Here is a 576,716-nt window from a genome sequence, read left to right as displayed (position 1 = left end):
CCGCGCGCGTGCGTGTTTATAGTGCGCGTGTGCGCGTGCGTGTTTATGCCGCGCATGTGCAGGTGAGTGTTTATAGAGAAAAGAGTGTGCCTGTTATTTTCATTGTACAAATGAAAAGAGACATTAAGTTGAGTGTAATAACTTATGAAATTTCTAAACTGTTTTATGTAGTGCAGTGTTGTTGCACTCAGGCACAGAATATTACAAGACTACATTATTTTACTTTCTTAATCCGATGTGGATATTTACTGTTTAACTGTAAGTGGTTTTATAATTATTTACATGTGGATTTTTTGCTTTCATGATTTTATTTGCTTTAAAAGAAAAACAGTGACATTAACATTTTATATGTTAACCCTGTAATGCAGCAGTTAATTCGTAATGAGTTAGAAAAGTTACATTACACACTGAAATTATCATACTTGGAGAGATATAAACTGTACAGTTAAGAACAAGAAGTGAATGGATTTAACTAAGCCCTGTTGTGCTATGCAGGCAGGGTTTTTGGATACCCTGGATTCTGGATTCTCTCCTTAAATGGAGATGGCGAGCCAACCGTGTGAACATCTGGATTTGGACTGAAGAAGAGGATTTGGACTGAAGAGGACTTTCTTTTCTTGCATTCATCGTCCTGTCGGAGTGGTAGGACTAAAAAGAAAAACTCAGAGATAAAAAGGGGAAACCTTTTTCTTTTTCCGTTGGGAAACAAGACATTTTATTTCATTTAATTTTTTTTAAAGGGTGCACCCAATTTAAAGAGACTACAATTGAAAAAATCAAACTGAAGTCCGTCCAAATATGTAAAACTGTTATTTTTTCATATATGTTAATACACTTACTTCACAAAAAATTACCTGTGTGTTTTCCTCTTACTAAATCGGTGTCTTACTGTTTTTTCCCTCATCATCACTCCCTCTTACGAATCTAGAACATTCTGGTCCAGTGTCAGGTTACTTTGATCTGTGCAGTTAAGATTATGTTCTTGAACATGGTTTTATACTGTATCTATTGATACAATGTTTGACTTCAAGCAATAAAAATGTTGTATTAACATAATTTTTTGTGTGTTGAATGATTGGTAGAGAAGACGATTGGTAGGACTAAAAAAACTGAGTTGATAGAACTCAACTTGCAGATAACACTACAAAATCTGAGTTTGTAGAACTCAAAATCTATATGTCAAACTCATAAAACAAAGTTGATAGAACTCAGAACTTAAAGGTGAAACTCAAAAACCTAAGTTGGTAGAACTCAAAATTTCTATGTAACACTCCAAAAACCTAAGTTGGTAGAACTCAAAATTTCTATGTAACACTCCAAAAACCTAAGTTGGTAGAACTCAAAATTTCTATGTAACACTCCAAAAACCTAAGTTGGCAGAACTCAAAAATCTTTGTAAACTCAACCACAGTGAATTTAAGTAAGGAAAACTCAAAAAACCAAATGCATCACGTTGCCTAGAAAATTTAAGTTCTGTCAACCTCTATTTTTTTTTCAGTGTAGGTGTTAACCTGTGATGATTAGGTTTAAGGTCTGGTCACGGTTAGGCTGTTGAAATGGGTTAGAGACGAGTAGAAGCCAATTGAGGGTCCCTACAAGGATAGAAAAGCGTGATAGTGTATGTGTTGCTATCTAGCTGAGATCCACACACACCTTTTTTTTTTTATTATTGGCAGTATGAATAACTTAACTTAATGTGCCAGTTGCCACTCCTGGCAGATCTCCACCCGACAGCCTCAACACCTGACTCTTTCCACTCCCAAGCCCTCCACCCCACGATCAGCCCTGTCCCCCCCAAGAGCAACCCGCCTTTTGCTCTATCTGTCGCCAAATAATATGCTGTAGCTTGCCATGCCTTTAGAGCACTTTTGCCTGCCACCTGAAATAGAGCAGTTTTAAGCATTCAAGCAGCATCAAACCAAACATGAAAATAACTGCAGAGTTTGTTAGTATAGCAACTATGTGAGCAAAAACTTTTTCTATTGTGATCTTTCTTTTTCATAACTGAGTGTTTGATTTTATATATCATTCAAACCACTGGGGAGTTGTACTAGACTTTTTCCAGCAATAGCCCAGCAATAATTTTACAAGGACAGAGCTTCCATGTATTGGGAGTTGACCATTCTTTTTCTCAGAAGTCAAAGCATAATGGGTGCTGTCTACAGAGAATTGCCATTTATCAACCACTACCTCAACCAACACTGTCTGATAGCCTGCCTCGCATTGCTGCCAGTACATACATTTTTGAATCTCCAGACCTATTTTTATGACAGCATATAGTGTCCTTTTCAACAGTTAACAAAAACAGTAACAAGTTCTAAAAATTGAAACTTGAAAATATACTTTCCAAAAGGAATAGGTAAAATCAAAAGCATGGAAGCTTATACAACTTGGATAAAAGTAGGTTGTAAGAAGAAAGGCTTTTACGAGAACTATAAAAACTGTTCAATATGAGGAATATGTGGGAGGAAGGTGGTCATAAAAACAGGTTGGGTAGGATTGAGTGGAGGTCAAATAAATCTAGAAGGCTGAATTATGTGATACATGTATATCAGTCGAGTTGGCTGAAAATGATCATTCAGAGAAATCAGTAGGATTAAAGAGAGCAAAAAGGCATATGACAAAAATAGAAAGGGTTACAAAGAGGAACATTTGGGATTGAAGAAACAATTGAAGACAATTAGTAAGTTAAATCTTATAAAAAAGTAAAACTTTACAAATAGCAGCATAAGATTGATAAATGGGATGATAGTACAAAAACTAGACAGCTGTGCTGAAAGTGGCTATAGCAAGGGATTACTGAAATTACAGGATTCACGAGGACAGGATAAATGGGAGGAAAGAGGTTCTAAAACTGAATGACTTAAATGGAAAAGCAATGTTGTTACATAATTGCGGTTTTATGTTACAAGACTCAAAACAAGGGGTTTTAAAGAGGAATAAGAAAGATGAATGGGGTGAAAACGGCTCACAATATTTAAAGAGGAATTAAATACTTAAAAGAGTAAAGAGTGGACTGATTCCTCACAAGACACTACTTATCAGCTCCGCCCTGTTCTTGTTACCACTCATCTGATCCACCTGCACCTATCAGTCTATAACCAGCCTTCAGACCAGATATCAGTGCCAGATTATTTCGAGCTGTTGAGATTTATTCCAGCATTCTGTTCCTGACTTTCAGCCTTCCTGTTTGCCTGACCTTTACTGACCTATGAATATTTGAACTAGCCTGACCCCTGTCTGATATGTAAGCCTGCCTGTTACCAAACTTGGATCTGTGCACTGACTGTGTGGATTTCATTCTGGACCTTGGATCCCCCGGATCTTACCCTGGACCTCATCTCTGACTACTCTGGAAATTCCTCCTGTACCTCTTGCCAATCATCTTCGTAGAGCCCATCTTCGGTTTCCCTTATCCGAATGGGGATCTTTAGCATGCGCTCACTTGTTTACACAAGCTGAGTACCTTTTGAATGTAACAGAAAAATCTGGCCCAATAAAAAGGACCCATTGTCAGACCAACAGTTGCGAACAGAGGTGGAAGAATGAATTTCAGAATTAATTTCACATTTGTCAGTCCCCTTCACCATTCCAAGTACGCCAGCTACCCGACTTCTCTGGGCGAACTATTCATGGGCGATCCAGATCAGTGTAGAGCGTTTCTCAGTCAGTTAGAAATTAATTTAGATTTGGAACCATTGGCCTATCCCGCTAATTGCGTTAACATTCCTTATGTTATCTCTCTGTTAGTGGACAAGGCTAAGTTATTGGGCACACCGAGCAGAGGTGTCAAGTAACGAAGTACAAATACTTTGTTACTGTACTTAAGTACACATTTTAGGTATCTGTACTTTACTCCATTAATTATTTCTAAAACATACGTTAGTCGTTACTCTTGGCTTCGGTTTTATGCAGGGGTCAGGGATTAGCGGACCATGGTCCGGTGTTATGCCGAAAAGTGCATGCCTGCCGAGATAAGCATCCCCAGTTGCAGGAGGGCGCCTTGCACTGTAAAACTGCTACCATTGATGAGGAAAACGGATTAAAATATGACCAATGGAGCTACTTGTTGTTGTTAATGATATAAAAACGTTTAAATATACCTCTCATTGGAAAAAATGTTTGGTTATTTGGCAGACTCATTTACAAAAGTAGGGTGTTATGAACAACATAAAAATCCAAAGATTTTGTCCGAGGTACGGCTGTTTTTTTGTTGTAGTCTCTTGGTATTCACACACAACAATAAACAGTGATAGCCGATGTGAGTTTTGAAACTGCAAAGCTTTGTCTTAAGAGGAAAATCAAACGCGCATCTACAAAGCACAGCGTTCACAGACCAGTGTGATGCATTGGCGAGCGTCAGATATCTATGGTGTATTCAGGAGCATGGGACATTTCATACTTACAAGGAAAGAGACATAAACAGAACAGAACTTAACTCAAACCATAATGTATTTATTCAGAAAATGTGTGGGCTTTCTTACAATACTGAATGCTCTATAATTGTAATTCTGTAATTTTTTGATTATGCACATCTGCTAGCTTTTATTTTTCTAAAAAATCTATATTACAGCAGCAAATTATCAAAGTTTTTCAAAAGCCTGTTTAAAAGCACCAAGTGAGGCTTCAGATCACACAGCAACAACTGCGCTGTCATTGTTTTACAGGCAGAATTTGAATTTGCTGACCCTTGTCCTTTAACTACTGATGGATATACAGTCATACAAGTGTCAACTCCTCTTAGATAGCACGGCATACAATTTTTGGCAATTTCTATTTTTTTATTTATTTAATGTATAACATGAATGTATAAATACCTCATTTTATTTCAGTGTTAAATTCTGTTTAAAGTAACAGATCATTAAAAATCTCTTTGGACCTTTACTGGTTGATGATTTTCTTTATTTGGACCCAACTGATTTTTAATTGGTTAACCCAGGTGTAATGTTTATAAATATTTATTTCACGTCATGTGCGCCATCCAATGCAGATCATTGGTGCCATTCACATCTAATGAAAACTATTGTAATTGGATGAGTCGTATAATGCAAACACTCATTGGTTAGCTAAAGGAAATCATCAGAAGCAAGCAGGTGTTCTTCAAACTGCAAGAATGAATTGTTTATGCCATGCTACAATGTCGGATTCAGAATTTTTTTTTAGAAATTTCTGAACGGTCGGACACAGGTGAGAGCGTATCGGGAGATGGAGACGAAGACCAACAAGACCTCCCTCATCCTTGGCCCTATATCAAAGAATTTTTCGAAACAGTCAAAAACTTTAGCTTTCAATTCATATAGTGGCATCTGGGGGTTTTTAATAGGTTATTTTATACTTTTTTTAATTTAAAGCTACAGTGTGTAATAATTACAGGGAGATACAGTCAGAAATGTAATATATTATACATAACTATGTTATTTATCATCATCTACGAGCTCAGCCTCTTAACCTTAATATTTGCGTTGCCTTTGAATTTGTTATTTATAATTACATAGGAGCGGGTCTCGCAGCCATGGAGGCAGACATCTTTGCGCTACGGCAGCGCAGAGCCAACAAACTAGCGATGGCGAGATCGCCCATTACTGGACGAACTGATTAATCCAGGTGTGTCTGGCCAGTTACTTAGGTCATACACACCTGGATTAATCAGTGCATCCAATCATGAAAGACAGGAAACAAAGGAGCTGCTTTAAATTCAGGAAGTAGTGGAGTTGTGCATAGAGCCTATTGGCAGAAGGTTGAGGTATTAGAGTGGGTCTATGTACAACCTCTCCAGATCCAATGACGTTGAGGAATTTTACCCTGATTTATCTTCAGTACCGTCATACTATCATGACCTTAACAAGGTATTTAACAAATCTAAGGCCACAGCTCTGTCCCCTCATCGTCCATTTGATCACAGCATAAAATTATTACCTGAGACCACTCCCCCTAGGGGTTGTCTTTATTCGCTGTCATTACCAGAATCACAGGCTATACAAAACTATATTGCCAAGTAACTTAAGGCAGGATTAATTCATCCTTCCTCATCTCCCCCAGGTGCAGGGTTTTTCTTTGTGATGAAGAAGGACTGCTCCCCCAGGCCCTGTATTGATTATAGGGGACTTAATGATATTTCTATAAAGAACCGTTACCCTATTCCCCTCATCAATACAACCTTTGACCAAATTAAGGGGCTATGGTGTTTACCAAGTTGGAACTCTACAGAACGTTTACCAAATGGTCTATCTTAAATAAAGGAATGAATGGAAGACGCTTTTTAATACTCCTACCAGCCAATACGAGTACCTGGTTATGCCGTTTGGGTTAACTAATATCCCGGCTGTCTTCCAGAACCTAGTAAATGAGGTTCTCAAGGATGTGTTTTTTTTCAGTTTGTTTTTGGGTATCTGGATGACATAACTATTTATGAAATACCTTTAAAACCCACAAACAACATTTCCACTAAGTTCTCCTCCGGTATTTTGAGAACGAGTTGTTTACTGAGTGGTCAAGCAGTTACTGAGTGGTCAACACCTACCGATAAAAGCACCTCCAGAGGTTCCTGGGATTTGCCAATTTCTACAGGAGGTTCATCAGGAACTACAGTCAGGTTGCTTCTCCCCTTCACACTCTCCCCTCGTCTAAGGTAAAGTACGTATGGAATGACCAAGCAGATAAGGCTTTCAAAAGAAAACTTCTTTACGCACCTGTAGTACCGGAGTTAGAGCCGTCCTTAGACAGGAAGCTATGATGGTCGCATTCACCCTTTTGCCTTCTATTCCAGGAAGCTTTCCAGTGCCAAACAAAATTACTAAGGCCAGGCCATTTCCCATTTCTAAACTGTTGAAAGCAGTGGCTGTCCGCTTGCAAATACTTCACACCATGAAGATTTACCACAATTTTCACCTGTCTCGGGTTAAACCTGTAAGGACGTCAACATTTTTGCCCTCCTCCAGACCCCTCTACCCACCACCAACTTATTGACAGTGATCCCGTCAATGATCAGAGTGGGGATTTTAAGTGTGCCTATCAACCAGCTGCAGCCAGTGCTAACTGTTCCTACCCAGACTGTGAGAAGGTTAGTGACCGTTACTACTACTTTATCTATCCGCCCCATACAGTTGAATTGGTCACTCAACTGCTGTCTCTGTTTCCAGAGGTTCCTGCCAGGGATGCGGACAATAACCCCCCCATCCTACTGATTTGAATTTACCTTTTTAATAATTTTTCTTTAAAGACTAGTTGTTTGCTCTTGCTGAATTCAGGGTCATTTTTCTGTGAGCATAACAAAAACGGTTCAGTGTTCTTCTAATTTAAATATGTTACAAAAAGGACAATCAAAACAGTAACTGAAAGAAGACATTAATTATCTGTCATAATCATGCTTACAGGCATGATTTCACTATTACCATCCTGCCACATTTTCTTAGTAGCCTATAAAACGGAAAATAAGAGGGCCAAATTTAGTCAGCATTAGCCATTAATTAATGACTTATTGATTTTGATTTGAAATTCAGATTAGTTACCAGAATCGTATATGTTTTCCTTGACTTAACAAAAAGCTTGTCAAAGCTTGTCAATATATATGTCTAAAAAATACTACAAAAACGCCTTAAGCAACCCCTGAGGAGACTGATGGTACCACTCCATATCAACAAAACAGCTAAATCCCCTCTGCCCACCTCTTGGCAGGCTGAATTATTGTCTTATCATCAAAGAGGAGTGGTTTTTAAAGGACTCATATGTTGTTTTTGCCCAAGAGTCTTTCAAAAATCTGTAGAATGGACATTTATCTTAAATAGTGCGCAGTTCAAGAAGAATTCCTCTTAAAATGATTAAAGGAGTTACTGCTGTGAAAGTTTTCAAATTTATCACTTAATTTCCTTCTTTATAAACCGTAAAACAACATTCAGATTGCAGAAGTTTCATCTAACAGCGCACTCAAAACATTCATGTATTTGTTGTGTAACCCACATAATTACCAGGCCCATGTATATAATAAACCCCCCTGCCCCCCCCAAAAAACTGCGAAAAAAACAAAAATGTAGTTATACCTCCCAACACATGATGGCGCTTTGTATTGAGTTTACGCCGGTGAGCTTTTACACTCATACAGATAGACTAAGCCACACTCACTGCTGACACATCGAGCCAAGAGCAACCCACCTGTTGAGCTAATAAACCTGAGAGAGAATCTTATGAGCCTTGAGAGGAAGAGAAAGGAGCTGCTTCAACCACATATAAGCCCTCCAGAACTCCAGTAAGAGTAGGGCTACATGATAAGATGTTAAGATACTAGGCTTCGGTTATTAGCTTGTTGTAGTTGGCTCATGTGAAGATGTTATTTGCTGAGACAGTTTCATAAAACCAGTTGGAGTTATTATGCAATGTTTTGACTCAATGATTGATTGTGCTATATGAAAGAATAACTGAAAAGATAGCTAATTACCATGGTAATGCTAATAGCGGGTAGCTTGCTGTGCTAGTACAAACATCTAAGATACTAAGCTACTGTGTCACACAAAACACATTAGCTTAGATGCACAGTGCCATTCTGGATGCTTCGAGGAGAGAAGTCGTGCAAAAGTTGCGTTTTTGTTGTTTGTTTTTTTGAGGCTCAAAGAGGATCAATAATGTATTAATTTTCAGTCCTCCTGAACTATATCATGGGTTTTCTATTTTTTTGTCTGATTGATTGCTTTTGCATGACTCTGTTCTGCCTGCTATATACATGATGTGCGACTCCAAAACTGACTGCTTCCCCATGTGATTATTAGATTTTATTTTGTATTTTCCCCCAAGGCGTTAAACACAACCTCATCTAGAAAATTTCCAGCTGTCTCACTGTGTGGTGTGGGGGCTGCAGCACCTCAGACTGTAGTGAGAAGGTGAGAGGAGTGGTAAGAACAGCAGAGATGATCATCGGGGCTCCTCTTTTCTCCATTAAAGACATTTCATCCCAGTGCTGCGTGTTCCGAGCCTGTAACATCATAAATGACCCCTCTCACCCCCACCATGGACTGTTTTTCCTGCTGCCCTCTGGGAAGAGGCTTCGAAGCATCCGATGCCGGTCCAGCAGATTCCATAACAGTTTCTTCTCCGCTGCCATTAGACTGCTGAATGTTGTGTAAAATGGGTTATTTTACCAATAAAAAAAATTAATTAATTAATGTTAGAACTGTTAATATACAGTCATATGCTTATATTGCTTTTAATGTATTTATTACTGTTTTCAAGGCTGCACCTTAAAAAATGAAATTGTCTAGAGATGTTTTAAACGAAATTTCCTTTTGTTTACACTCATGTATACAAAATGACAAAATAAATCTTTCATGTCATCTAACATGATTTTCTATTGGATGCAAAATTGGATTTGGTGTGTTCGGGGCTTTACAGTAAGCCTGGTTGTGATCAAGGTTTCGCTGCATGCATTCTAGAAGAGAGGGATTGCTGTAGAGTCAACGGAACAATGCAAGCGAATATCTACTGTCGCCACATGCTCGTCCGGAGAGTCTCATAATGAAAAGTGAAATCATAAATCTGGTGGTTTCTTTAGAGAATGTTCTACTCCTTTAGGTCCGAGGTGCCGTGTTTTCCATCTGCTTTCTCTTTTTATGTCTACATAACCTCTTGTCCTTTGAGATTATTACCTTTTTCTAAAAGGAGCTTCTTGACTGACAAGGGCCAGGATTGTCACTAAACTTATCTCACGCCTGTGAAACAAGTTCTTACTTTTTTTTGCACATGCAAACACTCCATAGAAAACATGTGGGTATTTTTCTTTGCTCATATCTGTTCTCCATCTCCACTCTTTTTCTTTTCATTCACTTATGGTAGTTAAGTGCTCATTGATATTCAGACGGTCACATGAACATGAAGACCAACAGACCTTTTTTTTCCCCTCTGTCCCAATTGGGATTGGTAAGTGGCCACTTGCAGATTGCTTCTGACACTGGCTGATGATTATTTAACAAAGCTTGGCAGTGATGAAAAGGACTATGAGCTGGGTTGAGTTTGTCCCTCTCTTTTCTCATCATACCCAATACTGATTGCTTTTGACATCTTGGTTGTTTGTTGTAACACAGCAGCTTGATGTCATTTCAAACCTTGCTCTAATTCTGTATTATTACAGAGATGTGTTATTAGAAGGATGCACAAATCAAGCAGTGAAAGAAAAATTATGATTTACAAAAGTTACAAGATTGATCAGTTTCACCAAGATTTGAATGTTTCATGAGTTTTTCAATGGTGCCCGCATCAAATAATAAAAATAATGTGTTTTATTTTTACAAGCAATATAATAAATGTATGTTATTTAGATCAAAACAGTTACTGTATTATAATTCGGGACAGGGTTAGAGTAGAGCAGCTTCTCGAGTCAGCTGAGCTGGCTCGGACATCTTTATCAGATGGCCCCTCGATGCCTCCCTCGAGGGTCCTAGGCACTTCTCACTGGGAGGAGGCCCAGGGGATGACCCAGGACACGCTGGAGGGACTATCTCTCTCGGTTGGTGTGAGAGCACCTTTGGCTTCCCCCAGCAGAGCTGCAGGAGGGGTCTGCAGAGAGAGAAGTCTGGGAGTCTTTGCTGAGGCCACTGCACCCACAATCCGGTGCGGATGAAGCAGAAGATGACAAATAAAACATGTTTTATTTCAATATCTTTCAATATTTTTTATTTATTTATGACTTGACACTGACTTATTAGGTTGACCCACCAATCAGATTTAGTAGGCAAGTCTACAAATCCATAAGAAAACACAACAGCTCTTAAGTACACTTGCTAGGAAGGTTCACCAGTGAGGTTGGTGATAAGTTAGTCACAGTTGAAATCAGTGGTTCTTAGTCTTGGTCCTTAGGGCCTAGTCTCCTGTATTATCCATGTTTTGGGATAAGCACCAGTTGCTTGTTAAGAAGAGTAAATGCTATACTTCCTTTCATGTCAGATCTCCAAAAGTCTCTGGTAACATCAGAATTACAAAAAGAGATAAAGTTCTTATCTTGGATAAACATACCAGCTAATAATTCAGAATATCTACTCCGGTAGTCAGTATGCAGTCTATTATTAAATACTTTTAACCTAAAATCAGTGAAAAAAGATGAGCAACATCTACTATAGTGAATTCAATCTGTAAACTGAATATGTTAATGTTTTTAGCTTATCAAGATGCTTCTTAGTAATTAAGCCTACAATCACAAATAAAAACAAAATCACTCACTATCTGCTGTACCATATATTCTTCCACAGTAAGGTTCCCACTAAACTTTTTTAATCTAAGCTTACACTGTTTGGAACAGGTAAGGATCATTACACTGAGTGTGTCTGACCTGAATGTAAGCAACAAATGTTATTTTAAAATAGCAAATGCTGTGCAAATTTCAGAGAACATTTTGTCCCAATTTCCAGAGTATTCCTAAGGAGCTGCAGGATTTCAAGCAAAGAAGTAAAAAAATACTGGCAACGTATGGGTGATCCCAAAACACCTCAACCTCCTCTGTCAATCAATACTTTCTTTCATCGGCAGAGGCTCAGTAGCTATCATTAATAATAACTGACACGCTTCAATAGTGGTAATAAACTGGGGGAATCTAGTATGTAATGGTACAGTAATGACACCTGGGAGGGCTGTTACACACTCGACAGCTGCTGATGGATAAACCCAAGGTAAATGGATTTGGGCTCATCCAGTAAAAAGGAGTTGGCGCTTTTGATCAGACTTTGTTTTTAGTGAGCCACCGTGCTGGCTTAAGGACCAACAAAATGGCAGGGGAATAGTTGCAAGGGTGAGATTGCAAGCTTTTCAGATTACATTTTGGGGTGTAGAGGGCAGCAGTGGATGGATGTACAGTTTTAACTCAGAGCAGACCTGATTTAGTATATGTGGGGAGGTGAATGAGAGGGTTTGTGCAAACTGGGGCATGTTAAAGCAGTTGTCAATCTCCCATCTGCGTTGTCACCACTAACATTGATCTGCTTGTTGCCTCGCTATTTTGTCCTCCCAAAGCGCAGACAATTGTGGACCTAAGGAGTTTAGGAAGTAAAGTTTCAAATGGAGCCAAACTTCTGTCATCACTTTGAAACTAGAGGAACACAGAATTATGTGATTGATTTTCTGAGATGATGAGTTGACACTTTAGACACTGGGAAAAGGGGATTGGGTTGGTGAAGAAAAACATCAAAAGTTATTTTCCTCGTCTAACTGACAAGCTTGAAATATGGTCTATTCTGGTTAACCATACAAAGCACATACATTTCTATATTAGAAATAATTCCTATTATATTTCTATAGGGTTGGGTAGTTAGTTAGCTAGTTAGTTAGCTAGTTAGTTAGTTTGTTTGTTTGTTTAGGGCTGATTGCTTTTAGTGTTTTCCCCAAGGGGATTGCTGGAACCGGCAATGTCTAACTAGTTCAGTTTTCTTTTGTATTTCAACTGAACTCTTTCCTGCGACGTCCTAATGTCTGAGTATTACATTATTGTGATGGTTTGTGCATTTCACTTAAAACATTTTCTTGCAATGCTTGAATTTTGCTACTTCCATTCTACAGCCTACTAATATTGATTGTGTTCTAATTAAATAGAAATAACTCAGAGAAGATGTGTTGTATTTACATGTTTGCATTTCTTTTTACCAGACTGGCTGATAGGTGTTCTTTCAATTCAGTTCAATCAAATTTATTTCATGTATGTAAGGCAAGGCAGGTTTATCTACAGTTCAGTAGTAAGACAATTCAAAGTGCTTTACATGAATTACGCAGTATAATAGAAGAGGAATGAGAGCAGAGTAAAAACAAGTAAAGATATGTAGCCCCAAATCATAAGACATTTCATCTCTCTCACTTACAGAGACAATTCAATTAAGTCTACAGAGGGAGGAATTCAAAGATTTCTATCTAAGTAAACCTAGTTGATTACACAGGTAGGAATGATTTCCTGTGGCGCTCTGTGGTGCATCTGGGTAGGAGGAGTCTTCTGCTGAAGGAGCTCGTCTGCTGGACCAGTGTGTCATGGAGAGGATGTGAGTCATTGTCTAAGATGGACTGAAACCTGGACAGCATCCTCCTCTCTGCCACGGTGGTCAGGGTGTCCAGCTGCTCCCCCACAACATCACTGGCCCTCCTGATCAGTTTGTTCAGTCTGTTGTTTTCAGCGACCCTCAGCCCACTGCCCCAGCATGTGACAGCAAAGAAGAGCGTGCTAGCAACAACAGACTCATAAAACATCCTCAGCATGGTCCTACAGATGTTAAAGGACTTCAGCCTCCTCAGGAAGAATAGTCGGCTTTGGCCCTTTTTGTAGACCGCCTCGGTGTTTCTAGTCCAGTCCAACTTATTGTTAAAGTACACTCCCAGGTACTTATACTCCTCCACAGTGTCAACAGGAACCCCCTGGATAGAAACAGGGATCACAGGTGTTTTTGTCCTCCTCAGATCCACTATGAGCTCCTTAGTCTTTGTCACATTGAGCTGCAGGTGGTTCAGCTCACTCCAAGTGACAAAGTTGCCCACCACAGTCCTGTATTCACTCTCCTCACCCTTTTCAATGCAGCCAACAATTGCTGAGTCATCAGAGAACTTCTGAAGGTGGCAGGACTCAGAGCAATAGCTGAAGTCAGAGGTGAAAAGGGTGAAGAGGAAGGGGGAGAGGACAGTCCCCTGAGGCGCCCCAGTGTTGCTGACCACCCTGTCAGACACACAGTTCTGTAGGCGTACATACTGTGGTCTGCCCGTCAGGTAATCAACAATCCAGGACACGATGGGGGCCTCCACCTGCATCGCATCTTCTCACCTAGTAGAGCCGGGCGGATGGTGTTGAAGGCGCTGGAGAAGTCAAAGAACATGATTCTCACTGTGCTCGCCGGCTTGTCCAGGTGATTGTAGACTGTTCAGCAGGAAGATGATGCTGTCCTCAACTCCCAGGCGGGGCTGGTAGCTTTGCCAGAGTGGAGTCTGGTTAGCTGTCTTCTCACTAGGTCAGGAGTGAAGGACACTGTAGAGGTAACTGTAGGGGGAGGGGTGAGGTCCTCATGTTCTGTAGGACAGGATGTGAAGCAGGGGGGAGGGGTGGAGACAGTGGATGTGTATTGCGGTGGTGAAGAGCAGACAGGGGGTCTGTATGGAGGAGGAGTGGAAGAAGGTGGAGTGGTCGTTGGAGGGAAGCCAGCAGTGGAGGGTTGTGGGGGATGGGCCGCAGTATCAAACCTATTGAAAAATAAGTTCAGTTCATTGGCCCGGTCCACACACCCTTCCAACCCCACAACAGTGGACTTCTGGAACCCTGTGATGGTTTTCATCCCACTCCACACATCCCTCATGTTGTTGGTCTTGAGTTTATTCTCCAGCTTTCTCCTGTATTTGTCCTTAGCCTCCTTTAAATAAGGAGGCTAATTTAAATAAGTATGACCTACTCTTAATCTGATCATTATTATTTCTTATTTTTTTTAAGAGGAAAGAAATTGAAAAATGGCAAAAAAAAAAGGTGGAATGAAGATAAAAAGGAAGACGGTTATATAAAGTACAAAAGTCAGTATTAAATAGAAATATTAATGAGAGAAACAGAAGGGAAGAAATAATAATGATCAGATTAAGAGTAGGTCATACTTATTTAAATGACAATTTATACTTAATAGGGAGGAAAAATAATGATAAATGTGAAGGATGTGGAGAGATAGAAAATGCAGATGTATTGATGAACGGTAAAACATATGAACCTGAAAGGAAGAAATTGAAAAGAGGACAGGCCAAGAATGGAGTCTTAAAGGATTATTGGGAAATAAAGGAAATATAAAAGATATTTATAGATTAAGGAAAGCATTATTTATTTATCTTCAGAATACAAAATTAAAAAATAGAATTTAATAGATGTAAAACAATGTTGCTACACACTCATGAACAGTAGGTGGCGGTATGCCCGCCCCTTCCCTAGAGCCCGGTGGGATCGAAAACATTTTGAATGGAAATCAGTGGGGAGAAATTAATAAACTTCTGGTCCCAGTCGCTCTCTGTCACTGATTCCAGATATGCTGGTTGTGTATTCAAATTGTTTTGTTTTTTTTTAGTTCCTCTTTGGTCAAAATCTGGTCAAAACCCATCAATGAGATCGCACCAAACAGGAAGTTAATTGCACAAAGGATCCGGTAGATTTCCAAATAAAACACATCCGATCTTAACCCATGATCCTTTTTTTAACTAGTTTAATTAGTTTCTCCCGTATGCCACGACGTAATGCATTGATCTGAAAATCCACCTCAGACGCAACGCACGCAGTGGCGAGGGTTTGATCCGTCAGATGGAGTTAAATCACAAAGAATTCAATGTTGAATCGGGGCGGCAGCTAAATGCTAGGCGATGGGTAGCAGCCAAAACGTTGCATTTTCACATAATCCTGACGAGATCCGAAAAACTTAGCAAAAACTAGCAAGCGGGTGATTATGTATGCTCTCTGTCATTGATTCCAGATATGCTGGTTGTGTATTTAAATTGTTTTTTATTTTTTTTTAGTTCCTCTTTGGTCAAAATCTGGTCAAAACCCATCAATGAGATCGCACCAAACAGGAAGTGAAATGCACAAAGGATCCGGTAGATTTCCAAATAAAACACATCCGATTTTAACCCATGATCCTTTTTTTAAACTAGTTTAATTAGTTTCTCCCGTATGCCACGACGTAATGCATTGATCTGAAAATCAACCTCAGACGCAACGCACGCAGTGGCGAGGGTTTGATCCGTCAGATGGAGTTAAATCACAAAGAATTCAATGTTGAATCGGGGCGGCAGCTAAATGCTAGGCAATGGGTAGCAGCCTAAACGTTGCAATTTCACATAATCCTGACGAGATCCGAAAAACCGTAGCAAAAACTAGCAAGCGGGTGATTATGTATGTTCACTAAGTAAATATTATGTAAATAAACCCTACACTTCTCGCTATAAATGTGATCAAAACCCATTTAAATGCAGAAACTGATTGAAATTATTGATTTTCCCACTAAAAGTTAGAGAAATCTCAGCCATGTTTATACCAAAATGTTACAGTTTCACATTATCTTGAAAAATCTTTGCAAGAAACAAACAAGCAAGTGAATATGTACATTCCCTGAGTAAATATTCTGGCAACAAACTATACATTTCTCACTAGAAATGTAATCAAAACTCATTTTAATGCAAAAACAAACTCAAGTTATTAATCTTTCCACAAAAAATGAGCGAATGTCGGCCATCTATATATATTTTTTTCTTCTCCCAGCTGGAATCTTGAAAGTCACGTGACTAGGATGTAAAACAATAGAAAGCGTATAGGTAGAAGAAACGTAACAGTACCACAAAAAAATGGCCATTAATGTACCTCCACTACGTTTTGCAGTGTGGACCAACGTAGTGGGGGTACATTTTCCCATGAGACTGGGTTGCACAGAGTGCAGGCCAGTCAGTCACCTCAAAGCAGGCCTGCAGTGCCTCACAAGCCTTTGCGGATTTCCAACAAAGCCCACATCCTTTTCAGTACACCACCTAGACAACCAGTGGTTGAATGTCAACATGAGGCTTAAAGTTAGCATTGGTCAGATCAGTTGTGGGCACAGAGAAAATATGGCGTCCAATATTATCCGATCAGCTTAATAAACATTATAATTACTGCAAGCGTGGATAATAATCATACCTCATTCTTAGCCAGCATTTCAGGTAATGAGATATGTCCGCTATTCTGAGCCTTTGAAATAATTGACAATTGTCCACAGTCATAAAAGCCACATCTCTGATTGACAAGCTTTCAGAGCTCTGACAATTAGCTCTTTCACCATCTGTAATGGCTATTAACAGTGGCAAAAAACGAATGAACTCTGAAATGGTTTTGAAAAAGTATAACAAACACTTTGGCCAAATACATCAAAAAATATTTTAATTAAGTCTAAGAACTTTCAGGTTTTTAAATAATTATTTAACTGAAACAGAACGAAATTAAAAGAATCGATGACATTTTTTCTATTTTTCTTATAATTTCTTGTCATAAAAATGTTGAAGTTGAAAATGAAGTATCTGCCTTTCCCAAAACATTGTATTTTCACTTATTATTACTTTGTAACCAATTTACACTAAATTTCCATTCCAATAAAACCACACAAACAATATTTTTATTTACTTTTATTAGAAACGTAGATTCGATTTTTAATTCTTGAATTTTTCAACTACTATAGTGCATAATTTCAAATACAGTAATTTCTAACCCTTCATAAGGCAACACTAAATCAAAATAGGCAAGAGAGCATCAATTTACCTAACTTTATTCTTATTTCAGTGCAGGATAGTGTTTCGTGGTTTCGTCCTGTATGTAAGTGACCCCTGTCTTTGTCCTGTGGAGGCAAGCTGTGTCTAAAATAAGCAATGGCAGAATTGTCTTCAGAAAGCCACAGGAGATGCGACTCCCCTCTGATATCTTCATATTGATACTATGCCACAAGAGACAACAGCACTGCTTTACTGAGAGGAAATATGCTGAGGGTAATAATGGAGGATTGGTGAGAGTAAATGGGGGCGTATTTATGGTTATGTATGCTTAGGACAAAAGAAATAATGTCCACATGGGTGATTCTATCTTTCGCAATACAATTTAACTAATTATGGTTCATGCCAAAATTAGGTCTGTTGTTCGGAAGAAAATGAACTAGACTTAGACAACTTTTATCATCACGTAATTATCTGATTATTTAGTGATCATAATACTTATGTTTTTCCTTTTTTAGTGATAATATTTCATTGTTATTATGCACCAACGATAGGAGTGCATTTAATTTGTGTTTAATGAATAAATAATTTAATTGTTCTACACAAAAATACTCTGTGCTTTTCTGTGTTCCTGAGGAGGGGGAAGTGCTTCAGGCTGGAAGGATAAATATTTTCATTAAAGCACCTAAGCTCCAACGCGTGCCACTGAACTTAAGGCCATCTTCCTAGATAAATAAGTGCACTCTAAAAGTTTTAGGAAAAAAAGAAAATTTATAATTATTAGGCCTTACATTACATTATTTTTGACTGGATATTTCCTTTTATAATGTTTAAAAAATGTTTTCAATACAAAGTTTGAAATTTATTTTCTTGTCAGTGTCATGATGGGTTCACTAAAAGCGACCCAAGAATGCAGAACACCACTGACGGACACAGGGATGACAGTTTAACAGTTTATTTATGCACAAGCACACTGAATATACTGGTTCAGGTTAGGGGCCTGGATTCTGGTTCACCGGAGTCTGCGTGGGAGACAGTTCAGTTAGCGTTGCCAACAGAGGTTTGATTTCCTGAAGTTCACTGATTGTACCTTGAGGGTTCTTGAGGTTAGCTTTGGGAGAGTCTCTGTTGGTTCTGGAGAAGAGTTCATCAGCAGAGTCCGTTTGCTGCTTCAGCGTCTCACGTCTTTTATGAACAGACCTTGGCTTTGGGTTTCCCAGCTCTAGTCCAGAGCTGCTTGGAGGTTCTCTGTGATTCTTCAGGTTTGGCTCAGAGGGTCGGCTCGGCAGGTTAGCTCTTCCTGAGCTTTCACAGAGGAGGCACAGGTTTCCTGGAAAACAGATACAAGGGTTAGAATCCAAGCTGGATTCAAGAGTCATAGAATTACTCTGAGGATCTAGGCTTAAGCGCTGACCAACTGGAACAACACTGCGGCGTTGAGGCAAGGTCTGAAGACAGCTTAAGTAGTGGATCCTCTGATGATCTTGACGAGCTGCAGCTGTGCTGGAGGCTCCCTCAGAGGATCCACGGCGGACTCTGCTGGAGAAAGGTGGAATTTCTCCAGCTCCCAACAGTACCCCCCCCTCAACGACCGCCCCTTGGCGGTCCGGAAGAGGTTGATGGGCAGGAACGATCGTACTCCTCGATAAGGGCAGGATCGAGGATGTACGAGCCTGGAACCCACTGGCGATCCTCCGGTCCGTAGCCCTCCCAGTCGACGAGGTACTGCCATCCGCGACCTCGTCGACGGGAGTTCACAATTCGACGGACAGTGAAGGCCGGATGACCATCGACCTCCAGGGTGGGTGGTGGGGAGTCGGACGGTGGGCACAGAGGGTTCGAGGAGACAGGCTTTATTTGAGACACGTGGAAGGTAGGGTGGATTCGGAGGGACTGAGGTAGCTGGAGACGGACGGCTGAGGGGTTGATGACTCGAGTGATTTTGTAGGGTCCGATGAATCTAGGAGAGAGTTGAGGGGGATGTCTCGAGTGGACAGCCATATCTCCTGGCCTTCGGTGTACTCGGGGGCGGGACGTCTCCTGGCGTCGGCGAAGCGTTTTATTGACTCTGATGACTGGTTGAGGGTGGCGATGGTCTCTCTCCAGATTCTCTGACAACGGCGGATGTGTTGGTTGACGGACTGAACCGAAATCTCTCTCTCGTCTGCGGGAAAAAGAGGTGGTTGATAGCCGAGACTGACCTGAAATGGGCATTGTCCAGTGGATGCCGATCTGAGGGAGTTATGAGCATATTCTATCCATGGGAGAAATTGGCTCCAGTCCACGGGGTTGTTTGAGGTGAGGCAGCAAAGGGTGGATTCCAACTGCTGATTCATACGCTCAGTCTGACCATTCGATTGGGGGTGGTAACCAGAGGTGAGAGAGGGTTTGCAGCCGAGAGCAGAACAGAAAGCCTTCCAGACCTGGGAGATGAACTGAGGACCTCTGTCCGAGAGGATTTCTTGGGGAATGCCGTGTAACCGGAAAACATGCTTAATGAGAAGCTGGGCTGTCTGGAAGGCCGTGGGAAGTTTTCTGAGGGGAATAAGATGGCAGGACTTCGAGAAACGGTCAACAATGGTGAATATGGTGGACATACCTCGAGAGACAGGGAGACCGGTGATGAAATCTATGGCGATATGGGACCAAGGACGCGAGGGAACAGGAAGCGGTTGAAGCAGGCCAGAAGGAGGTTGGTGTGAGGCTTTGTTACGGGCACATGTGGGGCAAGCCAACACATACTCCTTAACGTCCCTGTGAAGAGTGGGCCACCAGAAGCGTCTAGAGATGAGTGCTACAGTTCTACTGACTCCTGGATGAGCAGAGGATTTGCCGGCATGCATCCACTGGATGAGACGGGACCTGACGGAAGATGGAACATAGGTTCGGTTAGTGGGACCGTTACCTGGATCGGGTTCAGTGGCCAGGGCTGAGTTGATGAGGTCAGTTATTTCCCAGTTGACCACTCCCACTGTGCAGGAAGCCGGAAGAACAGGTTCAGGTGTCTCGGGATGATCGACGGAGTAGAGACGAGAGAGAGAATCGGGCTTCACGTTCTTGGATCCGGGTCTGTAGGAGATGATGAGATTGAACCGAGAAAAGAAAATTGACCACCTGGATTGGCGGGGATTAGCTTGCTTAGTTGACTGGATGTAAGCCAGGTTCTTGTGGTCTGTCCATACAAGAACCGGGTGCTCAGCTCCCTCCAGCCAATGACTCCATTCCTCCAACGCCAGTTTTATGGCCAGAAGTTCTCGGTCACCCACATCATAATTTTGCTCAGCAGAAGAAAGTCTACGGGAGAAGAAAGCACAAGGGTGTATCTTTTGATCTGAGTCGAGTCTCTGGGATAGAACTGCACCAACACCAGAAACTGAAGCATGTACCTCAAGGATTAACTGCTTAGCTGGGTCAGGTTGCATAAGGACAGGTGCTCTGGAAAACAAGGACTTAAGTTTTTCAAATGCTGCTTGAGCCTCGGGGGTCCACTGAAAAATGCGTTTGACAGAGGTCAGAGAAGTTAAAGGAAGGGCGGTCTGGCTGTAGTTTCTGATAAACCGACGATAGAAGTTAGCAAAACCTAAAAATCTTTGTAGCTGTTTGCAGTTCTCTGGAACTGGCAAGTCTAAAACTGCCTTAACTTTGTCCTCAGAAGGTTTTACCTGGCCGCCCTCGAGCACAAACCCCAAAAAGGTGACTGAAGGTTGATGAAATTTGCAGTTCTCGGCTTTCACGAACAGCTTGTTTTCTAGCAGTCTCTGTAAGACAAGGCAAACATGTTTCTTGTGTTCATCGAGGTTCTTGGAGTAAATGAGTATGTCGTCACTGTACACGAAAACAAATACATTGAGAAAGTCTCTGAGAACATCATTTACGAGGGCCTGGAAGCAGGCTGGAGCGTTAGTTAGCCCAAAGGGCATGACTAGATATTCGAATTGGCCCAAGGGTGTTTTGAAGGCAGTTTTCCATTCGTCGCCTTCACGGATCCTAAGGAGATGATAAGGGTTTCTTAAATTCAGTTTAGAAAACACAGTAGCTCCCTGTACGGGTTCAAAAGCAGAGGCAAGGAGAGGCAGTGGGTATTTGTTTTTAATAGTTATCTGGTTCAAACCTCGATAGTCTATACATGGTCTCAGGGAACCATCCTTCTTCCCTACGAAGAAGAACCCGGCACCCAATGGAGAGGATGATGGGCGAATTATTCCAGCAGCTAATGATTCGTTGATGTATTTTTCCATTGTTTCTCTCTCGGGCTTGGACATATTATACAATCTGCTGCTAGGTAGAGGAGCACCAGGTAAAAGTTCAATGGCGCAATCGTATGGTCTGTGTGGAGGTAGGGACGTCGCACTGACCTTACTGAAGACAGGGGCTAGGTCATGGTACTCAGAAGGAACTGAAGAAAGGTCAGGAGAGTCCATCTCCCCCCCACCTCTAGGAGACCCCACCAGGGGGGCAGCAGAACGAAGGCATGTCTCGTGGCATGAGATGGACCATGATTCCAGGTGACGTTCAGTCCAGTTAATGTGAGGATTATGCTTCTCCAACCATTCGAAACCGAGCACCAGCGGGGAACATGCAGAGGGAAAAACAAAAAATGTTATAGTCTCTCGGTGGTTACCTGACAGAAGTAGCTCGAGGGGCTGAGTTTGGTGTGTAACTTGATGGAGCCTTTTTCCGTCAATAGCGGATACACTGAGAGGCTGAGTCAGAGGAATGGTTTCAATTTGGAGTTGCTGGACGAGGTTGGAATTGATTAGGTTACGTTCACAGCCTGAGTCGATGAATGCAGAAAAAGAGAGGCTTTGGTTAGAACAGAACAGCGTGGCAGGAAGTAACAGTCGAGGAGATTTCTTAGTGTTTATTTGGCCCGCCAGACTCCTCAGATCCTCTGGCGGGCCCTGGCTTTTGATTTAGCCGGACAAGAAGCGATGAAATGTCCACTCTCACCACAGTAAATACATAGTTTGCTTAGAAAACGCCTTTGTCTCTCCTCTGGAGTGAGCCTGGTGTGTCCCACCTGCATGGGTTCGACATCCCTTTCGCCCGAATGGGAGGCCTGAATAGGCAACGGTAGAGAGTGGGACTTAGGCCTCTGAATGGGCAGCTGCTCTGTAGAGGAAGAACAAACAGTCACGTTATGTGAGGCAGAAGAAAGTGTACCCTGCTTCTTTGAACTGTTTCTGGCACGAATTCTATTATCCAATCTAATGGAGAGGCGAATAAGATCTTCGAGGGTAGCTGGTTCGTCGAGGGTTGCGAGCTCATCCTTAATATGCTCATTTAATGCCATGAAAAAGGTTCCCTTTAAAGCGCTTTGGTTCCATCCGGAAGCTGCCGCTTTAACCCGGAAGTTAATGGAAAATTCAGCCACCGAAGAGTTTCCCTGTTTTAGATTGAAAAGAGCTCTAGAATCAATAGTTTGGTCAGTTTCTTGGTTGAATACCTGGGTAAATTCAGAGATGAAATCTGAGTAATTGCAGTTTAAGCTATCTTCCGCGGCAAATCTTGCCTGGGCCCATTCCAAGGCTCTTCCTGTTAACTGCGAGAGAATGAAAGTTATCTTCTTGTGGTCCGTGGAAAAACAGCCAGGGGAGTTCTGAAAAATCAACCGACACTGAAATAAAAATCCTTTACAATCTTTCATATTACCAGAAAATCTTTCTGGAAGACTAGGACGGAACTCAGATGACGTCACTGCTGGTGACCTCGGAGGGGAACTGGACCCGGAAATGGTTGTGGTACAGCATTAGCGCTGTTCAGATAATTAGCACAGCTCTGTAGCATGTGGTTGTGAGTGTCAATTAGACGGTATAACTCACGGAGCGTTTGGGTTTGTCCCTGAATTTGGGCATCCTGCTCCTCCAGTCGACGGGTGAGGTGATCTGCTGGGCCTTGAGTTTGGCCGCAGTGTTCTGTCATGATGGGTTCACTAAAAGCGACCCAAGAATGCAGAACACCACTGACGGACACAGGGATGAAAGTTTAACAGTTTATTTATGCACAAGCACACTGAATATACTGGTTCAGGTTCGGGGCCTGGATTCTGGTTCACCGGAGTCTGCGTGGGAGACAGTTCAGTTAGCGTTGCCAACAGAGGTTTGATTTCCTGAAGTTCACTGATTATACCTTGAGGGTTCTTGAGGTTAGCTTTGGGAGAGTCTCTGTTGGTTCTGGAGAAGAGTTCATCAGCAGAGTCCGTTTGATGCTTCAGCGTCTCACGTCTAGAATGAACAGACCTTGGCTTTGGGTTTCCCAGCTCTAGTCCAGAGCTGCTTGGAGGTTCTCTGTGATTCTTCAGGTTTGGCTCAGAGGGTCGGCTCGGCAGGTTAGCTCTTCCTGAGCTTTCACAGAGGAGGCACGGGTTTCCTGGAAAACAGATACAAGGGTTAGAATCCAAGCTGGATTCAAGAGTCATAGAATTACTCTGAGGATCTAGGCTTAAGCGCTGACCAACTGGAACAACACTGCGGCGTCGAGGCAAGGTCTGAAGACAGCTTAAGTAGTGGATCCTCTGATGATCTTGACGAGCTGCAGCTGTGCACTTTTCATGGCACTTTACAGTTCAACCAGATCATACAGTCAAATTGATACAAAGTTTTCTATCTAAGGAAAACCAGTTGATTGCATCGACTCATTGACTCAAATACAATCCCTCACACTAAGCATGCTTGTAGCGACAGTGGAGAGGAAAAACTCCCTTTTAACAGGAAGAAACCTCCAGCAGAACCAGGCTCAGTGTGAGCGGCCATCTGCCGAGGCCGACTGGGGTTCAAGGAGACGGAAGCAGAGACACAAAAAGCAGCTGTAAAAGGCGGCCCTGTCCAGGAAACACACAGCCAAGCAGACGAGCTCCGAGCCAGCTCCCATGCCAGAGGACGAAGAGAGCACATCCACCCAGTCACAGGACCACACTGGAAAACAGGCCGATCTGCAACATCTACTGTATAAACAAGGGTGTTGATGGAAGCAGCACAGCTGATGTTTCTTTCCAGGATGACGTCACAGCCAAACAGGAACAGACGAGGCAAAGCTACTCTGAGGAAAAGCAGATAGAGCAGAACGTTAGAGATTGAACTAACAGATTCTGCAGAATAGGAGATAGAGAGAGAATGAAGCAGAATGATAAAATGGGGGTCCCTATGTCATCCAGAAGTCTAAGCCTATAGCAGCATAACTATAGAGATAGCTCAGGATAACCTGAGCCACCCTAACTATAAGCTTTATCAAAAAGGAAAGTTTTTAGCCTAGTCTTAAAAGAAGACAGGGTGTCTGCCTCACGGACTAAAATTGGTATTTGGTTCCACAGGAGAGGAGCCTGATAACTAAAAGATCTGCCTCCCATTCTATTTTTAGAAATTCTAGGAACCACTAGTAAACCTGCAGATTGAGAGCGAAGTGCTCGGTTAGGAACATAAGGAACAATCCGATCTCTGATATAAGATGGAGCTTGGCCATTTAAGGCTTTATATGTGAGAAGGATGATTTTAAATTCAATTCTTGATTTAACAGGAAGCCAATGAAGAGAAGCCAGGATAGGAGAGATGTGATCTCTCTTTTTAATTTTCATCAGAACTCTGGCTGCAGCATTTTGGATCAGCTGAAGGATTTTAACTACAGTTTGTGGACTTCCTGATAGTAAAGAATTACAATAGTCCAGCCTTGAAGTAACAAATGCATGGACTAGTTTCTCAGCATCACCCCTGGACAGGAGATTTCTAATTTTTGCAATGTTCCTCAGATGAAAGAAGGAAATTCTAGAAACCTCTTTGATATGGGATTTAAATGACAGGTCCTGATCAAAAATAACACCAAGATTTTTTACTTTATTATCTGAAATCAGTTTAATCCCATCCAAATGAAGTGACTGGCTAATCAGTTTCTTTTTCAGAGACTCTGGTCCAAAGACTATAACTTCTGTTTTGTCTGCATTCAGACGCAGAAAGTTAAGAGTCATCCAGGTTTTTATGTCTTCAAGAAATGCCTGTAATTTATGTAATGGGTAAGCTTCATCTGGATTTATAGACAGATATAGCTGGGTATCATCAGCATAACAGTGAAAATTAATCCCATGCTGTCTAATAATTCTACCAATTGGGAGCATGTATAAAGTAAAGAGAATTGGTCCTAGCACTGATCCCCGTGGTACTCCACAGGTAACCTTTGAGCATGTTGAAGATCTATCATTAACATGAACAAACTGAATTCGATCAGATAGATAAGATTTTAACCAGTCTAGTGCTGTTCCTTTAATTCCAACAAAATATTCAAGTCTTTCTAAAAGAATATTATGGTCAACTGTATCAAATGCAGCACTAAGATCCAACAGGACGAGCACAGATACAAGTCCATTATCTGAGGCCATGAGAATATCATTAGTGACTTTCACCAGAGCTGTCTCAGTACTATGATGAGCTCTAAAGCCAGACTGAAACTCTTCAAAAAGTTCATTATGGTGTAAGTGATCGCAAACTTGTTTGGCAACTACTTTCTCAAGAATTTTGGATAAGAAAGGAAGATTGGATATAGGTCTATAATTAACCAAGTCATCTGGGTGAAGAGACGGTTTCTTAAGCAGAGGTTTAATTACAGCAACCTTAAAAGCTTTAGGTACATATCCCTGTAACAGAGATAGATTAATCACATCTAAAATGGAGAAGGAGATCAAAGGGAATACCTCCTTAAATAACCAGGTAGGAACTGGATCTAACATACAAGTTGAAGGCTTAGCTGAAGACAATAATTTTGCTAATTCAGAAAGTTCAACTGGATCAAAGCAGTCTAAACCCGGTTCAGATTCCATGACTACCTCAGGTACAATCGCGGATAGAGGAGTGCTTATGATCTTATTTTTAATAAGATCAATCTTATTTATAAAGAATCCCATAAAATCATTGCTGCTAAGAGCAGGTGGGATGGACGGTTCAACAGAGCTATGGCTCTGGGTGAGTTTGGCAACTGTATTAAAAAGAAATCTATGATTATTCTTATTCTCCTCTATTAATGAGGAGAAGTATGCTGCTCTTGCTTTACAAAGGGTCCTCTTATACAGCAGTAAACCATTTTTCCAGAGTAGGAAGGACTCCCGCAGGCCTGTGGACCGATATTTTCTCTCCAGTTTCCGAGCATTTTGCTTTAAAGTACGCAGCTCTGCATTAAACCAAGGAGCAAGCTTTCTATTTTTAACGGTTTTCATTTTTAAAGGAGCTGCGTTGTCTAAGGCAGTACGCAGAGAACTAGCAACCCTATCAACAAAATCATCAACCTGTGAAGGGGAATAAGGAATGCTTTTGCACTCTGCAGCACTGCTCAGCGACACAGAGGAGAGAGAAAGTGAAGCAGATTCTTTAAGATTTATAACTGCACTATCTGATAAAGATCTACTAAAATGTAACCTTCTTTTGGGGGAGGAGAACTCTGTTAACGTAATCCTGAAGGTTATTAGAAAGTGGTCAGAGAGGACAGGGTTGTGAGGAAATACTGTTATTTCTTCACATTCTATGCCGTATGTCAGCACAAGATCCAAAGTATGAAGATGAGAATGTGTGGGACTATTCACATTTTGAACAAAGCCAATAGTGTCTAAGATAGCATTAAAGGCTGCTCTTAAGCTATCGCCTTCAATGTCAGCATGGATGTTTAAATCTCCCACTATGATGACCCTGTCAGTATTTAATACCAAATCAGAAAGGAACTCTGAAAACTCATCTAAAAATTCAGAGTAAGGACCTGGTGGACGATACAAAGTTACAAAAAGAAGAGGTTTTCTTGCCTTGAAATTTGGATCAGGGAAATTAAGGGTTAAATGTTCAAAAGAGTTGTAGGTATTAACTGTTTTGGGAGTAATCAGTAAGTCAGACTGGAAGATTGTTGCTACTCCTCCTCCTCGCCCAGAACTTCTGGGTATGTGAAAATTTAAATAGCTTGAAGGAGTTGCCTCATTTATGCTCACATAATCCTCTTCCTGCAGCCAGGTTTCTGTAAGGCAACACAAGTCAATGTGATTATCACAAATCAAGTCATTAACTAGCAGACTTTTAGAGGAAAGAGATCTTATGTTAAACAGACTGCATTTAATTGTTTTAACTTTTTCCCCAATTGGAGTTATTTTGATTTTAATTAGATTATCATGATTTACTTCTTTGGGAATATTTGCTAATTTATTAGATTTTGGTCGTGGGCAAGACACTGTCTGGATGGAGTAAAGAGTGGGTAACAGTAGGGAAGCTGCAGAGATGTGTGTTAAACTACAACTCTGCTTCCTGGTCTGCACCCTGGGTGGTCAGGGTTTTGGAGGACTAATAAATGTGGCCAGATTCCTAGAAAGAAGAGCTGCACCATCCAAAGTGGGATGGATCCGTCTCTCCGAATCAGACCAGGCTTTCCCCAAAAGGATTGCCAATTATTAATGTAGCCCACGTTGTTTTCAGGACACCACCTAGACAACCAGCGGTTGAATGACGACATGCGGCTAAACATGTCATCACTGGTCAGATCAGGGAGGGGACCAGAGAAAATTACGGAGTCCGACATTTTTTTGGCAAACTTACACACCGAAGCAACACTAATTTTAGTGACCTCCGATCGGCGTAACCGGGTGTCATTACCACCAGCGTGAATAACAACTTAACCTTAAAATAACCTTATCCTTAGCCAGTAGTTTCAGGTAGGATTTGATGTCGCCCGTTCTGGCCCCCGGCAAACATTTGACTATGGTCCCTGGTGTCTCTAATGCCATGTTTCTGACTATGGAGCTGCCAATCACCAGAGTGGGCTTCTCAGTGGGTGTGTCACTGAGTGGGGAAAACCGGTTAGAAACGTGAACGGGTTGGTGGTGACCAGTGGGCAGAGATCCACGACTACGCTTTCTGCGTACAGTTACCCAATCGCCTGGCTGCTCAGGCACTTTTGGAGGACAGCTACGTGGGGGGCCTACTTTAACTCCTGGATGTTCAACAGCCTGAAGCCTGGATTCTAACTCTGACACCGCGCCTCCAAAGCTACAAAAATACTACACTTAGTACACATCCCATTATCACTAAAGGAGGCAGAGGAATAACTGAACATCTGACACAGAGAGCAGGAGAGAGGAGAGGAAGAAGGAAGAGTTGGAAAAGAGTCAAGGGAGGGAGAGAGAGAAGCCATAGCAATGCCAAGCTAGCGCTAGCCTAGGCTAGCTACTCCTTGCTATTAGAAATAAAACCGTGTGAAACTGACAAGTGCTCAGTAGAAAAGTGCAGCAAAAGGTGCTATGTTTTAAAGTAGTCAGTTAGAGTTACTTAGATACAGAGATATCACAGAGAAAATAACTTAACTTCAGATGGAGTTACTCTGGACAGCTGCAACAGCTGCACACTCTGTTAATCCAAACAGGAAGTGAACAGGTCCAAACAGGAAGGTTTAGTTTTAAACTAAAATCCATCCATTTACTAGATGTTATTGTTTTCCTTGGTGACCGTCTTGGGAATCAAAGTAGGCCTCTAGATACAATTTTAATGCATTGGAAAGCCTCTTTAACCATAGTGTAAGATTAAAGGGCATCTATAACCAATAGCTGGTCATCGATTATATCGAGCCGGGTGGTGAAAAGGTTACATTTGTGGTGGCTCATCCGGGATTCTTGTTTTGCATGAACTGTGTGCAGTGTTTGGCCACAAAGCTTCTACAATATATTTGCAGTTTTATTTTTGTATCTTTCCAACAAAATGGATTCAGTAGAGATTGTGATGGGGTGAAAAACCTCCTGAGAGTCAACAAAGGTCTTATCAAGCTGACTGTCATGATTTTTATCTAAGATCTGACCCCAAGATGCAGAAAGCCAAACAGAGAGACACAGAGTAAAGTTTAACAGGTTTATTAAGAGTAAAGGTTATGCATCCAGTGGTGCTCTGAGCACTAGGGAGTGAGTCCAGTGTTGCTCTGAACACTGCTCAACAGGGATTCTCCAGTGATAGGTGTCCTTTATGGAATCCAGACTGAGAGGATTGTACCAGAGAGTGTCTAGCTTGGAGATGGGTGGGCTGGGTTACTCAGACTGCGGTTGTTCCTTGGTGAATGGAGAAGCTAACTGCCACTCAGATTTCCTGCAGTACTTGAACGGGCTGTAGTGCTGAAGAAACCTTTGCTTGGTGTGAAGCTCAAATGACCTCTTGGGGAAAGTGGATCCAAACCTCCTGTTTGGACCCCCAGCTCAGTTAGAAGCTCAGTACTTCTTGGGGAAAGTGGATCCAAACTTCCTGTTTGGAACCCCAGCTCAGTTAGAAGCTCAGTACCTCTTGGGGAAAGTTGGTCCAAACTTCCTGTTTGGAACCCCAGCTCAGTTAGAAGCTCAGTTGAACCTTCCAGAGAGAGAAGGACCAAACAAATCCAGTTTGCTGCACGACTTCCTGCCGAGAGGCAAAGACAAAAACAAAGTTAAGACTCAGGTTGACAAAAACTCAGTTTGACTCAGAAAAACTCAGCTTGACTAGAGAATCCAAACTGGCAAACCAAAACTCAGGTTAGACTCTGCTAAACTAAGCATGGCTAGAGTGCCTAGTATTGGCAAAACAAAGACTTAGGTTAGACTCTGCTAAACTAAGCAGGGCTAGAGTACCCTGTATTGGCAAACAAAGAATCAGGTTAGACTCTGCTAAACTGAGCATGGCTAGAGTACCCTGAATTGGCAAACACTCTGGCGTCGAGGTAGTGGCAGTCAGCAGCTTAAGAACACTCCACAGGTAATCCGGCAATGAGCTGCAGGTGTGCAGGGAGACCCAATGAGGACGGGGCACGACCTGGTGGAGGAGGAAAGGAAACACAAAAACAGACCACACAAACTGGATTCCTGACACTGACGAAGAAATTAGGAAACTATCACAGCGCCCGTTAGTGGAATGGCCTGGGGTCCCACTGGTAAAGATAAAGTTCAAGAGCATCAAAACTGGGATGGAAGTGCAAGACACTATTCCTCAAGGCTTAGTTGGGCCAAGTTCTGCTGTGCCTGTACATATTGAAGGCATTCACTTCTAAAGTGATTCTAGACACTGGCTCTCAAGTCACTCTACTATACAGATATTTCTACGATAGATACCTGACTCACCTGCCATTGACACCTATAAGTGCTTTGCAGATATGGGGTTTCAGTCCTGCAGATTACCCATATGAAGGCTTCCTGTTACTCAAGTTAGAATTCAGGGAAAGAGACATAGGCATGACAGAGGCAATTGATGCACTTGTGTTGGTATTTTCCGATCCAGTTGTAAAAGACAATGCATCTATATGGGTTGGTTCAAACAAACCCAATGTGAGAAGACTTTTTAGATGTTATAAACCACCGTGCTTTTAAAAAGACTTCTGAGGAAATTTCAAAATCTTCACTCAACACTGACACTTGCAGCAGAGTTTCCATATGGTTTGCTCAATCAAAACCAATAACATTGCACTAAGGTGGTGTAGCGAGGGTGAAAGGGATACCAAAGTTTAGAGGAATTCTGGTGGACTTCTGGTGGCATTTTGGTGGACTCACCTGATGAACTCATAGAGGATTCGAGATTTCCAGACCTACTTACAATTAGACCGGAATTGCAGTCACCCACTGTAGTAAGAAAATCACTGCCCTGGTTAGAAACAAATTGACCAAAGACATCTCAATTACTAGAGGTATGACAATTGCTGATCTCTTCCCAGTTGATGTTCTATCAACACCTGCTACCAGTAAAGAGATTGATCTCAAGTCTTCAAAGAGAATAACCCCAACATCTTGTGACTTCGGAACTTCACCTGTTCCCGAAGAATGTAAAGAGAGGTTAGTGACCAAAATGATTAAACAAAGCAAAGTGTGCTCTACACACAAATTAGATGTAGGCTGCAGTAAAAGCACAAAGCATACGATCAAAACTACAGATGACAAGCCTTTTAGAGAAAGATTTAGACGTTTACCACCTTCTGATCTATAAGCTCTCAGGGAGCATCTATTGGATTTGAAAGGTGCTGGCATCATAACTGAGTCATGCAGTCTTTATGCCTCACCTATCGTGGTGGTGAAAAAGAAAATGGGAAAATTAGGATGTGTGGGGACTACAGAACACTAAATAGATCATTTATCCCCAATCAGTACAGCGTGCTCAAAATTGAAGATGCACTTACTTGTCTCAATGGAAGCAAATGGTTCAGTGTCCTAGATCTACAAAATAGATAATATCAAGTGCCCATGAATGAAGTAGACAAAGAAAAGACAGCTTTCATCTGTCCACTTGGTTTCTACCAGTTTGAAAGGATCCCTCAAGGAGTGTCTGGCTCCCCTCAAACATTTCAGCGGATCATGGATAAAACTATTGGAGACATGAACTTGTTATAAATGATGGTCTATTGAGATGACATAATAGTGTTTAGTGCTACACTTGAAGAGCATAAACAAAGACTATCAAAGGTGCTCAACCATCTAAAAGAGGAGGGCCTTAAGCTGTCATTAGACAAATGCCAGTTTTGCCAACCATCAGTGTCCTATGTCAGACACATTGTTTCTCAAGATGGAGTGTCAACCAATCCACAGAAAACTGAAGCCGTCACCTCCTGGCTGCGACCAACCATTGTGACCACCCTATGTTCATTTCTTGGATTCTGCGGGTATTACAGATATTTCGTCAAAGACTACTCCAGAGTCGCTTTCCCACTAAACAAACCTTTGTCTGGCTACCCACCTCCCAGGAAAAGGTTCAACAAAAACCAAGAACAACCTTATTTAAATTCATCTGAGCCATTTGGCTTAAGGTGGGATGGCAAATGTGAGGCTGCTTTTGAGGAGTTGAAACACAGACTTACAAATGCTTCAGTGTTAGCCTTTGCCAATCCACAGTTACCCTATTTGCTACATGTTGATGCTAGCAGAGAAGGACTAAGAGGTGTGTTGTATCAGGAAAAAGGTCTAAGACCATTGCATTGCATTGCATTGCATTCATTAGTTGCAGCCTGACCCCATCAAAACGTCACTACCCTACTCATAAGTTGGAATATCTTGCCTTGAAGTGGGCTGCAGTTGACAGACTGCATGACTGTACGGTTCAAAGTTTGAAGTCAGGACAGACAACCTTTTGGCCTATGTCTTGATGTCGACCAAATTTGATGCAACTGGTCACCACTGGCTTACAGATTTATCAACATATGACTTCAGCCTGAAGTACAGAGCGGTTTCCAAAATATTGATGCTGATGCTTTGTCAAGACGACCACATCTAGATCACACTCCTAAAGGACAGTGAACAGACATCTCCTCAGATGGAGTGAGAGCTATATGTCAGATGTCCACCATGGTCAAGATGGATACTTGTGCTAACAAATAAGTTGATAATTTAGGGTTCTCCATGAAGGCCTACTGCAACCTGGCTACACTTAATGTCAATGGAATGCCTGTCTTGAGTCCCACATAGATCTCAGCAGCTCAAGAACAGGATCCCACCATAAATGAAATATGGGAAGCTCTCAAACAAGGAGATAAATCCAGAGACAAATCAAATAATCCTGATAGATCATTACTCTGAAGAGTGAGAATGGCTAAAGTTACAAGAAATCATGTCTGATTTTGATTGCTAGTAAAACAGCATGAAATGCTGGATTTTGACCACCTAAACTGTCATATTCTTGGCCCTGATCATTAGCGGTTTTATATGTTCCTGCTAACCTGTCTATTGGCCCAGTGGCTGTTTAATGCCTATCTTTTACAGTACACCTGCTTCCCTCAGCTATTTATGCTGTTTGCCTGCCTAACATCAGCGCCAGGTTATGTAAGAAGGTTGTGACAGTAACTTTAGCATTCAAGTGAGTTTTTCTGAGATTCTGATTCTAGATATTCAAGTATTTGCCGTTGTCTGCTCTGTCAGTTTTTGTTTTTGGACTGATTTCCTGGATTCTGCTGGTTTTCCCGAACTTTGACTGTGTTACTGACCTTGGCTTAGATTCTCCTTTGGTACCCCTTCGGCTCTCTGATCTTCTGGTCGGTCAGCCTGTTTTGGATTTAAGCTCGGCTCTGGATATCCCCTCATGAACACTGTTGTCTCCCCCGCGTTCGGCTGGTGTTAGCTCATCATCAGCCTGAGCTAAACGGCTACGGCTTCAAGCGGCAGACAATCTCCCCCCCGGATTCCTCCCCTTCATGTGGGATTGGACTGGACTTTGAACCAGGTCAGTGACTTTTTGATCCTAGTCCGGATCAGCCCGACAATTCATTCACTGAAATGTGTTTCCTATCCGGTTATCCTCTCCGTTGATGACCAGCTCCTCGCTGTATTTGTTCAAATAAGGCCTGTTGAAAAATCATCCTGAACTTTCTGTCTGAATATTGGGTCCAAAGCTCTGAGGTAATTACATAAACTAGCATAAATTGTGCTACCTCACGGGAATTTTCTACTATTTAAATTTGGAGCTCAAATTCTCTGAGCCAGACTGGGGGAATTATGGTGTTTACAGCACTAAAAACATTATAGAAAAATATTTAAAATATATTCAATATAAATAGATAAAATATAAAAACTGTGCACCTAGAAAATAAATAACAAATATACAGTGCTGGACATTTTTTAAAGAAATAGATATTTAAAAATAGCAGCAACATCAGAGATGTGCAAAATAACCGGAGCATGTTATTTAACTGACTAAGGTAGAAACTGTGCATAATAAGCATGAATTTAACAACTTATTGAGGTTGTTGGGAACAGTAGTTGTTATAGAGTTGGGAGGTAGGATCTGTGAAAACGCTCCCTGGTGCGTTTAGGTTGAAGTAGTCCATCACTGAAGGAGCTCTCCAGTTCTGTAACAGCTTCCTTTACTTAGGATCCCTTTTTTCCCTACCTCCGCACTGAGTCCAGAGGTTATCCAATCACAGCTGAAGTCTTTTTTTTATTTTCTTTTTTTTACAGGCACTGCTATTACACATGGTTATTGCACAAGGTATATATAGATGGGTATTTATCTATATAACTACTTCCCCTGAAGTCGATCACCATCTCCTTGGTCTTTCTGGTGTTACATGGTTGAGTGAATGCACCGATCTAGCGGTTGGAGAATTCAGTCCCGACAGACAATTCTCCTTGGCTCTACCTTTCTCATACCTCATTCAAAAATATTTAAGTTATCCTGAGCTATTTTTCTACATTTTAGTTGCTGAGTGTTTGCTGGAGGACATCGGAATCACTTTTACTCATTCTGCTTTATTATATCTCTGCTCTCATATTCTGCAGTATTTGTTAAGTTCCCCCATTACTTTGTCATAACAGTTTCATCTGGTCTGTTCCTGTTCAAGTTTGAATCCATTCTGGATTGAAATATCAGCTGTGCTGCTGCCATCAACATCTCTGTTTACAGATGTTGAAGCTTGGTCTGTTTTTCACAAAGTCCTGTTCCATTTACTGTGACTAATTGTATGTGCTCCTTTCATCCTCTTTTGGCTCAGAGCTCATCTGCCTTGCTGAGTCTTTCCTGGATGGGGCATCCAGTGGAACTGTTTAACAGTTGCATGCTCAGTGTGAGGAATTGCTGAAGATTCAATGACAAAATGCAAGTGAAATTTGTAACCACAAGCATCCTAGAAGATAGAAACCTGCAAGTCAATGACTCGATGCAATTTGCATGTTTTACTTGATATAAACTTTTAACTGACTTTTGTGTCTCTTTATAGTTGTTTGAGATGACATGTGTTGTAAATTGTTGTTATATAAATTAACTGAATGTATTGAACCGAACAACATTTAAATCCCTCTCTCCATTCATGTTGTTCATGTTCAGTGTGAACAAATCCTCAAAGGTTTAACTGATTAAGTCTAAAACCATGTAAATATTTTTAAACACGAAAACAGGTAAATGTATAAAATATTATATCTAATTTTTTTATGTCTAGAAACTGATTGCAATGATTCTCATATTTACATACTTTATATTTGTGGTCTATTCTTTGTTTTGAAAGTGACTTTGAAACATCTGTCTAGGGACCACACATAAAAAAAATAAATAAAGCATTTGGACCCATTTCACTGCTTCTTGCTGTGCATTGCCCAGACAGAAAAAAAGGACAAATATAAAACAACAACAAAGAAAGCTAAATTTAAAACTATTTTATTGGTTTGAAGAAAAGATCTTTATGGAATATATGTGCATCAGCTTGCATCTGCCTGCATGTCTGTGAGGAAGTGTAGGCTAATTACTCAGGTACTCGAACCACATCTGTCTGAGTGTCCCTGGCCCCTCAGCTCATTCCAGAGATGCTCATCTGTTAAAGCAGTGGCCACTGATACCCTCAAGGAGCAATTTCTGTTTTACCAAGGGGGGCATGAAAATAAAAGAGCCACCAGTGGAGGTTTGTTGAGGAGAATAAAAGACATTTTAGACCTCTTGTGAAAGTATTTCTAAAAATACACTCAATATACTCACAGAAGAAGTGTTTTAATGTGTGTGGCATAGAATGGTGAAATGTAAAGGGACAACTACTTAAGAAGGATGCATACGTGCAAGCAAGCCATTCGTTTCACATATGTGGACTCACTCCTTTTAAAGGTTTTATTTTTAGTTTCTCTCTCCAATGCTTGGCGACCCCTTGTATCTCCAATTGACTTATCATCCATGTGAGTATTAAACATATATGAGATGGGCTTAATATCCCACACATGGCCTCTAGTCCATTCACCAGCACAGCAGCACTATTTCAATTTCATTCAAATTTTATTATTTTCAAAGAATATTGAAGATATTACTGTAAAAGGCTACAAAGAATGTATTGCACGGTGCTTATATGTTCACTCTCTGCAGTTTTCGACTGGTTGCAGGGTTCATGTTATCTAAAGTGGAGAGGTGACTTTCAATAGAGCTTAAGGCTACACATTAATAAACTGGTTAATGAAACAAAGGGATTGGTTCAGATCTACTCTCCCTCAAAACCATCACAGGGGAGGAAACACCATTTCCCTCCATATTATACATTAAAAATTGAGACAGGGTGACTTTGCTCTGTAACTGACCCCCATCAATATTTGAAAGCAGTAAACATAAACTAGAAAAGGATGGAGATAGAAAGTGAGAAATGGCATAGGTGAAGTTCTGAAAAAGTGAGGTCTAAATAACCGCATGCAATGAAAAAAATTATCTGGGCTATAGTAACTGTAATAAACTAACTAATAATGATTTCACAGCAGTGGTTGGGAGCTCAAAAAGTTATAAAAATAAGGAATAATCTGTTCCCTAGCTAGCATTTCTAGTAGATTCCTATTCATAACAGCCTACTTCACGACTAAGAGCATTATCAAATCCCACAAAAAAGAGAGAAAATTAGTACACTAAACAAAAGTTCTTCGTTATACACTAGCTTCGTGTTCATTGGGCCTTAGTTAACAACTTCAAGATCTGGGTATTCGCTTGATAGGCAAGTATCACAAGCTTTGACTGTCCAGTCACAGAGAGTGAGACTGGACTCTCATCTATCTTCCCTTTTACCTCTCAGAATGGTGTTCATCAAAGTTAATGCACAGGTACACAGAAAAAGAACCTGCATGACCTGTCATAATTGCAGCCCCGGTAGCTTCTCTGATTACTCACTTTATTCACCTGCCGCTCCCTCCCTGTTCTCTAATTATAATTTACCTTATTCACCTGCTTCCTCTGCTATATATACGGTTCAGCCCAGCTATCGGGGCTAGATCATTACTAATTTATATTTTGTTTCTTTGTGTTATGTTTTTTTGTCAGTTATTTATGTTCATTTCATCAGAGTTAAGTTCCTTGTTCATGTCCTGATTCTTGGAGGCCAGTGGATTGAGAGGGTTTGGTGTAACCCTAACCTGGATGGGTCTCCTGCCTGCTCACATGGGATTTCTGCATAGATACTTGGACAGCTCTGAGACTGGATCCCGCCTTCCTCAGAGAAGATAGACTGAACTGTAAACCAGGTAAGTAACATACTCTGATAATCATCTGCTGTCAGATGATTATGGTCACTTACCTGTGTTTCCCCCACTTTCGGAGTGCCAGTGATAGATTACGTCCTGCCCCGCTGCAGCTACTGTGGGCCGCTTATCCTCAGCAGACAGCATTTCTGTTCTCTTTTGTTTCATAATTTCTGTCATTAAACATTTTAAAACTTCCTATTGTCTGACTCACCTTAAACACTGGGCCCACTGTCCCATTTTATGACATGATGAACCTGTCCTACTCTTGTTCCCCTTCCAAAGCCAAGCAATTGTGTGTGAACAGGGATTTGTATTTGTGTTTATTATGGGATAAACAGGATGTGCCCATGTATAACATGCAATGCAAATAAATATAAATCATAGTCCTGATCATTTTATTCTATTTTGATCAGGAAAGAAAATATTTCTTAAAACCCTTTAAAGTAGACTCCAGCAGCAGGGGTTTTAAGATAACTTTTTTCCTTTTTTACAGACATTTTGGATCTTTTCCATACATTTCAATTTACTTTAGCTTGAACTATCTAAAATACCAAAGATAAACCTGATGAACAAAAATAATGTATTAGAGAAAAATATAGCATAGTTTGGTTCTTACACTGGCCAAAAAGCAACTGCAGACACAGCAAATATCCAATGAAAGAAAGAAAGAAAGAAAGAAAGAAAGAAAGAAAGAAAGAAAGAAAGAAAGAAAGAAAGAAAGAAAGAAAGAAAGAAAGAAAGAAAGAAAGAAAGAAAGAAAGAAAGAAAGAAAGAAAGAAAGAAAGAAAGAAAGAAAGAAAGAAAGAAAGAAAGAAAGAAAGAAAGAAAGAAAGAAAGAAAGAAAATCACAGAATAAAAAGAGCACCATCATAAAAGCCCACCCAGACAAATGTAAGAGTATGGCTTTTTTGGAAAATATTTAGTTTAAATACAGATGTTGTTTTTAAACTTTTCGCACAATACTTTACATTTTAACTCCCTGTTATTCCCACAATCTTTTCAGCAATCTTTTTAATGTAACTGATCCAACAGTTTGCCACACATTATGTGAAGTACAGTTACAACTGTAGATCAGCTGTTCAGTACTTATCTCTTTTCTATTAAATATAAAAACAGTATAGCATCTTTATAAAACCACCACTATTATTTTTCTTACCATTAAGTGAAATTTTCTTTTTAAAAAGGAACACCGTTTTTTACATTGGCCCCTTGATTTTATGTTATTACATTATGTTCTACTCACCAATATTAGTTTTATGTCATTTATAAGATATTCGGTTTTGTTATATCCAAGTAACATCTTCCTATGGGCAACGAGTTCAAGGCACAAACTAAACTGTTCATAATGTATTCTTTATGGTACGCCAGCATTCATGACATGTAGGCAAATCACTGTCCCCCAGACATCCGCGGTTATATTTTTTATATTAATATTTTTTTAAAACAAAGCGGCATGTGTATGACGTTATCTGTGCGCACCGGCTGCCATTCATTTATCCTGTCCGCTGAACTGCTGCTAGTTTTACTCACATGCCTGGAAGATGTCTGGTGCAGATGATCTCGCTCGTTAAATGGAATTGAACGATTCAGATTAGCTAGCAGAATGAATAGAAGGGGTAGAGCGTAGCCACCTGTGGCCCGGGCTGCCTGTCACAACTCCAGTCCGGTGCGCGGATGAGAAGGGAGAAAAAGGCAGAGTCAGCAGAGCCAGCCAGAGTCCTGACAACATGTTTGTTATAAATGTTAAAAGGTTGTCTGGGGGCAATGTTCTGGGGTAATCACTCAATTTCTGTAAATAAAATGGTAATTTGTTGTAAAACAGTCTTATTTATTTTACTGATTTATTTTTAATACTAATTTAGACCATTAATAATAATAGCATACAATACAGCCTTTTAAATAAGACCTGTTTTAAGGTCTACATATCTACAATTGGTTTATATGGCACACTAGAAGCATTGCAGTTGATGACAGGGAGTATCCCCTTGGTATCTCTGCGTCTCTCTGACCTTCTGGTCTGGACGGCGGCTTCATTACCTGCTCTGGATTCTGCCTCTAGACCCTCCTGATCTTCAGCTTCTGTTGGCTGCTTTGCTCCGCTGCTCATCTGCTTGTGAAGGTGTGAAAAACTCTTGCAAGGGCCTAAATGTGAGCAAATCATCAGTTCATATATAATGAAAAATATCTGAATAGCTACATCTATTCCATCAGTCCATTCGCTTTTTACATGAACAAAAACATATCCTTGTTTGGACATCTATGATTTAATAAGACATCATAATGTAGATGTGGGGTAAAAGTGACAAGACAAGTTAATCAGCTCAGAGAAGCTTCTCTCATCAACCCACAGTGACTTTAATCAAATTATGACCTTGAAAAACATGCTCTTGTCATTTGGGAGCCATATCTCCTCACTAATGACTAATTAGCCCTATCACCTGTCCTCCTTCATTTTCATGAAACCCAGAACAGAATGTTACTTTGACAAAATAAACAAAATAATGAAAATTTCTACTTTTCCATACAATATTAAGAGTTAACATAATCAGATAATAAAATCAGAATGTACGTAATAACAAGAGACAAGGCATCAGGACTCAAGAGGACAATAAGAGTAATTCATTGAAAACCAGCTACCCCCATGTAAGTGCATCAAATTTATGCCTAGAGAATTAATTTTCTGAGTTCAGGGTTGAGGAAATGATTACTAATCCACTTTAGAGACAGAAGCCTTACTTTGAATATTAAATGATTCAACACCCCCTCAGTTAAAACATGGATGTAAAATGTGGAATGTAAAATGTGGAATTAATAAACTTTAGTTTCTCTCCTGGTTATCAGGTAACTTAATTTGTGATGTGTAGAAGTGGATCATCTTTGTTAGCAAACAGTTGCTCTAGAACTTCAATCCACACGATGCGGAAGAATGAATTCAGATTTTCTTCTTATGTGAACAGTAGCTCATTTGTAAAGCGAAAAAAAAATTTTTTTTTAAAAAAGTACATCCAACAGATTTTCTGATCTGAAAAACTCTGACTGTAGATAAAATTTCACTCTCGGATCTACATGGTTAAATCCCCACAGTCTGCACTCTGGGTCCCTGTGCAAGACCCTTAAACCCCAATTGTTCCCCAGGCGCCACACTGTTCTGTTCTGATTCTTGAAGGAGGCGGTCGCATTTTCCTGCTGCACTGCAACTCCCTGATCTGTCTCTGCTTTGCTGTGTCTTGTCTTTTCTTAGACTTCTCTTCATATCACCCAAATTCAAACAATGGATCTGGTCAGCTGGTCTCTCAATACAATCGATCAAATTTCTCAACTGGAAGACAGGGAAAAGGGGACCTGCCCTTTCCTGCCGGTACATACTGTACTTCATGGGATACACCATGGACTAATGGAAGGCTTGGAGGATGTTGTGTTTTACAATTTTGTCAGTGGAGGATATTGAAGGGTGGATTTTCGGATTTATGATACTCAGATTTTGTCTGTTTTGATTTGAGGGTACCTGATGTATCTACAATTACAGAGGATGTAATTGTAGATACATCCACTGCTTTGAATAAGCAGGACAGAGAGATTAGCCATATGCTTGGTGCAATTGAACGCAGGCTAACTGCGGTGGTTGAACTCAAATGTAAGATTGGATAATATCCTAGAAGTGCACGTTTGCTTCAATATGGAAAAGCCCAACAAATATGGAATATTGGATTCGCCATATAGAGCCAGTAAGATAAGACTCAAGGCTGATGGAAAATTCCTGTGCAGCCTGTTCTCAAAGTGTCAAACTCTCAAAAGTGTTATTTTGGATACGGCCTCCCCCCTTATCAAAATCTTCCCTGGATGTTATGGTGGAAGGGCACAGAAGAACGTGTTCCCCCTCCCCTGCCTGCAAATACCTGTGGATGCTACCAGAACTGTAGTGGGGATTGATAAACTTACATCTTATCAAGGACAATGGCCTTTGGACAGTGTTCATGGACAATTTGAACACACAGCACACACAACTAATGTCTCAAATGATTGACTTTCATGTGGCTCCAGCCTCCAATGTTTTCCTTCTACTGAAATGTTTGTTATGTGTTACTTGTGCTTTTCTTGTGCTGAATTATTATTATTTTTTTTTTTGATATCTCAAACTGTATCTTGTCAGGTGGGGCCCTTGGCAGAACATGCCAAAGGCAGTGTTCTAGGGCAAGTATGGCCTCAGTAAATCGTTGTCCCTGTCAACCCCCCCACCCCAATGTATGTCATGTATGTAATAAACGGTTCGTACTGACACTAAAATCTTGATTACAATGTAAGTTGTAGTTAACAATAAAAAAATGGTTGATTGATTGATTGATTGATTAATATGTTGACACAATGGCAGCCCACTGCCCCCCAAAGGGATGGGTTAAGATGTAGAAGTGAATTTCTCCATTGTGAGATCAATGATGTTCAATTATTATCATTATTAACAGAGAAAAAGTTCTTTAAAACTGAATATAAATGTCCAGAGGACAATCTTTTATTTCGGGGTGGATCATCTAAATAAGTAGTCCTCCTATTTGTCAATCATTCTGGTCATATGCTTACGTAAGGCCGTTCTATGTGCTCGCATCGTTACCTATCTTTGTCTGAGCATGCATACCTACAGCCGCATATGTGTGGTGAGCTACAGTTTCAGTCATTGAAGCTCACCTTTCTCACCGCAGTTCTTAGGAAATGGCAGAGGGTCGTAAGAGAAAAAGTGTCTACAAATTATATGAGAAGAAAAGAAAGGCATCAGAAGAGGCAGATATATCTCAGAAAACTTTGCGTGGAGAGCTCTCCTTGCAAAGGATTATGGGATTTGCTGTCACAGCGGCCCTCTGTTGCCATAGGCTGTCTCTAACTGACAGCAGTGACTAATAACACAGATCATGCAGGCACCACTCAGTGGAGGAGCAGTAACATGACCAACAGAGCAAAAAGCAGTGATCATCTGTCCAAACGGTCACTTAACTGAGTTTGCTATAAAGTCCCATATACAGTCCCCGCTGTATGTGGACACAGTAAGCTTCTATGAGCTATGAGAACAGCAAATTTTAAACAGGGCATGCATGAGGAGAAATGGGCTCATGCATGCTCTTGCATGCGCATTTTTATTTTAAAGTGGAGTGCAGGTGTTTTAAAAAATCCTCAACAATACCTTTAATATAAAAAACTACCATTTGATATTTCTGTTTAATAGATTACAGTGCTTGGCTCTATCTAAGGTTGAATATATAAACATTCTGACATTCCAAGAGATGGTGAGGAGGTTTTGTTTGAGGCATCCAGCGCCAATGCAGCTGCGCTACTCTGGGGCACGCAAAGGAGCGGCTCCTATTCATTAGGCCTTTTTTCAGGGATATACCCTTCTTCTGGAGGATATAAGCATATGCCTTACAACAGTAGGAAGGAAGGTTAGGGGTGGACACAAGTATGCAGGGAAACAGAAAAACGAATAAATCTGGGAGGAAGATAACAGACAGTTGAGTTACAGGCAGAACAAACTTACAACAGAGCTGCAAGCTGTACTGAGGAGGCTCTGTATGCAGAAACAGTAAAAGTGGCTGCTGTGATGAAGCAAACCTCAGCATTTCATCATGCATTCTATTTTTGAATCCTCCAATCCTCTAATGAAAAAAAACAGACAATTAAAGGATCTCTGTAATGACAAAAATCTCAATGAGTGTTATTCAAAGGAACTCATAGAAGTGAATTTGCACATTGCTCTGCAGCCGTGCTGCAACAATACAGTCATTACCACAGAGCCGATTTCTAATGTAACGATCTACAGATGAACGGATTGTTGAAAGGTTCTCACAACCTAGATGTCAATGTTCAGTATTTAAATGGACCTCAATGTCCCATTGATCGTTAGATTTAAAGGGCAGAGAGAATAAGCACCACATTCAGCGCTGATGTTCCCAATTGGAAAAAGTTTCCAATCAGATAAAGAAACATAAATCTCATAACAGCAAATCATTTCCTTGACTATTTATTTAAACAGCATAGTATTCAGATGAGATGTCTGATGTTGTTGGGTGTGTGCAGCCTTGCACTCCTGACATTTCCTTAGTATTTTGACTTTGGCATTGGAAATTATTGAACAGATATTGTACTGCATGGTTACTATGTTTGAAAAGATTGAGATTAGAGTGCTAACCTAATGTACGGTTGGTAGAAGTCATATGATTTTATATTATCTTTCCCACGAATAGAAAAATCTTAAAATTATTTCTATTTAAAACATGCATGAGAAATTTATAAATAATAAAATACTAGTGAGAGGTATTGGTAATAAGCAACGATTTCTTACCAAATATGATGACCATGAAAGTGTGTAAAAAAATACATACCGGGTATATATATTTTTATACAAATAACTTAAACTTTATATAGCTAAAACACATGTCCCAATAACCTAGCACTGCATGACATTGGGACTCCAGCCACTAAATCTCTGTTTGTCCAAAGTGAGGTCACTCAACCAGTAATATGTTTTAAGCAGCAACTCAATAAATTCCAATAATTTAACCCTAAGAGAAATTGTATGCAAACTTTTTCTTTAAAATTTTTTCGCAAACCAACCTTCAGATATAGCTGTTTTTTCTTAAATACAAAAAAGTTGTAGGGAATGTAAACTCATTGCTCCTTTCATCTTTTCTTTTTACCCATACAAGCTTTGGGACACGCAAAATTGATTTGATCTTTCAAACAACTTAATCCAAATTTAATAAAAATAGACTTACTCAGACCATTGTCCAAGCAAAGATTTTTGATTATTAGGTTCTACAGAAAATCAGTGGATAATTCTTTAAAATAATTCCTAAATCACTTTGGTCTTTTGTTTTATAAGATGCACAACAAGAAAAAAGGGATGTCTAGGAATACTCCATGCCTCCGCTTATTAATGGTATAGTGATGAACACAGCACAATACTGGTTCAGGAGCCAGCACGTCCCACGAGACACTAATGTTGATGTAATAAAGCACTTTACAACGATACAGCCTTTATCGATAACAATGTTTCTAAAATGCATATTACTGGTTTTCATTATAGCATTTTCCAGCAGGTGCAGGGACAGTGACTTCCATGTTCATGTTTCCATTTTTTTCTCCTTTTTTTAATATATGTAAATCTTGACACTTTGGAAGCCGTCTCAGAGGAAAAAAATAAATAAAACATCAGCTTTATCTTTATACAGATCAAATTTGATGAGAAATAACAGGGGAATGTGTGGCAGAAACAGCTGAACTTGTCAAACAGGATTGTTTGAGTTCCCTCAGTGGCAGACTTGTTTAATGATTCAGGTAGTACATGAAAGGAAATAAAGCATATTTTAAAGAGCTGGGTTGGATATTTTGAAGCGAGTTTTTCGGAAGTTAAGGCTAATAGTTCCCTCACCCATACTAGACAGGTGTCATGTCGTCCTGAGTTACATTAAACAGATGTCATACCAATATGCACCTGTTTTCCATATTTTGTTGATTTTTGAGCAAAGAAATATAAATTAAACCATACAAATAAAGGCTTAATTTTGCCTTTAAAGTGTCAGCACAGTAGGAAGAAAAAAGACAAGTTGTAAAAGAAAGGGACCCATGAACGGGCACAGGGTTATATTTAAAAATCACAATTGAAAAAACTAAGCTGACTGAACTGTCCACATGTGGGCTAACCAGAATTATTATTATTTTTTTTTTTTTTTGCAGTGATCTTGGTCTATGTGAGATGAGTTTTTTTTTGTGTGTGTGTTTGAGAGAGAATGTTATTTTCTGTGGTGGCATTATTTTTCATGATTTGAATGTGACAGGCATTTTTTACAGACACATTATGATGTAAATAAACATTGTGGGGTTTCCTAGAGCAGCTGAAGTATTCGCAGCGTGCAAAGACAAAAATATTTTATAATGAAAAATCTAACATGGATGGGATAAGATTATTTATCTTTGTAATCATTTAATATAAAACAATGAATAAAGTGATTCTGGTTGAGCAATATCCTTGAATACCATAAAATTGTTTAGCCTATGTTGTTTTCAATTTTAAAAACAAATAAAATGGTACTTCCCTCTGACCAGCTTACAACTTTCAGATTCTCTGTTTTTGTAAGAGGACTATTACTGAATACTTAACACCACCTCTTGTGGTTAGTATAGTATAGTTGTATGAGGTTAAGCCTTTAAACTTTGTATTTGAATCTGGATTCTGATAAAAGGATATTTGACTAATGCTGGGTTCACACCGGGGGCAGCAAAAGCAGCAAAATCGCATCTGCTGCTTCATTTTTGCTGCTTGTACCAGTGAATTCTGACGCGCGTCTGAAGCAGCTTTGCTGCTCTCGCTGCGCGGTCCAAAAGTGTGTCTGACGCACGTTGGGCGGAGCTTCACTATCCTTTCTCTGCCTTGCAGCTATATTTGCTGTGATCAGTGGGAATAAAGTAGTTTTAATATGTTTTTAAGTGAGAAAATACACCTGAAAACTTCATCAGTGGAGTCAGTTCATCCAGATTACAATCCTGCCTCCCAATATTATTTCTGTCGGAGCCGCTCAGACCCCCACATACTGGCGGTGCGCCGACAGAAGGAATCCATTCATCAGCAGCCTCTGGCCGGGTTGCCTCCTCGCGGTTTACCGCGGTGGCTGGTAGGTGTTTTTCATCTAAATAATCCGATCTGCAGGCATCAGGATAATAAAAGCGAACATATTCTGCCGGCAGATGTATATATTTTAAGTTAATTATGCTTTAATAAACTGTTTAAGAGAAGTGATCAGAGCAGTCTGTATCATCAGCGCTGTGTCTCTCTCACCAACCAGCTCCCAGATCAGCTTCTCTGATTGGTTGACGCGGCGCGTCGAGCAGCAAAAATTAAATTTTTCCATCTCGAGCAGCAACGCGTTTGCGGCGCGTCACGCGCGTCAGATGCCAAAACGCGCCCGACGCGCTGCTTCGGCTGCTCAGACGCGCTGCGCTTGCTGCTCGAAACGCGCCGCGGGACCTTTTGCTGCGCCTTGACGCGCGTCAACCATTGACTTTGCATGTAAACTCGCTGCTTCTGTCGCGCCAGCTGCCCCCGGTGTGAACGCAGCATAACAGTGTTTGAGAATCTAACATTTCTTAGAAAACTAGTTTGAAGGAAGCCAACTAATGGAATTTATTTTTTAACTGTTGGTCACAGCTTCCGTTTACCAACCAGTCTCCTAATTTTTGAAAGCAAGGGGGACTTACCTTTATTATATCTACAATCTGTGGAAATTATCACCCAAAATTAATGTTTCTCTGCTGCAGACAACACATCTTTGCCCAGATCAGAGACCAATTTGAATTACATTTATCATAAAGCATCCTTGAACACATCGTGGTGATATGTTAGAAACACCATCTCAAATCTAAATGGAAATGATGCCAACCAAGAAGAAGGAAAATAACCTTGCTTTGTTGAACTGGGCCTAAAGAATACCGATATATGAAAGAAAGGAAGCAGAGGATACAATAAACAAAATGATTACACATTTTAGAGCAATTTCTGGGTCTTGTGATCATAATCATTTTGTCGATAGCCTTGCAGTGTGCAGGTGCACTGATACAGATGGTTTTATGAAGATCCATTAAAAATAATTTCTCTCATCACCAAGCCCAGGAGGGGCCCTGAGCTAGAAACTGGAAGACAAGCCATGATGCCTGCTTAGACTGAAGCTTTAAAATAACCCAAAAACCAGGCCTGACATTTATAATGTGAAACACACTGCCACCATGGGAACATAGTAAAATAATGCAACCTGTCACAGTGGGAAGCAAAAGTGCTGGAGTATACAAGTAGACATTTGCAAAGGGCTCATAAACAAAAGTACAACATGAGTTAAAAAAAGAAAAGAAAACACCTCTTTAGCCACGGAGCTTTACTTGATGAACTATCAAAATGTTTTAACTTGTGCAAGAATGATGGTAGCAGTTGAATTTTCCTTGTGGAGAAATGCAAACAGTTGAGAAAAAAAAAGGCAGACAAGGCCAAGATTGCTGATTTGACTGTCATTTAAGGCTATTATAATAACAAAAATGCTTTTTCAGAAGCACGGCTGCAAACAAGGCAGCCGGAGGGGTTAGGGATTCTTTCGATGTGGTTGTCCTTGATAACAAACATTTGATGTGTTTTGATTAGACTCTGGTGGTGGGGGGGGATTATCAAAGGCGAAGAAAAATCAATGTTCGCTTAATAAAGAAGACTTTGGTGGGAGGAAGATGGTTCTGTATGTGACAGGGCCTGTCGTTTGCCTTATCTACTACTTCTCAGATCCCAGAGACAGGCAAATATTTTAACTGTAAACAACCGTTGCTCGACAGGCTGTGTGGGCTTCCTGTCAGGTTTTCCACTTGATGCTCCCTCACCTAGTCCAACAGGAGAAACATGTGCTTCCAGTAAGGCAAATTACATATATGCAATGCCTCACTACAGTATTCTTAATCTTACATATTATTACATTATGTTTGTTTTTTGTTTGTTTTTTTACTGGCAGAACTTTGCTTTTTGTTGGCAATTTCTATAATAAAAGAGCAAAATAATTTGATGGTCCCTTGATTATGTGAAACCAACCTCTGAAAAAGGTCATATAATTTGTAAATAGTCTGAGTTTAATTTATCTATAAGTTCAGGTTTTCTTTGAAGGCTGTAGGGTTTTTTTGTGGAAAACATAACTGAAGTATAAGTATCATGGGGACACAGAAGGACAGCACAAAGGTCCGGGATGTTTTGGAGAAGGTAAAGGTTGTCTATCTAAACTCTCACTTGGTAACTCCAAAAACAACATGGCCGCGGTGGAAGAAAACATGAAATCATCCACATTTCAGCCATAGCTCTAGTCCACAGCATCATCCTCCAACTACTTCTATTCTTTTTCTTCTTATTTTTACTAGGCAGCAAAGTCCAGTTGCAGACCTTGTGTGATAAAAAAAAAAAGTGTTTCCACGGCAGTTCTGCGAAATACAAGTATTTTTAAAAGACCAAAAAAGCCACCTCATCTAAGTGCAATAATTTTTTTGTCATAAAAATTTTTCAAAATTGTAGTGTTTCCATTAAGCAAATTTATTTTCGAAATCACAATTTGCGCAATTTAATGTTTAATGTAAACACAGCCACTGCTATATTGAATTAACTTACCTGTCTAACAGAAAGCTTAAAAGTTCTGCTTCCGTTTCAAAGCAAAGCTCCCTGATAAATTATCGCCCCCAAGTAAAAGCTACAGTGATATAGACTCTCGTTTTTTCCTGGTTTGTGACATACATGGCAGATGTGTTGGCTGACATATTTATCCCATTTTGGCAACTGTAATCACATAGACACTGCATCGGTTTACAACCTCAGCACTCTTAGACGAAAAAAAAAATCCTTAGTTTTAAAAACCATGACTTTTCACATTGGGGTAGTTACCTTTATGGAAGAGTGGGAAAATAAATGTTCTGGTTTAAGAGACAAATATAGAATGTCCTGGGCGTAAAAAACTTCTGTTGTCTGGCGGGAAAAAAATAAATCTTATCCATGTGTTTGACCCAGGCAAAATCCAGGCCTTCATATAACCAATAATACTGAAAATGAAATCTCGATTACAATGCAAATTGTAAATATCAATCAATAAAGAAATTCAGTGAGTAATATGGAGGATACTTGAAATACTATTGGTACAACTGCTCTAAATTCTGTATATACTTGAGTCTTTTTTCAAAGAAAAGGGGCAAAATATGGGTTAGTCTCTTGTTACGGCCCAAGGCCTTTCCTGAGTACTTAAACGTACACTATGCAACCGGTGTTGATTTTCCAGCGAGGCTCCCCCCAGAGGGCGAAAGTAAAAGTGCACTGTCGTAAATATGCACAGCTGTTCTCCTGGTTTCTCCGTCAAGCCAGGCGCGGTTGTTTTGAGCTTAGCAGACAGGCGAACGCAACGAATGACTAATGCTGCGTTCACACTGGACGCAGCTGGTGCGACAGAAGCAGCGAGTTTACATGCAAAGTCAATGGCTGACGCGCGTCAAGGCGCAGCAAAAGGTTCCGCGGCGCGTTTTGAGCAGCAGGCGCACCGCATCTGAGCAGCTGAAGCAGCTCGTCTGGCGCGTTTAAGCATCTGACGCGCGTCACGCGCCGCAAACGCACTGCTGCTCGAGATGGAAAACTTGAATTTTTGCTGCTCGACGCGCCGCGTCAACCAATCAGAGAAGCTGATCTGGGAGCTGGCAGGGAGAGAGAAACAGCGCTGATGATCAGAGTGCTATGATCACTCCTCTTAAACAGTTTATTGACGCCTAAATTAACTTAAAATGCAGAAATCTGCCGGCAGAATATGTTGGCTTTTATTATCCTGCTGCCTGCAGTTTGGATTATTTAGATGAAAAACACCTACCAGCTGCCGCGGTGAACCGCGAGGAGGCGATCCGGCCAGAAGCTGCTGATGAAGGGATTCTTACTGTCGGCGCACCGCTGGTATGTGGGGGTCTGAGCGGCTCCGACAGAAAACATATTGGAAGGCAGGATGATATTCTGAATGAACTGACTGCACTGATTACGTTTTCAGGTATATTTTCTCACTTAAAAACATATTAAAACTACTTTATTCCCACTGATCACAGCAAATATAGCTGCAAGGCAGAGAAAGGATAGTGAAGCTCCGCCCAACGCGCGTCAGACACACTTTTGCACCGCGCAGCCAGAGCAGCAAAGCTACTTCAGCCGCGCGTCAGAACTAACTGGTACAAGCAGCAAAAATGAAGCAGCAGACACGATTTTGCTGCTTTTGCTGCGTCCGGTGTGAACGTAGCATAACTGCACAAAGATCGCCACTGTGCTAGCAACGAGCATGCTTTTAACTGGGGGCGTGTAGCAGTTTTCGCCGTAAAGCAAGACCGACTCTCGCGAGACTTCTGAGCCTGTGGGTGCGGGCCGAGGGCTCCTGCAATTGCAAGTGCGGTATTTCCCCCACAGACCACCAGGGCGGCCGAGAATACCTTTGTTCAACCTGAAATGATTCATTTAATCATCCAAAACGTTATGGAACACATTAATTAACTGAAAAATGTTGCATAGTGTGCCTTTAACTGATTGGTGCTGATTGGAAGTGGAGGCAGCTGGCCAGACTGACGTCAGATCCATCTTAAGGAGCACCAATCTTCCTCACCTGGAGGCCCAAGCCAAGCTCCACAGCCCAAGCTCCGCTCAAGCCAAATTCAGATGATCAACCCCAGCTCAGCTCAGATCGGACCAGCTCGGAAGACCTCAGCTCGTTCTTTCTCCCTGTCTCCCAATTTAATAATTTAGACTATGTCATTCAGCAGATGTATTAATCACTGACCAAAAAAATATGTCTTTGCTCATCCATGTGTTACTGAAAGAAAAGTGAATCTGGCCTAAGTGATTTTATACCATACACTGTATAAAATAATAACAAAACACCAAGGGTTAAAATACAAAGGTACCTTTATTAGCTTATAATCCCTATCACAGTATTATTATCAGTGGTGTCCAAAATATTGTACACTGGTAAAAGTTGAAGTATCAACTTGACCTCTTTACTCAAGTAAAAAAGAAAAAAGTATGTGCTCCATAAACTACTTAAAGTATAAAAAAATGATAATAAACTTTTCAACTATTCCGAAAATTCTTTGAGATAGGGCAGAGGATGAGGGAGGTCTTGTTGGTCTCCGTCACCATCTCCCGATACGCTCCTGCCTGTGTACGACCTTTCAGACCTTTCAACATAGTTTTCTGAATCTGACATTGTAGCATGGCATAGACCATTAGCGTTTGCAGTTTGACGAATACCTGCTTGCTTTCGTTGATTTCCTTTGGCATCAGCACAACTTTGACGAATAGCTAACCAATGAGTGTTTGCGTTATATGACTCATCCAATAACACTAGTTTTCACTAGATGTGGATGGTGCCAATGATCTGCATTGTATGGCACATATGATGTGAAATAAATATTTATAAACATAAAACCATAGCCAAGAATAACGAGTAAGGTTTGTTTTAAAAATGTAAGTAATAGAAAGTACAGATACTTGTGGGGAAATGTAATGGGTAGAAGTCAGAAGTAGGAAGAAAAATAAGTAATGGAGTAAAGTATAGATACCTAAAAAGTGTACTTAAGTACAGTAATGAAATATTTGTACTTCGTTACAACATGGCAGGACACGAGGTAGCTGGGAGTTAACAATACAAGGTAGTCCACTGTAGCAGTCTCTCCAGATACAAATGTTACCATGTCATTGTTCAGTTGGCTCTGTAAGCATTAGCATTCAGTTCAAACTCTTAAAACCATCAGCAGTTGAATCATAAATTTTTTTCAAATAAAACACAGGCACAACTATATATTCTACCAAATTCACCCAAACAGAGCACTTATTAGGCATCAAATGGAAAGAGGGAAGGATAGACATTATTGTTTTGGCTCAGGAATTTTTGGATTGTTTCGGCACTCCCCTCTTCAGTCTAGTTCATCAAACAGGCAGCTAATAGCCTTAAATCGGAAACCCCCTTTAGCAGTTAGCATTTAGCAGTTAGCCTTAAGTAGTAAGCTGGTGGCCTTGGCTCAGGTAGCGGTGGCTGGTTCAGTCAGTGGCAGGACAAGTATGGCACGGGTCAGAGACTTCTAACAGCTTCTCAGTGCAATTGGGCCCAGCTGTTGAACCGGCAGTTACTGTAGGTATAGGTTGACCAACACTGAATACCTCTTTCACATGTGCTTCAGCAAGCAGATTCTCAAAACACTGCGTTCAACTCAGTTTGAATCGCAGAAAAAGATTGTCATTATGACCAGCTCCTTCTGAATTGTAGGAAAGGTAGTCTGACTCGGTGCAGCAAGCACAGACCTCTTCAGAGGGATTATGTGCTACTTAGCGTAGCTTTAAGCTGAGAATGAGCATTGCAAGCATTAAACGGCAATAGGCCACTGGCAACAGGGAAGTTGAACTGGCGCCAGGCTCTTAAATAAACTCAGTTGCAGAGGGTTGACATCAGAGGGGAGTCGCTCCTGTTACATAACGGAAAATTTATCTCAACAGCGGTACAATTAAATTAGTTCATTGTATCACTTTCATGATTATCTAAATCATACCACTGTTGGGACAATCAAGTTTTTTAATGTCAGCTACTTGATCGTAGCACAATTTTGCCCAGAGTTAGTTATGTAACTTTGAGATTGGCCTGTTTTTCAGTGTAGCCCTGTTTCTCTGACTGTGACTGGCTGGATGTATTCTCGTCATCCTCTGACACGGGAGCTGGCTCGGATCTCGTCTGCCTGGCTGTGTGTTTCCAGGACGGCGCTACCTGTGGAGCTGGTTGACGTTGCCTTTTGTATCTCTGCTTCTTTCTGTAACTCTGCTTCTGTCTCTTGAACTCCAGTCGACCTCGGCAGATGGCTGCTCACACTGAGCCTGGTTCTGCTGAAGATTTTTTCGTGTTAAAAGTGAGTTTTTCCTCTCCACTGTCGCTACAAGCATGCTTTGTGGGAGGGGTTGCCTTTGAGTGAATGAGTTGAGGCAATCAACTGGTTTTCCTTAGATAGAAAACTTGGAATCAATTTGACTGTATGATCTGTTGAATTGTAAAGTATCTTGAGAAGATGTGAGATTAGTGGCACTATATACATAAACTGAATTGATTTGTACTTAAAATGTCAAAGTAGGAAGCTGTTTCCATCTGTTGATATGATTCTCTTCTCCCATGTTTTACATAATGTATTTAGCTATTTGTGAGTAATTTCAAGTTATGTGCCCAAACTAAATTACTCTTGACAGTACTGAGTGTTTTCTTAACTGGTTAAATTGTTTGGCTGTGGTCCAACTAAAACAAATATGTTTCAGTGTAGAAATACAGAGAGATGATCTGAGTATATGTCATGGTTGGGTTTAGGTTTTGAGAACCCAAATGCAGAGTTGAGGGGCAGAGGTGAGTCTTTGTAGATTTGATGAATTAACTGAGGCAAAAATCCAAAACCCAAAGTAAAAAATACAAGGAACCAAAAACCATACAACTTCAAGGGAAAACTCACTTGGGGAGCCAAGAAAAGACATAGAACCAGCACTGGAGAACTGCACAGGGAGAGTATATATATAGGAAACAGAATAAAGACAGGACTAATGAGCTGATTGGGAGCAGGTGTAAACAGAGGAGTCTATAACGGAGATAGGGAAAAGGAGACCAACACAAGAGGGCAACAGAGGGTGATCAAGAAATACCTAAGAACTCAAATATATCCAGAAAATAGGAAAATATGGCTTAAACCCATAAAACTAGAAAACAAAGAAAAACATGGATCAAAGGGAAACTGACAACTCAAAAGAGAACTTAAACAAAACCAAAGCCATGACAGCATGAAAATATAGGATGAGTAAAACTATTTAAGGGTGCCTACTTTTTTTAAAACAAGTGTTTTAAACTAAAGATTTTTGGGTAAAATTTGTTTTTTCAATTAAACAGTTAATCGTCCAATTCAAGTTTGAACCAGTGATGTAAAAGTCAAGACACAAGTCTTTGATCATTTCTTCAAGTCAAGTTGATGGCTATAAAATGAATGCTTGGAATCAGACTTGAGTCCAAATCATCTGACTCAAGTCACCACCTCTGCTATGTGAATGTTGACTAGGTGGGGCTGACATGTTTGTCGCACTTTCTTTTATTTTTATGTCGTTTTTTTTGTTTCTTTTATAAAACCAATTTTGAAAACTAAGTCTGATTTTCCTTCACCTTCCAAAACCAAATAAAATGTACTGAAGTCTGTTGTTGCAACATTGAACATAAGGAAAATATAGGGAATACTTAACAAGGTTATACATAAAGCTTATAGACTTAAATTCTTTTAAAAATTGCCGTTTTGTTCGCCAATGGGAGAAAAGTAATACACATTTTTCAGACGGGTACTGCTTGGTTGGTAAAATCTAGTCCGTCAAATAAAACCAGCACGCTGAATCTTCTGGAGTTACAATTATACATTTGTAGAGGTTCTCCAGTTCTCCTGCCATTTAAATGGAGAAAGCTTCCTGAAGGGGAAGCGAAACGTCTTCAAAACTTGGAAACCAAGTCCAGTGGATTGTTTTTCTCTTAAACTTTTACAGAATTTGTAGAGAATGTATCTAATCAATCTCATATTACACCTGAATTCAAATAAGGTCACTTAAAATTTTCAGAATGCTTGAATAGATTTAGAGAAATAAAGTGAATCAGGGACATAATGTTTGCCCTCTACTTTTCTCAGGTCAAATGATTTCTGAATTGCGAGCAATGACCTGTTACAGACTCTGGTTTCCAAAAAAACAGATTTTTTTTCTACCAACTGCATAAGGAATAAAAAACAACTGCCAAAATGCAAGGTAAAAGAAAGCGAGGGAGAGACAGTCAGAGTGACAGAGATAAACACTTTGTTGCTTAGATGCCATCTGTTTGAGAAGCTATATCTACATATTGACAGCATTACAACTGACACATTTTACCTTATGAATGCATTTAAGAACTTTCTGCTTACACAATTTCAATAGTTGCAAAGAAGAAAAGGCTTTGAAGATGAAGAATTGCTTTTGCCTTCAGTTAATCTTGGTATGTTTCCAACTTTAATTCAGATTCCCTTCAATCTGGTGCAAAAAGACATAATGTCACAGTTTGATCTGTTATTGTTTTTTTCCCTGCCTACCTTGAATGCATCATCTACCTTGTGTCTGATTGTCTTAAGAGTTTGCACCTGTTTTGCTGCCTATTTAACTCTCTGGTTCTCCAGTTATCCTGCCAGAACGTCTGCAGCCTGGAGTTTGCATTTAAGCCACCTGTTTACCCAGCCATTCTCATGCCTTTTGTGATGAAACCTGGACTGTCCCTGATCCTGCCCTTTGGCCTTCGAAAGGTGCCATAGCTTTGTGTTGTATGACCTCTGCTCTCTCTCTTGGCAAGTCAACTGGATTCTGGATTTGGTTTCTGAATGCAGTACTAGGATTAGATTCTGATTTGTTTTTACCAATTGATTCTTCCTTTCCCTAAGAGGAACTTAGAGTTTGTTTCCCTGATTCTTCTGTGCTTCCTCACTGACTGTTGACTCCAAGGCCATCTGGAGAAGTTCCCCCTTGAGTTCTTCTTATTTTCTTTCTTTTTAAAAAAAAGAAAAATTAACTAGTAAACTGCTTCCTTTGGTTCTGTCTCCTTGGATTGATCCTGTTGCGGCACTAGACATTACACATAAATGTGATTTGCACACAATGAGTGACTTGTAAAAAATACACTATATTGCCAAAAGTATTTGCTCACCCATCCAAATTATTGGAATCAGGTGTTCCAATCACTTCCATGGCCACAGGTGTATAAATTCAAGCACCTAGGCATGCAGACTGTTTTTACAAACATTTGTGAAAGAATGGGTCGCTCTCAGGAGCTCAGTGAATTCCAGCGTGGAACTGTGATAGGATGCCACCTGTGCAACAAATCCAGTCGTGAAATTTCCTCGCTCCTAAATATTCCACAGTCAACTGTCAGCTGTATTATAAGAAAATGGAAGTGTTTGGGAACGACAGCAACTCAGCCACGAAGAGGTAGGCCACGTAAACTGACGGAGCGGGGTCAGCGGATGCTGACGCGCATAGTGCGAAGAGGTCGCCAACTTTCTGCAGAGTCAATCACTACAGACCTCCAAACTTCATGTGGCCTTCAGATTAGCTCAAGAACAGTGCGCAGAGAGCTTCATGGAATGGGTTTCCATGGTCGAGCAGCTGCATCCAAGCCATACATCACCAAGTGCAATGCAAAGCGTCGGATGCGGTGGTGTAAAGCACGCCGCCACTGGACTCTAGAGCAGTGGAGACGCGTTCTCTGGAGTGACGAATCGCGCTTCTCCATCTGGCAATCTGATGGACGGGTCTGGGTTTGGCGGTTGCCAGGAGAACGGTACTTGTCTGACTGCATTGTGCCAAGTGTAAAGTTTGGTGGAGGGGGGATTATGGTGTGGGGTTGTTTTTCAGGAGCTGGGCTTGGCCCCTTAGTTCCAGTGAAAGGAACTCTGAATGCTTCAGCATACCAAGACATTTTGGACAATTCCATGCTCCCAACTTTGTGGGAACAGTTTGGAGCTGGCCCCTTCCTCTTCCAACATGACTGTGCACCAGTGCACAAAGCAAGGTCCATAAAGACATGGATGACAGAGTCTGGTGTGGATGAACTTGACTGGCCTGCACAGAGTCCTGACCTCAACCCGATAGAACACCTTTGGGATGAATTAGAGCGGAGACTGAGAGCCAGGCCTTCTCGTCCAACATCAGTGTGCGACCTCACAAATGCGCTTCTGGAAGAATGGTCAAAAATTCCCATAAACACACTCCTAAACCTTGTGGACAGCCTTCCCAGAAGAGTTGAAGCTGTTCTAGCTGCAAAGGGTGGACCGACGTCATATTGAACCCTATGGATTAGGAACGGGATGTCACTTAAGCTCATATGTGAGTCAAGGCAGGTGAGCAAATACTTTTGGCAATATAGTGTATATAGTTTTCTTTGTATGTTGACTTAAAAAAGGCAACATACATAGAAAAAACGAAACGGAAACCATTCTGGTAAACATTATTGGTCCAACTCTGCTGTTATATGGAGCTAAAGACTTTGGATTGGCAGGGCAACAAAGGGTGGAATCTACTGATAGCCTGCACCCAGCAGCTATGAAAAAACTGTAGGATGTATGGAGATAAAAGAATCCGTTTAAACTTTAGCTTTCTGCACATCATAAATAGCTGCTCCTTTATCTGTCAACTGATATTTTATTCTGTTATCTGTAAATGTCTAGAAGAATTTAAAGTGAATGTAATAACTTTTAAAGGCACATTTTTTTTATTTAAAGAAACACCTGTACTATATAATCTAAAACATTTAAATTTTAGAATGTCCCACATATTCTTTAGGTGGATTGTGAGAGTATTACGCAGATTATGCATGTGTTTTCCTACAGTATGTTTGTGGAAATATTATTTTTTGTAGTTTTATATACAAACTCCAGCAGGCTATGGCCCCCACCACCACCCTTCAAAGGGAAGCCAAGAGTCCTTGAATTTAGTCAATTATTTTGTCATAGAAATTTAATTAAAAGAATAATTAAATCATTAACACATTAAATACTGCAATTAGGGATCTTGTCCTACATGAGTGAATTTAAGGGAAACTAATGGGTGAAGTAAATGAAGCAATGGGGTGTCCCCAAATATAATCTTTATTTCATGGTTTATTCACCACGACACACACTTTGGGATAACTACCTGTAAAAATAATGCTTGAAAAATTTTGTTTTGTCAATATGATAGAAAAATATGAAAAAGTACTTAGAATAAGTGGAAAGAAATGCATGTATACAGTCAAACTTTAATGAATAATTAGATCACATAGCACATGCAGAGGCAATATATGCCTTCTGTCTATTCCCTTTAGCAACAAAACCTTTAGGTGGAAAAAAGAAGAGAAATAGGGGGTCAGGAGGCTATTAAGGAAAAAAAGAGATTTGCCTCCAAATGTTTTATCCTTTTGGTTAGTTTCAAGATACATGAATCAGAAGCTTCTGGGTCACTTTCCCCTTGAGGTTTACTGGGCACATCCATCTAGTTTTAGATTCCTTGGGGTGTGTGTTGGGGGGGAATATGGCAGAAAGACTTTACATTTCACAGGCTCTGGAAAAGCCTCAGGATCACCCAGCAGCTGAAAAATGCCTGTGTGGAGAGGGGACATATGAACCTCCAGATAATAAGCCTTGAATTGAAGGGGATTGCAAAACATAAAATAAAAACATAGTAGCAATTATTTTATTTTTTTCTCCCTTAGATATGATTTTTTTTCCCATCAACATTGTTAGTAAATAGTGCAAAAAAACAAACCAATGTCCTCAAATTTTTTTATGGTTTTTTTTTTTTTTTTTTTTTTTTTTTTGCTCCAACTATTTGCTTTGTTTCTACACCGGTTTAACAAAGCAGTCAGCACTAAAAACTCCAACACGTCAGATCACGCATATAGGTGTTATATTATTGGTCTCATTTCCCTTCAGGTTGAATCAACAATTGCAGAGGCTATAAAAAAAAACTCATACTTTTTTTTTTCAGATGCTCTATGCATTTTATTTTCAAGAGAGGATTCTAGGTTGCGACCTAACTTGGCTTTTTAAAAATGTCAGAAACATTGGGCAAGAGGACTCACTTCAGAGATTAATTTCTAAATCAACAAATTAGCATGGGGAGTGCTTTGTGCTACACAACGATGCCAATAGTGAAAGAAAAAAAGCCTGGTTTTCCATCAACTCTACCATTATGTTGTTCCTACACATTCACACTTAAGATTTAAATATTTGTTTAATTCTAAATACCAGTACATGCAGTGGCAATCATTTTATTACTGAGAACAAAACCTAAAGAAATTCTATGAAAACAGATCATTGAAATTTTCGGCATTAAAGAGCACTTAAAAAAAATATGCATCAATCTGCCTAAACTTTCAGTAGAGAAGAGCATCCTGACAGTAGAATTCAGTGGTAGCACTTTTAAGCCGGAGGTTTTATATGCTCGAAGACAAGCTCAACCTTGTACTGTAAGATGTAAAGCAAAAAAAAGGCTGTGCTTATGGGAAGAAGAGCAAGATTAATTAATGTTGCTTGGATGCATGGTTTCCGATAGTAGCTGCACCAGTACAATAATGGAACATAACAGTGCCTTGTGGGTGCTCTCTGTCGTCATTGGTCTGTTTGTGCAAACATCAGAGTCAAACGGGAATGATCTGCCATATTGATCCCCCTCCAGCCTAAATATTTTTAGAAAGCCATTGATTATATTGGCTGGCATGTTCTGGGAAGCAGTAATTGAAAAATGTCACATTGAGACTTTGTGCATTAGAGAAAATTTAAAAAGAAAAATACCTGGGCATCAGGCATATGGATGGTTTTCAGTTTCCTACACAAATAGCCTATCCCCTTGAGAAAGTATCCACACCCCTTGAAAATGTTTTTATATTCCATTATGTAATAGCCACAAACTTCAGTGTGTTTTATCCACATTTTATTAGAGAACCACCAAGTGGAAAATAATTGTAAAGTGCAAGGACATTGATGAACTGAAGAATGCATTATATGAAAATAAAAGACAGACAAGAGCAGGAAAACTAGAGCTTTAATCAGAGAAAGCTAAAAAGGCCCATATTAATTATAGAGGGCTTGCAGATATAAACACCTCAGGTCATAGTGTTTATTGGCATGACAATTCTTATTTGTGCTTCCACAATCTGGCTTTGGAAGGGTGGAAAGGAGAGCATTATTGTAGAACGAGGTGCCATATGACATTCAGTAAACAATTTTATAACAAGCCATACAGGGGACACATTAAATGTAGAAAAATGTAGCCTGGTCAAATGGGCTCACTCTTCGCCTTAAATGTTAGAGATACTGTAGGTGGTGCTCATAAGCATTGGCTCCGAGAGACGATATTTTGCAGTGAACCAGAAGAGCTGGGACCCAACTTTTTTTCCTTTCACTGCTTAAACCTAACTTAGTGTGTTTTGACTGACAGCATGGCTGCCTTGTGGCCAAATACATGTCAGGATATGGGATCATATCATTTCATGAAAACAGAGGGGGACTGATGTGACAGTCAGGGAAGAGTTTACTTCTGTTTCTGTTACGGTTCTGTTCAGGGAATTTAGTTTGCAGTAGTTTGTTCATTTGTTTTCATCTTTAATATGATATCATAAAACAAGTTAGAATGCCTCTTTTATAACAAAACCAATATATACAATGGAAATCGTTACAATTGAATCGTGAAAACAGAAAATGCATGATTTATTAAAATACAAAACATTCATATTTTCCAACTTAAGCTAAAATAAGAGGTGACAGATAATAATGAATAGAGAGCCATTTGGGGGCCAAAAGAGCTGGCTCTTCTTTGAGAGCCAAGCTTATTCCATTCATTCAATTTGGTTTATTTCTATAGAGCCATTTCAAAACACATGTCATCCCAAGGCACATTACAGAGGCAATACTGTTAGATTGGTCAGGAAAACCAGTTGATTGCATCCAACCATTGACTTGCAAGACCTGCTCCTCCTGGATGAGCTTGTGATGCTGATTTTAGCTTGGAGTTTGATGTTGACAAAAGAACTGGCTCCCTAAAAAGAGTAGAACTTCTCATTACTATTAAAGACCAAAGGGCTAGGTGTTGGAATACATAATCCACATATATAAAGATATTGGTGGCAGCACTGTTAGGGAGAATGAACACTAATGAGCTGCCAGAGCTGCCATGGTATTGGTTGAAACTAAAATATACTCCTGTAGTTTAATTTGCCATCCAAAGGCCAGGCTAAATTCAACTAAAAGTCTATGGCAGTACATATTCAGGTTCCTGTTACAAATATGTAAATCAGCTTTACTACATCCATAAAAATAATGATAATGGATTTAAACTCCATTATACAAGAGAGACTTTGTAGGGTCTAATGCACAAATTCAACTAGTAGCATATATAGTTTGAAAAAAAATGGTGGTAGACTGCTGGGTGCCGATAAAGCACATATTCAGGGATATGCAGCGCCAAGCCTAATCGTAGCACTGGCGATTTCTGAATTTCAAATCAAAGTGACTCACATTCAGCAGATTTAAAACATCAAAATGCACAGTTGACAGAAAACACAGCTTTGAGCTACCTTTGTTTTATATCAAAGTGAGAATTAATAAAGCTCCTAGGCTGGATGTTGAAACCAAAGAGAAAAAAAAAAAAACATTTAACCTACAAATGTTGAAAGGCTAACAGAATGATTTAAGCATTTTTAAGTCACCCAGCAAAAAGTCAAGCAACTAAATGAATAATTAGAGAACAATGGTTTCGACCCATCAATAGTGCAATGTTTTGGTAGTGGCTTTAAAGTTTTTATGATAGCTTAGAGCAATTTAATACAAATTTACTTTGAGCATTCCTCCTCGACCTGAAGCTGATGGTATTATAATACGGTACTTATAATTTACTTATGAAGGGCTAAAAGAGTCAAACTTAAAAAGTAACAATCCAGAAAACAAACAGACTTTGCATCTCCAAAGTGTCTTCTTGCCTAGAGACAATGATATAGTAAAGAGGGTAACAGCTGCTTTCCTTACAGCTCGATAAGAATTAGGCTTCTATATATTCATTCATTTTTTTCACATTCCCCCCACCCCCCCACCCAAAAAAAATAAATATTTTATTTTTTTTGGGTTATGGCAATTGTAACAAACAATCATCAAATTGTCATACATCAGTGTTATGCATTGGGATATTATGCATGAATTAAAAGTTAAGTCTTACAAGGGTTTTAATAATATATGAACAGCTATAAAGTGTTGTGTTTCATTCAAATGTTCCATGATGTTCCATCCATGAGGCTTTCGTTGTGTTTAAAATGGTTGGGTTTTAGTCAACAGACTTATACTTAGTCATTTTGTACATAAAGAATGTATACAAAAAAAGTATTTTGTTCATTGCAGCTCTCAAGATTCTTTTCATTTTTAAAGTGCAACAGTGATAACAGTAAGTAGCATTGATAAAATGTGAACATAAGACTGGTATATGATTTGCAGTTTCCAACATTCAGAGCTTTTTTTTATTTATTTAAAATCCCATTTTATACAACATTCAGTAGTCTAATTGCACTGGGGAAGAAACTGTTATGGAATTTGCTGGACCTGCATCCGATGCTTTTCGGAGATTCTTCCCAGAGGGCAGCAGGGAGAACAGTCCATGGTGGGGGTGTGAGGGGTCATTTATAATGTTACGGGCTCGGGACACGCAGCGCTGGGATGAAATGTCTTTAATGCAGGGAAGAGTAGCCCCAATGATCCTCTCTACAGTTCTCACCACTTTCCACACCTTTTTCCAGTCTGAGGTGCTGCAGCCTCCACACCACACAGTGAGACAGCTGGTCAGAACACTCTCTATGGTGCTTATGTAGAAGGTGGTGAGGATGGGTGGGGGAAGGTGGGCTTTCCTCATCCTCCTTAGGAGGTACATGCGCTTCTGTGCCCTTTTGACCAGCGAGGTGTTGTTTACAGTCCAGGCGAGGTTGTTGTGATGTGCACCACCAGGACTGAGCACCTCTACAGCTGAGCTGTTGATGAGCAGTGGAGCGTGGTTAGAACGGTTCTTCCTGAAGTCAACAATGATCTCCTTCCTTTTCTCCACATTCAGGATCAGGTTGTGTTCTCTGGACCAGTCCACCAGCTGCTCCACCTCCTCTCTGTAGTCCCAGTCATTGTCATCTCTGATGAGGCCCACCAACGTGGTGTCGTCTGCAAACCTCACAATGTGTTTGGTGGTGAACCTGGGGATGCAATCGTGTTTCATCAGGTTTAACAACAGAGGGCTCGGGCTTGAGGTTAGGGTGATGACATCAGAGGTGTTCTGTCCAACCCGGACTGACTGAGGTCTGTCTGTGAGAAAGTCTAGCAGCCATTTGCAAAGGGGTGTAAAGAAGCCCAGCTGTTCTAGTTTTCCTATCAGATAATGTGGGATGATGGTGTTGAAAGCTAACCTGAAGTCCATGAACACTGAATTTGGCATTTAATTTGAAGCTTCCATTTCATTTTGGTTTTGATATTATTTATCTTTTATGTAAAGATTTTATCTATTTTTTCCCCCACATTTCCAAGGTCATTTCAAAGATAGATGTGGCTTTAGCAACTTTGCTGCCCGGGCCTAGATCACAGTTGGTGCAGTATAGAGAAGAATTATATTAATTTTATTCAAACCTCATAATTACTCTCCTTGGTGTAACAATTCTTAGATTTATCTCATTACTTTAGCTAACTACAGTGCATCATGTGACATATTCAGTTTCCCTTTTGGGAAGATTTGTGTCAGTGACAGGAAACCTTTTAGAATAAAGTAAAACAAGGAACAGAAGGTAAGAAAATCTAGATTTTAAGTTTTAGATTTTAAGTTTTCTCCTGATTCAAAACAAAGCTTTGGCTTTCAGAGCTACAGCTTTGGTGACGCATCACAAATAAATAGACAAGTTAAATATAGGCTGAAGTGTTGTGCACATGTTACATTGTAGAGCAAGAACCACTACTCCATTGCAAGATATCATCTAAACTTGTATCTATCATGCGATCTGAGCTGTTCATTGCTCAGTCCCTGATGAACCCACAAAAGTATGCAACCATGCTCATATACAGTGGTGCCGCTCACGCATTTACACACAGTTTTTGCATTTATTAAGCATGTCAGTCGTGAGGGGCGTCAGGGGAGAGAAAACGTCAGGCGACTGATTCATGGCCAGATACATTTACGAGGATCGTATTAGCCGACAGCCAGGGTTTGTTTTGCCAAAACCCTCGCATGCATACATACCCAGGAGATGCACAGTGCACGTCGCTGAGAGGACCATCAGTGGCTGTAAAACAGTAGAGTCGTAATGTTCCCCAGCCTTGGGGGCTTATTAGAAGGCATAAAAACTGCATGCTACCTTCATTCATATTCTCCATAAACACCAGCATTTTTTCTTTTACTGTTTTCCAACTTTGGGCAGTTAGAAAATATGAGCCTTTGTACCACTATTTTGTGCTGCATGATTGATTTTCAAAAATAGGTCTGTACTTGAAATCTATCTTGAATAAGGCGAGGATTTGCCTATGTGTGTAAGTGCAAATTGCAGTGTCAGATCTCCGCATGGATGTTGTTTGTCAGACGTAAATCAGCACGCCAGCATTTTTTATTCCCCCTCTTTACAGCAATGTCTGTATAATCTGCAAAAATAGGAGCTGTCGTTGATTATAGTCAAGGGAAGCAAGACGAAAGGAAAACCGACATTTTCAACTTAGAAATTTCAGTGAATTAAATTTTTTTTATGTGCAGTCTGACACATCCATTGTTTATGAAAAAAATAAATACATGAATAATATATATATATATTTCCTTACAATGTACTTAGGTTAAGAATAGAAATGACTCTTTGCTGCCCAAATGTAGACAATTATGGTGGTGAGAGGTTTTTTTTTTTTCATAACATGGGTAAAATGTTATACTCAGACCACTGAGATCTCTACGTATGTTACTCATTGGCACCTGCACACATTGCAATGGCCAAAATCTTTGGGTAGATTTTTTTTCTGCATATTTCTATATTGCATTTGTTACAGCTAAGATAAAGGTATGATTTACCCATTTTAATCTACTTAATTTGCTATCTGATGTATAAAGGTAATTATAAAAGTTGCCTGGATAATATTTACCGCTCATAAAAATAATTTCTTAAAGTGTAGAACCCCTTTGACGCACAGCATAGGTCATTGCGCTAATCCCCCTGGCGGAGAGCAAGACTGTCATCAGGCAGTGGAGAACCCCTAGAGCCCTGAAATATAGAGGCCTCTGGATGGGTTCTCTGCTGCGTGATAACTGTCCAGGCATAAACCACAAGGCAAACAACAAAACACCAAGAGTGGCAGCCCCCCCGAGCCTCAAGCCTATCAACCAGGCTAAGGAAACCGAGGAATTAAACTTAAAACAAAATACTCTTAAGCCCTATGAGATAAAACTGTTGTGTTCTATTTTTTGATGGCTACCCATTAATTCACTCAGCATCTTAAAGGAATAGTACACCCAAAACATGATTAGCCTTCATTTTCTACTCACCTCCATGCTGAACAACACTCTGGAGTACTTTTTTGATATCTCAAATGCATCTGGAGATCTGGGAGGCTTCTTGCTGTCTGCTGACATTCAAATAATGGAGGTCCATGGCGCCCGAGACAGAAAGGTCCATAAAAGTCCACAAAAACGTGTCAATATTCCTCCATACTGCTCGTCCAATGTAATCCAAGTGTCCTGAGTGGGTAGCATCCAGAATTTACTCGAAACGAAGTCATTTAGAATGTTTTTAGAGCATAAACAGTAGTGTATAGGATTTCCTAATAGCGCCCCCATGCGCGCTCACGATTCTACGGAAGCCGGCAGACCAAACCGGAAGAAAGTGCGCATTCAGCGTCTGGTCTGCCGATAATGCAAGCGTAGAAGAAGAAATGTGCTGTTTACCTGTGCAAAGAAAGAAACAACGAAAGAAAAATGTCTGAGGACTTCAGTGTTGAGGAAGAGCATGAGTTCTTTGCCGAGCTGAATGCGCTGGTTTGGTCTGCCGGCTTCCGTAGAATCGTGAGCGCGCATGGGGGCGCTATTAGGAAATCCTATACACTACTGTTTATGCTCTAAAAACATTCTAAATGACTTCGTTTCGAGTAAATTCTGGATGCTACCCACTCAGGACACTTGGATTACATTGGACGAGCAGTATGGAGGAATATTGACACGTTTTTGTGGACTTTTATGGACCTTTCTGTCTCGGGCGCCATGGACCTCCATTATTTGAATGTCAGCAGACAGCAAGAAGCCTCCCAGATCTCCAGATGCATTTGAGATATCAAAAAAGTACTCCAGAGTGTTGTTCAGCATGGAGGTGAGTAGAAAATGAAGGCTAATCATGTTTTGGGTGTACTATTCCTTTAAGATGTGGGCTTAAATCAAATTAATAGAAGATGAACATTGAGGAGTGAGCATAAGAAAATGTGCAAAAAGATGTGTGGGGGATGCATAGAAAGATGTTTGGATACAGAATCAGTACAAAAAGTGTGAGGCATCTCTAGAGGGCTGTCATACCTGCAGGACATTGCCTCTTCAGTTGACAACCCTCAACAAGTCATATCTCATATCTGGCTATGAATTAAAACCAAGCATTTAGAGCCTCACCATTCCTGGCAGCAGCGACAGCTGCACTCCCAGCTAAGATTCTCCTTCTAACCAAAGACAAGACTGTTTTCTAACTGTGTTGTCATGTCTGCAATGTGTGATGATATAATGGAAGCATACACATGCAAAAACACTTGAAATTTAACTATATTTCGAACTGATCTCTTCTTAACAACAAACAAAGCCATTCTTAAATAATATGAAAATTAAGCCTTAACTCTGCTGTACATAACTATATGATATTCAGTATTGATCAGAGTGAGAATATAAATGTATTCCAAGAAAGCCTCATGCTTACCCCTGCCTAACCTTCCATCTTCTGTTAGCTTGCTGTAAACCCATATCTTCACCCAACTATCTACCAATAATCTGTCTCTGGATAACCTGGAGCCAAACATCAACTACAGGTTAACATAACACTCTCCCAAGACTGCAAACCCAAAAACACAAACGTGCACTTCATGGATTGATACAAGAAAGCCTATTATTGAACTCCACACATGGATCCTGGAATGCCTGAAGCTGAACTAGGTCAACGGCACTTTAAAGCCTCTTTCCCACTGGAAATAACGTGTTAAACCTGGTTTTTCATGAAATGAAATTTCATTTTGCACAGCTCTCATGAAATTTCAATTTCTTAAAGATGAGCAGTGATCAAATGTAAACATTTTGGGAAAAAGAACATGGTACAAAAAAAATGCATTGATATGTTCAGTTTGATGCAGAATCTGTGACATGACTTTGAGTTTTTTTTCAATATTCAGCTGTCTGATGGCAGTGGGGAAGAAGCTGTTTCGGAATCTGCTGGACCTGCATTGAATGCTACAAAGCCTCTTCCCAGAGGGCAGCAGGGAGAAGAGTCCATGGTGGGGGTGTGAGGGGTCATTGATAATGTTATGGGCTCAGAACTCGCGGTGCTCGGATGCAGTGTCTTTTATGGAAGGAGGAGAAGCCCCAATGATCTTCTCTGCAGTTCTCAGTATTCTCCTCCACTTCCTCCACACCACACAGTGAGACAGCCAGTCAGAGCGCTCTCTATGTTGCTTCTGTAGAAGGTCGTGAGGATGGGTTGGAGCAAGTGGGTTCTCCTCATCCTCCACAGGAAATAAATACACTTTTGTGCACTTTTTACCAGGGAGGTGGTACTTACAGTCTAGGTGAGGTTGTCTGTAATGTGCACCTCCAGTAATTTGGTACTGCTGACCAACTCTACAGCTGAGCTGTTGATGAGCAGTGGAGCATGGTTAGGCCGATTGTTCTTGAAGTAAATGCTCCACATTCAGGATCATGTTGTTGTCTCTGCACCCCTCCACCAGCTGCAATTACTATTTAATACCCTGTGCAATAACCCATTTTTCATATTTGATACCCAGTGCAATAACTACATATATAAATACCCATCTATATAAATGTTAATACCCTGTGCAATAACCCAATATAATAATACTGCTAAATAAAATACTTAAGCTGTCATATATATATATATATATATATATATATATATATATATATATAGGATCTGTGGTGGATCCACAGGAGCAGCAATACGTCCCGCAGCGAGTTTTGAGCAGCAGGAGCAGCGCGTCGGAGCAGCTGAAGGGGCCGCAAACGCAGCTGCTGCTCGAGTAGGAAAATTTTACTTTTTGAAGGCAGGATGATGCTCTGGATGATCTGACTGCACAGATTACGTTTTCAGGTTAACTATGTCACTTAAAAACATATTAAAACTAGTTTATTCCCACTGACCAGAGCATATAAAGCTGCCAGGCAAAGAAAGGATAGGTTAGCTCCACCCAGCGTGCATCAGACCAACTTTTTGACCGCGCAGCTACAGCAGCTTTGCTGCTCCAGCTGCTAGCTCCAGAATTAAACTTGTTCAAGCAAAAAAAAAAATGAAGCAGCACATGCGTTTTTGCTGCTCTTGTTGCTTTTGGTGTGAACGTAGCATCAGAGCCACCACTGAAGACGAAACATCTAAGCTCTAAGAATGTGGTCCCAATAGATAAAGCCTAAATAAATGTCTAAAACAAAAGAAGATGGAACAAAAGGAACTGGAGGCAACATCATGGGAGGAAAAGCCCCTGCATCGGATGTACCACCAACAGACAACTGAAGTAGCTTAAATGACCAAACCCTGCCAATGTCAAGAAAGGGCTGGACAGAAGGACAGCGCAGAAGTACTGATCAAGAGAGCACAGGAGCAGGTCTTGAGCACAAGAGCAATAGAGTTGTACAGTAGATACACCTGACCAGGCAGGATTCCAGGTGCATGCAAAGCAAAGAGGCTGTAGAAACACACTATCATCTCAATCCAGGGTGCAAGATGCTAGCAGAAAAGAAATGCCTGGAACATTATAACCAAGTGGCTTGCATAGGTTACGGAAACATCCCTACAAATAAAAACTGGAGAATCCCAAGTCAAAATGGGAGCCAGCTTGCAAGGTAGTGGAGAGTGACAGAGCTAAGATCCAGTGGGACTTCTAGATAAAAACAGACAAAATGGTAATGGTCAACCAACCAGATATTGTTAGCATCGATAAGCAGCAGAGGACAGCCATAATTGCCGTGGCTACCTTAAATCATGTGGAGATCAGAAGGAAAGAACATGAGAAGGGCTAGAAAGAGCCTGGAAGGTCAGCACAACTGTAGCGTCCGCTGTCATCAGAGCACTCAGGAATGTAACTCACACAACCAGAACTAAGACGGGTGGGGGGTTGATGAGAGTGTGATAGATAGATAGATAGATAGATAGATAGATAGATAGATAGATAGATAGATAGATAGATAGATAGATAGATAGATAGATAGATAGATAGATAGATAGATAGATAGATAGATAGATAGATAGATAGATAGATAGATAGATAGATAGATAGATAGATAGACAATATTTTGGAACGTATTTAGTGCATGTTCTGCACTTTTTCAACATTTTTGGTAATGGAAATTCTCAAACCGCCTGGCCGGTAGGAAACAGATCTTTGCATTGTTATACCTTTTAAAAACACAACTACTAAACTAGGTTAACAAGAGGCAGTTTCTCTGTAAATAATAACAAAAAGTAATCCCTCTTCCTCTAACAGGAATTGATGCTAGGTTTTTGTGCGCCTCTCTGCTTCCACTGAAAAATCTGCAAACCCAGAACTCTTTATTTGGGGAGTGGTGGCCTAGTGGTTAGGACATAGGGCTTTGAATCCTGAGGTTGTGAGTTTGATCCCAGACTGCCACTCTGGCTTCCTGAGCGAGACCCTTAACCCCACACTGCTCCCCGGGCGCCGCACAATGGTAGCCCACTGCTCCCAAAGGGGATGGGTTAAATGTGGTGAATTCATTTCGTTGCTCTGTACTTGTGACAGTGGAATGACAATAAAAGTTGAATTCTAATGTTACCACTGTAGTATCAATGTTTTCAATTACTGTTCTTTACTATCAAAATCATGAGCTGAAGAAGCTTAACCTTTTCTTCAGGGTTAAAAAATGTAAGTATGACATAACATCTATCGCAATACCACAGCTTTTCTGTGACTGTCACTGTTCATGTAACATGTAGAAATCCAGGCTTCATACACAGTTAATGTCTCAGCTGTCCAGATGATTAACGTTACCCAATTCACATTCTAAAGCACTGTCTAAATTTCCACTCTTTCTCCCGTTTCACCTTCCTCCTTCTGCTCACTCCTGGGCTTCAGGTAAAAATAGCTGCTACACCATATCCCATTCTGCTCTCAGACAATGTATATTTCCTCCGCTGGGATGTAAGACCTCAGAAAAAAAAAAAAAAAAAAAAGTTATTATTGAGAAAAAGGCTTCTATGTGTCATAAAATGGATTTCATTGAATGTAATAGGGCCTGGGTGAGCCTTAAAACACTAGTGGACTGTGTTGTTTGAAGCCAAAGCATTTAAGAAGGAATATCACTTTTGTAAAGCATACCAAAAAGGCAAAGATAACCTTTCACAAAAAAAAGGACAGAAAATGTAGGAATAAATGGCCACTTTAAAATATTTGATTTCAAAATCTTTTCCTTTTCATGTATTTTTCATGGTTAAAAAAAAAAAAAAAAAAAAAAAAATATATATATATATATATATATATATATATATATATATATATATATATATATATATATATATATATATATATATATATATTGCAGTTGTAACGTTGTAACACCACACTGAGGACTGAGGCACATATCACAAAATGTAAAGTGAGCATTTGAGCCATGTATGCATTTTTGTAGCCCCGCACAAAGGAAAAGTTGACTGGTTTGAGTACACATCCTTGTGGTACACCTGCGCTAAAGGGACAGGGAACATTATGGGAATAAATCCATGCTAAGGTAGCTTTGTCAAAAAGATCAGGTTCCAGACACATTGAGAGGTCTAGAGTCCCATTTCTTTCAAATGAACAATTTAAAATGAGAAAAAAAAATACATTATACCCCCCAAATCAATTATTAATGGTTTAGTTGCCCAAATGTTACTTCCATTCTGTCTGACAAATGAGAATTAATTTTACAGTAAATTTCTTACTATTTGCTCCCTTAAAACTGATATATAGAAAGCAAAACCTCCCACACTGATACATAAAATAAAGCAAAAACATTCCCCCTGGTCATGTTATCCAGAAAAAAATAACAGATTTGGAAAACAGTGTGACATCTGACAATGGGACTTAGCTCAGAGAATAAAAATAAAGTTGTCTGTGTCATTTGCAGTGGTAACAAATCGTTATAAATCTCAGGTTTGACTTTGAACGGCTACTTCAACTATTTCAAATCTAAGACAAACATTCAGAACATTCATCTATCAAATGTTTTGCCTATGGCACAAGATAATGTGATGCATATTAAGTTTTTTCTTTAAAGTTTGCTTTGGCATATTTCTGCTCTGGCTGTCACAGATTTCCTATTATAGCTTTAATTAAAGCCATTGAAAATTTACCTTTTATCAAGTGGTGCTAAGCAGCTTTGGGAAGGGTCCCAGAAATTTCTGTTAACCTGTCAGTGATAAGACTGGATGTGAAGTTGTAGCCTGTGGTCACACTGCTCTGATTGGAAGTGAACTGAAGTTCATGTAAAGGCATTTTTCATTAGGAAATGTTTTCTTGTATGCATTGAAATAATTCCTGATTTAAATTGCCCAGTTGACATGCCAACAAGTTTGCAAATCATATTTTCAAGAAACCTTTATCGAAGCATCGCTTTGGTCTATATGCACTCAAAAATTCATAGTGCATACAGAGCTCTTCCTCGATTCTATCTTCATGTCTCTGACCACATCTCCATTCTGCTAATGCCAGCGTATCAACCCCCAATGAGTTGGATAGGCCAACTAAGAAAACACTCACTGTATGGCCAAGGGATATAGCAGCTGTGTTGCAGGTTTTCTGTCCACTGATTTTCAGGTCTTCAGTGAGGTGGGTACATATGAGGGAGAGGTGGTTCTGGAGGAATACCCCACCTCTGTTTTTTAGAGTGCCACCACAGTAACCTTTAATCCAAAATATAAACTCTGGTGGAATGCTAAGGTGAGACCTCTAATAAAAGTTAGAGAGACTGTGTTCAGGAAGGGTGAACACAGTATTCAGATGGTCGAGGAACAGAGCCAATAAACTAAATACATTCTTCAACAGATTCAGTTTAGGATCAGAATCGGCATCTTTCTCTCCTGCCCACGGTCAATGGACCTCCTGCCCTCCTCTGCCATTGACTCTCTCTTTCTATTTGCTTGTTATCAGCCAAATCAGAAGACAATGCCACTCCCTCCACCTTTCACCTGTCTTTCAAGTAAAAGGCAACTGGAGAGACTGAAGCATAGTAAGTCAACAGGTCCTGATGGTGTCAGCCCCAGTATCCTAAAGGCCTGTGCAGAGCAGCACTGTCTGATTCTACAGCACCTCTTCACCCTGGAGACAGTTCCAGTGATGTGGAAGACCTGCAGCCTTGTTCCAGTGCCAAAGAAGACTCAGCCAACAGTCCTCAGTGACTATAGGCCTGTAGCCCTGACATCTCACATCATGAAAGTCCTAGAGAGACTCATGTTTGCTCTGCTGACATATGACTGCAAAGGAAGACATCCCTGCACCAGCACACTCCAAGGTGTCTTCTTTAAGGTTGAACCATTACTGCGGTGATCCAGAGACAATAACATCTGTATCAATCAGTGTGTTCACCAGCACACCTCAAGTTTTCATTCTTGTGGTGGATGATCCTCCCACCACCACATCGCGTTAGTATTTTCTTTTCTTGCTTTATATTATATTACAATTTATGTTTAAGTTGGTTATTTTAGACAGGTATTTTCTAATGGGTGCACACTTTAGCTAATGTCTGTCTGAATGGTTTATTTACACTTGTTCTTTTGTTTGAGGTGCTGCTGATACAAACCAGCAGGAGAAGGAAATTTGGAGCGTACCATCTTTGAAAGACTGACGGGGGACACTTGTTTCAAGAAGTTTTCAATTAGTTTGTCACTTAAATACTGATTTATTGTTTCTGTTAAGTAAGTTAGTTTTGCTTTATTTGTTTCATAGAATGGTTAATTTTGTATTTATTGGTTCTTTTGTTATGTTGTGCCTCCCTCATTTTGTCGACTTGGGTTACTCCATCCCTTTTTAAGCAGCCTTTAGTTCTTTGTTTGCAGGTCAGTTTTTTGTTTGAGTTGGATCCTCAGTTGACCTCAATTAAGTTGGGCCCAGATTTTGTATTTAAGTTATTTTGTATTGCTTTTGAGCCTTTGTTAACCCTTTTTACACAATTAAATGAAAGTACTTTTTCAAATTTTGAACACCTTTTGTCCTTATTTAAGTTTGGTCCCTCACAATTCTTAAGGATGAATCGTTACTGCAGTGATGCAGAGACAGTAACATCTGTATCTATCAGTGTTGTTTTTGACAGCCTTAAGACCAATTTATGCTTCTGACGCATAGCCTCTGCAACCATCTAATCTGTCTCTGTGTGTGACCACGCCCCCCGCGCAGAAGGTCTGCATAGGTCATTGCACACCTCAAAAAAACGGACGGTCACAAACCCGCACATCCCTCAAGCGGAAGTGCGCAGACAAAAAGCAGCTGTGATTGGTTCTTGGTATGCCTTTCCGGCTGTCTGTGTGGTCATCCTTATGGATTCGGTGCCACGGCACGCCAAAACTTTGGAAAAACTACAATGGAAAACTACAAAAAGTTAATCTGTCTTTTTGCCAACTCCATTAACAGAACCTGTTCCTCTTCAATGTCTAGCAACTTTAGATCCATCTCCATGATTGTGATATCTTGCAGAGCATTGGTGTTTTGGAAGATAAACACTCCTGCCGGCATCGCCAAAGTTCTCGTGACCATCCGCCGAAGTTCTCACGAGTTCTCAAATAGGCTCCCCCTTGCGCTTTGGCGGGAAACTGCTGTGCGTCCCTAGAAATTTCAGACCGATGGGGCAGAAGCATACCAGCAAAACTGGTTTGAGACCAGACCCAAGCAACATTTGATGTGTATGGTTGCAGAAGTCTAATCTGCTTTTTAGTCTTCGTCTTCAGGACGAAAAGTGTTATTTGTTTTCATAATACTTCATTCATTCAGTCTTGCTTGCATTTCATTTGGTGTCCCACAGTTTCATTCGATAATACTATTTCATTTGGTCTCACTTGCATTTTATTCAATCTTATGTGCCAATCATTCGGTCTTGGTTATATTTTATTCTGATGTTCACACACTTTCATTCAGTGATGTGTACGCTTTAAGTTAGTAGAGCCAACTCTCATTTGGTAGCACGCATTGTTTCCATTGATCAGTCACTCACAGTAAGACCAGCTTTTCGCAGCTGGACTTAATATGACCACCAGGCTTACAAGCAGTTTCTATCCTGCAGTTGTTATGTTGCATTCACACCTAATGTGGCATCTGCTGCAAGAGCAGATGTGGGCAAACTGTGCGAGCAACAAAAGTGAAGCAGTCACTTTTACGCAGTCATGACGTCGCTTCGCAATCGAGCAATCGATCAGGGACTGGTTGTGTTCTCAGCTATTTAAACTGTGCTATCCAAAGTGCCATTATTATTTCATTTCCCATTCTTTGTCAAAAGCAGCCAGCATCATGATTCGGTCACATGAAAAGTCAAATTTTTGACCACTTATGCTGCCATGAATTCTGTGGCACTGTGGAAATATGCTGATGTTTAAGGCTGGAGGAATTAAAATTACTTAAGCCAAAAACGCCCGATTGGATAACTTTTGGGAGAGATGGAGAGGTGAGGGAACAGAGCTGCTGGCAACGGATGTTAATGATTCTAATTAACATATAAATAGCTACTCCATATAGCTATTCCAGTGGCCACATTCTACATCCTCTGTAACTGCTCCGCCACGCTAACATACATCCTGCAGAGCACTTGCGCAGTCATGTTAATCAATGAGAACTGTTTCACATCCACTGCTACTCCTCCAAACGTCACCGTCCTCTCTGCCCTTCGCCATCAATATACGGAGCCAAACTATTTTCTTCTCCACTACAGTTGGTTGGAAGCTGCTATGACAAGATCCGTAATTGCAATAGCACTAAACAGGAAAAAGAATATCAAGAACGAGTTTTTCAAAATAAAATAGGGTAACGACAGATCACGAACTACTAATTACAGCATACTCCCCAAAAAGTAGACAGTTTTATTGGATGAAACTATGGTATTTCAACATATAAAGAAGCAGATTTTTCACCTTGATCAAAATATTTATTTTATGCTGAAAGGCTTATTCGCCACACACATGCATTGAAGGTGGTTATTTCTGTGAGCCCCTGTAGCTCACGGGAAATAACCACTAACTACCACTGTGAAGGTAGTTTACCCCTCTGCATTTCAGATGCATTTTGTTTACACCTGGAGCGCATCATCAAATAGCAGGAGCTTCAGCTGCGTGAAGCTGAAACCCCACCAATGTGTAATGAACTCAGCAAATAGACTGAATAGTTATTGCTTCTTTAGTACAGGTTTGTTCATTTAAAATGGTCATTTGGAAAAATAATTATACATAAATAAAAAAGATTATGTGTGCTGTTGTTGTTTCTGAGCCATTAAAGATTATTTTTTAGGTTATCCAGAGGTAAACTATCCCCCCATAAGCTCTGAATTGATTCAATAAAGCTAGCAGGAACCTAGTGTTCATACAGTATTTTTATCTTATTTAAAAAAAATAGATTATAAGTCTAGTGGTGAAAGCTTTGCAAAAGTCAGTAACAAGAAATCAACAACAAAATTGTGATTGCTGTGCAAGGGCAGTGGAATAAAGTGACCTGGTGCTGATCTGCCATATCTTCATTAATAATTACAACTGCTGTAGGCTGATTTTTTACAGAAGAGGAAACAGCCACTGGGTCACTAAATTCCACACCAAATAGTCCCTGCTATCCCAGCCAGGAGTAGAAGCCCTACTGTCAAGGGGCCATCACTGTGCCTGTACTGCCAACTCTACAGTCCGTTTGATCTGATACTGTAATCATTATAATATAGTCAAAGGACCATTCACCACAAGTTGTTCCAATGCTTTCCAACTACACCATCAACATATTTACCAATTCTTGGAAATTAGTTTGCTTAGGGTTTGAAAACTACTTCTTAGAAGGAATATATACGCAGTTTTAGAAAAAGTCATTAGAAGCATTCCTTTAACATTCGCAGAAGCTTTTCTGATGTTATATGGCCTGCTCAGAGCAATAAATTCACCTCATGTCAAACATGATGAAACATCTTTTCTCTTTAAAAAGTAATCAAGAACAAGAAGGACTTACCACAAACTTCCCTTTGTCCTACAACTCATTGCCATGCCTCTATTTAACAAGAAACGGGCGTGCTTGAATAGAAGAGTGGTCGTGTCCTTCACACTGTCTGATTTGCTTAGGAAAGGCGCTCACATCTAATACTAATCTGAATGACAGCAGTGAAAATCTTGGCTCAGTTTCACAGGCAAGATTGGGGCTGGCCCAATGACCTTCTCTGGGAGAACATGTAAAGTTTGCCGGCTCAATATGTCTGGCAGTATAAGCTAAGAAGAGAACAAGAAAGCAGTGATTAAATGGGTTTGATCCATGGCTTGCGTTCATATGTACATGGAGAGGTAGTGTGTTTGTTGTGCCTTGAGATTAATAAAAAGATTGTATTAAGTTGTAACCTCATGGATCAATTCTAGAATTTAAAACAGGATAATAAAATAATAAACAATAGAAGGTAACATTTTAAAGGTGCCAACACTGTTTTCAGGCTTCAACAACTCACTCTGACATTTGAGGCATCAATAAAGTCACTCTAACTGAATGATAGAATATAATTTTATTTAAGTCCAGATAGTAGAATTTCCCTTAAGGAATCCTCCAGTAAAAAAGAATATCCTATTCACTAAATAAATAAATGTATGCATCACTGACATAAACAACTGATAATTTGGGAACTGGACATTTCCTAAGGCATAATTATAGCAAGCAATGTAAGTTTAAAGCAAATTAGCTTCACAGGAAGTTGAAACAAAGTGTTAAATGGGGTTAATTGAATTGTAAGCCTTGTCAAAGAAGATTACCAAGCCTGAAAAAGACCACTTTAATTGAGTTATTACTATGTGGATTTAGGCACAGGATATTTTTGTCCAATAATTATGGCTTGAAAGTCTGTGCATTTTAAAGCCCTTTAAGTGACATCATTTGGGTGGCATGTAAAAAAAAAAAAAAAAAAAAAAAAAAAAAAAAAGACAAAGTCCAAAAAGAGAGAAGTTGCATTACAATTATTTTTTTTAGTTCTTTGAGAAAAAAAACCCCCAAAACAACTGCTCAGTAGTGATGTAGCAGAAGTAAAGACTGATAGGATGTGCTAATATTATGAGCATTTTTTTAGAGGACAAGACTATTTACTTCAAATCATGCACTAAAAATGTTATATTTTTTTATTTTTTGCAGTTGTGAATCATATGTTAAAACATTCTCTCCATGTTTTGGTTCTTTTTAATAATCAATGGATATCTAATTGAAGACTATATCATTATCGTTTTCAGGTAAACTTATTTCCATGATCCATTGAAAAATATGGTTAACCCATGGTGAATAATAAGATTGTCACAGCTGAGTATGCAGCTACAAATTGCAGCAATGTAATGAGTGGGAAGGTATACCCAGAACATTCACCCCTCACCTGACTAACACTACACCTACAGTAAAGTTGAGAACCCAGACAGATTAGTGTGATTCAAAAGAATGTTTATTGACATGTTTGGTGAGCAACAAAGGTGTCAAAGGCCAAAATCTCAGTAGAGAGAGAAAACTCAGGTTATTGACCTCAAAAATCTGACTGAGGGCTATTACGAGTATGTGAGTCACTAACCTGGTCTTAGAGTTCAGTCTGTGCACAGAAGAAGGAGTAGACAGCGCGTAGTGAACACCGCCCAGAGAGTTGCAGGAGCCAGAGCCTGAAGACTGCCTAACTGGCTGACAAGCAGACCCACACAGGCAGGAGAATCCAGAAGACGATGCCCAACCCAGTGTCGAAGAGGTTAGGAGGAGCCCAGACCAGTAGATCAGAGATCCGAAGAGGTGCCGAGGGGAAATCCAAGTCGAAGTCAGGAAACAGATCCAGGTTCAGTCCACAGGCAGAAACCAGCCGGAGTCCAAAGACAGATCAGGCAAACAAATCCAAAACTGTAACAGACAGGCTCAAAGGGCAAAACTGGTCAGGATCAGGTAATTAGACCAAAAACAGGCACACTAGAGAACTTGCATTTAAGGCTCGACTAATCTTGAACTGACTGGGAGCAAGCAGCATAAATAGAGGCAGGAGCAGGTGGCTAAGATGAACAGTGATTAGAAACTGGGTGGCTGGTAAATGGAATAAACCATTAAACCATCATCAGTGCCAAGATCATGACAGTATATTATTCTCAGTGCTCCCCACCACCAGTTAGAACTGAAGAAGCCTCTTAGATCAAAGGCCAAACCTCCTCTAGTAAAACTTCACGTTCTGTTACTTGAACTGAACTTTTCAAGCAAGTTCAAGAGAAGATTTACTTGACAACAGCAGAGGCACACACAGTGAATGAGGCTATGTATGAAAAAAGGCAACAATGGATCTCTTTTAGTACAACTGTTTAAAAAAAGAAAAAGAAATTGCAATTGCTTTAAATGTTATTATGTTTGCATGCCCCTTTAGAGGGATCAGTTGTGCATGTCTGACTCATTTGCAATGGGAAACAGAAGGGAGCCACTCTTGTTTCTGTGACTGAAGGCACAGCTTGCTGCTGAGTTTGACTGTCTGTTGGTGCTTTGGGTGAGGGAGGGGCTCGCAACAGCCCAAATTGCTGTCACCACTCTATTCAAGATAAAAATAGGCTATTCTAGACTAATAGGCAATAAATAATAGTGCATTCTAACCACAAGCGTTTTGGGAATCAGAGGATCTGATTAACATTGAAAGTCTACGGTGCACAGTATCAGGCAGTGTCAAGAGATTCTGCATCGGATCCAAGTGTCCAACATTGTAGTTCAGCACTTTGAACTTCTGAAGCTTGATACGGACCGTTAATGAATGAGTTAAACCTGATCCAGAAGGTTTTTAGGGAGACAGACTATACATTCAAGTCGTGATCTCTTCTGCAGAGCTATCAACATATGATAAAATAATACACGAAGTGGTAACTGTATGTGCTCTCTTTCATTCTCTGACATGAAATCTTGGTCGGAGATCATCTGCCTGACTGTGTCTTTCCTGGATGGGGCTGCCTGTGGAGCTTATTAACAGTTAACTTTTGTACATTTGGTTCTTTCTGTATGCCTGAGATTGTCTCCTTGAACCCCAGTCAGACTTGGCAGATGGCCACCCACACTGAGCCTGGTTCTGTTGAAGGTTTTCTCTTGTTCAAAAGGAGTTTATCCTCTTCACTGTCGCTACATGCATGCTTCTTGTGAGGGACTGCTGTCAAGTCGATAAGTCGATGCAATCAACAGGCTTCCCTTAGATAGAAAACCTTAAAAACCCAATCAGACTGTATGATTTAGTTGAATTGTTTCTGTAGAGAAGACACCAGTGTTTTGCACACATGCTGGAGAAAAAGAAAAGCCTTGCAGTTTGCTGCTGCAACTGTACAGGTCTTTTGCTTAGAGGCAAAATGTCTAAGAGAAGAACGCTCTAAATATTGAAGGGATTTAGAATGATGCATCTTACCTTCGTAGCAAAAATAGGCTCAATTGTGGGTCCCTTTTTGTTTCTAGATCTGAGCTCCTATCATTTGATGATAAGCTTGTATCATATATTTTTGATAGACACTAACTATGAATTTGTGCTAAATGAAGCCTCATATGTATATCAAACTCCTAAACATATAGCATAGTTGTACAGAAAGAAAATAAGAAAAACCTTGTAGCATAAATCTGTCTTTTTGATCGATAAAGTTAAATGCAAATAACAAGGTAAATTTAATGATGATTTTGAGGACAGAAAATTACTGTGCATAGACTTTGCTGCATCCCTCCCACACTTAACCGGGGGGGGGGGGGCGATAAATGCAAGCCTACTGTGATTTTATGGAATTTTTAAAGTGTTAGCACCCCTTGACCATGGAGCCTTTTGCCTACCTTAAATCAGGTTTTTTGATTTGGGTTTTTAATTAAAACCCAAACAGGTAAGTTGTTGCGTTTTTAGATAACAACGAAAATAAGAATATGCATCTGGAGTTATTATCAGTCTAAGTTTACTTGACGCATTTAAACATGACACACATGATGGCTCGATTCTAAGGAGTATAAGAGCTTACAGTGTAAAAAGTTTATAATTTTAACAAAGCTGTATTTCATATGCTGTATTTCACTGCTTACAAATCCAAACTTTAGAAGAGCATATATGACTTATCTACTGGAAGGAAGAAAGCATATTTGATTTTTTTATTATTTTCAAAGGAGTCATTTTGGTTTCAAGTCATGAAAATTATGATAATTGTTATTGATGCTACCCTGTGATTGCTAAATAATCTCTTATGATATGCTCCGTTCTGCATCAGCTCGTTAGCAGTGGCACTGCCAGGCCAGGCCTATCAGCATCCTCTTTCACACCACCTGCATATTTACAGTTTCTGCATGATGCCATCATAGCTTTGCGCAACAGTACACCACTGTTGCCTTGTCACGTCCAGTAAGTCCTGATTTTTCATCTTTCTCTGTCTCTCTGTCTTGTTGTCTATCTATTTTCTCCTTTTTTCTGGTCAGGTGAAGAAGCTCTACAGTCTGCATCTGGTGTCAGCTGACTGTTCCCTCAGTGACAGTGGAGATATCGTTCTGCTGATGCCCAGTCTGGTAGCAGAGAGTTGTGGAGTCAAGCATTCTTAAAGGCCTACCATGGCCTGGAGGCACAGGAGGTGGGTAAACGTTAAGGGTAAACTGGATCTGAACCCTGTGCCAATTCATCAACAATATTTATGAATATCCACACTGCATTACACGCACACAAAAAAAGCCACAAAATCTTTTCACTCTCCTTTTAGTTTTTCTAATTAATACGCCACGTCTTGGGCACACTCAAGGTAATTAACATTGTTTTTTTGCAAGCAACACACAACAGATGGTGATTGAAAATAGAGGGATGAGTCGCTCAATCAACCACCATTTGTCTGTAGCCATTAATTATCTTGCAAAGAATACATTCAGTCCCCAAAGTTGATAGTTTGGAAGGGAGGGGAAGAAGAATACTGTCCTTCTGTTCCTCATTACTCTTTAACAGCAAAAACTGCTGAAACTAGAATGCTGGATGGGGAGATTGTGATTTTAATAGCACTGTCATTATCTCTCCCATAAGGTGGCATACGATAGAAGGCCGGTTGAAGAGAAAAAAGAAAGCTGCTTACAAAGAATGCAGATTCAGTCATTCAGAGCCAAGAAAACATCATATGGTCAGATCCATCAAAGACCAGTTTTAGGAACAATAAGGATGGAAATGTGCAGCATTGTTCACAAAGCCTGGCCTGGAAAATACTGCAGGAAATATTTATTTTCTCTGATGATCAAAATGAAACGGGCATTTCACAAGACTGCAAGGGAGTACCACAGGCCATGCAACATAACCAGTCATCCTTAACACGTTCATGCAGTGTGCCTGTAGCTATTGCCATAGCATATTCCTCTGATTCTCTAAAAATCCCCCCCACGCTGCTCTCTTAGCATTTTCTTAACCTTGCGACAAATGCATTTTACATAGCACATATTCATAGAACAACAATATGTTTGTTTTATTGTCTTAACCACACATTAATATTTCGATTACTCTCTTGTAGTCAGACATTTAGCAGAGTACGCTAGCTTTGAATATACTTTTGAGATTAATTAAAGGCTATGGAAGGTATACTGCTGAATCAATCTACTGAGATATAACAAACTACCTGAGCTGTTTTTAATGTTTCATCTCCATTGCTTTTACATCGGTGACCGCATGAGCCCCACACGGTCATATTCCATTCTTCCTCTGCTAAAATAAATTAAATTATGTGAAAGTTTAAGTCATGTTTTATAGTTGCTTATAGTAAGAAGCAGTTTTATTTAAAGAGTGATTGCTCCATGGTAAGAGAACTGAGATTAAGCCACGACTAGAGGAGCCTTCAGGGGGCAATAGCCTACATTTCAATGGTAGACAAATTCAATGGTACAACCCCCAATTTATAAAAAGTTCCTTACCTAAGGCCAAAATGCACCTCATTCGATTTTGCTTCCGATCTGACAGAAAATCATGTCTGACGAGGTTGTGACGTTTAGCGCTCACTGACAGTCAGTGGGTATGATCACACCTGGCACCATTTTATGCAAGGGGGCTTGCAAAGCTCCGACAGATTGAGACCCCAGGTCTATTTTAGTCAGACTACTTAGCAGTTCAGCAGCAATTTCATGAGTGTGACAGGAAGAAAGACACGGTTATAAAGTACAACACATCCACTTTCAAAGTAAAATTTGTCAATTGCACTGGAAACAGTAAGTTTTGTAGTCGCACAAATTGTAAGCAAGACAGACTTGTGGGGAAAAAAATGAAACATTAAACTTAAACGTCGACTAAGACAACTTTTATTATAATTTTGTATACAAAATGAAATTTCGTTTTGAACAGTTCTCATGACATTTCCATTTTTTAAAGTGCAGCAGTGATTAAATGTAAACAATGTGGGGGAAAAAAACGCATTGATAAGGTCAGTTCAATGCAGAGTCTTTGACATATTTAAGAGTTTTTTCAACATTGTGCAGTCTGATGGCAGTGGGGAAGAAGCTGTTTCGGAATCTGTGGGACTTGCATTGAATGCTGTGAAGTCTCTTCCCAGAGGGCAGCAGGGAAGACAGTCCATGGTGGGGGTGTGAGGGGTCACTGATATTGTTACGGGCTCGGGACGCGCAGCGCTGAGATTAAATGTCTTTTATGGAGGGAAGAGGAGCCCGATCTTCTTTGCTGTTCTCACCTCTCTTCTCACCTTCTTGCAATCAGCAGCGCAGCAGCCTCCACACCACACAGTGAGACAGCTGGTCCGAACGCTCTCTATGGTGCTCCTGTAGAAGGTGAGGATGGGCGGGGGAGGGTGGGCTCTCCTCATCCTCTGCAGGAAATACATACACTTTTGTGCCCTTTTGACCAGTGAGGTGGTGTTTCCACCTTCACAATGTGATTGTATATTGACATATATTAACATGATATTTGACTTATGTTTTCAACAATATATAGGAAATAGAATCATTATCTTCATTTTGCTTTATGATCTCCATTAAACGTCCCCTTTTTCAGCCCAAAACAAATAAAAATGTACCAAAGCCACACAACTACTTTGAGGCCCAAATGGTTCTGTGCATTGTATTTATGTACCCTGGCTTTTGTCTGGTGACTTTTTTTCTTCTGTGAAAGAGGGTTTTTAGTTTAGCAGACACTAAATAGATCTGTTTACGTGCCAACATTTTCTTGATTGTATTTATATGTGTTTAGATAAAAGTGTGTTTAGAATGAAAGTACATTGACATTCACAGAGTTTTAATATCACCGTAAAACAACTGCAAAAGAAGTGCAGTACTTCTGCTTCTACTTGTAAAAAAATCTACAAAATGTGTTGGCTCTGCTCTGAGCAGTCAAAGTTGACCCATGCAAGGTTCTATGAGGAAATTAGTTATTATATAGTTCTATAATACTGCTACACACTAAGCAACTCGAGCCGTTCCTCCATTACAGAGAGAGCGAGAGGAAATTAAGTTTTCCACTGGCCAGCGATCCTGCCACACAATCAGATCAGGTTGCCCCAATTTGAATAAAAGAATCGAATTGATTGTTTAGATGAAAACTGCAGATTGGAATTAAACCACTCCTTTCTTTAGAAAACTATTTAAAACCCCTTAAAATGAAATCAAAATTAAATGTGATGTTTACAAAATGCATTTTTTATATGCTGACCAGAGCTTTATTATGTATCCATATGTCCATATCAACATTCCTAATAAGCGGTAAATCATCCATCTGTAGTTCTGTCAACAAAGTTGTCATTTTTTTGCAAGGAGTCAAAAGCCAAGTTTCTCACCTTTTTTTTCAGTGACATTTTATGGAAAGTAACTGCAAACTCCAGGGGAAAGTACAATTGCAATAATTTCTTAGGGATTTAGAATATCTGTCAGGGCTCAAAACGGAGGACCTGTCATTGTCAATGACTGTGAGGTATCAGTGGCTAGGGCGTCTTTAACAGGATCCAGTATGTAGATCCAGTATTGAAATCTGCTGTTTTAACCATAAATATGACAGTTTTTTTTTTATCCAGAGGCATACACATGCTAAGACAATTCGAATTAACACAGACATAATACAGAGCAGCGCTGAACGTGAGCATTAGAATGTTTATCAAACCAGCAGCAAGAAGCAAAAATGTTTGCACAGCTTTTTTTTTTGCAAACAAACTATATACATTTTTAAACTTTGTTTGCTATTTAGAGTTGTTTGCTACCTCTGTGATGTTACTCGCTAGTTAATTCATCCTTGTACTAAATTCAACCCTCTGTCATTTCCAAGCAGGCTTTATACTCACAATTACTCTCCACATACAGTATTTAAAATAAGTCTTTTGGTAAAATAAGTTAGGGATGAGTTTAAAAAATATCTATGCAATAAAAGTTGCTGTTTTTCTTCCTAATTATTTTATGTATGTTGCTTTGTAACATTTTCATTGTTTATTGCCATTATAGAAAGAGCAAAGTCAGGGAGGAGATGGGCCAGAGGTCCGTAGCAGAGTCTTGCATGCAGGGTCTGCACACGTAAATAAAGAATAAAATTAGCTTAAGAAAAAAAAAAAAAACTAAAAAAAAAAAGAAAAAAACATACCCATTGTTTGCTGTGTAATTAGTGTCTGATTTAATTTCATTGCATTTTTTTACTCTTTCCAATTTCATTTAAAAATGTTGCTTTCCACATTTTTTTCATATCTATTTGCATGGACCAGAGACCAGCTGCAGGGAGAATGATGTAGGGTCTTTACAGGTAAGGAGAGATTATTATTTCCTTAGAATATCTATTGCCGTGAGAATCCAGGCAACCAGGCAGGAAAAAGTTGAACAGATATTTCACAGGAAACGTGAAATTGAATGCGAGAGAGATGAATCATTCAAAAATGTGTCCCCCTCACTTTTAAGATGATGGTTACTCAACTGGAAATTTTGTTTGCGTTCTGTCAATTAGGTTATTGCTGTTATGGTTGTTATTGTTGTTTTTTATGTAAAAGCCATTCAATCAAAACATTAGACTTGTCTTGAAAATGAAAATACATAAAAAAAATACAAAAAAGAGGTGAACCTGGATGCAAACAGTAATAAAGTCTTACAGTTAATTATATTTGGAGCTAGGTATTAACTAAAGAAACAAGACCATCAGTGAGATGAAATGGCTGTTTATATTTCTGCCGTTCTCTATTTTAGATGTTTGTCATACCAGGTTAAATATAATGGTTACACTGTAGGTCTGGTCGTAAACAAGATTAAGTTGGTCAATAATTCAAAATCACATTTATGTGTGTTCTGTGCACATACAAGGACCACCTTAAAGCATAATCTGAGTCACTCACCTTTATTTTAGAAACAAAAATTTGGGTGGTAAAAAAACTCTGTGACAGGTGGATTTTGATATTCACATGCCACATAGGCTGGTGACCAAAAATGTTCAAATTCAGGCCCAGGTTAAGTGGCTTGTATGCTTGCAAAACAATCAAAAATAGGAAGATTAAAATGACAACAGTATATAAACAAAGGATATGCAAATGAAAACAGACACAACTTTGTCAGCAGTTGCTTTAAAGTAACTCTAGACTGCTTAGCCACCAAAGCCCAGGCTATTTAAAGACAGCATTAGTGATTCCAATTTCTGGTTTTCAACATAGACCACTGGGGCTACTGTGGCTATGTAACAAATAAAATAGAGATGCATACTCAATAGTAACATCTCACAGTCTTTCCCACAGAGAGCCCAGCCCCATCAACCCTTATCATCTCCAAAACTACTGTTCACTTCCAACTGGAGAAGGGATAGCTGCTTATCTACTGGTTAATAACAACAAAGACACACAACAGATAAAGGGAGCTTCCCTATCATGATGGAAGGAGAGGGGAAAAAAAGGCCGACTGGGAGCACAGAGATAGTTTTATTTTGTGGAAAGGGCAAGCAGAGTGAGACCTCCCGCTGTAATGTGGCAGCTGAGCCGAAATGAAAGCCAGCCACTCTCTTCTCTGGGGCTAAACAGTCACCTTAATAAAAAACACAATCAGACCCCCAACCTTAAAGTTTAATGCTTGCTCTTCCCATATTTTGCTTTGCACCTGTAGAAAAAGGACACAGTGAAAGCTCCACATGCGATCCAAGCTTCCAGTCTGAAATGTCTGTGTATGGTAAGAGCTGTTATGGTCATAATGCGGCTAAGCAAATCACAAAGTTTCAAAAGCTCTATTCACCGTGGTAATGAATATATTTCTCCCTAGTATTTTTAATTAACTTGCATAGTCATGATATGGAGACCAGTCAAAAAGACCTAACTGCAGGTTTATTACTTGAAGAGATGAGTGTATCTTTGGTTAATTTCAAAACAGAAATTTATTTTTAAGAAAAGATATTTAGCGTTTGTTGAAATTGCTATTGATTGATTATTCCTTGTTTTCAAAGCTTCATTTTTTAAGTCACAAGGACCCCAGGGTAAAAGGCCCATACATTTATTATAAATTCACATTTGCAGAAAATAATCTCAGCTTCTGAAATTTGCATTCAATAAAATAATCTGCAGGTCCTTCTCAAAATATTAGCATATTGTGATAAAGTTCATTATTTTCCATGATGTAATGATAAGAGTTGAACATTCGTATATTTTAGATTCGTTGCACACTAACAGAAATATTTCAGGTCTTTTATTGTCTTAATAGGCTACAGATGATTTTGGCATACAGCTCAAGAAAACCCAAAATTCCTATCTCACAAAATTAGCATATTTCATCCGGCCAATAAAAGAAAAGTGTTCTTAATAACAAAAAAAGTCAACCTTCAAATAATTATGTACAGTTATGCACTCAATACTTGGTTGGGAATCCCTTTGCAGAAATGACTGCTTCAATGCGGGGGTGGCGTGGAAGCAATCAGCCTGTGGCTCTGCTGAGGTGTTATGGAGGCTTCGATAGCGGCCTTTAGCTCATCCAGAGTTTTGGTTCTTGCGTTTCTCAACTTTCTCTTCAGAATATCTCACAGATTCTCTATGGGGTTCAGGTCAGGAGAGTTGGCAGGCCAATTGAGCACAGTAATACATGGTCAGTAAACCATTTACCAGTGGTTTTGGCACTGTGAGCTGGTGCCAGGTTGTGCTGAAAAATCTTCATAAAGCTTTTCAGCAGATGGAAACATAAAGTGCTCCAAAATCTCCTGATAGCTAGCTGCATTGACCCCACCCTTAATAACACAGTGGACCAACCCCAGCAGCTGACATGGCACCCCAGACCATAACTAACTGTGGGTATTTGACACTGGACTTCTGGCATTTTGGCATTTCCTTCTTCCCAGTCTTCCTTCAGACCCTGGGACCTTGATTTCCAAATGACATGAAAAATTTGCTCTCATCCAAAAAAGTACTTTGGACCACTGAGTACCAGTCCTGTGCTGCTTCTCTGTAGCCCAGGTCAGGCTCCTCTGCAGCTGTTTCTGGTTCAAAAATGGCTTGACCTGGGGAAAATCGGCACCTGTAGCCCATTTCCTGCATATGCCTGTATACAGTGGCTCTGGATGTTTCTACTCCAGAATCAGTCCACTGCTTCTGCAGGTCCCTCAAGGTCTGGAATCGACCCTTCTCCACAATCTTCCCCAGGGTCTGGTCACCTCTTCTCCTTGTGCAGCGTTTTCTGCCACACTTTTTCCTTCCCACAGACTTCCCACTGAGGTGCCTTGATACAGCACTCTGGGAATAGCCTATTCATTCAGAAATATCTTTCTGTGTCATACCCTCTTGCTTGAGGGTGTCAATGATGGCCTTCTGGCAGGCTTACCTATGATTGGGGTGATGAACCAGGCTGGGAGTTTTAAAGGCCTCAGGAATCTTTTGCAGATGTTTAGAGTTAATTTGTTAACTGTTTGTTAATTTGTCAGAGTGTCTCTAAGGGAGAGCCCCGACACTCTACGGAGAAAAATCATTTCGGCGCATGTATCGAGATCTCGTTCTTTTGGTCATGACTCAAAACTCATGAGCACAGATGAGAGTAGGGATGTAGATGACCATTTTTTTGTTAAAAAAATGGATTTTAAAATCTGTGAGGAAGTATTTGCCAAACTAGTTAAACTATGAATTCAACTTTAATTCCTTAGATGGGGAGAGGAGGACGTTCAGTAGGGGTGGGGTGTGGGGGGCAGTTTTTGTGGATTAATTATTTAACTAGCCGAACAGGCTGGATAACTCATGTACTTACATGTTGAATCAAGAAGTCATTTAACAAAAGCCCACCTAATGAAATTGGAAATAAGATCTTGAAAAGCAACAAAACATTCCTAATCTCATGTCATTTCAGAACAGACTCTCAAGCATTGGGGTTTCAAGGATCTTTCAACAAGAGCCGTTATTTGCAAAAGATTGCAGAATAGTCATCATTTCCAGGTGTGGGAAATTAGCCAAAAAGACCACTGAAACTCATTTAGGGAGTCTCTTATCAAGAAAATCACCCTTTTTTTTGTTATTTTATGGAAGTATTCTAGTCTGAAAATTACATGGTAAAGATCAATCACATAATAGTAAAGGGCAGCCTTATGTTTATAAAAAAAAAAAAAAAAAACATCCTTATGATCTTAAATCGCTTTAGGGTGTATATATATATATATACATATATTATAATATTCTATTATTATATAAGGTATTTCTCCAGTAACATCCAGAGTGAGTTTGAATTTCATTGACAATGCAGTAGAAGCAAAATACAGGCAGTTACAGGTCTAGCACCCCTAATGGCCAAAAATTAAACGTTGTGCCTTTAAATGAATGATTTTAGAAAAATAATAATGTTATGGAAAGAATTGTACACCGTCTCAAAACAATCTTGTGTTATTATTATGAATTTGTGGTATTTTTGGAATTTTACAACTACCAAGATAATATTGCTGTATTCTCTTACATGTTATGTGTGGCTTGGTTGACTTTTTTTTGTTACGGTTTTGAAATCAGTCTCTAGTTTTGTGATAAAATGTATATAAAACAATGTGTCGCGTTTTAGAATTGGACCTCAGGAAGACTACCGGTAGCTGATTGCGAGAGATTTCAGCTACTGTAATGGGAATCCACACAGTCTAGATCCAACTGAAAAGCTGAGCCTTGATTTTAAGCAGGCTATTTATAGCTAAGATTCCTACATCATGCTGCAAATAAAAAGGTAATGCAAGGAAAAGATGGCTAAAATTCCTTCTTAGTCTTCTAGAACATTTGTCTAAAACAAACTAAAAAACTCAAAAGGATCAGGCACAGGGAAGGATGGCACAGAAAGAGTTTCCAAGCAAGTTTCGCTTGGATTGATTTTTAACCTTAATAAATAATAATAACTGAACTTTATTGTTCTCACATTGGATACATTTACCTCTGCATTTAACCCATCCCCTTGGGGAGCAGTGGGCTGCCATCATTGGGCGCCCGGGGAGCAGTGTGTGGTTAATGGTCTTTCTCAGAGACCTAGAGTGGCAGTTTGTGGGAGTGGGGCTCGAACCCAGAACCTCCGAATTCCAAGCTCTTGGCACCAAACACTAGGCATCACTCTCCAACGCATCAACTCATCTGATTTTTTGGCTTTTTGGCTTCTTAAAGTTATTTAGGCACACATTACAATAACATCAATTATATTGCCTGTTTTGTGTGTGTGTTTTTTTCCATATTATTTCAACACAACATCCAAAAGTGAGTTAAAAAAATATATTATCTGGAAATGTTTAAATTTAGTTAATGTCATAGGCTTCAATGTACCCATCCCCCTCAAGAAGAAAACAAACAAGACTGAATCAAAATGGTTCTTAAAATCAAAAGAACAAGGACAATAAGACATGCACAGAATAAATGACAGCCAACACGCTCATGGATAGACAGTTTTTCAAACACATTTTCCCTTTATTGGCATGGTGAGGCTGATGAGAATTGCACATATAAAATAAAAGTCACAAGAAAGTCGTACAGTAGGTAGAACCACAAAGGCATTGGTAAGGACTTGGCAGAAGGCAACGTGAATAGGACACAAACAGGTAGCGACAACCCCTAACCCCTTTTCAGAAAACACACACAAAAAAACACACATACATCCCTCCAATCACACTTTTAGACACTTACACACTTACCAATGAACATTATCGTCCTTCCAAAAGAAACATGATTACAAAACAAATGTTTAAGCAGTGGCAAGAAACTCAACGGCTCCTTTCATTAAAAAAAAAAGCCCACCAAAGTTGTAATTTGAACTTGGAGGTGTTGTAATATATTGCTACTCTAAGCAATTTACAAAGCATTTTTACTTTTTTATTACAATGATTAAAGCCACATCTATGAAGTGGGACACGACACCATTACCCAAACGCTATACATACAGCAAAAAGAAAAAAGCTAAGCATTATCATAAAAAAGGTAAAGGGATTTTTTTTTTACATCCTTCAACCAATTTTTGCCTTTTTGCATCATTAAAATTAACTGTTTCTTGTCTCAGAGTCAAACTCCATGAAAGGGAGCCTGTGATCAGCTAAGCTTTTATAGTTGGTTTTCTCATTACTTGGCTCTTGCTAAAAACAGGATATTAATTGAACCAGAAACCGCAAGGTTACCTTTCATGTCACGTTGACGGCGCTGTGATTTCTGGACTTGGACAAGGGAGGGGAGGGGAGGGTTGAGTTGGTGCGGTAGCAGCATGTTAAAGAGAGTTTCTTTTGGCTTTTGGAACGACAAATTTAAAAACTGTGCCAGTTCAGACAGCTGAAAAGAATGTATTTAAATACATTTTAGGCTTTAAACCAGCCGCTGTCCTCAAATAGCCATGCAACATACAACAATCAGCTTTGACTGGGCATGTTTTTACACACACGGGGTGGAGTTAAAGAGTCAGTCACGTTTGCACAGATGTCACAAGGAAATGTGTATGTCACAATCACAGAGACTCAGCTACATCTTGAAGAGGAGGGGTAGTGGATGAGTATTAACTACTCCAGCGACTGGGTAATGGGTCAAAGTCCTAAAAATCGCACGACATTAGGAGCTAAAATACAACTCTGAAAAATAATTTATTGCTTTTTTTTTTACAGATTTTTTTCTTTAATTTTGATCATAATCGCCACTATTGTCATTTTTTATTAGTGTGAATAATATCAGTGATATACATGTTTTACATCAAATACAAGATCTTTATAAAATTCAGGAAAAGGAAAATTGTAAACTTTAGTTTGGCATTCACATAATCAAGCATGAGCGGAGTGATGATGGCAATATTTAAGTTTTCGCAACAAAATTTCTATAAAATCATTTTATTGCTTCATGTCATCTGTAACTTATTAAAAACAAGTGAACCAAACAAAGTCAATCCTGAAAAAAGAATGAGGGGCTGGACTGATGAGCTTGATTGTTTCGGAAGGCATAGAAGGTAATAACATCCCCACCAAAGCGTTATTTACTGTACACCCTGTCTAGTGATTGCAAGTTAAATAACAAAAATCAGTTAACATGAGACATAAATAGGAAAAAAAAAAATAAGGTACACCATTTTAAAATGGAGTCCATAAATATACTTTGATTCAAATATTAAAATAAATACATAAATATATCTGTGCTGATTGGCTGTTTACTCTATCAAGGGTAATCACCTTTTAAACCCCAGAAAAAGAACAAATATATTATGTAATGATGGGTGATGGTTAAAAATGTGGAACAATCATGAAAAACACCTTAAAAATGTATTTTAGACTGGTTGCTTAGGCAAAAACACTGATTGACAAACTTTATAAACACAAAAAACTATACATGGTTTCGCAGTTTTTCCCCCACCAAAACAAAATAACTAAAAAAAGGAACATTTGTTCACATGCTCTCACAAAATGAGCAATTGGACATGTCTTTTTTTACTTTTTTCTTTTTTTTTTTTTTTTTTACAATCATATCATGTCTTCTAAACATCATGTAGGTGTACAATATGTTTAACAGTATTGTAATTACTACAGATCAACATTCTGAATTAAGAAATTTTCTCTTTTAAAAAAAAAAAAGGCTGCGTTTTACAGTGCATAGCTGTAACAAATAAAGAACTCTGATATGTACATAAAATAAAAATAGTCCTTTTTTAATAGCATTTGTAAATACACAGCTACATTACTCCTTTAAAATGTAGACCACAATGTTACTTTTTGAATTTTACCTTCAAAACTCACTTGTCTCACTTTCCTGTTTGTAATGTAACACCAGATACAAAATACCAGACTTAAAAGAGTCAAAAGAAAATCAGGAGCAAAGGAAACAGATCTGACTGAAAGAACTGCTTGTTTTTCACTTTAAAAAAAATGTAGGTATTTTAGTGCTTGGAAAAAAGGAAATCAAAAAGTCTTTCCTTCTTCTTTTAACTGGTTTTACAGCAGTAGAGTGCATCCAAGTTTGAGAGTTGACTGGCATTCCCAGGATGAAATGTTTCTTCCCAGCTCTTGAGCAGCTATGTTCATGTAAACTTTTATTCTTAATATATTCATTTTTTTTTCATATAGGTCTATAGAATTCTTCTCAGGAGCTCTTTGACAGAGCATAAAACTTCTGGTGGTCTCATCGCTGATGAGGCGAGAAACGACGTTGAGGTATAAGAAGTTCCTCTTTGTGACACAGACATCGGGCGCCCCGGAGCTGGTTACCTTCTCAGGCTGCGCTGGGCCTCTCTTAGCAGGCTGTCAAAATCCATGGAGTCATATTTGCTCTTCGTGGAAGTTGGATCAAAGTCATCCGAATGGGAGTCTGGAAAGGAGGAGGGAGAGTACAAAGGTTGAGGTTAATGTCAGGCAGGACACTGAAACTAACAACTGACCTCCAGAGTCTTTGTCTAAAAAAGGTCTTGCAATGTTAAACTACAATCTTATTTGTCCATTGCAGTGAGGCTTAACTTCCACAAAATCATAAAGAGTTAAAAGAAAACTTTATTAAATTGCGGGTTAATCATCAACATACTATATACTCTGTCTGGCCGCAGATCAGCTGCAGTAAAAAAGTAAAACGGATGTCAATGAGTAACACATAGTTATAGTTTCAAACACTAAAATGTGTTTCCAACATGCTATAAAGTTTACTAAATTAGCATGTGTGCTCTTAAGTGTGGATTTTTACTATTTTCAACATAAATGCTAGACATCAAGGGCTTATCTGGGGTTAAATTGTCATTTTTTTAGGGTGGGTTTAGGCTGGATTAGGTTTAATTGTAGAAGTCCCAACAAGGTGATTCTAAAATATTTCTTACATAAAAACCTGTCCTACCATCTATTATAAAGGAAATGAAGAGAGATCTCTCTGGTCTGTCTAGTCTTTGATGGATTTTTTTTTTACCCTTTTTCCGAAAAACCTAAGTCAAAAGTAAAATTGGATTAAGGAATGTAAAATATTTCTTAAAAGCAATCAAAAAGACCAATGGACAAAAAAAATTAAAGAAGCTAGGAAAAGTGAGATAACAAAGCCTCAGGTAGCAAATACATTGTTTTTGTTTTACGTTCAGTTTTTTGTTACAGCTGGCTCATTTATAAGTACATGCAATGATGGTACACATTTTGAATATCTAGAGCAAAGCCTGAAACTTGGACAGAGGAACAGTATCAAAATAGTCTCCTGTATGTACTGTTTTTCTTGATCGACCTGATAATATATAAAGGGTATCTTATCTGACCCAACAGACAGCTTCACAAATGGGGCCCCTACAGGGCCCAGCAGCACACTCCACGAGCTTTGAGAAATGGGAACGACCGTGGCAGCTACGAGACGCCAGACTTGATCTAATGCATTGGCCGAGGGCTGAATTGTGTCTCGCCGCACACCTTGAGGGGTGAAAAATATCCTAGCGTGCTCCTCAAAACTAATGGACACTGTCACAAAGACAAAAAAAAAAAAAAGAATTAATGGGGAGAAGCTTTGGTACCCCAGTAATATAAAATGCCGCTCAATCTTTTTAACATGTGCTATGTAAAACAGTCTACTCTTGACACCGAGGTAGTTGAATGGAGACCATTCTATTTCAACAGATTGAAATTTTGACACAATATCTGTCCTCAAGGCTTTGGGATAAACAGCTGTTTATTTTTGTCAGATTCTCTTTACAAAAAAAGCCTAATGGCTGGAAAAGCTTTGGAATTGCAGCATTCATTTAGGAAAATGCCCTGTTTCTGTCTTTTGACCCATGGACTTATATTGTGGTGATTGAGATTTCTGAGAGTTACTGTCATCCGAAAATGTCGATCCTTATCTTAGATTTCATCGTCAAATGGAAGGATGGCCTTTTGCTACAGTGTGAAAACGTAAAATAGTAATGTTTCACATAAGGTTTAAAGAAACATTTTCTTCACTGTGTAGAGAGAAAGAAAATTGTATTATTGTCTCACATTAAAAAAGGACTAAACCTTTCTTGTGTTAGATAGGTAACAATCAGTACTCAAAGTAAACTTAAATGGTCCAGTACTGTGTACCAGTAAAAGATTAAGGGACGATATGCAGTTATGGGAAGACATGCTGTTTGCTATAATAAGCCATGCTGTTTGCACCACCAACTTCAGAGCACAGTTACCAATCTGAGAACGCAGTCAGACTGGTCTGAAGCGTTTAAATCTCACATATGGTCATTTAATATCTTTCTGGTGCACATTTAACTCTGCCAAACTGCTCAGCCAGCTGAGCTCTTGCACAGCTCTGTGATTACATTTAGCTCCTTTTCTGCGCTTGCTCCGGGCCAATGAAAATTTTTAATCTTTGCACTTTCACCAATGCCAGGAATGATCTTAAAACCAAACAGTAGTGACAATGCACCCTAAGGAAACAATTGAATAGTACTTCTTCTTTGAGTGACATTGTGGGTAAATTTCTAAAGAAATAAACTGAAATATCTGAGAGAAGACTGTGGACCTCGATATATTTTCCTTATTCTTTGTTGCAATGCCAGAAGTTCTAAAGTCATCCAATTTCTCTCTTTGCTTAATTCAAACAAAGTATAAACAGCAAGGCAATGTTTCACATCCAATAGGGGAAACCTTTTATGTCCCAGAGAACTAATGTTATCTTGTTTTAAGTGTGAAAGTGTGTACCAACATCTGAACTAAAGCAGAAAAGCTCAAGATCCTGTCTGAAGTCATTATCCACAGTCAAATAAATCCTTTGCCCGCATGGTCTGAAAGGCTACTTGGAGTGGAAGAAGCCATCAGTTTGAATACAACATAAAAACTCATATTACATTTAGCCGATAACCTGTTCAAACAACTGTAATCTTTATAGATATGTCTCGTGGTCTAATAAAACTAAAATAGAAGTGTTTTGCTGCACTGACAATCATTACATAAAAAAAAAACAGTAGGAGGCTTGCAAGCCCGATATCATCAGAAGGCGAAATATTGGATGTTGCATTTTAATATGTGTTTGGTGCAAGAAGGACAGGTAAACGTTGCAAAATACTGAGACAGAGGCCGTTCCTCAATTCACAAGAACACAAGCATGGACTCGTGTCCTCGCCAAGTATGTTCTTGAGAAGAACACAGGAAAGTGTGGACTCTGGGAGAACGGGAGCATGCAGTATAAATATGGGTCAATTGGAACAGAAGTGTACTGGTGACCTCACCACACGCTCGGCTCCTCTGGAGCTGCATTTTACCTCCTGTTATTAATAGTCTCTAGATAATCATAAATTCTTCCTTTTTTCACTTAGTGGGGGAATAATAATGAACACAGTCAGATAAACACAAAACAAAAAATCGACATTAGAGCCAGTGGTACTTCACAGACGGCTATGCCGAGAGAGGGACGCTGCAGACGGACTAAAATTAGCCCTGGCTGCTGTTAGCCTCGGAGGTCCAGTGGTTGCTGCGGTACTCTCAACATTGGAACTTTTTTTTTTATTACCACTAAATCAGTAAATGGACCATATAGTGGCGCTTAAAGTATAATGTTCTCGCCTTAAATGTCTTAAAACGTACTTTTAAAATTTTTTTCTTTTAATAAAAGAAAAGAGAACTTTTCAATTAATACTCTATGCTCTGTGAGCATGCCACTGGAAGCTGTTGCTGCTGGTGCATTATGGGACAGCTGTCAATCAAGAACAGACATGTCTGCTCTGATGCATACTTGGTAAAGAGGGAGGGGCAAGAACAACATCCGGTGTTTTTTTTCTGTTCTCAGTCTTGTGTTCTTGTGAATTGGAACACAAGCACATGAGATCCACAAGTACACATATTGAGAAACGGCCAGAATCTCAAGACATTAGCCAAATAGTTAAGGTGGGGGTGTAGGAAATACAGGTGCTGGTCATAAAATTAGAATATCATGAAAAAGTAGATTGATTTCAGTAATTCCATTTAAAAAGTGAAACTTGTATATTATATTCATACATTACATACAAACTCATATATTTCAGATGTTTATTTTGTTTAATTTTGATGATTACAAATGACAACAAATGAAAATCTCAAATTCATCATATCAGAAAATTAGAATATTGTGAAAAGGTTCAAAATTGATGGCCCCTGGTGCCACACTCTAATCAGCTAATTAACTCAAACCACCTGCAAAAGCCTTTAAATGGTCTTTCAGTCTAGTTCTATAGGCTACACAATCATGGGGAAGACTGCTGACTTGACAGTTGTCCAAAAGACGACCATCGACACCTTGCACAAGGAGGGCAAGACACAAAAGGTCATCGCTAAAGAGGCTGGCTGTTCACAGAGCTCAGTGTCCAAGCACATTAATAGAGAGGCGAAGGGAAGGAAAAGATGTGGTCGAAAAAAGTGTACAAGCAAGAGAGATAACCGCACCCTGGAGAGGATTGTGAAACAAAACCCATTCAAAAATGTGGGGGAGATTCACAAAGAGTGGACTGCAGCTGGAGTGAGTGCTTCAAGAACCACAACACACAGACGTATGAAAGACATGGGTTTCTGCTGTCGCATTCCTTGTGTCAAGCCACTCTTGAACCACAGACAGCGTCAGAAGCGTCTTGCCTGGGCTAAAGAGAAACAGGACTGGACTGCTGGTGAGTGGTCCAAAGTCATGTTCTCTGATGAAAGTAAATTTTGCATTTCCTTTGGAAATCAAGGTCCCAGAGTCTGGAGGAAAAGAAGAGAGGCACTTCATCCATGTTGCTTGAAGTCCAGTGTAAAGTTTCCACAGTCAGTGATGGTTTGGGGTGCCATGTCATCTGCTGGTGTTGGTCCATTGTGTTTTCTGAGGTCCAGGGTCAACGCAGCCACATACCAGGAAGTTTTAGAGCACTTCATGCTTCCTGCAGCTGACCAACTTTTTGGAGATGCAGATTTCATTTTCCAACAGGACTTGGCACCTGCACACAGTGCCAAAGCTACCAGTACCTGGTTGAAGGACCATGGTATCCCTGTTCTTAATTGGCCAGCAAACTCTCCTGACCTTAACCCCATAGAAAATCTATGGGGTATTGTGAAGAAGAAGATGCAATACACCAGACCCAACAATTCAGAAGAGCTAAAAGCCACTATTAGAGCAACCTGGGCTATCATAACACCTGAGCAGTGCCACAGACTGATCGACTCCATGCCACGCCGCATTGCTGCAGTAATACAGGCCAAAGGAGGCCCAACTAAATACTGAGTGCTGTACATGCTCATACTTTTCATGTTCATACTTTTCAGTTGGCCAACATTTCTATAAATCCTTTGTTTTTATTGGTCTTCAGTAATATTCTAATTTTCTGATATGATGAATTTGAGATTTTCATTTGTTGTCATTTGTAATCATCAAAATTAAACAAAATAAACATCTGAAATATATGAGTTTGTATGTAATGTATGAATATAATATACAAGTTTCACTTTTTAAATGGAATTACTGAAATCAATCAACTTTTTCATGATATTCTAATTTTATGACCAGCACCTGTAGTGTTCTAATTAGACAAAGACTTATTCATATCACCAAATCAGGTCTTTAAATATCAGAAAGACATAAACTGAGTCTCAGAAAGTTTGTGGGCCTATAAAGATATGCAAGAGCTGGGAATCCCCCAAATCCTCACACAGTTATTCCATTTCTGGAGAAACTGGAAAAGCATTTAGCTAACTAGAAGCTTGGTCGCAGACCAGGTTAAAAGACAGCTCTAAAACTTCTGAATAAAAAAAAAAGTTATCTCGCTCGTTTTTTGACATTTAGAAAAACAATGTATATTGCCAGTCATCCAAATGATGCTAAAACATGGCACATTTCCTTTGATTTAACCTGAAACCAAAGGAATCTTTTATACAACTCCTAAAAACATTTCTGGTTTCAACAGAAGCAGGCCCATCTTTAGCCACTGGAGAACCATCAGAGGAGAAAGAGGTACATGACTTTTTGCATGTGTCAAAAGTAGGACACGTAAATGGGGAAAAAAATCAAATGTTATCAAATGCATGAGTCAACTGTATGCTATATTCCTTCTAGTTACACCTGTGTATGAGTGTTTGTGTATGTTTACCTGAAGGAATTACATGAATATTGATATCCGGCAATATGCCATGAGACCCACACAGCCTGTAAAGGTGGTAGGGTATATGTAGGCATAAGTATCTTGCTGCTAGGGCGACTGGGTAAATGAACATCGTCCGTGCTGTATTGACAGCAGATGGACTTAAAAACTGCTGATACCTTCCTCACATCCATCCATCTTACCTCAGCTCTTTGCTAGTCTTTCTTTTTCTTTAATATTTTCCACTTAATTTTCCTCCTCAAAACTCCTAAAGGGATTCCTACGTTTGTGCATCTATCAGTGCATTAAGCTGCCAATGCTTTTAGGTGCTGTGTTTGCTCTCTAACTTTGAAAAAAGCAAAAGCATCTCTCCTATGTCCGAGTGAGTGATGAGATATCGTTCCTTTTGCTAAAAATACCACAGATACGAGGGGGGGGGGACTGAGCTTCATTCTCTGCATTTTCCCAGGCTGATTTGGCCTTGAGGCCTTGTGGGACGTACTAAACTGAATGAAAAGGGCTATGGATGGAAATGGAAGCATCACTTAATTCTACTTTACCACTTCCCCCCATTATTTATGTGTTATCTTAATGACAGCCTTCTAGACAAACATGTTGCATAGCTGGTTGTGGAAAACCTTTAAAAAGAGGAACTCACCCAAGTCTGTGTATTGTGATTTACTGAGCTGCCTTTGTCCATCGAAACACAACTCAAACTGAGGCTCATTTGATCTACGGAGGGTGTGTCCATTCTCAAGGGCGGCAAAGGCGTCACAGGTGTAACGGTACATGATGAAGCCAAAATTGTCCCTGATCAAAAAATAGAAAAAGGGGTCAGATGTTCCCATAGGATAGCAGTGATTCGACAGAGGGTTATGTTTTAGATAAAAATCATGCTATTTATATGCAAAAGCGAATCAATACAGGTGTTTCTTCAGTACAAAGATGAGTCAGGAGAAACCATGTATTGCAAAGCTTTGTCATTGTCCGTTGCAATTAAGTTTGGCAATGCCACTGAGCAATTAATTTAGTTAGGAACTCTTAAATAAATGTCACCAAATTAGCCGAAACCAATGCCAGACTACAGTTAAAATGCACTGTAATGCTGTAAAAATCCTAGAGCCTTACCCATCGTCCCTTAGGTTCACTGCACATTCTTCAATTTCCCCAAAGACTTCAAAGCGGCGCTTCAGCTCTGAGCGGCTGCAGTCGGACCTCAGTCGCCCCACATACACCACCCGTCTTTCCTCCTGCTCGTTAAAACAGCAAGACAGAGACGGCGCAAAGAGATTAAAAGATGGTGGTGGTGCTGGGGGAGGGGAACTGTTTTTTTCATTTCCCCTTCTCTTTCTTCACCGGACTTAAATGAATTGGTCTTGATCACTCCTGTGGATACTGCTGCTGACTCTGGGCCCCTGTTTTCATTCCCCCTCTCCATCTGTCTGTTTGCTTCCTTATCTGATGGGAGTAGCAGTTCGGAAGCGCCTTCAATCTACCTTGACACCACAATTCCTCTTTTCTCTCTGCAACTCATCAACCCGAGGCAGAATGATTTTTATCAAATGATGCCGCGTCTTAAGTTTTTTGGCTTGGTTCCTCTTTTTGTAAGTCTAAAAATAAAGCCACAGGGTGACTGAATCATAAATCAGAAAAGCCAGCGTTAGTTGCAAGATACAGAAATTCTATTTTTCACACTAAAAGGCTTTGATCCTTTTGAAAACATTTTATACACAAGTGAAATGCAGCAATAGATTGATGCAAAGGATATCCCTTAATTTCAGAGCTTACATAGAGGTCAAGCTGAAGTAATTTGGAAAAACCTGCAACAGGCAGCAGTTATCGCCATTGATTAGTTTTAATTTCATGTTCAAATAAAATAATTTCTAAACCTAAAGCATCTCAGTATTATCGTTTATTGCAATTACTTAGGACATTCTTAAGCCTCTTGCAGTTTAAAACACTGTGAGCGAATTTTAACATCAAACGCATGTCAAGAAAAGCAGCAAATCATACAAATCGGATGACCAACTCCAGAATTAGATTTAAAAGAAAAAAATTTAACAAGTGGAGAGGCCTTTTAAGGTGCCCAGAAGCACATAAAGACTCACGTCAGGTACATTACTGGCACTGATGTCCATAGAGAAAGGGCTTCTTATGGAATTCTAGTCAAAGGACAAACTATATGATGCTACCATTACTCACTTTACAAAGACAGACCAGCAGATGGATTTTGTTTCATCTAATGAGATAGGCCTGTGTTATTGTCAACTTACTATTCACACTGGATTGATATTATGGCCCAGGGAACGTTTACGTTATTTGTCTTTGTTGTAAAGGTTGCTTGTAGAAAGTCCAACGCAAACTGCCTGTTGTTAAATTTGCGAGGCAATCCCTTCAAAGTTTGGATTTTGCCCAAACGTTTGTATTTTCTCTAGTACTGTTTAAATAATTTAGGTTTTGTGAAAGCTTATAAATGTAAACTGCCATTTCAAATTGTTTTTGTATGTGTTTTGCGCCATGGTTTCATAGTGCTGTCCATGGCAATTGCTGCAGATGTCCTTGTCAACAGCATCTCCTTCAAACCCCTTTGATGACAGTAATCTCTGATGTCTTTCTGGTCTGCCTCAGTATAGTGCAGATTTCGTCCTTGGAGAGTATATATATTTAACCAACCATGTAACCTAAATCCTATTCAGTGTTTTGGAGCTAATTTTGAGAAAGTGTCTTGTTTCTTGGGGTTTTACAATGTTTTTCTTTTTTTTCTGCTCTGGTTAGGGCCCATTCTTTGGGAACACAATTCCAAACTAAGTCTATATCATATATATATATATAATATATTTCATATATAAATATACATACATATATTTATATGGCTATTTGACCAAGAAGGAAAGTGATAGGGTGCTGCGCCAGATGACCTGGCCTCCACAATCACCATCACCGGACCTGGGTTCAGGTCTGGAATATAAGCTATATTTTCAGTTCTTCCACACTATTTAGTTAAGTACATAATTCCACGTGTTAATTCATAGTTTTGATGCCTTCAGTGTGAATCTACAATTTTCATAGTCATGAAAATAAAGAAAACTCTTTGAATGAGAAGGTGTGTCCAAACGTCTACTCTGTACTGTGTGTGTGTGTGTGTATATATATATATATATATATATATATATATGTGTATGTAGAGGGTAAAGTAGACTGAACATGACAGAGACTCGATAGGGTGCTTTTTTATCTACTTTTGTACAAACTGTCTTTGACAGTTGGAGCTGGACTGTTCATTACTATTTGTCTCTCCATCTCTAAAAAAGACTCCAAGCATGCTGAGCCTGAGCTCGCATTACTGTATCATTTTAATGTGTGTTTTATCAATGGGTGGTAGCTTTGTCAGCCTTCCTGAAAGCTGAATAATTCCCCCTGAGACAAGGAGAGGGGGTTAGATGAGGGGGAAATGCAATGTTTAGTGAAATGTGATGAATTGTGTAATAGATACAAAAAGAGAAAAAAATCCCCCCCAAAAAACCTATGAACATTTTGCTTCCTTCCTGTTCTTGGTGCTATTTCCACATTGTACCCCGTGGTGTGATTAATAGGAGTGGACAGTGTTTCCAGACAACAGAACTGTTAAAAACATGCAATCCAGAGATAAAGAGGAAGGGCCTGTCGCCTGAATCATTCAGAAATTTAGTTTGTATGTATTCTCTTCAGTAGTAAGATGCTCTGGCACGTAGCAGAGGGCTGGAGGGTGTCTCATCTCAGTAATGTGTGTCTGTGGGAGGTTTCTGTGGGCTGTGCCACTGTACTGATTATGTGCTCTTTTATCAGTGTTGTTCCAGGAAGATGAAGTCGAATAAAGCTTAAAAAAAACAGGGAATGTAACTTGATATGTGTATATTTACTCACCACTGCTTTTTGCTTTTGTTTCTCCCTCTGCTCGGCCCTTTCAAACTCCCGCTTCTCGTAATCCAGGCGGTATTCCTCCCTCTTAAGTCTCTCATGCTGGTATTCTTCATAACTGTCATATCTGTACAGGAGAGAGAAGATGTGTCTGACTTATATAACTCCTCCCCCTTATTCCCCACCACATAAACAACAGCGTGTCTGCCGTACTCATGAGGTACAATCGCCAGTATCTGCCAAGGACACATCTGGCATTTCCAGAGAAGTTTGTTGCAAGGTGAAGGAGATGGACAATCATTAAGATGTCTTTTTACTGCCACAGAGAAGCCGAAGCCTCCACAGGATGGGCCCGCGGGAACGCCGGGCGAGCAGCACAGTTGGGGACGCAAGCATCTGCCGCTGTCAGCACATCTTCACATGTCATTACTTTCTGCTTAGTTAGGGCTTCATCATAAGGGAAAGCGCTACTGTCATCCAAACAACCTAGGCTTCTACAAGACATGTTTGCTAAGTTTTCCACTGATAACTATTATACTTGTCAAGTGTTATTGGGATCTCATTGCCAAATCAGTTCAGATTGGGTTCTGAGATTGGGTCAGTTTATGCCAGTACTTCTCAGCATATGAAATCCTACCCTTCTGCTGTGATTCTTAGAAAACTACAAATGCATTTATTAGGAGACATATCAGCAAAGAGCTGGGAGGATGAATGTTCATTAGCTGATTTTTAAGTCCTATCATAAATTTCTAATTAGATATAGATCTGGACTTTGACTGGATCGTTATATATCCCTTTAAAACTCTAATAATCTTTAATCTGAACAATTTTACTGTACCTCTGGTTGTATATTTAAGGTCATTGTCCTCCAGGAAAGTGATCCTCCCTGGGCTGTCTCTAACGACTTCTGTCTCTAACAACTTTTCTGCCAGGATTGCTGTACATTTAACTCTAAGAATTATCCCATCAGCTTTGATCATCTTCTTTGTCCTGCTAAATTAGGCACCTCAATGTTTTGATGCTGTCATTACACTTTTTTGATTATTCTAGTTGTGTTTGTAAAGTATGTGCACACTAAATGCAAATAACAAAATAATTATTAAACTCTCCTGTTGAATTTTTTCTCATACCATCATAAATCCCAGCAATTTTCCTGCACACATTAAACATTTTCCCTTACCCGAGGCATACAACTGAGCTAAGGTTAAAAATGTATATTAAACAAGAGGGCTAAATAATTCACATAAAATAATTACCTTGGCCTGCGGCTGAGCAGAGATCGAGACTGAGGGTTGGGGCTCTTATGGATTCTGGAGCGGAAAGCATTGAGATCGGAGGTATGATGAGACCTGAAGGGAAAGCAAAGTGTTAAGACATTACTCTCTATCCAAATACATTACTTTCGATTAAAATAAAATCTGCTGTCTTCATTGGCACCTGGTTTGATTTAATATGCCATCTTCAGAATATTACATTTTCTTTCAACTCTATTTTTATACCACCTAGCTTTCATGTAAGTCATAACAACAGTAAATGTTCATCATTTATTGCTGATTTCTTTTTTTTTTAACACACCTGATCTGGCAAAGACATGGGCCTGCTATCTATGTTGTATGAAGATGTGGTCAATAGTTTAGACCATTGTAGCCTGACTGTGGAGTTTTTTCCACCTTCTCTCCTTGAGCTTCTGGTGCTCAATTATTGAAATGTTCCTGAAGGAGGAACAACTAAATAATAGAAAAGGAGAAGTTTAGGAAGCAAAGGTATGCTTCTTTAGAGAGCAGGTTAGTTAAAACAAGCTACAGCACCCTCTACTTTTTCCCCCTCCCAGTGTTAGTGCTAAAAATGGTATAAAATAAAAACACAGTAATCTTTTATGGTAGTATTCCTGAAGCCAGTAGTGGCACATGAAATTCATCTTATTCTCTTTTCTTTTCACCTCAAATTCTGTTCTATGGTTTTTTTTTTAACTATCCTTAATCAAAGAAGTTATTATTATGTGATCGATAAATACAGCTTCAATAATGTAGTAGAAAAATAACCCAAAGTTATTAAAATTAATTTTAAAAATGGGTTTTTAAAGAGCAAGCTTAAAATAAATAGCACTTGCTAATTAAAACATTTCAGAACTAAAAACAACATTTTTTTTTCTATCAGAATTAAAAATATAGTCTTACAAACCTTTTTATGAAGGAGTTTTTTATTTATAGTCAACACTATTTGTTCTTCATAGTGTTTCAGGACAGTTTTCTCTGCTTTTGATGGGTTTTAGAAAGCTGCTATGTTTTAATGCAATGGTTTAACTAGAATCCAGCTAAGACTTTCACAACGTTCATTTACATTCTGAACTACTGTCTGAACAAAACAAAAAACAAGGTAATTTTCATGGGTACGGGTCTTTTTTTTAGGGATTGCTTTGCAAAAATGTCAGCTGCCTCCCTCTAGATTTGATAAGCTTTGTCGATAATTCAGCCAATGACATATTGTCTGTGGTTTCAGAACTTACAGTAAAAGTTGTTACCCTGCTTTAAAAACTTCTTTGAATGTCAAGGCATAAACTACAGTTTTCAGTTTGATATATATCTAAACGGTTAAAATTAACTACCGTTTAGAAAAATGAGACAAAGCGATAACTAGATAATATTCTTTGGGGAACTGCAGTTATTTGCTACAGCAAAAAAAAAAGAAACAAAGATTATCATGAGCCTTTAACTAGGGCTCTCAATAAATCATCAGGACACACTAAAGCGAATAAACATTAATGCAAGAGCAACAGTTTCCCTCTGTTACCTTACTTTTTTTTCATATACTCCAACTCTTTTTGTGCCAGATTTTGATCAAATGCCTTGAGGCTATTACAGTATAATTTACAAGCAAGTTGATGTAGTATGAAAAGCAAAGGCCTTAAAAAGATAAAGTGAATCTAGTGGCTCAGTGGAGTAAGCTGACCTTTTAGTAATCATGCAAACAAAGTGAGTCACTGCAGTAGAGTTCGACACTAGGAGCTACTCAATGAAGCGCCACTGACAAACTCAATTTATTCATAACATTCTCTGTCACAACTTTCTGCCTCTGTTTTGTTAACCAAGAAGAGAAAAAAAAAAGAAAAACTCCCTTGGCATGGATGAAAGAGAGACATGGGTAATGTAGTTTTTAAAGCGGGTTATGATGATAGGGCTCTCTTCTGAGAGAGGGTTTTGAGACTTTATTCCCCCAGACTGGATTTGGCTTTTATCTCCAGAGATGCAAAAGAGGGAAGGTTTCTGATCCTCAGTAAAAACAACAGCTGCCTCTTAAGACAATAGACCTGGCATCAGACAGTAAAGAGAAAAATATATAAATAAATTCATGAAAAATGGGAGCAGGGGAGTCAGTGGTAAGAAGGGAGTGTAGGAGAGAGACAATCAAATAAAACTCCCTGCCTAGAGATGAAAAATCAAGTCCAGAGCACCTTTCATGTTATTCTATTTCATTCATCTTTGTTCATCCTGCATTAGTGACTGTACCTTTGAGAGGGTTCTTTTTTACCCACATTGTCAGATTCGATCTAAGAGAAGCCTGCTATAAGGGGTTACTTTGGTTAGTGTGACACAAGTAGACAAGATGGTTAGGATCAGTTTAAGGATAAACACAGGAGGGGGCAACAATTGACACATTAGGAGAGGCTAAGGGAATAAAAGCAAGTTTTATTTTTCTAAGAAGGAGCAAAGTTTCAAAAAAGGTCTAAGACTAATGTTTTCCTAATGCCATACATATTCATAGAAACAAGTAACCTTAAAAAATCCCATTAAAGAGACTTTAAGGTCTATCTGGCCTTACAGTACTCTGGATTGCTGACTGTTAAGCTGCTAAACTGGATCCCTGCCATCACAAACCCCCAAACAGGAAATCTGAGGAGCGAGTATAATAAATGTGTTAGTGTGTATGGACTTATTTTCTTTTTTTTACCATTAAAGGACATCTGAATATCAGAGACCTCTTGGACCATCTATAGCTTTCTTGACTCCAGATTTCTTTATCTCATGAAATCAAATAACAAACTGCCGGTACAAACTTTGTTCCATAGCAAAGCTGAGGAGCTGTAGAATTTATTCAATACTAAGCCACCACAAAACTTCCATCACTGGTTGCTAAAACCCTAAGATATTAATAAGAAAATAGTGGAGATACTAATCCAAAATCAATATCTGTATTGAATGCTTAATAGATTTTAATAAGTCCACAATCCAACCACAGCATCAGACTCTGTTGGTGCAAATACTATTTTGGCTTTATGTACTCATTAATATGAACCATTATTGTGTTCTCTAAAACCTTTAAATAAAATACAATGCACAACAATATTATGTAAACATTAAAAACAGAAGCCATAATCGACATGACTTACAATTTGGTCAAGAGACATCAATAAGCCAGAGTTACAAAAATAATCAACCAGTACAGCTTTCAATTTCTTTGCACAAAATCTGGCACTGCACTGTCACAATTGTGGATGCAGTCTATCATTTATAAATCTGTGTACTTCCTTCCACGAGTTATTGTCACAATATTCCTAAGTATGATTTTTCCTTTTAAAAACTATACCAACATAAACTAAAAGACAACATACCAAGAGGAGGGGTGCCTGTCTGGTGAGCTGGACAGAGAGCGCCTGCGATATCGTGATGAGGAACTGCGGGAGCCAGAGTGGGACCGAGAGCGGGAACGGGACCCACTGCCATTCCAGCAGAACGATCGGCCAGGTGACAGGAGAAGGGAAGATGTTGGGGAGATTGAACCTCGTGAAGGGGAGCATGTGGATGGTGGAGAACAAGAGGGAGAACGGGGAGGGCAGTCAAATAGAAAGTCCAGATGGGTACCCTCCCATGGAAAGACAAAGCGATTATCACGATCCTCGTCCAGCTCGAGCTCATCATGAAAGGACAGTGACCCTGGGTGCAGGTAGCTGGATCCTGACAGCCTCTGGGAGTAAAAGTCAATTTCACCCCCCTCAGGGGATTGGGGGGTTGTAGGCTTGTTTGGTTTACTGCTTTCAATTCTCTCCTGCTCACCCTGAGTAAAGAGAGCTTGTAGGGGAGGGCCAAAGTGCTTGTTGAGTTCTGCTCTGATTTCCTGGTCACACAGGGGCTTCCGGCTGGTGGCAGAAGGTGGCAATTGGTCCCTAACAACAGTGGCCCCCTGTGTGAGCATCTGAGTGATTTGAGGATGGGTATGCTCCCCTATGTCCCTTACAGAGCAAGTGTTTCCATCCAGTTGGACAAAATTCTGCTCTTTAGTCAAATCACAAATTGAGATTGATGGTGTAGAACCTGAAGATGGTAGAAAAGATGTTGACATGGCTAAGTCCATACATTCTGTGTGCCTGTTCCCCTCCTTGCCAGTGGAGATGGCACCTGGGGTGAATGTCATTTCCATAGATGTAGCCATGGAAACAGTTGCTGTGCCCCCATCCTTCTTACTGGCTGCCAGTACATGGCAATAGTCATGGTCACTGTGGCCATCTTGCCCAGCGGCCTTCTTATTGTTCCCAGTGCTGAAGTGTCCCTCAACTTCGCCCCCCACTGCACATTGAGCAATGGTGTAAGGAAGGGCGGTGGATGCTTTGCTCAGCTGCGCATAGAGCTCAGTCTGTTCAGGACCCTTCTTGGCGGGGCCCCCGGCTGAGGCACCTGGGGCCAGGGCCGAAGCTCCGGCACCCAACTCACTCAGCCTGGCTCTTTTGCACGTCAAGGCCGAGGAGCAACATGAGGACAACTTGGTTTTCAGTGATGCTTTGAAAGGATTCTCTTGACTGGCTTTGTGTGGAGGCGTGGTAGGTGGTGTCAAACCTGAAGGGGTACGAAAGAAAGACAGAGTGGTTGGGTGGGCATAATGACATGCAAATCATATTATAATCCTCCCCAGTTACCAAGAATGCCCCCCCATGTCTTTTCCTCTATCACTCATCTATAAACTCACAGGTCAATTTATGGACAGTGGGCACAGATACAAGTCTGATTAAAATATTCACTTTCACTTGGTCTAATCCTATTTTATTGCAGTCTTGACAGATTAATGTAATGCTCGGTGTAACTTAATAAGGATGTCTTGCCCTTCTTTTTGTCTCCAACCTTGAACTAAGATTTTCATAAAAAAAAACACAAAAACACAAAACATTCTTGCCCCAGATAAATGTCATGCATCTAATGGAAAATGAATATAAGTATAACATACAATACGTCCTATAAGCTTAGTTGAATTACGTTATATGTTTTAAGATTATCCTCCTTCAACACAGTTCGGAGGACACTGAATGTCTCATTCTTTAATGCACATTTTGGCATTTTTTGAGATCTACAAATGGCAAGATACTATGCCGCCACGGCAATAGAAGAAATGATGGTTGGGTTGACATTCTTTTCTAGTGCTCATAACCAACATTCCCCCATCACTCCCCTTTTCCTCCTACAGATTTACAACCAAACAGATGGCAGCTATATGAGAAGTCCTGAGATGAGCCCACTTTATAGCTTTGTTACTGCGTTCGCACAAACAGACACTGCCATTACTTTCATTCCACTCATTCCCACCTCCTTTTTCAGTCCCCCTCACTCCCTAGTTCAGTCTTTTTCGTCTTCCCTGTGTCTGCCATCTTCCGCTAGATCAATCTCCATTTCCCACCCTTCTCTGTCATTCTTCATCTTCCCCTGTTTCTGGCTCACGGAGAACAAATGTGCCCACACACACTGGCGCACTTGTCACTAACAGTCTCTCACTGGAGTCAAACTCAGACACTTTGAAACACCTACACTCTCTCTACCTCTCCTTGTTTGTTATTCCTATTTTACACATCATTCCTACCCTGCTAGTGAATTTCTATCGAATGACAGCTATTAGTATCAAATCCAGTGTTAGAATATGCACCAGTCATACTGTATGTCTTGGTGAAGAGAAGGTAAGAGCTACAGAAAAAACTGAGTGTTTCTAAAGTAACAGAGCGTGTTTGGGATTTATGAGCCAAGGAGCTATCAACACCCTCAATGTCTATGTCATGATTGAAGACTGCAAGCACCCATGTCCTCCAATGCCCCCCTTGTAAATGTATTTCTTAGAGAGACTGCATTATACATGTATACAATATCTACTAATCTTGCCCATTCTTTCTTGCAAAAATAGCTCAGACCAGTATGAAACAACAGTATACACGAACAACTTCTCCAAAGCTGTATTCATTACCTGTCTGTCTTGCTCCTTGGCTTATGATGGTGTTTATTCACTACCAAAACTGAGGTCTTATAGAGCAGCTCAATTTATATTGGAAATAATCTACACAGGTTGATAGTTTGAATTATCTGGGCAACTTCTAAAACAGTTGCCCGCTCAAATTTTTTTTTTAGTGTATAAGTGTAACAGGGGTGCAATATACAATACGTATTTTAAAAACCTTGCATTTGTTTTATCCTCCTTTCCATAAGTATGTGTCTCTCATCTTGTAAAATTCATTTCTTTTTCAGCGAATATAAAAAATTGTTTAATTATGCCAAATACTTTTGCAGAGCATTATAGGAGAAACAAGGGAGTGGGTCTCAGAGAATGCCTGAAAAACTTCTGGTTTATCAATGACGCTCCATCTGTCCACACCAATTTCTGCATGGGATCATAAACTAGGTGCCATTAGCAATAAGATGTCAGAAATAAATCAGAGTTAGACAAATATGTGCCTCTCAGTCAAACCTGCTATTGATGGATGATCTGTGGGACACAAACACCAATTATGCAGGGAGTGGCAAGAACATTACGGAATGAGTGAGCCAAAAAAAAAGTAAAAATCAAAGATAAAGAGCCTATACAAACTTTGCAAAAACCAAAAATAATTAATATGTGATGTCACACAGTAATTAAACACAACACAGCATTACAGTGTAAAAGTATTATACTGATTGAGGGTAGAACTGAAAACTAAGGTTAAGGGGCCCCTTACTTTCTGTACAGGAATACGTGCTGAAGACAAATGTTTTTATTTCACTTGATATTTAAAGATAACTACTCTATTATTTGAAGAAACTACACTAACTTTATAGTAGTTCTCTGAATTCTTCCTCAATGCATGGTCATCCTGCTGTAAAAATGGAAGCACGCACTTCTCTAACCATCTGATTATCTATAACACCACCATTATCTCTATTGTGGTGGAATGCCACTCTAAATCTGAGCAGCACATGTAAGAGCTTACACTTGTGCTTCACTGGGATCTACATCCATCTGTCCCATGCACCAACTAATCTCTATGAAATGGGTCTCGGTAACCCTGAGGTTTCCAGACGAATCAACTTCTTTGCTAATATTCAATCAAAAATTATCCTAAAACTTGAAAATTCAGGTGAAGGGACTTATTTCTTATGCGGCTTTGAAACATCGATGTGTGGAATGCAAGGCCATGCAAGGAATTTGGCTGCACTTTAAAAGATTTGCCCACATGCAATAAAACAAAAGGAAATATTAACTAAGCCTGATTGCTGCCAGAGCTTAAGGAATGCTGCTCTTTTTCTTCCTTTAGGTCTCACTGGGTATCACATTTGACCCTGAGAGCTTATCTGCACAAAAGGGTTAAACAACACTTAAAGCCAAGCCAGAAACATAGACCTCTGGGGAGGGTTAAATTACTGTCCCCTCCAAGTAGAAGGTCTGGACTCACATGAGGTAAATACAAGGATCACTTCCCCTGCTGGTAAATGAATACTCAAGAGGGCCAGTATTAGAGGCTATAGGGCAATCCTTTTTATTTTTACTGACCCTGGATAATTAATTTCAAATAACTGAAAGGCTGTTACTGAAATAGTTTTAATAACCAGATAAAGAAATGAATGACTCCCATTTTGGCAGCATTACTCCGTTTTTATCACACTGAATGATGCCAAACAATGGTGCCAGCAATGAAACATAAACGCCCTCTAAAAGTATAAAAGAACCCAAGTCAAAGGAAATGACTCCCTAATCATCCTTTTTAACAGTCTGCTTCATATATTCTATACCCATTTCAGTTGTCATCCTGGTGCTGTGCATTACAAAAGTATTTATAACCCTTGAAATTTTTCAGAGTTTTTTTAAACAAACTTATCTAGTTTTACTACCACACTCTTAAAAGCATTTATTAGCATTATACTTACACAGAAGCTGACTTAACACATGGCTGTAAAAATAAAGGGGTAGAAGTTTCAAACTTGCATGGTCCTCACATCTAAGATACATTTTCGGAAATCTGTTGCTTTTCTGCAGGGTGTAATTGCAATTGTAATTGTAATTGTCTAGTATTGGTGTGTTACATGCTGTCCGAAGTGATTGAAAATGGTGTAATTATACTGGGGAGATGGCAACAACAAAACCAACTAATCAGTCATGTGAGGATGATGTGAGGCACTTGCTACATAAATCAGTACTTATGTAGCAAGTGTGTTTTCAGTTTTGCAAATAACTGGAAAGTTTATGATATTTTTTTTGTTCCCATCAATATTTTCTGATATGCTACTTGAAAAAAACAAACAAAAAAACATTAAAGGTAACACAGTAAAAGTCCCTGTTAAAACTCCATTTGTTTACTTACATCTGCAAGGCTTTTGAGGCATGTCTTTAACAGTTTTGTAAAACTAGAGTTTAAATATTTAGCTTTTTATCCTTCTTGAAAAAATACATAGCTCAAGTTCAGTCAGATTGGATGCAGAGCATCTGTGAGCATCTATATGCAAGCCATGCTATGTGTATTTAATTTTATTTAGATCTGGACTTTCATTAGACCATTTATGACCAGATTCTTTTTCCACATATTTGTTGTATCCTCCACATCGTTTGTCTGGCAAATTTCAAACAGGACTTCTTTTGACTGTATTTCAGCAACGACTTTAAACTTTCCAACCTTGTACAGCTAACAGCTGTCCCACCCGTACTGTTGATCTCTTCAGCTTATCCAAAGTTACCACTGGCCTCTTTGCATCTTCAGAGATTAAAGCTTTTCATGCTTGGGCCGTTATCACATCTTGGTGAGTTTGCAGCTGTGCCATACCTTTTTTTTTTTTTTGAAGAGAAAGAATAAGAATGTTCTCATACCTTGATTTAAAAATTTGAAGACTTTCTATCTGACTTTCTGCTTGTCCTTGATTTTTTTTTTTTTTTTTTTTTTTATTATACTATGTGTTCGTTAATGTTCTCTAACAATAAGCTACTAAGGTTGAATTCCAGATCAGATTAAATTGCCCTGGATATTACTTTAAGGTGTCAGTGTAAAGGTGACCAAATATTGCTTGCCAAAGCATCCATATTTCCTATAAAAAATAGTTCAAAACTAAGTTTCATTTTCTTTCCAACCAATCCTAATTAAATAGGTGTTCATTAATTATATTTATGGCTATCATTTGATAATGTTTAAAATTGCTATAGGGGGATCGTTCTGCAGTTCACTCTAGGAGAGGACTGCTGTGTTTGAGCTAATGTTCAGATCTGATTGTGAGACCTTATCAACACTTGAGATAAAAATAAAAAAAGCAAGAGATATTTTTAGTAATAAATCAAGCAAATATTTGAAAGGCAATCAATACTTGTAACTATAAAAAGACCTCCTTTGGTTTTCACCTGGAACTTTAAACTGTGTCGGGACTATCAAAGGGCCAGAAAAAGAGCCATGAACCCTTACCTATCTATAAGACTGATTGCAATAATTAGTGCTATTCTTGGCTTATTCCAAAGCCAAATTTAGTTTCAGTAAACAGAAAGGGGTGCTCACCTGGGGTTCCGGCAATCTCCACGCTTAATGTGCGTTCAATGGTTTTGTTCTCAAAGGGTGATCCTTTGTGGTCACTGGAAGACAAAACAAATAAAAAAATTTAGCACCAAAAAGGAAAGACTTTACAGCCTTTTGTGATCTAAGAAATGGAAATGAGTCACAAAAATGCCTCAGCTTGAATTCTAATTTATATAACTTCTTTTGGCTTTGTCTTTGTGCTCTAGTTTGTTTCTGCTTTTTAGCCTAGAATAATGTGGAAAAATTTCACAGACTTACTTTGGAGACTCTGGGGTCAAAGGAAGTGGCAAGGTGGTTGGTTTGGCTGCAGAACACAAAGGAGCATGGGTAATTATTGATCTAGGTATGACAATCATGGCAGAAGAGACAAGGTCCATATTCTGCAACAATTAATCTCAAATTGGTGAAACAAATGCAATTATTACTCCAAAGAAAACCCATCTCTGTTTCTACTTACATTATACTTTTTAAATTGACCCCGTTTTAACAATTAACTCTGTGAATGTACTATATATCTATATATATGTATATATGTATTTATATACTATTTATTCTGTGAGGCAGGATGGAGTGATGGCATTTATACATAAACAGACCAGGTTCGACACAAACATATCATAATGGAATAAAAATTACAAAAAAGAAAAACATACAAAGACAATGCTATAAACAAAACATATGACATTGGGTGAGCCCATCCCTGGACAAGAAAAATAAAAGACATGATTGCATGCACCAACAGCAGAGGACAGGGGAAAATAGAAGACAGAAAGGAGAGTCAAGGAAGCTTGTGCAGTTGCCCGAGGCTTTGGCCGACTTTTGTTCCCGCTAAGAGAATGTAGCTTTAGAGGCAGGATGCAAAACAGGAGCGCCCAGGTATTTGAGTTCAAAAGTATATATTCTGCACCAATTTTACAAAAAATAGAATGTACAGCAGCATGACAAGGCTCACCCCTTCTCCCATTTTTTTTCTCTCTTAAAAATGCCTTGGGGACTAGCAAAAGCGAGCAAGCTGTTTTTTGGTCATTGGTGTGTATGTCTTCTGTTAGACTCAAATTAGAAAACAGGTTAGTTGTGAATTCAAACTTGGAAGTGGTTAAAGCAGCAGAAGGAGTAGAAAGCAAGCGACCGTAAGGCCAGAGGTAGGGGAAGGAGGGGGGGATGCAGTCATGATTACCTAACAACAGGTTTCCCTGGTCATCGGGGTGCTCGCTGAGTGCCTGCCTGTGTGGGGGGCCTTGCCCTTGTATGATGCAGGGAGGGGAGGGCTCTGCAATGCTAGTATCTGGGAGGAGAGGGCTGAGGGGTGGGCCCTGAGAGAGCACTGCAGCAGGGCTGCCTATGACATGGTTATCATCATCATCATCAACAACAACACCATCACCATCATTATCATGGTCCACATCCTCCCCAAAGCCTCCCTGCTTTGGCCACCCAGGCTCTCGTCCAAAGCTCCAATCTAGCCCTGGTTCCGGCTGACTGATCCAGCTGTGTATGTCTAATGTAATAGGTGACAATGGAGGTCCTGGATCTGATTCCTGAGTCTGGTTTATAAAAGCAGAGACATCTTTGACTTCCCTCTCTTGTCCCTTGAACAAAATCTTGGATGGGCTCCTAGATCTCTTACCTGCCGTTTTGCTTCTAACACTACTTGCAGAGGATACTGAGAGTTGGTGGAGTTGAGCCAGAAATTGAGTCGGCCTCTGTTTGGAGGTAAGCAGCTGGCTAAGTAAAGGGTGTCCTGGCTTCACATCTCTTTTCTTAATCGTCACTGTGATCCTATGAGGCGCACTGCTGGCAACGTCATTGCTACTACGGCCTTGTCTGCCAAACCCTTGCCTAGCCTGAGTGGCGCCTGCAGCCTCTCGGCAATGCTCACAGCTGTGACTCACCTCTCGGGGAGGGAGGGAATAAGAATGCATATACCTAATGAACCTAGCGGCAGCCAGACGGCCAACATTGCCTGGCGGCCTTCCTTCTTCACTGGGCGGCCCGTGCTCCTGTTTTGGGCAGGCATGGCCGCAGGTGTAGGTTCTGCGACCAATGGGGACAGAGGCACCTTCCGAATCCTTAACCCCGTCATCCTGAGAGCAACGCTTCCACTTCCCAGACCCATGACCAGCCACAATACACTGGCCTGCAGCCCGGCTCTCACCTCGCTGGTGATGCTGCTGCAGTAACTGCTGCTGTTGTAGCTGCTGTTGAGATGACACAGCTGACTTCTTCTTGGAGGTGGTGGACGAAGTGGACGAAGATGTGGAAGACAGGGAGGAGAACGAGGAGGTGGATGACGAGGATGGCGATGAGGACGAGGATGAGGCACCAAGACCCGGGCTACTCTTGTCCCTGCTACTGGGACCCCCCCAGGTGCTCTTGGCATCACTGGCTTTGGTGTTGAGCAGGATGTCATCAGTGGCGGTTAAATATTTAAGTAGCTCAGTGCAAGGTCGCCTCACCGGGCGATTCTGTTGGCCAGAGCCCCCTCTTGCTTTGCCATTCCAGGTGCTCTCCGTCTGAGCAAAATAGAAAGACAGAAAAACAGTTGCCAAGTTTGTCCATGGTTATTGTTATAGACTGTTGACCCACATTTTTCAGTGCCTTGTAAACAAGTGTTAACATCCTTTGAACTTTCTCCATAAGAATAAAAATCACATTTGTTTTTATTGCAATTTAAACATGTTCATTCTGCTTTTTTTACCTACTGAAGGCACAGTGAGGAGCTAGAATGCCCAGCTAGAATTGTGTGGTTAAGGGTCCTGCTAAAGGAACCAGAGTTACATCAGAGTTTTGAACCAGCAATCTTGTAGCCTCTCCCTGACATAAGCACTCTGCTATCTAACCACTATGCCATTACTTCTCTGCCAGTTAAAAAATAATAATAATAATTGTCAACAACAGTAAAACTTCATATTTGCCTGGGACGGCATTTACAAGCAAGCATTTATGTTTTTTTTCAGGTCAAATTTGACAGGTCAGCACGAGCAGGCTAATAATTGCATAATGGAAGACACATTCCGTGTATTTGTGTTCACATCCCTCAGTCAATGATTACTACAATCAACTTATGTCGCAATACTGGTCTTGTCAGACTTGGGCCCATTTTTATAACAAAATAGTACAGTCTAATAGTACAGTCAGTACAGTCTAATTGGATGGAGTGCATTTGTAGGCATGTCTTTCCCAGTCTTACCACAGATTCTAAATTAAAGTTTGTTAGTTTTTTCTATTACCAGGCACATAATTTGTAACTGATAAATATTTAAAAAATACTAATCATACCTGGCTTTTTCTACTATTGAAACATGTCACGTACGTTTTAAAAAAATGTGAATCTGATAATAAAACCCAAAAAGACTATTATAAACCATAGCCAATGGGACAAGAAAATTGACATTTAAAATAAGAAAAAAAAATGGCATTGTCATATTTAAAGTGCATAATGTCTAATTATCTCACTTTAAAGCTGAAGTCTGTAAGTTTTAAAAAATCACTTTTTTGTCATATTGGCTAAAACTGTCCCTATGCCCAGACAGCAGTACATGTGATATGTAACCTGTGAAAAAAACTGCTTCAATTGGTCCCGCCTACTGCCTGTATTGCAACCTGGAAAGAATATTTCAGGACGAGACAAAACAACCAATCACGGCCAGAGGAGCGTCTGATGGAGTGTCAATCACAGCTCACACACGCTGAATCCCGCCCCCTCCCTCTCACCGCTGAACCTGCCGCTGCCGCCCGGCTGCTGCAGTCAGGAGGACGCGCGTGGAAGTCATGGCGGAGCGACAGCCACCAGCGAAAGAGAAACTGCCCTTACTGCCCCTGCCGACAACTGCTTACACGGCAAAGACTTCAAAAAAGAAGATGTCAATGGAAGAGCTGCCGCGTACGCTGCTTGGACGCTTCTGGTCGCATGCGGTAGCCGCGCAGATGCTGTGAGAGGGGTGAGGCGTGAGTGAAGCAGAGAGGGTGGGGCAGTGGCGTGAAACCTGTTTTTCTTCAAATTTTCAGTCGAAGTCTGTTCTCTTCTCAATGTAACAGACTGCAGCTTTAAGAGTAAAAATGCACACTCTATTGGCTAATCGTCTTATTAACCAACTCAAATTAAGGGTAAATACACTTAATTTAAGGATTTTTAACTTATTTCTAGATAGTTTTTTGCAGTGTGTCATTGAGGAAAAACTATTGACATTATGGTGATTTGATCTGAGGGAGTCTAATAATATAGAGAGCTTTTGCGGGACTTATAGGTACATACCTTCACCAGCACACCTAAATCAAATTAATGACTTGTTACCAGTCATCTGCAGAGCTGATTGACATTCATATGTGGTAAGTCAGCCATTTTATTTCGGTGTTTAAAAGAAGGGACAGAATTTTCCCCTCAGTGGTGAAATTCCCATCATATAAAAGTTTCAGTGCAATAACTCGAAGACTGGACTTTGGTATCGAATTCTAAATGAATGTGTTGTAGTTGGGGCTTTGGTCCTAGCCTCTAAATGGTAGCTAGAATAAATCAAGGTTTATCAATAATTATAAGTTGTACTATATTGTTAGTGCTCAATTGGGCAAAAATATAAAAGCAGAAAAGAGAATGGACACAAGTGACAAGTGAATCAAACAAATAGCAGGCAGCAGTGGCCAAGAAGTCTCTAAGGTGATGATTGTAAGGTTCTCTGCCAATCATTCTAATTAGTGCCCCCCCCCCCCCAATGGAAAATAACACCACTGTGCACTTACACCACGTCCCTCAGGTGTTCTCATCCTCTCTCCTCCAGAAAATCAAGGTATGAGAATAAGACTAAAAACAACAGGGGTACCTTCTTAACAGGCAAAAATCAGTTTATAATTTGTTTACCTAACAGTATAAACTAATGCAGGATTTTCTTCAGGCTTTACAGATTAGAACTAAAATTTGAGATTTCTAACTGCCATGTGTTTAAATTGTTGGACACTGACGTGAAAATTAAAACTTTAAATACTTGGTTCATCTTTTTCACAATTCTCAACAACGCTCTAATAATTTAAAAATAATATAAACATTTCCCCCAACTTTATAGAAAAATTTTTGTTCTCAATACATCAGTCTTACAGGAGTGCCTGTAGTTTTATTTTTTTCATCTATTTTTTTTACAGCTACTATACTACGGCATAAAAGTGTTGAAGCTAATGAGTCAACAGCGCGGATGCCTCGTCTGGAAAGCCCAACAGCAATCAGCCTGTTTTCATTACAACCCGTTCTCCTGGGATAGCAGGCTGCTAAACCAGCAGCCTAACATCTTTTAAGGCGGCCACCGAAACAGAAAATACATTATGTGAAAAAAGACATAGAGAGCAGGATTGGAGACAGAAACAAATATGCTGTGTACAAGTCTAAAAGAGAAAAGCTGCAGCAAGCCAAAACTTGCATTTCATGTGTGAGTGTGTTCGTAAATATTTCTTTGTGTGTCCCTACCTTGACGACAGCAGGTGTTGGTCTGATCCGGTGGTTGCTGCTGGCTGCATGGTTCTTTGCCTTGCCACCTGTGTATTGATTATAGCTGAGCTGGGAGTTTGCAGGTGCCAGAAGGAGCTTCTTCAGCTGCAAATGGACCCAAACGGAACCAGAAAGGAGGGAAAAGAAGTAGAAAGAGAGAGACACAGGTAGACAGAGCGGGTTATGCAAAAGACCATTTTCCTTTCAATTACACAGCATGGGTCCAATAAATGTGCAATCAGTAGATTGATGTTATACTGAAGAAATAAAAAAGATAATGTTTATTGCATATTTAAAGCCCAGATACTTGTAAGTAGTTTATAGTATGTGACATAACAATTGCAGAGTACTTTTCCCTTCTCATGCAGGTGTTTTGGTGTCCACATAACCAGGGTACTCTAATGTGATTGAATAAACACACCCAAGCATTTAGATAAAGGCCATCTGGAAGAGGACCAGCATGGAATAAATTGAACTATAACAGTCAAGATAAAATGACATTGTTTGGTTGAAACCCATTAAAAACAGGAAAGAAAACAGGACATGTATTCTGTCGTCATATTAAAGAAGTGTAGATAAGTGTTTTGCTGAACAGATGGCTATGACAATATGGGACTGATTACTGCTTTACTTATTTTCATCATCTACCTGCTTGACTCCTGGGCTGTAGTAAGGCAGCCACTGTTGGCCCAAGCCATAGAGCTCATACATGGAATTAAAATCACAATAGCATCATTATATAATAAGTACCTAGCAGCAACCTATTTTTTTTTCCTTCTCTTTCTCTTCACTTATCACATGAACAGTGAGCACACTACCTACAATTTTAGCAAGTACTTTAACAGACAAACTACCACTTCTAGTGTCCAGACTTGTGAAAAGATCCTGAAATACTAATATTTCAACCCCTGAGTCATTTTTCACTGGAAAAATCATAGGTTCACTGGGTTTTTTTGTGTTGTTTTTTTTCAAAGAGAAACCAGCAGACTTTGAGGATGGATGGATGGATGGATGGATGGATGGATGGATGGATGGATGGATGGATGGATGGATGGATGGATGGATGGATGGATGGATGGATGGATGGATGGGTGATTGGTTGGTGGGATGGATGGATGGTTGGTTGGTTGGATGGTTGGATGGATGGATGGATGGATGGATGGGTGATTGGTTGGTAGGTTGGATGGATGGGATGGATGGATGGATGGATGGATGGATGGAAAGTTATAAAGAAATTTATAAAGCTGTCTGAAAATTTTTTTTCCTTACTATGTTTTCAACTCTTTTCCCTACCTAGAGATGAATTTAATAAAATTCAAAACCAGACAATTTCAAAGCTGTGTAGGAACCCTGGTATTCCAAATAAATATAATGAAAAAAATCACATCCCAGGTTGCAAACAATCTGAAGGTTGCATTACCAAAGAAGGCTCCTCAGGCTCTGGGGTGTGAGGTGAGGCATCTGGGGAGGAGGCACAGCTCCGGTCACTTGCATTGGTCACGTCCCCATCTGCCAGGGCCTCAAATGAAGGGAGCCCGTCCTCGTCCACCGGGATGCTGTCCAGGGTCTCTGTAAGCACTGCCAGTAAGTTGGCCTCATTTTCTTCATCTATCTTCTTAGAAAGGGGGGAAATGAAGAAGGCAGGGAAAAAACACAGAAAGACAAGAAATATAGGCCATATTAGACAAGAGGAGCTGAATTTATATTTTTTAGAGTGGGGTAATGGCAGTGTTTGCATGCACTTAAGCTTTCACTGTTAATATCTTTTGCAACAGCTGCTTCATTCTGGCAGGATTCAGAGCAACAAAATCTCCCTGTGCACATGTGATTCAAGTGTGTCCTCATATTTTAAGCATACGGCTTACTGGACCAAAATAATATGTCCAAGAGGAAAACCTTTAGTGAGACTGACAGAAAGAAGACAGGGGGTCCATTCTGGTATAGAGAGTTTTAATGCAGCAAGAAAAAAATAAGCAAAGGTTGTCTCTACTATTTAGAACTAAAAAGGTTGGATCCCCTATAAAATGTAGGCAAGCATTAGTCTAATGCTAAACAAACTGGGTATGTTTAAAATGCTTTGACAGATTATATGTATTTTAAGGAAAAACATGAGTGTTTACTGAAAAAGTAAAGCATTCTGATCTGGTTTCAGAACTTTTTTTAAATGTCAGATTAGAAAAACTGATAAAATGCCTTTTTTAATAATTATATCATTATAAATGGGAATCTAGGGAACAATCATGGATAGGTGTTGGACTATGGATAACTAAACAAATTATAAAAACATAATTTGGTAATTAAGGACAGAAGTAATTAAGTACATAACGTGTTGCCAATACAGTTGCACAGAAAAGTAAGCTGCTAACAGTTTTTACAGTCAGAAATCCATTTTATTTTTGAACAGTGAATTTACCACCAAACTAGGTTAAAACAGTGTGACTTTAATCTGGTTCTAATAGAAACTTTTTAATTTTCACATATAATTTGTCAGTTGTACATGGACTACTAAAAAAATGCTCCAACTACAAATATTAATTGAAATGATTAGAAAAAAAATCCATAAAAATCACTAACAAATGTTGTTAATCAGTTAATCTGCTTTCTTGAAGAGAAATTAGAATAATCTAAAAATGGTACTCATAGATCCTAATGATGTCTGGCCTGTAATGGATCAACACGGTGGGCTGGAGTGGGATGGTATTGGCTAAGCAATTCTTAGGAATGGCAAATGAATCCTGCAACTGATTTAAATATGTAGTTTAACATCAATTTCAGCCTTATAGTATGATGATTAATTCACAGATTAGATTATGATGAATCTGATACCGATTCTCATCCAAGTGGAAGGAGGGAATAGCAGAAATAACAGAAAATGTCCAAATGCAGTTTACTATTAAGACTGACAGGGCAGCTTGTTTGAAAGTAGGGTGGATGTTTTCTAGTGCATGCATTGCCCTGTCCTGTTTACAGGCAATGCAAGTGTAAGAAGTGTTCTTGGGCCCCAAAAGCCCAGAAGGGCAACTTTAAGAGAGTGGAAAGATAAACAGTATTTTGCCCTGGGACATTCTGTTGTCAGCCGTAGAGGAACAAATCCCTTTATGCAGGATTATCGTCACTTGTGACGACGTGGCCATCATTATGCCATAGGGAAAAGTCAGGCAGCTTCTTGGACCCAAAATTCGAGTCCAGCAAAGCTGCACTGAAACAAAGTTAGGTTAACAAATAAGAAGGAACGCTAAATTAGAAACACATCTTTACTTTTCTCTGAACTAGTTAAGGTTGTTATTCATGAAATCATTGAGCAATTTTTCCCTATCAATATAAATAGTCAGTTATTATAAAAAAAATGATAGAGAGGACATATTTCACAGAGATAACACGGTGTACTGAAGCCATGCTGCATTGGCAGCTAATGCCTTGCAGGAAATTGCTCTGTATGAGTTGGCATGCTGCTTAATTACTTGCAAGAAGCTTTAAAATCCAGTGTGCTGGAACATAGTGCTACTGAAGCCCTCACCGTTTCTCCTGCTTCCCAAATCATTACCTGAGCACTAAGCAAATTGCTACTACCTGCTGATAAAGCTCAGGCCTCAGCTTAGTCCAAAAAGACATCTTGCGCAAGAAATTAAAATTTAGTATAATTTTAGGTGATCACAAATGGGTCTTTGATGTGCCAGCCATCTGTTTAGCCGTTACTCATCAACCACCCAATCAACTGCATACTTGGGTGCAGTTTTATCCATCTCTTTCATCCCACTTAAACCTATAAATCTGCATGCTAAGAAAAATAAAGCAATAAATTGCCCCATTAAAAGCTAGACTCTGTATGTATGTCACACTTCAGAAAGGAGCTGGGTGATTTTATTGGGTGAGGTTTGCTCAAATGTTGCTTTTTAGCTCAATCCTGTTTGAAAAACATCCACCAAATTTGCAGTCTCCCACAGGTGCTATGTATCCCCGAAAGATAACTCAGAAGCAACTTCCATATTCTGAGAGACACACTTGTAAAAAGCCTGAGTCGTGATGATCAGGAGGCAGCCTGCTTGCTTTTCCTCTCGCAGAGGCACTTGCAGGGCCAAGTGGGGATTTGAGAAACTGGGGTAAGGAGCAAACCACAGTGATAGTTTCTACCCAAGAGAGAAAATGATCTAATACCTATGGCCAGGAGGACAAGCTTTTCCAAACCAGCTAAGGTATCATCATCAACGCTTTAAACTAACATGAGTCTGCTACCAATAACTAATCTCTTTCTTTTGCATCAGTAAAAAAAAGAAAAAAAAAAAGAGCTGTAACCGTGTGACCCTTTGTAAAATGACAGAATAACCTGCCAACAAGCTGACATTGTTTATATTGATCACCACAGCAGCAGCTACTAAGAGGAAGAGAGGAAAGGACAAACAAAGAGCGGAGAGAGAAAAATTGTCTCTGTGGAACCTCTTTCTCGGCCATCTCGGCTTAATGGACCTCACAGATTTAAAGAGATCTTAACAATCCCGGGCTAATTGTGGGATCACTATATATTAACCCTGCTCCAATTCTAAAGGGTGCAATTTTGAGGTAGTTTTACTCCAAATGCCTCAATTAGCCATAAAAGACACTGGCACAAGCTGGCAAAAAATCTCAGTTCCCTCCACCAACACCACCCAATCTTCCCCCACATCACAGAGAAAAGAAAGCCAACCCAAAGTTGCTCATTATTGGGAGAGGCCAGTTTGTTATCTAGAGTGCCGTCTTTGAGATTGTCCTTTTACTCTTTCATTGGGTCCTACAACGTAAGCATTGTGCTCTAGGATATACCATTCACAGTGCTGATAACAGAAGTTTCCAAGAATTCCAAATTCCCAAGCAAATTCAATGTTTTCTGTCCATCTAGTATTCTTGCATTAAAATTGTACAAGGTGATACTACAGTATATTCTGTTAAATACAGATACCCTTTTATTCTGTAGTTTTTTTTTTTTTCTTTTTGTTTATTAGTTTTTTGTGAAACACAGAACATGTGAACATATATGCTTTATGGGGACAGGAAATAATTTCCATGATGTTTTTTTTTTTGTTTTGTTTTTATCACCAGTCATCGATGCATCGACTTTTCCATATTTTGATACCAAGCCACAAATGTCTTTCTATTCTACTGAGAAATGTGTGTAATAGATTAAAACAAAGTAACCATATAGTAACATTGGAGGAGACGTAAAGCTCTGCAGCTCAGGTGGGAAAATCTCTTCTAAAGACAACTATTGGCCATGCCCTTCAAAAACCTTATGGAATAGTGGAAAGAGGGAAGCTGTTAAATAACCCACGAGTAATCCAATTTACAGTTTACTGTACCTTAAGCCTCAAAAAACTGACACTGCACATTACCTTTATCAAATTAGCACAACCATGAACTATGGTGGTGGCAGGCTCAAACTAACAACGGAAAAACAAAAAAAATAAAAAGATAATTAAAGGTGTCAAAATTTGAGTTCAGGATGATATCAATCTTCCAACACAACAAAAACCCTAAACATACAACTAGAACAACAGTCTCATAAAACAGTCAAGATTCTTTGAAAAAAAATTGAAAATGCCTGCTGGCATGCCCTCCATCCAATTTCACTCAATTTAAGTATTCTTACAAAATTGGGGGGGACTGCTCTACTTTACAAAACTGCTTAAAGTGTTCCCTTTAAATATAATTAAAGATGTTTAAGTCTGTGGCTTTAAATTGACATTTTCTGAAATTGACTGTTTTTCTTACCAACACGAATGCTTTTGCAATTCACTCTACATTTGCTTACCTGGCCACAAATACTCGTAGTCCAGTCATCAATTCCTGCCTTTCATTGCATACTATCACTCGCTATTTCCTTTGCTCCTTTTCACTTCAAACTTTCCAAGATCAAAAGGTTAAACAACAGACAAAGCCTTCTAATAAGGGCACAATTAAAAAGTTTGCAGGGAGAGTTGAGGGATTCATATGTATGTATAGCAAGGGGGACACAAGTATCAAGTCATCACATCTTTACTCTGCCAAGAAATACAGCCATGGATTTGATAAACAAATAATGTCATTCTGTGTTATTACCCTCAGCCCCCTGATTTCAGAGGAAATAAATCAACGTCAACCGTGCTGTTAAGGCGTTAGTCAGGCCCGACACGTTGGCCGGTCACGCGGGCACAACATATGGTTGAAAGGATGGAGAGAGGGAGGGAGTGAGGTATGGCACAATGCGTAACGGAGAGAAAAATCATGGCAGCCACCAGAGACGTCTGGTCATTTAGTATGAGCTTACTGAGATGGAGAGAGGGTGATTATGGCCTATACGAAGCGATGAAACCATACATAACACTGTTACGTTTTACTCTGAGTGTGTGTGTGGGACAGTCAGCGGCAGGCAGCAGTGTCTAGGTCTGATGGTGTTCCAAATCATGAAACTAAATGTTAAACCTTCATCATGATGAGAATTGGGAATGGCTCACAAGATGTACCCACGAACTGAATGCCTTTTGCCGTTTCGTCGCGACTCTAAAGCCAACAGGGCATCTCACTTTTTAAAATTATTTCCTAAGTAAATGATCCAGTAGACAGGTTTCACATGTTCTGGACATACCAGTCACAGCAATGGTAGGAAAACTGTACCAAATGCAGCAACATAATTGGCCTTCAAGTGACTGGGTTAAGTGGTATATCTTTCCAAGATGGAGCTCTTGAGTTGTATTTTTTTTTTACATAAAAAGTACTCCTAGCTCAGTGATTCTCAGTTTAACTGTGTCACATTTTTAGACATTTGACTCATTTTAACATTAAACTGTATTTTCTCTTGATTCCAGCATGCTCTATTTGTTCCCAAGAGAGTACATGTGCCTCAGTGCTTCTCGTTTTAGAATAGTTTCTCTTCAAAGATATGGAGCTATTAGTACTCCTTTTGGTTTTCTTCTGAATAGAAAGTAATCTTTGATAAGGTTATATATGTTTCGTTGGTTGTTTTTTTTCTCCAGTCCTAAGCTGGTTAAGGTTTATAGAAATTCAAGCTGTGCCTAATTCTGCAGTTTGCTTTCCAGTTAAGAGATAAGTTTGTCACCACGGATAACCTTGGTCTGAATTAAGGATCTCTGCAAAGCCTGGGTGCAGCGATGCCGCAAAGGTGAAGTATTCGGCCCATGTATGAAGGTGTTATTTATCAACGATCATGGGTTCGAGTCCTGGCCCGTTGGCCATTGCCACATGCAATCCCCCTCTCTTTAAAGCCTATGTCCTGTCAACTGACTCTAAAATATAAGCCATTAGGCTAAACAAATCAAAAAAAAAAAAAGATTGCTTTGAAATAAACTTAGTAATGAACCAGGCTAATTTATAAAAATACCTCTGGATTTTATTTTGTTAATATCATTGGATTCAATTTAAATACACTTTTATTGACTTTCACTTATTTGAATACTAAAAATCTGAGTATAAATGTTGCATTTTGATATGTGGACCTACCGTATATAGTGTATATATCCCATTACCTCTTTCTTCCTTTGATACCTTCTTCTTCTCTTTTGACTATTTGAGCTGATGTAACCAGTAAATTTCTTCACTGTGAGATCAATAAAATCAATCAATCAATTAAAGCAAGCGGCATATCTCTGTTTAAAAGTTGATGCAGGTGATATATCAATGGAGCAATGACAATATTGTTAATGAGGAAGAAAAATAATGCAAAAGTGAGTTAAGGGAGAAGGAGAACTGCTGTTGCACTAGCTGACACAGGCCAATTCCAATTGAGACACCTACTCAGAGGAGTTTGGCAATACTGCTCTCTCTAGTTTTCATTTAACCAGTGACAAACCACCAGAACTCCGCCACCAATCTGTTGAGATCTAAAGATATCACATTAAACTTTTCCAACTGAATAAACAAAAACAAACAAATAAAAAAATTTGCTGGTTTTCATGGTTAGAATTCAAAAGATCAAATTTCATGGATGTAGATTGAAGGGGAATGTATGGATCTATACAAAATAATCTAACATCTACCGGAACACAGAACAAAAGGCCTGCGGTTGTCTGTGTATGAACATATGTTATCAGACAGCTTATCCAAATACCTGATAAGCCCACAGGTTGTTGTGAATCCTGGTAAAACCTCCCTATCTAGTCTCCTCCTAACCCAAGATGCTGTTGTTTTCCTATACCAGCCGTTTAACAGATGGTCCAAGCAACTATTTGCTATCACCAACCAAATCACACGGCATCATAATGACTGGACACGTTCTTCTTTGTTTTGGCAGCCACTTCCCAAACGGCTTGGCATGAGGAAACCCTGATTGCTGTGATTGCTCCAACTGTGCCTTGCTATGATGGCCACAGCAGGAGGAGGGAGAGAAAACAGAGATTTGGAGACTCAAATAAAGAATATTCAGCTAGATACTGAGTAGGGATGAAGAATGGTGCTACTCTGCACCTCCACCCCTCCTCTTTGCTAATGGCATGCAAATAGCTATTTGCTTAAGTCGGCAGCTCTGAATGTGCATTTCTAAGCAAGGGGCCTTTGAACTGACTGTTACACTGCTGATAATGTGTTGGAAGAACACAGGGAGGGGAACAGATTAAGCTCAGAGAGGAAAAAAAAAGACAGAGCACAGAGACTGTTTCGGCTGTCCATCTTTTTGCCACATTTTCTGGCTGGAATGCCAGCCTGTCATTAGAAGCCAAGTGTAGCTATCCATAAAACAATTACATGAGGACACACAGAAAAAGGCTGGTCATTTTGATTTTGACATTTACATAGATCTCCTACAGGAGTAAAATGGACCAGAATTTCTCGCTATTATCTGCTTTTGACACCACTTTCACACACACACACATACGTGCAGGTAACTGCACAATGCGGCTCCTGACCTTTCAGGCCCTGCCAAGCTCATCGAGGGTTTGTGGTGTTCCATTTGTCAAAGTAATGTCTTTCTCTGAGAATTTCCAAAGTGAGGAGAACCCGGATGAACAGGACAATTTAAAGTAGTTGATGGTCCTTCAGACAATAGACACATGACGGGCTCTTTCTGCAACACCATTTCAATAAACCATTTTGGCAGCTTTTCCATTCGACTCTGGAATTAATTAAACAAATTCAAGTCAGTTTCTTTCCTTTATATTCAACATGTTCCCATTAAACATGTTCCTTGTGTGAACTTTGTGCGAAAGGGATGCACATATAGTAAAACTGAGGAATAAAAACAGACATTACACATAAATCAGTCTAATCCCTGCTCAAAACACGAGGCAGGTACTTTGAGAATAGATGGAGTCTTTTACTGTTATACGGTAGAAATACTGGAAGTTAAGATTAGAATTATATCAAAAACTAGAATTTTTGGGGGGTATTTGGCCTTCAGGAGGAAAAAGTTTGCCGTTTAAAGCTTCTATCTTGTATCATATACACACCGTACCCAAACACCTCACTATCTTATGTCTTATGTCTAAAAACGTGAAGTCATTAATGTTGGTCAAACTTTTTGGTGACAATTTTAAACATTCAATAATCCTTCAATTTTAAACATTGTTGACATTGCTGAAATTGGTCTTATGGTCTTATGGAAGGAGCTACAAGTATTTTTTATTTTATTTTTTTAGAAATGTCATAAATCAAACAGAGCTAATGGAATTTTAAGGTCAAAGATTTTTTAGAAAAGGTCCAGCTGATTCCAAAACAGTTTTTTCCTCACTGCCATTAGACTGCGGAATGTTAAATAAAAGGGAAATGAATGTTGGAAAAACTGTAAATCATATGTCTATCTCGTATCTAGTCGTATATTTACGTTTGATCATCATGTTTACATTTTATCACTGCTGCACTTAAAGAAATGGAAATGTCTTGAGAGCTGTACAGAACAAAATTTTGTTTTGTATACACTCTATATACTAATCGCTCCATATCGCTGAAGAGAAACTATTCTAAAAATGTGTCTAGGTAACAAAGATATAAAAAGCCCTGCTTTCACAATAAACATTAAATAAAGACTAAGAGCAAAGGGATGCATTGTTAAAAGACATTACAGTTTTATAAGTTCAAATTAGGGATGCACGATATAATCGGCCCCCTATCGGTATCGGCCTGTATCAGCCTTAAAACTGAATATCGGACATCGGCCACCCCACCGATATTTAACCCGATATTTGATCAGCTTCTGAGTTTCTAAAGTCTAAAAAAAAATAAAAAATACTACTTCTTCTTCTTCCTCAAAAACTTCTTTTTCACAGACTTAAAAACTTCTAAAGATGAGGGAAAAAATATTGATACATTAAAATATCACAATATCTTCATATACTGATATATTGCCATTTAAAATCTCTTGTACTAATGTTATGCTACGAAATCCTCAAAAAATTCACAAAATGTTGCCATATTTTTATATTTTGATATATTGACGCGGTATCAATTTGATATCAGCATATGAAAATATATTTGAGTATATTATTTTTCAAAGTGTCAGAAATGGATAACAAAACTGCTATTTTCAATGACTACTTATTTTTGCAGCTTTAACATCGGTATCGATATTGGTTATCGGCTACATGAGTTTAAAAATATCGGCATATTGGCCAAAATCCCAATATCGTGTATCCCTAGTTAAAATGTTTGTCATGCTCTTTCTGCAGTTTTCAGCCCTATACTATCATCTCTTAATAAGATGCTGAGGGAGCTAAGATTAATACCACACTGTCCCTCCACCTCCTATTAGTGCTTATCAGCCAACCAAAAAGAGCTGTTCGATATTTCCTACTAAAAAGAAAAGAACATTTGTTAAAAGTGTACAACCTAAATATGTGCCATTCGTTACTCTTTCTAAGGTAACGCTGTTTAGAAAAGAAGAGTTTAGAATATTCTACAATATTCAGAGAACTTTTTACCTTCACTTAGGTGCTTCTAAACCATAGTCCCTCTCTCTGCTTAAATAGTTTGGAAATTTGTTTCCTTTAATAATTTGATTTTTTTGGAGCACAGTCCACAGTTGAAAATCAGTCCACTTTAAAATGTAAGTCTTGATTAACTGGCTAATAAACTCTGACATAATTTGCTTACAGTGGAGAACACAAGCAGCATATGCTGTGAACCTAAGAGACAAAGTGAGCCCCTTGCATTTCTCCCATGGACAAAGAAACATTAAGGTTCATATGAAATTGAGGTTAAAACATCACAAACTAGAAACCACAAGTCAACATCATTTTTGTTGTTGGTTTATTTATTTATTTTTTTAACAAGCTGGCTTAAGGTAGTGGAGCCTTATTCAGTATTATTATTTTCTTTTTTATTCTGGTTTGTCCTCAATTTTGGCAACACACTCCCAAAGAAGCAGCTGTTGCAATTCTGTGATAATGTCCAGGCAGATTGGTCAGTTCTAACAAGTGTAATGTGATAGTGAATAAAACCAAATTATGGTAGATAAGATAAGAGTGTAACGAGACATGTATTTATCACTGGATATTTCGTTACAGAATATTCAGTATGAAACAGAGTTTCCACACAGTACTACAACGGCTTACAGGCAAACAACTACAGAACCAGAAAAGAGAGCAGACAGGCTATGGCTGCAGGACATCATGGCTAGCTGCAGTTTTAGAGAGAAGCCAGATCTTAAATACCTCCTTCTGTCTTTGAAATCTCTTGTTTGGGAGCACTGCGCCCTATGATCTAGTCTGTGAAACAAACGTGGAAATGGAAAAAAGACGAGTAGACAAGAAAAAAAGCAGTATGCCATAATTCTTCAGTGAAGATCAGTTTTACATCTGGCTATTTGTCAAACTTCAATTCAATTCAGTTTATTTTTATAGCGCCAACTCACAACATGTCATCTCAAGGCATTTTACAGAAACAGTTCAACTGGATCTACAGTCAGACTGGTTCAAATTCAAAAGGAAAACCCGCTGATTTGCACCGACTTATTTATTCTTCAGCCATCCCTCACACCAAACATCATGTAACGACAGAGGAGAGGAAAATTCAATTTTAACAGGAAGAAACCTCCGGCAGAACCAGGCTAAATGTGAGCTGCCATCTGCCAAAGCCAACTGGGGTTCAATAAGACAGAAGCAGACATACATAAAGAAGCAGAGAAACAAAAGGCAACTTTTAACTAGCTCCACAGACGGGCCTGTCCAGGAAAGACAGTTAGGCAGATGGGATCTGATCCAGCTCCAAAGTCAAAGGACAAATGAGAGCACATACAGTTAGAGTTAGTCATAGTAAGAGAAACAGGGCTACACTAAAAAAACTGACCACGCTCCAACATCTATAAACAAAGGTGTTGATGGCAGCAGCACAGCTAATATTTCTCTCCATGTCATAGCCAAACAGGAACAGACCAGAAGAAGCTACTATGATGAGAAAAAAACAGAAAGAGCATGAGGTTTAACTAAAAAAATATTCAGAAAATGGAGATAAAGATAGAATAATGAAAAGTGGTATCTATGTCCTCCGGCATTCTAAGCCTATAGCAGCATTCCTATAGAGATAGCTCTGGATAGCTCTAGAAATTCCAGAAACCACTAGTAAACCTCCAGATTAAGAGGGATGTGCTCTGTTAGGAACAAAAGGAACAATCATGTCTCTAATGTAAGAGTAAACTTTGTCATTTAAGGCTTTATAGTCTATGTGAGGAGTTTTAAATTCTATTCTGGATTTTAGAGGAAGCCAATGAAGAGAAGCTAGGATAGTAGAGATACGATCTCTCTTTTTAATTTTAATCAGAACTCTGGCTGAAGCATTTTGGATCAGCTGAAGACTTTTAACTAAATTTTGTGGACTTCCTGAAAATAAAGAATTACAATAGCCCAGCCTTGAAGTGTCAAATGCATGGACTACTTTCTCAGCATCACCCCTGGAAAAGATATTCCTATTTTTTTAAATATTCAGAAGATGAAAAAAGGGCATTCTATAAACCTCTTTGCTATTGGATTTAAATGACAAGCCCTGATCAAAAATAACCTTTTTTTTTTTTACTCTATTATCTGAGATCAATTTAATCCCATGCAATTGAATTGACTGACTAATCAGCTTCTTTGACAAAGAATCTGGTACAAAGACTATAACTTCTGTCAGGAGCAGAAAGTTGAGTCATCCAGGTTTTTATGTCTTCAAGACTGTAGTCTATGCAATGGGTTAGCTTCGCTTGGATTTATAAACAGATATAGTTTAGTATCATCAGCATAACAGTGGAAACTAATCCAAGGTTTTCTAATGATTCTACCTATTGGAAGCACTGACCTTTGTGGTTCTTTACAGGTAACCCTGGATTATGAGGAAGATTTATCAATAACATGAATAAACTGAAATCTGTCAAATAAATAAGATTTAAACCAACCTAGCACTGTACCCTTAATTTCTACAAAATTCTCAATCTTTTCTATATCAAAGTTATGATTGGCTGTATTATATGACTTGTCCATAGTAGCTGCTGTGGCACTTAAAATTGATGGCTGGACATTCAGAGCTAATAAGACTAACAGTTACTGTACATCACATAACTTCAGGGTGAAACATAGAAAGCAGAGTTCTGCAAACTCAGGCCACAAATGAACAACACAGCAGCTTGAATGTAGCAGTTATACTAAAGGTGGTTGTGGTAGTGTGGAACCTGGAGAGGACTGGAACCATAATTCCAATATGGTTAATATAATGAAAGAAGCAGGACCGGAACCCCAAAGTGGGTGTTTTGTACACTCATTAAATCGAGCTTTACGAAAAGTAACATCATTCCAACATGTCTCCAGAGTAAAATTTGGTAAAATCAGCAGGAATCTTCTTTCACTGTATCGCACGAGTGTGCACATACTTAAAGGAAAATGCTTCATGTACTAAACATGTCCTTCATTCAGGGTTTCACTACTTGTTGGAACTCCATTTACAAGATGTATCTTCGACAGCAGTGTACACAACACGGATCGACAAATAACTAAACAATAAAGCTGTAACTGCCTTGACTGACCAAGATGTGAGAATTGCATTGGAGATAACTCAAGTCAAGGCAGCCAGCAGAGAGAACCTGGGTGATAGATACACTGTGTGTAAAGAATTTCTCCCCAAATGCACAGCCCTTGACCCCAGGCTTTAAGGCCCTTCCTCATGTGGCTGATAACTGTTGGGACAAGATCTTCATCAGCCTTATGACAGAGATTGTGAAGATGGAAGAAAAGGTAAAATATTCATCTCTTCCAGTCCAAAAGCAAGCAATTAATTAACTCTATGGTGAGCTCTACAAGGCTCTGGGGAGAAGCAAGCCAACATTGGAGCTTGCAGTGAAGGCAATAAACTCCAATTCATTTGACTCTGACCCACATCTGAGGTGGAAAACAATAAGCTCACATATACTCATACTGCCAAGTTACCTAAACACTGCCTTGCCATGCAAACTACCTCTGTCCCCAGTCAGAGGGTATTCTCTAGAAGACATTGTATGTAACTACCAATAGGTCTGCACCTTTTGCAACCAATGTAGTAGAAAAAATGTTATAGTATTGTATTTATATGCAACAAATTTAAGAAACTTTAAACTGTAAATTGAAAGCAATTTTCTATTTTTCTACTTTGATTTTAATTGTGCTTGAAGCAGTTCATGTTTACACCAATGATATGCAATTTTATAATTTGCGTTTTTGCCTTTTTTGTATAATGGTATGTTTGGAATTGTGGTTTTGGCATACCTAGTAAAACATTTTTAAGTATTCCCTGGCCAGTTCTAAGGAGCTTTACATCTGCAGGATCATAGGGGGCTGTTGTCTATCTTCAGGTGTCAAGGGGTAAGAGGTGAGGTACAGTGGCGGAGCAAGAGGGATATTTGGGCAATTTCCACCCCAGAAGAAATCCTTGCTACCCCTGCTGGTGACAATTGGAAAAGCATTGTGTTGGACAGAATATACTTCAACAAATAAACATAGAAGGGCAAATATCCTCTGATCCAAAAATTACTGAAAATGATGTCTGCTCTTTTTACAATAAACGTTATGCTCTGGATCACCCAGATTTAAACCCTGAATTCTTCTTGAATTCTATTAATATGAAACATACATTAGATTCTGAATGTGAAACATGTGATTCTACTCTAACAATTAATATTTTTTTCAATAATTCATTAATAAACAAAAACAGCAAATAGCCTGGGTTAGATCTACTAAATACAAGCTAACACATTTCCTGTGGAATATATAGCAAATAACAGGAATAAATTATTCTAAACTACTTGTAGAATAATTAAAACCAGGTCTGGGATTTGTGTCCATGTCAGAGCTAGACCACTTGTAGTGTGACATGGAGACAAAACAGTTAAAATTGGTCTAGTAAAAATACTAGTAAAAAATTATATTGATACTGATTATTTTTACTTCGTTTTCATCAAGACACCTGAGCTGCTTTGATGAGCTCCGATAGATCAGTGTGAAAAACAGCTGATCCCAGACTGTTCTCTACATCCAGTCTGTTCCTCTGCTCAGATTGGATGTGTGTCACGGCTGAAGGTGAACTCAAAGAAAATTTTCCTTTTTGGTTGAAGCTTGTTTTATTTTTTTAAAAGGGTCCTCAAAAAGCAGAACAGATCTAAGCCCTATTTTATATTACTACCTAAGAAATAAAAAATGTTCATGTACCCCTTGCAATGCACTCGCAGGCCACTGAGGGTACGAGTACCCCCGGTTGGTAAACACTGCTCTAATTAAACCCTAAAAATATTGAACTCCCCAACTAATACCTTGCCACCCCTATTTTAAAAGTCTAGCTCCGCCAGTGGTGAGGTACAACCTATATAAGTCACAGTGAAGGACCAAATAGAGGCTATTTACCTTACCTATTATTTACCTACTTTACAACAATTATTATACAATTTCATGTTTTCTGTTTGAAAATACCAGGAATTTTTTTCCCTTTTTGGTTTGAAGAAATGTCCATGAAAGCTTTCACTTTAGACTTTGACAGCAACTGATTAGGGGCAAGTGATTCATTCAAGCATCAACTAACTCATGCGGCAGCAGAGGCTAAGAGAGCCTCTTGAACTGTTTGAGGCCTGTGCAGACTGAAATGCTTCAGGAGAGGTGGGGTGAGGGGATAAACCGGAGAACGAAGCATACTGGGGACATGGTGTGACTTAGCTTGATTACTGTTTTGTCTGTTTTGATTTTTCAAACAAACTCTCAACAGAGAAAATTAGTCCTAGGTGTGCACAATCCTGTCCTGTACTAAGGATAGACCCAGCAGGTTCGCCCTAAATAGTACAAGTTGATAACAAACATGCATTCCACTGATTGTCTCCAATTGCACCCACCAGTGACTGTCTAAGACTTTAATGGGTGTATGATTTTTTTCCTTTCCACTTTTTTGTTCTTTAAAGGCATTTCATATTTTCTTTAAAAAATAAATAAATGGGGATTCTTTTCCCCCTAAAGACATGTTATATTTATATGATTGGCATATCATGTATCATATAGCTCAAATTAACCATCTTCTTACCTCACAAGACAATTTACCTTGTCTTTGATTGTTTTTAACTGTGCATTTAAAACTGAGAACACAAATCTTTCCATTGCATTGCAAGGACACTGTGACGCGACTCTAGGAATTGTGGTTTTACCATTCCCAAACTTTGGAATATTAAATGATTCAAGGGAGGTTTCCCTGTAAGTAATCATTGCACCATGTGTGTGCTAAGAATTAGTAGTGCTACTGGTAGTGGTTGTGAGGAAGGCGGGATTATTGGCTTAGTGTTTTGGCCAGGTTAAATTGAAACAGGCCTGAAAGGCTCTTAGTGGAGATTACCCTAGGTACTAAAAATAATAATTTTGGCCTAACACCCACCCACTCACCCAGCCACCCACACAAGCAAATGTGTCTTGCCAGAGAAACATCTAATCTTTGTATCAGTTACGTAAAGACACACACGATAACGCAGAAGTTGGCGGCTCTGGTGTGATGAAAGGGAATGGTATTCACAGAGGGGGGCATGGGATCAGCTGGGGCAGCAACACCAAACATGCATCTATCAGCAGCAGAGGCCTGTTGGGATCAAGTGTGCGAGGGAACAGGAAAAGCAGCCAAACAGAAACCGTCAGACCCAGAGATGTTTCCTTGCTCTTTTTCCAAACATTCCCCAGAGGGGATTTTTTTTTTTTTTTTGGCCACAGCCAACTCTCTGTTTACTATCTTTTTATTTTTTTCTTTCCTCCAATGCTCCCTTCTTCCTTCCAGTCCTCCTTTCCAGAAGCGACATTTGTGGGCCAGAATATATTTGTTTAGCCACTGCTGCTCCAAACTTCCCATCAGCCAAGAACAAATGCTTTGCCTCGGGAGTGGGAAGACAGAGAGAATGGGGGGAGTAGGGAGCCCACAGCGGGTTGGGAGCTCTTGTTGTGGAGTGGATCTGACAGACGCTCCGAGATGACACTGGCTTGGACAGCCCACGTCTTGCATCCCTCGCTACTATACATCTGCGCCCATTTGTCTACACTTCTCTCTCATTTGTGCATCCCAAAACAGTATGGCTGCTCGTCTGAACGCCGGGTCTGACAGTGATGGAAGATTTCTTCCATCAGACAGTGCAAACAATGCATCAGTGCAGTAAAAAACTGCAGGGAACCTGAGATAAGGAAAGCTTGGTGTATTCTAATAAGACTCACTTGAGAAAATCATATTATACAGTAGAATATGATAATTCATACACCCTTTTGCTGGAGCGGTGAACTGGTGCGGGTGGCGCACTCTCAAATGTCAGCATAAATTTGCAAAATGAACGCGAGCAGCGTGCAGCAGGGGAGAAGCAGGGACAGAAAGGGGTTTCTGCCGCTTGCGTGTGTGTATTTAGGAGTGTGCGTGTCTTTCAGCTCACAGGAGTACAGGTGCTGGTCATAAAATTAGAATATCATGAAAAAGTAGATTGATTTCAGTAATTCCATTTAAAAAGTGAAACTTGTATATTATATTCATACATTACATACAAACTCATATATTTCAGATGTTTATTTTGTTTAATTTTGATGATTATAAATGACAACAAATGAAAATCTCAAATTCATCATATCAGAAAATTAGAATATTGTGAAAAGGTTCAAAATTGATGGCCCCTGGTGCCACACTCTAATCAGCTAATTAACTCAAACCACCTGCAAAAGCCTTTAAATGGTCTTTCAGTCTAGTTCTATAGGCTACACAATCATGGGGAAGACTGCTGACTTGACAGTTGTCCAAAAGACGACCATCGACACCTTGCACAAGGAGGGCAAGACACAAAAGGTCATCGCTAAAGAGGCTGGCTGTTCACAGAGCTCAGTGTCCAAGCACATTAATAGAGAGGCGAAGGGAAGGAAAAGATGTGGTCGAAAAAAGTGTACAAGCAAGAGAGATAACCGCACCCTGGAGAGGATTGTGAAACAAAACCCATTCAAAAATGTGGGGGAGATTCACAAAGAGTGGACTGCAGCTGGAGTGAGTGCTTCAAGAACCACAACACACAGACGTATGAAAGACATGGGTTTCTGCTGTCGCATTCCTTGTGTCAAGCCACTCTTGAACCACAGACAGCGTCAGAAGCGTCTTGCCTGGGCTAAAGAGAAACAGGACTGGACTGCTGGTGAGTGGTCCAAAGTCATGTTCTCTGATGAAAGTAAATTTTGCATTTCCTTTGGAAATCAAGGTCCCAGAGTCTGGAGGAAAAGAAGAGAGGCACTTCATCCACGTTGCTTGAAGTCCAGTGTAAAGTTTCCACAGTCAGTGATGGTTTGGGGTGCCATGTCATCTGCTGGTGTTGGTCCATTGTGTTTTCTGAGGTCCAGGGTCAACGCAGCCACATACCAGGAAGTTTTAGAGCACTTCATGCTTCCTGCAGCTGACCAACTTTTTGGAGATGCAGATTTCATTTTCCAACAGGACTTGGCACCTGCACACAGTGCCAAAGCTACCAGTACCTGGTTGAAGGACCATGGTATCCCTGTTCTTAATTGGCCAGCAAACTCTCCTGACCTTAACCCCATAGAAAATCTATGGGGTATTGTGAAGAAGAAGATGCAATACACCAGACCCAACAATTCAGAAGAGCTAAAAGCCACTATTAGAGCAACCTGGGCTATCATAACACCTGAGCAGTGCCACAGACTGATCGACTCCATGCCACGCCGCATTGCTGCAGTAATACAGGCCAAAGGAGGCCCAACTAAATACTGAGTGCTGTACATGCTCATACTTTTCATGTTCATACTTTTCAGTTGGCCAACATTTCTATAAATCCTTTGTTTTTATTGGTCTTCAGTAATATTCTAATTTTCTGATATGATGAATTTGAGATTTTCATTTGTTGTCATTTGTAATCATCAAAATTAAACAAAATAAACATCTGAAATATATGAGTTTGTATGTAATGTATGAATATAATATACAAGTTTCACTTTTTAAATGGAATTACTGAAATCAATCTACTTTTTCATGATATTCTAATTTTATGACCATCACCTGTATATCTCCAAAAAATGTTTTAGCTGATCTACACTTGCATGTCTCTGCGCGAAAGGCTGGGATGCCTGAGAGAAAACGTTAATCCCAACACGTTCTACCAAACTCAACTAATCAATCTATCCTGTTCTTATTTACTGTTAGTTCCATTACCGTTTCTACAGGGAAAAAAACCCTATCTATCTTCATTTTCTATAAATCCAGATTAGTTAGACCCAGAAACTTTAGCCTAATTCTATGTACCTCTGAGTTATAGTCATTTCTGCATGAGCAGTTATCTAAACATGCTTGATAAATATCGACCTGAGAATTGCAGGTAGGAGACAGTGAAGCACCTATGATCTTTTTGTGTCAAACAAGCGTGGAAGAAACAATATGTCAAGGATTTCAACTCAGGGTAACTGTATTGCCCAATATTTTCAGCACACCCACAGCATGATGCTACCACCACCATGTTTCTAGGTAGGGTTGGTGTGTTCAGATGTGGTTCAGCTATGCAGTGCTGGATTTTTACAACACAGCACTTTGAATGTTTGGCCAGACTAGAGGAGTTTTTCTAGCCTGGGTGGCATTCCGAACTTAGTCCCACCCACAAGGTTTGAGGTAGTTCGGTCTGGCTCTGCTCCATAGTAGCGCGAGTATGATCGCCCACTCTCTGGCGATCCAATCAAATTGTCAGGGCGGGCTTTATACGATGATGGACAGATGATCAACAGTAACGTAATCAACCATGTGACCAAAGCGTGCTTGGGTGACAACAACAATGGCTGCCGCTGGAGAGTTTGGGTGAGTAGATTCTGCTATTAGGTCTGTTCTAGAAGATATCGACAGCAAATTAATTTTAAAAGAGGAACAGAGAAACGCGATCAAGGCTCATCTTCTTATTCTAGGCGTGCAACTGCACGCTTTGATTTTTGTTGACAACAACTATGCGTCGCTTAACATACGTCACGCACTCCGTTGCTCTTATTGGTTGTAGGTCTATCCAATTGAGTGCAGAGGCATTTTTTTTCCTGGTTCGTTCAAAACACGCCCCATAATCACAGCTCTATGGAGCAGTATCAGACTCATATTCTGACTAGAATTGAGTAGGACTACGTCAGGCTAGAGTTTTTCCACATGCTGCCTTTTTCCTATACAAGTCTTATGGGAAACCAAAAACTCCTTATTGCTTTTGTTTTAGTACTCCCTTATACACAGCTTGAATTCTTGAAAGCCTTATAGGTTTCCAGTAAACAGATTCTGCCGACGAAGCTATGGATTTCTGCAGCTCCTGAAGAGTTACCATTCGACCTTTGGCTGCCTTTCCAAATAAATTCTCCTTCTCCTGTCTTTGTATGTTTTTTAGTCTTGATAGTTCTGCAGGTTTGTAACACTTAAGAGATTGTTAAATAAACACAATTTCCCTTACACCTATCCATTAGATTTTGGTCTGGACTTTGACTGATCCATTCTATGACATGAATACAGATTGATGCAAACCATTACATTGCAGCTTTGGTTATGGGCAGTGTTCTGCTGAAAAGTAAACCTCTGCCTGCATCTCCAGCTGTTTGAAGTTCCTTACATAATTTCCTTTTATTTTTCAATATAGGTAAACTTTTTGGTGCTGCCGACTCAAAGAGGTCCTGTCAACCGATTTGTCTATCTCATTAGCTCTTCTAGAGTTAGCATGGGCCTCCAGGCTGCTTCTCTATAATGATCTTCTCACTTCCAATTGCAGTTTATACAAAAACTATTTTAGAACCCTTAAGCCACCTCATTGGCTATGTGTTAGCTTTAGTATTTACAATATGGATCCAACTAAAACAAAAAGAAGACATCCAGAGTAATACTGACTGCAGTTAAAATTTTGAACTATAGTGAACATAAGGCACAACAAAAAGGAGACAAAGCTTTCTAATGCTGTTTGAAGACTGATTCTATCCTACCACATCCTCACAATTACATAAAACACAAAGACTTAAACACAGACATATGTGGGCCCACATGTTTATAATCACAGCATGTCTAATATCAGAGTAATGCTTTAAGCTTTGCTATCTTATTTTACTACTTCCTAAGCCGTCAACATTTTACTTCCAATCCAGAGGCTTTGGGTTTGGTTGGCTATCATCCAAGCTTCTCCTTCTCCATGTGACTACTTCTCTACCCATCTGTCCCTCTGCCTCATTGTGTTTCCCCCGTTTTCACCTCGTCTCTTTCTGCTCTCTTCCCTGTGCTCCACCTGTCCATCTATCATCGAAACACCTCACAAAAGGAACACATGCAGAAGCAGAAAGCATGTCAAACGATAAGCCTAGAGCCAATTTTCCTTCCAAATCACACATGCCGACTCGGAGCCAACAACAGCTGTAAATGCCGTCATCTGCATATGCGTGATGCGGTCGCCGCCGGGAGGCGCCCGTCTCCAGAATCCATGAATGCCCAAATCACTGTGGAAGCAAATTTCCATCAATCAAACAGCTGAAGGTGGAAAAGAAACCCAAGTGCCGACCCTGCGGTTCAAAAAGACGTTGGGTCACACTTCTGGTGCTGTTATGTTTGGCAGATCACGGGGAACTTTTTGGACCGGCTAGCCCCTTAACAACTGCAGTCAGAAATAGACCGTGGACTTTCGCGGTCGGCTCATTTTGAAGAGGTGTCAAATACGCTGAGGCCATGAGCGATAGCCGCTGTGTGTGTGTGTTTGTGTGTTAAAAGGCAAGGGGTGTTGTGTATCGTTCCCCACATTTTGTGTCAGGGACAGTTGGGATGAAGGCAGGGAATGAAGCAAAAGGCCAGCCAGAGGACAGCTTGTGATCTGAGGACACACGCTGCTCACAGTACACCACCACATATGTACCCAGACAGAAACACAGACGAAGAGACGCATTTCAGCTCCTTAAAAAAAAAAAAAGGATGCAGTAAATTTCCATTACGCCATTAACAAAGTTTTTTTTTTTCTTCCCAGGTCTAACTTTTCAAGCCTTTATTCATTCACTACAATGCAACATACAACCGTGAGCTGAATAGAATAACCAAGTGCAATAGAAAACAGCAGGTGTTTGTCTTTCCCTCAAAGCTGCAAATCATTTCAACAGCTGACTGACTGAACCGGTGAACACAGGTTCACACAGGTTCACACATCCAAGAAGCAGATTGTTTTGATGGTGATATTTAAAAGAGGGGGCCTCAGTGTGACAACTGCACCCAGCTGTTACACATGTAGCTTCAAAACAGCTCTGATAATCTGCTACCGGTTGGAGCACTACAGTGCATTATTATTAATGTAATGGAAGGAGAGGCAAGCAATGTAAAGAACCCTGTTTGGGTCCTTTTCCTAATCTGGACATTTATTAACACTTTCGCTAAATCTTCAACTTCTCAATGGATGTTTCTCTCCTCCGTGCAGAGGCCAGTGTGGAGGAGGTGCCTGAATGCAGCTGCTGCCCCAGCCTTCTGATTCCTGCCAAGCAGCAAACTTTCCTCTGTCAGATTAAATAGGATTAGTCGGCCCTGCTGTATGATGAACTCAAAGCTTCACATGGTGACTGGTAACTTTCCAAATATGTGAGGCAAAAAAAAATCAGGGTATTAGTTGGTTTGACAATTCAAATTACACAGCTCAATTACAGTGCCATGTAAAAGTGTCCAGTGAACTTTTCACATTTAGTCATCTAAAAATCACTAACTATCAATGATTTTCCAATATTTATATCAATATTCAATTGGAATATTAGGTATAAAACCAAAAACACCTCCCTGAATAAATACTTTGTTGAATCACTTTTGCAATATTTACTGTTTTGCACATCTTCAGACCAAATGTTTGGGTCTTCTTAGTGAAAATACAGAACAGTTCGGACAAATGGAACATGGCTGTCAAAATGATTTGTGCAAATATTGCATTAAATTCTCAGTTTAAGTTTGCTTGGTTTGTTATATTTTACAGATAGATTTGCTCTTATCTTGATAGTTTGACTTATGGCTGGATCCTCTGTCCTTTTTAGCCTCTGGCATGTTTTCTTGCAGGATCACCCTTCATTTACTGTACATCCAACCATCTTAACAAAGATGAAGAAGTTCTTCACTGAAGAAAATCATTCTCACTGTATAATGCTGGCAAAACTCTGTTAAACTGAGGGGATGCTCTTAGGATGATTAACAGTTTTAAATTCCAGCCACTTATTTAAGCTAACAAGCTCAGTTTTTCTTTCTCAAATAACCAGTGCATGTCCAACACATATGCGGTGTCCCTAAGCTTGTTGAAAACTACCAAAAAGACCTTGTTTGGCCTACTTTCAAGAATCGTTTTCTACTCAAAAGCCATATATCTTTTGAGGGAACAACTTATAGAAATCACGATCAAAGCTTCTCCTACCTAAGCTGTGAATCTCTGCAGCTTCTCTAGTATTTCCATGCATCGTCTGGCTTCTTCTAATAATAACAATCTAAATAAGGAGCCTGTATATTTGCAGTTGCAGATGTGGCCCAGCTTTAAGAAACGTATCTCTATTGCACCCCATTGAGATGGAAGGAAATTAAAAGCACTCACTTTGAATTTAGGGAATAGAAATGTGAATAAAAAGAGATATTCCCTTTAACTTCACAGTTTTATAAAATTTTCTGATAATATATATCCTAAAACTCTACAAGAACAAATATAATTTTCTGTTTCTGGCAAAAGTTGATTAATATCCATGGTCTCTGACTTTTAAAATCATTTTTGGACTGCTGAGGGTATGAAAAATCCCACCTGTTTATTGCAATTTGCCTTTTTATTTCCTTTGATTCAGAAACACACGTGCTTAGTTGCGGGAGCTCGTGCACACACAGATGCATGGAGACACGCTCTCATCCTGACTTCATGCTCAGAGCAAGTTGCTCTCATCAGGGGATGCAAAGTTCTTTTGTGTGCTAAAATGACACACATACTCGCACGAGCACATGCATACTCTCTCATTGGTATTTTTATCTATCCCCAGAGTCACTTGGTGGCTGCTAGCCATATTACTCTACAAACTACAGAGAAGCCATGGTCACACCAGCTAGTACTTAAGATCCCCCACCCTTCATGTCAGCAGTAGTATGTCTGGGGTAGTCTACAGCAGGGAGAATGCAAGGTGATACATAGAGCCAAACACGGAAAGAATTCAGTCTGTTATCATCTGCTGCCTGCAAGACCTCCGAGGATACTTGCACACATTTGCACAGAGACAACACACAACAGAGGCCCTGAAAACGTGACCACATGACAGGGCCAGAGGCGTGCACATGCACTGGCTCCTCACACAGGTTTTTTTCCTCCTGAGGCGAGGCTAAAGCATCCAATCTCAGTCTTTCTTGTCTATCTCTGGCACTGATAAAGGTTTATAATGAACTGGGGACTAGAACTCAGTCCCCAAGACTGATGGCTTTATGGCCTCAGCCAGATCATCACCCTCTGTGGACTTTTGTTTGCCACCGGGTAAGAACAGCAAGAGAGCCAGGAGAGAAAGGGGGGGGGCAAAGATTAAAGTTTTACACTTCAACCTTTGAGAAGTATTTTGCAATATCCTCTGTTCCCATGTCTACAGTTTACTATGGACACGTTCCCTCAGATCTGCACCGCAAAACTGAGTTCAAGCTGAAATAAATTCAAAAAGTTATGATAAGGCAGCCTACCGTCACAGGTAGGAGCCAAACTAAGGGACAAAGGTCCTCTTGTGCCTTATCGACTTTTCCCTTATCTTTTGTACTCAAATCTAAAATTGTGTTTGTAAACTGGTAACAGTTGAACAATTTGTTTGGGTTGCATTCAAGAATGTGGCTAACTGCTGTGTTCAGAGTGTCTGTGTTCTCTTGTCTTGGCATCAAAGTGAGGACCATTTTCCGAATTCCATCATCAAATAGAGTACTGTTTGTCTAAATTACTGCAGTGCAAATATGCATTGTATAATGCACAATGAAGCTGCAGGAAACTCTTATGAATGAAATAATGCTTTAAGAGCTACACTATCATGCCCCAATATATCTAATTAAAGTGACATTTATGTGCCTCAAATTGTTATCTAGTTGCTTTCAGATTATGACTTTGACTGGAGAGGTGAGTAAAGCTTTTATTTTGAGCCTAGCATATGAAGGTTAGAATTATAGGCTTGGTATCATATTGCATCCATGTCTGACACTCTAAGTTAGAAAGGAAGTGGTAGTTTAGTTCAAATTGTTGTGCTAATGGAGTTTGCTAAAACACTTCTTGTCAGATTGTCTGGCAGCACTTAAGTTTCAAAAGCATCTAATAAGCTTTGACTATTTTAAAATCATTTCTCTAGTCAAACTGTTAGATTTCTGAGGCTATAACAACTTAGTTACCATTAGCAGCTAATGAAGCCAAAGTTATAATTTCTTTCAAAAGTAGTAGTTGCTGGATTTCCCTATTGTACTAACAGAATCAACTTTTGAAAACTTTTTATGGGGTTATCAGACAAAACCGGCAAAAAAAAAAAAGCACAGAAAAGCCTCCAACACTGGAAAAATAAAAGATAGATATGATATTGAAAGTATGTAAGCATTGTGAGGATAGGACAGCTACAGTTACTGATTGGGATGTAAGAACCTTTGAATTTATTCAACTTTGAGTTGCACTGTTTTTTGACAGAGTGCAGAAACAGACTTCTGATCAACTTACCTCCAAAAAATTAGATGCTTCATTCCCATACTGAGAAGAAATGATCTCTGATTGGTCGCTGTACCATTTAAGGCCTCCCAGAAAGCTGTCGGCATCCAAGTCACTGACATCCAGCTCTGAGAGGTCAAGTTCAGGAAGGTCTGGGCAGAGGGGCTGGTCTTCACCAACCAAGGCAGCACACTACAGAAGAAAAAAATACAAAGATAATTAGACATGAGGTAAACACACAATTTATCACCTAACTTGGCAAATAAACACAAAAAACATCTTCTAAATCTTAGAAAGTGTCTAAGATTAGAAATTTTTGTATTCATTATGTCTCTTTCATTTGACTCCCAAAGTGCACTTAACAACTACAATTAATATATAACTTCTTTACCATCACCTCCATTTGTCATTAACAGGCCTGCTATGAGGGCGCTGTAGTTTTTTCTTTTTTTTTCTTTTTTTTTTTTTTGTTGTCAAGAACTTGCAACCTGTTTCCATTTAGCTTCTGTCAACCTCCAGTACACTGTGTACACTGTTATTGGAGGGGCCATGGCCTCCCGGCTACTAAACGCTGCCTGTTGACATTTTGTTATTCACCAGCCTCTTTTATGTAATCTAGTCAATGTGTATACTGTTTGTAGCAGCTGCTCCTGCTTTTTGGGTGATCAAATCATCAAGTCTGGCCCTGGCTGCAGACTGAAGAAGGGCAGGTGCCTCAGAGAGTGGGGAGAACGGGAAGGTTGACTCTCTTTTGCAGAAAAAGAAACAAATCTTTGGCTTCAAACCCAAGTAATTATAAGGACCATTCTCAGGTATTTATATTTTGGTCCCATCAAATGTAAAACAAAAGTGTACTCTATCTATTTTGAATGCAAACCTATTTATTATTCTTCTAAATACACATTACGTGCGTTTATTTAGGCAACAAGAGAGACATCATGAGTCACAGCAACGAGCCTTTGCTCCTTCCAGAGAGGGAGTCGGGTTCGGATCGGAGGCAAAAGCTGGGGCAAGGTGATGCTGTGCCAAGTTGTAAAACCCGTCCAGATCTTGATGTCACAGTTCGTGTTTCCAAAGGAATTTGCCAACACATTCGGGACCGCGATCAGACCGCTGTGGTGATGCAAATTGCAAAAGAGAGGTGCGACAGATTCACATCGCCACGACAGGTTGACATGATACATTTAGGAAAAACAGAATAAAATGCAACAGAACTGTTCAGATATTCAGAGAGTGGACGTCCTGTACTCGAATTATGGCACGGACGTCTTGTACACTAATGAAATAGCGCCGCCAGCCAGGAGATCAGGGTGCACCACTGCGCTCCAGCGATTTTTACGCACGCACCGCGCATTAAAACACCTGCACAAATAATAAGTGGAAGTAGGTATCCTATTTGTTTGAAAAGCAAGCTTTTAACATGGAACCCTTCTACATGATAAAAAGAAGTTTTTAAAGGTGTCTGTCTCCTGTCGCAGTCCAAAACAGAACCTCACCGAAAGCATACCTGAATCAGAGTGCAGTCACGCAGTTCATGCTTATATTTGTTCTTACAGCGCATAATAACACACAAAAAATAAGATGCCAGGCTGCAGTTATGCTAGAAGAATAAAGAATAACAAAGCAGGCAGGGAAGAAAAGGAAAAATAAAAAAAAGAATCGGAGAATTAGGGGGGATTTGTTGAATACGCATCCTTTGGTCATTCGCCTTTACTAATGTCCGTTGAGGAATGGGGAAAAAAAGGAGCTGAAATCGACAGAAGAAAGATTAAATATCATCGACTCTGGATCTGGATGTTGACTGTAAAGCAATGATGCTCCTGCCAGATAGCGTTGCTTCTCTGGTTTGGGAGAAACCTTTAAAAAGCTATCCCAAAAGCAAGGAATATCAGAGATTACCACCCGCCAGTGGATTTCATCTGTCAAACGAGAAATACCTGACTCTGAGACATTTCAGTCATTTCAGCAGGAACAAGCCCCCCCCTCAACCCCTTGCACTAGGAGCGCGTTCCGTCCGCGGCTGGAAAGAAATTCTCCGTCAGCCTTGCAAGCGCAGATCCTGCAAGAGGGTAAAAGCAGGTATTCTTAAAAAGAAGAAAAAAAGGGATCCTTGACGCGCGCCTGACAGCCACTACATGTTTAACTGAGATGGAAAACAGGACTCCGCATGTCAAATATCCACTTGCAGTAAATCCCTCGCATCCTTAACCGCCGCGTCCAGACGCGCGCTACACCGGTGCCACTAGAAGCGGAGGAGCAGGAGGAGAGACTTATCCATCGTTCCAGGTAAAAGCAAAAGGGGGAAAACTCCAGAGGACTAAAAATACAAAAAATTATTTTCTTTTTTGTTTGTTTTGGGTTTTTTGCTTTTAATGCGCTCACCTCTAATTCTGTCCACACCGAGTCCTGGTTACACCTGTCCCACGCCATCCAGAAACACTGAATGACGCTCCGAGAAATAAAAAAAAAAAAAAAAAACGAAAAAAAAAAAAGGGGGAAAATAAAATCAAGTAAAAAAGAAATCCACGCACGCTTCCCACTCGCTCTCACACAGGCAACTGCTGCCCCTCGCCGAGAATGAACCGAGGGCACCTGTCTTACTACTGCTTTCCATCACATGACAAAGCTATTAAAAGTAGGCAGGGGAGTGACTCCGCGTCCACTCCACTCGCCGGTGACGCGCGGCGAGCGGGCGGAGTCTGGCAGCGCAACATAGTAAAATCCCGCTGGGGCACTGCAAAAAAATCATCTCATGAAAGCCAGTTTATTATCGTTTATTATAGGGACAAAATCTGATATCAGTAAAAAAAAAAACCATCATATATGACCAGCATAAGACCAATTTATAATATAAAAGTTAGAAAAGCTCAGGTGCTTTGAGCCATCATTTTTTAATGTCTTACTTTAGTAGCTGCATTTACTGCTATTTTCAGAGATTTTAGAATTAGCTGCGCTCCCGTAATTTGGGGAGCAAGAGATATGGCCATACACTACGGAAGAGGATTAGGGCCACTGAAAAAAAAGTTAACTGATTTTTAAATTTTATTTCAGTTTAACATGAGAAGTCAGAATTCTGAGATTAAAGTCAGAATTCTGACTTTTTTCCCATACTATACTGAAATAAAATTTAAAAAATCAGTTACCTTTTTTTTTTCAGTGGCCCTAATAAAGTCAATGCTTATGTCATGCTGCAGTTGAAGATATTTTGGCTTCTATGTTTTTCTACATACAGGTGCATATTTCTTGAAAGATCTAATGCTTTGATAATGAAATTTAACACTATAAAAACACTTAAAATGTAAAATCTGCAACTTCAACTTTATAACAACCTCTTTTGTCTAATATATGTGCATTAAATTGATCTAAAATCAGAGTTTTTTTCAATAGTAAGGCTAAGATTTTGATTTTGGCAGTCAGATTATTTATATAAAAGCAAACTGCACCACATTTAGGACTTAAAAAATTAAAATCAAAACGATCTATTTGACCATTTATGACTTAATACTTCATACATTTCTTTAAAATACCGAATCTCTGAAACAGTCTCTAACAAATGTATCCAGATCTAGAAACTGAACTTAAAGTTAAGGGAGTTTATTTTCATATATCTGTGTGTGAATTTGAATTAAAAATTAAATCAAAAGCAAATTCAAAAGTATTTCAAAATTTCAGATGCTGGGTTAGATACCCTTTGTTTTCAGCAGAAACCCCAAAATACTGCATGTAAGTTGCTGGCAAATTATAACCATCCCAAAAAATGTTTTTTTGTTTTTAATCTTTATGAAAAATCCTGAATATGGGATTTGTCATTTGATCTATAAGAGGAATTTTCTTCTTTGTGAGGTATTTCCAAACTATCTTTAGCAATCTCTTTAAATTCAAATGTCAGTGTTTATGGTGCAGAGGATATAATCAGATAATTCTGTTGTTTTAAGGCAAGAATTCATTGTCTTCAGAAAGGCTGTGAAAAAAAGGACAGGTGGCAGTATGGATCTTGTATATAGTATCAACAGGATGTGTATAGACAACACCACCACCGGAGTGAATAAAAACAGAAGCTTTGTGGATATTTTAAACAGGTTTCTGTTAGGGAATGAACTGACGGATATACAGCTGGAATTATAGTCTCAATCTTTCTGTCGTTTTTGTACAATTTAAGGCTTTTTTTGAACGATTCAACAATAATACCATGACTTTTTAAACCAGAAGAGCTTCCTTTTGAAAAATAATCACTGTCATTGTTTCTGTTTGGACTACCTTTAGCAAGAAATGCCCTAGTTATATTCAAACAATACGTCCCCATAATAAGAGCCTCACTCCGAAGAATATGTGAACCCAATCCAATTTTTACTCTTGTAAGCCTATTAAGTCCACCTGAGCATGCATAAGAGCAATTGTCTCCCTAAATTGGTGAACCACATACAGTAAGTCTCATTAAACACTAAATTGCACAGAAGCCCATAAAAAGGTTGTGAGACTGGAAATGGGAATTGTTTCAGCTTGTGCGAGTCCAAGCTAGTGTGCTGTAAGGGTATTTTGGTTTAATTGACATCTCAGGCCATTTGTAGAATTAAATCTATACATCTGCGAGTGTCATAAGATATGCCACCCAGAAGTAGAGTCCAGATGGACCAGGGCTGCAAAGATAACAATATAAGTCAACATGAGCATTACATGGAGATCCATGGTAGATGGTTTTGTTTGTGCTGCAGATTAAAACACTAAATAACACTATGTTGAGGTTGATCCTTAAAGAAAATCAGTTAGCAATTTATTTTTGTAAGTGGAGTATACAGCCATAAACAACTGTAAGCCAGAAAGGGAGACATCGTTTGATAATTATGATGTCGACAAGTTGGGTTTTGTTGCCACATTTATAAAATATACATCTCTCTCTCTTTTAAAGCTGCATGTAAGTCACAGTTTTACAGTCTATCTGACTGTCCTCTTCATACCATTAAGAAAACAGGAATTAAAGATAGATATTATGTTCCTCCAATGCGTAGCTGTATTTTTCTTCCACAAACCCTTTTCTGCTGTAGGGTAGATTTTCATGTATTTAGCAGCAGAGATTTTTAGATATAGATATTGTGATTAAAAGGGGGGAGGATGCGTGGAATGGTCTTTAGTTTAATTTATTTTGTTTTTTTGAACAGGCCTATGATGAATAGCCTTACACATATAAATACGGTTCGACCCCAACCACTTTAGTAATAGTATGTTGAGGTTTGTTGCCCTAAGGTCTTCTGCAAATTGTACATTCCCAATGGGCCCTGAGCAGCTTAACTGCTGTTGCTAAGTAGAGAATCCCCACTGCATGATTAAGCCACCACCATGTATCAGGAGGGGGTGGGGTTGGTATTCTGCAACAGATTTTTGTTTTATGTAGGTCTATGTTCACTATATTGTGGCAAGCTGCAAACTCAGTGATTGTTCAGTTAATAGGTTATCCAACCTGAGCAGTGTATATCTGCAGGTTTTTTCCAATGATATACTAAGCTGCTTCACTGACTAATGGTCTTCTGAGTTGCTCTGGTTGGTTTATTGCTCTGCATTTAGGTCTTGATTTCACACAGACGTTGCATCTAAACACTGGTATATATATTACTTCTAGAAATAAATCTATTGGACAAAGTGTGACAATTTGTTATCACTCGTTGGTTTTATTTCATGGTGTCAACCTTCAGTGTGGACCAAACTCTTACATTCCCCTCTAGACCTTTCAATGTTGCAAACTCTCTAACATAACCTTGAAAATGCAGTCCAAAGGAAGCATTAGAGGGTTCATGAATTAAAAGAAACAATGACAAATTGTAAAATGCCTCTTAACTCGAAAACAAAGAGATATAACAACTGTCGGGTCACACATAGCGAGAGTTACAGGGTCTTGCATCTATCTCAATGATTAAACAGTTTCTAAAGAGAGTCAGTTGACAAGGGGAGTTCTCCAAGCCAACACGGGGCTAATCCACCGATAATTATTCTTGTTTGAATATTGAGTCTGGCCTGACTCACGGAACAGAGCCTACAATTTGCATATCTGGTCTCATTGAATCTGATATTAACATATTAACTAAAAGAGCAGAATATGCATTGATCTTTATTTCATTTTGAAGCCAAACATATTGTCTGTTGTTGACACTTCATCCATTCTTAGCAAACGGTGTCTTGTTTTGCCTTTTTTCTGTTAAGTGTGTCGCAGGCCCTCAGAGAGCAAGCTGCTGCTGCATACCGTGTGTGGGGCGGCGATTCATATCACTTTGTTGCATGTCATTGCTCCCAACAGAATCCATCCTAGCATCTGGCCCTATTAATGCATGGTGGCTGGATTCATGAGAATTAATTGAGGGCAGAGGTAAAGCAGAGTGCCGCATCCATCCATGTATCCTTCAGGACAATAATAAGACAGCTTATGCTTCGTTGTCTGGGCTGCCATTTGATGTGTTTTCAGATCTTTGGCACATTGGTCATTTTTTCACTTGATATGTCATATTGTTTTCGCCCTGTTAGGGGACAGTGGAAGAAGTGGATGCATTTCACAGTGGTCTCATACTCAGCATTAGCACAGGATGTAATGTCATACAGGATTTAGCTCCAGGAAGTTGAAACAGACACATAGTGCAAGTTGGCATTTTTAAAACTATGTGAGATGGTGGTACAGGTTTGTGTAGTTGTATAGTTATCACTAAACCCTAGTATGTAGATATAATTAGAACTAGTATATTCTTTTTAAGCTTCTTAAAACAACTTTAACAACCGTTATAAAAATTTTTGCAAAAGTATGTATAAACTTTGAAGTTTCTCACCTATTATCTTTCTTTAATAACTCCAAGTAGAATCCAGTACAAATAATTGTCATCAAAAATCAGATTATCAGTTAATAAGGACTACTTGAAATAAGACAATGCATTTGCTTTTTTCCTAATTTAAATTTAAACGATCTTCAATTCAAGAACAAATGCTCTTTTTTAAGAAAAAAATGACATATGTAGATTTGGATTTTTTTTCCTGAGGACCTCAGACGTCTCCCAAGGAACCAAGGAACACAGAAGGTTAGTGATACAATTATATAGAAGTGTGATTTAGTGTCAGGTTCTAAAATGATCAACAAATGCAACCAACCTAAACATAGCCGTCTGGCTATACTGGAAAGATTGTTTTGAGTGTATGAAAGAAAGAGTCTGAAAACTATGAGAAACTATGAGATATGCCACAAAAACAGCTTTTAAGTATTAGTGATCGGAAGACTGAGACACTGGAGCAAGCCATCAGAACTCCTATGGGTAGATTGCCACACCATATTGGGGAGACAGCAAGCAAATTGTAGGCTTTGGTTATAATCAGTTTTGGTCTCATCTGGCTCTGACCAGATGAGACCAAAACTGATTATAACATGCAACATGCTAAATGAAGCAGACAAAAAAAACACCATCTCCACAATGACATATGCTGATGGTGCCATCATGCTGGGCTTCTGCTCTGTGAAGATAACTGACAAAAGCCAGTCAGAGCTGAACAGCTGAACCTGAAAGCTATAAGAGACTGTAAAATACTTGAGAATTTTAGTTTGGAAACAACCTAAACATACAGTTAGCAAAAATGGAAACCTTTAGCTCAAATATTAATGAGTTAGAAGGTCCTTTTCAAAGTCCAAGGCTGGTATTAACAAAACTGATATTAATATACTTTATCTCCTACATTCGACTAAACATTTTTTTGTAAATATTTCAACCTCTAAATATGCAATACTGGTAGAAACATTTGCTACAAGACCTGCACCTGTAATTAAGAAAGTATTGATGTAAATTGAGCCTAGAGCCAAACGCATGTAACACTTTCCAGGTTTAAGTTTATAAGAAATAAACTTCTTTTTACACTAAACAGTTTTAGAGTTATTTTGTGTTTACCTATAGCCTAAAATCTCTTAAAAAAAAAAAAAAAAAAAAAAACACACTGAAGCTTATGGTTGCAATGTCAATAACTCATAAAAATATTCTGGTATAGGAATAGTTTTGCATGGCATGTGCTTGAATCTTGACCCACTGGAGGTCCACAATGTGACTTTTTACAATCTATGCAATTGCTTTGCATAAAGTAAGCTAGTGAGTAAGGATTTTACATCTTCTCTCTTTGCTGTGCCCTTCAGAGAACACATTGCTTTGCCACCCTGCGAGCAAAAGCGTGTAATCCTTTCTATCAATGAACTCCTCTGTGTCATTTAGCTGCTCCCAGGATGGCGGCTGTTTTCCCCACAGAGAGTCCAGCCCACATTATCGAGGCAAGTGGCATGAAGAGGCTAGGGCCAGTTAGCCATGGCAGAGACTTGCAATTTAAAATAGCATCAGCCTCATGTGGTGACTGGTAAACACAAGGAGAAAAAAAAGGAGCCTGGGGGCGCAACACAGGAACACCCTCTCCTTTCCGGAGCTCCAGCTCTGATATGGTAGAGCTTGAGTAAAAGTGCTTCCTTCCCCAGATACAGTTGAAAAATATCACCCAGTGAAGTGAGCTGTGCTTTCCCCTATGGGCTGGTTGTTGGAAAGACTGTTATTAGGGCTTGTTTAAGATCACCAGCAAGTCATGGAAAATGCATGCGAGAAGTGGTGCTGGAAATATGAGGAAATGTGAGTGAAAGCATGTCTTTGGGAACCTGGCAGAGATAAACTTGTGCTCTAGGCAGGGGTTTGTGAGAGAATTTTGTTTAGCCAGGGTATAGCACTCAGAAGGAATATTAAAATTTATGGACCATGAGGGTTTGGGTTGCAAACATGCATGCATTCATGCACTTGGTGCTTTGAAGTGCTTTAAGCCTCAACTTTAAAAATGCTGTAAAACATTGAACTGACACCACAAGGTAAAGGCACTAGGGGGAATGGGAGGAAATTATTAATATTATACATAGTCATCGTTTAGATTTTTGAAATTGTGGTTTGGTTATAACTTGCTGTAATCTAACCTGCACTAGAAGGACTAGAAGGTCAGTGAGAAAAATAACTTCCCAGACAAGATTTTAAACATTTGTAACAACTCCAACCCTAAGCGTTCTTACTGTTTAAAGGCAAAGACAACATTTGAACAACCTGGTCATTTGAACACAAAAGGTGGACAACTACAGCATGCTTTAAAAGAAACAGTCACTCTGAACAGGAGTAAAAATCCAGAAAACATTGTTTGAAAGGACTGAGATCTGCCTGGACATACAGTAGGCAACAATTGTTTTATCCATTCTTGTCTTTATATGACATTTCTAGCACAGTCCTTTTAATGTTTCATCCATCCATCCATCCATCCATCCATCCATCCATCCATCCATCCATCCATCCATCCATCCATCCATCCATCCATCCATCCATCCATCCATCCATCCATCCATCCATCCATCCATCCATCCATCAACAGAAGCAGCTTGATCCCATTCTCTCTAAATTGCAAGCAGCAGGTTAAATACACATTTAAACTCCTCCCCGACACCTTTTTTGCTCTGCCTTCCTTCTGAAAGAAATGGAATTAATTCAGAGATGTATATATGAAGAAAAAAAACTTAATTACTGAGATCCCACCACCATGGGCAAAATTACAAAATTAGGTACATTTCTTCGCAAACTGCAAAAACCTCATGCGAGTCACAAAAAGGGCCCAAAGCACAGCAGATGTTGCTTGAGCTCTAAAATAATAGTGAGGCAGGCCTGAATACCTTGACAGTGCAGTCTCTTCTAACTGGAAGACTGCCAGGAAAGAATTAGGTCAGCTAAAGTGCATTGTGCCTGGTGGAACTCCATGTTAAAAAAGCATCACGGGAGAGAGGAAGTGGGGAGTGTGTGGGGGGGTCTGGGTGGTGTGGTGGTGGGTGGCGTTTGGGATGGGGTGGGGACATTGTTGGGTGTCACACAGGTAGAAATTTCTGGAGAAGCACAACCTTTTTTTTCTTGTATCATGAAAACGTGAGCAGAAATGTTTACACTCCTGGGTCCAGATTGCAGCCTAATTATTTTCAGCAATGTAAAGGAAAAGTGGAATAAGAGAGAGAGAAAGAGACGGGGGGAAAATGCATGCGAACTGCAATTTTTTTCATACAGCCTGCATACAGGGTGTACAACCACAAGCCTGAAAAAAATCCTTACAGCACAATAAAACTGATTGTATCATCACCTTTTTTTCCCCTTACAGGCGGCATTTCTACTACTCTTCACATCACTTCTAAAAGGAGCATAGACCACTGAAGTACACTGTGATGGCAGGGAAGGAAAAAAAAAGCAGGACAGGGATGAGAGGGAAAGAGAAGGAGCAGTCAATACCCATTTTTGCCAAGACATGCCAGTAAAAAAGAGCAAAGAGACAAAAGCAGCAGATGGATGGAGATGGAGCTAATGCTGAAAGAGAGTGTGACAGTCAGTAACAAAAGGCAGAGTGAGCTGCTGGGAGTGATGGAAAGAGTCGGACAAAGATGAGGCATGAATTAGGCCCGGATATGTAGGCAAGGGGGAAGGGAGACAGAAAACTAAAGCACATGAAGGAGTTATAATGACGGGGAAGTGTTCACTTTAACAAAAAATGGGGGTCAGGAAAAGCTTAAGGCTGCAGCGACCACCTCACAAGACCGTAACCCAGATATACCAACCTTTTTCAGTCCAACAACATCCTCTATCTCAGAGTTAATCTTATTGTTGCCATCTTCCAAGTCCCCCATATAGCTCAGTCATGGCCTAAGATCTTTCTGCTTGCAGTGCATATCTATCTGCCTCATGTGTGATGTGTAGTGTTTGCTTCCTGGAAAGTCTCCATTTCAACACCCAGATGAGACAGTCGCTATCAGTGGCAAAGTGAACTCACTGCCCTCTCCCTCACTATCAAATTTTGTAAATAAAACCTAGTTGCTCTTTTTTGATAGGTGCAACATCTGCAGTAATAGAGATGACAGTGGTATTAAATAGTTTCCTTTCATAACAATAAAAAGTCTAACTAAAAATGAAATTTGAATACCATACTGTCAGACAGCCATCAGACAATATGTACGGGTTGCTTTCAGGTAACCTCAAAAAATAGACAAAGATTCTCAGTTATAATGTTCCTTTGATTTGAAGTTAGTTTAAGGAAATTCAGCATGTGCTTTCTCAAGCTTTATGTAGCATAGAGTAACAGTATTACCCCTTCGCCAATTGTTACTGTGCACTTACAGTCAAAATAACAGTATGCTATGGTTTTATAATCAGGAAAAATATGCTGTAATTTTCTTGATTAACTTAAAATACTTTTAACAAGATGCCGGGACTGGTGAGAGAAAAATTTTCCACCACTGTCCACCATCTGTTTCTATGCACTGCTCCTTAGCTGGATAAACGAGGGCTGCTAAAGTGTTCATGGATTTTACAAGACACATTGAAATTATCTTTTTAAATTAAAATTTGAAAAAAATGTTGGTATATGAAGGATTAAGAAATGAACTGCTGGCTGCTTTTGCTTTAGCGGTTGCCAATAAACAGCTTGAAATGCCAATGAACAGCCAGAAAGATGGTTGCTGCACCTGGCCGTCTGTTGCACCAGGTAGACGGGTTCTATGTGGTTTTCAGTCTGCAAAACTCTGGGCAGTCAAGGTGTTGTTGCAAAAAGAAAAAAAACAACAACTTTAATTTATTTTACTTAGGTAACATTGTTTAAGAAGCATGATTCAGCTTATTGTACTCCCATGGTTAGTGTGCTAGGAGCAAAAGCTAAAACTTTTTGTGTGTTCTATTTAATTATACATATTTTTTTTATTTTTCTCAACAATATTTCATTTATTTCTATAAATATTGTATTTATCTCTACAACAAGACTAAATAATGCTTATTTAAAAAGATAATTTAAATCTTTTAAATGTTTTTTTAATCAAATATTTAAAAATCTGTACAAATTCTCTACAGCAATTGTCATGCAAACAAGTGTGAAATACAATCTTTTATATTATAGAGGTTAAAACAAAATTCCAACATAAATGCACCATAGAACTACTAATAATACATCAGAAAACAATAATATAAAATCAATGTATAAGAAAAAAGCTATAGTACAGGAGAAACAAAGGAAACACAACTGTATAGTTTAGTAAGACAACACATTGGATAAAATAGAAAATAAATAATGAATAGAAAATGGTGAACACAGAATGTTAATGTGAATATTAGTAATTATTTAAAATAATAATATGTAAAATTACAATCTAGCAGGCAGTATTCAACACCCTGTTATAGAATAACTAACAGAAAAAATACAAAAAAGAATACAAACACAGATTTTAACTTTTACTGAAAGCTAGACTAAATAGATATTATTTTTGTTTTCTTTTAAAATAAATTTGACCTTTTTTGCATTACATTATAACATTACATTATAAGTTACAATATGTTTTTACTCCTGGTCTTTTATACTTTCAGAATTTCAGATCAGTACATGCCAATCCAACAGCATTAAAGTTTATGTAAGCATATTTTAAATTGTGCTGAGCGCTAATGCTGGCTTTTCCTAGTGAGTAGGCAACCTTATTGTTTTTGGCAGACATTTTTTTCCAGTCATATGTGTTATGCCTCAAGCAATTTCCACTATCTGGAGTCTAAAATAAATCCCCAAACTTATTTCAATATCTGATGATCTCTAGTTAAGATCTAGTGAAGGACAGACTGTGGGTAAGTCATTCAATTCAATCACTTCTCCCAGTTCCTGCAGCTTTCTCTCCTTTTTTTTTCTTTCCTGCTCCCTGGTTGTTGTGTGTGTTTTAAAGGTGCTTTGCTTCTGCTGGGACTGCCATCACTGCTGCAATAAATAGGATTAATCAGCCCTGGCGTTGGGCACTTTGGTCCAGATGACGCGTGTAATTAAGAAGTAATTGGCATGTCATCTGTACATGAGGAAATATGACACGCGGCAGCCAGATGCAGCCCCCTACAACAAGTGCAGCTCCAACAACCATGTCCTCAAAGGACTTTTTTTTGCACAGATAGATAACTCCTTTCCCAATGCTGACATTCCTGGTTTCTTAACATCTTCATTCACCCTGCAAACCTGCTGGCATTGTAATTCACTTGGCTGTTCATTTATTTACATGCTAACGCACTTAAACGCTAATTTGCTAACTTATTCATTTATTTACATGCTAACCCACTTACTGCCGCTTGCATTCCGTGACTTATTCATTTATCCACATTTAGGATGACACAGTTACTTTCCTAAGTATTCATTTATGCACACAGGCAACTCACTTCAATTTTCCCCATCTTAATTGAGAGGCCTCTCTATTCTCACCTTAAACAAAAGGATAGATTTATGGAGCATGATGTATAGCGGTAAAGGTATACAGTCCAGTATCCTCTTTTTTTCTTGAGATCAAGTCGGCTGCACAAAGGGGTGTAAACTGGCCTTATCTCTGCTTGTAAACTGGAAGGTTTGACTTCATGGTGTGCGTGGAAGATATTTGGACTAACAGAGGTGTGTTTTTTTAGCGCTTAAGCGTCCTCTGGTTGGAGCAGAAGACTCGGATTAAAAAGAAAATCAATTTAAAACGATGCTTTAGGTTCTCCCTGAAAGAAACACACCTCTTAATACTCCAGTGGCACCTTTCTGCAACTATTCCTTAGAGCAGCTCTAAATTTTGTTAACATCAGATATGCCATTGATCCAAACCTGCAGTGCATCTTTGTGACGAAGGAAATGGACAATATAAATCCTGCAGTGTCTTTTTATGACTAAAGTTGAAATATGCCAGCATTATTCCAACAAAGACTGTGAAAGAGTGAGCTGTGTACTTAGCATGTGACCTAAAATAGCTTTTGGTTCATTTGGAGTAAGGACTGTACGGCCACATTAACAAAAGAAAAGACAGGGTATCCATAACGACAAAGTGAATGGCTTTTAGAGATCCGCTTAATATTTTTCACCTTAGCAATTTCACACCTATAATGCTTATTATTTAGAGGTGCAACTAGATAGAGTTAGCAAATAAGAAAAAAAAAATGGAACTGGAAAAGGTAGGAAAAAAACGACCATGAAAGCTTCACTCCACTTGAACGTTTTTACAATTTGTAGATTTTTAAAACAGTGGGATCAAAAAGCACGGGGGGTTCAAAAATAGCACATTTAGATAGACTAGTCACACAAACATACACTTGTGGTGTACATATAAGACAAATAAAAATAATCTTGAATTAAAGGTGCAAGTTATCGATCCAAAGTTGACTGATCTTATTGATAGACTAATGATTGTTTGATAAGTGACCATTTCCTTCAAAATCTGAGTTTTCTCTTTTATCAGAAGGATCTTTCCATAATAGAGGGACTAAATATTTCTTTTTCTCCAATATGCTGAGTTGAGCAAAAAAAAGAATACATTATTATATTTGAACAATTTATTGTGCCAGCAGTATTAAATACTGAAAAAATAAACAATAAATGTTTTCTTACACATTATTAAACAAGACTTTATTCAGTAACAAGTATTAGCAAGTTTTGGACACCTATTATGCTTATTTATATTATGTCCTTTACTACCATTTTTAAAGCGCTTTGCTTAATGTCATCCATTTTTCATCACATTCTCGACAGATTTACACTATGTAAATAATCCCGGGCCAGGCTTTCTTTCTATTCATGTCTCTGCTCTAATGCAAATTCCAGTGTGACTCTGCTGTGATGGTAGTATCATGGTGTGGATTTCTTTTTGCAAGAACAGGAGAGCTGTTTAGATCACATGATGGCTGATATTGATATGTAATAATTTTACAGTCACAATCAATACCTTATTTAACATTTAATGAAATAAAAATTGATTATATTAATTTATTAGCCAATTTCTAAATTGTTTTTTTTTTAACAAAAAAAAATCCTAATAAAATACATTTAAGTTTGAAGATAAAATGAGACAAAATGTGAGAAGTGATATCACTGCTTTTATCAGACATTGAAGTATTGCTGCCTTATTTCAGCTACAAAAATATTTCTTTGCAGAACTCAAAATTTCATTTTTTAAAATAAGTTAACTGTGTGAGTCAGTCAAGAAATATAAGAACATTTTTAATCACTTCTGTTCAATTAGTCCTATTAGAGGTTCTACTCTTCAGTGGTCTTAAAGGAAAAGTACCCAGTCCAGGAATCCAAATATAAAATCTTCCACTAAACCCAGAGCAAACTTTTTATGTACCGTACAAACACATCTGTTTATACAAGCCAAGAGAGCTGATATTTAACCTGGGAATTACTTTATGGTTGCTAGACAAAACACATTTTATAGCAGTTTGCACAACTGCTGTCTTTCATCTGTCTGAGAAGAGCCAAGCCGCATTCTACATGAGTCTATAACTCAAAACTCAGCTGACATCAAAGCAGATTTAAAGCCTATGAAAGGAACAGAGACATTACAAACGTCTGTTTTCCAGCCATAAAATCAATTTTTGATTTGCAAATAAACATGTAGAATGAAAACTTTTATTCTGGAGTGAACTTTCTGTAATATGCAAAAGCATCTGGTGGAGCTTGGTAGGGAGCAGTCAACAAAGCTCCAACTCATTGGGCAATCCAGCATCCAATATAATTAATGGTAGCACATTTTTAATTACCCCTACGCAGCAGTATGCACTATGGCTTTGTTTATCGAGCCTCACTGATACCCATATTAACAAAGTTAGGTTAATGATAGAGGTATTTTGCTTAATAGCATTTTTATTACTCCCACCAAGCATGAAGCAATTAATTAACAATGGACGAATTAAGTTCCCCTTCTGTAATGGCCTACCAACACAGGACATCATTACCAATCGTCAAAATAATTCATAAAGCGATGACTCAGGTGGCAGGACGGTTATGGGGGAAAAATGAATATTCTCCAGCACACGTCTGGTTTTTCATTTTAGAGAGGAATAAATTATGGATACAGTCTGTCAGTGGACACACTGATGGTGCTGCATGCAGAGCGAGCCACAGGATCAAAGATGCAGAGCGTTAAGTCACAAATAAAAAATACAGTTGATATTAAAAGGTGACTTAGTTTTGGACCAAATACAAGTTTCCTACTGTAAACATCTTTAATTAAAAACTTTTTTCTTGGCTATTTTTAATCTGACCTTTGGAGAGATATTTTTTCACTGATCAAGTTTTAAATATGTGTTTTGGGAAAAAAACAAAACAAACACAAACAGGAAAACGCACGTCGATGGGGGGGGGGCAAACGGGTCAAATGTCCCAGGCTCAGGACAGAGGGGGCCCAAAATTTACACTCTGACTATTAAGAATACAGGTAGAAGTAATTTTTCAGAAAATATTTGTGATAAAAATATTTAATATTACAGCAACTAAATATATATATAGGTATATATAATATGTTTTCTTGAAATAAGGGGCCATTAGAACTCCCCCCACCTCAGCATTAAATGGTACGACCAGGACAACAGCGGGCTGCAACTTTAAAGTTTGTTTCACTGCAAACTAAGAATTTCAGATTTTCAGAAGTCCAGTGCACAGAAAAAAAGAGAAAAAGGGAAGGTGACACCAAAGGCTTGAAGGTTCTTAGGAGTAAATATAAAAAATAAACAGGATGAGTCAGAAACAGTTCCAGGAACTGAACTGCAGAAGAATGATGCCCATTCGGAGCCAGGTAAGAAGCAATGTTTTTATCATTGTGATTTTAAAGTATAGCATCCGCAGGTTGGGGTAAGGGGGAAAACACATTTTGTTTTACTGAAATACTTAAGCTTAGCACGAAAAGAGTAGAAAGATGTTTCAGAGATGGATCACAGTTACGTTCATTTCAATAATCCTGCACTGTGGCCAGCAAAAATCACTGATTCTGATTGACTGAATGTTTGTAATGGAAAAAAGGAAGTCTTTCTCAGAGATGGCAAATGAACTGCCAGCAGATTCAGAGGGCAGAGAATTTCCAAAGTATCTAACCCATTCTACCTCCCACAATGGAAGGGAAAAAATTGTTTGGCACTGGCTGATATACAGCAAGTCAAAAAAGGCCATATTTTGCCTGCTGTGCTTCCTGTTCTCTTATGAAGAAGAGAAAAGTTCCACTTTTGCACTAAATTCAATAGCTGGGATGAAAATATCCAACATAAAATTCAGAAAGCTTTATGAAAGATTTACAGGGCATCAAACAAACTGTACACGCAAACATTGTTATTGGAAATGGAAGAACCAGCTACATATTTTTCTATGTGTACCTGTGACTGGCTGGAGGTGAGCAGGCCTTAATTAAAATAATGATAATAAAAAACTACCTGACTATAGAATGTCCCAGGAAAAGTCAAATGATCTGGCAATGCTGTATATAGAGCATCAGCTTGCCAAGAAATTAGACTTTAAAGGGGTCATACTGTAGAATGCAAAACAGAGTTTAGATTGTCATAGATGAAATCAAATCAAATCAAAGTTATTTGTATAGCCCTTTACAATAGCCAAATGGTACCCAAAGTGCTTTACAACAAAGCCAAAAACAATACATAACACATATACAATATACAATTAAAAGTGCTGTAGTGGTGCAGTGCTGCAGGACATTAAAAGCCTTCCAGAGGTGCATAAAAATGAGCACACAGAAATATGACATCTAAGAGACAGTATTATCCTAGTCAGAATTAAAAGCTAATTTAAAAAAGTGGGTTTTAAGCTTTTTTTTTTTTTAAAGTCTAGGGTCAGTAGTGGTGCGGATGTCAGGGGGTAGTTTGTTCCACAGTCTGGGAGCAGCGACGGCAAAAGAACGATCACCCCACTGTTTGAGTCTTGACCTAGGGACCTCTAGCAGAAGCTGACCGGAGGAGCGTAAAGCTCTGCCACAATTGCATGAATAACGATAATTCAGTAGATGAAATGGACGTTCAGAGAAGTTCAAACCCCATCGACACCTCCTTTCTCTGCAAATCTCACAATTCTAAACTTCCACCATAGAACGGGCAAAATCAAACGAAGCACCGAATTGACGTCAATTTGGGGATGTTGCCTTATTTGGATCTGGCCTGTACTTTTTATCACGCTCCAAAATTGACATATAGACCAGCCCACTGGTTCACTGGCCCAATGGAGGGGGGGTAATGAAAAGTCAACTACTGGGACTGGACCAGACCTCAACAGAGAGCCATGAGCCACCTGTCCTCAGCCGGAGGAGCGGGGCTCGGGGCCAGTGACAGACATCCCAAATCTCCTGGAAGTTCTGGTAGTCTCCTCGCTATAGATAGTTGTGCACAGATGCCCGTGTGAAGCCTGTAAAGCCTAAATCAGAAACCTAAATCAAAGCCCAAATCAAACCCCATAATTGTCTATACTGTGTAGAATCCTTGAATCAAGAAGTAAATTAAAGAACCAACAGAATCAGAACCAGAGTGAGAAAGGAGCACAGGGCATTGGGAGAATGACATTGAATAACGGACCTCAAAGATATATATTAAATAACATAATCTTTTAAGCTTGCATTTGGAGGTAATCTCCCATTAAAGAACACTAGCTATATCTTTGTGGAGGAGAAAATGCAAAGACAGCAAAACTGATAGGGACAAAGTTGTGTGACTTTGAACAAGAGCAAGGAGCAAAATGGCAAAAAAAAAGGTGCATTGTCCCCGGTACCAGTGGAGTAAATTTATTTCCAAAAGAGCAGCTAAAACAGTAGCGACTGAGAAATTTAATCCACTGCCCTCACCCTCCCAAACCTCCTCAAACACACATTCACACTGAGCCCGAGTACACATGCAACAAAGAAGCAGAGATTAAAGCATTAATTCAGTGAGAGGGAATAGGATACCAGCATAAATTTAGAATGAATGTTTTGGGGTTATCTTCTCTGCTGACTGCCTTTTCTACTCTCGGCACTCCGTTGCACTCCACATACAAATGTAGATCAGGGTTACACCCTATATCCGGCAACATATTAAGCACTAAATTCTTGTTTTTCTTTGATAAGCTACATGAGTGTGTGTGTGGGTGTGTGTGTGTGAGTGCGGAAGTGAGTGAAAGAGTACAAGTGTTTACAGTGACAACAGGTGTGTGCGAATATGGAAAAATACCAAACTATTCATGTGCACATGCGTATATTTGTGCGTGAGGGCATGTCTCTTCAATGCATGGCTATTTCCATTTGGGGTGTTTCAAGCTGCAAAAAAAGGGTCCCTGTTGGGATATATTTCACCAGACACACCAGCTTCTCTCCTGGCTTCACGCTGGAAACCAGCTGGCGGGCGCTGGGGCACCACAGATGAACAGGAAATCGTGCCTCGTCGTATAGAAAACTGTTTTGGCAGCCTCCAGTCGTCATTAAAAATGCACCAACGCTGAACGCTCCCATTAATTTAGGCACGGCGTATTCAGCGAGTGTAGCCCCCATGTACAGTCTATAAAACACAGCAATTAAAACAGGTACTCTTGGCTTCATCAAGGCCTAGCCAAGTGTAATGGTCTGGAAATATGAAAAATACCTCCAGCACCCAATGTGCAGCAGGCTGCTGCATGCAGCACAGAGTTAGATATGGAAGAGGAAGATGACGTGATTTAATCTTCCTTCCTCCTGATAACGGGAGAGAAATCTGTTAGTGTTCCAGCTGTGGTGTTTTAGATAATCATCACTGAGGTATAAATTTTTACTTCAAGTCGGTCTATCAGCCTAATGTAGAATAGGAAAATGAGCAGAAGGGTATAATGGAAGGGAAAATACTTTTAAAATGAGAACAGGTGGGACTTGTAACCCTATCAACATGTAATATATCACCCCAACTGTGTTACATGGACAACATGCCTATCTGAGTTGTACAAGGTAGAGGGCATTCCCAACTGGCCATGACATAATTTGACTGTCGCATGAACAACTTGCACCTTGGCATTCAAGGAGAAGTGCTAAGATGTAGGCCATCAAAGCATGCTTTCAACTGAAACCTGAGTAGGTTACATTGCAGAGCAATCACATGAGTGGAAGAGCCTTCAAGACTTTGATGAACACTCAAAGGGAGGAAGAGAAGTGGTTGCATCATCCTGTCCCAGAGCAACTTTTTTTTTTTTTTCCACTCCACGTCTAAAATCAGCCCAGGCACATAAATGAATGCACAATCGTTTGGAATCATCTCCCATTTCTTTTTACTTTGCTTTGAGAAATTAAGACACCTCCTGAAGATGTCTCACAAAGCAGATTCTCTGAAGGTTTAGATGCTAAATTATGTGCATTGCTCTGAATTACCACTAAGTAAGACAATTGTCCTTCAAATTTTTAGACTTCTACAGTAGTTGCAACTCAAGGTTTTAGGTTTTTGACAGTGTTTTAGAGAAAAATGTAAATGACATCCACAATTCAAATCAAGTTTCAAGTCTGTATTTAGAAATTCCAAGTCAAATCTCACATTCTGGTAACTTTTCAGGTTCATCTTATGTATTACATCTAGTCTTTCTAAGGCTCTGAATTGCTGAAGGTTATACATTAAAATGATGTACTGGATAGATACTAAATATAAAATTTGGACTTCTCAATGAACAGCTTCCATCTGATTTAATGTGAAAGAAATTCATATGTTAAAAACGGAAACAGAAAAGCTTAAGTATTGGAGGTTATGCAAGATTTCACAGTAAAGTGTAAAAGAACTTTACTTAAGATGTATAGATATTTCTCAACAGCAAACCTTTTGTAAGGTGCATTAAAGAATAAGGTATTATGAGTTAGTTCGTGAAAATGTATAGTGACTAATTCACAATTGATTCTATGAGATAAGGATTGTTCTTCAGACTTGAGTCCCAAACCTCAAGTTTAAGTCGAGTCACAATTCTTTTTCTGGCTGGAGTTTAATTCTTAGATTTCATATTTATCTTTGCCAACAGAGAAGTTTTAGTGGTAAAGTAACCGCAATGCAAATGTAGCAATTAACAGGATGGGGAGCGATTTTTCGAGAAAGTAAATAACAGGAGTTTTCAACCACAATGCTTGTGGACCACATTTTGAATACATATTTTTCTATAAGGATACTATTAAGCTCTTTATATGATTTTTATCAGTGATGGATTATGTCCCAAGATTGGATTACAGGGTCAATAACATGGATTAATGAAATTGCAGCCATGGATAAAACCACACCACACTATTGTTGCATAGTAAATACTTCAGACAGATAATAAAACTAGGACATAATTATGTTTTACAGTAAAACTGTACTCTCTGACTACTGTGTAATGACTAATGGCAGCATGATTTTAATGACTGCTCTTGCTGCTTCCATGCAATAAGTCAAAAATGACTAGTTCTTTACATATTAAAACATGATAGTAATGATTTTGTGTGATTAGGTATAGCTGGATAACAGATTTGGCCAACTGTCAACCGACCAGACTAGGCTATGTTAGAAAAAGTATTCTTTCAAGAAAAAAAAAAAATTAGAAAAAGGATAGATAAAACATTTTTATAAAGGCTATGAACTTTACGAACAGGTGGGAAGATTTAAACTCAAAAAGAGGGAATTTAAATGAAAGCGTTCATCCTTGCCTTGATTGTCTTCAAAAATGTATTGTGGTTGCAGAACATAGACTTACGAAAGGGAAAGCCAGTTGCAGATGGGAAAACATGTTTTAAACAAGGCGGCTTGAGTCACAATGTTTTTTCTTTTACCTAACAGCAATTTCATCTGCACACAAATAAGAATAAAGTGAACAAGGAAGAGTTATTATGAGGACAAACATAATAGACCAAATCGACTAATTAAGCAAGACTGTTGTTTTTAAATATCTTCATACAAATCAAAAGCTAGCCTATAATTTCATTAGTACATTTATGTTGAGAAATATATAGGAGGTATATATAGGAGGTAGTTCAGCTGTATTATTGAGGTGTGTGGAAGCAGAGACACATATTAAAGGGGACACCAGACCTGGAGGACCACAACTGACAAGCCTGCCCTACAGTAGCACCAGTGACATAAATCTAACTTTCCCTCCTGGAACTCTCACCACCATATCTGATCTTTGATAAATGGAAGATGAAAAAAAAAGTAAAAAAAAAGAATATATATATATATATATATATATATATATATATATATATATATATATATATATATATATATATATATATATATATATATACACACATTTTATATATGAATTGGGAAAGTCCTTAAATGTCACCACTTGACCTTTAGAAGTGGTTAATAATAATATACGCCATATGAATTAGTGTTTTGAGCAACTGCTGCAACAGAAAATTGCTGGAGTGAGATATCTCTCAATTTTTAATTGCATGACTGATCAGCTGTTTCTGCTATTGGTGTCTTCCCAGATGTTCCTGTTATGCCGGCAAACATTGCTGGAAGCAGCATCACCATTAGTGACATGTTAACATAAGAACAAGTTCCCCGATTGCAGCACATTAATTAAAACTTTCCTCCATTACTGATCTGTGGTCAGTGCTAGATTGCAGCCTCTACTCCCTGTTTACTACAGCCAAACGTGATGATGTAATATGGACAATGATGGCAATGCGCTCTGCTGTGCTTAGTTAATTCCCATCCAACGGAATGAAAACAACACAGGTGCAAATTTCCTTTTTTACAAAGGTAAAAGTTCACTTAAAATATAAATTTCAGTTGAATGGAAAGTTGAACGGGTTCTGCTTTTCCCATCATAGCAGCCTCATATGTTCTATTCCTGAGACGAAATAAAATGTTGCCGTCAACACCTTTCCCAGACAGAGCCCCTTGTGGACCTAGTTTACTATTACCTTTTCTAACATAGAAAGTATATTATAGATCAGTGCTTCTATGTTTGTTTTGTATCTGTGCTTCTCTCTCCCTAAACCCCCAGTCAGCCATGGCAGAAGGCCGCTTTTTTCTTTCTGTTAAAAGGAAGTTTTTCGTCTGCACTGTCGCTGTATGCATGCTTGGTGTGAGGGATTGCTATACAGTCAATGACAAAATGCAAGCAACTATGTAGTCACCACATGCTCATCCTCGAGGATGCATCCTGCAATTCAATGACTGAATGTAATCAGCTAGTTTCCATGAGATAGAAAACTTTTATCAATATAACTTAATGATCTGATTAAATTGTCTCTGTAACATGCCTTGGGGTGATGTGTTGTAAATTGGTGTGACATAAATGAGACAAATTGAAATTATTTGAATTGTTTACACCTCCACTCTGTAACAGGTTTGAGGTTTGTAAATTAAAGTCCGTAAATGTTTTAAAGACATAGAAAACATAATGCTTGTGCCTTATTTGTTTTTTTCTGTCACATTCTCGTGTACATCATCACTTTTAAGACGGTCAAGCTCAAACCTTCAACAGTTACTAAACCACGTTCACATACAGACCAAAGACAGAAAAAGCAATTTGGCACTTGGACTAACTACACAGCGTCTTGTCTGGGAATGGATTTAGTGATTTTGATCTTTTTTTGTCCCTGTGCTCTTTGTCTCTATTGTGAAGACTTAGAAAATAGAGTGAGAAAGAGAGGGAGGTGAGGGCAAAGAAAAAAAAAAACAAGTTTGACCGAAGCCCAGTCAATTATCTCCCAGGTGTTTGACTGAAGTGATTGTAAGCGATCACGGCAGTTCCCACGAGCCTTGGGCCGAGAAGAGCTGGAATTAGCCACGAACAAAACCCAATTCAGTAGAAGTGAAGAAACAGCAGTTTTTGAATAAAACCAGACCGAGAATGCAAAAGAAAAGGTTTTTCTGCAGAAGATAAAGTCAAATCTTGGCTCCTTTGTATTCCGTTGGCCCCTTCTTACACCCTGTCTATCATATAGCCTGGTCTTATAAGTAAACTGTGGATCTGGAATTGTGTCTGTGATGCTTCCCTTACCTTATTGTACAGAGGTTAATTACCAGGAATACGTGAGAAAATTATATTCACAAAAAAGCCTTATGATTGGTCTGCTTCCACTGACTTTTTATTAGTCATGTGTGGTATTCATTTGGGATAAATCCGAAACCAGATACTTTTTTTTAGACTTATTTGATATCAAGTAACCTCATTTACAATTCTCTATAAAAGTGTCTATTCAGACTTGCAAATTACTTCACTTTCCCACCTGATTCCCTCACAATGATTAAGTTATAACCTGTACATAAGAGCACAGTGTGTGAAAAACATTGGACATGTTTTCTAGTGAGAGCAGCTTTTGTTGTGTGTCTCACATTCTTCTCAGATAGAACTTAGTTGCACTGAGGAAAAGCAATTCTAGAACTAGAACAAAGTGTTTAAAAAATATGAATAACCCTTTAAATAAAAAAAAAATAATAATCTTGTCACATCAAATTTGTTGTTATATTTTTGAAGCTGACTAACACACAATTAAAGTTGAGGTGGAAGGAAAGGAATAGATTTATTTTTAAAACAAAAAAAGGCCTTTGTAGAAACCCACTATACCCCAATAGGAGCAGCAGATACAGTATACAGAAAATATGTCAAAATGACAGCTAATGATCAAGCACTCTAAAGATTTATCATTTTTAGAGGAGTGTCAAAATGAAGTGTTTGTTAAAAAGAAGCCATAAGAAGTCATATAAGCGGGGGATCTGCCAAAGGCTTCACACTGTTAAAAAAAATAAGAATGGTGGCAGCTCTATTGCACTGTTAATATTCTTTTATTCTACAAGGATAGAGAATCTGGTCAGTGTTGATGGGAAGATGAATGGGAATATACCTGACAATCCTAAAAGAAAACCTGATAGGGGCTGTTAAAGAGGTGGGACTCTGGGTGTTTCCTCCAGCTAGACAATAAAACCAGCCAGACCTACAATGGAGTGGTTGAAGTTGAAGTTTATTCATTGGTTTGATTGGACCAATTAAAGATTAGAGCTAAATCTTGGGCTGATCTTTAAAATGTTTGCAAGTAATAACATGCAATCTGATTCTAAAAACAGATTTTTCTGCAAACACAATTCATATTGCATTTGTAAAATAATCACAGCAGGAGACACAAACTGTTTAGTGTTTGCTTTTTTGAATATGAAGATCATATTCTAATAACCAACCAGTACACTCTATGTGTTGAGGATTCTCTAATGCAAAATACTTACCAACCACCAATTGATATATTAAACCTAAACTTAAACCTTGATTACTTCTTTATTTTAACTTTTAGCTCCTTTACAGACAAATCAACTATGAAGTAGGTAGGACTGTATTGAGATATTATTAATCCAACAACCAACCTGACACCATATCAGGTTCTTAAGAGATGAAATTCAACCATAAAACAACTAATTTAGAACAAGATGAAATGAGGGTAAATAAGGGTCAATATTTGCAAGATTAACACTTTCATTCAAAGAAATGTTGTTTGGGAAGCTGCCCTGAAATGTGATTGCCACAGAGAGGCAACATCTAAGGCCGCTGATGGAATGTGGTAACTCGGGAGGGATTGAGTTCTTTTTTCCCCTCCCACTAACATACAACCTCTTATTCAGACAAGTCTTGTTTTACCTACAATGTGGGGGAAGTATTTTGTAAAACCTCCTGCATGCGGGGACTCACAGGTACATATGGGAACATTAGACTGGTCCCCACATAAGTTCTGTTCTTTGAGTTGGGGTTAGGTTTAGGACTAAAGCACTAAACACTGTGCGAATTTTGGGGCGATTTTCCAGTCGTGCGAGGATCTTTCAATCTTTCAGCCTGATCATGCGTCGTGAGTCGTGTGGTGTGCAGGGGGTAACAAGGAGTGATCAGCCTCTCACGACCACATCCCGATCAGGAATCGTGAGGTCAAATCATACATGATTGATTTTCTCCTGACCGTCGCGAGCAAATCGCTCAGAGCGCATGTGCAAACAAGGATTCCTCTGTAAACACAATACACAATACTTTTTAGGGCTTTCTGCACAAAATTGCACAAATTGCCAAGGCAGCACGTTTTACTATAGTGAGCTTCATATTATTCTTCTACATGTTTGGCTTCCAGAGCTGAGTCCGACATGGTTTTAAGTCGTACAGTGTGAGCAGGTAGACTGCATGAGAACGTCGGGGCAAACATAAATCGTGAGCTGTGAACTCACACTCTACCACTAAACCCTGCGGTTTAGTGGTAGAGTGAGTTAACAAAGAGATTTCTGTGATAGTACAGACAATTACTGGGGAATTACTGCAATTTGCTGTGTTTAAATAAGGTCCTATACATTTATGGAGTTTATTGTGAAAGTAATGTATAAGTTGAGAGGAATTTACTGTAAAAGTAATGCAAAAAAAAACACATCAACCCATCCATCTTCTCCCGCTTATTCTGTCAGGATCATGATGGGGCTCATACATATCTCCAGCAGTCTACGGGCGTAATACCCTGGAATGGGTCACCAGTCCATCATGGAGCAACACAGAGACACACAACCATGCACAAACGTACACCAATAGACATTTTTAAGATGTTACATGACCTAGCATGTCCTACAGGAGAACACCAGAGCACACAGAGAGAACTCCATGCAGATGCTTGGCTTGGAATCAGATTCAGGATCTTCCTGCTGCAGGGCGACAGTGCTACACAATGCACCAGCGTACAGCCACAAATTAGTACTGTGAATTTACAATCCTTTCACAATTACCCCTGAAGAAATAACTCTCCGACATAAAGCCAATGTTAGCCAAATTACATAATTTTTATGTATATGCTTTTCAACATATGGCAAATGTTAAGAACTTAAAACATGAAATAAATTTGACTTTCAAGTCATAACATCCAGAGGAATTGTGGTGAAAGTGGTTCTTCAACTACTTATGTCATTCAACTTATCAATTAGCTGTGTCACAATAACAGTTAAAGGATATGAATGAGGCATACATGGCAGGATAAGAAGGGAGGGAAAACCACGGCGGGATTTCATAAAGGGCTCAGGCACTCCCCTCAATGACAAACTTTACAATGTGTCCACACACTACAGATTTGTGTGAAAATCTTATGGTGTAAAGTTGTCTTTAAAAGTATAAAAAGAACTGGGCTTCTTAAAACCGAGCCTGACAACTGATGCAAAAAACTGTGATGCCCACTCAAAGCCAGTAAGTTTCTCAGATAAGGTGTTCAAGTAAAGGGTCATTGTTTTCTCTTTGAGCATCCCTTGGGATTGATGCCCAGGAAGCATCTGTTAATGAGCAAGGATAGTTTCAGGCTTAAATAGACTCATGTACTGCAGACAGCATTTATCAAATGCAGCAAAAGAAGGTTCAGCAATACTGGGCACTTTCTAACAAAAGATGAACTGTGTCATTAGATAAACATTCACTGAAAAGTAACATGATTATTATCTTATTAAAATAATATAAGCCTATTGCTGTAAACAGTTAATGCTACTTACCTTCGCCATTCAGTTTGTAGAGAATATAGAAATTATGCCTTCCATTCAACATTGTCTCAAGTTTTGTTATGTATTTTATATACAGTATTTCACTGTAATAATACAATTAAATGCTGTGAAATCATTGCAGTTTTACTATCCTGGTGTGATATTATAGTTCTTATTGTGCTATAACAGTTTTTTTAGAGTACGGAATTTTAAATAAGCATTAAATGCTGTAAAATTCATTCTTATATTGTATTTTTTACAGATATACACTTGGATGTTACAGGGGAATACAATTAAAACAACTTAGTGTCAAATAAGACTGTTGATTATCGTGAAAAGCTGGTCATTTTTAACAGTGCAGGAACGAGTTAAGCAGAGTTAAGAGTAGAAAGGCATCTTGCAAATGAACTAAATCTCTTAGGCTAACTACCAATAAACTAAACTCATCTGCCTTGGATAAACCTTTTTAGACCATCTGAAGTATAGAAAAGAGCATTAGGAAATTAGTGGGAATGGATGTTGAACATAAAAAGACATATTTCTCACACAATAAATCCAGACAATAAAACAGTATGCCAGTTAATATAATCTGACAAACTGAATAACCAACATTTTTTTGTCAGGAAACACTTTTTTAAAATGAACTTTTATGAACGTAAACAACTGCTTGATTGATATTTAGCTTTACAAAAGTGCAAATTTTTCAACACAAATGTGCTGACAGCCCTGACTTTATGCCACTAAAAATCAGACATTAAAGCTTGTCATTAACATAAAAAATGTAAATTCATTCAGTTCCCCTGAGCTACTGCTATACACGTACAATATACTGTAAAGAGTCATCTGACAATTTTCCTCACAATGATGTTAGATTTATCTGGAGGATTTGATTGTTTATGCAAATTCTGCTATCTTGTGCAAATACTCAAGCCAAACCTGCTTTCAAGGTGAGACTCCTTCCAGTGACAACAGCAGGAATAGACCAGTGCTACATATAAATGTGTTTTATTAACATTAGCTTGCTTAAAACTCTTTCAACTGATCCACAGGAAGTAATAACAGATGATAACAGTGAATCTCAATAAATTTTGTTAAACTAAAGGGCCTTGTCTGTATTCTTACATTTCCCGTCATCCAATCAGGCCACAGATTGAAATTAGAATGAAAAAGCATAAACATGAGACTATTCTATCCGTAATCCAGTTTACATTCTGTTTGTAATTCTTAAACAAGGCATTGCAATTTGTTTTCTTACTAAAATGAAATACTCCTAATAACTTTAATTAAGAATTGTTAAATTTTTCTTTTAGTAGGAGAAGAGGAATTAATAAAAACTTACAAAAAGTGTGCAGGGTAAGTATTATAAGAATTGCTAGTTCATTACAAGGCGGACTTATAGACAAAGAACCACACCAAAAATGTACACGAAGGTTATTTTGGGATATATGAAGAAGCCAAAGTGACAAGAGAAAACAATATAGATAGATAGCATGTAAATTCCTGTTTGCATTTTACCACAAGCAAATTTCAGAAATAAAACAATTATGTGGAAGAAGATCCTTTGGTCAGGAGAGGCCACATTTTTACTTTTTGGCTCACATGAAAACTTATGCATGGTGTAGGACGATCAGTCGGAACTATAAACAATAAAACACGATGAAGGCAGCATCATGCTATCGGCCTCCTGCTACTATGCATAAAAATTGTCCAGAGTTGATGTAAGGATGGATGACGATAAATACAAGGTAGTCATTAAAGAAAATCTGCTGAAATTTGCAAAAAGTTGATGACTACATCTCAGTTTTACCTTCTAGTTGGACAACAATCCTGAACATAAAGCATGAGCTCCAGAGAAATGGAATTTGGGCTAGCAATAAAAAAATGGTTGAGTGGTGTTACCAACTTAAACCGAATTGTGATTTTGTAGCCAGACTTGAAAACAAAATTTCAGACAGATTCAGTCTGGCTGAGCTTTGAAAACCATACATCACTTTTCTTACTATATTAAAAATAATATTTATAATTATATGTGTGCGGCTATCTCATCACAAAAAATAAACCTTATTGTTTTAATATGACAAATTTTAATAAGGCAATGGGTTATCTAGATTTTTATGGTGCACCTGTAAGGCAGAAGCATTATTCACCAGAATTAATGTGGAACTTAATCAATACTAAGAAGTTGCATTGGGATGAGAGAGTAGCACTTAAGTTTATAAATCAGAACAAGTGGAAGGAAAAAATGCAATCATTTGCTTCTTATATAAATATGTAGGTCCTACCTCTAATTTATTTATTTTCTTATTTAACCTTTATTTAACAAGGGAAAAATCGCATTGAGATTAAAAACCTCTTTTTCAAGGGAGTCCTGGCCAAGAGGCAGCAAAGTTACATAAGAAACATAGATACATTAAAATAAATCTATAAGCATCTAAAAAGCGAGAGTAGGCCTATCGCATCATGCCAGACAGAGTAACAGAGCAATCACTGGCTAAAACTGAAAATCTTCACGGACATACTGCTAAACCTGTTTGGAACATCTTATTTTCAGCTTGCTCCCTGGGGCCAATGGTATGTGCCTTAGAAAGCTGTACTTTTGCAGCCATGCTAGCAAGAAGTCCTTATTGCTGGCAGAGCCCTCTGATCTAACCGCTCACACTCTAGTTTGCACTCTGGGGATAAGGGATAAAAAAAGTACACCCCTCTCCTTCCCTAAACCCTGTTTTGTCTCCAATGTGTCTTTATTTTTTCACTGTTCTAACTCTGACATTGCTTGGTTCTAGTGCCTGAGCTCCTTTTCCCTTTATTCAACTTACCTCTTTCCTCCGTCTTACTTACCACCAAACACAGCCAAGGCTTTTTGTGTGCAGCACAGCTCTTTCTGGAGTGTCAAGACGGGGCGATAATCTCTGTTTAGCAGTTATCGCCCGTCAACACCAGGCCTGTTAATTAGGATTAACAGCCAAGGAAGCAAATTTAAGGATACTCTTGTGCAGCACTTACAGGGTGCTTATGAGTAGCCACTTGTTTGCATGAGGCCTCTCAGTGAGCTTTCATTACCATATCCTTAGGTTACAGTCACGTCCTCCGACCGAGCTAATCATGGGTCGGACAGTTGAAAGTGACACGTCTGTAGCTTATCTAGTCTGTGATGTGGCAGGTGAACAATGGTGCCAGGACCAACAGACGAGCGATGGAGTGTCAGCCAAGATTGCAAACATCTCAAGCAGCAGCGAGAGCGCTTGAGGATGTCAGATCACCACATTGTAAGGATAATGAGATGGAGATATACAAAAGGTGTAGAGTTTTGTATATGACATATTAGATCGGTTAAGATGGATGTCATATACAACAACAAAATATCTATTTCTATAAATCATAAACTTCTTATAAATGTCTCTAAATCTGATACGTTCCCTTAACATTTCCAAATAAAAGTCAAGGCCATTTTTTCACTATAAGAATCATAACTGAAATGCGTTCCAAATATTTGTGCATGGCATCCAAATAGGCTTACATTGCAGACAGCAGATCCTCAAACAAATATTGGGGAAATGTTGGGAAGGGATTTGGTTAATTGATGCTGCCCTCTTCCCCTTTTAATCACATAAGCCCTGGATGAATCTTAGCTTGATTCACTGATAGGATGCTTTCACTTTCCAGGCTTTCTCCTAGCTTGTGGCTGAGAGCTAAAGGGATCACATTTAATCCAACAAACACATGAAATTCTGGTCCTCCAATCCCTCACTGGTCTTTCAACAATCTAAACACAGCTGGGTAGTGTGCACTTATGGGGAAAACGGAAAAAGAACAGAAAAACTGATTGGCCAAGGTGAGGGACAGTTTGTCGGAGCTGGTTATTACGCTCGATGGATTCCATCAGGCGATCACTGACATGTTTCGTCTAAGGCCACGTCCCACCTGAGCACCGCAAAGGGGGTTGGACCCATTGAAGGGAAAGGGTTGATATAGCTGTCGCATCTGGTCACATTCAGTTTGTATCACTAAGTCCTGCCATGCAAAAGCCTCTCCTGGAAGCAGGTGGCCCAGTTAAACTATAGTTTTTCCCAAACCTGCTCTTAGTTGTTTTTTATTTTTCCTTTGAATGGTCAAGTATCAGCCGTTTTAGTATTTTATTTTTGTGGATTAGGTTTGTGTTTAAAAAAGAAAAGAAAAAATGAATTTGCATGTTCATGCATTATTTCTTTTTTTATTGTATCTCATCTAAATCCATCTTTACTTTCATCCTTTGGATATCTGTCCCTATGTTTTTTTTTTACAGTGTCCTGTCTGGCAATGTGGCAATAAGAATAATTGTCTCGATGCCAAAAAGAGCCCAACATATTTTACTTTCACAAGTGTAGCAGTATGGCAATTGCCATACTGCTCAACTTGTTTCATGCATATAAATTGCTTTATTATAATTATTCAGGGAGTTTTACAGTTTATATGGACACTGCAATGTAAATAGAGCAAAAAAACAGAAGAAGAAAAAGGAAAAAAGAAAAGAGAAAATATGAAAGAAAGAAGAGATAGAAAAGAGATAATGACAAAACATTTTCAGTCTGCTTCATCACCTGTAACGAGATGAAAAAAGAACAGCACAACCGAAAGACATGGTACGAGACATACAATAAATCAACACCTTGAAACTATCGCTAAAGTAATATTATTAAGTCTGGCATGTACTCTGTGTTACCTGAAGATATGAATGTGGGCTTCCTGTATGGAAGTGAATCTCTGAGTACCTGGAGCTAAGCACCTGTAATTGTTTGTGAGGGTGAACTTGTGCATGTAAAGTTTATCCATAGAAAAAATGCTCAATAGTGGTTGTGGAGAGCCGAAGAGGCGCACGCGCACAGCCACTGCCCACGCGCATCCGCCGCGAACCGGCCGCGAGCACCGCGGAACCCCCCCAAAGCGCCCCCCCAGGCCAAAAGCTCGGCCCCACCCTACCAAGACCGATGCCAAGAGTGCGCAACGCAACACACCGTGCACAGAAACAACCCAAGAGCAGACCCCGAGCTCCACCAGTGCACCGGCGAGCCCCGACGCCAGCCAGCGAAGGGAGAGCAGGATGGGGGGAATGGGCTCCGCACTTAGCGGAGACTAGAGATATATTTGGGAGAGGGGGCAGTTGAGACCCCAACCTCGGAGAGAAAAAAATACAAAAAAAAAAAAAAACACTCACAATCTCAATTACGCCTTCCCTCCCTAGTGCCCCCACTCGCACCACAGGAAAAAAAAACAAAAAAATGCGGACACACATTCTGTCCCTATGTTTGAAAACAGCTGTCCTTTTTATTTATCTGTTCATCCAGCCAACCAATCAACCACCCAACCACGTTTTCTTCCAGCCATTGCTTGCAAGTTTCATAACCTGCTTGCTGAGTGATACTTTATTTCGTTGCCAATTAAGTTTTTCATTCATACCTTAAAAATAGCATAAAAAGGACACATAACTATGTTAATCTGAGCCTGAAAAAATATTAAGTTTTGACATGTAAAAAGCCTTGCAGCAAATGAGAAATGAAAATGCGTCTGATTAAGAAGCACAATGTGGTTTGTGACTTTAATTTGTTAACTGTCAGTCAGTGAATTTTGTTTGCTGTGAGTAAAACACACCCTGGTAGAGGGAGAGGTAATGCAGCAGCACATTAAAGAGACAAAGGGAGGGAAGATAACGCTGTTGTGTGACAATTCATGCATGTGAATGTGACATCAATTAAGCTGATTTGCATTGTTTTTTGTCAACTCCAAACAGCATGAAGTATACCTGATAGTGCGGATGTGTCAATGGCTGTCAGACCTGCACATGCACATGTATTAAGATGTAAATATACACACATTATATATCGAACGGAAAATTCTCATTGAATATTTTGTTGTGTACAAAGTTAAACAAATACCAATGATTGGATTTAGAGTGATACACAAAATTAAAGGGGTAATCACACTAAGGGCTGATCCAGCTTTAAAGTAAGGTCCTTAAAGCAGGTCAATATTAGTCTCAGTATTGTTTATGGCCTCCATGTGCCTGTATGACCTCCTGACAATGCCTAGGCATGCTCCTGATTAGGTGGTGGATTGTCTCCTGAGGGATTTTCTCCCAGACCTAGACTAAAACATCTGCATCTGCAATCTGCATCTGCAATATGACAGTTGTGGAGGATGTCTGAGATGTGATCAATTGTATTCAGGTCTGGGAAACGGACAGGCCAGTGCATAGCTTCAATGCCTTCATCTTGCAGCATCTGGTGACACATTCCAGCCACATCAGCTCTAGTATTGTCCTGCATTAGGAGGAACCCATGGCCAAGCACACCAGCATATAGTCTCACAAGGGGTGTGAGGATCTCATATTGGTAACTAATAGCAGTCATGCTACCTCTGGCGAGCACATGGACGGCTGTTCGGCCTTCCAAATGCCACCCAACTTTACCCAACCTACTGCCAAGCTGGTCATGCTGAAGGATGCTGCATGCAGCAGATTGCTCTCCACATTGTCTCTAAACTCTGTTACGTCCATCACAGGTGCTACAGGTGCTCAGTGGGAACCTACTTTCATCTGTGAGGAGCACAGGGTGCCAGTATGGAATTTGCCAATCCTGATGTTCTCTGGCAAATGCCAAGTGTCCTGCACAGTGTTGGACTGTGAGCAAAACCCCCGTCTGTGGACTTTGGGCCCTGTGAGATAGCCTGGCCAAGTGGCTGAAGAAGGCAGTAGGCAGATGTCCATTGTGGCAGGTGGTTTATTTACATTGCAAAAAAACAAGGGTGCAAAAAAAAAATAGTATTTACAAAAGAAATTTCCCAGATAAATAACTTAGAGGTTTAACATGGCTCAACAGAAAATTAACTGAACTTAAATCAACCATAATTAACGTCAAGTGCACCCAGCTACACTGACCTGTTTGGTCTGAAATACAAAATGGCCTCCAATGGACTCTTCCATTAACAGATGTGGCTAATCTATTTACTTTTTAACTAGCTTGTGTTACATGCAATAACTTTAAGCAACATCTTCAGATTAAACACCATACAATTAAACATACATAAAACATTGGCAAGGTCTCAAATTGTTAAGAACAAAATGGTACCTTCCTGTGACCACAGCTCTTCACAGGAGTTTCTAATTGCAGGAAGTGAGGTCACACTTCCTCCTGAAAGACAGGTAAGGTAGGTTCACCAAAATAAAACACAAAAGTTAAATAATCAAACAAAACCTAGAAAAGTTAAAACCCGATTTAAACCAAGATGTTATGCTAAATGATCTGTAATAATGCAAACATAAACAAACCCGGGATAGTATATGAATGCAAACTACAGAATAAAGAGATGGTTAAATCGAGCAAACAACAAAATAACAAATGTATAAACTGAACAAATGGTGTTCTCAGCCACTTTGTCACAGGCCCTCACACCATCCTCAGGTTTTATAACAGTTTGTGCAGGGGCATGCACATTTGTTGCCTTGTGGATGACATTTTGGAGGGCTCTGGCAATGCTCCTTCTGTTCCTGCAAAGGAGGAGGTTAAGGTCCTGCTGCTGGATTATTTCCCTTCTACGGCCTCCTCTATGTCTCTAGGTGTACTGGCCCGTCTCCTGGTAGCGCCTCTGGACACTAGGCTGACAGACACAGCAAACCTTCTTGCCATAGCTTGCATTGATGTTCCCTCCTCGATGAGCGGTACTGCCTGAGCCACTTGTGTGGGTTTATCAAAATAGATCAGTCAGAAAATGTAGGTACTAAGACTTGGTGGTCCCCACCTGCGGAGCCATTCTTTTATTCAGTGCATCTTGCTAATTGCCAATAATTTCCACCTGTTTTCTTAGGAAATTGTCAATCATTGTTTACAGTTTGACTTCACAGAAATTTGTTCTGATCGTAGTTACATTGTGTTGCTTATGTTTTTGAGCAGTGTACAGACAGATAGATAGATAGATAGATAGATAGATAGATAGATAGATAGATAGATAGATAGATAGATAGATAGATAGATAGATAGATGGATGGATGGATGGATGGATGGATGGATGGATGGATGGATGGATGGATGGATGGATGGATGGATGGATGGATGGATGGATGGATGGATAGATAGATAGATCGATCTTTGTCTATATTTAGATATGTTTGTGAAAATTCCTGCCATTTCTTAGCTGTCAACACATAGTCCATTGCTTCTTTTGTATGACATTATCTGGACCTCTTTGTTTGACCTTAGTACAGCTGTCTGACTTGTAAACTACATGTCAGCAGTGCTGTTGCTCTTCCAAATAAGCTGGCTTTTTATATTCTTCTTTTTTTTATGTCTGCACCTTACCTAACTACATCTGATTCTGTAACTTAAACTATGACGTTTCCATTTGGTTTGAAGCAAATTAACCATGCACTGCAAAGCAATGGGCATTGTTATTCACATTGCATTTTCAGGCATGCTGTAGTAGACACAAAGTAGAGGCTGCAATCTAACGCTGACCAAAGATCAGTAATGGAGGAAGGTTTTACTGAATGTGTTGCAATTGGGCAAGTTGTTCTTATGTTAACATGTCAGCAATTAATGATAATGTTGCTTTTAGGCATGTCTGTGCACATAATAAGAACATCCACAAAGACACAAACAGCAGAAACAGCTTTTTGAGGTAAAGGTTTGCTATGTCAGAGTTGATACAAAGAACTCTTGAGCTCAAAAAAAGTGAACAATGAATTAAAAATGGGTCAGACTTTCCTCAATATGAGCCAGTTCAAGCATTCAGCAAACAGCAAAAGGAGTAGAGCAAATCTTCATTGGTGTAGAGAGAGTGTCTGCATTGCCTGAGATTATAAAGTCTTCCTGTTTTAAGATTAAATTGTTTTAGCCCTTGTATAAACCCCAGAGCACTGCCGCTACTGTATGGCATATGTAGGGATTCTAAATTACAATAGTTTTCTTGACATATCCTTGAAATGGGAACCAAGGCATAGTTGAAGATCGAGCTGCCCATGATACATTTAATAAAATATTGAATGTATTTTTTTATTGATATATTGCAACTGACACATTGAAGTCAGGACCCTGTATTAACCATATAGATAAGCCAAGAACATCTTAAACAGTTATAGAAGTTGTATTTGGAGCTAAACTAAAATGTGTGAAAAAATGTCACATGTAAAATAATGAGTACTAATGTGTGACAAACGTGAGTATGACAGAGAAGCTTGTGTGAAAAATCTTGCACATGTAAAACTTTTATATTAACTAAATAAAATATATATCAATATTTTTTATCTTAATTAGGACATACACTATATTGCCAAAAGTATTTGCTCACCCATCCAAATTATTGGAATCAGGTGTTCCAATCACTTCCATGGCCACAGGTGTATAAATTCAAGCACCTAGGCATGCAGACTGTTTTTACAAACATTTGTGAAAGAATGGGTCGCTCTCAGGAGCTCAGTGAATTCCAGCGTGGAACTGTGATAGGATGCCACCTGTGCAACAAATCCAGTCGTGAAATTTCCTCGCTCCTAAATATTCCACAGTCAACTGTCAGCTGTATTATAAGAAAATGGAAGTGTTTGGGAACGACAGCAACTCAGCCACGAAGTGGTAGGCCACGTAAACTGACGGAGCAGGGTCAGCGGATGCTGACGCGCATAGTGCGAAGAGGTCGCCAACTTTCTGCAGAGTCAATCACTACAGACCTCCAAACTTCATGTGGCCTTCAGATTAGCTCAAGAACAGTGCGCAGAGAGCTTCATGGAATGGGTTTCCATGGTCGAGCAGCTGCATCCAAGCCATACATCACCAAGTGCAATGCAAAGCGTCGGATGCGGTGGTGTAAAGCACGCCGCCACTGGACTCTAGAGCAGTGGAGACGCGTTCTCTGGAGTGACGAATCGCGCTTCTCCATCTGGCAATCTGATGGACGGGTCTGGGTTTGGCGGTTGCCAGGAGAACGGTACTTGTCTGACTGCATTGTGCCAAGTGTAAAGTTTGGTGGAGGGGGGATTATGGTGTGGGGTTGTTTTTCAGGAGCTGGGCTTGGCCCCTTAGTTCCAGTGAAAGGAACTCTGAATGCTTCAGCATACCAAGACATTTTGGACAATTCCATGCTCCCAACTTTGTGGGAACAGTTTGGAGCTGGCCCCTTCCTCTTCCAACATGACTGTGCACCAGTGCACAAAGCAAGGTCCATAAAGACATGGATGACAGAGTCTGGTGTGGATGAACTTGACTGGCCTGCACAGAGTCCTGACCTCAACCCGATAGAACACCTTTGGGATGAATTAGAGCGGAGACTGAGAGCCAGGCCTTCTCGTCCAACATCAGTGTGCGACCTCACAAATGCGCTTCTGGAAGAATGGTCAAAAATTCCCATAAACACACTCCTAAACCTTGTGGACAGCCTTCCCAGAAGAGTTGAAGCTGTTCTAGCTGCAAAGGGTGGACCGACGTCATATTGAACCCTATGGATTAGGAACGGGATGTCACTTAAGCTCATATGTGAGTCAAGGCAGGTGAGCAAATACTTTTGGCAATATAGTGTACATGCAGTGTTACTGAACCATTGGTATATTGGGACTTTGATACAACTGGTAAACTCTAGATAAGTTGGGCTACATGACTCAACAGGAGAATCTAAGCAGGCATATGACAGTGTTTTTGCTATCTTAAAAAATAAGTCTTCCCATGTGAGTGCCAGTGTAAATGTGTTAAAATTTAAAGGACTCAAGTTGACAAACTGCAGACGCCAACACTACAAGAGTGAGAAAGCAAGAGTGAGAGCGTGAGATGGAGGGAGAAAGAGAAGATACGGTGTAGTAGAGGAGGAAAAAGGGGTGAAGGGGAGGTGTCTAAATCTGTGAGAAAACGTTTAATCCCTGGATTGCTGAAGCCTCAGAAATCCTGGAAATAGATTAGGAGCTTCGCTGGCCCAGCCGCCTTTAATAAAAAGGCCCGTTTGGCTCCAAAGTCATGGCACAGCACTTGCATAATGTGCAGAGCCGCCACTTCTTGTAATTATCGTTTCCCCTATTTGCAAAATGATTCAATAAACACTGATCCACTGTGTTGCACACATATTGACAAGCTCAGGATGGGACACGCAGGAGCCCTGGATAATGCGCCACGCACGCTCTGGTTCTGCCCCTAATCCAAATACAGGGGAAGTTTGACAGGCAGACTAATCAAATGAGAACTAACTGTATTGACAAGACAATTTTTGTGCTGTTACTCTTGGGTCAGACAGTCACTGACCGACGGATGCTTCTGATATATTGAAGATATTCTTCCAACAGGAGAGATTTGTGACACAACTCTTGGCACCACCTGCTTTCACACATCAGCAAACGTTGATCGTTCTCTAGTTTCCTCTTGGAATACATTGCAAATAACACTCCCTTGTGTTATTATAATGGAATTGTATGTGTAAGGAGTGGGTTTATCCCCACTGGTCACAGTGGAAAATATATTGTATCTGGATGTAGATGATTTGGCCATTAACCGCTTTAGTGGTAAATATGTTGTAGTGTGAGTATGCAAAGCTTCAAATGATATGTGATGGACCAACACACAGTAGAACATGACCGCAGTATCAAATAATAAATAAATAAATAAAACATAAACACATCACTATGATACCCTCAAATAATTAAATACAATAAATTGCCTTGGCCATAGGCCACATCTTTTGTACTTTGTGTATACATCAAGTCGTTCTGTCAAGACTTTGAGAGTTTGTCAGAACATATAATTAACCAACTATATGTGTGATGAGCAGAGAAGACATAAGTAACAATATTCACTTATCATTTGCAAAATGTATGGCACAACTGCAACTTACCAAAATACATCTGACCACCAAACTAAAAAAGGTCAGGCAAGTAAATCTAGAGGAGCTGCAGTGATTAACAGCTTAGATGGCTGAGCCTGTTGACAGGACTACTCTTAGCCATGCACTCCACACTTTTGGACTTCCTAAAAAAGTAGCATGGATAAGGTCACTTGGAGTCCAGAAGCTGTGTAAATTCACAAGTCAACTTGCACAAAATTTGCTCTGCTCAGACAAAATTAATAAAATTAAAATATATTTACCCAAAAACAAAAGATATGTCCAAGAATAGAATAAAAGTGTGATTACAGCATTAAGAGTTGGGATGCTTTGCTTCAGCAGCAACAGGAAGCCTGGTTGGTTTAAACACCAACCCATGATTGTTAATGAAAGAAATCTATTTTCTGAGGAAAATAGTTTATTTCAATGTATCAAACAGAAATGACTTAAGCCTATGTTGAACCCAGACCAATTGGTACCTCAGTTTGCCAAGCCAGGGGCCAGAAAAAAAACATTATGCTCCGTGTCATGAGTCGAGCGCTCATTTTGAGCCCATCCTGAAGGTCAATAGTAGTACAAGTTATGGAAAAATTGTAATCATAACTATGAGTACTGTGCTCAGATAAGACAATTATAATGTTAATACCAGCAATAAATGAAAAAGCTTGAGCATTTCAAAATGACCCTTTTACATGACCCTGCATACTTACTTCTATTTGATTTTCATCTCACCCAATAACACCTCCGAAGCTCTATTAAGACAAAGCATCACCTTTATAATTGACATGTCAAAATGAGAAATTCTGTCTTTTGTGCAGACAATAAACAAAAAAGTCAATGAAATGTAATCAGCGACAAGACGGACAATCTGAGGCTACTCTGAGGTTCTGTCCAGTATAAATAATTTTGTTCCCCATGTTTTAACTCTTCTGGCCATGTGCTCTTTCCTTTTTTGCCAAAATGAGGGTAATGTGCTATGAAAGGTATCCCAGATTTCACACCTTCTGGGGCCCTTGGATATAGAGCGACCAGATGTCCATTTCACAGCACCAGTGTTTCTGGCTACCCCCAGCAAGAGAGAGCCATGGGCAGCCAGGGAAGAAGCTACAAACTGATGGCAGGAAACAATGTAAAAAAAGTTAAAAGGAAAATTTAACACACGTTTTGTTATCTTTTTCATCTTGTACATCAAAAGATGAAGATTCACAAATGTCTCATCAAATCAGTTAATAAAATGGTAAACATTGTGTGTCTTGTCTTTCTGTCACAGTGATTTTGTGTTAAATATCACCAGAAATTAATGAACTCAGGCTCAAATTTTAAGTAATCCTGGTGTTATACTGACCCAAAGATGGCCATTGTGTAATATCTTACCAGTTTTGTAAAGGAAATGCCCATTAAGTATCGTACCCACTTGTAGGGACCCAGGACTCTGGGTCCCTTCATAACACTCTGCGGCGCCACAATGGCAGCCCACTGCTCCCCAAGGAGATGGGTTAAATGCAGAGCGTTCATCTTGTTGCTCTGTACTCATGACACTGTACTGTCAATAAAATGCTGGAAAAAAATAAGAATAAATTTAAAACTTTAGCACCATATCACCATTACAATGATGTAGAGCATCATAATGTCATTCTAAAGCAGTTGGTTTGGACTGGAATGGTTTTATCTGGAAAAGTATCTATAGGGACATATGGAAAAAAGGGTTGGTTCAGCCAGTTTGGTGTTTATTACACATCCATCCATCCATCCATCCATCCATCCATCCATCCATCCATCCATCCATCCATCCATCCATCCATCCATCCATCCATCCATCCATCCATCCATCCATCCATCCATCCATCCATCCATCCATCCATCCATCCGAATCATAGCAATTTAAACAATATGGATCAGTATATAATAAGATGCTGATGGTACCAAACAATTTACCTTATATTAGATATTTCAGTGTATCTTCATTGCAAGCATTGTGGCTCTTAATTAAGGCCAAGACAAGACTTTATGGTATCAAAGCATCAACATCTTTCCAAAAGTACAGTTTGACTCAGGTGTCATCCAGTGGATGTCAATGTTTGACATTATATAATGAGGTAACCAATAAAATTAGCTCCAAAAAATTAAGTTGGTTGCTTGGACTTGGATGTATAATATCTGTGGCTGAGAAAATAAAAAGATACTCTTTGTTCTTTTAAAGACTCAGCATTATGCTTGACTTAACGTTGGTTTACAAAGCATCAGGTCTCTGCAAGGGCTTTCTTGTGATTTAACTGGCTGATGAGGTCACTGGAATTCTCACCTGTGATGAGCAGCAACATTTATTGATCCAGGATTACTCATTGGACTATATATATATATATATATATATATATATATATATATATATCATTGAATGACCGACTGCACGCTAATCCCGCCCATGAATGTGGTTCAGCGGCTTCATTTTACCCCTCACTGCATTCTGGCAGTGATCATTTATGCTTCATTTCTGATGATGCTTTTTCTGTGTGTGTGTGTGTGTGTTGGGGGGGGTTAATAAACTATGAAGAAAACCCTATTTGCTGCACTTAAATCATGGGGATTAAGTGCACAAGTAAGCTAGAGAGTTTGAGAAAGCCAAAAAGATAAGAGTGAGCGCAATACGATTTCAATTGCTATTACTAGAAATAACAAGCAATTAAGTGCAACAGTTTATCCAAAAACACCATCAATCTGTTTGTTTTGTTTTTTTTTGTCAAATTTTAGGCAAGCCAAACAAATGCAGTTAGAATACAAGAATGCAATGCCAACATTCCCAATTATAAATGCAATTCATGTTCTCTCTAATCAATTTTTAACAAAAACAAGAGCTGATGAAGCCATTTGTAGACTAACTAATTGCAGGAGCAACAGCCTGTGCTGCAAGATACTCTGAGACTCAGAAGTTAGTGCTCTGTGCTGAAAAAATACTACCACAATAGTATTACAATGACTGAAAAATATGCTGCATTGTTCTTGCTCTGGCTTTGTAGCATATAACATATGCACATTAGTATAAAGTTATTTATACTCATTTCATCCCCGGTGAACTTAACAATGTTTTCCTTTTGATTCAGCTGGCAATGTTTTGTTTATTCCGGTACTCCGGCCAGACGGTTAATTCTAGTCATGCACCCATAGCCAGATAAAGGAAGAGGCCATATTAAAGAAGTGGTATATCTTAGTGTGTAAAAAATAAAAATACTAGAAAAGCACTTGGAGATTTGTAGACTTCCACAAAGTAGCTCATTTCCCCCGAAATATTGTGACTTCAACCTTAAAGGTATAGTGGAGAATGTTCTTTTTCTGGGTGGATCTTCAAAATCAGTCGTCCTCCTAATTGTCAATCATTATGGTGATATGTTCATGTAATTCCAACCTACATAGTTGTCCACATTTTCACTTACCAGTGGTGAGTCTGTGGAAAAATTGCTAATCTTTTGGAAAGTAAGCTTGTATGAGCGACGCAAACAGCAACTAAAATGGACTTGTGCATCAGATAAATGATGCACAAATGATGATAATTCCCTCTCGGAGTAAGTGCTACCTATCGGGAGCGGGTACAGGGTTGTGCTTTTAAAGTGCAGTGGGCAGGTCTTTTAAAAAATACACGAAAATCCTTCACTATACCTTTAAGTTAACATCTCTATTCAGTGTATTCTCATTATCAGTTCGTATGAAATCGTACGAAAAGTGATGCACAGTATTTCGTAGGTTTTTGACGTTTTTTTCGTTGTATTTCGTCGTATTTTTACGTCTTGCCTCGAGACAAGATATCAGTGCGCATGCGCATCTTACGCACCATTCAATAACATACAATTTAACATACAATTAACCCTAACCCTAACCTACAAAACAGCAAGCAACCTAGTGAGCGACATCATGAAGTAATTATTGGACTGTGGAAAGATCGTCCGTCCCAGTTTTACGTCCGTCCGCTGATCTGCTTTTTTCGTCTGGGTGGCTGCGCATGCGCACTGATATGTTTTTTTAAGGAAAAATGTCAAAAACCCACGAAATACTGTGCATAACTTTTTGTACGATTTCATAAGAACTGATAATGAGAATATGTTGCTCTATTTGCAGAAAACAACAAGATCCAGATAGGATCATCACCGAAATTTTATCATTTGCTGCCAGTCACTTTACAATTTCTCTCTGGAAATGTCAGTAAAATCTGTCCATAACTTTTTCACTTTGAAACAGTGAGACAAACAAGGTAATAAAAAAAAGTCTGATGACTGAGGAAGAGAGGCCAAACTCTACAACTGTTTGTTTCCATTCTTATTGATACATCTCATTAAAGTTTTACAACACAGGCACGGTTGGTTGTTTTCAGCCAACTCCATCACTAAAGTCAATGTGATATCCAGACTGCCTATCTACTCCTGCAGTGTGACAGGGCACCAGGTCCGGGGGCCTAACCTTAGACTGCCAAAGTCTTTAAGTGGCTTTGAGATTCAAGAAGTGATAGAAGCTAAGCCCTTAATAGCCATTTCTCTGTAATCTTTCCTATGAAAGGATAAACTATTGGAGTATTGATTTGTTTGAAGAGGCGGGGGTAAAATGGGGGAGTGGGTGAGAAAACTACTCCATCAGGATGGGACATCTTGAAATGTGACAAAGCTGTTCGCCGGCTGAAGAGATAAGCTCAGATTGAGCCAATTTTATCCAATAAATGCCGCACAGTTTGCTCTGAGAAAGCAAAACAAAGGCAAACTCATCAAACCCGAACTGACGAGACACTAACAGTGGTGTTATTCTGTTTTCTCCTGCTTTCTTTCTTCAACCATTCAGAAATCAGAAGCTTTCTTCCTTTTTGGGGTGTTTGTGGGGCAAATTCCTAAGGGGGTGAATCATATCATTAATTGCACTGGAAAATATGCTTGAAGTACTAGATTGTAGATATTTCTGCTCTGTGTGTTATATAAGTTATATATATATGTTAGGGATGGAACGGTTTATGAAAACCGTCCAAACCGCTCGGTTCGACTGTCTCGGTTCGGTTCGCGTGTGTTGCGTTCTGTTCATGCGTTGCTCTATTTTCTCATAGGCGAAGCGTTTACACTCCAGAGCAGAAGGTGGCGGTACTGCGACCAAAGCCAACCACCAGTAGTAAACAAGAAGAAGAAGAAGTGAAGCAGCGTAGCCGGGTTTAGCAGAAAAAAATCAGTTGTTGTGGAGAATTGTGTGGGTATGGCAAGTGGGAAAGAACAGGAGTTGGAAGACGCGCCAGCAGCACTTTATAGGTCTGCTGTATGGGACCACTTTGCATTTAGAGTGACCTACGATGACGGCGGAAAGAAAGTTGTTGATAAAAGTGCAACAGTTTGCAAGCATTGTGCAACACGTTTTGTTTATGCTAACAGCAACATGACCAACATGTAATGCTAACCCCAAAATCCCACATACTGCACAAAGCAAAGCCTACAGCCTCCACTGTGGCTCCAGTCCGCTCCGCTCTGAATTCCTTGTAGATCGTAGAGGGCATGCGCGAGATGATTAAATTCAAAGCAGCAAAACATGTGAAAATGATCCATGGTTTCCGCGAGTTATTAAAAATAATTACAATTAATTCATTTTTTCATTAATTTCATAAAAAAAAAAATTTTTCATTAATTTTTATAATTTTCATAAATTCTTCGGTGTAACAATAAACGTATACCGTACCGTGACCACGAAACCGTGAACCGAACCAAACCGTGGATTTTGTGAACCGTTCCACCCGAATATATATATATATATATATATATATATATATATATATATATATATATATATACTTTACAATGATTAGATTTTTTTTTTTCATCTCTGATAATATGAAGAGGTAGTTAATGATTAGAGTGAGTCCTTCCAAGCCTAAAAAAATCCATCATCCCCAATGATAGATAGTCACAATATAACCTGCAAAGAGCAGGTGATGCTTTTCACCAGGTTATAAATATTTTTGCCAAATTTTGTCAATTCAAATAAATAAAAAATAAATACCTAAACAAAACCGAACGGTCCTTTCACATTCTTTTTTACTCCTTTTACATAACATGATGAGAGACACTCAGCAGTTTTCCAATCAGAAATTAAATTCTCAGTTTATTCAAAAATATTTACATTCACCCTGGGGGAATAATAATATAGTGGGTAACTGTGGATTGTTAGACTTTTACACATTTGTGAAAACTGGGATTATTAGCTTTGAATAAAACATTGCTTGAATTCTCATCTAGATATTATGACCTACTATGGTGTCTTAATAGCGATGAAGGTATCATTACAACCTGAGATGTCATACATTTGTCAAGCATACCCACATCAGGTTTTGGCTCATTGCAATTAGTTTTCATGAAAACTACTGTTCCCAACAAAATGTATGTTTAGGGAGTAAAATGATTCTGGTTGACATTAAATAAACACGTTCTTAAATTTTAAAAATGATTCATCAGCTGCATATATTCTGGATAAAGAGAGTTGTTTACACCATTTTTTTGTTCTTACTCTTTCTTGTTTTCTTCCAATCCAGCACTTATTAACCATCAGGTTGAGTTTATCTTCCACAAACAAGGTTCTTGACCTCTTGCCCACAAGAGTTTACACATTACCGCACACAGTTACGTGTGTAAGAGAGAAACTCCATCAGGAAATGATTGTTTTCAAACAGCAGCAAGCCAGAGACAGATTCAGTCAATGGGCTTCAATGGATGGCAATTGAATTAAGTGAGAGGAGAGTTGGTTGTTTATCTTTTGCAGCTCATTTAAACACAGAATTTGAATCCCTATGTGGTTTTAACGAGAAACATTCAAAAATATTCTTGTGAGGCTTATTTCAAGGAGTGTAATTTGTTGCACTGGGACAAAAAAAGAGCTTGAATTTTCATTATTAAAAGTAGATATTCATATTTCTTTTCTATCAATTCAAATGTGAACTCAAAAACTGCATGGAGGAAAGTTAAAATCAGAAAATGCACATGAGGTTTGGAAGTTGCTTCCTTCATTTATTCACAGTCATGTGTTTGAGCTAGCAGGTGGTCAGGGGTTGAGTGTCCCTGTGGTAAAAGTCCACAGTGGCCTCAGTCTGTCTGAGTTATTGGCTAACAGACTGTTTGGCCTCAGAGAACTAACCTCTTACAGACGTCACTGGTGCAGCGCTTGTGCAAATAAAGTAGTGGAGTGGTGAGCCCGTAGCATACACTTAAGTGGAGGAGCACCAGCCAATTACAAAATCATACAGCAGACCCCCAACTCAACACGTGGGCCTGTACAGTGCAACAAAAACAGCTAAATCAGTACCGATACGGGAGCCAGCTGTTTTTAAGGGGTTGTCTGTCCAATGTGATGCAGAACGGGAGGTGATTCTTGACAGGTAAAGGTTTACCACTCCCACGCCTCACCACTAGTCACATGACTTCTCTTTCTGTCACTCTGTGGCTTCCCGGTGTTGAGTCGGACACCTTGCAGAAGGGGTTTTTAAGCAAATGACATCAGCAATTGCTCTGCAAGCCTCCTGTTCTGATTTGCAAATGCACACATCACAAGAAAGAGAGAAGCGATTGATTAGAGGACTGATCTGGTTGTCATGATGCTCATTTTATATGAAACACAATAAGAGTGGAAACAGGTACCTCCCTTCTTATACTTTCTAATTTTGTAATAATATTTGATTTCAAGGTAACAATTTATAAAAAGATCAATATATTCATCAACGTGAGCTGATAGTTTCTCTTTTAAAAGGAAAAAAGGATTTGCTTAGCAGCACTAATCACGTTGACTATTGTCTATTATTCTTGAAGGGCAGGTGCAGAAAGAAAAAGAGCTAATTTGGCGCATCCTCACCACTTGGAAGGGCAATTTAGCATGCATTTTTCAAAAATTAAAAATTCCTGTTGAAGTGTAAGCCTCTGTCTACTGAAGTTAGCAGCAAAAAATATAGCCTTTATTGAATAACCCACAAAAATATCTCACTTCCAGTTCCAGCAGGGGGGCAGGGCATGAAGCTGGCTGCTCGATGCTGATTGGTTGAAATACTTAAAGGTATAGTGGAGGATTCTCTTTTTCCGGGTGGATCAATAAAAAAAGTGTTCCTCCTAATTGTCAATCATTCTGGTGATGCTTATACATAACGCTGCCCTACTTGCTCGTCCCCTTTTAGCTATCTTTTTCTGTGTGTGTGCACTTCCAGGCGTATATCTGTGGTGAGCTACGGTTTCAGACAGTCATTGAAGCTCACCTTTCTCACCGCAGTTCTTTGAAAATGGCTAAGGGTCGTAAGAGAAAGTGTCTATGAAGTGTATGAGAAGACAAGAAAGGCTGTAGAAGAGGCAGATATATCCCAGAATCCTTTGCGCAGAGAGTTCTCCTCGCAAAGCATTATGGGATTTGCTGTCACAGCAACCCGCTGTCACCATAGGCTGTCACTACAGCGGTGATTAATAACAAAGATAGCACAGTGGAAGAGGAGTTACGTGAGCAACGGTGACCAAAAATTAGTGATCATCTGTCCAAACGGTAGGTTAACTGAGTTCACTGTAAAATCTACTATATAGTCCCCGCTCTATATAGTGGTTGAGGGACTTAGGCGTTAGGGCGGAAGTTCGGACACAGTAAGCTTGTATGGGCTATGCAAACAGCAGCTTTTAATTAGAGAATGCACAAGGAGAAATGGGCTTGTGCATGCTCTTGCACGCATTTAATGGGCATTCCCTCTCGAGGGCGGGTACATGGTTGTGCATGTGCCTTTTTTTAAATTGAGGGCGGTTCTTCCTTCACTATACCTTTAAGGTTTTTTGACTGACAGTGGCCAGACAGTGAGGAGTAGTGTTTTTAATATTTTCCAACATTTGTTATTGCTATATGTGACGTTTGGATTTAATTAACACCATTGAGCCTTGCCTGTTTCAAATTAGCCACCACTGGTGGTATCAGTATGTGTCTGAGCCTTAGTGTATGATTTTAAACCAGTTTTAATTAGTGAAAATTTTGCTTTTTTATGTTAAACTAAACATATGTTAAACTATACTGGTTGGATTTCTTTCAGAAATCCAACCAGTATAGTTATTAGTTAACTTTGCTAGTTTCTACTGATATTTTGATGATTTAGCTTAGATTGAAGGTTTCGAGGTTGGATGGTGATGTTGCTCTGACCCTAGTCTATTGTTTGCTGCATAGATTTTTGATCAGATTCAGTCAGGTCTCAGGTTTCGCTGCTCCATATAGTTGAATTATATACAGTCAGACAAATTTTATAGATAAATTTAAAAATGTATGCTTCGTTTCTTAATCTACGAGAGGGATAGATAATTCTAAACACAACGATTAAAGACCCTTCACAGTAAATCCAAACTCATTTATGTAGTTCTCGTTGTTGTGTTTTTGTTTTTTGATTATTAAAGTGTCCATTTATAAATATTCTTTTTCTTAAAAAAAATCGAGAATAGATAATTAAAATAAAGCAATAAATAGAAGAACTGTAATTAATGAATGTGACTTCTGATCAAAGATATATTTTTTTTAGCTATATGGTTATAGTACAATCTGAATATCATGCCTATAAAATACATTTTAATCAATCTTTGTTGCTTGACACTGCATAAGATTTGAATAAATTAGTCTTAGTAACACAATGAAAATGGAAATTTGCTTTGCCTCCTTAAGACTTCAGTTTAGTGTTTGTTATTTTGTACTAGAATGTCAATGAGCCTACGTGTTTTTACCCCTACAAAGCAACAGCTCCATAACACAAATACGGGGTGTTGAGGTGCTTTCTTTAAAATGTCACGATGTGGTGAAAACATCACTTATAGGACAGGGCACAGAACACATTATCATCAGCACAACTGTAAAAACACATGTATGCATGCACATACACACATACACACACACCCCCATACACACACACAAACACATTAAAAAGCCTGGAAAGGATTTTCATAGCACTGCAGAATGAAACACAAATAGTGTTGGACAGTTGTGTTTTATTTTTTTCTTCAAGCACTTGTGACATGGATACAGGATCAAACTGGCTGATTTGACATTTTGCTGATTGTCCGTATTGATGCACCCTAGGCTGCTGCTCCACCCGTGGCAATGACTTTTGGGTCCTGACTTGTCATACCTCGCAAGAGGCGTCAGGTGAAGCGCTTCGGGCAAAAACTGGCCCTGTTTAGCCCTGCAGTGTGCCCGTTTGTAATTGGCCAAAACACCAGGCGGCCCGTGGCCATTTGTCAGTTTGAATAATTGATACAGGGAAAGGGCCACACAAGCAAACCAGCCGGCTCTGGGCTGCAGCTTGTGCTTTCAAAGCCGGGGAAATTCCTTGTTTTTCATTTAGATTTGACTGCATCAAAATGTATCCCATTTCATTTAGATTAACATCTAAGAAATAACAGCCTCGCAAACCATTAGTCAGACTAATCAATTATGAGATGTTAAAAATGAGTGAAGATACAAGCAGACGGAGATTAAACCGGGGTGATAAGCAATCAAATTAACTGCTTCATGTTAGGGAGGGAAAGATGAGATTCTTTTCTCCTGCTTTTTTGATAATATAGCTTTTCTTTATTAGGTGGCCACTTTTCATTTTGTCACTCTTTAAGAAAAGAAACATAAGGATGTTAAGAAAAAATGGAACCTGTTCTATTACTATAAGTAAAATCATTAAGAGCATATTGCCTAAATTATGATTTAAGTCTAAATTTAATTTCTGAAATGCTTTTTGCTTTATGCAACACAGCCAAGAAGAGTAATAGTTTTGATGAGTGACTTTGTTTCATTCACGTTTTCCTTTCTTTTCATTTCCAAGTTCTAATTAACTCCCCTTTGTTTCAGCATGTTTTCCAAGTAAGCGTTGTGATTCCCAACGTTCTGGTTTTATTTTTGTCACTTTTAAATGAAGGTTGTGCAAGCATCGTCTTGTAATTAGTTGAGGAAACAATGCAGGAAATCAGTAATTTTTTTTTTTACTTTTTAGTTTTGTTTTGTGGAGGCTCAAAGACTGCAGAAACACAGGCAGGCACATACAGAGAAACAGAGAGGAAGCACAGCCAGAACCCCATGTTGAGAGAACATAAGCTGCATTGCAGGAGTTCAGAATCTGCTGGCTGGCTTCTAATGCCAGATTAGTGATTGCTAACCTTTTCTCACAAGCCATGGCATTGGGATGGATGGATGGTAAGTAGCAAAATTATTTGCTTGACGTAATTTAAGAAGATTCATTTGCATTGGTTTAACAAAGCATTGAACATTATCCGTGTTATGGAATTTCAAAATGTATTTTTCTGAAACCATCATTGTTTTTTTTTTTCAAATTATATAAAACTGTATGTAACATTGGTTACAATGGGCATAACTGAAACCATTTTTGTGAATCATTAAATCAAAGTGTAGTGATTCTTGTATTGATTCTCATACTGGTAGTTATGCTTGACATCTCATGCAGGATTGGGTCAATGGGGCAACAAACTCAGCAGAGATGCCCAGACTTCTTTCTACCCTATGATCAGATTTTGCTCCTTGGGAGGAAGCCTAGGAAGTCAGCCATGTCTCAATGGGGCATATTGTGAATACTTTACGAGAGAGGTGTCTAGGGAAAAAATGCCTAAACCACCACAGGTTACTCCTATCGCTGTGCAGAGGACGCGGCTCCTGGATGTCCAAGCCCTTTAGCATATCTGCAAGGCTTAGGGGCGCTGCATGATCTTTTTCCCATACAGGGTGCCTGTCCTCCTGTAGAGCAAACAGGACTAGCCAAATTTCTTGGGTCATGAACCCTAGCATTGCAGGGCATGGTTTGCACAAAGTTGTGAAACACCCCAGAGAGTGCAGGGTGCCAGAGGGAACCAGCAGGACCATGTCATCTGAGCAAAAAGCAAAGATGAAATCTGCCTGTCCCTAAAACCAATTTAGCTATAGCTGCACCTAGAAACCCTGCCCATTAAAAGTATTAAAAGTCATGAACCATAACAAAGGGGAGCCCTGCTGGTCTCCAACCTGGAATCAAATACTTGTATTTTTTAAAGATTATATGTATTTACATAATTTACTTATGAAGAGACTGTCTTGTGAATCAGGTTGTAAATGCACAGTGCCATGTTTTCGCCATTTTGTTTTGTTTGTAATGTATTTCCCTATTAAAAATATCTAAACATCTATGTATATATCATTGCATATATAAACTTCATTATAGCCTCCATGTTATTTGTAATAATGAGTGAAAGTTTATGATAAATAGTTTTGCAGACGTGCAGTTTTTTGGGTTTTTTTTAATACCAGACTTCCATCTTGCTACTCCACAGCCTATTTTAGATGTTTGAAGAATACAAAAGATTCACGTGAAATTACACTGCAAGTTCTTCAAAGAAATTGTTTCAGCTCAATGAATATTGGGTCAATCACTAAGCAACCATGGCCAATATCAGCCTTCCCTCTTAATCAAGCATGTAGAAATGCTGTGGAGTTTCAACACGCTTCATAATTTGTGACTCCACACCATATGCAGATCAATTCCTAGAGACATATTATTCCAATTGAAATGCAAGATGATATCTAGACTGTACTGAACTTATTTGAGTTAGATGCTAAGGACAGGTAAAAAGGGATGAGGTAGAATTGGTTATGTCAAAGTACGTTTATTTTTTAAATGAGACATCAAACAGAGCAGCACATACTGTCATGATTCTGTTTAAGTTTTCTTTTTGAATTTTTAGTTACAGTTTGATTTATGTCATTCTGTGTTTTCTAGGTGATTGGTTTCCTTTCCATTTTGTCATTCTAGTTGTTTTTCCGGTTGTATTTTCGATCTTATGTATTTCTTGTTTCCTTGTCCCCTTGTGCCAGTCTCCTTTCCCTAATTTCCTTCTAGATCCTTCTGCCCACAACTTCTCCCAATCAGTTGATTATTCCATTCTTTGTTCTGTTTGGCTTATATACTCCTCCTCTGCAGTTACTGTTTGGAGGATTCTCTTCATTCCTCGCTTAACCCATGTGTTCCTCTTTGTTCTGGTTCCTGTGTTCCTTGATCAGTTATTTTTGTATTTATGCTTCTGTTAACACCACTCCTAATTAAATCTGCAAGAAACCACCTCAACTTCCGTTTTTGGGTCCTCTAAAAACCTCCACGCAACCCGACACATACAATTTTTTTTCCCCTAAAGATTTTACACACTGATTAATTTGAATTTACCTAACCATGCGTAGCATTAGGAACATTTTCCAAAATCATTATGCTACCACTTATTGGTACGAACCACTCCAGGCCTTCATAAGTTTTATGGGAAATCCATCAACCACAACAAAATATACAGTCCTTTTTCCACCTGCAAGGTGTCTGTGGAGGAGGTGAAACTATGTGTGTGTTTCTTTGTTCATGCAGTGGCTGACAGGTAGCACCACATGTCCCCGAGCGCACAGATCGAGTTGTAGCTAAGTCACAGCATGCTGAGGAGCTCTCTCCCGTTGCTGTTTTGTTTCAGCATCTCAGTTTCTTTGATGCACGTGCACATTTGCATCTGAACCACATTTGCAATTCACAGCAGCCTCCCTCGCACATTGTCCCAATCTCTGCCTACTTATACTGCTATGTTTTTTGTTTTCCACTGTGTATTGTTTTGGCCTGCAGCTATTGTATCTATTTAGATTGACTGGTGGTTTGGCTTTACCTCCTAGCTGCAGGATAAGGAATAGGCTGGTGGAGAAGGGAGAAGATAACAGAGACAGACAAGGTCTTGATCACAGACATATATAGAAACATCCTCCGCTAATGGTCTCCTAAATACTTCTTTAAAGCTAAAAAAGGGTAGTTTCTTCTTATATCTCTCTTTGCTCTTATATTTTCCTGTTTTTGGTTTTGAAGCATCCCCTGCGTCTTAAACTTTACTTTTTTACATGTTACTTGCTTCCTTCTCTCTGTCTCTATTCATTTTTCTCCTCTAATGTGTAGCAGAGAGGAGTGCCAGTGATTAGAAGGCGTTAGAGAGAATGGACGTGCTGTTCCAATAAACCGCTTTGTGCTGTCAACACCAGCTTTGGTGGAATGGAATCAGATAAAAATAAAAGAAAATCAGTGTGTGGGTGTGTATGTGTGCGCAACAAGAGGGGTCAATTAGAACGGCAGTCAGCCAGCTTTAGTAAGACACATGACTCTTTTGCCCACTGCTGTAAAGTCAGTTTTGCCCTTCAGCTGAACTTTGGCTCACTTGAGAACCACAAAGAGAAACCAGACAGAGATGAGAGGTGTGAAAGGCAGCATTAAGATTGACTCACAGTGGTAGAATTAATACCCTGACCCCCACCCACCCCAAGCTTCCCAGCTACCAATGTTTGGCCACATTGCAGCGAGAATGGTGACAAGTCTGGGAGGGGGTCAGAAAATGACATTATCTACCAGGGAGGAGGCAAGTATGTTCCAGGGGCTACTTCCACTGCCTAAACAAATGAGAAATTGTTTCTTCTTTGTAAACAGCTGATAAAACAAGTGCTAAGTGCAAAAATAATTCCTTATTAACAGAGGAACTTCATCCTACTTTTGAAGCCTTGATCATTTCAACATCATTTTCTTAGATTGTGTGTGTGTTCATGACTCCAATCTGGAGTCAACACAGGGAAAAAAAGCAAGATTTGTCATTTTTTTGTACCTTGTACACCAAAAGGACTTCAAACAAGCAAATATCTTGATGTGTCTACACCAAGACAAAACAGTTAAATTACCTTTAAAGCGCAGTTCATTAAAAAAAATTGTAAAGGAAGAATATTTCCTATTGACAAATTTGTGACAGACATGTCACTTCTAATTGTAAGGAGGACACAAAGCAATATCACACCCATCCTTCCCATAAATTTTGATCAAATGTAGGATAGCTAGGTAACCATTAATCGTGAATAACTAATTATTATCGAATTTATTTTGAATATCAAACTGTGGTAATCAAATCATTAAATGTTACAAGTGCAAACACAGCAGTAAGGAAGTTTTGTGCAGTACAAATATATATATATATATATATATATATATATATATATATATATATATATATATATATATATATATATATATATATATATATATATATATATGGCAGGAATAAAGCTTGCAGAGCATTGTGTCCTGGTCAGGTGAAACTGATACTAAACGTTCTAATGCACATTTAAAAGCTATGTGTGACAGAAACCTAACACTGTATACCACACTGAACATGCCACCCCTAATTGCAATGGTACCATCATCTTGTGTGGATGGGTCTCCTGAGCAAGGACAAGGAAGCATTTTAGGGGCATGGATAGAGATTCACCTTTCAACAGGGAGACCACCTAAACATATAGCAAATGGAATGTTCTTACATAAATCTAACTCTGTCTAGACCTGAAACTTATTTTTCATAGAGTCTATACATTCAATATGATTGTGCTGGAGCTAACATAAAGCCTTGAATGGAAGAAAAAGAAAAATCAGTTTATCTATGAGTGACAAACAAGTTATCACATTTATACCATTAAATTACATTGAAACATGTGGTAAAAGATGATATATGACATGTATAATGAGGATTGAAGTTAACAATGGTAAAGGTAATTAAGATTTGGTGGAATGAAGAAGAAAACTAAAAATGAAACCTGTTGAATAGTCTGGCAGGATGATGATCTAAAACATACACATCCAAGTAAATATAGAAATGGTTGATCATGGCAAACATTGTCCGGGGCCTAAATACTACATAAAAGTTGTGAGATTACCTGAAGAAACAAAAAGACAGGTTTTTGGACAATCTAGGGGAAATTTTGCATAGAGGAATGTTCAAGAGTCTATCTTTAGGTAGATCCAACATTTTAAAATATTTAAAAAAAAGACTAATATTTTCTAAATTTTAGTCCTCCCACCCCAAATAAAGAACAAACTGTACCCCATGGCATTGTACTGCTATATTTTAAGGTGTATATAACTGGATGGAGGGCGCTGTGTGGATGTCAAGAATAACTTCCTCTTTGACTTCATGCAGGCCCCACATCTTTCCTCTAAGTGGTCTTGTTCCCTTTTCCCTTCTTCATCTAAATTAGCAGGACAAAGAAAGAAAACAGCTCCTGTTAGCCACATATTCTCATTTGTAGTAGCAATGCATCATCTACTCAGAGAAATCAGGGCAAGCCATCAGAATATTAAGGAGGCTGACATTTACTCGGAAGGTAATTCTGAGTATGTTTGCGTCTTTAGTGTCTACTTGATCACTGTGTTCACCACTTTTCACTTTGGTCCCTCCTCATCCTATTGCTTCCCTTTTAGATACCAACAGTACCGACATGGCTATTAGCAATGCATTTTAAGCCGCCAGTGCAAGCGATTGCAGTGACAGCGAAGATAGAGGGAACAAGGAAAAGAGGAAAAACTTTGAGAAGCTGACAGTAACAGAGAGTGGCTATTCTCTTCATGCTGACTGAGTGGAGTGTCAAAACAGGAGTGAAGTCTAGCAGTACCATGAAAGATTGAACGCTCCTGTTCCACATAGCGTGTACAGGCGGTCAGGAGCAGAGGGAAAGAGGAGAGTCAAAGAGATAATGTAGTTTGAGAAAACACAGAGGGACTAAAGGAAAAGCTTCATGCTACAATGAACACTAAAGGTAATATAGCGAAGTTATGAGTCCTACTTTGGCATCTTCTGTTAAAGGCATGCTATCACGCTTTGCAGTGAGCCAATTTCCAGACACTCTCCAGCTTGCTGCTGCTATACACTGCTGTCTGATAAAATTGAAATTATATAAAAATAATCTTTAAAGAAAGGATATCATCATAGTTATGGCATCTCATAAGCTTAGGATTTAACGAAGAGCTGAAAATGTGAATCACAAATGTAATGTCCAAACCTTTACTCCTGTGCTGAAAATCTGTTTTGTATAAGTATCAATATAATTTAGCTTATTTAAACCTGGTTATATTTTTGCAACAGTGATAAAATGTAAACATGGTGATCAAATGTAAACATAAGACTGGTATATGATTTAGTGTTTTTCCTTTTTTTTCTCATTTTATTCGACATTGAGCAGTCAAAGCTGTTTTGGAATCTGCTGGACCTGCATCGGATGCTTTCAAGCCTCTTCCTTGAGGGCAGCATGGAGAACAGTCCATGGTGTGGGTCATTTATGATATTACGGTCTTGGGACACGCAGCGCTGGGATTAAATGTCTTTTATGGAGGAAAGAGGAGCCCCGATGATCTTCTCTGCAGCTCTCACTACTCTCCTCACTTTCTTCCAGTCTGCGGTGTTGGAGCCTCCACACCACACAGTGAGACAGCTGGTCAGAACGCTCTCTATTCCTCTTCCTGCTCAGAAAGCACTAGGGTTGTCAAAAGTATCAATATTCAAAAAAGTATCGATACTGAAATGTTGTATCCGGATACAATACTCATTTTTAAAAGTATCGATACAGTGCCACCACCAGTGGCACCTAAGCAGTCATTCATCTAAAGTGCAGAATAGAGGAAAATGCACTTTCAGAACACTGTGTAATTGAATAATTCTACGCACTTTTTAGTTGCACACTTTTTTTTTTAAGAGTTGCAGCTGCTGAGAATTACTTTTGTTTCTTAACCAGTTTGGCTAGCGTCATTGTTATGTGTGCAAAGCATAGCCAAGGAAGGAACACTTCATTTTAATTTTATACGTTTTTTATCAAGCTTGCTTAATATTGTGCACAGCATACTACCTCAAAATATTGTTCTTTTTGTTTATTGTATTTATTTATTGTATTTTATTTATTAATTAAAATATTTCTGTAGTCTTTGTTTTGGTATCGAAAATGGTATAGAGTATTGAATATTTTCCTTAGTATCGGTATCGAGTTGAAAAGTTTAGCATCGTGACAACCCTAGAAAGTACATGCACTTTTGTGCCCCTCAGAGGTTTCCTCACTTCAGCTTTGTCCAAGTTGAGTGCCTCCTCCCCCTGGTGTGGAACTGCTTTCACTGCTGGAGTGCTGTTTAGTGCCTCAAATCTTCTAAAGAAGTTGTTCACTTAGGAAGTCAGCGTTTTCTGCATCTACTGGGGGGGAGGGTGTGTTGTAGTCTGTGATCGCCCATATACCTTGCCACATCCTCCTGGTGCCACATCATCCTTTGTGGAAAAGATCCTGGATTTTCTGGCTGTGTTTTCCGCTTCGATGATCTGATGGCATGGTTCTGTCCTCAGTACCTCTCTGTCACCAGACTTGAAAGCTGAGTTCCATGCTTTTAGTGATTTTCAAACCTCCCCATTCATCCAGGGTCATTGGTTGGCCTGGGTGGTGGTGATGTTTTTGATGCTGATATCGTCAATGCATTTGTTAATGTAGACTGACACAGTCATGGCATACTCATCTAAATTTAATATGTTGTCATAGGTTGCTGCAGTCTTGGAAGATGTTCCTGTCAGAGCATTCAAAACAGTCTTGGAGTTTCTCCATGGCACCCTCAGACCACACCCGGACCTCTTTAACTGTCAGCTTAGCCCAGATAAGCTGGGGCTAATATGCAGGGATTAGAATGACAGAGAGGCGATCTGGTGACCCGAGCTGCGGACTGCTCTGAATGCATCTTTGACATAAGAGCAAACCAGGTCTAAAGTGTTTTCACCACGAGTTGCAAAGTCCACATTGGTAAAAAATAGGGTAGCACAGCTTTCAAATTAGCCAAGTTAAAATCCCCAGCAATGATGAAAATGCCCTCTGTGTATGCAGATTGAAGTTCAGAGATTTTCATGGCCTCTTTTTTATTAGCGATGTGGGGCACATAAATGGCAGTAATGCTGACCACACTAAATTCTCTGGGCAGATAGAAAGTACTGCAGTTAACAGTAAGAAACTCAAGGTCTGGAAAGCAGAAGCTGGCGACTGATCTAGAACGTTTACACCAGCTGTTGTTGTTGTAAACTCGGAGCCTGCCACCCCAAGTTAGCTCCTCCAGGCCAATAGCAATGTCCGGTATTGCTGGATGCAACCAAGATTCAGTCACAATAATGGCACAGCAGTTACTTATCTCCTTTTTTGAAGAGAGTTTGAGTCTGAGATTATCCATTTTGTTATCCAACTAGTGGAAGTTGGAGAGCAGGAATGATGGTAGTGGTGGCCTGTGGGGATTCCCCCTCAGCTTTGCCGTTAGCCCCTGCTCCAGCAGGCATTGGCGGTCGTAGATGCAGGATCAATGCCTGGTTTGTAGCATTTTGAATGGCATATTTTGTGGAATTGTTGAGAGCTGCCCCTGGCCGCTGCCTTAAGGGGCAGCCATGATCTTTAATCTCATCTCTGTTTATCGAAGTTGTCAGACAGAGTAAAAGAGGAGTCACAGAGAAGGCTGTGAGCAGCTAATGTAGATTAAGCACCCTGAATATATATATATATATATATATATATATATATATATATATATATATATATATATATATATATATATATATATATATATATATATATATATATGGTAGAGAAAGAGAACCCATGCATTTCCAAACAGAACAATACAAGCAAGAGCAATCAGGCTCATTATGCTTGACGCATAGACATTCCAACGGAAAATGAGCTGACTGTCACTGGGTCAGATCTGTCAATGTAGTTAAAGAAAGAAATTTTCCTAGGTGTGCGGAGGGGCTTGGAATTCCAAAATTATGTACTGTAATTTTGCCTCACAGACCTCGTTGATGCATCAAACATAAACTAAGCTTAAGTCTACCCAATGCTACCTAAACTGAATTAAAAGTTAGGACATTATTCCTGACACCTCCTCCTAACAAGTCAGTAACCAACAGTCTCCAGACATTGAGTTTTCAATGCAACTTGGTATTGGACCCACAAGCAAGCAGGTTCTAAAATAGTAGTGGTTTCACACAACCAAACTTGTTTGCACGTCTTGACCTCTGAGCAGCAATCTTTGTAGATCAAGAGCACCACCCACTTATGGCATATTCATAATAGAAATACAACATCCACTTAAGCACCCCTTCTTTGGAATCTTTTAAGATCATGCTCTTAAAGCTTAAAACTATCACCTTGTATGGTGGTCACTGAGTGTGCAGCGAAAGGTAACCAAATTTCCTTTTTTTAACTTTAAAAGTGCATACTAACGTGTGCTGGTCTATAATATGAAGTTAATAATATATATGAAATACGCTGAAACATGTAGTTATCTGTGACAAAAATGTATAAAAACCTTTGAATATTTTTGCAATGCACTCATTAACAACAATGGGAAAACCCCTTCTTAACAGACTCTCTTCAGCACTCTTCATGAGGACACAGATACACAGCAAGGAAACTAGAATGACCTCATTCTCAGGGTTTAAGGAGTGGTGGGGGTTGGGGTGGTGGTGGTGGGGGGTGAAGGCCACTCTAAAGGGTATCTCACTCTATCTGACAGATTGTCAAAAAAGTGGGTGGTCAGTTTAAGTGAGAATCATGCCCTAGTTTAGCTCGACCTGTTGGGAATCAACTGGTCTTTTGACAAGACTTTTAATGGATAAGAGTGCTCTTTGAGGATCAGGACCTTTGCCCAAAAATGAAGCAGTTTTCTGAACCTTTAGCATGGTGAGCATTGAAGAAAATTCCTGTTATTATTCTGAAATTGGATTCTTGAGGTTTGCGATAAGACCTCCTGCTGAACCTTGGGGAAGTTTATATTTTCTTATCTTTTTTCCCCCCCTACACTCCAAAATAACTATGGACCTTTCACTCTTGTGATATCAACGACCTTAACAAGTCTTTATTGTGTTACATTTGTGAAATAGCTTCCTTCCTTCCTTCCTTCCTTCCTTCCTTCCTTCCTTCCTTCCTTCCTTCCTTCCTTCCTTCCTTCCTTGACAGATACCATAGAAACCTGTGTAAGCTAGTGAGGTATTTTCGAAATGTAAAATATAAAGCCTTGTATATTAAAATTTATTTTCATCCTGCCTTCCCTCCATCCTAATTGTAGTAATATACAGATTTTCCTCAAAGACCATGCAGCCTCTTTGAAGAAAACTTAAAATAAATGAATGGATCAATCGTGTATCACAAGAAAGTTGAGAAAAGAGCAAGACACAAAAAGAAAAGATGGAAGCTGATGTAGGGGTCTATGCACACAATGCATTATGCATTGGATGTCCAATCTAGTGTATAATTAGCAGTGCTTACACATAAACAGCACATAGACTTATTCGGTGAACCATGAGGTGAGTCTTGCCTCCTTCCCCCAACAATTTCTTGTTTTTACTGCATCTTGTTGGAATGAAGAAAGGAGTGAGAATAAGATAAGGCCAGGCTATCTGCTCAGTTCGGGGGTTGGGTGTTGGCGGGGGTTGGCTCTCATAATGCAAATTTGTTTTAAGTTAGTGATAGGCAACAGCATTAAGTACACATAATCTATTTTCCCCTAGGGCCAGGGAGATTCAGTTCAATTCATTTTATTTATACTGCAACAATTCACAACATATGTCATCTCAAGGCACACTGAGACAATTAAATGAGATCATACAGACATATTGGTTCAAAGTTTTCTATCTAAGGAAAACCAGCTTGCTGCATCAACTCATTCACTCCACAGCAACCCCTCACACTGAGCATGCATGCTGCAACAGTGGAAAGGAAAAACTAATTTCTAATAGGAAGAAACCTCTTGCAGAACCAGGCTCTGAGCGGCCTTCTGCAAAACAGGCTGGTGTTAAAGGAGGCAGAAGCAGACATACAGAAAGAAGCAGACATACAAAAGAAGCATAGAAGCACTAATCTATAAATAGTGTCTATGTTAGAAAAAGTTGTGGTACACTGGCTCTTGGTATGAATCTTGCATAAAAACAGTTAAGCAGAAAAGCTGAGCCAGTTTTCATGTCAAAGGGATGAAAGAGAGCACATACAGTTAAAAGTTGAACCAAAAATATTGCAGTATGGGAGAATAGAGATAGAATGAAGCAAAATTATGTAAAGTGGTCCCTATGTCCTCCAGCATTCTAAGACTATGGCAGCATAACTATAGAGATAAGGGGGAATTGTTAGGATAATTATCATTGATGATGTGTGAGTTTATTACACCTCGGTATTGGCTGCCTGTTGCACATCAGAACTGAGGTTTTAATCAAATTAAGACAGTTCCTCTGTCTGGATATACAGTTATAATCTTCATTCTGTACGTGACAAAGATCTGGAAATGGAATGAGAGTGGTGTCCTTCAGAGAAGAACGAAGTGTAATATCTTGATAAGGCTGGAGTCATGATGTCTACTCATTTGCTAATGTGTGTGATGTAAAATATGATGATGTGACAGAGTGGAGATGTATAAAATGCCTTTTTAACTGTTAATCGGGGCCCCTTCCTGAGAGGGAAGCCCGGAGGTGAGCAGCTGCTATTCTGTAAACTCTAAGCAACTTCTCTGATCTGAGTAAGATTACAGTTTATGTCAAAATCGGTTGTCATGTCTCCTAGTTATTTAATACATATAAGTTATGAAGTGTTATTTAAAGAGTTCTCTTTTAAAGAAAAAGAACCGGAGAGAGAGCGCGTCATGGTGCATACACAGAGTCTAGTTTTAACAAACCTAAAGATATTAAATTAAATTTTTAACAAATAAAAAACAGAGCAATTGGGTTAAAAATGAATTTGAATTTGTTCATTTTGTTGCTGATTTTATATCTTTATCTTTGAAGCCTGAAGTTTGGCAAAAGGTTGAAAAGTGCAAGTGGGCCGAATACTTTCACTTTCGACACACACCCAGTGACATGTTGACGGAAGTATTATGATGTCTGGTTATTCTGTTCTTCAGCAGGAATAGAGAACACAGATATGAAGTAAAGTTAAAACAAAATCCAGAGTGATTTATAAGATCTCAGTGAAAACAGTTAAAACTCTTTTTGGGTGTCTCTGTCAACTTGCTTCTTCCACAGTACATGGTTTTTCTTAATCCTTCTTTTAAAAAGAGCTCCATTTTAGTCAGACATTATGAATGTTTTTAAAATATCAGCTTTTTTAGTCCAGCGAAAAACCTTCTTTCATAACCTTTGTATGTCTCCTGGTATACATGCCCAGAAAACTGCATACAGGGATTCCTACAGCTTTCTTCAATCGTCTCTTCTATAGAAGTGCAGTGATTTTGTCTATGACTTATAGCTGTAATCTAGAAAATAATTATGTACAGCTATAAAATACTAATTTGGGGACTTCTAGAGGCAAAATACGTCTATGGACACATGAGTAAAGAGGTCAACAAAAATATGTCATCTTTTGCATTATCGGAATATAAGAAATTGAGCTTTGTGATCTACAGAAAAGACTAAAGGCCCCTTCGCCATATGTAGCAGCAATGCAAGTAGCCTTACCCCCGATGGATGTATAGAGAGTCCGTTTTAATCCTAGGCTAACAGAACTTCTCTGGTCCTTGATTGCTGCACACTGAAGAGAAACAACCAAAGGAGTCAAAAATCTTCTGCCTTTGAAACTGAAGCACCTAGGGAGAATTTATATCAGGGGTATGTGAATATGTCTGTGTATATGTGAGGCAAGGTAGAGAGCATATGAAAAGGTTAGATTTCATTTTAACTGCTTCTAAGGGTATTTTCATGTTTAAATTCTAGCCATTATCTTTCTGCATAATAAAACACCGAGTTCATTCACAAAAGTATATACATTCTTTGATGTAACATTCCTTTGGAAAAGGATTTAACAATAGCACGTAATATGTAAATTATATTTTTAGCAAATCTTGTGGAGTCCTAAACCCCCAGCTGCTGAGACATTATTTAAAACCTGAGATTAAAGAACTTAGTTCAATCATTTATGTCTTTGTATTACAGACCATCATCCAATCACTGATCTCAAAGATCCAAGTATTACCCCACTTTTCAAATGCTGTTAAATTTACGTAATTAAGTCGCTGTTTTAAGAAAATTATTTTTAAGGGGGGCTATGAACTATAAAACATGTATTGATTATTTTTTATGTATCACAAAGAACTACACATATAGCTAAATTACTTGACATTGGATTGTATTGGAAATTGAATAGATCCCCTGTTCGCTGTCCAATAAGCTAATATGGCATTATTGTAAAAGTCTCCTGCCGATGTGGAAGGGTAGAAAACATCTAAAAGACTGTGGGTATTTACCTTTGTGTCAATTGTATATATTTACTTTCTGCTGAAGACTGTTAGTACCTACACACAAGTGGGGTCCATCCACTAATTGTGGAAATTATTAGATTTTCAAGAGGAGTGTCGAAAACCTTTTGCCTTCCATCTTTAGTTTTTCTACCACATTTCCCGTAAAATACATAGAAGTTTTTGGCTTTAAATGAATGGAATTTAAACAAAATGCAGGGATTTAAAAAATGTTTTGAGACACTGTATTTAGGACAAGACTTAAAATGATTTCTTGTTTTTTGGTTTTAATTGAATGTTAAATTAACTTTTACTTTCTATCACAGTCATATTAGTATAACTCATTCATCATTAAAGTTAAAATAGAAAACACATACTTATAGTTTCTGATTTGATAGTATGTACAAAATTAAATACATCACAAGTGAAAACATTTCCAGCATTTTGTTTTTAATAGCATAGAATAATTCACTAAGATAGCAGACAACCCAAAATTTCTCATTTGACATGAGTTTAGTCAGGAAGTAGTCATTTTACATAGCGAGTCAATATTTATCCACCTTTGTGATGGAGTTTTTAATCCTTTAATGAGGACGAATACGAAGCAATCAGAGTCTTAGTGGTTTTACTAATGCTTGCTGGTTTAATCACAGCTGCTACCGGTAATCTTACGCTGAGTTCATTATTTTTCAGATCATTTTCCAGATGGTGCTGTGTTTTAATTAGTTCAAACCAGAGTCAAACCTTTTGTTTAAAGAGGGGATCACGGGATTCGGATTGGTTCTGTGTTGGCTTGTTCGGTACAGTTGGCAGCATGCTGCTGTGGCCGGGAATGAACGCTGTCAGTCAATGTTGGAACCCTGTGTGCAGTGGCAGGCTGTACTCCACCGCTGTGCCTGGACAGGGAAGGCGGTCCCTCGGTAACCGGATCGCAGCAAGCGGTCCAAGAACCGGATCCTTTCTGCTGTCCGGTTGCGAAACATTTCCCTTCCGATGTGGTTTTTACCCGGTTCCGCTCATGGCTCTGGGCCAGTGGGGTTCGAGCTGTGGGTCTCCACCTGTGGTAACTGACCGCTATCCATCACGGTTCTTGCTGTTCTGCAGCCCAGGCCATAATGATATGGAAATCCGTCTGGAGCTGCGGCTATACTAAACTGTGCAACTAGCTAGGGTTTGTTATGAAATAAAATATTTGATAAAAAATAAACAATGCTTTGAATCAGCTTTATTGCCATCAGGCACTTTATTAAAGGTATACAACAGAGAAAACTAGCCGTTGCAACTTTGGTATACTGAATCCAATTGATGCTGTTAGAGGATGTTTGACTACTCTGACGTCACAGCTAGGGATTGCTAGAGCCACTCATCATACTGTAAAATTCTCTAGATTTTTATTACTTAGAGCATTTTTAGCATGATTTACACCAGCCACATAGTGGAAAGCAAGGATAATCTACCATCAAACATGATAAAATTGCTCTAGATGAACTCCTTTCTATTTGACCTTTAAGTTTAGATCTTCTTGGTAAGTGGTTGATGTACCGATTAACAATATTTGTGTTTTTAGCTCAGTTCAGGCCTTAACAGAGACTTGTGTATAGATATGTACAGACACGTGCACTAAAAAGCCTCTCATGTACAGTTGCATTTGTCGCCTAGAGAGAAATTTTTAGATATGAAGTATGGTTGAGGGGGACCCTGCAGCTTTAGTGCAAATATTTATGACCACCCTCAGCTGCTTGAAGTGTGTCCCTCCTGACACTTAGAATGTCAGGCTTCTTGTTGTTTATGAAGACCTGGGGAACAGAACACGCACTTGGTCATTAACATGCTGGACGGACAGCAACAGGTTAGGGCCATGGATCAGTATAAAGCTGTAGCTCATGTAAACATTTAGACAGGATAGATATGTTTTGACCAAAGGTTTCATTTAGAGTTGTTGCTTGCCTTAGGCTACAATTCTATGCCATTTTTCAAGTTGTGTGTAATGCAGTCATTGTTTTGAGGTGTGTAAAAGAAAATACATGGCTTTTCAGAATACATGATTTGCCAGTGCTACCTAATCTAGATGGGTTAATTAAAATATGATTAAGGTGAGGGTGAAAATGTATATCCTAAATCTTAATGAGCAAAAATAAATCAACCAAAGGCCTAATTATATAAATATGCCAATCTCCTGGGTGCATAAGTCATTTTAATAATGGGTCTCATTTGGTGGCAGAGATGCTCATGTCATTAAAGGTGGCAGTGCCAGCTTGAGCTGGCATCCTGCTTTGGTGTCGCCGGGGAACAACATGTCATCTGCACGAATGTAACTATCAGTGCTTCTGAACTAGCCTCTACCCAAAAATATGCTCACCTGAATGTGGTCCATTACAAAGTGCCAATGCAACCTTAATAAAACCTCACCATCAACCTTCTCCAGCGCACCAAGTACAGTCTGGTGACAAAGTATGTATCTCTTACAGGCTCTTTCTCTGTTCAAAATTTCACATTTCCTAACCAGTTCTCTTGACTAAAACATCATAATTTCACGAGTTAACATGACAGGTTTTTTAATGGATTATGGCTCCCATCTCTTCGAGAGCATGGGTTCAAATGCCACCCCTGCCAAAAATGTCTTTTAGGGGGGAGTGGCAGCTTAGAGGTTAAGACATAGAGATGGAATCCTGAGGTCCTGAGTTTGAGTACCACTCTCAAAGCCTGCCACTCTTATTCTCTAAGCAAGAGCCTTGACCCCACACTGCTCCCTAAGCGCCCTACGATGGCAGCCCACTGCTCCCATAGTGGATAGGTTAGAAGCAGATGTAAATTTCTCGATGTGCGTTTGCTTTCAGTGTGGAAGACTCTGCGTCTAAACCCAGGTACAACATGAACAGCTTCTGGCATAAAAAAAACTTTGATTTTTCACTTTTTTTTTTTTTAATCCAAAGCACTCCCAGGCCAGCCTAAGGACATACTCCATCCAGCGACATTGGGATTTTCTGTTAACATAATTGCCACGTGTTCTACAGTAGAAGAGCTTTGGTGTGTGCACTACAGTGTACCAAGAGCATTAAGCAGTATGATTTATTTGCTTCTTTAAAATAGGCAAGGAAAGATGTGCATGTATTCTTTAATACCAAGTATACTCTTCTGATGGTGTGGTAAACAGGTTGCTAAGATGTTTAATATCTCCTACTGTATACAGGAACATACCAGTGGTGAAAAATCTGAGCTTAACAGATAATCTTTGTAACTCAAGGCAAGACAATGCGTAACAGACATGGTTTGCTTCCCAATTATTAAAAAATTACTTTGGCAAACATCACAAAAAGTTCTCAGAGAATCACCTGTCACTGGCACGACCCAATTATAAACCATTTTGCAGTCTAGGATGCCGTCTAATCATATTTTGTATTAAAATCCTTTACCTTTTCTGTTTTAGGAGCATTGTGCACAGGCTGGTAATGAAGTGGGGCACTGGTGCAGCTCTGTCACAAAGACTGTCTTTGCTTTCTTTGCATTTAGGAAAAGTGCCTGGGAATATTTTTCTCTCTTTTTTTTCTAATTTGACTGAATCAAATGTAATGCAACTGTTTCAATTATTTGGATAGTGGGGCAGAAGTGAAAATAATTATTGCATTCAAATATGACTGTGCCATTATAAAGAAAGATAAACATTTGGAGCTTTTATAGCCTAACATAATGAACAACATCTGTGCTGCTTTATCAGCTCTTTCTTTGATCCCTTTAACATATGCAATGCTCTATTAAAGGCCTTTCTGTCAAAATTAGAAGTGCAGTGATCTTTAAAAACACAACCAGTAAGAGTAACACCTGTTGGTAAAAATGTCCATAAAGAAAGTTATATAAATTAACAATCATATAGGCCGTCATAATAATGTTGAAATAATTAAAGTACTAAACTATATAACAATGTTTATTGGTGGTTCAATATAGGCTGATTAAAATATGCCAAAAGACAGAGAGAAAATCCTTACTTAATCCCTTATTTTGTCATGGTGGAGTAGGGATCGAGTGCTAATGCCCCCATGAAAACACCTTATGCTGCCATGTTTGACTATATGTATGATGTTTTTTTTTTGTTTTTTTTTTAAATTCTACACTGGACACTGCTGAAATTTTTAACAATGTTTCGTGTTTCTCTATGTGTGGCACTAAACTTGGTTTGTAGCAATCCCAAGTCTTTAGAAATGGCATGTATTGTTTTATTTTTGTCATCTGTGTTTTATTTTCAATGTTTTATTTCTTTACATGAGAATATACACTGTTTTTTTTTGTCTACTTAACACAGCCTAATTCAAGCTGTCAGAGAAGTTGTTTTAAAGTGATTTGTTGGTTCAGGAGGTAAGCTATCTATAAGACCGGGGTATGCTAAAAAATATAGGCTAAAGAAGTATGCTTAATAATGGTTAAATCATAGTCTAACATTGGCTTATATTTTTACATAGGACAAGGTTACGTTGGACATTTTTTTCCAACTTAGCAATAAAACTGCAAGATTAATGACAGCTGTAGGTGGTTGTAGGTGACCAACGTTGTAGGAACAGAAAGTATATGCAAGGGGAGAAAATACCATTTTACAGCAATGAATGCTTTAACCAACCTACTTGGAGTCAATGATGCCCTTGTGAAAGGAAAATTACTCTAACTTCTTTATACGCACTGTGTACAGTGTTCCAGATCATCCATCTCTCCTGCCTACCTTGCTCGAGGGTGTAGCTTCGCACTGCATTGCCTTACTATAGGGAACAGGGCCACTGACACTTTAAGTCACCTCTTCCATTCCTGATTCCAGTTCCTATACCTCCTATATATTCTTCCCCTCGGCTTCCTTTACTCCTTCATGCTACTATAAAAATAAAAAGCAAAAAAAGATTTAAGGGGAGTAAGAGTAGCTGATTACTTCTTTCACCATGCTCCCTTTCCGTTTCCTCTAAAGTTACGGTCCCCAAAAATGGGCTTTAATGGGAAACTGAGGACAAGCTAAATGGGGACTTTATCTGGCCATCAGTTTGGCAGTACAAACTGCTGCCAGGAGGGCTTTGAAATCTCCTTAAGGGAACTTTGAGGTGGGCAGAGGAAGACAGGCAGAAAGGTGGGGGTCATAGTCAGAAGAGAAAAATAGGAGGAAGATAAGAGTGGTATATGGGATAGAGAGAGTGTTTGGCAAAAAAGGGGATTGGTGGTGATGGGAGACAAGGGCAGCTGAAAATGACTGCATGAGCTGAGCATATGGGGGAGAAAGAGAGAGAGAGAGACACGAGGAGAGAAGTAGAGATATGATCGGTCAGTGAGGACTAGAACAGGTCAGTGTTGGATTAACCTGCATAAGGATTAGACAGCACTGTGTGGGGAGCCTCACGCCTGTAGCAGCTGTTTCCCAGGGTGCTGGTCACTTTTCACTGCTGGAGGTTTTTGTATTTACTTCAGTCAACAGATGAAATATCCTCCTGGGAATTAAGTATCAAGGTTGAGAAAGAAGATTGACTTGCAATGGAGCTGCAAGTACATATGTTTAAGTCATACTAAAGCTAAAGAAGCTACGATGGATACAGTTTAATATAATACAGAAAAGTCATTATTTCTTTTTTTCTAAAGGTTTTAAAGTAATTTTTCTATAAAATGTTTTCATAAAACACAAGCATAATTCAAATATGTTAAAACCAAGATCCTAACAGAGCATATTTGAAGTGACATGTCTAAGTCTACTTTTTTTGTTTGTTGCAAATCAAAGTATGATCATCCTAACAGGCAAGAAATAGCTTGATCATAGAACATCAGTGGAAATTATCTTTTTGGCATTTTATCAGATTTACCAGGGAGTAAAGATTGTTGAGCTCACTGCTAAAACTCAGGCCAGCTTCCCACAGGTGCTTGCTGCAGTCCCCTCACCACCAAAAGATTAAAAAAAATTAGCAAATCCATGCCTTTCAGTTTTAGACCCATAAAATGTATTATATGAGTGAAGAACACATCAAAAAGGCACATTAGAGAAAATTAAAAATAAATTAAATTCACTGGACAGTTCTCTACTTTACTGTTATTCATCCTTTGCAGAGCCTAGAGCAAAAATATGCTATTAATAATATTTTTGAAGTGTATTTTTCTCTTCTTTATGATCAGCTCAGGTCTGTGTGATCTTTCAAAAACTTCATTTGAGTCCAGGCCCAACTTTTGGAACTGCTGGTTGGAGTATTGCCTGGTTCACCGATAACACTCAGCAAGAACTATCTGCGATCAACAAGCTGCATCTTGCACAGCACAAACATTGAACTGCATAACATCAAAGCATCACCCAAAAGGCAGAGCATATCAAGAAGTAGGATCATAATTTAGATGTGAATTTCTGCATTGCCATGAGGAAAATAAGTCACTTCAGTGTTAGAAGTCTCATAATGTATACTTTTTCCCCCTTCTTTTTCTTTTTTAAATATTCATCAAGAATAGCACTGAACTAAACTGACTATTTAAATAATAAATAAGTATTTCTCGAGCCTTCATAAAATATAATCTGCCTAAATGTGTTATAGCACAAACATGGAAAAAACATGGGCTTAAGCAAAGGCTTTGCAATTTCACTCAGTTGTTTGCCTATTACATAACCACCCATTTTCCTTTTGACAATCCGTCTTTTACTTTATACCTATAAACGACCCATTTTTATTGCCAACTTTATTGTTGTGTGAGCTGCTTTCCCTGCACTCAGGGTCCTCAACCCCATTCTTTATTTTGGTATTCTGTTATTACTGTTACCCTATTCACTCCACCAACACCAAGGGCCAGTTTTCTGACAGCACCAAACTTCCTGGTCTGATTTCTGTTCATAATAAGTCAGTTTAAAGGAAAGATGTAAAGCTCTTGATACTCAGGTATCCTGGACGTAAACATCTTAAAGGTTATATAATATTAGAATTCTGGGAATAAGTGCACCCAACACACACACACACACCACTTTATACACTGCTAAGAGGTTATAAAAACTTTAGAACAAAAGTTTCTTGGTCCACCTCTGCTGACCTCAGCTGGGACACATACATCTTACACAGGGTGGGTAAAGCCCAAGAAATACTATATTTTTATTGAGGAAGATGAAGTACATTGACCTTCCTCCCTAGCTACTACTGTAACACACATCCGCCAGTCAGAAATACTTCCCTTGTAAATCGCTGCACTTTGCGGTTCTCAAACTCCTCTCGAGACCATGAAGAACTTGTAGCGGTGGTGAGGGCAATGGAATTAATGTTTGGATCACAGCTACCCCTTCTGATGGACTGTCATGGGGTGGCCTTTTGCGGCTTTATTTTCAGTAAAGATGAAAGCTTTATTAGAGTTTTGTGGAATTAACTTGCTTTTATTCCACCAACACTCTATATATGTAAAAGCACATACTCATTGTCTTCTGCTTATCTGGGACAGGGTTGCGGGGGCAGCAGTTTCAGGAGAGATAACCAGATACCTCTTCAGCTCTGCTGGGGAACCCTCATCTGCTTGGGAAGTCTCTCCCGGTGGGACGTGTCTGGAACACCTCCTGAGGGAGGCGTCCAGGGGGCATCCGGAAAATATGTCTGACCCACCTTGTTGATGTGGAGAGGCGGCTCTAGTCCTAACTTTTTTGGTAAATGGCAAAAAAAAAGCTTTTATCTGTGTATAAAATTTAAGAAAGGGGTTTGCATACCATGTGTGGATCAGTCTCTGTAATTTATCTAAAATTGTCACTACCAAAACATACGGAAGAGGATTAGGGCCACTGAAAAAAAAAAAAAGTAAACTGATTTTTAAATTTTATTTCAGTTTAACATGGGGAAAAAGTCAGAATTCTGACTTTTTTCTCAGAATTCTGACTTTTTTCCCAGAATTCTGAGATTAAAGTCAGAATTCTGACTTTTTTCTCAGAATTCTGACTTTTTTCTCAGAATTCTGACTTTTTTTATTGTCAGAATTCAGTCAGAATTCTGAGATTAAAGCCAGAATTCTGGGGAAAAAGTCAGAATTCTGACTTTAATCTCAGAATTCTGAGAAAAAAGTCAGAATTCTGAGAATAAAGTCAGAATTCTGAGAAAAAAGTCAGAATTCTGAGAAAAAAGTCAGAATTTGAGATTAAAGTCAGAATTCTGAGAAAAAAGTCAGAATTCTGACATTAAAGTCAGAATTCTGACTTTTTTCCCATACTATACTGAAATAAAATAAAAAAAATCAGTTAACTTTTTTTTTTTTTTTCCAGTGGCCCTAATCCTCTTCCGTAAAAACAGGCACTACTGAAACACGTGATGTTTTGTTAGTAAATGGTACTGTATGTGAATGGTATGTACTTATATAGCGCCTTTTTTTCAAGTCAGGAGACTTGACCAAAGCACTTTACACTACATTCATTCACCCATTCACACACACACTGACACAATGATGGTTACTGAGATGTGTGACAAAATGGAAACCAATGGAAATTGGTGGATAATCCTCTTTACTAGCCTTTGCCTTTACCTTCTGTTTACAAATACCGCTATGTTTTTGAGTCCATGCACCAAGCAATCTCAGACTTAGATTTAGACTTAGACAACTTTTATTGTCATTTTGTATGGAGAGTGTATATAAAACGAAATTTCATTTTGTACAGCTCTCATGACATTTCCATTTCTTAAAGCGCAGCAGTGATGAAATGTAAACGGTGTGGGAGAAAAAACATGGTGCAAAAAAATGCATTGATTAATCAAAATGGAATGTCAAAATATATTTGCTGAAATTGACAAAAAGTCTATTGATTTATAAAAGAGGACCATACCTTCAAGTAAGCATGTTCAATTTGTTCAGTCAATCAGATTCAGATTGACACTCTTTTTCAATCATTCAATTAATCAACTTTATTGTCAACTACAATTTACATTGCAATCGAGATTCCAGTTTCAGTACAAACAGTTCATCACAATACATAACATACATTTGGGTGGGGAGGCTGAGAGGGGGTTATTGAGGGGGTTTTATTGAGGCCATGCATGCTGAACGCTGCCTTTGGCGTGTTCTTATGGCTTTACAGGTTCCTACCGGTTACCTGGCTTCCCAGGTCCCAGGCTATACCTATAGCGCTGCCTTTTTCTCTGTGGAAAGATAGGAGCCACAATGGGGAAGCCAACGCTTCCTGATTAATGACTTCTTAAAATACTTCTCACTGAAAACCACCCATGACTAACCTTTGCATATCAGAAAAAACACAAGCAAAAAACAATGACATAATCATAACATTTCTGAGTTGAGATAGGATTATTTGGATATCAGCATGGACTTGGATTAAACAGTGATTTTCTAGATATCTTGGTTAAATTTAGCCTTGACTGGATTTCACCAAAGTAGTAACACATTTTTTGACTGCTCCAGACCAAAAACTAACAGCCAGGCTCTATTAATTGGAGTGCCATATCTGTGCAGTCAGCACCACACCCATCAGAAAACAATTGTTTTCTTGCTGAGATTTGGTTTTCATATCTCCACTGTTTTTAGGATAAAAACTGGTGACTTAAACAGTCACATTTAGGTTTCCTAATGGCTATAAAATTAGGTCCACACATGTGTGTCTTTACAAAGGTATGGCCATGTATTATTTTTTCCCCCTGACAATTACCTGCATGAGAGTTACGGCTTATCTCTGTGTGACACCCACTACCTGTGCAGACTTGATCTGCTGATTCTTTGAAATAAATTCTTATATTTTGGATAAAAGTTGTGCACATATTTCATATATATGCAGAATTTAGTGTAAAACAATGTTAGTGCTTAAATCCACTTTTTCATCATCGTTTGTGTGTTGACAGAATAAAATATAACAACACAAAAGTTATCATTTTAAATAGAAAGTAACAACACCACATATACGTGCAATAGAAAGATACAGTAAGTTAAGTTTTTTTTTCTTTAAGTGAACAAATCTTGAATATCAGTATCAATTCTTTATTAATAAATTATAGACTTAGAAAGATTTTATTTGTCAATTTGTACACACAAGTGTAAACAAAAAGACATTTTGTTTAAGTAGAGCTCTCTAGACTGTTTCATTTTTTAAAGTGCAGCCTTCATAAGGTTAGCAGCAGTGGTAAAAATTCTTGAAAATTATGCTTGATTGATTGCTATTAAAAAAGTATGAATAGTCTTATTGGATAAATGATGCACTTAACTCATAAAATCAACTTCTCACTTCACTTTAAAGTCATCTCAAAGTGGCTACATACACTATTTGCATTTGACTTTAAGCCTCTGTCAAGATTTATGTTCTCAAATATGCATAAACATGAAACTAAGTGTCATCCTTCTCATGTAGAAGTACGCAAACAGTTTAGCTAAAGTCCTCCACCATCTGTGAAGCTGCCCATGTAGCTTTCTCTCTCATCTTTTTTACCTGCAGCGGGGCTCTGGGCTATGTCATCTTGTCTGAGAACACATATACAAACACACACGTGTCCCACATCACAGTCAGCGACATTGGGCTTGCCTTACACTCTGATCTTTCCATGAAGCCTCCAAGCCTTGGAGATAGGGTCAGCCACAACATCATGGCCTTCCAATCTGTCTCTGATACAAACAATAGTCGTGCACACCCCTGAGCGTGTTCAGTGGCAGAAGCTTGCACACGACACGGGTCAATAACCAGGGTATACTAACAGCAATCAGAAGACTGCCTGATGCAGGGGCTGTGTGTTTGCGTGACATTCGATCGGATGGATTTGCCTTGTTCTCTGCCAGTTTCCCAGGGGAGGAAGCCTACGGAGGAGAGCAGATCCATCGCATCCTTTACAAGGATGATTCTTTCCTCTGACTCTCTGATGATAGTGGCCTTGGCTCACCATCGGATAAACTGGAGCCTCTACTTTGAAACAGTTGCACCTCCCTTGGCTTTTTTTTTTTTTTTTGTCAAAACAGGTGGGGGGGCGGATGGTTGGTAAAGCAATGAAAGTCAGTTTTTCATTTTCACAAGAAATTGTGCTATTTTCACTCAGGGTATCATTGCACTGGTGTCTTTGGGAAATGTTTGTATAGAAAACAAAGACAGAGGGAGGTTTTATCTCTATTGTCAGGGGATAATGACACAGAACACCCTTGAATATCCCTCCTGATAATATGAGCATAGAAACTGTTTGACATCATGGATGATTGAAATCTTGTCTTTAAGAAATCAAGCAAATCCATTGTTGCACTGCTTGATATGAATACCACATAACAATGTCAAATAACTATGATCAGAGTACGAGGAAATAGAGGGCAAAGTTGGCCAGCACACCTACCTTGCAAGCACCAGAGAATTTTATTTCAAACATCCCTTTAGCGGATTAAATCTCAAAGAAAGAAATCTGCTATCTCTCTCTATGCACTGGTGAATAAAGCAAATAGAACTCGACAGATATAAGACAAGTTGAAATGCTCCATCTTTAAACAAGCACCAGACTTGTTCATTTGAGAGAATGTTTGATATCTATTCAAGGTTTTGCTCTGTATTATTTGGAGCTCAAAGGGATTTTATTTTCCAAAAGAAATTTTCCAGTATTATAGAAGAGTGTACTGCTGGAAGACATGACAGCTTTTAGATGTGTTTATATAAATTTTTTTGGTTGTTTGTTTTTTAAAATACAACTTCATTAAAAATTCTTCACACTCCTGCTTAAAAAGTTATTAACATTAAACGATAGAATAATTCTTTTTTTTTTTTTTTTTTTTTTTTTTTTTTTTTTTTACAGTGTCCTGTCTGGCAAGGTGGCAATAAGAATAATTGTCTTGATGCCAAAAGGAGCCCAACAGATTTTACTTTCACAAGTGTAGCGGTATCGCAATTGCCATACCGCTCCACTTGTTTCATGTATATAAATTGCTTTATTATAATTATGCAGGGAGTTTTACAGTTCATATGGACACTGCAATGTAAGTAGAGCAGAAAAACAGAAGAAGAAGAAGGAAAAAGAAAAAGAAAAAAACAGGACAAAAGATGAAAGAAAGAGGAGATAGGAAGGAGACAATGACAAAACATTTTCAGTCTGCTTCAACACCTGTAATGAGATGGAGAAAAAAAAAAAAAAAAAAAAGAAAAAAGAACAGCACAACCAAAAAACATGGTACGAGATATACAATAAAGCAAACACCTTGAAACTATCACTAAAGTAATATTATTAAGTCTGACATGTACTCTGTGTTACCTGAAGATATGAATGTGGGGTTTCTGTTTGGAAGTGAATCTCTAAGTACCTGAAGCCTAGCACCTGATTTCAAACATCCCTTTAGCGGATTAAATCTCAAAGAAAGAAATCTGCTATCTCTCTCTATGCACTGGTGAATAAAGCAAATAGAACTCGACAGATATAAGACAAGTTGAAATGCTCCATCTTTAAACAAGCACCAGACTTGTTCATTTGAGAGAATGTTTGATATCTATTCAAGGTTTTGCTCTGTATTATTTGGAGCTCAAAGGGATTTTATTTTCCAAAAGAAATTTTCCAGTATTATAGAAGAGTGTACTGCTGGAAGACATGACAGCTTTTAGATGTGTTTATATAAATTTTTTTGGTTGTTTGTTTTTTAAAATACAACTTCATAAAAAATTCTTCACACTCCTGCTTAAAAAGTTATTAACATTAAACGATAGAATAATTCTTTTTTAAATCAGTAGCATAATATTGATTTATCTGTTAGTTGATTGAAGTACAAATTCTTTCAGATATAATTGGCTTTTTTTTGGACAAATTTACCAAATAGCACCATAACAAATCCTATAAAATAAATGTAAGTGAAACATTTTTTGAATTTAACTGTTAAAAGTCCCACATAGTCAAGAAATGTGATCAGTAATCCATTACAACAAAACTGAAAAAACACATTCCTATCCAGAAGTTGTTCAGGCAACATGCCAAGATAAAAAGCTAATTTCTGTCCTTCTATCACTATGAGATTTCTCAGAAGGTTAATGTAACAAATTGGATAGCCATCCAAAAATCAGCTTTACAAACTGTTCTAGTAGGTATGGTAGAAAACAGAACATTATGGAGGATGTGGAAAATAAACTTATGTCCACTTTTAATTGGCCCATTGCAAAAATTGAAATCGCAATAGGCAGTTTTTTCTTAAAAGACGTGCAAGTTTTCTGGAATTGAGGAGGCCAATGAGACACTTTGCCAATGGAACAAGACAAATTACATTTAAAATAAGAAAAAAGAATTACATTGATTTATTTCAAGTTTATATTATCTTATTATCTTATTTTTTAGAGTAAATACATTCATTCAATTGGCAAACCATTTATTTACCTACTCAAATTAAGGGTAAATACAATTTTTTTTAGATTTTTTTTATATATCTCTAAAAAAGGGTAAATGCACTTCATGTAAGGAATGTAGCTTATTTCTAGATAGTTTTTGCAGAGCCCATGTTATGCATAATCAAATTTTATTAGCCTTTCTTTTAATGGTTTTTTTTTTTTTTTTGCAAAAATGATGCAGTATGATTTTTTGCTCAATTCATGTATGTCTGAGTAATCCTGATCAATTCTGCTTTAGCCAAAAGTACACTTTTTAGGTATCTATAATTTACTCCATTACTTATTTTTCATCCTACTTCTGACTTCTACTCGTTATATTCAAGTATCTGTACTTTCTATTCCTTACATTTTTAAAACATACATTACTCATTACTCTTGGCTTCAGTTTAATGTTTTTAAATATCTATTTCAAGTCATGTGCGCCATCAAGTGCGGATCATTGGCGACATCCAAATCTAGTGAAAACTAGTTTGATTGGATGAGTCATCTAACGCACTCATTGGTTAGCTAAAGAAAATCTTTAGAAACAAGCAGGTGTTCCTAAAACTGCAAACATGAATTGTCTATGCCAATGGACAATGTCGGATTCAGAAAAATATGTTGAAATGTCTGAAAGGTCGGACACAGGTTAGAGCATATCGGGAGATGGAGTCGGAGACACACAAGGGACCAACTTGACCCTATCTCAAAGAATTTTTGAAATAGACAAAAAAATTGAGCTTTCAGTTAATATAGTGGCATCTGTCTTTTTTCTTAATGGTTACTTTATACTTTTATACTTTAAGTAGTTTTTGTAAGACATACTTTTTCACTTTCTTGAGTAAAGAGGTCAAGTAGATACTTTTACCAGAGTGGATCATTCTAACACAAAATTAAAATTAATGGGCCCCTCAAGAACTTAATCTGCACAGGGACTTTTTTTTCTTCAGCAACAAATGTTTGTTTCAGAATCTGAATCAGAAATACTTTAATAATCCCAGAGGGAAATTACTTTTGTTACACGCTCTAGTTACAGTTTTACATGATATATACACACATCCAACAATACAATATAATAAAGATAAAAAATAAGAATAAAAAGAGATAAAAAGAGATAAAATATATATACACATATATATATACACATATAATATATGTATATATATATATATATATATATATATATATATATATATATATATATATATATATATATATATATATATATATATATATATATATATATATATATATATATATATATATATATGGCACATGGCCAAATGAACTAGAAACATGTTTACAGGACTAAAAATCAACCAAGGCATTCTAAACCAATAGTATTAATTAACAAATAAAACAAGATAAATGTGCATGGACCCTAAAAGAAGAAGGTATGACATGGGAATCTGGAAAATCGAAAGAAGAGAGTTTTACTTTAAGTTCCATAGGGCAGTTCTCCTGAGATTAATAATGCAATCCTGTTTCAGCATACCTACATCAAATTAACTGCTTGTTACCAGATCCCTCCAGAACTTTATAGCATTGTTAGAAGGTAATTCTGTCATGTCATAGCAGGGCTTTGTGTAATTGCTACAGGACAATGGCTCTTGAGGACTGAAACTGGATACCCCTGATCCAGAGGGATATAGAAAAATTATCTACAACAAATGAAAACTAAGGATGAATAAGCCCTAAAAGAAAGTTGAAAATAAAGCATCTTGTATGATTACATGGGTGATGACCTTTGATAAAACAAATTAATTAAAACCTGAGCGGTCATGTCTTAAAATTATGCATTGAAGTATATGCATCAATGTATATATCCATCCAAACTTATTGCTAAGATTTTGCTCTTTGAAATCTCATAACTGGGTCTAATCCTCAGCAACATTTAATTACAAGGTAATGAATGCAGCACATCAATCAGAAATAGGAAGATAAAAGCTTTCTTTAATAATACATCAACAAATATTTAGTGTGGAAAAAAAAAGATTAAAAAACACATTTAGAGATATCGGATGCTGTAACTGATTACTATGCAAAATATAGAATGGTGAGAGACATGGTACACCAATGTGCTATGCATTTGTCCTCAAAGATGGAGAGCAGGAGTCATTAGGTGCCATGCAGACAAACATTGCTTCTACAGCTTACTTTTGAGCTGCACAATTTTGGAAGGAGCAACATTCTTATGGGTTTTAAATTAAACTAAGGATAAAACAAGAAGTTCCAGACTGCTATCAGTGGCCTCTATATGCTTACAGTCAGACTACAAACTCCACCCAATATAACTTCCATTATGTTTGAAAATTGTTTTACAAAAGCATTTGCACCCCCTGAACATTTCTTAATTTATCTAATTTGATTTATTTTTGGACCGCTGTTCAAAGCCCATCCAAAATTGGAAAGAGTGGGCACAACTGCAAACCAACCAAAATAGTGGCCTCTACCTAAGCCAGGTATACCCAAAGTTGGCCCTCAAGGCCACTGTCCTGTGTGTTTTAGAGGGATCCCTGCTTCAGCACAACTGTCCCTGATGATTGCAGTTCAGAAAAACCCTGTCAATCAGCTTCCATTGGAGATCACCTGTGTTGAAACTGGGAGACTTCTAAAACCTGCAGGACAGCGGCCCTCAAAGGCGGACTTTGGATATACCTGACCTAAGCTGACAGACAGGACAAAACGAAAGACATGTTAAACCTCTATATGTGGATCCTAATTCACTAGGAAGCTGTTCCTACACTAAAACATGGTACTACTAAGTATTGGAAAAGCCTTGCATAGGTAAAAGGTATTTATATACCTTTGTAATGCTGTTAGACAAAGAAAAAGACCCCTAACATATAGAGAACAACAATATACACTGTTAACTTTGTTAAACAGTTACAATTTTGAAAAACATTAACTCACGTTTTATAAGTAAAAGAACATGGGGATCAAACCACCTTGAAATAGCAGACAGTGTATATTAACATGCAATCTGCAGTATATGCACTGAGTGGGAGAAGCCTAACCCATTAAGCAGTTCTTCTCTTGAAAGATTCTCCATGCTTGACCTTACAGATAATACTTCCGCTAGGTTTTTGGAGGTTCTTAATAAGTAATATTCTGCTAAAGGCCAGCAGCAGGTATTTGGAGCAGGGAATCATTATTGAATGAGGCTCAGACCAAGTTTATGGTCCCAATTATGCTGGGCAATAAAAGTCTGGTACTGGTTGAGGAAAAAGTTTCACTGAGTTTTCACGCTGCTGGGGGAAGAGACTTCAGATTGGAAATTCATTTGAGAGATGAGATGAGCAATTATGGTCGTAAGAAGGGGGAAGACATTGCATCACACTTAGATTCGCTCTTATCTCTGGTCATATTAAAGCTAATATCTTATCAAATATGCAGCATTCCAGACTGAAAGTGATTTAAGTGAGACATAAATTAATATCATAATAGATCGATAGACATAATGGATTTTGAGGCAAGGCTATGAAAAAAACCCTTAGATTTGAAAAAAAAAATCAAGGTCAGATTAATGTTAGGATTGTATATTAAAAGCCTTTCTCTGCTGATGAAATGTATCTGTCCATTTTCTTTTAACTGCTTGATGTTAAAAGACACTACTGTCGATGGAGATTTTGGTGATATCAAATAGGATGCCAGAAAAGTTAAGTCATCTTTAATTTTCAAACTTCTTTTTCCTTTTTTCTTTTCCTAAACCAACAGTTGTTTCTTTTTCTGCTTCATGGTGTCATTTGTCTTCTGGCATTTCTCCCTGCCAGTCTCTGTCATTCTTTCACCCCTGTCCCCCTCACTCATCCCCCCGACTCAGGAATGGATTCAGGTGAGCCAATTTCATCTTGGTCATGCCTCTTGTTTGCACCGGTCAATTCGGCTTCTCCGGAATGGCCTCCCCTCTTCATCGAGGGCCTTTTCATTTGGACAACTTGGCTTCTTTGCCCTAACCCTGAAATTACTTTTGGGAGTTTGTGAAAGAGGTGATGGGTTAGTGTGATATGGTGCTGTCTTTTCATGCTGGACTGACATCACTGACCAGTGGCAATTGTTTCCTTTTCTTTTATTGGCAATACAAAATATTTTTAGATGAAGAATATTTACTTTAAAATTGAGCAAAAGTGTAACTTACCTCTAAGTGATTGCTAAAGCAAAAACATAAGCTCATAAACTTCAATACATATTTTTTCTTTACAAAGCAAAAGTTAAATAGCTTGATACCCGACATCAACTGAACAATCCCAGTCCTTTTGTATACACAGTTTTGGCACAACACTTCTGTGATCTGATTGAGAAAATAAGCCATTATATAAAAAGTTTGTAATCAAGTGAAAAAAATACCATGGTAGAGAATATACAATTGCCATTTACAAAAAAAAGGAACAAACAAAAAATATGTAACCAGAGTACATGCTAGTCCAGGGGTGGCAAACTGGTTCCAGAAAGAGCCGTGTGGCTGCAGGTTTTCTTTCCAACCAAGCAATGGCACACCAGACTCCATTCATCTCATCAAGTGAGTCCAATCTGAACATGATGACTTGATGAGATGAATGGAGTCTGGTGTGCCATTGCTTGGTTGGAAAGAAAACCTGCAGCCACACGGCTCTTTCTGGAACCAGTTTGCCACCTGTGTGCTAGTCTTATGTAACAACCAAAAGTAGTGGAAATGGCTCAAGGTTATTTAACTTCTATTTCTATTTACAGAATGCAGATTTTTAATGCACTCATACATCAATACTAATTAAACACATTTGGGCCTGATCCACTAGGATCCCCTAAATGTAGGGCTTAATTGCTTATGGAACCAAAAAAACAAACACGTGTACACTGAAAAAAAATTATACAACCTCTATTGGCATTTCCTTAATCATAACATAATTGTTTTTGTCCTACCCTGCTAACATTAAACAGTTGTGTTAAAGTAACTAAATATGATTAGGTAAATGCCAAAAAAGGTTGCATTATTTTTTCATTGCAGTTACTTGGGACATTTAAAGGGATTCACTAATACTGCAGACACAGTTGTCAACAGGCGCTAAAGAAGAGCATCTTAATACAAATGATCCTCAGTTCATTAATGGAACAATCCTTTCCTTGTATCAACATAGACTTGTTGCTACAAGCTACCTTTCCACTTTATCTCATTATTCAGAGTAAAGTATGCACAGACAGATGTAAAGCAACAAAACATCCCCACAGACCCTGCACCTCTTAAAATGAATAAGTAGCCACTGGACCGCACAACAAATACCACTACTGTGCAGGTGTGCTGAAATTATGGATCCAAAAATAAAACAAAATAAAAAAATGCAGTACTGATAGTTTGACCTAAAATAGCACTACTCAATAAATGATGTATCTGTTATTGCAATTTCTAAAAGTCAAAATGTACCTCACTTTCAAATTTATCACATAAAGACAGGGATAATTAAGCTTGGGTTTGTTAAATTCCATTGCAGGTGGAAAAAAATTATATGTGCATAATCCTCATAACAGTATTTTGCGCATTCTGATGATCAACATATAGTCTGTATAAATGGACTGTAAATTATAAGTTGGCAATTTCACAGATATAATTCCCATGTGAAAAACGGTTTGTGGATCAGGTTTGCATGTGCTTTCAAGTTTAGATGCATTTCTATTGACCCCAACCCTTTAGTAGCTCAGGTCCTAAGTGCTTTGAAAATATACATCAGTGCATACTACAACAGGTCCCAGAATTTAAGCTTGAATCAGGGGCAAGTATGTAGAGCCTGATAGATCCCAAAGTATTTGTTGATTAAATTTTAAGAGGGGGTGATTTAAGTCCTGAGCTCTGGTGCACACTGCAAAACTCATGCCAATAAAAGTCCCCAGGTGTTTTGAGTCTTAAACATGGTATATTTAACACCTGAATCAAAGTAAAGCCTAAAGCCTTTGGTCTTTGAACTTTAGTACAACTTTAGCTGGAACCATCATCCAGCATGGAAGTCAATGCATGTCTGTATAGGATGGGAAAGAGATGTCACATTGAATCATGAACTGATTGGAAGTTATTAAGTCAAATTGTGGACAATTCAGGACCACATCAATGAAACAAAACTATATTTACTTTGCAGTCCTAGCAAACTGAACAACGGGTGAGGAAAACATTTTTTGGAGTAAATGTTGCAGAATTGCACATTATGCTCTGAAGACATCAGTGGCAAACATAGTGGGACCAGATGTTCCCTTGACATAGTGCTTTAAAGAGAGGCTGATGTAGTCAGCAGCTCATTAATGCTTTGTTAACATTTTCTGTAATGGGAAATAAATTAGACACAAGCAATATGACAACATCCTTTCCAAGAATATTCTCTCACCTGCTCATAAGCCTTGACATTTCAGAAGAGAGAGACCTTTAACTAAATCACATTTTGTACTGGGTAATAGACATGGGCCTAATACAGTATGATGCTGATACATGATACGTGGTACCAAGTTCTTTTTAAAATGTACCTCTTGCCCCTTGCAATGTTTTTGTTTTTTCCCACCACTGATAGAAGAAATCTCAATCTTTTCATATGAATAAACTATTGGCTAATAAAAAAGATTAAAAGTCATCGGGGCGCTGCAAATTGGTGCAGTTTGTAACACTGTTGAAGCAAGAAAGTTCAGGGTTTGATTCCTGGCTGGGGGGCTTTTCTGGATGGAGTTTGCATTTTCCCTCTATGTATATGTAGATTCTACTTCGGCTCCTCCTGCCATCCAAAAAACATGACTGTTAGATCAACCAAAGTAGTATCTGTATGTGTTGCACTGTGACTGGCTACCCATACAGTAGCTACAGTATCTTGAGGATAGGCACCATCACCCTGTGACCCTGACAAATAAGTAAAAGAAGACGATGGATGGATGGATGGATGGATGGATGGATGGATGGATGGATGGATGGATGGATGGATGGATGGATGGATGGATGGATGGATGGATGGATGGATGGATGGATGGATAAAAGTCATCTGTGTAACTTTAGCAAGAATAGTCTTGTAGTGGTTTGAAAGAGAGGTCCAGCAAAAAGTCTTTTTTTTATGCATATTTTAGTGAGGATAGAGGTGTGTGTATAAAGATACTTCAAAGATGTGTGTTTAACATGTTCCCTTTTTCATGTGTCATTGGCTATGTGCAATGGGAAGCCTCCCGAAGAATGCATGGTGACTAGTGCACAGGTCCAAACAATGATATTTGGACTTAGCTTTAATGGATAATGCACAGCAAAACCAAAGCAGGCAAACCTAGTTGACTTTAAAGCATTACACACATATACATGGATACCCACAAAAGCAGGACAATGGAAGAGCAAATGGTATTAACAGTGCTGTAGGAAAAACAGTTCCAGTAAGCTACATTTTTGAACATATACACATTTTTGCAATAATCCGCAGATGAAAGAAGGACATTCTACAAACCTCTTTGATATGGGATTTAAATGACATGTCCTGATCAAAAACAACACCAAGAGTTTTTACTTTATTATCTGAGATCAGTATAATCCCATCCAAAAGATTGACTGATTAATCATCTTCTTTTTTAAAGACTGTGGTCCAAAGACTAGAACTCCTGTTTTGTCTGCATTCGGAGCAGAAACTTAAGAGCATCCAGGTTTTTATACTGTCAAGACATGCCTGTATACAATGCACACTCACAGATGCAACAACCAATTCAAAACTTGAAAAATTCCTCCACTCACAAATCCGTCAAATCTATCAAAATCAGATAACATTGCTTTAAACACACAAGCAGAAAGACCCCCCATCCCTGCCAGTTCTTCTAGTGGAAATATAAGGATTGAGAGAGGATAGGAGAGCAAGGGGGAGGGAGGGACACGGGGAGGCGTGGAATGGTATTATGTCTATCGGTGTGGATAATTGAATGTTAGAGCGGTTTTCTCCAAGCCTTTGTTGTCCAATCAATACAGCAGTTCTCATGGGAGCTAATCTGTATTAGCAGAATTAGCCTGCAGGCTAACTTAGATGTCTCAACAGAGAGGCCCTCTTTCCCTCTCCCTCAGAGTAATTTGACACTGTGTGTTGGTCAGGTGAGAGCGCAATGATATATATATTCAGAATCAAATTTATTGTTCAAATTTGTGCACACAGACTGTCCACTTTACATGTCTTCTGCTTTTTAATTTGACAAGCCGGATCTTCTCCACTTTCTTTTTCCTGTTTGGTGCGATTGCAATTTCGGATCTTGACCTGGCTGGCTTACAATGGAGCGGAGAGGAGGAAAGAATAGCTGTGCTCCATATCTTGACGCTGAAGGACAAAGAAGACGTACTTGGACAGTGATGTGCGAAGGAGTAGCGGTGGATGTAGAACAGTCCTTATTAATTAACATGACTGCGCAAGTGGTCCTCACAATGTACTTGGGTGGGGCGGAGCCGAGGATGCGAAATCTGGGGGTTAGATTTGTCAGTTGTCTAACACACCTGAAACAAATGGCTAAGTCAACAGCCCTCCAAGACTAAGGTACATAAATGAATATTTGAGAATATTAAATACTACCATGGTATACATTTAGACAAAAATTTATTTTAGGTTACATGGTGTAGAAAAATCAAACTGGATACATATTTTACAGATTAATGCAATTTGTTTGGTATTTTAAAAAAAATGACAAGAGATAAAAAGTCTGTTTTTATAAGGCTATTTATTGCCAGACTTGGTACCTAGCTTTGAAGTCAACATCTGAAATTACATAAAACACAAGGCAGTCTGCTCAGTAACAAGACTCAATATATTGTTAACTGTATTATAATTTAATCTCAAAATGATACATTAGGATGTGGTTGAAAATAACATTAAACAAAGGTATGTGTCTCTCTAGTGCATTTCTGTTCAAACAAGCTTGTTTGGCATTGAGTAAAGTTACTTACGATGGGTAGAGTAACTATACATTTTAACCAATGAGTAATAATCCATCGTATTTTTACTCAAGTTAAAAAGGTAAAAAAACAGTAAAACTATTCCTAGTAGTACATTTCTCCTAAAATGTTACCAGGGTAAAAGTAACTGATTAAATGTAAGTAGCTAATACCCACATCTGCAGGTAGTTTAATATTTTAGGGTGAAAAATATGTAATTAAAGTATTATTAGAACTGACTGAGCTAGGTGCTTCAAGTAGTTCTGTAAATCGCAATAGTAGAAGTAGCCATGGTCCAGTGGAACAGTAATGAAAATGAGAAAAATCACAAAAATCTAAACAGAAAAGTCATAGGACTTCACTGTCCCCACAAGCATGTACAAAAAGCCAACAGAGCAAAATTAACTGTGTGATTTCTGGCTTTTAATAACATGCTTGGTCAAAATTGAAAAGAAATAATCAAGGGAAACAATACTTAGTGAGCAACTTTGGTAGGAACATAAAGGAGCAATAAGTTTCACCACTGGTGGGGATGTTGAGCACAGTCTGTAGACCAAAACATGTGACAAATGATGCCTCTCTCCAGCTGCAATCCCATGTGTAGGATAAATACACAGCAAAATAGCATTACCTTTCAGAGGAACATGTCTAGTGAAGAAGTAACTAAGCGATAATCAAATAATAAGTTGCTGCCATTTAATAGGGTAAGTCAGAATTTATGTTACAGGTAGCAAGTGTTTAAAATATGTACCCAGTTGGTGCCTGAATATATACATGTTTTGCTATCTAGTCTGTTTTTGTAGTGGCTTTCTATATAGAATAAATCTCTTTCTATATTTATACCATTGTTTAATTTGTATGCTTTATGAGGTAGAATTATATTTCAAAGTCCTCAAAACTAAGGTGACCAGATTTCTGAAATCAAATCTGGGGACATTTCTTGCTCGTGGATAAAAATCAATACATCTTATCGAGATGAAATTAGGAAACGGGGACAGTAATGGTTTCATATATATTTACATATTTATTAATATTTAAACAACAAAAATCAAGTGTAAAAGCCAGGAATGTGCCTTTCCAAACGTTTAGTGTTTCCTAAGATTAATAACATGAATAGTGTTATTAGTAGAAAACTAGAACTGTGTCTCTGGGTTGGGGCAAAGTGGTGGGGGTGGAAGCGGAGGGGTCAAGGGTCATTAGCAGGGCTTTCCAATTTTGTCGGGCCCAAAGAGCTCTGCCGCCTCCTAAGGGGAGAGTGACATGAGGAAAAGAAATTTAGAAAAGTAAATACAAACATTTATTCTATGCCTGTGGCTGTTGAGACAGAGTTCCCCCACCTCTTCAAAAAAGTGCAACAAATACTTATTCTGTTTACATCTACTGTACATACCTATAAGAAATATTTTTTTTCTTCATTAACATAAAAAAACAAGTAGTAGTCAAGCCTGCAGGTAAAGGTTCATATATGTTTCTTACTGTCACCTAGCCACATCAGGGGCCTGTGTGTCTCAAAGTAGCAGGTTCATTTTTCCTACTAACCTGAGTATACAGCCACTCTGTGTTCCACAGCATACTTTGCACACTACATCACTCAATAAGTTAGTTTATCACTCAAATCATGTCAACGCTTTATCACTTGAACTTTATTAATACATATTATACATTTTAAATGTTTGAAACAGAAATATTAACTGAACAGGGTCTGAGGCAGTGGCCCTGGTAATTTGGGTAAAATAATATAAGAGAAGACATAGCAAGTAAAAAGCAAAATAACCTTTTTAAATTTCTTAAACAAGTTTAACCATTGAACAGCAGAATAGGCTTAACATCAACACAATGTATATAATCCAAGAATAGTCCATATTTATAAACAGCAATAACATATACATATATAATTTCCCAATGGAAATTCTGATTGTAATTTCTCCGTAAAAGGACACTTCCTCTTCTTTGAAAGAGCCATCTGGTCATTCAGTCTTGTCTGTTTTCTTCCCTCTCCACCTTCGCTTTTGTTTCTAGCCCTCTTCTGACTTCTGCCTGCTCTCTGCTTTACTCCTCAAAGTAAAATTTTCTCCCTTCTTGTCAACCGTTTTTTTCTATCAGAGTTCCTAGTTTCCTCCTCTCTCATTCAATCTCCTTTCTGTCTTTCTATCTTCTTCCTCACTCCTCCAGCATCAATCTTACATTATTCTAAAACAGAGACATTATATAATCAAAATCATCTCCAAAAAAAATTAGGATGTGCAACATGAAAACTTATTATTATTAATATCTCATCTAAATACTAAAAATGCTAATTACCACAATATTAGGAGCTATAAGCAAAAACCACATAATAAATGAACATTAAACAGGTGGTTATCTCTTCCTCCATCATTCTCAGATCATGTAGATCTTGTCTTATTCAGTTCTCCTGTTACTGACTCCTATTTTTTCTCAAGGAACTTTCATATATATCCAAACTGAGCAGTAAAAAAGCACACCAAAAACTGGAAGTCTATGCTCATAAATCACAACCATAAATCATCAAAACAAATTGAAATAACTCTACTTATAATAACTATCTGAAATATAAACTAAAGGTCACCTATCCATTCTAAAACATCTTTATACAAACCCTTGTTGATCCCTGGAGAACCAGCGTACCAGATTAGCGCCTTACAAGGAGTTTTCAATCATTTTGCTACATTTTAACCCAGCGTCTTTTACTCATGCTCAACTCGTGGTCTTGTCTTACTTTTTATTATTGTTTTAACCTGGACACAAACCAAACATTCATCACAAGATCAGCCCGATCAGAATAAAATAAATTGATTAACACACTCACCATCACTCAGCGCAGCTCCCCATCAGTTGCCACAGGTTGTAAAAAACGAACTTCCACTTCTTCTTCTTCTTCTGTTTTAAAAGTGATGCGCTCTTCTTCTTTTTGTGTTTTAATGGCAGCTGACATCCAAAAGGATCATTACGGCCCTTCTAGTGGTGCGCTCTGTTCCTTATCTTTATGTTATCAGCAGCGCAACCAGCTACCGTAATACCTATTTTTGCGCGCAACAGCTCTACCGTAATAACAGTCTACACGCAACATTTTTCGCCTCGGTAAAATCGGGGACATTTCCGGGGACAGCTTTAGCCGGGGACAGGTGGTCCAAAACGGGGACAGTCCCCGGAAATCGGGGACGTCTGGTCACCCTACTCAAAACTAACTATTGCATATATGCTCACTCATATTTATAAATGCTGCACTTTTAGCATGCTTCCTTATGTGATTTTTTTTTTTTTTTTTTCTCAACCATGTTCAAATTGTTCTTTCCTTTGGGACATGTTGTGCCTAGGCGCTATTTCAGCTTGGCTATGATAAGACACAGGCATGGGTTTATTTGACCCTGGCTATATCTAGACACTGCTGCTTGGTACAAGGGACTGAACTGTGGTAACATTGTCACCATATAATAACTCATGCCCTGGAATATGGCAACTAAGGCGCTTTACACACACAGGCTTACACATACTTCAGCATCTGGGAAAGGTTTTCCAAAAGGAATGTTATTATGTTGCATAGGTGCTAATGATATTTTGTCTGAGCTGCATGTTTGATGATTTTATTAGAAAATTCCACACAAAAAAAAGATCAGGGAGGGATACGAAGTACTGGGCTGCAAGTTGTTCTGTAACTCAGCTCTCCCTGATTTGTATGATAAGTGCAGGGAATCAGTGCAAAATGAGCTGCCATCTGTGTTTTACTACATCACAACATCGGATCTCTGGTCAAGTCGCACATCCGAGTCCAACCTCAGCCTCTCAATTCACTACATAGACAGAAAATAGAACCTGTGAAGGAAGTATCTAGAGTATTTCAGATAATTATCAACATTGATCAATATACATTTTTTTTTTTAAATCGAGATGCTTTTTTCTATATCATCAAACCCAAATCCCTCAACATACTTTGGGTCTGGCAACATGTTGTTTGGCAAATGTGTGAAAAGCTGTTGTTTTTATTTTAATATTGGGCAAGCATTATTTTTCCCTTCTTTTGTATGTACTTAGGTTTATTTACGTAAAATATGTCAAATGATCTTAAGAATCTGAGTGTAACAAAGAGGCAAAAACGGGAGTCATATATGAAGATTTAAGTATTTTTAGAGCTACATACTGTACTTGGATCAATAACAGCTATCCAAATGATAAAACCAAAAAAAGAACTAGCTAAGGCCATCAAATTGGAATAAGTGTCACAATATGCAGACAGGGAACACCTTAGACAATGTGGAAAATGATCCAGGCGGTTTCTTGGTCCATCTATGTGTGGAAAGGACACAACCTTATTAATCATCCAAGCAACCTGGCAACTACACAACTGCAACACGCTATGAAAAGAAACAATCATAAAATTGGACACTGTAATCGGCAGAGAGGTGTGCCAAAACATGACCGATGTTCAGAGGACACATTATGAATCATATTTCTAGGGTTATTTTAGAAATAAGGTTGACTGTAATAAGGTCGTCTGAACTACAAACAAAAGGGCAAACTTTAATGCATTTATCACAGGAGCTCATGTTCTTTTGCATAACAGAACTGACAGCTATACTGCCATTTTTAATCCAAAGATAGCCTCAATGTAAAGTCATAACATTCCTACACATGCATAGACCTTTATAAAACTACAGACATATGAACTCAGTCTGCAGTTGTTGTCCTCAGATCACACCAACACGTTCCCTCAGACACAGCAGCTGGGCTTTCATCCAACAGAGGGGTCAGAGTCTTACTCGCACCGAGCCGGTGCACACATTTGTACATGTAAGCTGATGCATGACGCAAGATGGTGGCCGGCAGCCACTCTGTGAACTGTGAAGCCAACATTCCACCATGCATCCAGCTGTAATTTAGGAGCCTGCTGGGTGACTGGAAAAGTTGAGGCTGAGGACAGCGGTTCAAATCAGTGACATGCCCTGGATTCAGCACATTTCCTGAACCTGCACTGATACATGTAATCCCTTCATAAAAATGGGTTTTAAAAAAGCACGTCACTTGGGAAGAGAACTAGAGAGACAGAGTCAGTTGTAGACTTTGCATATTAGAATAAAAAAAGGTTGTGAAATAAGCATATTTCGGACTCTTACTGGCTATTTGCCTTTTCTTTGAAGTGTTTCCGTTGTTATGCACATTACAAAAAGAATTATCACCTTTCCCTCTTTCCCTGTTTTCAGTCATTCTCATAAGTCCAAAAAATCTTAAACTTGCATGCTAATTTATCATTTCAGTCAGGTATTATATAAAACATGGAGAATGAATGCATTTTCACATTGGCTGCAACACATTCCTGTACCTATTAGTAATATCATTGTTGAAGCTATTAACCACAGAAAAATATACACACCTATATCTACAAAGGAGTGAGAGCATTGATGATGTCTTGTCACCAAGTTCACTAAAGCACTTTCCGAAAAGAGTTGGACTTACATATTTCATAGCACATTACAGATTTCTTGCCTCAGCTCCACCAACAACTCATTAGGACCCTTATGAAAGAGAAGAGATGTGATGATGAAGGATAAGCGAGAATGAAAAAGCTTTCCTAACATGCATCTTTGCATTTGATTCTCTTTTAGATCATTCTTTAAGTGTCTAAAGCAAAAGCCAAAAAAGATTACCCAAGAGTACCTTTAAGTGCACCCTTTTTTTCTGAATGTAGAAATTATGAACTGTATGATTTCGTTCTCCCCTCAAGCATGCATATGGCCATGCACTTTATCCAGCAAAAATCCAGGCAGCAGTACGTTTTCAGTTTGCTTAGGGACTTCTTCAGCGCTAAAGGTTCCCAGCAGTGAACGCAATTCTAAATCAGGGGATGCTGGACTTCTGAAGTAATGATAAGCAGATTTTAAACAAGTAGTGGTAACATTTTCTTACTAACTGCTTAACAAGATATTATAACCAATTGTATTTAATGAAAAAAAAATACCTGGCTACAACTAACAATCCTTCTTGAACATCACCATTACTACATAGTTTATAAATAGAAAACAGTCATAGTACTATCACAGACCATGCATTAGAATACTGATAAAATGCAGAGACAGGTTATATTTCTCATCTGAAAAGCCTTACAAAGTAGTTACTTTATTATGAAACATTGTATTTAGAAATATTTTTTAAGTTTTAAATTTTAAATAAAAATTGCTTTTTCTGGTACTATCAACTTTTTCAGAAGATCTGAGCAGACCCATATAACTACTGTAAAGCTGATTTGAGAATAAATGGGACTAAGACTATTCATGACTTTGCTTTAAAAAACATACTCTTTACAAAACTTGTTTAGATGTCCCTCTGGCCATTTGTATTTTAGGGTTTTTATTAGACGAACCATGGAAATACTGCAATTAACAATTAGATATGCAGAGTGGATAAACAAGGCAGACCTTTCCTCCATCCAGGACCGGTAAAGGTCAGTGTTTCAAAGAAAGGCAACTGTCATCTCTCCTGAAAGGTAAAAATTATTATTTTCTCTCTGTCTAACATTAAAGTCATAGAGTAATAATAAATTACATTTCTTTTACATTACAGTTGATAGGAAATTTAACAAGACTGAAAAATCGCCAGATTCTCATTGTATGCACTCAGCTACTTTCTTCAAATCATTGTTAAGTTTTGCATAGATTTCTTTATTTTTTTCTAGTTGACTTTTAAAACTTATTAAATTTTAAGTGCTGTGTCGTAGTTGCTGCTGTCTGATCCCTTTGCAACAAAGGTTTATTTATGTGTGTATCCTCTAAATGAAAAATAAAGTAAGTAAACAGACCACAACTTAAGTATTTCTTGAAGAAAAGATTTTGATTTTAAATTAGGAGTTTGAGAATCCCTAAAACCTTATATTTCATGAAATTCTTTCATTTCCTTTATTCAGAGTTAAATAAGCTGTGCTTTTTCAGAACCAGCATTAACTGTATTTGTCAAGTTCGTTCACACAAATTAATTTACCTTGGGTTGTACTTCGTCACAAGGATAAGGTATTAAATGTGACTATATGAGAGGGAAAAATAAGATTTTTTTTTGTAAATGTACTTATTTATAACTTTTTTTTTCTTTTTTACAAGAGCCACAGAAAAGTTTAGATTAGTCAAAATATAGATATTGTTGGTCTTGTTAAAAGCATTCAAACCCAATGAGATGCTACTCACTGCAGACCTAATTGTTGCAGTCTGAGGCTTTTCTGTTTTGTGGATGAGGCACAGTAAAGAGTGATGGACAAACATGAGAATAACTGAATAATGGCAATGTAAAAAAACTTCCAACTTTACTTCTTTAGTGCCCACAAGCAGAACATACTATTTGTTTGTGGAGACCATCTTCGGTTCAGAGAAAGGGTTGCTCTGAAGATCCAAAAGTAATCCACTGAAAATAGATGTTAAGGATAGTGAGGGAAAGCAGTGTGAGGGGTGTTCTATGGAAATCAACCATAACTCTCTATGTCTTGAGTGGGTTAAATTTCAGTTGGCCTTGACCGCACCAGTGGATCAGCCAATCCACCTCCTGTCTGTATGTGGACTTGTCCTTCATTAGATGAATGACAGTGTCATCTACGAACTTCATGGGTTTCATAGGTAGGGCCACTGAGGTGAGTTATATGTGTGCAGAGAGGAGTGGGGGGAAAAAAACAGACCTCTGGGGACGATGAGTGTGTTGATGGTTCACATGCAGAAGAGGATGCTTCACTGCCTCATCTGTGATGTTAATCAGTGAGAGAACCGATGATGCACTGACAGGTAGCGACTCATTGAAAAACATGTCAGACCCATGTTGGTCCACATGGAAGAAGATGTTATATTTGTCATGTAGAGTCTAAGTTTAAGTGCATAATATTGCATACTGCGCATATGTGACGCAGCTTTGAGTTCTATGCACGCAGCGCGTGATGTACGTCAGTCACTGAAGCAGTCTGTACGTGCTACGTCATCAGTCGGTCGTGTCTGTGTTCAATAAACTATTTTCGCTAGAAATACTGTCGTCCAGCGAGCGTTACTTGAGACGTAAACGCCACATGGTGTCAGAAGACAACTGGATTGGAGCTGTGTAAAGTCGGACGTGAAAAAGAAAAACAAAAAAAAAAACGAAGTGTGTATCGCCATGGCAAAGTTTAACCCACCGGAGCAGTTCGACTTCTCTAAGCCCGAAGCGTGGCCTGACTGGAAGCTACGATTCAGCAGGTACCGCATAGCTTCACTGCTCGCGGAGGAGGAGGAAAATGTGCAGGTAAATGCATTGATCTATTCCATGGGAGCGGAGGCAGAGCACATATTCAAGGCTTTCACGTTTACTAATGCAGCAGATGCTGACGTTTACGACGTTGTAATGGCTAAATTCGACGAACATTTCATCCCGAAACGAAACGTGATTTATGAACGCGCCAAGTTCCACTCAAGAGCTCAACAACCAGGCGAGAGCGTGGAAGCATTCGTAAGTCAACTGTATGAGCTAGCTGAAAACTGTGACTTTGGAGCACTGAAAGAGGAACAAATGCGGGACCGCATAGTGATTGGAATTCGGGATAAACAAGTGTCACAAAGACTGCAAATGAAAAGTGATTTAACACTGAAGACTGCCATTGAAACAGCCAGGCATTGTGAGTTGATTAAGTTACAGAATACAGACAGGGGGCACGGCGCAGAGCACGTGGACAATGTAAAATCCGTGAGGAAAACCGAATATAAGAAATTCCACAACATGCCGAAGGGAAACAAAAAGACAAAGCGAGGAGCATGCACGAGATGCGGGCGTAATCATACGGAGGCCGAGCAGTGCAGTGCAAAAGGCAAAAAGTGCATGAAGTGTAACAAAATTGGGCACTTTGCAGCTGTGTGTTACTCAAAAACTGTACAAGAGGTTACCGAAGCTGGTGATGATGAGACAGTGTTCCTGGGCTCAGTGGAGCTAAAACAAACGGATGCACCACTAGCAGAGGATGAGCCACCATGGCGCACCACTCTAGATGTAGCAGATACGCCAGTGTCATTTAACATTGATTCCGGAGCGGACACCTCAATTATGTCTGAAGCCACATACGAAACACTACGGAGCAAGCCCAAGCTCAGTGAAGTGAAGAACACCCTCCAGAGCCCAGGCGGTACGGTGGCCACACGGGGCCAGTTTTTAGCTAAATTAAAGGCTAATATCAGCGGGCAACTGCGAAATTGCTGCTTCAGAGTAATTGTAGTCAAAACAAACGGCGACAATCTCCTGAGCAGAACTGTGGCAACCAGACTGGGCCTAATTAAGCGCATAGATGAGATCAGCACATTCAGTGGCTTAGGGACACTGAAAGGAGCGCCAGTGAAAATCACGCTTAAAGAAGGCGCAGAGCCATACAGCATTGCCACGCCACGGCGAGTACCAATTCCACTACTCCCCAGAGTCGAAGAGGAGTTAAAAAGAATGGAATCTATGGGCATAATAGAAAAGGTTACTGATCCGACTGAATGGTGCGCGCCTATGGTACCTGTCATGAAAAAGAACGGAAAAATAAGAATTTGCGTAGACCTGAAAAAGCTTAATGAAAATGTGAAACGTGAAAAGTTTATTTTACCTACCTTGGATGACATCATGCCCAAGCTAGCAAAGAGTACCGTGTTCTCCAGCTTAGACGCCGAGAGCGGGTTCTCGCAAATTCCTCTGGAAGAGGACAGTGCACGTCTAACCACCTTCATCACGCCCCTAGGCAGATACTGCTTTAAGCGGCTACCGTTTGGGATTACATCGGCGCCCGAGATCTTTCAGCGAACGATGTCGGAACTACTGCAAGGGCATGAAGGGACAGTCGTGTACATGGACGACATTTTGGTCTGCGGAGAAACACAGGAAATTCACGACCAGAGGCTAAAGCGAGTAATGGAGACCATCACTGCTGCAGGTCTACGTCTAAACAAGGACAAATGCAGGCTTAGCCGACCGGAGCTGAACTTCCTGGGACAAGTCGTGACCAAGGATGGCATAGCCCCTAACCAAGAGAGGGTCAAAGCCATAACATCCATGGAACCACCTCAGAACGTGAGTGAGCTGAGACGGCTACTTGGTATGGTGAACTACTTAGGCCGTTACCTACCAAACCTCTCCACAGTGTTACAGCCGCTCAACGAGCTACTCAAGACTGAGCGAGATTGGTGCTGGAGCCCCCAGCAAGACAGAGCGTTCACCGAAGTGAAACGGCTGATCTCAACAGCACCAGTCTTGGAGTTCTTTGATCCGGCAAAGCCAACCGTCGTCAGTGCAGACGCAAGCAGTTATGGGCTCGGAGGAGTCCTCCTACAGAGCCATGATGGGGCCCTGAAACCTGTTGCGTTCTGTTCGCGTACGTTGACTGATGCCGAGAAGAGATACGCTCAGATAGAAAAGGAGTGTCTCGCAGGAGTGTGGGCCTCTGAGCGTTTCTATCAGTATCTTTGCGGCTTAGAAAGATACAAGCTACTTACAGACCACAAGCCACTGGTGACTCTAATCAACTCGAAAGACCTCGACACCACACCAATTCGCTGTCAGCGCCTGCTTATCAGGTTAATGAAGTTTAACCCAGTCGCAGAATATGTTCCAGGCAAACACCTAGTCGTCGCAGACGCCCTATCTAGGCAGCCAATGGCGGAGACCGACCTAGGTGACCTAGAAGAGGAGGTGAAAGCGTACGTGGACTCGGTGGAAGACGACCTGAGGGTGAGGAAGCCGATCATCCAGCAGATAAAGGACCAGACTAGAACGGATGCTGAGCTCCAGTGGGTCCTTAAGTATGTCCAAAAGGGGTGGCCGGAACACTCGAAGAGCATAGCTGTCAGAGCAAGTGCCTACTTCAAAGACCGGGGCTCACTTAGTGAGGCCAATGGATTGCTGCGACGTGGTAAGCAGATTGTGATCCCTTGCAGTATGAGAGACTTTATGTTGCAGAGGATTCATGAGGGCCACCAAGGCCTTACCAAGTGCCGAGAACGGTACAACGGCGCTGTGTGGTGGCCGGGCATCGCCAGTGACGTGAAGAAGCTTGTGATGTCATGTAAGCATTGCAACATCAACAGACCGAGCCAAAGTAGAGAACCGTTGATCTCCACACCATTGCCAGACCTACCATGGCAGAAGCTCGCAGCAGACCTGTGCGAGTTCAAAGGTCGTCACTACTTGATCGTGATAGACTATTTTTCCAGATGGCTCGAGATCCTAGACTTACCAAAGACAAACTCAGAAACCGTCATACAAAAGCTGAAAAGCATCTTCACACGCTACGGGATACCAGAGGAGCTCATGACAGATAACGGTCCTCAGTTCTCAGCCGAGCAGTTCAGACACTTTACAGCTGAGTACGACTTCCAGCACGTAACTTCCAGCCCTCACTTCCCACAATCCAACGGCATGGCCGAACGAGCTGTGAAGACGGCGAAGTGGATTCTCAAACAAGATAACCCTCACCTAGCTCTCCTGAGTTATCGCTCAACACCAACAGAGCCGACTAGGCAAAGTCCAGCCAAGTTGCTAATGGGCCGAGAAATCCGCACAACACTCCCCGTACTCAAAGAGAGCCTGCGGCCAATGTTGCCTAATCTAGAGACTGTCAAGGAAAATGACGCAAAAGCGAAACAGTCCTATGAGAAGTACTACAACCGCAGGTACTCCGCCAAGCCTCTACCACCACTCTCCATCGGCGATAAAGTCAGATTGAAGATCGACGGAGAAAAGGCTTGGACAACGGCAGCGACCGTGCAGCGGCAGGAGGCTGCGCCGCGTTCCTTCACACTGGAGACGGAGAGAGGCGACACCCCACGACGGAACCGGCGCCACATCAGGCCGATCAACCAGGAGCTGTCATCACCACGACAGATGGATGTTCATCAGCCGACGGATCAAGATGGACAGCGTGAGCCAGCAGAGCAGGGCTTGACCACCGCTGACGCTCCTGCTGACATCCCTGGTTCTCCTGAACACCCTACGCCAGTCGTCACCAGGTTTGGTCGGATCGTTAAACCAAACCCCAGGTATGCCACTTAGTTGAGATAATGAACAAAAGGGCAGAATAAATCCCTTCTCATCTCAAGGGACTGTGGTAAGTCCACCCACACCCTTAGTTACTGTTCTGAAAAAAAAAAAAAAGACAAAGACAAAAAAAAAAAAAACAGAAGAAACCTTATAAGAATGTGGTTTTTTTTGTTGGGCCTGTGGAAGGTTTTGTTTATTATAGAATGGCTAAGGTGAAGTGGGTGTACAAGATTGAGCATACAGTTTAAAGTTCGGCTAACAGTTTATGTTTGTGTAGTGAATGCCTACTATACTTGAAAGGGGGGGAGATGTCATGTAGAGTCTAAGTTTAAGTGCATAATATTGCATACTGCGCATATGTGACGCAGCTTTGAGTTCTATGCACGCAGCGCGTGATGTACGTCAGTCACTGAAGCAGTCTGTACGTGCTACGTCATCAGTCGGTCGTGTCTGTGTTCAATAAACTATTTTCGCTAGAAATACTGTCGTCCAGCGAGCGTTACTTGAGACGTAAACGCCACAATATTCACAATGTGGCCCCTAAATACATCACAATCCCATTTTTCCCCCAGATGCACACTTGCCATCATGTCATGTGACAACCAAGTTCTCCCAGTAAAAAAGAAAAAAATCTACATTTTCATTACATTTCTAGCAAGTCATTGGCATACTATTTAGTTAATCTTCACTCAGAGTGTGTAGATGATCTTTTATTTATTAGTTTGCATCTCCTCAAAAAAAAAATTTATTTCACATTGTTCAGCTTTGTCAAAGGGGTTGCCATCAATGCTGCAGTGGACGTTGCAATACCTATATAACCAACCTGCGCAGTTGTTCCTCATATCATGGACAGTATTTATGTTGAACATTCATGATGTACCTTCCTGGATCTAAGTGGAGCAGAATTAAGTTTAGTTGAAATCAGACTCCCTTCTCCCCAATCCAAATTTGTTTCTACTGTTTTTTCTGTACGTATCGATACCCCACCTGTGGGTGGGCCAAACCTGGAAGCAATAGAAGCAATGGTGGCAGAGACGGAAATTAGTTTTATTCGTGACTTGTCTGGGTGAAATAATTTACCAGTTACCTATGCAAGGGTCATATTTTAGGCTGTATACTGGTATTTAAAATATGAAACTGTAATCCATCCAGAAATGCTAATGGCAGTAAAATAAAAAAAACAGTAGCACACCATAGCAGCCATGAATAAGAGCGAATATGTTCAGTACTGATTGGTAAAATATTATCAGTACTGTATTTCAATGTAATACAACCCTGGTCCTCAAAACATACTGCTATGTTTGTTCTAAATGTTTCCCAGCTCTTACGCGCCTCTTATCAAATAATCAAAGAACATTTGCTGTAGTAGTAGTTTAAAACATCTCATGCAAGGCCTAAAGAGCGAGAGCACAGGAGGCTTTAGCAAATGGGGCAGTGGGAAGAATGGTTAAAGTAAGTTGGCCATCCTCTTTAATCACAAACCTCATTGTCCAGATGACTTTCTCTCTAAAACTCATTTATGGTTGGAGAAGCAAAAACATGTTTGAAGAAGAAATTATCAATTTTACGCCTATTTACTGGTGTCAAAAACCTATGACAGTTAAGCAACTTAAAGTATCTGATCAGAACATACCTAAACCTAAATCAGCTTTCTAAATCTTTGCCTGTATTGAATTAACTTAAACTAAAACAGGGACATGTGTTAATCTAGTTTAATTCTTAAATATGAACTAATGTTGGCATGAAGGTGTGCTAGCTCTCCAAGTTTAGGCAAAGGTAGGAATAGACAATAGATTGATGTTCCAGAATTTTCTACATTTTTTTGAAAAACTAACACATCCACCTTGCATAGAAAAGAACTGGGTGACTACTGTGTGCACCTTTTTCTTGTTTTTTTCATTTTTTTGTCTGACTGACTTATGCGACATCTTCAGTTTAATTTCAATTCAGTTTATTTATATAGCACCATTTCAAAAGATTTAATCTCATGACACTTTACAGAGAATTCAATCAGATCATACAGTCAGATTAGTTAAAAGTTTTCCTTTTAAGTAAACCCTACTGATTGCATCAAGTCTTTGGCTTTGCAGGAAATCGCTCCTCTTGGATGAGCAAGTGGGAACAGTAGACATTAGCATGCATTGTCTTGTTGACTCCACAGCAATCTTTCACATTCCTAATCTTGCTGTCTCCTCCTCTACTTGCTGTCTGAGAAAGTTGCCTGAGGCTTTGTGAAGGAGGTGAAACAGATGGTGGACGGAGCCATTTTATGTAAATAGACAGGGGGATTGCGTATTGAGAAATGTTTTCAACACAAATAAACTTGGTCTTGCTAACACTAATACTGGGTGTGAAAGATCCATGGGTTTTCTTTTGTGACGATCTTGACCACAACTGCCTGATTCTTCTAATTCAGTTCCATAATGCCATTGAAGATTGTCCTAAAGTGCACAAAAGGGGTAAATGAAAATGGACAACAGTCAATACAATATATATTTTTTATGGTAAAGACAATCTATATCTGAATCTCCCGGCATTTATCTCAAATTTTGCTTATCATAGATGTTCATTTTTATAATAGAAAGCCATGGAAAACTTTCCTGGTTAAACAATCATTCTTCCCCTTGGGTTTTGATAAACATTCTAATATTTTTCAAGCCCTATATTATGTTTCAAAGAAGAAGAAAAAAAAAAAAAAACGTACCCTTATAGATCTTTCGGTGAACATATATATATCTATATATCTATCTATCTATATATATATATATATATGTATATATATTTTACACAATTTAAGTATTCAAGACACACCTTTCTACCCTCCCTGCTGATTGCACCGGAATAAAAAAAATAAAATGAAAATTCACATTTAACAGCAATAAATATCTGCCTAAAATTAACTTTTCATATAATAAGGAAGCCCTGTGTTAATTTCTTATATTTTTCTTTCCAATCTTTTCACTACATATAGAAACAATAGCAGAGACATTTTATTTATTTATATACCATCTAGTCCGGTGTAGTTAGATCATTTGCTCCGGGATCTGCATCCTGCAGAGCTGCTCCTGAAGACCAGCTATCGTTAAGGGACTAACTTGTAGGAAAACTAAGACTAAATGAGTCCTAGGAGGGAAAGCAGATCAGATTTTAAATTGTTAAAAATAATCAATAGTACAAAATGGCTGAAATTTATAAAAAGGATTTATGGGCTCAGTAGAAAATAAACAAACTCCAACTAACTTCTTACCTCTCTTTGGTATGGTTTTCATCCTAATCTTTCTTCCAATTGGTGGGGATCCACTCTTGGTGACGGTAAGTGGGACAATGTTATGATGATCCTAGCTTCAACTTATAAACTATAGTTTATGTAATTCTCTTCCAACATTAAATGAAACAAATATAAACACAGACGTAGCCCGCGCCGGTAATCAAATCAAACTATTACAATCTCCATGTTGTGCAATGCCCATTGCTAATGAGCAGTGCTGCCTTGAACCACTGCTGGAAAAGGCAGTTGTGCTGCATTGACATTCCAAGGCATCTGGACAGCACCCCTAAAGAATGAGATATATCTTTGCCTTAACACACCTGAATCAAATCATATTTTAATTAGTAGGAGTCTTCAAAACTTGGCTGTGTGCTGAGGAGGTAATACAGTCATTAGATTTAGCAGTGTTGGACCAGGATCAAATCCAAAAGCTTCAGGACAACGGCCCTCGAAGACTTGAGTTTGACACCCCTGCTCTATAGACACTGCAGCCAGTGTGACGTGGATATAGAAAATTCATCCGAACTCGCAGTTATACACAGGTGGTGTGACCTGGTCTTTGGGCTATTACTGAAAGGAATAAGGGGGGGACATTATCAGGGGGTTTCCTGTTTTTTTGACACAGTAGGGCCCATTTACATCTACCTCAGAGATCTTACAGTCAAGGGGTCTGAGGACAGGAGGTTGGTTAGTTCTTGTGTGAAAATGAGATGTGGACAAGATGGTGGGAGCGGTTGACAGTTTTTATAAACCTGCAATACTAGCTATTAAGGATGTCCTTCCTCCCGACGAAGATTTTGCTTCTGTAGTTAGATATGTTCTTCAGAGATTAAGTCTGATAAACAGGGCTTTTCATTGGTATTGAACCACATAATCTATTTCCAATGCACTGACCAGAAATGTTACTAATGATGTGTCATATTGCCAGATGTGTACATCATCTGTGCTGCTGTACAGCTGTGGGAATAAGTGTGTGCAATCATAGTTATGGAAAAGATGGGTGATGCAGACAGAAGGCAAGGAGCTTAGCAGATAGCTTGCTGGTGGTCTGATTGCTCTGGCCTCGTGGCCCACTGAGCAGTGATTGCCACAGCTGGGGCCTCTGGGACAGATTTCTGCAGGACTCCCATAGCTCAGAGCTGACACCTCCCACTAAGCACCAACTGCCTGGACCAACCTTTCACCATGTCATTTGTCCTCAGAGATGGCAATGCAGAGGTTTGAAACTAACCTATACGTTCTTTTACTGATATGTCCTTTTTTAGTCTCCTTAAGCTCATCCATCAATCATTTTCACCCCTTCTTACTCACTTTGTGTTTCGGACTACACTCTTGTCCTGCCCTGCAATCATCTAGCCATTTTTCTTCTATGTTTTATCCACCTATGTATTTCAACAACCTTTTCAGGATTTACGCGTTTAGCTTTGTATCCTGGCGTCTGCTTTCCATTTTATAGCTCACTTTCACCTCTGAGGGAATTATCCGCTAACTGCTTCACTCACACAGATGACATCATCAAATCCCTCCATTGCCGTTGGCTGTATTAATCCTGTTCATTCTCCTCTCAGTTCATTATAGAGTTACAAATCCGGTTGATTTAAGGAGAGAAGAAGGGACCAGGTTACTATGTGACAGGAGCTCTAGGTGAAAAATGGGTGAAACAGTACAGGAAAAAAATATGTGTAGAAGTACAACATAAATAAAGTGAGTAATTTCCGGCTGAAAATCAACATATATAGCTGAATCTACATTGGAGTAAGGCTCAAGTCACTTTCCTGACAGAACTTAACTTTTAGCTTCAATATGTCAAAACATTTTATTTCAGTTATGTATGTTTTGTATGTTATGTAAGTATGTACAGGTGCTGGTCATAAAATTAGAATATCATGAAAAAGTAGATTGATTTCAGTAATTCCATTTAAAAAGTGAAACTTGTATATTATATTCATACATTACATACAAACTCATATATTTCAGATGTTTATTTTGTTTAATTTTGATGATTACAAATGACAACAAATGAAAATCTCAAATTCATCATATCAGAAAATTAGAATATTGTGAAAAGGTTCAAAATTGATGGCCCCTGGTGCCACACTCTAATCAGCTAATTAACTCAAACCACCTGCAAAAGCCTTTAAATGGTCTTTCAGTCTAGTTCTATAGGCTACACAATCATGGGGAAGACTGCTGACTTGACAGTTGTCCAAAAGACGACCATCGACACCTTGCACAAGGAGGGCAAGACACAAAAGGTCATCGCTAAAGAGGCTGGCTGTTCACAGAGCTCAGTGTCCAAGCACATTAATAGAGAGGCGAAGGGAAGGAAAAGATGTGGTCGAAAAAAGTGTACAAGCAAGAGAGATAACCGCACCCTGGAGAGGATTGTGAAACAAAACCCATTCAAAAATGTGGGGGAGATTCACAAAGAGTGGACTGCAGCTGGAGTGAGTGCTTCAAGAACCACCACACACAGACGTATGAAAGACATGGGTTTCTGCTGTCGCATTCCTTGTGTCAAGCCACTCTTGAACCACAGACAGCGTCAGAAGCGTCTTGCCTGGGCTAAAGAGAAACAGGACTGGACTGCTGGTGAGTGGTCCAAAGTCATGTTCTCTGATGAAAGTAAATTTTGCATTTCCTTTGGAAATCAAGGTCCCAGAGTCTGGAGGAAAAGAAGAGAGGCACTTCATCCACGTTGCTTGAAGTCCAGTGTAAAGTTTCCACAGTCAGTGATGGTTTGGGGTGCCATGTCATCTGCTGGTGTTGGTCCATTGTGTTTTCTGAGGTCCAGGGTCAACGCAGCCACATACCAGGAAGTTTTAGAGCACTTCATGCTTCCTGCAGCTGACCAACTTTTTGGAGATGCAGATTTCATTTTCCAACAGGACTTGGCACCTGCACACAGTGCCAAAGCTACCAGTACCTGGTTGAAGGACCATGGTATCCCTGTTCTTAATTGGCCAGCAAACTCTCCTGACCTTAACCCCATAGAAAATCTATGGGGTATTGTGAAGAAGAAGATGCAATACACCAGACCCAACAATTCAGAAGAGCTAAAAGCCACTATTAGAGCAACCTGGGCTATCATAACACCTGAGCAGTGCCACAGACTGATCGACTCCATGCCACGCCGCATTGCTGCAGTAATACAGGCCAAAGGAGGCCCAACTAAATACTGAGTGCTGTACATGCTCATACTTTTCATGTTCATACTTTTCAGTTGGCCAACATTTCTATAAATCCTTTGTTTTTATTGGTCTTCAGTAATATTCTAATTTTCTGATATGATGAATTTGAGATTTTCATTTGTTGTCATTTGTAATCATCAAAATTAAACAAAATAAACATCTGAAATATATGAGTTTGTATGTAATGTATGAATATAATATACAAGTTTCACTTTTTAAATGGAATTACTGAAATCAATCTACTTTTTCATGATATTCTAATTTTATGACCAGCACCTGTATGATCATCTCTTAGATATTTTCCCCTACTGTTGATGGTGGCTGAAAGTAGATGTTACCATTTTTCAGGTATGTTGTAAAAAATGCAAGCACCAGAATAATAAAATTGAACAGCAGCAGGTATTGAAATTTTAAGCTAATTTAGGCATTAATAAACTGTTTCAGAGGAGTAAAGATAGAGCTCTGCATGAGCAGTGCTGCGTCTGTCTCCCTGCCAGCTTCCAGATCAGCTTCTCTGATTGGTTGATGTGGTGCATTTAGCAGCTAAACTTCAAATTTTTCAACTCCAGCATCCTCGGCTTGTGAAGTGTGTCATGCGCGTCAGATGCTCAGAAGCACATGAGGTGCTGCCCAGGTGTGTCAAGATACGCGGATGCGGCTGATGTGCTTCACCCACAGACTTTACATGTAAAACTGCTTCTTCTGCTGCTCAAATAGCATTCGGTATGAACGTAGCATACGTTTTGCAGAACGTACATGCCGCGTACCTGCCACGTCCTGCAGCCACAGTTGTTCGTAGCTACTCTTTTCAGTCTGAGTGGTTCCACCTGACGCGCCACAGAGCTTCCCTGAAGCATCAGCAGCTGGACGCTTCTCTAAATTTATGACTCATATATTTTTTTAAGCTTGATGCTTCAACTGCACACCTATCTCAAGCTGATTGTTCAGGAAGGAAGTTATTTGGTAAAAAGCAAACTGGATCCCATGAAGTTTCAAAGTCAAACACTACATGTGTAGACTGCAGATTTTACTTTGAAACATTCACAAAGATAACACCAAAAATGAAAAGGCTTTAATTGGCTAAAAAAATTCCCTCCTGAAGGTTTGTAACAGTACTGAGGCAACCAGACAAGAACAGGCATGTAAGACATGGGTTATACTGGCCAAGTAACCACTTTATTGTTCTAAATAAAGCCTCCATGCATACCACTATTTCTTGATGATGAAAGATTTGCATGATCCGTGGAACGTTGGGGTAAGAAGAAGTTCTAGTTTGCTATAACTAATCTGCCTCAGACACAAAGATCTATCTGAAATAAATAGCAATATTTGCTATGCAAGCAAAGTACAATTACAAAAAACAGATGGCAAACTATGAGGTTGATTTTGAATTTCCATCAAAACTTTCCTTTTTTGCCGGAGTTTCACTTTAAGAATTTGTCATCTTACCTCATTCTAAAGTAAAAATGGACTTGTACGTTTCTAGGGGAGACCCTCTTATTGAAATGAATGAAACTCATCCAAATGGGGAAACCACATTACACCTCAGCTGTAGATGATGGAGATGTGGATGGAGATGCAACAATAGGAGTGGATTTTTACTTGGTAAGACAAAAATCAAACATCTTTTTTCTTTTTTTTTTAACCAAAATGTTTTATCTTTTTTTCCCCTGATATTTAAAAACATGTTTTTTAAATTGTCCTTATTGTTCTCATTTGAATGATACATCAGAAGTAGGAAAATCTGATTGAATCATGATTTTCTCCTTATGGAGAACCACTCAAATTTTTAGTGCAATTGGATTAAATTGACTTTGAAAATCTTAACCTTTGTTTTACATCAAATTGCAGTGTTTGCCTCTACACTTCTCAAATTTGACCTTTTAAGTGGGTACATATGTTGTTCAGGTACATTTGTGAGATTGGTTCAATTAATTGTCTTAAAGAGGTTAAAGAAACAGAAAAATGTAAATGTTACAGTTATTGTCAACGGATTCCCCTTAAATAGATAATTTAAATGAAACATCAGTATATTCCACTCAATACAAATAATTGTAAAAATCTGATAGCATATGTTAAATTAAAATTCACAACATTACAACAGAAAAATAGCATTGATTTGACTTGTAAAAGCATAGTGTTTCCTGTTTATTACATGTGAGCATAACATAAATATATGATTAGGCTTTGCAGCATTAGGCTAATTCACTCAAATGAATGGAAATATATCTCATTTACTTTTTGATTTTTTGTTTTGTTTCCAGAGCTGCAAAAAAAGAGGGGGATTGGAGGCCTAGTGGTTAAAGCAGTGCGCTTATGCTCGGAATAGGTTGCAAGTACCCGCTTCGAACCCCACAGCTAGCACTCTGAGTCCCTGAGCAAGACCCTTAACCCCTGATTGCTCCTCAGGTGACACACAGCGGCAGCCTACTGCTTCATAAATAAAAAAAAATTATAAATATTAGAACCTAATTAAAGTTTGGGGTTCTGGAGAAGGCCTACTAAAATTAAGGACTGATTGGGGAAAGCTGATATAACTAGGAGAGGGAGCATGCACATATCTTTAAGAGCATATTACTGTTTCAGGTCTAATTTCCACAAGTATTTTAGGGAAATATTTAAACAAGAATGGAGTATGTGGTTCTAGAATGATTGCAAAAACATGTTAAAAGTTTTTTATTGCTAAGAAAATGTCTTAGTGATTTCAGCTACTAGCATTCACTTCTCTCCATTAAACACCTAATAACATTTTTAACTTCCACATCAGGCTGATTTAGCCGTAAAATGTATCACAAATCTGATGCCGCAATGACAGAAATAAACTGATATGCAGGTCTGTTCCAATTGCTAAACATTTATGCTCTTTTTCTAGTTTGAAAAAAATGTATTTCTGTAAATACAATTCCCATTGTAAGTCTACCATAAAAAGTTTTTTTGTTAGTCTCTTTAAAAAGTTGTTAAATATTTTCATTGCGTTTATGCAAATTTCCTGTCTTGTCTTTTACACAATCATCAACTTTTACAGAAAAAAAAAAAAAAAAAAAGCCAACATGATGTTTGGATTATCCAATACCTCTGGAAGCTGTGGGAGGTAAGGAGCACTGCAGTCTCTAAGTACCTTTTAACATATATTCTGTTATTATGCATAGGATTGTTAAGTGTGAGAGAAAGGTTGGAATGCATCCCTCTTGTGTTTTTATGGCTCTGGAGGTTTTAATAAAGAGTTATTTTGAAGCACTTTTGGGTCAGCTAGAGCTTTGCAGCCTTAATGAAACAGTACTGGCAGCAATAAGGCAGATTACCACAGAAAGTGAGGGGCTGTACTAAGCATCTCCCACGCAAACTGTGTGTTAGTTTCCAGTGCCAGGGTTCCTATAAGGTCTAGAATACAATAGAATTTGGTTAGAATATTCTAATATCCTGGTTTGATAGAGCATGGAAATAGAAAATATGAAGAAATTATTATTTTTTTAGTTTGTATTTAGTCCGTGCACCAGTCTCTAAAAGTTATGTCCTTTAATTAATACTATGTGAGTTCCAGCCACATACCATATATATGTGCAAAACATCATAGCAAACAAGAAAAGAAAAGGCTGAAATAGAATGTTCCAGTCATGACTTAATGCTATGACTTAATATAGCAGGTTCGGGGAGTCTGGGTGATTATCCCCATCTATATGTCCCTCATCCCGCCTCTCCTGCCTTTAGCCAGATGACACACATTCAGGCTGATCTGTCAGCATGCTGGCAATGTCGGAGCAGGACATGCACGATGTGTCAGAGATAGAATGTCACGCTTGAGCCTCCTGGGTGAAGTGTGTGTGTGTTTGTGGTGGGGAGGGGGGGCTGACAGATGAAGCGAGATCAACAAAAGGGAGATGTACGTAAGGGCAGGATGGAAGGAAACAGGTGGATTGAAGGTGTTAGGCAGAAAAAGAAGCGGTGGAAAGAAGGGATCAAGAGGAGCAGAGGAGGGTAGGGTAAGAACACAAAGACAGATAGAGATTATTTTCAAATACGGGGTTGCGTACGCTGTCAGTGCAGGCATAGGGGTGGCCGCTTACACAACATACACACATAAAGAAAACACACTTAGCTACATGTTGCTAAGAAGACCTGATGGGTGCATGCAGAGATGTAAGTCATAGTATCGATAGCCACAACAAATACAAATAAATATATTGTGCAACTCGAGTGAATGCATTCCATGAAGAGCTGAGCATTTTGGTTTCTTGCATTCAATGAGTAAAGACTAAGGTTCTTACAGTACAGGAAGTGTGAGAACATGGGTAGATGTTTTCAGGTGTATTCAGTCTGGGCTAATGTGTGAGAATCAAAACAAAGATAGCTTATAAGTGTATTTTCTAATCTACGTTAGAAGAGGATATAGTCTGTTATAGCAACCAAAAGACAGTTTGTGCATGTGTGCGTAAGCTTGCCTGCGTGTGCGTGCAGTAGCAAGGATTTAATGGAATTTCCAGCTCAGCAGAATGTTCCTGCCCGTCTTGCAGCCTCCTCCCTTCTCCAAAATGCTCTGATGTGCAGCACAGACACACACACAGACACACACACCACACATACACACTCTTCTGCATCGATCTGACCAGCAGCCACAGGGTCATTCATCAGATGGCTGGACACACCCAGGTGTGTTTTACTATTGGACAATGCTCTGCAGAGCAGCCAGTGAGCAGACAACCCTTACAAAATCAGAAACAACAGACGAGCAGAAAAAAATAAGGTACTATGCCATAATATGCGAAAGTATTTCTTACCAAAACCTTTTCACATTTTGTTATGTTACAGCCACTAATTTTCACTTTATTTTATCCAAATATATTGTTTACTAGTTGTTTGTCTGTCATAGACAGGAAGTTGTGCAGAGACATAAAGTGAGTATTTTATTCAGCTCCCTTTGTACTGATGAAGGGGTTTGATTGAAATCCAGTAAAAACCTTCAAAAGTCATCTATTTTCAAATAAAGCCTAGACTGAGTTTCTCTCTTGATCTAACAGATCAAAGTTCATCCATCAGTTAAAATGCAATGTATGACACAACTAAACCTATAAAAATAAGTGCTCATCTAAAGGTGGCCATACACTGTACGATTTTTGCCCCTTTTGGGCGGATTTTCCAATTGTGCGAAAATATTTTGGATTGTGCCAAGGTTCAGCCTCATCGTGCATCCTGAATTGTGTAGTATATAGGGAGTAACGAGGGGAGATCAACCTCTTGTATCCACCTCCTGATCAGGAATCGTATGGTCGGGAGAAAATCAAACGGTTGAAATTCAGTCGCCCATCACGAAGGGTGACGTGAGCTGCACATGTGCATACAAAGGAGTTCTTCTTCTTCCAGATTGATGAGTCCGACCAGCACTATCTCAGCGCTGAGCCCAATGTGTCATTATTTGAACATGCAGTGTGAGCAGTTAGATTGCATCAGAGCGTGGGGCCATACAGTGTAAGAACATGCATCGTGTGCTGTGAACTTTTAAACCCTACGGTTTTGTCATAAAGTTTGAGCAGTAGTTGGGTACAAAGATTGAAAATATTGTACAGTGTATACCCAGCTTAATCTGATGCCAGGGAAAGGAAGGAAAGATCCATGATCGCTCTGGAAGTGCCAAGATCAACATATACTGTTTGCTATCGACTAATTTATATGGCAAAAACCTGGTCATTTCTGTCACATGGCATATTGGGCACACTTTAACTTCCTTTATAGGTAAAACATGCTAGTAGAAGCATTAGAGTTTGGTACTACCTTTCTTTAGCAGGGATAATGAAGCTGACCAGCATTGATAGAAAGATGATTGGAGATACATCCAGAGCAAGACTGGAAGTGAATCCATTTGAGGAATACATAAAACAAGGGCAGAGGGCCATAACCTTAAAGGTGCAGAAAATGGAAGATTTTAAATTAAATCAAAATATCCAATTAAAAATCTATGCAAATGCTCAAAATTGCATCAATGGGTTTCATCCAATTTAACTGAGCAAGAGCTATTTTATGTAAATAAAATAAAAAAAAAAATCAGTCTCTAGATGTTTAAAGCTAGTAGTAGCCAACAAAGTTCTAGAAATATCAAATAATTTAGGGTTAGACTCAGTCATTTCTAGATTGTCATGCATTGTTTTATTACCGTTACCACCTGACAGTCGCCAAGCCTGACCTTTGTGATGATGGCTGCCATATCTGTGAGCAATGAGGGCACAAACTGACACATGACAGCCTAACCCTCCACCTTAATGATGGGTTAACAGTCGCCCCAAAAGCCTTGGCAACATCTCCTTGGCCTCTCGGTGTACCTCTGATTCAATTACCTTGACCTCGGCGGGAGCCTGGGCCTCCCTCCTAGTCATGTTCCTGTAGTCACGGAAGGTTAATTGAAACGGAATGCAACATTAATTTCCTTATTAATGAGAACAGGTGACTGGCTTCTAACTGTAGGGAGAGGGTGACCTCACATACGCATTTTTTTTTTTTTTGCTTTCATCTGTTTCCACACGGTGGATCACAATGGGAGCTTCTGCAATAAAAAAGGAACTGATGAGCTTTCAACATTGACTTGGGGAGTGTGTATGTTCATTTCAGCAAAGACTGCATATCTGAGCATGCTTTTGATATGAAGTACTGTACAAAAGTTTTAAAACACCACCTTGTTTTTCTTATATAAGTATATAAAGGACAGATTGTTTCGTAATCATTTAAAGTTTTCTTGATTGTTGCTAATTTTTGGTATCACCCATATGAACACCAGATAAGAAGACATAACATACTTGTCAACTGCAATATGAGTTTTCTATTGCTTCTATTCATGGGCAGTCACCAGCATGTTGGAACATACACCTTGCAACCAAGAGTAGGAAGACAACTGACTTGGTTTCTTAAGACTTCAGCACATGTCATCCTTCACAAAATTTTAGATAGTTTCCTGAATTTTATTTAGTTGGAGAACAGCAGAAGCAGGGGCTCCACAAGGGTACTGTTCATGAAAGAACAATTACTGGTCTTGATTAAGAGGCTCAAGGCTTTTTAGTCATTATCCAATCATTTTACTAACCTGACAACAGCCAGATGCATGTCTCGCTCCGCCCAGCTCCCCTCACATACATCTGGGAACCCGCCATAGGAATTGCCTTTACTGAAAGCTGGGCCTTATCAAAACTCCTTGCATATGATTGGATAAGCCACTTGTCTGTCATCTTTATCGACGTGCTATTTCAACCACACACACCGAAGCTAACCCGTGACGCTGTGAGAGCTACGCAGGAAAAAAACAAAACAGAACAGCCGACATCTTGGATATAGCAACAGTGGAATCAGCGCAATGTCGGTAAATGATCAATGTCGTTTGTGCCATGAAAATGTGCGGATAAAAGGCAACATTGTGCACAGCAGACTTATTTTTAAAAAAGAAGCCAACCAAAAAAGTATAGACGAACGACTTACAGAACTCGCTTCTCCACTACATCACATGCAGGACACACCCGCCCTGCGTCCTGATTGGCCAGACCATAAATTCGGTTGGGGAAATCACTTTCAATGAGCGGTGTCCCAGATGTATGTGAGTGGAGCTAGGCGGAGCGAGACATGCATCTGGCTGTTGTCAGGTTATCATTTTACCTGACCATGAAAGCATTTTTTTAAGTGTTTAAGTTATACAATAAAAACAAAATATACCAGGGGATCAACAAAAAAAAATGCATCAGGCCTCCAACATCGAACTTGAAGAAGAGCAAAGAGATAAAATATCCTATATGTTATGTGACAAACTATAGGAGTTTTTTTTCCGTAACCAAAATAATGACAAAAATCTCTGGTCCCCTAGGTTTCTGTGTTATAAAACCAGAATTTTCCATTCATTCCCTACATGTCTGAAAAACAATAGAAGCTAAGGGACCACAATTAAACAAGGACATCATGCCTTTTATATAGAAAAAAAATATATTTTTTATATGTCAAAGTTCTGTTGGGGCCCAGTTATGTGAGAGCAAAAAGGGCTGCACAGCAAACAGAACAACAAAAAGATTAGTAAAAACTTTGATTTGCAGGATGCACAGTATTAACTCATTTTTATGTCTGCTTCCAGAAAGGAGAAGTTTTACAGCTGGACCCCCATTGAAATTAAAAAGCAATGAAACTTTGGTGGGCAACAGCTTTCCTTCACCCAAAGCGGTCCCTTGGCTGCATCAGGAAGAACTTTCCAGGCAAGAATTTGCTTATCAAGTAAGAAACTACACCTTCAAAGAAACATTTGATCCAAATCAATTATGGTCTCCTGTCTGTGCACCAGTTGACTGTTCCTGGACATAAAAGAAGACTTGGCTTAGCTGGTCCTGAGCTGCTGCAGGACATAATCTGACAAGTTATAATATTCTCTGGAAAAGTAAAACTTCTCTAATAACAGTATGTGGACAAAACTGTTTTCTTTCTACTACCCTGAAAAAGATGGCATTGAAAGCGTAGCTTGAAAACGTGTGTCGATTCTGAGTAGACGCTCATTCTAAGTACCAGATCAATACACACAACGATGTCTTTTTATATTATGCGATATACTTGAATGGTCATTGGAAAACTACGTTAAGAATGAAACATATGAATATTGTTTATTGCAATCTGTTTTATCTTATGGTGCTCTTTTGCTTGATTGCAAAAATGTGATTGAGCCTAATGTTACAATTTGTAAATTTGATGTCCAGTTACTCTATACCTGTAACTTTAGCTTGTTCTCAGTTTCCCTTCACCAACTCTCACTCATCTGCATGAATAGGTCTACATTGTTTCTATAAACTTCCATTGAAGAGGTCAATCCATCCTGTGATTAAATGAGGATACATCATTGGGACTCAACAGTCAAAAATGTTTAATTCAGTTATTCTGAAACATTGTTTTATTTGATTACATGATGAAGAAGCTCTTAGAACACAAATTAAACATCCAATTAAATTTTTTATTCGCTTTTAAAGCTAATTGACCTTAAACCCAGCTTTGTTCCCTGATCATTACTTTTGTAAAGATTTGGTGACTTTTGTTGTGATTCAGTGATATTCTGATATTCAGTTTTTCTTTCTTTTTAGAGGTTGTTAGTTTTCTTTTTTTATTTTACTAGGTATTTCTTTAAATATCATGTAAGAAGCTCAGAATGGAGGACCCAGCATTCAAATCAAGACAGACAGTGGGGTTAATTCAAAAAGCATTTATTGAAAACAAGCGGAACTGTGGGTCTACAGTGGCTAGGCTGTCTAGGGCAGTAACCACTGCAGGAGAGAAACACGGGTTAGTGACTACAATAACATGACGAAGGATGATTATAAACGCATGAATCACTAACCTGGTTTAACAGTTCAGTCCATAGCCAAAGAATGAGGTAGGATCGAGGAAATGGGCTGCCAATCAGATGCGGTGTCCCATATGCAGCTGCCCCAGAGAACGGAGAACCAGCAGTAGTCCAAAGCCAGGTCAGGCAAACAGATCAGAACAGGCAGGCTCAGATGTCCAGGAGTCCAAAGACAGTTTCAGCAAACTGTTCAAACGGGACCGGGCAGGCTCGGTGGTCGAGAGGCAGAACAGGTCAGGATCAGGTAATAAGAAACACTAAGGTAATGCTAAAAACCCTCTCAGCACTGAGATCAGACAGGAACAGGCAGGCTCAGTATTTGAGAGGCAGAACAGGTCAGGGTCAGGAAATCAACACTAAGGAACTCTAAAAACACTCTCACCACTGGCTAGAGAGAACAAGAATAATCTGGCCCTGATGACTGGATTCAAGTACCTTAAATAGAGGCAAGTATAGGTGGATCATATGAAAGGTAATGAGCAACCGGGCAGAGTTAGACAGATGAATGGAATGATTAATTAAGCCATTGATCAGTGCCAAGATCATGACATATCACTAGTATAGGTCAAGAGTTTAATGACTAAATTATTCCAACTAATAATAAAATTATTTAAGTATATTGGTAATGAAACTGTATTTTGGAAAAAATTTCTTTATTTGGAATATGTGTGCAAGTCTTGCTGTGCAAGAATACTCATATATTTCTTTACTGTTCTGCAATAACCCGAATTACCAAGCAGGTTTTAATTAATGATAACTGATAGTTGGACTACCCATTTCTGTTAATCAGGGAGTAGTTGGATTCAATCATTTTGATAAAAATGACTAACATTTTTAATACTTCTCTTTAGCACTTCATAATAGGTATTAATAGTAAAATCAACCTTATAATTCTACAAATGGTAAATGCACAAAAATTAACATACACTTTTCTGTGAAAGAACATGCATGTATTTTCTGATAAAATTTGGAGAATTCATTTTCTTTGTTGATCAAAAGTTTAGAATAGTTTGGCTCCAAGTCTAAATTATAACTATCTGCATTCCCACAAAACGTCAGATCAACACAAGTATGCATCTTTGTGCCTCACATTTTTCATCTGTCAAAACATAAGATATAAAACTTCACAGTGAAGGCAACAAGCTGCCTCCTCCTCAATCTTCTTAAACAAATACCAGGACAAATAAATGAATTTTGAACAGCTACTGCTGCCTCTATCATGAGATGGATCTCTAGTTTATTTTATTCTTGCACCTTCATACAATGTTCCAGAGGATGCAAGAATCTTCTTCAAATAAAACCTTGCACTTTTTTCTTTTTACTCGTTCTGTATTTTGTCTCTTCCTCCAGCCAAGCTCTATTTCCTCATTTAATCACAGAGTCTATTAAAAAGGCAATTAAACATCATGCAGGTAATATGTATAATCCATTGAACAAATCCTGGATCAAATATGCAAATAGCAATAATGGAATGTTGATTAGTGCACTGTTTTGTCTGCACTATTGATTTGCCAGAGTTTGACCAAGAACCCAAGTAACATCATGCCCTGCTTTGAGATCTTTTAAAATATCCACAGGTTCTACTTTTAAGCTAAGCAGGGAATTTATATTTTTAAAAAGTGTGCTTTTTGTCGGTTTTTCTGCACATTTAGAAGGAACAGAATTTTCTAAAAGTTCATGGTGTAAAAAAATAAATAAAATTGTAGACTTTATTTCTCTACCAAATAGCTCAAAGCTTATTATAGTGCCTTAAAAATATGTTTTAACCCATCAAAGTGCTTCACATTTATAATAACACAAACACAACATTTTTGGGTTTTAGTTTGCTAAACTATATTGCTAAATTGTGTGCAGTTCCTGGGTGCAGAAAAAAGTTTGACATAAACTATTTGACAATAAAAATCTGAAGTGTATCGTACATATGTATTTGGGAATTTCTAAATCTTTTGGGTATGTCTATGAGGTTTTCACATCTAGTGGTGGTATTTTTTCCAAATATTTGCAAAAGTATCCCAAACGTCGGTGGTCATCTATTTTTAAGCCTTGTGGAAAAGTGAATGCAGTGTTCATAATGTTTCTTTTTCTGTCACTGATATGTGAATTTGCAACAAAGTTTTGCTTGTAAAAACCTTTGAAAAACCTGTGTCATTTGCTACACACTTTAATACTATGCACCACTTTGTTATTGCCCTTACATGAAACCCCAGTTGAAAAAAAAAACACTGATGGCGAAATGAGAGAAAAAATTGTAGCAAAGTGCAAGAAACTGCAAACAATGCAAATACATAAATCCACAGCAAAGGCACCCACACACATCGGACGGACATACAAATCACACAGAACACATGCAACAGATTAATGCTGCAAAATGAAAACGCTGCAATTACAGAAAAGAGAGCACCAAAGTGCAAACATGCTGCAAATACAAACACTTAAATTATTTTAAAAGTTCCTGCATTTTTGCTAATAGCAAATATCACTGCAAGTTAAGAAAGGCTGCAAACTGGCTTAGAATAGCAGAGGTGTTCCAAACCACAATGGGGGAGACAATAAATAAGTCATGGTAGCAGACCACTAAAATGTAAGCTTTTATTTGAATCTTTTTCAAACAATCTTTATGAATATATATAATATCTTATTTATGTGTTTAGTAAGGGAATGGTGTCATGTATGTGGGTAATAATCTTCCTGTATTGGTATTTAACACTTCCGTTATATGGCACTAGTATGCATCTTTTCTCAGCTTGCCGTTGTTTTTGCTAGTTGCGGCAAGCTAGTTTTTTGTTTGTTTGTGTTTTAGTCTTATTTTTGTGCTTTTGTGTGCACTAGTCTTTTTGTGTTGACAAGCTTCATTATTGTGCTTTAAGTACTTTTAGAATTTTTTGCATATTCATATATTTGCAGGCCACCATAAAAAAAAGGCTAATCGGTATATCAGTACTTTTATAAGGCGCATCATTTAAAGGAGAATTCCGGTTTTGAACACTTTAAGCCCATTTTCTGTAGTGTCCAGGATGAAATCGAATGATCGACACCAAAACTTTGACAATTGGTCCTGTCTCTGCTTTTTGGCTCATGCAGAATCCCCCCCTGGCTGCTTCAGAATGGCTTCCATTGTGCATGTCCGATAATGTCCTTAAAACAACCTTAAACGTTCTTTTTTAAAAATATGCTACTCACCGGGTCGTCAGCGCTGTTCAATGACGTTCCAAAAAAAGTTTCGTGAAGAAAAACCGTTCCTGTCTTGTTTTATTTAGCATTTTGTAAATCCCAGAACTATTTTTTCCGATACATCACAACCGCTTATAAACTTCCGCTTCCCGTTCGAATCTGAAGCGTTGCACACTCCAGACCACTAGTTGGCGACAATGTCTCTATATACTCCTCCTCAGTATATTCCGGTTCAAAACGGTATCCTCTACCGTCAAACTCAAAGTCCAATATGTCCTCCTCAAGAATCCACCTTTCGTATTCCATTTTCAGAGTTTTTTAAAGTGTTTAAAAGAGACGTTAGCACCTCGACGTCGGAGTACACAGAGTGAAGCGAAAAGACTACAACTAAGTGTAAACAGGCCCCATTTCCGTTTCCGGTGGCGGAGGGATATTGACTATTCCAACAGAACTCAATGGGATTTACAAAATGCTAAATAAAACACTACAGGAACGTTTTTTCTTTACCAAACTTTTTTTGGAACGTCATTGAACAGCTCTGACGACCCGGTGAGTAGCATATTTTAAAAAAAGAACGTTTAAGGTTGTTTTAAGGACATTATCGGACATGCACAATGGAAGCCATTCTGAAGCAGCCAGGGGGGGATTCTGCATGAGCCAAAAAGCAGAGAACAGGACCAATTGTCAAAATTTTGGTGTTGATCATTTGATTTCATCCTGGACACTACAGAAAATGGGCTAAAAGTGTTAAAAACCGGAATTCTCCTTTAAGGGTCTCCCAGAAATTATCTTCACTCATTTCTTTCTTCAAAGAATAAGAACATGTTTATAAAATCATCAAACGGTTTTCAGCAAACTGGATACAAGATTAAAGTATCAAAAAGCCCAAATGCAGTTGGAGCAAAAACAAGAAAATTTCAGGGTAAATGCCGGCTGGTATTTTAGGCTGTGTTAAAGGTACAGTGGAAGATTTTCACAAATTTTTGAAAAGACCCGCCCTCTCTGATTTTAAAACAATGCACATGCATGACCCCTGTACCCGCTATTAAGAGGGTACTCGTGCACGCTCTTTTTAAAAGTTACTGTTTTGATTGCTTATAAAAGCTTACTTTCCAAAAAAAGATTTGCAATTTTTCCACTGTCAGACTTCATCTGCTCTAAACGCTTACAATATATTTATATCGAATTTTTTCCTTATCATCCAGGCTCTGACTACTCTTTCATACAGACAGCAGACACTGCTTCAGAAAAACGCCTTGTAAATAGTTCTGCTCTTCTTTACCTTTCTTCATATTTTAACGATGTTATTATAATGCACTCAGCAACTCATAATAATACACAGATGCCAACATCTGTTATTACTTTTGTAAAAAGTGTGCTGCTGTGTGATGTCTACACTGTCCTTCTGCACATGGGGGTCATATTGAGGCTGTTAAACATTGGAGTCTGATGGCGGCTGTAAGTAATTTTCGGAACAACCATGCACACACAAAAAAAAATCAGGTTTCATAAAAAATTTAAGAAATAAAGATAAAGACATAAAGATCTGCAGTGTGAACATAGTCATAGTCAATGAACTTCATCCAGGTAAAACCCCACTTAGAGCCATTGTACTCAAACCTTTAGAGAAAAATAAAAGCTAAAAAGAAACATTTGTAGTTGTCTGACGCTGTATCCTGTAACATATATTAAAAAAAATTACATAAATGCTTTATCACTTTTTGAGATTAATGCAGACTATCTTCAGAGAGCTTTGACAGTTTGTTATGAAAGATTAGAAATGGGGAAAGTGGAAGGAGAAACAGAGAAAGAGAGCTTGGCTGCTTGGAGACAGAAGACGAAGGGAGGGTGGGAAAGGGCTGAAGGAAGAACTAGGGGGAGGGAGGGAGGAGACAGAGGTGTTGGTGTTATTGATGTGCAGCGCTGGGCTCAGATAAAGGATTGGTAGGAGCTACGGAACTCCTATCTGGCTCCTCCAGCCAGCGGCCCCGTTTGCTTTTTAGAGGTAGTGGACACCCAAAGTTTGCATGTGAGCAGGTTCCGTAGTCTGTGTATGTGTTTGTTCGGGGCTGCAGACTGTGGCGAGGTTCAGCGTGTAGATGCTTTTTCAGAATTGGTTTTCTGCTTCTCTAACGCCACAATTAGAATACGACTTCAAGGAGAAGGGGGGCGGACAAATTCTCTGGCTTAGGTAAGGACACTGTATCACAAGAAACAACAGAGCGCAGTGTCACGGGTGGAATATGATTATCATAGATCCATTTCAGTCTAGCCATAAAGAGAAGAAAAAATAGATATGCTCATGTACCCAAAAATAATCAGTTTGGTAAAATGACGTCAAAAGGGTCTAAATAAAGAGACTGCTTTATCAAAAAGATGTATTTTATACCTTAAGCTGTTTTTTTTACACAGACAGTGACTCTAACAACAATAATAACATGCAACAAAATTCTGAAATAGAATGATAAGGCAAAAAAAATAAATAAATAAATACATTTGCCTCATTTTCTTTTTAATTGCACTGTAATTTTTTTTTCTCAAAGTCATAATTTTCCGCAGAGTAAACTATTCCTGTTTACATCTTTTAAATACCAATATTTTTGCAATACACAAATACAATAATAGTTACATCCTAGAATTTACTGAAATCTAGATCACTAGGCCTTTAAACAAAGGTTAAACTAAACTAAGGATTTGAAAGCATTTAAACATTTTCGCATTTTAATTGACATGATTGTATTTCAATAATATAGCATTTTTGACTCATTTTAAGACAGCGCCTTAGATGAGATGGTGGTTAAAGAAACTGTGGAACTCTACAGGTCGTGGTCATTTTAAAGAACAATTTAGGATGCCTAAAGTGTCATATTTATCTGTGCAAACAAAAAAAAAAAAATCTAATTACAATTTGCAAATCAAACCAGATATACAAATATCCTTAAAATTTGGTCACATGTCCTGTGTTTGGTATATTTAATAGCAAATAAAGTATCAATTTCTGCTAAATTAAAGATAGGCTACTAAAAACAGACTGCATACAGTAAAAAGGTAATTCTATAAAAAGACCAAAGCAATATCTCTAAAAATCAGCCATGAAAATACAGTATGGATACAAAAGTTTTTTTTTGTTTTTCCCAATTGCTAATAGTCCCTACACATACCACCAACTTAAAATGGACTCGAGGGGATGTGAAAAGTTTTTGCAAAATTTTTGAAGAAAGGCCTCCAGGAATAGATGGTGTCTGGATACTCATTTCTGGATCTTGAAAAGCTAATGGATAACAACTCTTGGATAAGACACCGGTTAAAACTCGACCCCAGTAATTGAATATCATGCTTCTCTTTTTAAACTCCTGCTTACCAAGATTAGTAACAGGAAACAAAGTTTACTCATAAAATAATTCATTGTTGAAAATACTGTAACTGAATTTGTCTTTTAAATTTGGGTTACAACTTTTTTTTTCTTTTTTTTCCAACAGTGTTAAGCTTAACAGCTGAGGTGTGCACCAGTTTCTGATAAATTACAACAGAGTTTTATCCTTTACAGCATGGACATTTTTTGGACCACACGTTTTCATTGCACTTTCTTTGCTTTTCTTGCAATATACAAGAAATGAAAGAAATCCAGGGTGGTCTAATATTTTTTTCATGATTAGATATATCTTATACAAAGTTTTTAGCACTTTTCTCTAAAAATAAAGCAAGTACACCCCCCTTATCCTTGTCCTCATTCTCCTTTCCCACTCTTCATCTTTTCACTTTGACTGATTCTGTCTCAGTGCTACCCTCCATTTGTCTGACCCCGAGGAGGGGAACTGATGTGCTGATCCATCAGAACCACACGGCTCCATTTAACGGATGGACCCCTGCCTCTAACGCAGATCCTCCAACCGGCGTCAACAGCTGCCTGCCTGTCTTAAAACAAGAGTCCACCAAGGGCAAGGGCAGATTTCCAGCACTGATGCAGAGGCCTTTCAAGCTTCTGTTGACTTCATCACTTGTTTTCTTTTTTTTTGGTGGTTTTAATTTTTTGGGGAGGGGAGTGAGAAATATGTCCATCAATATGTCAGGCCCAATTATGAACACTACTGATCAAGTGTGTGTGTTTCCCTGTTAAATATCAGCTTGACATTACCTTACACGAATTTGAGAAATGCATTCACTTAGAAGCAAGCATCTCTGAGGAGCTGACAAGTTTAGGGGACTTTATTACTTATATATAATGTCTTACAAAAGTATTCACATCCCAAGAACTTTTACCTATCAAATGCCAACAAATAAATTCAATGCATTCTATAAGGAATTTATGATTATAATATCTTAGGGGGATTATGAATGAAATTCAGATTACAATCCATATCTTTTAATAAAATCAAATGAAAGCACTGCCCTTTTAAAGTCACTCATAGGCAAAAGACAGGCATAGAGAAACATATACTTTTTGCTTGCCACCCAGTCTGTCCCATTTAGGATCCTCCATGCATGGTGCAGGGCAGACTGAGTTCTGTGGGGTCCCACTTTTCCAGCCCATTCATGGTCTCATTTTGCAAGGAAAGAGTATGACATGCAGCTAGGAAACTGACCTGGGTAATGTGTTCCTATGTTTCTGTCAGTAGGGGAAAGGGGAGGAGGAGAAGTTCAGTGGTGTGTGTCTATATGTAGAGCTGTGCAAAAACAGATATAGCCCACAAAGGCACATGTCCAAGGAAGAAAGGACTGTCAGTTGGAAAACTAAGCCAGCGGTAGCTTGCTTTCCAATTCCATACTTGCAGCTCAGTCATGAGACTGAAACTCCATCCGCTGTGTGAAAGGGAGTGTCTGAACAGTCTGTCTCAAGAGGAGCTTCCGAGAGGAGAGTTCTTTCCACTAGCCAAATTCCACTACAGTTGTATGATGCGTCATCATACAACTGAAAGCTTATATAGACCAAAGGACACTTTTAATTTTGGGCAGGGAAATCAGTGCTCCAACTAATAGTTGTAAAAAAAAAAATCAGTTAAAAAATATGGATTCGCGATGAGTCAATATTGATAATATACTTAGAATAAAGTCAGGAGTTAATTTGTTAATTGAAAACTTATGTTTTTTTATTTGATTTTTCTAAATTTACCTGATTATAACATACCATATTTTGAACCACGCTACAAAAAACAATATTAAAGAAAGTAAAAAAAAAAAAAAAAAAAAAAAAAAAGCTCATGTCTAACCTTTTTTTGATATATAACAGCTCATGTTGGTTTCTAACTGTTACAGGGTATGACATAACTTGGTTGAAATTTCTGAAAGAGAATAAGATAACTTCTTATTTTAAAAAGAATGTTATTTCAACACCTTCTCAGTTTAGATGTTTGTTGACAATGTTTAAAAAGTTAAAGCCAAGCGACTGTCGGTCACCCCATTGCCGATTTGATCATATTTAGTTGGCTAATTTTTGGCAGTTCAAATTGCATCATACAAAATCCTTCTTTACCCCATTGTATTACAACTCACCCTACTTTTATCCTACCAAAATATACAACTCCACTCCATAATCACAGTTCACAACACCCAACTGAACTATGGTATACCATGACCAGATTGTATCTTACCAGTTTTTTAAACCGCGCTACATCTTATCCTACCAAACGTTACCATTTCATAAACCACATCATTCCTTACAGCATATTTATTACACCATACCTCATTACAGTCCATAACTTTCTGCCATGCTATACATTATCAATCAAAATATAAGCACCATTTCATCATACCACACAACACAACTTTACTAGCCTAGCCAGAAAACAACGACACACTTTATGTAATATTCACCACACCACATTATACCATTTAATAATTATTGTATTGCAGGATTTGATGTAGATGGCATATTGGATCACATTATACAGCACCATAACGCTACAGTTCTGTAGCATATCACATGATAAAATACTATAATGCACTTTACCATACCTAAACACCAAGATAGACAGGGAAAGGAGGTCTGAACCATAAAGAATGTCCACGAAATCAGATGAAAACATCATCCACCAAAGCGGCTTTGGGATTCACATCTAGTAACTGCAACAAAACTTGCTTCTCCATTGTAGAGCTGTTCAGTCACAGCAGGTGCTGCAAAACCCATGACGGAAAACATTCCTGTTTTGCAAAATGGCCCATTGAATGGGGTGTCTAATTTGAAAAGTTAACTATTTAAATTTAGCTTCATTATACGCTGTCTGCATGACTGGGTGTGGGAAATGCAGTTCTGTACATTTGTAAAGAACAGTTGTACAATTGAGAACCTGCTGGAACGAACAAAGACATTAGTAGGGTTTATCTCATAAATGGGGAAAACAAGTTATAAAAAAACTGGCATGTCATTTGACACCATTAGCAAGGCGTTTAATTTCATTAATGAGTTAAGCTCAGTTCAGTTGTGCTGAGCAGTATATAGGGGATCGGTCCAAAGAATTTAATAGTCTGAGTATTATAGCTAACATCAGACATAGAAAGCATCTAAACACATGCCATATCATGGACACTACAACTAGTTTTGTGTAAAAAAAAAACTGCTGATTTTTATATGAAGTGGTTGAAAATATAATTTAATTTGTAAAGCAATATATGAAATTTATATCCAAATATCAGATCAAAGAGGAAAAGTCATTCAAATCAACAGACTGATTCATCCAGAGATCTTGCATAATTGATTGTTCCTGTTTTTCCAGTTCAAAGTCTTGTTAGCCTAAATAGCTCATATTCTCAGGCACGCCACCATCAAAAATCCACCTTGAAGCTGACAGTAGCTTTAGCTTTATTTCAGGGTGAGAATATCTCCTCTTCTGAATTACTCCTCAGTTTGTTTCAGGCCCAACTACGTGTGCTGTGGGTCACAGTCAGGGCAGCCATGCAGGAGCTAGGGCTGTCATAAGTTAGGTTTCTAGGATGGCCCATCTATGCTGTCTATTTTGTTTTTAGAAACCTCTGCACATGATATCAACAGGCTCCTCCTTTGCCCCTCTCCTGCCTTGCTCTGTGCCTACATTTGGCTCGCTCTCAGGCTGTGTCACGAGTTTTGTCAGTACAACTTAAGAGTCATGGTGTGGCAGAATGCCTGTCATGGCCAAAGGATTGGGCAAGAATCTTCCATTAAGGTTAGCCTCCAGTATGTAGCACATGATTTGAGTCAGAGTAAAAGGGAATGACTCAACGGCAGACAGACTGTCAGATAAGGGAGGCTCAGAAGGAGGTTGCTACCCTCACATAAGAGAAATGAACTCCACTCGCCATATTTTTTATTCCCTTACGATCTATTTATAGTTTTCCATTTCCAAGTGTTAACTGTTAACAACAGGATGCAGTCTGGAAAACTACAATGACGATTTCTGGAATTTAATTTCTGTTTTCTAGGTCAGCATAGTTAAAAAAAAAAAAAAAGTAAAGAAACAAAAAAAGCAAAAGTTTTCCTAGACTTTATTATGATTTCTATTTTCAAAAATGTTCATCCTTTCGCTATTCCCTCTTTGATTCCTTCCTTCTTTTCTTTTCTTGAACCCTTCTATCTTTCTTTCCATGTGGCATCTGTATCATTTTCTCTGTTCCTTATCCATTTCTATCCTGTGTCCCACATAGACTTTTGTTTAGTTGATCATTTACACACTTCTTTCATTTCCTTCCTTCCTTCTTTCTTTACCTGTGTACAGTGTCATTTCTGCATTATTTAAATGCATTGAAACATCTTTTTGTCATTTATTCCTTTTACCCTTGGCTTTTCTCCAGTTTTTAAAGTGAGTCTTCCATATAAATATCCGCCATACATTTTTAGAGAACTCAAACTTTTTTTAATATCTCACAAAAAGGAGTATACCCTTAAATCTTATGAATATTTCTTTCATGGGACAATAATGACGAAATTCCACTTTGGTACAATGCAACACAGTCAGTTTACAGCTTATATGACAGCATACATTTGCTGCCCCTTAGCAACTCGTGACATAGCTATTAATGTTTAAGCTGCTGGAACCAAATATGAGTACACCATTAAGTGAAAATGTCCAGATTGTGCCCTATTAGCCTTGTCCCCTTCCTAGTTTCATGTGACCCTTTAGTAATACATTAGGTTATCATTAGCTTGGGGTGAATGGTAGATGGCTGTGATGATGACACAGCTAGGTTCATCAACCAGTTTAACAGTTCTGCACTTCAGTACCAAATATTCTATGTCAAGGGAGCAGAAATTTCTGATCAAATTTGTAGCTGTGTACAAGTTGTTAATGTACAGTGCCCAACCTCTGTCTTTGAACGTCCCTGCAAAGAGTCCTGTAAGCCCAAAACAAAGATGATTAACCTTTTTGGTTTAAATAGTGGCAAGAGTGAATGATGTCAAATCGTTGCAGAGAACCAAAAACAAAAGAAAAAAATGCCTCCTCTACAGTCAAACGTAGTGGTGGGAGTACCATGGCATGTGGGGAATCCTCAAACAGAAGGGGTGGAAGGTCTCTAATATCCAACAGCTCGACCATGGAGGATAGTAAACAGATGTAGGTGGCAACCTGTGAAGTGAACTAGCTGCCCAGTAAAACTAGGGCAGTGCTGGAAATAATTCTGGCCACAAACTATTGAGACTTTGGCAGAGTTGGGTCATTTTCACAGATACATTTTCTCACATTTGCTGCCTTTGTTATAGACAGTATTGTGAAAATGTTAGGTTAGTGTCATATATTTAATGTAAAATATTTACATAAATATTTGGTGTAACTCAATTTCTTCAGACTGTATATGTAGAAAATGAACACAAAGGACTGAGTAGAATACTAAAAATGCACAAAATGTAGGAACCACATCACCAAACTGGAAGATAATAGTTTCAAAGCTCACATCAATTCTTAACATTGCTTTAATAATAATGTACAGATAAAACTGTTACATTAGAATAAAATTAAACATTCCAGACGCTTTGTGCTGAACAGCCACTTTTGAAACATCAGATGAAACCAATTCCATAAACTGTGTCAGAAAAACAAACATTCCCTTTTATTTCATTCACTCGACTGTTCCTGCCCGCTCTTCACCAGTCTTCAAAGGCTGAGGTTGACTCTCACTGCTCCAGGCTGTGCTTGTTCTGAGGTGAAATCCTGTATCCCTCGCCTTGTTGCCGAGCTTCACAGACAGTATAATTTCAGTCTGACATCGCCTTGAATGCACTGCTGTCAAGCAGAAGGAGCGCAATGGAAAGCTAGCTGAGGGATGCAGGCTCAAAAATGTCACTTTTCCTTTCTTGGGTAGATGAGAAGGAGAGAAAAAGAAGAAGATGAAGAAGAAGAAATATGAAAGGGTCTTACAGGAAGTCATATAGAAGAGGCCTTGGAATAACTTTTGAAAATTATTAAAGCAAAATGACCAGAACATTAACTGGCATTATTCAACAATTTTCAAGCGTGCACTTGTCTGATTTAGGTGGAATACAAAACTAATTATTCCTGAACTGTATTTCTTTACACTAGAAAGAAAAGCGCATAATTCTAAAGTGAAAGAGAAATTACACAATGCTTGATCTTCAGAGATTTTAGACAAGGGGTGCTAAATTGATTTTTTATTTTTTTTTTAGTTAGGAATGTTTAATAAGTGAATGAACATGCGATCCACAAAGAATACTCGGCAAAGGTTAAGATGTACATACCATTTTTGTTCTTCACGTTCCCCATTAAAATTAGCAGATTGCCTCTTCTACAGGCAGTTGGAGAGTGGCCATAAAAAAGATAAGATTTAGAGCCATGTAGCTGGTGGTAATAATGATAATTTTAGAAAAAAATAATACTGATAATGTTAACATTGGTACCATGTTTAAAAGGGCTGTGGACAAAAGTAAAAAAAAATAAAATACATTAAAAAAAACATTATCATCCTTTGTATGTTTTATTAAATCAAAGGACAAAAAAATCCCATAGATAATAATGCCACCAATGTAATTTTGTTTAATTGTATGTGAGATTCCACTGCAATCATTTTGCGCAGATGTTTTTTCTATATTGACCTAATTCTCATATTGCTATTTTTGATGGTCCAAATAACTTGCACAGAGAATATCTCTCCATCATCTTTATTTTTTTCCAACTTCTCTTTTCAGGCAACAATAATGGCAGGTAGGCCTATTTCTCAGTTTCAATCTGAACCTCACTTTCGGAGGTACTAAAAAAAAAGACTGAAAAACTGCGGCACCATTTCAGTTTCAGATTTGTAAAATCGCTTTGCATGTGGTAAATGTTTACATTTGCATATCCTCTACCCATACATTTGCATGGTTTGGTCATTAAAACATGATCCGCATATTATCGCAAAAAAAACTTTTGTACACGCTGTCTGTTGAATGGCAAACACAAATCACTTTGCACCTTCTTTTCCATGTTTGCAGATAGGATGGAGATACGTTGAATAAAGTCTAGGTTATACAACAATTTCCAAATTGCTCCAAATCTCACAGATAACTGTAGAATATTGTGTAGGTTGTGTAGTCAATTAATAAATTAATAAAAACAATAATTGCTGTCGCACTCACTGAGTCAGGGACCGACCATTTTTGCCAAAATATTGTAACACCTCTCTCCTGAAATCTTCCGGCAGTGACGTCATGGTATGGTAAGCCGAGCACCATTCTCCCTGCTTTACAAGCAAAGTCAATGGAAACCTCTAGAAACACTTGCAATCAATAACAATTTTTTAAGATTACGAGAGGACTTCACCACTGAAATTCTATAGTTTAACTATAGAATGCTATAGTTAAACTGACAATGCCCACATGCATGGCAGTTGGATGTTGTAATACATCGGTTAAAAGTGAAAAAATAATTAGTTATTTCATCTTTCTGATTCATGATCCTCCACCGGTTCGTCGTTGGATTGCCAACTTGAAGAGGATCCTTCCTGCATAAGGGAGTGTTCTCAGAGTAACGCAACAGAAAAAATACATCTTTAAGTATCAGGAGAACTTATTCCAAATAATTTTAGCAAAATTAATATTAATAAACACACAATACAGAGAATCAATTTACATGAGCGCTGAACCACAGCTCACTTTTAGCCCTTTTAAAGTGCAGACAAAAGTGTGGCCCCGAGCAAAAGATTTGCCCCCTATTGATCCTCAAGGAACACCCGCCAGGGTGTTGCCTGCATGTATTTGTCCTATCCATGTGCAGCACAAAACTGAACTTCAGAATCCTGCCCAAACTGCTTTCCTCAAAGGTCTATAACTTCAGCTGTCAATACCCATCCCAACTACTAAGTTTCCAAATAAGATAACTGAAGATCAGCAGGTCATATCTAACACAAAGCAGATTATACAATCATGTCTCTTTACACACATACAAGGATAACATTACCGTACCAGTAATAATCTCTTAAGAAGGTGATCAATTTCAATGGTTGTGGATACTGTTTTAAGATACTGCATATAGATTGCATATAGATATAGAAGATACTGTGATTCAGGACCACACAAAGAGACAATACTTTTGTAAAAAGCCCCAGAAACCAATATGTGTCATCAGCCTTGTAAGCACATGAATCCAACACGTGTGTTTGTCTTTTTCTCTGTAGGTGTTAAAGGCTGCATTCATTTTACTCCAGAATATCTGGCCTCAACTACAAAGCCCCTCTGTTCTTAGCACGAGCCCCTTCTCTGAGCCTTGTCAGACAAATGGATCCTGGCAACTCTCTCTCCTGGGCATGTGCCATGGCCGTTGTCTCGCCTGCCGTAGCTCGTGGAGCCCTGGTTCCTGGCAACTTCTGAAGCCCTACTAGGTATTAATGGCAGTCCCCTCCTTCCTCATCTACATTCATTAAAATGGTGAACTGGGCTCCCCCATAGTCCTGGGAGGCTGTGCCAAGCCTGCCGCAGCTGATAAACCAGGGCAACATCTCACTGCCCACTCTTTTTGCTTTCTTCTGCTTGTCTCTGAGCAGCTTTCTGTCTGAGACGGTGCCCCTGCAGCACCCCTCTGTGGGCAACGGGCAAGATTCTGCCTCTGTTCTGTTTATGACTTATATATACACACACACATATATATATATATATATATATATATATATATATATATATATATATATATATATATATATATATGTGTGTGTATGTATTTTTTTATTTTTTGCCCCATGTTGGTGGCATTTGTGCTAAAATACAGCAAAGTTATCATTTTCATTTAAAAATGCTAACAATGGTATTCAGTGCCACATAAAAGCCCAAAGCTCAGTTTCTTAAAGGGTCCAAAGACTTTTACTTCCTCTCATTATGATTAACATCACAAATATTACATGCTAGCCCTGTTAAAGTTAAAGGAAAACCTATACTTGTAAATAAAAATGAGGACACAGTGAAAGCTATAGCTGAATTCATCAAGAAGACCTTAACAGCCCATTCATTTTAAGCTAATTATTGTTTGTTTGTTTTTTCCTTAAAGTAACACACTTAACACTTTTTTGAAATATTTGCCAAGTAAGTCCAGATAAACATATTTCCCAACATGCTTTACCCTAATAATAAACTACTATCTCAAATATTTTATGTGATGAGAATTGTTTCTAACTTGAATATCGGCAAAAAGCTTGACATGATTTTCTGCATAGCTTGGACTGAGTCTATTCTAGTCAGACTTTGCAGCAATTCAGTTTTAATTTCATGGGGTGACAGGAAGGGAGGCATGTTTGCAAATTAAAACACATCCGCTTTGAGGGAAATCCAAAATAAAATCTGTCAATTACAAGGAAAAAGAGCCAGGTTTGGAGTCACACAGTACATAGCAGACAGGGCAGACTTTAAATTGACAATCTGTAAAACATTTTAATAAACAGAATAACTTACCTTTTTATAGGAATTCATAAAATCGATACAGTATAATAGTAACCCTATTTTACAACTTGTGGGGCAATCTCTTCACAGATTGGGATTTCGTCATCAGATGTAGTAGGAGACTCTTTATACGCACTCAGTGTGACATGGAAAAAATTCACATTGGAGATTAAGAAGTCAGACCGAAAATAAGTGATGCAGGCTTTAATGTCTGTGTAAAATTAATTGAAATCACTCTCCATACACTTTACCACCCACTTTACCACCCCTGGTAGTAAAGTGGGTGGTGTTCAATAGCACCTTTTTTTGTGTGTGTGTGTGTTTTTTCGTGTTTCATCTCTTTAACAGTCTGTTGGCATGTAGTAGGATCTAATATTTTGGAAACATACAGTAGCACATTATATTTGCCACTGTTGCAGTGGTAAACTTTAAATCAAATATCTGACCATTGATATGGACAAATTGCAGCCATTACATAAGTTTTGAACTTTTGCACAGATCCATGCCATATCAGACACGTCCCACTTAATAAATCCTATCCCCCACTGAAGGGAGGGAAATTAAAGTGTGATTTTTTTTTATCTTCATAGTGAGATTATGCTGTTTCACTAATCAAAAAAAAAAAATATATATATATATATATATTTAAGGGCCTTTAAAAACAAAACCAGGAGTTAGATTTGGTGCAGAAGTTGCTAAAGATGTTGTAGTTAGACTAGGCTGACGGATAGATAACATGTGGTAAGATGATAGAATGTCAAGCTTTCTTCTCTCAAGCAAACTTGTTGGAAAAATAGATAAGCCCAACGGCTCACTGAAGGGACAGCAGGCAGAGCTAACACAGTCACTAAATAGACAGATGAGGGATGCAAATGTTAATTAAAAACAGCAAGCACGGATGAGTATGGGGATTATATCAACCATGGAGCCTGGAATTAGCAGAAAAGAGATTTTTTAACCTTACTTTAATTAGCTTTGTTAGATGAGAACACACAGTTAGCACCTACTCCTAGCCAAAGCTAATTTTCAATAGCATTAGTAGAACTCAGTTGCAGTGCAGCCAGGCTATATTGGTTGCATCTACTGGCACTTGGCTGGACTTATCATGCTGGGATAGAACTTATAAGAATAGTAACTTGTGCCACAGGGATGACAGGGGCCAAGGGAGAGGGTGATTAAAAAAAACAACTGGATATTCGCTCTAACCAGCCTTAGCATGTCATTAATTTCCCCTCATGGCCTCACACCCTCTGACTGGAGTTTATGAGCTTATCATATGGAGCAAAAGGGAATAATTACCCAAATACTATCCAGCACAACCATCTTTAATCAGAGAAGTGTGTAATTACTGCCATACAAATGAGTTTCATTCATTACTAGGCTGCCGTAACGTGTACACTGATGGATTCTTCATCACACTGTACTCTATTACTTACTGACATGGCTGCAAACTGGGGACAGACATATACACTGGTCAGAGACTAGCATTTTTCAAAGATACCCAAATTGTTTATAGACATTAGGATGCAAGCAAAACAGAGCCAGGATGGCTAGAGGCATCTTTTAAAATCAACTTTCACTTGATTAACTACCACTTTTCTGAGAAATCAAATTCCTGAATATTTACATTTATATATTTGCATTCATTTAATGACATACTCAGCTTTATTTATGGCAGAGGTTTATTACCCTCTTTCCCCAACACAAAATGCTCCTGAAAGCATTTCCAAGGCATGTTGTTTCTTTGTTGTTAGATGTGATGTGTATTTTCCTGGGCTCCACACTAATCTTGTGGAGCCAGATGTGCTGGTAAAAGGCAGGCCACAAAGCCTCCACCACTAGACGTCTCTGCATTGCTCCTGGCTAGATATGATGCTGCATCCCTGGGGGCATTAGCTGAGAGCTTTTGCCGGGCTCCAAATAGAATCATGTTCCTGCTCTGGAGACAGCTGCATAATGGAACCATGTAAAAGAGGAGGAATAGTCTTATGGTATAATATGTTGGAAAACAACTTATACAGCACTTTGATTAGGCAATTGTGTGTTCTTGAATGATGAAAAATAAATTTGCTTTACATGATAGTAATTGAGGCATAGGAAATTTCTAGGTTATGTTAAGTGTTGCAATATTCCAGTTGCTAAAATAATTCCTCATCAGCTTTAAAGAATACACTGAGATCTGTGCAAACTCGCCATAACCCAAGTCAGATGCAAATCAATGGCCCACTAATCATTAATGTCAAGAGCAAATTACACACCTTTAGCAACCATATTGTTCTGATCTTAGACGGGGAGGAGAGATGATTTTAAAGAAGCGTAGAGGACGCTATCTCTGTCAGAAAAGGAAAAACAACGCTAAACGGGGAGGATTGTGGTTCCAGCTCAAAAGTATCTGCAGTACAACAAAAACATCTTGTTGTGAAAGTAATTCCAAATACATGACATGGGCAGATTTATCAAGATTCTGATGGCAAAAGTACACAATTCAACACACCAACCAAACAACACACTCTGTAGAATAATGGGAGAGTCATTAAGTTCCATCTGACTTGGAATGTTGTCATGCTCGTTGTGAGGGTTTTCTGCAATGTCCACTACTTCTACATGTGAATTAAGGAGAAGTGAATTCTGCAAAGTCAATAGAAATGTTTTTGCCTCTTTTTGCACATTTTGAAGTATTGCATTGGAAGAGCAGGAGGTTAAAAGTAAAATTAAAAATGGTTCTAAACATTGTATGTCATCCATTCTATGTCACTAAATTTATCTACTTTAAGCTGGTATGTCGCACCCAATCTCTACAAAAACCCTGGAATGTTTAGTGTTAAGACTTTCTGTTAAAGTGTTTTAACAGTATAAATACTTTCAGGGTTCTAAATATGCTTACCAGCACCCAGAAATTATGATGAAAAATCTTAAACTTCTTCCAACATCCTTGTTTGACCGAGTAGGATTTCAAAACTGCCTTTAAGCCCAATCAATCATAGCAGCATAAAGCATTTGGAGAGGAAAAAGTATGCTGAATTGCCTCTGGATCAGCATCCACTTTGAAACACTTCATGTTGTGCCATTTTGGAAGGCAGGAAAAGCAATGTCACAGCAAGCAGCGCCGCAGCGGCCGCATTTTCATCCCGACTGAGTGGCGGTAATTGTCAAGTTGTCGAGCGGGCTTCTGTGGTTGCGGACGGAGCTGGCAGAGACCATCAGTAGAAAATTACATAGCAAAACAACAATCAGCTCCCCCACTGTACTTAAAAAGAGCGAGTTGCCAACAACAGGAGGATCCAAGTGGAGATGAAAGCAACCCAAAGTGGGACTGTTTGCTTCACATTTCCTTTGTCTTGAGAGGGAAATGTCAATGGAAACCCAAATAGAAAGGAAAAAAAGAACAATAGAGGGAAGAAAATCCACTGAAGCCTTCAATGGCCATTCCTCAAACATCTGACAACAAATCATTGCGCAGTCACTACCATTGATCAACAGTCACCTGGTAATTGATATAAACATTGAAACAGTTGTTTTCATTCCAGGCTTCTCAGAAGCTTTTGCTTTGCCATTAAAAACATTAGTGATGCTTCTTTTTTACTGCCTCTTGTCTCAAATGCAAACAGTTCAATATATCAAGCAGTGCTCAGAAGAATCAGACACAAACAGCTTGTTCAAATAATATTTAAATTCTATTACCTACATTTCTTTTACTGGTTTCATCCAATATCACCTCTGTACCTCAGAACCATTTATATGCTGTTTGAAGCTAAAACAAAGGAGGCTTTGTCACCCACCATGTCAGGAAACAAATGGCTGTTTGCCACTTTTAGTGGGTTGTTTAGGAAAAATATTTTTTGATTTTAGAATCTCCATTTAATAAGTCTAATGTATCAATTTAATTACCTTTTTTTTAACACCTGTGGGGTTTTTTGTTGGAACACCAAATTGTTTTTAAAGCTCCTCTTATCTTTTAACAAAGGAAATGCTTTAATCCACCCGTCCATCCATCCATCTATCCTCTCCCGCTTATCCCATCAGGGTCACTGTGGGGCCGGTGTCTATCTCTGGCTGTCTATGGGTGAAAGCAGGGTAGACCCTGGACAGGTCACGAGTCTGTCACAGAGACATACAACAATGCAACAATCAGAAATGCTTTCATCATTAATAAAAAAAAAAAAATAGTTGCTCCCATGGTTGAATTTCTTCAAATAATGGAATCAGCTGGAGCACCAGCATCAGGGCCTACATTAAACAAGTTTTATATGTTTCTGAACTGAGAGCATGCTCCAAAATTATCACTCTTAAGATCAACAAAGATTTGTAGCTCACCACATTGAAAAGCTGAAAAGCTTCTGACAGAGGTCTGGCTTTATGGCCACAGTGACAAGATGGATATGAGGTTTTGTGAAAGGGAATGCTTTTAAACCCCAGAATCGATGCAGGCTGTCAGGCATGGTGGTAGTATCATGCTAAGAGTGTGTTTCACTATTAATGGTACTGGTTCGTTGCACAAAGTATATGGGTCTCCACTTGAAAACGATGGTTGATGGTTCAACTTAAACATATGTTTTCTATCAAGTAAATATTTCCTGCAGTACCACATATAAAAAAAAAAAAAACAGAAGGCTCGACTTAACCCAATGGAATGACCCAGACCTCAAGCAGTTAAAGCAATGTGGAATGTTTAGCCCGGGGGTCACCAACCTTTTTAAGGCTGAGAACTAGTTCATGGCTACTAAGTCATAGAAGGGCTACTAATGCTGGCGTATAAACTTTTAATTAAAAATTTTCTTCTAGATAATGTAATTTTGAATCTGTATTAATGCCTAAATGCTCTATAAATGATTAAAAAAGAAGAGCAACATTATCATATTAAATTTCAATGTGAGTTATTCTGTTTTCAGAAGATGCTGAGGGCCCCCATGTGGTCCTGGAGGGCCCCTTGGTGCCCACGGGCACCGTGTTGGTGACCCCTGGTTTAGCCACTACGGGTGCTACACTGGTAACAATCAGGTTTTTCGCAACTCACAACACTACACTGTTACAAAATTAAATAGATTCCCTGAGTGTTTAGAAATCTGACAGCAGACCACTTTGCACCGGCAGACTGAGAAGTCACAAAGTTACATAGAAAGTAAAGATTATGCCCTACTTAAGAGAAAAATATTTGTTTGGGTCACATGGTTGTAATTTGGTTGTTTTTTTTTTGTTTTTTTTTAAACAACAACTTTTAGCTTAGTTAGCTCTCATGTTTAAAATTAGCTCAGAAAGCGGTGCTCAGGGTCTCATTCAGCAACAGATCCTACTCTTTCAAGTTACACCGGAGAGTTCTTAAGAAGGGCAGACTGCACTGTTGATGGATACCCCACAAGTGGTGTATATTGACCCAAAAAATTACTTAAACTCAATTAAGCTAATACTTGGTTCAAAAGTAAGACAGTGTTGCTTTAAAAGCAAAAATACTCTTTGAATTAGTGTTAAAAGTTTAAATCACTATAAAATATTCAGCCAGATATATGCAAAAGAAACCTGTCAGTAAAGAGTCTCTGGTTTGTTTCCAACAAACATCTTTGGGGTGAATGTTTAAGTTTTAGTCTAAGTGTATATTTTTGAACGAGCATGGCAAGGCAAGTTTGTTTGTATAGCACATTTCAGTAAGAAGAAGTGTAAAAAAAAAATAAAAATACATTGTTGTACCAGCTTAAACTGATAATGTGTCAATTATGACTTTAAATAAAACAGTCAAAGGCAGCTCTAAAAAGCTTTTAAACTTGATTTAAAGAAACTTAGGGTCTCAGCGCTTTTCTCTTCATCGTTCTCTGAGAGTTTTTGTAGATTTGGGGAACTTCTGAGCAAAATGCTGCTTTTTGAGTTTTGGTTCTGAGTATGCAGGGTGGACTTGGGCCAGACCAGCTAGTTTGGATGTTGTCATCCCATTAATTGGCTATTATTAGCAGGTATCAGTCCCATGGAATGACTTCAGATTGTCCCTCCCAGCTACCTACCAGTAGGCTGTTATCACCGAATGAAACCTAATCCTAACCCTAAGGTTAATTAATTAGTGTATTTATGTGTAATCTGAACATGATTTTAGTAGTTCTTCATCTATTCTAAAAAAAAAAAAAAAAAAGTTGATTGACATGTCGCTCATATCAAAGAACCCCTCCCAAAAAGATCTCATATCCCATCAACTGAGTTACTTTTAAACACCACACTAAATCCATGTGACTGAAACATGTGGAATTTACTTGAAGGAAAGCTTTAAAATGCAGGTTCTTTTTAAGAACATAGACTGTAAATAAAGTAGATTAAAAGTATTAAGTAGCTAAACAGAAAGTGAAACTTAAGTTTTTAGACATGGCCAAAGTGGCCATTATCAACGATAAGCTAAATATTATCAGACGTAAAAAACCCCACTAAAATGTAGTGGGGGCCCAGTCTGAAGCCATTCTATGGGTCTGATAACAGCTATTAACGGGTATTTAATGGTTGATCAATTCTGAAATGGGTCACCAGACACCTGCATGGTCTACTCCAGACAAATGCAGACCAAACAAAAAACAGACCAAGGTCAGGTTTTGCAGCGACACATACTTGAGATTGTAAAATGATCTTTTTGGATAATCTTTTAGGCTGTAATGGCCTGTATATATATATATATATATATATATATATATATATATATATATATATATATATATATATATATATATATATACAATTTTTTCATTATATTATATGGAATTCCAACGGTGTTCTCTAAAATGATCCAACTTTTTTTGCAAACTGGTATTTGTTTTCTATTTATTTCCATTATTAACTGCCTTCAGGCACGAGAAAGGAAATCTCATTCACCTCCGTTTGTACGTGTGCAACAAACTAGATATCCAAAATAAAAATCACCAGCCTCCATCGGCAGTGCTGCATGAAATGAAGCATTAATACCCTACATTTACACTAGAGAATCACTGTTGTTCCCGGTGTGCACACAGAAACTTATAAAAGGAGCCACACACATAGGCAAGCAGCCTGTAACAATTGGCAGGTATATTTATTTGTATAAACTCCTTTTCCTTTTTTTTGGTACTGATTCTTGCTGAAACTATTGTGTGCCTGAAATAAAAATAGTTTAGGTGTCATATGGGAACATCAGGGGAAGTGTTGTTGCAGAGCTGATCTGGTCAGCCTCTTTAAGCCATAGTTCCTGCAAAGGATAGCTGCCATGCTGTCGCTATAAGACAGTATGAAAACTTTGTATACAAGCAATTAACTCTTTTTTTTCACTCTATATCTGTATCTTGCTTGATTTTTTTGTTGCAACTTGGGATGAAGGGATGTTTAAAAGCATGCTGTTCTTGTACTCTGTGTTTTTCAGGACTGAGGAGAAGAGCAGAGAAAGATAAATGTGCTCTATAAAAAACTTGTTCACTTACATGAACTGTGAAGCACAACAAGTGACCAAACAGTCTCATTAATCCAGTTCTGCCTTGCCATACTGGCTTTGGGTCATGTAGGTGACCCAGCTACACATGCACAAAGATTAGGATAGACAAGCATCATTAGTTATGTCTTTCCCTCAAAATCCCTTTTTCCCTGTTTTTGTAGGCGGTGTATTTGGAAGTGCTTATTATTTGAGGTTGTATGTATGCAGTAGGCCAAATACCATTGCCTCTGTTTTTACTGCACAGGTCATTATCCCCAGCACAGGACATGTGAAAAAACAAAAACTTTACAAGGATGCAGGTACAGTTCAAATTGTTAGTTTTTAATGAAAAAGAGGTTAAAACTGTAGATGCACTGCTCAGCAATTTGAGGGCTAATCTTTTCATGTCAGATCCTGTGATCTCATAGTACCTTCCAATGTTCTGAATCAGGTTGAAGTTTCTTAATCTGGATATCTTTCTACAGAATATGAATATTACTTCAAGTCAGAGAAAACATTTATTTGTCTATAAAGGCCAATTGGAGCCATTCATTGTACAGCACTGGTGGCTCAGGAAAGCAGCCATAGTTTGAGAAGGATCTCTGTTAGAAGCAAATTGAATTGTTTTTTTCCTATTGGGTAAGTGAATTTCCTCTATCTGGGATTAATAAAGTATCTGTCTGTCTGTCTTTCGTCTGTCCGTCCATCCTTTGTTTCTACATTCAGTATCAGATGAGAGCTGGTCCCTATCTCTGGTGACCTTAGGCTGGGAGGGTTTGTACATCCTGAATAGTCTACCAGAAGAGCTCTCAAAGTTCTTTGCACTCATCGCTAAAGAATTCTAAGTATGCTTAGGTAACTGTAGCAGCATTTTCTCTAAATCCATTTTATCATTATAACTTTTACCATCTTTTCCACCTCAGGGCAACTTTGTATTGATTTTATTTAGATTTGCATATAAAGTGATCTCTCTGATAAACTCTATATTAGTTGTCCGTCAACTTGATGTGCTTAGCTGCTTTCATTAGCTGCTCTGTGACTCAATAACCTCCTTTATAAATAGGCTTTAGGCAGTTAATTTAATATAAATTACATAAACTAAAAAATTTTGGATACCAGCCTAGCTAAGTGATGTTGCAGATATAGAATAGAAACCTTTAAGATATGATTTTTTCGGGGTGTGGGGGTGGAGTAGATGTTAAGTGTATGACCCATGTACCGAACCATTGGTCCTCAACGCAGCTGTCACAGGTGCGAGTCCTAGCGTATTGACGTTTTCTTCATTTCTGCCCCCTCTTTCTGCCTACTTTCAAAAAAAAAATAAATAAATAATGAAAGGAAAACATCTTTGAGTAAAAAAAATAGAAAGCATATACAGAGGTTGGTGTCTTGGATAGTTGTCCAAAGAAAAGCAATAACTCCCCTGTCCAGTAAAGATAAATTAGCGGTTTTAATGAAGTGATATTAATATGAAATCACAACTTTAAACTATTTATATTTATATATTATTCCTGGATAAAGTGAGATTTGTCAAGAATCTATTCTTTTTCTTCCTTGTACAAGTCCATTGTTAAGTTGTGAGGATATCTTATTTTCAGAAAAACGAAGTAACAACGCAAACCTCAGGCCCTTACAGTGTTATTTTTGAAAGCCACCTTAGATTTAGTCTTATTATACTATTTGTTTTAGTCCCATTTTGTGTCATTAAGTGATAGTTTTTGTTGGTTTTATTAGAGTGACACTCAAAAGTGTTTTAGTGTTGTTTGAATCAATTGTATGTTGCAATTCATTCAGTTAACCTTTACAATTTCGAATAACAACCAGATTGTTTACCAGACTGAGAGCTCTTGCCTAGATACTACAATTGCTGGAGATACAATAGTGTCATGCAGTTCATCATTGCTGATGGGCAGAAAAACTGATTTCTAGAATTAGAATAAACTTTTTTAATTAATTAATGCCCTACTTTATAAAAAAGTGTCTCACAAAGGTATGTCTCACAAAATAGTAGATCTAGTGTAACACATCACATTGGGTAAAGCAGCACACAGACATGCTGACAAAATTTACAATAAAGGAATGGTTTTAGACATACAAGGTGTTCATCCAAAAGCTAACACTTCCAATCTACTTTGAATTATGCATTATAAACAGATCAATATAATCTTCATTAAAGAACCACTTGCCACCATCATTTCTAAGAATTTAGTCCCTTGGTAACTACTGCTCAGGGGTTCAAAGTAGATTTAAATCTAAAGGGGTCTGATATAATAAAATACACAGGGAACCTACATAATTGTCTTGTAATGCCATGACAATCCAGACCTAAATTTCAATATGTTAACTAAAATGTTGAAATATCAAATAAATAGTAACAACTATTTGAGTTAGATCTATGTACCTTTTCATCTGGGTCTTTATCCCAAACTAAACAGTATTCAATGAAATTTGCTTTGGATATAAAAAAGTTAGGAATTCCTTTTGGTAGAAATTAAAAAAGGTTTTGCAACACCTCTTGTTAGCCCCTTGAACCCTACGGACCCACCAGCGGGTCCAGCTGCTACATGACCTCGTAATTTTACCAAACCCCCAGTATTGATGTAAAAAACACATTTGGCACAGTTTGGTGACATTTATGGATAAATGTGCCAAAATGGCCTCTCCGCCTAAGAAATTTCTCACTAATACCATTCTAAAATAAATATGATTCATCTGATTGAGTCCAAATTTGGTATATTTTTACACAACATTTAGATTTAAAAATCTGTACTACTTTTTTGTGCTATAAATAATATTTTGGTAGTGTTTTGCAATGTTTATTTCAAAGAAAATTTTGGCGAGGTTAAAAAAATGCAAAATATTTTGTATTTTGTCCCTAAAATTTCAGGCAGGGTCAAAGCTACAATGGTGCTGACACCAGAAAACCATTCTATGACATCTTACCTTTACAGACGTACCAAAAGTTTCTTCTTAAATCTTATAGCTTTGAGGCTATATGTTATTTACTTTTGTGTGTTTTTGTCAGGCAGAAATTTATTTATACCCCCTTAGGGTGTAAGAGGTTAGCTGGAAGAATAAAAATCCTGATAGTTAGACAAAAGGATTTTTTTACAATTGGCAGACGATGATCAGCCACATATAGTTTATAGTGAGGGCAGAAAGAGCTATACTACTGAGAGCGAACCATCATTGTGTAGCGTAAAGTGAAGACTTAGACCGAAGCACAGGCAAAGATGCATTTCTGCACAAGCACAGCTGGAAGAGCAGAGTTTGTGGTGCAGTACCAACCATGCCAGCCTACTTTCACCCCTGCCGCTGCACGCCAGGTGGGAGGCATGACCAAACAGGATGTAGCAGCATGGCAGATGCTGCTTAGCAGCACAATGATGCATTTTAAATGTCTGACAGATCACCCGCTAATTTTTTTATCTGGTTTTGTCAATGAAAACTCACACCCATGAGTCATCATGTTTCCGTCATCAAAGATGCATGTTTAGCTTGTCAGTTTGCATTATCGTAATGCAGGAAAGGAGCGTCATCGTTGATGAAAAAAACACTGCGCCAGTACTGTTTACATGGTGTTTTGTGGTAATATAGAGTACTTTTATTTAATAAAAAAAAAAAAAATTAATACAGAAATAAATCCAACTTTGGCTTAACTCATTTTATATATTTTTCAGGGTTTGTTTTGCTTTCTTTAAGAATGTTACCTATCAATATTTTCTTTTGTTAAAACCACCAACACATATCAAACATATCTAAATGATATTTATCAAATATAGTTGTTTTTTCCTGTATCTCCTGTGACATATAGTTATTATTTCATTGTCATTTCCATCACATTACAGGCAGAAAAAGCTTTTTCTTGCAACAATTCAACAAAGTACCCCATTTTAACATCACAAATTCTGGCATTGTGACAAGGTTAGATAATTTCTCTAAGGCGATAAACATCAGAATAAGCAAGTCCAACAAGCAACATCAAAGGGCAAGAGAATTTATCAAGGTTGTGATGCAACATCCAACATTCGTTTACTCCAATTGGCAACGCGTTGACAGTGGAAAAAAAGGTGAATGTGAAAAAGAAAGATAGAGACACTGGAAAAGGTAGAAGGTAAATTACACCACCTTGGGCCATGTTTTAGCATGAAGAAGGAGCCTATTTTGCATGGCTGTCTTATCGGGTATGAACGTATGCTTGTGTAGAATATACAGGTGTGAAAAATGGAAGTGCTGAACATTTAAGCCTGTTACTTTTTATCTTTGGCTGAATTTGAGCACGGGATGGTTTTGTGCTTACACATGGTAGTAAAATAACCCACACTTGCACATATATTGTGCTCAAACTCTTTACTCAAGTGTCACATCTAGTAAAGCGGTGTTCATTGAGAGCAACATGTCAAAGGGGTTTGATGCTAATATTTGGCTCCCTTGTATTGCTAGTCCTAAAAATCAATACACCAGCATTCCCCTCTGAGAGCAAAACAGTCACATACAAACTGTGCCATTAAGTTTCCTCAGGACCCCCTTGTCAACCCAGGGCTATGCTGCACCTGTCCACCTACACGTAGAGTGGCTACTAATATCTTTGATCCAGAGTGACAAGGTCATCAACTTATAACCTTTACAATTTCCTGTTGCACCGACAAGTCTCTTGGTTTTTCTTGGGTTTGAATGATGCTGTGACTAATGTGTTTGTCCGATTTCTAAAGAGCACCACCCTATGCTCTAAATCATTGCAAAAATTTTATCACGAACAGATTATAATGGTTGGATTTAAACTGCTGGATAGGAGTAAATGGATCTCTTGAACATCTTCACATTTTTATTGCATTTCAACAACAAAGATCTATGTTTTGTAATGGAATTGAATGTGGTATGCCAACACAACGCAGGGCATATAAATGGAGTTTAGGTAAAGAGTTTTTTAAATTATGTAATAAGATATATAAATTTAAAAAGTGCGGAGTGCATTTGTATACAGTTTTACTGGGGAAGTCTAAACTAGGATACATTTAATAAATAATACTCACATTTCGAATGTTTTACAAACGCTGTTCAATGGAAAATTTAAAGCATTGTTGTAAACCTCTGATTATATGGCCATACCTCAGCAGGCAGGGCAGTCAAGGAGAGCAAAAATCAGGGTACTGTACAGGGTACAGGGTACAGCAAACAAAAGCCATTTTTCTATGGATGAACTGTAGATATAGTTGATTTTTTTTGACAGGAAAACTATTGGACACATTTTCTGAAAACAATTGCTTTGTTCAGAAGTTACATTCAGGAGGGATTATGGAGTTTTCTGATACTGCCACCTGTGGCCAAAACACAGAACTGCAACACTCTTTGGCTCATTGTTGTGGCTCGTGGTGTCAGTCTGTTCATCACTCAATGTTTTAATAGTAAAGGGAAAAATAAAAAGATATTTTCAGTAAAAAACATACATAATATATCTTTAAGAACCTCTGGGTGGAGGATGCAAAAGAATTGACACCGGTTCACATGCTAGAACGGAATTGTCTAGTTTAAATGATAATTTGTTTCATAGCATGGCTTAGTTAAAATTAAGCTTTAAATTCATTAAGTAATCTGTGGCAAGACTTCAAAATTAAAGTTTAAAGAAATTCTACAACCAGTCTGACTTACCTTGAGCTATGTCATAAATTAGAATAAACATTTTAGTTTCTAGACATGCAAATATGGAAGAGACTCACCTGAACACTTACGGCTGTATTCCTATTGAAAGGTACATTAATGTTATTATGACCATGGACTTTGGATTAAGTAATTTAAGGTGAAAAAAAAAAAAATAATAATAATAATTAATTGAAATCCTGACATTAAATTGAAGTTGCAGTTTGATGTAGCCAAATATCATACTTTTGTCACAGCTGACATCTCAGTTACAGGACATTGATTATGATACCCACAGTCAAACTGTCAAAAAGCAAATAACTACCTAAAGCAGACAGAGTGTTGGGTTATGACTACATTATTAGCTACAATTACTTGGATTCATGTACTCAAGGCATTATTGTGTACGTCACCAACATTGAGCTTGCCAATAAAACCTGTTATCTAGGTGCTAGCTGGAGGTCTTGGTGCAAAATTCTTACCAGCGCAGGACAAAGGTTTGTCTATGGTATGAGGGAACTTAACCAGCAGGAGTTTCCCTCTTGTAAAGTGAGTGCTTGCAGGATCAGAAATTGCTGAAAGGGCTAAAAGGTTCTTGCAATTTCAGTGTCCATTGTGGTACCAAAGAGGGAATTCAGCCTTAAAAGCAATATTAAAACAGGCATGCTGAGTTGTCAGTTGTTTACAGTGCAACCTTTGGGTCAGACAAAAGGGAGCACTTGATTTGATCTTACTTTAACTTCAACTGGCAGGCAACCACTTTTTTTAATACCATTTTTTTGTGATTCAATAATCAATAGTGATTTCAGACATAAATAAATGTAAGAACTAATCACAGAATATTTATAATACAGCTTCCTCTTTGCCCCATGTTGATGTGCCTCTAGGCAAGGCACTTAACCCCAAGCTTACTTCCAATCTGCGCATTTAAACCCCTTGTATGGGTTTATGGCAGCAATTGCATTGCGGATCTAGTGTAAAATAACTAAGAAGGGTCAGTATCACTAAAAAGTGCCAAATAAGATTAATTTGCCATTCCCCTTCTATCAGCATAGCTGTGTTGAATACAAATCACTTACCAATTAAATATTGGTCCAGTTTTAAGCCTGAAAAAACATCTTGAAATTGTTTTTTTGTTTTTTTACAGCATTGTTTTCAAAGGTTTTACACACTAAAAACAACAAAGAAAAAGCATGTCATCCTACTGTGAGTGTTTCCAATTACCTCTTTAAAATTCAAACACCATATTTAACGTAAACATTTTCATTTAATCTGATGTTATTGCATCTTCAAAAACTGAGAGCAATTAGTCCGAGTGGCTTTATTCATTAGGGTCCCTCGTCCTAATGATTATTAAACTGGAAAGGAAAAACATTAAAGACACAAGGATGCATAAGAGGGTGTGGGAGAGATGATGTGGATCGAATGGAAAAAAAGAGACAGCACAGTTAGTTTAACCAAAAAAAATAAACAGATTGAAATATGCATCAAATGAGGCCATTTTGTCAGTTTTGTTAAGATCCATCATGTCATCCACACAGCCAACAGAAATGTGTCTGATGCAGAAAATAAAGGACAAAAAACAGATGCACCTATAAAACGGATGTAACACAACAAACACACATTCTCTCAAATGTTTTGCAAAGGGAAAAAAAAACAGTAGCACCAGCCATAAAAACAGGCATAGACTTTATACCACGTTCCTGCTGCTCTCTGGCCCTCGTCGAAACACACCCGATGTTATCTGTAAAGGGAGATTTATGCACTAACTGTTGGGAATTTATGACATGGGGCTTCTTCAGTCAGAGGGACAGCAGCTAAAGAAGTGCTTTGTGAAGGCAAGAAAAGAGCTGATTTGAAAGATTTATTTCTATCTACAGCAAGGCTGCATAATATATTCAATTTGTTCATTAGTGTGAAACAATCATTTCAGCAAGCAAAGCCTATGAGACAAGACATGACTGAATTGTGTTTAGTGTGACCCAACCCAAAATGCAAGTTTTTAAAGGTATTTGCAAGCACTTACTCAAATCTGTTTGGCTGTCATTGTCTGTGTTTGCTGAGAAGGAACAGTAGATGATGTTGGGATGATGCATCAGTTTGGTCTTCTGTTTTCTTAGATTTTTGTTGATAGCCTGATAGCTACATAGAATGTGATTGCTGTAATGAAGCATCCTGTGGGTAAAAATTGCCACCATTAATCTTCTAATTTTTATTCACTGATATTATTTCTGCAGCTAAATATGGATAAAATATTTCCTGTAAGCTCTAAAGAATCTGTTGTCAAAATGAATAAATTAAAGATGGCCTCTTAGATGTACGAATCCTGAAACACTGTATATTATTTTAATAAGGTGAGTAATGCATTCTTACAGTATTAACTGGAAGGAACAGTACCAAACAGAAAAGAATAGGATAGAAAATAATAGAATATATAATCATTTATTTACCCCATAACTTGAAATATCCTGCACTAAAAAAAAATAAGGCAATAATTTTTTGCATTAACTTAATAATTTTTGGTTACTTTAACACACATGTTTCATGTCCCAACCTGCTAACATGAAACAATTGTGTTAAAATAGCTAAATATGATTAGGTAAATGCCAAAAACGGTTATTTTTCTCATTGTGTGCCATATCATACAGTGATTTTGTCAAGTCACTGTACAATTTTCCTGTTAAAACGTGAAGTGTAGCATATGTCCGTACATGTAGACATTCAATATATACTCAGAAAAAAGAATCAGCTTGGGAGACAAATTAAGTAAAAGTGTAGATTTTACTTGACCGAGAATCAAAAGGTTACTGTCCTTATTAAAGTATTGTCTGAGTTCATTTTTGTTCTTTTAAGGATGCATTATATGAAAATTTACAACAAAATCATTTTTCTGTTATTTACTACATGTTTTTCACATTTATTGCTTTTCCCCTCTCATTTACTGGCAAACGGTAAATGTTATTTCTACTCTTATATCTACATCTTGAAATTATGGTCAACTTTAAACCTCAAATCTGAATATATATCTTAAATCTAAATCTTACATCTCAGACCTAAATCTTTGAGCGATATGCTAGAAATGCTTTTTGCTGCACCATCAAAAGTGTGTATTTAGTATTAAAAGGATATTCACACATCTTCATAACCTTCCCGGTAAATTCCCTCCTTGTTGCAGTTTATGCTTCTGCAACAAGGAGGGAATTTAGAATATTGCACATAACATGTATTAGGCTACACATAACACTCAAAGACATTCATGAAGTTGCCAAGTTTTGATTCCGGGTCTCCTACATGTAAGGCATAGAAATAAACTACTACACCACAGAGAGACTGAATGCTAGCAGTAAAAAGTTAAATATTTTCATGCCAAATATATACTTCTGATGGCGTAGCAAATAGTCTTTGCTACAATTTTCAGTATCTCCTATTGCATACACAAACAACCCACTACCAGAAAACCTGAGCCCAACAGATTATCTCTGCAACAGTCATGGCATGGGTCTGTTCTGTGCAGTGCTGAATTCTGGGACCCATCATTCTGCACAGGTAGCAGATGCCATCCCTATAAAAGGGGTAACACTTATGCTGGTAATTGCTGGGAGAAATTCATATATGGGCATTTCTCTAATCCATTCAACCAAATCAACAGCATTTTAAAGGATTAGTTGTCAAACTTAATAGAAAACAATGACAGCAACTAAAACTACAAAGGCAATAATGTTACAGAATACCATAAAAGTGTTAAAATAGGTACTTGAACATACAGTTTTTTTTTGTAAGCTGATAAAAAATATACAACATGCAGATAATTTAACCAAATCACTGACAAAACTCATTGGTTTCTGATCAGTGTCACCGCTGACTGATCAGATATAGCTCCAGGATTGAGTAAGCCAGGCTGTTAGGCTGGAGCAGGCTAGCTGCACAAAATAAATTGTTTTCGTAATTGTGTTACTCCTTTCGTGAATCCAAGTTGAGGCTTAATTAGGCCAGGATATCCACAAATTTCAGATTTAATACCCTATCTTGATTTTTTTTAATAGCCCTCTTGTACTCTATGAGACAAACAAGTAATCCTAGTTAGAATCCTACTTGGATTTTCTCTGCATTTTAACTCTAAACTGTCTGCTGAGTTCATTGGTCTTCAGGATGCTTTTTGTTCACCAAAAAAAAACAAAAAAAAAAACAAACAACAACAAACTATTGCATTTATTGTACATCGATTATACCTTTGGAGACAGTTCATTAGCTACGTTTACATGGACACAAATAATCGGATTGAAGGCCTGATCAGATTAAAAATGTTTCATGTAAACATGTCAGACTGAAGATTCTAATCCGATCTGGTCCGATCGGAAATAAATTTAATTCCGAATGAGAGAGGTGGTTTTTGCCGATCGCCATTCTGATTGGCGTCCATGTAAACACCCATTCGGATCTTAAGAGTAAAATAATCTTCACTGCGCATGTGTGCGACGTCAGCGTGATGTTTTTCCGCCTTGTCAACAACAGGAAACCACCGGTCGCTCTCGCTCTTGTTGTGAACAACATGGCGGGAGGAGTCTAGGAACGCCGACTTATACACTCACGTTCATTTAAAGCTGCAGGAAGCAGGAATTTATCCTCCTCCTCTTCCTCTTTTCTCTCTCCACAGCCCACTCGCTCTCCCACGCCGGTTCAATCGCTCATTCTCTACATTTTCATTACATCCACTGTATCGGTTAAGATCGGGAAAAATTTGATCTGTGAAATTCTAACCTAGGTGCAGTGAGTCTAGAGTGCGGTTGGGCAGCAACCACAACCTCATATAGCATATGAATATATTTGACTATGGGAAGCTTAAAAAGGCATTATACAGCCCCAAGAAATAATATAGAAAAAGGTAAAATATTTCATTGAGTGTTTATACTTTATGTAATGCTTAAATTATAATTACAGATTCTGTTGTTTTTCAATTCAAAGTGACTAAAATGTATTTTCACCACCTAATAAAAAGTCAACAATGTTTGAATAAATCACAACTGAAGGTTTACCACTAATCTGTAAGAGTCAGATCAGAAATAAATAAGAAACTGCAGTCCAAGTCGATAAAACTAACAAAGCATTACAGTACTTATTTAAGAGTCAAAAAGATTAAGACAAACATCTTGTAAAAATCAGTTTTGAGTACAGTAGACGAAGATCCATAAAAATATTTAGCAAATAGATGCCTTTAGCCAAACACTAAAGGAAAGTTATACAATAACAGTGAAAATTGCCCTTTGCTGACATCTGAGCCACAATATGTTGGCAGTGCAAATAGGGAAGTTTATGAAGAATCTAAGACAGAGATATTTTCTCAGGAAAGGTATCCTGTTTCACATTCCACTGCCAATTAAAGTGTCTACACCTAAAGCTGAATTACAGTACAGTTTATAATGAGCAGTAAAGTTTAATATTGCTGTCTGTCACACATAAAAGGAAAATAAATCTGCAAAATCCCAAGAAAGTTCTAGATAGTTAGCAGCATTTACTTTAATGTCTGTCTATAAGTTGTACAAAAAGCAATTCGTTAACTGAAATTTTCCAGGCCAATTATGAATAAAGCAGGGTGACCAGACGTCCTCTTTTTCCTGGACATGTCCTACTTTTCAGACTTAAAAAATTTCTGCGGGGAATTTCAAAATCGTTCTGCATTTTGGTCGACTACAGTGCAGCTCGTAGTCAAAACAGGGAGCCAGCGGTGGACGGAGCGACTGAACCTGACCTGGTAATGGTAGCCTGGACACCTGTGTCCCCATGCTTCCCGCCTCCTGCCTTACCAGTCCCTAGCCCCCCTCCTCTGGCTGAGGATGGGCAGCTAATGGCCCTCTGCTGAGGTCCGGTCCAGTCAGCGGCCCAACAATTGATACTCCCCCCCACCCCCAATCTTTTCAGAAACCCAAATCTGGTCATCCTAGAATAAAAAATTCATATACATTTTTGCCTAAGTAAAGCTATCCGATGATTGTTTGCATGTCTGAAATAAGCTAATTGTGGTAACTACTCTGAAAGAGAAACATAGACGCCCATCTGACTAAGGACATTCTCCAGCTTCAGGTATGCAGAAGTTTTCCCTGGCCAGAGGAGAAATAGATATTAATAGTGAGACCTCTGTTTGTCTTGGCTTCTTTTCTGTATGATGCACCCAGACAACTTTCAAAAGAAGGTGGAGACAAGGCACTCTCATCAGATGCCTAAACCATTACTTGTCTTCTTTGAAGAAGAGCAGCGCTGCACTAATACGAGCTTCCTGGTTAAAGGTTTTCCTCATGCTGAGCATGAAGCTCAACTTATCTCTGATAAAATAGGGCTTGTCTGTCCAATGATAATGAATATCTAATGACAATACATGAGGTTTTGAATAGCGATAAAGTGGTATGTAACAAACTGTTATTTCTACTTTAGCAGTTTTGCTATCTTTACATGATGAATTTGATTAGGTTAGGTTTTATCCCCTCATGGCATCTCCAATTGCAAACAAGCTTAAAGGGTCAGACTAGAAATTAGAGCATTATGATATAAAATGTCCAAATAAATTGGCAATCCTTGCATGATAACGGGATGCCTTCAAAACCAGGGGAGGGTAAGTAGGCCTACTTGGCTAGTGAACTGGAAGGTGGTCAACTGGCTGGTGTTTTAGTGCCCATTTGTTGAGTGGTTAGGATTTAAATGTCTGATTATCTAAGTATGACATTGGAGGCCTGGGGATTCAATTTGTTTTGGTTGAGTATCTATTGGTGAAGTTAACTGTCTTTGTGTCTCAGTTGGTACTTCCCCTGTCCTGTTAAGAAAGTAGATAGACCTTATCAAAGTAAAAAAGAATAAAAAAAAAACACTACAAACCAAAATCTAGAGGTGAACAGTCAACTTTTCAATTTGCTTATATTTATCTTATTAGGCATAAAAGGACAAAAAAGTAGGTGAGCCTAATGACTGCCTGAGGACCTTGGAGGGAGTACAGTTCATCAGTACTGGTTGGAGAAATGCACCATTAATGGATAAATAAGAAGAGTACAAGCTTCCCAACACCCTGGTAAACTCTATCACGCCACACCCCATTTACTTTACTAATGAATAATGTACCACATCCTGCTGGCTCCAGGTGTGACTTGACACAGCCGTTAAAAGAAAATATGAATATTCAGCAGCGGGTGGTAATGAAATCAAAATGTTCAGGATCGGAGTCCATTTTTAGATTGAGTGTATATCTGCTGTGCAGAACTAGTAGACTGTGCTGATGGAGAAAAATGAGAGACTTTATGTGCACTGACAGGGCTTAAATTTCACCCTGCACTTTTAATGGTTTGTGTGACAGCAGATGGAGATGTCACTGTTCTCACACTGATGGAGGCCACTTTGCTTTGGCAAAGCAACTGTGATTTGTTTGTCTGGGAGGACACTGATGGCCAAAAGCACAGAGAAATGACCCACTGGTCAACACTGACCATTTAGTCGCTTTAGAAAGCTTTGAATTTGAGGTGTCAATAGTGGGGTATGTCTTTGTGCATTGCAAAATTCCTTGTTATATAACCACAAAATGTGTCAGATTCACTTCTAGCACCTTAACACCTCAGAACATGTGAATGCTGGTTTAAAAATAACTTTTTTGTTTTTAGATCTTTTCACTAAACACCCCAAAATGTCAACATGTTATATCTTGAACTTTTCTGATACACTAAATTCAAAGTTCTGACACAAAGAAGTCCATAACTGTAAAGTGGAGGAAAAGCAATACATATTCTTGAAATATTTACATATGTAAATCTATTCACTCCATCATCTTAGCATTTAAGGTGAATGGTAAACCCTAATAAGAAATTGCCAACCACCTAAACTGACACTAACTAATTAAAAAGGTAGCTGAGCACCCCCAAAAAAGTGGTGTCAGTAAAGGGATCTGATAAGACTTAGCCATTTTGTGACTGTTAAAGTCTCAAGATTGGGAAGAAATCTTTCTATCGACAAATATGTTTACTATACAGCCAAAACTGCATTGGAAATGATTAGACCAGAGGATGTCAAGGTGTTGGAACAGCCCATTTAGAGCCCAGTTTAAAGAGTGCCCTTGCAGTCCGACTGAACTTGGTTTGCAAAGAAAAGTCCATGTTTCTAAATCTCCAGAATAGTAGACATAGAGGAAGGCTTGCAGGTGGAACTGTATTGAAATAAATGTCTGTTTGACAAAGTATTATCAGAGAAAGACAAAACACAAATGCACACTACACTTTTCAGATTTTCTATTTGTGACAAAAACAAAACAAAAGCTGAAAACCATACGTCATTTTCTGCTTACTATACATTTATATAACTTATTTGTAGGTATATTAAACCAAATCACAATAAAATTTGTTGATGTGCATATCTATTCCAAGAAAACTAAAATTCAAAATTTAAGGACTTAAGACTACTTAAGCAAGTTTTAAATCTTGGTTAAATGGTTTACACTTAAAGGAAACACATATTCTCAGATTCTCTCCTTGGTGTCCTTTCTTTATGCTTGACTAGTCTCCAGAGCACACAGCTCTGGCATTTGCAGGGTCCATCCAGTAGCAGAAATGCAGAAGGAAAGGTTGTGAAAAACGGAGCATGAGCCCGTCATAGACAAATGACCAAGCCTAAGAAGGTTAATGCCGACCATGTGTGGAATCGCGAGCCGCAGGAGGCCGGCATCTTTGCAAAAAGCACGTCACAGACACCCCGGCAGGCGTGCAGGGCTCTACTCGCTGATTAATGCCATACTTTGGCTAATTACCTCCTCAGTGGACGTTAGCTATAATGACACGAGTCATCAGAATACGTCAGTTTGGATGGATGGTTGGCTGAAAGAAGGGAGGGGGGAGTGAAAGAACAGAAAAACAGGAGAGATATCAGTGTATCGAAGCATCAGAGAAAGCCATTGACTGAACCTTCCTACCCCATTAGGTCGATTCTAGCAAGCCAGCCACTTTGCCATCTATATCTGAATAATAACTTTCGCTAAGTTGCAAACCTCTCACCTCTTCACGTTTTTCTTCAGCCCACCAGAACAGCAACGACTCGGTCCGTTTGCTACCCGGTTGTGCTCTCAGTCAAACTCCAATTTGCTGTAAAATGAATGGTCTTCACATTAACGAGAGCCTAAAATGCCCAAATCTTAGTGAATGTTCCCTAATTTCCAGGAACAGCCGGTAAAAATGCTACAAACCTATATACAGGGCAATGGAATGGAAGGTGGTATCAAGCTGGTTACCCACCCATGGGTGATGAGCTACAAACGCCTGATTGGCTTGGTGCAGTGTCCCAAAGTGTGGTCATTTGAGCCCCAGTGGAAGAAGTGAACTCTGATGGCAAAGCTAATTTGGATATTCTCTCAACCGTGAAATATGGAAGAGAGTTACTAAATGAGCAATTAATCCCATTGAGATACCATATACCTGAAAGGAACTTAGATGGAGGGAGGAAAAGAGAACAAAGTAGATAAAGGGGAGACTTTCAATTTTAACTTTCTGTTCTGCTAAAAGCTTTGAAATGAACTACGATGTCAGGTTTTCATACACAGGCAATGCTTAGGTCTGGCATTTCCCTTGAAGGTGCCTATTAATTGCCAGAGGATTTCAATAACTTCTTTCTCAGATTCTTTGTATTGTTGTGCAGGCCAGCAGTGTTCCACTGGAAATATTTATATTGTTCCTATTCATCTGTCTATATAAATTCAATATTGTTATTGATGTAAATTACACAGCACCCTTATAAAAATGAGAATTTCCCGCGAATAGAGGATGCTATAGGACCTTGAGTTTCTGCCAAGTTTTGTTCTTAAGTGTGACAGTGAGACTGATTCAGGCCTCAGAGAAAGCAATGAAAAAAGAATGAGATGGAAAGGGGTGGCCCGCATCTCTTTGCTCTTTACTTTTCAGATCGAGGGAAAAGGGTTCATCGCAGTGCCACAAACAACAAGTGCATGTCTTAAGTGTCTGGCACTCTGACATGTGGCTGAAGAAATAGCCTTCTCTTGTGTCTCTTCTGGGAAATGGATAAAAGGGAAATGGTTGTATGTGACTAGATTTGTATTCCATCTAGCACTCATAAATATTGTTCTACAATCGATATAAACATTTTAAATTTTTTGTCAGATTCTTCACAAGACGTCTTGAAATACCTTTATTGCATTAGCATAAGCCCATTGTGAAAACTGCATAATCCTCCAGCGTTTTCTGAAAATCTGTTTTCAAGTAGGGGAAAGCTCATGAAATATTTTTTCTTCACTTATACAGTACCTATTATAAGGCAGGGGACAGTAGTTTGCCACATCGAGGCAGCATTACAAAAACACCACAGGGGCCTTCAATGACAATCAGTAAGCGATGAGTGTCTTGTCCAAAGATGCAGCAACTAAGATGGACAGAGATGGGTATACCTAAGGCTTCTTAGAGACTTGGAAGAAAATATACATCACAACATAATCTTCACAGACCCACCTTAAGCTTTTTAGGTCATCTGACCAGAGCATACAACTACAGTTAAATCTTACTGTAGCATTATGCAAAACTGCATTTTTACAAGGACAAAAAAAAAACATTTTTTTTTTTTTTTTACTTTTGCTTCAGACATTTATAATATCAAACAGTTACAGAGACTTAGTGATGGCACTTAGTGAATGCAACGCTCTGTAGCAGTTTAACAACATTGAGCTTTTGACTTTTCATTAACTCCATTACATCCACTTTACTGTGCATAGTTGCAGGATATGCATGGTTTGCATGGTCAAATTTTAGAACAATGTATCTTAATGTTTTTTTATGTAATTTTAAATCATGTTATAATAGAAAGGTTCGGATTAATAAATACACCTCCTGAAATGTTAATTACAAAAAAGTAGTGTGTATACAGTATGACCCCAAACATAATTTTAGAAATAGTTCTCTCAATTTTAGAGAACTATTTGTGGATTTTGCTAAATTGTTCATATTTCAAAAAAAGGGAGCAGGATAATTCATATGTGTTTCATATTATCTTTCATTTACCTAAGCATCCTACTTGTTCCACATTAGTTTTTTTGTTTTAAGCTCAAAGAGAATTATGATTTTATTCTATCTGTTTTCTGTCCTCCTTGGCTCCTATCATGTTGAAAGTACAATATTTATGGGAATGTATTATTGATTGCATATGTTCAAAGCTTTCTACATATATACACTGTGAGTCTTCAAAAAGGGAAAACCAGGCTGGTTTACCTTGCAAATCAGAGATTTTACCTTTTTTCCCAAATCAGATGTGTGTTGTTTTTTTAGACACAGCGTCTCTTTTTTTCTGTCATACTCAAGACATTGTTCCAAATTAAGTACAAAGGTCTATCCAAATCAAACTAGGAGTCTATCTTTGTTGGAGCTAGGCAAGTACAGTTCCAGAGAGTCATCTAATCAGATCTATTCATTTCCAGTGAGCTTCATGTGTAATGACCTTATACAATACAACTTTCTGCTGGATCGGATGCTAGAGTAAACAATCTAATGTTTTCAGGCCTTAAATCCCATTAATTTACTGAAATCACATTTGCAGCCCAAAAAGAATTGCTTTCACACATGGAAATTACTCACCAGTAACTTACCGGTTTAGCCCTTTTGACATTTAATCCCCCAACTGTGGAAAGGTTGTACCTAACTTGCAGGTGCTATAGCTTTAATTGGTTAAACCAACTTCTAAAGAATATTTAGCCAGAAAAAAGCAAAACATCTGTTGAACAACCCATTTTGCAATAACTAGAATTTATCTATTTAACAGTACTTCCTTTGCAGACTTAAGTTCATTATTAACTTCATTTCTTGTCCGCTGTACTGTTAGTATAATTTTCTTTTATTCATGTACTGTATAAAAGTAAAAGGAACTTTTCCTCTCCACTCTCGCTACATGCATGCTTGGTGTAAGGGATTGCTTTAGAATCAGTGAGTCAATGGAATCAGCTGGTTTTCCATAGATAGAAAACCTTGAACCAATCTAACTGTAGGATCTGGTTGAATTGTCTCTGTGAGGTGCCTTGGGGATTTGTGAACTTAATATATAAACTGAATCAAAAATGCATCTGCTTGTTAAACCCTAATCATAGTTGCCTGTTAAGTGTTAAGGCAAAACATTTCCCAAGCTATTTATCTAATTAGAATAAGATTTGGAAATGAAATGAGAGCATACAAACAGAGTGCATAATTTTAACAGAGAGCTTTGTCAGTGTGAATTTAGATTGTCCTTGATCTAAGAACACTGTTTTATCTTGATATGGCTGCAGACAGTGATGTCTCCTGAATTACAAACAACATGTGTATGATTAATGATGTGAGATGGGATAATGTGGCATGGAGTGACTCTGCAGATCTATAAAAAGTTTATTTTAACTATTATTCAAGACAAGGTTCTAGACAAAGCGATTCTGATGGCAACCATTTTAAACTGAGACCTTTCTCCAGTCTGAGTAAGATACATTCTGTTAAAGTTGCTGTCATATCTTATAGTCAGTTTATACATATACATAAGGAAGTTTTATTTAAAGTTGATGTTCCTAGTGATCTCTTCTCAGGAAAGAATCCGGGGGAGAGAAAACCTGAAGGTGAAAAACAGAGATTTACTTTACACTACTTAATGGTTCCATAGAACAGCTATTATCTTGACATTTATTATCAAAACCCTGGACAGTGAAAGACAGCTGGAAAACTTTTTTCTTCTCTACGTAGATGGAAAGAATTTATTTTATTTCAAGATCTGACAAATTTTAGGCTATCATTAAATACTGGCCTGCTTTAAGAAAAAAAAAACAGCATACGTAATCAAATGTTGCCAGCTCATATGTCAGTAATGCTGTTTTTTTACAATTAGAAACAAATATAAAACATTTTAATGTTCATAAGTAATTCTGGAAAGCTCAATAAAATGAAATAGATCAGCATTAAACACGTGGTAGAGTTAAGATATTGAATACAGTAATAATAAATAGTTTAATAAAATATTATAAATAATTTGAAATAAGTTATTTATCTAAATCAAAAAATGGTGAGGATAGTAAGACTGTAAGTGTAGCCAACTTAAATTAAAAGTAAACCTAACCTTGTCATCCAAAGAAAAGATGAAGTCTTAAAATAGTGGCAATATACAGAAACACCCCAAAGCTGGCAGCTGCTGTAGTGCCAGTTCTGCCCTTGGTGGCAAGTTAGACTAGAATTTAACTACTTTAATATCAATTTGTGCAGGACTACCCTTGTTCTCTTTATTTAAATAAAAGCAGCTGAATAATCTCTTTCATCCACACTTTTGTACAAGCGTGTCCATGTATTCCACACACACACGCACCCTTTCGCACACTAATAACTACCAATCATGATAATCTATAACTGCACTCCAGCCGAGTCCCCGGACAGGCATTACATTCATGTTGCGAGCCAATAAATAACAGCCCAAATAAAGCGCCTGTCCATTTTCTCACCCTATGTGTATGCAAAATAGGTCAATAACACTATCCTGGAGGTCACTGCCATACCGTTGGATCTTTTATCGACTGCACTGCAATTCCAAAGGAATTAAGCTTTGTCACAATTCATGGTAGTTTCAGCCTTTGGGTCTTGGAAAAATAAAAGGGGGGGGAGATTTCTGTGGGGATGACAAAACCCATTTGTCTTATAAGGTCGTGAGTGTCTGTTTTGTTACTGCTTTGCATTCAGTGACCAGAATAAAAGCAGAACAGAAGCTTTTATATTGTGTCTTTTAGCTCAATATTCTTTCAATTTGACTTTCAAAGATTTATTCAGCTTCTTATATGGCAAATTTATGACTAGGCACCCACTTTATAGGATACACCTTTAAATGTTATTTGGGTAAAAGTTGGCTTACTCTGTTGACACGGTAATCTTTCAGAAAGCAGTCCGCTTATGCAGGACTAGGTCATGGGAGCAGTAAATACAGTTTAAGCGGGCTGGGGTGAGGGGTGGGTGGAGGTTGTGGTTCGGTAACCTGGTAAACAAAAGCTTATTTCAGATGTCCTATCAAGCCAGACTTCTACATCATATATACGGCATATTAATCTGGTGAAGCACTAATGAAAGGTGGGACAGTGCCAGCCTCACCAGATTAGAACAAATCCGATAACTACGGTTGTGACAGTGTGTTTTTGTAATTTTGAAGTACTTGAAACATGTCCAGCCATCGGAGAAACTTCACAGTGAAAGATTTCTGCTGGTTTTGCCTTAAAAAATCAGAGTATATAAGGTGTGCTCTCTAGAACGTTCGTAATTTTCAGTGCAAAAGTTTTCCAGTGCGGTCGAGAGCTAGTTGTTATGCTATGCTATGTTGCTATGTTATGCATTATTGGTAATCCTGGTGCTTAGAATCATGCCTGGTAAAGTCCCACATCTTGCAATATGAATGGTAGTCAATGACGGTTTATCAGAACAAAATACACCTAGTGTAATACAGTCTGGCTGGCCAGGCTGTAGATCTCCTTCTTTCAGTCATAACCCATGAGGGTATGAACATAGAAAGAGCAATAAATCGAGAGAATAGGCTTTCTTTTTTGCTCTCGCATTACCACAATGGACTGGTACAGCATCTGTCACTCTCCCAATCAATAGTGAGATACAAATCCTTCATGAAATACAAAACAGATATTTATATTTACAGGAAATCTGCAATGATGTTTTTAGGCCTGATTAAAGATACCTGCAATTTCTGCACACCTCAACTGTTGAAGGTGGTTTAAGAGCTGATGACCACAGAAAGCAAATGTTTAAATGAAGTTTGTACCCCGAAAGATCTAAATGGTACATATCAGGTAAGGAAATTTTAAATTAATCTAAAAACAAAAACAACAGGCATTCCAAATCCATTAGGAAAGAAAACTAAAACGCTTCCAAGATTTAAATGTATTTCCAATCACAATCATTACCAATTCCTTTAGAAATGTCACCCACAGCCTCCCAGCAACATGATCCAAGGCCAAACCTATGAGGATGTTTGTTAGTTTAACGTCATCAACAGCTGTCATTGCTGCCAAAAGCTCAAACATGTGGCTCACTGCCCAGCATGGAAAGATGTCCTTCAGTTTTTGTCCTCCTTCTCTCATAACCGTGAGTGAAGGAGGGATCCTCAAAGACAAACATCAGTGTCCCTTTTGTGGTTTATATTCCTGTTGCATTTGCTCATTCAGATATTCACAATATAGTGTTGAGTTTAAATAATGATAAAATACACAAGTTCCCTATATATTTTTGAGAGTATTTCTGCTGCAGGTTGGATTCAAAATGTAACTTGCAAAAATGAAATAACTGAAAGCAAAGGAGGATCAAAGAGCTAAAAAACCTAAGGAAGGAAGGAAGGAAGGAAGGAAGGAAGGAAGGAAGGAAGGAAGGAAGGAAGGAAGGAAGAACTGAAAGACAGAAAAGATCATGCAACAATCAATGGATGTAAGGAGTATAAAAAAGACGGAAAGCCATAGGGAAGTATACAGAGTAGGAGGGGAGGGGCAAAGATTGGAACGTTTTTTTTTTGTTTTTTAGTAAGAACATGCTGTAAAGCAGTCTTTATAGGTAGAGGGAAGCTTACCAGGGTTGACCGAAACTTTTATTGAACTAACTACAGTTTTCCTGGAAGAAAGCCAACAGAAACTTTTAAGGTGTACGGCGTGTTACTTTTCAGCAGATCTGTAACCCAAAGCACAACACAATTGTCACAATAGACTGGTTTAAATCCAATTATATGTATGTATTAGAGTAGAGCAGTTAGGGTTAAGGCCTACAGCTAATTGAAAATATGAAATATGTAACTGAAATCCATAGAAATGACCATCCAATTTGCCTCAGCATGAGCTACTTTAAGAAGGATAGGACAACTGGTTATATGACATCTTCTTTAGGTTTTTATTATTTGCAGTTTTAGTAATAAGCAAAAGGGAAGGTCTAGAAGTTGGAACAGGAAATTTAAATTAGACAATAGCTTATCACTGCTTGTAAAGCTAACTAAATCAAACAAATGCTTTAAAGGACCCTTGTTGTTTTGTGCGCAATCACCAATTTCTATTAATCACTCTTTACAATTATTTAAGGCCAGCTAATTCATCTACTCCACTAAGCAAGTGGCAAACACTGTTAAGGGAAGCCGACAGACTGACTGGAGAAGAGTGTCTGCTGGGTTTTGATACTGTCACTAGAGATCTCTTCCTTCCCATTTTTGCAATTCCTCTTTGTCCATTGCTCGAGTCGTTCTCCCTCCTGGTCTCATCATGATGGCCTAAGCATGAAGGAGCCATCTGTCACTCCGCTCATTCCCATTCGGGTCCTAGGAGCCCGACACTCGCCTCTCACCCGCCTTGCCTGTCATGTCCATTAGCTGACGGGAAAAGTGACAAGCACCGACAAACGTCCCCAGCTTGAGTATGTCAGTAACCCCCCCCTTCAGAGCTCCTTCCTTTTATTTCTCTTAAAGCTACCCATGTATGAATGAAGAGTCTGTTTGCAAATGCTAGACTTTAATACAGAGAGCTCTCATTCAATTGATTTTTTACATTTTCCATCAGCATAACATCGTTGACAGGGGAAAATGTGAGCAGAAGAATAGAAGAGATGGAGAGAGAGTAAAGGACAGAGTGGAATTCCCCTATCTGACCATCATGAGCAGCATGTCAGACGAGAACAGGAGACAGAGGACTTGACATGGGCCAGCCCACTTGGGGAAGGGTTGACGGTGATGGGAAGGAGGGGAGAAGAGGGAACCAAGCAGGCATGGGAAATGGGGCTGTAACTAACTATTGTTTTGCAAATCGATTAATCTATCGATTATTTTTTTGGGGATTAATTGATTAATAATCAGATTAAAAAGGTTCCTTAAAGAATATTTTTTATGCAAATGAAACCAGCTGAAATTTAATTAACGTATTCCTGTATAGTACACTTTGACAGATTATTATTTTTTTCTTAAATGCAAAATGTTTGTATTTTTATTTTTTTTTTTTACAAATTTAGTATAATTACTGCTCAAGGTTGGTCTCTATACTCCAGTTAACGATAAATTGATTACTAAATTAGCTAACGATTATTTCAGTAATAGATTACTAACGATTAATCTTATTAACTATTTCATTCCTAATGGGAAATGTTACAAATGATGGGTTAAAAGCAAAAAAAAAAAAAAAAGGCAGAGCAGGACCCTTGAAAACGAATGGGAGTGATTCTGAGCATTTATGCAAAAGTTTCTGCAAAAAAAAAAAAAAAGATATATTAAGTATAAGGAGGTGGAGCAGATGGGAATAAAGAAGAGGGAAAAGATACTCTTTGTAACCTATGCATCGATAGGGTTACAGTTATATTAGGTACAGTGACTTCTCCTTCCCTCTAAGCCAGCTATGAACAAACCTCACGGCTCATCTGTAGCCCTCCCTTCAACCCACTTATAAGGCCAGAGTGAGAGACGAACAGAGAATTCAGTGATAACGTTTTACTGTCAGCTGAAGTGGCAGTTATAAATTTACTGCAGGACAGGCATTTACTGTGACGGTTGGGGGAATTGAGCAAGTGCGGCATTGGGCGTGGAGGAGGTGATACACAGAAAGAAAGATGAAGCTAGATTGATATTCCAGGGAGGGGTAGGCTTCTGATCTTTGCTTCCCATCAAACTCTGTGATAAAAGTGCCACCAACAGGCATGAAACCCTTGGAGGGGATTCTGTCTCTGTCTAAATCTGTGCAATTTTGAAGTTGCTAGCTGAAAAACAAGAAGGGCAAGGGAACAACTCTGGTGTGTAAATGTTACAGCTTTCCACTCCTCCGTATTTGTGGAGGAAATTTCTTACGTTTTGTAAAAGCCAAACTCTTACGGAGAAGGGCCCATAGCAAAAAAAAGCAATGGGATGTTGGCATTTACAAATGATGGGTGAGCAGTGAAATATGGGGGCCACATTTCAACACTTGTGGGATAGCTGCAAACACAAATAACATAAACAACAACAACCTTTAGTCATGATGTGTTTTCTTTGTCTTAAAAAATATAAGTCTTTGAATTGGAAAAAAGTGTCTTCTCCTGTTGATATCCATTGTTTTCAATCATTTACAACTCTTACTATGCCCTAATCATAAAAATAAACCTAAACCTAACTATTACCAGTGCATATATAACCTTAACCTTAACTTAATTCACACCTTAGACATTAGGAAAAAAGAAGTAGGGACTAGCAGAATGATTCCACTTTCTTTTTGGTACAAACAATCCACAATCTGATGGAGAAATCAGAGACCTGGCAACATACTAGTGAGATGCTGATGACATACCCAGGTGCTGAAACTTTCATAATCCTTTTAAATAGAACACAGCTCAGTGTTCTACTGCATTTTACACCATATTTATTTTGCACTGCACTGAATCTTTCCATATTAATGCCCTTTTGCACCATTATTTTTAAACTGGTTTCCTTTTCTCCTACACTGTTTACATTCTGATTGCTGCTGCACTTTGTAATGGTAATGTTGATTTCACTGTTGTAAGCTGTAAGCAACGTAATTTCGTTCTGTATACACTCTGTGTATACAAAATGACAATAAAGTTTGTCTAAATCTAATTCATGCTGACAATCAAGGACTTAAAAGGGAGTCAATAAAACAAGATACACAGTAATTTTGTGCTCACCAGAAAAATAAAAATACTAAGAAAATCTTTAAATTATTTGTTTTTTTTTTAATCCAAAACCATGGAAAAAGTAAAGACCTCAGACGGTTACTGGTATCCCAGACTGTTTTAAAGGTGCAATAAAATAAAAAAAAGAAATAAATAAATACAGCTTCTTAGTGTTTGATGGTGGTTTCTATGTGCAGTTAGACAAGGTTTTCCTCCTGTGTTTACATAATGGTGATAATAAAAGAGGCAAACATGCTAGAGGGCAAACATTTGTTTTTTTTTTAATGGATTCAGTTTCCAGTGCTCACAGGCATGCCCTCTGTCTCTCTCTTAGGCATCACTGTAATTTCATTAGCTGTGGAAATGACAATGAGGGTTCATGTGGCATCAACACTTCAAACTCCTGAGGCCAGTGACACCCTCCAGCTAGTACATGCACAGGTGTGCACATGCACACATAACAACAAAACAACAGCACTAGCACTAGAGGGTGCTACTGCTGTTGTTGTTTAGACGCATCAAGTTCACTTCCTGTTTCAACTGCTGAGCAGCGTGCTGTTCAGACTCTCAGGATCTCCGTCTGAATGAAGTTATTTTTTTCTGTAATATCTCTATATTTAAGTAACTCTAACTGTCCAGAACCACTTAAAACATAGGGCCTTCTGCTGCACTTGTCTACTGAGCACTTGTTGCTTTCATATGGTTTTATTTCTGGTAGTAAGGAATAGCTAGCCTAGGCTAGCTTTAGCTTAGCATCGCTAAGGCTTCTCTCTCTCCCTCCCTTGACTCTTTTCCAACTCTTCCTTCTTCCTCTCCTCTCTCCTGCTCTCTGTGTCAGATGTTCAGTTATCCCTCTGCCCCCTTTAGTGATTAGAATCCAGGCTTCAGGCTGTTGAACATCCAGGAATTAAAGTAAGCCCCCTACGTAGTTGTCCTCTGAAAGTGCCTAGCACCCAGGTGATTGGGTAATGACATGAAGAAAGCGTAGTCGTGGATCTCTGCCCACTGGTCACCACCAACCCGTCCACATTTCTAACAGATTTTCCCTGCTCAGTGACACCCACTGAGAAGCCTACTCTGGTGATTGGCAGCTCCATAGTCAGAAATGTGGCATTAGAGACACCAGGGACCATAGTCAAATGTTTGCAGGGGCCCAGAACAGGCAACATCAAATCCTACCTGAAAGTGTTGGCTAAGGATAATCTTAAATACACTAAGATTGTTATTCACGCTGGCTGTAATGACACCCGTTTACGCCGTTCGTAGGTCACTAGAATGAGTGTTGCTTCGGTGTGTAAGTTTGCCAAAACAATGTCAGACTCAGTCATTTTCACTGGTCCCCTTCCTGATCTGACCAGTGATTGCATGTTAAGCCACATGTCGTAATTCAACTACTGCTGTTCTAGATTGTGTCCTGAAAACAACGTGGGCTACATATATAACCATTGGCAATCCTTTTGGGGAAAGCCTGATCTGATTCAGAAAGAATGCATCCATCCCACTTTGCATGGTACAGGTCTTCTTTCTAGGAATCTGGACAAATGTATAAGTCCTCCAAAACCCTGACCACCCAGGGTGCAGACCAGGAAGCAGAGTCGTAGTTAACCCCTCTGCAGCTTCTTGCTCATTACTCCAAACAGTATCTTGCCCATGACCAAAATCTAATAAATTAGAAAAGATTCCCAAAGGAGTAAATCATGACAATCTAGTTAACTTAAAAATAACTCCAATATGGGAAAAAGTTAAAACGATTAAATGTGGTATATTGACATGAGATCTCTTTCCTCAAAAAGCCTGCTGGTTAATGAATGATTTGTGATAATCACATTGATTTATGTTGCCTTACATAAACTTGGCTGAATCAAGAGGATTATGTGAGCATAAATGAGGCAACTCCTTCTACTTATTTAAATTTTCACATACCCATTCACATACACGTTAATGACAAATCTTCCTCATGCTCAAAGGTTACCTATGCAGTACCACAGGGATCAGTGCTAGGACCAATTCTCTTTAGTATCTGGTTGAATTATTAGGTAGCATGGGATTCATTTCCACTATTATGCTGATGATACTCAGCTATATCTGTCTATAAAACCAGATGAAGCCAACCCATTACATAGATTACAGGCATGTCTCAAGACATACAAACCTGGATGACTCTTAACTTTCTGCTCCTGAATGCAGACAAAGCAGAAGTTATAGTCTTTGGACCAGAGTCTTTGAAAAATAAGCTGATTAGTCAGTTACTTCTTTTGGATGGGGTTAAACTGATTTAAGATAATAAAGTAAAATATTTTGGTGTTATTTTATAGCAGGACCTGTCATTTAAATCCCATATCAAATAGCTTTCTAGAATTTCCTTCTTTCATCTGCACAATATTGCAAAAATTAGAAATATCCTGTCCAGGGGGTATGCTGAAAAACTAGTCCATGCATTTGTTACTTCAAGGCTGGGCTATTGTAATTCTTTACTATCAGAAAGTTCACAAAGTGTAGTTAAAAGTCTTCAGCTGATCCAAAATGGTGCAGTCAGAGTTTTGATGAAAATGAAAGTTGTAGCCCTTAAGACACCCTTTTACCAAAGGTAGACAGAAGACACCAGCAAAATAGTTATTTAACTGTATCTCTTATGGTGTTTTGGAAAAAAGAAGGCCACTTGATTAAGTTAACATATAAATAAAGAAAAACATCAAAATTTAAAGCTTCAAGCAAGATAACTGTGTTTTTAAGTCATTAAAATTCACACATTTGCTTTAGAGGCACAGAGAAAGCAGAGAATCAACTTATTTCTTCAAGATATCTGAGACCTGACAAACCCGCAAAGTCCATGAACACTCAAATACAGATACGATACATGCACATTTTAGGCACAGCAATGATCCTTACTCTTTATATTTTGCCTATAGTCAAATAGGTTTCCATTGCAGTCTTAATCAGCAATTCTCCGGGCAAGTCATTCTATAGAGTTAGGAGCTTTTCATTTATTTTCTTTCTAGTGCTTATTAAATGACAATGGCACTTTAAGCGGTTTGTGCTTAAAAGGATTTCAAGATTTGTTTCATTGTCGTTCAACTATTTAATCAAATTCTATTGCACCGGGTAGTACTGAACTCTGATATTTAAAAAGAAGGAAACAGGCTGAAACTCATAAAAAAAAAACTGAAAGAGAAAAATCCAGCAGAAACCTGTCAGAAGGCCTGAGGGCTAATTGATCTTCAAAGTGATCATATGGTGTATACAAAATGTTCAGCAATCAGGATTTTGAGCGGTAGTGTGTTAGTGCTAAACTCTTATTCGCTCTTATTTGTTAGCTAAGGTGTCTAATGTCTCCACCTATTAAATATTTCATCTCTTGTGTTATGGAACCATTTAAACCTAAAGGATTGTGTGTTAATTAAAATGGATTATACACCAGAACCGGTTTCAGTTCAAAACCGGTTCTGTGTTTTCCAATTCCATGGCACCATTTGGCAGCTCGCTTAACGGTTTTCTTAACGGTTCCAGGCAGCACCAGAGCCTAGCGCTGGGCAGCACGACTTACGTCACATTTTCTACATGAGTTCCATCCCTTTTTTTTACGCATTCGGCCAAGCATTCAGTAGGTTAGTACGACCAGGCGTAGTCTAGAAAAGCAAAACCAAAAAAAATGGTGTCCCATCGGGTAAACCGATCAAAAGCTTGGATGTAAAGTGGCAATAACATCCGCGGGAGGAAATACATCCAACATGCAGAAACACTTGCACACACAACATGGCATACATTTTAATGAATGCTGTGTTTTTGACGCCACCGAAAAGGAGCTAAAGTTACGACCAGCATGGAAGACAACTCTGGTGATAAGTAGATAATTTTATGTCACTGGCTGTGCTTAATGCGGTTACTAGTAAGTTATATGCCATTTCTGGAAATAAACCCATTTCCTACCTCTCTTTGGGGTTAATAAACATGCTGCGAAGTTGCTCCGCAGTTCAGGGAGCGAGAGATAGATGATAAGGCAGGGCGGAAACAGAATGTCCCAGGCGAAGGTAGACGAATGTCACCTTGCACTTACCAAGTTCATTGTTTCACAGAATCGATAAGAGAATTGATAAGGAATCAAATTGGAATCATGAAAATCTTATCAATTCCCAACCCTGATAATGAACCAAAATCAAGCCAAAACCCTTGTAAAAGTAGTCAAATGTTTACAGTTGACAACTGAGCTTTAAGACAGGTCTAAGTAGTACAAGCATCTTAGATTTTTAACCAGATTTGCAGAACAGTACATGTGATTCCCTTGAACATTTTTAGGGCAACCACTTAGTTCTAGATTTGTGTTTTAGGGCATAATGGACAAAGTTGCAGCATTTTAACAAAAGAAATATGTCCTTTCAATATTACTTATTTTATCCCAGGAATCCAGATTTCTTGAACTTAAAGGCACACTATGCAACATTTTTCAGTTAATTAATGTGTTCCATAACGTTTTGGATGATTAAATGAGTCATTTCAGGTTGAACAAAGGTATTCTCGGCCGCCCTGGTGGTCTGTGGGGGAAATACCGCACTTGCAATTGCAGGAGCACCTACCCGCACTCACAGTCTCAGAAGTCTCACGAGAGTCAGCTACACGCCCCCAGTTAAAAGCATGCTCGTTGCTAGCACAGTGGCGATCTTTGTGCAGTTATGCTACGTTCACATCGGATGCAGCAAAAGCAGCAAAATCGCGTCTGCTGCTTCATTTTTACTGCTTGTACCAGTTAGTTCTGACGCGCGGCTGAAGCAGCTTTGCTGCTCTGGCTGCGCGGTGCAAAAGTGTGTCTGACGCGCGTTGGGTGGAGCTTCACTATCCTTTCTCTGCCTTGCAGCTATATTTGCTGTGATCAGTGGGAATAAAGTAGTTTTAATGTGTTTAAGTGAGAAAATACACCTGAAAACGTAATCAGTGCAGTCAGTTCATTCAGATTATCATCCTGCCTTCAATATTTTTTCTGTCAGAGCCGCTCAGACCCCCACATACCAGCGGTGCGCCGATAGTAAAAATCCCCTCATCAGCAGCCTCTGGCAGGGTCGCCTCCTCGCGGTTCGCCGCGGCAGCTGGTAGGTGTTTTTCATCTAAATAATCCAAACTGCAGGCAGCAGGATAATAAAAGCCAACATATTCTGCCGGCAGATTTCTGCATTTTAAGTTAATTTAGGCGTCAATAAACTGTTTAAGAGGAGTGGTCATAGCGCTCTGATCATCAGCGCTGTGTCTCTCTCCCTGCATCATGATTAAACGTGCCCGATGCGCTGCTTCAGCTGCTCAGACGCGCTGCGCCTGCTGCTCAAAACGCGCCGCGGAACCTTTTGCTGCGCCTTGACGCGTGTCAACCATTGACTTTGCATGTAAACTCGCTGCTTCTGTCGCGCCAGCTGCGTCCGGTATGAACGCAGCATTAGTCATTCATTGCGTTCGCCTGTCTGCTAAGCTCAAAACAACCGCGCCTGGCTTGACGGAGAAACCAGGAGAACAGCTGTGCATGTTTACGACAGTGCACTTTTACTTTCGCCCTCTGGGGGGAGCCTCGCTGGAAAATCAACACCGGTTGCATAGTGTACCTTTAAAAGTGTCAAGACTCAGAACAGAGGACAAGGCAACACAAGAGCGTTTATTTAAAAACAAACTGCAAATCTGCAGTAGCAGCGGCTAGGATGTCTAAGGCAGTAACCTCTGCAGGAGAGAAACACAGGTTAGGGATGATTATGAATGCGTGACTCGCTAACCTTGTTTTAGAGATTATTCCGTGCCTAGAGAATGAAAATCATTCCAGCCGGTTGGCTGACAAGACACAGTGATTGCCGTACAGAGAGTTCCACAGAGTTGGAGCTTTGAAGACTACAAAACTGACAGGGTATTAGATCCAAGCAGACGAAGGAAGGCATGACCATCCAGAGGGTGAAGCTGGTCCTCAGGATTCAGAACCAGAAGATCAGAGTCCGAAGTCCGAAGACTTACCGAAGGGAAATCTAGGTCGAAGTCAGGAAGGAGATCCAGGTTCAGACCACAGGCAGAATCCCGTAGGAGTCCAAAGACAGGTCAGGCAAATGGATCAGAACAGGTACAGGCAGGATTAAATGTCTGAAGACAGAATGGGTCAGGATCAGGCAATCAAAACACAAACAGGAACGCTAGAGAACTCTCACAGAAGGCTCGAGAATAATCTGACCTGATAGCTGAAAGCGGGAACGTTCAAACTGATCAGATGGGCTCAGGCAGGCTCATTGGTTAAGAGGCAGAACAGGTCAGGATCGAGTAATCAGAAACACTAAGGTAACGCTGGCACACTCTCACCACTGGCTCGAGAAAAATAATCTGGCCCTGATTACTTGTAGCAGGCAGTTTAAATAGAGGCAGGATCAGGTGGATCAGATGGGCAGTAACGAGAAACTGGGCCGAATTGGACAGATGAATGAAAGAAGTAATAAAGCTAGTCACCAGCGATAAGATCATGACAAAAAGATTCAGTTTCTAAGTTCTTTACTACTGCTGGCACCTAGTCAAACACTTGATCTGTTTAACCAACACTGGTAAAGCAAATGGGCAAACACCAAACACTGTCCTACTTTAAAATGAGTCTCAAACATAGATGTAGACTGCTAAGCCAAATGTACTTGTACATTTGTACATTAATTTGTATGTTTGGAGCCCATCATATTAGTTTAGACCAGATCCAGCAAATAGAAAACACTTTGTGAGACAGACTTTACTATGAAGAGAACTATTGTGGCATTTTAATATTGCAAGATCTTGTTATAGCTATTTATAAATGCAGTCTGTCATGGATCACTGTCTTTGGGGCATGGAAGTTTTCTGAATGATTTTAAATATTAAACAATGAAAATGATTTACTACAAAAATTGCTGTCAAGAAATGTCAGTCCAGCTGAATACTGACAGGGGAGTTTAGTCGAATGCTATTTAACAACATTAAAACAAAAGGTAAGGAAGAGCTGTGTTCATTTATTACTCATCTAGACCATTCTCTATGATGTAACCTAATATCAAGTGTTGAAGGGTTTAATTACATTTTGTGGCATTGGATACTGCAATATTAAACTGCCACTATTTTTCACATCAAGGTACAGAGTGTCTTGAAAAGCCCTATCATTAGGTTGTCATTATGTGAATTCATCTGGTAAAATAAATCTAAGCTATTATGGTGATTGCTGAATGTAAGCGTGAGGGCTTTACATTTCACACCCTAGTAAATTTATTTATTCCAAACACTTATTTTTAATTACAAAAAGGAAGTTGTTCTTAAGTCTTGGTCTAATGGCTAATAAAGACTGCTATGCGGGCTACCTAACAACACATGGATATGGGAGCACCCAGCTTAGAAATTTGGATATTTTGGAGGAAAAGGAATTCAGTCTCAGAAAAAGGTAAAATTACAAATGATTTCTAAAAAAAAACATCATGCCTTGCAAGCTGCTAAAGACTGAAAAATAAGAATCTGCCTTATAGCTTCAAATCATAGTTGAAATAATGGGATATTTCAGTCTTTAGAGCATCTGAACACATCTTAGACTTAGAGACAGAGAGTTAGACAAATTTTATGTCATCTTTGTGTAAACAAAGTATATACAAAATGAAATTTCAATGCATACAGCTCTTTAACAGTGAATGAGCAGCTTACAACAGTGAAATGAACATTACCATTAATAAGGTGCACCATTGATCAAGAATATACAGAAGACAGGAGAACAGGAAACCAGTTTAAAGTCATGGTGCAAATGGCATTAATATGGAAACAATAAATAAACAAATATATTGAAAAATTGCAGTAGAACATTGAGTTGTCTTCTATTTAAAGGGATTATGAAAAATCAGCCACGTTGTTAGTGCAAATATGATGTTTTCTAGATGATACCTTAAGTCCTAAAATGACCAAAATTGAATTTTATAACCTCATAAAACAGTCTCTGAGATTTAGAAATATTTGTTCTGTAAAGACACAAGGGGAGCATTTTCCCAGCTTTTTTGAAGTTAGGACCAACTAAGAATTTGATCAGCCTCATAACACAGTATACGGAACTGTAAACCCAGGAGGTAAAGTATCTACACCAATAAAATACTCACTTTGTGATTGGTTAAACTTTATTCTGTATAAAACTAAAGCTAAAATACTACAGAGATCTCTTCTCTAATGTTTATGAAACCATTATCACGTGCTGTCTCATCTCATGAGCCAGATGTAACATTACACCTTCAGCTATGTTGGACTTATCTTTAATCAGATATTTTCTATCCCCTGGCAGTATAAACAGCTGAGACAAGGAGTAAACTTTGCAGAATGAGCAAACACAACTTTCAAGGCCCCTATGGATTTGAACAACAACATGTTGCTGGTACTAAATTAACTTATTTTTGACCGAGAAGCTTCTCACACTAAGTATTTAGCCAATAAATGTATACATATTGATTTTCTATTCTGTGTCACTTTAGTTTGTGTCACATTTTCGGCAAATTGCAATTGCAATGCTCAACAGGACGGTTAATGTGTCTTTACAAAATCATTTTACTGAGGTGTAAACTAAAGTAGGCTAAAGCAGATCCCATTTAAAACATCTCAGGGTAAGCCATCTAACTCCTTCTATCTGACACCCTCACAAACAATCATGTCCACAAATCAAACATAAACATGTAGGAAGACATTCCTCCGTCAGCCACAGGGAGTGTGAAAGAGACGGGTGGAGGCAGCTCAACAGACACCGTCTCATTTTTACCACTCAGAAACAAATGACCAGTCTTTTTATTTCCCCGCCCCGCCACAGTCGTCCCTCCTAATCACTCGTCGGCGGTGAACATGACAGAGCTCTGCCTCGAGTTATGATCGTGGATGATGACATACTTAAAGGGCCGGCAAGGGGAGTTAGCGCTGGGATGGATTGATACATTTGTCGCTTCTCTGAGGAGTACCGCCACCCACCCCCACCAGCTACCTCTTGCAACCACCAGCAATAAATGACAAATGATTTTAACTGCCAACGTTAGAGGCATTTATAATATTGATCCAGCACGAGTCAATAGCCAGCTCTATGCTCAAGCACTCATAATATTACTCTGAGCGGTGTGCACACAAGCATAAATACATGCACAGAGGCAGAGGGGTACTATCATACGGTCTCTAAAAGAACAAAAGGGGAGAATCAATGGACAGTGGTACTGCAAGGGGAAAGACTAATCTTTCTAAGTAATGAAAATAAACACATTAGGAATGTACAGCGTTAACCGACCTCTGTGCTGACCTCGCTCCATCTTGACACAATTAATCCCTCGTTAGGAGGGTAATTGTTTGCTACTGCTTATATTTATTGTTGATGATTGTGGTGAAGGTGCCCGCTGCATCTGAGACTAGAGACCAGCGGACCCCTGCACATGCACAACACACCATCTCTCATATCAGGGAGCTGAAGATAGCAGAGGTGGTCTGAAAGCCCTTGCGCTTCTGGCCTACAAATCGATAAAGAAAGGGAGAAAGCCGACTCACCTGCTAATTGAAATGAATTTAGTTGCATAGAGATAAATGAGTGGACATGTAAGGTTGAGACGAGAGGGTTTGGTTGGAGAGGGGGAAGATTTTTCTTTTTGTTGCCCCTTCTTTCAAAGGTCCATATTTGGACAGACTTCAAGGGATAAATAAGATCTCTTAACATCAAAAGCAACTAACAGGTATTTGCAGAGGTATGAATAAGTGACATTGGAGATTAATAACAACGATGTTTTTATGCAATGTAGACTGACAAAGTCTGTCCATCCATATGTCCATCCGTTGTGTATAAAGCTGAACAACCATAGAAATATCAGTAAGTTTGTGATTTGTTGTGGAGTTTTTTCTTAAACCTTTCTCTGAAAACTCAGTAAAAAGAAAGCAGTTCATTTAATCTCTGAAGGTTGATTAGTAGCTTAAGCACTCTAATTGTCTCTTTGTTCAATCGCAATAGAATACTTACTGTTTTTACTTATCAACTTATTCTAGCATTTAACGTCTTACATTTAAATGTCCTGTGTTCACAGAGATTTGCTGAACCATCAAAGGATAATGATATATAAAGGATAATAATAAATCAAAAGCAAAAACCAGAGAGTGTATTACTAACTTCCTCATTTTCCAGCATAACATCCAAGGCAAATTAACCCAAAATGTGAATTTAATGATCAAAAAAAGTGCCACAGGTGCAACAAAATGACTGACAGCTCTATTCTCAGTTGGCATAACAGGCATGTTGTCTAAGGTCAACCCCGTAGCCGTGCAAATGTTCCTCTTTGGAGCTCACCACCGGGGTCCAGTTCTGACAAACATGTGATCTTAACCTCTCTGACAGGGGGGATTGTAGCGAGCATGCCCAGCATGAGGCTCCATTTGCAAAGGAATCCGTGTGCAGACTACTGTTAGCCTGGCTGTACAGAAAAGAAGGGGGCCTGTAAGTTAGAGAGGTGGAAAAACTAGAACATTGGGGGTTATAAGGTAAGAAAAGGCAGACACCAGGAGCATGGACACAGCTGATGTTCAGTTTTTTTTTGAGTGTGTGTGTATGTGTGTAATCAACATGTTTTCCAAAATAAGTGCCCTGAAAACAATAAACTCACATAAAGAACATATAGAAATTGTCTATGATTTGTGATGAGTTTAGAAGCTTTTAGTTTGGAAGGCCATCAACCCAATTTTTAGCTATCTTCACAAATCTATCCATCAGATTCTGATCTAAACTCTTGCTGGGTTGCTCAAAAGGTTGATAATCCTTCCAGGCAGGAGAAACCTCAAGTTCAAATATAACTTTAAAGGTGCGTCAAAAGGCTTACAAAATCGTATAGGAAATGAAATGATGAAATAATGCCCTTAGCACTACAAAGTATTCGTTTGTCATGAAATATACATGATTTCTTCCAACCCTGATAAAAAAAACAAAAAACAAAAAAACATTTGCCTACAACTTAGAAACTGAACAAATTTGTTGATCTCTTTAGGCCAAAAACCAGTATTTTCACAACTTGATGCTCTTTGGAGATTACCTACTAAGATAGAACCATTACACTCTGCTTCACATCATCACTTCCCTGAAAGTGGGTTTTTGTTTACAGTGCAGGCACAGTACTGTTAAGGTAAGTGCTTCCTGTAGGGAAGCACTACAGTTTTACTAAAATAAGGCTGAAAAGTAAAATTTATTTTTTAGACGTTACGTACTTACTTTCTATGAATTCCATGGCATCAAACTTTTCCAACAAAGCTATATGTTTCTTTTTTTGAAGCTAAGGGAAAAGTGAACCTATATTGTTTCGGCTGTAATGGCAACGTGGAGCCAGAACCGGTGGCGGAAGATAAACACTGCATCACTCTTTGCTAAACAGTCAGGTTAAAACAGTGAAATGTTTCATAGCACACAGTTTTACCAAAAAACAGTAATATAGTTCACAGCCCAACAGCTCTAAGGTATTATTCAGGTGAATGTTAAGTACACTTTAAAAAGTTAATCATCTTTACTGTACATATGTATTAAACATTCATTGCAGCATGTTCATTTTGTGCATACATTGAAATAAAGCCTAACGAAAGAAAGACAATAGGACTACCTGTGAAGGGACAGTGTCCGGTGTCGAAAACAAGCCAAGTCATCAACCAGGAACATGTAAAAAAGAGAAAAAAGATTTTAAAAGATTAGAAACAGAAATTATAGTTTTTGTTTGGTTTTTAAATCAAGACTGTTTCAGAAAAATGCATAAATCATAAAAGGAACCATTATTTTATCTTGCTTTATTTCATTTTACTAACAGATTTTAAAACGTTGATATATTTAAAACCAATTACAAAACCTATTTGTCTGATAAAATGAGTAAATCAACCATTTACTCTGAACTTTACTCTGAACTTTGATAACGACACAATATGGTCATTCATTAGAGTACTGGACCACACCAACACATCTCTCTAGTACACATGCTGCAAAGAGGAGCCCCTACATTCTGACCAGCTATAATCAGAATGTGCTGCGCTTTAAGCCCAGTGTAAAACGAAGCAAATTAACCAAAATGAATTACCATGAAACTCCAATGAGAGGGATGATGGATGACAGCTGTCTGCCACTCCTGACAGTTTTTACATTCGACTTTCTAATTAATGTGGGGATTTAACGTGTTTGTTCATTCTGTCAATAGCAATTATGTCTCTTTTGGCCAGATTCGCCCCCACACACGTGTGCTCGATTTTATGCAAATGTTGCGTCGTGTATGGGACAGAGCTGTGATTGCCCTGGCCAAGCAAATGGGGTTTGGCTCCCTCTGGAGAAAGCTCTATGCTGAATATACATAGCACATGATATGAATTCTGGACAGATCTGCACCGTTGTGTGCTTAAGGAAATTAGCAAGCAACTTGGGGAGGTGGACTGAAATGGTTTGTTAAATGAATGCTGGGAACAGATCATGTTTACAGAACAATGAAGATTAACTAGGTAAGATATTGAGCTGAGAATATATAAAGAGGAACAGTGGGAATCACGTCTTCTGTTTCTTTGTTAATACACTATCAATACACAAAAACATTGCTTCATAAATTCTCATTTTTCTCTTTGATGACACGGTTTGTATGAACAGCAGCAACAAAGTTACTTGTGAACACTGGGTCCTTGGTCTAACTTTTGTAATAAGGTTGCAGTCTTGGTACAGTTCTGAGGTGGACAAAGACAAACCCTGCTTAGTCAGCAATTTCAGCCCAAGGGCATTGGGACGGTAGCTGAGGAAGAAATGAGAGAGATAGATTTAACTTGCTGTAAGTCCCCTGCTACCCCCTATTCCTTCTCTCTTCTTTTGCCTTGCCTGACAATGTCTGGTGAGATATCAGTCTTTTTACTTTCCTCTGTTTTAAGTCTGTTCACCCCCCCAATCCATCCAGCACCCATGTAAACACAGAGAAGACATCAATCATACACCTTCATTCTTATTAGCCGTTTGCTTCACTCTTCAACACAAATGTCTTTATGATTTTATAAACTAGGCTCTAAATTATGTTGGAAGCTCTCCGATTGACTCCACTCTCCTGTGAAGCCCAGAGGTTTACAGAGAAGCATGCAAATGCCAGTGATAAATGTGGAAGTAAGACCAAAACAATTGGAAAACAGCAGTCGAAACTGCTTCACTTTTGCAGATATTTTAAGGAGTTTTCCTCTATAATGGGTAAGTGCACAGAGTACAGAGAAGCTATTTTTTTTATTATCATTTTTTGGTTTGTTTTGGTGCCTTTAATATATTCTGCATAACTATAAATAATTAACTTAGCCAGCATACACGTGTAACTACACGCTTATATCTGTTAACATACCGAGGCCTTTAAGTAAATCTAGTCTGTGTTTAGTGAGTAAGGGTTACTTAGTTCCCTGTTGGTGTGATTTTTGTAAATAGGCCCTGCACTTGCTCCAAAACAAAATTGCTTAATCTGGGCAGATTAGTTGCAGCGCAATGATGACTGTCACTATGATGCATGAAGTTTTACTGCGGAGTTCATGCCGTAGCGTGGGGAAGATGGACAAGGTATAAATCTGAGCTTAGATCTTTTTGATCGTAGCCCAAAATAGTGATACTTCCAACCGCTGACATCTTGCATCAGTACAATTTCCTTAAATATTATCCACCATGTGCTTTCACAATATGAGTAAACAAATCATTATAATAAAAACACAGTCTTCTAGTGATCTTCTTATTCCAAAAACATCATAAGTATCTGACATTCCTTATGAAAGCCAGGTATCACCTTAATGAATCAAGCTTTTACCTTGCCATTCTCTGTTAAAGTAATTAACGACCGTTTTGATTGGGTGTATTAAAACATACAATTCAACAAAATAAATATTTCTCTGAATGCCAGATGAGACGGAACAAGCGAAAACACAGGAAAGTATGTTAGGAGGTGTTTTTAGCTGAAGAGGTCCCAGGTTGGTGCGAATGACAACAGTTTGTGGTCGGAAAACAGAGAGGGGGGAAAGCAAGCCGCACCTTGCAGACACAGTACATTACTTTTTCATCAGCACATGGACTCCCCTAAGCCTGGGTCCATGGGGGTGTGTACTGAATCGAAAGTGTGGCCCAGGCTCTCTCCCCAGCACTCTCGCATATTGCGTGCTATAGGAACAGTGGAAGTTGGAGCCGCCACCTCACAACAAGCTGTCAAACCCCGCGGCTGAATACAAATAAACAGTTGCTGTGACATGTGCATGCATTGCATAAAACATGTTTAACATCAAAAGCTGAGTGGGACTGAAAGAACATGGATATGGCACATAATTATACAGAAACTTGATCAAAGATGTTCATTGCAAGGATCCTCATGCAGTCACGGGAAATTAAAATATGACTAATGAGACTTAATGAGGAGTTGAATTACAGTGTGGTCAAACAAAGCAGGAGCAGTGGGGATTTAAAACTTGTGAGACCGAGAAGGAGCTGCTATCGGTAACAGCATGTCAGATTTACAATCCAGTATGACAGAAAAAAAACTGCTTTGTAGAAGTTATCAGTATCTAATTACTATTTTGATGGACTGTATTGTACATTTAGCTTACCAGATTAATCCCAAAAGGCTGTCCACATGCAAAATTATAGTGTAGCTTTTTAAAGCTAAAAACAAATTGAAGAGAGCAGGTTAGATTATAGCAGGTTTAAGCAGATTATTGCTTTTAACTCGATTTAAAATGATTTATTGAAAATAGAATGTAGTGTGTGTATACAGATTTATACTCCAACTTAACATTAAGTCTAAGTTAATCTTAATGATTCTGAGTAACAGGTAATATACCAAACATTTTGGAAATCCCATTCTGTAATTTAGAAAATTCATTATGTTGATAGAGTCCAGCTGATTTTCCCCGGTTACTTATGAAAAGTTATTACTAAGCGAGAAGGCTGTTTACAGAGAGCTGTATCCAAGTATATCGATAGAAAAATGTATTAAAGGAAACATGAACAAGGAAAGAGTGTACAAAAAAGACAAAGCAAACTCCTTCGTTAGGATTAAAGTAAATGTTGTATTCTATTCGGACACTAAGATCCCAGGTTCTGAATGAAGAATGGAGTTGCAGATAATCCACATTGCCTCAGGTCCAAATTGAAATATCCACAGTCAATTATGATTTGAGAAGCCTTGACCTCTCCTGGTGTTAGTTAAGTTTTTAGGTTATTTTAGAGCACTTTGTGTCTCCCTCTACTAACCAGCATTTTGGAGGTGCTGCTTTTATTTTCTTGCAGGTTTTGTATCCTTCCCATACTATTAACAACGCCAATACCAGTCTTTTTTTACTATGGCATCCATGTGCTAGATTGGCCAACAAATTCCTACTAACACCAAATTGGGAATCTGTAGAGTATTGTCAAATGGAAGATGAGAAACACCAGAGTCAGCAATGCAGATAAGCTTAATGCTACTATTACACAAACTAGGCCTCTTCACACCTAAGCACAGTTGCTGGTTCATCTCCTTCATACATTCCATAAATGCAAAGAAAAGATCTGACCAAGTATTCACTGCAGGGCAGGTAATGCACAAGCCATACTTGTTGATATTTCTATAATAATCATTTTTAAATGAGCTTATGTAATATTCTAAAAACTAATAGTCTATTTAACATCTGTCACAATCAACATCATAACCCAGAGTCTTATGAATCTATATCTTATTTAACACTATAATTAATTAAATAAATGAAGTCGTTTAGGATTTTTTAATTTATTGAGATTTGCCAAATTGTGTAAGAGTAGAGAAAAATAAGCTTGTGCCAATACTAAGAAAATGTAGGAGCATTCAATCATGGCATAAAGGATGTTCTTTCATTCTGTCTTCTTTAGTATAGGCTATAAAAGCTACAAGGCCCAGGGAAGCATTCACCTTTGAATCGGCTTGGTGAATTTTTTGTGTCTTTTTTCCCCCCATCCATCCTAACTTTTTCTCTTCCTTAGACAAACCAGTATCTTGAACAGAGGTAAGGATTATAAATAAGGAGAATATGCCATGCAACTTTTACAGCTTCCTCTCTACAGGCAGATGCTCACATAGTCTGGAACAGCACACTTTAGCTAAAGACCTTCCCAGAAATGGCCCTTGTTTTCTGTGTGTGAGTGTGTCTTATTTATACATCATGTTGCTACAGGTTGGGAATGAGGAAACGTGAACAAAACACTTTTAAAAATACAGTCCTACAGAGCAGTCAGTGCCACCACTGAGGTTAAACAACCTGAGAGCTGCAGGCAATCATTCAATTTAAAACACACCAGGAACCCTTGGGGCACAAGGAGAGCAGGACGCATAAAGAAATTTAACAGCTCAATGTTTTACAGCCTTGGAAAATGAGATCTGAGGATGGGGGTGTTGAGAGCCTACTGCACACCCTGTTCACCTACGCAAAGAATACACACACATATATATATATATATATATATATATATATACACACACATATATATGAGGTCAACCACATACAGTGGTTATCATGGTCCTCTTTTGGAAGAATAAAGAGCTCTACTGCTACAGTAGGTGGGACATGAGACATGAGAAATTGACATTCTCTCTTTCACAACAACATTTCTTCCTCATTATTTTTTATGCAAGATACAAAACAGTGGGCTGTTATAACTGTACAAATATTACAGAGTTTTGCAGATATATTTTAACAATCAGATTCATGAGTTCATCTTCAAAAAGATACAAAAATGAATGAAATGATATATGGTCGTTTCTCAAAAAATAAACAAATAAATAATAAATGTGGCTTAAATGTCTTTTGGCTCTGACCTTTTTACAGACTGTAGAACCATATTTTCAATTTGCAAGTAATTGGTGGTCTTTACCAGCCTTTAGATGTTGAGTGTTATCTAAGGGTGACGTTGAAAAATCCTTAGCTTTGTGCAACTATTGAAAAAAGCGCACAGTGTATGCACAGCTTTAGGCTGCTGGAAGGATATACAGTAGGGACCACATTTCATCATTCTGCTTCATTTAATCTATTTAAAAAATCTTAAGTATTTGTTAGAAAAACTTCTAACTTTATGTTCTCTCCACTTTTGTATCTTTATCTGGTCTGGTCCTATTCGGTTGAGACTCCACCCTGGTGGGAAAAATCAGCTAAGCTGCCACCATCATCAACGTTACTTATAGCTGATAGAGTTGGTGCTGTTTTCAGTGATTTGCCCATTTTTTCCAAGGCCTATCAATAGGCTCAGCTTTTACTGTGACTAAATGTATTTCTCTCTTTAAATTTCTTTTGGCAGAAAACTGGCTCAGAGCTCATTGTTTGTTTCAAGACAGAGCCACCAATGATGCCAGTTTACCGTTACCTTTTCCAACAAAAAGTCACAATGGATCACTGCTTCCAAGGCATTTTTGCATGTCTGCTTCTGTTTTCTTTAACCCTCAGTCAGCCTTGCAGAAGGTTGCTCACACCAAGTCTGCTGGAGGTTTCTGCCTGTAAAAATTGAGTTGTAGGGAGCTGGTTTTCCTTAGATAAAATAATTTTAACTAATACTTTGTATGAGTCTATGATCTAATTGATCTGTCTCTGTATAGTGCGTTGATATGACATCAGTTGTTAATTCGCACTTTATAAATGAACTGAATGGGAATTGCATTAAAGACATGCAAACATATTGGGTTGGCAAACAAAGTACCAGATATTAAGATGCCTTAGAAGCTTTTCTTTTAAATTTCAGATTTGTGACAACATGTCATGTAAAAATATAGATAGGAGGCACTCAAGCACCATGGAAACAGCAAAACTTCCAATTAGCGATGCCACAAAATAGACTTTTTTTGGCTAAGTTAATATAGGATTGTGGGATTATGCTGCACTCACTGAGAAGCTGCTGTAACAGTAAACTACTGTAATTTAGAGACAATGTTTGTCACCATGCTTGGAAAATGCATTTCTTGTACCTCTGTGTTATTGGTCCAAAACTTTTCATTCCTTCTAAGACTAATATACAGTGTGTTTAAAAAAACAAAACAAACATTTTGAATCATATTTAGAAATATGCATTGCTCTTGCTAAAAACCTATATATGTACAGAAGACAGTTATTTTCAAAATAAAACATCAACTGGTAGTAACTAATTGCAAAGTTCAATAACCTGTCAAGGTCTGTGTGAAAAGTGTTGCTTTAAAGATCATCTACTTTCTAAAATTAGAAATCCCATTTTTTTTTTTACATTTATATGATCCTATTAAAAAAAATAGGTACAGAAACTACACTTACAGGAAACCGTTAAAAATTTGTTTATAATAATCAGAGATATTTTCACAGAATGGTAAAAATAAGCTTATAAACAAAAATAATGTCCACTTGTTTAATTTGTTTTCTTTATATATTAGGGAATACATGGAGCTGGTAAAGAGCAGTTTAAAAAAGCACAGTTACTCTTTTCTTATAACCCAAGAGTAATACTGATGGTACTGACTAAAATCCAGAAAAGAGAACAACGAGGACAGTGAAGACATGAGACAAGACAGCAAGTGTCAGAAAATAAAAACATACATACAGAAAATATAAAATAGGAAAGGACAGGCTGATAAAGGTGGCCCAGAAGGAAGGAGACAATGATTCATACAGACAAAGACAGGTAAGACATGGTAAAACCTGGACAGGCCGACAGACATGCAGGCAGGCGGAAAGGCAGAAGGTTTAGTCTAGCCCAGAGAGGACACAGTGCAGCTAAGCAGTGAGAGCAAAAAAAAAAAAAAAAAAAAAAACGGGAGTGTGTCACAGTCAATGAAGGGAAGCACACAAGACGAACTGTATTTTTAAAGAGGCGGGAGGACAGTGGGTAGTGAGGGGTAGGATGAGGTCAGGGTGAAGAAGGGGGATAGAAGCTGTGAAACTTACCTAATATTCTCATTTGATGTTTTAACCATTTATTTCTTTTAGTCACAAATGCAATATAATGAACAATTCAATCTTAATTATTGGACTAGGACAGATATAAACGCTTACTGTATGTTATGAAAAAGTGCCTTAATCATTAGAGCTTTAGAACCACAAATCTGTAGTTTGGTATAACCAGACCAAGTAAAGGAGCACTTTAAAACAGTTGCAAGCCCATGGTCCATTTCAATGATGTGAGATATGTACAGTATCTGCAGTCAGATTTTGCTTGCTCCTTTATTTACTTAACAGAACAAACAGTTCAATATTAATGTATTAAGAGGTATGCATGATGTGGTATCAGACTTATCCACTCTTAGGTGCATTTTTTCAGTACACATTTAGACCTAATTGCATTAGTGTTGTAACCTCTCTCCTCTTTATCTACTATACATATTTAAACCTTAATATTTCCTTACATTTGTTCTGAACTTTAATACAGTATATTTTGTATTTATCCTTCTCACTCTCTTCTAGGAAGTATAATTTCTTTGTAATTCTAAACACCAAAAGGCTTGCTGAGTTAAAAGTCATATCTATTTTGGTTCTAATTTATTTCCATTTTAATCCGCTCTCTTCTCTTGTTGATGTTTGCATTCATTCCTCCGTAGTTCCGCAGGATAGAGGAACATAATTCCATCTTCCTCTCTCGCTCTCTTTGTTCCTATCACCCCTTCTCATTGTCTCCCTACCCACTGTCTGGCAGCACACCCTCTGGCAGAAGGCCCAATGGCAGGCCTGTGTTTTTGCCGTCTTAGTCGATCGCCACATGCCCGCATTGTAAACGGGGGAAATATGCTCCATTGTGGCTGTGTGGAGCTCACCCTTCATTATGGAAGGGGACTGAATGCAGCCTCGTTAACCAATCAATAGAGCAGACGTGTGTAAAACCTTGCCCTTGAAACCCTTCTCTGCTTTTGTTTCATACATGACAAATGAGCTGAGTGAGGGAAGATATCTTGCGTTTTTCCCCTTCTCTGATTCACTTTTCTGTATACTCATCCATTAGACTTTAATTCCCTCCAACAAACTTGAAAATGTGTAGTTTTCTGCTTGGATATATGCAATCACTGCCAAGTACAGAAATTTCTGTGTAATTGAATATCTAGTGAAATATCTTAATAGTGTCCATTGATGTGAGCATTAATGTAAATTATTCAATTTAAGCTAAAGGAAGAGCAAAAAATGCATTTTGATTTATTTTAGGACATGAAATTCAGAAGTGGTGAGCACCTTAACAGCAACAGTTGGACTGTAGTTACTTGGTGAGAATTTTGACGGCAGAGATTTTTGACCAGCTGAATGCGAGCCACTTAGCAGCCTTTCCTTCTGCTTTCCAGACAATATTGGACACAGGCTTATACAGTACATACCAAGTCATGAAAAAGACACATACCACAGTCTACTTTTATGTGAGAATATTAGCTGTGTATGATATAGATAGATAGGTAAAAATGTATTCAGGGCTGATATTACACGTTTAAATGCAGACCATGCGGGTTGCCATATAAATGCATGCCTACCGAAGGACAAACCCTCTTCATCCTGTCGACCATGCCAGACTGCACAGGGGAGACACTACTAAACATGTCACCAGCTTACAAGTGACAACCTTTTAAAACTTGGATCCAAAGTTAAGTACTGTCAGCTTCCTACACAACCATCAACCACTGCAGACAACACAAACCTGCGTTGTGTTCCAGAACATATGTTAAACTGTGATTTGGCTGCCCTGTGCAATCATACTTAAATATCAATAGATGGACAGACAAAAGATGAACTTTTTTGCGGTATTCAAATGAATTCGATCCATCCATCCATTCATCCATCCATCCATCCTGAAGCTTAGCACCATATTTCTAATTGAGAGCCCAGACACCTTACGGAGAAAAGTCATTTTGGCCGCTTGAATCTAAATTCTCATTCTTTCGGTCATGACCCAAAGCTCATGGCCATAGATGAGGGTAGATAAACTGGTAAATCGAGAGCTAGCCTTTTGGCTCAGCTGTCTCTTTCCCACAACAGATTGGTACAATATCTATTATCTATTTAGAGAATTGGGAGGTCATGTATATTAGCTGTTTTCAAAATGAGATAGATAGCAATACATAAATTCATGTCAGACATATTGTGCTGATCTTTAGATACCAGGAAAGGGCTACAAGAAAATATTCCAATACTTGACCAAATTTACAGAAGGAGCAATAAAATTAAGAGCAAACAACTGAGGCTGTTAAAAAAATAGGACTGGGTGAGGAGGGAATTAAGAATTAATTATAAATCCTATTTAACAGGATTAAAAAAATACAATAGAGGGTACTGTAACTGCATTATGACTTATACCCCTTATGTGCCCTTCGTAAAAATTGAAACAAGCAATAATAATAATAGCGTATTTATTCAGGAAAAGCTTGAGTAACAGAGTACCATGAAAAAGACCCTTGAATAGCATGAAATCCTGATGACACAGATGTAAAGTGGTTCAGTGCCAGTGTCCGATTTACTCCTTGGCATCAAATCAATCCAATCACTCCCAGAGCCGTCTAGACAAACTCTAATCACTTACAATTCAGAGCAATCACTTTCATCCCATGATGCATTTTGCTGGTGATAGGACAGGTCGCTTTTTCAGGGTGACAGAGCCACTATCATCCAGCTAGCAATTACAGTAGCACAACAAGCTTTGGATAGCGTGACAGTGATTTGATGATTGTGTGACAGTGAACAGCTCTACACTGCCAATAATTAAAGACTTTAGTGATACCACATGCTATATTTAATATCAGTCTGTCAATAACAGTATTGTTGAGTCAAAATTTATACAAAGGGATAAAGTACCCAATGGAAGCCTAAACACAGAGAGGAAACACTGTATAATGAATACAAGGTATGGAAGAGGTGATTTTCTTAGTAATTTTTTTTCCAAAATTGTGAGTTTCCTACAACCATGTTAGGGACACAGCCAACCTGATGGAAGTGCAGATAACGAAATGAAAAACTTCAATTCCATTCACGAGTACAAGGTGAAACACTGCATTGGCAGCATGAAGAGGTGGAGCAGCTTATCCCCATCAGGGGCAGGAAGATGGTTAATTGGAAGACGATTGGAGATAAATATGGGGCAATCGTGAAAGATGGGTTTAGGTTGACCTCCAATAACAGGAGGTTACAATAAAGCTGTTGAAATTAAACCGTGTTCATGTTCCAGAATGGCTTATTTAAAGAATAGAATGTATCCAATTGAGAATCTATTAATAGATTTGAAAACTAATTTTTAGAGATGCTTCCTGTCGAAGCTGACTGAGCTAATTTTACAAAGATAAACAAGAAACAATTTTAGACTAATAATTTGTGAAACTATACAACAGACAGCAAAAAATGCTTCTACAAAGAATTGACTGAAGGAGGCTGTATATAAATCCGTTTCCCTGATTTTTTTTATTTCTGAAAGACAAACTGAAAACCCAATAAAGATAGAAATTAAAAAAGAATCGTTGAAGACAACAAAGCAGAACAAGTAAGATAAGATTAAGCAAAAGAAAACAGCACACCATTACTGCGCCATCTGAAATGTTACCTGAGTTTCACCTTTAATCCTTTCAATCCCATATACGTGGAGGAACAAGGCTTGTTTTTGTTTACAAGGAGGATTTCTATCCAGCTGTGAGTTCAAGGATCTCAGGGCTCAGAACTTGTCAAAACTTTTGCAGCCCAGAAACTCTTAAATGAAAGTCACAATGGAACAAAATCATCTCCAGTCTCTACAGGACAGCTGGCGAGAGGAGCATAGCAACAGTAAAACTAATTATAAGGATATAAACGCCAGGATGAGGAAGGCAGAGACTACTTCACAAAATAAGTCCTCATTTTAATCTGCATAAACTTGGATATAATTTTGCCTTTCTTTTATGTGAAACACTGTCCCTTTTCATTTTACACCTCTCACCACATGGTCTCAGGGGCATAGCTAGTGACATGTATCGTCCCCAAACCTGAGCTCCGTAGTATGGAGGTAAAGGCCCAGCATGTCCACAAACAACCACTTTCCTTTTCTCCATTTGTCTCCATCATTTTTTTTCCATGTTCTGCCTGAATGAACCCTCTCCACTTCCGTTGCCATCATAAAGCTTGCCTTCTCATTTCTCTGCCAAGCTCTCCTTCATCACACGCCCTCCAGCTTTGCTGCGTGTTTCTCAGCCCTTCATACCTTTCCGCCGACACTGCCCTGAGCACATGGCTGAACCGTACCTCAGAGAAGAGCTTGTTAGAAGGTGTGAGCTTAACCCCTGATTGATTTCTTAGCACACCGCATTGTGAGAGAGAGAGCAGGAGAGAAGGAGTTGAATTGTGGCACAAACACTTCTTGGGTCAGAGAGAAAACTGAAGTTGAGGGTAAAGGGGAGTTGAGAACAACAGAGAGGGAGTAGAAGGGAACGCAAGCCCAGAGGCTGACTACAGACAATCACTCTTTTATGGGCACTTTTATTTCTTTATTGTTGTTTTGCTACTGTTCAGAGCTGTGCAATGAACTGAGGAGTGGCTAACTCTCCCCAATTTGTCAAGGGTCCTCCCAACTGTTGTTTAGGCTTTGGCTGGAGGAAAGAAAGTCAGAGCATTTGATGCCAGACCTCCAACATCAGAGTGACTACTGAGCAATGGGCAGTACTGAGCCTGGCTGGGGTGTCATAACAAAATGTCTCACCTCAATGAATGCTGTTTCATGCAGATATAAGTTCAAACAGTAGAAATCTGTATATTTCATATAAACTGTATTTAAAGGAATAGTACACCCAAAACATGATTAGCCTTCATTTTCTACTCACCCCCATGCTGAACAACATTCTGGAGTACTTTTTTGATATCTCAAATGCATCTGGAGATCTGGGAGGCTTCTTGCTGTCTGCTGACATTCAAATAATGGAGGTCTATGGTGCCCGAGGCAGAAAGGTCCATAAAAGTCCACAAAAAACGTGTCAATATTCCTCCATACTGCTCGTCCAATGTATTCCAAGTGTCCTGAGTGGGTAGCATCCAGAATTTACTCGAAACGAAGTCATTTAGAATGTTTTTAGAGCATAAACAGTAGTGTATAGGATTTCCTGAAAGCGTGCGCCGGCGCGTTCATGACGCTACGGAAGCCGGCAGACCAAGCCAGATGAAAGTGCGCATTCAGCGTCTGCTCTGCCAATAATGCAAGCGTAGAAGAAGAAATGTGCTGTTTACCTGTGCAAAGAAAGAAACAACGAAAGAAAAATGTCTGAGGACTTCAGTGTTGAGGAAAAGCATGAGTTCTTTGCCGAGCTGAATGCGCTGGTTTGGTCTGCCGGCTTCCGTAGCGTCGGGAGCATGCATGTGCGCGCTTTCAGGAAATCCTATACACTACTGTTTATGCTCTAAAAACATTCTAAATGACTTCGTTTCGAGTAAATTCTGGATGCTACCCACTCAGGACACTTGGAATACATTGGACGAGCAGTATGGAGGAATATTGACACGTTTTTTGTGGACTTTTATGGACCTTTCTGTCTCGGTCACCATAGACCTCCATTATTTGAATGTCAGCAGACAGCAAGAAGCCTCCCAGATCTCCAGATGCATTTGAGATATCAAAAAAGTACTCCAGAGTGTTGTTCAGCATGGGGGTGAGTAGAAAAGGAAGGCTAATCATGTTTTGGGTGTACTATTCCTTTAAGCAAAAAGACAAAACGGATTTCAACTCCCTTGACAAAACAGCTATGATAATCTCAGTATTAGGATTATTCTTTTTTTTTTTTAAGTGAGAAGCTAATTAAGAGACAGGCAACAGTTGAAATGAAATGAAATGAGATTTATTTTGAACATGATACAAATATAAAAAAATAAAATAGTGCACAGTAACAAGCAGTGCATAAAAAAGAAAAGAAAAATACAGATATTTGTTTCCATTGACATATCATGCTCAAAAATGGGGTAGGAAGAAGTGAAAACTTATTAACTCCTACCCCCTAAACACATAAAAACTTACAGTCCTACTGTTATAAAACAAAAACAAAAACAAAAAAGAAAAAAATCAAAGTCAAGTGAAAGTCAAAGTGGCAGTCAGCAGTTACTAATATTTACCTAACACAATTCCCTTTTTATGCTGGTTTGTCTTTTCAAACCCTTACACCAAGTTGTTATCTGTAATACACACATTTTTGCTTTCTCTCACTCATATGTCTATCTCTATTGAAAATGACCTCCTTATATTTTCTATTGAATTGTATTAAACTATTGCTTTGTTTTAAATCTTCATTTAAGTTGTTCCATAACTTTACACCTTTAATTGAAATACAGAAGCTTTTTCTTGTTGTTCGCAACTTGCGCATCTTTAAGTTTGAGTAACCCCTTAAATTATACCCCACTTCTCTTTCAGAGAACATGCTCTGTATGTGCTCAGGTAACAACTTTTTAGATACTTTGAACATAAATTGAGCCATTTTAAATTCTACAAGCTCGTCAAATTGGAGAATTCTGGATTTTTTGAAGAGTGGGTTTGTATGCTCATAATAACCAACATTATGGATTATTCTAATGGCTCGTTTCTGTAGGATGGTTACCGGATGTAAAGAGCTCTTGTAATTAACTCCCCACACTTCACAGCAATATGATAGATATGGTAAAATCAGAGAATTATATAGGATATGAAGTGATTCAGCATTCAATACATGTCTAGCTCTAGCCAATATAGATATGCTTCTACTAAGTTTACCCTGTAAATGTTTAATATGAGGTTTCCAACAGATTTTGTCATCTATTATTACGCCGAGAAACTTATTAGCAGATACCCTTTCTAAAGTTACGTCCTCTATTTGAACTTGGATTTCAGTATTTTTGTAACAGTTCCCAAAAACCATGATTTTTGTCTTGTCCAAATTTAATGATAATTTATTATTGTCAAACCATATCTTTAACTTACTAATCTCTGAGGTGACTGTTGAGAGGAGATGTTCTAAATTGTCGCCAGAGACTAGAATATTTGTGTCATCAGCGAATAAGATAAATTTTAATACATTGGACACTTTACTGATATCATTTATATAGAGATTAAATAAGACTGGTCCTAATACTGATCCTTGTGGTACTCCACAGACAGTCTCCTGCCAGTCAGATTCCACATCTCCCAGTTTCACAAATTGTTTCCGGCTCTTTAAATAACTCCTCATCCAGTCCAAAACTACTCCCCTAATTCCATAGCGTTCTAATTTTTTAAGTAGAATTTCATGATTTATTGTATCAAAGGCTTTCTTTAGATCTATAAATATCGCTATTGCCATTTTCTTACTATCTGTTGCATTGGTTATTTCTTCTATTAAGTCAATTAAGGCCAGCGATGTTGACCGGTTTGCTCTGAATCCATATTGATTGCTGTTAAGTAACGAATGTTTTTCTATAAATTGTTCGACTCTTTTCTTAAAGAGTTTTTCCAGGATTTTAGAAAATTGTGGGAGAAGAGAGACAGGCCTGTAGTTAGTGAAGTAGTGCTTATTGCCAGTTTTATACATTGGTTTGACCTTAGCTATTTTCATTTTGTTGGGAAATGATCCCGTTTGAAATGATAGATTGCAGATATAAGTTAATGGTTTAGCGATTCCTTTGATTACTATTTTAATAGTTTTCATGTCCAGATCTTCACAGTCAGTGGATGTTTTATTTTTACATTTATTCACAATGTCTATGATTTCTTCTTCTAATACAGGGTTGAGATAGAAGGAGCTGGAATTATTCTCAATTTGATATTGCTGAGTTGCAGTTGTTATAGTCGTTATTTTTCCTGCTAATTGAGGTCCTATATTAACAAAATAACTATTGAATTTATTGACGACACTTTTCAAATCAGTAATATTCCGTTCATTCTCTATAAAATAGTGTGGATAGTTATTATTGTTAGAAGATTTCCTAATAACTCTATTTAAAATGTTCCATGTTTCCTTAATGTTGTTTTTATTACTCTCCAGTAATTTATGATAATGGTCCTTTTTACATGTTTTTATAATATTAGTTAACTTATTTTTATATTTCTTATATTTGTTTTCTAATTCTAACGTTCTATATTTTAAAAATTCTCTATAAAGTTTGTTTTTCTTTTTACATGCCTTTTGTATTCCTTTTGTGATCCACTGTTCATTTTTTTGATTACTTTTCCTTTTATATTGTTTGATTGGGCAATGCTTGTTATATAGTATTTTAAATGTTTTTAAAAATTCTTCATATGCTGAATTCACGTCATTCATTCTATATATTAATCTCCAATCGTAGGCCAACAACTCAGCTTCTAGAGCTTTTAATGTCTCTTCAGACGTAACCCGTCTGTAATACATCTCTATTTTTTGATCGTCTGTTATGCCCTTGAAGTCGTAGACTATGAACACTGGTAAGTGATCAGTAATATCATTCATTAATATTCCACTAGTTAAATTATTTTCCAGCACATTTGTGAAAATATTATCAATTAAGGTAGCACAATGCGATGTTATGCGACTGGGTCTGGTGATTTTAGGATACAGACTTAGGCTGAGCATGGTGTTAATAAATTCTTCAGTCATTCTATGTTTATTTGGATTAAGAAGGTCAATGTTGAAATCCCCACAAAAAAATATTATTTTTTGATTAATTGTTATAAATTTTTCTTCTATCCAGTTGTTGAGTACTTCTATGTTTGATCCAGGGGCTCTATAAATGCAACTCACCAAGATATTTTTCTTTTTTTCCACTAATATTTCTATAGTCACACATTCAAACATGTTGTCCATGACAGTTGACATTGTTTCGATCAACTTATAATTAATCTTCTTATCAACATATAAAGCTACTCCCCCTCCATTTTTGTTTTCCCTGTTCTTACAAACCATTTCATAACCATTGATTTCAAAGTCTATGCCCTTATCACTATTTAACCAAGTTTCTGATAAGGCAATAACATTGAAGGTCTGTGAAAGTTGTTGGATGTATTGTTTGATGTTGTCAAAATTTGCATAAAGGCTTCTGCTGTTAAAGTGAATTATTGACAGCTTTTGTTCCGTTTTAATCTTATTGTTGAACTGATCATCGCTGTAATAGTGACAACTATCATTGATGACATTATAGAAATTATTATTAGGATCAATGTCATTTTCAATATCTTGCTGATGATAGTTTCTGTGTTGGAATACGGATAGCTCTATATCCTCATAGGCTGCGATCTGTTGCATGTTTCTCTTTCAGTAGTGAATGTCAGCTATGTCTGGCTGTCTGTCATACATTGTTGGATAATTTAGGGGTACTAGTACGTGGATGGGTGATCAACTTATCATAACGTAGGTAAGCGATGTCCCCTCTTTGGCGTGCTGCTTTTAAGTCCGGCATTAGTTCTGCCCTCCTTTTCCTTACCGCATCCGTGAAGTCTTCGTTAATGAAAATCTTAGATCCTTTAAGTGCCTTGGTGCGCTGCAGAATAGTTGATCTGTCCTTGTATCGTAGAAATTTCACAACAATGGGCCGGGGTCTGTCTCCTCTAGGTTTACCGGTGCGGTGAGCTCTTTCCATCTCAATCTTATGTTGAAAGTTTAGCTTTTCATTTAAAATAGTTTTCACTTTCTCTTCAGTCTCAGCCCAAGTCTCATTTGGTGATTCAGTAATTCCATCAAAAACCAGGTTGTTTCTCCTTGACTGCCCCTCAAGGTACTCCATTTTATCAGTAATGGTCATCATGCCCTCACATACTTTAAATATGTCTGAGTGCAACGTGTCACTTCGGTCCTTGTGCTTAACACTTTCTACTTTTATATCATCAATGTCTTTCTGTGTGAATTGCAGGCTGGTTTTAATGTCCTGTAGTTCTCGATTCATTGCGTCCATTCTGGTGTTATTAGTGTCCACAATGATTTTAATAAAACCTTTAAAATTGTCCTGTTGTTGTTGGAGTAACTCCATATACATTTCCTTTTGTTGGCTGAGCAACTCTTTGACTTGCGTGAGTGATACGTAGTCCTCATCTTGTCTCCCGTCGGTCTTGGATCCTTTTGGAGGCATTATTTCGCTTGTTTTTGTCGGTCGCTTCCTCAAGGCTCCTGCTCAGCAGTTGGAGGCCTCTGCGCTGTTGCTCTTTCAGGGGAATGATTCCTCCTCCTGCAGGTCACTGCCGTCTGGATGTTAGCAGGTCACTGACAGTGGAGGCTGGGGCCTGGCCTGGTGGTGGTGGTTGGCCTGGCCTGGTGTCGGAGGCTACTAGCTTGGCCTGGTGGTGGAGGCTAATGCCTAGCCTGGTGGTGGTGGTTGGCCTGGCCTGGTGTCGGAGGCTCCTAGCTTGGCCTGGTGTTGGAGGCTAACGCCTAGCCTGGTGGTGGTGGTTGGCCTGGCCTGGTGGTGGAGGCTAACGCCTAGCCTGGGGTTGGAGACTAATGCTCAGCCTGGTGGTGGAGGCTAATGCCTAGCCTGGTGGTGGTGGTTGGCCTGGCCTGGTGTTGTAGGCTCCTGGCTTGGCCTAGTGGTGGATCGCCCAGCCCTGCGGTGGAGGCTGATGCCTTGCCTGTTGTTGGCCAAGATGTCCTGTAGATTGTCTCTGCTGCTCAGTGCTGCTGCTCAGTGCTGCTGCTCAGTGCTGCTGCTCAGTGCTGCTGCTCAGTGCTGCTGCTCAGTGCTGCTGCTCAGTGCTGCTGCTCAGTGCTGCTGCTCAGTGCTGCTGCTCAGTGCTGCTGCTCAGTGCTGCTGCTCATGCACATGAAAGGTGTAGCAGTACAATTCTCACTTCTTTTGCTACATCTCTTTATATAAACAAACATACACACATACATACATACATACATACATACATACATACATACATACATACATACATACATACATACATACATACATACATACATACATACATACATACATACATACATACATACATACATACATACATACATACATACATACATACATACATACATAACTAGAAAAATTGCTGTTCCTGCAAAACAGCCGTGAGAGTGCTGTACACTAAACTGCTGAAAAACGCCATAAACTACTGAAATGATATAAAATACAAGAAAAGATAAATGCTTAATTTCTTGGTTGAAAAACAGCAGAAGCAAGCTGAAGCCGACAGCAGAAACATGTCGGGCATGTTATGAATTAGGAGCAAACAATACAGCTTAATGCCCGTCCAGAATGTAGGCTGAAATGTATTAAATTAGCAGAATCAGAAAATAAAATAGCAAGAAAAACTTGAATCTTATCTGGTTGAAGAAATAAAGGTTTATTTTAAGGATAGAGACTAAAATGTTGAAGAATATGGTATTGAATGAGCAGCTTAGTGCTACATAAGAAGCTTGATTAAAGTGTTGAAAAGTTGAAGTGATGTAAAATATGGACAGAAACTTTAATACAGAAATGAGCTAAACTATGGAGCAAAAACTTTGGTAAAATGTTAGGAATAAGCAAAAAGAAAAGTTAAATGGCCTTCCTGAAAATAGAGGAATTGGAGAGAAGCAAATGGCAGAAGCATGGCTGATTATAAATTAGAAAAAAACACAAACTCTGAAGTTTAGAAATACAACACATGCCACAACACTCTATGAGCTAATGTGCATGTATATTCTGAGAGGGCAGGACATAAAAAAATAATAATAATAATGTAACAGATAAAACCCAGCTGGATGGCAAACTATTGTGCCAAACAAATGCCTATAACTCTTATTCTTTTTTTAAATTTAATTTAGCATTCATTTTTGCAATATATCAAGTCTAATTTAATGGATTGTGGATTTCATTTTGTGTTAGGTGTTGTGTCTTAAACATAAATATTTATCTCTGTGGAAATGTGAAATATGCAAAAATGAAAAATGAAAAAAAAATAAATAAAGGAAGAAGAAATATGTTTGTCTGATATTTCTGGAATGTTAAACTGCTATCAGCAGGAAGGCTAGAAAACTTTTAGTGGTGTTCTTATTTCTTTATATGTAATAGCTCATATAGAGAAATCAAAACTGGCAGAGCAAAAATGAAAAATGCTGCAAAACTCTGAATTGTACTGTAGATCTCTGAAATGCATCTCAAGTCCTACCCCTGTGCAAATCCTTTTCTTGCTCTCTTCTCTTTATGTAAACTTCCTACTTGCATCATTGTCTATCGGACCATCTTTTTCAATTCCCTATTGTTACACTTCCCTACCCTATTTCTGCATATGATTATTGATTCTATAAAGAGACATCCTTCAATAGTGTCAAGGCATTTATATTTGCATTTATATATTCGCTGTGATGCCATTGCTCTAAAGCAAAGGGACCCCTCGCCTGCCTGGGGATGAGCGTCAGCAAGGGAGGGAGAGGGCTGCGTGATAAGACTGTCGTCATTCATTTCAATTTCCTTATCGAGCCTAAGTACCTTTTATGAATTGGCCCTTTAAAGTACACAAATTAGAGCCATCAGTTATGCTAGCGGAGGAACAAGGAACGGGAAATGGTGAGGGAATGTTACCAAGGCAAGAAGCAAGCGTGAGAGTCACAGGCAGAAAATTAAACACACTACAGAGAGAGAACTGAGTGGAGAAAATAGGAATGACAGCTTAAAAAGGACGTTAATGAGGGGGACAGTCAGACCACTGACTGTGCAGGCCTAAAGAAATCTCTCTAATGCTTAAACCCATAGGGAGCAGTCTGGGTACTGTACCTATCATCCTTTAATGATGATTACTAAGGCTCCATGGAATAGGCGCCCACTAAGGAGCCATACCGGAAGAGAAAAAATAAAAAGTGCAGTCATAAAAAAAAATTACAGGAAGTAAAGTATGTGCGGGAAAAAATACAAATTATTCAACCACTTAGGTTACGTGTCTGCTTTCTAATAAGTGTCACAAAGGAACAGAAAAAATAAGCAAAAATAAAACCTAATGCATCTAAATATGCTGCTTAGAATGCAGTACGTGTTTCCCAGTCTCACTGTCATAGTGGTTCTGCAAAGAGAAGAGTCCAAACAATGCTTCTTTACCCAGTACTGTTTGTTTGTTTTACATATGAATAGCACACTTTATTTCTGGAAGTGCACCAATCACTTTTGGTCCATTAAATTCTAATTAGCGGAGATACAGCCTCAAGCCTCGCAGACAGAGATAATATTGTAGAGGCTTGGAGACAGCTGAAAGAGGCAAAAGAGCAGCTGACAGAGGAGAGGGCTGCAAGACTGACGTAGCCTCAACAATGCTTCATAATAGAGCTATTTTAGGAACACTAGTCCCCTTTTTAATTCTGAATGGTCTGTTTGCTAATACCTGCTAAGATTTGCAGGGGCTCCCTAAGTTCATAAAAAATTAGCTTATCAGCATTATTTGACACATTTTTGATCACACAGATACCATACATGATTAACAAGAAAAAGTCAAGGTGTTTCCCAACTTTTTTGACTGATGTACCCCTTCGGGTATTTTGTGTTACCATGAACACCTCTCTCAGTCAAAAGTACTGAGGATTGTCCAAAAGTACAAGTACAATAAAGTAAAATAACTGAAATAAAGACTATTTTACTTAATCTTTTAATCTGAGCATTTAAATTTTATAATTTTATGTTTTCCATCCTAAATAAAAAAAAATGCCATAGATATATTGCCATATCTAAAAATATTGAATCCTATTATAAACCTGTATTTATACAACTGGAGCTCCTCTGCGTAACTCCCTTATAATCACATTTAAACTTGATGAATTGGGAACAAAATACGGAACAAATATTATAGTTAGACTGACTTAATTTGTTTTACTCTGTTTTCATCAAAATACCTGAGCTGCTTTAATGAACACCGATAGCTCAGTGTGAAAAACAGCTGATTCCAAACTGTTCTCTACATCTATTCTGTTCCCTTGCTTGATTTGGATGTTTGTCACAGCTGAAGGTGAACTCAAACATATACAAGAAAAACTTAGTTCTTGGTTGATAAAACCTTGTTTAATTATTCAATTGGGTCCTACGAAAGCAAAACAGAGCCCTATTTATTTTACTGCCTGAGAAATTAAATATTTCCTTGTACCTTTTGCAATGCACTGATGGAACTCTAGGGGTACGCGTACCCCCAGATGGGAAACACTGGTTTAGAGGACAAACTGTTGAATATTCAGAATTGGCTTTTTAACTTTCTGCAATTATTTCACTGAGAGAGGTCAATTTAAACTGTAAAAAAACAAAAACATAACACTAATGAATATTTTGCAGGCAACAACTGGTCTAAACTAACTGATTTACTTCATGGAGAAAATGAATGGATGGATGGTTCATATATTTTCTAAGAGATATATGATATTAGGCTGGGAAACAAACAAAAGAAAAAAACAAACTAAGTACAAAAAATATATTGTAAGACTATATCTTGTTAAACTGAACTCAAACATGAAATTATACAAGAACTGCATACAGCGTTACACTTTGTTTTTCATGTAGGATTCTTCCTATGCTGGCCCCTGCATTATTCCTCTCTGCTGACTCCATATTCGAGTATCCTGAAAACTCAATACTTTGAGTACAATGTTATCACAACAGACAGAAATAATTGCTTTACGTACAAAAGAATAAAATCTAAAGCATAATCGAGTAGAATTATTCTAGTGTAAAAAGTGCATTCATGCTTCACTAAACCAAATCAGCAATATTGTTAGAGTATTGAAGTTTATCCCTAAGTAATCTGAATGTTGTTGAAGTGTGAACGGAGCCAACATCGATCTGATGCAGTCTATAAAGCAGCGTCCGACTTTGGTGGCCCAGACTTGTGAAAACTACAATATTGTGTGCCAAACAGCACGCCTGATTAATGCACTGATAATCTGGTCCATAAATAGGCCGCCAGTCTCTGTTTTCTGTTTTATGTACCTGCCTTTACAGAGGCAGTAACTGTTGGAGGGGCTGTATTTCATGACCGCTCAGCTACTGAACTGCTCTCACTTGCTCTTTGTGTCTCTGTCTCATACATTTGCTCTCCATTTACCTCTCTAACTTATCCGTATTCTGTGGGAACATTAAAGAGCATAATCTTTTAAAGCTTTCTATTTGCTTGTTGCTATAACTTTAATAGTATATGACTTACTTGAATCGCCTTTTGATCTTCCTGGTCAAAAAAATGAAGAAAGGACAAAGCATTTCAATGATTTCCTGCATGGAAGAGATGGTTGGAGAAGAGGGCAGCCCTATTTCAGGTAGGAACTTGCAAGCAAAAAAAAAGTGTCTGGTTTGCAGACGTAATTGTTTCCAGACAAAGAGCTGGGATTTCAAGGCTCAACCAAGAGTGAAGGTGACAAAAGAGGAAAAGCTTTTACCACATCAGTAGTAAAAAAAAACAAAAAACGGTGTTATTCCTTACAAAGGTATCATGGTAGTACTCCTATGTTCCTATTCCCATCTGACTGAAGATATAGCTCTGAGGCAGTTATGCTCTGATGGACCTTCCCCAAACCAGATCTACTGGCGCATTAGAATTTGCATGCGAATAAATGGCATTAATATAGGTAACAGTATAAAACATGCTTAGAAAAGATGATGACAGGCCAAGTCAGAAAATAACCAAATGGGAGAAGATTTTTCTTTGTTCAAGCAAATGTTGTAATAAAAAGATTTCTTTGCAAAAGTTCTTGTATTCCATATATTGATTTAAGATTTTATCTAACAGGGGAATGATTATCTAGGAATGAGATGGCAAACGAATGCTTAAATGTTAAGTCAAATGCAGCGGATAAAGGATTTTCACATAGTTTCCCCTTAACTTTAGTACAAGAAGTCCAGCTGGAAAAATTTACTAAGATACTTTGGTACAACTATAAATTTACTAACAGTAAATCTGAAGTAACTGCAGTAATGTTTAGGTCTGGAGAAGATTAATAGTTGATGGGTTAATAGTGGTCTCCAAAAATCTACTCTTTAATAATGAGTGGTAAAGATACAACGGATACAACGCCTATTCCAATTGGGGTCACGAGGGGTGCTGGTGCCTATCTCCAGGTGTATATGGGCAAGAGGCGGGGTACACCCTGGACAGGTCGGCAGTCTATCGCAAGGCAACACAGAGACACACACGACAAATTACCATTCATGCCCACACCTAAGGAGAATTTTGAAAAGACAATGAACCAGGCATGTTTTGGCATGTTTTTGGACTGTGGGAGGAAGCCGGAGTACCCGGAAAGAACCCACACATGCTCAAAGAGAACATGCAAACTCCAAGCAGAAAGATCCCGGGTCGGGAATCGAATCAAGTACCTTCTTGCTGTAAAGCAGCAGTGCTACCCACTGCTCCACTGAGCAGCCCGAGAATAGATCACAAGAATAAAGTTGTAAAATAACGAGAATAAAGTCATAAAATTACAAGAATAAAGTCGCAACAAGAATAGTCATAAAATTATGAGAATAAAGTTGTAAAATTACAAGAATAAAGTCTTAACAGTACAAGAATAAAGTCGTAAAATTACGAGAATAAAATCGTAAAATTACGAGAATAAGACAGTGAAATTACAAGAATAAAGTCGTAATAATATGGGAATAAAGTTGTAAAAATTACGAGAATAAAGTCGTTATATTAGAGAAACAAGTTGTATTTTATGACAACTATTAGAAGCACTTTCTTTACAAAAATTATAAATGTCCAGCATTATGTGAATTTATACTTTGGCTCTGGTTTGACAACTAAGAAAACTTTTTAGCACACTAGCATCAAATTGGGCAGTTTGTCCAAGTGGACTCAGGTTGCTGTTTGGTGGTGCCGGTCAGTCGTCATATACTGGTTGGAGCTCGAAGCTTTCTTTCTGAAACGGATTGTTGTATGATGATTTCATTCTCGTAATATTACAACTTTATTCTCGTAAAATGACGACTTTATTCTTGTAACTATGACTTTATTCTCAAAATAAAGTTGTAAAAAAAATGTTATGTAAAAAAAATCGTTTTGTTTACCTGGCCCTAATAGTAAAAATGACAGAAAGCTCCACATGCAATTTTTCACTAGACAATTTTTGGAAAAGGTGCATTGTTTAAAACAAACAAAATATTTTGGCCTACATACAAAAAACATTTAAATTAATAACATCACCCGGATCAAATTATCCCCACAGTAAAACATAGTGATGGTGTCAGGGCCATACGACTGGTTCCTCTGCAGATGTAGGGAGGCTGATCAGAGTTGATAGTGAAACAAAAAATCTGTTTGATCCTGCAAACTAGTTAAGAATGTAGTGATTTAAATTAGTGCATGCTATTTTTAAGAAAGGTTCTGTCAAAGTGCAAACCTATATTTACATATATTTTTAAAGCTGGTGGAGTCACACCCCAAAAGACCCAAAAATGTTTGCCACAATGTATTCGTTTAAGGTGGAAGAATCCAAAACCTTCTACACTTTTCAGATTAATATATCATTATTGTCATAAACTGCTTTATGTCTATGTCTAAAAAACCTTAATATTTTGGTTGTGAGAGGAGAGAGAGTTAACATTTTTGCTAGGCTTTGTATGATCTCAATACTTATTAGCACACACCACAAAAAAAGAGTGTTGCTACAGCCTAAAACTGGTACCTTTTAGTTATCAAGGACACAAAATAAACTATTTATAAAGCAATACCATGCACTGTTTCTGCGTTTTTAAATTTTTTACAGCAAAGCATACAAATAAACAATGCCCTTTATCCTTTCTTTGAGAGCACAAGACCCAACCTAACAATTTGCACTGCTGATGAATATTTTAATTTAAAGCATGAAAACAACCTTTCAGTGGCCGCTGGCAGTCTGACTGTGATTGTGTGCCAGCAGAAATGCAGCTTAACAACAGCAGCAACCTCTGCATGATCTCCCAACTTGACCGCTGTTTTAATTACAAAATTATAATTAGGGCTGGTTGAGTAAAGTTGGCTTTTGGGCTTGCGTTCTTTAAAAAAAAAAAAAATCATAGTCTGGCTTTAAAAGAAAAGAAAATATGCTGTGTGTGAATTAGTAGCCCCAAATCATTTTTTACTTTATGGTAGCATAAGATATGTCCTTAATTCACTGATACCTGGTTTGTTTTTTTGATTAGAGGCTAGGTGCTTTGAAGTATGTTGAAAAAGAGGGATTTTTTTTTTTTTTTTCAATTATGCTCCTGGAAGAAAGGCAACGACAGGAGGCTTTCAGAGCACAAAGCTGCCCTGTGACTTGATGAATGGCCGGCCTTTAATGTTATGGGGGATTAAAGATAACTTTTCAACGATCAGCACGCCAGCATATAGGCATCTCCTCCTTCACCAGCATAATAAGTTCTCAGCTGCCACTGTTTTAATTACCTCCTTTTAAAACTCAATTCACGAGGACCCTTCTTAAAAAAAAATAAATAAAAGAAGAAAAATAAGATGGCATCAGGAATAAGTTGAAGGGGGCATTGGAGGTCAGGTATTCCATTGATTACAAGGTACCATTAAAGATCAAAAGAGGAGGCTCTGAGAAACATCCATCAGGCAAAAACTGAAGCAGCTATAATGACCCGCCTGTATGCCATAAATAAAAGTGATGTGTCGCCTCTATCTTATCACTGCCTCGAGTTTGTTATGAGGCAGCGCAGTGCTATTCCATCTACTGTAGAAGAGTACATCAATGACAGCTAGTTCGGACCACCCTTCCTTGGTCCCAACACCCACCACAACTACTGAAAGTTTTCAAGGAATCAATCAACATCATGATGGGATAAACAGATCTGGTAAGCCACTGTGGAGGGAGGTCAAAGAGGGTCTGAATTGCTACAGCTAAATTCAGTGCTAAACTAAAAACTGCCGCATGCAGAAGGTTTCTTCTCTTCCTTGCATGTTCCCATTTAAACATAGGTTCATGTATGTTTTTTTTTCTGTCATGCAGAAAAAAGAATGCTCCACTTAATCCCTTTACTTTCTTCTTACCAGTAGGTCAAGCTAACATTTAGAATAGTGTATTTTCTTTTTTTCATTTCACTTGTTAGTTGATGCAATGGTATAAAAATTGTGTATCACAACTACTGTATGCAGCACAAATTTGTCACCTGTGGGATCATAGTTATATTAAAACATATTAAAGTTATTAAGATTAAAATGAACACCTCTGTACACTGCAAAAAATGTAAATCTAAATAAGTATTTTTTTCTTAAAATAAGTAATTTTTTTCTTGAATTGAGGAGGTAAGTGAGACACTTTGCCAATGGAACAAGAAAATTTACATTTAAAATAAGAAAAAATAACTGCATTGTCTTATTTCAAATGCATATTATCTAATTATCTTGATCTAAGAGTAAAAATACTAATTCCATTGGCAAACGATCTTATTTGCCTGCTCAAATTAAGAGTAAAGTCCCTTAATTTAAGAATTTTTGTACTTATTTCTAGATCGTTTTTGCAGTGTAGCAAGTCATGCTGTCAACACTGGCTTTGGGTATGTGTGATTCAGAACCTTGTAGAAAGTGGCTTAAACCGACAAAGTTCTGGCCCAGTTGGGTCCACAAAGCCTTCTCCATTAGGGCAGGGTAAAAAAAAACAAACTTAAATTTAAAAACGAAAACTATCTATGGCGTAATTACAGTAACAGCATCCCTCTGCTTAGCTCCCATGCTTTGTTATAGCGAAGCTAACTGCATGTCCCAAGTAAAAGGAGGTAAAGCTTTACCAAGTAAAACCTGGAAGTTCAAGTGTAAGAATCTAATGACCATTCCTATGAGTCAAGTAATTAAAGTTTCACTTTCCAATTTATGCATCCAGTGCACCAATGTGATCTAATATTGATCAGGTCAAAGATGGAGCTCATGTGTAGCATTGGTATACATGTACAGCATAGATGGTGTGCGAGAGCTGCATTACTAATAAATGCAAAATTTGAGTTAGATAATGTCATGGAAGTACACCAAACTCAAAAGTTCATATGTGCACCAAATTAGTTTTACTGGCAAGGGATTCACCACAGTCAGCAATCAGAACTTCTGGAAGGAGATTGGACAGTTAAGTGACAAGGCAGAAACAGAGAGCAATGTTTCCGATCTTGAATTCTGATTCACTAACCAACCCAGAGTTTGTGAACAAACTTTGAAAGTTTCTGAAGAAGCCGGTTGGTGTGTGTAGTCACTTATGAACCTCTGAGGATTGAATGGTTTGGAGAAATCCTTCTTTGACAGTTACTTGTTTGTCCAGGGGAATGCACAGGGTCAGATCTGGGCAGATTGATCAAGTGGACAAAACAGAGTATGGAATCTGAGAGCTAGTCCAGGGTCAGAGCAAGGGGATCAGAGTTCTAGATAATCCACAGGGGAATCCGGCAGCAAGGTCAGGGCACAGAAAACAGGTCAGAAATCCAAAAACACACTTTGACAGGTCCAATAGGATTGAAGCAGGCTCAGAAAATCAGGAGGCAGAATCAGGTGAAAATCAGGCAACAGGAATGCTGGACTAAACTCACCAATGTCTCATAATAATCTGGCAGTAGTGACTTGTTTGAAAGCCAGTTATATATTCAGGTGAGCAGTTTAATTTCTTGGAGGCTGTTAGGAATCCAGTTTGTGTGGGTTGTTTATGTGTTTCTTCTCTCTCCACCACCAGGTCATGCCCTGTCCTCATTTGGCCTCCCTGCACACCTGCGGCCCGTTGGTTCATTACTGGAGGAGTATTTGAGCTGTGGGCTGTCACTACCTCGACGCCAGAGTGTTTGCCAGTTTTAGGATGCCTAACTGTGATAACTGGATACCTGGACCTTCTCCCCCTGGAAGGATTGAGTTTACACTGAGCAGGGGAAAACCTCCACATGATCCATTCAAGTCCCCATCGGATATCCAAGTGACAGTCCGCTCCATTACTCCTCTGGGTCCAACGTAAGTCTACCTGTCAGCTCTCCAATGAGTTCCCTCTTCTCTGGATAATCTCACACAGACTGTATTCAAGGATTGACAAGAGCCCCCTCAAAGCCACAGTCTCTTTTCCCATGGTCCCTGAACTTATCTCTGTGATCTCCCCTTCAGACTTTCCAGCTCCGGTTCCCCAGTTCACGGAGTTCCACATCCAACATCTGTTAACATCACTTCAAATAAACCTGTTACATTTTTCCCTTAGTTCTCCGAGTGGTTTCTCTGCATGTGGGTCAGATTACTTAAACCGACCATTACAGAGGTTGATTGGGAACAGGGTGGAGCTAACAGGTCTTGAATCCTGAATGATGAAAGACCAGCACTAAAACCAGGAGTCATACCATTAGCATTGTATGGGTGGGGGTGGGGGTGGGGGGTTGCCTTGGTGGGGGGGTTAAATCCATGCCCCGCATTATATTTCTTAAAATGAAAAGAAGTATGTGTGCCTACCCATCACTTGCAGGCATTCTAAACATGAACCAAGACTGTCAAATGTACTGAATCAAAATCATATAAACGAGTTTACAATGATAAAATGTGATTTATGACATAGAGAGTAAAAGCAAATTAAAAACAGCATGAGAGACATATGTTGTGGCTCCCACTCAACTGGGAGACTACAGGGACAGAGTACTCTCACTCCACACTCTACTACGCTGTTTTCCTTCTCCATTTGCCTCCACTGGGTATTCTGTTCATGAATTAAACAAAATAACAAAAAAGGATTATTTACTGGTTGGTAAAGGATGGCAACACACAAAAAAAGTAGCATCTGTTGACACCTACTGAGAGTAAGATCACAGGGTGTACCCGAAAGGTGCTACATTTAATTAATCCACATTTGAAGAGACTGGTTAAATTCCAGTTCCCAGTGTTCTGCCCCACCTTATCTTCCCTTACCTTCCAATGAGAAGTCACAATATGTCTTGCTTACCTCAATTAATTATGCAATAGGATGGTCATGTAAGAGGGCACTACTGTACATTGATTAATTTAATAAAACATTGCAAATGAACAGAAGACACATGATAAAGCTTTCAAAAATATAAAATAGTAACAGACACCAACAACGGCTACATTTTAATGCCTTAATGACTCACAAAGTTAGATGTAAAGGTTAAAAGCTTCAGTGGAAAAACTTGAAGCATTTGTGGGTTAAAGAGTAACATACAACTCTTCAATGAAGACCTCTCTTGGAAAATTTCCACATGAAGGACCAAATAACCTTTTGCTTTGACCTTTCTCTACAATGACCTAGAGCCTTCCTGATAAATAGGGCTATTCAATCGTAAAGTGTCTGTGCTAAACTAGGGATGGTGCCAGATTGAGTTTTGAGCTGGCTTTATCAAAAAGTTACGTTTCTTTTTTTACATTTATCAAATAAGCGGGTCAAGTGATTGCCAAAACATTTTGTGATAACATATTGTATTGTATTTTTATTTCTGTGTAGCATAAAGCAGCAGGGGAGGAAGTTGATCATATCATAGTGTTGTCTTCACATTCCTACAAACAGGAATCCTACTTTCATCCATGTTGATTTTATATTTGAAATTAAAAGTATTTTTTTAACATCATTTAGCAAATTTTACTTCTTACCTAATATTTATTTCAGACCCATATATTAATGCAAATAGTGTTAATGAATCTATCTGATAACTAGGTTCCACTATCATCCACTAAGCTTCTCCCAAAACTAAACTATAGATAGCTTATTAAACATGTAACTTGCAACATTATTCTTCAGCTTTATTGTATGTAAAAAGTGAAATTTAAGCAAGCAAGTAAATGTTTCTATTATGCAAACTAATGCAATAGTTCCAATTGAAATTGCTATTATCATTAACAATGACAAGAATATTAAATGTCCAAGCCAGCTGACCAGCGGGGCATAGCAACAGAAGGGAAAAGGTTGGATGGCAACACTGTAGTTTCTGTCAACATCTTGTTTTTTTATGTACGTGTGTAAATACTGCCTCTTTACTCTAGGCTAGCAAAAAGTTGTTGCCATTATAGCCACACTTTATTGGTGACACCATTCTCTTTTCAATAATGTAACCAGAAGGAAGAAGTGGAAGAAGTGCTCTAATTTAAAACTGGAACCAATTTGATGACAAACAACCCCAAAACACTGTTAACCCTTTGGCACTAATGTGTAAAACTCAGGGACATAGCAAAGTTGGATCAAGAAGAAGTTTACTTTGATGTCAAAGAGCGTAAAACAATATATGAATAGTAAATAACTTAATAAAATCATTTACATAAGGGACCATAATGTACACTGGCGCTATTTATCATACATGTTTTTTTCCTAGTCGAAACATACCATGCTTCTGAGTAATCGACTCTTTTGCAGAGTCCTGTACACCTCATACTTTATCAGTGCTATGCATCATCGCCTCGGGCTGATGGCATGGTTTATCCTTTTTTTGGAGCACAACAATGAAAGCACAGTGGAATAACACATAGGGAGGGGAGGGTGAAATCATGGGAAGGTTTTTCGCCAACCTAGAATGAACTTGATAGTAAGATCCCATGGGATTTATGGAACACCAGCTGACCCGTTGCTATATAGCCCCAAGGGTCCACACATTGTACCCCCTGCTGGAGGAATGGAAGGCCATGGTACCTCAGACAACTCATCTCGCCACAAGCAAGCCAGAGCATATCATCGTGATTAGAAGAACCTTTTGTATTTGTAGTCATGCTAAAGGCAGTACTGTATCAGCCAAAAAAAAAAAAAAACCCACAACAAGCTGAAGCTTATTGTATGAGCTGTAGTTTTCATATTTTCTGTGTATTACTTCTGTGCTGGTTGATAAGGATACATAAAGTAAGTATTTAGTTTGATTTATTGATGAGGCCGACCCTGTGAAACAACAAAGCAATTAATCAATTTATTTATTTTTTTTTTTTATTCTGTGTATATTACAAATATTCTAAAAAAGGTCTGGAATACTTGTTTCACACATCAACATGCTTTTATCTACACCCATCTCACTATAGCTGTGGTTGTATGTTTAGGGTTACTTTGAACCTGGATGGTGATGTTTTTTACAGCCTTTTACAGGCATTCTTCCAGGATTGTTATAAATTGACTTCTTGTTATAAATTTACTTCTACTACTATACTGTATTTATCTCTAACCAACCTTTTTTTCTTTTTTTCTGAGGTTATTATTTTTTAATGGCAAAGGTGTTTCCTTTAGCAAGGGCTAAGGGCTAAATCCAGATTGTTAAAGACTGCAAACTCTGCTGAGGGATGAGTCCTCTGTAAAACAGTTATAGTGAAATAATGCCCTGATATGGAGTAAAATAGTTAAATCACTCTAATCAAACAGTTTCTTGAGATATTTCAAATGGTCAAAAAACAAAGCACTGTCACTCTAGACAGTGTGACACTCTAGGAATATAGATTGTAATTGAACAATTGTGCCCATCTCAATTCTGATTTGCAAGATAGAGAGACTAGGGGTACCAGTCATAAAAAAGATTTAATGTTTGGTAATTAAATTAAATTCAAGGTTATCAATATAGTGCCAATTTATCTCATGTCATCTCAAGGCATTTTATAGAGACAATTCAACAAGATCATACAGTCAGATTGGTTCAAAATTTTCTATCTAAGGAAAATCCTCTGATTGCATCGACTCATTGACTTGAAAGCAATCCCTCAAACCAAGCATGCTTGTAGCAACAGTGGAGAGGAAAAACTCCTTTATAACATGAAGAAACCTCCAGCAGAACCAGTCTCCGTGTTAGCGACAATCTGCAGCTGTGTAAAAATATAACATATTCAATCATTGTATCAAAAAAAGAAAGTATGTAGAGATTCTTCAAAAATTTTACAAAATTTTATACAATATGAAAAAAAATTCAGTACAATTTTTCTCATTGTCATTTAGTAATTTACACTTCCTGGGACTAAAGATTTCCAGGACAAGACTTCTGGTCTCTGTGAAGGACTTTAAGATCATGTGGGATTGGTAATAGTCAGGGCTGAGACAGACAAATAAAAGCACAATGTTGGAAGACAGCATCAGAAACTGTGATGTATGTTCATTGACACTGGAAAGTATTTACTATGTTTTTGGGCAAGAATGTAGCTGTGTAGAACTCAAGACAGACATCTTGACAATAGTCATGTGACTATTTTTATTCATTTGACAATAGTCAAATTATGATATTTTAAAATATTTTATGTTAAAATGTTTTATGTAAATAATTCCAACACTACTGTTACTTTTAGGAATAATGTTGATGTATAAGTAATGCCTTGTTTGAAGCTAAATGTAAAAGGAGCTGAAAGACACACAAATTGACTTATCTTTTTCCTCTTAGATGACTTAAGGAAATTGGCTGTACTGGATTGCATTTCAGATTAATAGTGTAAAGGGGGGCTGAATTCACGTTTTTCAAATGTTCATGATTAAAAAAAAAAAACATTAAGACAAAATAGACTGAATTTTGGAGGTGGTACTGTGTAGAAATGGGGAAATAATTATGGAGTCGGAATACTTTTGCAGGGAATTGTGCGCATTTAGAGCAAATACAATGAAAAAAAAAGAAAAAGAAAAGTTCGGACAGAATCTAAAGCACCAAAATAAATGTATAGATTTTATTTTTTTGGTGGAATTTGGATTCTCTTACAAGCAAATCCCATGCTATGATCTCTACTCAGTTTTGCAGCTACACAGGACTATAATTACTTCAAGTTTTATGATGGGTTCGTCCTTGCTTTTACAACCTTCTGTTCAATCTCCTAGATAAAGGCAGAATATGTGTAACACTGTCAGTTCAGGGTTATTTTCCCCCAACATGGTGAAGCTGGCTTCGGGATGTAGGCTAAGACCACTGTTACACCTGGTGGGGACTAACCCAGAAAAGGCAAGCAGGCAGGCAGGCAGTCTGCTGGAGATTGGTTCTGGCAGAAAACAGGTCACACATACATCTGAGACTGGTACGGCACACTGCCGGTTACAGCTTAATATCCACAGAAGCTGGAGCCAGAACATATACACCACCACGGACTCTCACCAAGAGCAAGGGATATAGTATATGGGAGAGATGAAGGAAAATAGGGAAGCCGACAACTGGACAGAGGGGGGAAAAGACAACCCACAGGAAACACAGAGGAAGAAAAGGAAGGAGCTGGAATGGATTTGCCAGAGGTGTAGTCAACATTGGACAGGATGGGGAAACAGACAGGAACTCAATTTAAGGCTAGAAGAAGTGAGACAGATATGCAGTTTATGAAAAGATGATAGCATACTATTAAAAAGGGTAAAGATTGTGTGGGGTAAAAACTAAGGGTGAGTAAAACTTTTGCAAGGTGGGAAAGCACAGATATGTGTGGAGAAATAGGAATTTCATTTGCAAAAATGTATTACAAACTGAGCAGGTAATGCATTTTTAATGGAAATGCTAAGAAGGCATTGTTCATATTCTTAACATTTTACATTTTGGTTGCTGTATTTTAATAGGAACAATGTTAATTCACTGCAAATAGCAATTCCTATCCTAGATTTTTCTAATAGACACCACCAACTTTCATATCATACCTTAAAAAAAAAAAAAAACATTTTTGTATCTATTTTGTATCATTTTGTATCTATTTACCTCACCATAACTTCACAATTTTCTTTTTCTTGTTCTTTCCTTAAATATTATTTTCTTGTTCTTTCCTTAAATATTTATTGATTTAAGGAAAGATGATTTAAGAAACAGAATTTTGATTTCTGTTTGGGTTACCTGTCTCTTATAAAATATACTGCCTTTTTAAATATAACACAAATGTAATTGTTTGATCATGCTATAACTTACAAAAATTATGGCAAAGGCTCAGTGGCCCACCCCAGACGAATTGTTAGAACTGAGTGTTAAAAGAGTGTTATATAGAGTTATATGGATAGAGTGATAGAAATTTAAGTGGATGTTCAAGAAACAGATATTTGCATCCTGAAGGGAATTGTGAAATATATGTTATTCAAAACCATGATGCAATCAGTACCTCTTTATCACTCACATATTCAGGATACAAAATACAACTCTAACTCTTTTTTTACCCACACATTCAAAAATTATTTCAGCTCTAAAGACCATGGCATTTCTCTTCTTCAATCATCAGTAAACTGGCCTGACTTAAAGCTGAATATGTGAAGGCAAATTACTCTTTTGACTTTATGTAATGAGGCAGTCTGCTTCTTTTTGTATATGCAATACAGAGGAAGTGGCCAAATAACTAGCAGGAGTTTCAATAAAAGTCCTAAATATCTTTGAAAAAGATAAACATCGGTGTCCTAGATGTACCCTCCAACATTCTTCTCCTGTCTTTGCAATTTTGAAAGGACCAAAAAGTCACCAATCAGCCTCAGCTGAAGTTTATAAGATTAATACACATTTGACTGCAGTAGATACAAGAAAAAGAAGGATGTGTTAAAGTAAAGAAAACAAAGAAAAGACTAAGATTAAGGTTGAAAAAGCATTGATAGGCTCTATTGGTTGAGGGGAGATCCTGAAGCATGTGTCATACCAAGTGAGAGAAAGTAACAAGCAAAGGGGGATGTACAGAGAGTTGGCAAACAGGTTGATAGAGGAAAATCAGTATTACTTTAGCTTATTTCACAAAAGTGCGATAAGCTCAAAAGCGTGTTATAAACAATCATTTATCTTTACCCTAATTATGTCATTTAGTGCAAAAAAATCAGTCAACTAACTGATCAAGAAATAATATTTCTTCTCATAGAGGTCTTCAAAATCATTCATAATTTGTTCAGGGCATTATAGTATAGGTTCCTATATTACTGTAGAATACTGTTCTTTAGCCATTCTGTAGGGCATAAAGCAGAAAAGCTGCAAAAGAGTCACAAGATGCACTCTGAAATAAGAAATAAAAAAGGTGAAATTTTAAACAGCAATATTCTGTTGGATTCTTGCAAGAAATGGATGCTACAGAAAATAAATCAGACTGATAATGAGGAAGAGAAGTGAACTCTTGAAATGTATTTCTTGGGTTTAAATAGGCTTGAGCATTTGGGTATCCATTACCTTTAAAGGATATTTATGGCAATCGGTACATGTACAGTTTTAAACCTTAACGTCCAGTGCCGCTTTGGTTTCTTAGAACCATAATCACTTTGTTTTAGGTCGAGCTTTTAATTACCTAATAGTCAACAGAAACTTGTTACCATTATAATAGCATTTCCAATTTGTCTGGCCTGTCATTGCTTGAACTCTTGAGTATAGTCATGAAATGTGCAATATAACCTAAGAAACAAGATCAAGGATACAATTGCCTAAAATGGTTTACGTTTGTAGATGACATAGCTCAGCCTTAGTGGTAGGGGGAAGCTCTTTTGTCCCAAGGAGGCTTAAAGCAGGTCAGCTGTTTCAAACTATTCAAAATAAGTCAGCTACAATGTTTAGGGATAACTCCCTTTGAAGGTTTTCTAAGTAGGTGCCTGAATAAAAAACATCTGCGGTTTAACTGAAGGTTGCTTAGGTGTGAGCTGACAAAACGGACAAAGTGCTTTTGAAACGTTTTTAGGAAAACTGATTTCAAGTCTGGTTGCCTCTGATAGACTCAGAACATGATAAAGATGACAAGTAATTCCTTTGTATGGCCTGGAGTTCTCTCACAATGGACAGGATAGTATTGCAAATTGTTCTGTCTTGAGACTTTCAAAGCAGTGGTTCTAGAAAATAATTCCTTGTGGAAGTCTGAAAACAACTGCATGTATTTCTTGAAAAAAAGTTTGAAAATCATGTCTTATTTTCCCTCAGCTTCAAAAAAATTATCTACTCTGTGTTGATCAATGACAGGGAATCACATGAAAAAAACATGATAATGTTTAACATGATAAACAAGTGTAACATGATGAGCATAATAAATGAAACCAGTCTGAATACTGTCAGGCATTGAGAAAGAGAAATTTTCTATCTAAACACAGAGTCCGTTGTCTTTCTAAATGCAGTTTGCTTGCTGTTGCCGTTACTCTGTTAAGGGACAGTGGGCAATCCCAGGTGAAAACGCTTCTTTAATGCAAAGTATCATAACATCCTAAGTGCGGCTAACATGGTTAGAGCTGCTACTACACAAGTGGAGAACCTTCCCAAGGCACTCGGGGAGGTGCCGCAAGAGAGCGGCTAGCTGACGCAAACAGAGCTCAAATAAGACAGTGCCAGGCCCCAATCTGATTAAAAGATGGAAATACAGCACAGGTATAGGGTAAAGCAAAGAAATGGGGGAAAAAAAGGAGAGATGGGGAATGGTTGTAAATAAAGCAGACTGAAAGACAAAGAAAAATACAAAGTGGGATGGTAGAGGGAAGTGTTAAACTGCTGGGGAGAGTGTAAGATGAAAAAGAAAAGACAAATAGGTTTGCATTTCACAAAAAGAATTGTTTATGTACCCCCCTCTCTGCTGGTAAATGGGAAACTCAGCCTGTTCCATTGCACCCCCATCTACGCACCCATTCAGTACAACTTCCCTAGCACCTTTTCAGGCAGTGTCTCACATTAGTTAGCTTAAGAATCCATGGCTAACATTTCTTTTGAGGTGAAGAAAGGCATGAAGCACAAAGCGTCCATAATGATATCAGCCCACCCCAGGAAGCATGCCAACACCCACCTGCCAACTCCTTCAATTATTTCCTTTCTATCATAATCTTGAAATACATTCTACCTTACAAATCTTTTGGGCTGATTTAAAACAAATGTAGAAGAGTAACTTCAAGGTGAAAATCCATAACAAAATATATACATGTTAGGAACTGGCAAAAATGGTGTTAAAGCGCTGGTATGTCGGCTCTCTTGAATAAAAGTACACTAAGCATTTTGTTTTTGAAACCAAAAACTGCTTCTGCTTATTGTGGCACTGCAGACAGATGGGTTTGGAAAGACTGAATAGATCAGAAAGAAATTGATCAATTTGGCTGCCTTGTATCTCTCACTTCCTCTTCTCATATTCAGACACATGTGGTAAGACAGAGATTAAAACAGAAACTTAACAAATGCTGGCACAAAACTTTGGGCTATAAAGCTGAGTTCACACCAAACGCAGCAGGAGCAGCTAGTTTACATACAAAGTCAATGGTTGACGCGCGTCAGGGTGCAACAAAATGTCCCGCAGCGCATTTTAGGCAGCAGAAGCAGCGCGTCTGAGCAGCTGAAGCAGCGCATCGGGAGCGTTTAAGCGTCTGACGCGCACGACGCTCCGAAAAACACGCTGCTGCTCCAGATGGAAAAATTTAACTTTTGCTGCTCGACGCACCGCATCAACCAATCAGAGAAGCTGATCTGGGAGCTGACAGTGAGACAGACACATTGCTGATGATCCAGAGCGCTGTGATCACTCTTCTGAAACAGTCCATTAACGCCTAAATTAACCTAAAATGCTGTAACCTGCCGGCAAAACATGTTCGCTTTTATTATCCCGCTGCCTGCAGTTTGGATTACGTACATGAAAACCACTTTCCGGCCGCCGAGGCGAACCGCGAGGAGGCGACTGGAAAGAGACCCCTCTTGAAATCTGTGTGTGTGTGTGTGTGTGTGTGTGTCTGGGGGTCACCAGTGTTGGGAAAGTTCTCTTTCTACGTGAACTAGTTCAAAGTTCAGTTCACACATTTTAAAATGAACTAGTTCAGTTCATAGTTCATAATTCAAAATTTTGAACTAAGTTCACAGTTCCAAAAAATGAACTAGTTCATAGTTCTTTTTTTTTTTTTTTTCATATATTGCTCAATTACACCATAGCCTACTGTAGAACCACAGCAATTATTTTATCAGTTGTAACACTGAAACTGTGCGTCATATTTCGTCTTCATATCCAGTTTTGAATCCTTATCCAACCAGAGTTTACATTAGCATTGAGGGGACAGCATTTCCCCATTGCTGCTTTAATGCTTTGTTGCTGTCCATTCACTTCAATATAGTAGCAGCTGCAGCTTTCACCCCTACAGTACATTCTCAAAAACATCAGGAAAAATGTGCTGCTTGAAAGGTCTTTTTGATGAGGAATTATTAAAAGAAAAACAGGAAAGTAGTCTTTAAGGTGCAATTTTTTTTTTTAATTTTAATATTTTTTTCAATTTGAAATTCCATTTCAGTACATACAAAGGAATCCCTGAATCCTAGAAAATTATACCAGGCAGGTTTAACAAACAAGTTACATGAATAGTAAAACCCTCAAGAACATTTTACTAACACAAACTGAGGGACCAGGCTGAGGTAGGAATTTTAGGTTACTAAAGTGCGGATTTTTTTACTGAAAGCCGGCGGGCAAAGTTTGCAGAGAAATGTAAGATTGTTGCCATCATCCTCACCGACCACCTGGTCATAAAACTGTTTTAAGTGATCATACTGCTGCTTTTTCGCATCCACGGTCGTCTCCAGGCTGCTGTGGCTTCCACGCTGCATTTTGTTTTGATGACGCACACGGCTGGTAGCTGGTGTTGCCAGATTGGGTATTTTTCCTGCTACATATTAAGGCCTGTTTACGGTGTGATTTAGCCGGGGTTTCGCCTGGAGGGCTCTATAGAAATTTGGCAACCTATTGAACGGAGTTGAACTGAAAGAGCGTGCCGTTCACAGACACCAGAATGAACGAGTTCACAATAACGTTCATCAGGCAGTAATACAGTACGTTCAGTTCACGTTCGCCTAAAATATGAACGAGTTCATGAACTTTCGTTCAATGAACGCGTTCAGGCACAGAACTGGGGGTCACATATATCAATGGTCATCTATCAATCAAATCGGTCATAGCATCTCGGTTCATACGTCACAGCTAATATACGCAAAAGTTAAAATAAGAAATAATAATTTACTTTACCATTGAGTTACATCCCAATGTTCACAGGGATGGACGTCTGTGTCTTCGGCAGGCGTAGAGCTAACAGAACTGGCAATGTTGCAAGGCAAGGGCTCAAACATGTACGGCAGTAAGCCTTCTACGCCTAACGAAGCTTCTGCCACCCTGGCGTCCTCTTCTCCAATATCTTTGTCCCTGTTTTCCTCCTCTAAATAAAAAATGTATGACGGGAAGACTCATCCACAACCTCCAACACAAAACTCTCCTCCTCTTGCATGTTTCTGTAGTCAATAGCATTACTTGACAGTGTCATTTCTAAGTCACCTATTTGGTTCTACTTGGTCCCAATGTAATTTCTCTCAGATGATACAAAATAAATAGATATTGAGGTGATATTGGGTTGGCCTTTGAAACTACAAGTGTGTGCTTTAGGAAAATTACAAGAAAAGACTTACTGAATAATTTAAATATATGCCATAATGAAAGGTCAGAACTAATGAGGGATTTGGGTTCTACTGCCAACTAATATCCTATTTCTCTTGAGCAACAAAAAACGGGTTCTTGTCAGGGTCAGTGTGGTAGTCTAACCATGCACTCACACCTGTCTTGCTCTATATTTGAAATAAGCAACATACCAGCTCAAATTAGTCAGTATTGAGGAATTTCTTTGGGGAAGTTATTTAACAAAGGTTTAACACATCAGTAATGTTGTCATTTCAGATTGGACCATAGGAAGATCATAATCACCATAGGACTTAAACCTCTTTCCTTTGTAAGTTTTATACACTGATCTCTCCACCAAAATTGGCAGCCCTTGTAATGATATCTTAAAAGCTTTGGGATAAATTCCTTGTTTTAATATAGTAGCACAGTTGGGTTGGAAATCTGTACCTCAACTCCAAACCCCTGAAATAAAATCAATAAGCACTGGTAATCATCAGTTAAGTAATGGCCCAAAAGTGCAAAAAATGTCTGTTGTTTTTTTCTGCAGGAAACAGCATATTTTAAACTCAGAGGGCTGGATCTATCAAAGGTTTGCGTGTATTAAAACGTGAGCTATTTCACTGCGCATGCTAAAAAATGTACAAACTGATCTATCAACAGCGTGCTAAAAGGATTTGGTCTTTGAAACGTGCTAAATAGTGCCTCTTATCCATTTAGTACTTTTTTTGCAATGAATATGCAATATGGGGCGTTTACACGCAAAAGTGCGTCTTGTGGGAGGTGAACATGTAAATATATTAATTTAGCACTCGCAAAGTGATTTATTAAACCTGAAAGCAATTTTGCTAACGGTATCTGACTCTATATTTAACGTGTTTCTAAAGAAGGTGCAAATGGTCTGTATGCGTAATTGCGATCACATGGCTGCGGTTATTGTCGCAAGAAGGAGACATCGAAATGAAGCAAGGAGACGCAGTGAACGCATTTTTTCACTCTGTGTGAATATTTTTGCAATGAAGGAGGAAAGATCATCAAAACATATCGTTTATCTAGCATTGCCATTTTGAAGCTGTTGGGGGAACTCAGAATGGATTTGGAGCCAGCCACAAGGAGGACCCACGCAATACCAGATATCACAAAACTCCTTGCAACATTGCACTTTTTTGCATCTGGGTCATTCCAGCGTACGGTTGCAGCGAGAGCTGGGATCTCCCAATCTCGTTTTTTCAGAAGTGCTGTCCGAAGTGCTGTCCGACGGGGTCGGGGTTCTCCCCCTTCGCCTGTGGAGCAACATGCCAATGCTAAGGGGATGCGTACTGTACGCGTAGTAATCTCATCCACAGTCACTTCTTGTGAGCCATTTGGTATGTGCATTTTTCTACAGGCCAATACAAAACACCTGTTTTTTTGTTTTTTTTGTTTTTTTTTACTGCAGTGAAGTAGAAATTCAGCCACATACCACCTTAGGGAATATATATATATATATATATATATATATATATTTTTTTTTTTTTTGTTGGGGGTCACTGTAAGATTTTAATTTCTTAATGCACTAGTTTGTACAAACTACTTTGCCGCAAACCACAAAACGTGCAAAACCATCCTTTAAATAGGTTGTCTCCAACAGTTTTGCACCTGCCACCAGTTACGCAATCACTCTTGTTAAATCACCCGCAAACCATGGTTCAGCCCCTCGCGCAAAATTCTAGTTTGCGAGCGCAAATTACTGCACGCAAAATTGGATCTTGATAAATCCGGCCCAAAATTTCAACTTCTTAAATAAAACATTTGATATATTGAAATGGCAGAAAAACATGAGCAATATGAAAATTTCTACTGAACTTTAATTTTATTGTCTTGTAAAACTAACACTGTAGATTTCATCCAACTAATAATGCAAATTATGGATTGAAAAAAAAATCCCAAAACTATTTTGATCTCATCAACAGCTTTTATCTAATCAACATCTTTCACTTCATTGCATGCTTACTGAAACTGTCTAAAAAAAAAAAAAAAAACAATGATTGCCAAATATGTTGAAGGGCCAAAGACAACAAATTGAAACTTGCTCAACCTTGTTTCTAAATTCACAGTTTGTTTTCCATAAAATAATTAATCAATGAAAATGAATTTTCATGAATTCCTGAGTGAAGTTAAAGCAGCTAGAGAAGCCAAAAATAAATAATATTGCAGCTGGCTTATAATAAGTGTGCAGAGTCAGACAGACAGACAGACGGAAAGACAGAGGAAGAGATGGATGGACAGAGTTAAAAAAAAAGTCAATTTAACGAGATTGAACCTTACTTACTGAAAAGTTTTTTTCACTTCTATTCAGATTACAATGCCCATCAAGGCAGGTTTGTAATGACAAAGTTAAAATGCATTTTAGATGTGCTTCAATCAGTGTGAAGAAAAAATGTGGATTAGAACATCCCTTCTCTAAACTAGTGGCTCATGTTTACCAAAAAGAACAACCAAGCTTAAGCTTATTATCTAAAATTCAACTGTTTTCATCAAGTCAGTCAAGAACATCAAATAAACCACTAAGATGTTTAAAGGCTCACAAACGTAATCTACCAAAGGGAATCAGCATGTGGGCAGCATAAGCATCCTTTCCAAAACCTTTTGAGTGTTTAAGTGATTACATTTACATCCGTCTAAAGCATCTTGCTCCATTTGCAGCTTAATCTATGCTATCTGTTCCTTTTTTCTACCATGCTTAATACGCTGATCGTAATAAAGCCAGGCTTTGTTTTTCTTTTCTTTTTTTCTTTTTTTTATTCTCTATCAGAAAAAAAGCCATTAACTAAGCTTGAGGGTCAACTCTATCACGGATGGACACAAGGGCTTAGCCATTTTCTTTAATTCATCAAGGTTTGATTACTTCTGTAAAGATTTTTGCCACGATCTGATAACCTGAAGCTCCTTAATTAATGCCTTTTTCACAATCATGCTGATGCTGACATGATCAAAGCACTCTGGACCTCTTTTATTTGTTTGTTTACTCTGTTGTGTATAAAACGTTCTTCAAAGTTTCACCTTCAAATATCCCTTAAACTTTTCACTTTAGGCTCACCCTAACATTAAATTTAATAAAACACCAAAACCTATGGTTAAAAGATAATAATAAAAAAAACACTATAAAAGCCACTGCAGGAGATATACTGTGCTAGTTTTTTTAAACTAACCGGATATTTTTAAATCCCAAGTTAAGGAAAAACTCCATAGGGATTTAAAAAAAAATTGTAACTTCTTTTAAATGGATACGCTTTATTAGGTTGCATTTCAGATCACAAGGAAAAACGCTGTAGGAAAAACACTTATTTAAAAAGATTTGTAGTTAACTTTGATACAAAATCATGCGGAAGATAAAAGACAACAAAAACATGCTTTACTTATCTAACTTTTAATATGTATTTTAATAGCAACCAAGACAACGGTAACAAAATATTAACTCAGCCGATTTAAGCATGAGGCTCACAACATTTTAAATAGTTACTTTTGTTCATCGGCTTGAGGACAGTTCCTTTCTTTAAGCCAAGCAAGGAGCTGATGCCAGGATGGTGCTTTTTTTTTTTTTTTTGCTGTGCTACAGCTGGCACTTTTGGCAGTCAACAGGAGGGATTGTTGCTAAGCATGCATTGGACCTGTTTAAAGACTAGAACCTACATGGATATATCCAGATTTAATACCAGCACGAGGGATTTCATTCAGTAGCAAGACAAAACTGATTATTAGAGTTAGCAAAACGAAATCTGCACAGGATGTATTAACCTCAGATAACCCTTATAATGTATGGGCCTTTTTGTCAGAAACTGGACAAAGACACTAGTCTGACAATGATATATGCTATAATTCCGATTGAAATTACTCTGAAAACATTAAACTTGCACAAGTGGACTAAGATATTTCCTAGGATTTAACCAAGTATGACTTTGAAGCAGGAACAACTGATGAAAGTCGCTGCCCTGCTAGGTTAACCTTTGACCACAGAACACAAAGAGGCCGATTTTTCAACGTCAGCAATCAAACACATGCAGCACAAAAGCATGTATGTGGTTTGTATTAAAACTGCACACAACTAATTACAGAATTTAATTTGCTAACTAAATTAAAGAGAACAAATATACTGGACAAATTTTAATTGTAGAGGAGGTCCACCACCCAACTGTCTTGTAAATGAAAGAAAGCTATACTGAGAGGTTTGCTGAATCAAATTGCAGTATTGTCCTATTTCACTAGAGGAAGAGGCTGTGGGCGTGCATGTGTCCTGAGTGCAGAGAAAGTACATGGCACTTCATTTCTCGAGTTGATTGCATGCTGCCCAGTTGTTGCTGCCCAGTGCCTCGGCAAAACACTTTTTTCCCCCATGTCTGCAGGAAACAAAACAGCTTGCAAAATCAGATCACAATCAGGAGAGATTCACAGACCTCATTTAAAAAAAAAATTTAAAGATCTGAGAAGTTTTATTTTTCTAGTTTGTTTGTCATTTTGTAATGCGAAATCCCAAAGGCAGTGAAGCAGTAGAGGGAGATGAAAGAGCATTGTCTACACACCAGATTTTTGTTAAAATAGTAAACAATAGTGCCGAATTTCTCCTAGTATTTTTCTAAATCCACCCCAAAGTGGGAATTGTGTTAATGATGTCACATGAAAACTGCATGCAGGCTGCAACTCCAGAAGTCATGAGGATACAGCAAAACTAAGAGAGGATACAGTAAAAGTAATATAAATCTAAGGTACAGCCAATTGAAAATATTAAATGAACCTTAATTCAAGTATTATATCTTTGATACTTGAGAATGAATTCTAGCAAATATTAAGAGAAAGGAATATTATAAATGTGATAAAAAAAATGATCATCTGCTAAGAAAGCCACTGAGATAGGGGCCATAAACTCTATAAACTCATCCTTATTGTCTGAAGAAATTGTTTTTCCGATGAAGGGCATGAAAAAACCTTTCCATTTTTGCACAGGTAGTCTTATACATTCCTCCTTTGGCACGTTCCTCCTATCGCCACGTCTCCAAGGGCTTTTGAGTAATGCATTTCTATTATTGTACCCTATGTAGTGTCACATTGGTGGCTTTATCAAGAAGTTGTTGTAGGATGAGTCTGTGGTGGAATGGAAGGGTTATTTTGTGTGGTTGGCTGGTATTAATCTCTGTCACTTGTCCTCTTCTGATTTATACTCTTCCCCAATAAGCTGGTCTTCAGCCTCCACTTCAGCTGGCACTTTGTGATAGCTCTCCATGTTCGGCCTTCACTTGCACCTCGGCTTGACATTGAAGGCTTGTTCTTCAAACGACAGTATATAAAAAGCAAGGAATAAAATGAAATTCCCTGCACCAGGAACGAAAAAGGCCAGATAAATAGAAGCTTCCCACTCCCAACCTCGAACAACAGAGGGCATTCGATTCCATCCGTGAATGTTCCTTTAGTGTCAAAATGCATAAAAAGAAATAAATGCACTGATTTTTTTATACCCAAAAGCAATAAGCGTGACAAGGGCTTGTAGAGTTGCACCTGTTTTGCAACTTCTTATCCTAGGTGTTACAACTTTCCAAAATCCAGGTTCAGGCTTCTACTCGAAATAAAAATAAGACATTCTTCTGTTAGCAGAATGTGTAATATACCCAGTCAATGAACATCTTTAACAGCAGAAATCATTGCTTATGAGTCTTCCCTCAAAAAGTAAGGTACTAAAAAACTATATATAAAAAGAGTTGAAAATGGGGTATAAAAACAGTTACAAGTTGGACTTATAAACTAGCAACGTCTATAAACAGAGATCCAAACCTCATTTATAGATTAGGTTTATAACAACAGCAGTGAATTAATAACGACATGTTGTTTTGTATGGTTGACTGGGCATTTCAAGGTCAGAGTTCTTTGGATTTAGATAGAGAGACAGTCTTTCATCACATCTTGTAATTCTTGCAACCATCTGTCAATCCATTTTATGTTCCCCAGCCAAGTTTGTAACCTTGTCTGTATGCTGAAATCTAGTTGAATTTGTGAACTCACATACACACAAGAATCCATCTTGTCCTGCTCCACTTGTTACAGGCTGACCAAAAAAAAAGTCAGCTAGTCGCGTTGTAGTATTATGGTTAAAAATGGGAATTTTAGCTGTCACAAAAACAGGAGCTACCAAGCCCACAGCTGAACCAAAGTAAATATGGGAGTAATGTAGATCTACTTAGAGGTTTGTGGATGGATTATAAAACGGAAGTTTTAATTTTACCCTTAAGGGATTGGTAAATCATTAATAAAATAGTCCTCCTCACTTAGCTTGCAAAGCTGAACTCTCCTCTGCTCTGCTGAACTCTGCTCAGTGTCCGATCTCAGATAGCCTTCAGAGGTACACTTAGCCACCCACTGTCTCCGTCCAGCTCTGTTGAGCATCTGACTTGGTCCTCTAGTGCTATCCTCCTCCAAACCCCTGACAGAGAGTGAGCCAGAGCAGGGCAGAGTTGTTGTACCTAACCCCTGCCTGAGATTCGAGGAAGATAGATATAGATCGGAGCAAGATCTTTAGCAGGTGGTGCAGCACAGATGGGCAGAAGTAGTGGATGGCTGGGTCCAGCTCTGGAGGCTAACCAGGGAGATCCGACGCTGGACAGGTAGTGCAGCATTGCGGAGGAGAGTTCAACTCTGGAAGCTAAGTGAGGAGGACGGTTTAAAAACGATGTAATGATCCCTTTTTTTTTGACAGCGACCTATCAACTTTTATGGAGCATTCCTAACTTCATCCTTTTTATTTTTTACATTACATTATTTTTTCTCTTATGCATTTGAGAAAAGCTTTTTTTCTTCACTACACTCGTTTTCTTATTCATTCATTGTTTTGTTTTTTTTTGTTTAAGGTGGACTTATTCTGTCTTTAACGTAATCTTAGAGAAAAAAATAATATTTAAAAAATAACAAATACCATGGATCCGTATTTTGTTTTTATTATTGTTGTGTTTTAGTTATAACTAATGAAGATTTAATAAACACAAAGAAGGGCAAATGGCAGTGCATATGGGAAATAGCATCCCCTTTCTTCCTGGAGCACAAAGGTGTGATTTCCAAGTACGGTTTGGCTCTGCCATCCAGTCAGTCCATTTCTGCATGCTCGCCCTTATCAACCAGCTTGCACATATTTTAACTAAATTTAGAAATTATCAAATCAGTTATTCTTAGTGATTCAATTCATTTCATTCACACAAAAATTGTTTTTTTTTTGACATGTGAACAATGCATTCATGACCAACCCAACACTTTGTTAAACCTGTTCACAATGGTAATGGTAATTCAGAAAAAAAACACAAAATAAAGGTTCAGGAATTTTTCCATTAAATGCATATCTTGTGAGAGTTGAATTCTAGAGGGGCCAGAAAACTAAACACATTGCTATATGGCTAAACACTTTATGTACCAAAGCAAACAGGAGCAGAGTCCTAATTATGGCACACAGGAACCCAGGCTGTCTTTCACCTTACCCTAAGATTAAGCATGAGAATCCCTCTACTAAGATCGATTAAATTACATTTTCCAGCTTCCCTGCCTCAACAATTTTTGAAGCACATTAACAAAAGGGATGGTTTATGAGCGTACTATACGATGTCAACTTGAAAAATAAGTGCAAATAAAACATAATTTGTCTGAATAGAAATACTTTGAACAATGTAGACCATCAAAGCTTCGCTTCAGACCACCTTCTCTCCAGTCCAATAGATTAGTCCTTTAGTCATTTATTAACAGGCTGGTAACTATGCCACCCACCTACCACTGAACAGCACCCCTACCCCTAACCCCATTCTGTGCACTGGTCCATATATTTCTAAAGGTGTTTAATTACAGATGATTTATCACCAAACTGTCAGTTGCTAACTGGGCCCTTCCGTTCCCGCTCCCCATGTTGCACACCCTGCCGGGTTGAAGGAACCTATCTATCGTTTTGAGGGAGCTCATTTATATTAAAATGAGTATTAGCAGTTAATTCCCTTTATACATTTCGGACACAGCGTGTGTCATGCATGAGCTTTGGATCATGTTTGGTTTATGGCAACTTTGGAATGCATCAAGTGTTTTATAGTAAGAGTGTTCATATGCATTTGATCTTGCTGAGATTTTAAGAAAAGGTTAAAGAAAACCTTGAAGCGGAACAGATATGTGATATCTTCATCATGCCCTTGCAAACACTTTGAGCCTAAAAAGACATTATCCATTATTAACTGTATAGGATAATAACTAAAGAGACATTTATGTAAAATCCTGTTTCTTCAGTTAACCTCTGCTAATAACTGCCTTCCCAGCCAAGGACGATCATGATGTTTCACTTTAAGCAAACGAGAAAACCAATAATGCCTATAACAACAGCAGCGCATAAAAATAAGTGAACTGTACAGGCTCTTCTCTATGTATTGCCACAGGAGAAAAAAATAATAAAAAAGATTCACTGATTTCCAAAGAGACCACCCGCTATCACAAACAACATGCTGTTTCAAATGACTACAAACAAATCTCCCAAGAATAAACAAATATGCATCATACTACAACAAAAAAACCCTTGTGGACCAATCCCAGACAAACTGTATACCAAAAGAAGAAAGGATTCAAAAGTGAACAGGAATAGCTTCCTTTCTTTCAGTCAGGGGAAATAATAATGAGGGTATTAAATACAGCCAGCAGATGAAAAATAATAACATATCGATTGGGCGTGTAGTGCTTTCAAAGGAGCGTAATGGCCTGATTCCTGGTATTGATCTGCCGGTGGGCTGTGGTAAGAAGTAGCAAGTTGGCCTCGCAAGACCCCCTGTGAGAATGAGATTGGTGAAATCATATGAGGTTCTGCTTTGTACTTTCATTCTGTGTGAGCCTCAATTTAAATGTTTGAGGGTTTTTTTTCTCACTTTCTGAAGCTTAAGTAAAATGAATGCAACTGCAACGGCTCAGAACATACTAGTGTGCATCTTTACCTGTAACAGTGTAGGAGGAATGGAAAAGGTAAATGATTTTGCTGCAAATAAAAAGGTAGGAATACATTTTGTAGACGCTGGCACCTCGAAACAAATTATAGAAGGATTATATTGGGTATTTACTGCTGGTCCTTAAGGTCTCTGGATAGGGTGTGTAAAATTGGTTGGGCTGAAAATGGCATATTTGCTGTTCTATGAGCCCTAATGCAAGCCTGGTTAAAACCCTAGAATTTAAACAACAGGTTTTCTTCCTTTTATGGTATGCGCTTGAATATTTAGATGAGCTGTGCACTGATTGGTTGGTTTACAACGAGTGAAGCTGCTAAGCAAAGACGCATCATAGCAACAAGCACTCACTCACTGAAACAACAAAATTGTTGATATGGTAGTGTGACCAGACGTCCTCTTTTTCCCTGATATGTTTCAAAATAGTCCAGGATTTTGGTCGACTATAATGCAGCACATAATTGAAACACACCGGGCACTCGAACCAACCCGTCAGCTCCAAGGCTGGTCAGGGAACCCCACCGGACGGGGGCAAGGAGCCAGCGGGGGAAGGAGCGACCGAAACCAGACCAGGTGATGGTAGCCTGGACACAGGCGGCACCGTGCTTCCCCCCGCCTGCCTTACCGGCCCCCAGCCCCCCCTCCTCTGGTTAAGGACTCACCAGTGAATCTGTGGGCTGGTTTGTATGTAAAAATTTTGGGGCATAACAAAAATACATGCCAGAACCAAATAAGGCAACATTCCCCAGTTTACGTCCACTCGGGGGTTCGTTTGGATTTACCCGTTTTATGGTGGAAGTTTAGAATTGCAAGATTTGCAGAAAAGGGAGGTGCGAATGGGGTTTGAACTTCTTTGTACATCCATTTCCCTCACTGAACTATCGTTATTCATCTATGACAAAGTAAACTCGGTTTTGCATTCTATGACCCCTTTAATCTGAGTGGTTTACAGGCTAACTTTCTCTAACAGGTGTTTGCCTTTGCAGAGTCCTTTATACACAACTAAATAAAGATTCTGTTTCAACAACATGATATGTATCATATATTCATATGGGATATCTTGCATGATTCTATCTTTTCCATACTACAGTATGCATTATTTATGCAATGTATTCATAGAGCACTATGTGCATGTTGGCAAAGAAAAAAAAGATGGACAATATTCAATCTCCGATTTAACACTCAAGTTCTAACCCATCCCTCACAAACTCTTCAAGTGATCTTATTTCTAGCTCAAAGAGACATAAAAATCTATATCTCAATTTGGTACACTTCAACTCCACTCTGAAAGTGCCCTGAGAGAAAACTGAATTAAACCGAGACAAGCTGATTCAAGGCCTCTGAAAACAAACAAAAAAACAAAAAATTCAAGTAGTTGTTTCTGAAATATGTATTTGCTATGTGCAATATCAGCGGGAGAAAAACATGAAAGGACTTTATAGCAGCCTTTCATCAAGAAAAAAAGGTGCGCTTTTCCTGAATAAGGAAAAAAAACACGGTGTGTATGTTGGAGAATACATTAATCATAACTAGGTGACAGTCAGCCTGACAGACAAGCAGAGGCACAGGAACAGATTTGACTGTGTTTATATTGCTCAACATGTTTGGAAAAGGTTGTGTGTTGGGGGGCGATCCACAGGGCAATTAAAACAGCATCAATTTCCATGTCTGCTGGATTAGGGATTGGGCGTAAATAGTCATACTGTGTCTCATGAGTACTCTGTTAACAACTCGGCCTAGCTTTTGCCTTGAAGTGGCGGAAGAGAGCCTTGGTGGAACGTGACGCTGGAAGAAATACTGTCAAGTCTGCACAAGGCTGGATTAGATTAGTGACACTGGAACAGGTGGTCTTTTATTGGCTCTGTGATACTGTCAGGAATTTTCCAAAACCGGTTGCACTCACACATATTCATGCACAGGAAACAATCAGGGCAAAGGCGACACAAAGATTTCATGCTAAGAGGAACCTCGGGTTGCTTGCACTTCTTTGTCGACTGTAATATGAGAATGCTGCATTTGTAGTGTGATGCTTCAGTCAGTGAACAAATGAATGGAGTTTTTAAAAAAAGCCATGCTGGGTTTTATGTGCTTTGGGCAGGGAAACACTAAAACGTCTGTTGAGTGACATAAAATCCAGGGGTTGTGCAGCTGTCTGAAAGGAAGGAGCCACAAAAAAAAAAGAAAAAAAAACACACAGCCTAAGACTGAGAGTGGTCACGGCGAGGCAGTCGGCCAAACCATTCCTCATATCCCCCGCCATATTTAGTGTCATTTACAAGCTACGTTTCAGCCATGAATAATACATGTGGTAATGTATGGCATAGGTTCGCTTCAGATAAATTATACTGTAAGGCTGAACCAAACAGTGCATTTTGTACAGAAAGAAGCAATGTGGGATAAGATTTAGAAGGAATCATTCTGACAAAACATGCATGCTAGACTCTCAGCTGGATTTGGATCTAGACTCTTACTGGGCCATTCAAACATATTCCATAATAAAAGGGCGCATTAATACCCTAATTTAAAGTCATCAACAGATTTTCAATCAGGATTAGCCTTTTTTTCCCCTGCATCCCTTTTTCAATAACAACAAATAATCAACTCTCAGCAGCTTTGTGTCCATCAAATAAAGCATCATCACAGCATGATACTGCCACTTACTATTAGCTAGCATGCTGGATGTTTTTTTTTTTTTTTAGAAGAATAACTTTTTTTTATTTTCCTCCAATTGTATCTGTCTGAAAGTAACATTTTAAATCTTCACAGCTTCTTTTGGAGTTACTTTAAATCTTTTTCTTTCAAAAGATTCTGAAATCCGAATGGTGCTTCTATGAATAATGTTTTCTTCCCCATGAGCTTTATTATTAACATTTTTGGCTGATGGAATAAACAGATCAATTGGAGTATGGGATATGATTATAGAACCTATGATTGCTTCGAAACTTTAATTAACTTTATGTCTGCCATGTCTGCGGGTGTTCCTCGGTCTTCATGATATCGTTTATTCATTAATATTCTCTAGTAAACCGCTGAGACTTTCACAGAAATAGGTCAGTTTATATCTTATCAGATTGCATTGTCTCATTTATGCATTGTGTGGTGGTTTTTAATATTGGTTCCTAATAACATACATTAAGATTTTTAGTTACTATTTAAAACATTGAATTCTGAAAAATTTTGCAAGATACATGAAGAATGTGGAAGTTCTTCCACCAAAAGAAGTCATTTCAGAAAAGCCAAAATAAGAAACACCAGACAGTCAAATATGGGAAACAGCTTTTTCCCCCCTTCTTCTTCAGGAGATAAATATTTGAGTTGTTTTGATGTCTGATGAGGAGCTCTGTTGAAACTAGGTCACAAGGGGTGCCACTTTCTCAAGAACCTGAGCGAAAAGCTTCATAAGAAAAATAAAACACCTTTCTTGACAAGACGGGAATCGTCTTTTGAGTTTCATTTCTAGGACGAGACATCATCTGGAATTTACAAAGACAAACCACAAAAAACTATTAGAGATTTAGGATAATCTAATCTCATACAAGCTTGGGAACGTATTTTACTTTTAAATGTAGAGTTTAATTTCTACAGGGTTTAAACTGGCCCATTTCTGTCAAAAATGCACAACATGTTCTGCACTTGACATTTACGACAATTTTCCTTTTAAAGTTGTACTTTAAGTCCATGGACTCGTTTTTTTTTTTTAAAGCAAGTATTTCAATGATTTCTACAACATATCCATGTATCAAAATCTCAAAGAAGTTATGGAGCGTTAATCTTTCAGTTTTGTCAAGTTTTTAAAACTGAAGAGTTTCGACAAACTCATCCAACATCCAATTAAACTTTTATGCAAATTTTCTCTTGGTTCCCGATAACAATGTTTCTAATTCAAACATTAATTTCCCAGTGAGTACAATGAGATAAGATGCAAAGCTCTCTATTTTAGAGCTTTAGTGCAAAAGTTACAATGTGATAAAAAAAAAAAAACAGTATAAAACCAACATGGTAAGCGTGCTGTTAACCTATTAAGGGAGACGGCTGCTCATGGAAATTAGCTTTAAAATCTTTAGAGGGTATTAGAAAAATGGCGAATTACAGCAGACAGGGAGCACATTGACATTTTTTATTATTCCATTATACAGTTTAAAGTAAGATTCAATGCCACTTGTATCACCTGACAGTTTAGGAGTAGAATAATTAATTACAGTAATTCTTGTTTGTTTGTTTTTGGGCTTTTTTTCTGAAGAAATTGATAACTAGGGGAAACCGGGGATGGTTGCAATACCTTTTTGACTCTCTGGAGGAAAAGTGACCATGTGACGTGGTATCAGCTGAAGATCTAGCACTGACCTTAGTCCTGGGCAAAGAGTATGGAAAAGGTTTACGCCATGTTTTCAAAGGACACAAAGTCAGTGGAGTAGGCTCGCTTACATGGTGGGCTCGCTTATGTCATAGACATTTGATCTGGCAGTGTTTAAGCCACAACACCTTTTTGAAATAGGGTTGAGGTATTGTTCTAAAAAGGCCATTTAGAAATGTATCTTCATTTTAGCTTCCTGAATCAAACTGACTAAGATGAAAAGCAATTGGCAACAATGATCAGGAGCAACCAATAAACCACCAAGGTTCAAGCCAGCCATTAACTAGTGGTGAAACACCATTTAGGGTGATGACCAAAAATAATCCTTGTTCCAAAAGTGCTTTAAGTTCAAGCTTCAGGCACTGCAGGTGTTTTCCACTAACACAAGATGAAGAACGGTTCTAGGCCATATTTTATTTAATTTTTAACAGTCTCCTGTCTGGCAATGTGGCAATAAGAATAATTGTCTTGATGGCAAAAAGAGCCCAACAGATTTTACTTTCAGAAGTGGAGCAGTACGGCTATTGCCATAGTGTTCCACTTGATTTATGCATATAAATAGCTTTATTATAATTCATGCAGGGAGTATTAAAGATTATATAGACACTTCAATTTAAATAGAACAGGAAAGGAAAAACAGAAAGAAAGGAGAAAAGGTAAAAGAAAGAGGAGATAACTGCGGAGATAACGATAAGAAAAAAAAAACTTTCACAGTCTGCTTCATCACCTGCAAAGAGATGTAAAAAGAACAGCACAACCAACAGACATGGTACAAGATATACAATAAAATAACACCTTGATACTATCGCTGAAGTATAAGTAGTATTATTTTCTCTGACATGTATACTGTGGTAGCTGAAGATCAGAATATGGGCTGTCTGTATGGAAGTAAATCTCTAAGTACCTGGAGCCAAGCACCTGTAGTTGTTTGTGAGAGTGCACTTGTGCATGTAAAGTTTATCCAAAGGAGAAATGCTCAATAGTGATTGTGAGGAGGCGAAGAGGCGTCCCCCCAGACCTCCAAGGCAAGCACCGGGGGACCTAAAGCCCCAGGTGCCCAAAGGGACCCCAAGAGCAAAGGCGCCCAGGAGGGGCCAACCCAGGAAATCCCGCAACCCCGAAGGGGCTCTCGCCATGGGTCCCAGGGGGGCCCCGGGGGGGCCAGGTCCTGCTGAGCAGCCGGCAGGAATAAGACAGTACCCACCCGGGCATAAAACCCCAAACACCGAGCACCACCAGTGCACCAGCGAACCCAGGCGCCAGCCAGCAGAGGGAGGGCAGGACAGGGGGAATGGGCTCTGCACTTGTCGGGAACTTGAGATGTTCTTGGGAGAGGGAGCAGTTTAGACCCCACCTGACAAAAAACATAAAAATACAGTCTCAATCGCGCCTTCCCACCCTAGTGCCCCCACTCACAACACACAGTCTCTGTGAACAGAAACAAAACAAAAAAACAACTATTACCTGCAGTATTACCTTCTATTACCTGCGGACCTAAGGTACTGAATATGTGCCCCCATTTTGACCTTTCTACACTTAAATATCTGAAAAGGCTTGCTTTCTAAGCGTTCACAATGTCACCAAGTTTTGTCCCCATTTTTTTCCTTAAACGGGTCTATTGCATAACCGTCTATGGAGAACAGCATAATTTAAGTGATACAACATGTGAGAGGTGTATAACAAGAAATGGGGGTTTATCCATGGAGAGGGTCTACTCTGGTAACACAGGCTTAAAGGTTAAAGCAGCATGGAGAATTAATATGCCTTAATGACATTATAATGAATGGGAAAATATGGGACATAATTTATTAAATAGAGTCAAGTGTGTCAGAGAAGTGTGAGGACTCACAAACGCATTAATTATATCGCTGTCTTCCTTTGTGGACGCAGGGATAAAAGCGTAATGACAGGCCCAGAACAAAAATCATAAATTACCACAGGGGGTGACTTCAAGACGACAAGGTCCAATCTTACTCCTGCTCCTATGAAGTGAGATGTCTTTTCATGTGTCCAAACTGTCACTGGGATTTACAAATTTGTAATTATTTTTACTCCAAATCTTACCAATATATATATATCTATATATATATGTATATATATATATATATATATATATATATATATATAAATCATTCTGCCAAGATATTATGTTTTGCTATAGATATATTGCACTGTGGGGAAATGGGGGTAGATGGAGGGTTTAAGTACAGCTGAGCTAATAGTCTCTTTTCCTCTGAAAAACATCACCATCAATAACATTATTTCAGTATAATTTTATAATCTGGAAACTAAAAAAACAATTTTAGTTCTTTGGTTTTAATTTCTGATGTGTTTTTGTGAACAAGCTGAGCTACAAATTGAAAAGAAAACATGAAGTATCTATCTTAACACACTAAGCAAATAGTGAATATAGTGAAGGTTGACAAACTTTCCTTTTCATTACAACTTCAGTTGATTACATTTCTTAATATATAAATGCTGAATCATTCATTCCTTTGTAATAATACCCTCAGTACACAAATACAAATATTTCAAATCAATGGTCTTTGCTTACATTAAAAGATTTATGGGAAACACCAGGTGGTTTTGGGCTCTAAATCAACACCTTGTCTTGGTTACTGCTGCAAACTTATTCTCATGTCAAATCTGATAGTTATTTTTCAATAAGCAGTCCTCAATATATTCGACTGGGTCTGACCAATACAAAATGGAAATTGTCAAGACCAAAAGTTTTTAGAACCTAAAGCAAGGTTAACGTTAAGGTAAAGAGGACCAATGAAAGTCAACTTGTAAAAGTATTTATTGTCATTCCTTACATATTCACAAACACTAGGAAAACCAACCTAGAATGTCCAAGAATTGGTTTCCAAATAGACCAATCTTTACTTGGAAATCTTACCACGTATTCTATATAACACTGAAGCAATTTCTGAGTAAATCAAAGACTAACCCAAACCAAACACATATCTCTCAGCAAACACATAGTCAATGATTAACCAACAATTTCAATGAACTGTTACACTTGATGATAGATATTAAACCCCTATTCTCAAATTGATTCATCTCCTTGACCACACTGATTACAAACTGTTTGTGCAGTAGACTGAGGATAAGAGAAGTAAATATAATCAAAAGAAGAGAAGAGCCTAAACACAAATACTGTATGTCTTTCAACAGACCAATATGGCCCAAACGTAACTCTCAACAGCAACATTCTCCCATTCTCCAGTATAATTTGGGGATTCAACTGTGTTTTTATAAAAAAATATATATATATTTTCTCACCCCTCGTGGGGTGGTATGTGTCATCCTCAAGCTCGAATCCTCTACCAGAGGCCTGGGAGTTTGAGGGTTCTGCGCAGTATCTTAGCTGTTCCTAGGACTGCACTCTTCTGGACAGAGACCTCTGATGTTTTACCTGGAATCTGCTGTAGCCACTCTCCCAGTTTGGGGGTCACAGCCCCCAGTGCTCCAATTACCACTGGCACCACTGCTGCTCTTACTTTCCACATCTTTTCTAGCTCCTCTTTCAGCCCTTGGTATTTCTCAAGCTTCTCGTGTTCTTTCTTCTTGATGTTGCTGTCGCTTGGGTTTGCCCCATCTATCACTACTGCCTTCTTCTGCTGTTTGTCCATCAACACGATGTCTGGTTGGTTAGCCATCACCTGTTTGTCAGTCTGGATCTTGAAGTCCCATAGGATCTTAGCTCGGTCATTCTCAACTACCTTAGGGGGTGTCTTCCATTTTGACCTTGGGACTTCCAGCTCATACTCATGACAGATGTTCCTGTACACTATGACAGCTACCTGGTTATGGCGTTCCATGTATGCACTTCCTGCCTGCATTTTACATCCTGCTGTTATGTGCTTTATTGTTTCAGAGGCATCTTTGCACAGTCTGCACCGGGGGTCCTGCCTGGTGTGGTAGACCCCGGCCTCTATTGATCTTGTACTGAGATGAATATATATATATATATATATTATATATATATATATATATATATATATATATATATATATATATAAACATATATACATATATATATATATATATATATATATATATATATACCTGCCCGGTTGCTCATTACCACTCATCTGATTCACCTGCTTCTGCTCTATTAAAGGGACTTGCATCCAGTTATTCTCGTTGTCGCTGGGCTATGGTAAGAGGGATTTTTAGCCAGCAGTCGAGTTGTAAAAAAAAAAAGGAGGAAGGTGGAAAAATTTTTTCTAGGAAGCATACATGGCCTAATTAATATAGTCTATTAACTTAAACAAATATGCATGGCATGGTTATTACATGTCATTTACGCCGGTCATTGACCTTGACACCTTTCTGTAGAACTGCAGTCAGTCCCTGAACTGGCATGGCTATAACTACCCCTACATAGTTGGGGACAAATGCAAATTTCCCACTGAGATCAGGTTATCAGGGATCAGTCATGGTAGGCCACTTCTTTGATTTTACTTTGGAAAAACTTTTGGCAATGAATCTATTAAGATTTGGAACAAAACCTCACAAAACACAAAATCTGAATAATTTCAAGTCAAGTATGTTTTTATTCAAATTCAATTCATTAAATTAAAACAGTTGAAATAATTTTCAAAATCATAGTGCTGAGCCCCCTTTTAAACCGAAGTTTATCAGAAAATCAGTATTGCTTCTATTGGCTAATTTAAAGTAAGCTAGGCTTTAAAGTAAGCTAGGCTACATGCTGACGTTAAAACTATTGTAACAGTTACGTCGTACTAAGCTATTTACCACTGATCAGACGAAAAGCATTCTGCAAGTCACACGAGGGACCTTGCATATGTCAACATTTAATTCATTTATGACCATTGGCCAGACATTAACATCACATTTGGCTGTCAAGATAATAATCTTAACACATGTTTTAAATTGCTTTATTAAAATGCATTTTTCAAACCTCCGATTCTCTCTTCCGGGTCCGAAACATAAGTTTCTGCCTTCTTAAAAATGAAGTCCATCAAATCGCATTGTCTTTGCCGCTTGGCTGCGATGCTGTTCAGAACACTGTCACCTGCTCTGCTGGTTGCACCACTGAGGTTGGTAATGAAATTGCATGTCCCCTGTGGGACACCGTAATTTGGTCCGGCTAATCATAAGCGCACAGCCTGCCAAATGTCGAAAGGGCAATGTTAATGCCATTACTGTTAATATATTATAGAAAACGTGAGAATATGTTACAGGGTATGGGGGGATGGTCATCTAAGATGGGGGATGAGTTTTAAGATTTTTTTAAGAAGAGGGATGCCATCCCCCCTCAACTCAAGTACTGTTTTTAGCGTACCACAGTGTCTCTGATTTCCTGATCCTGAATGCAAGAACTCTGGGGCACTGTTAGTTTTAGAGCATGGTATGTGTTTTAAGTAGGGCTGCAACAACGAATCGATAAAATCGATAAAAATCGACTTTGAAAAGCGTTGGCAACGAATTTCATCATCGATTAGTTGTCGCGCGATTAATGCGTCATCGCCACCACCGTCATCACTGCCACTTGACTGAAACGGGGGAAGAAAAAAAAATTACGGCAGAGCGAGCCAGCGCTGCAGGTGCGCAGTGTTGCCAACTCAGCGACTTTGTCGCTATATTTAGCGACTTTTCAGACCCCTCCAGCGACTATTTTTTTTAAAAAAGCGACTAGCGACAAATCTGGCGACTTTTTACGGTGTCACTGGCGGCTTTTGGAGAATCTTTCGTGAAAGCATGTATCGTTCCTACTCTTGTCCTGCAGCAGCAGCTGCTGCCGTGAGGCGCCTCCCCCATCCCAACCCTGTTCTCCCGCAGGAATCCCTCTCAGCGCTGCAGTCAGAGCCGCAGGATGTTTCAGCGTCCAGACTGCAAATGAAGCGCGCATGCGCCGGGATTGACAGCACAAATTGATCACAATAATTAAAATAGCCTTTATAAATAAATTAACTTGCAAATTATGAGGGCAAGGCTTTTAAAGTTTAAATATTCTGGCAAAGATAAAGTAAAGAAGATCCTGCAATTTATGGAAGTAAAGCATAAAATCCAGCAAGATCAGTAATATGTCAATTAATTATCTGCCACATTTCCATGTAAATATCTGTCTTTGGAGGATGTGTTTTGTAGCACCCCTAGTTCTCTCATTTTTATTCCAAATACAATTTATAATTTGAATCACAGGGCTATTTTTATCTCTATGGTTAAGTATTTTCTCAAGTAGCAACTTTAACTGCTATACTGTCTTAAAAGGCAGAACAACTTCTAGTCTAAAAAAAACTCATTTGATGAAATGGGGGGACCTATTGTTTGAACCCCTTAGGGGCTTTTAAAAACGAAAATTTATGAAACAAAGTACCCTATATTTTGTGGATGTACAGCTACATTTCTCATGTAAGTTTGCGTAGTTTTAACACAAACATTTATTTTTCATATTGCACCAGTACAGTTAATGAGCAACCTGTACTTGTGTGCTTGTTTGTTCTGTCTAAAATGTTTATTTTGGAATAAAGAGGTTAGTATAAAAAATATTTTTTGTCCGATTCATTGATTAATCGAAAAAATAATCGGCCGATTCATCGATTTTTAAAGTTAGTTGCAGCCCTAGTTTTAAGCATAGATGTTTAGCTAGTAAGAAATGTCTTTCCACCCACCAACAAAGTCCACACTTGGATCAGAACTGATTAAAAAAAAAAAACTTCCTCCCCACTAGGCCAATCTTCTTGGGTAAATTTCTAATTTCGCTCTGGAAATAATGGGATATGAGAATAGGTTGGTCTGCCTAAAATTATGAATTTGTTGGTTTCATAGGCCCATACTGATGAATGACTGTAGACAACTGTGCAACAGTCTGATTTTTCAGGCTTTACAAATTGGTTTTATTCCTCTCACAATAAACCTTCCAATTTCTTTTCACGGAAGTCCTGTCCAATTAAATGTCCCTTCCAAGCTGAGTGGCTGTACAGCTTGTTGTCCATATGCTGTTATGGCAATATTGCATCCACACAAAGAGAGCAGCTGAAGATCTCCTTTTCCTACTACAACTCCCTGTTCTTTCTAATCTCACAGTGCTGCTCATCTTGTCAGCATTTTGTTATCTTGGGCTCAGCTGAGTCAGAGGTCAAACGCACCATGCTTGGTGAAAACTCCACAAAAAGCTTGGTTTTCTTGGAAGGGTTTGCAGTAATGAAGCAGTTTCTCGGTAAAACAAAAAAATGTCACGCTCAGTGAATCCCTCACTTCCTGATGTGTCTGTTTAGCCAACTGATATACCATCTGAAAGTGGTTGTAAAACCTTTCCATAATAATAATCCCATATTTTTGTGTTTTTCTTAAACGGAAACCTTTTTAAATCTACACTGCAAAAAATAGAAATCTCAATAAGTAATTTTTTCTTAAAATAAGTGTGTTTTTCCTTGATTTGAGGAGGTAAGTAAGACACTTTGCCAATGGAACAAGACAATTTCCTTTTAAAATAAGAAAAAACTATTTTATCCTCTTATTTCAAGTAAATATTATCTAACTATCTTATTTTAAGAGTAAAAATACTCATTCCATTGGCAAATCATCTTATTTATCTACTCAAATTAAGGCTAAATATACTTAATTTAAGCCATTTTTTACTTATTTCTGGATTGTTTTTGCAGTGTACTTACTTAACATACTGAAAACTTTAGGGTCAGTGAGACAACAGTAATTTTAATGCTTCATCACTGTGGAAATTAGTAAATGACACTGAAAATTTAAGCAATTATTGCCATTTTAAGGTCTGCCTGTGGGCCTTAGGAGAATTAGAGGAAAAAATACAGACAGTCTTCAAAGGCAATTAGTCTTCATATTCTACTGTGTCCATTCAGCGAGTGTTCTACCATCTCATGGGACTGCACATGTGGACATGGCTAATAGTCCCTCTTAATGAGCCAATCGTTCATTATCAATCTTTTGGGAGGCATAGTCTGAAAGCAGCATCCTGTTGACAGATTTGGAGGAAATGACCATTGTGTTCTCTACCCATCATGCATACAGTGCAAAATGGTGCTTTGTCTCAATGATGGGTAAGCTAAGTTGGGCAGACTTTTATGTCCAAATGCATACTGATCCACATATTTACAATTAGGAGAGGGAATGCCCTTTATTGTCCTTAGCCACCTTGCCAAAACACTAACAGCTGACTTGTTGCTGAGCACTGCATAGGTAATCAATCATGCAACCCTCCCCGATATAAACCCACAGATACACACTGGCAGGTAGGATAATTTTTTTTTCTGCAGATCACCTAAAATAGACATGTGACAGAACAACTTACAAGTTCTTTAACATATGTAAGTACATAAACTAAAATTATAACTTCTAGGAAAGATGCCTACTCAAATAAGTTAAAAATGCTAAAATAGCAAAGCAGTTCAACAGTGAGACACTAATCTTGGGATTCATGATTAATGTATGAATCATATGCCAACAAATATACCTAAAGCACTTAAGCTTTGCTTTAATTGTATTGTGTACCATGTTCTCATTTATTAACTTCTCAAGTTTGAAATACGTTTGCTGGGGAACCAGTAAGTAAGTCATCACCAGCCAAGACAGAGTTGTCCCACATTTTTTAACTCACCTTTTTATCTGTGAAGTTTTTCAACACCAGAAATATCCATGTTTGGGGGCAGGCTCTAATATGAAATTTTCTTCAGATAAGAGAGGCACATGAGTTGTGAGTTCTTAAGCATTATAAAATCATTTAACATGCTCCTAAGCAGAATGTATTAACACAGCCTCTGGCATGAGTAACCACATACTTTTATGTGGTGGAGTAGAGCACCTAACAAGATTTAGGGTTGGACTTAAGTAAGAAAGACTTCAGAATTGACTTACTCATTTTTTTAAGACCTGAAGCTTAGATGAATATATTGTATACTGTAAAAATTTCAACAAACTTGATTATGAGCAGCTCACAAAAATTATCTACATGCAACATTATTTTTTTTTCTTTAAATAATAGCAAATTGTTCTTAAACCTTTTTCAAGGCTGTTCAGATGGTTTCTATCTACTGAAAAAAATTTCATCAAATAAACCAATCAGCTAATACATTTTTTTTATTCCCACACAAACATTCTCAGGAATATTCACAATACTTTCAAAAATGAATCAAGAAAATGAAGTATATCAAATTATATCTCTGAGTGACAACAAAGATTTAAGTACATACAAATTGAAAGTTTAAGAAAAATTTCTCCTTTGATAAAAATCATACTCGTTTGCAAATTTTGTTCATGATGAGAGCTGTAGACTAGATACCATCTCTGCATGTTTACAAGAGGGTGTGGTCCTTTTTTATTGTCAGCAGTGCATACGTTTACTACATCAGCATAAAAACCCTGGTAAATATATGGGACTAAAACATGACCAATAAATGCAGAGATTGTAAGTAATTGATCATTCAACAATGACACAGACCTTAAAAATGTCTATCCACCATACTGTTATGTTGATTTTGGTAGGGGTGGTGGTTTTAATTTTGGTATTTTATTTTACAGGTTGTAATACTTCAAAACTCAAATCTCCAATCTATCTTAATTCTGAAAGCCTAACCAGGGACCAGGGTTGCATCTTCGCTTCTGCAAGAAACCTGCACCTACTACTTTGTAAGAGGTGATGTGAATGCATTTATCTTTGATAAATACACAAATATTGTCTTTTGCTTGTAAGTATTTGCAACATGTTTTTGTAGCAGTTTTTTTCCTTGTGGACATATACTTTATAGACCAGCAGTTAAATTTTAAATATGGAGCTTTTATATACTGTACATCCTTTTTTTATGCACTGGCCACGGTGTTCTCTGAAAGCTGCCATGTGCAAAAGCTGTGTGGGCAACCTGAGCTCTTAAAAGCCCTGTACATTCCGCCCTTACTCATTTGTTCTCACTTTGTCTTCCACATTCATCGACTTCATTTTTGCAGTGGTCCAACATTCTCCATTGACCTTTAAGGGCGCGATCAAGGGCACTGGGCCTCTGGCGCCATCCTATTTCCTCTAAGTTATATTAAAAGGTGAAGAAAGTGTTGTCTGGTGATGATGGCTTGGGTTAGGTACATGGTTTTGTTCCCTTCCAACAAAATAAACCCTGTATTATGGCCCATGCCTGCCCAAGTCTGTTAATTTAGACTCATTTTCCTGGTATTAAATACTTTTTGACCTTCCTGCTGTCAACCGTGAAACCCCATCTTTCAGTTTGCCTGTAATATGCTGAACTTCACTGAATCAGATAATGCAATAAGACCTTTTTTCCACCTCAGTTTGTTTACTGACAAAACGTCTTCCTTGCTGAGCAAGGCAGGAAGTGATAATCGCAGTCTATAACATAAGTCGCCTTGTCAAAACCTGTTTTAGATACATTCTTGGAGAAGCCATGCACGGGGGAACAGAGAGGTGCACTTTGCGCAGATTCCACTGGGGGAGGGGAGCTCTAGAGCATCAAGAAGAGGGCAGCTATTTCATATGTCTACCGCAATTAGTGGCGATGTGACACATCCAAAATTCTCCCCTGGGACTTGCAGAGCCAACTAATTGACAAACTATTTAAGAAAGACAACATGCAGCTTGTAATAAATCTTGAATTTATTCCTATCTGTGGAGTGATTGCCTTTTATTTCTTGTAAATGTCATTAAGTACTACTGTGCTTGCAGGGACACTATGTAGCTTTTGACAAGACATGTGTAGGCGTGTGTGTATGTTTGTTCCTTTTTGTTTTTCAGGTGCGTTTGTGTGTTGGGGGGTGAGGTACCCTAAAGCATTACTTTGCTTGGTTTTGGTAACTTACATGACAAATACAGCTATTCATTTGCTGCTTGCTATAAATACCTTCTTAGGCCCCAACAGCAATGCAGGGAGAAAGACAGATGTTTTATTTCATGCCATGCTTTCAAAGTCTCTCACAGACACGCACTCTTTCACACACACTCACCACATACACACACGCACGCACGCACACACACAAAGTCTATCTTGCAAATCTCTATACAGTTGTAAAAGATAAATGAATCTCAATTCATTTGTTTGGAGCAGTTCTCTGCCTCATGAAGCATGAGCACTGTGTCCATAAAGGTTCACCCAATGATGCGGGCTTTAAAAAGGTGGTTCAAAATGACAGAAGTCATTGGACAGGCACTTTTTTTTCTCATGGGAAGCTGTGTTTGAGGGGTTAAGATTTCCTGTGGGAAATAACAGTAATCAGTTGAAGCTAGTCAAGCACTACTGACCTGCGACCCCCAGCTGAGGAAGTCACTTGAGAATTTCAGAAAAGCAGTACTATCACTGCCACCTTTAGTGCCCAACCCCCTTTTAAACCAAAATTTAGTGCATCTACACAAGTTTCTCTACACAAGTCAGCACATTTCTGAAAAACACCTTATTATTTACCCTTAGAGGTCCCATATTATGCAAAAATCCCTTTCTAAACATAGTTGTCACAGTGTTATATGCCCTTAAGCATGTGTATGAGGCTCACACAGGAACAAAAAATAAAAAAAACATTCACTGACTTACTCCACCTCTTAACGGATGTGTGCTCTAAAAGGTCTGTTTGAAAACCATACCCTTCATAACGTCATGTGGCTAAATAACCACCCCCCTTCATCTGAGCCAACCCTCTAGCAAGCATCATCTTTCTACTCACCAACCATACAAGGCTAAATACATTTTTATTTTTCAGGTTTATTTTTTATTTTTGAACAAAGTTTACCTCCCCAACTTAGCTCCATAGAGGGTGCTAGGGTGTCCCACCCACCCAATGACCCTGATTAAGACATAAAAAATATACATATATATTTTTTTTTTATTGAATTTTAAATTAATATTTAAAATATTTTGAAATATATCAACATGTATTTTATAGATGTGCACGATACATATTTAATCTTTAATGACTAGTAAAGCTCCTTTCCATTTTGAGTCCGATTGGTGACGTATTTCCGCTCTTTTCCCATTGACTGTTGTTAAGAGTTGTACATGCGCAGTAGCTCCCCTGCAATACAAAGGTATAGGAGAGCTATAGAAGAGGCGCAGGAGAGGTGCGCCCCGAGCTGATACGAAGTGTATTTGCTTACCACCTCCCACCACAGCGCAGACGTTTTGATTGACAGGTTGAGTCGTGTGAGTAAGAGACACATTGGAGAGAGAGAAATGGCACAATAAATGTCCTGGTTTAGCAATCTAACAGCATATAGCGAGGCTAGTGTTTTATAGTGTTTTTTTTGTTGTTGGTATTCACATAAATATACTGCTGTGATATCTTAGTATACGTTTGATTGTGTTTTTGTTCTCCCTCTGTTTTGAATTTATAGCCCCCCTGGAGAAAACTCCACCAGTCGCCACTGGTTTGAGCCGCTCACACGTTCTGCTGTAGGTTTCTTCCTGTTAAAAGGGAGTTTTTCCTCTCCACTGTCGCTACAAGCATGCTTAGTGTGAGGGATTGCATTCTAGTCAATGAGTCGATGCAATCAACTGGTTTTCCTTAGATAAAAAACTTTGAATCAATTTGACTGTATGATCTAGTTGAACTGTAAAGTGCCATGAGATGACATGTGTTGTAAATTGGTGCTATATAAATAAACTGAATTGAATTGATTAGAGACTGTTAGACCCAAGCACTCTTAAGAAACTCATACTAATAACTATTAAGTTATGTAATCTACTGATACAAGATTAACATCAGATCATTGTACTACATAACACAGATGTGACACCTACCCTACATATCTGATATTTGGGTGGTGGCCTGTGTGCAGAAGGAGGAAGAAGGATTCAAAATAGTATAGTTGCATAATCTGTAACAACTGTATTCATCTGTGAGCTAAGTTTAGTTGTCTTTGACAATCCCTTAAACCGAAAGGAAACTCATAATCCGCTCATTGCAATCGTGTAATTAAGAGTACAGCAAGAATCCAATGTTGCTGTAGAGTTTGTCAATGTTGGAAGTTTAAGGCTTAATTATTTACTATAGTCCTTTAAGCCACATGCCCTTTGCTTGTTTTACAAAGAGCAATAACATTTAAATGAATTTTATTGCACATTTAATCATAAACTGCTACCTGGTTCTCCTCATTTTGAAGAGTACAGTTTAAAATTCCAGTTGCTGTAATTTGGTGCAGGCAAGACCCTGTTGCTGTTTTAATTACCCAAAACATCATTTGCTAAAATGGAGGCAATGTTATTAAAAGGTACTAAGGTTTTTGATATGCACACCTAAAATGTTTCTACAAACTTAAACTTTCAAATTCTAAAAAGAAGATCATTATCTAGTGCTTAGATTCTCTTTAAAGGGCTGCCAAATGAATTTAACACAGCTATAACTGGATCTGGTGGTGCATGGGAATAACCAGTGTTCTATAGCTAAATCAAAATCAGACACTAAACTGGGCCCCTCTAGGGGTAACCGCGCAGTGCCTCAGTGTTTCTCTGTCAAAGCAGCACGCTTTGCTTCAAGCCCCCGGTGGAATATTGCTTAATGTAACTGCCATCTTCATTTTGGCTTTGCTCTGATGTTGGAGTAAAAGAAAAAAAAAAATCCATTTATTTTAACTCTAAAATGAGAAAGGTTTGGGGAGAAGAGCAGGAGAAAAAAAAGGAGTAAGAGACCAATAGAGGGGAACAGTGTAAGCTGTTAATGCTATGTTAATCCCTGACTAAAACAGCTAACGGTAATGCAGAGCTAGATAGCTAACAGGACAGATGAGCAAAAAAAAAGGGAAACAAGGCAAAGAAGAAAGGTCCCTGGTTAGTCCTTTAACCAGTCGGAGGAACTGGCTAAAAGACACTGGGATGTCTATTTTTGGAAACAGAAACAAATTTCTTAATCACTCAGTTAAACATTGGCTGATAAATAAATCAATTCTAACATTGCTGGGTTATGTGAACCTGTAACACAAATGAAAGTCTTTTCACAGTTTTTTTTTTTCGAAATTTTGGTATCACCATAACAATTGAAATAATAGCCAAGTAAAGAATAATACATGCAAATAGCACTTCATCATTATTTATTCGCTGAGTACATTTTAACAACAATATATTTTCATTTTATGAATAGCTTTGGAGCGTAGTTCTATATTCTGTTGTATATATTCACAACATACGATGCACCAAAGCAAATGTAACTGTTCTAATGTAACTATGAGGAACTAAGTTGTAATGATTACATTTTCATGATTTTTATTCAACATTTTATGATGAAAGCAGATGAACACCTTCCATCATTTTCATCTCCTTAAAAACAGACGATTTAATTCTTCCGACTTGGATGAATAGAGCACAGGAATCCTTTAAAACAGCACAATATGCCAAATCTACACCACTTACTATCTCAATTAGTTCTAGGCAAGGCAAGGCAAGGCAAATTTATTTGTATAGCACAATTCAGTACAAACACAATGCAAAGTGCTTTACATGATTAAAATACAGGAAAATAAAACAGAATCAAAACAAGTAGGAAAAAATAAATAAATAAAATAAAAAATGCAGAAACAAAAAAGAATATTAAAAAGAAGTTGGTCTAATGATGTTTTAGTTGAACTGTTTAACTAGAACAGTCGAAGGCAATCCTAAACAAATGTGTTTTTAGTCTTGATTTAAAGGAACTCTGGCTTTCCGCACTTTTACAGTTTTCTGGAAGTTTGTTCCAGATAAGTGGAGCAAACTTTTTTTTGTAATGAATTCTAAAACTCATTACAGAAAAAAGAGGAGTCTATAAACCTACCAAGTAGGTATAAATATGAAACGATTTTAAGTGCTAGCACCATTTCAGTTCTTTAGTATATGATGTATCCATCAAAGTAGTTCAACGTACGTTGAACTGGGTTATAGAAATAACAGATTACTGAGAGAAACCCAGACAACCTTTTCCCAAGTGAAATCATTCTAGGCGACCCAACCCCTTACAATCTGTATTAGTTCTGGAATACAATACAAAAAAAGGACTATAAACCTACCAAGAACTCTTAAAACATAAAATAATTTCCTATAACAGATGTTTAAATGCTAGAACCATTTCAGTTCTTTAGTACATGATCTATCCGTAAAACTGTTTCAACTTATGTTGAACTGGGTCATGGAAATAACGGGTTCATGAGAGAAACCCAGACATCCTTTTCCCAAGAAAATTATTCTGGGAGACCCAAATGTTTCAACTGTTAAGTAGGGACATAGGGTTTCTCTAGTAAGTCATGGCTTTTAACAAGGAAGGAAGACACATGCTGATCAAATGGGAAGCCATCTCAGCAGAACCTTTTGATGCAGAAGAGCGGCACTTTTAATCCAAGCTCCTCAACATATTTCTGAGAATGAGCCCTCTCAAAAGATTTTTTCAACTTCTTGTATCCAGGTCTTCATTATTTGGTCACAATCTATATGTCATGACAACAGGTGATGGTTGGAACATAGATGAACCAGTAAATCAAGAAATTGCTCATTGCCCTTGGGGAGTGGCCACAAATTGAGCTGTTACAATGTAAAAACACCAGACGGTGGGCAATATATTGTGCTTAGGCGCTGTAACACATCTGTTAGTAAGCCCTTTGGAGGCTTATGCGCTGCCGTTGCCAGGGTGATTCGAATCATTTGTGTTACATTAATAAGTTTCTTATATGGTTATGATTAAGCTTTAGTTAGATGCTGACTTAAGTTACCAGATAGATATCACCTGTTACAAAACCAGAATGAGTAAGGAAGAGAGGACTAGAACAAAGAAAGGTATATGCTTACTGCTCAGGGTGGGATGGCAGTTCTTTCTGAAGCAGGGCCATGGATACTTTTTCTCTGCTTTCAAACATGCTTTCTTCTGAGAAGGTATGGATTTTGAAACATACGACAACACAGTATCATTAACATTGTAGCCAGTTTAAATATTAATATTTTTTCAAAACATAATACTTCCAGCCTCATAAAATTAACCTTAGTTAAGTGAATATTGCTTAATTAACAGACAAATAAAGTGACAAATCACCCATAAATCCCTAATAATCCTTTATTTTAAAAATATTTTAGTAATACCAGCATGCATAAAGGAAAAGTTGGTCCTTTTAATTTAAAACTTGTTTTATTTATAAAGAAAAGATGGTAATCAGGAATCCAATAATCACAGAGATTAATCAGAACCAGAATTAGGTGTTTAAGCTCCCTATTTTCCGGGGATGGAGTAGTCAAACAGGATTTTAGAAATCTGAGACATGCATCTGTTTAGTAGAAGAACTCTCCAGGACAGGACAGGACAGAGCTGGCAGTATTCTGAGGAAATGAATCAATTTGGTAACTTGGCTGACATGTGTGTCTATAATTGTGCTTACACATATCCTCTAAGTGTTACTCTGTATAAGCAGAACAAAAAGCACTGACACCTGTGAGCATGCATTCACTTACTGTATTTTTATTTATTTTTTTACAGATGTGCATGATTATGTTTATTGAACTTTATCCATGTGTGGCTTAGGTGCACTTGTACAGTATGTTTGCCAGCTGTCCATTGATGCCCTCGAGAAGAATACGTAATGGGGATAAGCTTCTTTTCCTGGCTTCTATCAGCTTTACTGCAGATCTGTTCCAGGTGTCTGAGCAGGGGTTGGGGGATTGGTGTTTGTGTGTAGTGAAGATTAGTAAACCAAAACAATATTGAGGGCTTTTTTTTCTATTAGACTTATACAATATATATATATATATATATATATATATATATATATATATATATATATAGTGGACGGTGGGTAGCACTGCCACCTTGCAGCAAGAAGATCCGGGTTCGATTCCTGTCACACTACCATGCATGGGTTCTCTCCGGGTACCCCGGCTTCCACCCTCAGTCTCAAGATATGACTGTTAGGTGAATTCTCATCTCTAAATGATTGTTTGTCTCTGCGATGGACTGGCAACCTGTCCAGGGTGTACCCCGCCACTTGCCTGTAGACAGCTGGAGATGGGCACCAGCAACCTTTGTGACCCTGCTTGGGATAAGTGTGAAAGAAAATGGATGTATGGATGGATATTTACCAATCATTGTCATAGTACTGCACTGAGAGGTTTTTGAAAAACGGTGATTAGTTTTAACTGGAAAAAGTTTCAGAGATAGGATGGTTGACAGAGGTTAAGACTTGATTCTTTGACTGATGATATGTTTAGACCACAATCCCTGTAAACAGCAAAGAAGCCTCTAAAAAAGGAGTGCTAGCGCAGGTCATTTATCCTCGCTGCAACGAGACTCTACAATACGACACTACAACGGCAATAACTTGTGCAATGTACAATGTGCAAATACTATTTGATACCCTGTGCAATACCTGCTTCTCTATATTTGAAACCCAGTGCAATAACTATATATATAAATATCAACCTATTAGGGGTGGAACGGTTCACAAAATCCACGGTTCGGTTCACGGTTCGTGGTCACGGTTTTCGGTTCGGTTCTGTACAGTATATGTTGATTGTTACGAAAATCTATTATGTCTTGTACAACGCGTGTTGCACAACGCTTGCACACTGTTGCACTTTTATCCACAACTTTCTTTCCGCCGTCATCGGAGGTCATTCTAAATGCAAAGTGGTCCCATACAACAGACCTATAAAGTGCTGCTGGCGCGTCTTCCAACTAGGGTGGCCATTTCTATAACACCAAAAAGGAGGACATTGTGCGGCATATCAATAAATTACTAAGGTGTACATAAGAATCGGGTAAAGTCACATTTATAGTACAATTCTTAGTAGTTTAAAGATGATGCTTGTGTAGCTGAATAGAACAAAATATTAAAGAGATGTAAAAAAGAATTGGTTCCCAGCATTTGTATTTATTTAATACATTGTGGTGTTTAAACATTTTTTTGACACGATTAATTTGCGCAGAACTGCTGCAATTGATCATAAAGTACTTGTTTGGAAAAGAAACTCGAGGCAGAGAAAGAGCTAGAGAATAGGACAATACAAATTTCAAACAGTGGCTGGAAAAGAGGAATTGGTGACATGGCTGCAGCCTGTCGAGAGTAAAGATGATTTCACCATGTTCTCTATCTATCTATATATCTATCTATATATATATATATATATATATATATATATATATATATATATATATATATATATATATATATATATATATATATATATATATATACATACAAACTTGAGTCATGGAACTGTGCTTACAGCTCCTTATTTCATGTAAACTAATAACTTCTGTACATGACACTTGTGGATGGCATTAAAATTATTTCTAATAGCATTAAAAGTGCATTAAATTAGAGTTTCTCATTCCTGTATAAACCCTGTGAACGTTTAATTTAATATGACATATTTAAAAAAAATCCCCATCATCCAGCAGATGTTCAGTTTTCTGCCCAAATATTTTCTTTCTGTTGTGGATTTTTGTAACAGGGATAAACAGGATCAAACATAGTTTGTATGAACTATGTTTGTTTTCTGCTTCCAAACTCATCATCTCTTCATCCATTCCTGCAATAAGAATTTTTTGGTCTGTTGAAGCACCAATAGTCTGCATCCAATTATTTAATTAATTGCTCTTAGTTTTTGGGAATATATACGAACTATGCACTAATTTCTAGTAATCGATCTGTTTTTACTATAATTTAATTTGACAAACCGGGTCTTCTCTACATTCTTTTTCCTGTTTGGTGCAATTGCAATTGCGGGTCTTGATCTGGACTGACCGGAGCGGAACAAAAATAGTTTAGTTCCATATTTTGACGGTGAAGGATGGAGAAGACGTACGTGGACAGAGACGTGCGGAGGACTAGCGGAGGATGTGGAACAGCTCTCATTGATTTACATGACAGACAAGTACTCCGCACGACGTGCTTGAGTGGAGCGGAGCGCTGACGGAGTATGTGGAATCTGGGGGTAAAGAAAGACAAATACACGTCTGGCTGGATGCGGCGCCGGACAGTGCAATGAAAACCCGGACTCTCCGCCCTAAAGCTGGACATCTGGCCACCCTACTTCCAACTCCTGTTCCCACTCGCCATACCGACACACCACACTGAAAATGTATAATACATCTACTGAACAAATGACACATACTTAATAATAAACATGGGTGAACTGCTTTTAAGGACACATTCTCTTGAAACATTGCAAAGAATATATAAATACTGGCCAGACCTTAAGTGTGAGTTATATATATTAAGATTAGTGATGTTTAATACCAACAATTTTGGTATACAAAAACCTAATAGTTTGTGCAGAACGGTTTATGAAAACCGTCCGTACCGTTCGGTTCGACTGTCTCGGTTCGATTCGCGTGTGTTTTGTTCGGTTCATGCGCGGCTCCTTTTTCTCATAGGCAAAGCGTGTACACTCCAGAGCAGAAGGTGGCGGTACTGCGACCAAAGCCAACCACCAGTAGTAAACAAGAAGAAGAAGAAAAAAATCAGTTGTTGTGGAGAATTGTGTTAGTTCCTTTTATAAGACAAGAGTTTTCAACATTGCTTATGTATAAAAAAAAAAAAACACAGAGACGAATATTTCTCATGGCAATTGTTGAAAGTGCAGCAGTGGTGGCATGTACCAACAATGAAGAATGTGGGTGTCCACAAGCAGGAAATCAGAAAGCTACAACCTCAGAGACAATGTTTCAACTTCCTAGCAAAAGCATGTTATACTACCACTTGCTAGTTTAATTTAATGCTACCAATTTTGAATTCCAGGTATTAACAGTAATTATTGATGATGAATTACCTGTTTTTTGCAGGGACATAATAGTGGCCAAACAAATGTTGCTTAAACTGAATGAATAAAATGATCGAAACTTCAGAATGAAGTGGACTAAACTCCATCATCTTATTGATGGAGTTTAGTTAATTAGCATAACTAACCACTGTTAAGTTAGCATAATTAAAAGGACACTTCTGGATACTCTAATGCAAATAACTTAATTTCAGATATTAAATATAGCTTTAATTTGAAAATTTTTTAACAAATTTAATGAAATGATCCTGATAGAACATAGACTTTCATGGATTAAATAAGGTTTTCAAAATTTTTTTATTATAAGACCTTAGTATTTTTTGCATCCAATTTGATAATGTAAATCTACCTCACTAGTAGACTTTGACTCGGGTTGAATTGGTCCTGTGCCTTAAAGATTTTGGAATTTAATTGGGACAAGTTCGAACTAAGAGAAATGTAACCAGATCTCTAGTAAATAGTTGTCATGTGACTTATGAAATAATTTAATTATTTTTACTCATATAAAGCAGTGTGCATGACCACAATTGTCTTTCCTTTTTAAAACAAAATATACATCAGTTAAACAGCTTCTGATGGTTTGGGGGGTCTTTTTGAAGGACCACTCCTGTGCTGTTTTGCCTCAGTGTAAAATTGATGACATGAACTGCATGTTGGCTGCTACTTCCCACTTAGCCTTAAACTGAAGCATGGTTTTCTCAAACATCTCCATCAGACCAGCTGCTAATGAAGTCATTTTAATCTAGAACACAAACGCAAAAATTTCCCAATGTTAGATACGAACATGGCTTGGCCTATCAATATGGGGCCATCTACTGTATGCAGAAGAAAAGGTAGTATTTCAATACACACTACATATATATATATATATATATATATATATATATATATATATATATATATATATATATATATATATATATACATATATATATATAGTCTTAAAAACCATTAAGCTTTGCTGATATTTGGTGAGGGAAAGCCATAGAATCGGATTATTGTTAGCAGTATTATACAGCTGATGCAGCAGTGTGCAGATAGTGGAGTCTGTTGGGATGAAGACGGTGTTAATATTGGGTTCTCTGACCTTGGATCCCCCCCCTGCAAACTCCCCACACATGGATACCTACAGCATCCCGGCCCACTTCAAACACACACACAAACAAACACAAGAATGCTCTTGCCCTGAAGCTCTACTCAGAATAAGGCAATGAGCAAGAGGGGACAAAGCCAGGCAGAGAATGAGGAAGTGCCTCTTGCAGCAGGGCTGTTTACTTGAATTGTTAATTATATTAACCCTCCAGCAACCACTTCAATATTTAACATTCTCAATTTAGTGCTTTCCTGTCTACCCCCCTCTTTTCCTTTTAACGGGTTTGCTACCAAAGTCCAACAATTAAACAGAGTGGCCAAAGGTAATCTATCAGCAATTTGTACTTACTGCTTAATATAGTGGCACTTGATTTGCACTTAACTAGAAGGAGACCAAACCTGGTAAAAGCTGCCATCCTTTTAAACAGGCAATCAATTTGCCGATGTGACTTTACAGCTGGGTATTGCTCCAAAAAGTCTGTGGAGTAATAATTACCATGTGGGGAGATGCTGGATGACAGGTCGTAACAAAAACTAGGAGCAAGTCTACCCAGGGGCAGCTTTAGGTTGTTAACACTTCCTAAAACAAGATTTTTACATAACTCTACAGCTCTATACAGCTTTCTGGTGATGTTAGACTTGTGAAAATCCAAACAAGAATTGAAGAAGATGCTACTGCCATTTCAATGTTGAAGCATTAAAAAGAAAACTGGCCCTGTACTGGTGGTGGAGGGGATGGGTGGAAATCCAGGTATGTGGTGCATGCTGGATATCAGGTTACGATACCCTGAGGGGTAAAACTTAAAAATTATTGTACTGTGTACCGTTGCTTATAGGTCCACATGTGAAATAAGACTTTTACCAACTCACACTGCTCCAGTTACATGTTCAGATTCTCTCTGATTACCGTAAGTATGCAGCACTGCATGTTTCATTTAAGATAAGGGCACTGTGATCGAGCAAACTGTTACTTTGAAAAGAAAAACATAATTAAAAGGTTGTGTTGCGGCTTTAGTTGTGTTATGACTTTTTAATTCTGTTGACCTCTCTGTGCCACCACAGTAAGTTTAAAACCACCCCCTGCAGAGTCTCCATCATCGAACCTCCATATACATAACCGGCTACACAATGAGGTGTTTGCACATGTGAGCCAATACAGGCCTTGCAAATCTTAACACGCAACAAACTGCAACATCTATGGTGCTAGCACACTACCCACAGACACAGCATGAGTATTAAAACTCATGTTATCTAAACTAGCTGAGTTACCAAAACTCAACCACACCCCTCTTTTAATGAAAATAGAAGAGGACCTAGAAAGATGGAAATCGCTTCCGATCTCCCTTTTGGGTCGGGTAGCCTCAATTAAAATGATGGTCTTACCCAGAATTAACTACCTATTTTCAATGATCCCAAATAAACCATCAACCGAATGGTTTAAATCTCTAGATTCTTCCATCTCTAAATTTCTTTGGAAGGACAAACCCCCTCGTATCAGCTTAAAAACACTACAGAAAACTAAAGACAGAGGGGGACTAGATTTACCTAACTTCCAATACTACTATTTAGCAAATAGATTACAATACATCGCTAAATGGATAAAACATAATCCCTTAGATGAGCCCTGGATAGACACAGAACAGGATATATGCAGTAATATAATAATCTCAGATTTGCCGTTTATTAGCTCTAAGATCAAACGGCACCCATGTTTCAAAAATATTAACATCAGCTCTTCCCTGACAGCATGGTGGGAATTTCTAAAAATAACGAACTCATCACTTATCCCGTGCAGTCGTACACCCATCTGGAATAACCCTGACATTCTACAAAACAATAATGTGATAAACTTTCCGTACTGGAAGAATAAAGGTATTACATATCTGGATCATTTGTTTGAAGGTACGGAGTTTATCACATTCGCTAGATTAAATTTGCAATATGGCATTAACAAAAATAAATTCTTAGAATATGAGCAAATCAAAGCTATAATTAGAAATAAATTTAAGCATATTGATGGAGGTTTAATAATTCCAACTAAAATATCAGAGTTTCTAGAGTTAACCCCCCCCAAACTACTGTCTAAGTTATACAGGACACTGACTAAACTGGATGATACAATATCTCTTCCTATTACTAAATGGGAGGAGGATTTATCAGTCAGCTTTGAACAAAACATCTGGGCTCAGATATGTCTAAGAACTTTTAACATGACCAGAAACCCCAATTTACAATTAATACAATACAAAATCCTCCACAGAGTGCACTATACAGGTCAAAGATTATTCAAGATGGGTTTTGCGCAATCTAACATCTGTCCACAGTGCACAGGCAATCGACTTGATAATTATTTTCACGCGCTATGGTTATGCACGCCGGTTCAGAGATTCTGGGTACAGGTATGTAAGGATCTATCACTGTGCCTGGGTTGTAAAATCCTAATTTCCCCTTCAGTTTGCTTGCTGGGTGACTTTGAGGGAAGCTCTATGGGAAAAAAATCGGTTTGCTTGGCATTCACTGCATTATGTATCGCAAAGAAAACTATCCTCATGAATTGGAAGAGTAAGGATAAACTCAACATCAATCAGTACAGAGATCTGTTGTTGGATCATATTAATCTTGAGACAGCATCTGCATCCCCATCAGACCGATCTCTCTGGGCTCCCTTGATCGGCTCCATCACTTAGTGTAGTGGGGGGCTATGGGGTGCGTCTTGTGGGGCGCGGGGGCTAGTTCGGGGGTCCTTGGGTCCTGGGGGCTCGGGGGGGTGCTCGGAGCGGGGTGCCTGGCGGGTCTGGCCCGGGGGACTGTTGCCCCCGTCGGGGCGGGGTCTGGGGCACCGCGGGGGGGGTCCTGCGGCGGCCGCGTGCGGTGCTCTTGGGGGGTTCCGTGGTGGCGGACGTGGGCTACTGGCCTGGTGGCTGTGCTGCTGCTGGGTGGGGCTGGGCGCCGGGCATCGGTTCTTTTGTGGTGCTGGCCGGGGTGCTTCTGCTCTGCGGGGCGTCGGGGCGTGCCTCGTCTTCCGGTGCCGGGTTTCGGTGGTTGGCCGTGGTGCTTGCCGTGGTTGCGTCGTCCGGGGGGGGCGTGGGTGGTCGCGCCTGTGGCCGGGGTTCGTGTGTGTCTGTTGTGGGCGGGTTGCGGGCGTCCCTTTGGAGTGCCCCCGGGTCGGGGTGTGGCTTCGCTCTGTTGGGGCGGGTGCCGGTGACGCGTGGTGCGGTGCATCGTGCGCGGCTTGGGAGTGGAGGGTTGCTCGGTGTTTGGCGGCGGGGGGGGGACGGGCCGTGGCCGGCGTGGCCGTCCTCCTCTCGGCGGCCTGTGGGCGGTGCGGGGCCGGAGCGGGGTGGGTCGTGCTGCTTTCGCGCCGGGCGCGGCGGGGGTGGTGGGGTCGCGTCTGCTGCTTTCTTTTTGCTGCTTGTGCCGGCTTTTGGCGGCTGGGGCGGCCTTGCTGCTCTGGCTCTCTGGCGTGCGCCGGGTCGGGCTGCTCTGTCCTTTGCTTTGCCGTCGGTTCGTCCTTGTCGGCCTTCCGGTGTTGTTTCTGTTGGGGCTGCTCGGGCCCCCGCATGCCGGCGGTGCGCTGCCGGGGGGATTCCTGTTCGGCGGGCTTGCCTGTCTCCTGGGAGGGCAGGCATGTTGACTTTTCTGGGGAGGAGCATCTGGGTGGAGGGGTCCTCGTGGTGTGGCGGTGGGTGTTGGGCACTGGCTTGTTTGCGGCCGTTCTTCTCCGGTGAGGGGGAGAATATTATAATTTTTTTGTTTTTGTTTGTTTTTTGTGTGGGAGGGGGTGTGTGGGCGGGGGGATCGGGGCTTGGAGTGGGGCTCGGGATTTGCGCTTAGCTGTGTTGTGTGGCTTTCTTCTTCTTCGGATTGGTGCTGTGGGACCGGTGTTGGGGGGAGTCGTTCGGGGGCCGGGGTGGGGGTGCTGGCGCCGGTGCCGGGGGTTTTTGGGCATTGCCCGGCCCTACTGCGGGGTGGGTCTGGGGTGGCTCCTTGGGCCTGGGATCCCTGGGGCGCATTGCCCTTGGGCGGGGTCCCCGGTGGGGGTTCGGGGGTTCGGGTTCTGTGGGGAGTGCTGCTTGGGTTCTGGGCCGGTGTACGCCTGGCTGTCTGTCCCTGCTGCCACGGCCTCTGGTGTGCCGGGGTGCCTCGGGGCCTGCTGGGCTGGGGGGGGGCATGGACATTAACACCTATGGCAAGTGCTTACCCCCTCACGGGTTTGCACTCTGTAAGTGGGGGAAGGGGAGGGAGGGGGAGTAGGTATGATCTCGGCCTGGATGTCTTCTGTCGCTTGTGTGGTGAGTAGCTTGATTGTTATTGTAGGGGAGGGATTACATCTCCGGAGGGGGGGTGGGGGGTGGTGATAGAGGGAAGAAGATCTTTGAAGGGCTTTGGGTCTGGCTCCCTGTCTTGGTCCTGGTCCGTGCTGCCCCCTGGTGGGGCTTCGTCCGGGGTGGGGGCTCTGCGTGTTGCGCGTTGGCTGGCCGGCTGGGATTGTCCCTTCCCTTATTCATTTATTTATTTATTATTATTTTTTTTTTTCTTATCTTCCTTTTATATTTTTTTATTTATTTATTTATTTTTATTTTTTTTTTTTATTATTATTTTTTTTTATTTAATTTATTTATTTATTTTTTTTTTAATTTTATTTATTTATCTACTTATTTATTTATTTATTTTTTTTATTATTATTATTTTTTTGGATGGACAGGACGGGGGGGGGGGGGGGGTGGAGTCGGCTCCGTGCCCGGCTGGCTGGTGGGTCCTGCTGCCGGTCCCGTGCCCCCGGGCTATGGTGGTGAAACTGGTGGGGCCCCCTTCTCTGGGGGGGCTCTCGGGGAACGGGGGTGCCTATTGGAGTCAGCGGGGGAGCTGGCTCCCTGGGAGTGCAGCAGGCACCCCAGGCCTTTGCTCCCCATCCCCGAAATCCTCCCTCTGCCTGCTCCATCACTCGGCCACACATGTAGGTTTTTGGGGAGGGGGTCGTTACTGGAGGGCCACACCTTCTGATGACGTCCCCCACCCCAATTTTATTTTGCATTTTAGACACTTCCATCTACATCATTTTCACAACACACATCTATGTAGGGCATTTTCGGGGGGTGGGGGTCAGGGCCACCGGGGGGGGGCTTATTTTATGGGCCTCACCACGGTCGGCCTCCTCCATCCCCTCTCGCATCTAGACATTGAGGGTTGAGGGTTGTCGAAGGGGGAGGGTGTGCTGGCACCGTCTATCTCCTGGAGGGGGGGTGGAGTGTGCCGGACACCCCCTCTTGGTACTCCCAGTTTTAATTGCATCTGAGAGCAACACGCAACAACACCACATTCGAGCGGGCGCAGTGAGGATCGGGGTCTTCTCACATCCCTGTTCTCCGGCTGCCGCCTGGAGTCTGGGGCCTGGAGGAAGAGCGGGCCACCTGGTCCGTGGTTTTGGCTGGGGCTGGCTGCGGGGCCTAGGTGGCCTGCTGGTGGCGGGGCTGTCACCTCTGCTCTCCCCAAAGAAGGTTGGATGGAGGGGCATGAAGTGCCTGGTTGAAGGTTTTTTTTTTTTTTTTTTTTTTTTTTTTTGTTCTTTTCGGGGGGGGGGGGGGCGGTTCTGGTTGGGTGGCCGGCGCGGGATGGGTGGGCCCCGGTCCCGGGGGGGGCTCTTGCGGGGGGTGGTCCGGTCCGTGTGCGGGGTGGGGGGCCGGGCTTGAAGCAGGAAAGAGATGGGTTGGTGTGGCGGTGTCGCCGCTCCCCTCCCCTCACATCCGGATTTTAGGTTCACTTATGGGGTCATCCGATAGTCCCGGGACCGACCACCGGTGTCACCGGGTTTTTGGTCCTGGTATTATTGGTTGGAGTGTTATGTGTGAATGTGTGTCTGCGTTGTTATTTTCTTTATTTATTATTATTATTATTTTATTCAATTTTTTTTTTTTTTTTTTTTTTTTCCTGTGGTACGAGTGGGGGCACTAGGGAGGGAAGGCATGATTGAGATGGTGTGTTTTTTTTTTTTTTTTTTCTTTCCCAGGTTGGGGTCTCAACCGCACCCTCTCCCAAATACATCTCAAGTCTCCGCTAAGTGCGGAGCCCATTCCCCCCGTCCTGCTCTCCCTCCGCTGGCTGGCGTCGGGGCTCACCGGTGCACTGGTGGAGCTGGGGGTGGATGCTCGGGGGACTGCTGGCTCATTCCTGGCGGCCTCTCCACTGGCCCCGGCCGGCCGGGGCTTTGCTGGGGCTCCTGTCTGGGGGTGGGGTGCCCTTGGGGCCTCGGATCCCTGGGGCCTGGGACTGGATCCGCTTCGGGGTGGGGCTGGGTGTTGTTCGGGGATTTTCGGGGTCGGTGCCGGTGCCTTCGCTACGATGCCGGTTCCTGGGCGGTGTTTCTTTCCTATGCCGGTTCTGTGGTATCGGTTCGGGGAGGGGGGGAGCTGCGCGGCATGGTGGGGTGCGGGTCTTGGGTCCTGTTTTGGGCTCCTGTTTTTCCGCTCGCACTTCTCCTCTTGCCTATTTATTTTAATTGTAATTATTAATTAATTTATTTATTTACCTATTTATTTGTTATTTTTTTTTTTTTTTTTTTTTTTTTTTTTCTCTTCCTCGGTGGGGGGGAGCGGTTGCGGGCGGGTCGGTGTCTGGTGTCCGCTGTCGCATTGTGGGGGCCCCTTTTTTTTTTTTTTTTTCTTCTCTTTTTTTTCTTTGGGGGGTTTGGCATGTCTGTTTTCTCGGGGGGCAGGCGGGCCTGCTGGGTGGGGGGCCGGCTGGCGGCGCGCCGCTGGTGTGTGGGGGTCCCGGCGGCTCCGGCGGGGGTAGTGTGGGGGGGCCGGTCTGGGCGGGCTGGCTGCGCTGGCTGGGTATTCGGGTGGGTTTTCTCTCCTGGAGGCATGGCGGGGCTGCTCTGTTCCCACTGATCGCGGCGGGTGGGGCTGCGGGGCGGGTGTGGGCCTGGGGTGGCTATGACCGGCGCGTGGTGGGGGGCCGGGGCGGCGGAGCTGCTCTGGCCGCGTGTCGGGGCCTGGTGCGGGCTGCGGGGGGGGGTGGCGGACGTGGCTGGGCTGCTTTGGCATCGTCCGGTGGGGGGGCAGCGCGGTTCGCTCCGCTCTGGCTTTGTGCTGCCCCTCGGGCTGCTGGGGGGGGTGGTTGCGCCGGCTGCGGCCTGCTCCTCTTGCGGTTTTGCGCCGGGCGGCTTTTCTGCTCTCGGGCTGATTCTGTGCGCGGTGTGTTTCGTTGCGCGCTGTTGGCATCGGTCTTGGTGGGGTGGGGCTGCGCTTTTGGCCGGGGGGGCGTTTTGGGGGGGGTCCCGCGGCGCTCGTGGCCGGTTCGCGGCGGATGCGCATGGGCCCCGGCCGGGGGCGGGGCCGTCTTAGTGTTTTCCTGGGTGGTGCGGTCGCGGTGGGTGTTGCGGCCGGTCGCCGGGGCTTGGTGCGGGGGGGCGGGGCGTGTTTCGGTGCTCTGTGGGGCTGGGGCGTTTCGGTCGGCGCCGTGGGGGGGCTGGTGTTCGGCGCCCGGCCCTACTTCGGGGTGGCCGGCTGCCGGCGGGGCCCGCGGACTCGTCCCCGCGGCTCCCCGGGGCGCCGGCATGGCGGTGGCTGGGGGGCTTCCTCGTGGCTGTCTCTCCTCCTGCCTTGGTGGGGTCTGATTTCCGGGGCTGGCCCCGCCTTGGTGCCTTCGCTTCTGGGGTCCCCTTGGGCGCCTGGGGCTTTGGGTCTCCCGGCGCTGGACTCAGTGCTCTGGGGGGTGTGCCTCTCCGGCTCTCCACAACCACTATTGAGCATTTTTTTCTATGGTTAAAACTTTACATGCACAAGTTCACCCTCACAAACAACTACAGGTGCTAGGCTTCAGGTACTTAGAGATTCACTTCCAAACAGAAACCCCACATTCATATCTTCAGGTAACACAGAGTACATGTCAGACTTAATAATATTACTTTAGTGATAGTTTCAAGGTGTTTGCTTTATTGTATATCTCGTACCATGTTTTTTGGTTGTGCTGTTCTTTTTTCTTTTTTTTTTTTTTTTTCTCCATCTCATTACAGGTGTTGAAGCAGACTGAAAATGTTTTGTCATTGTCTCCTTCCTATCTCCTCTTTCTTTCATCTTTTGTCCTGTTTTTTTCTTTTTCTTTTTCCTTCTTCTTCTTCTGTTTTTCTGCTCTACTTACATTGCAGTGTCCATATGAACTGTAAAACTCCCTGCATAATTATAATAAAGCAATTTATATACATGAAACAAGTGGAGCGGTATGGCAATTGCGATACCGCTACACTTGTGAAAGTAAAATCTGTTGGGCTCCTTTTGGCATCAAGACAATTATTCTTATTGCCACCTTGCCAGACAGGACACTGTAAAAAAAAAAAAAAAAAAAAAAAAAAAAAAAAAAAAAACTCATGTTAAGGCTTTGTTGGCGTCATGCAGTTTCATCTCAATATGCTAAGATTTTATGTTAAAATACCCCATTTAATTTAATGATCAGAAGGATTGAACCATCTCAGCCAATACAAAAGCAACAGTCAATGTGTCAAAACATTATGATAAACGTCAAAAATTCCACAGAAATCAATAGAAAAAGTCACTGCGATTATTTTGAGAGGCAGCTACTATACGTACTTTAAATTTAGTGTAAGCTGCGGAATCCCTGATCAATATATTTCAAAAATGTTATTTCCTTCCAAAAAAAAAAAAAAAAAAAGAGAGAGAGAGGGAAATATTTTCCAATATAAATATTTCTTTTTGATTTTGGAGGAGACATTGAAACCACCCCTCTATAAAGAGATACGTTAAATATATCTATTGAATGTGCCAACAAAATAAAATTTCCCAGATTTTATTTGTAATAAATTAACAAAATCTCCATTTCCTCTGCCAATACCTGTATTATTGTTTACAGAATATACATCAACTTTACAAAAAAAAAAAAGTGCACTCATGTTGTTTGCTTATGCTCCTCTTAATAGTACTTAAGTTTACAGGGTCAGTGCCACAATGTTGACTATAATAAACTATGTGAATGTGAGATGCAGTCAGTGTATTAGCTTTAGCGGTCACATACAGAGCATGCTGAAGGGTGTGACAGCCTGCTAATGGCTCTGTCACATAGGGACTGGAGTTTAGACACAGCTATAATCATGATCTCAATAAGCGTGCGACCCTAGCAGCACGCCAGCTCAGCCATATCCCCTGATATCCATACTGTGACATCACATGCGTACAGATCCATGAAATTTAAGTGCAACTGAAAAGATGGCTATGCATACTGCCAACATTCCAATAGTGTGATTATTTTGCACAGCCTTTCAGTACTGTGTCAGCTCGTAGACAGTGGGTGAATATTATCCTGGCCTCACTGCTAATCCTCCTCTGTCACTGCAGAATTGCATTACAGGGATCTTTCATACTAACAAGGCTGTGATTTTTAAACTCTTTTCCCCGTACTGCATCAGCAACAAAGTTAAGCTTCCTGACATATAACCTCGACCCGTCAACTGATTTATTAAACAATTTACACACAAAGCATCGCTGGGTAGGTGTGGTGGCATGGCGAAGTGTTAAAATATTCCCTCAGTAGCCACAAAGACCTTTTCATTAGCTATTCCAAACAAATCGGACTGCAGCCGGCACAGAATAAATCCCGACTTGTAAGTAAATACGTGTAACCGGGGCAGTGGAGTGTTGAGAATGCATCAGGGGCAGCCTTTTTCTATTACAGGGATATTTATCTTCCTTCCCTAAACAAAAAGGGCAAGAGGGAAAGCAAGCGGGGAAGCGTGTTCATTCTGCATTACAGCACCCCTCTGAAGCTTGTTTTGCGTGTGCAGGCGAACGCAGGAGGGTGTAATAGCCACCTGTTATTCTTGGCCGAGCGGGACGATCACAGGGATGCACAACAGTCTATGAAGGGCAAACCTGGGGATACTTCAGATGGCAGTGGACGTCTGTGGGTGAGTAATGACCACAGCGCTGTGTGATAGCTCTGGCCCCATCAGCAACACTGGACATATTGTTATTTTAGTTAAACTCTCAGTTAAAGTCTAAATCCCACTTCTTCATTAGTGAAGTCCTCACTTTCACCCATGCAGCAGCAGTAACGTTTCTGATTATCTCAAAAGACATACAGTGTTTCCCCAGTGGTTTTGAAGGTGCATGTCTGGTTGTTTTCACTTATTGTGGAACAATTATTTTATCTTTTGGGGCCAAACAAAATAATTTCTTTGTCTTTTATTCTCCTGAGCTCAAGCAGGTTCAAACCAAGGCCAGGGGTCTCAAATATTAAGTGGAATAACATTAAATTTAGACACAAACTACAAGAATTGGACAGGAGATTGCTAGTAATGATCATTTGTCTATTAACTACATTAAACAATAAGAGCAGAGCATGTATGTAGAGCTTACAGGGGATCAGAAGTAGATAGCTGAAGCAAAAAAAAGTACTGGAGGAAAGACTGGTTTACTTCTAAAGCATAGAAATCACATTTTAAGGTGAATTCAGGTATTGTCTTGCAGACCCAACAGACCTTTCCTACAAAAGGGACGAATGTGCATATGGTTATACAAGATATTTATATTTTATTCTTTCCAAAACACTGAGGACTTCCAAAACAAGAAACCAAAATTGCTATTTTCATATTGTTGTTTAAAGCCATCATGATTCACAAATATATTTAGTCATAAGAATACCAATTTTAGTTTTGACCACACCTTAATCATTTGAAACGTAACAAACTTTTATTGATACAAATTTTCAGGACATTTTTAATCAATTAATGAGTATCGTTTACATCTGAATCAGATTTTATGCTTTGCAAAGTGAAAAATGCAGTGAGATTACATAGTAGCGTGTACAGTTACATGTTTGGCCAATGTTTGGGCCAGGATTAAATAATGACTCATTTTCAGTGCTGTTTGTGAGCCCTCTTTCTATTATCAAGAGTCCCAGCCTTTAGACATTGGAATAAGCAAAGAGGATTTTAAACACCTCCCATAGTTTATAAAGTCTGTTTAAAAAAACAAAATCCTCTGCTCTGATCAGATGGTCGCACATAAAGTCCTACTAGCATTTAACACACTCCACAAGTTTATATTTTCAATCACAAATATGCTTTAGGGGGCTCAAGCAGGCGGCACAGCTTCAGGCAGTAGCAGGACCAGTCTGGTGTGGTGCAGCGGCTTCTAACGGCTCCTCGGCAAACAACAATTGAGCCCAGCTGTTCCTTTGGCAGGTAGATGTAGGTTGACCAGAGCTGGAATGGTCTCTCTCATCTGGTTCAGCAGCTGAGTTCACAAAACACTGCGTTCAACTCGATTTTAATCGCAGGAAAAGACGCTCACTACAATCAGCTCCTTCTAAATCGTAGAAAAGTTAGTCTGACTCAGTCTGGCAAGCACAGACCTCTCCGGAGGGATTTAGTTGCAACTAACCGTAGCTTTCAGCTGGGAACCGGTTTGTCTCGCCTCACTTGGCCATCGGCCTTTCAACAGGAAGTTGAATAGGAGCCACTTCCTTAAATAAACTCTGTTATAGGAGTCTGACTTCAGAAGGGAGTCATTCCCAGTTATATCACTGAGAGTTTATCTTAACAATGGTGCTATAATGAAGTATGTTTAACAATATATCAAAACAAAATTATAATATCAACCTGTGCATCATCACGATCACAAAGGCGACTTGAGTGTAATATTTGGACTCTTAAAAAGGGTTTATTACAACAACAAATCAAGGTACAACCTGAATTGTGTCATAACACGATTTATCATCATCCCTAGCTTTAAGGGCAGCTGTGTTGTGCTGCGTCATTGTAACCAACATGAGGATTCATTTTTCTTTTGCTTTTTTAAATCTAGTTACTTTATAAACATGTCACCTCTGCAGGTAGCATGCCAATAAATCCTCCTCTAGAGGCAACATAATTTCATTTTGTTTGGAATAAATAAACCTTTGTCCTTTGGACTGATTATGCTCCCCCTCTGAATCTTTTCAGCTTGACTCCCACTTTGATGAAACAGTGCCCTGCTTAATCATGCTGTTGATTCATATCCGGTGGCCCACAAAAAGGAGGGAGAGAAGCAAAGGCTTCTCCGTTGCTGCTTAAATCAGCGAAGCCTCTGCTTGCATCCAGCATGGTTAAAAACAAAAAAGGAAAAAGGACAGACAGCAGCAAGTCTTGTTTTTGCTGTCATGAGTAAGTTATATCAGCCTCCAATGTTTGAGTGAATACAAAAAGCTAATTACCATATTTCCCATTAATAGGAAAAGAAAAGTTAAAGTGAAGTTCCAAAACTGCAGTAAATTTGGTAATTATAGTGCATGTTCTTGTTATTCTGGTGTAGTAAGTCAGGCAACTCACAATGAACAGTATTCGCTGGATTTATTAGCACCAAGAGAACCCTGGTAGTATGCTGATAAAGGAACAAACTGAGCTTGTTTGGCATTCATGGACTAAAGACAGATTTTTAATGGTAATAGGACTCATTTATTTGAACTCAAAGCCTGGCTTAGTGCCTGCTATGAGAAAAGTTAAGACAAACAATAAAAAGGCAGCCAGGACCACTGCTGGTTTGTAATCGCAGACTTAAGCTTGTATACAACGACATCAAACAGACCAAAAATGGGGCCAAAATAAAACACTGAAATCATGAAACTTATTTATCTGTTTGTGTAAAATAATATGCATTAAAAAAACACCCTCTGCAATAAGAGACCACAAAGACTCTCTACTGTTTTATGTAATAAATCTTCCTGATTGCCCACTCTGCTGCGTCAAGACAAAGGAAAAAGAACAAGGAAATACATGAGAAAACGCACACGACTATGAACTTAACATGACTTCCCTTTCAGAGCAACTGAAGTGGGCTGCCAGTGCTCTAGAAACCAGGGGATTTTATACACTAACCCCTGCATCGATCCAGATCAGGGAACTGGCAGAAAGCGGTGGGCATTGGAAGCTGAGTCTCTTTGATCAAACAGTGGTCATGACTTCTTCAAGAAGCAGCAATCTCTGCTGAAGTCTCTGAACACTGCGGAAGTCCCACGTGGGGTTTTGTCTGAGTATGTCAATTACAGTGTTTACATAGAGAAACCCTGGAGTAGGAAATGCCAGTAACTGCAGCAGTCTGATCCAACCTTGGCTCAAAAGATGAGGTTTTTCATGTAGGATTCCCTTTAAAGTTGAATAAGAACAGAAAATACACAAAAATGCATCTAGTTGATAATATTAAAACATAATTATTAAAAAAAACATAAAGCAATGGTTTGCGATGGGCATTGTAAATTATGCATAGGTCTCATTTGTCACATTTTAAAAAGAAACAGTTTGAGCCTAAACTCCAGCCATTCATACTTACCTACCGATGACCAACACCGTTGTCAGTCTTCTAGGTACAAAAGGCATCTGATTGTTTAGGGCAAGGGTTCCAAACCTTTCCATCCCATGGCCACTGAAAAAGCATTAGCTTTGGCCAGGGACACAATTGGAATGCTACAAAACATGAAAAGAAAAATTACCTTTTAAAATGTTTTTTGTTGTTATTTTTGACTATGTAAAACCCACCAAAAGATATCAAACTAATTCCAGTTTGTGAGTAATGGGAGGGTGGGGCTATGATCAAAACCCTTAAAGATGTACCACACCAGAAGGTTGAACAGCAGGACCTCTCAACACGCGTCCACAATAGAACTTGCAGGTTTTGTAAAACAAACATCAATGACAATCAAAATGCATTTAGTTGGAATGGAGCATAAAAGTTAAGTTTAAATCCCCTTGTTGTTTGTTTTTAATAATGATATTTTGTAACAAATCAAAACTAATTCTCCCAATCAGTAATTATATAGAGAAAGTCAGCTTTGTGCCAATACACAAATACAATACTTTCTCATTTTTTCCCAGCGTTTTATTATCATTACACTGTCACAAGTACAGAGCAATGAAATTAACTTTCTGCATTCAACCCATCCCCTTGGGGAGCAGTGGGCTGCCATCGTGGGGAGCCAAGGGAGCAGTGTGGGGTTAAAGGAGAAGTTCACTTTTTAACACTTTTAGCCCATTTTCTGTAGTGTCCAGGATGAAATCGAATGATCGACACCAAAATTTTGACAATTGGTCCTGTCTCTGCTTTTTGGCTCATGCAGAATCACCCCCTGGCTGCTTTAAAATGGCTTCCATAGAGCATGTCCGATAATGTCCTTAAAACAACCTTAAATGTTCTTTTTTTAAAATATGCTACTCACCGGGTCGTCAGCGCTGTTCAATGACGTTCCAAAAAAAGTTTCGTAAAGAAAAAACGTTCCTGTAGTGTTTTATTTAGCATTTTGTAAATCCCATTGAGTTCTGTTGGAATAGTCAATATTCCCCTGCCACCGGAAACGGAAATTAGGCCTGTTTACACAGTTGTAGTCTTTTCGCTTCACTCTGCGTACTCCGACGTCGAGAATCAAGAATCCACCTTTCGTATTCCATTTTCAGAGTTTTTTAAAGTGTTTAACAGAGACGTTAGCACCTCGACATCGGAGTACACAGAGTGAAGCGAAAAGACTACAACTGTGTAAACAGGCCCCATTTCCGTTTCCGGTGGCAGGGGAATATTGACTATTCCAACAGAACTCAATGGGATTTACAAAATGCTAAATAAAACACTACAGGAACGTTTTTTCTTTACGAAACTTTTTTTGGAACGTCATTGAACAGCGCTGACAACCCGGTGAGTAGCATATTTAAAAAAAAGAACGTTTAAGGTTGTTTTAAGGACATTATCGGACATGCTCTATGGAAGCCGTTCTGAAGCAGCCAGGGGTGGATTCTAAATGAGCCAAAAAGCAGAGACAGGACCAATTGTCAAAATTTTGGTGTCCATCATTCGATTTCATCCTGGACACTACAGAAAATGGGCTTAAAGTGTTAAAAAGTGAACTTCTCCTTTAAGGGTCTTGCCTGAGTACCCACCCTGGCAGCTCGTGGGATACGAACCTAGGCTTCGTATCCTTTTGTATCCCTTCGTTTAACCAGGACGGTTGACATACCACTTTGGCTAGCTGAGTGATTCCTGCCATAAGACTGGGGTGGTGATTACAGAGGATGAAGAGGTGGAGACTGCATAGTGGATCTGCCTATACATGCATCCACATAGCGACTGTTTTTAGGATTTACCTACATGCCTTTACCGTCACCCCAACAAGGTTTCAAAATCAAAAATGAAAAACATTCTCTGTTCATAGCCCTCTTTCTCCCCATGCAGAGGAGAGCGCAAACAGGCCATAGGTTTGCAGTTCGACTCAGACCTAAGGTATTTTGTTACATGACTCAGAGACATTCACCGGATGCTCCACTATTTTTACTGAGATTTACATGGGGTAGCGGGCAGCTCACCCAGGTGAAGACAATGTGACTCTTTATTATTTATTTATATTATTTATTATTATTATTTATTTATTTAACCCAATACAAAGCTCCTGTCTTCCTTGTGAATTCCAATATTCTGGAATGCTTTTCCCAAATACTGTACTCCGTCATTAACTTTAAACCGAGAAAAATCTCTAGTGAAGAGGAGGCCACCTTTTGACTTCTCTTTGAAGGATACAAAACTTCCCCCTACATAAAAAACTTAGAATACTAAATGTGTACAATCTACAAATGTAAAAAAAAAAAAATCATTCTAGGTTTGATGCATTCTTAGTCAATGTAGGCATGCCTTGCTGTGATTTTTATTATGGAGAAAGAGGTAGCTCTTGTCTTGACAGAATATAGAGATCTCGTTTGGGGTGAAAACCCTACTAAATAATATTTAATCTAGAAATAGGGGCTGTGATTCTTGAAATGTAATAGTTATACAGTTTTTAACAACTCCACAAAGCCCTATACCAGCTCGAGCAGGTCTATCTTTCTGTGCCAGGCAGGATCAGTGAGATAGTTAATAAAATATCTCATGTGGCTTTACACTTGAAGCTGATTCAAAAGCAGATTTAAAAAAAGAAAATGAAAATCTAATTTTTTGTCCCTCTATTCTGCTCCCCACAAGTAAACACACTAATCCGCACACTTTGCTGCCTTGTTTCTTGGGCTCTTAATTAAAATGCGAGCACTTCTCCTCCAGGCCGTTACCAATACTTGATGCGCAGGATTACCAGCAGTGAAGTCAGACATAATTTGTTTTAAATAAAACATTGCCGGGATTAAGTCAAATAGTTTACTGAGATTTGGCTCGAAGGTACCAAATGTCTTGTAAATTCTGAGCACAAACAAGCTAACAAAAGCATTGGCATATTTAACAGGCATTTCATTGTGCTTAATGTTGAACAAATAATTGTTATACCGTAGCAGGGAGTTCTTACAATAATGTGCCTGCTATTGTATGCAGAGAATATAAGAGACTAACCTGTATATTTGCATTTGTTTATTCTTGATTTAGGGTGAAACGGCTAGACCCAATGTGGGAAAGAAGTCGTATTAATTTGTTGACTTAATTAGGAGTTTTATGGGTTTCCAGGAGAATGCGTAAATGACAGTGTCATCACTAATTCAACATGGCAGGCCTGCAGAACACCATCTGCTGCCCAAGAAACTGTTAATAAAGTCACAATTATCTTTTTGTAAGCTGTTTATTGAGAATAAAATTGCAAATGAATTAGGTGCAGGTCCAATAAGGAGAAGGAAGAGGGAATACATAGTTCAAATCACTAATAGTATAATTTCTCAATGTTGTGGTTTTAATGATAATTTAAGTTTTCATTACTGATGTTTTCTTATAGGCTTTGTAATTAAGCACAGCATTTCTTATCTCATAACAAAAAACAAGAAGAAATAAAATACATTAATACATTTTCAGTTACAGTAATTGCACAGATGTTAACAGATAGATATCAAAACATTTAAGGAAACTTAACAAGCATTTTAAAGTTGACTTGTTTCCAGATTAAAAGTATGCCATATTTTGATGGTCCATCCATCCATGATTAGGACTTCACCCTAAATAACCCGCTGTCTCATTTATGGAGATCCAGTGAAAAACCCAGTCCAAGCAATAAACATGGTTCATAATGATCTGCTCCCTGGCATCCTTGTGCAATCTTTAAGTACTTCTAAATCTAACCTAATCAGATGCCCAAACCAACTTCACTGTGTTCTTTTCATGTAAGGGAGTAGATGACAAAATCTGAGCTACCACTTGTTGATGGAGCTCTTCTCCAAGATTGAGTAATGACATTCCAACTTATTCTTGATGACAGTATCTTTCCAGTGTCTTGGTATTGTGAGCCTTCAGCTTTATCGTTTAGCGTGGAGTGCTGCTGCACGTTCATTATGAAAGATGAAGAACCAATTTCAACATCCCCTTTGTCTACATTCTGCTGTAATTTGTGACAGTAGTAGGAATAATTTGGACATTTTTTACAACAACAAGTTAAGTTAAGGACTACTCTCTCTGATAAATATGAAATGACACTAATCAAACTAGACTGTGAACTCATCCATGTGCAGAGAACCAGTGTTGAATTTCTGATTTCCCAAGCCGGACAGTTTTTGCCATAACCAAATAACTTACATTTATGGCTGGTAAAATCTGCATTCCCAAATAGCATCAGTTATCTTGTAAGGTACAGTTTTGCACCGTTCCTGACATGTGGTTTACTATTTATTTTTCTGCATCAACAAAGAGGAGTTATGTTATTTCCAGGTCTAACCAGTAGGAAGAACTCAGCTTGCTTGATAAAATGTTGCCAGCCCATTTGTCAGTGATGCTGCTGTAGCCGAGGTTAATAACATGTATGAAGAATCAGGACTGCTGTTAGGCAATGCATCAGCACAAACATTTTGCATAAAACACAAATCCGTGCCTTTCCCAGCAATGCAACAGCTCTACACTAGAGCAGTACCGACTAATTAGCTGGTATAATATTATGTCTTGACCTGGGAAATTGTCAGTTCAGTTTATATTGTAAATCAGGTTTGACATTATTCAGATATAAACCTAACCCAGTAAAATAAACAGTAAAGTAAGGGTAAAGTTACATGTGTACTTGTGTGAAAGTAGCCAAGGTCTGGTGTCTACCAGAGAGGTTCCAGTCATGCTCCTTTGTATGTGCTTCTTAGAGGCTTTAAGTGAGTAGGACACAATTCCAACAGTCTTTTCTTTTGTTTCTTTGTTCCTGACTCCTGTAATTGGCTCAAGTGGGACAATGTGATGGTGCGGTTTTCAAGGTCGAGGAAAGTTACTGCATAAATATATGAAGCTAATCAGGGAACAACAACAATGAACAATCCAACAATGTCATGAGCACTCACAACCACATAATTGTTGTCAGCAGAGACAATATAAAAAATATATATTTCGAACAATAAAAGGAAATAGCCACATGCACATAAATGCATACACACTAGAGCAGGGAATATTAGCCCGAACCCGAAGGGACCCGAGAGGTCCTGCCGGGTTCGGGCGGGTTCGGGCTGTACTTTTTATTATTTCATTCGGGCCGGGCCGGACTCGGGCTTTAAACCGTTATATGCGCGGCAAATAAATGATCATGTGATAACGTTCGATCTATACGCGATGAATGCAAAATGGATGTTACAGAAGTGAAACGGAGATTAGCCCTTGGCGAATTCGTGAATTCTGAACAAAAATAGTAAAAATATACAGCAAAAATGATTCATTCTTGACTGATTGTGATATGCGCACAATTGAAAAATGTCGGGCTGCAAACGGGTCGGGCTCTACGAAGCTGTCAATCATAACGGGCCGGGCCGGGCACGGGCCTGGTTCTTTTGGACTCGGGTCGGTTTCGGGCTGACTTTCAAGGCCCGTTTCATGCTCTAATACACACATCAACATACCCCCACATAAACACAATTACAACTCATATAATGTGACAAATGTCTTAAGTGTCAATAGTTTACCAACAACAAAATGGAAGTTTGGTGACAGCAATGAGCCCCTTGGATACCTTTTTTCTATCAGTTTAAGGAAAAACTGAGGGCATTACAGTAGAAACAGATCCACAAAAGTTTCAGAAAAAATTGGTCTGTGTTATAGGGTGACCAGACGTCCCCGATTTCCGGGGACTGTCCCCGTTTTGGACCACCTGTCCCCGGCTAAAGCTGTCCCCGGAAATGTCCCCGATTTTACCGAGGCGAAAAATGTTGCGTGTAGACTGTTATTACGGTAGAGCTGTTGCGCGCAAAAATAGGTATTACGGTAGCTGGTTGCGCTGCTGATAACATAAAGATAAGGAACAGAGCGCACCACTAGAAGGGAGGTAATGATCCTTTTGGATGTCAGCTGCCATTAAAACACAAAAAAGAAGAAGAGCGCATCACTTTTAAAACAGAAGAAGAAGAAGAAGTGGAAGTTCGTTTTTTACAACCTGTGGCAACTGATGGGGAGCTACGCTGAGTGATGGTGAGTGTGTTAATCAATTTATTTTATTCTGATCGGGCTGATCTTGTGATAAATGTTTGGTTTGTGTCCAGGTTAAAACAATAATAAAAAGTAAGACAAGACCACGAGTTGAGCATGAGTAAAAGACGCTGGATTAAAATGTAGCAAAATGATTGAAAACTCCTTGTAAGGCGCTAATCTGGTACGCTGGTTCTCCAGGGATCAACAAGGGTTTGTATAAAGATGTTTTAGAATGGATAGGTGACCTTTAGTTTATATTTCAGATAGTTATTATAAGTAGAGTTATTTCAATTTGTTTTGATGATTTATGGTTGTGATTTATGAGCATAGACTTCCAGTATTTGGTGTGCTTTTTTACTGCTCAGTTTGGATATATATGAAAGTTCCTTGTGAAAAAATAGAAGTCAGTAACAGCAGAACTGAATAAGACAAGATCTACATGATCTGAGAATGATGGAGGAAGAGATAACCACCTGTTTAATGTTCATTTATTATGTGGTTTTTGCTTGTAGCTCCTAATATTGTGGTAATTAGCATTTTTAGTATTTAGATGAGATATTAATAATAATAAGTTTTCATGTTGCACATCCTAATTTTTTTCGGAGGTGATTTTGATTATATAATGTCTCTGTTTTAGAATAATGTAAGATTGATGCTGGAGGAGTGAGGAAGAAGATAGAAAGACAGAAAGGAGATTGAATGAGAGAGGAGGAAACTAGGACCTCTGATAGAAAAAACGGTTGACAAGAAGGGAGAAAAATTTACTTTTGAGGAGTAAAGCAGAGAGCAGGCAGAAGTCAAAAGAGGGCTAGAAACAAAAGCGAAGGTGGAGAGGGAAGAAAACAGACAAGACTGAATGACCAGATGGCTCTTTCAAAGAAGAGGAAGTGTCATTTTACGGAGAAATTACAATCAGAATTTCCATTGGGAAATTATATATGTATATGTTATTGCTGTTTATAAATATGGACTATTCTTGGATTATATACATTGTGTTGATGTTAAGCCTATTCTGCTGTTCAATGGTTAAACTTGTTTAAGATATTTAAAAAGGTTATTTTGCTTTTTACTTGCTATGTCTTCTCTTATATTATTTTACCCAAATTACCAGGGCCACTGCCTCAGACCCTGTTCAGTTAATATTTCTGTTTCAAACATTTAAAATGTATAATATGTATTAATAAAGTTCAAGTGATAAAGCGTTGACATGATTTGAGTGATAAACTAACATATTGAGTGATGTAGTGTGCAAAGTATGCTGTGGAACACAGAGTGGCTGTATACTCAGGTTAGTAGGAAAAATGAACCTGCTACTTTGAGACACACAGGCCCCTGATGTGGCTAGGTGACAGTAAGAAACATATATGAACCTTTACCTGCAGGCTTGACTACTACTTGTTTTTTTACTTTAATGAAGAAAAAAAATATTTCTTATAGGTATGTACAGTAGATGTAAACAGAATAAGTATTTGTTGCACTTTTTTGAAGAGGTGGGGGAACTCTGTCTCAACAGACAGTCACAGGCATAGAATAAATGTTTGTATTTACTTTTCTAAATTTCTTTTCCTCATGTCACTCTCCCCTTAGGAGGCGGCAGAGCTCTTTGGGCCCGACAAAATTGGAAAGCCCTGCTAATGACCCTTGACCCCTCCGCTCCCACCCCCACCACTTTGCCCCACCCCAGAGACACAGTTCTAGTTTTCTACTAATAACACTATTCATGTTATTAATCTTAGGATACACTAAACGTTTGGAAAGGCACATTCCTGGCTTTTACACTTGATTTTTGTTGTTTAAATATTAATAAATATGTAAAAATATATGAAACCATTACTGTCCCCGTTTCCTAATTTCATCTCGATAAGATGTATTGATTTTTATCCACGAGCAAGAAATGTCCCCAGATTTGATTTCAGAAATCTGGTCACCTTACTGTGTTAAGTATGACAAAGGATATAACCTGAGAGAAATACTGTTGTTACAGTATTTAAAATATGAGGTTTTACCTGAATATTTCATTATTGTACCAGGAAGACTTTTGTTTTTTCATAGATTTCAAAGCTCAATTGCTAAGCTCAAATGGCTGTTGAAGGTTTTGACATGCAAAGAGAACAGCAGCAATCACCCATGGTCTCATGTGTTTTTGTAATGAAATGTACACGCCTTCCTATGCATAACCAGATTTGCAGAAAGCAAGTATCACAAATTAGGCATGCCCATCGCTCAGACAGCAGTACCTCCTAAGTGGCATTTGGAAAATTACCTCATACGTTTTATTTGCAGGCATGCTTTGTTCACAGAGGGGTAATTGACAGTGGTGTAATGAAATTGCAAGCAGAAACGCTGAATGTGTTTTTAAAGTCAATAACATGAAATGTAATGCCCCACTGAGCAAGGGTTTGGCAATACAATTATGATCAATTTGAGTGCTGGGGGCGGCCATTTTGAATCAGCCTCATACAGAGACAATGGGTGACTCTCACTCTGTAAGCTCATAAAATAACTTCATCTGTGTTTGTGCTTATGGGGAGATTGAGCGCAGACAAAGCAGCTGCATGCTGTGTAACTGCCTCACCTCTGGGCAATTTTAAAAGCATTTGAGTATGTGAATGGAGCAAAACAAATTTCCCCCCTGTCTGATAAACTGCAGGTATACAACTGTTTGAACTGCAGTGGAGTAGTTTTTAAACAGCCGCCTCTCTTGACATTTACATTACATTACTTCCATTTTAGCCGACGCAGTTATTCAAAGTGACCTATGAGTGGGGAACACATTATGGGTCCTTTTCAGGTTTAGGACTGAATTTATGTTGGGGTTATTTTCAATAATCTATTCAACAAAAAAGTAATGTCAAATCCACATTGCAGAGATATTAAAGACATTTAAATTTATTTTAACTCAAGTTAAATAGAATGTGATCAATTGCAGTTTACAATTACATTTTTTGGTGGCCTTATTTTTTATAGGTTGATAATATAATTTTTTGATAGGTTAATAATATCCAGTTGCATTATAACTTTAACAGTTTTGTTTTAAATAAACTGTAATTTAATCATTGACTACATTAATGCATTCAGTCTGTATAAAATGAATTTAGTTCGGATTACAAATGTCTGGGTCTATTCTTAATTTAGAACTATGTTAATAAATACAGGTGAGCTGAATATTTGTCTAGTACATATGAAAACTGAAAAACATATTTTCCTGAATTGTTGAAAATGGTAAGTTTCAAATTCTTGGTTCAAGATCACAACCTCCCAGAACTTCATACCTAAATGAAAATTAACGTTAGGATAAGAAACATCTATAACAACTGTAATTATGCTTACCATATATCAATGATCCCTATCTGTTCCTCCTGTTCCCCTGCTGTCTGCATTCCCATGACGTCACTACCTGCTCCCTATGCTGCAATGGAAATCCAGTCTGATAGCTCCAATTACTGGCAGTTGCTTCACCTGGGAGTAGCACTATATATTCCTGTGTTTCCAAGTTGGTAAGCACCAGATTCTTGAAAGGTTTGTGAGTAGACAATCACCTAATCTTTGTTTTGACATATTGGATCTTTACCTGCATCATTCCTGTTTTCTCCTGTTGGCCTTATCCCTGCTGGATACTCCTCTCTGCTTCTGATCTCTAGACTCTGACCTCTTGACTTGCCTCACAACCAAGCCTGTTTGTGTCTGACCCTCTCTCGATTGTTCTGTCCATCCTGTATGACCCAAGCCTAGCCAGCAGATCTACCTCCTATCTTGGTCTGGAAAACTCCCACAGGTTACTGTGCCCCAAGCCATTGATCCTCTTGCCTGAATTCCAGATTTATTTATTGTCTAACATCCAGAAACCTCTGCCTAGTGGACTGTTCATCTATGCATAACCCCTAGACTGACTGTGACTTCCCCATTCTAACCCTAACCATACTGGCGCCATCAAGATTTTAACCTATCAGTGATCCAATTCATCTAAACGGAACCACTGGGATCAATCGTCAAAGCAAGAGTAACTTTCTGGCTTAGTAGCTTTCATTAAAAGCGCCTTCAACAGCACTGAGTTGTTTTTGGCCACTAAACATGTGTCAAAATTAACACATAAATGCACAATGATGGGATTCCGGTTAAGACCGTCACTTTAATTAGATAAGCAATTAATGCACATGGCTCAACACTTCCTGGACCTTATCTGCACCACAGCTATCTTAAAAAGCTGGGGGGAGACAACTGGTGTGTTCACACATGCCATGCATGTGAATCAACAGCTTCGGAGAGGCTTAGGGCACCAAACTGGCTAGCATGCCCATGCCCCTGCCCCTATGTAACTGTTGTATGAAAGTTAAAAGACAACTTGGAATAAAGGAGTTTCATGGAAACCTCAAGACGGCATTCATATGACTAAGCTAAACCAACATTAATACATACAATGTGATATGCTTGGAGATTGAGGATGAGTTGATGACTACCACTCATTACAATAGCACACTGCAGTGGAAATACAATTCTGGTTGATGTACAGAGATTCCTGACCAAATATTCCCAATATATTTCCAGGTAAAACTTATTTTGCTTAAGTATCAAGATAAGTTAAAGGGGCTAATCACCCTCTTAAAATTTTTGCCTGTAAGGGACTTCATCAACACTTTGGAGAAGAAAGGCACAATTATCTCCCATTTGCCATTTGCAGTATATAGGAACAACAAATAAATTATGCTTTGCTTAATATTTACAAGCATAGTCTACAATATATATTTATACAGATTACATGGCTTTTCATAGGCTAGAAGGACATAGGAGTTATTTATTGTTGGTACTATTTACTTTGAATATTAAGATGAAAACTGAAGAGAATTACTCGATCTCTAAATTGGCTAGTATTGAATTTTTACACATAAAAAGCTACTATATACTTGGAATATTTAGATGAATACTAAGAAGAATTACTTGATCTCTAAATTGGCTGGTATTGAATGTTTATGTATAAAAAGGTTTTTGACATCAATTTTTGGGAATCTGGGTAGTAAAGGAAGTTTTTAATAAAAAAAAAAAGAAGTAATATCCTTTACATATTAAAATCTTATAAACAGTGGAGACTATATTATTATTTTCAGTAATAATCAGTGCTCAAAAGTGCAACCATAATACCCATGATACATTTATAGAATTGCTCAAGATGGATCATCCAAATTTTAATATTAGCATACAACACATTATTAGCCTGATGTTATTAAATAACATGTTTGTTACCATACTAATCGTCTTTTTTAAAGTTTATATCTGTTCCACTCTTAAGGGAAAAGTAATAACCGTAGTGTGAGCATAGTAAGCTCCTATCTGATAATGGATAAAGCTCTCACTTAAGCAGAGGGACCATCAGTATCAGACTGGTCAGACAACAAGATCAGATTGTACACTTGTTGGACGGCTGGGAGCAGAGTGAATGGAGACAGCACTATGTTATTTTTCTCATTAGACACTATCAGGTAGTATCAGCTGACAGAACAACACGATGGCTTTAAAACCTCCAGTCCCCAGATGGCTGGGCTTCCCAGAGGTGCTTGGCATGCACCCCCTGACCTCATCACAACGGTCACTGATGCTTTGTTTATCAGATGCCTTGGCTGTTAGTAGTGAGGCAGTGAGAGGATGTGGCCCCATATAGTTTGCTCCTTATCAGGGTAGACAATCTGGTGTAAGTGTACCAGACAACAAGAGAAATTGCAGATTGGCTCACATAAAATGCGGGAGTTCAGGAGAAGTGTTCTGCGAAAGGTGTTCCTGGATCTCACATGTGTAAGACTTTGTTGTAAGACTGGTTTTCCAAGTAGAGCAACAGTCATCGGGTAGCCAGATAAGCTCAGCAGACACAAACATGTTTACTCTAAAGCTCTCAGAATAAACATATTAAAAGGATTTATACAGTTTTGTGGCTAAACACGCAGCTGTTTAAACTTCAAGTATCTTTCAAACACCTTCTTGATCAATGGATTTATACATTCTGAAATTCATCCAATGTTCAATAGGCCATCTAATTTGGAAAGCTGTCTTGCTAAAGCAACTGCTGAGTCTGGAAATCCAACAATATCGGGTGTAAATTACTAGCACATGACTGAATATTACCTTCAACACCAGGTTTGCATGATTAGCTTAACATTTTGAGACATTTTTCTTTCAGCTTTAATCTTACACATGAAGGTAGATCACATTTCATTATCATATATTTTTTAGATGAATGAAATCATCCAAATGTCACTGTTTGTTTTAGGGCATTAAAGGCATAGGAAATTTATATTTAAATGTCAAATCATTCTGACTTCAACATGTATATAAATGTACTCTTTATCAGACGACATTGTTCCAGAACCTTTCTATCAAAAAAATATCCTGTCTTAAAATCAGTTTTTTTTTTTTTTTTGTTAATGCAGGCCATTTAGTTATACATCAGCTTGTACACCTAAATTCGGCCAATCATATATAAGCCTTCTACACAAAACAAAGCTTCTGCTGCCCTGACGTCATCTTCAACAACAACTTTGTCGCTTTCCTTCTCTAAATAAAAAATGTATGATGGAGGAGACTCATCCACAACCTCCCACACAAAACTCTCCTCCTCTTACATGTTTCCACTGTCAATAGCGTTCCTTGACAGTGTCCTTGCTAAGTGCTAATTGGTCCCAATGTAATTTTCCCATTGGGAAGATTCGGGAGAATTCGGAAATGCAACTGTTAGAACTGACGTTTCTCTATGATTTTAAACAGTGAAAAATGTCAATTTAAACAATATTGAAGAACTTAATGGCATAGCTAAAACAATAATAACAAAAAAAGACAAAGTCAAATATTGTACATTATAAAACTTTTATTTAAGAAGTACATATTTATAAAATATGTAAGAATTACAACAAAATAAGTGAAGACCAGACATTCAATTTAGAGTAGAGGTCTTTAGTGTTTTATGAAAAAAATAAAAATAAAAAATATGCCCATGAAATACTTATTCGCCCAAATGAAATACTAATTTGTGGCCTAAAAAAATGGACATAAGATGCTCACAGAATGCTAAAACATAATCTTACTTTAAAGCACATATTCTCCAACAGAGGAAAAGAGAAACAAAACATGGTGAAGAGAAATAGTCCAATGGAGTTTTTTAGGCTTGGTATAAGCTAAAAAGAGATTAAGAAAATCCTTGCTTTAATGTCTCCAGAATTAGAGACCAAATGTTTCAGGAGGACAAAATATTAAAAAACTAATACATGCATTCACCTTTGATAAAACTGATTACTACAATTGTGTCTTTAGAGGTCTGCCAAAACGTTAATAAAACAGCGAAAGTTGATCTAGGATGTTGCTGCCTGCGTCCTCACAAAGACTAGTAAACTGGAGCACATTACCCTAGTTCATAAGTTCCGACACTGGCTAACAGTATTTCAGGGAATAGACTTTACTAATTTGTTTTTATGTATAAAAACAAGCTTAGCATCAAAATACACAACAGACATCAGTTTATCAATTGGCCAGACTTCTCAGGTCTTCTAAATCAAGTCTACTCTGCATACACACAATTATAGAGAAACAGCTGTTGGTATTCCTGTGCCATTTAGCAAAGCAAATGTTGCAAATGTTGAGTTTGGAAATATGAACTTTGTGTCTCAAAAACCTATAAGACTGGGAGTGGTTTTTAAGGAGGATGAAGGAGCACAGTGGAGACTAATCGATTTAGATTAATATGGAAGCTAGGAAAAATTATGTTGGCATGGGACGAAGTAAGGAATGCTCTGAAGAGGTTTGTGGGTGGTTTTTAAAAAGCTGGTGTAATATAGACCCTAAAAGGCCTGTAAAACATTCATTATTTGTCTTCCTATTGTAGCCCAAAAGTGGGACACAGCCAGATACCTCTGCCCAGAATCTTGCTCCATTCTACCCCTGTTTTCCTCCGATCTCCTGTAAGAATCCAAATCTGGCCCACATCTCCAGAGCTCTAGTGCCCTCTCTGCCTGGCATCCCAGTCCACTCTCCAACAGTTCTCTGCTGCTATCCTCCCTTACAGTCAAAGCTGGCTGCCTCTGTCCTACTCTGATGCATCTCTGAAGGCGTTCTTACTCGTATCTTCATCTGCTCGAACTGGGACCATCTCCTGGAGGAACTGGTAGAACTAGGAATGCCAGTGCCACTGTTTGGCTTTCATTAACAAATAAAGCACAGTATATATTTTTTTCCAATTATATGTATTTCGTGAACAGCACTTTGACTTTTCTAGCTATTGGGATGAGCTATATAAATAAACTTGCCTTGCAACAAGCTACTTTTGAGGGGGTACATTTTGAGGAGGTAGATTTTCTTAATCCTTATTTTTTTTCCCTCCTTTACTAATACTGTAACCGAGCGTTTTGGGTCCGTATTACGTACTTTATAAGCAATAACGGGGAAAGAGACGGGTCGGAGTTTTCGGCGGTAACCCCGCTTCCGGTTTTATTTTCTTCTTCTTTCAACACATAACCACAAACTCACAAGCTCCCCCTGCCGTACACCCGGCGAACTTTCGCTCCCCGGCAACAGGGATGGACACCACTTTAACATACAGACACATAACAGTCTGTTACACACGTCCCCCCCTCAACAAGAAACGTCCCCGTTTCACCTGAAAAGCACCTGAAATGTAACCCTCCCAAAGAGAGGTAACAAAATAACAAAACAAACAAAAAAAAAATTCAACCTTACCACACAGTTAGGTACACCTTGTAATTACAAACATGAAAGGAACAGAGCAGAACAGAAGCCTTAAACAGACCGCTCATGTCTCTCAAGTAACCCCTCACACCAAGTGAAACTTATGTCAAAAAAAAACAAACAAACAAAAAACTAGAACTTCAAAACCTAAGAAAGTCCTGCAAATAGGATGGAGGCCTCACCAATCGCCCCCTGCGAGACCGCCCAACCTGGGACTCAGGCAAGTCCCCACACAGTCCATTGTCCACCTCACCAGACTGAGATTGCTCTCCGTTCTGGGGAAGGGAAGCCTCGACCCCAAGAGGAGAATTCACAGCAGCCGGAGTCGGAACAGCCTGTGCAGGCAATGTCAGAGTGTACGGTTTCAGTCTGTCATGATGAACCACCTGGACTCGCTCCATCGGATCGAGGGCGTTGACGAGGCGATACGTGAGTGCAGACTCCCCACCAGAAACCAACACTTGCACGACCCGATATGGACCCTTCCAGTGCGGCGCCAGCTTCATGCGGCTCTCCGTGGGGTTACTGATCCACACCAGCGCACCTACCACATAGGGACGGTGACAGCTACCCTGGTCATAGTACAGTTTCTGTCTTTCCTGAGCTTCAGCCGAGTTAAGCCTGGCAGCGCTGAATGCTGACCCCAGACGCTCTGCAATGACAGAGGCATAATCCATCAAAGATCCAGTACCCCAGGAGTCGGGCGCATTAGCGGGCACTAGCACATCCGCTGGAACACGGGCCTCACGTCCATGCATGAGAAAAAATGGGGTAAACTGGGTGGTGGCATGCTTAGTGGTGTTGTATGTGAAAGCAACATGCTTCACATACGTGTCCCACTCACCGCCATGAGAAAGTAACAGCTTGGCCAGCTGATCGATCAAAGTCCGGTTGTGGCGCTCCACCATGCCATCCGATTTGGGATTATACGCAGTGGTACGGGTTTTCTTAATCCCCAGCAGCTGGCAGAGGATCTGGATCACTTCTGCCTCGAACTGACGGCCCTGATCACTATGCAGGATTTCGGGAACCCCATGCACCAATACATAATCCTCAAACAGGCAGCATGCCACTGAAGGCGCTGTCTGGTTAGGCAATGCATATAGGGAAACAAACTTAGTAAAGTAGTCCTCTACCACTAAAATATACCCCCGGGATGTTATGGGCAGCTCCAAGATATCTGCGGCTACCCGCTGCAAAGGCCGGCATACTTGGGCCTCTCCCATAGGGGCCTTGGACCCTGGGACCGGCCTCCTGCGAGTCTCTTCGCCCCAAGTCCAACAATGCACAGTTCGGAGCCAGGAAATCCAGTCCGAGCAGCACACTCTGGGTGGATTGCCGTAATACATGGAAGGTGTGCTGCCAGTAGGTTGGGCCCAGCCTGAAGGTGATCTCACAGGTACCGAGTGTATCCAACATCTGTCCATTAATTGCCCGAGAATCGATATAGTTCTTTTTCATGGGCCCCCGAGTCCACTAACATTGGGACCTCGGTGCCTTCAACCACACCCCTGGCGAAGGAAGTTGGGTGGTCAGTACAGTCCATAAGGGCTATTACATTGGAGAAGTCATGGTTTAAGGGGCCCCCTATAGGAGAGGCTGGCATTTGGGCCTCAATACCAGCTAATTGTCGTTTCCCTGATGGTCATTAACCGTGTCCCGCTGTCGAGGCAGGAAGTGCACACCACGTCGTCTGGGCTCATCCTCCTGTCGGGCACGCCAGCTCGGGCTAGGACTCCTGCCTCCCGTCGGCCTAGGGGTGGAGGACATCCCTGGGCCACAAGGCTGAAAACCCCTTTGACGTGGGGGCTGCCCAGATTCAGGGGAGCGACCACGTTGTTCTTCCCTAGAACTCCTGGACCGGCAGCCCCATTCACCACAGGTGCAGTGATAGCGTTCCCCCGAGGGGAGCGAATGCCTCGTCCCCTCAGGTCACTATTCCAGGCTCTCAGCCTCTGATTGTCCTCATAAAGTTCTCTCATTTCCATTCTCTTGGAGTACATGTCCTCTGTTAGCTTCTCCACAGCTTTCTGGAGACCCCTGGGAACCGACACGGACTGGATAGATGGATTCTCACCACTGTAGCCAGCAGCACTCACATAATCTCTCTGTAGCGCAGCTCTAGCGTTCTCACAGCGCTCAGCCACGTGCAGCGCCTCCTCCAGGTCCGTGGCACCCATCTCCAGACACTTGGCCTTTAACGCTGGATCCAGACCAGCCAGAAAGCGTCGGAACTTCTCCTCCCTCTGTGCAACCTCACCATAGTCCGGAAAAGCCTCAACGACCAGCCGGCTCACGTCAGCAGCGTACACCTCCAGACTTTCACTAGGAGCACGCGCCCGGGCCGTGAGGCTGGCTCTGAAGCGGTCCATCAACTGCCTTTGTCCAAAAGCTGCCCCAAGTCTCTCCTTCATCATGGTATAATCCGACTTGATTGCTTCGGAGAGGCTGTCCCACAGCAGAAACGCAGACTTGCCGAGACGAGTAGGCAGAATCCTCACCAGCTCATCCTCACAGTTGCCGCCGCCCCTGGCTGTAGCACCAACGGCCACCTCTAGCTGCCTTGCCCAGCTGAGGAAACTCTGGCTGCCATCCCCGGTGAAAGGAGGGGGGAGGTCAATCTTAACATCACTGCCCAGTGAGTATCTGCCAAGCCTGCTTGGGCTGGGTTTAAAAGGGTCCTCATCTGCCGACCACATGTCCTTTAAGTTCTGTTTTCTCCCGCACCGCACAAGGTTAGCTAGCCGGCTATATCGGAGATGCTATGCTAACCGACTGACAATTAGCCGTCACGGGCTAAATACGCTACGAAAAAAAACTTAGAAAAACAACGGGGGTTTAGTAGAGGGATCCCACCGCTGCCACCAATGTAACTGAGCGTTTTGGGTCCGTATTAGGTACTTTATAAGCAATAACGGGACAAGAGACGGGTCGGAGTTTTCGGCGGTAACCCCGCTTCCGGTTTTATTTTCTTCTTCTTCTTTCAACACATAACAACAAACTCACAAGCTCCCCCTGCCGTACACCCGGTGAACTTTCGCTCCCCGGCAACAGGGATGGACACCACTTTAACATACAGACACAGAACAGTCTGTTACAATACTATACATAATGGAGTGTTTAGAGCAGGGGTAATGTCTTGATTAAATCTATAAATTCACTTTAGGAAAACTCCTTAATAGGCATCCAGCTCAGATATGATGAATAAACGTGTTAAATGTTCATATTTTCCAAGATAGGTATAAAGTAACTTTTACCAACGCAGTTTCCATCTTGCAACATGCTATACATGATACACTGGATTTGACTTGACTCTTAATATAAAATTAGAAAGGGCTTTATGCAACTAGATTTGAATAAAACTGTTTTGAATGGAATAATCTACAACTGCATGTAGGTAGAATATGTTTGTCTTTTAAAGTCCCTCAAAAAGATCATCCAGGTAGATGAGAGCACTTTTTTAACTTTACAATGTAGCATGGACACTGATACCAAATTGATTTTCATCTGTGAGGAGCAAATACAACAGTACTGACCTAAGTATATATAGCAATTTATATAATTGCCAACAACATCTGAGCCTTATAAAGGGAAAGCACCAGAACCCTCTCCATTTGATTGAATTAACAGTCAACTAAGTTAGGGCAAAATGGCTGTTCACCATAAGTAGCCAAGATGAATAGAAACATAAAAGCTAGCTTTTCCCAAAACTTTGTACATTGATTCCAGCAGATCTATGTAGATTTAGTTATAGATTCAGTTTCTATCTTACATTTATTTCAGTGGTATGCAAACACACATAAAAAGGTTTCCCCATAAAAGAACAGACAGAGAGCAGATAAGACGATACATGTTAATTAGTAAGCCTTTTTGTTTAAAAAGATCTGAATGGCAGCTGGGTAAAGATATTAAAGATCTTAGTCTGTACCTTTTCATAAATTGATTTAGTTCAACATTATATTAAGCTTGTGATTGAGCCACAATCATAATTAAGCATACTTTAAACTACCATTTATCTTAGTTTAATCATATTTCATCCCTGACTCCACCAAATGTGTTGCAGTCTTTGTAAATCTTCAGAAAGACCATCCCTCAGTTTTTTGTGCAGCAGTTAATTGGCCATTGATGCACACAGTCTGCCCAAAGAAAGATTGCTTCATATCAAAGAAACAGTCCCACAAAATGGCTACTGGAATCTTCCAACTGCTAAAGCCTTAGTGCAGAAATCTGGCTTTTCAAGAAAAGCAACAATTTCCAAAATTCCAAAAAGGTGAAGTGAGCTCACCTGCCTGTCTACGCTCAAACGCAAACTAAAGAACCAGATCGCTCCACGGATTTTGCTCCCTCTTTGTGGATACTGTTACCCCACCTCCTCAGACTGTATGCCCAGTGAAGTAAGTCAGCCCTCACTATTCGTCTCATCATTTGGAACTGGTACTTATCTTTTTACCTATTTTTTCAGGGAGACTCCGTCTTGGAATTCCTGCTGTACTTATCTTCCAGTCTGAATAATAATACCCTTCAAGTAAACTGTTTTCACCATCTGTCCAAACTGACTCTGCAGCCGCATTACGCACGGCTTATTCGAACAGGTAATTCTCCTTGGACTTCACAAAAATGCTATCACCTGTATGGCCCAACAAGAGATCTCAATCCTGCAGACTCTTACTCAGCTCTTTAATCAGGTGCAACAGTTAATACCCAAAGTTAGTCAGTTAGTTCCCAAAAGAACCCTTCTTTTGTGAACTGGGTATATGTAGAGGCTTTGTGTTACAGTGCTCCCTAGTGTTCAGGAGGTCTCCTTAGTCGTTTCCTGATTAAGCATCTAAGATATCTTTTATAATTGGTCTACTATATGTATTATAAACACGCTAATACATATATAATCCTTTTCCTAACATTCCTGTATATTCTGTGCAATCTGTATAATCTTTGCATGTAGGGGATGAACCAGACATTTTGGAGAACCTTATTGCCTTAGCTATCTGCATCAACGATAGACTGCAGGAAAGAAATAGACTCAAGCCACTGCCCTCACAGTCAATGTCTCGTTTAGAAGTTCCCCATTCACAACCCCCTCTCAATCCTTCTCCCCTTCTTCCTCAGGAACCAATGCAAATCAGTGGTCATCTGACCCCAGAGGAACGCCACTGGCGCATTAAAACAGGCAGCTATTTGTACAGATGGATCCCCTGATCACTTCATCTCTCAATGCACTGCACAACCAAAAGCCAGAGCCCCTCAGTAATTCTGGGGGTACTGCCGGGGAAGCTGTTCTTAGAAAATAACCTCTGGCTCTCTATCTCATCATCTGTTTGTGTCAATATTCACACTTATCCAGTCCTATCCCTGGTTGACTCTGGTTTAGAACAAAATCTAATAAGTCCTGAACTCATCAACCAGTAGAAGATCCCTTCCTGTGTCCACACTAGATGGTAGTGCACTTTATTCAGCCACACAGCGAAACAAACCCATTTCATTCATAATGGCAATCAACATGAACTCATCTGTTTCTTTTTATCTTCCCTACCAAGAACTGTCCAGTAGTTCTGGGCTTACCTTGGCTTAAGAAACACAACCCACACATAAACTGGTATCAGTCATGGGATCCTAAATGGCTTTAAGCGAGTAGGACACAATTCCAACAGTCTTTTCTTTTGTTTCTGACTCCTGTAATTGGCTCAAGTGGGACAATGTGATGGTGCGGTTTTCAAGGTCGAGGAAAGTTAGCCTACTGCATAAATATATGAAGCTAATCAGGGAACAACAACAATGAGCAATCCAACAATGTCATGAGCATTCACAACCACATAATTGTTGTCAGCAGAGACAACATAAAAAATATATATTTCGAACAATAAAAGGAAATAGCCACATGCACATAAATGCATACACACATCAACATACCCCCACATAAACACAATTACAACTCACATAATGTGACAAATGCCTTAAGTGTCAATAGTTTACAAACAACAAAATGGAATTTTGGTGACAGCAATGAGCCCCTTGGATACCTTTTTTCTATCAGTTTAAGGAAAAACTGAGGGGATTACAGTAGAAACAGATCCACAAAAGTTTCAGAAAAAATTGGTCTGCGTTAAGCATGACAAAGGATATAACCTGAGAGAAATACTGTTGTTACAGTATTTAAAATATGAGGTTTTACCTGAATATTTCATTATTGTACCAGGAAGTCATGGGATCCTAAATGCCTAAACGGTTGTCCTCAGTTTGCTCTTTCACCCAGTTCTCCATCCCTTCAACCTACACCTCCAGATCTTGCCAATATGCTCCCTCTCCCTCCTCAGAGACCATATGATTGCCTGATTGATCTTTTACCTGGGGCCCCACTGCCTTCGGGCCGTCTATTTAGCCCATCAAGACCAGAGAGAGAAGCCATGGAGAAATACATATCTGATTCTGTTAATGCTGGTTTTATTCGACCGTTGTCTACCCCTCTAGGTGCAGGTTTTTTCTTTTTTGCAGAAGAAAGATGAGACTCTCCGTCCATGTATTGATTTGAGAGGGATTAATCAAATCACCATAAAGAAAAAAATCCCTTCCTCTCATTTCCTCTGCCTTTGAAGCAGTCCAACAAGCAACCATCTTCACCAAACTAGATCTTTTGCAACGCGTACCATCTTGTACATATGCATCAAGGAGATGAGTGGAAAATGTCTTTTAAAACACACATAAGTCACTATGAATACCTTGTTATTCCATTTGCACAGTATATTAATTGTCTAAAGAAATACATTTGTAAATAACAAAAAACTTTTTTGCTTTAATAAAAAGACTTTTCATACAGCAGTCTGTTGCATGGATGTGTGACTGCTCACTTGCAACACAGGAAAATGATCATGTGTAAACAGATTAACTGTAAAGAGATGAAGAGTGCATATTTATCTAAAACCACTATAACTTTTAATTCTTTCCCATCCTAGGATTAAGAAAAAAATTGAAAAGAGTATTAAACTGTGTCCTTATCAAAAAGATAAGGACACATCAGAAGCTGTGATATTGTTTGATGGAAAAGGTTTGGTAGGCTAATCACAACATGACTGCAGCTGTTTGAAAGCACAAAGTTTATAAGGAAAGGAAATTGTTTCCAACTGCAGTGAATTTTACTTCTGATGTGGTCTCTATCAGTACAAACTAATACCAATGTCCACAGATTATGTAAACCTAGTCAAATAGTGAGTCATGTAAAGTCTAGAGAGCGTATAACATTTAGATTATACCAATACATCTTGTACCTGCACACTGATTTTCAATTGTTCCTGAAAAGATTTGAAAAACCTAGTTGGTCCTGAATGAAATACCAAGGTACTTTTTTGAGCCAAATGGAAACTATTTATTTTACATTTCACTTCTCATGTATTCATGACCAATGCAAGTAACTACTTATTTTCAAGAATTATTTTATTTTCTTGTTTCATGCCAGATATCACTGGGGTTGTGGTCTCAAACATCTGCTTAGTGGGGCAGTGGGTAGCACAGGAAGGGTCCAAGTAAAATTCCTGGCCCGGGGTATTTCTTCATGCAGTTTGCATGTTCTCCCTAGGTTTGCGTTGGTTCTCTGCGGGTACTCCGGCTTCCTCCCAAAGTGCAAAAAAAAATATAGATGCTTGTTAAGTTAATTGGCTTCTCTAAATTCTCCTAGGTGTGTGTGTGAATGGTTGTTTGTCTCTGTGCTGCCCTAAGGTGGACCGGCAACCTGTCCTCCTCTCGCCCGTAGACAGCCGGAGATAGGCATCAGGGTGTCCTTGCGACCCTGCTTAGAATAAGCGGGATGGAAAATGGAAGGATGGATGTGGCCTCACCCTGTCCCAACAACAACTATGTGTAGATCATTTTATGTACCATAATCATTTAGCGTATTTTTCTTCTTCTTTTTTTTTAGTTTCTGAAGCCCTGGTGCTAGGTAAGGACTAATTCAGTCTTCCTTTCTTTTGAGCTTTCATCCACATCCATCATTTACTAAGGAATAGGGTGAAAGACAATTGGAAGTTCAGCCTGAATGAGCTTCTTGAACAGATTTGCTTTCATGCAGCACAGTGCATGTTTCTGGTCAGCAGGTGTCTGAGTGAGTCCAAGGCAGCAGGCTGGTTTCAACATCAAAGTGCAGGTTAAGTGTGATAAGTGGAATTAGCATATGCCAGGGGGAAGATAATGACTAAAAATGACTTTCTGTCTCCCTTACACAAAGACAAACAGGTACAGGGGCACAGCTGTTTCTGAAGATTAATGGTGCTGCCAGATGCAGGGACTGTGGAGAGGGTGTCCAGCCAATGGTGCTCTTCACCAAGCTAGGAGAGGACAAAAATGACATTAGAGAATCATTGGACAAGTGTGAGCCGAGGTGCTTCTTCATCATTGCATAAAGAGTGTATGATTACAAGTTTATGATGAGCAAACACTGGCAGATATGAAAAAGTCTTAGCAGGCCTAAAGGTTTTGTAATACAGTTCTTCAGAATTGCACATTGCAACCTATGGCCAAACTCATCAACAGGTCTTTTTATAACACATAAACTCTGTGGTATCAAGTGTTGTTAAGTCATCATTACTTAATGCCTCAAACACAATATAATATGACCAATTTCAATCTGAGGTCACCAATTAGTAGATGGATATCTGCCGAGAGAAAGCCCAGCCAGACTAAAAAGCCAGGTAAAAAGATAATCAGAAAAGTATGCAAGAGGCCCATAACAACTCTACAGAAATCAAAAGTTCAGAAAATAATTTAAAATACATCCATTCTACAGGGTGTACACTTTGATCCTCACAGAAGAATGATGAGAAGAAACCGATTGTATAAGGAGTCTGCTGTCTGCTGTTTCCTACAAGAAATGTAGGAGACATAAACTTTTCGTAGATCTGAACAATGTTATGCAATGGGGAAAACTAACCCCTCATTCTAACCCACCCCATCATCAGTGCATCCCCAGTTTCTTCTCAAATAGAAGACATTCGAATCAATATTCAAACCATCTAGTTAATGCTGCGGTATGATGGACACCAATCTTTTGGTCGTAATAAGCAACAGATCTTTTTTTGACAGAGCAAAATACCTTAATTTATAAAAAACAGATACGTCGGACCTAAGGTGTGACACAGGGAGAGTAAAGCATATCTGATACATTTCAAAATAAGAAATGATGCATGGATGGATCCTACATGCAAAGTGTTTGGGATGTTGCTTTCCACATTTTGTGATGGATGATGGAGCAAATACAGAAGGTAGTCATTGTGAAGCCAGTCTGAATATATCCTCATCCTCTAAACGGCAAGAGAGTCAATCGTTGCATATAAGAAGAACATTTAAAAAAAATACTATAGTATATGGTAGGATAGAGCGGTGGGGGACATCAATCCCAGACATACAACAATACTGATTTTAAGATTACAGCATTTTATTGTGTTCAAATACCTGAATCAATGGCCTGCTACTATCTGTCAGAAATTAAGGCCTCAGAAAGCAAAGCAAAGGAATTTTTAGAGACTAAAGTATCAAAAAGATAAATAGATCAATTAGTAAAAAATAAAAATGAAAGAAAACAAAAGAAAACAGAAGGCTAGGACAACCATTGCCTCCTTTCCCTTCAGAGTCACTGCTGTCTCACCACTGGGTCACCCAAGTAAACTCTATGCTTTCAGTGAGCAGGAGCGTCAATATTGCAATCTGTTTTTCCATTTTCTCCCTTATCAAGGTTAAACAGAACATATCAATCAATCATCTTAGCTGGTGGAAATGAAGGAGGAAAAGCACCCTTAATGTCTGAAAATAAAGGTTATAAATAACACAGTAACTGAAATCCAACACTTGCGATACCGTTTCCTCAAAAAGCCAATTAACTCTGGTGCAGAGGAGAAAAGAAGAGTAACCTGAAACAAATGCCTTCTGAAAGCCCTTCTGCTCAATCTCAGATACAGGGACACTGGTCTGTTGTTCTAAGCATAGAGAGAGTTTCAATTACATGGAGTTTGCCCTTGGTTGGGCTATTTCAATATTTTATGTTGATACATTACCACTGCACCATACCTTCATTCATTCTCATTCAGGGTAGGCGCTTTGACCAAAAATAGACTCCCTATCAAGCATGTTCGGTGTTATATTATTGTCTCTGTCTCAAAAGAAAATAGATCTTAGAAAGTGACTGCCTGTCTAATACATAAATGCACAATTACTGTTCGCATGGATTCCTACCAAGCTAAGAGTTGCAATAAGATTGCTCTGACATAGCATAGGTGATTTCATTCTTGTGAATGTTAGCATGTAATTGGTTCAACCAAATTCATGCAGTGATATATTGAGGGTTTTTTCCCCTCATATTGCATAATACAAGGTTACTGACACAATGTGCTCTCCCTCATAAAGGCAAACAATAGGAAAGGCATGTGCAGTACACCAGGGACCACTTTGAAAGGATCTGACATCATGTGACAATAGGGGTGCACCAGAGAGGTCAGCACACACCTGTATTGCATACAGCTTCCCCTGACGATGTGACATTTTCATGCTCATGCCACTTGACAAGCAGTGACAGATATGTAAGTGCAAGCATCTTCTGACCTTTATATCACACTCAGAAACTTGCTCCAAGAATTTCTCCAGTGGTGTCTAGAATTGTCTTGGAGAAGAAGAGCAAAACTCCATATGATACTAATCAAAAGTATTCAACCCCTTGCACAATTCAATGTGTACATGTTACAACTGAAAATATGCCAGTTAAAACAGAGAGACACTATTTCACAAATAAAAATCTAAACACTTAGGCATACATTAGAATTCATTTACAAATGACTGTCTGTTCACTTAACGAATTTCAGAGCTACCAACTGAGCTCAAAACTCACCTTTGTCATGATCTCAGCACTGATGCCTGGTCTGATTACTCATTTGACACATCTGCTAAGCTCCACTCAGTTCTTATTACCAACTCATCCTATCCATCTGCATTAGTCGTTATTTTACCAGCCTTCAGACCAGCCATCAGTGCCAGATTATTTTGAGCCATTGGTTAGACTTATTCTAGCGTTCCTGTGTTTGGACTACCTGATCCTTACCTAGACTTCTCCTTGACCTCTGAGCCTGCCTGTTCCCGTCTGATCTGTTTGCCCGACCTGTCTTCTTACTGCTGCCTGATCTCTGCCTGTTTGTGTACTGACCGGAACCGTTTCCCAACCACTAAGTCGGCCTACCCTCGTCCACTCTGTCAGTCGCACTGTGTACTGTACCTAGAACTGTGACTTGATGCTCTTTTGGATTCTCTTTCAGCACCTCAATGGATCTCTGATCTCCTGGCTATGACAACCTACCATGTCAATGACATCGGCTTTGGCTTCACCCTCTGGTTCATCCTGCCTACACTGTCTGCTCAGTTCTGACCTCCTGCCTGTCCTTTGACCACCGATACATCAGCATCTGGGACTTTGTGTGTTGATCGCCAAGCCATGTTTGTAGCCAGCCAGCCGGAACGATCCTCTACCTCTTGATTCGGACTCAACTATAAGACCATTTTAGAGTGTCACACGTTCATGGTCATTCATTTCCAGAAAGACGTTGTCACTAACATACTGTCTCCACCCGCAGAGGTTCCTGCCTTAGGTGGGAATGCCGCTCGTCCGTGTTGAATACTGGATCCATCAGCCCTGAGCCTGACAACCTTATGAGCAAGTAAAGCCAATCTGTGTAATTTCATGTTAATACAAATACAGTATTTGTGTGAAGGCCTGCACAGGGTTGTAGAGAGCATTAGAGAACAATAGCACCGCAAGAAGGGATGGTTGTTACCATTGCAAATGTTTCATTGCTACTATCTGACATTTTTTAGCCATATTTCCAACGAAAAGATTATGAATTGTGTTAACTAATGTCCGTTTTAACATACCGTTTTATTTTGTATGTCCTCAAACACATTGCTCTTGAAAATAAAATCTTCTCACCTAGTCAAACGTCCTAGGAGGTTGTATAGAACCACTACTTCAAGCATTGTTTAGCACTCTGAGAGGTTCGTTAAAAATTTTAGGAATGGCTTTGGATTGGGGAAAAAGGATGTTTAATTTTCCGAAGGACCCGGTTTTGCCTCAAATTTTGATCCGGATAGTAAGTAGATTAGACAATAATCAACCCGAACCGAGTAGAAGCCACATCCGAAGGGCAATATTTCCCTCCCGGACAGCAGAAAGGATCCGGTGCTTTGACCGCTCGCTGTGATTGGATTACTGAGGGACTGCTATCCCCATCCAGGGGGGATAGCACAGGCTGCTATCCAGAAACGCAAGAACCGCACACAGGGGTCCAACACTGACCTCCAGCCTTCACATCGGCCGCAGCAGTGCACTGCCAACCAAATCCGAATCCTGTGATCCCCTCTTTAAACGAAAGTATACACTCTGATTTAAACTAATTAAAACACAGAATAATGTGGAAAATGTTCTGAAAGATAATGAACTTCCACCAGCTCTGCGTAAGATCAAAGGACATTTAGCAGCAGTAATTAAACCAGCGAGCATTGATAAAACCACTAAGACTCTGATTCCTTTGTGTTTGTCCTCGTTAAAAGATAAAAACTCCATCGCAAAGGTGAATAAATATTGACTCGCTATGTAAAATGACTACCTCCTGACTAAACTGACGTCACAGCATCCTACAGCGCCTCAGTGGGTAACGTGACCGAATGAGGAATTTAGCTTCGTCTGCTATCTTAGTGAATTATTTTATGCAATAAACAACAAAATGCTGATTTTTTTTTTTTTGTGATGTATTTAGTATCATACATACTATTAAATGAGAAAATATAGGTATGTGTTTTCAATTTGAACTTTAAAGCAGAGTTAAGTAAAAAAAAAAAAGCCTAAGATGATGACGACCCGTACTACTGAAACACCACCAGCATCTAACATTGGAAGCAACGGGAATATTGCACCGCAATAACCATCATTAAACCACTTGGCACAGAATTAGGACAGTTTAGTTAAAACAATTCTATATAGGCTGGTAGAGACATAGACATAGACACAAAAAATATTACATTTTGGGTTAGAGGGACTTGGGAAAAATAGTAGTCACAGTATTTCACAACTTTTATCATTAAACTATCTTATGAAGCATCAGTGGGACAATTCATTGTCTCCTTTAACTTTACAATTTTTTCATACTTTATATTGATATATCATGGAACATTCCATGAAACCTTTGGTTATGAAACAAGAAAATATGAAAGGACATGAATGCTTTTGAATACTTTATGCCAGTTTTTCTTTCTTTTGTTCTTATTTCATTGGATTCCTTGGCAGGAAAGCTACAAAACTTATTGGCTGCCGGTGTTTATTGGGCAATGATGACCAAGGAATTGTAGAGCACAAGCATCAAGCTTCGTTTTTATATCTGGTTTATAGCACAGCTGTTTCTGCCAGGGCAACACTGTGTGTGTAATTATGGCGAAGATGCTCAAATTAAGATCAAGAACTCATGAAATGCAAATAAAAAACAAAAAAAACAAAGGTTTTGATGCAATCTTTGAGCACCAGAGACATAGAGGTGAAGGTCATGATGCCTTAGAGAAAGTTTTTACGAGAAGTCCAAACTTAAAGGCATCATCATTCATCCCTAAAAGGTTTGTGGCTCGTGACAGCAATTGGCTCATTAAAAATATTACAAGGCCCCCCTCCCACGCCAACACCTTGATCACGAGCAAGGCGACCTCTAGAAACATTATTTGAGCTTGTGGCGGGTCCACTGGAGTGCCACTCTGATCACTGTAATGCATCTCTGTTCTTTTAATTAAGGGATAATGTCCAATTTCATGACGTTTATGAGGTTATAACATCCATTAGCCTGCAACAGATGCTGTGGCTGAATAGCTAACCAGCCTCGAGCTGGGCCACACAGGTCCTCCTCCAGGCCAGAAACCCAGTGTCCAGCACTTAATGGGTGTTAGATATTCCCTCTTTACTTCCCTTTTCATCCTCCGTTTTGAATTCTTTTTTCCTACTTTTGTCTCCTTTTCTCTATGCATCTATTTCTCACTGCTTCCCTAAAGCAGAAATTAGAAAGAGATTTAAAGAGTATAGCTGTTGAACTTTAAACAGCTTATAGCTATGGATCATAAAACTGGCATTTAAAATTTGTGATTGCAATTAAACGCAAGTTATTCGCAATGAGAATGTCAAAAGCAGTTCTAATCATTTTTATTGTGCTGCTTAATTATTGCACTGCACTTTTTCCTCATCCAAGCCAAATGCTTCCTGGGTGCATAATTTCAACCTTTAGCTTCTCTTCTCCTGCTTATGCCAACAGCAAGATGAGCAGTCTGTTCGCTGGCCCCTCAATTCTAACAAAATGAATGTGCCTGAACATCTCCAACACTATACTCTTTGGGCCCGCAGCCAGTCCTCCTCTCAGTGGTGACCTCAATTTTCTTATAAATACCTTTCATAGCTACCCAGTAAAGGGTGAAGGACAAAGTCAGCTAGATGCATCAAATTATTCTCCACTGACAACAAACTATAAAACTCTAATGCCTATTGAGATAATTAACACAGCTTCTTTTAGAGTCAGTGACAGTAAGCTTCTGTTTACTGTTATCTAAAACAGTACTAGTGTTACCGTTTTTTTTTTTCTATTCATTTATTTTTCATGAGGAATTCCCTGAAATACGTATATTAACTGATGTCTTATTAGTAAAAGACAGTGGTCAAAAAGTCAGCATTTTAACTATACTGGACGATTTATGATGGAAATATCAGCTAACCTTTATGTACTGTGAGTAATCAGTAAGCAAGTAAGAACCTAAACAGTAAATAAGAATTCAGCTGTTTTGTTAAATGTACCAAATTATAAATGGAATTTTCATCTGACAAAAGCAGCATCATAAATGGCAATTATTTATCCATCTACAGTAAATACCAAGTACAGTAGGGCCTTTTCTTTTGCACTGGTTATCACGTTGGATTCAGAGGCACCCTCCCATTTGGTTCCTGACACAAGATCTATCACAAATGATGTTTTCTGGAATCACCACCAAGTTTACTTGGACTTGTAGATTTTGAGTTTGACGGCACTGCCTTATGAGCAGCTCAGCAAAAACTTACTAGTAGCTACATTCAAATTAAGTGTTAACTGTGCCTCTAAAACCATAACATGTTGGTGTGGAAATTGTATCAGTGAAGTGCAAGGTAAACACTTTGTTCTGTTTTATCCTTAACGCTGAAATGAAATGTTTAACCAAACAAATTTAATTCACAAGATTGTGTCTTACTGTTATAAATAATTATATTACAAACGTGAAAAATCTATACATAAATGGAAAAATGTTTCAGCATTGTTTCATCTTTTTTTGGCAAGGGTGCCACCATGTTGCAATGACATCCCAGTGATCATGGGATGGTTGATGCTTTAGCAAGAAGTTGAATACATTGGATATACCGATACATCACAACCGTAACACATGAAATTTGTTATGATGGTAGACAAACCTGAAAGGACACTAGAGCATCTAAATCCCATTGCTTATGCTCTTTAGCCCAAAAGAGCCTGGGTTCTGACTATCCCTGCAACCCGACAGAACACTGGTTTTCGAGAGTACAGTATATTGAGCAGAAGACTTAAGTTTGGCAAGATAGCGGTCCATATGACAGCTGGCTAAAGCCTGACACTGCTACGAGTGCTTTTAATATCACCACCTATAAGCTGGGCTCTACAGACTGCCCATCACAGTCTAAAAACAGGTCACCGGCAACAATCAGCCCTAATGACCAGGTGCTAAAACAGTCTAAGCAGGCTGATCAGAAATATGTAAAGCTATGTTGGCAGGTATCAAGTCATCAACTATGCCCCTAAATCCAAAACAAACATCCATCCCTAGAGCTTCGTTCTCCGACTTTATCCCTATTTGAGCCTCTTATTATACACACTTTTTTTAATAACTCAAACAGTAGCCATCAGGTTGAACACATCAATAAAGCACATCAATATAGCCACAGGCCACCACAGCAGGTCTAAACTTTCAGAGAAATGGCCTATTCCTTCGCTGTTTCCACAACAGGCAGTCAAGTTATCCTAAGGTCCAGGCTCTCCCTCACCATCTTGCAGGTTTTATTCCTGAAATTCATTTATCGGTGACTCCAAAGTCCCCGTTACAAAACATCCACCTCTCAGCACAGCAATCTAAATGTCCGAAAATTGTTAAAGCCCAACCCGCCATGCAGTTAAAGGGTCCAGACCAGCCTCCTGATAGCATATAGACTCAGTGGGCATCGGTGAACAGCAACTACAATGGGTAGAGTTGCCAGCCCGCTATGCCCAAAACACATGTACCAGTGTCAGAAATCCCACTGTACCGCATTCATATGGCATTGTCTATCTGCAACCTGTGTTGTGCTACAACACAGGTTGCAGATAGACAACAAAACAAGCACCGAAAGAAAAGAGACAGGGAGTGTATATAGGGGACATAGAACAAAGTCTGGGGTAATCAGGTGATATGGAGGAGGTGCAGATGGAAGTGACTAGAAGGGAGCTAGGGGAAAGGAGACGGGCACAAGTGGGGAACAGAGAGTAACTCAAGGCTGCTTAGATATAACACAAACTGGAAAAGAGGATCCAAAGATCAACAAAACAGAATTACTTTAGATAACTAAAAACTCTAAACTCCAAAAGTCCAAAAGGGGATAACCATAACAGGTAACAAGGTAAAAGACAACCTTCTTTTAAGGTAAGCTTGTTTTCTTTCCTGGATAGAAAATATATTAACTTAGTTTTGCCCTCCTCTTAAAAAAAATAATAATAATAATCCCTAAACACTCTTTAGAAATAGGACCACAGTCCTCTGCAGGTAAGATGCTGTTTACTTCTAAGTAATTCACGCAAACACATTTTAGGCGAACCATAGTTTATGGATAAAATACAGTCAAATAATATTATCAATATCCAAATTCAAAGATATACACTATATTGCCAAAAGTATTTGCTCACCCATCCAAATTATTGGAATCAGGTGTTCCAATCACTTCCATGGCCACAGGTGTATAAATTCAAGCACCTAGGCATGCAGACTGTTTTTACAAACATTTGTGAAAGAATGGGTCGCTCTCAGGAGCTCAGTGAATTCCAGCGTGGAACTGTGATAGGATGCCACCTGTGCAACAAATCCAGTCGTGAAATTTCCTCGCTCCTAAATATTCCACAGTCAACTGTCAGCTGTATTATAAGAAAATGGAAGTGTTTGGGAACGACAGCAACTCAGCCACGAAGTGGTAGGCCACGTAAACTGACGGAGCGGGGTCAGCGGATGCTGACGCGCATAGTGCGAAGAGGTCGCCAACTTTCTGCAGAGTCAATCACTACAGACCTCCAAACTTCATGTGGCCTTCAGATTAGCTCAAGAACAGTGCGCAGAGAGCTTCATGGAATGGGTTTCCATGGTCGAGCAGCTGCATCCAAGCCATACATCACCAAGTGCAATGCAAAGCGTCGGATGCGGTGGTGTAAAGCACGCCGCCACTGGACTCTAGAGCAGTGGAGACGCGTTCTCTGGAGTGACGAATCGCGCTTCTCCATCTGGCAATCTGATGGACGGGTCTGGGTTTGGCGGTTGCCAGGAGAACGGTACTTGTCTGACTGCATTGTGCCAAGTGTAAAGTTTGTTGGAGGGGGGATTATGGTGTGGGGTTGTTTTTCAGGAGCTGGGCTTGGCCCCTTAGTTCCAGTGAAAGGAACTCTGAATGCTTCAGCATACCAAGACATTTTGGACAATTCCATGCTCCCAACTTTGTGGGAACAGTTTGGAGCTGGCCCCTTCCTCTTCCAACATGACTGTGCACCAGTGCACAAAGCAAGGTCCATAAAGACATGGATGACAGAGTCTGGTGTGGATGAACTTGACTGGCCTGCACAGAGTCCTGACCTCAACCCGATAGAACACCTTTGGGATGAATTAGAGCGGAGACTGAGAGCCAGGCCTTCTCGTCCAACATCAGTGTGCGACCTCACAAATGCGCTTCTGGAAGAATGGTCAAAAATTCCCATAAACACACTCCTAAACCTTGTGGACAGCCTTCCCAGAAGAGTTGAAGCTGTTCTAGCTGCAAAGGGTGGACCGACGTCATATTGAACCCTATGGATTAGGAACGGGATGTCACTTAAGCTCATATGTGAGTCAAGGCAGGTGAGCAAATACTTTTGGCAATATAGTGTATGTTCTTTGTTGTTCTTAAAACCACCAGTCCCTCCCAGCTGAGATGGGAAAAAACCAGAGTTAGCAGTGCCAGGTCTTAGGATCAGCCTTGAAGGACAGAGGAGTGAGAGACTGCCCATCCCCAGGGCAGGGTGAGGGTCTGCTGGGCAGCTGTTTGGTAATTAGTGGCGTCCCTGATGTTTGCCCCCGGGCATCTGTTGTCGAAGAGGCTAACAGTGCACATGGCCCGGATACAGCCCTCAGGGTGGAGTTAAGTCAAAATCATTAGGCTTTATTTAAATCACTCACACCTGCAGTTAAAACGCACCTGGAAAAGTTATATGATAGATGTAACAATAACTGTCCATTTGTCTTACAGTTAAACCCCAATTTAAGCCATTAGGGATAACCTATGAATATCTTTGCCTTCTGTCATGGCCTTTATATGAAGCTCCAATGCACAGTCTAAGCATGCACTGATCATTTACAGCTATAACACTAAACTTTACAAAGGAGAGAGAAAAAGAAAAATAACAGATCTTCCCTGGAGCCAAGACTCTCAGAAGGGCTTTAAAAATGTCATCTATGCACCATCAATACCTCAATACGGTTATGCTTTACTGTAAAACATGCTATAAGACAACAAAGCACTTTAGTTTTACTGCACTCTGTGTGGCCCTGCCTCTGGCGTTCATACAGCAGTTAGTGTTTACTACACTTGGCTGAGTAATAACTCTGTTGTACGACAAACAAAACTCTAGCCTGAAGATAAAACTCCGGTAAATCCTATATTGGTCAATTCTCAATACATTCATTTCTTTTCATTATTCCATCTCTTTCAATTTCAGCCTCTTTATGTTCGTTGCACTATTTAGTTATTCATTATGGTGTAGATGCTTCTTATTAGTTCCTCCTATGTTGCCTAAAGCTCTTCTTTTTCAGAGTAGATTTTCAACTCTTTTGATTTGCAGAATAAGATACTCAAGAGGGAAAGTTGCTCTGGGAAATATTCATATCCCTTTTTCACATTTGTTAACAGGAGACCTCAATGCGTTTCATTGGAATTTCATATCTTTTAAAAGTACAACATAGTGATAAATTGTGAAGTAGTGGAAGAAAAAACAAAAATAAGAATAATGCAGGTTTACCAGTGATTCTTAGAATTCCTAACAAAATGAAAGGCAGATCTTTTCGTTATCATGCTTCTCTCACATGAATGAGCTCCCAGTTTTGTCCACTCTGTCTACTTTCAAGGCTGGGTTTAAAACATTCCTTTAGGAATAAAACTTACAGTTAGAGTGGGTCCAGTTATCCTGAGCGATCTCTATAATTTTGCTGTTAAAGGCTTAGAATGATGGAGGACATAGGGACCATTCTGCTTTATCTCTATTCTTCCATTCTGCAGCATTTGTTAGTTCAACCCCTAACTTTCTGTTGTATCTGCTTTCTCTCACCAAAGTAGCTTAATCTAGTCTGTTCCTGACGAGCTGTGCCACCGTCCTTGAGATAAATATCACCGGCCTGCTTCAATCAAAACCTTTATTCATAGATGATAGAGTTGCATCTGTTTTTTGTGTGTTTAGTATTGTTTCTCTCCTAGACATAGCTATTGGTTTACCTTTACTATGGCTAATTGTTACTCCTTTGACATGAAAAGTGTCTCAGAGGACATCTGCTTAATTGTTTCTTTCCCTGACAGAGCCACTTGTGGAGCTAGTAATTATCTTTCATAACATTGAAAATATTTCTGGATCATAGCTTCAATGTTTCTCTTCTATATCTGCCTCTCTCTCCTTGAACCTTCTGTCCACCCCAGCAAAGGCTGCTGGGGCCAACTGGGGATTGCAACACAATACAAGAGAATATCTACTGTACTGTCATCCAGCAGAAGTGCATCCTACAAAGTTCGGGACTCAATGCAATCAGCTGGTTTTCCATAAATAGAAAAGTTGTTTTTTTTAATCAATCTGACTGTATAATTTGATTTAATTGTTTCTGTAAAGTGCCTTGAGATGACATGTTGTGAAGTGATATACATAGATTAAGAAAAAATATATGAATAAAATCAATTGAAGTCATAAACATATATATGCTAATGCCGTGCAAACATTTAAACAGAGGATACTGTGCCACATGTAAAATTTCACTCTGTATCCAGAAGCTTACGATCAAATAATCAGCTATTACTGACAGTCCCTCGGACCCGACTTAAGAGGAAAGGAGATCGGGCTTTTTCTGTTGTTGCTCCAATTTTATGGAACAATTTACCTTTTCAAATTAAATCTGCCCACAGCCTGGATCATTTTAAATCGCTTCTTAAAACTCATTTTTATTCTTTGGCATTTACTTGAAGTGTTTTGATAATCTGTTTGTATAAATTAGTACTATTGTTTGTCCTGTACAGCACTTTGGTGCAGTTTTATACCTGTTTTTAAAGTGCTATATAAATAAATTTGACATTGACATGTAAAGAGGAGTTTTGCTGTAGAAATGGACAGCAGCAGTACCCCAGACACACACACACTACAGCATTAGCTTAATTTTGGGTGACATATTACTGTTTCAAAGTTTCTTTGCGCATACTTGCATGATGACCAAAACAAACCAAAAAAAATTATTCTGATATCATATACATACCCCTGGCTTGCAAGCTTGTTGCACTCCAACCTGACCATCTTCCCATTCTTTCCAGTTTCTCTCAGCCATGCCCATCTCTACCCTTCTTGAAGAAAAAGCTTTACCATGCTGAACTAGCCTGACCTATTGTGTTAATCTTTTTTGTTTTTTTAACAAACCTATTGAATCACAAGGAGATTGCTGGTGTATTACCCAGATGTATTAGCTAAATTAATGGAGGTAAGGCAATCAAACCTGATAATAAGGGCAGGTTTTCAAATGACTGGGCTACAAGTAGAAACACTGCTTATTAATTTAACAGCAAGTGGGACAAGGACTGATAGGTACACTCATCAGATGAAACCAATATCTGATATTGGTTTCATCTGCTCCAATGACAAGCTCAGCAGATTGTCTTTTACTTCTGCAGAGGCTTTATCATGATCCATTCATTCAAATTGGGTTACCCGATCCATTGAGACATCGAAAGCATGTACATAGGTCTCTGGCTAGTCAAGGAATTGAACTGGACAACACTGATATAAAACCTTGGAACAACAGTGGGCATTGTTAAAAAAAAAAAAAAAACTATCAGGTACCCAAATTTCATGGAAGCTTAATGCCATTCTTTCTCCCTTCTCCTTGTGTCAACAGTCTGTACCTCACCTAGCCCTTCTGCCCCATGGTACCATCTTCTACAGTTATCAGTTTGCCTTAGTCAACCTCATAGTGAGAACGCAAAGTGTTCTTTGGTTTAGGGGGGTCGCTTCTGACGAGCTAATGATTAGAGCAGTATGACTAATGGGGAAGAAAGCATGACCAAATAAGACAAATGGTTTGCACCAACTTCATTACCGAAGTGACAGCTTGATGGTCCCACTGTATAATTTGGTATTTTTTATCTGTGACTCATTTGCCAGAAAAAATGACAACGAGAGCAGGGTTCTAAGTTTTTTTCTTTTTTACCACATCAAAGAGCAGCTGAGTTTATACCTGCCTGAGCTGCTAGAGCACTTGTGGAAGTTTGAATTTTTTAAAGATGTTGTGTGCTTTGAAATACAAGCATTTGGTGTGTGGAGCGAATTTTGGATTTGGAGGCAAGATGTAGTATTCAGATGCATCGGAGACTCGCTTCCAACATCAAACTACAAGGCAGATTGGCACCTACAGGCAAGCACTGGCAGACTGTTTACTTGGCAACTCCTTTTTTTCTATTATACATCTATGAAGAAGGTCTCTGCAGAGGCAGAAAGTGCAATAGAAAATACAGACCTTTGAAAGGCATAATTATAAAACAGGGGTTATGTTAAAAACATATCCATAAAAACTGATAAACTTTTCATCATGGCAACATAAGTGTCTAGATATTACAAAAATCTGTTTTGTAATCTTGAGCTTTTGTGGATTCCTGTTTGAATTTGTGTTTCAACAACTGCTTTTTATTGGAGATTTGCTTTAAATAAAACAGCATCTGCTCAATTTCAGTCCATTTAATTTTTCATGAAAGGAAAGGTCATATCATCCACTGTAATCTAAAGACCTACATCTTGCATATCAGGTCTCTGCCCGTCTTATGGGGCGGCATGCATAATTCAGACAATACTCAGTTCTTTAAGAGGGGTACTCCAGTTTGCCATACAGTCTTTCCTTTTGAGTTACACAAATTCCACTACGATGTTGCAAAAGGTGGCTTAAATAATTCACAATTTGCTTTCCTCACTCTTTGAGTGGAAAGTAAAGTGGAAAAAACAAAAACAAAAAAAATGTGCACCACTTCAAAGTTGCCAGCATTTGATGGAGAGGAGAAACAAATGTGTAAAAATAAAAATCAAACTACATCTCTCGAAATTAGCATAGAATCACTGAATGTCTTTGAAGTTTCCTTTGAAGCGTCAGTTTTGGATTGATGCATTTTTCTTGATGTGTCGTATTCATCCGCAAGGACAACAGCTACTCCTGGGGGAAAATGTATGGTTCAAAATTGCAAATACTGGAATATCCACATTTTAAAAGCCCTCTCACACTGCAAATCATTATACCTTCAGTGGCAGAGACCCTATCCTATAAGAATGTTGTTGGATCTCTGCTTGCTGCATGTCATTGAAGTCAAGGGATCACAACCTCTTTTGAAGGAAAGGATCCATTATAATTGCTATGAAATACTAAGTATACATTAGCTGTCTCCCAATAACACAAAAACAGAAAGTGGCTCAGCTAAAGATATGTTATTGTTAACAGTGTTTTGCATGGTCCAATATGGTGTCACAAACTTAAAAAAACAATGTTCCCATTTAATAACGGAGAAGCTATTAGTGACCTTTATATATTTTTTTATATATTAAAAACTAACCATTTTCTGTGAATGTGTTTATTTACGAGCAACTATGCAAATTAACAAACACCTAGAAAAAGTACACTATATTATATTATATTATTTTCCATGTGAATCCAGATTGTTCATGCTTCTTCGCCTTTTCTAAAAAGATGCTGGATCAGATACTGACTAGTAAAATGACTTTACCAGTCATTAAAGATTAAATATTATCTTGCACATCTATAAAATATTTCGAAATATTTTATATTTTTTGTCTTAATCAGGGTGATTGAGTGTGGGGGCGGCGCCCTAGCACCCTCTATTGGAGAGCCACCACTGGATTGGTGTATTATTACAGTACTACTTGGTGAATAAAATAAAAGAATGCAGACAGTGCACCCTTGAATGGTTCACACTGACCTTAACTGATCAGAGAAAGAAACAAATAAGGTAAAGAAAGTTATGATAAGTGATTCAGTTCTTTGACAAAACAATATATGCTTGTTTAAACAAAACACTCATAAATGACACAACACTAGTAACCTTTTTCTTTTACTCTGTGTAAACCAAAGGAATACTGTACTGTCGCAGCCAATGTGTCAGTTTTAATCATGCAACCAATACATTAACCGTCCACAGACATCACAATAAATACAGGTAGGCCTAAGTAAATATTTTATTTTGATTAAGCTTATAATCAGGATTGTTCTTGTTCTTTCTCTATGTGCCTTATGACATTTTTTTTTTTTTTGCTCAAGTGAGTTTTGTCTTGTAGCCGATAGGGATGATGAGATGGATGAAGAGATGAGCAAGAATTGACTGGATCTGAGTGATAATGCATGGGTGCCCGAATTTTTCAAATAAGTTAACTGTTAGAGTTCTGGTTCTGTTATGTTTTTCTTTTGTGTATTCTGTTTTACTTTGCTCCATGTTTTCTCATTTTAGTTGTTTAATTCTTCTTTTGTTGCGTTTTCTGGTTATTTTCAGTTTCCAGGTTTTTATTTGTTGCCTGTTCTCCTTTTTCCCTAACTCCTTTCCTTGTTTCTGCTCTGTTCACATCTGCTCGTTAGCCCTCTCTTTGTTTAAGTCTCCCATAAATACACTCTCTGTGCAGTTCTTCAGTGCTGGTTCCTCATCAAACATCCTCCAACTCTGTCTCTCTGAGTCTTCCTCCTCGTGATAGTTTCCCCCCGATGTCTCCATGGTTTGTGCTTTGTTTGGATTTTTTTCATGTTTGATTTTTGGCTTTTTGGATTCCTGGTTTCTGGTTTGTTTGGACTTTGTTTTCATGTTTGAATTTTTGGATTTCCTGCCTCTGTGTTCAGTTAACCTATCATTTAACCGACAAGAAAATCCCCTCTGCATCCCTGCCTCTGCATTTGGGTCAACAAACCACAACCTAATCATTTCATAAACTAAATCAGTCATATGGATAAATGCCATATTGAGACCTGCAAGAAACTGTAATTTAGAAGCCATTTGGTTGGAAGAGTTTGCATTTGACAGTAACAAGCTTACACTCTAAATCTTGTCTTGTAATTACTCAAAGCTAAAATCACAAGACCCAGTCTTAACTGTTACTTAAACAGTGCTTTTGTCAATTACCACTTGGGATATTTTTTATTTATGCCCAATCTTGAAGCATAGTCTGCATTATGTTATTCCACGCCACAACGCAAGAGGGACAATCAAGAACTAGCTGTGGGACTAGATACTGCCAAGTATAGAGAAAGTGGAAAAACGCAAGGGGCAAGTTTGCGTGACAACAGCGAGGGAAAAAGAGCGGGGACCCAGGTGGAAAAAGGGTCACGCTCCTCGCTCTTCTAGCTGGTCCGTCTTCATGAGTCGTTTTCCACAATAACGGTCATGCAAACAAAACCAGCTGGTAAGGTACCAAACAGGAAATATGCAGAGTGTAGAGAGGATGTAGAGTTTTACGCCTTCTCTTAAAAGTAGACAGGTTGTCTGCCTCACGGAATAAAACTGGTAGCTGGTTCCACAGGAGAGGAGCCTGATAACTAAAAGGTCTGCCTCCCATTCTACTTTTAGAAAATCTAGGAACCACTAGTACACCTGCAGGTTTAGAGTGAGGGGCTCTGTTAGGAACATAAGGACTAATTATTTCTCTGATATAAGATGGAGCTTGGCCATTTAAGACTTTATATGTGAGAAGAAGGATTTTAAATTCTATTCTTGATTTAACAAGAAGCCAGTGAAGGAAGCTAGCATATGAGAGATATGATCTATATTTTTAATTTTCATAAGAACTCTGGCTGCAGCATTTTGGATCGGCTGAAGGATTTTAACTACAGTTTGTGGACTTCCTGATTGTAAAGAATTACAATAGTCCAGCCTTGAACTAACAAATGCATGGACTAGTATCTCAGTATCACCCCAGGACAGGATGTTTCTAATTTTTGTAATATTCTGCAGATGAAAGAAGGACATTTTAGAACCTCTTTAATATGGGATTTAAATAAAAAAATAACACAAAAATGTTGTTATCTGTAATCAGTTTAACCCCATGCCAACGAAGTGACTGACTACTCAGCTTATTTTTTTTTAAAGACTCTGGTCCAAAGATTATAACTTGTGTTTTGTCTGCATTCAGGAAAGTTAAGAGCCATAGTTTAGCCCTGCATGATAGGACACCTGCTTTTAATGTGGACAATTTAGTGATTTATATCCAGTGTAAAGCAGAATCCTAAGTTAGATATTGTGACTCTTTCTTAAAACGCAGAAATATACAGTTAAACACTTAACTTTTTTTTGCTTCTGTTTTGTTTTTTCAATGTCTTCTTTTTTATTAGCAATTACTAATAAGGATCCATCATAGTTATGACAAGTTGATCCTCTCCATGGCTAAATATGGTCTGACTGATGAGGCAGAATCATGAAGATGCTTTTAATTCCAGAGTAGACTGCTAATAAGCTGAAGTCATTTTAGAGCGAAGAGGAGTGTGATTAGAACTAACAAGTATTTAACTCTTAGCTATGTAATTTTGAAATACAATAAGAAACAGATTATCAAGCTATAAAATAGATGTAATTTTTATGATTATTTTTATTATGGAAAAAAAACAAACACTTTTGCTCCTCGTGTTTTGCTAACAAGGCATAGTTGTTAGCATCCATCATCATATCTACAAATTTGTTGGCTTTATGTAAAACCAGCAACTTCTTGCTCCTCTAGATTTAGGCGAGACATGAGCTGGAAGGAGACTTTCAAGCAATAACATCCTTTTTATGAAGTATTATTATTAAAATTACTATACCTAATTAAATATCTAAAACCATAGAAAATGTTACCCAGCTGCATTCTTTTTACTCTGAAACCTACACTCTACTCTGCTAATGCTAACATATTTAAATGCTTCAAATTGCATGATTTGATTGTTAAATTTGAGATGGCTGGTTTTCATTTTCAGTGACCCTTTAGGTCCTCCATAATCTTGACGCTGCTTGTAGCCGTTCCCCATAGACTCTGCATGTAAATCAGATGGATTGACGCCCAAAATGTGTTCAGTATAAATGCATCTTAATCTTTTTTACCTGAGGACTTTACAATGTTCCATAAATAATCAGTAACTGCTGTTTATACGCTCCATATAAACACAATTTATCTCTAACATATACTTCTCGTGTTATTACTACAGAAGGAACCATTTTTCTGACATAACTCACTTTTGCAAAATTTTCCGGCCATATTTTGTTACACGAATAAAAGGCTTTTAAGCATTGCAGTCAGATTCCAACATTTGGAACCCTCACTACAGGTTCAATGTTCTCTGTCCCTTCTCAGGGGCTTTAGACAAGTGAAGTCTAGGATTTAAAAAAAAAAGAGAAAAGGGAAAACAGGTCACTGGCCACACGCCGCTCTGTCTGACCTCGCCGGCCAAATTGTGATACAAGTTGGAGGAAAAGAAATCTTTGAAAACCAAGCCACGGGGGACTACATACACAGTTGCAATGTGTAAATATCGTTTTAGATGCTTTCCCAGAGGGGAAGAAGGCTTTCGTCTACAAGAAGATGGGAGGCTCAACAGGACAGGACAGAAATTCCATTATCACATCTAAGGAATGGGTCAGTATAAGGCAAATATTTTTCTACGAACAAAATGCAGTTGTTTGAACTTCTCAAAAGAAATAAGAGATGGCGGAGGGATCACACATCATCCTCCTCTGTTCTGAAATTAGGTGATTTTCTCCAAAAAAAAATGAAAATGCATTCATGTACATTTAAATATAAATTACTACACATATATGAGGAAGGTTAAGAACAACAACCATAACCTACCTGGCCTTCAAAATCCTTTCAATAGGTTTCAGAAAATCAGGTTCTATTAAAACACAGCACCCTTATTTTGTATTCATTTTGCAATCTCATAAAAGGAGACAGATGTTCCTTGTGCCACATTGATTCATACATTTATGACTCTGTTCTGCATGAGAACTTTAAGTCATTATCATCTTCCTGACCTGCTCCACTTTGGATAATTGCCACAGATTCACCAAAGCTTCCCATTCTGCATATTTCAGTCAGGCTGTCTCTTCCACATGGCTGCTCAGACCTGTCTACATGTCCTAGATTGCTGTATTGTATAAACTTGTGATGAATTTCTGTCACAACACAGATGTGTGATAAAAAATAGCTATATTATCAATGTGATTTAATATTGCTGCCATGTAATAGGATGAGAAAGATTCCAGAAAGTGAACTTAGATGTCTTCTTCTGTTGACTCTGGATTTTTTTTTATGCTGTAAGATGAATGGGTGAGATGTTCTACTGAGGGAGCCGACCTGAAGCTGGGGCAAGTAGACTAACAAGTATTTTGATAAGTAAATTGGGTTATATGAGAGTACACTACAGCAGTAGTTGAAACGGCAAAAGTGCAAGACATCAATGTTAAAATAGCATGAAATTAGTTTCAAATGAAATATATATAATTGAATCCCTTTAAAAATTCAAATGAGCTACAGTAATATGCGGCTAATAGTTGATTACTATCTATCAGAGACAATGAAGTTCATATAGCTTAGTTTGCCTTAAACGTGGCACCCTCAACTGGCCAATATACCACTTGGTTTGACAAAGGTCCCACACAGCTAAACCATATGTGAACCAAAGATGGGCCACAACATTTTTCAGTCCTGTCCGAGTTTTGGTTCAGATGCAGGTAGCTTTTTCAAAATTTGGGTTAAGTCGTACAGTATACGTCAGTGTTGTTGGTTTTTAAAATACTTTAGGTGCCACATTACAGCCAATACCAGGCCATAGACATATTTCAGCTGGGGGACAATCTCCATGAAAACAAGACACCTTGTTAAATGAGTGATTCACTGCAGACAAAAACTCTCCAGATTAGGTTCTGCACAACAACAGGGAGAATATGAGGAAAATGTATATATATATAATTTTATGTCCAGGTACACTAGTGCTACATTCTATGCTAATGTTAACATGTATGTTACTCTGTAACATTTTTTTTAATGTAAAATATATTTAAATGCTGAAGTATATTACATTAGCATAAGTGCGTGCCCTGTTTAAAGGTGGGATTGTGTTTTAACTGAAACTGTGAATAAGGAATATAAGATGTTGTTTAAATCATGTTATTAATTCCATAAACATGCCATGTTTAAAAGTTTTTTTTAGGTCGAATATTAAGTATGAGTGTTATTTAAAGCTGAAGTCATAACAACAATGTAGTAAAATAGCTAAATGATTTAATATGCGAATGGTTGACACAGCACAAAGATAGCTTAAGTACAGTATAAAGGTCTATTTAAGATAAACAAAAATCAGCCATAGAAAAACCTTGAGAGTAGTAAAATAATTATGTGGTTTGTTTCCAATAATAAAGCGGTTCTACAAACAAGGTCCAAAATTCTGATTAAGTCCGGCAACTTTGTGCAAATGATTTTCCTGCAGTGAATGTAAAAGAAATTCCAGGGTGAGAGTCTGATGCTCAACAGTTGATGTAATGTATTATAATTAATGCAGATTTGATTATACCATACACACGTTAAGCCCTCTTGTATTTAAGTGATTTAGGTTTTCGAGATTAGTCTACATTGTGTATGTTATTTTTCTTCTCTCTTTATGTAATAGAAACATACACTGTTTCTGTTAAGTCATAATGTAGACTAAAGCAAGACATACCTTTGAAAGCTACTAAAAAGATGATATAACCATCATGTTTAGTCAGATGCCTAAAGCTTTTCACTACTAATAACCATTCTTTTGTGCTCTAAGAAAATAAATTGTGCTGGAGGGGGATGGAGTTGGTAGTTATTAGTAGAGCGAGGGACTGTGCTGATGCCTGAGCAGTTCTTTGAGGTAGAATGGTGCTTTGGCCTAAATGCATTGATGGTTCAGTAAGGAAATTACGCACTCAAAGCAGTGAGATGGGAGGAGGGGGGAGAGTTTTAAGGTTCAGAGTTACATGGTCAGGTTTCCTTTGCCTCATCAGGATCTCAGATGTGTTTGGAGTTCTGTAAAAAAGTGTGTTGCAGTAGCTGAGTTCAAGGTTTCACAGAGGTGAACCAGTTGGATTTCCAAGGTGGGACTAAGAGGGTCAGCGTTATCACCTCAGGATCAATCAGAAAAACTACGGATGAGACGCAAAAACTTTTTATTGTGTCACATTTGTGTAATTTTGTAGTTCCTCAAAATATGTCAAGCCATCATTCCAAAAAAGTTAAAAAAAACAAACAAAAAAACAACCCCAATCAATTTTGAAGATGTTTCGCTTCCCATGCAGGAAGTTTTTTCAATTGAAAAGGAATTTCATTCAAAATGATTTGAAAAAGCTTCCTGGTTGGGAAGCAAAATGTCTTCAAACTTGTTAAACAGAATCCAGTTTTTTTTTTTTTTATATATATATTTTTGGAATCTCCAGGGAATGATTTCCGCCTGTTTTGCCTAAAAAAAAAAATCAGAGGATATAATTTGTGCACTCTATTATTCTTAATTTTCATTGCTGGATTATTGGAAATTCTGGCACTGAGAGTCATGCATCGTAAAGTCCTGCCTACTGTGCTGTGATTGGTCCAGCCAGATCTGGCTGGAGTCAACAGTGGATTACTAGTCTGGATTACGCTCTGTCCAAGTCTGTTTAGTCTGGCTAGTCAGGCAACCCAATAGCTGAAAAAGGGGAATGTTGTGGGCAGAGAACATTATATCGGAAATAGATAGCTTTTGCTTTTATTTTGTTTAGTTGTAGAAGACGGTTGTTTATTTAGATTCTTACTTCATTAATACAGATAGTGTGATTAGATGATAATAGTGATGAACCCTGCAAAGAGGTGAACAACTTTTTTAACCGAGAGCTGAGTTTTTTCTGCATAACAAAACAAGAATGAAAACCTGTGAAGATTATGTGATAGAGGGGGATATGTTGAAGGTATACAAAGTGAGCCCAAATACTGTCCCCTGAGGAACATGACAGGTAACTCTGGGAGCTGTGCTCTGGTCTGGGACAGGTTTGATGGTGGCAGTTTTCAAGAAAACTGTAAGACTGTCAGCCTTCAGAGAAAGGTTAGAGTTCTGGTTAGAAAAGATGTATTATAGATGTAGTCAAAGAACTGATGAATGATGATGCAGAGGTGGTTTAAAGGCACTAGTAATGGATTTAATTTTTTTATTATATCTGTGACTTCTTGCTGGGAGACTAATGTAAAGCTGGGAGAGGCTGATGCAGCTGCACGTATGCCAGCTAGTGTTGCTATCTCTGGTTGCCACAACAGAAACTGGCTAACAATATGCTGCTGAAGCAGTAAAGTCCAGGAACCAGCTGTTGGACCGAAATTCATCCAAGCAGTGGACAGACTGCCAGGGAGGTTTCAATGTAGATAGTCTAACTGGACAGGGCAGTTAGCTGCTGCAGCAGGTTGCAGGTGTTAGAAGAGCTGGTGTAATTGATTAATCCCTTCGATATTTCCATTGCCATCTTCACATTGAATCCATTTTTTATAGAATGAACAGTAAATAAAAATTACAGAAAAGAACAGAAATTTAGAAGGATTGTGATATAAGTCTGATTTTCTTTTAACTTCAGAGACAAAAAATAACTAAAAGTTAAGAGCAGACTTTGCATTTAACAATACAAAATCAGGACGAGTTGTTTGAATGCTTGTTATATAAGGTAGAAAAGCCGAATAGACTACAGGGCAAGATAGAAACAAGTAAAATCACAAATTGTACCCCGCAGACAGCAGCATGAATCTGTCAGTCAGCAACAAAAAAAATATGTGGGTATTGTAAAGACAAAGTCGGATGAAGTCAGACAAGCTAAAAAACTCAACTAATCAAACCCTTTCCCCACTCTTCGCTTCTGTAAATACAACAGAAACAAAGAGAAAAACTGGTGCTAATTAATGCTGTTGTTTACCTAATCAGTTGGCATTCTAATTACTTCAGCTTCAGTTTGCTATTACGTAATCTATACTGTACATAAAAGTCTTTGAAGTGCCTAAATATAGAAGATATACGTGTAAAACGAACTTGAGATCAGAAAATAAAGGGGGGGTATTCAGCAACTGGTATGATATCAATACTTCGATAACTATCGCCCTGAAATGAGTTTGTGGAACTTGGGATTTCTGTAACATGGGGTGGTGTGCTGTCACCAATGGTTCCATTAAAGGTGCACACTAACTATTTTTACATGTGTGATGTCTGATCATATACTACTGAAAATTGCATAATTGTATCTTCTTGGCCAATTTATGGAACTGTCGCCGTATCCTGAACCTTTATCCCATGTTGCACTTCATATGGGGCCCACCCAGATAATGTTGCTTACAGGCCTATTGTTGTGTTGTTACGCCGTTGGTTCCAACAGTTTGTTCTCTCTGTTGTGTAGCTTTAATAAAGTGCCAGATGGCAATAAAGCTGATTCAAAGCATTGTTTATTTTTTATGATACATTTTGTTTCATAAAACAACAAACCCTAGCTAGTTGCACAGTTTAGTATAGCTGCAGCTCCTATATCATTATGGTCCTGGCTCCAGAACAACAAGAACCATGATGGATAACAGTCAGTTTCCGCAGGCGGAGACCCACAGTTCGAGACCCCCCGGCTCGGAGCCATGAGTCGGACCAGGTAAAAACCACATCCAAGGGGAAATGTTTCCAACCCGGACAGCAGAAAGGATCTGGTGCTTGGACCGCTAACTGCGATCGGGTTACCGAGGGACCACCTTCCCCATGTAGTCACAGCAGTGCAGCACAGCCTGCTATCCAGAACCACCAGCACCGCACACAGGGCTCCAACACTGACTGCTGGCCTTCATGCCCAGCTGCAGCAGCATGATAACAACCAAACAAAACCCAGCCACCACAGAACCAGTCCGAATCCTCTAATCCCCTCTAGAAACAGAAAGTTAGACTCTAGTTTAAACTAATTAAAACACAGAACCATCTGGAAAATCTTCTGAAAGATAATTAACTTCCATCGGCTCTGCATAAGATCAAAGAATATTTAGCAACAGGGATTAAACCAGCGAGCATTAATAAAATCACTAAGACTCTGATTGCTTCGTATTTGTTCTCCATCACAAAGGTGAATAAATATTGACTCGCTATCTAAAATGACTACTTCCTGACTAAACTGATGTCATGGCATCCTACAGCGCCTCAGTGGGTAACGTGACCGAATGAGGATTATTTTATGCCATAAACAACAAAATGCTGAAATTTTTTTCGCTTGTGATGTATTTAATTTTGTACATACTATCAAATTAGAAACTATAAGTATGTGTTTTCAATTTGAACTTTAATATGTCTGAAGTAAATGTGGGGGGAAAAATGAAAAACTGACTATTGTGTAAAACTTACACTTCAATATACATACCATACAGTAGTTATTTTTTCAGCATGACAAATCCTCCAACTCACCCCAGGCAGCAACTTTCTATATCACTTAATATAAATGGGTAGGAAATAGCTTTTTGTTTAGTTTTGTTCCTCTTTATTCCATCACAATCAAAGCCTTTAATGGAAAACCTGGCAAGTAAATTATATGCATTAACATCAATAATTAAAAAACAAAAACAAAAAGAAAGAAAAAAACGACAAAGCACTCCAATGATAATGATGAAGATGCTGTTTGGATAACACCATTCCTTTTTAAAGTTAGTCTTTAATGCAGACAAACCTCAGCTGGACAGTGCAATTCTCTGCACTGAAGTGCTTTTAAAATTGAAATCCCTTGATATAGAGTCCAAACATGCTTCCGTCCACCTTTAGTTTCCCCTTTGGGCTGGGCTGCTGACCAGACATCATGCTGGAATCTGTAACTAAAGCATATGTATAAGGGGTAAATGCATGTTTTCTTTGTTAGTAGATCTAAAATCATTTTTCAACTGTGACATTTAATCTTAAAAACATTCTATATTCTTACAACTACAATTACAGGCACTTTATTATTATGAATTGTGACAATGTTACACAGAGGTTTTTTTTTTGTTTTGTTTTCTTCCCCGGCAAATCACACCAAGACTAAACGGTCTGCTTTTTGTCACCTCAGCAATAGATAAAATAATAAAGTCAAGACCGCTGCGTTGGCTGCTGCAATGCGTGAAATAAGCCCGCCGCATCTTGAGGCGGTCACCCTACCTGCTTGGCCAAATCAAAACAGCAGAAGATGCCTCAGCACTGTGTGGCATGTTTTTGTTCAAATCAAAGGACTACTCACATCTGGGCTAAAGGGATAACTTTTCAAAAATAAAATGAACATATTACAGATTATATTTTGTTATTAGAGTATTATTATATTTATATTCGCCAGCTAATGTCTGCTTTATTATATAATATATTGTATTTGGTGCATCTGTTCACCTGGCTATAAAGGCTAACAGAGATTTTGCTTGAAAATAAGGTATCATTCAATGTATATATTTATAAAAATTATTATGTATAGATAGATATTAACTAATACAAACATATAAATGTATTCTATGCTTTGTTTTGGCAAGTTAATATACATCACATCAGAATATTCTTACTGTTTAACTTGAGTACGAATATTTGAAAACACTGAAACATGTAGACATGTATCTGTTAATACAATTTGTGGCACAAATAATTGTTAAAAGTTTAGTATTCGGGATGTTAAAATCGATTAAATGCCCTGATGCTTCACTCAGCCGGTCAGAAAGATTTATGAGTTTTGCGGGCAACCTTTTAAAGATGGCAGCCCTGTGGTTCAATAGTGCCAGTAAGCAATAGTGGTCCATGAGGCATTAACCTCTTACAGAGCTGTAAAATTCTCCAACTGTATTGCACTGACGTTGTGTCTTAATTCTGACCGTGCCAACTTTTTCTCAGAGATTTTAGTCTTGACTACAAAAAGTTTGATGCATGTAAACACCCCAACCTTTCAACAGTTTAAAAAACAAAGACAACAAAAAAATTTGTATCTAAGCCTTTCAGCTAATTCGGCTACGAGAGCTTGGAGTTGATCTACAATTTTGTCCATTCCGAGCTGCATTATGGTGCTTTCAGACCAAGTGTGTTCTGGGCATCTAAAATCTTCACTTCCAGAAATTGGACGCTGGGTCAAATGTCAGTCAGAATAATTTGACGCTCTGGGTGCTCGGCTCTCTGGTTGTTGAGCTGCCCTGTTCTATTGTTGCAAGCTAGAGAACAGCTTGGCTTTATTTGCTTTGATAAGTTGGATAAAAATTGTTAACACATTTTTGAGCTCGAGTCCACCTCAAGATGTCATTGGTGCAGTCAGTTCATCAACATTATGATTGATGATCATTATAAAAAATGCCATTTGTGTTTGGAGAGAAAGATGCCCCCTCCCCAACACAAACACACACACAGCGGGCGACAGAGCTGGATCTCCACAGATTTCCCCCTGCGGAACTTAGCAACTAGAAATAAATATAAATAATTGTTCAGAATTTTGGTAAAAAATTGTTAGTATCAAGATATAAAAAAGAATATTTTCCATTGGCAGTTTTTTAAATTTTTATTTTTAGTAGGTATTAATAAACTATTTTACCAAGGTTAAGTAGAAAAATATTGCAGGGGAGTAATAATGATCAGAGCTCGCTTGTACAAAAAAACCCTTTATATTTATACATGTTTCATATTAAAGTCCTGCAGTGGAGATCACAGCTTGCATGTAGTGTCCATCAAACTCTTGAATTAGCTTTTCTGATTGGTTGGCGCACCACGTCATGCTGTAAATGTTAAACTTTCTAAAAACCAGCATGGATGTCTCAATACTGGGACCCCAGGATGCTTCGATGCTCAGGTTGCCCAACACGCTACAGGACCTCTCGATACCGCTCAATGCCATCTACCTTAGACTGCAGGTAAATCAGAAGCTCTGATGTCGAGAACATGTTTGGTTCGAGCGTACCTTTAGACATTGAGGAAATGTGTTATTCCTTAACAGAGGAATAACACATTCATAGTAAGTACCCAGGGTTATCATATGAGCCCTAGCTACTTCAATATATTAGTTTACCTGTAAACATTTAATTGCATTTTGTCTTGGTATTGTAGTATTATGTTAAAACACTGAACTTAATATTAAATGTAAACATATATCCACTCAGCAGAACAGCACATGACCAGTCGATCAATATTTTCACTTTTAGCAACAGGTTACCCCTCTACATGATGAGCTGCAATCATTAAAACTCCAAACACAAACCTTATTGACACCTAAATGAAAAGCATAACTATAACCTGGATCTCATCTCTAAGCCTAGGAAAGGATTTTATCCCTAATAAAATACCTTATTCCCATTGGTTTCTCAATTTGTGTCCCACATTAGCATGTAGTAAAATTAAAAGTCTATTGAGGAATAGCACATTTCCCCAGTTAGTGCCACAAGGGAAAAACACAACCATCCCTCGTATCACAGCTGATATTAAACTCCCTTCATTAAGAATGTACTGTACTATCTATCTACAGTGACTTAGATTCATCTCAGCTCACAACAACAAACAAACTCATTTCCTACTGAGGGAATACAAATTAACCTGAGATGCCATCAGCAATTAGGCCTAATATCAATAACACTCAACATTCCTTATCCGTGTGTGCTTTCCCATTAGTGTAATCAAGGAACAACAAATGTTTCCCTGCATGATGATGGCAAGCTGTCTCCTCTGTGTATGGATAAATTGAGGAAACCATAAAGGAACTGATCAAGTTTTTAACCCACCTTGAGGAAGAACTGGTTGTTTAGTAGCAAATCTTGCAAAACTATAATTCCCACATTTTTCTAAGCTAATAAATGCCAAAGAGGTATTCCCAAGTGACTATATTTTGCTAACCTTATAGTTCCCCAAATTCTGGGATCAATCACTATTCAGAAACACACCACTGTTAATGATGTTATTGCTCTAATTAGGTGACGTTGCTATAAAGAGCTGCATAGCATTATTATTCAGCAGTACTCCTGGTAGCATGGAGCAAACCAGACATAATTAGAGCTGATGGGCTCCATAAGCAATAATATTGTAGTGCATCAGCAATCTACTCCTGTTGCAGGAACCTTGCATCTCCGCACTGGGACCTCTCACATTCTCTTTTATAGGTAAAATAGCATTTACGAACCCCTAAATGTCATTAAGACTGCATTACTATTGCAACACCGACAGGATAAACATCTGGCACTACCCATCTTCTTTAAATTACTACAAGGCCCAAAACGATGAGCTAGCAAATGAACAACCTTAACTTTTAAACATGTACTATTAGAAAGACACAACCACATAAACACAAATCAAACATGAGATATGAAGACAAAAATAGCCTCTGTGACAGGTGCTGACACTGATTTTACCTACCGCCTGCGGTCCTTGTATTGATGCCAATTACCAAGACTTCCATTAGCTGTGGAGTATTTTGAGAGGAGTCAATTTTGGTCATGTCATGCAGTTCAGTTTCACATTGAGGAATGACCCTGGGAACTTACAAGGGAGGGGGGGGGGGGGATAATGGCCTCAATGTATGATACAATAAACATGCACCTTTATAAACCAGCCGGAACATTTTACTGTGGCAGTAGGCTCTCAAATGACAGACACTCAACATTAAGCTTAGCCCATAAGAGAGAGTAGCATCATGTGATTACATTAGCAATGTGTTCTTCACTGTGCAGTATGGCTCAATGAGGTGACACTCGGGTGGATATTACTGTGCTTGGGCTGTGCAATGAGGATAAAAGAGCCAGATCTAAGGTCACCGATACACTATCAGTGAATTTCTTCATCATAGATGCACATTCAAGCCTTAAACTGCTCTTTTCCTAGGTTCACCTTGTGATACTGTTGAATGACAACGCCTAAGGAATTCTTCCTGCACTATAGCCTGCTTTTAGATACACTGCAGAGATAAAATACCAAGCACTGACCTATCTTTTGGAGGTATGATATATTGACCTGAACAAATATTCCAGTAAGGTGAAGAGACATGAAACGTGATACAACATTTAGTATATGAGCACAACTAGAGTCAAAAGTTTCATAATAGATCTATATCCCTTGGAAAACATGATTTGGACTATTCTGAAAAATTCAGAATAAAGCGGAGTATATGACTTTCAGTTCATGGTTGCTCAAACAATAAAATATTTGTCATAGCTCACGTGTGCGATAGTGGTGGATGTACAGGAACTTCATTAGGCACACCTCTTCACTTGCTTTGCTAATCACTCGATCCAATAAAAACAGAAGTAAAAAAAAACAATATGCATCTATGATGGAGAGAATTTTTTAAAACTCTAAAAGTCCCAAATTGCAAAATATAGGTGATTTAACAGGCTTAAAGAGTGGCATTGTTTTTGGTCCCAGATATGGTGGGTTCAGGTGCTGTAAACACCACACCCAGTCATGGAAAATAGGTTAGATATTTCCATTTATATGTCAACATTTTTCATTTACAGTATTCATGCTTTCATGCACAAACACCAGCAGTAATGTTGCAAGAAGAATAATTCATTTTAATTCAATAAAATTCCCCAAAAAATACACTATTAATCCCAAAATGGGAAATTTCAGTTTCATTACAGCCATTCCAAGGTAGCAGAGGCCTTGCTACCATCAAAGGCACTAACGCTATTAACAGACAATATGTTCTAAAAAATAAAATAAAAAATCACTAAGCAACATGTACATTCATAGAAGCAGTAATTGCCTAAAAAGGTACATCCACTAAGTCATAATTTGCATGACTGAGGACTACTTGATGCAGATTCTGTGGATTCTAGTATTGGGGGGGAAAAAAATCCTCTTTACAGAACAATGGCATCAAGGATGTTTTCAGTTATTTACACACTTTTTTTTAATTATGCCAAAAAGGACCCACCGTTTTGGTGTACATGATCAATAGAAACCCAATTTTTCTGGATTTAGCAAAAAATGTGTGCATAGTGCTTCGGTATTGTCACAAATTCCTGATCTACTGAGGTTTCCATACACATAACCACCTACTATTGCATATGATGCTTGCAGAATAGTATGAAGAAAACAAAATCTGGGGAATAGCAGACAAAAGAGGCTTTTGATGTCAGAGGATAGAAGAGAATGAGTACAATGGTTGAAGTGACTAGAAAAGAAGTAGTAGTTCAAATATTCCTTCCATGCAAACAAGATAAACACAATACCATCTCTAAACACACGACATATCCGAAGCAGATATCACACTACATGCTTGTGCTGCCAGCTAAAAAAATTAAGTGCAAGGCTAAGCGGTCATGATCTCAGCAGTGATGTCTGGTCTGGTTACTCATTTCACACACCTGCTCAGCTTCACCCAGTTCCCATTATCACTCATCTGATCCACCTGCATTAGTTTCTATTTAATCAGCCTTCAGACCAGAAATCAGTGCCAGATTATTCAACCCATGGGTGAAACTTACTCTAGCATACTTGTGTTCTGATTACCTGATCCTGACCTGTTCTGCCTCTCGACCACTAAGCCTGCCTGTTTCTGTCTGATCTGTTTGCCTGACATGTCTTCTGACTCCTGCCTGATAGCTGCCTGTTTGTATACTGACTAGAACCATTTCCCAACCACTGAGTCTGCCTTCCCTCACCCAGCCTGTCAGCCCCACTGTGTACAGTACCTGGATCTTTGACCTGACTCAGACTTGGATTCTCCTTCTGCCTCATTGGATCTCTGACCTACCGCCTCTGACAACCCACCACTTCTCCGACTTTGCTTTGGCTTTGCCTTCTGGATTATCCTGCCCTCATCCATTTGCCTTGTTCTAATCTTCTACCTGTTCCCTGACCTGCCTAGAACTCTCTGTGCAGTGATTGCTGGGAAGTGTTGGCAGCCCACCGGCCGGAATCAACCTCTATTTCTGGACTCAGACTGAACTGGAAGACCAGGTTAGTGACTCACTCATTTGTGATCATCCACTTCTGGAAATACGCTCACTAACCTGCTGTGTCCACCTACGGAAGTTCCTGCTCTAGATGCCGACGCCGTCCAACCCTGTTCTGTTTTCAATAAACATAATGAGAAAACAAACTGTTTGTCTACCAAAAAAAAAATAAATCTTTCAGTTCTGAGCCTTATAATTGATTGGAAAAGGACTCCTGATCTAATATCTTGGTTTTAGCTGTGACATTCAGATGGAGTAGTTAACCATGACTTGTCTTTTTTTGGGGGTCACTTTAGACCTTTTAGTGCCAAAGCATTGTTTAAATGCCAGCTTACAAGAGTATGTTCGTGACACGTTACACATGTTCAAATATTCCTTAAAGTAGAACAACATACTTTCCTTTAGAAATATTTATTGTTTATCTCTCAAGCTATGGAAACACTGTACAATTTTTTGCCCGGATGTGCGTGAATTTTTTTTTTATCGGGCTGAACTTCAGCCTCATCATGCGTTGTGTAGTATACAGGGAGCGATCATAAGATCGTATCAGAGCATCGGGCCGCATATTGTGAGAACATGCATCGTGAGCTGTGAACTTTTAAACCCTGCGGTATTGTTGTACAGTTTGAGCTGTAATTGTGTGCAACGATTGAAAATATCACACAGTGTATGACCGGCTTTAGTTAACAGAAACCATTACATTTTTGTGTTGACTGTTGATTAATGTGCTTATTTCAAAAATGGTTATGGACAGTATAGAATTCTGGTAATAAAAACTTTTACAGAACAATGTACAATGAAATGTTAAAAGGTTTGTTTACGATCTAATTTTTAGATCAAGGTTCTATTTATAGTCTTCGATGTTGTCATGGAACTATCAGGTGGGTCTCTATTATCTGTAGCTGAATAATGCTAAGCAGCTCTCTGCCTGAATACAAAAGCCTTCCAAATTGTCTTCATACAAAGAGAGACACACATTTTGTCATGTAAAGATTTTTCATCAGCCTGGTTTTTGAGTGCATTTGTGTGATTTCAATGTAAGTGCTCATCAAGTGTAGGCATCTAAAACTTGAGTGGACAGACAATTTTAACAATCTATTAGTCAGATAAGAGCCCCATTTCAGAGAAAAAAAAGTGGATATGAACCATTTTCATCTCATTAGTAAGTTTCAGACAAAATTTCCAAAAAGGGACCGAAATAATAAAAAGTAGTTGCACTCTTGTGACTAACCATAATGACAGCCCAAATAGAAAACCTGCAAAGCCTTACAATATGTACATCTCCAGTGGATTGCTTCGGAAAGAAATACTCAGCGCAGCAACATGCATAAAAAAGGGGGGTGGAGGGGCTTTAAAAACACAAATAAAATAAAACCAGCCTGCTGTGACCCGGTTAGTGCACTCAATTTCACAAATACACAGAAATCCCTGCTCACTGACATATTGCAAAAATGTTTGTTGTGGCCAAGAGGAGACACAAAACCCTCCTAATGTCTCCCAGCAGGACAAAAGCACATGTCCACACGTGGCAGTCTTCACTAACTGAATTCCAATATTGCTACAAGGGCCATTTGTCGAAAAAGGACTCCTGTATACGGCAAAGCCTCATGAATATAACATTTTCCTGATCCGAGCAGGTGAACTGTGGTGAAGCTACTACAACTGCTATAAAAAGATGATTCTAAACACAGCAGGCCTTAGACACACACACACATATAGTCCAATCAAACATGGGAAATGCAAAGTAACAGAGGTGCATAAAGGCCTTGAACACAAGCAATGGAGAGTGAAAAGTAATATATTTAGAAAATAATAATGATTTATAATGAGGTACAGTAAAGTGAACTGGAAGGATGGAAAGCAATCAATGAATTCCATCAGCCTCCTTCTATCCCTCCTATCAAACTATCTAAATATGTATGCATTAAGCAAAAGGAGCTCAGCAGAGAAGATTATGAATAAGACAGTGCTGTTGATTATGCATTTTTAGCGTGTGAATACAATTTACAGCTATCGGGGCCCCATGATGATTGAATACTGCCTGTTGCCCCCTGGTAGCACAGCGCAAGGGAAGGAAATGAAGAGTGGCATGCACGGCACTTTCACACGAGGAGAAACTGCACACCAGACTATCATTTCTGGTCCTGTTTACCTTCCAGTATGATCCATCAGTCAAGCAGCCGACGAATCCCTCATGAGCCGATTACACCATTGCCCAGCTTTGTTGAATGAGTATATTTATAGCGCCATTAGGGCCTGCGCATTAGATTATATGCTGTTGTTCTGTGTGAGGGAAATCACTAAGGAGTCGTGTTGTGTATCATTTGATTATCATGAAAAAAGAACAAAGCTCCGACATTAAACAAAAAGTCTTCTTCTATGAAGTCTGGAAGAAAGTGAACACATTGAGTTTTTACATTTCAAAGGCCCCAACTGAGAGGTGGTTGTAACAGCAGAAGGCAGAGCAGCACTGCATAGTGCTTTAAAAATAGCGTTCAACTTTTTTTTGTTACAGTACAGCCAAATAACATGTGCGCTCAATTATACAGTATGTTATGTGGCAAGACAAAATACTAGCCAAAGCATACTACTTTTTTCCTTTTTATATATTTTCAAAATGGAAAAAAATCAGAACATTTGTTTGATAATGCTAAAAAAAATATGAAGAATATGAAGAATATGAAATATAATCTGTGTGATGACCTCAAAAACTTGATTGAGAAAATTATGCAAAAAAAAAACATGATTAAGACCAAAAGAGAGAGAGGGATAAACTGCAGACAAGGTTGAAGTTGTTGATAAGTTTAAGGCTGGATCATAATATAAAGCAAAAATCTTTCAGATCAAAGTAAAATCTACAAAAACTAAAAGTAAAAACAGTTTTTTTTTAATAACCGCTGTAGCAGAGGTCCAAAGCTCACGTAAAGAGGAAAGTTATCTTTGAAGGGAAGCCATACCTGATGCAGTTTTCTCTAAGCCAAATTGAAACATGGAAAACAACGTTCTCTGGTCAAAAAATTAATAAAATATAACCTTTATGTTCAACATGCAACAGTCTGTGAGTGGTTACAAGCTAACACCATAATACATTTTCCCAGTAGCAACATTTTGTGTGGCAGCAGTTCTTAGTTGTAAAAGCTTTTCCTTTCACTTGAAAATTATATATAGCTTTGTGTTTGTCTATCACATTAAACTAAAAGTAAACTGAGGTTTGTGGTTATAGGAGGAAAATGCATTTAGTAAGAATATCTTGCCATAAGTTGTTCGGCAAAACTAAGAACTCCAAGATAAAATATACATATATATATATTTATTTATTTATTTTTTATAGGAAAAGTAAAATCTAAAATACCCTTTGGGCCAATTATTTTCTAAAAGGGAAAGTTCAACTGAAAAGTAGGTTTATATATTTTAAAGGCTCCATTGGTGAAAAAAAAATATAGTTGAAACATGATTTCAAAGATCTTTTTGCCTTTTATTTTGTTGAATTGGCACTGCATGGACAAATTACTCCCTTTTTTCATCCAAAACCTTCCACACAGCTTCTGTGCGGCCTCAATTTTCCACACTGTGCACCATGAAAAACTTGTTAAACAAAGACAGTTTCAAGTGGAAAAAGATGGCAGACCAGTGAGAGCTCCAACTGGAATGTTCGCAAATATAAACTTCTGGTGACAAAATATGATGTAACCCTTAATTCTCAGTTTCGAATGAAACAAAGAAACATTAAAAATGTTGGAAACATCTATGTTCCCTAGTTCTACATGTGGTGTGGCGTTCTAAGCTTGTAGCCTGTGCTCAACACTGCCCTCTAGATTCAGCCTGAATATCAGTTACAAAAGCTAACCTGATAGTAGACATATTGCTATATGTAGAACTGAAATGAGTTCTACGTTATCAATCTGGGATGGCTTCTGTTCAATCTGTCCGTGAAAAGGAGAGACGTTTAGAACAATACTTCAAGCTGACTGGTTGACGTGCCAGCGTGTACCCAACTTCCATAACAAGCTTTCAACCAATTGTAGCAGCGAATCGTGATGTTCCCCACCTTCAAATGCACAAATGTATTCTCTTTAATCCTTTTTTAAACAAGAAATTGTCACAATTTTACCTAAAACCGAGTCAATTGCAGTATTGACAGGTGAGTGCTCCAGCATAGCTATGCTTGTAAGGCACTTCTGACTGTCGTCATTCCTAAATGTCCTGCCCCAAACAACACTGCTGGCATGTTATTGGTCAAACCTGCTGGTCGTTACAAGACGGGCGTATTAGCAGGAATCTTTCATGAATTGTTGTAAAACTGAAAACTCAGATCATGCAACAATACAGCTTGCAGCGGTAGGTTAGGAAAAAAAGTTTCACTGGGTAAAAATACTGCAAATACTTTGTTGGAAATATGTCCCATTTCCATGCATATTGCACATTCTATATTATGCATAAACCAGCCTTAAGTTCAATAGAATGACAATGGGACTGCATATAAAAGTATATTAGGGTTATAAAATGGCTGGTTCAAGTTTTTACCTTTAAATAAAAATTTTGGAGAAAGCTTGTGCTTAAATCATATGTCCTTTTTCTTCAGTATACAATTCTGTTTGGTTGGCCGACAACAAAAAAAAGGAAATTAAACAGATTAAGGTTTATTCTCATAGTGTAGTAAAATTAGAAAGAAAATTAAGCAGCATGATTATATATGCTAGAGGCTGTTCATCTTGGGTGAGAAAGCACGAGAAACGACGGCATTAAACGGAGAGTGATCCTAGGGGAACATTAAACAGAGGGCTATAATGCAGGTACACGTCACGCTTTAGCTCTTATCTGTTCTAAATGATACATCTGTTCAAAACAACAACATGTAAAGCTGTAACATTTGAAGAAAACAATCAGAGATGGTTAGGTTTCAATGGCAGCAAGGCACCTCTTACAAACAGAATCCCTTTTCTTCATGGCGGGAGTTGGGTTGCTGGGACTTGCTGTGATCCACACATTGCCCCGTTCACATATATATTGGTATCTATGTTTAAAGGATGATCCACTGCACTGAAGCCACTGCAAGTGTCTCCAGTAATATGTTGGCATGCAGCAGATAAAGACTGCTGTTCTTGAGAAAACAACAAAGTTGTCTCTGATGAAATTCCAGACACACAGCTGGAAATAGCACACAAGCAAAGAAGATCAGTTTTTTGATGTAAAATTGCTTTTTTGGACAATTTGAATTCATAAAAGCAAGCTGTTTTCAAATATTAGTTTCAGTCCTAGGCTGTCCAAAAACATATCAGCATTATTGCAACAGTTAAGGCTATATAAACACTTTTAGAAGGATTTTGACCATTTGAATATCTTACTGTTTACTTTCACAGTGGGTTGCTGTAATTGTTGGTGAATAAAAGCAATCAGAAATAAGATGGTCTACCTTCTTTTTTGGGGCCACAATGACAGCATCTAGAGTGGTGCTTGGAAAGTTTACACACCCTCCTATTAAAGAAAATTAAAAATTCACACTACTGATTCAAATAACACAAAAAAAAAAAAAACTATCCGTGCCAGACAAATTAAAGTGCCTTGCTCATAAAGAAAGAACCAACATTCCTGTCAACAGGTGCACAAGTCTGACTGAGCATCTCCTGAACATTTCAGGAAAAAAAATGATTTTAGTATATATATCTTCAAAATCTGTGTCATGATTTCCATTTTTTTATTATTTCTCTGGCCAATTTCAATGTGTTTTACTGGCAGCTGATATTTCTTCTGTCTTTAATGGAAGGGTATGTTAACTTTCAGGCCCAGATGTAATAGAACAAATATTAAAAATGTCCTTCCTTCATAAGGGAACTTTAAAAACTTCATAACTAAATCAATGAGTTTTTAATTAATTTTATGACCAATGAATTCAACTTATTAAACCTTTTGAGTTGACTTTATAAAAAACTCCCAATCTGGAGTCACTGTGATATTTCAGAGCTGCTAAAAAGTGATGAACTACTATCATATTCTTTACCAAATGCAAAATGTCCAATGTAAAGATAATGCTGCAAAGTTGGCGCTCGCCAATGTCTGTAGTAACTGCAGACAAATTTCACGCTGGGTTACTACTGGCCAATTGCATGCCACTTTCAATTAGATTCATTTTCCTCCTTATAAAAAAAGGAGCAATTGAGATACTGTATTTAGATGGATTTTAAAGCTAACCATGGAGCGTGTTTCATATCTAAATTCAAATTGTTTTGAGACAGGAGAGAGTTTTCTCCGCAGCAATGTTGATTGAAATCAAATTAGCCATTTGTTTACATGCGTGCGTTCACAGATTGCATGTTTAGCATTCAATCAATATTTGGTGGTCTGGTGCAACAACTTTTTTTTTTTCAAATGCAATTAGCTTTGTGGCACATGGAGATGTATGCTAAGTGTTTCGGCATGAATAGAGCGGATTCATGTTGTCCGGCGCAATTATCTGCTGAGAGGGGAAAAAAAGTGGCAAACAGAGTGGCAATTTGGGTACCAGCTCACTCTCACTGTACTGTTATGATTACCTTTATAGTCCCCATTGATTTCTTGATGGCATTACACTGCAAAAAATAGAAATCTCAATAAGTTATTTTTTCTTAAAATAAGTGTGTTTTTCCTTGATTTGAGGAGGTAAGTAAGACACTTTGCCAATGGAACAAGACAATTTCCTTTTAAAATAAGAAAAAACTATTTTATCCCCTTATTTCAAGTAAATATTATCTAACTATCTTATTTTAAGAGTAAAAATACTCATTCCATTGGCAAATCATCTTATTTATCTACTCAAATTAAGGCTAAATATACTTAATTTAAGCCATTTTTTACTTATTTCTGGATTGTTTTTGCAGTGTATGAGTTGTAATTTTCACAAGCGATCTCTGTAAGAAGAAGCTTGTTTCTCATTTAAAAGTCATGATTTCATTTCTCACACATTTCTCACCCCCTGTGTAGATTGGATATTTTATTTTTCTCTGTTCTCTCATCCTCTGCTGTCCTCCTTCTCCCTTATGTACAGACATATGGGAATTTTTTGAAATTCTAATCCAATTTTTGGCTTACTGTAAGTTCAAACCTTTTCTTCATGTTTTTTTTTTTTTTTTTTTTTCTCCCCATACCCTCTTTTAAAGCCTCTGGCACAGAAACAGGCAATTCATGATAGCTGGTTGAACACATCAGACCACATATTTACCCCAGGCAATTTCTTTTAACATGATGAGGGGTTTTGTCTCTCATGTTTAATGTGATACAGGTATGGATGTTGTATTTGACATCCCTTTTTGTAACGTCCCTTCATGTTAAATAGGCTGACACAGACACCCTCTTTCAAAACAGAAAGAGGGAAATGACTGCAGATGGGGGAGTGAAGGTAATGAATTTCAAGGCTGGGTAATGGACCTCAGTATTTTGTTGGTTTATATATTATTAGACTAGATGTTGCAAAATTAATACAAAAACTCATTTCTCAACAAAGAAACATCTTCAGAATTAATTGAATGTAAACTTCAGTTTGTCACCCATTTGAAGACACCTCTTTCCAGGGCTACTTTTATTGGTTTTCATATCAAGTTTGCCTGTAGCAGTATGATGGATATGCTGAAGTTTTGGGATAACAAAACTAAGGCAGGATTTATTCCTCTGTTTATTTTTTATTTTGTATGTATTTTTTTATCTTAGATTTCTGTGTTTAGTTGATACAATCAACAAAATAATATCTGTTTTTACTCATTTGTTTGGCAGCAGTCAGGGGTCTCTGGGACGGAAAACAAAACAGTATATGCAAATGATTTAAGACTGGGGTCGGTAACCTGTGGCTCCAGAGTCGCATGCTGCTCTACTTCTTTGTTATTTACGAACAGGTACAGATTCCAAATATGGGCTTGTTGTAGTACCGTAACAGAGAGAGAAGAAGGAGCTTTTAGCTAAATAATAAGCTGTTGTTTGGATATATTCCAGAAGCTGACTTTTATTTGGGTAAAACTTTTCATCCATGCTCATTCATGCTTACCCCTGCTGAGGTCGTGAGGGGTGCTGGGGCCTATCTCCAGCTGTGAGAAGCTGGGCGAGAGGTGGGGTACACCAGGTCGCCAGTATATCACAGAGCAATGGATAAAAATATATTTTTTAATGAAAACAAAAGTGGCACAGGAAAGACTTCATTTCTTTTACATCATTTTGCTGGTGTTTTTTGGAAGAATTTGTTGAGTGTTCAGCTGCAAATGAGTTTTGCTAATGAGTTTGACTTCAGCCGTGTTGGCTTTCATTAGCAATGCATCATTCTGCTGATTTTTGGCACAGTGTTGGAGCTGTGGTTACTTGATTTTAGAATGAAGTAGATAATATTAGAAACGAGTCTCAGATGAATATCTAGACATATGATAAGTGTGTGTCAGTCTCAGAGTTAGTCAGATACAACCATATTATTGTTGCAAAAGAGCTACAGCCCCTTTCAAAGGGGGTGTTCACCCTTAAGGGATTTGTTTTACCCTGGAATAATAGACCAGTCATGTGTCATTGTCTTTAAACCATTATTGTTCCTCATCTCACCCCATGAGCTGGATGTAGCACAACCCTAGTATTGACATTACAATGTTTCTTAAATATCCAGCAAATGTTTCTGTTAAATGGACAGCCTTGTTTATATAAAATGAAAGGTTCGGATGATCACCTCCACTCATCACCTTTTCCCTCTAATCAAAGCTACATACAGGTGCTGGTCATAAAATTAGAATATCATGAAAAAGTAGATTGATTTCAGTAATTCCATTTAAAAAGTGAAACTTGTATATTATATTCATACATTACATACAAACTCATATATTTCAGATGTTTATTTTGTTTAATTTTGATGATTACAAATGACAACAAATGAAAATCTCAAATTCATCATATCAGAAAATTAGAATATTACTGAAGACCAATAAAAACAAAGGATTTATAGAAATGTTGGCCAACTGAAAAGTATGAACATGAAAAGTATGAGCATGTACAGCACTCAGTATTTAGTTGGGCCTCCTTTGGCCTGTATTACTGCAGCAATGCGGCGTGGCATGGAGTCGATCAGTCTGTGGCACTGCTCAGGTGTTATGATAGCCCAGGTTGCTCTAATAGTGGCTTTTAGCACTTCTGAATTGTTGGGTCTGGTGTATTGCATCTTCTTCTTCACAATACCCCATAGATTTTCTATGGGGTTAAGGTCAGGAGAGTTTGCTGGCCAATTAAGAACAGGGAAACCATGGTCCTTCAACCAGGTACTGGTAGCTTTGGCACTGTGTGCAGGTGCCAAGTCCTGTTGGAAAATGAAATCTGCATCTCCAAAAAGTTGGTCAGCTGCAGGAAGCATGAAGTGCTCTAAAACTTCCTGGTATGTGGCTACGTTGACCCTGGACCTCAGAAAACAATATGGACCAACACCAGCAGATGACATGGCACCCCAAACCATCACTGACTGTGGAAACTTTACACTGGATTTCAAGCAACGTGGATGAAGTGCCTCTCTTCTTTTCCTCCAGACTCTGGGACCTTGATTTCCAAAGGAAATGCAAAATTTACTTTCATCAGAGAACATGACTTTGGACCACTCACCAGCAGTCCAGTCCTGTTTCTCTTTAGCCCAGGCAAGAAGCTTCTGACGCTGTCTGTGGTTCAAGAGTGGCTTGACACAAGGAATGCGACAGCAGAAACCCATGTCTTTCATACGTCTGTGTGTGGTGGTTCTTGAAGCACTCACTCCAGCTGCAGTCCACTCTTTGTGAATCTCCCCCACATTTTTGAATGGGTTTTGTTTCACAATCCTCTCCAGGGTGCGGTTATCTCTCTTGCTTGTACACTTTTTTCGACCACATCTTTTCCTTCCCTTCGCCTCTCTATTAATGTGCTTGGACACTGAGCTCTGTGAACAGCCAGCCTCTTTAGCGATGACCTTTTGTGTCTTGCCCTCCTTGTGCAAGGTGTCGATGGTCGTCTTTTGGACAACTGTCAAGTCAGCAGTCTTCCCCATGATTGTGTAGCCTATAGAACTAGACTGAAAGACCATTTAAAGGCTTTTGCAGGTGGTTTGAGTTAATTAGCTGATTAGAGTGTGGCACCAGGGGCCATCAATTTTGAACCTTTTCACAATATTCTAATATGATGAATTTGAGATTTTCATTTGTTGTCATTTGTAATCATCAAAATTAAACAAAATAAACATCTGAAATATATGAGTTTGTATGTAATGTATGAATATAATATACAAGTTTCACTTTTTAAATGGAATTACTGAAATCAATCTACTTTTTCATGATATTCTAATTTTATGACCAGCACCTGTACTGCTAGCATTGTTGCACTTGCAGCATGATTCACTTCTTGATAGCCCACCATCCCTCTAGCAATTACAGTCCTGACAGCTTCAACAAGAAACGGTTCAACATTATAATTACCTCTAGTATATTTATTCAGGATAGCTACACATGTGTATGAGGGTTTGTGCTAATGTGCCAGACCAGGGGACTTTAGGCTTGTAATTATGATCACTGGGGAACCCGGTGGTCTAAAGGGGTGGCATGTTTTTTCTATATGGAAAGGGAGATCCCTTGAAGTTTACTTCATATCTGCATATATAGTTTAGCAGCCCGTGTTAACAGAGAATATGATCACAGAGATTCTCTTGCTCTCTCTTCTCTCCCTTTTTCTCTTTTTGAGCCAAAATTCAGCTCCAATCAGAAAAAAAAATAAGTATACAGTCCACTGTGGAGGCCGCAGGCTTGACTAGACTGATTAAGGGCACACTTTTGCTTTAGTGCATGAAATAAAACTCCTCAAAAACTGCTTTTGGTGACTGAAATATGAGACCAGATACACACACACACTGCTTCTGGGTAAATATGGGAGGGCCTTCCACTTTCCCTCACTTCAACCCTGTCTGATGAGATCATATTTGGGCTGATGATTATTCAAGTCCCCTGAAGCTAATAGCATGACTGGTTGAATTTCACTTGACTCATTTGCAACTGCCACCAGAGAACTAAATGCATCTGTTCTTTCCCTGATTTGCCTCTACATTAAAGTTGAATTTGTTCGCTCTCATTTTAAGGATGTGCTTGGGCCGCTTCTGCTTCCTGATGCATGTAACTGTCCATCTGCAGTGAATACGCAGAGCTCAGACTCATATCAGTCATCATCTTCTCACTTGCCTCAAAATTTAGGGCATTATTTCTCCCTGCTGTCAATTTAATCCATTTTGTCACAGTGAATGCAGAGAGGGCTGATACCGTTCTCACAAAATGTTCCCTCTCAAAGCTCGACCGCAAATGGAGATTTACACTTCCATTTGCAACGCTTGTTATTATAAGTCTTAAGCACAAAATTGACAGAAAGCTGATGAACAGAAGAGGAAAAATAGGAGAGGCTATGACTTTGCGATTTCTCTGCTGCTGTTTTGGACAGCATTTTGTCTGCATCCTGACAACAAATGATGGTGCAGTTTTTGGTGCTTGCGAAGCGAGGGGTTGGGGACAAGCTGGCTAAGGCTTTTACCCTATGATTGGCTGTCACTGTGATCCTAAATCAGGCCTTTAGTCATTAAAAACTCTCCATATGACACATGGAGCAGACGGACACCAAAACAGACCACGTTTTTGACTTTTTTTCCCCTTAATACGCCATAAGATGAGGCAAAAACTAGTCTGCAGCTGGTGCACGATTGACAAGGTAATTTTAGATATTCTGTGAAGGGGCCTTCTACTGTATATTTTTGCTGCATGAAAATATGACCATGTATGTTTATTGGAGGTTTTTCTAATCCCCACAATTTCTGTCTTGGAGCTCTATCCTACAGACCGACTCTAATTCAGCGTTTCAGTCTCAATTACATTTAATGGATGAATTAGACATCAAGCCTATTCACTTCACATGTTTAGCAGCAGAGAATGTTAACTGGGTTGGAAGTGTGGGTTTTTTTCAGGAACAGCCACTGAGGTAAACAGAAGCTCTGGCTGTCAAAACAGGAGATGTTTGTCTTTACCCAAGATTTCCAAAGTTAACCTCGTAGCAAGTAAAGTGGAAAAACTGTCATGTCTTGCATCCCTGCGCAACAGCTCCTTATGTCACAGTGCTTCCCCTCTGCTTACATGTTCTTAGTGTCTCCAAGTGGATTATATAAAAAGAGTATTGCTGGCAGGGGGCTTAAGTTATGAGTCTGATGATTAAAGACTGACTTTTTTAGAACCCTGGAAACAGAAAACTTGCTGTGTTCATCAGACATTTAACTAATTTGCAACCTAAAGAGTCTCATCTAGTGTTTTATGAGATAATTGGTATTGTGAGGATTAAAATATCCATAATTTCCCTCAAATATAGAGTTCTCAATTCTCAAACATTGTTCTTGTCCCCTAAATAGCACATGATTAGTTTCTACTTATAAAAACCATTTTCTCCATTAAAACCATTGGCTTGTCCATTTGGGAAGATGAAATTCTCAATCAGAGTTAAAGATGTAGTTATTGGAAGTGGCATCTCCTTGCTCAGCACCCATGGTAATGTTAAGCTGACTTTACTCTGGATGGTAACCCCTAAAATTCCATATCCTCCAGTTTTCCTCCACTCTACTCACGTACGCCCATGCCACTTGCATAATCATGTTAGTCAGGTGCTGAGTTCGAATTCAGGGGCTGCGTCCTCCGAAGGCCAGATTTGTCTGCCAATTACGCCATAGCGCGGCGTCGTGGTGTGTTTGGATTTGAACACTCCTCATTATGCAGCCAACAAATGCAGCCTTCTTCTTGCCCATTTTGAAGGATGGAGTGTTGGTGTATCCTACGTAGCCTTGGATATCCCTTGATTCATCCAAGCAAGTGTCCAAGCAAGCCGGCTGCTCCATGCTCAGAAGAAAAATGTAATTAGCAACGAACAATGATGAATATTGTAAGTGCAGCTTCATATGATACAAGTATTTGAATAGTTAATCTGGAATTGATGAAAATAGTTCTTTTAAATGGTTACGGAGTCAGATATGTGGCGGAAAAAAATGGGTTTGGCTGACAAACCCATTTGCACAGGTTCCAATATCTGTGCAGTATGGGGACTTTAAATCTGATATTCGTGACGACGGTACGACGGTGAATGAGAACAATGGACCTGTTTGAGTGCATAGCCAAAACTCTTTCAGACTCCTTATTTTCACTGACCTCCAGTCCAGATAGACCGGGTCCTTGAACAATGCAGCCTCTGAAATTGAACACACCGAATGAGAACTATTCCACATTCGCTGACGTGCTCTCTGTCCTTCACTGTCACAATACGGAGCAACTACAATCTTAGAAGGGTTGACACTGCCTTTAATATAAGGAACACAAGAAAAATGCTGTTAAAATGGATGCATGAATTTGGCTTGGAATTAATGGGTCGTCTGTTCAAACCCTAGCTCCAGCTTTCAATGTTGTGGCAAGACACTTCTCCCACATTGCCTATAGCTCTCATTTAGGGTCTGTTCAGATTGGATGTATCGGTATAAAAAGGCAGAATTTCAATACATCTGTTCAGGCTTTGGCCAACTCAAGTAAACTCAAGCTCAGAGCTGTTTTTTATGGGGTTATTTTCACTTTAGAAATGCATCATATGCATCATCACACTTAAACATCCATTTTTTCCAAGTCTTTAGGAAATATCTACGTGCTGTGTTTAAAATGTTGGCAAAACGCCTAGCCAGTAGGGTTAGCTCATCTTACCGTTAATGCTTCTGCACATGATCCTATAATACAGCTTTGATATCCACATGAATATTATAGTTTCTACTTTTTCCTCTTGACTTTTTAGTTGTATTCACCTCTTTTCCCTTTTTCTTGTGCATGCTCATTTTATCACAGCTCTGCCTGATTAACAATACCTAAATATACACTTAATTAGGCTTTGTAACACTGAATTGATCAAGAAATTTACTAATGGAATTTACAGTACACCTGTAATGTCATATCTAGTTCACCCAAATCTTCTTAAAGTTGTAAGACATGCAAGCGTTGAATTTTTAAAATGACTCAAGAAACCCTTAAATTTGAATATGTGACTGTGCTTTATGCTCTCAAGTAAGCTATGATAACTGTATTATATACATATATACAGTGAAGAAAATAAGTATTTGAACACCCAGCTATTTTGCAATTTCTCCCACTTAGAACTCATGGAGGGGTCTGAAGAAAGGTAAGAAATCATCCAAGAACTACACAGGAGGAGCTGGTCAATGACCTGAAAAGAGCTGGGATCACCATTTCCAAGGTTACTGTTAGTGATACACTAAGACGTTACGGTTTGAAACATGCCTGGAATGGAAGTTACCCCTGCTTAAAGTCATAGACAAGTGGCTGTTCAAACCATTACATTTCCGAATTCTCCTGAGTGGTGACCGACTTAAGGATTGTTGTGACAGAAGGTTTGCAAGCTTTTTGGTTGTTGCCAGTGTCTTGGAAGCATCTTGCTAACCAGTTAGCAACTTAGAGCTAGTAAGTTCCCAAAGGGAACATTGGGACCAAGTAGCACTTAGCAATAACACTGTCAAGGAAGTCTCCTCTGTCATATATTTTTCATTTAGAGGAGGGAAGTGGGGACGAAGATGTTGTGGAAGAGGACGCCAGGGCGGCAGAAGCCTTGTTTGGTGTAGAAGGCTTACAGCCGTACATGTTTGAGCCCCTGCCTCACAACGCTGCCAGTTCTTTTAGCTCTACGCTTGCCGAAGACAGAGACCTCCATCCCCGTGAACACTGGGACGGAACTTAATGGTAAAGTAAGTGATTCTTATTTCTTATTTCAACCATTGCGTATATTGCGTATATTATATTATATTATATTATATTATATTATATTATATTATATTATATTATATGAATCAAGATGCTATGACCAAAAAAATTTGATTGACAGATGACCTTTGGTATTTGATTGGCCGAACTGAGGCCGAACTGAGGTGTACAAGCTGGAATATAACTAACTATAACTGCAGAAAATAACGGAAAAAAACAAACAGATTTTTAGACAGGATTTAAAAAAAAAAGAAATTTTCTAACTTTTGTGACAATATGGTCTGATAAAGAGTACATTAATATACATGTTTAAGCCGGAATGATTTGAAATTTAAGTATGACTTTCCTACGACTTTAAACCAGCACACTTCAAGGCCCGTCTTAAGTTTGCCAATGACCATTTGGACGATCCAGATGAGTCATGGGAGAAATCATGTGGTCAGATGCGACCAAAATAGAACTCTTTGGTCATAATTCCACTAACAGTGTTTGGACGAAGAAGAATGATGAGTACCATCCCAAGAACACCATCTCTACTGTGAAGCATGGGGTGCTAGCATCATGCTTTCGGGTGTTTTATCTGCAGATGGGAAAGAACAAGAATGACCCGAAGCACACAGCCAGCATGTAAAGTAAATCCCTTTATTGTCCCACAATGGGGAAATTCACTCTCTGCATCTGACCCATCCCCTCAGGAAGCAGTGGGCTGCCATTGTGTGGAGCTTGTGGAGCAGTGTGGGGTAAAGGGTTTTGCTCAAAAACCCAGATTGGAGGCTGTGGGGTTTTACCCTGGTACTTGCAACCTTCTCAGAGCACAAGCGTACTGCTCTAACCACTAGGCCAACACTCCCCCCATGGATACCAAAGGATTGGCTCTGAAAGAAGCATATCAAGGTTCTGGCGTGGCCTAGCCAGTCTCTAGAGAATCTTTGGAGGGAGCAGTGGGCCTAAATCCCTCCTGCAATGTGTGCAAACCCGGTGAAAAACTACAGGAAACATTTGACTTGTAATTGCAAACAAAGTCTACGGTACCAAATATTAAAATTGATTTCCTCAAGTGTTCAACTGCCTATTTGCAGCTGTATCACACAAATAAATAGTTAAGAAATCTGGTTTCTGGATTTTTTTTTCTTTTTTTTTTTTTATATCACGCCTCTCACAGTGGACATGCACTTACTGTACTCACAAAATTTCAGACCCCTCGATGATTTCTAAGTGGGAGAACTTGCAAAACAGCAGGGTGTTCAAATACTATTCCTCACTTTAGAGTAGTTCCTCCCCTGGACTCAACAGTGAAACAGCTCCAAGACAATCCCCTGCAGCTTTGACCAACAGATTCCCATGTTTGCCTGGATGGAGCTTCAATCAATGAGTTTTATTTCTCTCTATTCAGACAACTTGCCCTGCATTTGCAAATGTTTATAGAAGACATTAGTTTTAGCTCATTTAGAGAAATTGAGAGGAATAAGAAGTTTGGTAAGTTCTGTAAACTATTCCTTCTCTCTGTTTGAGAAAAGCTAGTTTTTTCAAGATGCACTCATTTATGAAATGAAGCTCACCCTGCTTGTATTCTCTGCTAAAGCTCAATTATGCATTAAAATAATAGGAAAACACAATCAGGATGAAAAAAAAATTATATTTCCTACCTACCACTAGTGCAATTTTGGATTTTTTAATCAAACGATGGAATCCATGTAATGTTTTTTATTTTTCTAATTGTCAAATACAGTACAATAATACAGATTTCTGTTCCCATTTAAAAGCTCATCCCAAACCAGTGACTGTACAAAATTAAAGATATAGATAAAGATATATATATATAAAGATATATTTTAACCAATGTTAGACATAAAAGCTTTTCAAGATGCAATATAAAGCCTTCTATTTATTTATTTATTTTTGTCCTTTGATTTTGTAGATAATATTTCCAGCTGAAAATACTTAGGAGCACATAAATCCATACATCTTAGTTTATTTCTTACAATTTTGCTTGTTTGCATGTTTTTGAAACCTCAGACCTAGACAATTAGATACACATTGGTATCATAACAATTCTACATAACAAGTGAAAACATTGTTTGGTGCACAGGTATAAAACAATTAATGTCTACAACTGCAAAAAACTGAAAGAAGAAGTTTGAAATCATTCTTAATTCAGCAGTATATCAAAGTGCAGGTAAAGTTTCAACCTTAAAAGAAAAACCTAAAAGGCCTGATATATGATTCTGCATTTTACCGATTTTGGTGTGCACACATTCACTATGTAACTTGGTAAGAACAGTGCAGCAGGACATGTAAGAAAGTCTTTCATCTTTAGACTAAATCCAACACTGACATTACTCATGCTCCCTTTTTCTAATCAGTATATTTCTGTCAGAGATTTATCACTCTTATGGCACTGTGAAACAGTTGTTCCCCTTAACAAATGCTTCATAAAATAAATAAGTTTCAAATAATAAAGATGAACAAATTCTTTAGAGGAATGTATGCGATACTGTGTCACAACATGGTGTAAATCTCACAAATTTGTTTCATTCTAGGTCAGGAAAAAAAGTGCGATCAGTCCAATTGAAGTAATTAAAACATCTCTTTGCCTGTGCCAAAGAACTGCTGTCTTTCTCTTTTTGCCGCTGTACAGAGTCTCTAAAGCATCAGCACATTACAAACCAATTTCCCTATATCAGCTTATATTCACATTTGATTCTGTTGCAGTGCTGATGGGAGTTGGAACACGGGTCTCAGTACACAGGAATCTAAATAACGTTATGAAGCCTAGCGCAAACCTCATTTATAATCCAATGCCTTGGCTGAATTCCATTATGACTTTTCTCCCCTTCTTTATTTGCAGGGAAATAAGGAAAAGCTGAGATTATAAAAACTGCATCAACATATAGTTACTGCCAGGAAATGGTGGCTACGATGTAAACGCTCAAATGTATTTGCAAAAAGGGTTGCTGAAGATATGTTTTATAAATCATCTTCCCTATGGAGACAACAACAATAAATCAGCTTTGCTTGCTGAACTTTTATCAAAGACTATTGATACTTGCTACCCACTGGCACCATTTAAGCTAATGTCCAATTGGTTAATGTAAGATACGGAACCTTTATGTGAGGAAAAGCTCAAATTACATCTTTCTTTGTGCTACACCAACCAAACTGAGCTGCAAAACAACAATAATCTATCAAATGCAGCAGTATTTTTTACTTTCTTTTTGTTTTTTATGAAGACAGCATAAATTTCTGAGCTCTGTGCTGACATGAAAAAACAAGAAACTGAAACTGTGGGTACCCGTGTGAATTCACAATGAACATACTGTACATCCTCTACTGCTATTCCTTGTTTTAGTGGTATTGCTTTACCCATAACGGCTTCTCAAGTAGAGAAGGTGAGTAAAGTCATCACAAAACAGTTCAGGTACAGGTGAAAAAAATGTTTTCTTATATTCTAGGGTTTTAATTGAATGTGCTGAAAGTGTCTGTTATGAAATACATTTGTAACTGTTTTTCTCTGCAGTAAACATCCATTTCCAGAGCTATCATCACTCCTTGCTCTTTGTACTCATTGTATTTGAAATATGAAGTACAGAACTTGAGGGTTCTGTATTGTTGGACTAAATCACTGTTATCTTAGGGTACCCATGGCACTCTCTCTTTCTTGTATTCATGTATTCTTTGTGATCTGTATTTCTTTACCAACACTACCAATACCAACACTCTTGGCTCAACGCTTCTTGAAATGTAATATCAACTGACATGTTCCTCTTTATGTAGCCCAAAGATAACATTTCCTGTAAATTGGGGCTATGTATGTAGAATGATTTGAATTGAAATTGAAATGATGTAGGCTCAGTCCATTATTACTGTCAACCTTTAATAATGATACAGGGAGCCTTAGAGGGGAGAAGGATGTGAAAAATCTACACAATCTAAAACCCAAGAGAAGGTGGAACAATCTCCTAGAAACGAGGAGTCCCAAGAGGGGCAACAGGCCACTCCATGGAAAAAAAAACAACCTATACATACTCCCCTAATGTACAAAGTAAGTTATCAGTAAAGATGACAATAAAGGATATTCAACAACACCTGCTTTCAGAAATCACGTCCTTACCATGAATAGTTACCTTTCTTTGATCATTTTCCTTACAAAGCCTTTAAACATAATTTAAGAGCTTAAATACTATTGATCTTGCTGTTATTTGTTGGAGGGTTTTTAATTTGTATTTGCAACAAATAATTTTTTATGCCCTGTTATTTTAATCAAGAAAAAATAGAATCCATAAAGTCCTTTAATCACTGTAAACTCTATGGGGCAGAAAGAAAAAGGTATTTATAGGTAGACTCAAGCACAAGATATCATGATGCAACCCAGAAAATGCTCTACTGTACCAAAATATGGATGCCAACAATGAATCCTTAATTAACTCTCTAAATCACTACAATGACAAAACAAATTGACATCTGGAAGAAAACCACTTAGACACACGCATTGGAAGTTTACTGAGTGTTTTGTCTCTGATCTACTCTAAACTTTCCAGGAAGGTTATTATACAGCCTGATGTGTCACAAACACAATGTCAGGATGATGATTTGATCTGGAAACCTTGAAACATCTGGATTACCCCCCTTGTGATAGGATGACAGCCGGGCTGGGAGAAGATGTCAGACCTGAGTGACACACAGGTGCATGGCCTCTTGCCTGTCCAAAGGAACGTGTTCGGGATAACTCATTAATCAGATTACTCTGGCTGGCCAGGGGGTGCTACTGCCACCAAGTGTTTTCTTCCCCAGCTCTCACAAACATTTTTTGCTCTGTGATGTTTAATGTTTGTAAACTGACATTCCTCCCATTCTTTTCAGCTTGTTTCTCTCTGATAATTGGCACAAATAACCACAACGGATAAATACTAATATAATTGGATGCACCAAACAAGAAATATTCCATATTTATTGGATTTGGGACAAAAACCAGATCTACAGAACAGTATGCCATCATTAGAGAGCTGCTATACATCAGAGGAGGTAAATGATAGAGAAATACTTTTCACCTTGTCTTGGCAAAGCTCTCTTTAATTACTTATCAAATAGCCTTCAATGTCAACAGAATAAAACTGTTTCATAAAGTAACGCTTTTTGACTTTTTCCATATTCCAAGGAGAGAAAAAATCAATTCTAATCTAAGGCACTCAAGTTCTTTCCATATGCATGCCCCAGTGCAGCATACTGTACATCATCTGAGGCAATAAATGGCTTGGTGACAGAAGAGTGTGAAAGAGGGTGGGTGTAAAGACGATGAAAAAAACAAAAAACATAATTGAAGTTGTTGTTTGCAATGCTTAGAGAAGCACTTTTTTGCTGAGCAGTGCCAGAGTCGTGTTATATTGTTTTGTCAACATTCCTAATGAGTTGCTTTGATAATTTAGGAGCTCTGCAGCTGATGAGAGACGGATGACTAAGGTCCGGGAAATCTTTGCGCTCTCCATCTGCCATGCCGCCGCTGGATAATTACAGTGAAGCGCATCCATGGCGAGCCAGTCTTCCTCACGCGCCTCAACAGGAGTGTGTGTAAATGAGTGTTAGTCACTCTAAACACTCTCCCGCGACACTTGATTTATATATAGGTCAGTTATGCAAATGTAAGGATGCTAATGCCTCCTCTTGCGTCTGACTCGGGGGTTGTGTTTGCTTAATACAGTCGAGATTGCCTTTTTTTGACCCTTAATCCTGACAATAGCACTCAGAAATGAAGGATTTCACATCCAGTTAGAAAAATATGCATTTCTTAATGCCCACTATGAGTTTTTTTTTTTTTTTTCATTCCATTTAAATTCTTAGAGCCGATTTCTTTCATCGCATTTTGGGATACTGGCAGGCAAATTAGCTGGAATGGCAGTCTGCCTTAAGCACTCAGAAGAAGCTTGTTTGAGACCACCATCTGAAGACTAATCTATTTATCACACTTTGCATTAAGTTGACCAAAAAGTCTCATAGAAGCGCATCAAAACATTTCTTTTTTTGGTTGTTACATGCAAAATTGCAGCGTTACAAATCTTTTCTTTTCCCTTTTCAACCTCTTGGTGATGAAACGTCTGCCGTGTTTATACATGAAATGCCCAGGGAATGTTTGGTCAGAAGGGTCTCCACCATGAATTACAATAGCCTTCTTATAGAGGAGAGAGGGTAGAAGATGGACAAATCTGCTTACTTTGGAGCTTATTGAGCAGAATGAGTCATGCACGGAGATGAAAACGTGACTACAAAGCTAAAGGTAAAGGGAAGTCTGATGAGGAAGAGAGAAGCACAGAGATGAGACAGAGGGTACAGAGAGGGGAGATGTGACAAAAAAGGACAGTGTTAGCGAGACAGGGAGACAAAAATGTGTTTTATAAAAAAGGGAGTAACTGCAATGTTTAGATTCACATGAAAAAAACTTCACCCAAACTTAAATGTTGATTCTTTTTCCTCCTTTCTGTTATTTTACAGCTCCTCCTGCCTCCAGGGGAGCTGCTGCCTCCTGGGAGCATCACGGCCAGGGTTGCTGACACACGGCTCTTTCAATATCTCTCACTGAATTGTTGAAGGTGTCACTATTGATGGTGATAGAGCATGTTGAAAAGGCAGCCACTCTTCACATTTTGTCTCTATCTTTCCTGCCTCTTTTTCTATAATTGTTTTTCTCTTACTTACAACACACACCCAGACAGATACACATACAGACATACTACACACAGTATATATAAAGTCCCACTCGGACTGAATACATAGATGTATACATATGTATAAAGTCCTGTTCTGAGTAGCAGTGTCAGTTAACCTTCAGCCACTCCCTCCTTGCAATGTCATGACCCGACCGTAGCAAAACCTCAAGCCTGCATTTGATTTCCTCTCAATCAAAAGGAACAATGCTAAGGGGGTTCCAGGTTACTTTAACATTAATGACTTGGGGGGCCTGTAATTGTCAAAGGAGAACAGAGGCTTTTATACAACAGACTAGTAAAAGGGAGCTCCTTTTGATGCTATTGATTATTTATCCTGACCTTCAGCCATGAAGAGAAAAAGAAGAGGGTTCAGATACATTTTTCATGTCCAATTTCCTATTAAAACTCAGATAAGCCAATTTATCAGCTAAGTTTTGACTTATTTCTCAACTATGAAAAATAAAAACCTGGAGTTTAATATACATTTTATATTAATTTCAGGATTTAATTATGGTCACGTACAAAAACTAACTGGCGGAAGAGAAAAGGGGAAGAAAAAAGGAAATATGAAAAAATTGAGAGCAGGAAGATATAAAAAAAAAAGGATGGAAAAAGAAATAATGGAGGGATGAAATAATGGAATGTTGATACATATCTGTGTTGTATCATTTTTTTTTTTTTTTGGTTTATTTAACTTATAGTGTCACTCCTTGCCTAGTTTCTCTTGAAAAATAGTTTTTTTTAATTATCTAAATGAGACAATTATGGTTAAAATAAAGGTTAGAGAGACACTGATTCTGTTTTGGTTTTTGGAGTTGTTTTTTCCTATCTATTCATGATGTAGATACCTGGGCTGAGCGCATCAGCTGGGGTAACCATCTGATACTACTGTTGAGGGAATTGATCGTATCAAAAACAATTCAATGGACTTTTTTTCCAAGTTTGAAGACATTTCGCTTCCCATTTGTTTTTGGTCCACTCTATAAAGCCTTGAACTCAACGCTATTTCTGACATTTTGAATTGAAAAAGCTTCCTGGATGGGAAGCAAAATGCCTACAAAATTGGAAACAAAGTCCAGTGGATTGTTTAACTTTTTTGGAATTACTATGACCTGGATGACTGGGAATCTTCACCAGCAACAAATCGTATACACTGCCATGTTAGTGAAGGCATCAGGCTTGACATAAACATTGTTTAAAAATCAAAATAGATATAAATCATTGCAAACTCCTGTGCATTATTTGTGTAATGACATAACAGGCATTGCAAAAATAATATTAAAGTGACTGGATAGCTGTAACTGTATTGCTGTGTATGGTTATAATAACAGAAGTCTTAAAAAAATGACAGGATAGGAAAGCTGGTTCGACATCATTTATCCAATATGTAATCCAGCTTAATAGCAAATATTGCAGCCGGAATCCGATCTGGTTATCAGATCTCTAGTAAAGGTTATCGTTATCATTATGAAACGAAGAAAAAAGTGAAATAGGGGTGAACAAAAAAAAAAAAAGTAGCTGCAAAAACATGGAAGAAATGCAAACAGGACACAAAGAAAAAGACTCAAATAAGGAACAAATATGGGATTAAGAAAAAAGAGATAGAAAGAATTATTAAAAATGATAAAGGGTAGAATGAAGAAAAAGAAAAAACAAAAATATACTTGGGGAAAAAACAGCAAGGAGAAGAGAGGGATGAATAAAGGAGAGAAGGATGCTGTACATGAGAAAAAGGGTAGAAATTACAAATAAATGAAAAAAGGAAGTATGCAGTTAAAAAATTAAGCCGAAATAAAAAAGCATATTAGAAAACAGAAATTTAGGAAGGAAAAAATGAAAGGGTAAGACAGGATGAAGGTAGGAAATAAGAGGAAGACAGAAAATAAAAAATTATGTGCAATATAGAACTGCAGAAACAGGTAGAGAATGAAAATAGTTGGAAATAATAACAGACATGAAGAAAGATGGAAAGACAAAAAGAGTATGGATGACAGAAAGGAAAGGAATAAAGAAACTAATATGAGGGTATAGGAAGGAATGGAGGAGGAAATTGGTAAGAAAGAACAGGAAAAGGGAAGCAAAAAAAGGAGAGAGTGCACAACTATAAGACAAGAGAACAGGAGGCAAAGTCTTGAAATACGGGTATTTTCAACACTATTTTCAAATTTAGCGAAATCTAGCATATAATAAATAAAATTTTACAGCTTTATGCTGCTTAGAAACACTGGAAAACTGAAGTGCGGAAACAATGTTTTCTGAGAAACCCTCTTTTTTTTTTCCACCAGTACTGCTTCCCTTTCACAACACTCCCACCCTTGATTTATCCTATCCTAAAGCCCAGCTGCCTCTCCCTCTCCTCTTCCCACTGTACTCTTTATAGCTCATCCAAAAGAGTAATCCCCATAACTAAAGCAAAAAGAAAAAAAGAAAGAAATCTAACAGGATGAGATAGCTAAAGCACCGGCTTGATAGAAACAACTATTATTTCCCTTTCCAGTGTTCCACTATAAAAAAAAAAACATGTTAATACTTTCTGAATGTTTGGGAAACACTCATAAACAAAATAAATACCTCAGGTTGAAAACCATGCCAGTGTCCTCATCATAAAGCATGATTCTGTTTACTATATTATTAAGAAAATTAAAATCCACCGACCATCTCGGGGAATTACCACAGTAGAGAGGTAAAGTTTCAAAGCTGGCCATTAAGCTTGTTGATGCTGTTTAATCTACAAAATCCAGACGTGCACTTCCTGAACTCCCTGACTTTGTGGGGAGAAGTTAAGGATGAAGTGCACTCGAAACAGATGTCAGGCTTTGCTTTTTTTTGTGTGTGTGTACTTTGTCCCACCAAGTATGATATGGATGCCATTAACATCGCTGGCTGCATTCATTAGAGCATTGTTATACCTGGGCGCGGCTCCATTTGCATTCATACCATGCTGCCGAGGCCATATCTTAAAACACGCACCTGGCCAAGTATGGAAAATAAGCTTGTTACCTGCTGAAGGGATATGAGGAACCCTGCTGGCTGTATACAAGCTCACCTTGGGGGCCAAACATCTTTTATTTCTTCTTCTCTAAAAACAAAGTCTTTGGATTTTTCTGGAAAGCAGTGGATATGGTTTTGATCTTTAATCTGCATAATCCGTCTGTGATTACCTGGCAAGTTTATCACAACACTCCTAAACTTTGATATGACTAACAACAAGCACACAGATATTTGACACACTTGAATATGTTCATTTTCAAAAAGTAGGAGGTTTTAACACACGTTCCTAGATTTTAAATTTCACTAAAAAAGTAAAATCTATCTATTTAACAGAGCAATGGAGCACATGTCATATTTGGTTTGCACAACATACTATAATACATTATGATCATAATTTGTGCTTCTATAATTTCCCTGGCAGCAAATGCACAAAAAGGCTGCCTGTGCTCAAACAAGTTTCATTGCTACAGATTACAGTGTAATACAAAATATTAAGATCAGGATTAATTTACCAAGTACCCACTTTGATCTTTTCTCTAATGATCTCTATCGTGCAATTTATTTTTCTGTCTTCAATCATGTGTTTATGCTTTGAAATGTAAAACAATCTTATCTTCTTGTTTACAGTGAACTAACCTTTTCCAGTTTAAGAAAAAAAGTTTTGAATAACCTAACATAACTTAGGTCGTAACTGTATGCATATTAAATAAATACTCACCTATAATTTTTAAGTTAATCTCGAAACCACAGACAGAGAGCAGGATAGTAAACAAAACAAAAAATCCTAATAGCTCATTTTATAAAGAAAGATAGCAAACTTCGTAATACCCATTAGATGCTATCTACTTGTCAACTTGATATTTTTCAGAATAAAGACAAAAATTAAAAGCAATTTCTGTTCTACTATGACTAATTCAACTGTGAAGTTTTCTAAATACTTCATTAATTAATAAAAAAGTGCTATTGTCAGATAAAAAATTGGACTGTGATGGTTTTGGCATAAAATAAGGAATACGAGAAAAGCACCTTCAGAACAATGTTGAGTATAGTAAGAGACCCATGAACAATTGGAATGGATAAACATCCAGAAGCCCTGGAATGTTGTCATGCATTTTATCATTAACTTCTCATAATACCATAACATTTTAAGCACAATCAAACGTGCCGACATTAGGTCATTCCATAGTCTTCATTTATAAATCCAATGCTAAGCTTGTTGATGAGCAGTAGAGACCCATGAATCTGGGCAGAGGGCTTTATGGATCATGCAAAGAGAGTGTTTCGACGTCCCCTGCTCTGCAAGCTCAAAACTATTCAAATATCGTAGAAGACAAAGTACTGCATGCACATATAATTAGGGGGTCCCCGCTCCATCTCGCCATCAGTTTGGGGTCCTTGGCCTGGAAAACGTTGAAGACCCCTGCAATATAGTATATCATAATGGCATGGGAACAGCAGCAACGGAGAACCTCTCAAATGGGCTTATGCAGTTAGAAGGAAATTGGGAAAAGGAAACTGGTCTAATTAGTGAAGTGAATAGATAAGCAAAATCCTGTAAACTGAGTAAAATTTAGCAAGCAGTTTCTTAAACTTTGATGTATATCATAAAACAGTGTTTGATGTATATCATAAAAACATCCCAGGTGAGACATCCAGGGAAAGCAGCTTCAAGACCACGGGAATGTTAATTTTTTTTTCATGAGGTCCGTGTCTTCTTACAAAAACAGAGGCTTTGATACTGATTTAGTTTTTAGTGGTTTTCTGTCACCCTTTGGGAAAAAAAAAAAAAAAAAAAAAAACCTGTTAAGGATCAGTAGTGTCCCGACTGAATACCTTTACAAACTTGTTTCTAATATCAAAAGCCAATTCAGAAGCTCAACTCTCAGACAAGAGCTTATGCAGTGCACATCCTCATAGCACTTAAGTTATACATAAATATTGCTCCCATAGAACCAGATAAGCCATAGGTGTGCCTGAGGGAGATAGTAGAGGTCAGTCCCCTTGTCCATTCATATTCATCTCCTATTCCCCCTATGGCCTTTCATACTAATTATATGGTTTTGTTGTAATCCTTTCCAAAAACTACAATATGCAATTGATACTCTAGCAAAAGCACTACCGACTGTATATTCCCATCTATTTATTGTCTGACAAGATCTTTGGCTACTAGGGGTCACACGACAACAAGGTTCCACTGACTTATGGAAATATGGCTCGCTCACCTGCTGTGTTTGCGTGTGAGGTGACTCATGTAGCAAGGAATCACTTGCACAGCAGGGGGGAGGCTAGGAAGCACAGGGGAGGTTTAACTCCCAGCAGGACAGGTTAATGGAGTACCACAGCCTGAAGGTTAATTATTCCAACTCATTTGTTTGTTTAGGGATGACTGACGCTGCTTTATCAAGACTAGCCTTGACATAGTTGGATATTTTCCCTGTTAACAGCCCGTGAAAGGTAGTTTTCTCTCAAAAATGGATTGAACACGCACCCGCACTTGCTGAGGACATTCCGATTAGTCCAAAGAAAAACAGTTGGCTCAACTTTATAAGAGGGCCATCGGGGGGGATAATTCATCAGAGGGGATTCATTGTCTTTCGCACAGAGAAGGATAACAGTCCAGTTGATGCAAGCAAAGGTCTGGGTCCAACGGCTGACGGCAGTTAGGGTTGACAAAGAGGAAAGTCCTGACCCCCATAAACCTTGCCGGTGGAGACATGTCAGTTAGAGCTTAGCAAAGGGGAGGCCTCATCACACTGCAGTTACTGGCCTAATAGCCAAAATACCGACTCTGCTGTGACAGCTTCAACATTGACCCATTTGCTTTTCTCCAATCAACCATCTGCTGCTGATACAAGCAGAGGAGGAAGACTTGGGGTGGAGCTGAATAAAACCTGTGTCAGTCATGGTTTCAGAACATAAGGGTTGAGATAAATGAATGGACACCCTATCAGAGGTCACCTAGACACTTCCCTATTGTTATGCACATGAGAGATCAAGTTTCCTGATTACCTGAATATGTCCTCTTAACCTTTCCAATAGAAATAGATTTGAGCCAATGGGCCTTTTTTTCCCTTTTTTTAATCTCTTTTTAAACATCTTAACTGAAACGGCAGAAAAAGTACTAAATTATAATTTACTTTTTACTAACCCAGGGTATCCCAGGGTATATCCAGGATAGTTTAAAAGCAATAAAACCTCAGAGCTGCTTTAAAAAAAGTGTACCACAGCATTATTTTTTTTCCATTATGGCACCAGTGATTATTGTGCCAAAATCTTTATAGTAATGCTGGATGGGGAGTTATCTTTAGATCATGTTTAAAGCAATGGTCTGAAACTCAAACTCTTGAAGGGTTGGTGTCCCATATGCTTGGTGGAGGGGTTACCACTTGACAATTGATAGGTCAGGCGACGGAGGAGGTGCTAACTTGGTTGATTTACAGTGGTGCTGATGCTACGTGTGTTTGCACTTATTTATGTTACCATTTAGAACATTTTCTGCTATATTTACTAATATTGTAAGGACCAACAGGTCTTTTAGACTCCAAAGTCTAGTCCTAATGTGGCAGACCTTAATTTTTAATCTTTAATAAAAACTTTTGTCATGTGTGAATTGAAGGGTGTTGCCCCAGATGGGTACTTCCTGCCGGGGACTACTTGCTGAGTCAGTCCTGTGATGTTGCAGGGCTTGGTGTTGAACTCAATCCCTGTCCTGATCCTTATGGGCTCCGGGGGTCCTTTGGATGTCTGGGGCTCCAATCTACCCCATGTCTGCCTCGGCTCCCAGGGTGGGCAAGTCTCTTGTATTCCTTTTATCTCCTACCCAATTTTATTGATTTGATTGTTCGAATGTTATATTTACCCATGTTTTGGCTATTTTCTTTTATCTGTACTATTTTATGTTTTATTTATTTTTTCTGTACAGCACTTTGGTCAGCTGTAGATGTTTTATAAGTGCTTAACAAATACAATTGGATTGGAATAGATACAGATAAAAGAGGTTTAGCGGTTTTTGCAACTAAATACATCTTGATTTAAATAGTATTGTTTATGTTTCAGTGAATTTGTGATTTTCTAATATATAAATGTGCTGTAAACTGTTAGAAAAGGTAGGCAATACACTGCATGAAAAGTGGGAAAAGTTTTATCTTAAATTTGCATTTAAGATAAAAAATAAAATGTTGTCTGTCAATATGCTCAATTCACAATTACTTAAGTGGAAAAGTTTCAAGAAATGATTCTGAGATGATTCACTTTATAACATGGCGCATTATCCTGTTGGAAGTAGCCATCAGAAGATTGGTACACTGTGGTCATAAGGACATAGGTCAGCATGCTAAATTGGTTTTAAGTGGCCCAAAGTGTGGCAATAAATATCCCCCAAATAGATGGTAGAAATAGATCAGGCTCAGTATAGCCTAATTATAGACTCTTACATTTTAGCTTGAATTGATTTATTTAATTAAAGTACGCTAGATTACTGTGTATGCAAATGTTATGTAAAAAAAAATACACAAAATAATTTACTTCAAAAATTAGTTTTAATCAGAATCAGTTGGCTGTAATGGTTAATTTTTTTTTTTTTAGATTTCCACTTTTTTTTTTTTTTTTGTTATTGAATATATAAGAAAACAATAACAATCTCAAATAACAAGTCAATAACAAATATTTCAATACAAGAAGAAATATCACAACTCCTGCTTTTGAAAAAATAAAATTAAATGCACAGGCTGGAACAAAGTATAAAATAAAATAAAATAAATAAAAATAAATAAAATAATAATAGTAGTTAAAGTAAATTAATCAGTGGGGACTACCAACTGAAATTCTTCAATTAACTCAAACAATTTAATTGCATTTAAATTCTGCATCTTTCTCAGACATCTTTTGAAAAGGGAAAGTTCATTTTTGAGAGCAGAGATTGAGAGGGAGCATTTTGCATAGCGACATTTATGGATATAATACTTTGTTACAATTATTAGAATATTGATTAAAAATTCCAAATTTTTTTTCTTTAATGGATAAACCGAATAGAATGTTTTGCCAGGAAATAAAACCTAAATTTATTGTTTTAGAAGACAGAAAGGTTCGAAGTTGATCCCATAAGTTTAATACTTCTTTACATTCATAAAAAAGATGTTTAGTTGTTTCCAATTGAGTTGTACAAAAGCCACAATTCTCAACATTAAACTTAAATCTCTCTCTTAAAAACTCATTTGAAGGATATATGTTATTTATTATTTTAAATTGTAATTCTTTATATTTAGGAGGAATTGGGAATTTCAAATAATTTATCCTAATTTTGACTATCAAAGATTTCTTAAAATTTTGTAAGAGAGCTGTGCTTTTTGTTCTTCCTGGGTACATATTATTTATAGAATATTGATTCAAAAACTTGTTGTTGCATTTATTATCTCTAATGTCCACCTGCTCAAATTCAATCTTATGGAGACAAACAATTGCAATTGCAAACAATTTATAGGTGCATTACCGCCACCTTCCAGAATGGAGCGACGCGAGCTCTTCTCGCGAGTCCTTCCGTATAACAATGACGTCGTATGTGATTGGAGGAGCCTGATGAGCCTTCGGCCCCATTGTCCAATCACGTGTGAGCTTTTGTGCACTACGACTTCTCGCGAGACCAGCATATTAGCAGACATGTTTGTGTTACTACACTTAGAAGAACTTAATCTCCAGTTACCGTGTTTGTATTTTGTTGTTACGTGAACAATGGCTGCACGACGTCTCGCGTTCAACTCGCCTCCAACTGCTCTTAGTCCACAACTTTCGGCCAGCCCGCAGACTGACGAGAAGAAACTGCTGATTGCTATCAGCGGACTGTCTCGTCAGCTTGCCCAACATACTGCCGACATGAATGAGCGGCTCACTCAGCTGGAGAATTCGATGCACTCCAGGTTGTAGTCCATAGAGGACAAGATGGCGGCTCTGCAGTCGAGCAACTTTGCGGGATATACGAACTCGAGGAAGAGAAGACGGGTGCACAACGCCACGCTAGCGGTAAATATATGTTCGATTACTGGTAGCTATGCTAAAAGCAGCCTAGCTTAGCTAGGCAAGCTAAAGACAACCTAGCCTAGCTAGGTAAGCTAAAAGCAGCCTAGCCTAAAGCTTTATTAATGTGTATTTTTTGGGATTCACAGGATGCAGTATGCCGTCTTAACAACTCGGAGACTAATTGCAGGCGCTATGAACCGGAGCAGGGGTAAGGTTTAAAGAATATGCTTTCATTCTGCGGTAAAAGGACATGGATACGGATGGATACCGACCATAGCTGTACTTTTTTTTTTTTTTCACAGACTACAGTCGCCTCACAATGAGGCGGTGACCTCCTATTTGCTCGGATTTGCACGATGTTGATAAAGACGACATTGTGTGTAAGTGACTTGTTTTAATGTTTTCTCCTTCCTTGTTACTGTGACTTGCGTTTGATTTTATTTATTTTTTTATTCATACCACTCTCATTTAATTGTTTTCCAGCTGCCTGTAAGACGTATTATGAGACGGTATGCAGGAGCTTCAGATACACGCTGCTAGCCAGCACGCTGCGTGCGGAGGCTGCCAGGCTATCTGCTCGGAGTCGGGCCAGAAGAAAGAGGGTAAGACTTTATTTGGTGACTATTTTTCAGGTGCATTGATAGATGTGTTGTGTCCATATGCAGTGCGCTGATTCATTGTTTTTTTTTTCAGCTGCTGAAGGCGAGGCAGAGTGTGCTGGCAGATGAGGAAGTGGAACTCTGTAAGTCCGCCACCGTCGACCTCATGTCCGACGAAGAAGATGGCGTCGTCGGCGGTGTCTCTGGATGGATTGTACGGTCGCCGCCATTTCGTAGGCCGGATCTCACTGAACTCTGTGTTAAGCTGCAGTCCCGGTTAGAAGCGATGCCGAAGTACAGGGCCACGCACAGTAGGCGTCTGCACATCGGACCTGCCTCGGAGGGAATGCTGCCTGTTACCTCCAACCCCGAGGAAGCAAACGGACCGTTCACGGAGTTGTAATTTTTAGATACGCATGTGTTTGGATATGCGTTGTATATAGTTGTGTGTGTTTTAATAAAGCTCTTTCTTTGCATAAACAGCTTCCTGGCAAATCTTCATTTCCTGTATAAATTCATTCATGTCCTTGATGGTAGCATAATAATTGTGTAGTAGTGTAGGATAACATAAATACACAGCATATGAATGAATAAATATATGAATGAATAAATATATGAATATATATATATATATGAATGAATAAATATATATATATATATATGAATAAATATATATATGTAAATATATATATATATGCCAACCAATCACGAGCGACTTTACTTGTTTAAAAAGAAGTGGTTCCGTCCAATACTCAGTAAGAAAATTAAAGCCTGGCGTGGCCACGTGTGGTTTTGCTGCCAATCACGAGCGATTTCACTTGTTTGAGAATAGTGGTTTCAGCCAATACTGAGAAGGTTATTCAAGCCAGACCTGGCCAGCCGCGCGGGTTTGGTGCATTCATATGCTAATTAGAGCCATTAGTACAGCTGATCGCTCTCCACATACGTCACGGTACGTTTCCGACAATTTGTGGCACGACAAACGCGGACAAGCACGGGTTGCAAATTGTCGGAAACTGACGAAAATCAGGCAGATCTGCGGGAGTTTACGGGGACGAAAATCTCACTTTTCATGCAGTGATATCAGCCATGCTGCTGCATCCTGTTTGGTCAAGGCACCCACCTGGCGTCCAGCGGTGTACATCCTGCATAACCACAGATGGACCATGGCAGCAGTGGCAGGGGTGAAAGTACAGTAAACACTGCTTCTGCAGAAATGCGTCTTTGCCCATGCTTAGCGCAGTCTGCAGTTTACGCTCCACACTGACAGTTCACTATCAGCGGTATGGCTCTTCCTGCCCTCGCTACTTAATAAACTATGTGGCTGATCATCCTCTGTTAAGTGTAAAAAAGTCATATTGTCAAACTATCAAGATTATATTTCTTCCAGCTCAGAAGAGGTGATGCAAAACCTTCTTTAATTTTTACCAAAATAAATCCCTAAATTAAATCAAAAGCAAATGTTTCATTGCATACTGTTGATTATTGACCCAAATGAAAAGATACATAGATCTTTGAATATTTCTCTCTCATAGTTTTTGCTTCTATCTATTTGAATATTTCAGCATTTTAGCATTTTAGCATTTCCTTGAAATTTAGTTCCGGATTGCCATGGCATTACAAGGCAATTATTTAGTTTCTCTGTAGTTTTTTTTTTTTTTTTTCAAATAAAACCCCTATGAATTAAAATCTACTTCGACCTTTGAGCAGCGGTAACCAAAGAAATAAAGTAAAAATTGGCAAAGTATAAACAAGACTGTTTTTATTCTTCGCTTTGTTGGAGAAATTAGGATTTTATGATCTGTGTGTAATGCATAGTTCATAGTAGAACAGGAAGTATTTGTTTTGGGATGGAAACCTTATATGTCTAAAACCATTCTTTTATTGTACATTTAGCAGCTTGTCTGTCTGCTATATTAACCAATATGATAGATTGACCTAGATCGGCTATTTCCACAACTTTTGTGAGACACTTTTGTATAAAGTAGGGCATTAATTCCTAAAAAAAGTTTGTTTTAATTTTAAAAAAATCACGTGCCTGCCAAACAGCAATGATGAACTGCACAGCAGCATTGTATATCCAGCAACTGTAAGGGAAGTTGGACTCCAAGCTTAACTAATAATGTTTAGCACGTTAAATGACATGGGGGAAAAAAATCACGAAAAATACAATGCATTTGTAAACTCAATCTAAAGCAACTAAGTATGCTAGCACTTTACCAGGGAGTTTATTTCAGATTAGTGGAGCATAAATGCTAAACAACACTTCACTAAGTTTGGTTTTCGTAGATTTGAGACAGAAGACCTGAAAGGTCTGGGCAGATAACAGACTGACTGCAAGTCGGCAATGTATTTTGGTGTGAAGCCATTTAGTGATTTAAAGGCTAACAGAAATATTCTAAAGTGTATTATCTAAGATACTGGAAGCAAGTGAAAGGACTTAAGCCCTTTGGTGATGTGCTCCACTTTTTTAGCTTGGTGAGGATGCAGGCAGCAGGGTTATGGATAAACTGCAGCTGTCTGGTCAAGGTCCTGCTGAGACGTTAGTCCTATAATCCTTCAGATGCTCTATAGATAATAGAAGTTAGACTTTGTTAGCATCTTTCCCTTGACGGTTCGGGTGTGAGTTCATCACTACAGCCGGATTTTAAACCGGATTGGAGTTTACTAGATGTATTAACTGAAGCTCTGTGGTAACCTTTGAACTCTCTTCTTTTGGGAAACCTTTTCTATAGCTGCCCTTGGACTGTGGAATAACTGCCTGCCAAAAATACTTATTTTAAACCACAATTTAAAATAAATTTAATTCACGATTTTTTTGAATTACTAAAGTAAAGTGTTTTTTTTTTCAGTGAGATGTATCGTCTTACTTTGTTTAGAGTTGCACTAGACTTTATTCAACTGTTGATCTTTTTATTTGGGAAAAATAAAACTAGAAGCTGAGATTGTTTTATCTTTAAAAGCCAAACTGAAGTTTGTCATTTTGCAGCAGGATCTTTCATGCTTTAAATCTGTTCATGCCCAGGCATAAATGGCTTGGAAAACAGGAATTACATCAGACTGTGGAAATGTTATTTATTCAAACCGCAGTTTTTAACATACATTAGATGCAAGCAAGAAACTATAAATATAGATGGGTTTTCATGCTCTGAAATGCTATATGAGAGTAAGGTGATTTCAGATATAACACGGCATTCAGAATGAAAAAAATGTTTCACATTTTAAAGATAAATAACTTAATCTTTTCATCAGAACCACAAAGAAAAGCCAAAATATAATACAATAATTTAAATTTGAGCTGCAGAATTTCATTTTAATGTTTTAAGCAGGTCAGAGGCAAATAGTCTAAAAAAGAAAACATAGTAAATAAAGACAAAATTCTATTAATCAAAAGTCTTTGGTTGAACATTATCTCAATTTATCATACTTGTGTTATATTGTTTATTTAGATTTTTGCTATGAATTTAGTGAGAGAGTCTTTTTGTGACTTTTTAAAGTTGCAATTTCCCAGACAGCCTTCACATATCTTTTATCTGGTGCCAACATGAGGGGCAAGCACACACACAGAAAAAAAAAACTAGGCTGTGGTAAACATAGTTGCTTCTGCAACAACAGTCAGAGGAGCAGCGAGAACAGTGCCAGTGAAACAAAAGCACTTCAAGCTTTCCCTTCCCACTAACCTGCATTTCACTCTTCTCCCTGTGCACAGGAATCCTGGCAACAATATGATTTTGATGAGGGTTGATTCTGAGCAGCTTTGAAATACTGGGAGTATCAAGTAAAAAAAAAGTTTTTAAATACTTTTGCTTGATACTCCGGCATTAGTGATGCTGGTTTATTGAGGTTTGGTTTCAGACACAATTTCAAGATTATCCTCTTTTATGTTATGAAACATATGACCCAACTTTTTTTAATATATAAAATAATATTTCTTGTCTATATATTTCTAAATAAACAATTCATTGTTGTCATCACAGCATTTCAGACACAGCTATATATTGAAAATTGTTTCATCATAAAAAGGTTGAAAAGTTCTCATTCAGACTTGGATGACAGCAAAGTAATTTGGCAATGTAATCCTATGCACCAACTGGTACTTAAACAGCATAAAGACGAAAACAGTTTGGCATTTTAGATGTGTATTCAGACTTGCTGCAATAGACAGCTAGATATCAACAAACTTGGATCTTTTCACTCCTTTCTTGTTTTGTATGATTTCCCATTTGGTCATTTTAAACATTTTCTGGTATAAGACATGACTTTACACTGACCTCTGGCTCTTGTGTAGAAGAGTCAACCTTTGATACCTTTGCACAAAATACTTTACCTTGCGAAAGTATTCTCCCCTATTGAACTTTTTTACCTTTTGCAACATTTATGTCTTCAAACATAAATACATAAAATTGTACTTGCTGTGAATATTAAACAAGTGGGACATAATCACGAATGGAACTAAATTTATTTGATATTTAAAAAGAAAATGTAAATAAAGAACTGATTAAATGGCCCCTTTACTTTCAGTGCAGCAACCTCTCTCCAGAAGATCAGAGAGGATATCTGAATGATCCAATGTTGACCTAAATGACTGATGATGATATATAAAATCCACCTGTGTGTAATCAAGTCTCCATATACATGCCCCTGCTCTTTAATAGTCTCAGAGCTCTGTTTAAAGCACAGAGAGGATCATGAAGAACAAGGAACACACCAGGTTGGTCCAAAATACTGTTGCAGGGATGTTTAAAGCCACATTTGGATACAAAAAGATTCCCAAAGCTTTGAACATCGCAAGGAGAACTGTGCAAGTGATAATATTGAAATGGAGGGAGTCACAGAGTATTCCCTACAGTAGTTAGCTGCGTCACATGGCAAAGTGATAAGCAGAGAGATTGATTCCCTGCATATTAAACTAGATAGCCAAAAAGGATGCATGCTAACTCACCATAGCTCCAATTAAACACCAACTGTTAACCAGTCAGTAAGTTTGGGTCGGTTGGACCTCTAACGAGGCTTATAAAACCAAAAAGTTTAAGCCCAGTAATGGTTTTCCACCACCATGTACCTGTGTATCTTCAAAGGTAAACTTTCAGCTAGTCATATCCTTCCAGCTTGCAAAACCTTACATTGGGGGCTCAAAAACTGGTGGGAGGAGTTAAAGCTGGGCGGGTTGTAGTCTAGTGCAACCCCCAGAATTTAAGCAGCTTCAATGGGCTCTATGCACAGCTCCACTACTTCCTGAATTTAAGGCAGCTCCTTTGTTTCCTGTCTTTCATTACTGGACGAACTGATTAATCCAGGTGTGTCTGGCCAGTTACTTAGGTCATACACACCTGGATTAATCAGTGCATCCAATCATGAAAGACAGGAAACAAAGGAGCTGCCTTAAATTCAGGAAGTAGTGGAGCTGTGCATAGAGCCTATTCCCCCCCACATCTCCAACCAATGGTTCTGCTACAAACAACCCTCTCCTTTCATTATGCAAACGACATCTCTTTTGTCACCTAGACTAACAACAACTTCTAGCTTAGTAAGCAATCATTTTTCAGGGGAGCTCAGTCTGCCATAAAGCAGTGCTCTGGATCACATTATTCATTCAGATTTCATTCTGTGTTTTTGAGAAGGTTAGCCTACATGGTGCATTGATACACAATAAGTGCTGTATATGGATCTTTTTTAAAGTATTGAATATATCTAAAATTAGGGTCAAAAGTTGCATAGTATTGCCTGATAATATTGCCTTCATAGAACGTTAGAATTTTTTCACATAACTAAAGTTAAAAAGTCTGTAAAATGAACATCTTTTATACTTTTTCAAAAAAAAAATTGTAACAAAAAAACAAAACAAAAAAAATCAGAAGGTGTAAGAAATCCAGGGAAAAGATAATGTATTGGGAAAATCAGGATTAATGGCAGCCAAACGTTCTATACAAGATTAAACTATATAATTGCTGCTGTACTCCATATTACATATTAGAGTGCAGCCTTTGTTGTCAGGAAAGATGTCTTTTTCAGGCAATAGATCAAGCTGATTATCATCCTACCTGGGTTTGTTTTTCACTCTCTGCCTCTGCAATATTGCTCGGTCTCACACCCGGGGATAACTGGGAGACAAGGTGTTGTCACTGACAACACAAACTATCGTCTCCAAATTTCCCACTTCAGACACGTGGAGATTTTTTGACACCGACAACCATATGACAGCACTATGACAACCTGTTAGTAAGGTAATGTGTGTGTGTACTCACTAGTGAGGTTGTGTTTGATAGAAAGATGATTGAGAGGACAGAACGTGGCAAAAGATGCTCAGCCCAAGTTGCTGTCAAGTCGACAGAAGTGTGATGAAGTTAGAGTGTCTGCCAGCTACTTGTTTTTTTCATCTCAGTCTTTAACTCCTAAGCGAGCGTGCCCTCCTGTCCTCTCCAAGCTCTCCTCCTCTTCCTCCTTCGCCTCCTCCTTGTCCCAAAGCCCAGCACAATACATCAACGGGTGTCCGAGCCGCCGCTCTGTAATAACTCTGCAATCTCTGGAGGAAATACTCTGTCACAATGCATGAGACAACATCTTTTTTTAATCAATTGAGCGAAACAAACAAAGCACACTGACAAACGCTGCCAACAACCACCAAAAAAAGCATGCTGAACGAAGAGTGATACACAAACACAACACCAAACCAAAGTAGCAATCCATCTTGCTATAGATTCTGTATTGGGAATGAGCGACAGCAGAGAAATAGATAGCTGCTGAAAAAGAAGAGAAAAAAAACAATATAATCATTTAAGCCTATTTGAATTTTATTCATTATTGAATAACAATCTTTACCAATAAGTAACTTTAAAACTAGACAGACCATACTGCCAAATGCTGTGTGTGTTACTTTACAAGAATACGTGGATTGCAAATGACTTTCATTTAGCTTTACAGCTGAGTCGCTTTTATGTCCCTTGAAAACTACCCTGAGCACCGAATGGTCACATGGATGAGAGTGGAAGTGGGAGAGAAGAGTAGGGATAAAGATAGATGTGAGCAGGGAGTACATCAGTCTATAAGTACAATGGCTATAATTAATCATCACCTGTGTTATCAGAAGATTATCCAGAGGAGGAGGGGGGGGGTGAGAAAAGGAGAAGTATCTTAGTTAGGCAGGAGTTTGGAGTTTACAGGGCTTTTAACTGGGTTTGTCACCCTGGTGACATAAAACATTAGCTACAAATCTCATTACAAACTTCAAAGATATTCGTACAAAACAAAAAGCAGAGATTCTTATCTGTTCCATTTGCAACAGAACAGGTAAAAAAAAAAAATCTTGTACAGAGTTTTTATCTCAGCAGTTTTGAAAGGTGTCCCCACCTTCTGCCAATTAAGATACATAAAACTTTTAAAATATCAAAGCTGTCAAAGCAAACGGCAAAAACTACAAGCATATTTTCAATCTAACCAGGGTTTTACAGGCAAATACCACCAAGGTCCATCTTATATTAGAGATCTGATTGTTTCTTATGTTCTTAATAGAGAACTTTGTTTCCAATCTGAAGGTTTACTATGGTTCCTTGAAATTCTAAAAGTAGAACCCTAGGTAGATCCTTTAGTTATTGGACTGCTCCTGTGGAACCAACTCCCAGTTTCAGTCTGTAAGGCAGATACCCTGTCTACTTTTAAGACTATACTTAAAACTTTCTTTTTTTTTTTAAACAGCTCATAGAGTCGCTCAGGTTATCCTGAGCTATCTTTATAGTTATGCTACTATAGCCTGAGGATGCTGGAAGGCAGGGCCCACTTTTCGTGATTCGGCTTAATTCTACTTGTATTCTCGCAGTATATTTTATTTAACCCCTATGTCTGTATCTTGTCATAGTAGCTTCATCTGGCCTGTTACTCTGTTTAGCTGAGACTATCAGCTGGTCTGCTACAATCAACAACTTCAGTTATAGACAAAAGAGTTTGACCTGTTTCTCTTGATAGAGCTATTGGCTTGGACTAATTATATAGTATGTGCTCTCTTTTATCCTTTTTACATGAAATCCAACTTAGAGCTCATCTGCTTAACTTTTTTATTTTCTAGACAAAACCACATATTGGGCTAGTTTATTGTTATATTTTCTAAAATAGAAATGTTTTATGGATCTGTGCCTTCATTTTTCTTTTGTATGTATGCATCTGTCTTTCTGAACCCCCAGTCAGGCTTTGCATAAGGTATTTTTTCCCTCCAAGAATCCAGCATCTGTTGACACTTCATAAACACTCTAAAATATTGTATGATTGTAGCAATCCATCCATCCTTCCATTATCTGACACGCTTGTCCCAATTGGGGTACACCCTGGACAGGTCGCCAGTCCATCGCAGGGCAACACAGAGACAAACAACCATTCACACACACACACACTCACGCCTAAGGAGAATACAGAAGCCAATTAACCTAACATTCATGATTTTGGACTGTGGGAGGAAGCCTGAGTACCTAGAGAGAACCCACGCATGCTCAGGGAAAACATGCAAACTCCATGCAGAAAGACCCCGAGCCGGGAATCGAACCCAGAACCTTCTTGCTGCAGGGCAGCAGTACTACCCACTGTAGTTTAAAAAATAAATAAATTAAAAAATTATCATTGCACATAGGATTTAGTTCCTATCATTTGGAATCTTTGAAGATCAAGCCCTTGAGGCTAAATGCAAAGTACCCTTAAAAGGAATGGATTTCTGAGCAGAGAAGTACTTTCACTAAGTGGATAAGTAATTTGATCAGTGATACTGTATATCTGTAATTTACAGGGTGTTCAGATCTAAAAACAAATGTGGGACAACTAGCATGCCTATGAGAGACAACTTTTGACAGATTTTTTCAGCCATGTCTTTCATTTGTAACTCACTTTTACAGTGTTGCTCTACAAATACCCGTCACTGGCCTCACCTAGTTATAAACCGCTTGTTAGTCTTTGTTGTGGCTGCATTAAAAGTCCATACTAAGTATCTAGGGTAAATAATTTAACTGTTTAAAAAGAATTGCTGTCACATGCATAACCTACACATAGTGCTCACCCAAGACTTATACTGTGCTTGAGCGCTGTACAGCTCTGTGGGCATTTTCACATTTAGATTTATCTTATTGTCATTCAGATCTGCAACACCCAATGCATACTTGGATGAGATATTTTGGGCCCCAGGGAAAGGTAAAAGAGGAAAAATAATGGCCTCATGAGAAATTAAGCAAACTGGCCATAAAAAATGCCACTATTACGTCTAAAATAAAATAAAAAATCTCTTAAAATGCATTGAGTTGTACACGTCATATAACGCATAATATAAATTTTGTTAACATTTGTATATAATCCACATAGAAGAAAGCATACCTGTGAATATATAGCTATCCCCCTTCACCTCTTCTACTAGATTTTCAGGTCTAATGCTTACCAACACTTTGGAATACCTAAAAATATAACTTGCCTAACAATTTTACATACCTTATGTAGAGAATAAATTGTTAATTTTTGCACTGAGAACTAAAATAAAACAGACAAAATGAATAGCTCTTCAAGCTGACTATAGCTGATATAGTCAGCTACCGGCTTCCGTAGCGTCGTGATCGCGCATGTGCGCGCTTTCAGGAAATCCTATACACTACTGTTTATGCTCTAAAAACATTCTAAATGACTTCGTTTCGAGTAAATTCTGGATGCTACCCACTCAGGACACTTGGAATACATTGGACGACCAGTATGGAGGAATATTGACACGTTTTTTGTGGACTTTTATGGACCTTTCTGTCTCGGGCACCATAGACCTCCATTATTTGAATTTCAGCAGACAGCAAGAAGCCTCCCAGATCTCCAGATGCATTTGAGATATCAAAAAAGTACTCCAGGGTGTTGTTCAGCATGTGGGTGAGTAGAAAATGAAGGCTAATCATGTTTTGGGTGTACTATTCCTTTAAACTGTCAAGCAATGACTGCTTAACAACAGTCTTGTCAGATTCAACATGCACATAAATATGAGAAATTCTTGAGGTGAACATATGAATTGTGGATTTAAAGGTAAATTCATTAAGCTATATTTTTAAATTTTTCATGACTGAGCAGCAATTAGCTTTCTTAAAAAATACACCAATGCCAAATTAATAAAAGTCTTAGCATAGAAAACATATTGCTGGAACCCCTTTGTAGTTAAACTAGGTGGCGCTTGACTGTTTCACCATCAATATGGAATCAAGTGCCTTCTCTAATGGCTCTAATATCGATGCCCTGCACTTACAGAGGCACCAAGCCTCTAAAATGTCAACAGTGGCATTTTATGTGCTAATGCCATATGGGTGCAGTGGGCTGGTAAAAAGCTTTTCCTGCACACTATGCTCAAATGCTGATACCTCAACACTGCATTTTTTCTACCGTTATGCTAGATTAGTGGCTGCAGCCTTGCTGTGAGGCCAGCTTACAGTAATACATTGGGGGACACTTTGTAGGTGGCCATTCTGACTCAACCCCAACAGATTGGTTCACAAGACAATGTGAGTACAGCCAGTGCCTGCCCAGGCCTCTTTTAGGTCAGTTTCTGCACTGATCCATGGTGATCAAAGCTCCTACTACTGCGTACAGCTTGTTACACTAAAATAAAATGTTATGTAAGGAAAGTGTTTTGTAGCTCTGAAATAGAAGCATGAATCTGGCATAGTGTTGTAGGGACATGCATGACAGCACCTGAGGGGTGTGACAAAACAAACACCACAGGAGACTTGCCTCAACCACCGCTCTTGGAGCCTGCTTTTCACTTTCATTTTTTCTAGTCCTTATTTTAAGGAGATTTTGATCTCTTTATGCAAACACTACTGCTCCCAAAGTATGTAGCGCAGCAAGAAGTAATTAATATTATACAGTGTCTTGCATAAGTATTCACAGAATGTGTTCCTAAGACAACTATTAGTCAGTAACTTCACACATCCTGGCTTTTAAAGATGACTGGTAAGTATAAAGCCCTTCCTGAAAGAAAGCAATAAAAAAATCCCATCTGCATTTCATCCTTGACATTTTAAAAGATATTGCAAACATGTAAAAAAAAAAAAAAAAAAAAAGGTCCCATTTACCCTAAGTGAACTAATAAATAAAGCACCTTTTAAACACCATCCCCTCTAGGACACATGGTAAGCATTGTTTGGTGTTGAAGCCTTTTTTTTAGCCGAGACAAGGAAGACGTGTGATGCTAAATAAATCCTGTCCCAGGTTGAAATAGCTTGAATTGATGTTGGTTGTTCAACTTTGTACAATGAAACAATCCTAACTTTATAATCATAGAGCAATCAAATAAAGCAAGTCTAAGTAATCCTCGTAAATTTTCTTTCTGAAAACCTGGGCCTACCATTCCTTGACCCCCCCCCCAAAAAAAAAATAAATAAATAAAGTGGCCATGTCAGGTCCATGCAGAGAAGTGATTACCAGCCACTTCCAGGAAGCACCTACAGTACCTCGACCTTCTCAGTACTAAACAAGCACAAACACTTTCTCAGATCTGCGAGCAGTGATGCGAGGCAGAGCTTGTTCATTTCTGCTCAAAGATGATATGAAGTGGCTCTGCTGGCAGTTAATCTCTACAGTGACAGCAACTGTTTTTTTTCCCCAATCCATGTTTACAAGAGAGCAGAGGCCACGGATTAGAGTAACGTTGCCGGGATCTGGACCCACCTGGTCACTAATCGGGACCCAAGCTGATTTCAAACATTAATAAATTACCCCATAGTGTCCGAGGGCAGAGTCTTATTTCACTTGCGCCACTTCTTCTGTTTGTATGGTAAAGCCCTCCAGGACTAGGCTGCACGTGATGCCAATTAGCCAATGAGCTGTGTCGGTCAGGGCTGCTGCCGCTAGCTACTTTTATAAACAGGAGGCAAACCTGTGGCAAACCAGGCGGTGGGAAAGGAGAAGAAGATGAGAAAAAGTGAAAGAAAGTTTGGACTGCTGCAAGAACTCTGATGAACTGGTAAAAGGAAAGTGAAATGGTGTGCTCAAAGATGACCCTGTACATTTTGAGTATGTTTGGGTCAACCTACTGCTGTGAAGCAGGATTCTACACCATAAACATAATCAAAAATAAAAATCGATCCAGGCTCAAAATGAGCACATTGATATGTTCTTAAGAATGGCTTGTCGCCATTAAAACAGGTTTAAAGCCTTGCAGATCAGCCTAAAGCCCACTTCTCCCATTAAGCCATAAAAAACAAAGAAAGAAAATAAATGGTCAGTTCAGGTGTTTTATTAAATATGTGAATCAGGAAATTGTCTATATACCAAACTGAAAGATTGTTCTCTACTAAAACACTTCGGATTTTAAAATAGAAACATTTTCTTATTTTAAAGTATTTTATTTAAAAGGTCAGTGTATAACATGGATGCATAAACACCTCATTTCATTTCAGTGTTAAATTCTGTTTAAAGTTACAGATTATAATTAAAAATGTCTCCGGACCTTTACTGGTTGTTGATTTTATGTATTCGGACCACACTGATGTTTAATTGGTGACCCCTGGTATAGAGGATAATCTTTTATTTCCAGGTGGATCCTCAAAATAAGTGGTCCTCCTAATTGTCAATCACCCTGGTGATATGTTTACTTTAAAACAGAGCACGCACAAGGAGAAATTGGCTTGTGCATGCTCTCGCATTCACATTTTTTTAGAGAGGAGAGGGCAGTTGTTGTTTTTTTTTAAGGAGAAAATCCTCCAGAATCCCTTTAAGTCATGTTAACTGTTTTTTTTTTGTTTGTTTGTTTTTTGGTTGGGATAGGCATTCCTTAGCACTAATAAAAAGATTCAAAACATTACAAGTGGTGATACTGCATTATCAAGAAAAGTTATGTCTGAGAAATCAAGCTTCTTTTAAGATTTGAGTCGATATTTTATTTTATATATGCTAATTGTTGATTTTGGATGGTTTAAAAGGCATGATATAGAACCACGTGTAAGGATGTTTAAGAATAACCTTGTCAAAATCTAGATGCATAATCTGTTCTATAATTTGAAAACTAAACCTCTCCTTTAAGTTTTACTAATGTTGTGGGGGTTTAAAAAGAAATGTTCCAGCTTCTGCATGTGAATATAGTGATAAAATACCCTGAAATATTTATTTGAACATATAAAAAACATTTATGGAGTATGAAGACTTTTGCAAAGGCATTAATTACTAATGTAAAATAATGTCTTTTGTACAATTTGTGTTGGAATGTCAAAACAAAATCTGAAATCTATGGTCATCGTCAGCAATGAGCCGAGTATGACTTGGTCTAATGGTTTTGCACCATGACAGGTGTACTGTCCCTTTGTTCCTCATCACACTCCATAACACAACTGACGGCCATGGCTCACATTGTCACCCTTCTCCCACTCTAAGGCTATCCTTGCCTTTTTACCCCATCAACCGGTTCGCTCTAAATCTTCCAGTGAAGATGGGAATGGCACTGAGGCTTTCCTCTCAGAATGGATTTGGAATTAGGCAGATAACCCCTGGAGCTGACTCTTTTTAACCATGCTTTTCACTCGTCACAACCTGCAGGTATGCCCACGCCTGCTCACAATCACTTCTCCTTTGTATGTACTCACGTGTGGACGGAGATGTATATGGCATACTAGCTCTGAACTGTGCAGAAGGTAAAAGAAAGTAGGCAAAAAATATGCTGAGCCCTGGACAAACTGTTGTTTATCGGCCCTCGAGATCTGCAGATGAGCTGACTGATCTAAAGCATGCAGGGCTCCGGGCAAAATGAGATTTCTAATCCTTAACAAATTCCAGAGTAATGCGGAACAGGAGAGCAGAGTCCCTTATTTACATAGGCTGGTATCACAAACACAAAGCGACAGGAAAGAGGTCCGGGCAGGCAAAATGTCAGCCTTGTTTGAGTGACCTCATAACGCAGATTAATACTGACATAACCTGCCATTTAGACAGGAGTGACTAATCCTGGAGGTTAAGATTATTTGAATATCAACAGCTTGTGGGCCCATTTGCACATTCATCAGAACAACCAATCCTTCAAAAGGGGGTGTGTGAGGTGGGGGGATTTCATTTTGCAATGCCTGAAAGCGGTCCTAAAATGTCAGTCTAGCTATTGGTGGGATGTGATCAGTCAAAGAGGTGTTGTGCTGACAAATACTTCTGCTGGCAAAGTACTCACATGTAAAGTTCATACACACCATTCCAGATTATCATTTTTGAGTAATCATTAAAGCTGTTATTAATATTTTCAAGGAACCTTCCTCATAATAAAAAAATTAAATGTTTTAAAATCCTTCAAACATTTCATCTATATTGGAGTGCCAATATCTCACTTGAATATTTTTGAAAAATCCAACCTTTAGTCTGATTACTGTCATTTAAGTACCCCAATCAATGGCACTAAAATGCATATAACTAAAACACGAACACATTCCTTTTTTGCGTGATAATCAGTTTTGGCTGATTCTCTTTCGAAGTCAATGGTTTTTGTTTTAAATACAATAATGTTATAAAAACAGCATAAAAAATTGGTTAATTTTTTTAGACAATTGTATCTTTTCCACCAGCAAATCATGAGTTGTGCAAATGTTATCACCTGTACCTGGCAAGTCATCATTAACCAAAGATTTGCTGCATGTGAAATGTGTTTTGGCTGCAATAACAAGGATACAAAACTGCTTTAACATTGTGGTGTCGAATGACTTTTTTTTTTTTTTTTTATAAGTTTCTTTCTCTCGTCTTCCAAATAGAAATGTATGAACCTGTAAAATAAAGCACAAAATAAGCTGTAGTTAGAACTCTAAATCTGAGAGTGAAAAAAGTATGTTATTTAAATATGCAGATGTACTTGTAAGTTTTGTTAAGCAGCTCGACAAATACAAATACAGATGTATGAAGCTCCGTAATCAAAGAGTGGTACTTTGGGGTAATCATATGTCAGATATGCCATGTATGTCAAAATATTGTGTACATTTGGATATATCTGGGATGCAAACAAATAACCAACTAATGATTAATTTTAAATTCATGGTTTGTCACTCTAAAATTTGTTACATTCCATCGACTTATAAAATCAACCTGATGGTGGTCAGAGGGCCCGGTGACGCCAGTGTACGGTAGCCTCGCTTCTGTCAGTGAGCCCCAAGGCAGCGGTGGGTAGAAATTTGTAGCTATACGGTTTCCCACAAAACTTTCATGGCAGAATGTATTGTCACATTCAACCTCACAGAGTCTGACAAAATCACATTATTTCTTCGCATTTACTCTGGGACACATGTAAATGTATGCACCTTCATATGTTTTGGGTTTTATAATGGAGAGCTTCCGTTGTTTGCCACATTTGTGAAACTTTTGTGTTTTGGAATCCTTTTGTGGAAGGCTGTAGTCCCAATTTAAAAAGCATGATCCATATGCATTGCCATCTCATAATGAAGAAGGCTGCATCACCTCGATGCTGCTGTTGTGCAGGTTAAACAGGGGTTACATTCTTCCAGAAAAAAAAGGTGAACACAAAGTAAGGAGCAACATGTGGGCAACCAGCTGTCAGTTTGTGTTGAGAGGATGTGAAGAGCTTCTTTAAGATCTGACATGCTTCTAACCTACGTGTATAGTCTTTGTTCACGCACTTATTGAAAAAAAATCTAAGAAACATTCAGCCTTTGACTTCAGAGGGCTCTTTTCCTCGATGGCTCTGCACCATGGTCTCTCCCCTCAGTTTGTGTTCAAGGCATGCTGAACACCCACTCATGATGCTGCTCCTCAGCCAACTGGTGTCACGTATTATCTCTATCTCAGCCTCCTCAGCCAATCAGCATCAGGTATACATATCTGAGCTCCCTGTTCGTTCCTGCAGTAAAAATCTTTCCATGAAGCCGCCGGAGAGCACCTGAAATGAAAAGTAACTTTGATTGATGGAGTTGAACTAATGATCTGTGTTATATTGCAAGTAACGTAATGGTGTTACCAATGTATGAAAAGTAATTAGATAACTTTTTTTTTATTACAAAAATATGGTAGTTACTAACGCCTTTATTAAGCAACACCACTACTCCCAATGCTGTTATTTACCCAAGCTTTAGGTAGCATCTACCCATTGCACTATTCAGAATCATCCCAAGGCAAACCTTTCAGTGTTGTGGTGTGATGACGAGGTTGCTGCTGTTCCTCCTTAGGAGGATCCACCATTATAATTATTTTTAAAAAATCCTGCCAGTCAAGACAGAACAAAAATGTGAAACAATTCAACCTGAGTCTTATTTTTATACTGCGTAAAGGTGTATTCAGACCGAGCACCGTGTCCACAGTGTCCGCAAGTTCAATATTCTCCATTTCAGATGCAAAGTATTTACACCCCAGGCCGCGTCATCAAATTGGAGGAGCTTTAGCTGCATGAGGCTGACACACCATACAGGTGAGGAAAAAAAAAAAAACTCAGCAAATAGACTCAATTGGTAGTGCAGGTCTTTGTGGTTAAAATTATTATTTGTAAAAATGAAAAAAACAAGATAATGTGTGCTACTTTTTTTCAGAGATATTGAATATTATTTTTTGGGTTATCAGAGGTCACCCATTACGCTCCGGATTGAATTAAAAAATATGTACTTCAGTGCTACGTAGTTTGTGCTGGTAAAACTGCTGAATGTGATGATTTAGTTTTTAAATATAATTTATATTTTTGAATATAATTAATTTTAATTTGGGCCCATGACATCACCATCCCAGCAGACATTACTGCTGTACTCATTTCAGAACATAAAGTTATCATATAACATAGCATGGCATTCCTGTGCTGGCATATGATATATATCAAATTAATTATTGCCAGTTGAAAGATTGTACTGAATGTTGAGGTTAGCACTGGGTAATCAAATACCTTATAATGCTAGTTGTTCTACAGTATCGCCACAGTGAAAAGACAAAAAGAGTACTGGAAATGGAAAAATGGCCATCATTTACTGGTCACAGCTTGAAGCCAGCTGCCAGATTAGGAGCCTGATGGTTGATGTGAGCAGACATCCTTGCAGGCTTTCACAGCCACTGAGATTTAAACATTTGGCTGTCAGTATTGAAAACAAATACAATGGAGAAATATTAAAGAGTCAGCCAAAATTTCTAGCATTTAATAGATGAACTGTGACTACCAAACTTGAAAAAAATTCTTGCATTTAATAAAATTTATTTCTTTATTATTTTTTTTTTACTAATCTGGAATAATCCATTTAAATAAACCAGTAAGATGAAGTTATATTTTTAGGGAAACAAATCAAGACAACCCATTTGAACAGAGTTAATATAATGATACCAGTTATTACTACTTTTCTTGTGGGGCCATGCATCAGGGAAAACAACATCCTGTTTGTCAAGTGCAATGAGAACACGGACCTCGTTGCCATTATGCGAGAGACTGGCACAGGGTAGGTTCACAAACACCAGCAGAGTAGTAAAATTACGTGTATTATCATTGTATGTCCTTTAAATGATCAAAGGCTAACTGCAAGATGTGCTCATATCATTGATGAGGTCATTAAGTTGCAATATTGTACAGCTGATGAGATAACTAACATTGTAATGGGTGTAATGCACAATTGAAACGTCTGCTAGCTTGGTGTTAATGTGCATTGCTATTCCTTGTAAGGTCCTATATTTGCTATGATGCGCCCATTGTCCCTGTCCAGTACATATTCTATTCCATAGAGGTATACTTATTTTACTGTATTCATTTTCAATACAAAGCTCCATATGTATAGGCCATTATATGAGACTGTGACAAAAGGGTGTGTATTTGCTGTGGCGAGGCAATTGTTCCTGACCAGTGGATATTCTGTTCCATAAAGATAAACCACCTTTCATCTCCTCCTTTCTGTCTCCACCCTTCTCTGACCATTCTTCATTCCACAACACAATGCAAAGAAAAACTATATAGGGAAGCATAGATAAATACAGAAGCACTTTTAAACAAATTTTTTTAAGACTACACTTTTATTTTGGGAACTTTTCGCATTCACACGGTTTTTGGAAGCAAGTATGTCAGGGTTCAAGCTTTGGGCTGTTGAATACTTAGAAGTTAGACCAGGCCCAGTAGCTAACCGCTTTGAGCCACATCATCTGACCAGTAATAGGCTGCATATCGTCATTCAAATGCTGGCCTCCAGTTGATTGATAGTTGGCTAACTTTTAGGAAAAAGCCTGGTCTGATTTGGAGAGACGACATCCATTCCATTTTGGATTGTTCAGCTCTACTTTCAAGGAATCTGGCCAAATTGATTACGCTCCAAAACCTTGACAGCTCAGGGGCAGACCAGAAAGCAGAGTCGTAGTTTAAAAAACTTCTTTGCAGCTTCTGTACTGTTACTCACCCAGTACCCTATACTAGCCTATCTACACAGTAGGTGCATATCCATCACCTTTTCCTAATGCATATTTTGAAGTATCGCATCAGCTTAGCTTGGTGGATATGGCAAAATTCGAATACACTCTCTAAAATCTAAAAAAAAATTACACTCTTTTGAGGTGGTTTTTGGGTTTTGCGAAAAAATGTGCAATTGCATGATCTTTCACTCCCCTACTGTATTCTATCTAGCTAACAGAACAGCTAGTGGTGGTGAGTAAGTAGGAATGAATGGAGATGATTCTCCGTAAGGGAGCATGGTGGAGTGCTGAAAAGAAGAGCAACCAAAGCTCTGGCATGAAGGGATCGGGGGCCGAGGAATCCTACTAGGAAGGTCTTTCAACAAAGTTTTTCTTTCAGTTTAGCTTGAAAGCAAGGGCATTCTTGGTTTTGGAAGTTTAAATCTTCCAAACAAGAAGCAAATTGACGTGCAGGTTAGAGCCTTCCAGTTGATTTTTAAGACTAGACTTCATTTACCATAAACTCTTGGTAAGCAATTCCTGCCCTTTACAGTTTCATCTGAAATATTGCGTTCACAAGACACGTTCACAAGAAAGAACATCTTGTTTCACCAACAGAGGATGCCACCACAGACTTCAGTCAACATTAGCATTGCCTATTGGGTGTGTCCTAATTAAGGGGCTGCATCCTTTGAAGGACCAAGCTAAGAGCCTGGGTCCTTTGAAAACCTGAAAAACATAGATGGCTAGAAGTGATAAGCTATGAAATGGGATGGTCTACCCTTTAGCAACTGCCTCAAGGCATTTAACGCCAATGAAGGCTTAACATTTTATTTTAAATAACCATTATCCTGGCATATGTTATTTATAGAGGGAAACACGGATCTTAGAAAATACAAAGTGATATGACATTATTATGTATAGTCATACAAAGAATCAAAATACAGTAATATAATAAAGAGAGAGATATATAATTAAATAGTAAATTTCATTATTTAATTATGAAATAAAGAAGTAAATTATATAGTTGTTTGATGTTTCATTTACGTCATTATTTCATTGTACATATACATTTGCTTCATATGTACCTGTTTATTTAATATGTCCGCTTTAACCCTCAATACCGGGAGACAGTATAAATCATTGTTGGAAAAAAAAAAAATAATTGAATTATTGAATATGATGCATTTAAAACCTTTTGGAATTTAAACAATAATTTAAAACAACATTTCAATATGCAAACCTTACAGAAAAAATTAAAAAAGGAAATAGTTGGTCCAAAATGTCCACATGTTAAGAAATTAATCTGATGCTAATAATTTTTAATGCAGGTTAACTAAACTTTTCATATTCCGTCACATGATTTAAAACATTATGCTAGTTTACATCCATCAGTGACCAAACTTCCATCTACAAATCCCGCTATGCTGGTTTCGTCAATATCGGCTCTAATGTATTAGCCAAAGTGGGCCCTAAACAATAATCCCGATGTGAGTCCAAATATAGTTATTCCACTCAGGCAAATCTGTATTGGGGCATGTGAGCCTGCTGGTTTGAATCAAGTGAAAAGAAATTAAATGAAGCTGGAGATTTTATTTTTAAGAGACTGAAGACACTTAGGTCAGGCTTTGTAAAATTACAGTAGACTCAAAGGAAGACACATATTCATAAAGATTTTACACAATAAGTAGTTACTTTTAAAGATTATGCTTTTAGGGTTGACAAGGCAGTGTAGAGAAATATTACTAATATTACAGGTATGAGATAATAAAATAAAGCTATTACTTTAACAAAAGCCCCTTGTCTTTGTCCTAGTAAATAACTTAAAGCATTATCCAATATTTAGCTCCATTTATCACGTTTTTGTAGTTTGTGCATCTGGATACGAAGGGTATTTTTCATCTAACTGGGCTGCCAAACAGTCATACAGATTACTCACAGTTGAAGAAGTAAGAGTAACACCACTTAACCTATTCAAAGTCTTAAAACAACTAATTTTGTTATTTCTCCTAATGCAACAAACTAAAACATTTGTCCATGGGAAAAAGTAAAAAATAAAAATCTGTGAAAAAGGCATAAGCTTTAAATATTTCAGAGTTTGTGGCCCTCTAGGTGAAAGTAGTTAAAGAGGATGTCAGTAAATAAAACACATTGGTTTATCTCAGAAAAGGGGCTTTCCAAAGTCAACACTGAATCAAAATGATAACGAATACGGATAAGTATAATGCTTCCTTTAAATTTAGGAACTAAAACAGTAGGACGAGTTTTCAACCCCTGAGACCCTGGCACAGATTTATCAACATTCACGCTCCTGCTGTTACTGGCATTTTCCTTCCTATCCCAAACCTGTGTGCTGTGCAGGTCCACTCATGACGCAAGACTGAATATTTCAGGATGAAATGCGTAGGTTCCCAGAGGGCGAACACGATTCCATCCACTTCCAGCATTCCAGCGGAGAATATATTTTCGGAATGATGCTTTAGAAGGCATCAGGCACAGCAGAAAGAAATATTTCACAGTTGGAAGGAAACAGGCATGTGACACACTCTTACTGTATGAGGTACTGCAGCCAGGGAAAGGTGCTAAAGTGGCTCTATATTCTAAATATAGCTGTAGTCATGCTATTTGGCTGCTGGACAGGACTAATTTTGTACGTGTTACATGGTGACCTGTATCTAAAAATGATTATCATCACAGCTTCTGAGATGACAATAGCTTTATGGATCTTTCCTGACTTTAATATCACCTTCAAACCTCTAGTATACGTGCCTAGTCTTTCCGCACTGATGTTAGTCAATATTTTTGTATCGGTATAGATCTCTAAACAACAAATACAAACTACTCACTTGGTTTTAAAATGGTTTAAAATGTAGACATAATGCTCAAAAGCTTGTTTCCTAAATGATTTGGAAAGGCTTGCTAATTATCCTTGTCACATTATGTAATTTTAGAAACATAAACCTTGATGTGTTTTAATAGGATCTTAAGTAGAAAATAATGACAATACATGCAGTGGATATCTGCAAAGAGGAGGATAATAATGCACGTTTTCCTTTAAGTTTCTCTCAAAAAAAAAGTGAAATAAAAAGGGCATGCATTTGTATTCAGCACTTCTTATTGTCCTATACTAAATCTGTTTAATAAAAAAGCAACATGAATGTACTGTACAGGAACAAAGAAGACAGGTCAAAGACAAACAATGTAAGGAATTTTTGCAACTGGCAAGTAGTCGCCTATTGCAAGAGCATTTATATGGCGTTTGTTGATAAGCTACTGTACAGGCCGTAGGACAAGCCCGGTCAGCAAGGCATGACCAATGGGTCATTATTTATCCCTAAAACTAATACGTTTGTGGTGATTTAATGAATTTTGCATTAATCAGTAAAAAAACAACAACAATATTTTTCGTCGTAATCACTGAGTTCAGGACCCACCATTTTTGCCCGAATATAGTAAGACCTCACTCCTGACATCTTCCGGCAGTGACGTCACAGTGCGGTAAGCCGAGCGCCATTCTCCCCGCCTTATGAGCAAAATCAATGGGAGCTACTAGACACATCTGCAAACAGAAACAATTATTTAAGATTAAGAGGACTTCACCATTGAAAATGACAAGAGCTATAGTTAAACTGACAATGCCCACTTGCATGGCAGTTGAAGAGAGAAGATTTGCCATCTAACTTTTGGCCAGAGAAAAAAACATCATTAATCCATTACTCTCTGCTTTGCATAGTGCACTGGTCATTGCCATCATTGATAATAGCATGTTGTGACAAACACAAGATACAGCACTGGGACCTGCTCAACAGCTGATACCACACTGTTACGTCACAAACAGGTAGGTGGCAGTAGTGTTCTTTGACAAACAAGGATGTCTCCGGTAAAGCACATTCAAATGCAATTACTCTTAATTAAAAACACTTATTTATCTTATTTTATTATTTATAATTTATTGAAAAGTTTGTAATAATTTCATACTTAAGGTATTTTCAGAAGTTTGTATTCTGAATGTGACAGGAATTTTCCTTTAAAAGGTGAAATTGCTAGAAATTGACACCTCCAATAAGGCCAACCTGTGTCAGGATCTTTTTAAATAAAAGGCTTTCCTTTTGAGAGCAAATCCACAGTGATTTTAAGGTCTAAAAAATATTAACTTAAGTAATTTACTACTTAATGCAGTGTAAGCACATGACTGGTAGTCACGGTAACATGGTAAACGCATTGTACATAACATCTCTGTTGCATGAGGCATTTGTCCAGTGATATAATCCATGCTACAAAAAAGTTATTTATAACTGCCTTGCAACACGACCCGAGTGATAACTGAGGGAGAAACAGTAATATATATATATATATATATATATATATATATATAAACTGCTACTGTTTCACTTAGGTAACATAGATAAGTGACCAAGATAATAAAAAAAAATGATTATCCACATGACTCACTTAATTTTTTAACAGTTCAGTTAATCCTCTAGAGGGATGTATGATCCAGCTGATAGACTGCCAAACAAGATGCGGCACTGAGCCACCCAGATTGTTCCTGATGCAGCAGCCCCAGTGAGGAGGCAGGAGACCGATCCAGGTCAGAGAAACAGTTCAGAACAAAGACAGTTCTGAGATCCAGGAGTCTGTAGACGAACCTGGGGTTCCGATTGGAACAGGAACAGACAGATTCAGGGTTCCAGGAATCCATGGAGCGTTAGGGGCAGGTTCAGAGTTCCATGAGTCCAGCTGTAAGCTCAGACAGACACTCTCAGATGGAGACAGGAGGGTTGAGAGGAACCGAGACTAGACATGGTACCAGGAGATTTGCAGAACTTTAAACAGTCTCCAACCACGAGACAGCCTACGGGACTTTAAACTAGCTCCCCCCCGCAATCCGAGGCCAAAACAGGAACACAGCGGGCTCAACAGAGAAGAGCCCGGACATGGAGACATGAGACAAACACTAAAACCCTCTCGAAACACTAACCCCCGAGAGCCAGGACATGAACCACGGACATAACTCAAACAGAAACTAATGATTGAAAAATACAACATAATTGATCTGGTCCCAATAGCTGGGCTGAACCATATATAAAACAGAAGAAGCAGGCGGATAAGATGAATGATAATCAGAGAGCAGGGTAGTATAGCAGGTGAATGAAGTAAGTAATTCGATCAACTACTGGGGCTGTGATCATGACACTAACATAGAATAAAAATTTAGAAAAATCTAAACCAACAATAGCTGCTGTTTCAAAGTAAGGTGAGGATCTTGTATTGCTCTATTGTAGTATAGGACAAATTATAAGAATATTTCAGCTACCTTTTGCTGGGACTATGAGCTATCAACTAAATAGTACCTTGCAAAAAGAGAAATCCGAATTGGGTTAACCTATTAGCTGGCAATACCAAAATCACCAAAAACACTCTAAAAGTATAAACTAAATCCTGTGCTATTTTTTAACCCTTTGTAAGGTTCTAAAGTCCTATATATAATCAGATGTAATGGTGGACAGTAGCCTTAGGCCCAGTCCCATTTCTCTCACTGGGTTCTGAGAACAATCAAGTGAGTTCCCTCCACAGTGAAGTACACTCAATGAGGGAAGTGCAAGTGAAGATTTTCTCCCAAAGAAATAGGACATCACTAGTTGTAAAATCACATCCCCATCGCCCAGTAGATGGCAGTAATAAATATTTTGGACACTTCAGTGATGTGTTTCGCTGCGTCAGGCATAAACACAACCCGAGTCACAACCTTCGGCATGGAAACTCTGCCATACTCATAACTTTTCACCAAACACATGAATAATATTGAACAAGTATATTACCAAAGGTAAAAAGACAATTTATGAGCCAGGATGGATAAATAAAGGTATCACAACCATCTCTAAATTAATAGACCTTCATGGTAATATAATTATCTATGATAACTTTTTGATGAAATATCAGTTTCCAATAAGATACAGGAATACAAATCAATCATACAGTGCATCCCCAATGGACTCTAACAATTATTGAAATCCTCACAATTTACTCCAACTGTGACCACCAAATTGTTTCTCAACTGACTGTATTTTCTTGGCACCAAATACAATAACAAACACATACGCAACACATTTCAACAATCCAAGTGCCTCCAACCGAGAGACAATTTCTACTGGAACTCCATTTTTACTAGAATAGAATGGAGCAAATCATGGTCACTACCTCATCAATACCCCATTAACAATAAAATCTGTGAAATTCAATTCAACATTCTTTTTAACATCTATCCTACAAATAATGAAATAGCTAAATATGTTGAAATAAATCCAAATTGTTTCTTCTGCAAAATAAAACCTGAAATAACCCCTCATCTATTCTTCACATGTCCTGTAACCACATACTTCATGAAAAGCAATACAGCAAGAGGTTATCTCAAAAAAAAATTTTTACACACCCAAACAAGGAACTGGCAAAATGAATGAATTATGTTATTTAGAAAATTTCACATTCATAGGAGTATACTCAATAAAACCAAACCCTTTTTATTTGCGTTAGATACTGAAATAAAGAAATACATACAATCTGCAAATCATAACAATAAACAAACTAACTCGATAGTTAACAAATACCAGAAACTGATCCTTCACAAATCTACTGCCTCTTTTTATTATGTACTTGTCTCTTCTATAAATATTGTATAGACATTTTCGTACATATTTTCTCTCCATTTTGCCCTCAATCTGTTCAAATCATTTATTAAGACAATTCCGCTCATGTTCTAGAATTCTTTTCTTTTTTTGGCACAAAAAAGAAAATAATTGTACATCTTATTATTGGCACAGGAGCTACAGAGATATTACTCATTAACCTGAAAAATCATGCCTTATGACAGTTACCATGTGTGCATCCTGTGCAGTAAGCAAGCGCTATGACAATTATGCATAACGGTATACCATCTATGCTGCTATAGTGACCGTTGAATTCCACACGTCAAGATAGATATGGTGATAATGTGATTTTGTTTAAAGCTGTCATGCATAATCATACCACGGTGAAGTTGATTAGAAGCCCAACACCGGACACCCAAGTCCAACCGAACCCAGCCCGGGGCTGACCCAGACCACAGGCAGCCCCTTCTGGAGCAGCTGAGAGATGCTGGCCAAAATCGGAGTCCCTCAATCGGACCAACCGTCAGCTAGATCCCGCTGACCCCGCGGACCCCCGAACATCCAACCCCCAACCAACCCAACCGCAGTCATAACCATCTTACTTTACAAAAAAAAATAAAAAAAAATTAACTCTCGATAGATTTGTGTATTACGAAAAATAGCAATTTTGCAATATTCATGTTTTAACACAACAGTACAACTAAGATATCCCAACATATATTTTTTTAAATGCAAGGTTAATTGTAAAAAATACACATACATTTGTGCAATTCTTTTCAACAGCCGGAGGTTATGTTTCCTTTCACTGAATGAGTTTTGGGAAGCCACTCCATTCCGAAGTCAGCTCCCGACCTTACTCGGTCTGAGGGGATAATTTTAAGGGTTGGAGGGCACTTCCCCCTAGCTCTTATTAGGACACACTAACCTTACGTATAAACGCACAAAACTGAGTGCTAGGGTCCAAAACAAGTGCAAGTGAGAGAAATGGGACTGGGCCTTATGTGGCAGTATGAGGCTGTAAATTTTGAAGAACCACATTATGTACAACCATCTCAGTTAACATGTTAAACATGTAGAAGGGATCAGAGCCACCCTAATTCTTTGTTAAACCTACAGTTATGTCCAGTTGCCTAATCTGAACTTTTCTAGCATGTTAAATATGGGTGAATTTAACTCTTAAATATATAAGAATGATGAAACTGGACTGAAATTCTTACACTCAGCAAATCTAACCGTATGGATGGGCAGCTTAAAGAAAAACTGTTTAAAGTTTAAAAAAAACTTGTTGGGTGCACAAGAAACACATGGAAGAAGATGCTCCAAACAGTTAAAACCATTTTTCCCCCTACTGACTTGAAGACTGATTAAACTAAAAACAGGACAAACATACCTATAAAAAAGGTATCTAAAAACTTAAAATCAAGGCAGTGGTTCAAATTGCAAAAAAGTAACTGATCCGAAATATTTAGCAAGGCCAGCTGTACGATCAAATAATATATATGGAAGTCTAGACTACTATATACATGTGCAAATAAGTAGAAAAGACAAAGCGGTAACGACTGCAAAAGATGGTTCGATAAACAATTGGAGGCCAAATAAAAATGCTCACAACTCTTTTTGAAGTTTTCATGTGTAAAACCAATTTAAAAAAAACTACGTATGAATTATTTTCAACCCATTTCAGATTTATGCATTACTTTCCGTCGTTCAATAATGTAAGACCTCCATGAGAGACATTAAATTTGGGGGTGTAAACTATCAATATGTTACTATGTTAAAGGGCTAAAAGCACTATGTATGTTGTAAAATCAAATAGTTTGTGCTTTGTTTCACAAGACCTAATTATCTGCTGCATCACAATGCTTTTGTAAGCTTGGACATTTTTCCAATGGATTCCTTGCATTTTGCATCTAAAAGTCCCTCTTATTTCTAAGCATAACTTGTTTTCCATGCATCATTCAATGTTAAAAAAAGTGGTCAGAGTCAATTAATTTCAAACTAAATATTTACTTTGCTCTGTATGTTTATTCTAATGTATTAAGCCTTGGACCTTTTTTTTTTTTTTCTTACAACTGGACCAATAGAGAGTCTTTGTGTCTAGACAAGATCAAATAATCGGGTCACTGATGTTCATGGAATAATTAGCTACCAAATAGCTTCAGAAAGGTTGATTGCTAAATGTTTGAACCATTTAACTTTTTTTTTTTTTTTTTTTTTTCCTCCACGGCCTAGGATGCAATCTTGTGGTGGTCTTCTTAATCTGGTACCCACTTAGTAGATAAGTAAAGGTGACAAGAGAACATGGGGTGTTTCATTGCATCATGTAATAGCTTTAAGTTAAGCTAATCAAAGTTATTCTCATTCCTTCTATATGTGAGAGTGTGCAGTAAAATGTGGTGCTCCAAGGCTAGATTTCCTAATCGTGTGGAAACTCTCACTACTTACAGAAGCAATGAGGGAGGTAATGGGAAAGTAATTTTTACTAATTTCAGCCAGCTCTGCTTTTCCAGTTTGCACAATTGTGTGTGGGGTCTGCATCATTACAGACAACATCTGCAAAGACTCGCCATGTGAACGAGCAGGCGGGCTGGGAAAGAAGTCGAGGAGAACGACTACAAGCTGGCGAGCCGCTTCTGACGTGGCTCATGGATAAACAAAAAGCTTGCCAATCCTCTGTGTTCACACTGCCTCTTCTTTTCAAAATTCTTTCACATCCAGGTGGTTTCAGTCTCAGACAATGCTGTTTTTTTTCTCATTTTCTTCCCAGTAAAGTCAGTGGCTAAGCAGCTGCTGCTAATCTCTGTTAGCAGAGCCCCACTAAACAGTCAGCTGTAGCCTTTAATCTGGTCCCACTGCAATCATTACCTCCAGAGCCTGGGGGGGGTCTAACACAATTGCAGAAGAAGTGAGTAAACACATGAAACCCTATTTGTGTTCATTTGTCTGTCATTCCTTTGGCTTTTCCTGTAATCTCATTTGAATATTCGGTAAGTCCCTATCTTTTCATCAGGCTTGTGCGTGTGCATCCTACACCTTGGGCCTGCCCATGGTTGTTTGACATATAAAGGGTAGACATTACCAGCTGTCCCTTAATAATTTTGTTCAGTCTCATATCATACAATAGTTACAATTACTTTAGTTATCAAAAACGAGTAATATGCAAAACTAAAAACTTAGCTCATTTAGGTTCATATTCCACTCTCTGTTTTCATAGGGATCAGTCTGATAATTAACTCTATTTTCTATGTCATGTACAACTTCGTTTAACAAATGATGTTCTTTTGTTTTTCATGTTTACATCAACTGGGCATGTGGTATAAAATGCCTGCGACAACCCAAAATGCACTGCGTTGTGACATCTATTCCCAAGCCATATATCTACACATATCAGTATACTTCCTTGGGTCTAAAAAATAAATTTCATTTAGGAAAAATATCGAAGCTACATTCATTAGCAAGAGCAGACTTTGAATGTTCAGAAAAGAAATGGTAAAAGATTTTGGTCTCTTGATTTAGCATTTTTAAAGAAATGCTTCATTCCGTGACCAAAACAAGAAAACCACTAGTTCAAAACAGTTATATATAATAAAATTTGATGAGTACTTATCAGGTATTAATTACCTAATTTCAGTGAGTAAGTGGCTTGTTGAATAGATACATAAATGTGAGGTAAATTTTATTTTATTTAAGTATTTCATATCTTTTTAGTGTGGTTATTTATACCTAAAATATGGAATTAATATAACCCAAATAAGTCAATGCAAATTATTGCCTCAGATTTATTGGGTCAATTCTATAGTTTGGTTTTTACTGTGTGCCTTCAAATATCAAGGGATTGAATCAAGAATGTAAATCTTTTATCTATCAGAAAAATAAATAAAAACACTTGTATATCATTTACATTTCTCATAAGCCTTATTATGTATTCTGACTAAGACGAAAGGACATAGTGACTTTGTACGTTTAGAAACTGTAGGTCAAGTTCAGACTGAGTTTTACTTTGCTGCACTGTTCACCTTCTGGATGTATAAGGCAAGTTGGGCGTAGAAGTAAAATTCCACATGCTGTTTATACGGCACATTTTTACCTCATAAAACTGCATCTGTATCCTCTGAGGTCCCATAATGGGTTTACATAGACTTCAGTTTGCTTTATCATTGCCACGGTATGCCTATACAGAACTCTGTCCACCTTACCTGAAAAGCATTGACAAAAAATTCTTGCTGTGAAACATAGCCTCATATGCCAAAGTCAGACAAGCTATTTCTCCCCACCGTTCTTGCTTGGTCTCCACCTCTTACATGAAAGTCTGTGATTCGACTCCTTTTACCGTGACCACATAAGGGAACAGGTGCCTGTGAAATTAAAGTCAGGAGGGTTTCAAAAATGTGGAAAGAAATGTACAGAAGCCCTGTGGACTGTAGAGTTCAGATTACCTCTATAGGACATGAAGGTTGGTAGAGAATCAAGGCAGCCCCCTGCAAGGAGCCCATGGGGAATACCTTACCAGCAGCTCCACAATGACATCTGGACATTTTGTTCATGTCCTCTCTGCAGGGGAAAAACTGCACTTGTTTAGCGATCACAGGTTTTTGATGCTTGCTGTGTTATCAGAAGATGCAGTGTATTGAAATTGTTCTGCCACTGTGCTTATTATAGATTCCATTAAGATGGCAGTTAAATTGGATGTCCCCATCAGCTACGGAGCATGTTGTTTGCTTTAGAGACGGGGATGCTGAAGCACAAAAGTATTTTTGAGTCTTTCAGAAGATAACAAAAGTATTAAAGCAGCAAAAGCGAGTCACTAACTGCTTGCCATCTACTAACTTTAAGAAAATAGGTTACAGGGCAATCAACCCATTTTTAAGTTATGTTTTTAATTTCAAGGTGACAAAAAGCAGAACTTAAATTATCTTTATGATGAGTTTGTGATAGATACCAGTGCTGCAGAGACATGGTTCTGTTAAACTCATAAGGGAGGGACACAACTGGGGTTTGATCTGGTGACTAAGTATGCAGCACTGACAAATGTGGTTCACTAAGTTCAATACAGTTTATTTATTCGGCACCAATCCACAACACACCATCTTAAGGCACTTTAGAGAGAAAAGTCAGTCATATCATACAGATATAATGTATACTGTAGGGACAGAAGATATATACTTTGTGTTGTTAATTATGCAGCAATCACTCAAACCAAGCATGCATGCAGCGCTAGTGGAAAGGAAAAACTTCCTTTTAACAGGAAGGAGGCTTTAGCAGAACCAGTTACAGGGTAAGCAGCCCTATGCCAAGGCCGACTGGGGGTTTCAAAAGATTGAATAAGACATTCAAAAGGAACATTGAGGCATTGATCAATAAAGACTTTCTATTTTAGGAAAGATAACAGTAAACTAGCGCCATCTGTGTCTTGAAAATGAAAACGTAAGCAGATCAACTCTGAGACAGTTTTCATGTCAAACGAGATGAAAGAGAGCGCATACAGTACGTAATATTAAGCTAAGCTAATTACTATTTCTAGGAAAGAAAGACGGGTAAGCACTGCAATAATGCATGACATTGAACATGCATGCAGAACAAGGTTTAGTAGTTTAGAAATTTCATTTGTTTTTTTTATTTTTTCTTTAGTTTTGACTTCTAAATTTTAATTTTATTTCATTTTTATTACACTTTTAGGATTTATTATTTAACGTTTTATTTTTTGAAAATGCATAGTTTCAAGTTCAGTTTTTATTAGTTTCAGGAGGTCATCAGTGTTAAAGACAGCCAGTGTTTATGTCCTCAGTTGGAGGTGTGTCATTATGCATGGCTGTAGGCTTACAGAGTTCTGAGAGAAGCGGCAAACAAAGGTGATGAGCTGCATGAACATTAATGGAAATTATCTACCTTGATTAAGAAATTTGCTTTGGCAATCCTACTTCAAACAATAACTCTAAAGCACAACATTAGCACCAAGAGTTTCCACTGCAGCCCCACGGGGCTTTAAATGCATTTTCTTTGCTTCGCTGAAAAAAGAACACATTGTAAATGAAGGATTATTGTGATTGGCTTACATTATGGTGAGGTTCCCTTCGCAGTACAGGTTGATTTGTGGGCCTTTTCAGCTGTGTTTCTGGAACACTCCCTTCGTAATAGATGTACTGGGTCCTGAATTGTTGTGCAGTAGAGGTAGTTCAATTAATACTGCACTGCCATAAAATAACTATTGAAATGACAAACGAGGAAATGAATGAGCGTTTGCCTGTGCGGTGTAAGGGAGGGAGTGCATGCTTGCTGGAATTTATGCTGGTAAATCCGGCGCTTTTGAGAGACAATGATGCCGTCAACTAAATATACCCTGCTGTCGCACACAAGAAGGGGCAAGTAAAAGATGGCCCCGTTATCTCTCACACCATCGGCTGTTGATGGCTCATTTAAATATTCACAACCCTTTGAAGCTGAGGGAATGATCTCATGTCATTAGGCCACAGCCCTTCAGAGAAGCTTAAATATGTATCATAGGATGTGGTAAAACTGTCAATGTGGTTTACTGCGAAGACAAAAGTTTTTAATTGTGATTTATATTGTATTTAACAATTATACATGATAGAGGAAAATGTGTTTTTCAACATTTCCATTGTTAATGGTATAGTGAAGGTATAACGACCTCAGAAACTTGGACTTGGAATATTCAGACAGACAGTTCAGGATGGTTTTCAGGATGGTTTTCAACAAGCTTCATTCATAGAACAAATAACTCAGCGAGCAGCTGATCGTCAGAGGGCCGATTACTGAATCCACTGCAGAGGTAGAAAACACAGGTCGGTTACTGGAATGTCGGGCAAATCATGACCAGGAACAAAGTCCAGTCCGATCCCAGACGAAAGGGAGATTGTCTACCGTTTGCAGCCGTAGCCACTTCCAGCGCCCCGAGTGAGGATCAGCTGACGCAGAGGGAGAAACAGTGTCCTTAAGGAGAATCCAAGCCGAGGTTAGAGAAACAGTCCAGGTTCGGTTACCAGCAGGATCCAGGAAAACACTGAGCAGACAAGGGCAAAGCCAAAAACTCCAATATCCAAAACAGAAAAGAGGTCAGAATCAGGATAACAGACAGACTTACTTGATGGCAAGAGTTGAGGCTGGTTATACTCCCGCAGCAGTGTGTCGCAGTGAGCTTGACACAGACATTTTTCATTTATGCTCAATTTTGAAGCGTGGCCTGTGCTACACGCTGTGGGTCTAGATACGGCTGAGGTGATGAGGAAGTGGGGGCGAGTTTGTCCGACATCGGAGGGACATGGCGGAGAAAAAGAGCGGGAATACAGGTGGAAAAAGGGTCCCAGCATTCACACGTACCTCGCTCTTCTAGCTGGTCCAACTTCAGGAGTTGTTTTCTGCAATTTCGGTCATAAAAACAAAACAAGCCGGCCTCCTGTCAGCGGCACTGTATGCGGTCAGTCACAATTTGGGAGAGGAGCAGCAGAGTGTCTACAGAGGGGGCAGGGACGTCTTTTCGTTCACTGCAACACCTAGGCAGACGACCTGGTTTCGAATTATAAATCAGCCTTTACTCTCACAGCAGCTTGAGTAATCTGGCACTGGTGGCTGAAAACAAGCAGCATGTATAGGAGCTGGAAACAAGTGTATAACATAAGTGGGAATACGAAACTGAACAGAGTTAAACAGGTGAATGGAATGAGCAATCAAGCCAGACCTCAGCTCCAGGATCATGACAGAAGGATGTTCTTTTTCCGTGTGGATCATCGAAATAAGTGGTCCTCCTATTTGTCAATCATTCTGGTTATACATTTATGTTTATGTAAGGCCATCCTATATGCTTGTCCCCATTTTGGTGAGTCTGACATAGTGGAAAAATTGCAAATCTTCTTTTGGAAAGTAAGCTTGTATGAGCGATGCAAACAGCTATAAACAGAGCGTACATGAGGAGAAATGGGCTTGGGTTTTCAGCTTCTGGACTTTTCTGGGTTTTCGTCTTCTGGCCTTCTAAAACACATTTCATCCTGGCATTAATGGGTTCATTTTGTCCATAACACTCCACAAAAAAGTAATATCCAGTTGTATTTCCTATAAAATAAAATAATGAATTTTAAGAATCCAAAGCTAAATTTTTTTCCATGGAAAAGTGAAAATCTTAACCAAAAAATGCAACTTTTGTGTATCTTAGGAAGTATGTCTGCCATTTTAGATCTTCTACATTATATGGGCTTATTCACCAATCTGTTTGCTCGCAAAGTCAAGCAGAATGTGTCTGAAACACCCTTTAAGTATGAAACACCATCCCCAGGCGCAGCGAGAACTCCACAATGGAGTGAGTGATCAAAGTTTGATTGACGTATTGTGTTATCCAATAAGCTAGCTTTCTAATAAAGAATTGGAAGTGCAGGGGCGGGCTGAGAGGATGGTCCTTATTGGTGTATGTACATAAGGAATGAGAGGAGAGATAAGTGGATGCACACAGAAATGCAAAGTCAAAATTTTAAAAGCAGAAATTTTTAAATATTATAAAAGAAGTGCCAGAATTAACATTTTTGTAAAGCAACATACAGCAAATATTTGTGTTTTACTTTATAATTAAATCAGTTATAGAATTCAAATAATTCTGTTTGGCACTTTTAGACCTAAATTGGATCAATAGTGCCAAATGGATTTTTTGTTTGGTCACAGTTTTACAATGCTTAGGACCAGGGATCAAAATTTTAACACAGTTGTTGTCCACAACATGAACAACAAGTGTATGGCATTGGAAATGTTAAAGAATTACACCCAAAATATATAGTATTAAAAATGACATCTTTTATGCTAGAGAAAAAAATTATAGTTTTGGACATGTTAGAAGATACATAGCCTCCAGTTATATAAAACATACAAAGGTTGTTTATCTCCAGAAACTAGAAGATCTTAGCTTTGAAATTAAATACATCACAAGCATGTGTGATTTATAATATTTTACTGGCCAATGGCATTTGGATAAGCTATTTGTTTGTGCACAAGGTATGAAAAAGTGAGACTTAAGGGGTTAAAGGAATATTACACCCAAAACATGATTAGCCTTCATTTTCTACTCACCCCCATGCTAAACAACACTCTGGAGTACTTTTTTGATATCTCAAATGCATCTGGAGATCTGGGAGGCTTCTTGCTGTCTGCTGACATTCAAATAATGGAGGTCTACGGTGCCCGAGGCAGAAAGGTCCATAAAAGTCCACAAAAAACGTGTCAATATTCCTCCATACTGCTCGTCCAATGTATTCCAAGTGTCCTGAGTGGGTAGCGTCCATAATTTACTCGAAAGAAAGTCATTTAGAATGTTTTTTAGAGCATAAACAGTAGTGTATAGGATTTCCTAAAAGCGCGCGCCTGCACGTTTACGACGCTACGCAAGCCGGCAGACCAAACCAGTACCCTGCCTCTCACCCAAACACCCGTATATATATTTTTTATCAACTCTGGCCAGATATAGGTTGATAAAAATGATTTTAACGTCATATAATTCAACTTTTTTACATATGGATTCAATTATAGCTGACCGGCTTTCTGTTCTTCTCTTACATCCTGTTTGAAGCAGCCAGAACGAGGAGCAAACTACCTTTGGAGAGCTTCTTATGAGCTCCCAATGACTTAATTTAATGAATACAAAGCAGACAACATCCATTATGAAACCTGTTGTTAATGGCTATTAGAATGGATGTACGGTGTGCTCTCTAGTCTGAAGAACTACTGATTGCGTGTTAAACCCGCAGAAAAAAAGAAGGGGCAATTCCAGTAACAAGCAAATTCTTTTTCCATTGCTGCCTAAACATCCCAGATGAAGTAGAGAAAATCCTCCCACTCATGTCGATATTGAAAACAACTGTGAGGATAAATATGCAAGAGGGAGGGAAAATAAAGAGACAGAACTCCTGGTTGAGTCAACAAGTCACTGTTCACTAAATGTTGATTACACTCCAGTGCACAATGACTGAGTCAAGTCTGACAACTGCAGCATAAAATAAGGTTTCTAAATTAAACTACTGGAGATAATCTCCAGTTGGTCATGGCTGCTGTTTTAACTTCACTTTAATTAGACTGAGATGTTTTGGATAATCCAAAGCTGTATTTTTCTCAGTGTTGCACATCACTTCTGGGGTTTCAAGTGTTTTACTTGACTGTCATGGGGCTTAGTTTCAAGGTAACAGCCATCATGCACAAGACACTGGAAAGGGATGCAAATTCAAAGAGAAAACATCTGGTTCAAGGTGAGTTAATCCTGGCGTCACTCTGTAAAATTCCATCAGACTGCATTTAGCTGTGGACTGCATGAAAATGGATGGTTTCCAAAGTGTAGTTCACATGGGTTTCAATTAGCTGTGTCAAGATGAATTAAGAGGTTTAAAGCCATCGCTGTTCTAGTGGTGGTATTAACCTGGTGCTTCTCATTAGCCACCCTTGGCTGATAAAGAGAGCAAAGGGAGCAGTGGTGCAGACAGACACCTCTCACTGACAACGGGTGACAGAGTGGATCACGCCGCCTCATGAATAGTAATGGCCGCCAACATGTCCTACACTCCCCCATGTGCGAAGTGACGGATCTCTGTGTCAACAGGGCCCACGGCTGGGGAGAATGGACTGACAAGTGACTGAGATATTCAGGAGAGGTGCAAGAATGAAGGAGAAAAAAGCTCAGTCCTGACATGAAGGCTGCATCATAAGATTGTTTGTCAGTCAGGGCCTGCATTCATTGCCTCCCTGAGAGTGAGTAAATAAACAGTGTTTGCGGGGACAGGAAGTGCTCCTGGATTGTTATCCAGTGCCTTTGGGGTGCACACACAGGCACTGGTGTTGCTCAATAAATCAGGCACTTCTAATAAAGCCAACCCCTACTGTTGATGGGGTAAAAGGAGAGACAAGACGCACTTTTCTGAGGGTTGATGCCGCTGATAACCTGGTGGCCACACGCTCTACCTCACTGATCAGGTCTCGGCCAATCAATGGCAACACAATGCCCCATTTGAGAAAGGCACAGGTGAGCTGAATGTCAAACATGCAGTAAGACAGGAACAAAGAACTAATTTCCAACAGCGCATGTGTATCACCTTCGTCAGCTACAGCAAAAGCTGTTCAGTGTCTGGACATTGGAATGGCTGAATGGGGCTTCCATTTCTTCCACATTCCTTTCATTTTTACTTCCCACAATGGGGCAGTATAGAGCCAGTCTATAAAATCCAGGCACAGCAAAGTCAATAATTGGCTCACCTTATTCCACTGAACTTCAATTGCCCTTAGGAAAATTTTGGCCAAAAAAAAAAAAAGAAGTCTCCACAAAGTCCAATTATGAAGAAATCATGTTTAACAAGTTTTGGTCTTTTTCATACAGCACTGTATAAATGTTTAAAAAGGGAGACTCCTTCAATCCTCAAACCAACCTTTTTTAAACTTAAGCCTTATTTGCAGATGACTGCCATATGTATTTCTCATACCTAGGACTAATTCCCCCCTCAGCTACACAAAGAAACATATTATCTAAAAAGAGTGTAAAATTCCCCATTGCTATATCATGGTATCTTGCTGCTTCCTGAATTTTAAATATCAAATTGGCCTTGTGGCAAAGCCCCTGATTAGTCTGTCATGTGAGCCCAGTCACCATGATTAGTCCCTCAGATCCTTATTCTATCTATTCATTACAATCCTTCAATGTGCAGTTTTCTTAAGTGTGTATTTATATTACCTAAATCTCTGTTATCTGTTCAAATTTAACAGATAAGCTGTTGATAGCCGGCATACAGAATGATTTAATTCTATTCCGCCCTATACAATCACCTGTCAGGGAAATTGACAGGTGATTGGATTGGAGGATTTCTTTAAGCGTGACCATACCGGTAATCAGATGGTAGCGACTTATCACCCCCTCAAATAAATCAATGCAAAATGCATAAGCTCAATCAGATTGCACTTAACATTAGCACTCTTCAGTGTGGAAGTAAAACTAAGCTAGTTTCAGTACTGGTGAGGAGTTCGAAAGAGAAGACAGATGAAGCACAAACCCATTTCACATTAGCAGCTATGGCTTGCTGTTACAATGGAGACAATAGAAACCTACACTCTGGGTCGTACCTTTGCCTAAGGTAATCAATTTATAAGTCCTGGAGACACTTTTCTCCAAACTAGTAGAGAAAGAAAACACATAATAGAAACAGCAACTGAATATTAGCAAATTTCCTCAGTTTTATTTAAGCTTTTGGCTTTTCCATCATGAAACCCGGGGAATATTAAACTGTTGGTAGCTTTCTGTGATCTATAAGTTAGGGCTGTCTGATTGATAGACAGGGACACCATTCGTAGTTTGTAAGGATATTAGGATATTAGTAATGATTATGCCATTTTAAATAAAGAACTGTATTTTGTCTTTGTTTTAAACTAGTAGAAGCGTGTTTTCCATTGTTCGTACATACCACAAAACATAAATCATGTACTCTGAAAGTTGTTAACAGTTTTTAAAATGTGAGATAAATAGGCTAAAATTAGCATTGGGATATCAAACTTGTATGAAACTATCAAAATCAGAATAGAAATGGGTAAAATAAGGAAATCCAGGATTATAAAAAAATTTAAAAAATGAATATATATAAAGTTTCTACTAATTCGAATGCTGTTAGATGTACACTATATTGCCAAAAGTATTTGCTCACCTGCCTTGACTCACATATGAGCTTAAGTGACATCCCGTTCCTAATCCATAGGGTTCAATATGACGTCGGTCCACCCTTTGCAGCTAGAACAGCTTCAACTCTTCTGGGAAGGTTGTCCACAAGGTTTAGGAGTGTGTTTATGGGAATTTTTGACCATTCTTCCAGAAGCGCATTTGTGAGGTCGCACACTGATGTTGGACGAGAAGGCCTGGCTCTCAGTCTCCGCTCTAATTCATCCCAAAGGTGTTCTATCGGGTTGAGGTCAGGACTCTGTGCAGGCCAGTCAAGTTCATCCACACCAGACTCTGTCATCCATGTCTTTATGGACCTTGCTTTGTGCACTGGTGCACAGTCATGTTGGAAGAGGAAGGGGCCAGCTCCAAACTGTTCCCACAAAGTTGGGAGCATGGAATTGTCCAAAATGTCTTGGTATGCTGAAGCATTCAGAGTTCCTTTCACTGGAACTAAGGGGCCAAGCCCAGCTCCTGAAAAACAACCCCACACCATAATCCCCCCTCCACCAAACTTTACACTTGGCACAATGCAGTCAGACAAGTACCGTTCTCCTGGCAACTGCCAAACCCAGACCCGTCCATCAGATTGCCAGATGGAGAAGCGCGATTCGTCACTCCAGAGAACGCGTCTCCACTGCTCTAGAGTCCAGTGGCGGCGTGCTTTACACCACCGCATCCGACGCTTTGCATTGCACTTGGTGATGTATGGCTTGAATGCAGCTGCTCGCCCATGGAAACCCATTCCATGAAGCTCTCTGCGCACTGTTCTTGAGCTACATGAAGTTTGGAGGTCTGTAGTGATTGACTCTGCAGAAAGTTGGCGACCTCTTCGCACTATGCGCGTCAGCATCCGCTGACCCCGCTCCGTCAGTTTACGTGGCCTACCACTTCGTGGCTGAGTTGCTGTCGTTCCCAAACACTTCCATTTTCTTATAATACAGCTGACAGTTGACTGTGGAATATTTAGGAGCGAGGAAATTTCACGACTGGATTTGTTGCACAGGTGGCATCCTATCACAGTTCCACGCTGGAATTCACTGAGCTCCTGAGAGCGACCCATTCTTTCACAAATGTTTGTAAAAACAGTCTGCATGCCTAGGTGCTTGAATTTATACACCTGTGGCCATGGAAGTGATTGGAACACCTGATTCCAATAATTTGGATGGGTGAGCAAATACTTTTGGCAATATAGTGTATCAGTAAGTGTAACATAAATCATTTAGTATTTTTTAAATATTCTTTAAGATTAGATTTTTGCAATCTTTAGCTTAAATAAGCATGCTGTGTAGGGGACCGGTGTGAGTGGCATGTACACAAGTGTAATTGACACTGGTAATATGTTCCTCCTGTCCCCGATTGGTCGTTTCTAATCAGGAAATGTGTTTGCAAACTGGAAGGAGGCAGAAGAGCTTGTTTTCTTTAGTTTTTTTTTTATTTGTTTGTTTTAACAGAATATGTCTTGTATTCTACTATCAGAACATATTAAGACCATATGGCCAAAGACTTGTTTTTGTTTCTTTTCAATAGGTCAGATTTTTTTTTTTTTTTTTTTTAGATAGAGCCAAGTCAAAGTCTGGCACTGAAATCTATCAAAACACTGTTAAAACATTTTGGTCCAGGTCCAGTGTCTTGCAAAAACTATACAAACAGCACCTCTAAATTTTTTCCACAATTTTTCCGGTTAAACCACAAACTTCAATGTAGTATGTTAGAATTGAATCTAACATAGCACCATAAAGTATTGGGCCCACTGACCACCATCAGAAGGTAAAGGGGGTCAAGTGTCTTACAGAAGGACCGACAAGTACAGACTGAGTGAAGGCTCAAACAGGCAATCCACCATTTACAGTATGGGGCGAACCGCTTCCTCCCCAGCCATCATCACTTTATGAATGAAAATAAAACAGAGGGAAAATGCTGCATAGTTTTCAAATTAAAATAATTATTAAGTGAAATGCATTTTTGTATCCAGATGCCTACGGTATTTCAACAATTACCTAAATGCTTTGCGGTCAAAAGCTCATTTCACAGTAAATGTTTCATTTTAGAATGAGAATGAGTGTTGTTTAATATTGTTGTAGAGGGAAACTGATACATCATTTCATATTATCATTTTTAACAACTTCTTTAAATTAGGCTCAGTATGTATTTGCATAGAGCACATTTGTTCTGAAAGAAATCAGCACAACCAACTGCCTTCAAAAAGCACCTACCTGAGAGCAATTGGATCTCACTATAAACAGAGCTGCTAATTCAATCATTTAAACAGAGTATAGAAAAAAATAACTGCAAGCCTACCAAGCCATGGATATCTTGGTTCAGTGGGAAAATCTGCCAAGAGGGTTGTGAAAACTCTGGAGGAGCTGCAGAGATTTGCAACTGAGTTGGGAGAATCCTTTCATAAGAACAATATTTGCCTTCATGGAAAAGGTAACAAGAGGAAAGTCATTCTTAAAAGAACACAAAAAGTCAAATCTGCAGTTTGTAAGCCATCAAGGGAAACACTAAACATCTAATTAAGGACTCTAGTCGACAAAAAAAAAAAATTTACCTGTGAAAATGTTACCTTATTTTGAGATAAATTAAATAATTTTTCAGGTCAACGTAGAACACTTGCCTATGTAACTTAGAGGGTTTGCTCCATAATGGAATGAGTTATGTGACCCATAAGACCTTCTGAACTTCCCTCAAACAGGACCTGACTAAGCTAAAAGTTCTTGCTAGACATCTAAAAAGACTGATGTAGGATTCAATTCAGTTTATTTCTATAGCGCCAATTCACAACACGTCATCTCAAGGCACTTTACAATTCAACCAGATCATACAGTCAAATTGATTTAAGGTAGTCTATCTAAGGAAAACCAGTTGATTGCATCAACTCATTGACTCAAATGCAATCCCTCACACTAAGCATGCTTGTAGCGACAGTGGAGAGGAAAAACTCCCTTTTAAAAGGACGAAACCTCCAGCAGAACCTGGCTCAGTGTGAGCGGCCATCTGCCGAGGCCGACTAGGATTCCATCTAGTGGGATAGATGTGGCTTTGTTTTACTCACTTCACAACTTCCCAACCTTCTATTCCAGTGAGGTTTGCTATCAGATTCCATAACACCTACAGAAACGTGTAACTTACAGGTCTACAATAAAACAAAGGGGAAAAAACAATCAGTAAAAATGAATAAAATGGTGATAACTGAAACAAAAAGCAAAGATGTTGATATTGGCCAGGACAACTTGTGGTTCGTAGCATCAAGCTATAGACATGCTTCTTTAAAGAAGAAGAGTTACTGAGGAGATAATTGGAGCTAAATTCAGGATTATACATTAAGAAAAACTAGTAGAGGGTTAACTTTTGAAATTTCAATTAGATTAACCAAATGGCATGGTTACTTTGTACCAATGGGTTTATGTTCAAGGGGTAGGAATACTTTCTGCAAGGCTGTCTCCAATTCTATCAACAAAAATAAAAGCATGCTTACTAAAATACTTGTTATATGATGCGAATCGTAAATAAAACTAACATTAGTTCAGTCTTCCATTCCAGCTGTCCAAATTGCAGTAGCTAGGATTTTCCCTGTAGATAAGGCAATGGTTTGAGATGTTTCACACCAATACCTAGTATATCTTTGATAGGTGTGGAAGGTTGAGCAGAGTGTGGTTTAGGACTGCAGCCAGCACACCTTATTGACAGATTTTTCACATCTTCCTGGTTGGGATGTCACAGGCAAACAGATCTCTTTCAAGGGAGGAAAAAAAAAGCTACTGTTGTTAATACTGGATCTCCCTCCCTCTGGATTTCCTTATCACACAAGAAATGTGCAGCAGTGCTGACATATCATGGAGCTGTTTGTCAGACAGCCCTCAGATGGAAAGTTTTTTTTTTCCTTTCTCTCCCCTGATCAAAATGAAATGAACCATATTTTCTAAGCTATTTGATGTCACAAATCCAGCCATTCTTCACACGAATGTGATACGTGCCTTGTCCCAGCTGTCAAAGTTTTACTAGTGGCAGAAATTTTTCACGTCACAAATGAATGACAAAAGCGCACCGCAACAGCTCAGAAGAGATGCTATTTGAAAAATAAAATGGTTTCAACAGTTAAACAACTGTGCCCATTGAGCAATGCTCCTCTAAAGCTTGTGACAAACTGCTCTGACGCACGCTCCATTAGATAATCTTTGACTCATTTTGTTTCTATATTTATGTTTCAAGCCATTCCACTGAGCTGAAAGGAAGGCAAATGTTGCTTTGAATTTGCCTTCCACAGGAGGAAAAAAAATAGGAGATAATCTGAAAATTTAAACACCATATTAAACGCAGTGCCAAGACATTTGCTCGGCAGTGTCATTTATTATGCACAATTCATATTGCTTTTTTATACGTATTTTTCATTTTAACGGTAATGTATTCAGTGCAAACATTCACCGTGTTGGAGCATGGGTATTTTTACACACAGATGCTGGCTTGTTTTACTTATGTTGTGGGGACATAATTGAGATGGTAAAAGCGCACAGTGAGTTTGTCACCTCATAACAAACCACTACCATTTAAAAACATGGTTTAAAGTTGGGATTAAGGAAGAAGTACTTAATCTTAGTTTTAGTATTGGTTTCAGTAAAAGGATGAATTGTACTGTGGAATGATAGAAACAAAAGAACTATTTCTCTCTCATAGTGTGTGTGTATGTTAGGGTAATGGATAAGGCTGGATCATTGGGAATTCTGAAAGGCTGAGCATGATTTCCGGCATAAATTATTCAAGTTTACAGCCCGTTTTTGTAATCGCTCCCCTATTGTCCGCTAAATGTCCCAAATAACCACACAGCCGACATGAAAGAGGAGTGAGTGCTTACTCAGCAGGAAATCACAAGATGTGCCTTCGCCCCGGAATGTACTGGAGTAGCAGTTTAAGATGGTGAGATGTACCAAACAGCCCAAACTTTAAATCTTACTCTTTTATCTTACCTAAGGTTCATTCTCCTCCAAGGTGTTTGATTTGACATCGAACATTTTACCAAAAAATAAAATGCCAATGGCAGAACACAAAGAACAAGGACTATTTGATCTAATTTAAGGTGTCACGGCCCTTTTCCTCTGACCTGCAGGGGCGGTTCCTCCTGTAGGCAGAGGCGGGTCTTACTAATTGGAGCCACTTGGGCTCTATATAAGTTGAGCTCCACTAACACTCTCTCTCTCTGCTCCTCCAGGTACTCCCTTTGTTGTTTGGTTCAGTTTGGTTTTGGTTAACACTCAGGCACATTCTCACATTCATGTTCACCCACTCATACACTGCACACACTAAACGTTCTTACATACTCACATCTCATCTCTGTTTTATTTATTTAAAGTTACTCATAGGTTACAATAAACTATTGATTGGCCTAAACCGTTTTGTGTCCCCTCCTTTTTGTCATGGGCACTGAGCTGGCCTGTGACAAGGTTACCTTGAGTGAAGCAGAAAGATATCAGATTCACAATACACACTTTCTTATTCAAGGTGGGGCGACAGAACAGTTCTGGGTTCAAGCCCCAGACCCGGCTCTCAGTGTTGTCCCTTGGGCAATACCCTTTACCTGATTTGCAAGTAAAGTTAATACAAGCAGTGCTGTTTTAGTCTACGATGATGAAATTATTCTGTTGGTGCTAATTTTTTCTATGACGATAACGAAAACTGACGAGCTATTTATGGATATTTGATGACGTGAGTTTTAGTTGACGGGAAGAGACTAAATAAAAACGTTAGTGGGTGGTCTGTCACAGGTTTAAAATCACTTTGCTGTAAACTGTAAGTCAAAAGCTAAGAAGTATCAAACCTGTTGCTGTGTCCTGTTTTTGTACACATTCTGCATAACCACAGATGGACCATGACAGCACCAGCAGGGGTGAAAGTAATCCTGGATGGTCCGCCACTGCGCACTCAACAACACAAGTATGAAATAGACAGACAGAGAAAAGAAAAACAAAACACACACGAAAAACTCAGTAATTTGCATCATTCTTCCAATTTCCTTTCAGACATTTGGCCAATAGTGACCATGACTCTTCAAAATGTACTCCCTTTCTTCTGACAATATAAGTTGATCCAGAGCCTTACATGATGCTATTACCTTCACCCATATATGACTTGAGGGTATATCCATCTTTCTCCAGTACAGTCACATGAATCTTGTGGCCTGCAGGAGACCTAAGTCAATCAATATCAACTGACTGGAGTTAAGACCACAGTTTCTTGGATAAATACCTAAAAGACACATTCTTGCCCCCGCAGGTACCTACACTCCAACAATCTTTGACAAAGTTTGCATAGTTCCAGTACTGCTCTAGTTTTGGACACATACTTTAGACACTTCCCACACTGGGAAAAAAGTACCTTTTCCAACCAAACACTTACTACAGCTATCTGGGATGTCAGGTGACCAGCAATTCAATTTGACTGGAGTTATGTAAATTCTCATCAACCACTTGTATTTAATGAGTCTCATCTTCGTAGTAATTGACTGCTTTTGTGCCTTTAAATATGCAGATTCATATACTAAATATCAGCGGTGTTTTATTCAAAAGGATTTTTTTGTAATTTTTATCAATTATTATGGCCTTGCAGAGTATAAATAGAAATTTAATTTAAGGTTTGTTACCAATTGTTCAATTTTTAACCATGCTGGGGGTGTATCGGTCGAAAGGTAGAACATGGCTGAGCGTAGCTGTGCAGACCAATAAAACAATTCAAAATTAGGAAGTTAACCCCCTTCATATGGCAAGCACAATAAGCAAAACCTTTATTTAAGTTTTTTTATTATTCCAAATAAATCTATTAAAAATATGGGTTAATCCGTCAAAATATTGTTTCGGAAGAGGCAAAGAAAGGGGCTAAAACTGATACAAACATTTTGGCAATACAGTCATGTGGATCATGTTTATTTGGCCAGGCATTGTTATGGGCATTATCATCCATTTATTCAGTAACTCATTTACCTCTCTAACCAGGGGATAAAAATTTGTTGATACTATTGCTTTAAATGTCTGGGGTAATTTTAAAACCACGATAGACAAATCCCCTAGCATTGATAAATGGAGTTTGTATAACTGGTTTTAGTCTTTAATCCCTGTCCAAAGATAGTATGGAGGATTTTGAATAATTTATTCTATAGCCAGAGAATCGACCAAATAAGTCAATTTGTTACATTAATTTTGGAAAAATAATGGACAGCCTTGTAAAAAGAAAAAAATAACAGATCATCAGCATAAAGGGCCAATCTATTCTCTTGGCTTCCCAACTGAACGCCAAATAAACATTCTTATCACCATTGCCAAGGGTTCTATAGCTAAGATAAATAACATTGGCGATAACAGGCAACCCTGGCAAGTGGAACATTCTAATGTGAGAGGTTTGGAAGCTATGTTGTTTGTCGAAACACTGGCTTTGGGGGTTGTATACAGAAGCTTAATCCATTTGAGGAAATTACAATCAAATCCATATCTTGAACCTTAACTATTCTATTCTATCAAAGGTCTGACGCGCATCGTGTTCATACTTTGGCTAGTGAAAGTCCCTGTGAAAGCAAAACAACCATTTCAAATTCAACATTTAAATCATGCAATTAAAAATCCAATTTAAAAACCTTTTTCTAATTACACTTTTTAAACCGAATTGTTAAATAGGAATAGTAGCCTAAGTTTTGGTAAGTTGTAATTTATAAATACATTTTCAAATCCAATTTTGAAATTTAGATTTAAAAACTCTAATTCAACAATATTACTATAAATACCTTTCCTTGTCACACATTAAAAAGGTATACTTCTCAAATACTGCCATTCTACGTCTCGGGTGCATTTTTATGTTCTTTGCTCGTGTTAACGAAAATGCTTCTAGAAATTAAAAGTGGGTAGCAAAGGTTATTTGGCCTAAATTGTCAGATTCTATTAGAGCTCTGGCCTACAGAAATGTTTTCATTACACTGACCACATAATTCTAAAACAACAAACAAGCAAAATCGGAATAAAACCGAATTTGTGATTTTATATTTTAAGAAATTGTGATATAATACATTTTCATCCAGAAATTTTAAAATAGGTTGTGAATTATAAAACTATTTTAAAAATGGAGCCTAGGCGGAAGTTCAACTGAATAAACTGATTACTCGCCTTCATCCGCCTACGACACAGCCACGAAAGTCATTTAGCATCCAAAGTTCATCTTAAAGGTGTCCGATCCACAACCCGTCTGCTACCTAGTGCACAGACGGTGGTTGCGCTGTATCTGACTTCATTCAGATGACCCCATTTCAACCCACCTCCAGCCCCTCCTCCAACATCGTAGCTAAAACTTCAGAGTTTCATTCCTTCCAGACTCTTACTGAATTCCGCGTCTCATTTCTCTTCTCATTTCTGTTAATTTCGGTTCTACCAGAGGCTTCTTCCCAATGGGGAGTTTTTCCTCTCTACTGTCACTTCATGCTTGCCCATCATGGACAGATTCTCTCCACCTGTGTTATCCAACTGGACTTCCATCTTCCAGGTCTCTGAGTGAAGCTCTAGTATCAGCTCACGCAGTGCACCGGATCTCTCCATAAAGCTCAGCATACCTTCTCGCCAACCAACGGTCTATAGACTGACCAACCTCATCTTTCTCCCCTCCACCACCAGTTTCAGGCCTGGGGGTGGGGGGATAGCCCTGTACTTTACTCCTGTTCATGCAATCAAAACTCAGCGCTATGTTTCCTGCCGAGGTCTGAGTGCCAAAGACTAAAGTAATTGCATTTCTTCTAATTGTCTTTCTCTCCGTGGGAGTTTTTCAGATTGAAATGTGTTTCCTTACCATTTTTCAGAGTTGAATCTGATTTAGTATTTTGGATTTCTTTTTGCTGGAAATATAAACCACTATAGACTGAGTGCGTCATAATGCCTGAATCATTCGTCATAGAGGGGCTCGTGGACATCAATCCCCAGTAGTTCAATTTAATCACATTTAATCAATCAGTCCTGCGATCACTTTTAATCTTGTCTTTTTGTCACCCACTTTATTTTGCAGCTAGATTTTGTCTGCACACAGTCAAGAATCACATCATTTATTGTCTGGTTTACAGCAAACAAGAAGGCTGATCAGGAGGATGGAGGAGGGGGGTTTGGGGAGGTGTCGGGGTGTGTTACTCCTCTTCGGGAGGTGGACCGCTCCTGGTTAAGGAATCAATTTGACTGGACAGCCTTACAAATTGCATAAAGAGACAAACTTGTCCTTGGAGTGAGCAACAATTGATTGATAGCTCAACACACTCACACCGTAAATCCTCCAGACGGCGAGGAGACAAATCAGTCGCCTGCTCGATCTCCCCACCCTCCAGCACTACTTACCCACCTCCAGAATCTTTCTATTCACAGGCAAAACGTCACATGATTTAAATGTGATAAAAACAATTCTAAATTTTATTATGGGCTGTCAGATAATACACAAAAGGAAATGACAACATGCAAAGACGCTTATCTCACACTTAATATGTAAATTCAAAGTCACAATGATAAATTTTATAAATATATATGTATGTGTGTGACTTTTGGACTTTGCTATCCCTTCTGCAAACAATCATCATCTTTTGATGTGTAAGAAATAGAGCACACACTTTAAAGCCCAAAGTTAACAGCACATGAGAGATAACACGACTCCTCTCGGGGGTTATGTTGTGCTAAGAAAACGGCAGTCTTCCCAGAGGATACCACACCACTGTTTGTTTCTGGCAACAGAAAAAGCACTACAGGCATGTTTCCAATGAAGCTCCACTAATCAGAAGTGATCTGCTCACATTCGCTGCTTTCCCTGGGGAAACTCTAAAAAAAAAAAAATCAAAATAAAGAATAGAAAAGTCAGAGACAAAGTAGAAGAAGGATGGAAGTAAACATCAAGAGAGAAAAAAAAAATTGAGCCAATACAAAACCTATCCAAATCCTGGTCTGTGTTAAATTGCTGTATGACAAAAACACACTTGTGCGCAAGCTAACTTAATTATTGGAATGCAAAATAGATTGCCTGAAGTAGAAATGAAATGAAGCAGTTTCAAAATAATCTAGCAGCACCACTTAGAAAAAAAAGATTAAAGTGTTTTTTCTGAGCGCAACAAGAGGGCAGAGTCCACAAATACTCTCCCTGCCTAATGAACATGTGAAGGCTAGGTGATACTGTGATGCCTGGGGCTTGTGAGACTAAATGGGCGGGTAAGACAGTGTTGAATTTCTTTTGGTGTTTTTTTTTTTTTTTTTCTCCTACAGGATATTTGCAAAGATCTGTCTAGGATTCAATCTTTTCTCTTATTTAGCAAATGCAGCTCCACAGAAAAACATTGAGAAAGTTTACATTTCCATTTCATTCATCAGGTTGGGAAGTAGGATACAAATCATACAGTAAAAATTTAGGGCAATATTAAAAACATTACCCCTTCAATATCTACGTTTAGGGAAATCAAGCCTTACTTAGTCTGAGTATTCACAGCATAGCAGAAGTTAATATTAAGACCCCCTCTGTTGAGTGCATGGCTGCACTCCTCCAATTTTCATTTAATAAAGGATAGATTTAAATAATTAAGCAGCCTGTTGCTGTTAATAGCAGGAGAGCAAACTAGGGAGGACATATATCGGTAAAATAAAACTGAACAACCCTGCTGGCGGCATTTGAAAAGCACCCTGGCATTGTTGTAATGAGGTCTTCTCTCAGGGAAACCACCAGGATTTTCCCTCTGCCTAAGATGGAAAAAAAAGGCCACCTCTTCTTCTCCTTGTAATTAAAGCACAGCCTTCGGTGCTGCTTAAATGAAAGTGCAACAATATTCTCTGTCACTTTAATGAGATTGATAAAATGCTGTGTAAGCTTTGGCTATTTATTCCTTTTTATGGCACAAATTGTGGAATAAAGGGCAAGAGTCAGATGAATGACAGACGAAGGACAGCTGCGGCATCGTGCCTCCATTAAATGATGCAAATGGCCAACCATGGCCCGAGCAGTTAATTAACCAGAGAAAGCCTAATCACAGTTTTGGAGCTGTGGTGCTCCCCAGGTAGCACACTTAACTAGAGAAGAGAAAACAAGCTAACTATTAGCTTTGGGCTCCTTTGACCTGTGTGTAAAAAAGGTAATTTGGGAAATTGAATGAATCTGTAAAGGTTTACCATATTTTTTATTATAAAGTTTTTTGTATGTATGACTGCTGCCTCCTGTTTGTGTCTAGTTGCAACCTAAATTAGGGAGAACATTTCTTGAGAGAGAAGGAAAAGATTAGAGTTTAGTAAAATGAAAGATGTTATAGGTAATACTTGCTTGCAAAACACAGCACAATTAAAATGTTAATGAATTATGTACCAAAAGCAATATGATCTTATAATGTAAAGAACCTTACTCCTCCACTTGATCGAGATAATTTTCACTCCTAAAAATGTCTTGCATTACTTCCTGATATAAAAAACAACAAAAGAATAAATGGAGAATTATTTGTTTACCAGACCTGTGGCTTCAGCTGTTGTCATTAAAGATGAACCTGGAATATTTCTTGATCAATGTATAGTTTTTATTAGTAAGAGCAGATGAGAAATCTAGAAAAATGTGGCGCAAGAAACCCATCTACGGTGACCAAGAAAAGCCTCAAAGGTTTGTTAAATTCACTTGAAACCAAGATTCCAGGAAGGATAAAAATTAGTAACCAATCACATGTGCAGGATTCCACACAAAGAACATATTCTCAAACAAGAAAACAAAACTAGAAAAACACACCTCCGCCAAACAGCAAAGCTTGCCCCATATTGTGACTTGCAGTATAGCTAAAACTTACATATTATCTGGACAATTACAACATTTTAATCAATTGTTGATTAGCATGAGATGCACTTCTGATAGAAAAAAAAAATCTTCAAAATTCTTTAATAAGTTCATAGGTAAGGCACAGTGTGTGTCTGCAGCCTTTGGTGTCTGTTCTGCTCCCACCTTCTACGTTCACTTTGCTCTCTTCTTTGATCAGCAGATTGAGACTTTGAGTGAGGCATGGCTCCCTTTTCCTGTCTTTGTCTTCATTATAATTATATATAGCTATATACCCATGTAAACACACCTAAAAAAAAGCTGTCATGTGGACACACTGTATATACTATATATATCCCATGCACCTTTTTCTGTCTTCGTTACTTTCTTCTTCTCTTTTTCACTATTTGAGCTGATGTAACAAGGAAATTTCTCCACTCTGAGATCAACAAAGTCAATCAATCAATGAAGACAAATGAGAGCATAGATTGGTGTACAAAAACACAAATTTCATTTTTTTCCTCTAGAGAAATATTCAGTTGTTTTTAAAATTTTTACTTCTGGTACCTTAGTCAATTTGATATAGAATGCTCAACAAAAAGCAACAGAAGGCCAACATTTACTTTTTAAATATTATGTCTAATTCTTAGTGTAATCTAGTTCTTACCTTTATTTTAGATGTACAATTTCCACTTTGTTCTTACTGACTTCCATTTTTTTTACTGAAACTCCAGTTTTGACATATGTTTAAGCTTAGATATATAATCTTCTATCTTGGGGGTTCAATGGAGAAAAACACAAATTACTGGCTACCAACAGTGTGCACTTGAATCCACTTGCCTGGCATCTGTGCAAAACAGCAGCACCAAAAAGCACCTGTGTGAAGCAGAGTCTCACCTGCCTTCCCTGACCGCACGTCCCTGGACTAATGATAATTTGTGATATAAATTTATTTAATACTTTTAAATCATGATATTCACATTCATCATACTGTTAGAATGACATATCTGTTTGATCTGATCTTAATCTCCTTCACAATCAGACAGGTCAAAAGCTGCATTAAAGCCGACAAAAGCATTGTGGAGTAAGAGGAAACTGGTTGGCACATTTCCTGTGGTACTTCAACACAATGAGGGAAATGCCCACACTGGTGCAAACACACACAAAGATAAGACAACGAGTTGCCTTAAGGATCCAAAAATAAGCCAAATAAAACTTCTGAATGCATATCAAGTGGGTCGCTGGAAATAAAATTCAACCACTCCCCATTATGCAATCAACAAATCAGCCACCAAGTGCTTTCAAAGATGAGAAACTTTTTAGAGAATGAAAAGGCAAAAATAAATGAAAGTCAGGTTGTCCTGAATGATGATGGGATGCTGTAAACAGGGAAGATTTTTTCTAACAATTAAAGAGTGAGGGAATATTGATTTCCGATGTTGCTCTCCAGTGACTTGCTGGCTGTCACAATGTGGCCCGGGGTAAGGTGACCATGTCTCTGCTCAACGTGATAAACCGTACATGTCATCAGGTATGGAGGACACAGTGTCCCCTTTCTATTCTTACTAAATGCATCTGCCATATTTATCCAAGACAGGAATGGAAATTATGGGCTGCTTCATTTAGTAATGAAGTCACCAAGGAGTTGGGAAGGGAAGGACACACATAACCGGAAAGATACAAGAGAGAGAAAAATATAAGCTCCTTAAAGTTTAGGTAGTTAGAAAGGCAAACATTCCGGGTTTCCAAAATATAAACCTTGCATATCTAGTTTTACCTTCTTCATAGCAATTATTTACGTACAGATGTATGAGGAAGTTTTGTAAAGCAGTAAAACATGCAATTTAAAATAAAGGGCAGGAAAAAATGATGGCAACCTTTGTGGGGGTCAACTCCAGTCTTACTCAAGTGATAAACAACCATAAATCAAAGGGCCATAGCTGTCACTCAAGGAGATCCATTATGGATCAACTTAATATGCCACACGACTACAACAAGAAAAACACAAGATCCATTCAGATTAAATAAGTCTTTTGAAGGAGCACCAGTGGACTTCTGTTGATTGATTCCCAGTATAATTGACTTATTCTAGCATTGTTTAAAGTGGAGTAATGGTTAAATGTCAATGTTCTGATGTGATACAGTCTGCAGGCACTGCAACTGATAGCCACAGCTTGGAAGCAAAGAGTAGGTTGATAATGTGCAGCACAACTAAATTGTCTCTTCTTTTTTTCAATAGCTTTGAATTATTCCCTTAAGGAATAAGTATCTTGAAATATACTATTTTCAATAGTCTGAAAATACTATTTTCAGACTATTGTATGTTACCAAAATATTTCGATTCCTGTGAGATATCTTGTTAAATTTTAAAACAAAATAGCAAAGCCTCTTGATTATATGTAAAACAAAACAACAAAAAAAATATATATAATTATAAAATAAAAAACTAAAGGCCCCCTTAACATCATATTAAGACAGCTGTATGGTCCCCAGTATCTCTGGAAAAGTTTAAAGGCATTAAACACTGCAGAACTTTTGTCTCAATTCGATGTTTATTAGATGATTTTTCAGCATTAAACACCTGGCATGTACTTATGCTTGGTTTGCTGTCCTTGACCCAGAGAGACACGTTATGAGAGGTTGAGCTCCACTTAAATGCGAGACCTAAACCTAAAATCCAGAAGTTACAGGTTTAGTGCTCCCAGTGGCTAAGTGTTTTGAAGTTACAGCACTATTTCTATTTAGAATATATTTTTTTGTCATCTGCTTTTCTAGTATTCGTTTTAATTATCCTCACTATCTTTAATGGTTTACTTGTTGGTCCATAATACATTTCTAATAATAGTAATGTCACAAATCTGCATGAAGATGTGTCATCCCAGTTTAAAAGATTTTCTGTACCTCCACCATCAGTTTAATGCTCAATATTGAGAATAGATTATTAATATTTTCATGAGTTTAGCAATATAAGAGCTTGAAGGAGAGGATCATTTTTGCACTAAACCACCAAGTTTGCCATTTGGACATAGAAAAGTAATCTTTTAGCATATCAGAGCAAGGTTAATCAGAAGGGGTTTAACAGAAAAGCAATAATCTGGGTCGTTTTTTTGTTTTTGTTTTTTTTTACTGAGAGAAAACGTGACAAACTTTGTATTGGGGCTGCTTCAAGTATTGGAGTTTAGGTTATATATGATGAAGTCAAAGAGCTGCACAGGGATAAGGTGGGTAGCAGCCTTACAGCATGAAGGTTCTGGGTTCGATTCCTGGGTTGGGGTCTTTCTGCATGGAGTTTGCATGTTCTCCTCATGCACGTGGGTTCTCTCTGGGTACTCTGGCGTCCTCCAACAGTCCAAAAGACAAATGTGACAAAAGACAGATTAGGTTAATTTTCTTCTCTAAATTGTCCTTAGCAGTGAGTGTTAGTATGAATGGTTGTTTGTCCTGTTTGTGTCTGTGTTGCCCTGCGACAGACTGGCGCCCTGTCCAGGATGTACACCTACTCTCGCCCATTGAGATACGCACCCCTCGTGGCCCCAGCAGGGATAAGCGTGATGGAAAATGAATGGATAGATGAAGAAGTCACAACTTCCCTTGGTCTACAAGCAACTGTATGCTAAATTTCTTTGGTTAGTTAGTTTATCCTAAACTGGTGACGCAAAACCCTTGTGATCAATCAGCTTGCACATTTTTTGCAAGGAAAACTATTCTGAGTGCAGCCAGCCCAATCTGGGCACTTGTAACCACCATGAACAATCCTGATTCAAATTCTCAAACCAATCCAAACAGGTGCACGGAGCCCAAATTTTGTGGCTAACGTACCATTTCTTTTACCAGGCAACACCAAGCTACAACCAGAACACTGATATTCTTCCAACTAAGATAATAAACCATCTTACCATTTATAGGGAAGTCTTATGTGTGATTAAAACTAATAGAGAACTTCGACTTCCGGTGGCGCCATGGTGTGAAAAGCAGGAGAAAAGGCTGCTCTGAAGAACACGATTAAAACTAGCGTTAAAATAAGGTAAAAACTGTAGAACATAGAGAAAACTCACTCTTAAAGTGACATAGATCACCCATGGAAAATATGGTCAAGAAAGGAAAGAGTATGGAAGAGAAAGGCGGAAAAGAAAAGAGTGCCGGAACCGCGAAAGTACAGAGCCATGCAGGGGAGCGCTCGGAGCCGCCGAAAGGGGACCGTGACTCGGCCATACTTATCGAGCTACGAGAGCTACGAAAAGAGCATGCGGAAGCGGTAGGAGATAATAAGCAAGCAATGGCTAGAGTGGAAGCGAGTATTGGGGAGCTCATGGTCAGAACAACATCCCTGGAGCAGAGAGTAGCTCACATGGAGGAAAGATTGGGAAATAATGAAGATAAGATTGCGCGGGAGGAACGGGTGGCGACATTCCTGCTCCGAGAGGTGAGCAAAATATCAGAGAAATGCAACGACCTTGAGTCGAGGATGAGGCGCAACAACATACGAATCCATGGCATCCCCGAAGGTGCAGAAAAAAATGACACCATAAGCTTCATAGCACAATTTATTAAATCCCAGATTAAAACTACAGACGGGGTGGACCTGCGTATAGAAAGAGCACACCGGTCACTGGTGAATAAGCCAAAGGATAGCACAGCGCCTCCGAGGGCGATCATTGTGCGCTTTTTGGATTATAGGGTGAAGGAACAGGTGATAAAAGAGGCCTGGAAACAGAAGATCTACTATGAAGGACAGACTGTTTATTTCAACCAAGATTACACAACAGAGGTCCAAAAGAAAAGGAAGCAGGTGAGAGACGTCATCAAACAGCTGAAGGAGAGGAACGTGAAGGCGCAGTCCCCCTATCCGGCCCAACTCAAAATATTTGGACACTGGAACAAAGATATTCAGCACAGTGGAAGAAGCGGCGCCTTTGCTGAAAGAAATGGGCATCAAGGTGAAGGAAGACAGGCTAGAGAGAATTCAGCATGTGATGGCGCAGACGGCAAAGGGGACCAGTCACAGGGGTAAGCAGTCGTGGCCCGAAATCACGGAGGCGGACCTGAGAGCACTCCTGGAGTGATGACGTCAGCCGAGGTGGCATCGTAATAAAGATTACCATATGTATGTATACATATATGTATGCCGTTAAAGAGAAACTAATTGCCATGACCTGCAAAAAAGGGAAAGGACAAGGAAAAAAAAAAAAAAAGGAAAAGAGGACAAAAAAAATAAATGATATTCGTTTTGTTCATAAAAAAAAAAAAAAAAAAAAAAAAAAAACGCTAGTTGTGAAATAATTTGATAGATTACAAGAAAATCGTGTTCATTAAAGAGTAATATTGAGGAGTTTGAGTCTTTAGGGCTTTAGACAACTATTAAGAAGTTGTCAATGCACGCAGTGCTTGTTCATCAGAGAGAAGGTCACAGCTCTCTGATGTTAGGACTCTTGGAAGTTCATTGTTCATGTTCCAGACAATGTTATGGGGTTTATATCCCAATAAGTGTGTTTATATTTTGTTCTCGTTTCTTCTTCTCATCTGAGTTTATGTTTTGTGCAATTTACTTTTCTTTTCAAAGAGGTGTCAGGTACAGCGCAGCTCCAGATATGATAGCAATATGAATGGGCTAAATATAGTATCTTACAATGTACATGGCCTAAACCATCCTATTAAACGTAAGAAGATTTTGACTCAACTAAAAAACCTGCAATGTTCCATAGCTTTATTACAGGAGACACATCTAACAGAGAGCGAACACAGAAAACTAAAAAGGGAGTGGGTCAGTCAAGCATATTATGCTTCATTTGGTAAAAGGAGGGGGGTAGCAATCTTAATCAAAAAAGGGATATTGTTTGAAGTTGAAAAGGAGGTAAAGGATAAAGAGGGAAGATATGTAATGATTGTAGGACGAATAGGAGATATGACAATATCAATATTAAATATATATTACCCAAATGAGGAGAAGGACACTTTCTTGAAAGAAATAGTCAAAATAATAACAAATGATGCAAAAGGAATGATACTGATGGGAGGAGATTTTAATACAGTACAAAATAATATTTTAGATAGATACCCTTCTGACTTGGGACCACAGACAATAAAGTCTAGAATGCTAAATAATGTTACCAAAGAACTTGGTCTTATTGATGTTTGGAGAAGTATCAATCCTAAGAAGAGAGACTACACATTCTACTCAAATCCACACAAAAGCTACTCTCGAATAGACTATTTATATATATCTCAACAACATATACATAAAGTATTAAAATGTAACATAGAAAATATAACTATAAGTGATCATGCACCTATTCTGCTAACTTTAAGTACAAGTGAAGAATCTTGCTTTAGATACTGGAGAATGAATGTATCGATCATCTCCAATGAAAATATTGTCAAAGAAATCAAAGAGTCAATTAAGGAATACTTTGAAATAAATGATAATGGGGAAGTTTCACCAACAATATTATGGGAGGGAGGAAAAGCAGTGATAAGAGGGAAAATTATAGAAATAACATCTAGAATGAAAAAAGCCAGAATGAAAGAACAAAATGAGGTGGAAAATAAGATCAAAGAATTGGAAAGGGAACACAAACTAGGGGATACAAATATAATGGGAGAACTTAAAAAGGCAAAGCATAAATTAGAAGAGATATTAACTGTCAAAGCAGAAGGTTCTCTACGCTTTACAAATCAAAGATACTACGAAATGGGTAATAGGGCGAGTCGTCTTTTGGCATTTCAACTTAGGAAAGCCCAAGTAAATAGGCACATCTCCAAAATAAAACACCCCTTGAATATGCAGATTAAAACACAACCGAAAGAAATAGCGGAAGCGTTCGCAGAATATTATAAAAACCTGTATGATGATTCGGACAGAAATAATCGGGAGGATGAAACCTCTGCTTTTCTCAAAAGAATTAATCTCCCAACCTTATCAGAAGAAGAATCGCTGGAAATGACGCGACCTATAACTCCACAGGAAATTCTGAAAGTTATTAAAACCCTCAAAAACAACAAATCCCCGGGGACAGACGGACTGCCAGGGGAGTTCTACAAAACATTTAGGGAAGAACTAACCCCAGTATTATGTAAGGTATTTAACTATGCACTAACGATGGGAGACCCCCCTAAAACATGGTCTGAAGCCATTATATCTGTGATATATAAAGAGGGTAAAGACTCAACCTTATGTGAGGGTTATAGACCTGTGAGTTTACTATGTAACGACTTAAAAATACTAACTAGTATATTGGCAGAAAGAATACAAAAATATATAAAAAAAATAATTAAACCAGATCAAACAGGATTTATCCCAGGCAGGCAGGGAGCAAACAACATTAGAAGGACACTAAATGTAATATCATGTGCAAAACTTAAACCACAATCTTCCCTCCTGATTAGTTTGGATGCCCAAAAGGCTTTTGACAGGGTAAACCTGAGTTTTCTATACCAGACATTACTAGGATTTGGGTTTTCAAAGCAACTTGTTGAATGGGTGAAAATAATTTATAAAAATCCAAAATCCCGAGTTCGAATTAATGGATATTGCTCAGAATTTTTTGATCTCAAGAGAGGAGTTAGACAGGGGGACTGTTTAAGTCCACTACTATTCGCGGTTAATATAGAACCATTAGCAGAAGCAATAAGACAGAATAAAAAAATTCTTGGAATAAGAGATGAGGGAGGGGTAGAACATAAAATATCATTGTTTGCAGATGACTTACTAGTAATGTTAACAGAGCCACTAAGGTCAGTACCAGCTCTATTAGAAAGCCTTAAAGAATATGGGAATATTTCTGGATATATGACTAATGAAAGCAAATCGGTAGCAATGATGTTATCAGGTGAATGTCCAGCACAACTAAAAGAGAAAGTAAAGTTCAAATGGACCAATAAAGGATTTAGATACTTGGGTATAATCATTACACCCCAAACTACACAGCTATTTGAAACAAATTACGAGAAGCTAAGGAAGGAAATTATAAAAGACCTAGAAAGATGGGAGATTCTACCTCTCACCCTCGTGGGGAGAGTAGAGACAGTCAGAATGAATGTCTTACCGAGACTACTGTTTATATTCCAATCACTACCAATCTCCATCCCCAACTCGTTCTTTAAAGAAATGGATAAAAGAATATCAAAGTTTGTATGGCAAAATAAAAAAGCAAGAATTAAACTTAAAATACTCCAGTCCCCAAAGAGTAATGGAGGGCTAGGTTTACCTGAACTAAAGAACTATTATTGGGCTGCTCAATTGAGAGCCATAGCCCTGTGGTTAGCAAAGGATCAAGAGACAATATGGGTAAATATGGAGCAAAGGGCCTGCCCAAATCTGTCCCTAGATACACTGCCCTTCACAACAAAGCGGGCTCAAAAGAATCTCAAGATTCAAAATTACTGGATTAAGGAAACAATTAATATTTGGTCAAGAATAAAGAAAAAATTTAACTTTCCGGACTCTATATCAAGAATAGTAAAAATCACCAAGATTCCAGACTTTATCCCTGCTACTATGGACACAGGGTTTGAGAAATGGACGAAAGGGGGACTGGTATTTATAGAACAGCTTTTTAAAGGGTCAACAATGAAATCTTTTGAACAAATTCAACGGGAATTTAACTTACAAAAAAATGATTTTTACAGATATCTGCAGCTCAGACATTACCTTCAGAATCATAGTGAATGGCAGAAAATTTCAACAGACATGACCAAGACGGAAGAAATTCTATTATCAATAGCAAAAGGTGAATCAAAAAAAGCCATGATCTCAAAACTATACAAAAGCCTACAATATGAATCCAATATCAATAACAAGGGGATTAAGGAGAAATGGGAATTAGAGGCTAATATAATAATAGCAGATGAAGACTGGGAAGAAACATTCAGCTTTGGACACAAATTAACCAACAGCCCAACATGGAGGGAATTTGACTGGAAAGTCAAGATGCGTTACTTTAGGTCTCCAATTATTACATCTAAATATGGGGGGACATCTTGGCTATGCTGGAGAAACTGTGGAAAGGTGGGGGATTTTACTCATATATTTTGGGATTGTCCAAAGGTGGTAAAGTTTTGGAAAAATGTGCAAACAGATATAAAAAATATTTTAGACATTTATTTAGATCTGGATATATCTGTATATATTTTAGGAATAATTCCCATGGACTTGACCAATAAAGACAATAAATACTTGATCGGGGTCATGCTCCTGATTGCGAAGAAGTGTATAACATCTGCATGGTTAAGGCCACAACCTCCGAGTATCACAGAGTGGAGAGATAGAATCAGAAAAGTCTACATCATGGAAAAAACAACATCAAGACTACAATTTAAGCTGGAGACCTTTGAAACTAAGTGGAAACCTATAGCTAAATTCATATTGGGACCTTGACACCTCTTTGTTTTTTTTTTTTTTTGTTTTTTTGTGATTGTGTCTTGACTTTATCTTGTATTGTGTGCTTTTATTACTTTAATTTGTTTTCCCAATGTGCCTACTGTTGTACATTTCACCTTAATCATAGTGACTTATACATCCATGAATGTTATTAATGAATATGGGTTTCTCTTAATTGGGCTAGTGTTTATTTGAAGGAAATGCACCTCTATTTGTCATTCTTGGATGTTCTTTTTGTTATTTTCTCCTTCAATAGCACCTGGATAACTGTTAACGGAGCTGGAATAGACAGCCTATATGTCTGATGTAAATGAAAGGTCTAAAATGATCTAAGAAGATATTAAGATGTGAATTGTGAGATGTGACATGGAAGGACATATGTATGTGTTGATATAAAAATTGTTATTGAAAATAAAAAGTTCAAAAAAAAAAAAACTAATGGAGAACTTTTAAGCAGTGTCATTAATAACCATTCTTGATGCATTCCACCAAGCGTCATCATAGATCCTTCAAATTTCACACTAAATGTTATTGCCATGTGTTTGTCCCACTGATTTAGAATTCAATTATTTGTTAAATGGAGTATAGAAATTCTAAAACATGCCTTTAGCTGACAGAGTGACCATCTTAGAGCAGTAATTACACCATATTTGTAAAAAAAAAAAAATATATATATATATATATAAATAAATAAATACGTAGATATTTTGCATTTAAGATTAAAAAAAAATAAAAATTGTCTGTCAATATGCTCTATCCAGAACTCCTTGAGTGGAAAAATTTTAGTTTCACCTAGTTTAATTTCATAAAAAAAACGTTAAGGAACTTTTTCCAAAATATTATCAAGCGATTAATCGAAAAAATAACCAAAAGATTAATCAATTTGCAAATTAATTGTTAGTTGCAGCCCTACAATCCAACCCAAATTTTACAAAGGAACTACCACCAAAGAGCTGATACAATTCCTCTGCCCAACTAGTAACAGGACTCGATAAATGTTTATGAGATATAAATCCTCATCCAAGTGGCTTTCAAGGTTTCATTTTAAAAATGTATTTGTTATATATAAGATGGTCTAAAGGGGGCTTAAAACTTCCTGAGAGCTTCATACTGATGCAACTTAATGCAATTTAGTTTATTCATACAGTCCCAATTCAAAACACGTCATCTTAAGGCACTAAAAAGACTCAATTTAATTGAATCACACTGACAGATTCCAAGAACATATATTCTAAAATGATCCTAGTTATAAAGCATTGCAGTCATGTTTAGACTACGATTCAAGCTGGTTAAAAAGTGTTCTATCAAAGGAAACACAGCAGATTGTATCAAGTCACTGACTCACATCCTACTCAGAGCTTATCGCTGTTGATAATTTGCAACTCTTGACCTCTAGTTTTTATGGATGAGAATTTAGCTAAAGGGTTGGGCTTCTCATCTAATATTCCCAAACTTCTCACTTGGCAGGTTGCCATGTTCTTTAGTCTAGACCAATCAATAAAAGAATTTGCTACTGAGGCATTAAGGACAAAGTCACAGAGGAGTAGTTGTCCATATCTGGAAACTGTCTTGCTGAGTGACACAGCAATTCACAGCTGTTCAGTTACCTGTAGATGCCAAAAAAGAAGTGTAGAAAATGGAAATACAGATTCGTGATTTAATTCTCTGCCACAGATTTATGAGAAAAAGACAGTAAAAGGTCCCTAAAATGCCAAATCACTATAGAGTGACGGACCCCTCCCAGATGGAGAAATTCTGCCATTTTTATTATGCCAAGAGGTGGCCACTGAGTGGAGGAAAGGACATTGATGCATAGAATGCAAAACGGCTTTTAATTATTCTCAGGAAAAGAGCAGAAGCCCTTGGCTTGTTTACCACTTTACAGGAAAGAGCTTATGATTACTTTGTAATTATCTCCCTGATAATGTAAAATTCCCCCCCGCCCCCTTTCAGTCCACTCCTTCTCACAGAACACCATGCAAAAGGGATCAAGCATTCATCATTTAGCCCAAATGTTTTAACTTTTACTTGGGGGAGGTAGAGGGAGGGCTAATAGATTATGGCTAATGAAGCAGCACAAGCTGTAACACAAATAGGACTTTTTAGTGAAAGAATCAGGCTAAGGACTATGCTTTGATAATCAGTCTTTTTGTCTCATGATAAGGTGGGAGCCTAACCTTCACCCAAAGAGCGCATCATTTCCCCTCTGTGAGACTTAATGAGACATTAGCCATACTAACAAATGGTGGACGAGAAAGTGAAAGTGACTTTCCAGGTAAAGGCTGCTTGCCTGACCATAATCAGTCCCCAAGTGCAGCTAAAGGATGGAAAGAACTCAGTATCCGTCTCAACAGCTTGCTGTGGCTTTTATGAGGGCCTCCCAGGGCCCATCAAAAGGCTTGTGATGTCTTAATTTCCCTCTGATAGAACAGGTTATCTGCTTTTGTTGTCAGTTAGTCTGCTGCGATACAGCCTGTGCACATTTCCCAACAGTTTAGCCTGAAGTGTGTGTAGCATGCATTTGCTCTTCAATCTAAAATTATTTCTGTGGCACTACTAAAAGGGCCTAACATAAATTTTAACACCAATTCTTAGGAAGAACACAGAAATGTGTGATGTGCTGTTAGTATTTATCTCCCATTACAATGAAAACCCATACATTTTGTAAGTTTTAATCTCAGTAAGAATTCAGATTTTCTGTGAGAGCCTCCGAGGGTCATTACAGAATAATACTAAACCATCATCATTACAAAGAAAGACTATGCAGTAAACAGGTCAGAAATAAAGATGTAAAGAACCTTAATTCTAGGATGGTTGAAAAATAATAACATCTCTAGCTTTGAAGATCTTCATGAGCGCAGTTCAGTCAGCCTACTTAAAATCTAAAAAGCCAGCATAACTTTAATCCTATCAAGAATTGGACCATTGCTTAAACTGGCAGGCAAATTAGCTGAATGTTGATCCAAGAAGCAGCAGAGAAACCCAAGGTATTCCTAAAAAGTAAAAAACAATCCATTGGACTTTGTTTCCAAGTTTGAAGATGTTTCACTTCCCATCAAGGAAGCTTTTTAAATTTAAAATGTCTCAATTAGCGTTGAGTTCGAGGCTTTATAGAGCGGACCAAAAACAAAGCCTTTTTTTGGCTTAGAAAACATACAAATTGAACCAGAACAACGGTTTGCCCCTTGGAATGGGAAGTCTTCACCAGCAAACCCAAGGTACATTTTGGAGGAGCTGGACGGATCCACAGCTCAGGTGAGTGAATCATTTTACATCATCTGATCTACACAGAAGAGGAATCTAAAGAAATTGTCAAAAGGCCTTAAATGGGCATAGGCTTATTTAATGTATGGTGTCAATATTCTGCCAAAAGTTCACACATGCAATAAATAAACACTCCTACAAGAAGCTTTACTTACTGTGCAAAAAAAGTTTTTTTTTCTGAAAAAATGGACATGCCTGAGTATACTTTTTGTGTTCTAAACTTTGTTTTTGCTTGGTTTGTTCATAAATAATGCCCTTCACTGTATATTTACACTATGGGTAAACAAGAGGGTAATGGTGCAAAGGAAGTTCGCAACTCCCAAGAGGCTTATAAAATTAAACGAAGAAAAGTCCACTTTCCAGAGTGAAACAGGGCAAAATATTTGATTCAAAGAGGGAAAGGACTCAAATTGCACTGGAATACAGTGTGAACCTTGGTCTTTACTGAAACAGGAGGTAAAGCTGGCATTCAGATGACACTGAAGTAGAGGGATGTACCAGTAAGTCCACAAATAATACTGACGCTATTGATAGCAATGCTATTATTAGTCTCAACTGTCTAAGACACAGATTGATTCATTGATTGAAATTAACAGAGTGGAGGGGCACAGTTCTCTGTCACAGCTTCTAGAATAAAAAAAAATGCTCAAGATCAGATTCAATTGAGAGCTCATAGACAATGCATTTAATGGTAAAAAGTATTTTAAATTTTCTAATTTGTGTTACTTCCAATGAGAACTTAATACAAATATTGCTTCCCTGGATGCTGTGACCCTGTTTGCCTTTGGCAGGAGAAGAGATTTTCTTTTTCCTTTATGTTCTGATATGAGGCTGTGGGAAGGAGTGACTATGACTTGGATTTGCTTTAGATTGGTTTATTAAATTCATATATCAGTTGGTCTCTTTACAGTGGGGCTACTTAAAGAAGGTCGGGTCATATCAAGTAGCTGTGTCAGTTGTCACCATCTGAATTTCTGATAGTTCTGCGTCACTGATGGCAGATGTCACACAAGCATGTTTATGTCTACTCATCACGTCCGGGGCAGGATTTCTATTTAGGCTAAACAAATAACTATTTAAACCCTATCAGTACAGATGCTTGGGTTATATTCTCGTATTTTCTGGTTTTCAAATGGTTTTTGGTCTTTGCTTGTTTTGGCATGCAGTGCGACTATCCACCCTTAAAGTGTGTAATAATTACAGGGATTTACAAACAATAAGTTATATGTCATGCATATGTTATTCATTATCACCCATGAACTGAAAGTCTCGATTTTTGTTTGTGTTGCTTTAGAAATTGCTGATTAGAATTAGAAAGGAGCGGGTCTTGCATTTATGGAATCAAATAGCCAACATGTACAACACTGTCCAAGATTAATGCTACATTTAACTTAAGAAGCACTTTCCATTTTGACACAGCTGTGATAGCCTAATGCTGTGGGGCTGCTTTTCTGAAGGAGGAACAGGGATATCGGTATGACTTAACAGGAAGATGGATGGGGCCAAACAAAGGGCAGTAAAACATAAAAAAAACATGCATTGTTTTTGTTCTACTGATCAATTGAGGAATATCTCGTTTAGTCTCTAACAGCATCATAACATGCATTAATTTGGGTTTGCAATATGAACACATTTTTAAAGAAACGAAGTGTACTTATATTTTGGAAGACATCGTTAACCTACTTTTTGGTGGGATCCCAATAATATTTGTCTGACACTTAAAGAACCATGACTCATACACGAGAGGCATTTTTAGGGCTGTACAGAGTGGTCTGGAGGGGTTGGACTGAAGAAATAGTGCTGGACGGATAAAGGAGGAAGTGACGAGGCAATGTAAAAAGAGGCCCTGTTCCCTCCGCCGAGCATCCCAGCTCAATTAGCTCAGCTCATCCCAGCTTTCTGCTGATGGGAAAAAAAAAATAAAATAAAATCAGCAACACCACGCTCTACCATGAGCCAAGGGAGTCCAGCCTGTTAGTAAGTGAGTTGTGTATGTTATGTGTCTGTTCAAGCCACACATGCAGACTTTGCATCCGTGCATCTGAGAGAGTGTCTCGAGTCTGTGTGGGCTGTCTCGGCTCCTCTTAGACAGGAGCCCCACAGTGCTCTCTATATCAAACACCTGAACTAATTAGGCTGCACACGGAAAAAAAGATCCCTAAAGCCATTTGCTGTAATCTCATAAACAGACATCCAAAACATACAGAACATCAGCGGAGACATTTTTTATTTACCTTATTTCCAGGAAGCTGAATTATAGTATAATCTTTTCTTTTCTTTAAGTCCTATGCAGTTTTCAATCCAGTACTTGGACATGTTCAATGGCTCTGTTAATTTAACCACTCGGATTCTAAGAGCTATCCTTTATATAAAAGCCGGGTGAACTAGACCCAAGACCATTTGACACAAAATAAATGTTTAAATTGGATCTTCAGGCACTTTGTTACATATCAAATATATCACAGGAATGAAAATAGTCTAATGAAGGGATTTAATATTAGCTGAAAATATATCTGAAATCAATCTGAATAATCAATTATTGAAATAATAGTCCACCAATTTAGTAACCCGTTAATCATTAAATGCAGTAAATCCAGCTACTCCGAGCAGAGATTAAGCAAAAACTGTAAATTTATCAATTTTGCGTTTAAGATGAAAACAATTCTTTATGAGAAGTGACATAGGTTTAGTTTTAATGGCTTGAAATTTTTCATCTGTCCCCTTCTAAAATTTCCTAAGCATATACTGCATTTTCTTTAAATATCAAAGACTGTACAAACGGTGTTTTGAAAAAGCATCCAATGTCCAAAGAAAAGATGTTGAAATAAGCCTGGAGAGGTACTGATCAAGTACAATTCATAAGACTTCAATACAGTTTTGTACTGAAAGTAAAATCTGATGAACTTTCCAACCAAGCCAGCAGAAGATTGGCAGATAAGATCATATATACACTTATTTCTACTTTACAAATATAGCATGTAGATCTTCCCCTTTGAATGCCTACATTGCAAAAATAATCTAGAAATAATCAAACATTTCTTAAATTACGTGTATTTGACCCAAAGTTGAGCAGGTAAATAAGATGCCAATGAAATGACTATTTTTACTCTTAAAATAAGATGATTAGATAATATGCACTTGAAATAAGACAATGCATTTGTTTTTTTTTTCTTATCTTAAATGTAAACTGTCTTGTTCACTTGGGAGTGTCTTACTTACCTCCTCAAATCAAGAAAAATGCACTTATTTTAAGAAAAAAATTAATTAAATCATTTAGATTTCAATTTTTTGCGGTTTAAACAACTTTTATCCATTTATTCATGGATCCTACTTGACCCGTTAACGAATGATGATCTAGCACAACAACAAACCTCAAACCATTACTAAACCATTGCTGATTTGTGGCAGGACACATTATCCCGCTGAGAGAAGATGGTACTCATCAGGAAACACTGTTAACAAGAATGGGCGGTGTATGGACTAAATCTTGGCTTAGGTAAGCAGTACAAATTATAATCTACATAAATGACTTGAACCATGGTTTCCAATCCAACCAACTTTCGCCACCAGCTTTATCTTTACAATAGTGCATCCTGGTCTGTGTTAATCTGGCTAGCCAGACTGACTTGTATGGGGTGTATGTCAATATAGTAAGGCTCAATACTCTCTGTTCTAAAACATTCCAGACCAATAACAGAGAGTAATTTACCAACTTGCTTTGATTACGGGTCATAAAGATTGTATAGGAACTAAAATCACAGACCATGAGTCTATGTCGTCTAAAAGTCAATGTTTTCATGATAATAAAAGTCAAGATTACAGAAGCAGCAGAGTGATGTTCTAATGATTCTCTTTATGATCTTCTCAAAGAGCTGTTTATGTCATTAAAATGGGCTGCCTGTGTTAGCCCCACCCTTAAAATTAGCCCCTTCTCACTCCTTTTCAGACCGATAAGCTGTGAGCACAGCATAAGTCAGTCTGGCTGGCCAGGCTAGGTCTGTGGCGACACTTATCAAACTTATCAAAGCTCCAAAAGTAAAGAGATTCACTGGGCATTCACTGGGATACTCTATGAGGATCAGCCTTCATTTCCACACTACAGTAATATGAACTTTAGTACATTCACAGTTGGACTGGACCACACAGGCCAGTTCATTCCTTGGACCTCTTTCAAAGAAGCTACCTATGCAGCTTATAAACAACCCTTGAGAGCTGCAGGTTTAAAGATACTCCGACCATATATATATATATATATATATATATACACATATATACATATATATATATATACACATATATACACATATATATATATACACATATATACACATATATATATATACACATATATATATATACACATATATATATATATATATATATATACACATATATATATATATATATATATACACATATATATATATATATATATATATACACACATATATATATATATATATATATATATACAGGTGCTGGTCATAAAATTAGAATATCATGAAAAAGTAGATTGATTTCAGTAATTCCATTTAAAAAGTGAAACTTGTATATTATATCCATACATTACATACAAACTCATATATTTCAGATGTTTATTTTGTTTAATTTTGATGATTACAAATGACAACAAATGAAAATCTCAAATTCATCATATCAGAAAATTAGAATATTGTGAAAAGGTTCAAAATTGATGGCCCCTGGTGCCACACTCTAATCAGCTAATTAACTCAAACCACCTGCAAAAGCCTTTAAATGGTCTTTCAGTCTAGTTCTATAGGCTACACAATCATGGGGAAGACTGCTGACTTGACAGTTGTCCAAAAGACGACCATCGACACCTTGCACAAGGAGGGCAAGACACAAAAGGTCATCGCTAAAGAGGCTGGCTGTTCACAGAGCTCAGTGTCCAAGCACATTAATAGAGAGGCGAAGGGAAGGAAAAGATGTGGTCGAAAAAAGTGTACAAGCAAGAGAGATAACCGCACCCTGGAGAGGATTGTGAAACAAAACCCATTCAAAAATGTGGGGGAGATTCACAAAGAGTGGACTGCAGCTGGAGTGAGTGCTTCAAGAACCACCACACACAGACGTATGAAAGACATGGGTTTCTGCTGTCGCATTCCTTGTGTCAAGCCACTCTTGAACCACAGACAGCGTCAGAAGCGTCTTGCCTGGGCTAAAGAGAAACAGGACTGGACTGCTGGTGAGTGGTCCAAAGTCATGTTCTCTGATGAAAGTAAATTTTGCATTTCCTTTGGAAATCAAGGTCCCAGAGTCTGGAGGAAAAGAAGAGAGGCACTTCATCCACGTTGCTTGAAGTCCAGTGTAAAGTTTCCACAGTCAGTGATGGTTTGGGGTGCCATGTCATCTGCTGGTGTTGGTCCATTGTGTTTTCTGAGGTCCAGGGTCAACGCAGCCACATACCAGGAAGTTTTAGAGCACTTCATGCTTCCTGCAGCTGACCAACTTTTTGGAGATGCAGATTTCATTTTCCAACAGGACTTGGCACCTGCACACAGTGCCAAAGCTACCAGTACCTGGTTGAAGGACCATGGTATCCCTGTTCTTAATTGGCCAGCAAACTCTCCTGACCTTAACCCCATAGAAAATCTATGGGGTATTGTGAAGAAGAAGATGCAATACACCAGACCCAACAATTCAGAAGAGCTAAAAGCCACTATTAGAGCAACCTGGGCTATCATAACACCTGAGCAGTGCCACAGACTGATCGACTCCATGCCACGCCGCATTGCTGCAGTAATACAGGCCAAAGGAGGCCCAACTAAATACTGAGTGCTGTACATGCTCATACTTTTCATGTTCATACTTTTCAGTTGGCCAACATTTCTATAAATCCTTTGTTTTTATTGGTCTTCAGTAATATTCTAATTTTCTGATATGATGAATTTGAGATTTTCATTTGTTGTCATTTGTAATCATCAAAATTAAACAAAATAAACATCTGAAATATATGAGTTTGTATGTAATGTATGAATATAATATACAAGTTTCACTTTTTAAATGGAATTACTGAAATCAATCTACTTTTTCATGATATTCTAATTTTATGACCAGCACCTGTATATATAATTTGTCTGTACTATCAACACCAAGTCAAATTCCTTGTAAGTGCAAACCTCCTTGGCAATAAACGTCATTCTGATTCCGATTAACCTCATACCAAAAATATCACACCCAATGTAAATGTTTTTTACTTACCTTATGCATCAGGTTATTTGTGCAAACATCTATAGATTTTAGATCAAGCTTTAAATAGATGGAAACATGCTAAAAGAGGATAAAATGTAATTGATTAAAGCATTGAAGAACTGTCTTGCTCTACATACTGTAAAGGCAAAGTAACTGACCTGCACTTGAGGTATGATTTATTAATTATTCAGATGACCCATGAATGTGCTTTCAAGATGTCAAAAAATGGGAAACAGACCAAGGCTTGAATGAGGAAGTTGGATGCAAGAGGAACCCTCTGGGGGTTGTCTCTTTCCTTTTAGACAAGCATGAGACAAGATTCTAATGCCAGTCTAAAAAGAAAGAAGATGCCTGAGCACAAAAATTTAAGGCAAGATATACACCCAAACAAGACTACTTCCTAATTTCAATATATTTGATTACATACGAATCCTTTTAAAAATTCAGAACACCTAAAACCCACTCCGTCCAGCTTAAAATGCAGTCAACACTGGATGTGTGCAAAGTTATGAGCTAAACAAACAAAGTAAACACACTGATAGTGTCCGTGATAACATCCTTGGCAAAATGAGAGAACTGAAGGTCAGTAATTGGGAGAAGGTAGGCGAACAGTGTTTGCTTTAGTTTTTTTTTTTTTTTGCTCTTGGCAGGGGTCCAGGTGGGCGCGTGCAGCAGGCTCCAGGGCAGTGTAGGAACACGCCTGTGCAGAGGTTAAGAAAAACAATTAATCGGCAGCAGAGATAATCAAAGGAACCTCCCCCACCAGACACCTCTGTGTTCAGGAGAAGCAGGAAAAGAGCGAGCAGAGGAGCGGGGAGAGACAGCCGGAGAGAAGATGATGGGAAAAATACTTGTTTACAGGCGCTGTTGGTACGATCAAAAGCAAGTGGGGTTCAGCTCCGCCACCGGGGCCCCTCCGTTTCAGGTGGAATTGATAACACTTCAGATGTACAATTCGGTGTTTGCGAGAGTGCGTTTACCTCCCAGTGAGAAGGCAAGGAGTTTTCACAGTCTAAGCTGCACTTCCTTTCATCTCTGATTTTTGTGAAGTACCAACAGATTGTCAATGGCGAGGAAGACATTTTCCCACACATAATCAAAGAATGCAGTCTGGTGCGCCTGTGCTCCCCCCGTCAGAAGATGCTGGTTTCAGACAGCACAATGCACAAGAAGCTAAAAACAAGATTATGATCACTGCTAACTCATATTGTGATTACATTAATTTAGCTGTGAAAACAAGCCTCTTACAGAAACTCAATTAAAATGGAGAGCGTCTAACAGTGTGTTTTCTCTACCTTTTTTTTTTTAGCCAACAGTTAACATGAATTTTCAGGAAAGAAACATTATTCTGGAAAATATAAGATTCTCCATGGACCCATGAGGAATAAAGCTTGTTGCTCCCTCTGCTAGTTCACATCTCCCTTTAGGGAGGAAATGTAGTAATCTCATTAATGATGATAGGTCTTTGCCATACAAGACCTTTTGACTCTTCTTACATGATATAACCACAAACAAATTAATACTTGTTAGCCTTGCTTATATATTATCTGTAAAGTCTGGAAAATATATTTAATCAGTCCTCTTTATTCTGATACCCCTAAATAATAAATGTGTTGACTCCACAAATCATATCTTTATGAAAGAGTAGTGAGAAGATAGATATTGTTTAGAGCGTTATTACATTTGCAATTCTCAGTGAAAGTCTTACCTCATCCTCTTCTATAATTTATGCATCTTATTCACATTTCTGTATCTCTGAGTAGATTTAAGTAGACATATGTGTGTAAAAGAAAAAAGTACAGAGAAAACAAAGTAAAGCCTATGTGATCATTATGAAATACATCAACATCTTGCAGATACCCAGACAGATGCTCAGCAGGTCAGCAATGACTCAGTGACGTTGCTTCTGCAAAGTCTTGATTAGATAATTCTCCATCCATATCTCGGCAATATGCTGCAAAGGAACAACGAGCTTCTCATTACACCGCTGACAGGCTCCGCATCTGTGGATCGCTGTCAGAAGCAAGATGTTTGGCAGCAACAAACTTGTTGATAAAACAAACAAAAGAGACGTATCCACTTGAAAATCAGATTGGTTATTTTTTTTTTCCTTTGGGAGGAGGCATTAAAGACACATCCAACTATAGTTAGAAAACCCCCTGGTCCGTATTTACATCCCCAGAAATTTTATGTTTGTCTTATTTATTTTTTTGTCACAGCATCATACCACACGTCTGAGCAGTTATAAAGCAGGGTTTTTATTTTACCCACAGGCGTGTTAATGTCACAGTTTGTTCTGTTTTTTTTGCAAATGGGGTTGCTCTAAAACAGGGATACACACAGTGTGGTCCGAGGCCCATTTTGGGGTCCTTAAAAGGATTTTGTTTGGTCAATGATTGCAATGGAATAATGGAACCTTTTGGGTGCAATAAAGCATCTTTTGAAAGTCTAACTTCTAAAAATTGTGGTGCAGTTTGTATCAGGGCACCAGATAATGTTTCCGATATTTAATTTTGCTTCATGTCTGAGCATTCTAACTCATTGAGTGTTAGTCAAAACATGAGACATTTGGAGGGAGAGGACTGTATTCCAAGCATCTCTGATTATGCTTTCCTTATATGAAACTTCCCCCGAGTTGGCCAGAAATTTCTCTACATAAAGAAAGTGCTCCATTTCCATTTTTACTTCAAATGTTCCCTTTCTACTAACAAAGACTCACTTCTTGTGAGAAAGTTGAGTGAACAATTTAGTTCGTCTACCAGCAGTGGGAAGAATACAATGCCTCAGAGGGTCATATTTCTGACCATTTGGAATGACTTTCTTCTCTCCCTCCTGGTGGTACAATCTGATATTATTCTCAAGAAAGAAATAAAAAGAAAGTGTTCTTTAAAATTGTTCCTATTGCCAGTATTCCCAAAGGATCAGCCTGTACCAGTAAACTGTGGCAAACCAGACTGCAGCAGTCCTTTCTTGCTGCGGCTCTAAGTTCATGTTGACCATAAAGTCAGCTGCTGTCAGCTAAAGTCACACCTGAATGCACTTATTGACGTAAGCCTTAACTACTAGAGGTTAATTCAACAAGCAAAACATATTAAAGGGATTGCTGACCTTGTTTTAGAAGCAGGGAGCTAAGGCAAAGGAGGTTCAACACTTAATCAAGCAAAAAAAAACAAGACCATTTCAAAGTCCAGCGTTTAACAAGAGATATGGGTTTCTTTAAACTGCACACTTACAATAACAGATTTTTTTTTTTATTATGTATATGTAGTTCTAGTCTCTGAATGCAGGGTATAAAAGCTGACCCTAGCTAGTTGGGTCAAGTATTAAAAAAAACTGTAAAAAATTGAAAGACAAAGTGAGTAGAAGAGGATACAAAGTGCTGAGTCACACCTATTGTCATAAAACTGAATTCTGACCTAATGTCCTCCATCATAAACCATCAGAATCAATGTCAAACCTCAGCACAAACTTTTTACCGCCAAAAAAGAATAACAAAACAGGCTTATATCAGAGTCAACCATATTATTGTTTAGTTTCTCTAAAAGGGTTTAAAAAAAACATCCAAGAGTCTTCATCAATTCATGCAGCTCACACCAGAGCAACCTGTATTTAGAGCTCTGATGTTTTAAAGTAGGAGGAGTGCAGTATTAGAGTCAGTATCTGATTAATATGCTTTCTGCTCTGTGGATAGCAATTCCCAGTTATGCTATCAACAGTACTCTACATTCCTAATGCTTTATGTCTTAAACTTTGAATGTGGAATCTGCAGATATCTGCATCCCCCACCCATTTTCACAAATATTTACCCACTGACATGGAACTCATACTAATACCTCAGAAAACAGATATGCATTATTTCATTTCTCATACTAAGCAGGGGATGTAGATTTTGGCAAGTTGGATGTGAAGCCTCCCAATATTGGCTGGCAACTTTCACAAGTATTCTTACAAACATGTTTAAAAGTTGCCACTGTGGTCATATTTCAATCAGTTTTCAAATGAAAAGGTGAAAGCTAAGAGCGATTCTTGTTCACGTAACAAGGAATGCAAATTCAGGGCAGGTAAGTGCTTCTCATTCAACTTTCTTGAGATCAAAAATGGAAAAACTGGATAACTAGCATTAGTAATTTTTCTATTTTTGTGCACACAATCATATAACAGGTACATTTTTAATTTTTCGCTGGTTTTGGAAACAAATGCTGAGAAAGCAAGTGGGGGTTTTATGCATTTTTTATGTTTTTGTTTTAACTTGCGCAGATTTCCTTGGTAGAAGTGCTTGATGGAAGACTATACTGAACTGCATTGTTGCATTGCTCGAACTCCTACATTGGAGAGTCCAAAAAACAGCTAAACAAACGCATGGTGCAGCAAAGGAAAGCCAGCAAAGGAAAGCCAGTGGCCACCACTGATGACAAAAAAGCTTATATCTTGGACAGAGAGGACAGATGGTTTGAAAGAGGAGTTAAGGAAGCCATCTTTGTTAAAAGAGATAGCCATTACTGAAAAGAGGGTGAGAATTGTGGTTTCATCTTCCAAACATCTAGGTGTGAGCTGACAGAACTGACAAAGACTCCTGGATAGGTGTCGCAACATTTTAAGAAAAACAGAGAAAGTCGCTAACCTAATTGTAACTTATTTTTAAAACAGTATTTTGTAAAGCTCAAAGAAAAAGAACTGCATGATTTAAACAGCAAGAGGTATAATTGTAAGGCGTCATTTTAATAGATCTATATACAATATACAAAATTGTATTAGTATTTATACATCTTCATACTTTGCCTCCAGGGAGTAATTTCTAATAGTATCCTTGATCAGCAGTTATCAAAACTACCATTTTGTCAAAGTTTTGCTTTTGGAGGGGTTCATTTTATTCATTCATAAGCATAGAGGTGAGTATGTTATTTCTAGCTGTCATTGCTCCTGCACAAACTTATCCTTGCCCCTCAAGGTAACATTACAAGTCTCTAGAACCAGTTTAAGCATCTGTAGATCAGGTAGCCAATGCCTCTGACAGAACTAGTGCCTCATGGTTCCCCATGCAGATAGTGGGCCCATGGGGTATGGCTTTACGTCAGTCCTTCCTGCTTGGCACTAGCTCACAAACTGCTACCCCAGGCCTGGCTTCAATGTGAGCTCCTGGTTCTGCAATATGGGGTGATGACATGCGTCTCAATTTTCTTGAAGTCGTAATGGCTTTTTGAAAGCCCTTACAGAGCTTAACATACTCAGAAAATTTTGTATAGACTTATGTTTGAATTTAAAACTGAATATATACTGTATTCCATTAATTTTTTATTTTTTTTGCAAAGAATTAGAAGCTTAATGAGAAATTGCTATTTTAAATAACATTAAACTAAATAAATATTTTTCCTCATATGGCAACTAATTGTTAACTTATCCTAAATAAAGACCATATTTACAGTGCTCTAAAAAAAGATTTATTCTCATTGAACTTTTTTACATTTTGCCAAGTTACAACATCAAATGCATAATATCTTATATGAATTTTAATTGATAGGCTGACACAAAGTTTTGAAGTAATAAGAAAATAGATAGTTTAAAATTGAAAAGTGTATCTGAATTAAGCCTCCTTTACTGCAATACTCTTAAAAGGGATCCAGTTGCACCGATTACCTGTCCCTACAGCGTAAGAGAACATTTGTGAACTGCTTGATAAAGATCAATGAATAATGCAGATAGGGAAGGACTGGAGAAGTTTAAAGAGGGGGTGGGTGATAGAGCAATATTCCAATATTTGAACATCTTACAGAGCTCTGCTCAGTCCATCAGCTGAGAAAAGAAAGAGTATGCCACGAGGGCAAAACCTACAGAGTCATAGCAATCTAGGACAACGATTTGAGACAACATTCATGGAGGCTTCTTGATGTGCAGGAATGAGACAAATGAAGTTGACACCTAAAGCCAATTACTGTAAGAATCTGTGTAATATGTGCAAATTACTGTTTATCGGATCTGACTGAGCTTTAACTGTTTTGCAAAACTAGAAGAAAAAGAAAAATAATTTGTTCAAATATTTTAACGTTCAAAAAGTTGATAGAGATATAAACTAAAAACCTGCAGCAGTAGCGGTAGTAATCAAACACAAATATAAATTCAACATTTAAATATGTATCTAAACATATATTAATTAAAATATTTATATTATTCTCAAGATGTTGAATATATATTCACCTATACTCAAGTCTACTGTATATGATTTAAATTTAGCCAAAACCATAATCTTTCTTTTTTCTTCTATCAATTTATGACAACTTTTCAATGGTTCAGTTGCTAAAGCATCAGAAAATAAATTTTTGATTAAGCATTAGGCTGGAGATAAAAAAAAAAAAGGTTTTGTTAGATTAGGTTCAATTTTGGATTAGTTTGTTGGTAAAACCATAAATCCCCACAGCTGGACTCCTGTCAGATAGCATTATAACCATTTTAAAACATGTCCTTTCATAGTGCTAATGATTATATTATATTTTTAAAGGGGAAAAAAAGCATATCTTTTTAGCTTGATAAGTGTTTTTATTCTGCTTCTGCTTAAAATGGAGCTCTTTTCAGAAAAAAGGGAAATCTGAAATGAAATCTACAAAATATTTCATGTACTTCTAGACAACTATGAGATATGTGTTACAAATAGAAATAAAAATAGGTCTAAGGTTTATTTTTTCTGTACCTCAGTTTTGTCTCTGGAGCAATAAGGTGTTCTAAAGCTCAATTTAGTTTCTTTTCAAGTTGTAGAAAAGATCTCAACAAGCTTTAATATCCTCTGAGTTTCCCAACTTTTATGTCTCTTTGTGATCTTAGGCAGAGGAATCAGAGAGCTCTCTCTATTAGCTCAGTCTACTCTCATACAGCTTTAATATCTTTTCTGGAGAGCATTAAACACAACATTCCTAAAATTGACTTCACATTTAAAACATGCGACTCTGAAACAAGGATAGAAGAATTAGATGTTGCTGTAAAACAGATGTCTATAGGCAAATCACCTGGTCAGGATGGTTCCTGGTCCTATGCTTTTCTGGGAAGACTTAAAGAATGTATTGAAAAAGATTATTTAATGCCACCTTTGAAACAAGGAGTCATTACATTATGACCCAAACCAGGAAAAGATATATCAATAATCTGAGGCCAATGCTTTATCGAATGTAGATTACTAATTATTCACCTTTATTTTCTCCAGTCAACTGAAAACTGATTTGGGATTAATTAAGGATTGGTCTATGCGCAACAATATTAGGTTGGTTCTTAACTTAATAGACTATAATTAGTTTAGTGAAGGTAAAAGCTTTGTTTTATTATTAGATTTCTACAAAGCTTTTGACTCTGTAGAGCATCCCTTTATAATTAAATCAAGGTATTTTCACTTTGGTGAAAGGTTTATAAAAGTGATTAATTCATTGTATAAAGATATTATTATTTCTGTCCCTCTCCCTGAAGGAACAAAAGGAGGATTTGAAGAGCAACGGGGAATCCAACAGGGTTGCCTCTGCTCTATTTTATTATTTTTTTTAGCTGCACAGTTTTAGCTGTTTTTCTTAAGAAAAGCCAAGATATTGAGCAGTTAAATGTATTTGGTTATCTTCTAATAATAACTCAGTTTGCTTATGGTACCACTATTTCTTCTGAAAGATGAAAAACAGATTCCCTTGGTTATAAAAAAAACAAAAAGATAAAAAGTTTTTCTAGAGCCTCTGGGGTATACTTAAATTTACAAAAATGTGAGTTAATGTCAATATACAATCATCAATAAAGCACTTTCTATGGGATTCCAGCAAATGAATAAATAAAATATTTAGGCATGATCATAAAGGATTATAGGGCATTAGAAGATTTTAATATTTTACATGTCATAAAGAAAAGTAAATTAATTCTTAATTCTTTACTACAAAACTAAATGTCAATTTTTAGACATATTTTGATCACCAAAGTTGAGGCACTATTTTGATTTAGATATCGGGCTTTTCCTTTGGCCATTGCTCAGTTTGCTACAGTGGCATCCGATGCAGGAGTTTACCCTGCAACTGGAAGGTTGTGGGCTCAATGTTGTTGTGTCTGTGCCAAATGACTTAAACTGTATGTGTAGAGAACTGATGTCCTATTACAGGCCCTCAGAGGGCTAGAGGGACTGTAACGTTAACATCTCACCTTATTTCTTTCGAGTGAATTTTAGGAGAAACACAAGGGAAAAAATTGAGACAAAATAGAAACTAAAATGAGGCTAAGATGAGAAACTCATCTCATGAGCTATAGAAGAGAAAGCTTTGAGCGGTAAAATTTTCCTCTGGGTACTAAGTCATTACACAGAAAAATAAGTGACTCATATGGATCACATACTTTACATAAGAGTGCTCACAAAGGAGCTTTCATTTAGCTGAGCCACTGAGTGTGCTGTAATGTAACTGGAGCCTTGCTGTAGGCAGCAGCAGACACATGAAAACATATATTAGTTCTTACTGCCTCTGAGAGCTCGCTGTGCAACCTGCAGCTCTTTTTTTTTTTTCTTGAAACGTCTTGAATGATAAGAGTTCACTCGTCAGAGCCAGACTGCCAAGTGCTGGCATGCATTTTGTCAGAGCAAAGTGAATACATTGCCTTTGAAGAGCGTCCGAAGTCTGGATGGGGGATTGGAGCCTGGAAATCCAGAGAAAAGAAAAAGACACGCAGGAAAATGTGTGATGAAACTTTCAGCACCATGGACAGCAACCCCCAAGAAGCCAAATGATGGGAGCAGAGTATGTGAGCAAAGCAGGGGGAGTTCAGTGGAAAGGCAATAAGTTTGTTTGATAATTAAGGAGAGGCAGCCTTCTCCTAAAGCCCTTTCGTGTCTCAGCTCCCCTCATGTCTGCTCTTTGAAAGTAGATGCATGGAGACACGCACATATGCAGGCATGTCCACTCCTGAGGCAGGACCCAGCTTTTTCCACAGTTTCTCCTCGTCTCTGTTGTCTGAGGGTGAATAATGTAGGGCCTTTACCCGGCGCTCAAGCATGAGTGGATAATCTGGCCACAAGGACAGGCTGTGTCAACATTTCCCTTTTGCTCCCTTATTTATTTATTTATTTATTTATTTATTACTCCACCCATCATAAAAGTTGTGGAGGCCAAGGAGAGGATGTTAGAGCAAGCTGGCAGAGCAGCTGATCTGCTTCCACGGGGTCTCATTTGAATCCTATTGCTCTTTCATCAAAATACAACTTGAAGACACTGCATATAAAGTATGTGAATTACTGAAAATAGAGGAGAAAAAAATCAGATGCTTAAATACATAAGTAGTGTGCTACATTAGAACCACAAAGAGCTGCTGAAATGCAAATATGATCATGGATATGCAGTGAACTTCTAAAGCGTCAACTCAATGAGCTATAAAATCATTACAACTGTTAGTAAAGCAATTCAATTTCTGCTAACTATTTTTAAGTGTTTTCCTACAAAAGTATTTATATATATTTGGTTTCTATAGAATTGATGGATAGGGCTTACAGATAGCAAATCCAAAAGTTTGTTAAACATGTTATTGTTAGATTAAAAAAATGAACATTTTAACACAGAAATATTATGTATTAGGGATGGGACGATTTATGAAAACCATCAGAACCGTTCGGTTCGACTGTCTCGGTTCGGTTCGCGTGTGTTGCGTTCGGTTCATGCGCTGCTCCTTTTTCTCATAGGCGAAGCGTTTACACTCCCGAGCAAAAGGTGGCAGTACTGCGACCAAAGCCAACCACCAGTAGTAAACAAGAAGAAGAAGAAGCGAAGCAGCTTAGCCGGGTGTAGCAGGGAAAAAAATCAGTTGCTGTGGAGAACTGTGTCGGAATGGCGAGTGGGAAAGAACTGGAGTTGGAAGACGTGCCAGCAGCACTTTATAGGTCCGCTGTATGGGATTGCTTTGCATTTAGAGTGACCTAGGATGACGGTGGAAAGAAAGTTGTGGATAAAAGTGCAACAGTGTGCGAGCATTGTGCAACACGTTTTGTTAAACACGTTTTGTTTATGCTAACAGCAACATGACCAACATGTCATGCTAACCCCGAAATCCCTCATACTCCGTCAGCAACCCCCGCTGCGCTCCAGACCGGCTGCTCAAAGCAAAGCCTACAGCCCCCACTGTGGCTCCCGTCCGCTCCCCTCTGAGTCCCTTGGAGATGGTAGAGAGCATGCGCCAGATGATTAAATTCAAAGCAGCAAAACATACGGAAATGATCCAGGGTTTCCGCGGATCATTTAAAATAATTACAATCCTTATTTTTGGGGGGATTTTTTCATTAATTCCATAAATTTTTATGGGATTTCGGTGTAACAATCAACATATATCGAACCGAACCGAAAACTGCGACTAGAAACCGTGAATCGAAAACCGAACCGTGGATTTTGTGAACCGTTCCACCCCTATTATGTATGGCCTCCACAATCATGAAAACTGCTGACCTGATATTTGTCCAGCAAACAGTTTTTAACCCTTTTACAAGGTGGGTAGTCACAAATGTCTATTACAATTGAGGCTGCCTATTCAGAGTGCTGTATAAGGAAAATATTAATAGGAAGTTTAGATTACAGAAAAGTTTTGGTTTGCAAAATAAAAAGGATGCATAAACAAAAGGGATAACCGCATCCCCCAGACAAATACAATAAATTTGACTTCAGCTTGAGTCAGGACCTTAAGAGCTACCAGACATATACACACCAGATGTAACGAGAGGCTACTGTTGAACCATACTGCACTGCTGCTCAGTTAACCAGTCCTTTTTCAGGTAAGAGAATATTTTTGCGTTTTGAAATTTAAGCGTTAAGACTCCAAATAAAGAGTAGAGAGAAACAAGATCCCATCTCTCCAAAATCAGTATGAAATCAGAAACCTTTGATGAGTCAAATTATATGTCATAAAGTCATGGCAGATCACTAAAACATAATTTTAAAGCACTTTATAATTATTTTGTGCTGACAAGCTTCATTGTTATACTGACTTTCATTTCAAGCAGTATTTGACATCTGCCAACATTGCTGAAAGTACCAATACCTGCTTTACCGACCATAGTATCGCTGTGCTTAATTGACCAGAGAACTGACCAGAACTTAAATGTCATAGAAAAGCTAGAGTATTGTCAAGAGCAAGACAAGACAAAGACAAGTTTAAGGGCATTTCTTAAACAAGCTTGTCTAACTTGACAGCTCAGCAGAGCCACTGATCACCTCTATGCTTACACGTCTCATAGGCAGTCATTCATGCATAAGAAGCCCAGACCACGTGGTAACAATTTATTTTACAGTACACCAATAACCTTATAATGCCATGGTAATAACAAAGCAAGTAACATTATATTACTAGGTAACAAGAGAAACTATGGAGAATTTTGGTAAGTGCTGTGATTCAGATTTTAGGGAGACAAGGTAAAGTCAGACTTAGATTTCAAACAGTCTTTACCAGGTAACTCCGTCATTTCACCGACAGCAACAAATGTGTTATTATCTAGAAAAATGCTATTTATTACTTGGCATATAACAGAAAACCAAACCTAGAATACAGCAAGCTAATCTCCTTAACTAAACTCTTATTTGTATGTCACTTGAGTTCAGTTTTATAACGCTTTATTTACCTGCTCATACATCACAATTTACTTTGTAAGCAGTTGGTAGGAGATGGCAAATAAATGAAACTGAAATGTGGTGACCTAAAGGTAATTACCAACCAAAAGTATCCATTGTACATAGTAACATGCGTACAATTATAAAATTACATGGAGGTAATTACTTTTAAATTATATAGGTTAATTTTGGAGTAATTACCAAATAAAGTCTTTGTTGTTACCAGGTAAAATATTGCAACTTGCTATGTTATTACCATGTTATTAAAAGGTTATTGATATAATGTAAAAGAAAGTGTTACCGATCAAGCATATAGTACTTATACCATATAACAGATGGAAATATTTTTTTTAATGTCCATAAACAGCCATGATTATATCAACATCATTATATTATTATTTTTAGCTAATTTGTATTCTGAATGTGATCGGACTTTTCATTTAAAGTCAAATAAACTTCTAGCCATTCCACAGACTGTCTCAGCACAAGCAATATGTGCTTGTGTAGTATTTATTTATTTAAATAAATAAACATTTACTTATGTTTTCCTGATGAAACATTTTTAAAGCGTCTCCATTAAGGATGACCATTGTTTTTTTAATGTATTAATTATTCATGTCTTTTTATAGCACTGAATTATGACCCAGTGTTTTAGGAAGATTTCATTTTGCTCAAATATTGACAATAAGACTCTCGATTCTGGTCATCTGGCCATCAAGTACAGACAATTTCTTAAATAGTTATTGCAATGATTGTATGGCTTCTGCACTTCTCTTTAGGTAAAACATAATTTAAACTTCTCCGTGACTTTTCATGACAATCCATGCTTTAAAAATATTTCCTAACAGCATAACAGAAGTTAATGATTCTGTAGACAATTATTGTGTTAATTATGTTTTCCAGCTGGAAATGGTCACATTCAAAACCAATTTCAGCTGATTTATGAACACTTTTAATCATTCACTCACAAACACGTCCAAAATTTCTGCTAGGATTAAAACATTTCTGTTCAACATCACCCAAATGTGCCGCTTCTGAACTGATGTGCTGAAAACTCATTGTGCAGCTGAAACTGCTAAGGATTTAATTGCTGCTCTTTTTAACAAAATGCCATTCCCAAAGACTTTAAGATTCTGAGTGATGTTTGCATCTGGTTTTTGTTTCTTTTCCGCCTAAATAACTCTTGCATTATGTCTCGCAGCACAGCAAATCAGGCGCTCTGGCTTTTTTAAAGAGCCTAATCCTCTTTAATTTGTGATTACTCGTAATTCAAATGGCAGCCCACTAAACCTCAGGAGAGTGATTGTTTAAGTGTCCTCCTCCGCTTGTATTTTTAAAATCTTTTTGTAACCTCAACGCCTGATCACTGAGGAATGTGAACCTATCGTATGTATATCCTCAGCTCTAATGGTAGCATTCAACTAAATTACCATAAAAATTGCTGTAGAGAATATTTTGGCATCAATCATTGAGCGTAAATTGCTAAATAGCAGGGAGACCTCTTAGCATTCGGAGAGTGATTTCACCAGCCTACTTGTGGCAGATGATTTCAGCCACTCTCAGAAATTAGAATAAGAGATTTCACGCAGCACACCATGAGTGATTTTTTGTTTGTTTGTTACAAAAGAAGAAATGATTGAGATAAAGGGATTGTTTAAGTAATTATCTCCAAACACTAGCAAAACACCAGGATGCAAACCATACCTCCAAACCTGGTATGGTACTGTATATATAGACTTAAGTAGGAGCCAAAATTAGTTAAATTACTTAGATAAATTATAGCATACATAGTTTAGGTTGGAAAACAGTGAAAAAAAAATCTCTTTTAGATAGAAGTAGGAATAGTTTCATCATGCGTTTTCAGGCTTACTCAGAGAAATCAGCAGATGGGCACCAAATAAATCAGATAACACTGCTTTTTCAATAACATTAGCCTAAAGCGGAGTAGGTGTGCATCTCAATACTCAGATATAAAAGAGGTCATGGAAGGCAAAACAAAGTTTAGATTCTCATAGATGAATAACGATAATTCAGTGGGTGAAATGGACGAAGTTCAAACCCCATCAACACAAGATCCACCATAAAACGGGCGAATTCAAACAAAGCATTGAATTGAAGCCAATTCGGGGATGTTGCGTTATTTGGTTCTGGTCTGTACTTTTGTCACGCCCCGAAATTGACATACAGACCAGCCCACTGGTTCGCTGGCCCAAGAACATGAATAGAGGTAGATGGAAGACACCAGTTTAGCTGTTTAGCCTACAGTTAGGTTTACTTCCACAAGATTTACAAAGCTGGCAGTTTCTCTAATCAAAATGAGCAAGGCTGAAGAGTTCCAGGCTGCACGGAAGAAGGGGAACATTTTGAGTCTTCCCAAGGATCCGAAGACTCGACAGGCATGGATTATTTTTGTATATCACAAGATCCCTGCAAAGTTTGATGCTCAGCGGTTCATTTACACTAAGCATTTTACCAAAGACAGCTTTCAAAATCGAACCAATCCATCAGCTGGGAGCTCTAGCGGATAAGGGCAAGCAGTCAGTGGGGGACGGAGAGACCGAACCCGGCCCGTAGCTGCGGTAGCTGCGGCCCCATCACCGGGGCATACACTCACCAACTCGGGTTTGGTCGCTCCGTCTCCGACTGGCTCCGGACATGGACCATCCCCAGAGCTCACGGCTCAGTTCTGCTGCACTGTAGTCGACCAAAATCGGACGAATTTTGAAATTCCCCCAGACATTTTTTCGGGTATGAAAAGTACGACGTGTCCAGGAAAAAAGAGGTCCCTACCAGATCAACAATTTGTTTCAGTTAGTGAGTGCTTGTTGCTATGATGCATCTTTGCTCAGCAGCTTCACTCGTTGTAAACCAACCAATCAGTGCACAGCTCATCTAAATATTCATGAGCATACCATAAAAGGAAGGAAACCTGTCGTTGCATTAGGGCTCATAGAACAGCAAATATGCCATTTTCAGCCCAACCAATGTTACACACCCTATTCAGAGACCTTAAGGACCAGCACCAAATAGCCTCTATAATCATTCAATGACCCCTTTAAGTTTATTTAACATACCATAGTGACAGTTCCATGTATTCATGTTCATCTTAACACTATGGGAAGCTTAAAATCTCAAAATCCAATAAAATAAGATATTTAAAATCAAACAATCATATGTTTCAGCCATTATTTCTTCAATTTTAACAGCGCTAACCAAACCAGTAAATGATATATTTCAAAAAGTCAATAGATCACTTTTGCATTCAAATAATTTACATAAATTAACAAATAATTCAGTAGACATATCTTTATCTTAATACATCAATCAAAATTACAAAGCATACAGTGATGAACCACTCCGTTATTTTAGTGCTCTTCTGAAGCTAATCTGTAAGACTTTAAAACAAAGTCAGTGTATGGGGATAACACTGATATTGATAAAGGTGATTAGTTAACCATTTACCTGCTGTGTAGGTTAACCAATTAGAGAGTTGGTCCTATTTCTTAAGCTTCAGCGGTGTAATAAATTTAGACTATGAAACCCAATATAAATAAAACACAAAGTAATCAAAGTTATAAATATGATTGGAATTATTTTCCAAATCACATTGATTTATTTTATATCAAAACTGTGGATCATTTATTCATTCTTACTTATTTCTGTAATATATGTTGTTTTTTTTAATCATATATTATCATGACTCAAATTATTAGTTATATTTATCGAAATGTGGTCTATGCTCTTTTAAATTTACAAATTAATTGAGGAAAAGTAACACACCAGCATATTGAATTGATGGATTGATTTAAAATGATTTACCAAATCCAATAAATGTACATATTTAGCTATGTTTTTTAATCTATATATTTATTTCCACTTTTATTTTAAGAATAATCTCTAAAATATATTTTTGTATCTATTGATTAAATCTAAATGGCACATTTTGATGGAGGTTTAAAGGGAAAAAAAATAAAATAAAAAAATCTAGCATCAAATAAATGGGTGTATATGTATAAAGTAATCAATACTTGTACAATGAAAGGGGAAATGAAAAATGAAATAGTTAAATGTATCATTCAATGTACCAATAAATAATTAAGTTGACCATCTATCTATTTAACATATCATTAAAATGATGAGAGATACCCTTTATTTTATAGATTATTAAATTATGAAATCTGCCACTGCATAAGTTAATATTGACATTAAATAATAGTTTTTTAATAAGTTAATTTCCATAAACATTTCTTTATTCCATTTATGAAGTTATTTCAACTGTCAACTTCATTCATCAAACTCAGTCGCCAGGACTAATGCTGTTTCCATAAAACGGTGACGTCTAATTCACTGCTTCTCACTGAGAAAGACGAGACAACTTCACCCTGTTTTTTTTATTACTCTAAAGTAAACATTTGAGGTTGTAAATATTTTTAAAAACGTGGTCCCATTTATTTACAGCAGATTGGATGAGAACTCCAGCCTCTGAATTCCTAGTTTAGACTCTAGCCGATGTTAGTTAATGGATGGGGCTAAATTTGGTTCTGTTGAATGCTCTGGCAACTCCCACTACACCAGACCACAGAAAGCTCTCTTATAGGCTTATTAGATGTATTTTAAAACAAACTAGGTGTTGTGGCAATTTCTGTAGTTTGTAATTTCTACCAATTTAGTTTTCTTCTTTGGGTAGTTAGAATATAATTAAGTTAATTTAGTACAAAAATGTGTAATCTATTTTTTATACTTTGAATTCTTTAGATTATGTCGTTAATTGTTAGACCCACCCATTAATTTGAGTAATTAAGAATACACTAGGTGCTGGGTGGATTGTTTGGTAAATGTCTGGTATAGACGGAAGGTTTTGTAAGATTCTTTTTGACCACTTTTTTTAGAGTTTCAAGAGTTTTTTAGTTTTTCAGTTAGAATAATTTGCAAGACATATGTAGTAATTATTTTGCCTATGCTTTTTACAATAAATATGTCAAGTCGGAAGTGCGTACAAATCCCAAAAACTACCTGTTATCATTCACAGACTTTGTAGGAAATGTTGATCTTTTTAGAACAGAAGGCCGCGAAAATTTTAAAAAATGTTAACCTTCTTCAATAATGACAACAATGACTCAAGAGTAAAAGAAAAACAGGAACAATGTTTCTTAGCTTGCTCAGTGAGAAACAGCCAATCAGATGTCAGAGTTTTAAGGAAGTGGTCCTGCCTCCTTTACTTTGATGGATCTATGATAGTTTCAATTTGGTGCGGTGCAGTCACATTAAGTAATTTTTTAAAGACAGAAACAATTATATTGATTTCTTAAAATTAAATAAATACATTTAAATATATAATTATATACATAATTTATTATATATTTATAAAATAAAAATCTGATTTATTTACACTTTTAATAAATTAACACATTTAAGTTAAATATTTATTGTATTGTGGCACTCCTCGCCCTCCATACATTTGACACAAGAAGAAAGTGATAAATTTTCAAAATAAAGGACTTCTTGAAGTTTGCAGATTTAGAATTCACACACTTACCTGAAAGCACGTGTTGCAGAATCAGGCAGCACCTGTGTCTGTCTGTCCATGTTAAAAATAATCATTCCAAACATATGATCCATTTCAGTGTTTTTTTTTTCCTTTATAGGATTACACCTTTATTTCACTTATGGCAACTATTAATTTTGAGGTTAGACTTGGTGCTTAGAAAATTATAAAGACAACATTTCAGCTTCAAAGAAATGATAAGAAACATAAAGTTAGTAAAGTTGAACCTTGTTTGTTTCTCCTTGCAAAACTTGTTTTGTTTTTTCCCCCAGCATCTGGTTTGCAGCAGCCAGCTTTATTTAGCAGAGATTGGTTGGAGAGATCCGCCCTACCTGCTCGTAGCAAGTCTCCCAGGTGAGGTTCAGGAGGCAGGAGGAGGAGAACAGCTCCTCTTCGGTCCGGCTGTACCCGTCCATGATGAGCCAGTCTTTCGGAGGGAGCAGAAGATTCTTGATTTCTTTTTTTCTCTAAGTCTTTTCTTAGACCGGTGCGTCTTTTCTGCGTTTGGTCTGAGCTCGGCTCGCCTCAGCTGTGTGGACGTTATTAGGAGAACAGCGGTGGTATGCAGGCTGCTGCTTCCTTAGTCACGTGGTTCGTCCTGTTTCCCCTAAAATAACCGAGGTGGGATGCGTCTGGGTGCGCGCAAAAACGCATCCCAGCAGCTCATTCAGGTGTCAGCTGAGGGTCAACACTGATAGAGCCATGGATCTGCTTTCACTCAATAAAGTTCTATCTGTTTAGACCTAGATCCTTTACTCTCTGTAGAGCAGATGGACTTTTTAAGGAGAAAAAAATATCTTATTGATTTGTTTTTCTCTACTGGGTTATCCTAACAACTTGTTCTTTTCTAGAAGATCTGAACTTTCAAGTTCAATCAGGGATAGTAATAAAGTACCAGATGGCTTGGAGCTTTTACCTTTTCTATATAGCCCTTAGATGCATCTGCATTTATCAGAATATAATTTCTTTCCATATTTTAATTTAAAAATAAATTACAATGCATCCCTTACACACAGGCTCATATTTTAAGCAAATATGTAGTAAAAAAAATCTGAATTGTTGTCCACAGACTGTAAAAGAGTGGTCTGCAGCTGGTGGCTCTTTGTAACTTCTACAATGGCTCATACAGTCAGAGGTGGAGCTAGATGGGGGGCCAGGGGTGGCCATGGCCACCCTTAGCAAATCATTGGCCAACCGTACCATTCCCCCCCCCCCCCTCTAATACAGATGATGGCACCAGTAATACTCTCAACATTTCATTTTTTGTGGTTAATTATACACATCAATATACTAACATCAAAGATGATAAGTACTGAATTCATGCTCTTTTCAGAGCTAGATGTTGTGTTATATGGGGTAAAGAGAAGAATGTGTGTCTCTGCAAGTCATCTAGGAGTCTTCAGTGAAATTAAAGATAAATAACAATTTAAATAAAAAATGAACACATAATCAACCTATGTTGATATTAGTGCTTGTAAATATCCATTTTATGCAGAATGTTTATTGATAAAAGTAGGTAAGTAATGACAATGATGATTGATTTACGCCCCAGAACTCAAATCTGAGTTTTATCCACTATACCTTTTATCTACAAATTACGGATGTTTAAATATGTGCGTCTTTTTGTTAGCAAAGGCTGTAGGAAAGTATAGTTTGTCTTTATTTAGAAAATATGGATGTTTTCCTGTTGGAACAGTGTAGATTGACCGTGAGATTCAGGTGCCTATCCGCTTTCGGTCACCCCTCAGTGTACATTAGTTATTGCCTGGCCACCCTTATAAAACATTTCTGGCTACGCCTCTGCTTACAGTGGCTAAAAACTACAATTTTTAATATGGTATATTTACAAATACCCCTCTTAGACAACATTTGAATTCAATTTTACAAAAGAATGACATTAAAGAACTAGGAATATATTGTTTAATTTCTTTTTTTTCTGGTCACCATCTCAGAAGTTATGTCATCATTTAAAATATCTTATAGAACAAAATCCATGCTTCCCCTTTATGAAACGTTTATTATTTCCTTATTTCAAACATTTTAAACCCAATGCATAAAATAAAAGGCCGAAAATATTTACATTAAATTATGATTTTAAAAACTAGTCATCGTTGAACATTCTGACAAGTGGACAAAAAAAAATACATTTTCAATATTAATAAGTTTAGTTATTTGTGTCGATTGTAAAACAGGCATTTCTGTGCAGTTTGTTATGGATTTTCTGTTTACTACATGTGTCTGATTACATTAATCAGGTTTTTCGGGAACCAAAATAACACACTAAAAATAACACACAAATAACACAGACTGTATGATCTTTATCAAAAGGATTTCCTATAGATATTTAACAAAATATGATAAGTCGTGTTTTATCCACAGGAAGGTAAGCATAACAGAGGCTATTTCCAGAGAACTGTAACTAAAAGTTAAATTAAGGGGGGACGACAACAAAAAATGATGAGCCACAAAAGCAAGAAATAAT

At 38.6% G+C, this 576,716-nt stretch overlaps 1 protein-coding gene across 10 annotated transcripts; it reads right to left on the bottom strand.

Annotated features, from left to right (window-relative positions):
• Positions 1–89,438: 89,438 nt before the first annotated feature.
• Positions 89,439–574,762, bottom strand: ppargc1a (peroxisome proliferator-activated receptor gamma, coactivator 1 alpha). Of its 10 annotated transcripts, none has more exons than XM_038274349.1 (13): positions 574,567–574,762; positions 144,257–144,436; positions 119,582–119,776; positions 118,141–118,266; positions 113,866–115,201; positions 112,947–112,992; positions 112,671–112,744; positions 106,527–107,745; positions 103,174–103,266; positions 101,924–102,044; positions 99,149–99,270; positions 98,679–98,830; positions 89,439–92,322 (listed from the first exon to the last, which is right to left on the bottom strand). In XM_038274349.1, the coding sequence occupies exons 1-13, from the start codon at positions 574,648–574,650 to the stop codon at positions 92,219–92,221; spliced, it is 3,852 nt and encodes a 1,283-aa protein (XP_038130277.1). In that variant the 5' UTR covers positions 574,651–574,762; the 3' UTR covers positions 89,439–92,218. The 10 variants fall into 10 exon arrangements, with proteins under 10 accessions (XP_038130277.1, XP_038130278.1, XP_038130284.1 ...); XM_038274350.1 differs by having other exon boundaries at positions 119,582–119,773; XM_038274356.1 differs by having other exon boundaries at positions 114,844–115,201; positions 119,582–119,773; positions 574,567–574,757.
• Positions 574,763–576,716: the final 1,954 nt, after the last annotated feature.

Source organism: Cyprinodon tularosa, unplaced genomic scaffold (genome assembly GCF_016077235.1).
Source record: "Cyprinodon tularosa strain WSP-4 unplaced genomic scaffold, ASM1607723v1 ctg91, whole genome shotgun sequence".
Lineage (NCBI taxonomy): Eukaryota > Metazoa > Chordata > Actinopteri > Cyprinodontiformes > Cyprinodontidae > Cyprinodon > Cyprinodon tularosa.
This window is presented reverse-complemented; position numbering and strand designations above follow the sequence as displayed.

Coding starts and splice junctions, on each gene's coding strand:
- ppargc1a (XM_038274349.1), bottom strand. CDS start 574,650: ATGGACGGGTACAGCCGGACCGAAGAGGAGCTGTTCTCCTCCTCCTGC. Junction 119,777..144,256: donor AAGCATCTAATTTTTTGGAG/GTAAGTTGATCA, acceptor CCCCTTTCTAAG/AAGATAGATGAAGAAAATGA. Junction 102,045..103,173: donor CTGCTCAGCCGCAGGCCAAG/GTAATTATTTTA, acceptor TCTCCTGTACAG/ATATGACAGTTATGAAGAAT.